Source organism: Diceros bicornis, chromosome 16 (assembly GCF_020826845.1).
Source record: "Diceros bicornis minor isolate mBicDic1 chromosome 16, mDicBic1.mat.cur, whole genome shotgun sequence".
Taxonomy (NCBI): Eukaryota; Metazoa; Chordata; class Mammalia; order Perissodactyla; family Rhinocerotidae; genus Diceros; species Diceros bicornis.
In genome coordinates this window covers 49,296,378-49,829,846 of record NC_080755.1, presented here as the reverse complement: position 1 = coordinate 49,829,846, position 533,469 = coordinate 49,296,378, and the positions used below count along the sequence as shown (strand labels likewise).

The window sequence follows — 533,469 nt, the reverse complement described above, 5'->3', positions numbered from 1 at the left end:
TCCACCACTACAGCGTCATACAGAATCGTTTCACTGCCTTAAAATCCTGTGCTCCACCAATTCATCCCTCCTTCTCCCATGCTCCAACTCCTGGTAGCCACTGATTGTTTTAGTCTCCATAGTTTTGCTTTTTCCAGAGTGTCACATAGTTGGAATCCTACAGTATGTAGTCTTTTCAGATAGTTGCTTGTTTTTTTAAGATGATTTCAACAACCCTCTGACCATATCTGGGAGAATTGTTAGGCCTCCTCTGAGCAGCACAATCAATGCTTCTCAAATTGAAAGTGCACACCAATCTCCAGGGATTTTGTGAAAATACAAATTCTGATTCCGTAGGCCTGGAGTGGGGCCTGAGATTCTGCATTTTTAGCACGTTCCCACGGACCTCCATGCTGGCCAGGCACCACACTTAGAGGGTGTGTCTACACCACAGGTAGGAGGGTCCTGAAATACTGAGGGGAGTGACCATACCCTCCTAGAGTTCAAATAGCGGTCCACTGGAGGAAGCACCCAGCTGCTTCTGGATTCTGATATGTGAAGCAGCAGTGTGGCGACAGGAAAGAAACCCCCCACCCCGTGACTCACCCGCCACAGGCCAGGCTGACAGTAGGTGACGATCTGTGGGCAGCCTCTCTCAGGGGCAGTGGAGCCTCCACAGAAGACTCCTGGCTGCTTCTGCTTTAAAATGCTCTTCTCCAGGCCGGCCTGGTGGCATAGTGGTTAAGTTCACACGCTCTGCTTCAGTGGCCTGGGGTTCACGGGTTGGGATCCCAGGCGCAGACCTACACACTGCTCATCTAAGCCATGCTGTGGCAGTGTCCCACTTACAAAGTGGAGGAAGATGGGCACAGGTGTTAGCTCAGGGACAATCTTCCTCAGCAAAAGGAGGAGGATTGGCAGTGGATGTTAGCTCAGAGCCAGTCTTCCTCACATACACAAAAAAAATACTCTTCTCCTCGGGCATGGGTTTTTGATGAGAAAATAGATGTGATTTTTGTTTTGAAAAGGGATTTGAAGGAGAAAACACTTCAGCTACTCACATCTCATCTTTTCAGAAAATCTGCTGTCTCCAGTCTTTCTTCTGGAGTGATTCCCCTGGCTACAGATTATAAAATGCTCATTTTTCTACAAGGCTCCCTGTAGTCTGCTTTCCCCACAGCGATCCTACAAAATTATTTAGCAGTGGCGTTCTAGAAAGTTCCACAATAGCAAAAGATGCAGGGCACATTTTGATTGGAATTAGTACATATATGTATATACATATATTATCAGTGGGGGGGGACCAGAGCCCTTTCAACAGACAAGGGTACTTTCTTTGGTAATAATTTATAATTATAAAAATAATAATATCAACACAAGTGTTAAAAAATAAGTCACAGAAAGGTACAAAATGCAAAGTCAAAGTCATCCCGTAACCTTCTTCCCCTCTAGCTGGCTTTGAATTTTGACTTGGAGAGACAGTTGAAGGGAAAGGATGTTCTATGCCCAGATTTTGCATTTTGCAGTCAGCCCGTGGTGTGCCTCTTTTAGATGGAGCTGCTCCTTCCTCCCTTCACAGATGCTTCGCTTTTTTTTTCAAAGCGCTCTTATTGTTTATTGTAATTTGATTCTTCTGTTTAAAAACATTTGGAGGACCAGGGACAGAAGGGGTGCCCGCAGTGGGATTTGTGCCAGCCAGGGCTCCCAGGGATGGCTTTTGTGAGGACATGTGGCCATCTGTCTAGCCACCCAAACCCTGACCTTCTGTTCTGAGATGAATTGCTGTTTCTCTTGCACAGTCAAATAACAGGGTGAGTGTGCAGGGGCTCTCTTAGACCAAAGGTGGTGTTCTGGCATCTCTGAAATGCCCACATTCATTGCCATTGTTTTAGCTCAGTTTGCAACACGTCCCGTTTCTATCGATTTACCGTTTGCCTCCGTAAGTGTGCAGTGTTAGATCTATAAATAGATCAACCCAGACACCGAGCTGGGACAGCCTGGTGGGTCCAGCTGGGGATTTTGTACCTGATGCCTGCAGGGTGGTCATATACATTGTCAATGTCTCCGTTTCCTCAAGGGCTCAACAGTGGAGCTCTGTGACAGGCAGATGAGAAAAATAAATGAATGTCTCATTAAAATGGACTTACGTTTTCAACAGTGGGTTTATCACTAATGAGAATGGCAGAAAGATGATGACTTCTTGCCAGTGGGCATCATATTCTACAGAGGTCTAGTTTTGGATGCACGGCTGGCTGGCTTGTGTTAATATTTCATGGTTTCTTATAGTACCAGCGCCTTTCCAGCCACGCTTCTGATAAGCCTCATAATAGCAGGGGTTTTCAATAGATCTGTATTAAAAAGCATGCCAAAAGAAGCAACAATTATTTTCTAATTATAAAGTGCTCTTTTCTGAATATACATACCGTTCTGTGTGTGTGTTGGGCACGTGTTCAACTGGATGCTGATGGGAGGGGCTGGCCGCACGCGGTTCTGGATTGTTTCCTTTGTGTATAATCTGCTCCACTGGACCATGTGTCTGAAACGGAACAGACTGGCATTTCTCCTCCATTTAGATCTGCAGATGCCACTTGGGCTTAAATAGTTTTAAAAAAATCAAAGAAACACAAAAACATCTTTTGCCTTCCAGCACAGGATATATTTTCCAACTCTTTGCTGTAGCAGCTCTGAAATCCTTTGAGAGCCTACTGGGCTGAAATTGTTGTTCTGAAATTATTTTGTAAAGGTTGAAAGGCAAAATGGATGCCAATTTCATCTGTGTGGTCATGTGAGCACAGACTTCAACCTTACGATGCTATGAACAAATATTTACAAGTACTAACTGTACCACTAGATCAAGAATTTAATTCTGTTTTTCATGAGAGGCCCAAATGGGTCCAGACGGAAATGATCACAGAGGCTTTTTTCAAAAATCACATGTTCTTGATCAGATATGATTAAGAAAAGCTGATCGGGCCGGCCCCGTGGCTTGGTGGTTAAGTGCGCGCGCTCCGATGCTGGTGGCCCGGGTTCGGATCCCGGGCGCGCACCGAGGCACCGCTTCTCCATCCATCCTGAGGCAGAGTCCCACATACAGCAACTAGAAGGATGTGCAGCTATGACATACAACTATCTACTGGGGCTTTGGGGGGAAAAAATAAACAAATAAAATTAAAAAAAAAAACCGTATACATTTAAAAAAAAAAAAAAAGAAAGAAAAGCTGATCAGTCAGCTTCCATTTTAGGGCCGGGAAGTATCAGGGCCGGGACGTATCAGAAGCAATTCTAACAGGATATCTTACCTCAAGCTCCCTCTCCATCCCATCACCTCCTCTTTCTCTATCCACATCTACATGGAATGATAAGTACTGGCTACTTTCCTTGGTGTCTATATTAGTTTCCTAGGGCTGTCGTAACAAAGTACCACAAACTGGGTGGCTTAAACAACAGAAATGTATTGTCTCACGGTTGTGGAGGCTGGAGTCCTAGATCAAGTTGTCGGCACACCGTGCTCCCTATAGGCTCTAGGGAAGGATCTGTTCTCCTTGCTTCTGGTAGCTCCTTGACCTGTAGCAGCATGACTCCGGTCATCGTATGGCATTCTCCTGGTGTGCATGTCTGTGTCCAGATTTCCCCTTTGTATGAAGACACCAGTCATATTGGATTAGGGACCACCCTAATGACCTCATTTTACTTGGTTAAGACTATCTCAAAATATGGTTGCATTATGAGGTCCTGGGGTTGGGACTTCAACACAGGACTTTTGGGGGAGACAGTTCAACCCACACAGGGTCCTGGTCGTTCACACCCACATCCACTTCCAGGAGGTTTGTTCAGGCTTGAAGTCCAGGCCAGAGACATAAAGACAGTGCATGCGCTGGCCCTTCGGTACCTCCTTCTGGCCTCCCGGTGGGAACCTGGCCCACAGAATGTTCCCGGGTTCTCTTGGAGCCCATCCACACTCCCAGCCCTTCCCAAAGATCATTGTTTGGGTGCCTCAGCTCTCTCTCCTATAGGTTTAGAGAAATCTCTCCATTCTCAAAAGCTGAAAAGGTAGACATTGTCATCTGTAGCCAGAGCTGTCGCTGAATCCCAGGGCCCAGGGTATGATTGTGCTGCCTTCTCCCTGCCCTCGCCCTCCCTGGCCCTTGCAGCTCTCATCCCTGTTCCTCTCAGATCCCCCTGCACTCATACCAGCTTCTGCTACACTATGGGATTGATTTTGTTGAGTGTTTATCTCCCCCATTAGAATATAAGCTCTGTGAGGACAGAGATTTTCATCTCTTTTGTTTACTGATGTGTCCCTAACACCTAGAAGTGCCTGCTTAATAGTAGATGCTTAATAAATATTTGTTAAATCAATCATCATGTTCCCCCTATTCCAACGCCCAACTGTGGTCCGTTGTTTCATAGTAGATGCTCTTCTCAGACCATAACTAGGATTGTAACTGTTTTCTTGTTTCTCTGTGTATCAGGTGTACTTCCATACTCGTCATTCTTTTTGTTCATTTCAGCAAATTTCAGGATGAGGATTAGAGAAAACCCATTTCTTTCTCCCCCATTTTAAAATGGAAGCCCTGTGCTAAGTCACCTGGCCTACACTCCTCTGACTTGAGCACGCTGAAGTCGCCCTCCCCTCCCACCCTTCTAGCCAATCTTCCAGCTCTGGCTAATTCTTTCTATGAGCAGCACTAGGTACAGTTCTTATCTCTACTCTGATCCTCTCATCTCTTCCCAGAGCCTCTTCTAGCCTTCACTCTCCTGGACCCTTTTCTGGTAGCTCCATAAGAAACTGGCAAAACCCCAGCCTTGCTCCCTTCTCCCTCTTCACCCATTGATTCCAGAATTACTAGGGAGCCCAGGGCAGAAAAGGGTGGATTAGTCTGGGCAGGGCCACCTCCTTGCATAATTCCAGGGGCTGCTATTCACAGAGGAGAAATGGGAATGTTGTCCCATTGAGTTGCACAGCGGGCTAGCTGTGAACTTTAGAATTGTCACACCCAAGTATATCTATACACCAAGGACTCCCAAATGAGTATCTCTCTGAATGAGTATCCAACAACCTATTCACCATGTCCATCAGAATTTCCAGTTGAGTCTCACCTAGTCCGTTGAACACTGAAAATTTGACTTTCTCGTAGACCTGCTGCTCCCAGCCTTCCTCATCTCAGATGATGGCAGCTCCATCCTTCCAGGTAGTCAAGCCCAAACCTGGCAGTTCTTGTCTCTTCTCTTTCTCTCTTCCCCACTTCTGGTCCATCATCAAATCCTGAATCACCTCTACCCCTGTCTCTTTGGACCAAGGCACCATCATCACCCATCTGGCCTCTTAACTTGACTCCTTAATTCCATCCTTGCCCCCACTTCAGGCTGTCTGCAGCAGAGCAGCCAGAGCCATCCTGTTAAAACCAAAGTCATAAGATTCTGCTTGTCTTCTTAGAACCCCCATCACTCCAACAGATTCCCATCACCTGCAGAGTCAAGGCCAAATTCATTACAAAGGCAACGAGACCCTACCCTATCTCCCAAATACCTCTTGCCTCATCTCACTACTTGTTCACACAGGTCCAACAACACTGGTCTTGTTATTCTTTGAATACTTCTGCCTCAGGGCCTTTGCACTTTCTGTTCCCTCTGTCTAGAGTGTTCCTCTCCAGATATCCACCACCCTCTTCAGGTCTCTGCTCAAAAGTCACTTTCTCAGTGAGTCCTCCCCTGACCGCCTGAGTTAAAATTGCATGCCTTCTCCCTGATTCTCCTTATCCCTCTTCTGGGCTTTATTTCTATAACCTTTATCACCATGTAACATAATGTACATTTTACTCATTTTAAAATTCTCTCTCTCCCCTGCACCAGAATATATGGTCCCTGAGAACAGGATTTTTTTTTTTCTGGTTTATTCACAGCTGCATCACAATGCCTAGAAGATACCTGGCACATAGATGACCGTGAGATAAACACCTGTTCATTGAATGAGCATCTGTGACCCATCCACGCCAGTGCTCTCCTCTGATGGGGAGGTAGGGTGTCCTCACTTCTGTCAACTTGATATGACTACAATCTCTAGCTTCTCTTGATAGCTTGGTGTGAGATCATTAGACCTGAGACCCTTCTAAAGCAGGAAGGCAGTGTGGTGAGCAGTGAGGCCTCCAGTCTCTGGACCAAACAGACTGGGCCTCCAGCCTCCCTTCTGACACTCACCAGCCGTGTGAGCCTGGAGAGTGACTTAATCTCTCTGAACCCCAACTTCCTCATCTGATAAATGACTATAATGATACCTACCTTGCAAGGATGTGAAATTAATTTATGCATAAAAAACAACTGACCTAGAGTGGCATTCAATAAATAGGAATCATGGTTATAACTACTAAGCTTTTATATATTTTTTAGCTTGGAGAAGCTATGTCTTTATAAATACCTGTATCTCATTCATCATAGAGGGAGGCATTTCAGAAATCATTTTACTATTCACTAGGGGAAAATTGTACAATAAAACATCACCTAAAAATGACCAACAACTATAAATGAACCGTATCTTTCCCTATTGTGTATATCGAGAAGAAATCATGTTATACGATGGATTTATGTGATGCATTTTCTTCAGGGTTCAGTTTTCAAACACTGCACTGTGTTATGGGTTTCGTACTATATAGCCCTTTATTAACCCCAGGCCCCAGTCTTTCAAGGGGGCTCAGCAACCCAAGTTTTAATAATTTTGCTGCGTGTCTCTTAAACACTCGCACTTTCAAGCATCAAGGACCCCTGGTTGTGTGAAGATGGTCCTGGAATTGCTAACAAGCCCATCCGCATTATCTTAACGCTGATTTTAGATTAAGCACAGCTTTGATCAATAGCCCTTCCAGCTTTCGGTTCCTCTTTCATCTTCTTTCTGAAAGAAGTGAATTTTGAACAAGGCATAAAAGGAGGTGATGGATGAGCAGAGAGAAGAAAGGAAGGTAGCCCGCATGGGGAGACTCTCAAGAGCCAAGGTTCAGAAGCCAGCAAGGGAAGACCATCCTTGGGGGACAACAAGCAAATTTGCTTGGAAACACAGGAGGTAGTCCATTGAATGAGGAAAATGAAGGAGCAGGCTGGGGACATGATTGAGGCAGGGTCTTTGCTGATTGGTCAGGGACCCCGGCTCCATAAGGTGCTGGAATCGCCAGCCCTCGTGGTGTAGTGGTTAAGATTTGACACTCATTGCCACGGCCCAGTTTTGTTTCCAGATCAGGGAACCACAGCACTGGTCTGTCAGTTGTCAGACTGTGGTGGCTGCTTGTTGCTGTGATGCTGAAAGCTATGCCACTGGGATTTCAAATCCCAGGGTCACCGTGGTGGACGGGTTTCAGCAGACCTGCCCACAGAGCTTCTGAATCCTAAGGATTCAGACTTAGGATTCCTAGTCTGAATCGTAAGACAGACTCAGAAGAAGGCCCTGACCACCTTCTTCTGACAAAAATCAGCCATGAAACCCCTATGAATAGCAGTGGAGCGTTGTCTGATACAGCGCTGGAAGTGAGAGGATGGTGCAAAAAGACCTGGCAGGGTTCAGCTCTGCTGGATACAGGGTCGCTAGGGGTCGGAATGGACGTGACAGCGCTAACGACAACAAGGCGCTGGGGGCTTAGCCACAGACACAGCCTGAGCAGCTGGAAGCTGGGGGGTGTAGTGCTTCTTGCCCAGGAAGGAGGCAGGATGGAGGAGCAGAGAACAGGGCACCTCACCCCGTGAAGCATCTCTGTTTTTCCGACAAGCAGGGGAGGGATGGGAAACCAGAAAGACATCACCTCTAGAAGGGCTCAGAGGCAAGTCATGGGAAGCCTGGAGTGACTGAGAGACGGAGGGGAAAAGCAAGAACAAGGCAGAAACCAAACTAGGCTGATCCATTCCAGCATCCAGAAACTTCCTTCTGGAGGCAGATTTCCCCAGGCTGTGGGCAGCCCTGCACACAGGTTGCCTCTCCCAGAAGGAGAGCAGGAACGGCAGCAACTGGCTGAGGTGGGAAAATCCCGGCCGCCTCTGTCAGACGGATGAATTTCAACAGTAGGAGCCACTGTTTGCAGGTCGCCCAGCTAGTTCTCAGAATCAACAGACCACAGAAAAGTTCACCCCCGATAACTGATTCACTAGGTCCTGCTGCAGCTCCCCGGAGGTCGTCCTGTTTTGTCATCAATTACGTCTGTATTTAGACATCTTGCTAACAGTGCCTCATGATATGGTCTTCACGATCGATACAGTCTTTACTATTGTATCCACGTCTGCATTACAGGAAACCAATTAATCAAACAAACCCCCCACTGCACCAGACTGAGGGTTTAAATTAGCCGTGGTCTTGTGCCCATGAATCATCCTCCCCCTCTCTCCCTCCCAGTGACAGACTTGAGATAAGGAAGAACAAATGCACCCCCCCCCAAGAATGTAAGGAGATAAGGCTGATTGCCCTCTGTTTCCTGTCCTCTGCCCTCACCACTTCACCTTCTAGAGTTCCAGTTCCCTGGACATTCGCTTTATGTGACAGCAGGGGTCCCAAAAACCCCAATCAAGCAAAATTCTTTTCCATGGAGTCCTATTTTAACTATCCTGGGAGAAGTAAAAGGCTCTCGCCTTAGGGAAAAATCCTCCTAGTTGGTTTGAATTTTGAGGTTCCAGCTGCCCTCATGTCTGGGGGTACCGGGCGTTATCTTTGATTCTTAGGCCAGTGTTTCCTAAAGAATAACAATGTTTGAAAGGCAAATAAAGCATTTTTTTTCTGAAGTACTAGAATAATCTCCTCAGTTTTCACCTTTCATAAGATATTTTTCCAAAAACTTCTTCTCTTGGCTCTCTCCTTCTTATCTTTGGATCTCTACTGAAAAGTCACATTCTCAGGGAACCCTCCCTAACCCACTAACCCAGTTGTTCTCAATCTTGGCTGGGCACTGGAATATCAGGGAGCTTCAGAAAATACTGATGCTAGGTCCCACCCCAGAGCTTCTGATCGAATTGGTCTGGGGTGTAGCCTGGGCAGTGGGACTTTAGACTGACCTTTAATTAATTTGGGTGGTAGGATTTGATGCAACCCCACAGGTGGGGATTGGTCCACACAGCACCCTTGCTTATATTCAAGTTTCCAAGGCGTTTTCTCCAAACCACCAAGCTATCCTGAGACCCTAGCTGGGTGTCCTACAATTTAGCTTGATTCTGATGCTATCTATCTGGAGATAGCATCAGATCTCATGGGTTAAGTGCTCAGTCCTTAACAACTGTCCCCCTGCTCCCCCTGAACTTCAGATCCCAATGACAAGTCCAGATTGTCACCTGTGCTTCTGACTGGTTACAGATTGGAGGCTCCTACAACCCACTCCTTGGTTCAATTAATTTGCTAGAGTGGCTCACAGAACTCAGAGAAACATTTTACTTACTAGATTACCAGTTTATTATAAAGGGATAAAATTCAGGAATCGCCAGATGGAAGTGATGTATAGGGCAAGATGTGGGGAGCTTCCACATTCCCTCCCCACAACTCCACGTGTTCACCAACCCAGAAGCTCTCCGCACCCTGTCCTTTTGGGTTTTTATGGAGGCTTCATTACATAGCCATGATCGATTAAATCATTGGCCATTGGTGACTGAACTCCATCCCCAGCCCTTCTCCCCTCCCCAAAGGTTGGGCTGAAAGTTACAATCCTCTAATCGTATGGTTGGGTCCCCTGGCAACCAGTCCCTATCCTTAGGTTACCTAGGGACTTTCCAAAAGTCACAGCAGTAACATAACAAAAGAGACCTTTATCTCATCACTTAGGAAATTCTAAGAGTTTTAGGAGCTCTGTGCTACCAGACCAAATCTGAAGTCCAAATATATATTTCTATATCTGAAAACCAAAAATATATTTCTTATTATAAATCAATATCACAAAGTTGCACAGAGCTATGGACAAACCTTAACAGGAGTACTGTCCCCATCTCCACAACCTTTCCTTGACATATGGTGGCATAAGTGACCAGTCCAGCATACACGAGGACACCTCTTTTTGAGTGCTTATCCTCAGCCAAGTCATCAAGAAGGCCCTCCAGGTCCAGAATTCTGGAAAAGGATGGCAGTTACTTAGATACAGAACTTTCCAGGGAAGAAGGCTACACTCAAGCTTATTATTCAGAAATTTCTAGTTCTACCAAATTATAAGTGGTACCAAGAAATTCCAGCCTCTCTTTCTACAAGTAAGGAAGCATGTTCCTTGTAGGTCCAGTCTGCTCATGAGTACAATAAGCCACTGCCCATGTGATTTGAAGTCAGGGGACCAAATGCTCCCCTCTCACAAAACATCTCCTTCATCCTTTTGTCACACACTCAGAAAGTCAACCTTTTGGGTGAAAATGTTGCATCTCAAGAAACAGTGCTGCGAGGTTACCTGGGAGGACATCCCCTTCATCTCTACCTGTAGGTCACTAGAAGGCTGGTCATGGAATGGAATATGCCATCCGCCATTGCTACAGAGCTGTTAATTCTTCTAAATGTGGATTACACTGCTGAAGCTTGACAACAATTCAAGAGGAGAGTCGTTCAGGCATCTGAATCCCGCTTTTCTCAAGGAGGAAACAATGTGGAGGAAACGTTCACTGAGTTACCAGGGGTCATTCATAACTCAGTGGCCGAGCCAACACCTGAAAGCAGATCATCCGACTCTTCTTGGGTGTCTCAACCATCACTCCATCTTCCGGGAAGGTGTTTTTGGTGATCCCAAAGATAAGCCCTAGCAACCTCCAGGAAGAATGTCGAAGCAAGGGAGGGGCGTACAAAAGAGATTCCCCAGACCATCTTGGTTGACCTCCCCATTTGGCTGGGGTCCCGCTGTCACTGCCTTGGAGCTGGCCTTGATGTCTCAGGCCTCAGTGCCTCGGGCACGTGTATTCTCTTTGCACTGGAGGTGAGAGACAGAGACCCCGCTGGGTGGGTCACTCCATTACTCAACATTGAATTTTCCACGAGATGTTTCACCAAATAACTTTGTCTGTTCTATTTTTATCCTTTTATCTTTACTGCATAACAGTTCAGGAGAATTGCCACAGTTTGTATAAATATATATAGTAAAACCATCTATAGATACACACACAATGAACAGTCCTAAATGCATAGCTTGTGAGTGGGCAATTCAAAGGTCATTCTGCTTCTCCCAAAGTCGTGAGTCGTCTCTTCTCTGGTTTTGCATAGAGCTGGGTGCTGGCCCAGACACCAGACACTCCTCACACCTGGCCCGTGTTGGGGTCAGGTGTGAGGGGGCTTCCACCATATCCGGGGCCCAGCCTCTGCCTTTCATACCCGGACTGCAGCTCGGGGGGCCCACCCCGTCTCTGAGGTGGGGCTTATTGTCACAGGCCACTGAAAGGGCGGGGGTATGTCCACATGCGGTACTTGGGAAGGGGCTCAGCCAGTCTCTGGCATGGATGGACGTCTGGATATCCTCCCGTGGACACTCCTGAGCAGGCAGCTGTCATGGAACTGTCACTCCACAGTCACCAGGAAACAGCTCAAGTTACTCCTAAAATTGTAACAACATCAACTTTGTGGGCTTAGCCTCCAGGTGGCGCCCTCCACAGCATCCCTCCTCCCCCAGGCCCCGTACCCTCCAGGCAACGTGCTCCAATGTCCTACCCCTTCCCCCGCGCTCCCTGCTGCTCCCGGCCCTCCTCTTCCCTCCTCCCTGGGTGGGAAGAGAAAACCATGCCCTGCTTCACATTTGATTCTGAAAAGCCTGTTTGGGGAAAAAGTATTAAAAATGGTACTCTGTTTTGTGCTCTTTTTTTCCATTCTTACTACAACAATCCATGTCTCCTGGAGGCTCCATCATGTCTCTGCCTCCTCACTACCAGAACAGTCCCTGTGAGGAAGAGAGAAGAAAGAAAAGCACTCTATATCCGTTCTCTCTACCCAATATCCATTTCCCTCTTCTCCTTTAGAAACAGAACCCGCATTTTGTTCACAGGGGTAGAGTGCTTAGTTAAAATCCTGCATTTCCCAGACTCTTGCAGCTGAGGGTAGTCCTATGTCACAGTTCTGACCAGTGTGATCCAAGCAGCAGTCTCGGGGTGCGGCTTCCAGGAGAGTTCTTTAAAGAAGATTGAGCTAGAGGACAGCTACCCTTTTTGCCCCTGATCCTTTAAGTTTTTCCTTCCTGGAACGTGGACTTGACAGTTGAAGCTCTAGTAATCGTATTGTGACCATGAGGACAGGATAGAGTGGACATCCAGAAGGATCCAAATTGCTGAAGTCATTGTGGAGCTGCTGCCCCCACCCTAGGCTCTTTATCTTCCAATTTTTTATTAAAGGAGAGAAAAATAAAGCTTCATTTTGTCTAAATCACTTGTTACTTGATACATGCTTTTATGTAAGTTGTTCTTGTTTTAAAATAAAGTTCTCAAAGTCATTCAAAATAGAGCATCTTGCTAATACCTTCTTTCACTGCAGTGGTGCTCAATTTTGGCTGCACATTAGAGTCATCTAGTGTGTTTTAAAAATGTCAGAGCCCGGGTCCCCCTCAGAGATTCTTATGTAACTGGTCTGGGGCACAGCCTGGGCAATGGGATTTTTCAAGCTCTCAGGGGGATTCCATTGTGCAGCCAAGGTGGAGAACGCTCTGCTGGTCTCTTTCCAAGGCAGGAGTAATTGGTTGATTGATTCCCTCAGTTGCTCGCTCATTAAACACTAATGAGCACCACGGTGGACCAGGCCTGTAGCCCAGCAGTTCACCTGGAGGGCTTGTGAAAACAGGGGTTACCAGCCCCACCTGGAGCTCCCACTCTCATGAGTCTGGGCGGGGCCGGAGAGCTTGCATTTCCAACTAACTCCCGGGTGATGCTGACGCTGCAGCTTGGGCCCCACAGCTGTAGCCCAGGTGTGCATTCTTTGTCTCCAGCCTCTTCCTTTTGTGCCCTCTTCCTGCTCTGCCAGCCCCTGGGCCCCGAGAGCTCTTTGGTTTGCTCTGCTGTTGACCCTCAGTTAAAAGCAGAGCAAAAGCTGTTTTCCTTTTAAAGGACTTCTGGGCAGTAGCACCCTAGAAGCTTATGCCAGGACTCTTCCCTCCTCTTTTGTCACTTGTCTTCCAAGTTTCCACTTAGAGGTCACCTCCTCCAGGAAGTCTTCCTCTGAGCCCCCAAGCCTACGCCCTCAGGCCCCTGGTACTTCTGTCTCCTCCTACTTGGGTGCAATTGCCCAGTTAAATCTCTATCCTCCTAAAGACAGAAATATGTTTTCTCTCCCTATGCCTGAGATGTAGCACATGGCAGGTACTCAGTAAGTATTTTCCTACACGAAGGAAGGAGGGAGGCTTCAGGCAGGTGGAGCCTCTGCTCAAGGAGAGGATGAGCTGGGGCTTATCACAGCTGAAGCCAGTGCAGGCAGAGGCCCCTCGTGTCCCCTGTGACCTGAAGACCCACCCCCACCCCCCCAGGCTCATGCCTGCCCGGTTTACCCCTATCTCGAGACCCCTCCCTCCACAAGCTGAGGTCAAGTCCTCCTCATGTTCCCCAGCTTTACGCCTAACTCCGCCCTTGCCTCTCTCTTCCTCACCCTCCAAACACGCTTTGCTTTCTGGAACATTTGGTGTTGTTTGACTCAGCGAGATTTGTCTCGCCAACTCCCGTGAACCTCCTGTCATTTCTACTCTTGTTCTGCAGTCCCCAGTCAGGAAGCAGCTGCTCAGAGCGGTGGTTCTCAACTGGGGGTGATTCTTGCCCCCCAGAGGATATTTGTCAGCGTCTGCAGACATTTTTGGTTGTCACAACTGGGAGGATGCTACTGGCATCTCGTGGGCAGAGGCGCAGGATGCTGCTAACCATCCTATACTGCTCAGGACAGTTATCAATAACCAAGAATTCTCCGGCCCAAAACAACAGCAGTGCTGAGGCTGAGAGACCCTGGGGGTGCCCTGCCCTTCTCAGGTCTCGCTGAGAGTGTCGGGACACCCTGCCCTCTGCCCCACGGTGCTGGGTTAGATTGTGTTAGTCTGTAACGCACAACAGCCCGTGGGCTGGGCCTAAGCTTTCTCCAGGGCCAAAAACGCTGAGAATTCTTAAGATGCTGGTGATAATAATAATAAATGGTCAATCTAAGGGCAGGCCTGAGGTGCACCAGGCGGGTGCTCTCTGGGCACGGTGTCCCCTGAGCAGAGCTGGCACCTCCCTCCTGGCCTGAGAAAGGGAGGGACGGCAGCTGTCTTTGCAGAAGAGCTTCTTGGAATGACTCTCCTCTTGGAAAGGAAAATCCTCTCACAGCGGAGGGAAAGGGGACCAAGCGGCTCCCGGCAATCTCCCCTTAGAAAGGATGTGCCCTCCGCTCCCTTGAGGTAAGAGGGCCCCTCAGGAGCCCTGGTCTCTGCCCCCGCAGCCCGGCGGCCTCGGCTCAGTTATTCTGGGAGATGAGCAGAGAACCCTCAGCAGGAAATGAATCCCGCAGCACAGACACTTGACAGAATACGTGAATCAGGCCTCAGGGTCACAAAGTGCATTGTAAGCCATCCTGCTGGAACCTGGCAGGTGGCTCTTCCCAGAAGAGTTTCTCTGATCCATGATGTGACATGACGTGCGGGAGGCCCAGCCCAGCCCTGTTCACTGCCTGGAAGAAAACAGCCACCAGGAGCAGCCACTGGGGGGCCCGACGGCCGCACGGGACCTTGCTGTTTGTTTACAAGGTTTCAGATGTGGCAGAAGGGAGGAACCTTCCAGAGAGGCAGAGGGAGGATCCCAATGACACCAGCTGAGTATGGAGAACACAAGCATCAATCACAAGATATTAGAGCATAAGACACCGCATAGGAGGGCCTGTAACTTGGACTAGAGAGCTTGTTTTTGCTTAAAATCAGAGCTCCTCAGCCTTCTGAGGGGTGAGGACCCTCTTGAGGACTGGATGACAGCTCCGGACCCTCTCCCTAGAAAAGTGCATCAAATGTCACTGTCAGTGTCGGGTGTTGAAGAATCACCCTGATCCCACCCCTGGACTCGGGATTAAAGCGTCCGTCCTCAGGACAAGAGAAGCAGCAGCACTGCAGGTTGGCATCTGGCATGAGATTTCCACAGAGCAGATGTTCAGATGATTAAACACAAAGTGTTTGGCAGGAAAAGAGGCCAGTGGGCGACAGAGACAGGCAACCACATAATTGTTAACAAGATGGATATTGGCTAAAATGAAATATCGATTAGCAGTAATATGGTCCAATGAGTGGAGACATGGCCCTGGAGACATGCATAAAATTCCTGACTTGACCAACCATTTATTTATCCAACAAATATTCATCACAAACCCATCATGTGATCGGCACTGTTCTGTGAGCTGGGGATACAGCCAGGTCCCTGTCCTGAAGTGTCTGACCTTCTACTGTGGATACAGAGAATAAACGAAAGGGTAAGTGATGTCAGGAGGTGAAGATGAGGGGGAAGGCTTCACTGAAAAGACAACTTTGAATGGAAACAAGAATGAGGTGAAGGAGCAAGGTATGCATGCATCTGAGAGAAAGGGTCTAGTTAGAGGGAACAACAAGTACAAAGGTCCTGAGGCAAGAGTGCACTTGGCATGTTTGAGAATTAGTAAGAGGGTGGGTATGGCATGAGTGAGCAAGGGGGAGAGCTGGAGATGAGGTCTGTCTGAAAGGTTGCATGGGATCCTCAGGTTTTATTCCCAGTGGGACGGGGAGCCATTGAAGGCTCTTGAGCAGGAGAGTGACATGATCTAATTTAGGTTTTAAAAATGAATCAGCTTCCAATGGAGAAAATAAATAGGCAGGGTCAACACTCTCATGACAGTAACAATCAGTTACATTCCCTGACTTATCAGATAAATTATTTGCTCTTCCTTGGTCATGATCAAGAGTCAGCAAACTTTTTCTATAAATGGCCAGAGAGTAAATATTTTAGGCTTTGTGGGCCATATGGCCTCTGTCCTAACTACTCAACTCTGCCATTGGCACGTGAAAGCAGCATAGACAATATGAAAATGGATGAGCCTGGCTGTGCACCCGGTGACCAACCATCCCAATTTGCCTGGGACTGAGGGGTTTTCTAGGATCTAAGACTTTCAGTGCTAAACTGGGATAGTCTGGACAAATGGGGATAGTTGGTAAATTCCAATAAAACTTTATCTATGAACACTGAAATCTGAATAGCATATAAATTTGACGTCATGAAATAGTATTCTTCTCTTGGCTTTTTTTTTGTGTGTGTGTGAGGAAGATCAGCCCTGAGCTAACATCCATGCTAATCCTCCTCTTTTTGCTGAGGAAGACTGGCTCTGAGCTAACATCTATTGCCATCCTCTTCCTTTTTTTTCCCAAAGCCCCAGTAGATAGTTGTATGTCATAGCTGCACATCCTTCTAGTTGCTGAATGTGGGACGCTGCCTCAGCATGGCCGGAGAAGCGGTGCGTCGGTGTGTCGGTGCACGCCCGGGATCCGAACCCGGGCTGCCAGTAGCGGAGCGCGCGCACTTAACCACTAAGCCACGGGGCCGGCCCTGTTGGCTTTTTTCAATGATTTAAAAATATAAAAACTATGCTTGGTTTATACAAAAACAGGTGACAGTCTAGATTTGGCCCACAGGCTATAGGTTGTCAACCCCTGGTCTTAATGACCCATCAGCAAAATGCATGACCACTAAACAGCAGTGGCCATGATGCCTGCCCTCCTCATATGTTCCTCCTTCATCCTACTGCCAGGGACGCCAGTCCCAGCCGCCTCTCTGGCCTCATCTCCTGCTTGCTCGTCATGCTCCTGATACTCCAATCGGCTTCAAGTTCTTTGGCTGTTCAGACGCCATCCCCCTTGAAGACTTTACACATGCCAACCCTTTTCCTGAGAATTCTTTCCCCACCTCTTCATCTGGAGAATGGATAGCTCCTGCTCAGAGTAAAGTTTACATATTATTTCTTGTGTTAGACTTTCTCATACATACCCCTGCATTTTTTCCTGTCCCAAAGGTTAACCAGCAGCCTATGTCATGGCCTTGGGTGAAAGCTTTGCCCCAGTGGGAACACACACCTTAACTGAGACAATCAGGTGTCTGGCATAGGGATCCAACTGGAGGCACAGGGAGGGAGGAAGTCACTTGGTAGCACATGAAACTGAAAAGACACCAAATGCAGGCAGGCAAGCAGAGGCCATTAAGTAGCAGAGGTCATGAGACCCCAGAATTAGCAGAAGATATGAGTAAGCAGTAGTTATGGGTGAGCAGAAACTGTAGGTAAGGATGGAGGCAGAAAAATGGATCAAATGAATCACCATCATGGTAGAGACTTGATTTATTTCTACAGCATTGGGGGTGACCAGATACCCCCATCTCTGGAGCACTCTTGAAGCCTGACCATCTGCTACTTTCCACAAGCCCCTGCCTTATGGCTAGTTGGGAGCTCCCCTGTGATTCCTGCCCCCTTACTGCCATGTGGCCCCTTCCAAAAAAAACTCCCTAGCTCAGTGCCTTGTACACAGTAGGTGCTTAAGAAATATTGCTGTAAGAATGAATTACTTGAGATAACCTAAGAAAAAATAGCTCCTTGCAATCAAAATTTCCTAACACAGCACCTACATTTTGGGGTGGTGATTTGTAGCCAGTTCCTTTGGGACACATATAGTGGCCTTTCTGTGTTTTATCCAGCCCAGCGTATCACTCACTCTAGTTGCTGAGCAAAGGATCTGATCCGAGATGGGCTGAGCTCACGCAGAGACATAGAAGAGACCAGAAGCATCTTGGGCACAGGTTGTCAGTGCTGAGCGAGAGGGACTGTAATTACAGTAGCTGGCACATCCAAACAGTGGGAGAGAATCTCCGACTTCTTTGTATCCAGCTACAGTTGGAAGCCAAGCAGAAAAGCAGGCCAGGATGTGCGGCACAGAAGACAGGCAGCCTCAAGAAATGGGAAGGACTTTAATTAGCTCTTGACTGGGCTAAATGTGCCAGAAAAGTGAAAAGGAAGGGACTCGTTCTCTGGGTAGAACAAGATTAGCTCTTGTCTGATGTATTTAATGGGTCAACAGACACTCAATAGAACAATCTCTTCTACTCCTCTCCTTCTCTCCCGTAGGCCTTTGAAAACTTACTTTATCAAAATTAAAGCCAGATGCGGCTCTCAGGGGAAGCTCTTAATGCAATCAATTTGGGAGACTCAGGTAGCAAACTTGAAATCCTTAGGAGCCACTGATGTTATGATGTGCTGGGACATATCCTGCCGCGAGAGGGCAGTATCCCAAGTAGAGAGTGACCTCAGGCTTTAAGGACTGGCAATAGGAGGATGGTCACTTCAGCCCACCTTGGAGATCACAGCACTGGCTTTTCCCTGGTTTTAAAAAAAAAAGTCCCAGCCGAATGAAACTTGAAAGGCATTTTACCCAGCTCCTTTGAGAAAATAAAATGCTTCACATACATGTGCACTACAAACACACATACACATGTACACACACACACAAGCACACACACACGGCTGCCCCAGTCACTTGCCAAATAGAACAACATGCTTCTCTTATTTAAAGAGAAGGTTTAAAGGCTCTCTTCTGTGGGTGTTTGGCTGCATTTTTGAGAGGGAAAATCCTCACCAAACAAATTCTAGGTTCATAGTTCAATTGCTGTCTGGAGGGAATTGCTGGGGAATGCTTTGGAAACTTGAACATAACTCAACCTCTGTCAGGGTGAAAACCTACACTTCTCTTGCCAAGGTCACGAATTTCTCTTTGATTGGGTGGCTGCCTGAAGCAGCGGAGTGCTCCTGCACTGGACTGCTTGTCTCTTCTTCTGATTCATGTCTTTCTCACAGACCACAGATGGGATGTCCTTCCTTTAGGCCCCCATGGTACCCTGTACCTACTTCAAAGAATCTGCAGCTCAGGACTGCTGTTACTCATTTGCCCGTCTGTGTCCTCTCTAACTGTCATCACTATATTCTAGAGAGAGCATCTTATTTTTGAATTCTCATTGAGCAGCGTAATGTCTGACACATAGTAGGAACACTATGAACGAATGAGTGAATGAATGAGTGAATGTCTTACTCATCTTTTCGTCCTATACACAGTGTTTAAATATTCTAAATACACAATAAATTGTGTCACATAAATCTTTTTTCAGAACACATATGGTGGTGACCCTGCTTTCTAAAGCAGGCTATCTTATGACCAGGCCCTTTGGAATCTTCAGTAGCCATCTACATGTTTGTGAACTTATGTGTGTCTTGGAATGCTTCCCTTTCCTTCAGAAAGCTTGGAAGTAAACTCGGATATCATCTCTCTACCTCCCCATAGGCCCTGGGGGCTCCTGCCATGGGTTTGCACCCAACAGCTTCCCGAGCCTGTCCCAAGGGAGGGGAAACTGCGGGGCAGTGAGGTATTCAACTGCTGGCCTTGGAGTGGAGTTCTGATGATAGAGGAAGAGGCAGCACCGGAGGAAACGGCCTCACGACCTGGTGTTGTGAGCATTAACCCCGCCTGTATTGCGAAGGACAATCGGCTCATGTCTTACTCAGCTCCCTGGAGAAATAAAAGTTCTTCGTGTATATAACTGAAAAATGTTCTAGTCCGTCCCCTATACCTTACAAGGCCCCTCAACAGATCCCGTGCTGCTCATTACGCCAGCAAATGGCAAAGGAAAAGCTGTAAGATCTTCATGTTACAGCGCTGCCACCCAATACAACATGCTCTTTATCTATCCTGTTGGCAATTGAACCATCAAAATAAACAAGAGTGATTATTTTCCCAATAGTAACAAAAAAATTACAACATCGAAGACTCAGTGTTTCTTCATCTGAAAGGAAACGAAAGGCATAATTAAAGTCTTTGGGCACCCCGTCTATGGCTCTGTGATGGCTTCTGGCTCCTCGAGGCCTAAATGTCTCTGTTTAGGTGACTGTCCACCTCCTAGATTGAGAGCAGCTCTGGGAAGGGACTTGGGCTCCTTCTTCTCTGTGTCCCCAGAACCCAGTACAATACCAGTAATCACACAACCCACGTCTGTCCAGTGAATGGCAGACAATGCATTAAAGAGGGAGCGTGAACCTGGACCCATCCACCAAATTCTGGACTACCCAACTGGGGAGTATCCCTCTAAAATGCAAAGACGACAGTGCTCAGATGAATAAAAGGGAAGGGGACTTTACGTGGCATCTAGTCACTCATTCGGCAGGTACTGCCTGACTCCTCTTGTGCCTTCTCTAGGAAGGCGACAGCCACAGGACACCACAGGGATGAAGTGGCGAAGCATGGAAACCCAGCTTCAAGGTCCAGCTCACCCATAGACTAATTGAATGACCTTGAGCATGTTCCTTAACCTTTTTGGGCTTCAATTTTCTTTTTCTTTTTTTATTTATTTATTTTTCTTTGTTTTTGTGAGGAAAATCAGCCCGACCTAACATCCATGCTAATCCTCCTCTTTTTGCTGAGGAAGACTGGCTCTGAGCTAACATCTATTGCCAATCCTCCTCCTTTTTTTTCCCCCAAAGCCCCAGTAGATAGTTGTATGTCATAGTTGCACATCCTTCTAGTTGCTGTATGTGGGACGCGGCCTCAGCATGGCCGGAGAAGCGGTGCGTCGGTGTGCGCCCGGGATCCGAACCCGGGCCGCCAGTAGCGGAGCACGCGCACTTAACTTCTAAGCCACGGGGCTGGCCCCCAGGGCTTCAATTTTCTCCTCAGTACAAAGAGTAAACTAGTTTCCAGTTCTAACATTATCTTCTGATTCAAGGACGTATAGCAAGTGGAAAACATAGATTTAAGAAGAGTTCATAAAAATGTGTAGACGAGCCATCTACATATGGTAACTGCTATGCTATTTCACAAAACCTCCTCTGGGGCTGGCTGGGACATTGGACAGGCCCGAAGTGGTGACTGTCATGTTCAAGGTACACATTGTACTAACACAAAGGATTCACAGGGCCTCACTGGCATGATTCACAAAGCAAAGTAGGGCCTGTCTCCGGAGGAAGAAAACATCTTAATGTGGCCTCCTGGGTTCTCTGCTACCTCCCCAGCTCCAGTGTGATTTTAACTGCACTTCAAAGTGGACCCTTTCATCTTGCAAACTACATTTGGAGTCAGTAAGTGTCCCCAGGGATGCTTTATGGCAGAAGACCACCGTAATCATCCTGGTGGGGTGGAGTGGGGGGATGAAAGCCAGGCTGGGGAAGGATGCTGTAATCAGAGATTTGGAACAGAAGGACTGGATTAGATATGGCTTTAAGATGGAGGAGTGGGAGGTTTGCCTTCCATGTGTGTTCCTTGGAGATCTACAGAAAAAACAGGTCCCTGATCTTGGACACAGAACTAACTCAGGCAGGAATCGTAAGCCATTACGGGAGCCAACCTAGTAGAAAAGATGTGGAATGCCCTTCCCTTTGCTCCCTGTTTAGTTCCACCTGGGGAAAATCCCAGGGTGGTGGGAGAGAGGAAGTGTTGTGCCTGAGGCCGTCTTCACGTTGTCCCCGAGCCTGGGAACAGTTGGGAGCCTGAAGGCTCTGGGTCAGTGAGGGCCGCATCAGTTGGTGGGTCACTAAGTTGGCTGGTCCATGTCTGGACAGTTTGGCCACCCGCTTCCTGACCCCAAAACTGCCACTCAGATGTTCCTTCCCTTCCCTTTCACTTCACGATCATGGTGTGTCACAGTATTTGACTTTCTTGGCATTATGAACACTCACAAGGAAAGATTGTCGTATGACTCATCTCTCTCTTATCCTACAGACTTTCCCCTCAGAATCTCTTGGCAAACAGGGGGGAGCCAAGGATATTGATCAAATACTAGTATGATTAATCCAACTTCTACATAGCCTCAGCCGTGAAGCATGAGGTTTTGTGGAAATAGCAGGCCGAGGAAGGCTACACGTAATGGAGAGCACTTTAGATTTAGGACACCCATGTTGAGTTGTGGTTGCGTGACCAGATGATTCTAGAACCAGTCTCTGTCTCAGTTTGCCATCTGTGGAAGGAGCCCCCAAACCTGTCATCTTTGCCTTTGTTATATGGATCAAAGAAAATAATGTGCACAGGAGTGATTTACATAACACTAGAGCCCTCTATCAATGCTTGTTCAATTAGTGCTTTCTCCAGAAAAACACAAAAAAGGAATGTCAGTGTATTAATTATTTCAGAGGGGTCTGGTTCTCCTCTTGACAGTTAATGATGCCAGGAGGAAAGAAATGAGAGGTGGAGGGAGATGCAGGGCAGGCAGGAATGGACTTCCTCTTCTTTGGATGGCAGCTTCTCAGGACCTCGGAGCCTTTGCAGTGTATCGTAGATGTGTGGACTGCACTCACCTGGTGCTTTCCAGCAAGGGACTTGGAATTATTTTGCAAATTTTTGCCCATTTGTTTCCCTAATAAACATAACTGGAGCAATCCAAACGGCCCCAAACAGACGGTGAGCCAGTGCACGCCCATTTCTGGAAATGATGTCAGATACATCTAATTTAAAAGTATCCCCAGTGCCTAGGGCAGTGCCAGACACATGGTAGCCACTGAATACATATTTATTTGATAAATGAATGGCTGAATGATTGAATGAACTTGTTTCTTTTTTTTTTTTGGTGAGGAAGATCAGCCCTGAGCTAACATCCATGCTAATCCTCCTCTTTTTGCTGAGGGACCGGCTCTGAGCTAACATCTATTGCCAATCCTCGTCCTTTTTTCCCCCAAAGCCCCAGTAGATAATTGTATGTCATAGTTGCACATCCTTTTAGTTGCTATGTGTGGGACGCAGCCTCAGCACGGCCGGAGAAGCGGTGCGTCAGTGCGCGCCCAGGATCCGAACCCGGGCCGCCGGTAGCGGAGTGCGTGCACCTAACCGCTAAGCCACGGGGCTGGCCCTGAACGAACTTGTTTCTGATGGTTGCTCCAACCCTTTCAATTTGATTAAACATATACCAGTTCATTTAGCCAAGTCAAGGAGAGAAGCTTTAGCCCTGCGCAAACATAACCTACTCCTTACTTTAAACACCTCTCAGAGAAAGCATGTGTTTCAAATCAGACCACCCAGCTGGTCCAATTGTCCCAGAAGTTGCATGGGTTTAAAATGTTCAGGTTTGCCATGGCAACTCACACACAGTTCATGTATAATTTCCTGATGGTAATTCATTGAAACATAAGGAGTAAGAACCTAGCATACAAATTCAGTAGTCAGCCTGGTAATTGATTAAAATCAGTAGAAATCAAACATGTTCTAGAATTTCTGAAAGGTCAGTTAAGCCATGTTTAAATTTATTAGAAAATTGTTTTTTATGATGCAAAGTGGAAGACCTACATACCTTAATTTTGCACCCATAAGCCTCTGGTTTTCACAACCTAGATTTGATCCAGTTTTAGTTTTCTGCATCTAACACTTTCCTAACTATTCATTTCAACTCAATAAGCACGAGTTGAACAATTACCATGTGCCTAGCCCTGTGCTGGGTGCTCTGGGGGACACTGCAATCTTTTTATTGACTCAGGAAAACAAGAAAATTCATCATCAGCTAAAGTATTCAACAACAGCATGTGAGAGGCAAAGTTCAGGTGACATATTGCTTAGGAGCACAAAAGGACCAGAATTTATTCAGTAATTACACATGATTGGAGCACTGCTATAAGATGAACCTTCTTGCCCAAACCAAACAGATGCCAAGACATTTACTGAGCGGAAGATTGCCTAACAGTAGCTATTTAGTGTGATAATGGCGTTTGATAGTTTGGACACAAACACCATTGTCACACTCCACAGCTCTGCTAAGGAAAATCTGTAGCCGTGAAGGCATTAACTTCACCTCCACATTCCACCCTGTGGAATGATCATCATCAGGGAATCTCGCCAGCTCCATATAGTGACCTGAACAGAGAAAAGAGGGATCAAGGGCGGGGAGCATCTTGAACAAAGGAAAGATAAAGATATCAGGCTTCTGTGTTCTAGAACAGTCGAGCTAATAAAGGGATCCATTGCCACCCTACAAAGCCCTCCCGCCAACAGAAACGAAGACTTCCTATGGAAATGGATGGGAAATCTGTTTGCATCAATTTTCTAAAAGGGCTAAGAGAGAAAGAATACCTAGAGGGAATCGATTTAGGAAACAAATACTTAGAGGAAGACCACATTGTATGTCATAATAATATGACTGGATTAATGGTCCTCCCCAATGTTCACCTCACCATATATCCCAATCCATCATCAGTAGATGCGGTAAATTCTGTAGTCTAGGAAAATTAAAATTCTTCTGCGTGGGGATGTAGCATTTAGATGTGCTGTAATCCTCCCAGTAACATCTATTGGATACAAGGGCATCTGATGGTGCTCAGATTTTAAATCTTATTCTCCACAGTCGTTTTCCATCATGGTAGTGGGTGGGAGAGGAGAGGAGGTAAAGAAAAGAGGAAAATGGCGAGAGGAAGAACGATTCCATTTTTCATTAATAATACTCATTTTCCAGCAAAAGGAAGCCTGCTGTGAATAAATCCCTTCTGGCTTACTGGGTTTCCTGGTGAAAATGGTTTCTAACTGATATATGAATTCCTGTCCACAATAGAGAATGAGAGGAAATAAAGCATTTTACCTAATCCTTTATTTCCCCCCAAATGCTCAAAAAGGAGAGGGTTGGGGGCCAGTTTATTTTTTCCCCAGGGAACTGAGTTGTTAACATTTGACCATAGCCTTGTTTTGGCCCCAAAATTGGCTCATTCTTAACCAAAAATGCACCCTGCTGCATTTTTCAGTAAAAACCTCCCTTATTCATATGCAGACAGTGAAATCGCCCTCTTCCACTGAGACTGTGCTGTTGTCAGCATACCACGAGGGTCACTCAGCCTCTACGGGACTGGGCTGTCGAACCCTGCCTCTTTTTTCTTTCCTTTTGACTGTGTTAATTTGCTTATCTTCCTACTAAGTGACTGACTTCTTAGGTTCCTGTCTGTGACCCTGGCTTGCCTTTAAGGGTGCAGTCATCTGCAAGGCAGCAGGGAGCTGCCCCTTGGGCTACTGTTAGACCTGCTCTCTTCAGGTGGAGCTCTTCACCTGGCACTTTTGCCACGACTCACCCTGAATACAAACTCTGGAGTTCCACTGGCCCCAGTTGCTACCACAAACCTTCAGCACATTGGCTGCAGCCATTGTGCACATACTTGTGTGATTAACTATCTCTGGTTCCTCCCTTCCCTGCCGCTCCTCCTAATAAGTTAGCTAGCGCATCTGCTTTGTCTTTGCCTGAGGGACCTAGAGCAGAAACCCTGAAACCTGGTCACTCAAGGGATGTTGCTGCCCATGACAAGAGGCTCCACAAATCTCTCAGCTCAGTTGGGAAGAATCAATAGGAGAACAATTCACTAGTTAAAAAGGTCCTGGGAAGACATGCTGGGAGAGCTCCCTATTGGGCAAGGGCTTGGGCCCATTCCACTTCTCAGCATCTCCCAGCAGCGTCTGAGCACCCCTCCACTTCTCCAGGTGGGCTCTGTGTGCTCCAGGCTTTCAATAATCTGCAAAAGACAGAAAAGGGAAGGAAGAGTAAGAGGGAAGAAGAAAAGAGAGGAGGAAGTCAATGAGTTACAGGTCAGTCTTACCAGACTCCTCCCCTCACAAACCTCTATTTCACTGGCCCAGAAATTTATAGCAAGGAAAAAGTCCTTGAATTTGTAGAAAAGATTTACCTACAAGGTTGTTCACAGTGACGTTGTTTATGTAGAAAAAATTACAAACAGCCTAAATGTCCAATTATAGGAGAAGGGTAAAATATTTATGATACGCCTTAGTCGTTTAAGTTGATGTTATAGAAAAATGGTTGTTGACTTGGAAAGAGATTCGAGATGTGTTATTAAATGAAGAAGTAGTTTACAAAACAGTATACACAGTCTGAGCCCGTTTCTGTGAACAATGCATGTACACCTGGGGCAACAACATCAAATGTTAACCGTGGTTATCTGTGAGTGGTAGAAGTATGGTTTCATTTTTTTCTCCTTTCCCTTCTCTGCATTTATTATTTTCTACAATTAATGTAGTATTTTTGTAATGAGAAAAATAATTAGAATTTAAACAATTTTTAAGCAGTTTTTTTTTGGTGTGTGTATTCCCTAATAAAAATTCACTCTTCTGAAATTGGGAGGTTGGAACTTACCCTATTTCTGCACTGCTTGTCAACAAGCTTGAAAAGCTAGTGCCATGCTGAGAGATGGGCCTCAGGCTAATTTCCTAGCAAATCATGAGTGATATACTTTATTACACAGCACAATAATTTTATGGTATTATTGCATCAATCAATAAACACATATTTATTGAATGCCTCATGTTCTCAGCCTCTTGAACAATTTTTAAACATAGCTATAACAGCCATCATCTTTTATTACTTCTTTGATTGTTTCTGCAGAAGCCGTTAAACTCTGTCAACCTGTAAAGCAGTTTCAACAAGCAAGCGGAATGTTTTCATTTTTTTCAAATGCCATCCAATAATATGTCTCTAATAAAAAAATTAACAGCAGTTAATGCCAGGATTGTCTTGGATATGTCTTTTTAATTCACACATTTCTCATTCTGCAGGTTTAAACAATCTTTTGTTCTAGTATTTTCAAATTTAACAACTGAACTTAAATAGTACTGGTTAATAAAAAACAGAAAGTTTATAAGCTTGATGGGAAATAATTACACCTGTTATTTCCTGTGAAAAAATTAATGCTTAAGGCAAAGATGTTGGATATTAATCAGGGTGATGTGTTTAAATGGCAGCATAGTTTTCTACAGCTTAGATAAGGCCTTGAGGGATCCTGGTAGCTTCTCTCCTCTGATCTCATCCACATAAATCTCCCACCATCTCTCTTTGTGCCTTACTTCCTGAGATTTCCTGAGAGAGGGCAAGTGCCGGGCATTCCTAAATGGCTGTCTATTAAAACTAAATTTCTGAGCAGTGTCCCAGTCTCCCTTCCTTCACCTCCGCAACCTGGATTGAATCTCTAGACACTTCTAGTTGCTGTGGTCAATTCAGAATGCAGTTTTCGCATTGAGCCCCTGCGTATGAAGAACAGTCTAGACTGGGTTTGCTCCTCTTTCATGTCATGAGTTTCTTTTCATAAATGGGGGTGGGGGGAAGGGAGGGGGAGTTCATTAAAGAGGAGGCCTTTACAAAGCCCTAACCGTCTAGCAAATTCTTCAACCTGTAAGTATTCTGTGTGTGTCACAGCTCCTTGCAAGAAGTCTTAGATTTGTAAATACAGAGAATAACACAAAACTCCCTATTCTTTCTCAGGTCAGATCAGGCCACAAGCAGCTCATCTTTGCTTTAATATTTTGTTTTCCAGGGGCTGAGAACATTCTAGGGCCAACCCCAGAGGCCTGAGAAAAGAGTGCTTTCAGGACTGTGAAGTTACCTTGCTGCAAACCTAACCTATCAGCAGCAGGAAAAAAAAAAAAAAAAGATTTCTTAAAAAGCAAAAGATAAATAGAGATGATTTTTCTTAATTTCAAATCCACATTTACTGTCATTTCAAATAGATGTGTTAAATGCATCAGTTTGATTCTTTTAGGCTATTATAGTCTAGATGAAGACAAAGGATGTCAGTATCTTATGCCTGAGTCTTGTCATTTTGAAAGCACATGGAAATTTTAAAATAGAATGTGCTTGTCCATAGGGAGCAAAGAAGCATTTTTTTTTCATTGAAATCCATCTAGAAGAGGAAATCTGGAAAGCTCCTTATGCATCCATCTATTATCCATGTTTATCACCAAGCAGGGGTGAAGAGGGGGTCATTGGGCAAATTCTCAGCCAAGTTGGGGTCTCAACAGACTCTTTTTAAGGAGAATTGCTGAGGCTTGGGGATTCCTAGGAACTAGTTTCATTTCTGTGCCGGTGTTCAGCTATTGCCGGTCCTGCCGAGGGAACAATACGAGTTGGACAGAGGAGCAACTCTGACGCTGGTGTTTTAGAAGCAGAAGAACAAGATGCAGTGAGCCTTGTGGGTGTGCGTGCCCTGAAGCATGGGGAAAGGGAGGGACTCCTGGTCAAATAAACCTCCTAATTCCAGTTATTCTACTGGTGGAATCTTATTTGTAGGCCTTGGTGTTATTGTTAAAACAGACCATCATAAAACAGGAAATGGCTTCAGGTACTGCCTCTCCAAGGGCAGAAATAAAATTCCACGCCACCTCTGGGCCCTGACCTTTCCCTAGCCTCATCCTTTCCCTGCATGGGGGTGAGAAGAACCTCCAGGAAAGTCTCTGGTTTTCTCAGATTTTCTGAAGAAACAGAATAATCACAGCAGACAAATTCAAATACGCTGTGTTTAAGACTTCACATGGCTCAGGTGCTGGGGGTCTTCTTAAATACCCAGGTGGCAACTCACCCCCATTTCTCAAAGTCAGTGGCCACCCAAAAGAACAGCCTAGTTCACACGGTGGAGTTGGAAGGCACCCGGGGAGACACTTACCTTCCAGGCAGCTTGCGTCTTCTCAGCCCAGGGCCCCTTCTCTGGCCCTTAGGGTGGGCCTTCCTCTCTCCCTAGTTCTGCCGGCTGTGCGGGTGGCCTTGGGCAGGAGCCCTGGGCATCTGTGGTTTTTAGGCCTTTCCTCTCTCCCTTTATGGGATCCAGGGTTTTAAAGTAAACAGTTCTTTCTCTTTCTGATAAGTCACATTAAATTATCGATTCAGAGGGAGGGAGGGAGGGCATGACCTTAGGCCACTAAGTCATCGTCACCTTTGGTCAAGCACACTAAGCAAGCCTGGAAAGCCCAGCGTCCCGCCTCTGCTGTGTGGGGGTGCAGCAGTGGGCAGAAATGGAGGCCCAGGGGGTCGAGCAGGCAGCTGCACCCGCTGAACACATTATTCCCCTCGGAAACCCAGGTTTAAACTTGTTTAACTCTCTCCTTACAGAAAGACTGTATAGTGTATTACATCGTTATCGCCTCAGATTTCTAGACCCAGAAAACTCGCCTGGTCATACGAACCTATTAACTTAAGTATATCCTTGGCTCATCCTACTCAGAGTCCTTGACCAATATTTGGAAGCCAATCTCATTCACCTCTTGAACTGATCTGTACTGAACTACTGATGTAATTACAGTCTATTTATTTGTTCATGCCAACAATTATTTATTAAGTTCCTCCTTGTCTGCTAAGCTCTGAAAATGCAACGATGAGCAAGACAAAAGGAGTTTACAATCTGGTAGGAAAGACAGATACACACAAGGCAGTAACATAAACAACCATTGGAGGCTGCCCCTGGTCCTAAATGTAGTCTGTTAGCTGCTGTTATTTGTAATGTCTCTGAGCATTTCAATTCCTTCTCAGGCCACTTGGTCACTTTGCTTTCTTAAGCTTTGAAAGGAAGCTGTTTGTTATCCTCTCCAGTAATAAATGCAATCTGAAGTGAGGTCTGGTTATCGGGGTCAAAGGTCACGGTGATCTGAGGAGATAGGCAGCCTTAACCAGCTGCTCTTGTCACTCTGCCCTACACTTACTTTACTTATCATATTTCTTTTCAGGTGAAAGTGGAAAGCAAAATACACTGTGGCCTTTTCTTTTTCTTTCCTAAGAACTGATCTCAAGAAATAAGCCCAAAGAGTTACCTGCTGCTATTTGGTTCTGCTACTGCTCCCCAAGTGCCTGTGGGGGACCCCTCCCCTGGTTGCCTCAGACCACCAGAGGTCACCCTGCAAACTCGCCCCTAGACAAGACCAGGTCTTCCCAGGAGGGCTGAGGGATTGGCCGTGGCCTTCCAAAAGGCGACACGTTCCTATGGTAAAAGCCCAATGTTCATCCTGAAATGGAAAAACATTCCTGCGGGCCCTGCGGAAATCGCCAAGGCTCAGCGCGCTCCAGGTTTGTTCAGTGGATACGGGGTCAACGGGGTTTTTTTAAAGGTCGTGTTACTGGCACTGCCTGTGGTAGCCTACTTCGTACTTTTTAAGTTGCTTCTCCTGGTTAATAGCAATCATATTTCTTTCTAAAATTACGGTTGGCTTTTCTCCTCTAAAGTGAAACAGGATCCCAAGGGTTCCCCACCTAGATATTCTTTCAAACGGCGGGACAGTCCCTCCCACTCCCAGGCCTCACCGCAGGAACATCCGGGGCACTTCCATCAGCTTCTCTTGGTCTGGGAAAGTGGATGCATTTTTGTCGAGATAGTTTTCCCTTCGTTTGGAAAACCGTGATGAAGACAAATGTTCCATTTTCAGACGATTTCCTTTAAATTCTCAGCCATGGTACTTGCAAGGATTCTGAATTTCAGAGAAAGGATAAATCTTGTCCTATTTATAATCCTTAACACACTTCTTCCAGCAAATCACACAACCCCTACCTTAGCTGCCTTTAAAATTGACCTTTTTAAAAAAAAAATAAATAAATAATAAAAGGGGGTGCATTCTTTTAAGATAAGATAGATTTGAATCCTGTAAGGTTGAAGTTCAGCTTGGAATGTCTGAATCCCTAATGTTTGTACTCAAATACAAGCTGCAAAACTGGGCTTCACAGACACTGAAAAACAAAATCAGGTAACTTTCCACTGGTTGCCCCTGGAAGCAGGCCCCGCCCCCTGTGGGTGACTGACTGGTTTTCTCATCTTCCTGCCATGAGCTGCAGGCTTCTGGAAATGGAAAAAAAGTGATCAGTTCCAATGAAGAATGCCACACTTTTGCCAGGAGGGAGATGGAAGTTTGGGAACTGGGAATACTGGGTCTCGTTCGCAATTCTTTGCCATTCGGATTTTTGCCTTCGGACAAGACACTTTCTATTTCTGAGACTTTCATTTCTTCTCTGTGTAGCAGAGCTGAGAATACTTGCTTGTCATGTGCTCTGAAACCTTGGGAGAAACAGGAGATGAATTTGTTTTTATTAGTGAATAGAGAAAAACAAAGATGGATATAGAGAAATTACAAAGATCATGACTTGTATTGACTAATTGGTTATTTATTGGACTAGTAAAGAAAAAGAGACCAAGGAGTTGAGTTTATCATGTGAGGGAAAGGGCCAAGTACAGAGGGACAGGAAGGATGCTGAATCACCACGGCCTCAGATTTGCTATGGAAAGAATCAAAATCACTTTCAAACCAATGTCACAAGCCAGGACCCAAGTGAAAACAGAATGTTGACAGCGAGTCCAGGTTTCATCACTGTAGTCACACACAGGTCACCTTCTCCCACTAAAGGCCCGGCTCTTATTGGTGGAAACAGGCTCAGTACACTGGTAGGCACGGGGCGGGGTGGGGTGGGGGGCAGGGGCCTGGCTGTGGGGGGTCTGGGGGTCATCTCATGAATGAGTGCTACCCACTGCTCAGAGGCGGTTGAACACAAGTTGTCACATTATGATACTGCTCCCCTAAAGACTTCAGCACATGTCCCCGAAGAATAAGAGAATTCTATTTAACCTGAGTACCTTTATCAGAGCTCAATTAATAGGAATTCCCTGACAGCATCTAATATTTAGCTTATTTTCAAATTTCCCAATTATCTCTAAAATCTCTTTTAGAGCTGTTTTTCTTTTCTTTTTTAAGCTCTGATCCAGTCAAGATTAATGCCTTGCATTTGGTTCTTCTCTCCTCATTTTTTACCTTTTAATTTCTTTAAATGATAAAATTAGTCTAGATGCTCTCCAGCATTCTGTCAAAATGTTATGTTTCCATCACAGTTTTTCCAGAGGTTGGCCACTCCTCCGGGACTTGTAATGAGAGAAGGTCTAGAATGCAGGCCCTTTAAACCTTCTGCCTGGCACATTCTCTCCTCGGCCTCCCCCTTCTGAAGAAGAGCAAATACTCTCTGAGAGAATCTGCCTTAAACATCAAACAAGAATCTCCCATGAAACCTCATTCATTCATTCAGTACATACTTATTGAAGGCCACAACCTCCCGGCACCATTCTAGATCCTGCGTATACAGCAGCAAAAACCAACCAACCAACCCACAACACCAGAGTGAAATGCCTTCCCTCATGAGGCTGACATCCAGAAGAGGCAAGCAATAAATAAAATAAATAAAGGCAGGCAGAGAAGGGGGTGGTAAGTTTTGGGGAAGGACTCAAGTGAAAATAGTGTGATAGGCAGGGCCCTCAGAGGTGAGGTTTGAGCAGAGAGCAAAAGCAGGTTAAAAAGTGAACCATGAGGACACCAGGGGAGGAGCATTTCCAGGCAGAGGGACCTGCCTGCTCAGGTGTCTCTCAAAACAGGAAGAAGGCCACTGTGGCCAGCGTGTTGGGGAGAGGGGAGAGTTACCAGACCAGGCTGTGTGATCTTCTGCACTCATTCGTATTTTTCCAGTATGTGCTTGGCTGTACAGTAGTCCCTGCTTATCCGCGGGTTCACTTTCTGCCATTTCAATTACTCATGATCAAACGCCGTCGGGAAAAAAAGTACAAGAAGATATTTTGAGGGAGACCGCATATACATAACTTTTATTACAGTATATTGTTATAATTGTTCTATTTTATTCTTATTGTTGTTAATCTCTTACTCTGCCTAATTTACAAATTAAACTTTATCATAGGTATGTATGTATAGGAAAAAACAAAGTATATATAGGGTTCGGTACTATCTGGGTTTCAGGCATCCACTGGAGGTCTTGGAACGTATCCTCCGTGGATAAGGGGGGCTACTGTACCCTATCCACAGTAGGTGGAAAATAAATATTTAATTTTAATTGCAATTATTTTCAGTAAAGAGGACATGAATTGGAATTGAAATAATTATTCAATAATCAGTTCTACCTCAAGTTCATTTCATAATTAATTGAATCTAAGAATTCTTCAAATATGACAAATTCAGATTTTCAAGATGTTAAAATCTGGGAAAAAACTGTGTATTTTAAAATCAATGAAATACAGTAATTCAAATACCATTTACTCTCTGTCCCCCTTTATGTTTGACAGTGGTCTTCCATAGTGTAGTTGTTAACAGCATTGACCCTGGAGCTAGACTGCCTGAATTCAGACCCCAGCCCTTCCACTTACCAGCTTTGTGACCTTGAGCAAGGTACTTAACCTCTCTGTACCTCAGTTTTCTCATTTATAAATTTGTATAGTAGTAGTAGTGTAGTAGACCTGCTTTATAAAGCCATTGTGAGGATTAAATGAATTAATATACATAAAGTACTTAGAACAGTATCTGGCACAGGGTAAACACTATTAAGTGTTATTATTATTCAATCCTTATAACCTTTGATTATTCTTGTTTCAATTTTAAAATAAAGAAACAGTTCAAAAACACAGCTAGGACATGTCAAGGTTGGGACTTGAAACTCACTTTTCTGGGGCATTCTACTGCTCTCTGCAGCTCTCCCTGCCTAAGGACATTGGGTTCCAACACGCATGACTTTGCTTTTCCAGGAGTAGTTCAGAACTCTGGGCACTGTTGACAAACTCTTTAGAGTCACACTGATTCTGACCTGGTCCATGATCTTTGTCCAGATAGTTTATCGTTGTGTTTTACAAACCAATAACCTGTCACCTTGAACATTTGTAGTCCAAGCGAGCACAAGATTGTGGAAGGAGAGAGCAGGCCTCTGCTAGAGCTCACATAGGGTCCCTGAGAACAGACCTCTGCAGCAGCAAAGCTCCAGGCCTCCTTTCCTGAGAAGGAGAAGGGAGAGTTGCCTTGTGAATAGGGAGCCTTTTTTACAAGGAGACCCAATACCCAGGCCAAATGTTGTGTCATAGACCACAGATCCTAACGAGGGGCCAGTCCCAGCTCTTCCTCTCACCCTTGGCGACTTTCAAGGAATTCTGATGGCACTCTCTTCTCCCATCATCAGAGACTTCATCTGGAAATGCCACATGAAGAGAGGACTTAGTTGATGCATTCATTCATTTGTTCATGCTCTTTCCTGGGGAGCTGTCTACCTGGACTTGGGCTAGCATCACAGAATTATCCCTCCCCCTCCCCCTCCTCCCCAGGAGAATCATGACCCTCCTATGGATAAATCCCAAGGTCATCTAGATTTCTAAGGGTTAAAGGAACAGAACGACAACTGTGATACTGTGATTTATAAAAAATATATATTAGGTCTTCATCACTGTTTCTGGCACAGAGCTCCTAAAACCCTAAAACCTAAAAAATTTCTAAAGTGATGAGAGCTGTAAAGTTGTCTTTTGTTACATTAATGAGGTGACTTTTGGAAAGTCCCTAAGTAACCAAAGGATGGGGCTGGTTGCAGGGGACCCAACCATATGATTAGAGGGTTGTAACTTTCAGCCCCTCCCCAACCTTTGGGGAGGGGAGAGGGGCTGGGAATGGATATCAATCACCAATGGCCAATTATTGAATTAATCATGCCTATGTAATGAAACCTCCATAAAAACACAGAAGGACTGGATTTGGAGAGCTTCTGGGTTGGTGATCACGTGGTGATTTGGCGAGAGTGGCACCGTTGGAGAGGTGCCCTTTCCCCATACCTTGCCCTGTGCATCTCTTCTATCTGGCTGTTCTTGAGTTATATCCTTTAATAATAAACTGGTGATCTAGTAGGTAAAATATTTCTCAGAGTTCTGTGAGCCACACTAGCAAATTAATTGAACCCAAGGAAAGGGTCGTTGGAACCTTCAATCTATAGCCCGTCAGTCAGAAGCACGGGTGACGACATGGACTTTCGACTGGTATCTAAAGTTGGGGAGGGCAGTCTTGTGGGACTGAGTCCTTGACCTGTGGGATCTGATGCTATTTCTAGGTAGATAGTGTTAGAATTGAATTCAATTGTAGGACACCCAGCTGGTGTCCAAGAATTGCTTGGTGGTGTGGAAAACCCCCACATGCATTGTAATTGGTGGCCAGGATCTTAACTACATACTCTGGACAATCTCAAATGCACCTCAGGTTGGAGTCTCTGCTATAATTTTCTTGAAGGCTAAGGCCAGCTACGTGAAATAGTTCACAAAGCAACATATATTCTTGCATGGTATCCTTGAAATCAAAAGCTGGCAGGAATTCTGAGCCATTTGGTCACTGTAATAATGTTCCCTCTGTCTCCCTCTAGGTCCAGTGTTAGGCTGAGCAGTTTGGGTGCAAATCCTGGGTGTGTGTTCCTCTTATGCCCTGGGACTTGTGTGCTCATCCCTGAGTGTTTCTCATAGACCCCACTTTGATGGAGAGTTCTGTAAGGAAACACTCTCCGTCATCTTGTTGTGCAGGTCACTGTCTTGCCCTTCCCCTCCCCTTGCTCCCGCCCCCATGGCCCTTCCACCATTGCCTGTACAGGGAGGCCTTCACAAGCCTTGACCTCCTGGGTCTCCCCTGAGGTCTGTCCACCAGCACCTCCCAACAAAACTCTCTCTACTCTCATTGTTTCCTCTTCAACCACCCCTTCCTGGCACACTTATGTGTTGACAGAATCAACTCAAGAATTACTCTGAATTAAAACTGTTCAGTATGAAGAACTTTTTAAAAATCAAGTTAATTTATTTGCTTTCTGTCCTGGCTGCAGCTGCTTCCTGTTTCACTTTTGTTTCAGAGTCGGACAGAGAATGGAATCGGCACGTAGCTTGTCTTCTGTTGCAGAGCCACAGACTGCGGAATCCACTGAGCCAGATGCCAAACTAGTTCTTTGATCAGCGGTCTTAATGTCACATCTGGACTCCTGAGGGAGTGTCATGCTGTCCCCTTCATTCCTCTTCTACTGTTGCCCCACCCTGCTTTCCCCTGTCACCTCCTGAAGTCTACATGTCAGGCCAGGGGATTAGCGTGGTTGAGACTTCAATCCCGTCTAGGCGGGTTTATGCTGAGCGCCCATCCTGGGCTTGGCAGTGGGTTGTTGAGCACAAGAGATGGACTGTGGCTGACCGCTCACACCAGCCACGGGCAAGGCCTCAAGGAGCTCGTGATTGAATTGAAGAGACAGAGCTTTAGAACTGCTCACTGACTACCTCTGAGATAATATGCACTCTATCCCCTCAGTGAATGGTAGGTCACTGAGGCACACTGACTTAGGGGTCAGGCAGGGGTCTCAGACTGAGCCCCAGCCAGCCATGGGAGGGGGGCTTCATTAAGACCAGTACTGGGCTTAGGCCCAGCCCTGTGATTCACGAGCACAGGTCCAAGTAGTCCTCAGTGGTCAGGCTGAGGTGAATGGTTAATTCAGCTAGCCATGGGGAACCAGCGGACCCAAAGTGGCACTTAGGAGACATTATCTGCTAATTGTGGGCACAGGGGATTGTGGGAGGCATTGAAGGTTGTGGGAGGCACACAGGGCCACTTGATGCCCCCCCCCCCCAGCACAGGGAATTGTGGGAGGCACAGGGGATTGTGGGAGACACAGGGCATTATAGTGGCACACAGGACCACTCAAGTGCCCCCATTGTGAGCACAGGGAATCCTGGGAGGCACAGGGGATTGTGAGAGACACTGAAGATTGTGGGAGGCACACGGGGTCATTCGGTGCCCCCCTCCAGCACAGGGAATTGTGAGAGGCACAGGGGATTGTGGGAGACGCAGGGGATTGTGGTGGCGCATAGGGCCACTCGAGTGTCCCCACTGTAAACACAGGGGATCCTGGGAGACACGGGGGATTGTGGGAGTTACACAGGGCTGAGCATCCACTGAGGAATGTGTAGGTACCTTTGGTATCTACTTGGTATGTAGGTGGGAAGGGGAGAGAGGAGGCATGTCCAAGGAGCAGGAGTAAGACAAAGGCAGTGGGATTGGAAAGGAGAGGACAGAGAGCACTCAGGGGTCTTTGTTCAGAGAAGTGTTCTATGAGCAGTGGTTCAGAGCAGGGAATTTGTAGCCAGAGAACCAGCAGTTTCAATCCTGTTTCTGCCCTTTCCCTGCTGGGTGAACTTGAACCTAAATTTCCTAATCTGTAAAGTTCAGATAATAATACCTACCTTCCCAGACTCTGGTGAGGATTAAATGAGATGATGTATATAAAATACTTAGCACAGTAGCTGGCACATAGTAAGAACTCAATAAACATTATTATTGCTGTTATTAGGCAGGTATTACAGAGGAAGAATTGAGAGGAGACACACTCAGTTGGCTGTTGGTGGGGGGCATAAAATGGTTTATCATCCTGGGAGACTACAGGCCTATTAATGGCTCCTGCCCTCTCTGCAGCTGGGACTGTAGGCTCTAGTTGCTGCAAATCTCCTTCCTTGCTTTGCTGGGGAAGAAGGACCTTTGGGTCAGAGGTTTGGAGCCAGCCCAGAGGGCAAGTCTGGGCATTGGCCTGAGCCCCAAGGATTCCCCTCTGCCTGAGTCTCCCAAGTGACCAGGGCAAGTTCCAGACAACAGATAAAGTGCTAATCAACTGGTGGCGCTGCACCTGTCTATTTGTACCCTCTCACCCACAGCCATTCCTTTTCCTGTCGCACAGATAGCTGCTTTGGCCCTCGAGAGGGACAGCTGAGAAGTGCCAGGCACCTTGTGGAGCCTTCTCAATCTCTCCCTGCCTTTTACTTTAGAAGCCTGGATCACAGCCTGGACTGGATCAGAAGTCAACAAGATGGACATGGCAGCCACAGTCCCCAGAGGCTGGGTTGGGCTCTTCTCCATGGCTCTGCTCCAGTCTTCCCTCTCCATGGTTAACTGGCCCAGAAACAAATTAGTTGTCTTCAGTTGCTTTACTTGGCCTGTGATAGGCAATTCTCTTGCACGTTTCTCAGTAGCAAAATATAACACCCCCTCATCCCTTGTGAGTGTCTTCTTTTCTTAAATTCTGTAAAGCACTTGGTTGTTTGTTGCCTTGCAAGAAAATATATAACTGTGGTAGTTTCTCCAAGACAAAAAGAAAATTTTTTTACTAAAATCAAATATAGTCCCTTCTACTTTTATGTTTTCATGCTTCTGCATAGAAAATAACTTCATTTCAATGCTGAATCATAATGTAATCTTGGAAGACATTTTAAATGGCGAACTCAAAATATGTTGCACCAACAATGCAGATAGCTCAATTGAGGAGACACCATGACCAGCAAGGACTGAGTGCTCACATGCAGAGAGATAACAGTTACATCATGTCTGCCACCTGGCCAACAACAATGACGATGGCATTCACCCCAAAGGCATCCTAATTTCAGAAATTATAAAACATGAGGGAGAAAGTTGTGCTTTAATAGACAAAATGCAATTGTTTTGCAAAAATATGATAATTTAGCAACCTACATTTTTCGTTCAGTATTCTATCCTCAACATACTTCCATGTCAAGGAATATCTGTATCTTATCTGTATCTTAAAAATAACTTTGAGGGGCTGGCCTGGTGGCATAGTGGTTAGGTTCGTGTGCTCTGCTTCAGTGGCCCGGGGTTCACGGGTTTGGATCCTGGGCACGGACCTACACACCACTGGTTAAGCCATACTGTGGCGGCATCCCACATACAAAGTAGAGGAGGATTGGCACAGAGGTTAGCTCAGGGCCAGTCTTCCTCAAGCAAAAAGAGGAAGATTGGCAACAGATGTTAGCTCAGGGCCAATCTTCCTTACCAAAAAAAATAAATAAATAAATAACTTTGGATTCCATTTTATTTCATTGTGTTCCATTGACTGAATTTATTATTCACCAAAACCCTATTTTGAAGTAAGTTGGGTGTTTCCTTTTTTTCAGAACTATTAACAATGATGCAAAGACCATCTTTATAGATAAATAATTGCACACATCTTTTGTAATTTTTAAAAGACTTTGATACATATTGCATTATTAACTTTTTAGTTCGATACCAAGAAAAGTGGGCAAAAGTATTGCTTGCCTATGAAATCTTAAGTGTTACAAGGTGACCTTCCTCGTTTCTATATTGGGAAGTCACTGCTACAACTCAGCTAATACCTCCTCAGACCAAGAATATCACGAATTTTGTTATATCTATAGACAAACTGTCTCTCTTCAATTAGAATTGCCAGATTTAGCAAATAAAAACACAGGACATTCAGTTAAATTTTAATTTCAAATAGACAAATAATTTTTTACTATAAGTGTGTCCCATGCAGTATTTGGGGCATACTTATACTAAAAATTATTCATTGTTTATCTGAAATGCAAATTTAACTAGGTACACTGTATTTTATACGGCAACCTTATCAGAATGTATCCCAGGAGTCTGCAGGGGCCAGTGCTGCTAATATGCTGACCCGCCTCGGCTCTTTTTGGAGGTTGAAGGTCAGCTTCCTTTGTTACTTCATTCCTTGAGCACATGATTATTTTCATAAAAGTGTCGCATTTAACCTTAGCTCTTCCATTACGTCAAAGGCAATGGCAAACAAGTAGGACAGGGAGGCCTGCGGAAGGGCCAGGAGACTCAGAGTCCTAAGACAGAGATTTGCAACCCAGCTTAGCCCTTCCTAGAGATGTTACCTGCATTTCCTGGAGCCTCCATTTTCCTACATAAAAAAATTGGGAACAATATACTCTGTCCCAATACTCTCCCCAGTATTGCTGTGTAAAACAGCAGTGGGCTGATTTGTGCGAAAGGTTTTATGAACTACAAAACTCCAAACATTATAAGCTAAAAATCACTGAGAAAAGTCCGTGACGCCAGAGCTTTAGACATATTGAATTTTCCCAGGTTTGCACTGCTCTCATCTCCTCTAATAGTCACTGTTGCAGCTCACCCCCATTCATCCCCTTCCCCTCACGCATATACAGCTACTCCGCAGCCCATGAGAAAAATCCCAGCTCCTCTTAGGAATGGTTCAGCCGAAGGCACTGCACGTAGGAGGCCAAAGACGGCTGGGAAAGTCATTTTCTCCAAAAGCCTTAGGGAAAGCATTCAAGTAGATTCTTGTGTTTTAAGAATAGGATTTTAATTAGACCTGAGTTTATGGGATGTCTTCTTCAATCCAGGTTGTGTAAAGGGCATTGGAAAGTAATCAACAACCCAGACAAGAGTTTGGAACCAGGAAAAAAATCAATTGTATTAACCTCAAATATATTGGCTATTCTGGCTGAATTTGTGTGTAAGGCAAAATCCCAGCCAGGACGGTCAAAAGGAAGATACACTGCCAGCGTTTTGTTAAAGCTGAGTTTCAAGGGAGCTGAGGAGTGAGAGACACTAGGATGAATCTTTATGACAGCCTGTGGCCATTGTCGGGCTCCTTAAGAGTGATAAAAATGTATGTAATTTGGGGCCAAGGAATGCATTCTTAAGCAGCACACAAAGCCTAAAATCAAGAATTTCTAACATTAGATGATTAAAATAATAAAATCAGAAGACAAAAATAAAATAGAAATATTAGCAGTACAGAACACAGTCACATTTCTTCAGTTTACAGAGCATTCATATAAATCAAGATTGAATAATTCAAGACGAAAATCAGGAAAGGAAAGGATCTGAACATGGAGTTTACAGAAAATAAACACGTGAAAACATGGTTCACTTCACTCACAGTTATAGAAATGTAGATGAGCTATCAATTATCAGTGAACAGATACATAAAAATTAGAAAGCTGGTCAATATCTAGTATTGGTCATGCTATGGGCAATCTGCCACTCTCAAACACTGTTTCTGGAAGTGTTAATGGTTTACTTTTTTAAAGGAGAATTTGACAATATCTACTAAAATTGGAAGTACATCTGTCTTGGTCCAGTAATTCTATTACTGGGAATTTACTGTATAGATATATTTACAAAAGTACACTAAGATATATATATAAGAATATTCATTGCAGCATTGTTTGTAAGAGCAAAAAACTGAAACAAACTAAACATCTGTATGGTAGACTGGTTAAGTACATAATACAGCTGTACGATGTAATAATGTAATAATACAGTCATACAGTGTAATATTGTGCAGACATTTAAACAGAGAACGAAATAAAAAACCAGGAGTTGGGGTAAGAGTGATGATTAATTCTATGCCTCCCAAGTCCAAAATATATCAGAAAACATTTAGTATAAATAAAAGAGATACGAATAAATGCTTATAGCCATTTGTGTGTGTTATTTATTTGGTGGTAATAGAATTCTTTTTCTTTTCTTCCTTGGAGGATACAAAGAACATAACTGACGGTGGTTCCTTGGGGAGTGGGCTAGTGGTTGGGAGGTGGGGGTGGGGGGCTTTTGCATTTGGAGTTTTACCTTGTTGTTCTTTAATTGCTTGGAGATGTGATCAGAAGCAGAGCCCCAAGGCCTCTGAACCTGGCAACAGATGCAGGAAGACATTGTCTCTTGTCCACAAAGCAGAGGACAGGTGCAGTGAGACATCAAAGGACTGGGATTTCTGTACAGACAAAGGCCAGCTGGCGGGACGTTAGAGGTCACGGTGAAGCTGCAAGCACCACCAGAAGTGATCTCCAATTGGAAGCGGAGGGCTCTGACACTCGGCAGTCGGGGGCCAGTCAGGGCGGGAGTTAAGGGAGATTTAACTTGATCCTGGAAGAGAGTCAGACAGCTCAGAGTGCTTGCAATGTAGGTGTCCGGAGTGTTAGGCGGATATAATGAGGGGGCCTGACCTAGTAGTGGAGTCATGAAAAGTTTCCTCCAGGGAGTCATGTTTGGCCTGAGCTCTAAAGGAGACATAAGAGTTGTCTGGGCAGAAGGATGGGGCTGGAAAGGTACCAGGTAGAGGGAAGAGCACATGTGAAGATCTGAGACAGGGAATGGAAGGCGAGCCCATATGGTTGGAGCAGATACAGAGTGAGAGAAGGCGCACGATGAGAGTATGAGGTAGGCAGGGTGCTATCCTACTGGACTTGGGGGCAAAGGTTGGGGTTTCGTCTTTATCCCAAGAGCAACGGGAAGCTATTGAAAGGTGTTAATTGTATCTAGGCAGGATCACTTAGTAAGCAGTGGGAAGAGGGGAATAGAGAAGGATAAGAGAGGAAGTTAAGAGGCTTTGGTGAAGTCCATGTGAGGGATGATAGCGGTGGGGACAATGGAGCTGGTGCTAAAGTTGAACAGAACTTTCTGGGTGCCTCTTGTGACCTCTGCTTCAAAAGGACCACACCAGCTTGCACAACTTCCATTCTGAGCTGCCTTGCAATGCGGTGGTGAAAAGAAATGAAAAAGATCCACAGATCTGAACACCGGTCGCGGGAGCTCCAGACTCTTAAGACAGCATGCTGCAGCCCACACTCCCATCCATGTGCTTGGCCTCCCTCCACTCCCAGGAACTGGGGTACACAAAGACGTTGATGCTTTCCATGCATCAGCATTAGACTTTAATATTGACCAGCCACTAGAATAAGAACTATTATGTTCTGGGGGAATTAATTTACTTTCCTGAGACTGTCTACATTGTTATCCCCCCTTTTCAGCATCATTCTTACTTTTCATTAGTCCTTGGGGTCAGGACCATCTCTTAGCAAAAATGTGAATTAGGAGAACCTGAGGCCCTGGGCCTTTGTAAGGTTCTCTCCTGCCTTAAGTACCTCGTCCTCTACAGGCTACAGACATGGGGAAGGGATGTCTCAGAGAGGCTGCAAAGGTCTGAAAATCCACATGTGCGCCAAGCCTTTGAATGTATGTGGGTACTGTTGTGATTGATGAAATATCAATTTATTTCAATGTTCTACTGAATTCCGTATAACTTTTGGTCATTATACGTTTTCTTAATCAATAGATCTTAAAAGTATAACCTGCTTTGATGTGGGGGTTTCTGTGGATTTTTTTAAAGGGGTCATTATACTTAAGAACTACTAGTCTGGGGGAAAGTATCTGGCATACTGGCTGATGTGTGTCTCATTAAATAAATAGTGATTACATGCCTTCTGTGTGCACAGCACCATTCCCAGCCCTGGAGACACTCATGAATGCAATAGGCATAGTCTCTATCCTCAAGAAATGTATAGTGGGAGATAGATACCAGTAAACAGGCAGGTAGAAGTGCTTATCTTAGGTAGAAGACAGGCAGTTCAGTGGGAGACAAGCTGTGTTTTAGGACTTAGGAATATAATGCTACTCCTTCCTCAGGGATACACATTTCGAAAGAGGAGTCTCTAGAGGGTCAACATTAACACAAAGGACTGAATTTCTACTGGTGGGATTTCAGGAACTACTTTGGCAGACTGCAGAAACCATTTAAATAGCTTTATTGGAAAACAAATGATAACCTTTGCTAAAATAATAAAATACTATTCAAAGTATACATGTTAATAACTAGTATCATCAATATATTAATCACTTAATGTCTGATATTGATTTATAGGCTTTGCCTGTGTGGAGGACTCTGTTTTCATATATTTAATAATATGTATCTGATAATTGCATCCATAATACTACTAGAATGTCAAAATAATGCTTATTGGGTCTGGAAGTATGCTACTGTTTGCTGGCTATTAACCAGTTGTTGGAATTCGAGCTGACATGCACAGTGGGAAAGGCCAACAATAATATTACCCATAATAGAAATAGAAGCCAAAATATTAAACAAATGAAAAAGAATTTGGGATCCAGCTGGCTGGTAAGAGATGGTGCGTGGAGATGAGCCCTCTCCTGGAGCTGGTGGAGGAATACTTGGTGTGGGCAGAGCAGGCAGGTTGGCTGTCCAGAGGCACAAGGAGTTATTGGTCAAAGCGGCTGGAAGGGAAGGGAGGAGAGGAGAAATGGAGTAAAGACCAATATAATTGGCACCAAAGAATCATTTCCTTTCCCTCTTAGACTACCAATATCCTTTAAAAAAAATTGAGATCAACCTGAAGAGCATTCTTCCTAATTAACCTGACTTAAAGTATAATTTGTTGTTAATGATTATCATGTTGGAAGGTACTCACAAAACTCCCACTGGGGACCCTGCGAGGGCACATGGTCCCAAGGGATCCTCATCTGGGTGCTGTCAAGTTTGGTTTAATTGGGAAATGAGAAAAGCTTCCAAGCCTTCCATAAACCCTCTGTGCCCATATTCATCCTTTAGGTTGGTGTCATAGCAAACTTAAGATGAAGGAGAATGTTTCAACTATTCATTACAAAGCAAAAAGGTCAATTTCCATGAAATTCGTACAACCTTCCAATGAGGGTTCCCAAATCAGTGGAGATTGGCTCTGGATACCGGTGACTTTGCTTTGTGACAATTTCCCCCACCTTCTTGGCCACAGTTTTCTCATTGATAAAACGAAGAGACTGGTTGACATAACCCCCTTGAAGCTCGGATATTGGGGTTTTCTGATTCAGTTACTCTGTGGCAAGTATATTCAGTTTCCCGTCCTCTGCTTCATAGCTTCCATTTGTCCTCTTCTCCTCCTGTACTGTCAGTCACTCGGGGTGGCTGTACAGTTCCAGCCAGGTTGGGCAGGGAGGATTTATCACAGAGAAGATCAAGATGCACCAAGATCCCTTCGTTGCTGATAGATAGATCACTCATTCCCTGCTGGGAAGATGGGCCGTATCTCTGCCTGTTGCTCAGGAGAGAGGCCAACAGCATAATACAGGAGAGGTGGAGGAGGGCAGTTTTAGCCCCTGACACTTCATACTGGTATCCAAGCCCCAAAGAAGTGTAGTGAACTTGAGGTAGAAAATTGCCTGATGCTGAACAAGGGTAGCAGCCAGCCTTGTCCTCAGAAAGCTAAAAAGGAGCCTGTCTTCTGCTGGCCAGAAGACCAGAAGACAGTGGTCAAAGGCTGTTACTGGAGGCTCCAATTCATCAAACCACCTTTGCAGGGGATAGTGAGGGGAAGGCGTAGGCAAAGATGGAGCCTTCCTCTCTCAGACTTCACAATCTTGTTGGAGAAAGCAGATCTCTGCCAGTACAGCGAGAGCTGTATCCCTTGTGCAGCCTGGGCAGCCCTCAGTACCTTTAAACTTCTCCCCAGGCACCACCAGCCCCCACAGGACACCACGCAGGGCCTAACCATCCCATGCTGGTGACCTTCTTGCCTCTTGCCTGTTGTAAAAATTTACCAGCTTTACATAGGGTTGGCAAGAGCACGAGGAGCGGGAAGCACTCTCACTGCTGTTGCGAGTGTAGATCAGCACAAATTGCAAAGCAGTTTGATAACACCTATCAAAATTACAAACGCCTCTGCCTTTTGACATGCAGTTCCACTTTTAGGAATTTATGCTACAGATGTGTGCAAAACTGCAGTATTGCTTCTACAGCAAAAGATTAAAAACATACCCAATAATCCATCAGAAAGGCAGTGGTCAAATAACGTAAGGTATAGTCATAGAGGGAAATGCTCTGGGGCCATTAAAATAATGTGAAAAGTGTGTATGTGTGTTTAACACACCGAGGAAAGAATATTAAAGATCTACTGCTCCCTAAAAAGTCTTAGAACACTCTCAATGTTCTGTGAGGTGAAAAAGCAGGCTACTCATCAGCACGTACAGCCTGCTTCCACTTCAGTAAAAACGAGGGGGAAAGTAACTATGTCTTTATTTGTCTGGAAGGACATCTGGGCGAATACTCATGGTGGTTGCCATGAGAAGGAAAATGGATGCCTTGGGGTTTGGGACTGGTAGAGACCCCTCAGCTAAGGCTTCGTCCTCAGAGGCCCCTGATAAAGTTCCAATATCTCGGCTGAGAGTATGCCCAATAATCCATCAGCACTTCAAGGCAGACTAATTGGTCATAGTCCCAGCGGTAAGACAGAATGGAAAACCATCAGACAGCAAATGTGGCAAAATTTCTTACACTTACTTTTTGGAATTAGTATTATATTAACATGGTTCAAAATTGAAATTATGAAAGGGAATACACAACAGTTGTTGAAAAGATAGATTCAGATGCCGTGGGTGGGGGAGTGCTTACTATGTATGCACGTGGCATCCAGTGGCACCAATAAATGGCAGCTTTTGATAGTACTCTTATTAATCCCTTTGGGGCATGAGACTAATGGAACGTGTGTGGAAGAAAGAATCACACTCAGAAGTAGAAAAAAAATTGAGTCTGATCCCCCTGTGCCACTGACTGGCTGTGTGACATGACTAAGGCAGCTTTCTGACCCCACAAAGTGGGGCTAGTAACTGCTCCTCCCTCAGTGGCTGTGATGTTTAAATGAGGTGGCGTATGACCAAGTAATTTGGACGTGAGTGTGAGGACTAAATCTGTGCCCAAAGTTCTAGATTCAATCGTTTCTCCACCTCTCCATTTTTCCATTGGTTCTTTTCCTCTGTGTTTAAGGATATTAAATCACTAGTACCTTTTATTGTAAGCTGCCTCTCATACTCTTCAGAAGCTGGTCATGCATGACTAGCAAATTTATTTTTATAAAAGTAGCATGTGGTTCTCCGTTTGCTGGCACCAACGCCCCCTTCTCGCTGGCGTGCACCCGTGTACTGCCGTGTCCATCTCCTCACGATTTCGTCCATTACTTACTTTTGCCAAGTGGACATAAAGGCACATGTAATTGCCCTTCTCTCTCCCTTCCCAGTCTAGGGGTGTTCGTTACCTCTAGTTGGGTGCCTGCTCTGAACCCATAGAGACCTCCAGTGAAAAGTGGGACCCCAGGCCCTACCCTCAAAGCAACCATTGATATTAGTTTCTTGTATAGACTCTGAACATAGACACACATTTGTATATTATAACCACTTTTTAAATACAAATTGGGGCCATAATATTTAGTGTTCCGATCTTTGCTTTTTATTTCATGATATGTCTGTGAGATCATTTTCTATCAGTACACAGAGAGCCTCATCTCTTTTCTGGGCTGAGTATAGGATGCTGTGTGGGATTTTTCCCATTGTTCTGGAATTTCAGCCAAGGCCAAAGTTGTAAATAAAAGATGCCAGGTGTCCGGGCATCTGAAGGAGAGCTCCGACCAACCTGCCGGCACGTCCGCAGAGAAACCACCACCCCACCCGCCCTACCCTGGTGTGTGTGGGGTGAGCACTGGGCTGGGAGGAGGCAAGAGGTCAGCTTATGGGGTGCGCAGTGCTTCTGGTGAGAAGTTACTTCCTTTCCTTTCCAAATACTTCCTGCCCACTGCCCACCCCAGGCCAAGCAGGTGGGTGGGGAGAGGGATCCCAGAGTCACTTGTGAAGCCACATGGGAAAAGGAGACCAGCTTGTTTTCCAGCCTGATGCTTGCTGAGCCACAGAACTGAGGGCCCACGTGAGGACATGCCACGGAAGTACGTGGTGAGAGAGTGTTCGAGATGGCTTGACTGCCCCCCGGCAGCTGTGTGAACACAGAGGCTGGGTACCCCTGGGTGCCTGCACCAGCAGGTCTAAGGGACCTATGGGAATGTAGGGTGCTATGCCTGGGAAGAAAAGGAGGACAGACCATACATCCCAGTTCCCCAGGCCTCACTGGGTACCAGGAGGACTCCCCTGAGCTGTCTCTGAACTTCATGGTGAGGCACAGGAAACATGAAAGAGGGGCAGGGCCGAAGGGTGCCTAGAGAGGGGCCCGCACCCTCCAGTCTGGACCACCAGGAGACAAGGCACCCTTCTGTGGCAGGTCCCCAGTGACAGAGGACTTGGGGTGAAGCTGACACCACTCCCATGAAGGCCACACCCACTGCCTACTCAGAGACCACCAGGATCCCCACAGACCCTTCCTCATTGGAGTAGAGACCAGGACGTACCAGCAAACGACCACCCACCAGCAAACAAGAGGACTGTGCCGCCTGGCTTCTCCCTGCCCCTGATATCAGAAGAGGGGAAGGAAAAGAGACCTCAGAACTAGGCCACAGCACTCCTCCCAGCCACTGGGGTGGGGGTGGGGGTTGAATCATTAAAGAGGTTGGAGTTTCACAGAGAACTGTACATATTTCCATAATGGAAATTTGCAAAATCTGTCCAGATTGGCATTAAGGGACAGTAAAGGGAGATTGTACATGGGCCAGTTGAAAGCAGTGATTTGGGAGGAAAAAAGAAATTTTGTGTTTACACACCATGGGTTGAGACTTCTCAACTCCTTCCGGCTGCCGCACATCCATTGTAAGAGTGGACTATCATTGGTTTAAACAGTTCCCTAATTTGTTCAGCTTTTTGTGGGTTCAAACATTGCTGCCTTGCACCACCCTACAGCTATCTCGTGTCACGTGTCTGGTTTGAGTCGATCTGTGGGTAAATTCTTCATAGCGCGTCTCCAGAATTTTCAGTCTGAACACAGCCTCTGACTCTTGAAGACTGGTGTCCTGTCTTAGAACTCAAACTCTTTTGGCACCAGAAGCTGCGTGCCCCAAAGCCAGACTGCTCCCCCTTGCCGGTGATCTGAACTTGGCTGTCTCAGCGTGGACGTCAGGGGACGCTCCCTTCGCGGTGCCCAGGATGGCTGGGGAAGCTAAGTCCTTCAGACAGGGCATTTATTCCAATGGCCTCACTCTGTTCCTGTTAGGGACTTCCTCCTCCTCTGCGTCTTTGGGGGCAGAAATCCTCCTGTTGGTTCCCTTTGAGGTCAGTGCTGGCTCCTCTGCCCTATGTTCCTTGGCAGCTCTTATCACAGAAGGTGATGGCCAGCCATGGCCCAGCCTTTGCTTGTGAAATGGACCAGCGTAAGACACACTATAGGGTTGATTTACAGACCGAGGGGCTCTGATCTGTCCTGGGTGACACCATCCGAGAAGCCACAGCAAAACCTGACTCACCTTAAGCACCTAGAAGAAAATCTGATGCCTATTTAAGAGAAGCAAAGAAAAGCTTTCCAGAGCTTGGAACACAGTGGCTCGGCCCATGGCTCAGACAGCAGGGCGCCTGGCCATCCTGCACTCAGTCCCCTCCCTGGGGCAGGCTAAGGGCAGCCTCCACCACCGGGCACCCTTCTCTCTACTGTCAGATACTTGAATCTTATTGCTGCTGCTAATAAACGAACAAAGGACTCGATTCTGAGGCCCACCGAGCCCATCTGAGCATCCCCCACACTTGAGTTCATTTCGAAGCCACAAATACCCAGCAGCAGAGGCAGATAATTCCCCGTAACCTTTAGAAAACCCAATTTCCAGCCATGTGCGACAAAATGACTATTTAATAGACGCAAATGTCATGCTTGAATATTTTTAGTCCTCCTTGTTGGTGCATGAGTCATTCAGAATGACAGATGGCATTCAGAGGGGAGAGCAAAGATCTTACCAGAACCCCCTTCCTTCGCTAATTTATTTCGTACCTTTGACTGTCATGAATCTTTTCAGCGATTTTGCAGAAAGCTGCCCCGTGCTTGCTGACAGCACATCACACATTTCCCGGATCAATTAAGCAGAACTGCGGCTGGGCCTATTGTGAGCTCTTGACTTGAGTCCCTTCAAGGGAAAAGCAGTTCCCACGAACTGGCCCTGCCATATCTGCTCTGTGCACATTTTAAATTCCAGGTGCTTTTTCAGCCCATTTGTTTCTTTTCCTTTACAGCTGCTTATGGCAGGAAGTCATTCTTTTTATTTTAGTGGCCTCAGGCCCCGGAGGTTTTGCTGGAAGCCTCCTTTTTGTGCAGGTGACAGGTGAGGGAGTGTGACAGTTGTGACAGTGCTCAGACACCTCCACTGCAGCCAGGAGAAAGGCTCCAAGAAGCCAAATCAGGTAGAATTGGGGTCCATGACTTCCTAAAAGCTGTGGTCTCAAGTCCTGCTTCTCGACTTTGGCTACATAATTCGATTCACTTGGGGAGATTTAAAAAATACCAACGTTGGGACCGCAGCCTCAGAGATTCTGTTTTGATTGGCCAGGTGACACCACACCCAACACCATTTCTGAAGGGAAGAGGGAGGAATCAGGGAGAAACCATGAGGGTTCTATGGCAGCCCCTCGAAGGAAGGGACAGGTCTTGTCATCAGTTCATCCCCAGGGTCTAGCCCATCACCTGGGTCATAGAAAATACTCCAGAAAGAATAAATAACAGACTGAATGGATGACTGAGAATACGAACTTGGAATAAATGATGAGAAGCCAAATAGTGTGTGGTGGGAAAAATCCAATCAACTGGGCTTTGGTGACTGGGCTCTGATTCATCCCCTCCATTTGCTAACTGGTACCCTGGGCAAGAAACCTCCCCTCTCTGAGCCTTAGTTTCCTCATCTGTAAAGCAAAGGATTTGGAGCAAATGTTCCCTCTCTATTTTTAAAATTCTCTGAGTAGATGGTTGCTATGCCTATCCCTGGCATTTGGCCATTTTTCTCACTATACGTGTGATTCCAGTCCTCTCTGAATTGGCCTAAGCTGGAAAGCAGTTGTCCATGAGCAAGAGCTCTGGGGCCATCAAAACGAGGTTGCTTGGTGACGGTTGGCGCATCAATGACAGACACCCAGTGTAAGGGGAGAAGGTAGAATGTTCTAGAACATTTTATGATGCCTGTGGTAATTCCATGGTGGGTGGATGGGGGTGGGGAGAGGGATACACACAAGCATGGAGCATTTTCTTTTGATGTGAGCTGTAGGTGTGCTGACACAAACATGGAAACCAAAGCGGGCTTCAGAGACTTAGAAATCAAAGTCGACTTTCCCCCTAAGTTTCGTTCGGCATTGTGCAACTCTCTCCAAACACTGCTGAACGGCTGTTTACGTGGAGATGAAGAAAATCTCTCTGTTGACTTTATTTCCAAACCCTGCCTTTTGGAATTGACACAAGAAGAGGGCAAACTGCTCACCAGGCTTGACCATCCGGTCAGCCGACTCCAACACCCTGTCCCTGCTTTCTGGCTCTATCTCCTCAAACAGAGGCTATTGAAACAGAAATCAACAACACAGATAAAAAGTAGAGTGACACGGGCTTTGAACCCCAAGGCTAAATGCTTATTGCAAACTGGTCAACTTCTCTCTGCGGTTTCCAGCCCCCGGGGTGAAAGACCAAACTCCCCTCCTTCCCTGAGACCTGCTCTGCGCATGGTGGGTGCCCGTCGGTGGCAGCGCAGGGCATCATCTGCACCTTCAGGGCCGCTTCCCCAGCACTGCAGGTTGCCAAAGCCTGGGTTTCCTGTGGCGGCAGGTGGAGGGAGACTCTAGCTTGGGTCGGATGCCTGAATCAATGCCAAGGCAGCATTCCAGTTAAAAGCACAAACTCTGAAACCAGACCACTTGGTCTAGCTCTTACAAGCCCTGTGACCTTGGATGAATTTCTTTTATCCCCTCTGTACCTTGGTTTCCCCATCTGAAAAATGGCAATAATAATGCACCTGCCTAGTAAGGTTGTTAGGAGGATCAAATTCATAATTCTAAAGCAGCTTAGAACACTGCCTGGCACATGAGGTGTTTCAAGTAAATCAGTGGTTCTCACACTTGGGTATGAATAAGAGTGTCCTGGAGAGCTTATTTAAATGGAATTTGCAGGGCTTGATTCCCCGGGAGGCTTTGGGCTCAGATTCTTCATTTTTAATTATGTGCCCCAGGTGAATCTGACCCAGGTAGTCAGCACCGCCTGGTCCCTGCTGCCTGGTCCCTGCTGGTCCTGCATCTCCAACCCACGGCAGGACCCTGCTTCCCTCGGGACTGGCCCTAGTCGGCCCGTGGGCTGCTTGAGTCTTTGCGGATGGCTCGTTTGGTGTGTGCTGGAAGGTTCTCCCTCTTCTTGACCAGTTGATCTTTTGAGTTTCAGCTCAAGCAATAACTCCTCCAGGAAAATTTCTTTACCTGACTTTTTGACAGACCTGGACCTCTAGGTAGGGGCACAAGGCCTTATCTGCCATTCCAAAATTCATTTTTTATAAATGTGAAGCAATGTCATTTGGGGCAAAAAACCTTATCTGGTGACAAAAACCTGACCTGAACCGACATGCTATGTATAGTCTTTATTCCACTTAGCGTGGGTATTCATGCTTTGCTGTAGAAATATTAACGGGTTTGCTGACAGCGTGCTGCCCCAGACCCTACTGGCAGTGTTACAGAACGTATGGGATATATAACACAGTACTTTTCTAAAACGCAAAAAAAATTCTGCATTCCCATATACACCTGGTCCCAAGAGTTTTGGATTGTGGATCTGTAGCACATTTTGCTCTGATTATTGGCTTTCTCCTCTGCCTCACCACTAGATGAAAATCCTAAGGGCAAAGACTCTGATTTTCATTTTGTGTCCTCAGCATCTAGCACAATTCTTGATGCAAATAATGATCAATTAGTGTTTCTTGAATGAATGAATTCTTTCTTGTAGAGGAAACTGTACCTGTCTTTCTTACTCTCTGTGACATTCCCTGATGTTCCATGACATTTGTGATAGGGTTTTAAAAATTAATTTCTAGGCTAGGCAGGTAATGAGTGAATGGGCCAGAAGTGACACAATAGGGAGTGGAGGGGAGTGTGGCAAACTGGAAGTTTTATACCTTCTCTAAAGTGAGCAGCCTCTATCCAGCTCCCACTGATTGATGCCAGGTTTTCTAATTTTTCAAGAGAAATTGGAAAACTTGATTTCTACGTGATATTTTCCTATTAAAATAATCCTGAGACAGCCAAATAAAGTTCACGGGCAGTCAAGTTATGGCCCACCAATCACCATTTTGCAACTTTTGTTTCCATACTTCCTGGGTGCTGTCCCCTCATGTGAACTTAGGGAAGCCAATTTGTGAGTTCCTGAAACTTTCCGATCCTTCTGAGCTGTGATGATCCCATGTGGAGGCTGTAATTCTCATTTGCAGCTTCTCACCCCCACACCCAGAGGCAGAGCAGGCTCACCTCCCCTGGGACCACCTCCTTTTCCAAACACAAAGAAAGGCCTCTTACCCATGCGCTTGGTCAGAACCTAAAGGAGACGCTGAGCAGCCTCCAGAAATCCTTTGCCAGGCGCCTCTGCGTAGACAGCCTAGTGTGGCAGATGCAGGAAGGCCTCCAGGGAAACTGCCATCTCTTGGGAACTAAAGTGTGGCTGACACTACGAGGCTTGAAAATTGTGTCTGAAAGGATGAGCGGCAGAGTGAAAAAGGCAAGGTGTTCATTTGCTATTGTTTAGGCAGCAAGGAGAGTGGGCAGGCACCAAAACACGCAGGCCCAGGCGGCGTGACTCTTAGCAGATCATTTTCTGCAGTTCCAGTGTCTTTTGCTGAGTGTCTCCTTGTTTCCTCTCTTGTTCTCTCGCCAGAGACCCCAAATGACTTTCTTACAGACAATCAACTGGGTCCTTCGTCAGGGTCAAGAGGTGGAAGTTGCTTGTCAGCTTGGCCAGTGTTTGATTATTATTCAGTAGTGGACAGGATCCTCAAAACTGAAATCCACAGACAACCTCCAAGCTCACTGTCACCAGCAGCTTCCCCCCTTCCCCAGGCACCTATCCAGCTCCCTTTAATGTAGCTTTATTGAGCATCCAAGGTACACGGTACGGAGAGCATTGATGTGACCCTGTGCTTCCAGGTTGCTTGTGGTGATGTATGGAAGGAGACAATTACACAAATAACCACAAGAGGCAGAAAGGGGCAAAGTGCTGTAGGTTCAGAGGAGGGATGGAACTTCGTTTGGTGGGAGGAATCAGGAAGGGCTTCATGGATGCGGTGACATCTGAGATGGACTCTGAATTGTGGGTAGATTTGGATGTGTGGGAAGGTCACTCCTAGGGGAGAGAACAGCATGAGCAAAGGAACAAGGTAGGAAGGCAAGGGATGTATGTGGGGGGCATGGCCTGGTTGAGGGAGTGTAGGGGCGTGGAGGGACAGTGAGTTAGGACCCTGATAGTGAATGGCCTGGAATTCCTGGCCAAGAGTTTAGATTTTCATCGGTTGACACTGGCAGCCTTTGAAGGATTTCTGCAGGGGAATGTGGTGATTAGGGTTGGCTGTACTCGGAGCTGTGTGCACACTGGATTGGGAATGGGAGGGGGAAAAGTGGGATGGGCAGTTAGGAGGTTATTGTCATAACTTGGGCCAAAGTTACTGAGGCAAGTAAGATGGAGAGCTGGTGGGACTGGAGAAGAGCGTACAGATGCCTGAGCTGGGAAGGAGGCTCCTGCTGTCCCCAATCCCTCCCCCTTCTCCCTGAGCCCACTCTAGTCAGGCATTTGCCCCCACAATTCCACCAAAACCTCTCCTATGGAGGTCACCAGTGACGTCCTCATTGCTAATTCCAGTGCTCACTGCTCAGTCTCCACCTTGCTGACCTACCAGCAGTATTTGACATACTTGATGTCACCGCCTTCATAACTAGCTCTCCTCGCCCAGCCTCTGGGACACCACTGGCTCCTGGTTTTCCTCCCACCTCTCTGGTTACTCCTCCTTTCCTGATCTTCTCACCTTCCAGCCCTTGGGCCCCTTCTTTTCAGTCCCATAGCCGTAAATTCCACTGACACGCTGATGGCACTTAAGTTGGTGTCTCCAGCCGGGACCTCTCCCTGAACTTCTCTGTTCAGCTTTCTCCTTGACCTCTCCACTGTCCAACAGATGACTCCGTGTCAGCGTGTTCCAAAAGGGCCTTAGCCCTATCTCCCAACCCTGCTTATGGCCTTTGTATTTGCTGCTCCTCTGTCCCCAAAAGCTCTTCCCCAAGTAGCCACATGGCTCACTCTAACCTTCTTGAGATCTTTACCCTGACCCACCCCATCTAGCCTTGCACCCTCCCACACCACCTTATCCTTCTTCTGCATCCCTTTCTTTCATTGCCTTCATCAACATTTAACATAACATACATTTTACTTATTTATATGTTTATTGTTTGTTTGCCTCCACTAGAATATATATTTCATGATGGAAAGGATCTTTGTGTATTCTGTTTCATTTTTAATTGCTGTATCCTACCCCCTACAAGTGTGTGGTACAGAGTAGCCACTCAGTGCATGTTTCTTGAATGAATGAGTGAATGAATGAGTGAATAGCAAACTGAACTTTGTCCTCTTTGGATTTGGGGAGAAAAGCCATGTGAAAGGTCAAAGATGAAGTTCCAGTGTGGGTGCCTGGAAGACACTGGGGTACAACTCCCAGAAATTTAGAAATGAGCAGGAGAAATTTGAAAGCAGTTTGAGTTTAGACTGGGACATTTTGAGTGTGAGTGACTTGAGGAACATTCTGTGACGATGTCCAGCAGGATTTTGGATAGGAGGGTAGGGGCTCTGGGAGAGGTCGGGGGTGGAGGTAGATTGGGTAATTGCCCACATGGAGTTGAGGACTTTAAGTCACAAGAGGAGAAAGAAAGAGAGAGGGAGGGAGGGATGAAAAGAGAGAGAAAGAGGAAAGGAGGGGAAGAGAGAGAGAGAAAAAACCAGGAACAAATTATTGGGAACATCTACATTTAGGGGAGGAGAAAAATTAGTGGGAGAAGTTCGAGAGGGAGAGAATAACCAGGAATTGAACTGTCATGGGAACCAAAGACAGAGTTTCAAGAAAGAAGAAACGGTCAATAATATTGCACACTGCACAATGAGGGGGAGGATGAAGACTGGGAAACGGTTGTTTGCTGTGATCACCTGGAGAACTGCTAGCCTACTGCCCAAATACCCCAGATGGCCTCGAGCACTAGGCAGAAGTGCAACGGGAAGTCAGGGACATTTTTGAACAGCAGAGCAATACGATCAGAGCTTTGCTGGAGGCAGGCTAACAAGAATGTAGGATGGTTGGGAAGGGGAGAGAAATAAAGTGGACATTCCCTTTAGGAGGCTGTTGCAGTCATCCAGACCAAGGGAGTTCTGGAAGCTAACTTAAGTGGCTTCAATGTCCAACACGTAGCAAGAAAATGACCAGCTCAAGGTCACCGGGGTCCTTGGGGTTCCTGGAGCCCCAAGGTGGGTATGACCATTGGTCTTACCATGGTCATACCAGCAATGGGTATTTCCCAATGCTCTGGCTCTCCGGCCCCCACAGCTAATATTTGTCTCCTATTGATCCAGTCTCTAGCCTGTTACTTTTTAACTAGAGTCCAGGGTTCAAAGGCCGGATTTGTGTTTAAACACTCATTACATTGGGGAGGACATGTTCCTCTGATAACCTCAACTGATGAGCGAGCACGGATCTTCTAAGTAAATATGGACTGCAGGGGAGGCAAGAGGGGGTGAGGACAGAGAGGGCGTTGGGGGTGGAGAGGGTGAGCCAGGGAGTGAGAAGACCCCCTGGCAGAGGAGCTCTTAGAACTTGTAAGAGAGCTAAATAACTAGAATTCAAAAGACATATCCCAAACCCAAACTTTTCTGCCACAAATAATATTAAATATAAGTTAATACCTAAAATCCTTTATCAAACAGAAAGTCTTAAAAAAATATATCAATGTCCTGGAGCTCCATCTAATAGTTCCTGGAGGTAGAGAATCTGGCCCTCAGTCTCTGGTCCTTTATGGCCCTTCAACTTGATTGGACAAAGGCACATTCATGGTGTCCTGGAAGGTATCTGGAAAATACGAGGCACTTGCGTGTGTGGGTGGAGAGAATTCTGTCCTGCGGCAGCCAGAGAGGCTGTGTGGCTTCCTGTGTGGCTGAGGCTGGGGCCGCCCCTGACAACAGGCTGTCTTTTCAAGAGGGAGTCCCTTACACACAATGGATTGTGTGGTCTGAAGCAGATGCCCCGCCCTCAAAAACCCTCCCCCACTCAGTTTGCTGATAGCTAAATGCCATAATTTCCACCTTTATTCCCTTTGGCTTAAGCCAAGCTTTACCTTTGGAGTTTGTTAAAATAAAAATACTCCTGGAAGATGATCATGTGTTTAGTCTCATCAGTCATTTACATCTTAGGGTAAACGAGCATATTGGCTCTTCCCTCTGGGAGGAGGTCTGGTGGAGGGGATGGTGGATGGGCAGGAGAGTGGCAGGCTGAATGGTGGCTTTGAGCCAGACAACCTGGGTTCAGATCACCACTACGCAAGTCTCTTAACCCCCAGTCCATTTCCTCGTGTGTAAATTGGGGCTAATAATAGCTACCTTGTTAGGCTGATGTGGAGATTTACGATAAGTAATAGTAGTATTATCCTCAGAGAGAAGACTGAAGACTCCAGAAGCTTGGCAAACGGCAACAAGACCACTATCCCAAGGGGAAATTCACTCTGCAAAGGGATGCTGAAGGCCAGAGATAAACTATGGCCGAGTTTGGCTGCTTGTTCCCAAACTCCTTCCTTTTTCCTCTGGGCGTCATTAGATATTTCCCAGCCTCCTTTGAAGGTAGGTATGGCCATCGACTGATGTGTGGCCAGGGGAAGGTGGACAGATGGGATGGGGATGTTTACCCCCTCCAGACCTGGCCCTCCTGCAGGGTCTTCCACAGGCTCTCTTCCCGCCTCTGCCTGCGGGCTGTGGAGGAGTCTGTCCCAAGGGCTGGTGGAGCCCGTGCAGGAGGGGGCCTGCGTTCCTGAATGACTTCTGGAGCAGAGCACGCCTCTAACCTACACGGGACTGAGAAATAAACCTTTACAATATTAGCCACTGCCTAGGGGTTGCTTGTGACAGCATTAACCTGCCCTGACTAATACACTCTTGCCTCCTTCCTTCCTCAGGATGAATTCACAAAGAAGAGGCATGAGGCAGGAAGAGATGGCTGGGGGCCAGGGAACTGGAGAACATTCCAGATGATCCTCTCCTCAGGCTTGAGGCAACTGGTGACCAACTGGAGCAAAACGGTGCCTGGATTTCAACCTAGAAGTTCAAGGCCATCATTGTATGTAAACAACAGGCTTAAACATCCTACAAGGCGATTGTGTCTATTTGGGACTCGGAGATGTTCATGTCACATGTGAAATGAGGATACTCTGGATATTAAATTGATGTCTTTTTCATTCATGATGTCCTGTGGCTTCCTGCCCACTGACTTAATGGGTTTTAATGCTTCAGGGTAGGGTAGCTACCAGCTAGAATTTACAGTCATTGTTATAAATTGTATGGTTCCATTTATATGAAATTCCAGAACAAAACTAATCTATGGTGGAAAAAATTCAGGACAGTTGCTGGGGGGCACAGGGGTGCGGACTGACCAGGAGACATGAAAGAACTTTCTGGGGCAATAGGAATTTGGGTTACACAGGTGCCTGCATTCGTCAAACCTCAGTGTATGTATGTACACTTAAGATTTGTGTATTTCTTTCTATGTGAATTTTACCTCAGAAGAAAAAAATCTAAATAAATAATAAAATCTAGTTAATGATAAGCATGCTGAAGTATTGGGGGGGGAAGTATATGATGCCTGCAATTTACTTTGTGATGCTTCAAGAATTAATTTAAGATGGATTAAAGGATGGATAGAAGGATGGATGTGTGATAAGGCCAGTGGTGGGTCTGAGGTGTTCACTGTTTAATTCTTTCAACACTTCTGAATGTTTGGAAATTTTCATAATCAAATGTTGGAGGAAAAATATTGTGCTTTAAGACTTGAAGCTGGCAGTCCTCAGCCCTGAGGAAAATGGCACTGAATGCCAGGCTTCGCCGAGAGGCAAGAGATTTTTGTCTGTTCTAAAAGCTTCTCTTTACTTATCCAGAGCTAATGCTAGACGATTCATATTATAGACTTTTGTCCAAAGCCGTGGTGTCCCTAGGGGAGTTGCCAGTAGAGAGAAACAGGAAGAGGACGTGTTGGGCCAGGGCAGGGGGAGGAGACAGGGTACAAGGTTAGGGCCACATGTGTGCCCATCTGAATCGGCTGGGTGGATTCTCCAGCCCACGACCCATGGACACGCAGGCTGGTCCCTGCTCCGGAACCAGCTCCTACATCTCCATGTCCCACAGTTTCCTGTTCAGAGGACTGAGCACTGAAGATTGCAGGCTGTCCCGGGGTGGGGGAGCCCCCGTTCCCATGAGCAGCTTCTTCCTGCCAGCGTTTTTGGGCCCTTACTGTGGCTCCAGGCCTTCTCTTGAATTTTGAGGGAGACAAGGGGAAACCCAGAGGGAGCCGTGGGCTCAGGCCCCTACAGAGAAGAGACAAAACGTCCCGCAGATGTTTGCCAAGATTTATTCCCGGCTGGGATGGTGTGTTACAAGCGGTTGACTTAAGCTCTTTAAATTGTCCTGGTGTCGAGTCTCTGCCCTATCTTCCAGAGGCAGAGAGCTCGCCTGCTGCCTACCCTGAGGCTGAGGGCCGGGGCTGCTCCCTTCCTGTGCTGGTTCAGGGAACGAGACCAGCCTGAGGTGCTTGCAGGAGTCCCTTGGAAATTCAGTTTTTTCCCTCAAGTGGGAAGCTGAAGGACCCTGACCCTGTTCCTGGGCCTGGCTCTGCCAGGGGTAGCATGGAGGCTGAGGGAGGCTGTCTGTCCCCAGTTGGGCCATTAGTGCCCGTCCTGCCCTCATTTCTCGCCTGGGCTCAGTGACCAGCATCCCCTCTGCTGCAGACAAGCCACTGACCAGAGGGGATAGTCCCACAGGGGCAGAGTGAGAAGCTGATCGCCCCTCCCTGTAGGCCTCAGGTTCCCAGGAATGAGAGGCCCCCACAGTGGTCTCCATTCCGGGTCTCCGCAGGGGAGGGGAGGGTTGCCCTGGTAGTCCCTGAGGGTAACAAGTGAGGACAAATCCTGGTCCTCCTGCCCAAGAGCACTGGGCACATACGGAGTGATCAGGGCAAGAACCGGGGACTCACAGGGCCGAGGCTCTTCCAGGTCAAACATTCCGCTATTGTGTGATAAAAGCTGGATGAGCCCAGGTGTGTAGCAGCACGGAATCTTCTATCTCTAGCTTGTCTCGTCCTTTAATCTGGACAAGGCCAGGTAGGACTGAAAACTGTTAACTTCCTAATTCTGGGAACTGTACGTAAAACTCCCATGGCAGGGTATTGCTGAGAAATTGCCCAAATGTAGAACTTCCCTTTAATCCCAGCAGGATGTGTCTCTCCCACATCACTCCCAGTCACCCTCAGTGCTGAGTGCTCATTTTGGTGGTGTGTGTGCTGCAGTCCCCGAGCCCCGAGCCCAGCTGACTTGTCTGCAAGTTAACTTCTCTCAGGGAGAAGAAAAAGGGCTCTCCTCAAACATCAGGGTGTGGTAAGGCGAGCAGAAACCCTCTGGGAGAAAAGCTGTGCCCTCCCCTCCTGCCATCCCGGCCCCAAGTCCCTCTTTGCTGCTCTGTACCCTGTTCCAACAGGAAGCAATGCATCAAAGCTGCAGAAAGCAAACGATGGGTGCCCATCGAAGCATTAGGAGGGCACACCTGAAATGGCACGTTTGCCGGACAGCTGGCTGAGAATGGGATTAAGTTAGAACAGCCAGCTCAAACTTCAAGATAAAGTCCAGTAGGTGCACACAGAGGAGCCACATCCGCTCTGGGGCTCTGCGAGCGAGTGGGCCTGGACTAGGGTGAGACACAGGGCAGTCTCTGACCTTCTCCCTGAAGCACTGGGTGCTGAGGGACCTTGTCTCCAGAAGGCCCCAGCTGAGGTGAGATGCCATTCTGCCCGGAGACGGAGGGGAGACGCTCTCCACCACTATCAACAGTTTATCCTCTGTCACCTGTGACTTGCAGAACAGGTGGGAAGTGGCCAGGACCAACTTGGGAATTGTAGGGGAATGGGAAGGAGGCACATTGGCAGCATGGGACACTGGGTGGGAGAGGGGGTGGGACATTGTAAAGGGGCTGGGCAGGAAGGGACAGGCTATTGGGCTAATTTACCCTTTTCCCAGTCTAGCCTGAGTCAGCCCTACAAAGGGAATCTCCATTCTCACCCTCCTCAGTCCCCACCAGTGGGGTTCCCAAAGTCATGACAGGGTCCCAATCTACTTATGAAGGAGTCTGTATTGGGTCTTAAGTAAACTCACCATCAATTTGTTTTCCTGTCCAATTCAAGTCCTATAAATACTGGCTTAGAGATTCCACAGCCTGAGTTCTCTGGAAACTCACTGTTTTGAGGAATGTTCTCTCCTAGGTGATCCAAAGGGATCAGAAAGTGGCTTTGGCACTCCTACTTCCAGGGACGCCTTTGAATGCGGTTCCTCAGAGCCAACCAGGGGAATCACAATTCCTGGACATCCAAGCTCACACCAACACTTTACTAGGGGCTTTAAAATTTCAGAAGTGCCTAGATCACTTCTGGACTTCAGAGCAGATTAAGAGCTTATTAACATAGCCACCACGTAACTGGTGTATGGTAATTTGTTTCTCTATTTTATTTATTCCACCATTGGCTCAGAACGCTGTTGACACCTTTATACAAGATACCATCTACCGCTAACTGAAAAACACAAGTCACAAGAAACGAAGGACTAAATGATGTCCTGCTTGGATGTCACCTCCTGGCAGTCCCTGAGGGGACAGGTTAAGGCTATCAAGAGGCAGCTTAGTACTAAAAAAAAATTGAAGCATCTGTGAGTTTTAAAGGGCAATTGACAGGAGATCTGGATTTTGATAGCATTTTCCTTCTGAGAACCACCTTGGGCTTCATGACTGAGTCTCATTAACTCACACAAATTGAGGTTTGGTGGGAAAAAAACTAGAGGTGAAATATGCTTTTTTCAGGCATGGACTCTTATGGCTCATACAAGTGTTACATAAAGTCATTAATGCTCAACTCTAATAAAAAGACAGATGGATAAGAACAGGTGTGCATCCCATTAAGCTTAGGCCACGTGTTTTGGGCAGACTGATGTTTTTAAATGTGTGAAGATTAAGGAAATGAACATACTATAAACCTGCAGGCATTTAAACCCCTGAACCAATTATGATCCATTAACGAAGCTTTAAATCAGACAACCCATAATACTTGATGTAGAAAACGTTCCAGCTTCTATAATTCTTTATTAAATATTTGACAAGTTGCATCACTTCTTTACAATGACTTCATTTTGTCACATGACTCTGCTGTCAGGAAAACAATCTACCATTTCTTTTTAGATCTCTCAAGAAAAAGGAAAAGCAAAAAGGATTTGTTCTTAAACAAAACTTTTCCTGTGTGTATCAAATTCAACCATATTTTAAAGCTATTCTGATTGTGAAAATGAGCATTATCCATAAGTCGTTTTTAAAAAATTTCAAAGTTTGGTTTTTAATCACTGTATCAAATAGTATTTGGCTTTATATTAGGAGGTGGGTTTATAATAAAAAGTTAAGAAACATTGAGAATTCATTTGGAATGCTTGAAACTCGTTTCACCTTAAAAGTCACTGTTTTTTTTTCATGTTTCGTTTGATAATAGATCCTGAATTAAGAAATGACAGCAAATTAACATCATCTTCCTGGGGTTCTCTCAGGCTCCAAGGGTCAGAATTCTCAGGATACAGCTTGGAGAAAACTGTAGAAGGCATGAAGCTCTCACTCCCTTTCAAAACCAGATTATGCAAGAAAGGTGTAAAAATGCTATACAAATATATACATATATATTTGGACAGCATAGGTACGTATATATGTATATATATTACATCCATAGTAATAAAGGAAGAACAAGGTCACGCAAAATTAACATGAAGGAAACTGTGACAATCTAGGTGAAATTAGAGTAAGAGGGGCAAACTGGCTTATAGAGGAACACGATGTCTGTAGACATAGGGTCATGGTCATGAGAACGGCTTTTGATGCACTGGTACGTGGTGGAGAATGCAGTACACAGAGGTCTGTAGCCAATGTTGTTAGATTCCTGTTACTCCTTACAAACATAAAACCAACCAACAAAAAGACATGCATTTTACACATGCGTTGCTTTGCGCGTAACATCTTTAACGAAGGACAGATGTTTAATGAGAGGTTTTCTTGGAAAACTTCATACAAACAGAAAGCTATCCTTTTCTATAAAACATTACAAGAGTTCAGCTACAGCACTGTCTCTGACACACCGAAAACACTCCGGGGAGGGGGGTGTGTGCGTATGCAAGTGTATATACACTGTTCGTTAAGGCTTAGATAAATCAAAAAAAGTGGTCCAAAGTATATCACATTTTCTTCCCAGTTTTAAAATCTAAAGTACAAAGTGGAGTTTATAAGGATGTTTTAAAACACATCTCAAACCTGAAATTGGCAGTTTTGACATGACTTATCAGGATGTACCCCAAAGCCTGAATGAGACAGAGGTAGTGCATGATCTCCTGGGGGTCATGAAGGGAGCAAGCCAGGCAGTTACCCTGCACAGCAGCACCCCCTACTGGCAAGGCAGAAAATGATACCAGACAGCCTGTCCCCTCCGCTCCGTCAGTACAGAGTTAGAGCGAGGAGGAAAGAGGCAAAGAAAGCAGACAGCACAGTGGGGAGGGGCTCGAGAACGGACTAACCCAGGCTCTCTTTCAAGGTTTTAAAATTTCAGAGGTGAGATACAAAACTTAGGAAAATACTAGAGTCAAGTGTTAAACATTCAGCAACTGTTAGAACAATGAGTAACTTGCTGCATATGAACTTGGCTTTCAAGAGAGCCAATCTGGATCTGACAAGATCAAACAGCAATAGTACATGTTGTCTATTTAACAATGTGAGATGTAGAAACGGGGTTCAAATATTTTGCAAACCGTTTCTATTCTGCACTGCATCCTTCTGTGGGAGCACTCATCTGTGTCAGGTTGCTTTATAATTGTCATCTGACCTTAGGGAACATCTGATGTCAGCTACTAAAGGGCCTTGGGAACAAAATCAAAGAGGCATCTTACATTCTTGTGATTTGGTAGAGGACTGGCTACAGAAAAGTAAATAATGGAAAACGTTTCAAAGGAAAAAAGATTCGAGCATCGAAGCTGAATACAACTTTAAAACAGACAAACGCCTCCCTGTTTCCTGCTCCAGGGACAGCAGGTAGATTCGCAGCGCAACACCTGAAGCTAATCCCCCTGGGCGGACTCGCCAAATTCATCCTCAGGCCAACAAGGGGCAGGGATAGAAACACCCGGGACCTACAGGCGTGTGTGATAACTGATGTTAAAAGGCCTTCAACATGCAATATGTCAACTCTGGAACTTCTTAGTCTCATGGCCAACTGGCCCACAGTATCTACACTTTCTTCAGGGAACTAAAGAAACTGGATTCAGGTAAGTCCTAAGAAAACAGAGGCTACAGAGACCCTGGACTTCAGAGTGGCATCGCTGCCAAGGACAACTAGAATAGGCGACACCGCCCTCCTCCTCCAGACCTGCTGACTGGAGTGGGCGGAGGCCGAAGGAATGGCCCAGCAGTCTGCTCTCATGCAGAGCATTTTCTTTACTGCCATCCGTAATTACGTCATGAAGACGACGGAGAGTGGTCATTAGGACTTAGAGAAAACAAGATATATGACTATTCTAGACAAAGAGTGAAATACCAAGCATTGTTGAGAAGTAGGGAATCTTATTTGGATTAAAACAAAACCCCCAAACCCAGCACTATTTAGCTGTCACTGAAATCAGATATTAAGGGGTAGATGAAATAAACTGTCATTCACAATTACTGCCTTTCAAGCATTCATAGGGGTATATTTCGATAATTCTTATCTGTTCCTGGCTTAGAAATTATCTTGGAACGGTTTTTCTTTCATATTTTCAATACTTTGCCTAATTTGCATTTAGTGAATACTCTGATCTTCTGAATATACAGTTCACAAAATGTCAGAAGAATCCCAGCTCTTTGACTAGATTTCTCCCTGCCACGAGCCCTATAAAGAAAGCCCACTCTGGATGAGGAGGGGCCACAAGAAGGGGGTTTTTGCCATTGAGTCAATATTTGTCATATTGACTGAAGGGAAAAAAATCCCACCAATAGATAAAAATAACGAACAATATTGTTTTTTCTAATTATTCAACACCAAAGTTTTCTGATCACTATTGGATATTTTTAAATATGAAAAGTGAGCTAATCCTCAGCTCCGCAGAAATTCACCTTCTTTTTGACACCTCTGACCGCTGCACTACTTTAGGCAACTCATTTATAACCACACACATTGGTGGCTTCTCACAAGCCACCCAGAGCTGGGTCAACAAGAACTTCTTACACCAAAAAGTCCTTCTGACCTAACAGAGGCCCTGAAACCACAATTTTTTGTCTTATCTACAACTGGCAAGAGATCAGATCTCGAGCAGCCCTCACTGCCACAGCGGGCTGTAGGACAACAGGTTACAAAGGACAGCGGGGTGAACTCCCATGCTCCCTCAGGCGCTCTCTCAAAACACGACAGAACTCTGCAATGGAGACTCACAAGTGGCAAAGAATCAAACTGCACAGACACCCTCAATCCCCCGCCACTACCAGCTTAACAGCTTGACCACAGTGGGTCACCTCGTCTTCTCTCCCACTGTAACCCAGCGCACAACAGACACAACCCAGGCAGCACACAGTATTGAAGCATGCAACACGTCATAGGTAACAAAACCCGGTTAAGTGTATATTAAATTAATCTTTGTAGTTGAGTAGAAATCACAGAACAATTGGTGAGGACAGGTCTGTAGGCTCAGCTTTACATCCAGATTTTATACACCAGCAGCCAGATTCACAATTGATAGATATTGCACCGGAAAGATGTGTGCAGGAAGAAGAAATAATCATCACATTTAATGTCTATGATAAAAAACAAAACATAAACAAAACCAGATATGACCTCCATGTAGTACATAAAGTGCCTTCAGAATTGGTGCAGTTAGAACAAAAACTGGTTATTTAGCTACCATTAGCAAACGCATACGAATAGGAGACTAAACAGGTCTGGTTTCCACAGTTTCAAATCAAGCAGTGCCAAGTTTCATTCAAATGTCTCTACTACGCACAGCAAAGAGGAAAATATAATAAAAGAATGACTGTACAGTATCGGGAAGGGTTAAGTAATTTCTCCCATGAGAAATGATAATCCAACCCTGTCTCAAATGTGTTCTAGCACATGTAATTACTTCTAAGGAATAATGGTGTGATTCCTTCAAGTCAACACAAAATTTGTCATGCTATGTTACAATTCTCTCAGCCTGCAGCTATTATGCTAAATTTGTACAAAAAATGTAATATCCAGTTTGTTTTCATTCTCTCTGAGTATGGAAAAAATGATCATTATGCCTAATTTTAAATACTCTCAAAGTACTCGCCTACAGAAGGTTTTTGGACAAAACTCGGTCTTCCAATTCCAATAAAGCAGAGGGTAGGGTGTCAAAGGACTTCAAAAATAAAAACGTCACTGACATTAAACTTGGTATGAAATTCAAATACAAAAAAAAATATGCTCGCTTTTCCAAGTACAATGAGACATCTTTAATCGTAACGAAATAAAATCTGAAAATCGGTCTAAATCATTTTAAAAAGTAAACATGAGTTGTAATACTATACCTGTAGAGTGATTAATTCCATTCATTGTCATTATAAAGTATGTAAAATATTTATTAAGGGCTTTGCCTACAGAGGCACAACATAAATAGAATAAGTCCTCCTGAAATGTAATACACATCAACCAGCTGATAATTTGCGGTGGAAAATGCAGGAACGCGACCCGGGACGGGGTTCCACGTCTGAACCTGGGCAAGTCCCGGGGGAAGGCTCTGTTCCAGGAGCCGCCCTGTGCAACTGCTCTTCTGCCACCGTCTCTGCAAAGTCTGTTAGGCAAACGCAAAAGTGCAAGCGGGACTTGCTCGACGGACCACCACCCGAGGCCGGGGGCGCTTAGTCCACCCCCTCGAATCCTTGAGCATTTTCCACGGCCATGAGAAGCTTCTCTCGTAAATCTTCAAAGGTTTCGTACGGAGGTAAGTCAAGGCGATTAAAGCTGCAAAAGTAACACAAAGCGTGGGTAAAGAGCCACCAGCGTTACCCTTTAGTTACAACAGCGTTTCCTAGATCTGGCTAAGAGGGCATCTGGTGTCTGAGCAAGAGGATGTGAAAACCTGAACCACCTATTCTGATTATCAAACAATAAATTCCCGCGATGAACCTGTCCGTACCAAATAGGCTATACAACCTATGGAGGAGAGAAGAATTTCCTAATAGTCCATGAAACCTCTCTACTGCAGCCAGAGGCAGGTCCTGGAAAAATGCTGCTGGCGAGGGAGACAGGAAAGGCAAGTCACTGACACACACTCCAAGATTTCAAAGCCTGGAAACAGAGCTTATGCACGAGGAGTTAGAGATGAGTTGAGGCTGTGTCCGTGTCTAACGCTCTCCCTTACTCTACATCAGGGCCCGGCTGGAGCTTTCCCAGGTAATAACCCATTTCGTTTTCACCACAGGCCCGCGAGGTGGTAATGTTTTCTCCCTCCAGCAGATGTGGGTCCTGGAGCACAGAGAGGGACAACGTCCCCGAGCTCTCACCCCGGCAGCAGGGCACGCTCACAACTAGACCCCAGGATGCCTGTGGCTCCAGAACCCCAAGGCCAAGCTCCCTCCTCTAAGCAAAGTCAGGCAAGTAATCGACATTTGGAGGGAAAAGCTGCATTTGTGCAAAGCCCCTAAACACCTGGAGACTTCAGCTGCGGTGTCATCACCCTGGTGACAGTGAGGCCTTCAGACCGACGACGGCCCCTGGAGCAATGCAGCCCACTTGTCTCTGAGACCAAGTTCCAATTCTGGCTCCGCCACTTGCCAGCTGTGTGACCTCGGGCAAGTCACCTCACTCTCTGAATCTGTCTGCTCTTCTGTGAAACGGGGAAACTGCTCACAGGGTGCGGGAGGGTCTAATGGGCACATGTGTAGTGTGTGCCTGGACTCAGCAAGTGCCCAAAGACGGTGACTATGTTACCATCACTCGCTGTTCACTGAGCGCCCACAGGGGGAGCAGGGAAGTGAGCCCCTGTCACAGAATCAATGCCTGGGGGGTGGACTGCTGAGTGTACCTGACATGAAAGTGGCCGTCCACACCTGCCACAGCCAAGGATGATTTAATAAGAGCCGACATTCACGGGGCCAGTCAGCACCGTGAAGTACTTTTCCTGGATTACCTCAGTGAATCCCAGCAATCACCTGTACGGTAGGTAATGCTGCACCCCTACTTTACAGAGGAGGCGGTCGAGGCACATAGAAGTTAGGTAACTTGCCCGAGGTCACACAGTAGGGGTAGAGCCAGGATTCAGCCCTAGGCTAGCTCCAAAGCTCGGCTCTAACCACTGCTTGCACCGCCTTGGCATTTAAAACTGCTCCCCACCACTGGCCTTGACCTACGACTCCAAGTACGAGCAGAACAACTTCGTATGTTTTAAAAGCTAACGATTATCAGCAGCGGTTAGACACAGACACACGTCCATGGTGGGCCCTTTAACAACCCCCACAATATTTAATAAGACACACTGAGCTCTCAGGTTTTTTTACAGTCACTAAACATTAAAAGACACAGCAGAGAATAACACTGTGCTTCTCAAACTGGAGTTCTCAGAAACCCAGGAATCCGAAAAGAGTAAGAAGTTTAAAAGAAGTTTTCAGTTTTTTGTTTTCATTTTGATAATGACCTCAATTATTATTTTACCAGTTGTAAAGACGGAACGCCACTTCTGCAGACTGTGCTTAAAATAGTCTTTCAGAGAAGGCGGCTTTATTTCACAGTCCAGGGCCTGCAAATCCCATGGGGTCTGGAGATGCATGCTCGAGGATCTGGGACCATTTTTTCCCTTAATATGACCCACCTCTTAGAATTGTCGTGCGGATCATATGAATTAATACACATAAATTGCGTAGGGCGATGCCCGGAACACACCAAGTGCTTAATAAGTGTTAGTTACCTTTACTCCTGAGGGCAGGGGTCGGGGGTCAGGGGTCAGCCTCTGGCTGCCACTAACTAGCTGTGTGACCTCACTATCCTCAGGGGGCTTCAGAGTCCTCATGTGGAAGATGTCTGGGCCAAAGGAGATTTTTAGAGTCTACCTGAAGGAGCAGGTGGGTCCGTGATTTTTAGCAAAGCGTAATTTTCAATATCTAAGCAGTGGCCTTTGAGAGAACAATGAAATCAAGGCCTTTAAATATCAGACACTCAATAATTACGTCTGAGAGGTTTATGAAAAATACTCTTCAGAAAGAACCGGATCTACCAGCTCTCGCTCTCCTGGTAAATCAGGTTTTTATTTTGAAGCTTGTCTATTTTATATTTTCATAAAACACGGAAGAAATTGAACACACATATGGCTAAATCTGATTGTGGAACTGTTGCTGAGAAGCAGCCAGCAAAGCTACCATTTCCGACATTACAGTACAATTGCGGCCGGTTCGGAGGAAAGCCACGAAGCAGAGAAAACACAGCAAGCCCCAGCCCCTTCGGCCAGTGCTGCCGGCAGCTGGTCTGGGAGAACATCACTAGGAAAACCCTTTGGTTGCTTTATTTCTACGACACACGGAGAAGAAAACAGGCTTTGGTAAGGGCCAGCTGCGTGGCTTTGCTCCAGTGGCTAGGCCTTTGTCCTTCCTGGGGAAAAGCAGTGATTTTAAACCCAAGCTGTCTGCCAGAACCTCCCGGGGGCTCCAAAAATCCCACGGCCCAGGCCACACACCAGACCAACCAAGTCCAACTCTCTGGGGGCAGGACCCTGGTGTCGGTATTTTTAAAAAAAATTTTCTAGGTGGTTCCAACGTGCAGTCAAGGTTGAAAACCACTGAATTCAGAGGCCTTATCTGGGCAGCTTCATATTTTATTTGTGGCTGAAGCATGTGAACTCCAATAATAGAAGAAAAGTTCAACAGTAAGATTTCTGTCCAAAGGGTCCCAGAGGGACATGGCTGAACACTCAGTTATCTGGTTCTCTTTGAAGAGTCTGAAAAGAAAGTGGCCAGTATCAACAGAGGCGGCAGATCCAGTGTAGTGGTTAGGGGGCAGATTCTAAACCCAGCAGAACCGAGTTCAAATCTTGTGATTCGGGAATCTGTGAACTCAGTGATCATGGGCAAGCTTCCTAACAGGCCATGGGGAGGATAAGGGCTGACCCACACAAGACGGTCGACCCAATTACTTAGCTCTTACTGCTATTTGTCATCATCAGCCTATGAGTCAGCAGTCCTGGGGCTCGGCTCCATGCTTTCAAATGAAGGCTATCATAACCCAGGAAACTACATTTGACTTTGATAGTGTTTAGAATAAAAGCTCCAAGTTACCAAAACATTCTCCCCCAGAACAAAGGCAGAGAACCACGGACAGTGACCGCTCTGGACAGTCGCCAATTTTAGCTGGCGTCAGCTTGCTTTCCAGGGTCTGAGTGGCAAGGACCGTATTCATTCCATTCAGAGTCATACGAATGGAACAAATGGGAAAAATCATTCTTTCCAGCGAGGCAAAGGCATCGAACAGAAGCAAAAAATCTCTCACAGCCCATTTCTCACAAATTCACTTTATGAGCATGCCCTCCTAGCTGGCGCTCTGAGGTTAGGGAGGCGTTTCCTGCAGTGAATGCTCAGTTGCACTGGGCAGTGCAGGATGGCCAAAGGGAGCTTTGGAAGCCCTCGCTGCGCGTGAGGAAGGATGGCCGTGTGGCTTACCATCTTCTAGAGGTATCATTTCCCTCTTGCTTCCTAAGAGCAAGAAAGAAAACCCTGTGGGGGAAACCAACCCGAGGGACGTGGGAGCTTGGATTAGCAGGAGCTCACTGAGAGCTGCTAAGTTCATCGTCATGCTGGGTCCTACGAAACTCTTCAGAGAAGCTGGAGCCCCTCCTTGTCGCCCTGCATCCTGGAAGCCTTCCGAGGGCTGCCACACTCCACACCTGCCTCCCTGGGCAGTGGTCCTCATCAGACCTCTTACACTCCTCCAGTCCCAATCATATTGATACTAATTTCCAGAGACTTATGGGTTATTGATGGCCATGGAAGACCTTTTAAAAACAATGTTTCTACAGGGAATTTTATCCCAAGTTCTAAAAAAATTAATTTAAGGTTGGAGTAAAAACCCAGTCTGTTTAGAGTTTGGGAGCTGTCATATCCACGTATGGTGAATATACGGTGAAGTCTCTGCTTCCTAGAATGTTAGGGAAGGATGGGGTTTGCTGGAGGAATTCCCCACAGCATGCAGGGTTTAACCCTTTATGTGCCAAGCACACTGGGTCCATTCAAATCTTGGTTAAGGTTTCCTCAGCATTACTATACAAGTTATAATGTTTTCATCGGCATCATTGACATTTCGTACTCCAGGCTATCTATGGGCAGTCATGTAGCATTCTACAGCCTCTAGCCCAGCATCATATGCAGCTAAGTACGTAAAATACTGTTTGCTGACGACAGTGTGTGTCTGTCACTCACCATGTGTGAGCTCTGGGCAGCTTCTCAGGACTCCCCCATTGCTCTATTGTAAACAGCTGAGGACCATTGGAACCTAGACAAAAAAAAAGAAAAATTACTGCTCAGAGTGCTCAGGGCAGGAGAACAAAGCTAAGGTGTGACTGAAGAAAAGGGAAGGAGGTGGGCAGGGCAGGCCCTGGGCTGAGCTCTGAGACACTTTCTGGCTGCAACATAATATTTAATATTTCACATTGGGGGAAACAAGAGGCCTGCACAACCTCACAACACAGACTCCACATCACCTTCTAAATGGAATCACACCAAGTTTAACACATAACAATGTATGAAGGTGCGGACAGCTACACCCTTTCAGCTGAACCCTGGAAGTTGAAACTTAAAACTACCTTTGGGGGAAAAAAGATGAAACGTGACCTTTAATATCCAGAGCAGAGCGATTTTTTTACTCTATAGTAGGCACTGCAAAATTCTGCCTCCTGGAGGTAAGCAGTCCTTTAAATGTTCAGTTTATAACCACATGGGTGATTCTGCAAAATCTAGTTTTTAGATATACCAAAAAACAAAATAAAACAGAAAAAAGGGAAGACCAGCCTTATGGCTCCCTGTACAACCCCCCACCCCAAAGGTGACTCCACACACAGCCCGGGTAGCCACACGTCGCCTTTCTCTACATGAGGGACTGGGACTCTACTGGGCTCTGCACAGTGTACTTGTCCAGAGGCCTGGCAAGCAGAGTCTTCTCAGGCCACACCTGATGCCTGGCTAGAAACTCCCAGGAGGAGAATTGAATCTAATGGCATCCTGCTCACCATAAAGTTCGGCAAATCCATTCATCGGTACTCGGGACGTCCCTGTGACAAACTGCAGTAACCGGATACGCTTCTCAGCGTCCATCAGCAGCACTGCCTATGAACAGAGGCAGAGGGTCAGTATATCCCCACGTGACATGCAGCACGTGCTGCTGGAACACAGACTGGAGAAATTAATCTAACACAGACAAGAGAAATTAATCTTATTTATATTGCAATGTAAGACCTAGACAGTTGACTCTGAAAACTGAGTCTTTTTCTTTGTTTTATGGCTACCCCAATATTAGCCTCTCTAATCTTAGAGAGCGAGAAATCACAATATCTCTTTCTTCTGCCAATAGGTCAAAACAAATGATATAAAAAGCAAATCTTTGTTGGCACCAAGCTCACATTTCTGTGTGCGAGGCTTGCCAGGCCCCCGAGCCCACTATAAATAAACAGTGTTGGAGAAGTGTCAGGGCCACGGGGACCGGGTTACGAGGTGGGAGTTCAGATTGTAGCCAAGTTCGCCAAAGATAACATTTTATAAAAAGAAAGCAAAACAGAAGCAAGGATAGGCCTCCAAAATAATCTGTGTACCTTACACATCTGAATTCTTACAAAAACTGAGTTGGTTTTACTGGTAATGTTACTTGAACTGCTATAAGAAAAAATTATCCAAAATCAAAGCTGGGCGACACTTGGACTAGGATTTGAAGATTCTGCTTTTTTCTTTTTCTCTCTCTATACTTCTGCTGGCACTTGGAATATTATTAATAACGGACATTTACAAATTAAAACAAGTTACAGGATTTCTTATTTCTGTAAGTAAATAATCAGCTTTTTTTCCTGTGATTGTTCTTTTATAGTCAGTTTACTGTCTCTGCCTTGGACCTACTCGATCTTATTTCACTTTTCTCTCCTGAGCTAAACAGAAAATAAACATTGGCTCTAAGACAGTAAATCAAATTTCATTTGCATCTATTGTTGACTGACAGATATAAAGATGAAAATGTTCATTGGAATTAACAAAAAAATTTGGAAAATGATTTTTTAACCAAAAATGGCATCTTGGAAAAGTCAGCCCCAAACCATGATTTCGCCCTAACAAGCCTCCCATTCTTACTAACAGTTTGGAGGACTACTTCCAACTCTTGATTCCAATTACCTCCTTTTCAGAATCATCCCACTCAATGGATTCCTCAACAAAAGACACTTGAATCAGGTGGTCAAGGAACGGCAGTGTGCTTGGATAAGGGTCAACCTTAGTCAAGGACAGCTGTCCACTTGAGTTACACAAAGACAGCAGCAAGGGCTGCTTCTAGCTCAGTCTGCCTCTTCTCTCTCCCAGCAGCCCAAGTACTAACAGAGCCCCAATTTCCAGCAGCCGGCCTAAAGCAAGACACGGGAAGGGCAGCACAGAGCCCTCAGGCCCAACACAGGTGTAGGAGCAGGGACTGGGCTGGAATCCTGGCCTTACCTTCCAGAACCACTGGATCACAGGGTGGTTTGGGCAGTAGCCGTTCTTGTAAATAGAATGCTGTCTCCAGTCGTTCACGTCCACATCGCCAAGGCCGCACATCAGCAACTAGGAAGGAGATTGACCAGATGTAAACGGGGCACGATGGCCTTTTCTCAAAGCCAGCACTTTGTCATGTGCAAACAAATGAAAGGGAGTGTGTGTTCCAAATTTTACCTGCCACTGCAGATCAATCACAGAGACAGCATAGGTAATGACGGGAATCTAATTCTAATGCTTGTACAGGCCACAACATTCCATACTGGAAATTAAAACTCCAAATCAATTATCTTCCCGACCTCTCTAATCTGAGCACAGTGCTCATAGACTTTCTTACATTCCATTTACGTATGCTAATTACCCTGGCTGATTCCCCTTCCGAGAAGTCATCTGTTTCAATATTTGAAAATATCTCCCCCCACAAAAGAATGAGTGCTTTATGACAGCAAGAACTCATCTTCCCCAGATCGATCAACCCAGGCGAGGGCAAATCACCCCACCTGTCCTCAGGTCTGTGGATGCAGACGTGCACTGATGCAGTAACTGGTTCTTTGACTTACCAGCTAGTCTTAGGTCTACTTTTCTTATTATCTAACCCTCCAACATGAAAGGTTTCCTGTGGACAAGTGATATTCTGGCAGAGGTACCAGAGTAAAATGGAAGGAGAACTAAACCAGAAGCCTGAAAACCGGACTCCTAGGCCTAACTCTGCCAAAACCTCATTCGGCAAGCCTGTGAGGTCATTAACTTCTCCCTTCTTTAGTTTCCCACCTGTCAAATGAAAGACTTATAATATATGATCTCTGTGACATCATCTATCTTGAAGTTTCCATTTTAAGATAAAAGAACAGAAAGCCAGTCTATGAGAAACGCTTCAGTGGATGTGGCTTGGACAAATGGACAACTGAGTCCCATCAACAGCTTCTCAGCAGACACAGCATTCCTCTTTCTGGTTCTCTCAACACAACAAAGGGTGAGAGATTCAAATTGCTAGTTCTCATCTATGTCAACACAAAGAAGCAGAAACAATCTAATATCAAACTACCTCCTGCGACTACCTTTTTGCCTTCTGATGTTTTTCCTTATTTAACACGGACCACGTCAAGTTCACTCAGACATCCATGTTCTACAGCCCCCAGTAGATGCTTACACTCATCTCCTGGCCAAGTCCCCGCCGGCTGCCACGGTGGGTGTGGGGAGCAGGTGTAAGACATTCCGCAAGCCCGGCCCATGAGCAGGGTGCTGCACCTCACTGGCGGCGGCAGCCTTGGCTCTACTGGAAGCAGGAATTTTCCTCCCCTGGTGTGCAGACCATGAACTCCCCTCAGCCCAGCGGGCCTCTACTTGTCTGCAGTGTCCCAGAACGGCCCCTCCTGGGCAAGGAATCTAAGGTGCCCACTTCGCCATTCCTTACTCCTAGACTAACAAACAAGCCCCTTAAGAGATACATAGTAGAATTCACCTAAGCTTACTCCCTAGGACAGTATGGATCAGAGAATATTAAAACATCATTTGTGAAGTAATGAGAGATTTCTTGAAAAAATCTATTTTACACAAAATGTTTGCAATACAAACCTCCAGCTCATTTTCATCAAAAATTTTAATCAAATCAATAGGAAGCAGTTCTGTGAATCCCTGAAAGAAAAAAAAAAAAAAATCACCCTCAAAACCTTTTTCCTTGAAAGAGACACATTTTACAGTAGAAACAAACTTTTTTTGGTTAGTCAGGAAAAATACATTCTTTACTGATGATTTATATTATCAGTGACAGTATCCCGTAATTGTAGTTCCAATAAAAACAGCATAGTCAATATAAAAATTTTGAAAAATAGTAGCATCTAGAATGTGCAGGTACCTGAGTAATGTTTGAAACCCTATGAAAATATGGGTTACTGTGGGCAGGCGGATTCCAAAAGCCATTTATGACACACACACTGCTGTGCGTCACTGTGTCCTAAAATGTACCGGCGCAGATGTGCAAGGGGATGCATTTAAAAATAAGGTACAGAAGGCACACAGGTGAAATACAGAAGGAGGCAGTGTGATCCAGCATAGAAGAGACCAGGAGTCCAGAAAACCTGCTCTAGTTCCCAGGTTATCACGAACTAGTGGAGTGATCTAGGACGCGACTCTGCCGCTGGGCCTGGCATGGGGCTGGGTTTCTGCAAGTCTGCTCATCTGGGGCAGGGCCCAGATCTGCTTCCTGGGTTTCTTAAGTGAATAAAGTACGAAACCTGCTGTTCTCAAGTGTGTCCTAACTTACATTTTCTGCCGAGTCCCTGAATTTTTTGGAGTGCTCTGCTCGGGCTGGGGCTCTATGCACCACGTGGAGGTGATGAGCTAGGGTAAGCTTAAGAGAGCACTGCCCAATGGGAACTCCGCATCGGTTCAGTGGAAATTTATAATGTGCACTTGGGGCTGGTTCCTATATTCTCTTTCAAGTAACTAAACCCATTATCAAAATTTAGAAAGGAATTTCAGTTTGGGTCAAAGTGAACCATTTATTAAAATGATGAATCCCCCCGCCCTCCATTAAGGGCCTCTCATAAGGGGCCTGGGATCATCACTGACATTCAATACTTGGACCTGAGAAGTGCCCGTTCCGTTCTTTAATAGGGTTAAAGTCGGCACAAGGTGGCGTGGTATAGGATAAAAACCCAGCTTATGAAAATGTGTTTTACCTGTACCTGTATGGGAGAGAAGTCTGTGAGGAACTATTAAGAGCCATGAAGGAAGGGCAGGGGGTGAGAACAATGCCAGAAAGGGAAGGCATTGTTACCAGGGAGGGATGGCATGACTGGAAACTGCCTTTTATACTGTCCAGCCCGAGTGCTCACATTTCTTACAACCTGTCACCGCAGCAAAAGGTGGCGAGATGTACCTCCAGCCTTCCCTTGGGTACCGCCTGAAAGCGTGAGACAGTGGGACTAGCCTCTGTGGGGAAACCTGCCCCTCCAGATCAAGTCTGTAAAAAATTCTCTTTAAAAAAATTTATGGAAAATTAAAAAATAAGAGAAGCAAAGCAAGAGAACACCGGACAAAAGAAAACAAAGAACAGAAGGATGGCAGTGCAGTGGCTGACACTTCTGCCCTGGAGACTGCTCAGCCGTGTGAGCTCTGCGGTCCTGACCTTCCCGCCGTGCCCTACTCCCACGCCGTCTCTCGTGTGTGATCACGTCCCCCACCCCACCCCGAGGAGGAAGGCCACCCTCTTAGCTGGTGACTAATGGCGCAGGCAGAGAGCCCCAGTGAGCAGAGCTTACCTCCAAGAAGGCGTTCATTTGCTTCTGCACCCTGTTCACAAACCTCCACTGGATGACTAAACTGCGGGAGAAGATGGGACAGAATTTAACCACCTTCATCATCACTAGCGCTCATTTCTTCACAACTGCGATTGCTTCCCATCAGGCAGGGGAAGAGAGAGAAAGCCCCACACCGGCAAAGGAAAAGGGACAGGCTGGTGCTGTGGGGCACTGTTTATTCATTCGTTCTTTTGAGAGTAAATGGAATATACGTGAAAAACCTAAAATCTCACTCAGAATTTCAAAAGAATAGTTTACTTCTTTTTTTCCCCCCACATCAAGCCTTAATTTATCAAAGTTGCTTTATAAATGTGACTACATGGAGAAAAGGGAAAAGATCACACAGTGTAAATACATGCCTGTGTGCATAACATGGGTAGACACACATAAACCCACATGTATACACCCACATATATGTACAAATATGTACATATATTTTTAAAGGGAGTACCCAGGATAACATTGTCATATTTCATTCTAGTATCCAATGTACCGATTTTCAAAGACATATAATTTACCAGCAAAATGATTTACTCTAATACTTTAATACCAAAATTTGAAGCATTAATGGTAAGACCTCTTTAAGTAACAGAAATCCACTGAAACTATTTCCCCTGTGCCAATGTTTAGTGTGCAGCAAAATTTACTGCCAGGCGAATCCACTTTGGATTCCATCTGAGGCATTTTGTTGTGAAACAGCATGAGGACCTTGTCATAAAGGGCTCTCACCCATGAGGTGGCAACCATGGCAACGGCCCTCGAGGACCAGTCCTGCTGTATAGCCACGGCACAGCCATTGCTCAGCCGTATCAGACTTCACTGCGCTGTGCTGCAATCATCAGCCCCACAGCCTTCTTCTGGCACCCGGGGAATACATGTGTCAGGGAGCAGCTGAAGATTTCAATCACCCTTTTTTCAGGGAAGCTAGCTGAAACTCTGCCCAACGCCACTCCCCACCAAATCTGAAACTTAAAAGAATTAACTGCAAAGAATGATGTACAACACGTATCACAGCGTCCAAACCCTCAGACTTCTGACCCTAGGCACCCTGGGGTGCACTGTTTTTAAAAATCTATTCAAAGTCTGTACTTTCCGAATGAAGACAATGATGTCTGTCAGGGTGCTGTCTTGCTTGCTGAGACTGTCGGAGATCAGAACAAGTGTGCCAATTAACGTGAACAGGTAAGAACTGTAGTATCTTACTCTTGTTTTTTATTAAGTGTAGCAAGCTTTTAACTTGTGAGAGGAGAAGTCTGCTATGTAATAGTCCATGCCTTGTCAGGATCTTTAAGTAGCGACTCCAACACTCTCTATTTCTTCCTAATTAGAAAGGACAGTAGGTTTTTCTTTGCAGATTACAGTAAAAGATGTCAAGAACCTCAGCGAATTCTCTGAACTCAAGCTCTCTGACCAGTTATGTTGAGAACAGAGAAGGGAACTCAGCTCATTGAAATGGAGCACTAAATGCCAACACAGAGCTCAGGCCACTGCTGTAACCTAGCAGATGAGCAGAAACTAGGACCCAGGAACCAAATACGGCTGCACTGACCTCATCCCTGTGCCAGGGCTGGCGAGGGCAACCTGGCAATCCTTGGAAGAGCCCAGAAATGTGTGTTTGAAGCATATATATGTATACACACACACATATATACGTACATACACCAAAGAGGAAAACGTAATGTGTCCAATGGAGAAAGACCTTCTGCCTACTATAAATGCCCTAGAATTACTTAAACAGTTGGACCTTTGGAAAAAGGACTAAATATTTTGTTCCACCAACTGAGGCTGAGATTGGGTTAAGAAAAATTACAAATATCAGAAATAATTCATTATGTTTTGCATACGCATATGCTGAATTTTCCTATCCACTTAAACTATTTTCTTACATTTTAATTATGGAAAAGAAGTCAGGAGAGAGACGAAATATTTTATATTTGGTTGTTCCCAATTTTACCCTACTGGTCGTTGACACTGTGCTCCCTCATTGTAATTCTCAATTGCAGACTAGATACCCACATACCCCAAAAGAGTATTTGCCATATTACTCAATAAAGTACACCTTTTTCTCCTAACTCTGCTCCTTTATATGGCAGCTCACTGAAGTCATGATACAAGTCAAACTTGGCATCCCATAATTCAGCTTCCTATTAGCCCAAACCAGAAAGGAACTCATATTGTTGCAAATACGTTCATAACATACATGAGGTATTTTGGCAAGTGACTTCAACCAAATATGCTGTTCAATTCAATAAAAGAAAAGGTTGTAAATATGTGTATACATACTCGATATATTCCCTTTTGTTTTCATTTGTTACCATTATTTCTGACCCGTTGGGCTTCAGATCCACTTGATATGTCTGTAATTACAAATATAAGCCAATAATCACCATCATGAAGTTATTTTGCATATGATTACTGAGCAATAATGTCTTACTATAAAAGGAAGATAAGCAAAATTTATTCAGGATTATTTCCCAGCAAATGGGCTCTGTGTACAAGAGAATGCCTAATGAGGCTTTTAAATTGCTAAGATGTTACACATTTAAAGATGTTATCATTAAAGGCAAATTATTTTATGGTTATTTATGAGTTTTAATTATCCTTCATACATTAGCAACAATGGAGAAAAGCAACATTTTTTCATCTGCTATTCATCTAGTAAGAAATTAATTATGTTTAACAGAAAAGGCAGGGTACCTCCATCAAGACTACAGAGATCCAAATTCTAATGCATTTTGTTTCTGAAAATTAGATTTTATAGTCATAAAAAAAAGACAGGTGGAATTTCTTTCAAAGAGACAAAGCACAGGGACTTAAAAAAAAAAGAAAGTGTAAGAAGCGAGGCTGAAGGGACGGGTTTACCTACCATCCTGAGAACCCCAGGCTTTTGTGTGCCAGACACCTTCTCCCCGCTCATCCTCCCACAGCTCCCTCCCGAGAGCCACCCAGCATTGCAAAGAACAAAGCAGCTGAGATCAATGCCTGGCCTCCTCCGATGCTCTGCACCAGCCGTGGCTTAATATCAGAGTGTATAAAGCAATGACTAGCCGAAGGGAAGGGACGGAGAGGTTGATCGTTTTATAAATAAAATGCTCATTCTCATAGAAATTTAGGGAAAAAAAAAAAGGAAAAAATACCACTCACAACTCTCCTACTTGAGGATAATCACACATCAATATTTTGGTAGGATTCCTTTCTGTCTTTTTTTCTATGCATACTTGGCTATATTTGAGAGTAAGCCAAGCCTGAGGGAGAGGGTGTTCCAGAATAAGTTTCTGGGTTACATCCATCATGAGGGATCCGGATTCGAATCTGTAATGAAATCTCCTGCTTTGGCAGAGGTCCACGTCAGTGACCGCTCACCACCCCTGCTACGTACCCAGGGACAGACTGAGCCTCTCTGAGCTGAACGCTTCGATTTTGCTGATCTCCAAATGTTCTTTTTGGTCACACACTTATTGTTCCTATTCATGCGGAGACAGTGTTTTCAAACACAACACGCTGACCACCTCTCTCATCCCTCTGCATTTCCTTCTTTATTTGGGAAGGGATCCAGTTCTTCTACCACATGACTGAACTCGTTTCTACAGTGTCAAGTCAACTCTTTCCTGGCCCCAATAGGGATTTTAATTGTTTCTGTATCTTCAGTTTTCTTCAAATCCTCCCTTGTGTCCGCCTTCCCCCTTTCCACTGCTATCTTCCCAGCCCTTTCAGTTTTCCCTGAGGTCATCTGCTCCTGTCCCACACAGGCCACGGAGATTCTTGAGGACGTTGAGCAGTTTCGCTTAGGGTGGGGGCGGGGGTGTTTCTTATAGTAAAATGTTTTCAGTTCATGGCTAGTTATTTGGAGGTTTGTGGACAGTATTCATTTATACTTTTGTAGGTTTTTTTTTTTCCCCTTTTCTCCCCAAAGCCCCAGTAGATAGTTGTATGTCATAGCTGCACATCCTTCTAGTTGCTGTATGTGGGATGCGGCCTCAGCATGGCCGGAGAAGCGGTGCGTCGGTGCGCGCCCGGGATCCGAACCCAGGCCGCCAGCAGCGGAGCGCACACACTTAACCGCTAAGCCACGGGGCCGGCCCCTACTTTTCCAGTGTTTAATAAGCCCATGATGGTTTCTCTTTGTTTTTCCCATTTATTCTTCCTCAAAGACTGTTTTGCTGTTCCCTTCAGTAATGGAATTTTTCTACCAGATCCACACCAAACTACAGGTTAATAAACCCAAGCCCAGTTCTTGGTACTGAGACGCCCTCAGTCCAGCGCAGCTGCACTAGGGGACCTGCAACTTCCAGGGAGCTACCCAATGAGACAGTCAACCACAGACGAGGTGGGGTGGGGAGGGCAAGGAGAAAACACCGCTGCTGCCTCCAGAAGCAGCACCTAGTGATGAAAAAGAGCAAAATCAGCCAGCGTGGCTGAGTGCGGAGGAACGGATCTTACCCACACCCCTGGTGGCAGTCTAATGGGTTCAATCTCTTTGGAAGATAATTTGGCAACAGCCATCACAATTTCAATGTGCATGTTCCTTTTCATAATAGTTTCTCTTTTAGAATTTATACCAAGGGAAAATAATTGGTCAAGTGTAGAAAATATATGTTCCAGGATTATAATCATTGTATTGTTTGTATAGTGAAGTACTGAAATGGCCGAGATGCCAACCAACAGGGCATAGTTAAGAAATGTATGGCCTACGAAATGGAATTCAGTGTACCCGTTACAACGGTATACGTCAATACTTACTGACATGGAAAGGTATCTAGGATATATTAAGTTAAAACTGTACGCATTGTACAATTCCATTTCTGTAAAAAAAAACAAAAAACCGTATCTGCCTGTGTTTACAGAGAATTATTCAGGAAGATATAAATCAAAATTTTAACGGTGATTTTTCTTCTCTAGGTGGTAGGAACTATGGGTGATTTTTATTGTACTGGTTTCATTTTTATTACAAAGATTAATATTTTATAATCAGATAAACTAATAAAATTGTTTCTGAAAGTAAAAAAAAAGAAAGGGACCATACTATCCATGCCAAGTAAGGGGGTCAAGCAGTCAGTCTGTGGGCAGCTGGCCCGTTTTACGCTTGATTGTGACCGTGGGTTTCTCCGGGAGGAAGCGACCGAGGGCTCAAAGACAGGCAGGGAAGGATGGTTTTCAGGTCTGTACCCCAAGCCACTAGGTTAGGGGTAAATCCTCCGAGCCTGGCACTGGGGGCCTCAGTTCAAGCTTTCGGTGGTGTTGAACCTCCACCCTGCTGGGGCCTCGCAGATAACACTTCAGTGGGCAGTGATGGCTGCTGTTCAAATCCCGCTTTTTAAACTCGCCGCCAGGGGCTAGACTGCAGACAGCTTCCTGTGGTCCAGGAGCTGTGTCAGCCTCGTCACAGGGAAATCACTGAACCATCCCTGGTAGGTAGGTGCCATCGCCTCTGTTTTCTCCCTGAGAGGGAGGTTCAGCAGGAAGCGGAGAGAGCTGGGTTTCAAGGTCAAGTTCGTCCGACTGTAAGGCCCACTCGCTTATAACGGGATCAGCTCGACTCCTCATGCACATAGTTCTCTGGCTGACCTCCACCTCTGCCCATACACATCTAACCACAGCCTTGTTGTGTGTTTTTCCCCACACTACACACTTCCTAATTGCAGACATCACTGCCCCAGGAGGGGGAGGACTAACGTGCTCACACCTGCTGCAGGCGCCGCTGAGGTCCCGGGGCCGTCAGCCCAGCCGGGTTGTCCACTGGGGAGCGCAAGTCAAACAGAGGGTGCATCCTAACCCTCCACTCCCACTCGGGACGGGAAGTGATGTGACGGGGCTGTGCTCCCACACTAACCACACCACAGAGGAGGAAGGGGAGGCCCAGGGAGGTGGACCGCTTCCATAGAGGATACACAGGAAACTGTAGGTGGGGCCAGGGCTAGAACCCACATGCTGCTCCCTGGGAGCAAATCCGTCCCCACCTCCTCTCTGGGCGGCTTCCTGCCACCCTCACCCTTTCTCCATGACACTTAACACACACTCCCGTCCTCACATTGGCTTCCCAGGCCAGGGTCATTGCTGTCTTGTGTCTGAACTCCTTAAAGACCCAAAACAAACACTAACACAGTGCCTGGCACACAGGAGGTGCTCAGTAAGTGCTTGTGGAAGAAACTTTCTATTTCTTTAAGTCTACTGGCCTCTTTCTTCTTCATAAAGACCATACAGAGCAGAGGAACCTCTGAGGGGACGTGCTGTCACAGAACTAGAACCCTCTTTCTTAGCAAGTTACAACTTTGGATTCACACACACACCCTGATTTTTCAAAGACGCCTATGGCAAACGTCTGAGGAGTCTGCTGAGAAACTGTTTGGATCATATCCAGTATCCGCGACTGGGGCAGACAAAGGCTGGCTGCTTCTTACCCCATTCTTGGGCGCTGAGCACTGCTGGACAGACACCTGCCCGCGGACAGGACAGGCGCTCCACAGACCTGTGGGGTGAGCCTCTTCATCCTCCCCAGCCTCTAGCTATGGTACTAAGAGTACTGAGGTATCCGAGTCAACCCACCTCTCTACCTTCACGCTTCCTGCAGTTACCACCTGCTGATTTCCTTGACTTGGTCTTTGAAGAGCGAGGACCTCCACCCTTCCGGAAGCCACCTCCACAACAGGCTCTTGGTCTGGTTCTTTCCAGCTTCCACTAGGACCTCGCTCTGCCTTTCACCTCTCTCTCCCCCTATTTCCACTCTCTGCCTTTCACTCATTCCCTTTCCCCAACCCCGTGTTTCTCAGCCTTTTTTTCATTAACACCCACTGAAGAGCCTTTTTTATTCCTCCCTCAATTGCCACTTTCCTCCCATGAAATCTTAACAAATGGATCCATGGTACACCTGTGGTACATACTGCGGCCCTCTGAAGGGTTCAAAGCCATGGCAATGGCTGAGACTTTTTTGTCCCCCAAGAACCAATTTTTGCCCCTTGGGTGCTATGATCCTGGTTGAGAACGTAGCCTTAACTGAACTCAAGCCTGGTCCTGAAGAATCTTCCTGCACAGCTGCTGCCTGTCCTCTTCCCCTCTCTACTGCACAGCTCCTTAAAAGCCCACACTTCTAGCACCTCTCAAACTCACCAAGTCAGAGGCTGCTTTGCTGAACTTGCAATAAAGAATCTCTACTTATTATAGCTCTGAGAGGGCGCCTCCTCCTGGTGGGGTGTGCAGTTTATTCTTTCTGCTTGGCATATTACGCTTGTTCAAATGTTGAAATTTGTTTAGCTGAAGCATTCATAGTAGGCCCCAGAAACCAGCAGCTCCAGATTCTCACCAACCAGAAAGAAAACAAACCACAAAATAACGCAACAGCTGCAGTCTCACTACACGAAGAGACAGCTACCCCCAACTTCAGGGTCTGATATTTCTCACTGTGGAATGAAAAAAAAAACCCAGCTCAAAGCACCGAGTAAGGCTGACTGCATGTACACTTCACTTCTGTGGTAACTTCTCTCCACTGAAGACATGACTATTGTCTTTAAGGGAGGCGTGGGCTTCCTCTCGGGTTAGAATAAACCGCGACGCACAGTCGCGGTTTTGCAGAGGCTGAAAGAGGGGAGAGGCCTGCCTAGGCAGCTGGTTGATGCCCACCTTTTTGGTTCAACAACTCTGAGAGCCTACTCTGTACTGAGCACTGTGCCCAGTGGTGAGTGCACAATAGTGAGCCAGGGAGACCCAGCACTGCCATCACCAAGACTGAGCCTGGTGGGAGCGACAGATGCTCAACACACAATCATACACATAAATGCAAAGTCATCCACAGTACATGCCGCAGAGAGACATGGGAGATCCTCTGAAGTACCATGGTCTGTGGTCGGGGATAGCTTCCTTGAGGAAGGGGCATCTGAACTGAGGGTGGAACGGTGTTTCCAACAGAAGGAACAACATGAGCAAAGGTCCTGAGGCAGGAAGGAGCTTGGTGTGTTCAAGAAGTCTAGTGGCACCAGATCCAGAAAGCAGTATGCGCAGCTCTGTGATGCAAAACGCATCTGGAGATGGAGCAGGTGGGGCCAGGCCATGCAGGACCCTCAAGGGGCAAATTAAGGATTTGGGTCTTTATCGAGGGCAGCGGGAAGTCTCTGAATGTTTCTGGCAGGGGAATGACATGATTGTTTTTACGTTCCGAACAGACCACTGTGCCATTATATGAGGCCAAGGCAGATACAGAGAGACATGTTAAAGAGTCTACGAGAGAAGATGGTAGCTTAGACTTGGGTGTTCGTGGTGAAACAGACAGATTTGAGAAACATTTCTGAGTTAAAATGAACACGGCTCGGCAATGGATTGGATATGGGAGATGAGATCATCAATATGTGGCTGCTTAATTCACTCCAAATCTCTTCCCAGAATGCAAAATAGATACATTAGCTCCCCGTTAATGAGGTTAGCTCTCTAAAAAGGCAGGCAGTGATTTAACAAAGGCACCTAATCATTATCTTACTCATCTCGTGGGTCTGTTCTGATTATTCCATTACTCTACCTGATACAATCCAAAAGTCAGACGAATCCCCAGCATTAAATGAGGAGGTTTGAGAATTGTTTTAAATGAATAATTGACACGAACTATAATGATAATCAGAATCTTTATTAGAAGTCTACTTAAAAATCCAAACATTTTGTGTTAGGATTTCATTTATTAGGTGGCAATAGTTACATTTAATTGCAACTAAGGAAGATTTCCCAGATCATCTGCCTCTAACTTTGGCACTGCTAATGTCTTCTGAGCTGTGTTATTTAAGTTAGTCATATGGTTTTCTATAAGTGGATACAGAAAGAGACCTTTTTTTTGGCATTTGACACACAGGATTGATTTTCCATCTTCCTTGGTTCTTTATTTCTACTCCTTCGTGTGTTAAAAATGAGAGGAAGACATAGTTCCGGGACGACCGTCCATGTGTTACCCTTTGAAAGCTGGCAGTTAAGACCCTTAAGTAGATCCAGCTTAAAAAAATAAGTCATTGCAATTCAAATTATTTTGTTTTCTCATACTTGGAGTTTCTATTACTTTTAACATTATTAACATTTTAAAAAACTAGGTTAGCACTATTCATTCATTTGCTCAGTAAGCATTTAGTAAGCGTCAGCTACATGCTGAGCACTGGAAATGCCAAGGGGACCTCAAGGGGCTTGGAGGAGACAGTCAGTCGGTCAAGGATTAGAGGACAGTATGAGAAGAGGCTGTGGGAGAGAGAATGAGAATGTGTAGACATGGAGAGGGCACTCACAGCCAGTAACACGGCACGGAGGCGTGTAAAGATAAGGCCAGTCAGTGGTGGGCAGGTTGGGTCATAAGCCATGCTAAAAAGGTTTTAACTGACACTGAAAGTTATAAGAAGGCCAATGAAGAATTTTTGTTTAAGCAGAAGAATTACATGTTCAGGTTTGCTTTTCAGAACTATTACATACGGAGCATACATGTGGGGCATCAGAGAATGGACCGGAGGGAGGGGCAAAATAGGAACTAGAGAGACCCTTAGAATGCCACAGGCAAGAAATCAGCAGAGCCTGAACGAGGGAAGGGTACAGATGAGGAAATAATGAGATTGAGTCAAGAGGATATGGTGACCAGCTGAATACGTGAGTCTGGACATGAGGAGAAAGAGGGAAGATTCAAAGATGACTCCCAAAGTTCAGGCTGGAAGGAATGGTGGTGCCACTGAATAGACCAGAGCAGATGTGAGGGTTGAGGAGGAGGAAATGGCTTTACTTCAGGGACCTATGGGCCCTTCAGGAGAAGCGGTTGAGGAGACGGTCAAACCAGGGGCAATCTGGAGGGTGGAAGAAAGGCGTGGACTGGAGACAAGAGGCTGGTGGTGAGCAGCACGAAGACGGCTGTAGTTGGAGCCACAGGTGTGGACGAGGCCATCCAGGTAGTGCGGGCGGGACGAGAAAAGAAGCAGGCAGAGGATGGCTGGCTGAGGAACAGCTGCATCGTGGGGCCAGAAGCAGCAGTCCTTCAAGGAGACAGAAAATAAAGTGGCAAGAGCCGTGGAAGAAGGAAGGAAGAGCGCAGGACATCGTGACTCGCAGGCGTTTCAGGGGGGAGTGAGCAGTCAGGATCCAACACAGCAGAGGAAGGAAGCAGACAAGGACTGGAAAACATCGGGTGCACTTAGTCTTGGGGAGGCCGGGTACCGCCCTGGGGGGAGGGGCTGCAGAAAAGATGTCCCTCCCCTAGCTCATGACAAGACTCCTACACAGGAGAACAGTGCCCCAATGAGGGATTTTTAGGCATGAAGCACAATAGGGAGCAAAAAGAAAAATGGGGGAGGGGCAAAATGAGATTTTTAATGGACTCACTGATCATTTACATTAAGTCATGAGGCCTCTCTCATCCCCGGTGCCTGAAGCTCTATGAACCTTACACCCAACCAACCAGGAAGGAAAACAGAGATTCCCCAAGTCCCACCCACTCCCAGGACTCACACTGGTGACTGTTTCCTGGCTCGAGCATATGTAACAAGTAATTTTGATATCTATGTGATCACTTTCTTGTTCAACACTGTTTGTTCCCAGTTGTCATTAATTCCTTTACATCTAGTGCCATCAGCTTGTTCAGATAATACTTTGAGACCACCTAAGAAGCACTGTTATCACCGGGAGACAAATCAACCAAAGGTTTCAGGTTTAAGACAAACACATCCTATGGAACTTTAGAATGATGAAGAAAATTCCAAGCAGGCAAATTTATCTTTGAAATTGACCTTTATGATTAATCCAGTCTTGATGACAGTGTGGATGCAAAGCAAAAAGAAATATTAGAATGTTAGAAAAACCCAAGACCAATTTCATCACAACAGAACAATTAAACAGAGAGAAAAACCCAAGGGCCCCCAAACATCACCTACTCCTGGTCCTGTATTTACACTGCCAAGTAAAAACACTATTATTTTTTGTTTTGTGTGAGGAAGATCAGCTCTGAGCTAACATCCATGCCAATCCTCCTCTTTTTGCTGAAGAAGACTGGCCCTGGGCTAACATCCATGACCATCTTCCTCTACTTTATATGGGACGCTGCCACAGCATGGCTTGACAAGTGGTGCCTCGGTGCACGTCCGGGATCCGAATCCGGGCTGTCAGCAGCGGAGCACGCGCACTTAATCGCTACGCCACGGGGCCAGCCCCAACACGCTATTTTTTGAAGTATCTAAATTCTAAAACCAAGATACAAACATTCATGTTCAGATTTGCTTTAGATTAAAAGTGAGTCCTACTTTACACCCCGGGCGCCTTAGAATTTCTGTAACTTTGCAGAAGAGAGAAGGGGTTCTAACTGAGACTCAGCTTCCTGGCATGACAATAATGTGCTGATACACTGAGATGATAATTCACATCTAAAGAGCCTGGTGGTGGTTAATTGTCCAGCAAAGTTGTGTTAACAGCCTGTGAAGAAACAACTCTTTGGAAGTCAAACAGAAGCTCCCGAGGTTACCCACACATACCTGTCCAAAGTTTTCTTCATCAATACAGAACATGAGGTCCAGTTCAGTAGGATCATTTTCTAAGATCCATTTCAAAGAGTTGTAATATTCACTATCCTGCAGAAATGACAGAGAAGTTAAAATTAAGCAATCTTTCCCAAAATACAAACTCGTCTGACTTCTTTATTTTTTTTATTTTTATTTATTTATTTTTTGTGAGGAAGATCAGCCCTGAGCTAACATCCATGCTAATCCTCCTCTTTTTGCTGAGGAAGACTGGCTCTGAGCTAACATCTATTGCCAATCTTCCTCCTTTTTTTTTACCCCCAAAGCCTCAGCAGATAGTTGTATGTCATAGTTGCACATCCTTCTAGTTGCTGTATGTGGGATGTGGCCTCAGCACGGCTGGAGGAGCGGTGCGTCGGTGTGCGCCCGGGATCCGAACCCAGGCTGCCAGCAGCAGAGCTCATGCACTTAACCGCTAAGCCACGGGGCCGGCCCATCGTCTGATTTCTTTAAATAATTAAGTCCTTCTAATGTAATTCCATTCAGAATGCTCTAGAATTACACTAGTCACTAATAGACTGCTTCCTGCTCTATCCCAAACCTACTCTCCCCCTTTAATTTAAAATACAACCAAAACAACGTTTTGGTAGTAACAGAGGTTTGTAGTTGAATCCTGTCCTCTGCAAAGTGCAGAGGAAGCAATCCGCTCTGGATGGTGGCCATGAAATTATAAAACCGAACATGTAGAGATTAATATACTTCCCATCTTTTGAGAGTAAAAATACCAGATAAATAGGGGATAGAAAACGTTCTCACTAAATACCAAGGGTTTTAAGTTACACCCTTGCCTGTGCTTCCAGGGCTCTCTGCACATCACTGTAGGCAAACAGGAAGGCTGCTCTGGTGTCGGAACTCAGAACACAAGCCACAGGGCCTGGGCTCCTCTCTCTCAGGGCAGGCCCAGGGGCGCTAACGCTGGGGACCTGACAGGCTCGGAGAAGGCAAAGCAGAATGTGTGCACCAACTGTCCAGATGAGGTATAAAATTAACTTAGACTTGAAGAGAAATTTTCATGTTCCTAGCTTCCTCATTATATAGTAATACAAGCATAAAGCATAAGATAAAGGGGAAAGCTGAAAAGATATTTGAGACTGGTACTGTGGATATGCAGAGCAATCCAACCATGGAAAAACCAGCTGAGTGGATCTGAGTGCACTGCTAGTGCCCTCCTCTGCTTTCGCACAAAGATGATGAGCAGAACCAGCGAGCAATGCTGGTAAGTAACGAGAATATGGCTCATCTACCAAACTACACGAGACACAGTCACCATCACAGCAAGGCCAAGAGTACGCAGATGCTTTTTGACCCAAGCGACAGAACGTGAAAACAGAGCTGCAAATACCCCAAATGGACAATGATGCTTCCCGATGGCCCTGGGTGTGAGCGTGCTGGCACTTGGGCAAATACCTACACCCTCGGAGGTGGATGGTGGGGGTGCAGGTCAATTAAAAGAAAAACAGAAGCAAAAAGTATATTATGAAAAGAGTGTCAATTTTTGTTTTTATAAAAAATCCTTTCAACTCTGAAATGGTCAGCTTGGACAAAATGAATAAGTTAAATGAAACATGAAAACCCAGACCATTTTTCAGAGAACTTCTCACAGCATCCCTTTTCTAACTCGTTTCATCCTCTCCTATATTGTAGTAGTTGCTTACTCTCCTGTGTCTATGACGACTGCCAATACTCTTCCCTTTATCTACTGTTTTGGCCTGTGCCCCTGCCATTTCTTGAGGTCAGAAAACAGAGGGACAGCAGATGAATTTCTAAACATTCAGCATTAGCTGTTTTATGTGGAAAACAAGAGCTGCAATAAGGTCTCCAGATGAGCTTTGGATTTAATTTGGTCAAACGAGTCCTGGGTACGCAGAGGTAACTGAGATCTGGGTGTATCCATCCCAAGTACCATGATTCTAGGAAATGTGAACAATGATTTTCTTATTAGAAAGACTAGAGAGATCAATTAACTTCTTGAACAATTAAACGTTCCCTGTTGTTCATATTGAATTATAACACCCACAAAAATCTCTGTGATTATAACATGGTCTCAGTGACCTTTCTGTAAGATGCCCATGGGAGTGATCTGTGTTTACTCACCACGGATTCCATGTCATTCAGAGTTATCTGTTTTCCCAACATCATTTTGTAAAATGGTCTAATGAAGAAACCTAAAATATGGTGAAAACTGGGTTAGTTTAAAATCTTTGATTATTGCTGTGCATCAGAAATGAAATAAAAGATTAACCTGCCTTCAATCTGTGTGAGGGACCAGAAAAGAACAATTAAAGACCTTCTATAGTAATCTCTATCAAGTGGCCGAGGGTCGGTTTGGGGGAGGGGGTTAATGCAAATTTCACCTGCATTTCAGTATCACTGCTTAGGTAGCGATGGGGAGAAAAAACAGGAAAGGGACAAGATGGAACTGAGGGAGAGCACTGAGAAGGCTGTGCAGTCTTCCAGGGCAGGGGTGATGAAGGCCTGAGTGAGGCAGTGGCTGTGAGGATGACTCCACCACCACACAGGTGTCCCGCAGGCGAGGCCAAAGGCAAGTCTGCATCACATGCCTCCTCACATGAGGCACTGGGATCCCAGGCTCAGCCCTTCTCCTCCTCCTCCACCCTCACCCCCTCCAGGATCTAATCAGACCAATCCTCTGCACCATATTCCCACTCCCACTGGCTCAGTGTGGCCCTAAGGCCGCAGGCTCAAATGCCTTCCATGTCTAGGGAGGGAAAAAGGATGACACCAATAAAAGTGGGCCGATGTGCAGTGTGTACGCTGTGCTTCCAGGAGCATCCACATTTTTAAGAAATTGAAGACGCTACTGACCACACATATCTGTGGGTAATTCCTGATGTACATCAATACCATCTTTTGCAGCAGTCTCCTAGACTCCCCCATTTGTTCCTGCTTCTCTCCATTACTCCCTCCATGGAGCCTTGACAAGGCCAGTCCTTGCTTTTCTGAAATGATCCCAGCTTCTAAATGCTCAAATCCTACCCCACCCTCCAGGTGTGGCTAAGCCTGGTAAAGCCGCCCCGACCCTCCAGCCAAACCAGTTTCTCCTCTAACCACTTCACGTGCTCCCTTCTGCTTGGACTCTATCACTGTGATTCTTCTGTTTTTTTCCCCACTAGAATACAAGTTTATTGAGATCAGGATCCTCTCTTATACTTCTCTGTGTTTCCCCACAGCAACTACGAATGGCTTCTCACTTGGCAGAAGGTAAATAAACTGACCTTCTAAGAGGGTTGAAGTAAATTTAAACAGCCTGAAATAATCTATGGCATGATTCCAATGTTGCAAATTAAAATATATTCACACTCTATACATATATAGAAAGAGCGAGTGCAGTTTCCTTCTAATCAGAAAAAAGTGTTTACTTCCTCTACCAAATATAAAATATTGAAATCACAGGATCAAAATCAGCTAGCAATTACCAGTAAAAATACATTAAAGGAAAAAGTACAGAGGGTACATCAATTATTTATTGGAATAGCTAAGGTTCCATAAACACAATTAACATAATTCCCCTGGAAATCTCTCTCTACAGTAACTTCAGTGTCAACCTCAAATCTTACTGTCTTCCATCCTCAACCATTTCACCCCCCAATTCTTCAAAAATATTTCTGATTCTCTTTCCTCACTGATGATTTCTGCAGTGTTCTCCTAAGGGCACTACTTTTGAAATGACCAAATCCATAAGAAGTCTCTATTATAAGTCTATAGATACAGCCAGGAAGGGGGTTTGACTTCTAACTTCCAAGGTACCTTGAAATTATTCCGTGACTTCTATGTTCTAAATAATAATGAGATTATTCTGTACCATCTGTTTCAGCAGTGATCCCAGGGTCAAGGGCTTAGGTGAGTTACAACACTGATTTGAAATTATTTACAGTCGCTTGACATTCAAAAAAATATTAATTTGGGGACAAATGGAACAATGGCAGGACACTGGACGGATTAGACCATTTTAATTAACTTTTCAATTAGCTTTTCCATCTGTCACCAAATCTAGCTCTCGCTAAAGAAAGGTTATTCTGGAAAACACAGAAAAATGCACAAACACAGAATGCTCTGTGCTTACACATTTTTTTTTTTTTAATTCTAAACTGTGTGTAGATCCTATGTCTTCAGTACTCAAATTAAGATGACACCAGGGAAAAGCACCTCCATTATGGGCAAAACATAAACATAATTTACTGAATTATAAAGAACCAATGAAGCTTCTGCTTAAAATCTTGATGTGAAAGATAAGACACCTAATAAGGAACCACAAACAGCACTGTCCTATTTTTAGTATTTCAAGACTTTTTAATAACTTACCATCTAAAAGCTTCCCATGAAATACTGCCAGACCAGCAACTCTTCCGATAAAAGTGAAATAGGATAAATGATCTTCATTACAGAGGCCTGAATTGGGATTGATCTGAAGTGTGTAGTTGTCCCTTTTGGGGAGGAAGAAAGAAAAAGCCCAATCATACTTTTAAATGAGAAATGCAAGAATCTAAATTTGTCACCAGTCATTAAACTTTTACAGCACACTTGCGAACATTCTGTACCTGACAGGAAAAGGCGTAGGTTACAGAATGTGGCCTGCTGTTTAGTGACCAGACCTTTGTGATCAAGACTGAGGTCTAAGAGAGCTGGTGCATAGGCCCTTTATAAGTCAAACCGTAACAAACTCTTGATATCTGACTACTTTTGATCTACAAAAATGTTAATTTCATATGGTTCAGCGAAATATCTGAGGAAGATGAGAAATCCCATGTAACAGAGGGACTACGCATGGATTCCCAACGACGTGAGTACTTTAGGCTGTCTCTGTGAGGAAGAGGGTTAATGCATTTGAGAGGCTTTCGGTTTGGGGATTAAAATTTTTCCTGTGGGCCCAACCCTTGGTCTGACCACTGCTCTGCCTGAAAGGCCCCAAGAGCACTGGTAGCAGGATATGGCTCTCTCAACACACAAACCTCAAAATGTTTACATGTACCTAATCATCCTTCTTTGGTCTCAAAATCTTGAGGATCAGTGGTTTTCAAATCGGGTCCCATGGAGATTCCTCGAGGGGAATTGAGAGGTAAGGACCTCGTCTCCCTACCCTGCCCTCCGCTTTAACGGTCTTATCAATTTCACATAGCAGGCTTTCTCATGGGACTCGGTAACGAGGACGACAAACAAAATAGGAAATTCTTGGCTAGAGCAATTGAGAAGGATACTGAAGCTGCCTTCCAAATGACCCCCCGAGGAGACTGGCACCAGGTGGAAGATGTGTGAGAATCCATGTCCCCTTAGAGCACAGCTGCCTTTCAGCAAGGTCAACAACGATTCTACTGGGAGCTGAGGTCCAGCCTAAGCCTTTGGAGACTCCACAGCCTGGAAGAGGAATGGCTGACCTCGTAAGTAGCCAATGTTTGATTCCCAAGAAAGCAATAGAATCTGCCTCAGTTTCCACCCTTGGCAATAATGAAATCCTAATGCAAGGGGGCATCTGGCTCTTCCCTTAACAGGACCAGGACATGGTCCTTTGGATCCTGAAGAATGGGTCCTCCAAGTTCTCATAATTTCCCTTTAAGTAGTATAACTTTAGAAACTATTCTTGTTCATAAGATGATGACGACTTTCTGAATTCTAACATTGACAAATTCTCCTGACTTAATGTTACAAATGAAAATTGCCTCTTGTTCCTTACCATAAGTACCAACACATTTTCAATTTCAATTACATGAACCCAACAGACAAGAGAAGAATCATTTTTAGGTGTTGACAGAGTGCATTCTTTCACCACATAGAGTCAGAGCCTGTTCTAGACTTATGGGTGGGAGGTAGGGACTAAAATCAGCAGTGTTAATTCATCTCAAATGAGTGAGTCGCTTACTCTTTCACTAACTTTAAATTCATTAAGAATAAAACCGTTTCAGTGGGGGAACACGTTCTGAATGCACTCCACATACTTACGTGGCAGAGTACTCGAACAGACCGTAGTAGGGGTTGAACATCTCTTTGGACAGTAGGAAGAACCATTCTCTGGCCACACCCCCATAGTCCAGACCTTTCTCTGATTCAAATTCAATCCACAGTCTAGCTTTTAGGACATCTGGTCTTTTCACTGACATGATTCTCCGATAGGACTCTTCGAAAATGTTATTTCTGTGAAGTTTCATTTCAAACCTATTCGGAATATCAGCCTACACAGAAGAAAAAAAAGAAGCACATAAGCATACAGTAAATATACACCTTAATCCCTAAAAGAAAAAACAACAAAGAGTAGAAATGACGGTAGTCTTCAAATAAACAAGCAGTGACAAATGGTCTCAACTGAGATTCTCTCCTTCAGGGATTTCTCTTCACGCAGACAGAAAGCCTCGCTATGTCAGGATGACACAAAGAGCATCCACCAGCAGCTGTCAGACTGAGCCAGCGACATATGCTGCAGAAGAAACTCTTCGAGGAGAAGAGATCATTTCCCCCGCTTTTATAAACAACTGTGGGGCATTTACCAACCTCTGGCAACTGAAATATGGTCAATTCTATTGTTTCTGTCCAAGAAAAGGACTTCAGAGTTCCTGTAATCAAAACCCATCAATAACTCCCACCTGGCCGGGCTGGGAGCATTCTCAACTCTGGGAGGGACTCCAGCTGGTAGATGTGACCCATGATGCCTACAAGCTACTTGTGTTGCCATGGGGAGTGGGACCCTGACAGTGATGCCAAGTTGTGGGAAAGCACCCCCAAGGCCACAGTTTATACACATGAAAATAAAAAATGTTGAGTAACTGCTTCCCGGAAAAATTAGGTCAGCAGCAGACTTGCTATGAAAATGGATTTGCAGAGTCAGTTTCCAGGCAGAGGACACCACAGTGAAAGCGCCTCCGAGCGAGACAGGGTGATATCCACAAAGTCATCACCTGTTACTGGGGGAAATACAGTGATTCACAAGGACACACTATGGAATTTTATGTGTTCAAATTTGAGTCATTTTAAAAGTGTTTATCCAAGAGCTACCTGAATCAGGCTGTTGGGAGAGAGAAGGGAATCCCTAAGTGGGAGCTCCCCGAGGCAGAGACTATGTCTCACACATCTTTGCATTCCCAGGACCCTGTCCATAGCAGATGCTCAGAAAATGAGGCATGGATTGAGGGAATGGAGCGGCGAGAGATGGTGATGGAGCACAGCCCAACCGGGATGATCCGAGTTGTGGCCGATAATCTCTCTTCCTCAATGAGAAGGAGCCAAGAAATGGTGACTGGTGCAACAACAGGGAACACACAAAGTGAGGAGAAAACAGGCAAAACCTACACCGGAGAGGTGAAATCAGAAAGTAAAACAGAAGACATAATGTTGAAGAATGTGGGAAGATGTGTCAGTAGGAAATATAACACCATAATTTTAAAACACTGCCTGTAAAAAGCCTTTTGGGTTTCTCAGTTTGGTAAAAATTGTTCAGATAGGGTTTCCCAGTGAGAATTTTAATCCAAAAATTACACTTGGTCTTAATACACCAAATATTATAATTAAATATTATAAATATATTTACATTATAAATATTAATATTTATAATTAAACTGTACTTTTCAACTTAAAGGAAAGGATTTGAACATTTTTCTAATAAGTATTTAGGTTTTACCAAATATGATAACCACAAGCAATTGATAGGCTTCTCCAGATTTTTTTTTACTAGGTCCTGAATTATTTTATATCCCATAAAAATCGTCTCTATCTTTTTATGTATTACATATGAAATTACCCTTTGGGTGATTTCATATGTAATACTAAGTTATCTTCACTTACCATTTCTGTTAAAAAGAAAATTCAGGTTGAAGATCCAGCTGGATCAGTGCAGTGGAAAAAGGAAGGTAACATCTTAGTAGACACACAAAAGGAACAAACCAGCTGTTCTCACGGAAGTTAACTGGTAACTTACAAACGACTAAAACTGCATTTTTGGAAGATGAGTTACTCACAGGTTTCTTTAATTTCTTCCTAAAGTAGTCATATTTCTGCTTAAATTCTCTGGAGTAAGGAACAGCCTGAAAGATAAATTTATAAATATAGATAATGTAACCAACACACTTGAAATTTTATGTATACTGAGCCAAGATTCAGAGAATTTCATGAATCATAAACTTTAAAATTCTGACTCTCCATATGATTAGTGAAATTTACATAATGTCTACATAGCACATGGGAAAGTTCTAGAAATGATTAAGGCTAATCAGCACTGAATAGGGCTTTTGTCCCTGCAAACAACTCTATTGATATTCAAGCAATCATTCAGGGATATCCTCCATAAACTAAATACACTTTCCAAGTGACTTTTGTCTGAATATGAGTCAGGGTGTAATCTTTTTTTGCTGTAGGTTAGGTAAGAGTTATTGGCTATGATACTTTAACACACAACCCAAAATGACCTACACTATCATTTTGAAAAGACTAATCATGCTTTAAAAGTCTTTGGGAGGAAATATAATGAGCAGAAAGCCAAGTGAATTGATACTCTTGCAAGGAACATAAAATCAGGTAGACGGCATTCTGGAAGAGTCCTCCATTTACGAGTCAGAAGGTTTGCCCCTTACTATTTAGTGGTCTTGGGCAAGGATTTCTTTAAATCTGGAATGCCTTATCTAGGAAGTAGAGTGACGGTACCACAGGAGTGGGCTCAGTAACCAAGCTATCATTATTCAAAAGTTCTGGAATCTCTTCAGGCAAAGTGGTAACATTTTAACGTAGTCATTTAAATATTCTTTACTTGCTGTGCTGTAAAGCAGCTTACAATATCCAAGTGCCACAGCCCTGACTTCAGGAATTGAAAAGGCTTACAATTTTTTTTATGAAGCAGAAAGGACTGGCTTTTGCATATACATGGACATAACTGTGACAGCTTCACACTCAGAACAACTCATTGCCTTTTATCAAATAGCATGAATTTGGGCAAGAATATTCTGCTGATATCATTTTGGGCTAAGTTAATAAAATATACTGAACCTTAGTAAAGTGTCTCCAGACTCCAAACCTTACACCTTTACCATGCTTATTCCTGACCAGGAAGAGGAGAAATGAAGAACAAAAGCCTCCCTCCTTCATACTGTTTTAAGACACAATCACCTGAATAATAACTAAGCCAAAGCAAAAACAAAGAACCACTCCTAGAGAAAACAATGATCATCTCAGCGTTCTGCTCAGTAATTCAACAGCAATAAAGACATCATGTCACTATCTCTTAAGAACACTCTAAAGAAAATTTATACTATCTTACGGTCTGTTCTTAGTTTTTAAGCCAGTCTTGATTTGATTTTCCACTCAACATTAGATTTGACCTCATGTCTTTTTATTTTGGGCAGCGTTTAGTCTGATGAAATCATGTATGAATTCTGATTTTAGAAAAATGTAGAAATTTTGTCAATATCTGGACAATCACTAAAATAGGGAAAAGGATACAAAGTTGTATAAAGACATGATCATGCTTTTTTGCTCTACCAACACTGTATCCCATAATAAAGATTTTTCTATCTGGTCTATTCACTGATTCTTTGGTGGTTCATTCACTGATTCATTCAACAGGTATTTCTTGAGCACCTACTCTGTGCCAGGCATTTTAGGTGCTAGAGAAATAATGGTACATCAACCAAAGATTTCTTTCCCTGTTCCCTCTGGAGCTTAGAAGCTATTGTGAGCAACACGCGATAACAAAGAAATGAATAAATTGTGGTAACGCTATGAGGGAAAAATGACAGAGAGTTCCGACGAGGCTATTTTATATGAGTAGTTAGGGAAGGCAGCTCTGAGAAAGGGAATCTGAGCAGAAATCAGAGTGACAGGAGGGAACACACCATGACAAGAACAGTGGGTGCCAAGTCTCAAGAAGGTAAGGGTTTGGCTGATGTTCTCAGCTATGATTAACTGTGATAGAGGGAAAGTCAGCTGAAAAAAATTCCTTCCTTTCACTATCTCACACCAGCTGTAAAAGACCTGACTTCTAGGGTAGACCCTATTGCCAGCTGGCTCTGTGACATAACCTCACTACGGAATTTCATCACAGTTAAGCAGAAAGATTTGACTACGTGAACTTTAAGGATCTTCCATTTTCAAAAACCTGTGATTCCCAGCAATTATTTTTTGTTTTTCCTTCCCTCCAAAAACGTTGAAAAAAGCCTTAAACATTCACCCTTGTGAATGCAAGTTCAATAGTCTTAAATAACAAATTTCCCAAAAAATATATTTCAAAATGTTTCCCCCAGCCTGCGATATCTCTTCCCTCGTCTGACCTGTAACCTGGCAGGTGCTGACTATGTGTGGCTGGAAACCAGATGCTGGGACATTTCTGGTCCTTCTTCTCCTGGGGAAGGATGGATGACAGCTGAAAAATCACTGTCCTCCTCCAATACTTATCGTTTTCTCTCTAGAGGTAGTTTTTACGATGGAATAAGAAGAGTAGGTTTTTACAGTTCTCAACAATGGACAAAGACATCCATACGGCGCGGCCTCTGAAGAAAATTGCGTGTGTGGTCTATTTCCCGTATTCGACAGGCCGAATTACTTATCCCTTTTGAAAATCTGGCATCTTACTTTCTCACATACAATTTAACTTGTAAAATACGCCTATAAAATGAACATGCCTGCTTTAAAGCTCTTTTGCTCGTTATTAGATATGCTTTCCTTTTTGAACAACATGACAACCTGCCTCACTGTGTCAGCTGGCTCTAAGTGTCTTCACGTCATTCCTGTCCCGCTGAGACTGGAGCTCCTTGGGGAGAAGGGCTCGCCCCTGACATGGAGCATCGGTGAGGCCGGCACACGTGGGGCTCCAGGCCTGATTCTGACGTTTGCTGGAACTTCTGGCAACACCATTAGCTTTCTGAGCTTCTGACAAATTGGGAATAACAACATCTTCCCTACCTTCCTGAGGGCATTGCCATGAGTTTCAAAGCAGCTGATGATAAAGTTCTTGGAAAAGTACAAGGCCTTACACAGCATGAGAGAGAATTCATGGGAGCAGCAAGCACGGACAGCACTTCATCAGTGCTTTTAATGGTGATGTCTGTTACACAGAGCACACACTGACGGACAGGAATGCTGTGCTGAGCTGCCACAGAAAGGGGCCCCTCTCCCTAAGGCGGAGATATTTTTAAAACTTGGGAAAAAGAGAGAGGAACTCTAGGTACCAGAGAAGCAGAAAGATTCAAAACTAGAGAAGTGGGCACCGGACTTAGACACAGGTGCCTGGGCTTGGGTTTTAATCCTCACACAGGGACACGGAACTTGGCCTACAGTCAGTAAGATCTAGGTAGTGAGAACAGAGTTCCCTGCTTAAAACCTACATCTGAAAAGGAGACAAGGAAACTCTACCCACCGGTCCAGGAAAGTTGTAAAGAAGCTTACCTTTTGTCCAGGACCATAAATGGGAGAAAAACATAAAGAAACAGACCTGTAATAAATAGTCCAAGCCTACAGGAAAGTGTGTATGAGGTCGGTAGTTATACTAACTGGGGGTGCATGAACCAAGGTAAGAAGGTAACAGTAAATACAGGTCAGGACTTACAAAAACCCCATAGGAAAAGAAAACAAAGACGAGCACAAACACACTAATTATAAACTGAACTAAGCAATAAACTACGTTGAGGAGAATCTACAGATATAACAAGTAGGAGATTTAATGCCCCTAGGACCAGAGATGATAGAATAATCTGACAGAGGCTGTGAAATAAGTATTTTAAGAATGATCAAAGAGCTACAAATACAAATAAAGACATGAAAGAAAAGAAAAGGACAGAATAACAATAACCAAAAAGATGAAGCAAATTAAAAAAGACCAAATGGAACTTTGAGCAATTAAATATAGTCAGTGAAACAACAGACACAATGCACTGATCAAGAGGAGACTATGAAAAGCTTAAGAAAGAATTAACTGGAAGAGCTGAGCCCACAGTAAGGCAACAAGAAAGAGCTAGAAAATAGGAAAGCTAAGAGAGAAGACAGAATGTGAAGGTGAATCAAGTCCCCAGGAGGAGTTACTGATACAGAAAATCAGAAGGAACAGGAAAGATGCAATATGTGAAGAAATAACTGCTAAGGAATTTTCCAGAAAGGAGTAAAGACAGGGTCCTCATATTGAAGGATCACGAGTTGAAAGCAGAATAAATATAAAGAAATCCACACTTAGATTCGTGATACTAAAACTGCAGAACATCAGAGACACAGAAAAACTCAAAATCACCAGAGAAAACAAGAGGTTTACCCACCAAAAAATGACAATTAAATTGATGACAAACTTCTCCACATCAGTTATGGAGGTCAGAAGACACAAAAGAATATCTCCAAAGTAATGAAGGACAATAATTGTTAACCAAGAATTCTATAATCAGCTAAACTATCATTTCACAGAAAGGTCAAATGACTAAGAGAGTTTACACCACTCTCAGACTCTCACTGAAATTGCTCCTTGAGCAGAGGTTCTCCAACTTGAATGGATATCAGAATCCCTGAGACGGGGTGTTAAAACAGAGCGCTGGGTCCACCCCCAGAGTTGCTGGTTTTCAGTAGGTCTGGGTTGGGACCCTCAAATCTGCATTTCTAACAAGTTTCTGGATGATTCTGACGTTGCTATCTGTAGGCAATGTTTTGAGAACCACGAACTAGAGGTTATACTTAAGAAGAAACCTGGAAAAAAGTAGATGCCAGGACCAATGGTGGACAAAGACATTTGTTTACACATAAGTAAATTAAATGAGCATTGACTGTTGGAAAAAAAAGATAAACTATTAATGACTATTTGGAAAGTTTCAAGACAAGGCAGTTTTAAAATTCCACTGAACAATGGAAAGTGGGAGTGGGAAGAGCCCCCTTCAAGTTACCTAGAATACTATATTATCCAGGAGGACAGCAGAGAGGGATTGATTTTGACATTAAGTATGTTGATTAAAAACTTTAATGTGAGCACTAAAACAAAAATAGAAAATATAACTTCAAAGAAAGTATAGAAAAAGAAAGAAAATAAAGAGTACTCTAGCAATCTAATAGAAGGCAAGAACACAGGAAAAAAACCCAGCTAGTTAAGAGGTAGAAAAGATATATGAGGCAAACACCAATGAAGAGAAAGTGAAGGTAACGACTGACAAAGCCACCAGCACCATGGGAGATCCTGACACAACTCTCTTGGTCAGATATAACAGTCAGGAAAAAAGTAGTGATAGAAACAGATAATTTGAACACCATAGGCTTTATCTAACAGACATATAAAGAACTCTACACCCAACAAAGACAGAAGAAACATTCTTTTCAAACACAAAAAGAACACTTGCAAAAAATGACCAAGCCTCCAAGGAAGTTTCAAATAACTGATAATCAATATTCCATAGACAATATTCTCTGACCACAATGCAATAAAATTAGAAATCAGTAGGAAATGGATAGGCAAAAACCCTTCACACTCAGAAACTAAAAAGCACATTCTAAATAAGTCATAAGTCAAGGAGAGAAGGAAATTGTTATGGCAATTATCAAACATTTAGAACTTTATTGTCACTCTATGTCATAGAGTGACAATAAAGGCCAGATGCCTACACTAAGTTGATAATTACCTAAATACATACGCTCTTATTGAAAGAGATATCACTACTAACAAGGCTCTTTTATTAATAGAAAAAAATGGTGATCTTTCTTTGGGGCAAATCTACCTGGATTTATGATGCTAAATTATTTTCCATAGTAATTAATAAAAACTAACAGTGTTTGAGTGAAGGCAGAAGATCAATAAGTGATAGAAATATCTGAAATGGCTTCAGAATGATCATGTCTCAAGTCCTCTGTCATTTGAAAACAGTATTATTTCTTGAATTTATCTTGTTTCTTATGATATAGAAGGAAAAATACTATTCTAACAACTTATTGTGACTGAATATATCCAAAGGAAGCCATGGTAGTGAGGCACTGTTTGTTCAGCTACATAAAAAGTAGCTGACTGTCTGTTTTAGCCCAGGTATTACTGGGCACTTGGGATTAAACAGCACCAAAGCAGCTGAACAAATCCAACAAATAACTAAAGGGATGTCAGGTCTCAAGGTTTGCATTGTATTATCTTTTAATACGTGGACTTATCTTTGTAATTCAACGTTAACTGAACTGCATCAGATTAAAGCCATGAAATTAGTATTTTAAATATACCTACTGGCCTCTTAGTTCAGCACTCGATATAACAAACTTTACTTCCTTTTGCTCCTCCAGTTTTCGAAAGAGTCCTAAATTTGCAGTCTTCTGCTGATCCCAGTACATTTCCTGTACTCTCAGATTATCTCCTTGCACTCATATAACCATTGCAAAAGACGCTGATGAGTGCGGCCCCATGCTATAGACTCCTCACAGGGGTTTGATCCCAAGTGTCCCTTATTGCGGAAGGACAGCGGGATCCTCACTATTCCCATGAACACAGTGTGCGGCTGTACTTTAAGAGGACACTATACCTAAGGCAGAACTGATTCTTTTTCCACCTGACATATATGAGGAGACCAGGAGAAAGTTAGTGGGTCAGCAGAAATAAAGATTCTTAACTCTGCTAGCTCCAGAAGTTAGCTATAACCTCACCCAAACTTTTACAGATTTTTAGAGCCGGAAGAGATTCAGAATATAGTTTAAATTTGTTAGCATGCATGTATTACCCTTGGCCTAAAGAAATGACAAAACTCTACAAATATAAGGCTTAGTTTGTGTCATATAAAAAGCAAGAGAGGATATTTTGATAGCTATACTTTTAATCTACCCTTTTATAAAGGAGAAAAGAAAACATTTAGTTTTGCTACCATTAGCAAACCATTTTCTTTTCATTTATAATGAAAGGCAAATGCAGCTGTCCGTCACCCGGAAGTTCTGGTAAGGAGATGGGAGTAATGTTAAGCCACTCAACTACACCAGGCCCTCAGTACCAAGGTAAGCAGTAATATATGAGAAATCTGTGTTTAGATGCAACCAAAATATTACACTGAAGAGTCAGAACTTGAGAATACTGACCGGACCAGTAATAGCTGGGTTCTGCAGTCTTGGATCTTCCCACTGAGTAATTTTGCTATCTGAAAATTAATGTTTAAAAAGAAAAAAATCAGAACATTAGTTCAAATCTGTTCTATGTCAAAAATGTTTTATAATTATTTCTGGATTCTTCAAAAGCTGTCCAGTCCCCACCCCGGCCCCAAAGATAATAACTTAGTACTTCAGGGTTAGAAGAGAACTACTGTCTACATGGCAAACCCCCCACATACTGTTTAGTTTTAAAAACACTCAATCAAAAATGCACCACTAAAGAAAAACCATCTATTCACACTGTTTTAGGCAAGCAATCTGCCAAAATTTCAATTATAAACCCCCGTTCTTTCAAGGATTTATAACTTGATCTTGATTTTCATTTAATTGAAAAAAAGGCATAAAAAGCTCAGTCCCCCAAAAGTTACACACACACGATTTTTCTCATTTCAAATATTTTTTTCTTTGCTTATAGCGTTGAAAACTGCTTTCAGGAATCCTACATTGAAAAAAATGAATAATCCATTACATGTGTCATTCATATGCATCCAAAAATCAAAGCAGCTAAGGCAGTCCAGAAAATGAGAATTAGATTCAGCAGCAGAACATTCCAGAGAAAGGTTCCCCTCTTGGCCAAGTTGGCGACAAGTGGTTTTCTTTCTTCCAAATGAGTCAATGTCAATAAGACTGGTTCATGCCACCTGTAACCACTACTCCAATGGTGCAGGTGATCCCACATAACAGCTGCACTGAATCACTTGGGAACTGTGACTGTGCGTAATTAAAAAGACCTTATGGATTACAGTGTGTGTGTGTGTGGGGGGGTGGGGGTGGGGGGGGTAGGGATGGACTCATGAAAGATAAGGGGAGGGCAGACCGGGGGAAGATGGGTTGTCTCTGGAGTTTTAGGAAATCTGAGTTGGTTAAAAAAAAAAAAAAAAGAAAATCACGTGTGTAAGAATATTGATTCTGTTTATTTCCTGTATATGCTATAAGTGGACTGATAAGAATAACTAATAAATTTGGTTTTAGTGACCATACCAGGAATTTTTCAAAGTCTATACCAGATTTTAATCATTTTAGTGAAAGTAGAGGTAAAGTCTTAAACAGAATACAGCTGAGTGAAAACTGCCTTGGACTATAATTGTATCAAGAAGAAAATAAATTAACTACTACCTACACATGAGGACTCCCAAAGCTTCAATCCATATCCAACTTCAAGCTCCATCCTTGATATTTGCACCTGACTTTCCATAGGTACCTCAAACCCAACTCTACCAAAACTGAACCCATAATCTTCCAATACCAAAAACTGTTCATCTATCCTATTTCCGATGAACAGTATCACAACCCAGTCACTGTTCAAAAGGATCTTTTTTTTTTTTTTGTGAGGAAGATCAGCCCTGAGCTAATATCCATGCTAATCCTCCTCTTTTTTGCTGAGGAAGACCGGCTCTGAGCTAACATCTATTGCCAATCCTCCTCCTTTTTTTTTTTCCCCAAAGCCCCAGTAGATAGTTGTATATCATAGTTGCACATCCTTCTAGTTGCTGTATGTGGGACGCGGCCTCAGCATGAATGGAGAAGCGGTGCGTTGGTGTGCGCCCGGGATCCAAACCCCGGGCCACCAGTAGCGGAGTGCGCGCACTTAGCCACTAAGCCACCGGGCCGGCCCCAAAAGGATCTTTCTAAAAAACAAATTTGACCACTGTCACTCCCCTCTGGAAAATCCCTCAGGAGCTCCCTCCTGCCTGCAGCAGCGACCTGCCACTACATGTGGCAAACCCTTTCGGCTGGACCTATGGGTCACGCTGGCCTCCTCGGGACACTGGCCATTTGCAACCCCACCACGTCTCTCTGAATGTGGCACAATCTGCACAGCTTCTACACCTGCACAGGTCTTTTCCCTCCCGGAATCACTCTTCACTGGGCATGGCTGGCCAAAGCTTACTCATCATTTGGGATCCATCTGAAAAGTAACCCATTCCATAAGGCCCTCTCGCAGCATGCTCCAACCCCTGGCGCTCAACCACTTAGCAAGGTGGCAGTTTCTTCCTCTGCTCCTTCTACAGAACAACTGGTTCATTCCTCTAATACAACACTTAAATAACTCCTAGTATTCCCTACCAGAAGCTAAGTCCCTCGAGGACAGGGACTGTGTGTTATTCATCTCTGCAGTCCCTCTCCACCACTTACTACAGTTCCCAGGAGCCTAATATGTAATTTTTTAAATGACTGAATGAAGCTCATGGTGAAAACAAAGTCCCTTTGAAACAGCCTAAGCTTTCAGAACCACACAAGTTTCTGTGTGGTTACAATAGAGATCAACTTTGCGGCTAAGTATTGTCAATACACGAATGTATGGTGGCCAGTTAATCCATTTTTTCCTGGAGCTTTTGAATTTAAACTTGCTTTTCATCTTCAAAACGTTATATTTCAAATAAAGGCACAAGAATGAAGACAAAGAATGAGAAATTCAGTCAATTTAGCTGCTATTAACAGATTTGGTAAAACTGTTGGCAGGAAAGACTAAAACAGGATTTTACAGCATCACTGGAATTTTATTTTCTCTTCTAGCTTTGTACATAAGATACCTGCAGCCAATTACTCAGCTGCTGGGTATACCTTCAAGAAGAATCACATGATTCCTAAGAGAAGTAGAGGTTCAGTTCAAGACCTTCCCTTAACCTTTTACACAAGGCTTGAGACTTAGGAGCTGTCGATAAATGTCAACCAAATGAATCAAGCAGTCCAAGGAGGAGATCAGTATCGAGCAGTCATCTCTTCTGAAATTAAATCTTTAAGATGGCTGAATATTTTTAATCTTGAAAATGTCTAACTTCTCAAGAATTTATGAAGCAGAAAATAACCTAATTATTTAAAAGACAAGTGCACTGCAGTCTTTGTCACTCAGTGTGCAGTCACATGTCCCAGCAATGGTAGAAGACAGGATGACTCTGAATAACTCAAAAGATGACTGCTTTCACAGTAAAATGGCATACATAGGGATGACCTGGTTTCTGTCCTTCAGACAGCAAAATGAGATGTTGAATTTTGCTAGAAAATCAGATGTGAAAGAACTCTTTAGAAAGAGAGGCTCATTGGGAAGATAAGGAAATTCTTAAATGTTATCTACGAGATAATTAAACCCATTTTGGAGTGCACCTGTCAGCCTGGTAAAGCCTCTTATAGGTGTTCTGTGCTTTGCACAGACTGGATTTTGGTGAAAAGGCATATGAATTGAACTCGGCTTCACTGATATGTATGCCTTTATCGCTTTCCATTGAGTAAATCTTGACAAAATAGGGACAAACGGCAGAAATGCTGCACTGACAGCTAATGAGGATCTCCTAAACAGATCTTTTCCTTACACTGTATCTGGTTAAGAGAACCTTTCAGGATGACTGCACAAAGGCAAATATCAATCTCCACATAAATGATCACAAATACCCCATGTTAGAGCTCATATCAACCAGGTTCTGCACATGGCTACACTGTATCATTTGATTCCCAGGAGCGAAGAGGAGCCTCCCATGTGCTGTCCTGGCAAGAGGAACCGGGACCGACTGAGAGGAGCGTTTGGAGGGACCAGTGGACTGACAAGGACTAAGGAACTGCCCAGGTATTTAGCAAGTAACTATCCTCTCCTGCCTCCCAGCAAACAGGAGCTGGGCGAGCCCGTGGCGGGGGGCACTGCTGCTGCTTCTCAAGGCCGTCTGTCCGCCTTCTGACCAAGGACATCGACCTCCTAACACCGTCACCACTGACCCGCCATGAATCAACTTCAAGTCACCATGTATCTACTGTGTATTTTACTACGTCTATGCACACCACTGGAGAAACAGTCTACGATTTTTATTATTTCTATGTATAGTAGGATGGCCCTTTGCAATAGTGTTTTTCTTCTTTTCGGGTCATTGCAGTACATTAAGAACTTCGTCAAGTTCTTTTCAGGTTGACCTGAACATCAGATCACCAGCCAGAACATGGCTACCGTGTCGTGTGAACTGTTCTCTGTGTGTAGCAGACCAAGGTTGTTTTACTGGTTAACATCTGGTTTTAATGAAATGATTATTATTTGTACCTATCTTTGAAAACTGAAATTGTAAAGCAGAAAAAACTGAAAAAGAAACGCTTTTGTTTTTAGTGGGAAAAAGGAGTGTGACCTCTCTTCTATTTTAACAAATTATGATAAGAGTAGAATTATAAATAAATAGTATATTAGAGAAAAAAGCGGGGGTATACACATTTTGAAGCATTTATGGCAGCAATTTTATGCTCCCTGTAAAATTCTGAAAAGTAGGTAAACCAGTATTTTTACTGGTCAAAGACAAAAACTATGCCTGTGTACCTTGCAATATCTAATTTAAACCAAAGAGTAGACCACCCCCCCAATACACCCAGAACTTCTACCTTTGGTTTAATTCTGAACTGCTGGGCTTCCTGCTTAATCCACTTTTTAATAACCCCTCAAGCTCCCATGCCCAAAAGTGAAGGTCTGTCCACAGTTCACTCAGTTGCTTAGTAACACCTGGAAGATGCACTAAATCTACGAGATAGTGACAAGCCCTATCCATATGATGATTCCTCGTGGCCAGACTTCCCAGCACTTGGCTCCTCCGCATACTTTTCATTAGTTAAAAAAATGTGAGGCTGGGGAAACCTGGTGCAGACTTACTGCTCATGAACCAAATGAAAGCAAAGATCAAAATACCACTAAACCACGCGCATGATTGGAACTTGAACTCTATTTGAAGATTTCTTTTTAATACACGTTTTTAGAAGTTTCAAGGGACACACAAATATGATCCCATGGAGAACATGTCACCTCAAAAAAGAAAAAAAAAAAACTGGCTAAAAGCAAACCTTTATTAGTTTAACTTTTAGTTGAAATGAGAAACCACACATTTATTCATAGGTGCTGCAGCAAATAGACTACAATTTCAAGAAAAGAGCTACATATATATTAGTGTGTCGGGTGCAAGGAGACATGCTATGAATAGAAAATAAGTCAGAGCGGGCATCTTGCCATGACACCTTTCAAGGCAACGTTTACCAAACTGACATGCTGCTTCACGCACTGCTCACACATCGATTTTGGACTCAGTCGTCACTTCTAATCTTATTTTCTATTACCAGAGTGTATTTATTAAAAGCGCAAAAGTCAAGGGGTCATCAACCAAAAAATTTTTTTGGAATTAAAAAAATAAGTTAATAGGTCACAAGATGGAACTGGGTGAAAGCTCGATGGGCTACTTTAAAGCAGACTTGGGGGTGAATGCACAGTACCGTACGAGGGCACTGATTCTCTGGTATCACTCTCTCCACATAACACCTGGCTGCCTAGACAAAGAGTAAAACGACAAAGCTTTCACTATAATATTTGAATTCCCCTCCCCCTCCCTTTACCTGCAGTACCTGTGTGCCCATAACAGTGCCTACTTACTATGATCAATGTAGAAGGTTCGGCCATCCAAGTGAATTCTTTCTTCCCAACCAGGCTAGTATTAGCGGGTAAGAGAGAGAATACGAACATTAGTCAGCAGTTCCAAAATCAAAGGCAAAATTAAACTCTAGGACACCTTCTTACTCTTCCCTGCTAGGCTACATTTTTACATTAAGAAGAAACTACAAACTCTTGACAACATCTAGCAACACACTTGATCACGGTTCAACAGTCTCAGATGCCTTCACTGTATGATGAACAGGGAACGGGCTGCTATTCTAAAAGCTTCAAAGGGAAACTTCAGCGTCTGTGGAACAGTTGAGTTTGGGGTTGACTAGCTCATTTAAAGAAATATTTACTGAGTACTAAAGGTGGGGGGAAGGTTAATATGAAAATGTTAGAGACAGGTGCTTTATTCCTGTGATCAGGTGGCTGAACAATCTAATACCAATATTCTCTGTTACGACCTCTCACTATCAGAGTCAGGAACTAAACAGATTCGGAGAATTTTTCTAAGATAAGGCTGATATGCCCTTGTTATCTGTACTGTGCCTACCTACTATCTGAAATTCAGGAATCTAATAGATCCAGAAAACACGCACTCTTGCACTTTCTAAACTCAATTTCCAGATACTCTCCGGGCTCTTTCCATCTAAACCTAGGAACCAAAAAGATTTGGAGAGTGAGGGATATCACCTGATGAATAAAGATTGAACCCTAACCTTTCCAGCTTCAAATTTAGCCATAATATATCATACACCAGGCAACAGAAAGGTTCTTACACTTGGAAAACAACCAAAACCTCCCAGCACCCCCACCATTCTAAAATCGTCTTAGAGTCTCCTCACTTTCCTGCTTCTGTAAGGCTTTTTAATTGGGGGTGGGTGGAGGAGGATGCATGGTGAAAGTTTCATTCAAAATCCAATTTGGAGTAAATAGGTCAACTCCCACTTGGGCCCCAACAGAGAACAAACTGATGAAAAATTAGATTTATAAATGGTCATCAATGAGGGAGAAAAACTTAAAATATTTGCAGGCTAAATGACTTATAGAAACCTTCTGTGATTACTTATGCCTTTTTCTCCCACTGTTTTTAATATTTTTGTTCCAATGACTAAATGAGCTATATGGATAGAACTTAGTGGTTGCTAAGTTACAAAATAAATCCATGTTGCTTAAATTGTCACCTGTAGAGAATGCCTCTTACATCCTAGTTAACTGCCTTCCACTGGCAGCTAGCAATTCAGAAATCTCTCTCACAACTGGGTGTTGTATGAACTGTATGTACTACTAGAATTCAGCCATACACTCAATTCCATTAAGAAATTACAGACCAATGGGACCCAAAAAGCCTGGAGAAACAGAAGGCCCACAGGGCCTCTCCACCAGCATGTGGCAGATGAACGAATAAACATTTGCAGATTGTCTACATGTCTCCAGTGTACTCACAGGAAGAGGGCCAAGGTCATTGGGGTTTAAAGATGCCTTTGATCGCATGTGTACAGGAAATTTCAGGCGTGGATCTTCCTGCAAGAAAAATGTAAAAGGCAAAAGATGTTAAGAGTGACTCTCTGTGTGCAGTTACTGGCTCCTTCCCTTCTGGAGCTGTATGTTAGAAGAGAATAAGAATATTTAAGCAAAAGATTAACCATTTCCCAGAGACCTTGAGCAAGCAAAGAGGAAGAGGGACCCAGCAATGACGTTACTATGGAAACCAGAATGGAAGGCACCAGTGAAGACCAGGCTCTACTCCCCAGAGAGGGAGTGGGGAAAGTAGTTTGTAAATCTCCCTATGGATCCTGAGTTCTGGGAGAGGGCAGCGAGCCCCTCCATCAGCACTCGAGCTTCCTGCTGCTCCTGTCCACCCCTCCTTGACCTAGAGCAGAGAATCTACATCTGGTCTGACTGTCAAGTCATGTCCTGCCCGAGTTAGTCGGCTTCATCATATAAGGTCATATCCCTACTACAGAATTTTTTTTACTGAGATTCTTGATCAAGTTCTGCAGATTAGATTCTCATTTATGTCTTAACACTTAAAAGTCTGTAAAATATTTTCCTTAAGGGATATGGTTCATAAGATACCACAGAGAACCAACAAAAGAGAAATATGTACTCTGACATCCTCGGTCATGCTTTATAATTTACAAAGAACAGTCAGACATACGATCTTGCAAGTGTCCTGTTAGGAGGCTGGGCACATGATCTCTGCTGCTTCAGATGAGGAAGCTGAGTTTCAGAGAGAATGAGAACTCGTCCAAAGGTGCTGACCCAGAGTCTGGGAGCTGCCTTTCTCTTCTACAGACCCAATTAAAATGCAATGTAACTTAGAGAATTCATATTTTAAACTCTAAAGATTAGAAAACAAATGATAAAACTCAGAATAACACGCTGTCAACCAAATAAGCCTAGGATTAAAAAAAAAAAACCCTAAAAAAAAAACGCCTTGAAAATTAACCTCAAAAAAACCCTTTATTTCAATTATATTAAAGCCTTTGTTGCTCTAAAATTACTAAACGGTTTTCTGCCTCAGCATTTTCCCAAGTCAACAAGAAAATGAAATAATTGGTATAAACCTTGGAAAATAAAACTCACTTTCTGAGTTTTGGGGTATGGGGTTTCCCTTGGGGGTGATGAAAATGTTCTAAAATTGATTATGGTGATGGTTGCACATCTTGTTCAATGGTATAAAAATTATTCAATTGTATACTTTAAATGAGTGAACTGTACGATGTGAATTATATTTCAATAAAGCTGTTAAAAAAATTTCCCAAATCAACCGTATAAACTGTTAGTATCACTGGATTATAACAGTGACAGATTTTTGGAACTGGCAAGAATCAAAAAAAAAAACAAAAAAAACAAAAAAAACAAAAAAAAACCCCACAAACTCAACCTTTGCTTTCTGTTAACTGTAGTAAACTTTTAATTGAAGAAATCACGTTAGCAGTTTATGATGGATATTGACCCTGAACCTCACTAACAGACTTTCTAAAGGGTAATTAGAGGCATAAAATTGGTCTAATATTCTGTATTATACCGGAACACAGACAGTGTACACAGATACACTAAGTAGATTTCAGGTGTGGAAGGTCCAAGAAGCTGATAATCTGGTAAACATTTGTGACAGGTTAATCGTGGACAGAGGTAACATTTAGAGCACTAAACTCCACAAAAGCTACCCACTCAGTGCCTACTCTGAACTGGACCAGGTAATGCCACCGCCACAGGGGACCCTTGGGCCCCATAGCCACTGGCCATGCTAGGTTTAGAGAGCCTGAGACTCCTATGACATGGAAGAGGGCAGGGGCTTCTGGACGTTCCAGGCAAGGGTGGCCCTGCCTTGGAATCACACACACAGGCTACTGTGAAAAGACAATCAGCTCTTTTGGTAAAAAGCTGGTGATTTAAAAAAAAGAAAAAAAAAGAAGCAGCTACAATTAAAGAAAAGTGCCAAGGGGGTGGGGGACATGAAGTATAAAATAAACTCAGTTTCACAGGTCTGCTAAATGGCCTTGCATGGAAACCCAGAATTCATAAAATGTGAAGTTTAGAGGCCCTCAGGGGTCATATTACTTTATTATACAAATAAAAATCAAAATAATGGCAGCAGCTGCCACCCGTCAAGCTCCGAGGGCTAAGTCTAGTGGGTACTACCGAACCCACCCTCCCACTGGATCCCCTGAACAACGGAGAGGCAGGCCCCCCACGCTGATGGAGCAGAGGGCAGCCATGGCCCAACATGAGTTATGACAACTTCAGGGCTGACAGGAACTTGGAATACCATGAGGTCTCAAATGATATGAATATAAATGAATAAAATATGCAAACACACTCGGTCGTTTCTACCTTTCCTCAGCATAGTAACAGCACTCTTTTTCACTATTTCACAATTATTTCAATATTTCATAATTCTTTCCCTCAATACAGTTGACAGAGTTTTTAAACAGAAGGCCAAGATCAACATCTTAAGGGAAAAAAAAAAGTTTTCTAGCAGAATCATTTAAAACTATAGAAAATATGGGAATGCTGGCTGGTTCAAAAACAACTGTGCTTTTTCCATCCTGGAAGAGATCAACAACTGTGCCTGGGCTGCACTGAGTTTTATTAGTCTGGACCTGGGTCGAAAACAAACCTGAAACTTAATTAAGGTATGATCTTTCTTGCTACAAAAATAAGCCCATGCTTTGTCTGGTAAAAGACATAAATATACTCTTACATACATGCTTCGAGCAGCTTCCTTAGCAGAAGGAACGGGCAAGCTGAAGGCCTCTTGTAGTCTCTCCTCAGTCTCCTGGTGGCCTCCAGCAGGTACCCATGGCCCGCCCGCCCCAGGTGGGAATAAAGTGACGCTCACTGGATGTGGTCACACTTTATTCCAGCCTCCATTATTCACGTGTGCAAAAGCCTGTGTTTTATAAATAGACTTCAAAGGGAATTTTCCTCTATCAATGTATACAAGGGAAATGCTGGCCTGAACCTTTTCATACTCCTGGTTAGTAGAGGAATCAAGAGCACACAGGTTGACGGGTGAAGGAGGACTATTTCCACTATGCTCAACCTGTCCTACCAGTTTTTCTTCCTTTTTGTATCATAATCCTCAAATCTAAGAATAGCTACGCTGTTCTTTCCCTCTGCTAGAAAACAAACAAAGCAAACCCCAAACCAACTCAAAACAGATTTTAAGGTGAAAATTATCTTTATAGCTCCCTCCACCCCTCCATCTTTTGTCAAAATAAACAGGCAATTTGGAGCGTGCCTTCCACAGGAGCATTTTGCAGAGGCCTTTGTTTGGCAGGGATAGTGCAGCTGTCAGCACATCTGAGTTTAGGGAAGCAGGGTAGTAACTTGTGGAATTTCCAGTTGTTACCTTAAGGATTTTCAACAGCAGCAGCAGCAACAAGATGTTGTTTTAAAAAACTAAAATTTTAAATTAGTAAATTAGTCAGTAACAAGTATCTGGGTAGAAAGGGACAACTGGAAATTCAAACTCGGTTTCATTCAATAACGATGTAGGCAATAAATAAAGCTGGTGCTATTTGAATTAAAATTTGCCCAGCTGCAATTACACTGAAGTTGTGGCGTGAAAGGCTGCGAAAAGGTTAGAGGATTTGATTACTAAGCTAGCTCAAATTACTAAAATCATAGCTTATGTTGGCAAGCCACAGTGGCTCCATACACTAATCCATCTCCTTTTACAATATTTACCCCCTATTTCTGGAGCTCCCATTTCTGGCTGAGGACTTGAAATCACAACAGTGCTGTAGTAAGTAGAAATGGGTACATTAGCTGGGCAGCCACAGGTTCTACGTCAATGTGGAAAAAAGACCTAAAAACCAATCTCTGTTACTGTATTTTCCAAAAAGCTGCCTCTCTCTCACTCTCAACTTGCCCACAAACCTGTAATATTATCTTCAGACTGAAAGGTGAGTCAAACAAAGCTACATGTTATGACATACCTTAGAAGTTGTTATGAGTTTACCAAATGAGTGTCACTAGATCTAAATGATAAATTTTCTTGGCAGGCTATTCCTTTACTTCAACATAGGAAGAACTTTTAGAATGTCCTTCACTAAGGGGTGTTTGGAAATGTGGGGGGCATTTCTGGTTATCACTGTGATGGGGGCAGGGGGAGGAATGGTGGCTATTAGCATTCAGTGGCAGGAGCCAACGACGTTAAATGTCCTAGAATAAAAGGCACAGTCCTACTGAGAATGTCCTTGTGGAAGCATGCTGCACCATGATCCACAGGTTTTTAGGGAGAGAGCCCTCTAGGCCACCTAGTCCAATCCTCAAGAGACTAAATTAAAATCACACCACGGGCAAAGTGTAAATGACAGTCCTGGTTACTCTGGTTCAGGCCTCTTCCTTAACACACTACTGCTCTTCTCCCAACTGGACACACTCAGTGTCTTCACTAGAAATGGGAATTTAAAGCATGTGTTCACTGCTGGTCCAAAACCAAAGAGCCAGGGCCAATGACAATCACCAAAACCCAATGAGCTTTCACAGAATATCAGTGCTAAGCAAGTAGCACAGATGCTGGAAGGACTGAGTTAACCTCTGTACCCAGACAATCAGATGGGGGATACAAGGGACAGAAGAAAAACAGAACTTCTGTAGCCCTCAGAAATGGTCAGAAACCAGAGAACCAATTTCAGTTTAATCACAGGTCTAGAGATCATAGAGTAGAAAAATACCGACTTTTAAAAGAACTATACGCTCCATTAAAAAACCCACCGCTGATCCTGCTACAGAAATGAAGAACTGACAGAAGAGTATAAAGGTAAGCATGTGCACCTTTGATTAACCTCATCTTGCCCAAGTTAATACAACACACAGGTTCGTCCTTACGCACGATTCCGGGGCACATGGAGGCGCAGTGTGACAAGAAAGACCAATTTCGACAAAATGTTCACCAAAAAGAGCGATCAAATTCACAACCAAAGTCCTTCAGTCTATCTCCCAACCCACAATTAAAGGTACGAAATGTAGCACGGAAGTGTGTAAGATACTAATCTGACGCGAACACTAAAAACTAAAAGGACAAATCAAATAAAAATGGGTAACATCAATAAAAATGCAAAAAGAAACTGACAAAAATTATTCTAAAAAAAGATTCAAGTTCCTAATAAAATGACAGCACCATGAGATGTGAAGCAGTAACATGAAAATCCTAGCAATATGGGCACTACCTCTTTTTCCAAATATGGTAAATTGTCAAAACTAGAGCTTTCCAGGAGTGCTATGAAGAAAATGCATCCACCCTGGTGCCAATACCAGATGGCCATACGCCTGTGCTTGTTAAGTCACCCAGTCCCACCAGCCTGTACGTGCAGAGTCGAGATGCGGGCTGAGGAGACCTCTGGGGACACGCGTCAGTGTCAGTGCAATTTCTCTACAAGTACAATGAATACTGAGGAGGGAAACAAGGAATTAACGCCAGACCTCACGATGAAAATGGAGCCAAAGAAAAGCAGCAACCTTACCCATGTCGTAGTCTTTGTATTATGGTCAATGAAGAAGGGCCGGCCGTTTGGCGCTATCCTCATTTCCCAGCCGGGTGGCAGGAAGCTCTGAGTGACTTTGTGTTGTGGTTTGGGGGAGTTGTAAGGTGAAGGCTGTGGGGACTGTGGATTGGAAAGGGTATCTTTCACAGCCCGACGGATGGGTGAGTCCTTGGCACCCTAAGGAATAATAATGAGCATTAGAACTCTTACCATGTGCTATTCCAGATGTGTCAAAATGTACCTGGGTATCAGGGAATGCTCTTCTTTGGAGAGGGACAAGGGGGAAGTGCCTAAAAAAACCTGTTTCTGTCATTCTTTTACTTTTAAAACAATCTAACTTTGAGTTTTTCTACTGGTTAAACATACAACATTAAGTACTTTTAACCACCATCCTTTGACAGCTACTTGGTACACACCAAAAATATTCTTCTATGTTGAGAATCCCGGATGGAGATTTTACAGAGGGTGGAGAAAAACGTGTCCCTGCCCTTAAGGAGCTCACAGTCTAATGAAGAATGGATCGGCAATTTTTAGAGCACAAAAAGAAAAATCTTTATCAACAGACAACCACCTGGAATTGCATAGCTGTTACCCACGACATTTATATCACAGTGTGGAAGAGATATTATCCATTCCCACTTATCAGCATCTTAAACCCAGGGCAAGGAGAAACCCAAAGCTATCTCTAAGACACAGTCAAGTTTAGAACTTCAAACGTTTACTCTCTGGCTTCTCTAACTCGCTGACATTTGTGATGCTAAGGGATGGTGCTAAAACCACACACACAGGAGAGAGCACAAGCAGATGCCCAGCAATGATTTAGAGATGCAGATATGCATCAGAAACACATATGCTCGCACAATGAAAGACCCTACAGGCAAAAGGAGAAAAAATGATCAAAGCAACAGCTATGTTTTAAAACTCAATATAAGCATTGGTATTTGAAGGAGTTATTATGCAAGTCTAATGAGGCAGCAGGCAATAAGGAGCAAAACACAAGAATGGAGAAAGTTCTGAAAAGAGATGCCCATGTCCAGCACAAGTCACCATGGCCTCAGCCAAATGAGAATGAGAATCAGGTGAGAGAGTCTAGGGGTGTGAACTGGGCGGAACAGAGAAGCACGTAGTAAGTCTGCACAAGAACACCCTTCACCACGAACACACGACTGATCAGAGAGAGCAAGGTGGCTGCAAGACTGAAGTCCAAGTGAAGAGAGAAGAGAGAATGAGAAGTCACAGGACAGACGTGACCCCAGTTAGATGAGGTAGCCGCCTTCTCACCTCCAGAGGGGCAGATAAAGTTACAGTTGGCGAACTGAGGCTACGAGGCCGGCGGATCTGAGGCTCGATTAGATGGTTGTTACTGTTTGTGGCGGATCCAGATGCACCATCTTCTGCAAGCTATTTTGGAGGCAAAAACAAGTTAGCTTCATATGAGGATCTCCTTGTGTTTATGATTAGGAGTGCGGACCCAAACAACAACACAGCCAACGATAATAAGAGGGCTGGCCTGTTTAAAGCATGGAGGAAATGATTAAACATAATAATGGGGGAAAGGATGGGGAAACACATTCAAAGGAAATAAAAATGCATCACTAGCCCGGCATAAAAACCAGCCTCAGAAAAAAGGGGGGCTTGGCAGAGAAGCTACACATTGTAATAGGCTCTTACTTTGAAAATATCTTTCATGTCACATTTTGAAAATGTATCTAGGGATAGACTGATTTGGGGATCAAACTATTCCTTAGGCGAATATGCCTAAGTAATGCATTTTCTTTGTGACAAAAATTTTCTTAAACGGGGGTTCTTCAGAACAATATGTAAATATCAGGAACACGAAGCTCATGTACATTTCGGCTTCTACTGCTTGTGATTTTAAGTTGTATGGCGATCTGCATACCTGCATGATAGGTCGAGTCCAAGTTGTGGTTCGATTGTTATGATTGACATAGTATGTGCGTCCCTTAGCGTCTTTTCTTTCTTCCCAGCCTGAGGGTAGGCCCGGCGTGGTATGTACATAGGCCACTGATGGCTGTTTGTGTAAGAAATCATTATTATTTAATATCATGCATTTGTTTGCTGATCAGTTTAATAAAGTAATGTATACCCAGATAATTATTTGTTCTAGACAAAGTAAGTTAATTCTATTTGTACCGAAAACATTAGCGTCTGGAAAATAGCAACAGATTTCCAAAAGCTTCAAATTTACTATGAAATAAACCCTGCACAGCTATGGGGTCTGAAATCTTAAAGAACTCAGTTCTAAGCCCCGAAGTCTTAAACATAAAGGGTCGTTGCTAACGTGATCATAAGGAAAGAGAAAAATATGACAATCTGTTTTAGTTGTTAAGTTTTACTGTCAAACCATGTGGAAGTTAAAGTTATTTCAAATTTTCAAATGTTACCATCTATAAGAGAAATGCTATGAATATTTTCTTCTCAATATAGCTGCCACAGGGATGCTCTCCTAGCTTATTCCTAAATTCTTTATCAGCTTAGGGGTCTGTACACTGTAGCTTTCAGGGGAAAAAATATAGTCTCTTCTCTAGGAAGCCTGCATTCACACCAGTAGCAAATAATCAAGAGGATCAACCAGGACATCTCAACTGCCCCAGCTCAGGAAGTCACCTGGCCATCTGAGGTCAGAATTCCAAAGGAGCATGATAACCAAGGCTGTATTTACCCAATCCTCCCACATGGACTGTGTCTCTTTAAAGGATGAATGAAGCACAGACAGTTTCTGGGTTTAGAGACACGTCCAGTATAGAGTGACTATATTTGGACAGTCCAAATTAGATCACAAAAGGATTCCTGACACACTTTTGCTTGTAAGCAGCAGTCTGAGAAATGCAGTCTGGGCGGAGAAATATTGGAATAGCAAGGATGTTTCAATGACTCATGCAGGCAACGAGACAGGAGATGGACGTTTGAGGTCAGTGCTATCCCGGGAAGTTCTGGATGTACGGATGCTGCATGTAAGACTTCTAACTGGGAAAAGGGTGCTACTCTATGAGAGGGGGCTCAGAAACGAGAAGCCAGCCACGGCTACCAAGGCTCCTGGGAGGGTGTAAAAGAAACAAGAGGCCAAATCAGGACTAGTTTCTTACGTGAGGTTACAAAAGGAAGCCGCCTCTTTTTGGGTACTATCTTCCCTCATTAGGATCTTCTGAACCTCCAGATATTTGACCAGGTGTAGTTTTCTTGTTATTGGGCTGAGATGTAAAGCTCTCAGCCCAACTTCTCCCTGTGCTCACCCCATCTCTCATGTTCACTACCAAAACGTGCCTTGGCAACGAGGGTCACAGTCAGAGGGTCCCCAGTTCACTGCAGAACCCTGAAGTGGAAGACATGATCAAGGACACTGTCATGTAAAATTTGGGGACTTAAGTTGACAAGGCTCAATGTTCTACTTCATGAGCTCAACAGCACACTCCAGAGAAAAAGGGAGGCCACGGAGCAGCTACCTCAATGGTTATTTCTAGAACATGTTTACCAGGCAAGATTATTTGTAAAAAAAAAAAAAAAAAAAAATTTTCTGCTAAAACTGCAGCAACTATTCCCTTGATATTTTTCCAGATAAAGTCCCAAAGGCCCCATAATGGTAATTGCAAGACTCTGACCATATTGTGTCCTGGATTTAGGTGTGGGGATACAACAAGAGAGGAAGAAACACCAACACGCAGACTTGATTCTTCAGTAAGTATCAAAGACAGATGACTTTGTCTACAGCTGGAAGCTCTTTCCTCCCTCTTCTCTAGCTGTGGCACCAACACAAAGGAGCTATTTCCAGGCTACTTCTTATCTGGGCACTACAAAAATTGACTCTGCTGAACTAAGTTAGAACCCAAGTTGTAACCTAAGTTAGCGGTCAATTTGTACTTTTGGCAAAGTACCTGCTATCAAGCTTTGACCTACTGTTGTTTATATGATGACCAAAAATGCTTTGGCTAAATGGAATTTGTTGCTTTTCCCCCTCCCTGTTGAGTTTTTGGGAGAGGCAATTAGATATGCCCTCAGAAAACTCTGTTCTGCAAACCTTAAGGATAGTTTTATAGTTACAGCATGCCTGGAATGGATATTTATGAGGACATTGATAAACTAAAATAACTTGAAAGTGTCATGGATAATCTCAGAATTGAATGTGCAATCTGTACGACTTCCAGCAACCAGGTTACTTTCATAGATCCACAGTTAATAGGACTGATCAGTTTATGGAAAACTAGGATTGTGGCAGGGAACACTGAATTTGATTAAAATGTTCATTCTACCTTCTATTAAGAATCGAGTTGGCAACCTATAATCTAGTTCCATTTATGCGAGATGGCGTTATTAAAACGTTTCTTTATAGATTTCTTTCCAAATGACGGTGGAGAACAACCTGTGCTGATGATTCCATTTGTGATTCAAAACACTGCCTCCCACCACACAGCCAGGGAGGAGGCAGGACTCGGCTTCTACAGACAGACCATGGAAGTGGCCCAGCCCTGGAGCCAAAAGGAGACCTACTGTGTGTGTGCTCATGCACACATGCATTCCACACTACCCCAAACAAGTTAATTAATCAAAAGACAAGCTAAAAACTGCTAGTCAGCTTAATTTAACATTTCACAGCTTTTCACAATGGCAAATAGCCATTTAACTACAGCTTCATAGTGGCTCCATTTATTCATTAAAATGAACAACTCAATTATGTTTAAACTGTAAAAGTTTTAATATGCTTTTAAAGATGATAAACAGTGTGGCACTATCACAGATTCTCCAAGATTCGCTCCAGCCCTGCCACACTGTTACCTCAGCATATTTTTAGGGAATATACAGCAAAGACCAAAGGACTGTGCTGTCCCTCTCATTCTGTCTGACAGAGAGGGCTCTTGGTTATAGTCCGCTGGAAAGGGACACCAGCGTGTATTTATTTGTTGTAAGTCAAAGGGCTGTGGTTCTGCAGGTGAGAATCAAGGCTTTTTCATTATACTTTAGAAATAGAAGTGCTACCACGGAAAGAGAGATATACGAGGATGGGGGGAAGGGGCTGAATGTTCATCAATGTGGGAAAATTATACAAATTGTGGTACATTCACATCATTGAATATTACATAATTATTAACATGTCCCAGAGGAATGACCATGAGTGAAACAGATCAAGATACTTAGTAATAAGTATATGAGATCCCATTTTCCTATGAGTGTGTGTATGTGCGCACACGTGTGTTCATTAAAGCACAGAGGAAGCAGTGAGACCATGCGTCCCAGGGTAGCTCCAGGACGAGACGGTGCACTTCAGCGTGGGGTGGACACGGTGAGGGGTAGGAGAGGGTGTGTAAGGGGAAAATACATGGTAGGAGATGGAACTGGAAAAGAGAGAGTAAGGGCACTCGTGACCAGGGGTGGTAAGCACGGAAAAGAAACACATGTGATACTTTCAAACTGACCCAAATGTCTAATGCAGCCATAGAATAAGTTGGCTTATTATAGCCGAAAGATTACCAGGTACATAGAAAGCATGAGAGTGGGTACAACATTTAGGAACTACTTCTACTCAATCTTAAAAAATAAAAAACAGGGGCCGGCCTGGGGGTATAGTGGTTAAGTTCTCAAGCTCCACTTCAGTGGCCTGGGGTTCTCAGGTTCAGATCCCAGGAGTGGACCTACGCACTGCGTATCAAGCCATGCTGTGACAGGCGTCCCACATACAAAAAAAGTAGAAGGAAAAAGCAAAAAAGGAGGAGGATTGGCAATAGATGTTAGCTCAGAGCCAGTCTTCCTCAGCAAAAAGAGGAGGATTAGCGTGGATGTTAGCTCAGGGCTGATCTTCCTCACAAAAAAAAAAAAAAAAAGTAGAGGAAGATGGGCATGGATGTTAGCCCAAGGCCAATCTTCCTCAGCAAAAAGAGGAGGATTGGCAACAGATGTTAGCTCAGAGCTAATCTTCCTCATTAAAAAAATAAAAATAAATAACAAAATCAAACTCCTATTTTTAATTCATCAGTGGGGGAGGGGAGAGTACCAGCAAGAAGAAAAGGGCAGTGGCGAGGGCCACCGGGGTCTCACTCAGATGGGTCACTTTGTCCTGCCAGGTCACTCTTCCCACGGAGCCCAGTACTACCCTAATTCCGTCAGCCATCAGACACTCCAATACTAACAGCAGGTCCCAAGGCCAAAAAATGCAAAAATGGATGATAGAGGATGCTCATAGCACTGAATTCTACTATGATCTTGTCTACCTCGCAGCCCTACTCCCATAGAAATTTCTAGTGCACAGTACAAAACATGCTAGTTCACTTGGAATGTTTTGAATTCTACTGGAGGGTGAGCCCAGCCCACCCAACACATGATTTTCATGGAAATCGCTGCAGCTCAATACCTTAAACTAGGCTGATTTTTGCTAATTGCCAATTTGATGTTCCTGTGTACAATGCTGAGCACTAAATTCTAACAATATAACTAAACTGTTCCTTTAAATTATCAACATCCTGCAGAAAACCAGCAATCGGATATGTATTTAAAGGTATTCTCAAGTAATAAGCAGTTATAACACACATAAAGCTGCAACAATAAGGAATATTCTTCAAATAGCTATAGCAGCTCAAAGCAGAATCTATAAGCAGGCCTGGTTTAGAGATCAAGTAAAAAACAGGCAATTAAGATACATAGTGAAATCCAAGTTACACACAAACACGAATACTAGAAATTATGTAAAATAATGAATAATAAGAATAACAGATACTTGGCTTAGAGAAATATCATTTTTTTCTAGACCTTTTAAACTTCTTAAATGTGCTCCCTCCTTTTCCCCCCTGAAGTATACGAACACTTGTTCATTCCTGGGAGTAGAGCCCTTGGTAGCAGAGAAAAGTCACTGGTTCATGCTCATGACACAGAAAATCTCACCCAGTGTTTAAAATGTGGCACAGGAAATGCACAAGAGAGGATGGCCCTGCGCACAACTGAGAATTCACAGGCATAATCGCATGCAATTCCTGTGGCTTCTCTGCTTCTCTTCCAACCAAATTAATTTACCCAAGCATTCTAACAAATAGGAAAAGCTTATCAGAAGTACAAACACTAAAAGGCAAAAATATATTCTAAATGGTCAAATTAAATGTGCTTAACCAAAGTTTGACAGGATTCCTAACAAAACTATATGAGACTAAAAATTGCTCAGTTTTACCCAGTACCTTTGAACAATGAGAAAGTGAGAGGTTTAAAATAAGAAACATATGCAATATTAAAACCAACCCACAGTTTTGCCATTAATGTCTGATCAAGAGTATCATTACCGTTGGCTCCTCACCACCCGAGACAGTTGATGAACGGGCTCTCCTAGTTGGGGCACTGGGCTGTTAAATGATAATTTACATCAGTGAAATGCACTTGGGGAGACCACCCACTGCTTACTGAATCAGGAATCACTGCTGTTGCAGCCAGTAAGGCAGGTGACATGAATCAGAATCCTTGAAATTCACCCTGTGCAAATAAAGCCGAGCAATCACTGATGACCAGAAGAAGAGGAACGTGATTACCCTCCCACCCAGAGAGGGCTCAAGCCTGCAGCCTTGATTTGGGTAAACAATGAGTTGACAACCTCAATAATGTGAGATGTCTTATTCAAAAAAATATTGAAAACCACTATGGTTTTGCCCCCACTGTTAAATAACCTGCAGATTCTTAAATCTGCCAAACTAAAAAAATCAACTAAGAGGCCACTGGTGATCAGTGAGTTGACCGCTTCACAGAGTACAAGAGGGAGGAAACCTCAGTTTCCAGGAAAGCGAGCTCTTTGGCAAATAAAATTGACATTGATTTTGAAAAGGAGAGAAAGTGCCACTAATCCATCAAGCAAAATCACAGAATCATTAGGTTGAGGAGGATCCCACCAGTCCACCACAGCTGATTGTTCTGCTTTTTGGGGAGGCCTGTACTGAAACCATCCCAGAAAGGACGCTCTTGTCAAGCTTCTTATCAACCAGCCCGTTTGAAGTAAGCCACAACTGAATCTATTATTTTCATGCCTCAGTTGACTAGTGTACTTCATTAATTCATTTTGTAAACACAGAGTAAAACCTAGGCAAAAAATATCCTTTTAAGGTGAGCAAAAATGCACATGATAGGTAAGACACTGTGATTTCAAAAACTGTAGGTGCACTTGTTTTTCCTTCAATTTCATAAACAATAAAGTATTAGTGCAAAACATGATCAAAGATTTGTAGTAATAAAACACTTGGTTAAGGCCAAACATCAAATTGAACGTGCTAAAAACCACATAATATTTTCTTCTCTAAAAGAAGAAACAAATTTATGTAAAGTTTCTTATTTTTAATGTGTACACCAAACCTCTCCCGAGGCATCTCTGGTCTGCCTTCCAATTTGAATGTTCATTTTTATATATGTCCTATATTATTAAACACCCCTCACACTTCCATATCTGCTGCTAGTTATGAAAACTGTGAGAGAGGGGGAACAAATTATAGCCAATTCTTGAGTCAGGAGAGCTGCCTTTAAGAGAAGGTACAGAGACTTCGTGGGTTAAGAGTTCAGACCATTAGTAATGGCAAGGAATACGCCCTGACAACCCAGAAGAGTTCTTCCTGTTTAAAGGGATTCAGTAAGTTCTTCAGATACAGGTCACCAGAGCACAGCTTTAGTGACTAAATGAAGTTTAACAACAAAAAAAGGAATTATTAATGTATGCTTTTAGTTAAGTACTTGAACTCAAGCAAGCACATCAGAATTGGTATTAATTTGGGTGGAAAATCAAAGCAACTAAGTTTTTAGCATCTCAGAGACTTTGGTGGCAATAACACTTTATATTGGAAATCCACTTTCCTTGGGCAGTTTGTTAGGAAATTTTAATGTCTCCTTGATATGGTAAATGGATTTGAACAGGAAAAATTCTTCCTCAGTAGCCAAGATGATTTTAAACAAAAGCCAAAAGAGCCAACTGATGACCGGAAATGAGCGTGGGTTACCGGTGGTAGATGAGCCTGCTCTGCAACCGCATCCGTGACACTGCATGACCTCAACCTCGAGGAGGGCTCTCTTTGCTGAAGGAGAGGAAAGGATATGAAGCATCAAGAAAACATATTCTTAGAAACAAGTTTTACTGGCTTAAAAAATATATCACTCAAGCCTATTCCCCACTCTTTAATATTAGAAGGTAATTAAATGAAACATCATCTTTTCAGAGTAAAGAGAGAGTAATCCTTTAAGGAGTCAAGGAATCTTCCATTTTCATTCTCAAGTGTTTTAAGCAGACTGGGATTCTGATTGGCCCTTAGAAACAGCAGCAAAAATAAGAGGAGGAGGCCAAAACAGGAAGGGGGACTGAACAGGCCACTGACACTCTAGTGCTGCTTTAAAAATGGAAATAAGAAGTTACAAGTTTCGTAGTCTGCCTTGAGACGCAACCTCTGGGTAAATCCTAGTGTGATGTGAAGAGAGGAAGAAATACTGATAAATTGTTATTCAACATTATTGAATATTATTACCACTGACAAAGAATCAGTTGGATTCTATGTCCATGTGCTACTTCTGAAGGGTCAGGTATTTATAATTTTAGCTTCTGAGTGGAGCTGAAGTCGCACAGAACAGGAATGAGGCAAAATAATGAGGTTAATCTAAAAAAATCTAGTATAGAATGTATGTTCCTCTCACTTGTTTGTATTAATCCATATGGTTTCAAAAAAAAAAAAAAGCCTAACAGATCCACTCAGAGAACAGGAGCAGGTCACACACAAACAAGCCAGGGTCTAATCAGCCCCCATGGGACAAGTCTGTAGCATTTACTCATTCTTAATATTTTGCAATGATAACTAAAATGGAATAAGGTCAAAGAAAGACTCTGTGGCGGAGATGGGGGGCTACTCACGTCTTTCCACAATGGTTGGCATGAAGGAGTAATTCTTTCTTTTTTTTTTTTTTAATTTAATTTTTTTTTGTGAGGAAGATCAGCTCTGAGCTAACATCCATGCCAATCCTCCTCTTCTTGCTGAGGAAGACTGGCCCTGGGCTAATATCCATGCCCATCTTCCTCTCCTTTATATGGGACGCAGCCACAGCACAGCTTGACAAGCAGTGCCTCAGTACGCGCCCAGGGCCTGAACCCAGGCCACCAGCAGGGGAGCGTGCGCAGTTAACCGCTACGCCACCGGGCCGGCCCCTGAAGGATTCACTCTTGAGTAAAAGTTCATGCTACTGTTAGTGACCCTGACAAGCAAGACTGGAGAAGAGTCCCATATTCTTCTCTTTCTTAGGCACTCGTACTTAATAGTTGAACCAGACTCAACACAATATTAAAATAATACTGACACTTGCACTTAAATCTTAAAGATAGTGTATGTACCTTGAATAATTAAATGAAGGAGCTCCCTATACAAATAACTAGGGATGCTAACTTAATATTAATGCTGAAGAAAATTATGATTTTTTCACTTCATAGACTGAAAGTGTACAATTGCTATGGTTCTTGCAGTATTTACTTCCTTTTATAAGTTTTAAATATATGGCTTCATTGCTTATGTTTTTTCCATAGTAACAGTTTACCAATTCAAATATCCCATATATGCTTTTTTTATGCTCCTTTAGTACTAAATTTTCATCTCAATGGTATTTCTCTTTGTGAAAAACATTCATAGAATTTTAACATAAAACCACATTAACTGAGTATTGTATGAGTAATCACAACTCATACAATATGGGTCAATGCTGTCTTTTTAAGTAAAAACACCATAACTGAAGGAGTAACAATTTTATGAGTACTTACTTGCTTTTACATTTTATGCAGTCCTCCTATCCATTTTCATTTGATAGAGTTTTAATAATGACTACTTTTCTAGGATGCCATTTCCAGTAGAGTACCATCATTTACTATAATACATCAAGTTCAATTTCTTGAGAAACATTGAGACTGCATTTATTCTTAAATTTATGCACAAAAAGGAATTTTCTATGGGCTTTTTCTGCACAGTTTTGTACTGTCGAACACGGAGGTCTTCATGGCTGATTCTGTTGCTTCTCATTGGGGCTTATCCCCATCTGAAGCTTCTAGAATGAGTTTCCCTGATGGCTGAGAACCCAAATTCAAACGTTAACCCTGACGTCAGTGTCACCATTTCATAACCCTTCTCAAGGATTCGTACTCTGGGACTTAGAAGATGTCTTCTATCTTGCATTCTAACCTTGTCTTGGATAGGTCACTGAAACATCATGCCTTCATCTGTGAAATGAGAATGATAAAACATGCAGACTACAATTTAAGAGGATTGATTAGCAGGCCCAACGTCTCCTAGGTCCCGGTATGAAATATCACCTTTCTGATGATGGTACTATTTAAGAGCCTTTGGCTGGGGAAAGAAATTCTACAAGGTTAAAGTTGATAATTACAGAAGTCAGGGACTCTTATTCTCCCAAGTTCTTTACAAATCAAGAAAGATTCTCACCTGCTTGGGCTAATTCTGGTAAGGTCCTGCTTCTCCTAGGGAAGGAGGAACTTTGGAAAATGTCAGAGTTATCTGGCAGCTGGAAAACTCTTGGTCATTATTTGCATACAAGATTCACTTAAAGCAGCAAAATATGATAAGATATTTGCTCAACTTCTCATTCAAACAAGACTATTACTTACAATCAAAGAACCGAACTGCTCCCCATTGGAGTCTGGAGTGATCTGAAGCCTTCTGCTCAGTTCCTCAGACAGCTCCTGTGGGCTGGTCCGAGACACGGGGGAGGATGGCGGTGGGGGCAGTGCCAGACTGAGGGAGTCTCCAGTGATATTCACTTCTTCTGAAATGGTCTCCCAGGGCTATCAAGGAATGAGACGCTGGGGTAAATGCTAGGAATGAGGGATCCTCTCTTCCTGTGCCCAACAACAATAACCATTATGGTAACTATAACTAACCTTTACTGAGCACTTAGGAGCCACACAGTCTTCTCAATAACCATGAAGAAGATATGACTACTGCCCTAATTAAGAGAGGAGGAAACTGAGGCACAGAGAGGAACCTGCCCAAGGTAACAGAGCTAGGAAGTGGCAGGGCCAGCACTTGAACCAAGGAAGCCTGGTTCCAGAGGCTGTGCTCTTACTACTTTATAATACAACCTCTCTGAGCAGTGACTTACTTCCAGCACTTTTAACTACATGCATAGGTTAAAAAATATTCTCAGGAATTCATTCATGATTTTCACGGATTTTCTTTAACTGCTGAGGACTCATAATGAAAACAGCCGAGATGCTACAAGCTGTAATTAAACACTGGTATAAAGTAACTTTTAGTGAATTTAATATGGAATCCTTAATTTCGCTTTTCCAATTTCGATCACTGGAACATTTTGTGAATGATCTTCCTAACACAATGTCTAAAAATAATGGATTTCTAGTAAGTAAACAGATTTGTTAAGGCAGCATGGGAGCTATGGTAATTGCTAATCTGCTGTTCAATGCATCGTTTTTTCCCCCGTAATTTACCATTAACATTTGTATTGTCTTGGTAACAAATCTCTTTCATGATGTCAAAACTACTCAGTAAAAACTTGTATTTGGTACCCAAATAAGTTATGAGGCTCATTCAATTGCTCAAATATGATAACCATGTTGCCATTTAATAAGATATGGTTAGACTCTGGGGAAAAATAAATTATAAAGTGAAAGTATTTAAAAATTTCCATACTAAAAATGTCATTCTCTTTTGTAATGATGTGGATACATGCATTCATTAAACATGCCATTTATAAACACTTTCTAAATTAATTAATATCATGATGGTCATCAATTAGCTATGAGACCATGATCTTTACTTTTTAGACAGCCTTTACCAAGAAAAGACATTACGACATAGAGTCAACCTGGAGAACATGGAAAGGATGAGCTGCGGAGAGTGTGGAGGCAGTGCGGGAACATCCTACCTCAGGGCCGTCTCCGCCCTCGGTGGGCTCTGGCTCCAGGTCCTCACTGATGTGTCTACGCGAGCGGAAGCGCCGGTGCGCTGCCTCCTGGTTGATCTGCCTGATGTTACTGTCGGACTCGGAGGACACATCCCTGAGAGAGAGGGGATGCGAAACAGGAGGACCCATATTGATCACGGGCGCTTCAACAACAGCCCAACGCTCACCAAGAGCCTTACACCTACTCAAACGTCAGTGCTCGCACATTAAACACTGACAATTAGCTGGCCGTTAAATATGAGAATTCTTCCACCATATCTTGGCTCAAGTATAGTTCTAGGTTCATTTCAATCAAATAAATAGTTTTTAAATGCATCAGTCACAATATTTTGAACATCTTTCAGGCATATACTGCAACATGTACTTTACTATTTGGGAAAGAAGTAGTCCAAGTCCTCCATCCATTTGCTCCAGTGACAATTCAGGCCTCTTGAAGGAGAGGTGATGTGTAAGCTCACAGTCCCAGCCAGTCAGTGGGGACCCATCTAGGAGTCTAGCAACGACAAGGCAGCAGCTTTTGGGCATTAACAACCGACCAAAGAGCATGTGGGATATCAGAATGTGTCACCCCAAAAATGTGTCTCTTTGGCTTGATTTTTTTTTTGGGGGGGGTGAGGAAGATTAGCTCTGAGCTAACATCTGTTGCCAAGTCTCCTCTTTTTGCTGAGGAAGATTGGCCCTCTGCTAACATCCGTGCCCATCTTCCTCTACTTTATATGTGGGACACCTGTCACAGCATGGCTTGATGAGCAGTGTGTAGGTCCGCACCGGGGATCTGAACCTGTGAACCCTGGGCCGCTGAAGTGGACCACACGAATTTAACCACTATGCCACTGGGCTGGCCCTGGCTTCATTATTATTAAGAACAAAGACTCAGAAAGAAACTTTGACTTTCCCCCTTAACTGCTTAAAAGAATTTCAGATAGAAGGCCTGTCCCAGGAAGGAGCTATCACCATAGAAAACTCTAAATGTGGTAGACAGGAAGGTACCTAGCAAGGCCCATTTTATCAAAGTTCTCTCTTGGGTCCCCTTGTTTATAGGAGGCCCAGCAAACATTTGTTCACCAGACATTTGCTTCTCCATCTCCATGTGAACTTCCTTCCTCCCCTCTGAAGTCCCAAACCACTACCCCCAACGTCCTCCTTTGTCATTAGCTGAAGATGGTATTTAAGGTAGCGGTTTGGCCATTTTGGTGAGTTACTCAGTTTTCCTGGGTTTCTCCCATGTATACACATTATTCAACTTTGTTTGCTGTTCTCTTGTTATTCTGTCTCACGTCAATTTACTTCTTAGACCAGCCAGAAGAACCTAGAGGATAGAGGAACAGTTCTTCCTCCCCTACAAGCACAAACAGTACAAACTCAAAGCCGGGACCTGGAGGGATGTGCTTGTGACCCAACATGAATTTTTTCACCTGTCGTGGATCTCATTTTGACAGAATCTCAGAATCATGACACTGTATTTCTCCCCATTAAACTACTTAAAAAAATTCATACAAATATCAGGTGTGATATTTGTGTGTGTGACAAATAACCTTCCAAATCAACTGGGATTTGAAGAAGACTGCAACTTCATACTCTCTTTTTTTGTCATATAACTCTCTTAATTCAGGATCTGAAAGCACTGATTCAATCTTGAAAACTTTTGCAGTAAATTACAGGCAATCATCCTTTGGGAGAAATACTACTCAGAGGCTTTCAGAGTAGAAGTGTAAATGTCAAAATGTTTTTCAGAGAAAACTCTTACGGACTCTTTCAATAAGACATCATATTCTGTTAACAAAAATGATGCAAGTTAATATTTCAAAATATTTGAAAACATTACTTCAGACTAATTGAAATACAGTATTAAACAAGGGCCCTGATTATAGATTATTCCCAAAACATAGGTTTTGAAACCTTCTAATACAGTCTCAAACTAACTTATACCATATCCCAATTAACAGCCTGTTAGGCCCCTGTAATAGCAAATAGTTTGCAATTAGCAGCACTGTTTGCAAATAAATAGGTGACTCTTTAATGCCAGTTTCCGAGACAGTTGAAGTGTTTCCACCAAAAATCTTTACGTTATTAACTTTTCTGGTAAAGGGGGTAGTATGAAGGTTAGTTTCCACTTAATCCACATTAAAATGATAATTCCTTATTATTAAAATCTGTATTAATGACGTTTTATTGTAACTATATACCCAATATACAAACTTTTGAACTCTACCAGAAATACATATTCTGCATATTTTATAGTTATAGTAAACTATAACTAGGCTAAAAATAGTACCTTAAATAGAGGTACCTTCAGAAAAACTGACATATTATGGCCAAAGAGAAAATCATTAAAATCAAGGAACAAACAAGTATACTAATAAAATTTCTGAAACCACCAAAACAGAACAAAAAAATGGCACTCTGTTGGATATGTTAGAAAATGTAATATTGTCTTTGCGATTGTATGTTGCTGCAGTCATTTTTATATGACACTCAATTCTTTATGACACTCAAAGCACACATTGATTATAAAAAAGTAATTATAAGTTATTACAGAACAAAAAAAACTTACACGGAAAATGATCAGAATACTTTTATGAAATATGTAAAATATTTCAGTAGTGTCTAAGAAGGCAAAGGAAGCTTTCATCTATCTTCTTTCCCTTTTTATTAAAGATGAAAGCAATTTCACCTTATAATGACTGGCCTTACTTAAAAATATTTTATATCTAAGAGCTTCATCAAAATTTTAAATCTTCACTTGAAACATCAGTCGTCATTGTTTCAGTCAACACCGAGTGACTGTTTGCAGGTTGACTATGTGCCAGGCCCTACACATACTTGAATGGTTACAGGCGCTTCAGAGAGGTTGAGAACTGGTTTTAATATTACTGTGTCTGTATCTTGTATCTCTCAGAAGTATATAAAATTCCATCATTCTGGAAGGACTGATTTAAAAAAAAGAGGCATTAAAAATCAATTTTGCCAATCTCCCTTATCCAACATGCTCAAATAATTAGTAAACGGTGTGAACTAGAAACAACTAAATGGCATAAAGAAGAAAGATATCTCTGATTTTGAAGTTCCAACCATGGGCTTTTATGGTCTTTAGTGATAAAATGAAAATGTGCACACAAGGGAGGCCTTTTGCATTTAATTAAGCAATTGAATGGGAGTGCTGTTGAAAATGACTGGAAGTTTAAATGGTCACTGATGGACCATTTGGAAGATTAACATTTGAAAATATTTGAGCTGACAAATTAAAACAGAAAAATGATTTTATTGTGGGCAAGGAAAAATTTGAGAAATGGCTATTTCAATTTTCTTCAGTCAATTTCACACACAATATATATATTTCATTTGACTTTCATGGGAAATATACAAATGAATAAAGAGAAGCAAAACCATAAATTCATCAAGTTCAGCGCCAATTAAGCTCAGTGTGTCAGATCATTTATATTCACAGACATTAGTGACTGTAATGATGACCTGAGCTATCCAGGTATGATTAAATTATTGCTAAGATAGGAGATGTACCAAGTGTTAGAAAGAGGTAATAAAAAGGGGAAAAATAAGTGAGTTTAACAAGTTCGTCTTCATTTACAGTCTTAATACAATTCCCTCACCATGTTTTTAAAATTGTGGTTTTTACAGTGGAAACTATACAGTTTACATTAAAATAGGATAAGGACAAACCTAAAATTAGGGTATTTTAAAAGCTACCTTCAGACTTGAGAGGGCTGGGGTGTCTTCTATGGTGACTTCCACAAGTTCTAAAGCTCTGCGTCCAGGCCTAGGTCTGGCCTAGACAGTCCACTAAACCACGTGCCTATAATCACTTTTAGAAGTGATTCATTTGTAATCATTCATTCAGTTAAAAGGTATTTTGCTGAGCTCCTACCCTGTGCCATGTGCTAGGGGTAGATCTATGAATAACAAAACACAGTTCCTGGGCCGGCCCAGTGGTGTAGTGGTTAAGTTGGCATGCTCTGCTTTGGTGGCCCGGGGTTCACAGGTTCGGATCCTGGGCACGGACCTACACAATGCTCATCAAGCCATGCTGTGGTGGTGTCCCACAGACAAAAATGGAGGAAGACAGGCACGGATGTTAGCTCAGGGACAATCTTCATCACCAAAAATAAAAAAAAGAAAACACAGTTCCTGCTCAAACAGGCAATTAGAATAGTATGTGCTCTGCGCCATGATAAGGGAAGATAAGACTTTCAGGGAGACCTGGACAGAAGAGGTGGGGTTCCCCAGAGGAAGGTCTACTAGGCTGAAATCTGAAGGCAGCCAAGGGAAGGGGCACATTCTAGTTTTGCTTGGGGGCGGGGGAGGGGACTAGTCAAGGAAGGAGATAAAGTAATCAGAAAGCAGCTGTGCACAATCAGGTCACCGATCACACTGTATATTTATGACTGGGGGGCAAGGCCAGCGAGAGAGACAAGGTGGAGAATGAGCTCGTATGAACAGCCTAGGGGCAATGCGATGTCAATGAAGATTCTTCAGGGGGTTGAAGTTTGGGGCACAAGTCTATAGTAAGTTGGGTAAGAAATGAGAGTCACCAGGAGAGTCATAATTCTTTGCTTAGCACATGGTAATCACTTCACTACCTGATTTCCTCAGATACAGCCTTTAATCAAGACATTTCGTAATCAAGACATTTCTTAATATCAATTTTCCTCCAAAGAGTGTTGCAGTATTCTGTGAAAACTGAATTATGAAAAAAATTATTTTTGAATTAAAACAATTCTTTAAAATAGTTCTAGAAGGCTTGAGGGCTTCTGCCCAGCCAAATAAACTTCAGGAGAAAGAACCCCTAATTCTCAAACAGTTCAGATAGGATGAAGAGGTTATTGGGGAAATGAGCTCTTTTTCCTTATTTAACTTTTCTCTTGCTTTCTAGAAGTCACACCTGTTGGAAAGGAGGCACTCCTTCGGTTCCAACCAGAGCTCTGCTGACATCTTTCCTGGCTCAGCCTCTCCTTGCCTTAGCCACCTCACTCATGGGACCAGTCACGCCACTGATTTCTCCCTAAACTGCATGTGAACTTGAATTAAAAACTGCATTTTTCCCATGTTGCTTCTGGACCACTGATGAGCCAGCAATGCACAAGTTATATCTTTTGCTTTTGGTTACTTCTTTGGGACACTGCCACCAAAGGTGGTATGTTTAAAAAAACGTATGAAGTGTTTTCTCAGGAATTCCCTCATTAGTTTCACAACTCTGTGAGGTAGAGAAAGTAGCAATTATCTCCATTTATCCTCCAAATATAGATTTCAATCCGCACGAAAATTATTAACAAAGGTGAACATTTTTCCATATACGTATTGGCCATTAGTATTTCTTTCTTTGTGGGCTGCTAGTGGTCACGTTTCTACAGAGGGCACGTGACACTCCGGTCCCCACAGAGTGCCATGTTATCAGGTACTCCTTTCTTATGATGTTTAGCAAAGGTAGATAATAGTGCTTTGTTGGGGGTATTGCTACCAAGAGTCTACTGATCACTACATGTAACCAAGTTCAAGGTGGGTCCATATTTTTTTCTTTTTTTACTACAAATAACTAGAGTAGTTAAATGGCTTACAACAGTTTTAATAGCTATGGTCATTAATCAAAGGGAAACAGTAAAAATTAATTAATTAAAAGAATCAACTAAGCCATTTCCATGGGAAAAAAATTACAACAACATCATCAGCATGTTCAGGTATTTATGCTGTCCTGGGAACAATGAGCTGTCCATGCTGGGCAGTCCAAAGCGGACCAAGGACAGCAGATATTCACGAGAACCCACTTGGGGGCTTAGGAAGAACTGGCTATTCAATATTGCAGATTCTGCAAGCTTTCTCTAAATCAAACAAAACCTAGACCTAGACCACTTTCCCCACTCACAGTCATATGCAGAATATCTTTGCAATTTCTAAAGATAAAAAGGGTTATTGATAACACCATCCACCACATTGCTAATAACACTCATTTAAAAACCATCATTAGCAAATTTCTTTCAGGGTCTGGATTAAAGAGAAAATTATCTCATCTAATATATTTGCTTTTATTACATATTGAAAATTACATAATCCATTGATAATTACCTCGTCTTGGCTGCTAGGGAGCTCATGATTTCTAGAATAATTTTTCCTTTTCCTATTTTTTTTGTGAGGAAGATTAGCCTTGAGCTAACATCCATGCCCGTCTTCCTCCCTTTTATGTGTGGGACGCCTGCCACAGCATGGCTTGATAAGTGGTGTGTAGGTCCACGCCCAGGATCCGAACCCGTGAACCCTGGGCTGCCGAATGGGAGTGCGTGAACTTAACCACTACACCACTGGGCTGGACCCTCCTTTTCCTTCTTTTAATACTTTGTTTTTGCCTTTTATTGTATATTAATAGTTTTAGGTCTTGCTGTATACTATGACTTAAAATACTGTGATTTAAAAACAAGCTGCTTTGAATCATTTTTTATAGTGGTTGAGGTTTAATAAGTGTTTATTTGCTATCACCAAACCAAAAATTGCCGAGTGAACAAAACAGTCATCAATTCACTGCAGCCCTGAGGCCGGTGTGGAATTAGAATAAACAGTAATTACTGAGTTTGCAACCCTCTTGTGTGTTTCTAATTATATCAAGGGGTGATATATAAATTTCCCAAAAAAGGAAAAAGACGTTCTTGAGAGAATTTCCAAATCAAGTATTTAAAGAGAATAAAAAATCCAGAAACTTAGAGAAAAGAGAAAATTGCACAGCCAATTTGTTTGCTGTTTTCCTTTCCAGGTTAGTTACGAGAGGAAGATGAAGAAAAGGGGAAGTATTATAATCACCATACATAAGATAAATCTATAAAAAATAACCTCTGCTTTCTATTTCACGAATATATAAAGAAGACATACAAAATAAGTTCATATTTACAATAGTAGAATGTGATACAAATGCAAGAGCTCCCTTATAATACACGCACTCTGATGGGCTCCCACGCTCTTTAACTAAAGGAGGAAGAATCCTGTTGTACTACACAACCATATGCTTTTATTGATATAAGATGTATTTCCCAACCTTGCCCAAGAGCTGCCATGTTCAGACCTAACTGCGGAGTATAAGGATGTGTTCCAACCATCACACAGTACTCACATCAAGCTTGGTCGGTGCCACTGAGTGGTCCGGTTGTTGTGGTTGACATAATAAGTTCGGCCTAAATTGTCCACTTTTTCTTCCCACCCGGGGGGCAGAGGAGGGGGAGGAAGCTCCTCCTGGTGCTGAGAAGCCGAGTCATTCGAGTCGACAACTTCCCAACCATGCTGTGGAACGAAATCAAACGGGAGAGATGAGGCTGGCTCTTGACATGTGAGGAAAAGACAAGCACAGTGTGGTCCGTGTCCTTCTTCCTTGCTCCTTTGCACTCTGGCTCTTGCAGTGGCCTCGTGTACCACATTTGAAGAATTCCCAAAAAAGAGCAAAAAACCAATTCTAGAAGAGTCTCAAAAATATTTTGAGCAATGGCCAATTAATTGTGCTGCCTTCTAAGACGACTACATTGTAGGGGGCAACACAGATTTGGATATGTACAGTGTGTTATATGTTACTTAAGTCACATTATACTCTTTTCATATTTCATGTTCATTATTTTGAACTGAAGGCCTCCAGGGCTGTACAAAACCAAGCCCATGACATGGGTCATGTTACAGCTGCTGTCTTTTCCACACCTCCATAAGGTAAGGGGAGCTGGGAAGATGGGCTGTATTGGACATGTGTTCTAACAGAAATCCCGGCATGGGTGACCAGGAGGCCCAGGGCTTTATAGCTCCCCAGGGACAATGGTACCAAGGCTGGCTTTGGAGGGAAAGCTCACATTTTGCATCTGGTACAATCATGGGAGCCAAAAAAGTCTGGAAGCTGCTTTCTACTTAAGCACTCCCCACTTGCTGCCGCCACATAAACAGGCTTCATGGTACCAGAGTTAGAGTTACATTTTTCCAACACATATTTTAGGCATTAAGTATTCCTTCCTAACATCCCCTAGTAAAGTCACTGGAAAATTCAGTAATTCACTGGTTACTGCAGTTGGAAGACCAGAAGAGTGTAAAAAATTCCTGGGATTTGAGATAAAAATCTGGCGATGTGCTTATAAAATCTTAATATTCATAACTGCCTACCACCCACTTGACTCCTCCTCATATATAGAGAGAGATGAAAGCTCACAAATGAAATACTGCCTGGAAATAGGACCTCTTGGTCTGAGGGGGGTTTGGTTAACTTGCCTGTAACACATTATTCACATATCACGTATATGCAACAGCTGCAAACAGATGTGCAAATAAGCCATAAAGAGGCTTTGTTTAATGGACATTTTCAGAACAATAGGAGAATTTGTCTAACAAAACAGCACTGTCTGAAGTGTGTGCTGAGAAGGTACAACAGGACCCACACTATAGGTATGTGACTAGAAAGTTAAACGGCAGCCATGCCAGGAGGGAAGAAAAGAAGATTCCTCTGGACAGCTAATTTCAAAACGGCATTTCTAGAGGAGAGCTTCCTCATACATGCTATCACCTATGGCAAATGGGCAAGAAACTTCAAAAAGATTTTCTAAATCATTTTATCCACTTTCAAGCAATTTCAAGTGCTAAAAGGGATTTACAAAGAGCTGCAAGTCCAAACAAATAAGAGAATTAAATATGTGAGGAGAATTTCACACAGGGGTGGTGCTATCAATAAAATATGGGAATAGCATTTTATAAAGAGAATTCTCTTCAATTGTCGGTGTTGTAACATAAAATGAAAAGTCCATCTTTTTTACTAAAACAAACATGGGTAAATTATCAAAGACAGATTCATGGACACACGTAACTTTTTTCATATTTAAGCTTTATAAACTTTTATTTTCTTAAATTATAAAGTCTTAAAGTAAAATATTAATATGATCTCAGGCAAGGGAAACAGACCAAGGCCTGAGGCTCTGCAGCTTACCTCCATATCATCCCTCTGCTCGCTGTTTTCTTCATCTTGACCTCCATTTTTTGGCATATAGGCCATTTTCAATCGCAAAAATCCCTTAACTCGAGATTTATGACTGCATAATGTAAGAAAATTGGTTATAAAGGATATGACTTGGTTATATCTTGCATTATTTATGATGACTTTTTTTTTCATTTTTTTTATTGTGAAATTTTTGTTGTACATTATTGTTTATCAGTCACCATATAAGTTATGATGACTTTTTAAAAAGATGAAACAGGACAAAAGTGGAAATCTTTCTCAGAGAAAACCAACAGCCAAAGCCTAAAGGACACCTGTCCCCCAAAGCCTTACCTTCTCGGTCTGAGGAGAAAATCCTTAAATGTATAGGGTCGCTCCATGGTTGGATCTTCTGTCTACAGGAAGAAGAATTAATTAAGTTTCAATACTCTGGATACTTTCATATTATAGATACACCAGACTGGATTACAGAGAATACATTTTCATGTTTAAGAATGTGGGAACGGTGAAAACGGAGTTGGTTCCACAACCAGTACTTGACAATTAAACATTTTATAGGTAACACAACTTTACCTACTCAAGATCCACTAGATGTCACTATCAACGTCCGTTTTCAGGAACCAACCCCAGCCTCAGACAATGACAAAATTATAGTCGTCATTGCCAAGTGTAATTTCCAACTGCAGGGTGCAGGCCTCAATCTCACACTGCTGATTAACGCTGGAAAACCAGCGGTCACTGGTGCCGCCTTCTCCTATGATTCAAGAAACCTAAAAGTGGAGCTAACAGGAAAAGATTCACGATGGAATCTGTGAAGGCAATTTTACTTTATTTTTAACATTAAAATATCATGTTGGCCTAAGATAAATGAAAGATCATCTCCTTCAGAGACTGTCCTACGTAGCACCATCAAGCTGCCTTTTGCTGGTGTTTATTTCATGAAGCTAAGGATGTAATTGTGATAGATTTTAAAAGAAATCAGTATTCATTTTATTGTGCAAAATCAGTTGGTCAGAGCAAGCAGGAAATTGGAAAAATAAATGTTACTATTTCATTAATTTTTAAATACTATATTTGGTAAAACCTCAAATAACTAGACTCAATTAAACACAATTTAAAATATTTACTTTTGTAGCAAGAGAGACAAAGCACAGTACCATGATTTATTATATCAGATGGGTATGGGTGCATGCATTTATATTTGAAGTTATCTGTTTATGTCATTCCTTGATTTAAACTCCCAAAAGGCTTCCTACTCTGCTTATAATAAACTGAAAATTCTTTCCCATGGCTTACAAAGTCAAACACGATCTGGCTCTTAATTACCTTTAACCTCACTGTGAACCAGTCTCTCCATCCACCCCTTACTCTAACTGTCCTGTCCTCATCTGTCCTGTGCGCACATCACATCTAACCCTGCCCTAGCTGGTCCTTCTCCAGATGGCCATGGCTGCCTCCACATTGCCATCCAGGTCTGAGATCCCAGGATGGCTCCTCAGAGATTGCATCTTATATTTTTTATTTTTTCCCCCAAAGCCCCAGTAGACAGTTGTACGTCATAGCTGCACATCCTTCTAGTTGCTGTATGTGGGACACGGCCTCAGCATGGCCGGAGAAGCGGTGCGTCGGTGCGCGCCTGGGATCAGAACCCGGGCCGCCAGCAGCGGAGCGCGCACACTTAACCGCTAAGCCACGGGGCTGGCCCAAGAGATCGCATCTTAAGCACCACCATTAACCTCCCCTTATCACCCTCTATCACAGCATCCTGTTATATCTTCCCCCTTTCCACTGTCTGAAATTATCTTGTTCATTTATTTATTTACTAGTGTATGATCCATCACTTCTTCAACGTAAGCTCATGAGATCAGAGACTTGGATTTGCTCACCATTGTATCCTTGGTGCCAAGAACATTGTCTGACACAAAGTAGGCACTTGTACAAGTAGCTGATCAATTCATCTGATCTACAGAAAACTACCAAGGCCATGAAAACTCACCATCACTGAAGAAAGTCAATTACAGGCATACTTCATTTTATTGTACTTCACAAGTACTGAGTTTTTTACAAGATCCTCCACCAGCTAAAAGATTACAACTTGCTGACAGCTCAGATGATGGTTAGCATTTTTTTAGCAATGAAGTATTTTTAAATTAAGGTATGTACGTCATTTCTTCAGACATAATGCTACTGCATACTTAATAGACTACAGTAGAGTGCAAACATAACTTTTATATGCACCGGGAAACCAAAAAAGTCATGTGACTTGCTTCACTGCGATATTCACTTTATCTCTGCAATATCTCAGAGGTATGCCTGCATATTCTCTAGACTGTTCTCACTAAGGCAGTAAAGTAAACTCAGACATTTTGGAAATATTTTCTAAAAAAAAAAAAGTTTCCAAATATACATCACTTATAACGGAAAACTTATTAATCAAGAATACTATTGCGGTATTTCTTCCTTTTTTCATTTATTTAACCAACACAAAATTTTAGAACAATACTCATGTGAAATACATGTGGATGCAACATGGTACCTTTCCTTAGGGTTACAACCATGTAGGAGGGGCCATCATATCAACAAATAACTAGAATCTAAAGCAGAACAAATTCACCGACATGTGGAGGATACGTTCTGTGAGACTTGGGGTGGAGGGAACAGACTGATTTTGACTTCAGGAAGAAAACAGTTTTCAGATGTGTGGTCAGATCCGAGAAGAATGGGAAAGATTTGATAGGTGGAGAATTGGGAGGAAGGGTAGTTCAAGCTAAGGAAATCAACAGCTTGAGCAAAGCTACAGGATCATTAGCAGGCATGAGGAATTCGGGAGCAGCAGAGAGCACACGAGAGCGTGAACAGAGAAAAGTGGAGCTGAGAGCGACTCTGAAAACGAAACTGTCCATATGCTACACAGTTTAAATGACAGACACCACACAGATCAAGAGGCAGAGCTCCAAGGTCTGTCCTGACTTTGTTACTTACAGAGCCCGGTGGCCAAGGGCAAGTTCCTGACCTCTCTGTGCCTCATGTCCTCATCTACAAAGCGGAGCAGTAACAGCATGTTACGCACAGGATTTGAGGACTGAACCAATCACTTCAGCTGGTATACACAAAGTCCTCACAAGGGTGCTGGGGACACTTAACAATGACCATCATCACCATCAGCCAACTCTACATTTTCACGTCACTTGTGAGTATTGCCAACTCAGTACTACGTAGGACATTACAAAATGAAAATTCACCTCCATGAAAATTCTCTAGCCCGAACAAGATGGTGATCTTGTAGATAACTATAGGATTCTCTTGGCGTTATCCAGGTTCCAGTTTGATCATATTCTCTGAAGAAAAGTCCAGTGGAAATTGCCAGGACGGCACTGCCCGTGTTCCTGGTAGAAAGCCATCTCAAACAGATTGATGCCAACAGTATTACTGGCCAAAATGGATGCTGCTGTCTCCTGACCCAGGGCATGAGCATTCAAAAGAAAATCTTTTGGATACACAGCGCTTCCATCTTAAAAAGTTTAATTGCTTTCAGTAGAACTGCAGTCACTGTGACATACAGTGAGCTAAACAGTTTTGTAGGCAAATGGAAGGGAATGGCCCTACCAGGACACTAGACTCAAAAGCTGCATGCAACCCTCAAAAGCACCCAAGCCTTAGGCTAAGCCCATCTGCCCCAGGCCCTTGACTACATCACACATCAGTGATGGAGACCCAGGGTCTGGTCCAGCCCTGGCACCAATCAGCTGAACACTGGGCAAGTCACCTCTCTCTCTGGGCCCAGGTGTCCTCACCTGTAAAATACAGGGAGTGGATAAATGGGCTCTGAAGTCCCTCTAAGCTCTATGATACTGAATTCTGTACCTGTGAGAGGGAACGATTACCCTGCTATCAGTCGTAAATATAAAAGGTGTGCGCATCATCTGAGTTACCTTCAAGTACAGTTAAGGCACCAAACAATACCACCAGCCTGGAAATGCCTCCCTCTAGGAAAACAGATTCTAAAGTTACCCATGGTTGCCTTGAGTAGCACTTGACTAACACAGGAGAAATTCATGTTTTTAAAATAGCTCTCTCTACCCCAGTGCATTCCCATGGATGCAGAGATTTTTGTAGCTGGGCAGGGGTGGGTGAGCTGGGGGCTCAAAGGGCAGGGGAGATGCACCTGACAAAGGAAGAGGCGTAATAGGCAAACACCTGCCAGAAATATCATCCTGTTGTTAATACAAGTCTTATAGTTATTTTAGTCCCTAATTAATTAGCCAAGACAAGTCACAAAGTATTGCATGAACTTTCAGGCAATGATGCACTGAATTTAACAAACAGATGTAAAAAGGAGTTTTTTAAAAAAACCAACAATTATAGTACAGGTACAGCTAAGTTTACTCTTAGTGCCCTGACACAAAAGAAGAAAAAAGGAGCTGTTTCAACTATAGTGCAGATGTCAGGATGGCAGGCCACCTTCCTAAATGACAGTCTCATCTCTTCCACATGCCTCCAGTGTGTCACGCTGCCCACATCTCCCAGGTAACATGCATGTCACCATGGCTGGCGGGGCCTCTGCTCAGGGAACGCCACGGAACAGCTAAGATGTGATTCACAGAGCTGGATGGAAACTTGGTATCGTCTACGTGAATGCCCTCATTTTATAGGTGAGAAAACACAGGCCCAGAGGGGATTACTAACTTATTAAGGTTACCAAGGCGACTCGCTCATCTCCCAGATCGGAGCCAACAAATCCCGAGAGATCTTTTAAAGCCTGACCTTTGGAGACTTCCGTAAATATGAATTCATGTTTTCTTAATTCTTGGACCTGCATAAAGGGTCAGGCTACTAACCTCATTTACTCTCCCCTATTCCCTCTTTTTTACTCACGCCCACCCTCAAAAATAAATAAAATGGAAAAGAAATATTCAGCTGAGTGGCAAATTTGGAACAGAAGCAAAGGCAACAGAGGTCCCTACCATTCCAGACTCCTTGGGTCTTATTTTCTATCCTTTTTTTTTCCCACAAATAAAACTAGGAGAATTGAGTCTGAGGGCCAAGAATGAAAGCAAATCACATTCTAAGCTTATTTTCTTTCATCTGGAAGCATTTGATAAATATAAAGCACTGAGGAATCCACGAATTCCCCCCAAGGGGGAAAAAGAAGTGTGTTTTCTGTCTCATTATCACTCTTTCCTGTTTAGGGGACAGTGATGGAGCTGACACTGGCCTCCTCCGGCCACTGTGGTCGATGATCGAGGCAGTGACTCTAACACGCAGAGTGCGCCCCGGCTTCACACCACCCTCCCCGCCTGCCTCTCTGTTCCCAGCGGCCTCCTTCGCTTGTCTCCCGGGCAGAGCTCCCACCTGGACTCGCATGCAAGGCCCAGCAGGGCACGTAATTAATCCAGGGACCCAATATTGGGCAGTGGGCCGAGGAGGACCGTGTGCGCCAGGTCTGAGATGCCAAAGAGACTGTAACTTTGCAGTGTGCGTCCATGGAAGGGTCCACTCCTAAACCAGCCCACTGAGAGGTAGGGTCACTCAGACCTTCTAGTCCTCCTGGTAGGCTTCTTGGGGTCAGGGAATTTATAGCTGCAAATAAGGGCAGCTTAGGAGAGCCATTCCTAAGAATTTAAAAGCAAGGTTTTACATTGCGAACACCAATATCCACTGGCAACTGCACCAACAGGCCTCTAGAATTTCAGCAAGGGAAGAAGGTTCTTCAGCAAACATCAATTACTAGGTCCAAAATATTTCTTTTTCAAAAACACACAGGCAAACAACACAAAATAGGCTATTTAAATTATTAAAAATAATTTCCTAACAATCATGACAGATTACACTAAGTTTAGTTCTGCTGTCTTGAATCTTCTCCATCGAGCTCCAGATATAGAAAAGAACTTCACACAAATGTTGGCAACTTCTTAGACTAGCATCAAGGCAGAGATGATTTTTTTTTTTTAAAGAAATAAAGGTTCATGGTACCTTGGGGCAACAAGATAAAGCCTTATTCCTTGCTTAAAATGTCTTATAATTTAAGTGCACATATATGTCAACACAGAGGCACAGCAATTAGGAATTTTGCTAACAGAGATTTAAAAAAATACTAATAAAAAATAACTTCTATCTTAATTTCTGTGATTCCAAATTTCTGAGCCTTTTCTTATTACTTACCTATTCTTGGTATATTAGACATGCAGAACTAGAGAGAAACAGTCTCAAGTAGGGGAAAAAAGCTGAATGAAGAATCAGGGAGTAAAACTGCTGGGTTTGGGAATCCCTCCACCCACAGTCCCCTCTAATGGCCAAGAATTATCTGAGGAAAAGGGAACCCAGAATCATACATTTTTTTTATCCAAGCCAGGAAACTCGGGTCTGATCCTCACATGCACCATCCAATATGGTACCATTTGCCACATGTTGCTTTTTAAATTTAAATTTTAATTAATTAAAATAAAATAAAATTATCAGTTCAGTTCCTCAGTCACATTAGCCACATTTCAAATGCTCAACTACCACATGTGGCCACTGTAACGGGTGGCACTGCTAAGCTACATGAGGGAGGAACTTGCTTCACTGATTTTTCCTCAGGTATTAGAATCATTCCTATCAGCAAATATCTACTGAAGGAATAAATTCTCTATCAGTGAATGGGGCTGTATAAAATTAATTAATAATCAAATAGCCAGTCAGATTCCTTAAACCTTGAAAAGCCTGGGGTAGGTTGGCAATGGCAACTTTATTACCACATTACTGCTTTCCATTATGTTCTCTCATTACAAATAAAACAATCTTCCTAATTTATCTAAAATTTGATTTTGACAAATATTGAATCCATAGGCCATATATAAGTTGTTTTGACAACGGTCATGTAGTTATCAAGAAAAGAGCGTCTATTATTTACTCCACAAAATATATTCAAATGCTAACATCCATTTTACACACCCACACTTGTGTTATCACACAAAATATGACAATGTGCGATTTTCCCTTGAGTGTCCTAAACATATGATCAAATAGACAGTCATGCACCACATAACGACGTTTAGGTCAATGATGGACCACATACATGATGGTGGTCCCATAAGATTAGTACCATATGGCCTAGGTGTGTAGTAGGCTATACATAGGTTTGTGTAAGCACACTCTGTGATGTTTACACAATGATGAAATCACCAAATGATGCATTTCTCAGAATGTATCTCCATTGTTAAGTGATGTGTGACTGTACACATGAAAGCACCTCAAATGCTGGGCCCAAAGGCCATGTCCATTCAGAACATGCGCTAGGTGGGCTGCACCACCACTCAGAGGATAAAGGATGTACCTTCCCCATTCTCCTTTTGCTTCCTTTGTGGTCCATCTCTCAGGCTGTAGTTGGCTCCACAAAGCTAGTCAATTTTAAGTATGGAGATAGTGGCACTCCAATGTAAACTAACCTTCGGGCAGATGCAAAATTGGGAAGCTCCATTACTCAACTGGCTCAGCTCATGTAAAAGTACTCAGTCCTCTCTAGGCATTCATGTTCTACTCTCTTTAATTGGCTCATTTCTATTCTAGCCCTGAGCCCTGGCACCACTTTCTTCTTTAAAAGCTCACTCTTACCTCCATCCAAATCCAAAGCTGAACTATTTCCTCTACTGACTTGGTCTCTAAGAGGAACATTCTTCTGTTTTCTGGGAGTCCCACCCAATCTTTCAAAATCAAACTGCACTCAATCACTCAAACAAGGGATGGCTGGACCAAGGTGTTTAAAGATTTCACTTACACGTCTTAGAGAATATTAGTTTATAATTTGCCTTGACTGAAACGTGGTTTTCATGTTAGGGAGAAGGTTGGTTGGGGTCACCCACTGAAGACTTGGCCAACCAACCAACATTGTCTAAAAGCGTGAGGACACTACAGCTTCAACCTGAAGAGCATAAACAGAAGACCTACTGATGCAGAAATATGTGAGGAGTTTTTCCTCGCGAATGTTGAGATACCCACATCCTCTCAATGTGCCTTTAAGAGAATAATCAGGTTTCTGATGGCTTATGGAACCAGTCTCATGCACACGCATGCACCCTCTGCAAGCACCTACAGCTTCAGGTTTTTATACAGAAACAAACCAAAATACTTTAATGATATCATTTTTGCTTCCAATCTTTTGGAAGAGAATGCACTTGAAAGCTTTCTTCCCTAAGCGCTCCCCTCAGTAAATAAGACTAAATCGTTTGCTATCACATTCCTTCACAACATATCTTCAAAGTTTCCTGGGTAAGACGCAGTCTTTCTTGGTATTGAACATATGGTAACAGCCACAATTTCAATGCAGTGGTAGGCTTACTAGGTGGTTTAAGTCATTTTAGTTTACAGACAATTTATGATATTTGCTCACACAAAGTCTTAATAAAATATATAACAAAATGACTTTGGAAGGCAGAAACATTTGACTTATCCTCTCTTAAGTGCTACTTAAGCCACTCTGTGCTGCCCAGGGGAAGAAGGGCCAGGAGGAGGGATGGAAGAATCTGGAAAACCCAAGCTGGAATACGAGATGATCTACTTTGCACCTAGGCCTCCAGGTCCTGTCCCCACATTCTATGTATATTGCTTTCTGGAGCATGCAGGTGACACTTCTAACCTCAGGTACTAGTCAGCAGCCTCGGTTGTTCTGCTACTCATCTGAGCACAGAGAAAGTAGCAACACCAAACATGCTAGCTCAGTACAATTTTGGAAGCCAGCGTGGGTGTTTCCAGCTGACAAGTTCACTCAGAACCAACAGCATCTTCTGTCTCTGTGCTGAGAAAGCCATACACTCAACTCTGGGAAAGACCAGCTTGGATAGAGGTAGCCCAAGAGAAAAAGCATGTGCAACTCTAGACAAAGGAAATAAATGTTTGTCTACACCCAAAGGATGAATCTGAAAGCAAAGACATTCCATTGACAAGAAGGAGAGGTTAGACAGAAGAAAGGTAGCTGTTTTGTATGATGTGACAAAGGAAGACTAGTGACAAAAGACTAGCGGAAGAGCAGAAGAGAAAGGAGCTGGCGATGCTGACTGGCATACCTGTATGATTCAGGTACACCTGATTTTTACAATTAAGTTATCTCCTTCCTATCCCCTTGAAAGGACGACTTTCTAGAAAGGAACAGGGCCAGAGTATACTTTCTTTATTTTAGCCTTCTCCATTGTATTGAGAAAATATCACTCTGAAAATACACATAAATGCAAACAATCAGAAACCATTGCTCACAGCATGCAAATAAAGCAAGTAACTGTCCTTACCGGGAGATGACTAAGCGGCACGTCCACCTGGCCCAGGAAGTCGTCTCGTGTCTGTTGAGAAGAGAGCAGAGAGTTAATATGTTTCCATCTACTAACTGAGTGTCAGCATTCTTAAAAATGTTTCTTTACAAATAGAGACAAAGGCTGGGGCCTGACACAGAGGTGAGGTGAGGACAGGTCAAAGGCAGAAGGCACAGACAGCTGTCACCTCGGAGATGGGTGAGCCCAAGGTCTCATACACCTGGATCCTTAGCTGCCTGAGACTCTGTTGGGCGTCTCTACCCAACAGAATGAAAACAGATCCTATCTTGGACCTGGGAGGCCTGTGATCGGTAAGGGGAGGGACACGTGGGACCACAGAGGGTTTGGGGGCACAGCTAGCCCAGTGTAAAGAGAAGACAGGAAAGAGGTGCTGGGAACATTTCAACCAATATTGATCAAGTGCTATAAACTCAAGAGCTCCCTGAGAACTGAGAGTCTAGGGAAAGAGCATCGAGTCTAGTTATTAATAAATCTTATAAATTACTTATCACAAAAAAATGGCCTCGAACTTTCAGCCTAGTAAGTACACTGCTTCAGAATCCAAGTTCATGGGTTAGTTACTGGTTAATTTTTGGACACACGTGCTTCTTCCTCTCTCCATCTACCACACAGCATATATCTTTCTGACTTAAAGAGACCCATCCTGAAATTCTGTTAGCTAACAACTATGGTGGTCATCACTTTGCAATATATAGGTGTATCAAATCAACACATTATACACCTTTAACTTACACAATGTTATATGTCCATTATATCTCAATAAAGCTGGGGGAGAAAAAGGGATTTGGGGGAAATTGGCCCTGAGACAGAAAAATAAACAAACAAACAAATAAATAAAGAGACGCAGTTGAAATTCATTTGGAGAAGCTCACAAGTTCCCTTTCAGACTCTGGGAGTCGCCTGGGTAGTCATAATGGGTTCAGGGGCCACTGGCCTAGACCACAGGGCGTCTGATAGGTCATGTCTACACTATGTCCTGCTGTTACAGTGTCGGTGTCACAGCCTCTGCCATTTAGATGACCTGAGGTGCAAATAGGAAGACGACGACTTCTGTTGCCCTCATATAAAAACACGCATATTCTACCATATTCAAAATGTCTAAAAGCTGGAAAGTTCTTTAGATGTAATCAGACCCGACCCACAGCTGGCTTGAGGAAAAGCCCCAAAGAGAATCCAGACAGCCTAACTCCGAATCCTGGGCTCTTATTTCCACTCATTGCCAGTTTATCATGAACTTTTCCAATTTACAGAAACTACTATTCAAAGGTACTTGAAAAACTTCTCTTCTTACATTTAAAAAACATGAACAAGATTTATTGAAATGATTTGCTCCACGCTTAGGATTTCCTTTTAGGCAATTTAGAAAATCTGATTAACTAGAAAGCTCTGTCTCCTCTAAATGATGCATGAAAGATAATGACAAATCAAAGTTATCACTGGGTCAGGTGTGCATGAAGCAAGAGACCAGCCCCAGTCCTTATGATGAGATTCTCCTTTCTTCTGTTTTCTCAGTTCTATCTGCTACAACCCACCATGGAGGTCCCTCATCTAGCACAAGGCTGGACGGTGCCAATAAAGGCTGCGCATCTTAACAAAAGCAGCAGTCAGCAGAAAGCCCGGAAAAGGCAGACATCTTTGCTGTCCAAGGGTTTAGGGAGCATTCCAGTTCTCAATTTGGCTGATTTAGATAAAGCTAGTAAAAATGTTAGTTAACTCGACAATCAAAAAAAACAGAAGTATGTTGACTATTAACCATAAACTGTGTGTCTACCTAACGTGAACAGTCTGGTATTGCCACTTGTCTCCTTTCCCCTCCTGCTACCGATGCCAGTGCTGGGAAGAAAAAGGACACAGGGTGCAACCATGAGAAGGAGAGGACAATCTTACTCGAAGTTCTGTTTATAACCAGGTATCTTTGAAAGGTTACTCATCAATCATTAACCTAAGTGCATTGTAACAAAAATTCACAAAACATCTCCATGCCCATCTTGTTTTGCTAGGGAGATGTTAGATTTCTAAACTGATCAAATGGGTTCAGCTTTGCCCAAAGACACCAAAAGACACGCACCTGCCTCTTAGGGCCACAGTAGCGAAGAAGGGACTGTGCCAAGGCTGCATCTAATCCTCACAGCAACCGTAGGAGGCAGGCACTGTTACCACACCCATTTTACAGACGGGGAGCCTAGGCACCAGGGACGTATGGGACCTGCCCAGAGTTCCTATCGTGGGCAGGTGGGTTCCAGAGTCTAGTTCTTAACTAATACTCTGTCCCTCATCTCAACAACGGCAGGAAAGCACAGCTGTGTGTTCAGCTCTGGGCTTCTCATTGGGATGCTGGCTCGAAACGGTGTGGATGAGAAGGGATTCTGATAATACAGTTTTATGCAACTTGGGGGGGGGTGGTTCTGATAAAATGCCGGTTTGATATGTTATCTTTCACACTACCTCCTGTTCTGACTCTGTTCCTTCCCTCAAATGAAACAGTTTACTGAATTCCCTGAGGCACTCACTGGGAAGCTAGGCAGCTTTACTTCTACCTTGTCAAGTTTTCTCATTACATTTAAAAAACAATTTCTAAAACAGCTGAAATGAAGCAACCTCACCATTAAAGTAAACACAAGGCTCTTATTTTCTGATCTACGTCAAGGGTGATAGAATAAAATTATTTTTTTCAATAAAATAGGGGTCAAGTTAGAACAGCGCACGGTCAAAAGGAACTGGCTTACATGAATGTTTCATCAGTCAACAGAACACGTGGGTGAGATCTAGGTTTCAAAACAATCCGCTGTTGCCTAAACTATAGAAATTTCAGGCACTGTAAAATATTTAGGTTAATGACACTACACCAATTTTAAAACATGTCTTCAATACCACAGAAGAGATCCAATAGAGGATCAGAGAGTCTACCAGTGGCCTTTATGCCAAGACGAGAAGCAGGAATGTCTCAAGGGCACCCAGGTTTGATGGTGACAAAGTGAGGGAGGGTGTGCTGGTATGGTAAGATCCTCACCTGCGGGCCCCGGAAAAACAACATTTAAGGCCATCACAACATCCTTAGGTTGTGACTGCCACAGGATAACATCTTATACCAACACTATAAAAATACATTAATCAAATCCATTTTTAATAATTTCCATTACAAAATTATTTCCATCAAGCATCATGTTAACTATAAGAGCCTAGAAAAACCAAATTAATTCTGAGTCACACAGTGAATACTGGCATTTCTTGTGCTTATTTTTAAGTTGTAAATGCTGTCAATTTCAATCTCAATTACCTGTTGCACTATTCTAAAGGCTGAAAATGTGCAGGTTAGTAACACAATTATAAACGTTCCCTTCTGACAAGCCCTCAAATATTTTTCCAACATAATGACAATGTCAAACAAAGCCCCTGAAATGTCTTATAATGTGAAACACAAATCTATATTCCATTATTGGAAAAGAGAAAGAAATATACCAAACACTGTCTTCTCTCAGAGCTTACTCTCTCAACAGTGATTAACTACATCCAGGATCGCCAGGATTGCCCCTCTCTCCTTTAAAATAATGATTCCCTTTTAAATAAGGAAGGGGACAAGTGTGCGCCATGGTTGTGGAGAGATATGTGCCACCATGTGTGAATGCCACTGGAACCCAAAGCCTGCATGGACTATAACAACAGCTCCAGTGAAATCCTAGTACGGCCCCTGGGCATTTCCCAAAGCTCCCTGTGTACACACTGGGCCAGAGCTGCCAAGCACTGAAGAGGACACCAGGCTTCGCTGTCCTCACAAAATAAATGAGACTCAATTTCTCACATCCATTCAGGAAACCACACAAACTTTTGATCTTTAGGTTAGACCTGTACTCCAAGGATGGGACCTGAACCTTACTACACACAGATAACCACAGAGGCCGTGGTAAGAACAAGGCTGGGACATTGTGCATTTTACTTCGAAGCTGAAAGGGAGAGCAGACTGTGTGGGGAGAAAAGCAAGCAAGGGTTGCTCACAGGTAAGGCTAGGGTCACAAAGGCTCGTTAGGAAAGGAATATCTTAGAAGGTAAAATGACCCACACGTAACAATGGAGGCTACATAGTAAGGTGGTGTTTTTCAAACTGTGAGTTGCAATCCCACTAGTAGTCCTCAAGAAGTATTTTTACAAAACTAAATACAATAAAATAGAAAATATTAGTGCCTCACATGAAATATAAGTACTGTTTCAAGAAACTTGTTTCAGTTACATACATACATGAACGTGTGCACTAAGCTGTGATCTAAAATTAATTTCTGTTTGTGTGCCACCATCAAAAGTTTAAAAGCCACGCAACTACAGCAAACAAAAACCATCCAGTACTACCAAGTGCCTGGGATTTCATCTTAGAAATCATTAAGTAGTGACTTCCAAGAAAATTATACTAGAATTTCTCAAGACAAATGGCAGAGAAATATAGAGGAACTAGAACATAAGCTCAGAAAAAAGAATTTAAGGTAAAAATACAGTATGATTAGATCTTTGTATATTACAAATTGAAGTAAACACAACTCTAACACTAAGCCAGAAAAATAACCTTCTATTTCCCATTAAACCATTAAACACAACTTCCTCATGTGCAGCTTCCTTCCAGAGCACGCGGCCCATGCTCAGGCACCAGTACTGACCAGACAGGAGACGTGTTCTATTTTTAGAATGACTTCGGAAGCATGCACTCTGAATTATCTAAATAACGAATGGCTTGGAAACTTTTACAGAAGCTTTTAGACAAAATGTGACAAATACAGTAACTCTTCAACCAGCTTATTGTCAGAAGAGTAACCTGAATGTCAAGATGCATTTAATTTTAGGCACTGTCTCATTCTTCACTAATGCATGAAGCCGGTTTTGTCGCACACAAAAGGAAGGAAGAATATTCTTGTTTCTCCTCCCACTTTGATATACTCGGCCTCTGTCATGCCGACAGAACGGCTGTGGCTCAAGAAGAAACAGAGTGAGTCTGGCCTCCACCCACACTGTGCATTGCATAATCCAATGTTTCACCACCTGGAGTCTCTGGCTTAAGGTGAACTGTTTCAAAACACATTGTTATCAAAGTTACCCTAACCAAATAGTCAACTGGCATTCTACTAAAAATAAAGAAAAAGGTGTAATGATGAAACCCTCTCTGAATGCACATGCTCTTACTAAAATTCACTTGATATGCACCAGAACACAGCAAACAAAACTCAGATACTTTTTCATAAAAACATGTACAGCTTTCACACCGCCAACCCCTCTGCCATTTAAGTGTTTAAAGGTTAGGGACGAGACCTCTCATTCACTAAGACAGAGTAAGGTGTGTCCTGGAGACACTGGCTCTTATTTATAACAACAAACAAGACCTCCATGTCAACAAGATGTCAGAGCAAACTCACAGGACTTTTATAGGCTCCCGTAAATCATGCTGGGAAGGCAGGCAGAATGTAACCATGCCGGCGAATGTGCCATCATGAAGACCATCTATTTTAAGGGACATTTTACTTGAAATTCAGAAGACAACACAGAGGGGTAGACAGAGCAAAGAACCACCGTGCTGGCCAAGACTGAACCACCACAGCTCTGCAACAGCAGCCTCACTTTCATCCAGGAGCATAACCAGACCAGCGCTGACTGGGCTGCGAGAACTATTTCACGGGCTCAAAGGGAGTCCGGCTGCTGCAGGTACCCGGGTATGTCAGGGGATGAGATGGGCCTGACGGCCCCTCCTCCTTCTGGTGAGTGGACGCGAACCAGGAACACTCAGTCCTCTCGCTGCTCCAAACAGAAGCATATTCCAGGCCAGGGCTCAACTGAGGGCCACAGGAATTGCAGCTTTTTGCAACAGGAGCACTTGATAATCTGAACTCAACATCCAATCAACTCCAGGGGAGCTGATTCTTTCCAGGGGAAAGAACTTTGGGAACCAGACACACACGATGTGAGCAGCACTGTTGAGCTTACTGGCTCCTTCAGGCAAGGGTGACCCACAGCTCTGTGCTCTGCTGTGCTAGGCCCTAAAGGCGCAGAGATCGGGTGCCCTTATCCCCTAGGGAGAGAAGCTAACCAGCCTGGTGCAACAGAAACATAATGCGAGCCACGTACAGAATCTGAAAATTTCTAAGTCACATTCAAAAAGTAAAAATTAACAGGTGAAACTAATTCTAATAATGTATTTTAGTCGACCCTATATATCCAAAATATTATCATTTCAACATGTAATCAATATAAAGATTATTATTAAAATATTTTACATTCTTCTTTTCACACTAAATCTTTGAAATCTGGCAGGTATTTCTTGCTTATAGCACACGTCAGTTTGGACCAGCCACATTTCAGGTGCTTAACAGCCACCCGTGGCTAGTATCTGCAGCTCTGAAAAGAAAGTAGCCACACAACACAACAGCCACCACGTATCAGAGGCATGCACAGAATCCTGCAGGAAGACCACAGAGGAAGTGGCTAATTCTGCTGAGGGTCAAGGGCAGGGATGACTTTATGAAGGACATAATCTTCAAGCAGGGTCATGGAGCAGGAGTTTGCCAAGAGGATGGATGGGGGAGGGAAGGGAATGGTTTGCAAGCAGAGCATGAACCTAAAGCCGTGAGGTCCTGAGAAGGCCTGGTGGGGAGCGGGTGGAAGGTCCACGCGGCAGGGTGTGGGGAAGAAGGGGCGGTAGGAAGAGAAGATGAGGCGGGGTCTGAAGGGCCTTGTGTGGCTTGCTCATGTGCGAGAACGGCGTCCTAGAGGAAGAGAAGAAAAAGGAGCATGAGGACATTAAGGAGAGAACAAGTGGCAAGGACTGCATTTTAGAAAGGTCCCCTGACAGCTGGAGGGAGAATTTATTGGAGGAGAAAGAGTACTCAGGAGAGTGTTAAGTTGTTCAGATGCGGCTACGTGAGGGTCTGGACCACTCGGGAAGATGGAAGACGCAGTGTTCATTCCGAAGTGTTCTGCTCCTGGACTCTCCTTGTCAGCAGGGAGTTTGTTCCCCATGTGATGAGGGAATAAGTAAGATTATGCATGTGAAGTCCTTAACACAGTGTCCATCAGGAATACTCAGGAGCCAACGTTACCGTTAATAAAGCAGCAACAAGGAGAGCATCGCTGCTGACTTGATAGTGACATAAAGCAAAGGCAGAAGATGGTGGAAGAAAAGGCCACAGAAGAGAAAGGTGCGGCCAGGGCACTGCTGTCCTATCCAGGGCAGTGGGGATGTCTGCAGGACACAGACTATCATTAGCCCCACCATGTGTCACTCTGTGATGTTCATCTCCTTTATTTTCCAATTTGTAAAAAGAAGTCTTCCCCTTCAGTCCAGACGTGCTTGGTGACAGAGAGCTGGGACAACTGATGATAATCTACAATTGTGTGTCTTTTTAGACAAAGGAAAAGGCTCCAGCTTGTCACCCCTACAGGGTTTGGGGCATGGCCTGGCATCACAATTATCTGTTACATTTGCTTCATAGCTGTCCAGCTGCACAAAAGCTCCCACACAAACGACACTGACAGTTTCTTAGAAGGCTAGTTTAATCTTGTAAAAAATGCAAATATAGGAAACCCTTAGGCATGACTGTCATTCCTTGTGAAAGGAATGCTAAACTAATTTGCAGAATAAACTAAAAATTTTTAATGAATATATCTGCTAAAAATAAGGTAAACACTCACAATTCTACTTGTTACAAAGGAAACTGACCTGAATTAACTTCAAAGTTAATTTAAAAGGAAAATGTGTCACTGGGTTCATTTAATGACACAATATTGTTTAATTTTGTGCTTTTTTAAAAAAATATTTATTTATTTAGTGTGTGTGAGGAAGATCAGCCCTGAGCTAACATCCATGCCAGTCCTCCTCTTTTTGCTGAGGAAGATTGGCCCTGAGCTAACATCTGTGCCCATCCTCCTCCACTTTACATGCCACCACTGCATGGCCCGACAAGCGGTGCGTCGGTGCATGCCCAGGATCCGAACCCAGGCCACCAGCAGCGGAGCGCGCACACTGAACTGCTACGTCACGGGGCCAGCCCTTGTGCTTCTGATTTTATCATACAACTGTTTTAATTTCTCAATATTTCAGGATAATTTGCTCAGGTTAAGTGTTTCATTTCTTCTCTGGAGAAGTTTTAAAATCAAATTTTCTGCAAGCAATTTTAATAAATTTATAAATGAAAAAAGTAAAGATACTTCTAGAGGCTGTACTTTCTCGCTTAATTTAGCAACCAAAGAATAGACCTTAATAACCTGAAATAATCCACAACAGACACCTTTAGTAATCAATGCAGTGTCAAGGAATGATTTGGATAAGAGGGAAAGGTGAATTTAAGTACAGGATGGGTTCAATGTCATTTTTATAGTTTAATTTCATTTACACGCTTACTGCTTATGAGCTCTTCCTCATATATCTCAGAGCATTTGAAACTAGCAGTCCACCTCCTTGCATGGCTGGCCAATGCCTGGGATGTGTGGAATACCATATTCAAGCAAGCAACAACAGACTACATGTAACACAAATGCAGTGTGGGCTCATCCTTGGCATTTTAGTGAGTGTCAACTCTGAACCAGGTTCTACAGGTTCATACAAGGACACTAACACAGCCTCGATATGAAGTTTGGCATCCCAGGTAGATCCAGGTATGATTTGTTTCTTTTCTGCATTGGCCATACTTTGGCTGAAATGATATCTCTGGCCAGTGGACGCCATCAAAGTTTGCTGGGAACAGCTCCAGCTGTACTCTGGTGAGAACTTCAAGACTGCAAAGAATAATAAGCAAACGCATAGCTCACCTATCATGTGTCAGAAACCGTTATTAGCAGGTTAAGAAACTTGCCCAAGGTCACTGAGCTAGTAAGTAGGAGCCAGAATGTGAACCCTGGCAGTCTGGCTCCAGAGTCCATGCTCTCACCACCATGATAAAGAGCCTGTAACTCCATATACCAGGGTATTAAGGAAAACCATGAACAGGTTCCCCTCTCACCCTCAGAAAACTCGAGTTTGCTATGCTGCAGACACAAACACCACATGCCCTCAGGGGTTGCAATGCCAGATACAGTTTTCGCCATCTGTGAACTCCTAAGGAACAGAAACTTGGCGTTATTTGTCACGAGCATATTCTTACATGTGTCCTTCTTTCCTTATCTATATTCTAAAACAAAAATGAAATAAGTAAAGTATAACTTTGAAAGAAACGAAATGGAGCTGAATAATTTTTCTTTTTTTACTAACCACTCCCTCCCAATATCTTTTAAAGTAGAGCTCTTCAAACTGGAGCATGCATACCCCTGGGGATATATAAAGACTTTCCAGGGGCCTCGGGCATGGGCAGTTTTAAAGAAATCATTTTCTAGATCCTTCCATATATCCTCTTCCCTAAACCCCACCTGCCTGAGAACACTGTCTGTCTTCTGCTGCCTCTCTTTTCCTAAATCACAACCCCCTTCTCCCACTTTCCAAAGAAAGGTGTTCTGCTCATCCTTCCTGAAGCTTACCATGGTGCCTTTTGCTGGGTATAAAAACCCCTGGAGCACAAAACCAAGGGGAAGTTTAAAAATGCATAGCTCCTGAGGAGCAAACAGAGCTGAGAGAACAGGGAGGAGATACCATCCTACCTCACCTGGGCCACAGGCTCATGGAATGACAATGTCTTACATATCTACCAGTCATCCACCTAATTTTCTTATTTGATTTCAAAAATGAAGTCAGATTTTTTGACAGGAAATAACCCTGATATGGCTGACTGTTTTTAACAATAAGAATTGATTTCGTTAATTCAATTTTATGGCAGATATTTTCCATAAAATGAGCCATATCTGCAATCACAAAATGAAAAAATCCAAAGCACTAGATACACTATGAAATATTTTTAAAGCACACACGCAATACTCAATATACTAGAAATTGCATCTTTTTCAACTCTGGATTAAACTTATTAAGTTACTGATAAATTATAGATGTCAAAAATGTGTGAGAAACAATTCCTCAAAATGCTTTACAAGGTTTACTAAGCAAAAATGTTTGGAGAGTATAGTTTAAAGCATACACTCTACCATAACACCAGGCCATTAACTAGGCTGTTATTAAAAAGTTTCCCTCAAAACTCATTAAGTATTTAAAGCTTTCTCCTCCAGGGTACAGGATTTTTAAATGGCAGCAATGAAAATGAAAAATTCCTCCTTTCTACATACAATGTTGGTGAGAAAATAGTCTGGAGAGGAAAACTTCAAAGCTTTGTGAAAAATTAAGCAAATGGTTACATGTACCTTAAGAATAAATCACTTAAAATAAGGAATTTGAAGGATGAGGAGAAATATACATTAATTTATGATTCTAGCAGGTGCAAATTTAAGACCAGAGTGGGGGCCTTCTTCCACTCCCTACAATCTGCTGAGGACGTACTGGGAAATAAGCCAACCCCTCCTCCTTCCAGTCTCTTTATGACAGAATAACACCAGCAGGTATCTGAGTAAGGTCCTTGGGAGCAGAATGAGCAGGACTGAAGTGTAGAGTTAATCAGGGCTCTCAGGCCTGGCTGGACATTGGAATCTCCTGGGAAGTTCTAAGAAGACCGGTACCCAGACCTCGCCTGAGACAATTACATTGCTGGTAGAAGGGCTCCGACACAGGCATGCCATAAAAGCTCACCAGCTTATTCTTATCTGTGGCCAGCGTTGACAACCACTGAGTAAACCTCTTGGTTTTCCTTGTTCACAAAAGAGAAACTGTAATTACCTGCTAATCTGGTAGAACTACACTGATTAGCAAACATATTAACTTGCAATCTCTGGTAGTATAAAACAGTTTGTTTCCTGCCTCCCCTTCCCCGTCTCCCCTCATTTGTGCCTCTACTGTCCTCCCAAATGAGAAATAGCTGGGCCCATTTACACATGTTGGTAAAAATAACTGCCTGGGCCGGGAATGTGGATGAGACGGGGCAGGGGGATGCATTTTTGGCTGCCCCTGTTTGGAACCCTAGCCCTCTGGCCTGATAGGGCTGGGATATTAATAGGAATAAGCCTCACAGGTGCATAGACAAAGCACAGGGATTTCACCGGTCATGGCCAAGGGCTATCTGCCTGCCTCTAATACTGGGCCTAAAAAGACAAATCCCATTTCAAAACAGAACCAGAGAATGTCATCCTCAAGAGGGACCTCAAAAGTCATTTAGTGCAACAAACACCTGAGACTCATCTCTCTCCACCCCTCTCAAGTGGTTGCTCACCCTGCCTAGTTCTGAACATCAACAGTGATGAGGAGCTCACTACCTACTGCAGAAAGGGTGTGGGTTTTGGACGCATATGAGCCTGGTTTAAAATCCCATGTCTATCTATAAGTAGCTGAATAACCAAAGGCGAGTTTCTTAATCACCACCAAAGGTCCATCTTCTCATCCGTAAAATGGGAATAAAAACAACTTTATCTTGCATAGTCAATGGATACTAAATGGGACAATTAGATTCAATAAATGTTATTCCTACCCCAGGGCTTCTTAATCTCAGCCCTGTTGGCATTTTGGACCAGATAATTCTTTGCTGTGGAGGGCTGTCTATTCTATGCTTTGTAGGGTTTTTAGAAGCATCTCAGCCTTTACCCACAAAACCCAGTAGCACCTCCTGTCCCCCAGATGTCACAACCAAAACTGTCTCAGGATATTGTCAAATGTTTGGGGCGGGGGGTGGCAGAGAACTGCCCCCAGTTGAGAACCACTGTCCAACTCCGCTTCCCTCCCTATGCGCCGTAAGGTGTTCATGCCATCTTTGGGCAATTCTGTAAGAACATTCTGGTGATCTGGTGTTCATTTTTCTTTAACTCCCACCTCCTTGAAGCACCAAGGAAGATGGAAGAGTAACTTAAGTTTCTACAGCTAGAAAGTGGGAAAGCTGGGATTTGAATCAAAGTCCTTCTGAATCCAACACCTTTGTTTCTATAATACTGTGTTATCTCTTAGAGGCTCATCTCTCTACATTGTGATGGGATGGCTTAATCACTTATGTGAAGAAAGTTATCACGTCTTTATCCTTCAGCTGGTTTCCTTTCCACCCCCGAGTATTTTACACAAGAGAGGTCTGCAAGCAAAGGGACATGTACCATATGATTTCCTAATTAATGGGTAAAACAGAGTGTGACACAGTTCACTACGTGGCTGCCAGGAAAACCCCTGAGAAGCTGAGACTGAAGGCTGGGCTCCTAGCCTGACTGAACTGTGTTTAAATCAACTGCAGTTATCAGGAACTGAAGCTCTGGGTCAAAATGTTTCCAGAACAAGCAACTGTGTTGCACAGGCCTATAACTGGGAGCATACAGTGTGGCTGGCGTCAAAGCCAGGACGCCCTAGGACATGGGAGAAAGAATGTGAGCATAATTTAAATAAAAGTCAGAGAGGAAAAAAATGCCCCACATACTCCCTTCCATGTCTTATCAAAAGTCTTGAACAATCAAACCACCAAAGACAGAACTAGCATTCTAGGTGCCAAACTTTGTCTTTACTTATGCCTCAAAACACAAGGTAAACCTGGGAGAGGAAAGCTGTGGCTTTTTCTAAGAATCACTGGGGACCCCACTCAAGCGCCCGTACGCTGTACAAGAAGTGGACGCCTATCACACCATTTGTAAAACCCACCAGCGCCAGAACTAGGATGAGGCTATCAAGGCCCCAAGAGCAGGGCTGCCCGATGCTGACAGTAAGCACTTACTTCAACTCTGCACTCTAGATGCCTCTCTTGCCCCACCTGAGTCCCTGCCCTGAAACCCACATTTGCACTGTATGCCCTGCATTGATGACAAAAAAGAGGGAAGTACTATCAAAAAAGAGAGAAGTATACAGTATAGATGCACGTGTTCCAAATCACAGGTGTGGATCCGAAGTGCACCAGGGAAAAGAACCCTCACAGGTTCTTTTAGACCCTTGGGTGCTAATCTTGGTTCAGGAACTAACCAGTTGGATTACTTTGGGCACTAAGCCGTCACTGGACCAGGTTCCTCATCTGGAAAATGGGGCTACGACCACCTGTCCTTCCTATTTCAAAAGCTGTTACACACCCCAAATGTCAGCGTATGTGGAAGGCTTGTGCAAGTTGCTCCTGAATGTTGTTAAGCTACTACTACTAGTGAATATTTTAAATTCAGTGTTGAGAAGTGGAAGGAATAGTGGGGTCCCTGCCAATACTGGCCAATTAGAAAGCAAACAGCTATTTTCAAACTTGGTGGTTCAATCAGCCTGGTCTCCAATCAAAAAACTTCTCTCATGTTGCCAAGAGTTCAGCACAAGAAACCCTGTTCTTTCCTGTGAGGGCAAAACACACAGAAGAGCTTTAAAAATGAAATGGACTGTTATCAAGTTAATTATCCCTTAAAAACTGAACACAGGAAAATGAAATGTAACCAAGATGGTTACATTTGAAAATGAAATGACCAAGATGGAAGACTGAGACTAAAAGGCTTGGTATAAGCTTACAACTGGCCTCTTTTCCTTGTTTTTTCAAAAACGCGATCTGTTGGGAGGCTGTTCATCAACTTATAAATTACAAAGACGAGTCCATTTCTGTATATGTTGGTTGTTCAGAACACTAACCCTATAATCCTGAAGAAAATTTTATCACAAATAGTAATCCCGAGGCTAGTCTACAAAAGCCAATGAAATCCATGAAGCAACCGAGGCACGACGCAGCACTGACCGGGGCTTCAGGTACACTCTACTGCCACACTGAGCTCCCTAGCTCACTCCTCCACCAGCTGGGGCATCAAGGGGACACGACGAGTCCCCAGTGACGTCACGGCGCCATTGCCCCTCCAACTCCACACTGGTAGGCACCTCTGTAGGTTACCTGCGGGGAACAGCAGGACACAGGCAATGACAGACAGCAGAGGTGAGGCACATCTGGAGCTAGGTTTGGGGCCAGGGCAGACTTTTTGGTCACTCTGAATGTTAACAAAATTCTGCATTCGACTCCATGATATTTTCACGGCTTGTTTTAATAAGAGAGTTACAATTTTCCCATAAAAATCTTTAAGTAAAACTAAAGTTTCAGGAATACCTATCATGTTTTTATCTTGTGATTTGCAAACACCAGCTTGAAAAAGCACAGACGGCCCCAACAACAGCAGGGAACTTGGCAGATCCGTTCAGGGCTCTCTCTCCGACCCTGAGCAAGCTCCCCAACCTCTAGAGCATCTCAAAGGGGGAGTAACAGCATATAATCCAATGTATTGGGGCCGGCCCGGTGGCGCAAGAGGTTAAGTGCGCGCGCTGCGGCAGCCCGGGGTTCGCAGGTTCGGATCCCCGGAGCACACCGACGCACCGCTTGTTAAGCCATGCTGTGGCAACGTCCCATATCAAGTAGAGGAAGATGGCCACGGTTGTTAGCTCAGGGCCCATCTTCCTCAAGAAAAAAGGGGAGGATTGGCATCAAATGTTAGCTCAGGGTTAGTCCTCCACACACACACACACAAATCCAATGTATTATTATTGGATTCATGAAAACAGTATGTACAAAACTAGCACAAGACAATAAAGGAGATGGCTGAGAAGTAAATTAACTTATTCTACAGTGTACTTCCCCAGACAGAAAGCCACAGAGCCACAAACTGGAGACAGTCCTTGCAAGCTGGTCTATGTGTTCACAGCCATGAACTGTAGAGAGGTCTATACAAAAGGCCATGTGAAAACACAATTACATTCCCACGTAATTCCTAACCTCGTTGATGGAAGCACCAGATTTCACTAGAATTAAACTTCAAATGACCACATTCATGGGCTAAATATTAATTACTGGAATACAGGGGTACGTAGGGAGTGGGTGTCAGCCTACAGTAATGGCCCAGGAGTTCAAATACTCTCAAACAGATATATTTAAACAAGTGAGTCGTAGTTTTTTTTTTTTGGTGTGTGAGGAAGATTAGCCCTGAGCTAACATCCGTTGCCAATCCTCCTCTTTTTGCTGAGGAAGATTGGCCCTGGGCTAACATACGTGCCCATCTTCCTCTACTTTATATGGGACGCCGCCACAGCATGGCCTGAGAAGGAATGCATCGGTCCGCGCCCGGGATCTGAACCTGTGAACCCCGGGCCACCGAAGCAGAGCACGCGCACTTAACCGCTACGCCATCAGGCCGGCCCCTTAAGTGAGTTTTAAGTTGTCATTCTTTTATCTATCTTCTCATATAAGCTTTTCCTCCACAGTTCAAAGAAAAAAATACTGAAGGAGTCAACTGGGGCCTCAACTCACCATGGAACCCGAGGAGAGTCACTTACAATTTCTATGCCTTATTACCTCCATTATAAATATGCAGGTTAAGACTGAGTAATCCTAAGGTTCTTTGTATGTATACAATTCTCAGAACTTATGAGATAAACTTTCCTCTAACATCTGTTTCTCTCGCCCTCAGTGCCAATTTTGAAAAAATATTAACTTAAAACATTTCTATAATGATCTGTAAATCAAGCAACATGCACAGACTTTCAATTTAGAAACTGAAAGAAAAACCTAGCAAAGCAGACCGAGTTGCACATAGTGCAAACCTTGCCCACCAGACTGCACACTTATTCACTGTGGAGCCCCTAGCAACTAACAGAGCCCAGCATACAGTGGCACTCACGAGTATTTACTACACTGCTCAGAGTGGGGAGTGGTACAACTTCCATGTCCAAAAAACCTATAAGCATGACCTCTACAGACAGAATTTCTTTCTTCTTCCTGGATGACTCTGAGGACCACACATCTGTGAAAGGCAGCACCAAGAGAGAGTGTGCCTCTGTCATACGACTTCAGTTCTATTCCCAGCCCTACACCTTATCAGATGGTGACTTGATGCAGTTACTTAATCTCTCCGAGCCTCAGTTTCCTCATCTTCAAAGTGGGGATAATAATAACAACACTGAGAGGTGGTTTTGAGGATGAGCAACAACTTTTTTACGGAAAGAGAAGAGCATTCGCTGCATTAGGAGCATTAGATGGGTGGGAGCATTAAAGCCGAATACATTTCTTCAGGGTACAAAGTGCAGTAAAGACTTCTATTTAAGCTGGGGTCAGTAACCCTCCTAAACGTGTGCACGACACAGTTCACTTTAAGCCATAAATCAACAACAACAATTCGTATACACGGGACACTCGCCCTGTGTCCAGCACATTCTAAGCGCTTCACATAACTTATCTCCCTTAATTCTCTTAACAACCATCTTACAGACAAACAAACTAAAGCGCAGAAAGGATAAGTAATGTGCCCCAGGTCAGAGCGGTGGTTAGCAGCACAGCCAACATCTGAACTCTTATCCACAATAACACGTACAGTTTTTAAACAGTCACATAGGCTTGGCTGCCTATATTCAAAGTAAAAGCGCCAATTCTTACGTCCTTCTCATTTTTTGCTAGATAAAAATCTTACCCAGACTTGAGCACATCCTTGCCAGTTCCTTCAGGAACTAGTCGGTGGGACATGTGACAGATCACAAATGGACCATTTAATTCCATTTTCAGAATAAATTACAAATTTGTGCCGTACTTTGGATGCCATCTTGAGAAAAACTGACAAGAGTTTACTGTGAGACTCTTAAGATCTTATAAATACCAGAGAGTCTTTCCTAAACTCTCCACTACCCTAATCCCAATTCACCTCTAAAAGGGGCCAGTGGGGGAGGAGACCACTTATCTATTTAATTATGAAATATAACCTAATTATATCTGTCTCCAGCCCTATCTGTAAAAGCTGTCCATGTGTGGTTAAATGGAGTCTACCCACCCCTAAAAAATAATTTAGCGCATTTCAAAGCCACAGTGAGGGCCGGCCCCGTGGCTTGGCGGTTAAGTGCACGCGCTCTGCTGCTGGCGGCCCGGGTTCGGATCCCGGGCGCGCACCGATGCACCGCTTCTCCGGCCATGCTGAGGCCATGTCCCACATGCAGCAACTAGAGGGATGTGCAGCTATGACATGCAACTGTCTACCGGGGCTTTGGGGGGAAAAAATAAATTAAAAAAAAAAAAAAAAGCCACAGTGATGGAGACTAGCTTCAGAGTCTAACTTTCAAAAAGAAACCAAAAATACACACAATTTATACAAAGGTACTGAAAAATGTTTTGATTCATTAGTATACATACTGTATTTTCCCTTTAGATGCCAATCTGTCAAAAAAAACCAAAACCAAAAACAAAAACATCTGGATGTCTAGCAGCCAAGAAATCCATCACAGTTATTCATTCCAGTCGAGCTCAGTCTCTGCCCCACTCCCTGCAAAGGGGACTGAAGACAGAAGACATTCGGACATAGGCATCCTCCCCAAGCGCTTATCATGCAGGACGCACACGGCATGAGAAGAATCAGGGGCTCTGTGTGGGAGGAAGCTTCTTTTTATTCTTGAAATTCAAGTAAGAATTTTAAAGTCATAAACTCGAGACAATTATTGTTCAAACCAGACAAAACTGTGCTCAACCACATGCTTTCTTCAACCTTATCATATACAGAGCATCTGTATGTGTGCATGTGTGTGCCCACATATTATAGTTTAGCAGCAAAAATATATGCAAACATTCAAGTGATTTGACCAAAGATAACACTTAGAAGGCAACTGTCATCATTAAATGTAATGGCTATATAACCCTATGTCATGGTACAAATCATTATTAGCTACAGTCCGCAACTTAACCATTTATTTATTTAATTTTGCTTTTTACTGGAAGAAACATGCCATGCTGCAATTCAAGAAGTCCAGGAACAAAAATACAGGGAGACATTGTCATATAAAATGTAATTTAGAGGATTGGTCTATATCCAAGGTGAAATGGTATCCCAAGAAATGCTGAATTTGTCACCACGTGCTTGTCGGAAGGGACCAGACAGGACAGTGTTTGATTACTTAGGACAGTGTGCTAAAGACGGCCAGTAAACTCACCCAGCCCACAGGCTTTTTTTTTTTCAAAGGAAAAAAGGGGAGAGAGAAGAAAAAGACTTTAAATACTTTACAATGCATCATCTCATTTAATCATCCCAATAACCCTGAGGTAGGTACCATTATTAGCCCTATTTTGAAGATGAGGAAAATATGGTTTAGAAAGTTTAAGTAACCTGCTCAGGTCATACAGTGAGCAGGACTGGGATCCAGGTCGTGGCAGATCCAGTCTTCAAACTCAGGCGGTCTCATCTTTACTGAATCTGCAGTGACCAGTAAAGATAAACAGGGTCCCAGAGATAAGCTGAACCTCAGGCAGCCCTGGACTCTTAGCAATATCATGCATCACAACGCAGAGAAATTCAGGTTCCTTTAACACATATACAGAAAAAATAAATTTTTTTCTTTTAAAGGGACATTTCCACAGTTTTCACTAAGATATGTGACATTCATGTAGACAGACTGAGCTAGAATTCAAATTACCAAAATGGGGCCCAGCCCGGTGGCACAAGTGGTTGGGTGCACGCGCTCTGCTACGGCGGCCTGGGGTTCCCCAGTTTGGATCCCGGGCGTGCACCAACGCACCACCTGTCAGGCCATACTGTGGCAGGTGTCCCATATAAAGTGGAGGAAGATGGGCATGGATGTTAGCCCAGGGCCAGTCTTCCTCAGCAAAAAGAGGAGGATTGGCAGATGTTAGCTCAGGGCCGATCTTACACACACACACACACACACACACACACACAAAATTACCCAAAATGATATCCACAATACCGTAACAGGCAGATTGACTCTACTGTAAATTTAAATTTCTTTGATTCTATTCGTACTTGTTAGCACAGAGACATTATCTCTGAATCGCTTCCCTTCAAGAATCTGAATTGCTATTTTATTGGAAAAACAGAAGAGATAACACATCACCAAAGCGTAACAGGCGAGAATAACGCACAGAGGAAGGCGCACCTGCAGGAGGCAGCTCTCAGGAAAAGAGACAGTGGAAAACAGGGGACTCGGACACAGTCAAGTGGTGGGCTGGATGCGATCATCTCCTAAGTCTCTCTTTGGTCAAATGTTCCAGCACACGGGGCCTTACATGCTGACTGCCGAGACTCAGGGGCTCGGATTATCACTGCAGTACCACTTTCTGGCTCTCAGGATCTAAGACGACCTTTTTCTTATGACTCATTTTACATGGACATGTCTTGTCTTCCATCAAAATCACAAGCTACTATGGGGTGGGCAGTTTTATGTATCTTAGTATCTCCCGTAGCGCTTAGCAACAGCGCAAACTCATAGTATGTTCTCAGTAATCACTCAACCTCACTTCCGAGTAGAATGACTCCCTGTAGGATAGACTCGGAATTCTTTGGCCCTCTCTGTAAGCCGTCCTAATTGTTGATAATGGGGTGTAGTAGGCTGAATAATGGCCCATGAAGATATCAGGTCCTCATTCCTGGAACCTGTAAACGTTACCTTGTATGAAAAAAAATCTTTGCAGATGTGATTAAATTAAGGATTCTGAGATGGGGAGATTATCCTGGATTACCCAGCTAGGCTCTCAATGGAATCACAAATGTACTTATAAGAGAACTGCAGAGGGAGATCTGACACCAACAGAATAGAAGGCCATGTGACCATGGGGGCGGAGACTGGAGTGATGCAGCCACAAGTTAAGGAATGCTGGCAGCCACGAGAAGCTGGAGGAGCCAAGGAACAATCGATTCTCTCCTAGAGAATCCACAGGTAGTACAGCCCTGCTGACACTCCGATTTTAGTCCAGTAATACTGATTTTGACCTTCTGGCCAACAGAATTGTGAAGAAAATAAATCTCTGTTTTTTTAAAGCCAAGTTTGTAGTAATTTGTTACAGCGGCCATAGGAAACTCATAGATGGGCAAAGACCAATCCAAAAACATGTTTTAGGAAGACAAAAGAGGTGGGGGTCTGGGAGACGCCTCACTCTTGGATGAGCCAGGATGCTCTTGCCGTGAATCCAGCAGAGACTGAATCGTCTGGAGAATCCTGTTCTAACCCAAAGAACCTCCTGACTAATAGTGTTGTGAGGTTCCATATAAACCTTTACCCTGGGCACCACTAAAAATAAAAATGCTATTTACGGGCCAAACTCAAACTCCATGAGAGAGATCAGGAGACTGTCTGAAGGCCTGCCCCAACATTATCTTACAATGTTGACTCATGACTGAGGTCGAGAAGCACACACAATACATTTCCCCTATCCTGCACAATGCTTTTGGTCTGTGCTCACATACCAGGAGGAGCTTTCGTCCCGGAAAAACAAAGAAGACATAAGCAAAAGTGAAATACCATTCCATTCCAAACTCCTTCAAAAGTACAACTATTCCCCCACTCTCCCAATAAAACCTAAAGGATTCTGAAGAGAATCTACTATCTGCCAGTAATTTCCTCCCTCAACATCCAAAATCCTCCCGCCTTTTTATCTGCCTGCCCTGAGAGCCCAGGGACAGCTACAGCTGGTTGAATAGCTACTTACACAGAAGTCTGTTACAATCGTCTTTCTTCACAACATAATCATGAAGCCAAATGCTGTGATATCCCTCATGATTCCGAGCTCATTAAATTGTGGTTTCTGAGCCAATTAACAGAGACTTTAAGAATTCTTAATTCTTTAAATTCTTAAGAATTTAAATTTTATTTGAACTATGGTCTCTTTTAAAACAAAGCGTCATTGGCCATCCAAATACTTGAAGGTTTGCTTGTGGCTACTGTGTTATTGCTGCTGTTGTTTGAACTCACTGTTGTTTTAATATCATGTAATAATGGTAACCATTAGTTAAAAACAGAAGACAAATACAAAATGTTTTATTATACAAAATGCATAGGTAAAAATGCTTTCACCTACAAATCTCAAAAATTGAAAGGAAAAATGAACTTGGTCTGGCAGTTTAATCTAATGTATAACAATGAGAATATCTAAGGAAAACAAATATTTGTGGCACAGAAACAACATGTCTGCAGCTGCTAGTTTTTGATAGGGCAGCCATATCTGTTCATTTCAGAACTGCCATATTTTTATTTAGCCACTTCCTAAGAAATCTGTGTGAACAGCTGCTTGGTTAAAACATAAGACACCAAATTTGGAGCCATTCAGTGAAAGTGCTTCCCCTCAACCCCAGATGCAACTTACTCTAAAAATAGCGGATACCAAAATTAATCCAAGTCAAACCAAATTCAATAGTCTTCAGAAGACATCCCACCATGGATTATGAAAGACTTCTCATTTATCTTGGTTATCTAAATTAAGTGAGGAAACAGTACCAGAAGATGGCAGGAAGGGGAATTCTTCAGTTTGTTTTGGGAAAAAGAAGCAAGCACAAAGTGTGGTGTCTATTTCCATAATATTGTTTCATTATTAGACTTTCCATGTGCTAGTGTGAAAGGTCGGTATAAAGGTTATAAAGGTTGGTATAAAATGGGCATTCACGTCACCGAAGACAAATGGTATATGAAAAATTTCCTAATACCAAAATTCTCTTACTCAGAGTAAACACGAAATCTTATAAACAAATCATGAGAACCCATTATTACACACCAGAGAACATATGAATAGGTTATAAGACTAGGTTATGTTAATTAAAACTTTAAATAAATAACAGCATAAGTAAAAAGCATCTTATTATTACATGATCATAGCACATGGCTGATGTATTCGTAAGAAGCAAGAGCTTTACTGCACACGATCTGGATTATTAAAATTACTGTGCCTTTTAATGACACCAAAGCACAGGATAATTACCCCATATGCAACAATTGACATCATCTTGCTATTCCAAAGGGGGATTTATTAATATTTTAAAAAAATAATTTGTTCTTTAAATTAAAAACCAGCTAGACTGGTGTATTAACTACACTGGCACTGACTTTGCCAAGAACAGAATAAGCCATTTCTCATCTTAGCTTCATAAAATAATTTTATTAAGAAACATGATCCAACACTTAATGAAGAATCCAAGGCTGCAACTATCCCCCAACTGAAAACCAAATGCAAGCATGGCAGGTCCCAGATAATCAACCCCCAACTGTGCTCTGGTCAAGGACAATTTTTCTTGTCTTGTTTGACAGGTTTCTCTGAACCACTAGTCTCAAATTCCTGGATGTCGCCCAGTTAGACATGATACAATCCAGCAAAATAATTCAAGAGAGAACTGCTACTTGAGGTACATCCCACCCCAAAGACAGGTTAGTATATTCTGGGCTCCCAATAAGGCGAATTTTAAAAAAGAAAGTAAAAAGTTACATGGGTGTGGATTCATGTGCCCTTAAGTTAAAATATTATCTATGGATCCATAAATATTCTATGGTCAAAAGATCTCACTTTCCAAACCAAATTTTATTTTACAGGCATTCATTTACTAAGTACATGGTAGGTAATCTAAGCATCCAAAGAATATTAATACTGGGGAGCTTACATTCCACATATTTATTTGTACTAAAGTGTAATGTAAAATAAATTCATTCATTCAATACTCAGAGCATTTAATCACATATACTGCATTATACTAGACAATAAGAGCATGAGAAAATGCATAGGACAATCCTTGACCCCATAGGAGCTTAGAGAAAAGGATGTAAAAGGAGACATATATAGAAATATCTACAAATACAAGACAGTGTAATATGAGTCATGAGCAAGGCAAAAATAAAGTACTATGGGAAAGTAGGGGGGGAGAGAGCATGACTTGGGTGGGGATGGCCATACAGGGGGCTGAGGGAGGCCCTGGAATGGGAAGAGAGACCAGGAGGGGGGGCGAGAAGGCAGCAGAAAGGAGGCGGCCTCTCCCAGGCAGAGCCAGGGGAGAGCTCTGCAGAACAATGAAAACCCAAGAGAGCCGAAGGAAAAATGCCACCCTTGGACAAGGTAACCTGAACACGGAAGGCCCAGAGCGCCTTGAGGCATGTGGATTCCAACTGGAGGGGGCTGGGAGGCACAGAGGCAGCGGGGAGGTTGAGGAAAATCACTCAAGGCCAGCTCATCTGAGAAGTCCTCGCAGCCACTTGGAACTGAGAGGGAATATACCGTTTAATACTCATGCGTTTGCAGTTGAAGTCCACTGGTCCTTCTTGTGAGCACTGGACGGTACCCAACCACTATGAGTCCAAGTTCTCACTCTCCTTTAGAGATGTGTACTGAGCACCTCTCGTGAACCCCCAGAGCTGTGTCCTTTCATGTTACCTTTCCCACTTGAGGGTTACAGGTAACTGATGGCCACACACCTTATTCAATCTAGCTTCTTAAATTAGTTATATTCCAGGTAACAGAAGACAACTTGGGCTGCTTCTTTCTAAATAAGCAGAGGTGGGTTGTTGTGCTTCAAAGGAGAGGAGGGAAGGGCAAAATTAAATACATTTTATCTTGGCCACTATTGCCTGCTGGGAAATGTTCACTGTATCCATAGAAAAAAATTCCTGAAAATTCCTATTTCACTTGCCAACAATTATTAGTGGTGAATTTTTTGTGCTGACTTAGTTTCATTCAACTATGCTTCAGTTTTAAAAACTGATATATCAGATTAACTTATTGGAAAATATCAAACAAAAATTAGCGCTGTCTTTCCTAGGCAAAGATTGTACCACAGGGAAAAATCCATTCATTCTGTGCCAGTAAGTTGGTACAGTGGGAAAATTAGCCAGACTCAGTTATTCTCAAGGTTCAGAAAATAGCCAAGTGACATGGAATTAGACAAATTAAGTTATTCCATTTAAAACTGAACCTATGGTGCTGGATTTATTACATCATAACCTCAACTAACTGATTTTAATATAAAAATATTACTCACCGATTGTACAAACTGCTCACCATTTTCCCGTTCTCTCTCTTTCCTAGGAGAAGATTATACTTTCCAGCCCCCTGGTAGTCAGGCAGGGCCATATTACTAGTTTTGGCCAATGTACTCTGAGAAGAGGTGACGTGTGTCACCTCAGAGCTGAGACTGTAGGAAGCTCCTGTGCCCTTCTGTCTGTCCCGGGTCTCTGTGTGACCATGTGCATCAGAATGCCTGCTGACCTGTGATGCCATGTACCACGAGTGAGAAAGAAAACTTTGGTGTGTTAAGCCCCTAAGATTTGGAGGTATCCTAATATATCACTCTTTTTCAATGACCATCACCAGTGAGTTTCTCAGTGGACAGCCACTGGGAAAACAAGGTGCTACTTCGTGGGCCAAGTATAAGCCTCTATGGGACAGAAAGTTACACATCATAGTTTCTTTTTACCAAAGTGAAATTGTTACAATTTTGGTCCACATTTCAGCAGCACTAATCCTGTGCTTCAAAGTCACATTAATACATTTTCTCACTCTAAAGTGTAAAAGACATTGCAGGGATTCTTTTCTCACACATCATTTCTAATAATGCTGCTTCATACAAACACTAGTTTCATATGCAACAAGATAAGGGATTACCGATCTATTTTTAGACGCTCCACCAGCTCTGAGCCAGGCCAATGTTGTTTATATACATTTGGAGCAACCTGCAAGCTTTCGCACTAGTAACTGCTTCACACTTGCCAAGAGTGAGATTTCACCAGTAATATCAGCGCGTCATGCAGATGACAGGAAGTATAATCTACTTTATCCTGCATTTATGAAGTCCAGTTGAACAATGGGTCTATTTTAGATTGTCCAGGCAAACAATGAATGTGGATCTATTTTTATGACAAATACTTTTCAATAACAAGATTAGCAAAAGAAATCTGGTCGCTGTACTTACCTACTGAACTTCCTGATTACTAAACTACATAAGAAATGGTTGGTCCATTAGTCATTTCTTTGCTTCTCCATTCATTCATTCATCAAATATTTATTTAGTGCCTGCTTTGTGCCAAGCACGTAACAGACTCCAAGCATCCAGAGTCTAATGCTGATCCATGGGTTTACAATAATATGAATTTATGATAAAATATGTTTGATCACCCGCTGGTTGGCAGTTATGGATCTTTTAATAAATAGATGGCTATTAAATGTCATCTTTAATTGTTATACGGAAACTTGATGGATAAGGAATGAAGTTCCTAAAAGTCAATTCAATTAATTTTACTAAGGAAGTAATGAATAGATGGCATACAACCTCCAGTTCATGAGAGCAATTAAGTTAATTTAAGGTAGAATTTGAAAACTGTAAAGAGCTGTGTAGACAGTCAGACTTAGCATATACAGATTTCAAGGTATTTTATAACTCTGGTAGCCCTAAAATATGTAAAATTCACAGAAGATATTCTGCTGCCTGGGACACTCAAGCTACTCGATAAATTCTCGGTGGTGACGAGGTGCACAGGCTTCCTCTCCCCAGTACCAAAGGCTTCTCTAGCTTCAGCTGCTATCACCATCAGCAGTTACTGTAGCTGGAGGAACAGGCCTCTGAGTGTGTGGTGCTGACCCATCTTGCACCTCAAGAGGCATGCTTTTTGCAGGCTCTGTGCAAAACACACTTGTGTTCCTAACATTATTTTAAAAGCATCTTAAAAAGCAGATTCTAGTAATCAAAATATTAAGAATTCAATAAATGGCATGCTTTGGCTCACTGGTTCTCAACCTTTCTTCCTATCCAGACATGACATTCTCAGTGGCCATCCACCCCAAGGATGCAACCAAGGAGCGCCCAGGATTATCAGCAATTTCCTAAGACAGAAAAGTCGTTCCTCTCTCCCGCTGCCCCTTAGCCTCTCTCACTCAGTCGTGCCTTTGGAGACCCAACTGAGAGTGAAGTCATCAGAGCAAAAGCCTAGAACCTGAGCTCATTTATATACAAAGTAATCATTTGTAAACATCAGCAACTTGTTATCAAATTTACTTGGGAAAGCAGGCTTGTCACTGAGGCAATGTAGGTCATTCATTCATTTCCTTTTACAATGAATCTAGATAAATGAACATGCAGTTAACAGTGGCACTGCAGTAGAATGTTTAAATTCTCCGAACAAAACCACAAACACTCCACATTATAATTACACTTAGACTCAGGAGACGGTACCTAACTGTGGGCCCTGTCTTCTGTCCTCATGCTTCCACATATACCTCCGCATGTGTGCAGTTAGGAATCAAGCTGACTCCACGCAGAGAACATGACATAACTGCAACATCTTGTTTATCTGACACTCCTGTTTTTCAACTGGAGGAGGTCCAAACCATTATCTGAACCTTTCAGTTTTTTGGTAATAAGTCAGTAATATTTATCTATCTCTATGCTGCAGAGAAAGTTATACAAAGAATGTTCAAGGCTTAAAACACATTTTCGCTAGGACCTCAATATAAAAAAATGTCTTCAGTGGTGCTGTTGGGACCTATTTGGTCAGCATCTATCATGGAGTTTTGGAAATAAAGTTAATATTTAATCAAAATCTCTCTCTTTCATTTTGCAAATAGCTAACCAAAGGTCTTAGTAGACAACACGCTAAACTATAAAATATAGTTAAATCGCTCACTTTTTTTTCCCATAGAACAAAATTCTGTCATAAAGCTATTACTAAATCATGTTAAAGCCCACCACACAGCCTTACATAAACTGTCTGATACTTATCTCCATCATTTAGTGCTTTTACAATTTTATTTCACAACATGGAAATTTAAAGTAGGTTTTTCTTAAACTAGGAGACTACTTACAATTATTCACGTTTCTATTTGATGCATAAACAAAAAATCCTACAATTAAAAATAAGAAAGAAAACAGAATCCAGTCTTTCAGCAGATGTTTTCTTTCTCTTCATGATTTGGCAGATAGATTTGCGTTCTCTTTTATTTGTTTATGATACCTTAAGGTATATCACTGTATTTTTCACAATGAACCTTGAAAGAAGAAGTAACATGAGCTTCTATGCAGCCTACTATTAAATTTTTCTCAACATCAGTAGAAGAACAGCGAGATTTCAGTGAGAACTACTGGGTGGGCAAATTAGGCATGAATTGGCAAAGTTCTACTGTAATTTGATTTTTAAAGCTTATCTCCTTATAATATTCAAGATCGTGCTGTTGTAAAGGAATCTATAGTATGAACTAGGCATATGACTACTATTACTGCCTTTTTCTTTTCTTTTCTTTTTAATGGTTCTAAGAGAATTCTCCCCACTGTCTGTGTTGGAAAGAGCAAATAAGCTCTGCCCTTAGCTTACTCATTGTTCTCCCAAGCAAAATGCAGGCATGCGCTCAAACACAACTTAGAAGAGGGTATTCACCAGAATAAAAATCCCAACACAATGACTCAATCGTCTATCAAGTTTGATGTTTTCTCTTTGATAACATGTATGACACATAAGGAAGCAAATGGAAAAATGCACTACGCAAAACTCTTTTAGACCTCATTTTGCAAAAATATTTATCAAAGATTTACAGATATCCTGAGAACATGAGAAGCAGTGTAAACAGGGGTTTTGATTCTGCTATATAAAGTCAGAACTTAATTAACTTGTTCAGAAACGTCTTGTAGTATAGAAGAGAACTCATGATCAAGAGGACAAACGTCACCTTGCAGGCTGAGGGTCTCTAGGATGCCTACCACAATTTCACTCCATGGACTCCAAGGGCAGGAAGCACATACTAGAAGAGATATAATATACTCTACTTTCTTCCTTCTTGTGGATTTATTTCACATAAATTTATTCCTGCTCCATATTTTAAACATAATTACTGACCGAAGCTTTGTCCTCTATTTGTCTGTAAGTCAAGCATGCACTTGTCTGAATTCTTTGGCAGTGGGCAAACAGAAATAAATGAGACTGGAATTTCATGCTGGGGTAAGAGCTGCCTTTTTGATCATATAGACCTTTATGAAGCTCCTTAGCATTTGTACAGGATAAAGTTAAATGAGGACAAAGTTAAACTTGAACAATGTCAAGCGATAAGTGTCCAGTAAAAAAGTTAAAGAAGTGTTTTAAAATAGCTCTTCTAGTTCTTCAATTCAGTATTATCAGCACACTAGACTCCTTTTGTGTAAACATTAGCCTGCAGTTGCTCATTCTGTGGCAATAAAAAGGTTACATAATTACGGTCAAAGAACAATAAAATTTTCCCATATATTCTTGGCCTCCTGGGAAAATCTCCTCTGTTCCATATATGACGCTCAAATCAAGAAAATTCCCGAAGGCAGGTAATGCACACGAGGAGCAGCTCATGTCTTCATCACTGCAGCCCCAACACCTAACCTAGCCCTTAACGGTGTTTAATATTTGATTAGCTTATCCAAACTGACCAGTCTCAATTAGCCCTACTTTGTGCTCTGGATCAGCAATCAATTCAACATTCCAAGCTGCTGGGATTATCATTAACCTTACGAAACCCCCAGTGTGCTGGGCTTCACTCTTCCATGTGCTGAAACAGCTTGTTTTCTACATCAACAGGATAAAGAGTACAGACTACATAAGGATAACATTATTTTCACAGAATGCCTTTATCTTTAAGATACCATCCACTGACACAAGTCTGTGACTAAATTAAATGCAAACAAGTGACCAAAATTAAAAAAGAACAGTATTTCAAAAATACTTGATATAAAAATCATTTTTCAGAGAAGGACAGCACATTTTTGCAGATGTCAAATTAACGTCTCAAATATGGCACCTTTACTGGAGTGTTGACCACTCACTGAATCTTTGAGGGCTAGAGTGGTGTCCCTTTACATTCTACAGAACATAGTAGTTCTATAGGCACACAATCAGTAATGTTTGTAGAGTTCATTTGATATACTTAAATTAGCAAAAATAATTCAGAGTTGGCTATTTAATGGTTTATAGGGTAAAGTATTAAATTTAATTAAATTTTATATACCTTAAAGCTCAGTTATCTAGCACAGTGAGGGAGTAAGAACTGAAGTTGGTGAAAAATCCAGCTAACTAGAAATTCAAGAAGCTCCAAATAACCATCTTCTTATGACTTCCCTTGGACTTCTTCATAAGACCAAAATTAATGAGATGAAACTACAGGTGGGGACTGACTACACCAATAGGCTCACCATACAAGGATATCACATCTTGAAGATACTTCTGCACATGAACAAAAATTACAGAGGAACTCTGTTACGATCAGATTGTAAGGAAATGTTCACAGGCTTATTGGAAAGGGAAAACAACAATAAATCAGTATAAACTCAGAAAACCAAAACTTATAGCGGTCAGGATAACTGTATAAAGCTTCAGTAACACTGTACATGAATTGAGTTGTTATATTTTTTCCCTCATTTATTTTAAGTAACCAAGAGGGTTGAGACTAGATTTAACAGCAATATTTACTCTCTTTATTAAGGCAAAACATTTATAGGATATGTCTGAACATAATGAACTGAACATACAACACAGGAGTATACACATATGCAGCCTTAATTTTGACATAATTCCAAAAACAAAGCCTATTATCTAATGTTTGGTGTGCTAGTCTTATCTTTCCCAACAGCACTTCCACTTCTTGAGTGCAGGGGCCATTTCTTCAATTTAAATTCCCAATCACAGCTATCAGCAGAGCCAGACACACAGAAGGATGTTTAGAAATACTTAATACAATCTAGCAGTAAATTGCGAATGACCTCTCCTACATGAAAAATGCAGTGAGTCACTCAAAGCTAGAATCCATTGTCTCTCAGTCTTTCCAATGGCTCAAGCTTCATATTTTGCTTTCCTTACTATATTGCTGTCCAGACCAATTCAGAGAATTTCTAAACAAAATAAAAGTGAAGTGAGAATTTATACAGAACGAAAAACTTAAGGAACAAATCACAGTTCTCTGAACAATCACCTAGAGTAGAAATAAGAATGCCAACGAAGACATGTTCATTATTACTGCAGTCAAACTCTTCGCCTGTGAGTATGCACAGTGCTACTTGGGTTATAGCAGCTTAGTCACAGTGAGATGGCTCTATGGTTGTTTACATGAGGAGAGCAAACAAAGAAAAAATAGAAAACCAAGTCAATGATAAACCCAAGAGAAAAAATATTCCACAACCCTTGGTACATAATAATCCTCTAGAGATGTATGAGGAAGAAGCACAGCCTCAGAGGAAACTGATATGGTCATGTCAGGGGTAATAGTCCAAGTTCCCCTAAACAAGGAGGAAAATTCTGTAGGACCAGTAATGGACGCATGTGCCCTATGGCAACCATTACACTGTGCAAAAAGAAATCCGTGAAGACTCTACATATAATTGGAAACTACAAAATTCTGAGGAAATGCTGCCACAGGGTGAGAATAGCAAGTTCTTCATGTCTCAAAGCAAAGAGATTTCAGAATCCCTGAATTAAATTTTCTTTTTCACTTTCCCTGACCCTGAGTGACTATGTCACAATTCCCTGATTAAGTCAGTGGCAGAATGAGCAAGGGCCCATCAGTCCTTTCACGGAGTTTCTGTGTTGAAAACCACCTAATTGCAGACCAATCTGCAGATCAATTCTCATTTCAGCTATCAAGAGAAGCTATACAAGATGATCTCAAATTACAAAGAATCAGCTCACTGATTCTTTCAGCTACCATTTTGCCACTTCAGATCTCAAACTGAATCTTTAAGTCAGTTTCCGCAACATTACAACCAAGAGATGCTTTGCAATTAAGTTTGAAAAGCAGGATAATTTTGTTTGTCTACAATGCACTCTTCCAGTGAGTTCAATTTCTGTTATGACCACTCTTCTAGCAAAAGAGGAACCAACTTGTGGCATCTATTTCACCCCTGGATAAGAAAAGTTTTCAAAAAGTATTCTTGCTCTATATTCACTTCTTTGGTGGGTACATAGAAAGTCTAAAATATTTAGTCAATTATAACAAATAAAGTATTTCAACAACAGTTTGGGCAGCACATAATTTCAGGAGAGCTTACATATCCATGATAAACACCCGAATTTACTAACTTGAAAACAGTTAAAGAATTTACTAACAGAACATCATTTACTAACTTTAAAAAGCAGTTACTATGATGGTTATGCAAACATAATCAGATATGACTTGCCTTCTTAAAAAGACCCAGTATGGGCCGGCCCCGTGGCTTAGAGGTTAAGTGCGTGCGCTCTGCTACTGGCGGCCTGGGTTTGGATCCCGGGCGCGCACTGGCACACCACTTCTCCAGCCATGCCGAGGCCGCGTCCCACATACAGCAACTAGAAGGATGTGCAACTATGACGTACAACTATCTACTGGGGCTTTGGGGGAAAAAAAAAAGGAGGAGGATTGGCAATAGATGTTAGCTCAGGGCTGATCTTCACAAAAAAAAAAAAAGACCCAGTAAAATAAAGAAATAAATATAAATCTTTACAAAAAAGGAAGGCACCATTAGAACACATCTAGACTTGAATAAGAATTCTACCACTCTGAAATTTTAAATTTCACAGCACACCCAATCTGCGGAATAAAGGGCACCAAGAAGGCCTTCGAGTCATGTGGATTTTGTGTGTTCCAAATACACCTGTGGATATGATTTCACTGATGAGTTGTCTTCTCAGTGACTCTCAGAATGGGTCCACTTACTGGAGACATAAACCACTTTACCACCAGTCTCAGCACCAGAAGCATGTTGCAAGCAGACACACAAAGTCACAAGCAGGAGGAAAGGGGAGAATATTATTTGGGGAAAAAGGATAGCTTGGTAATTATGCAGATCTTGACCCTGAAATCTATTAGCATATGTGCCAGAGATAGTGTGTGTATGTGATATACGTATAGATGAGAGAGGAGGCACAAGAATGCCCCATTACAACACAAACATGGAAAAGCACGGTAGGTCACCCGTGCCTAGAAGTAACTGCCTGGTGCCCAGTCATGCAGCCGTACCAATCATCAGGTTACATGTAACCTGTAGGTTCAACGACAGGATGCCTGATTGTGTCCGCAGCATCATTCTCTATGGCAATAGTGAAAAAGTAGGTTTACGATTAAACAAAATATCTAGACATATGGTTTAGCAAAATAGTTTAATTTGTAAGCAATTATATAAAAGTTTTTCAAAGCAATAAAATTAAGTATTTGACAAACCATCTTTATTGAGAATAACAAGATGATGCAAAATCAGTCTGCTCAAAAGAGCAGATGTTGCCACAACAATGGAGATAATCATTAATGGAAGCTACCAGCACTTCTACCTATATACAATTCTCCCTTCCCCCATCACTGACAGCCAACTCTTGTCCCCAAAGCTTTTTATCCCATGAAAACTTTTTCTATCTTGATAACCACTTGCAACAGTATAACAAAGATAGATCATTCATATTACTAACACAGTCCCTATATTCCTCTTCTTGCTAATACTGAGTGTTCCCTAACACAGTTACTCTTTGCTTCCAGGACTGTCATATGAGAAACATTTGCTAAAAGCTACTGGGGGGGGGGGAGGGGGATGGTGGCGGAATCAAGGAGATTACTCAAACAGAATTTCTCTGCAAGCAGCATTAGACATCATCTTGGCCAGGATTCACTGAACTTTCCAAGGTGGCCCTTGTTTTGATTTCCCCAGTAGGTCTGCTTGCCAGGCCCAGGAAAAACAATAGAAAGTATATTAAGTGAATTAGTTTGCTAAGGTTTCCATGACACAGTACCACAAACTCGGAGGCTTAAACAAAAGTTTACTGTGTCACAGTTATAGAGGCTAGAAGTCTGAGATCAAGATGTCAGCAGGGTTGGTTCCTTCTGAGGGCCCTGAGAAAGAATCTGCTCCAGGCCTCTCCCCTAGCTTCCGGAGGTTTGCTGCCAATCTTTGGCATTCCTTGGCTTCTGCTGCATCACCTTGATCTCCGCCTTCACCTTCACATGACATTCTCCATGTGTGTGTCTGTGTTGAAATTTCCTTTTTATAAAGACATCAGTATTAATAAATTAGGGCCCACCTTAATACCTACATCTTAATTTGACTGTATCTGCAATAGGGTCTGCAAAGACCCTATTTTCAAATAAGGTCACATTCTGAGGTTCTGGGGGTGAGGACTTCAATTTGGGGGAACACAATTCAACCCATAACAAATAATCACGGTGCGGTGGCCAGGTAAGCTACTTTCTGAAAAGAGATTTCTCATGAATCAAGTGTATGGTGTGTAGCACCAGCAGCTGGCTGGAAGGCTGACTGCCTGACCTCTGTAAGAGGAAGGATTTTTTTATCGCCCCAGAGCCTCATGATCATTAAGGTGGATAAAGGGGTAGTATTGTGGTCATAAAGGCTGTTCCCAAATATCTCATTTCTCCTCCTTCTGGGCAAGGGCAGACATGCATCTCTCCAATCTGAAGCTAGGCATGGCCATATGACTTGCTTTGGCCAATCAAAGGTGAGTGGCAGTGATGTGTGCCGATTTTAGGCAGGAGCCTTTACAGCAGTTTGCAATTTACCATGCTCCTTTTCCCTATGGCAGTGAGAGTGGAAGCACACATTGGGATTAGCTGTCATCACCCTGGGGACTCTCAGTGACCACAATGAGCACCGCTCCCCTGCTAACAAATGCTAGACATATATCATGGGCAAGAAATTAAATCTTTGTGGTTTAATTCACTGAGATTTTGTTTCTGCAGCACAACCTAGCCTGATACAGATGGGAAGTCCCTACTTTGAATTCCTGTTCTCTATATTCTCTTGGGTTTCTCTTTTCAAGTCCATTTTACGAGCTCATATAAAGTAACAGGCCTGACTGCAGAATGCTACAACAGTCTGAGTCACTTTGCTCTACCAACTAAGAGCATTCAAACTCAACTGAGGCATCAAAACCTGCAAGAGAGCAAAACAGATCAAGCCCCAGTTGGGTCAGCTCGCTGAGATAAGCCACACAACGCAAAATTCATTTGTTCATTCATTCAACCATTCAGTGAGTGTATTTTTTTAATTTAAATCAACTGGACTGATCCTAACTATACTGACTTAACTTTTATTTAATTTCAATCACTGCAAATAATATTTTGCAACAATTTTTTTTGCAAATAATTACTACATTCATTTAAATTTCTTGGAGTATAAATTTCAGTTGCATTTTAAAATCAGATAGATGAGTAACTGGGATGCATAATAAGATCATGAGAAGTAATAGAATCCTTTTTAGAAAGAGCTCCTGCTCCTCCTCTGCAGTGGCTGAACTGGATTTACAAGCTACGTTAGTATTTTAACCAGATTAGAAAACATTCCTCCTCGCCAGAAATGCGATGAACAGATGGAAAAATAAGCAAGCAGAAACTATGTACTACTCACTTGGATATTCTGTTGGAATTGTAAAATAGATTTCTACCAACTTTAGCTTTTAATTAAAAATTATGTTTCTTAAATTTCTTAATTTTAAAATTGCTCCAATAGGTCAGTTGGAGAGTACTAAGGAGAAAATAAAAGGCTTTTCTTCAAAACAATTTTCCAAAGGTTAGGGGAAATTTTATTGACTTGTTTATGAAACATTGCTTGTAGGCATGGAGAGCTAGGAGGAGGAACAGTTATCTAATGACTAAAAGAGATTTTATAATATAAAGAAGGGAACCACAAGGTAGAAGCTGAGGGAAAAACATGATGAAAAGTGTGCCACAGCGTGGGCAGAGAGTCACAGAACAAGAAATAAAAGCCACTTCAACAGGTTTTAACATTCTGCACTGCACAGCAATGCTAGCTAATGTGTTTCACTGGAAGTCTCACCATTTCCATTTTAATCTTCCAGATTAAAAAAAAAAAGACAATTGAAATTACAGCAGAGTTTGGGAAGTACCACATAAGTGGAAAGTAGTTAATTATGAAATAAATTTTTTTTTTTGTGTGTGAGGAGATCAGCCCTGTGCTAACATCCGCCAATCCTCCTCTTTTTTTTTTTTTTTTTTTTTTTTTTTTGTGAGGAGATCAGCCCTGTGCTAACATCCGCCAATCCTCCTCTTTTTTTGCTGAGGAAGACGGCCCTGGGCTAACATCTGTGCCCATCTTCCTCCACTTTATATGGGACGCCGCCACAGCATGGCTTGCCAAGCAGTGCGTCGGTGCGCGCCCGGGATCCGAACCAGCGAACCCCGGGCCGCCGCAGCGGAGCGCGCGCACTTAACCGCTTGCGCCACCGGGCCGGCCCCCAATCCTCCTCTTTTTTTGCTGAGGAAGACGGCCCTGGGCTAATATCTGTGCCCATCTTCCTCCACTTTATATGGGACGCCGCCACAGCATGGCTTGCCAAGCAGTGCGTCGGTGCGCGCCCGGGATCCGAACCAGCGAACCCCGGGCCACCGCAGCGGAGCGCGCGCACTTAACCGCCTGCGCCACCGGGCCGGCCCCATAAATCATTTTTTTAATTAATCTTTTACCAGATTCCACTGTTCATCTTTTAAATGCCTCTCAGGTAGAAGAGTATGAACAGTGATTATCTCTGGGTGATGTGACTATGAGCAATTCTAGTTTTCTTACTTTTGAATTTTTCTACAATGAATGTATATATTAACTGTGGTTGGATACAGAAAAAAAAATGACGTGCTTAAAAAAAATTTTTAAGCTTCTATTTCTCAGATTTAGCCCTCATTTCTAATTCCCTCTGTCCCTCCTGTCTCCGATTCTACTGTTGTAACTTCCTAGTGGAAACACACCAGCAGCATTCTGGAAAGGCTCCATGAATCAGCCTGTCCAAATGATAAGTATACAACTTACCAACCCCCACAGACCTATGCTTACTTATGCCTCCTAAATCCTTGCCATATCTGGTTCCCCTATCCAACTGGCCTCTGGAGCGCCCACCACCTTTTTTTTTTGTTTATTCAAATCAAACTACTAACCCTGGAGCCCCACTCAAACCTTCCCGTTTTCTCTACATGGCACCCTCCCCACGGCCCCTGCCAAGAAAGCTTTCCCAACCAGGCCAACCCCACTGGTCCTCTCTTTACTACACGAGAACAGGTGGACAGTCACATTGTAAACCTAGAGGCACAATGTAAAGGCCAGCTGGAGGCTTTTCTAACTCAAAAAATGATGCCCACAGCACCCCCCAGTACACTGCAGATTCTCAATTGGAACAGGAGTACTGTTCACAGAGCACGCTTCACGGACGGAGGGTGCGGAATCCTGCCAAGAACACTTAGCCTAGCTTAGAGCAGAGACCAAGAAATTCAGAGAGGCTTTCTCTCCACTCAAATCTGTGTATTTCACAACTAACAGTGTATAATGCAGTCTGTTCTAAACAGACTCTAAATAGAGGCCTAACATATTTACTATCTGGCCTTTCACATAGAAAGTTTGCCGACTCCTGATTCAGAGCATAAAACAAATTCCTGTCAAATCAAGCAGAGTCAACCATGTCACATATCATGGGCAACAATGAAAAATCCCAGCCCTCAAATGGCATAGATGTTCCCCCAGGCCCTTGCGCCAACAAAAAACCCTACTGACACCCTAATGCCTTACAACCGCATCTACACACCAGCTTCCACTTCTCCAATCACACTTCCTCTCTGCTCCACCGTGCACCTGATTTCCACCACAGGCCTATTCCCCAGAGATCTTCTTATCTCCAAGCCTTCTTGCTAGAAAGGCCCTCTCTGCACTTCAATCCCATGCAGTCTTCAAGACTCCATTCACGCCTCTCTTCGTTTGCAGCCGTCCAGCTTCCTCGGTTGTGAGAATCCACAGCTTTCATTCATTTCTGCCTTCCCCTTGGTTTGCACTTACATGACCATAATTAGTACACTGTCTCACATGCATCTTTTCTTTACCTGCCTCTCTCCCTAGACTGTAAGCTCTCTGAGGGCAGGGGCCCTCTCCCTTGGACTCCCTCATCTTAACTAATAACTAACAGACATTTTTAAAGTAAAAGAAGTCACATATATAATTACTGTGTGAACAGTTTTCTATTCTGAAAATCTCCATCTTCAAATTGTAAAAATTTCAACCTAGTTTGAGAGAAGACAGGTATGCAAACATTCACCAGTAGGATGGGTGCAGAGTGAGGGAACAAAAGAAGACAGCGGGGAGGGAGGGCATGCCAAACACAGGGGCCATGGGGAATAAAGGTGCAGAGAAGCGCACTCTATCAGGGAATGTCTGTGGGGTGGGAGTGGAGCCAAGAGACCCATAAGGTGAGACATGCAAGCAGATTTATCGTAGTGGCTAGAGAGCCAGCACCCGGTTTTAGCAGAATAAACACAGATACGATTTGTAGTTCAAAGAATCACACTTTTGGGCTACAATGTGGAAGATGGATTAGAGGAGTCAGTTTGCAGAACCTTAGAAGCAGCCTTGGGAGCAAAGTTTGTAAACCAGAGGTTTTAATTACCCTATTTACACCCAGTAAAGAGCAAGCCCCCAAAATCCAAGTGTAACCAATGACCCAGCCACCAATTAACATTTAGCAACTACCTACTGGAGAGAGGCTGTCATAATTACAAGTCAAGGTCAACCACATGAACAAGATCGCTGGTCAACCACCTTTCTTTTCATGGCTACCAGGCTCCCCTGACTAACCTGACAGGCCCCTACCCCGTCCCAGAATATACCACCCCACCCCCAGGAACTGAGCTCCTCACATTCAAGCTACAGCCTGCCTTTCTCTGTTGCCTCAGGGATCATTCTAGAATTACCATCCTCTACTTTATTTGTTGCTTACATTTTCACCCAAGTTTTTTTTTTCTTTCCTCTTCTTATTGCTTCCTCTACTCCCCCTGGAAGGACCCACATGATAGACTGTTCAAATCAAAGACCCCAGGATAAATTGGGCCCAGAGAAGCCAAGGCTAACAGGCTTCCCCTTCCACAGCCAAGTCCCTTTTCTTCTTCCCATCAAGGTTCTTACTGAGCCCTGCCATAAATTCCCCCTTCTGACCTGGCTGCACGTCTGGCAAGTGAAAAGCCACGGGTGGCACAGCCAGGCTGGAGCCTGACACTAAGAAATAAATACTCTTCAGGGAAAAAACAAAGTCTCTCCACACAGAAATGTTTGATCAACAGCAGGACATGGTCGATTCAACCAAAACGCCTTAGCACAATTGTATTCAAGTTCGTAACCATGGACACCCCACCCAGTCCAACAATTATATACCCAGGGCCCAGCAACATGCACAGCTCAAATCTGAGACTCTGTTCATTACATCGTGTGCCCTTCCTTAATCGCTTAAGCCTAAAATCTTTCTCAAGTCATCTTGGGGGAAAAAAAGAAATATTAACTTTTCTAGTAAGCATTTTATTATTAATAATAATATAATCAACCACATTTGTAAAACACGTCAACATTTATATGGCTCTTAAAGTTATCTCCTTTATTCCTTACGGAAAGTCTAATGCAAGTGCTGTCAATTTACAAATAAGAAGTAGATTCAGAAAAGTTAAAGGACTGGCCCCCTGGCTTAGCGGTTAAGTGCGCGCGCTCCGCTGCTGGCGGCCCGGGTTCGGATCCTGGGCACGCACTGACGCACCGCTTCTCCGGCCATGCTGAGGCCGCGTCCACATGCAGCAACTAGAAGGATGTGCACCTATGACATACAACTATCTACTGGGGCTTTGGGGGGAAAATAAATAAATAAATAAAATCTTTAAAAAAAAAAAAAAACAAAAAGAAAAGTTACAAGACCAGAGGTCACAGAACCTGTTAGTGGCAGAAAAAGGACCTTAAACTGAGTGTTTATTTATTTAATACACTCCGGCAGGCTATTTTTAAAACTGCAAACAAAACCTAAACACAAAGTCAGTATTAATATTTTCTTGCTGTTGACTTAAAAAAGAATCTTGAACAAAACATTAGGATTAGAAAGTGTCAAAAGAGGCAGAAGACTTGAACCAGATGTTCCTGGTGGCACTAGTCCATCAGCACCAAGGAGACGACAGACAGGCTGAGACTTGTCACTGTTGACATCAGCTGCACACAGGTGATTCTAACGTGCAGCCAGGGCCGTGAGTCCCTGCTTTTTGAAGTTTTCCTGCCCTCATCCATTCCACCCTTCTCCAAATAGAATACCTCCGACCCACAAGTCTGGGACAGGGAACAGGTGAGGGGTGTGGCCCCAAGGTTGTTGAGGCTGCAGGGACAGAAAGGCTGGTCGTTGTCAGCAGCCACCGCAATGTGTAATGATTAAGGCCCTGGCAAGGGGAGGGACTGACACAGCTGCCAGACTATAGTTTCCCTCGGAATGAAGACAGAGCATCAAACTGCCTGAGGACTTCACACGCCTTTGTGCTCAGGGCATATAATTTTAGCTGTGTATCTTTTCACATTACTCAAGAAATACGAAATTCTTTGCTTGTCAAATTTTTTTTTGATCTGAGATGTGTGTGTGTGTGCGCGTGCCCATAGGTGGTTAATCACATGACATGGAGAAAATCCCCCGAAGTTCGTAGGTTTGATTTGTAACTGACACTGTTGTGATTTTAAACACAACAGATTTGCTTTAGAGCAAACTCTTCACCCCATGTGTAACATGAATCAAATTACTAAGGAAACTAAATTGATCCCACTTATTGAGCGCCTACTAAGTAAAAAACACTTTACCCGACTGCTATGGCTACAAAGGCCTATGGGACACTCAATGAAATTTTACTGGACACGAATTCACTAGCATTTGAGAGGGAAGAAAATTAAGACTATTATCCTACATTAAACCACTCTTTATTATTTGGAAGAAGTCCTTCGCTACTTATGTATTAAACCAGATTTTAAAAAGACCTGGATCTTCGTGCAGGCCTGGGCTAAGAATGCTTCTCTTTCTGTAACTTCTAAGAAGATGATGAATTTCCTTAAACCATGTATCTTTTCCCCTTCAAGTTGAATAATTTCATTCCTGATAGCAAAACACCCACTCTTTCTCCTCATTTGGGCCACCGCAGTTGCTTCTCAGCTGTCTGAGCCAAGTGTCTCCCTGAGCTATTTGGTCTCTCCATCCTGTGTGCAACTACCCTCCTCCAGCTTCCGAGAAAACAGCTGTCCAAGCAGTCCACCACCCCACACTCCACCAGGCCTACCTACAGGAGGCGGCTCTGCCGAACAAGCAAAGCTTAAATTCCCCAGGACTGAATAATAAGGACACTGTCCCTTTTGGTTATCTGTCACTAACAAACCACTCTGAAACTTGGGGACTTAAAACAACAGCAGTCATTTATTATCTCTCTTGAGTCTGTAAATTGACTGGGCAGCCTGGGGTCTCTTAAGTGCTGCGGTCAGATGGTGACTGGGGCTACAACACCCCAGGCTTCATTCACCTGTCTGCACTTTGGTGAGTTCCAGAAAGCTGGAACTTCTCTCTATGTGGCTCACTTGAACTTCTTTACATGGCAGCTGGATGCCAAAGGCACACATTTCCAAAAGGCAGAAAGCAGAAGCTGCCAGCCCTTTTCAAGACTAAGTGTAGAACTAGCCCAGCATCATTGCCACTCATTCCCAGGGCCAGCCCAGACTCAAGGGGACGGGAAACACCCTCTACCTCCTGATAGGGGAGGGGTAAAGACATCTGCAGCCATCTTCACTCTGCCACACTGCCTTCCCATGTTTCCTCTGCAAAGGATAAATTCTACCTTTGGTCTTAGGGCTGGACCTAACATCTGAACTGAAGGTCACGCAGCTACCTTTTGGTCTGAAGTGAAGCACCTTGCACATGAGAGCTCACTGAATGGATAAGGCCATTTGCCCAACTTGTTATCTGTCACAAAGCCCTATCTACAACACCCAACTGTCAACTACCACATCGTGTCTGCACAACTCATTGTGTCCAGAAAATGAACAAAAACCAAAAAAAAAACCCAGCTTAAACTTCTCTGCCAAATGTTTCAAAAGTGAGGACGGAGTCTAAAGACACGTATGGACATCTTGCTGCCCGTGAGCACGTTCCTGACTGCACCGTCTTGATCATAATCTCAGCAGAGGCAAAGCACAGGGCACAGAACTTTGAAAAGGAAACAAACAGTGGCTTCCTATCATTTGTGAGAGAACAACCAGAGGAAGGGACCTTTTATAAATATCAAAGGTGACAGCAGACACTAATTTTTGTTTTTCCTCCAGGAATTCAGATGATTTATACTTTTTTGAATAGCTACTTTATTTTCCCAGGCTCCAGAGAAGCTGAGATAATTCAAGTTTTTATCTACCGAGGTGCCTCCACTGTTATTTACAATCAGACAGGAGGACATACTCTATGACGAGAAAGATCTAGGGGCCCCTGCACACCTTTCTGGTCTTCTTGGACCACTACCCCCTTCACTCACTACGCTCTAGCCTCATGGTGATCCCTTTTAGGTCCTCCAGTACACCCAACTCTTCTCCCAACACAGGGCCTCTGTGCACGCGGTTCCTTCTGCCCGGACTGCACTTCTACCCACACAGCTCATGCCGCTCCTCCTCACGCATCAGGCCTCGGCTTACAGTCAGCTCCTGAGAGGGGTTTGCCTTGACCACCCTTCTTCAAGCAGGCCTCCCTCGTATTTTCTGTCTCAACTTCCCATTTACTTCTTTTAGCATACTCATGAAAATATGTAGCTATTTATCAGTATCTTTTTACTATTCACAATAACTCCAATAGCTAGAACATAAGCCTCCTAATAGCAGTGGCCACGCGTCTCTCATTCAGTACTTCATCCCTAGAAGAGTACCTGAAAAATGTGAAAGGAATTCAGAAGGGTCACTTATCCTGACTTTCATGTTGATAAAGATAACAGCAGACAAACCACACAACCTCTCTGCACTTAGTTTATTCTTTCTTGTTAAAGGGGGGAGGCTGAATTAAACAGTATTAATTTCCTGCTAGCTTTATCATTGAACTGTAGCTTATTTCACAGCTATTACCTACTGACTTGGGTTTAGGAATAAATATGTATTTATATTTACTACTTAATCAGTAGAGATTTGTTTTCTAGTCTCTAATTTCTGACTAACAGATTTAATATTATAAAAGCTTAACACAAAATAAGTCTGGAAAGAAAAACTATCGATGACCTTTTATAACACTTTAAGTATCTTAAAAGTATATAAGGAAAGTCAAATATGTGGGGGAAAAAATAAGAAGTAATGAAGTTTTAATATTTTTCATAAATTTGGAATTTATCTTCTACACCAGGGATGATGTGCAATCCATAACAAACTGCAGTCCTAGGTCTAAAGTTGTAATTTGCTGACAATCTCATTTCAAGCACATCCAAAATTAGCAACTAATTCTTTACACATACTTTATTAATAGAGTCCTGAAATTCAGATTAGAGAGAAGCACCTAAGTGTGAAGTGGGGAAAATATACAAAAAGAAAAATAAAGATTCATTTTAACATGATTCTTATCAAACAATCAATGATAATCAATGAGGGAAACTACTCACTCAATTCCTACATTTTTATCCTACTCAATAGCACAATACAATGAACACATGCAATTACACAACTGTTGATAAAATTATTGGTTTACAATCAACTGCACGTCTTGGTTTATCATTTGGTTTTCATAATTTATAGAGATCTAAAGGGTAACTTTTAAATGATGACAAATCTGTTTGGGTTTAATGACAATAAGAAAGAACTTTTTCAGAAATACATTCAGGGAAAAGGTAGCCATTATCAAAAAGTGTTGTTGGTTTGGCCTTTAAAAAAAGAGGAGAATGAACCACCAAAGGCTTTAAAATCCTTTTTACTTAAAGTCATAAAAGTTGCTGACATCTGGTAGTTTAGTGAATCATAAAATCTTTTTTAAGGATACTTCTTATTGATTTATTTTTCATGGTTCTTCCATACAGTAGAAAATTCATTAGCCCTAAAAGGACAAGGCCAAAACCCAGACAGCAATAAAAAATTAAGATGAACTGAAAATGTTTGCTGATGTAAATTCAGCTGATAGGTTCACTGTGTATCCCATCCCTAAATATCTGTGAAGAATTTACATCTTCTCCTTCAGAGGGAACAATAATAATAAAAACAGCTAACATTAAGCACTAGTATGTGCCAGGAACTATGCTAAACAGTTGGCATGTATTATCTCACTGAATTCTTAAATCTTACAATCATCTATCTGATTTCAGACATGCTCCAAGACGACAAAGAAGAGCATAAAACAGGCAAAGGGCTGTGGGGAGAACACAAAAGGCAGATCACATGCACTTGATCAAAAACAACTCAAATCCTCACTCTCAGCCTACGTACTCTCACTTTTATAAACAATCCTAACAAGCTTAGCTGAACACCTTCTAAGTCCTCAGCAGATGAGAAGAGGGAGGAGGGCTACTATGCTGAGAGCCACAAGGAGTGGTCACTGATTAGCAAGAAAAATGAGAGATCAACAATAAGCAGCAAATCTCTCTCAAAGATGACAGGTGTCCTGAGAACCTGAATGATGAAGAAAAGTGTATTATATGCCTTACCAGGCCCTGACGGCATCACTAATATTTATTTTCGCAAAAAAAATGACTAGATTATATAATAATCCCTGGCAATGAGGGTAACAGTGAGTAAAAAAAAAAAATTGAGCTATGCTTAGAATGTTCTACTTAAGAAGGCACGAAAGAGAGCAATAGAATGGTGAACTTTCACCGGGCAGCTCATCTGCAAAAGACTCCAGATGGCCAAGATGCAGGCATAGTCAATACTCCCCTGCTGGGTGGAGCAGGAGGAACAGCGGCTTGGGCATCGGGCCACCTACTATCCCAACTCTGCTACCACCTTCTCGGGTGCCCTTGGACAAGCCACCACGCTTTCCTGTTTAAAAAATGAGCCGTGGGCGCAGGTGACCTTTACAGTCCTTTGCATTTTTGATATTCCGCTGTAAATACTATCAGGAAGAAGACAACTATGATCACTTCTCTGAAATTCATGAAAATTTGACTACTGGTCAACACCTTCAAGAAGCCAGTTTCCAAAAGCCACAAAAATGCACTCAGCTAATATTTATAGAAGGAAGACGCTTTAGCTACCTGGAGAAAAGTGGTATCTGCACATAAGCTATAACAGGATAGACTGGTCTTGCCAGTCTAGAATTAGAATCCCACTTTCACTTACTTCTTGCAGTTGGAAACTGAGGATAAAATTATTCCTTTCATTTCTAAGCTATTTTGGGAGATAACCTTTTTTCTATATACATTGCAAATATACATTTGGTACACTGTGTCTGTTGCTTTTAATGCATAGGTACTGTACTGCTTCCTTTGAATGGAAATTTATTTTGTGGACTACTGAGCAACAAAAGGACACCCCTACCTCGAGCAAGAGCCGCCACATAAACAAACAAAATGTGTATTTGGCGGTGATGAAGGAAAAACATGTGAGAGTAAATGCACTAAATCAGTATTTACACCAAGGGTTATTAACCAAACCAAGATTTAGGTTATTACTAGCATTAACTTCTTAAACTAGTTGCTCTCAACCCCAACTGCACATCAGAATTACCTGGGTATCTACTGGGTACCATGCCCCAGCCCCCAAATCAATAAATCCATTCCTGGCCATGGGTCCCTTTAGTGAGCTGGATAAGCAAAATCAGTAAAATTCTTTTTATCCAGGCTGCATTATCCTTGGTAGATTCTATTCCATTAAGTCAACCTATTAATACACAGAAATAGGAATCAATTAAAATAAAATAAAGAAGCTGATGACCAGCGGCTTGTGGTGGGCAGAAGGTTATTACTTAGTCCCTTCTGCTGTAATGACCCATTTAAACACCATTCTGAATGCAGCGTGGGAATGAGAAAGAGCCATTCAATAGGCTTGGAAATACTTGCATGAACCTAGGATGATTTTCTGGGAGCTGTAAAGCAAACAACTTGTTCAACTTTAGACCTCTGTTCTGTAGATAAATAACGTTTACTCCTATCCCCACCCCCAACGCATCCTCCTCTCCCCTCTCGCCTCCTTTGCCTTCTCTTCTTCCCCCCACTTCAGGCAAATATTCCTGCATCTGTTTTGCTTGGCAACACACACCAGCATTCCAATGGATGCCACCTGGCCACTGAGAGATGATTGCAACATATTAGGCAAAATAAGAAACCTGCTCAAAAGGAAAAGCAATCTGCAGTGAGGTTTCTTTGAGCAAAGATCACTGGAGCTGCAGGGCTCAACTCTGTAAGGGAGGAGACCCTGAGGCACTTATTGCATACAGGCCCGTGACCCTTTCATGGTTGTGAGATTAAGAGAATGTTCCCAAGAGCACTCGCCCTCTCTAATGGAACTTTCTGCTCTCAGAGGACTCCCTCAGCTCCTCCAAACCCAGAACCTCTGCATGGGCCTTAGTCGATCAGTTCAAAGAAACGACGATAAATTGGCTGTGGCCACTTTATGATGCCTACAGGACTTTGGTACAAAGCATGATGACTGATTTTTCCTTTTGTGTCAACCCACGCTATAAGGGAAGTTTTCAGTAGCTGAGATAAAGAAGCATCTATTTCCTTAGCCGCGACTTAAAAATTCTCATCTCATGTCTTCTCCATGAACTGATATGTGTGCGTCTGCTTCAAGTCCTCAGCTAACAAGCAAACAAGTGATGAACCAGAGGGCAAAAACAATGACCTCAGAAATTGGGGAAAACAGATGCAAAAATCCCTGCTCCCTGACAACACTTTTGAAGGGCCTGCCTCTTTCTGGGGGTGAGGCTTGCAGGATAAATGAGCTATTTTAAAAGCTGTGTATCTGCTGTGTAGCCCACACATTATTCATCAATGGACAATACGCCTTATAATAAATGCACTCTGCAAATCAGAAGCAGACTCCCTGGTGCAAAACTGCAAAAATAAATCCACCCACGTCCTGGCATAGCACAGGCAGCAGAAAGCATCCTGAAATAACATTTGCTTAAGGAGAATAAAAGCTTCCCATTTTCTCGGCACTGCAACATGAAAATGACAGACTAACCACCGAGGTTTGACAGTCTAAGTATTAAGGTTAGACTCCTGAAAATATCGATGACTGTCCCTAGTATCTGGAAGAATAAATGTGTGGAGGGGGACAGCAGCCCAGGCTCTGCCACCCTCTAAGGTGACATGCACTACCACAATGGCCTCCCTGCTCCTGCCCTGCAGTCTCAGTACAGGAGCCAGTGTGGTCCGTGTAGACATAAATGGGATCACATCACTTCTCTGCTCAAGCCCCTCCTGTGGCCTTCCATCCCCATGGCCTCACACTGGCCCTCCGTGATCTGCCCATCCCCATGCCTTTCTGTCTTCAAAATCCACACATCGCATCCCTGTGTGCCCGTTTCAGTCATGCTCACCTCCATGCTGTTCCTTCTACTCTCCAGGCACACTTGGACCTCAAGACCTTTGCCCTGGCTCTTCCGTCTGCTGGAATGATCTGCTCCCAGCTATCTGCATGGCTTGCTCATCGTCATCATCTCAGGGAGGCCTTCGTTGGCTTCTCCATGTAAATCCTAAACTGGCAAAGCTCTGTGCCCACCTTCCCTGCTATTCTCCATGGTACTCGTAATCATCTCACATAAGCATTTTTTACTTATTTATTTTGTTCATCTTCCCCACTACCAGAATGTAGGCTGCATGAGGGCAGAGGTTTTTTGGTTTTGTTCACTGCCGGATACCCACAACTGAGAATGGTGTCTGGCATGAAGTCAGTACTCAATAACTTCATTTAATAGATGTTTATCATCTCATCTACTAGCAACATCACAAACGATTTTTATCAGTCTCCAGGCAGCCCAACTGGGAGTTCCACTCATTCATTCAAGCAGCAAAAAAGTTCCATCTATGAAAAATAGGGAGGTTTTTTAGAAAAGTGTAAACAAATATTATGATTTCATGAGCCAGAAACATAACCATCTCCTTCACCCCAAGATCAGCTCTCTCTGAAATACTCTGACAAAACAAAGGCACTGAAAGAGAGATCATCACCACCTAGAACCCTGCAGGTTCTCTGTTCTATTATGAGGATACAGACGTTAGAGGCAGACATTTACTTACTTCACTGCCTGAGCTCTTCAAATTAGGGCTGTTCATCAATGCAAAGGTAATAGCAAGTGTGTAACGTAAAACATCTCTCTGCCTAGAGACAGTACACCACCTGACCGTCAGTCTCCCTAGAGACCAAAGGCTCAGTCCCTTGGGCGTTGTCTCAGCTGTATTTTAGTAAGTGACTCTAGCATTACCTCTTAAGGTAAGAGGTCTTCATTTGAAGTGTAATGGAATTTTAGGCTATTTGATTTTAAAATATGAAATACAATTTTCTATAAATTGCAAATTAAGTTCCAAGTTAAGCGGCAATCTAAACTCAGGGGATTGTTAGGACAATCATAATTGGAACATTTTAAAGTTTAATTATGCTAACTTCAGGAAGCCTATTCTTGTGACACTAGAGTTTTCATAAGCAAAAAACAATGATATAAAAAACTCAATTTACCTATTTCACATATGTATTGGCTGAAAAGAAAATTTCAAATTTTAAAATTCTGGGTGACAAATATACTGAAGGAAAGATTAAGGGATCATTCATTTTCCAAAAGATCTAACATCTTAGACCTGGATATAACTGCACAATCACCAAATTATTTTAATGGTAGCCAGTAATCTTCAACGCACTTCATTCTATCCATCTGCTCTTTGTAATGGTATGAAAAGCAAATCTACTTAAAAAGCAGAAAATAAAAATCTCATTATAAAGCTTCTGCTTAGATTTGTAACTTCATCTGGATCAACTCTAATATTCCAAAACACAAGAATTTTAGTACCTATAGTTTATTGTGTCATTTTTAAATACTTAAATGTATGAAAATCATTCTGAAGTCACATCCATGAATACTACCATCAGCAATTTGAGTATATTATTTTCAAGCACAAATTCTCCCAATTTTACGTATTAGAGTTATTTGCCATTTTTATAATGTAAAAGGTACAAAGTGATGCAACTCGGGGTTGGATTTTATGTTTTTATTGTTAATTCCTCTATGATTCACCTACACGTACCTATTTTCCAGTGCAGAGGTGGGAGAATCAGGAGAGTGGGGAATACCTCAGTATTTTTCTCGAATTTACTAGAACTTTGACAACATATATCTGAATATATTTAGCAAAAATATATGAGTAGAATCACAGACACTGAAAAGATATATTGTATGAGAAAATCATATTAATCACTACAAAAAACATGTTTTCCTGAGTTAATTTTTTTTGTGGTTCATAAATTAATACTTTCATATGACTGAATCTGTCCATCTTTTCTTTGTGATTTCCTTTTCTGCTTCCAAGGTTAGGAATGTATCATCCTTCACAGACCTGATACATTATATGAAGGTATTTAAGTAATCTAGATTTACATAAATCTTGAACTTATTTTTAGTGCTTGGTTTTGGTTTTAGATTCAATCAATGTTATAAATTTTGTTTAATGACTGTACCCACATGTAAGTGAATGTGGTTAATCTGAATGGTGGAAATGTGGGTTATTTTCCTGATTTGCTTTTGTCAAGTCAAAATGCATATCATATTTAAGTGTATGTACTGTATATAATTAATATAACAGTTCGTATATCATACTATAGAGGAAGGATTAGCATTTTCTTGTATTAACATATCATTTCTAACAGAAAGAAAAGCAGAGAAATGCTTAAAATATTTATTTCTTTAGCTCTTCTTCACTACAGATTCTTCACTGCATATAGAAACAGTTAAAAGAGAGTCAAATTCTATAAATCAAGCTTGCTCATCTGTGTTCAAGTTACAGCTCTACAATATACTACAACAAAGATGACAGGCATCTGTTTAATTCCTGCGATCACCACTCACTGGCATGAACTGTCTTTGTATCTCTTTGTCCTCGGCCTGGCCCAGGCAGGTGCTCACAGAAGAGCTCTGTGGAAGGCAGGCAAGGAAGGAAGGAATTCATTCAATTCAACATTTGATGGGAAAGAGAAGAGTTACTGATGCTGATAACCACATCCAAAAATTCTTCAATGACATTTCATGTTAAAAAACAATTTGTCCAAACTTGCTAATTGTGATCAAGGAAATTCTTGGGCAAATATAGCAAGTACTGGCCGTCACTTCTACTTTCAGTCTTCTGAACAAGGCCCCTCTGACTGACCCACTGAGACAAATCCTGGTCATCTTTCTAGATCTGGTTCCAATCTCCCGCTCCATGACATCATTCCTGTCCATCACGACCCACAGTATCCTGTCCCATGTGTAAGCACTCTGTGACCCCTTGCCTGTGCTGGGTATCAGCACTTGCATAGCGCCTCCTATGGTGAATCAATGCTTCCCCTGGGTATGCCTCATCTCAGCCGTCCTGTTTGCTGAACAGAAAGCTCTAGAAACCAGGCTTCCCAATCTTTTACACTTCCAACATCGAGAAGTACAGTGCACATGCACATACAAGAAGTACACATGCAGTATTATTCAAAAGTAATTATTTCACACTTGTGAGATGAAAAGCATATTCTTGCAACTGTATAAATAATACTCTCAGTATCTTTAAACTGAAAGGAATTGGCCTACATAATTCCTAAGGAACCTCACAGCTCCCTAAGTTAACGATGACTCCTACATACATTAGCTGAAGAAGAATGCCATACTGCAGAATACAGGAACATCTCTTGCCAATACAATTTCAAATGAAGGTGTAGGCATGCCCTTAGGCACACTGTGTTTATATAAAACTATATTCATTGCCTTGCCGTGTGCTACCGCATTGGGGTACCTTAACAATGCATCCTAATATGGAGAATACTGTATCAGGATTAAAAAAAAAAGCATGGTTTCTACTACCATAAGAGGTTAAATCAACTTAAATATTAAAATTGCATTAAAATGTTTAAAGTTTTATTACAATTTAGTATCTTTTCTTGCAAATGGAAATGCACAATCAGTACATACCTATCGAACTGATACTAAGTCTAAGGCATCTTCACTCATGAGAAAGATTACAGAGAAGACCCCCGGCGCCATGCTGTTATCGTGCAGTATTCAACTGAGGCTACCTCCTTAGGAAACTCAGAGAGAGTTGTTAGTTTGGCAATAGGACACCTAGCCTGAAAAACACCCTGCTTTGAAGAAGTGCTAGGTTTTTTGGTTGAAGCTTAATATACACATTTCAACATTTCTGCTCCACCTCAGCTTTTCTATTCAACTCAAAAAATCTGGACGAAACCATCATTTTTCCTCCTTCGAGTTAAATGTCAATCACATATTTTAAAAGAATATGAAAAAAAAAATCTCAAGAAGTATGACTCATTATGAAGCTTTAAAAGGTCTTTCAACGAAATGGATGAGTTACGACATATGTGGGTCATTAAATATATTTTAAGAGTCTATCTGCTCTGGATTGATCTAGAGAAAGAAAGAGAAACTGTAAATCTATCAAACTATTCAACTCATCAAATACTTAATATACCTAGTAACATCCCTACCCCCTCTCAGCCCCCCAGAAAGAGGTAAGCAACATAATGAAAGATCACAGATTGAAAGTGGATTCCTCAGAATTATTATACGGGGGGTGTAAAAGCCACTTAACTAACTCATCTTGATCTATTAAAATTAAGTCACAGAAGAAGGCTGTGTAAATTCCAGGGACCTGTGAAAGGCGGATTTGCCAGAGGAAACGTTAGTCTCTCCTCGCCCCCCCCCCCCGCAGGAATTTCCTCACTTTCTGCTTAGGAGTATATGGCACAATACTTAACACTAAGATAAACTCGGAGTTGTTTCAAAGAACAGGTAGTTAGGGCAGACACTTAAAAGAACTGATACAAAGTATCTGAACACTAAGTGTAGCAACAACAGTCAAACTAGAGAAAAGACAGCCCCTTCCAACTCAATTTATGATACTTTCATTTCATTTTATTTCACAACCTCTCTCTTCACATTAAGAACTTTATTCAAAAGTATCAGAACAGACCATGGTTCTAAAATGATCAGGGTATAAAAAACAGACTTCTCGAAATTCAATCTACTCCATCCTCCATCCCGAAAGCTAAACTTCCTGTTAAAATGTGGTGATGCCTAGAGACCACCGAAGTGTCAATCCAGGACACAGCATGAAACAGGCCAGGACATCAACGATTTACTTTCAGGCTCACTCATGTCAGGCCACCTGTTTCACTTACTGAACTCTCATATTCCTCTGTATCCTGGTTTGCCCAACGAAGCTGTAGTGGAATAATAAACACGAGTTCAAAAAGGAAAATCCATCGAGAACACTATGCATCCATGATGCACAGTGAGTCAAGATGATTTCTAAAAATCTTTCAATAATCTCCACTTGCCCAGAAAATCACGGACATCCTGCAATACATATTTTAGCTAATATTTTCAACACTCTATCCGTTTAGGCCTTTTTAATCTTTAAACTGGCGCTGAGTATACACAGCGGGTGAACTGTCTTGGCATTCTCTCTGGTGCAGGTCATGGAATACTATGCTGCCTGGTATGAATCAAGGAAACTGGATGATTGCAGACAGGATACTAAACCTCTTGATAATCACCAGCCAGTTCTGGATCGGGTTTCCCAAGCTTCTTTTGGCATTTAGAGTGGAAACTTAGATATCCTGGTATTCATGCAATAATCAACAGTTTCAACATCACCCTTGAAATTCTTGCTTTTTCCTCATCATCACAGATGTTTTGGTAGTATCACTAAGAGTTTAAAAAGGTCAATGTATTTAGGGCAATGATCTATTTCAGCAGTAATAATATGTAGTTAATAACTTTTATTAAAAAATCTGTTTGATCATTTGAAGTTGCACAGATTACCATTTAGATTAGCCTCAATTAGTTTTAAACCATGAACACTACAGCGACACCCAACATTTATTAAATCTTAAGATAATTCTTCCATGGAGTAGATTTCTTCTGGTGCTGTGAACTGTTACGCAGAGATAACAATTTTCTTACGTGTATTATAAAATTATAGATTTATTTCAACGCCTAGAAACTCTGCCTCCAGGCTTAGCCAGGAGAAGTAGTGCAGCATTTATGAACATCCTCTAAAAGGCAGTATCTAATAAGACCTATTCCCAAATACTGCCCTCATTTGTAAATCACACAATACGGAAATTTGGTGCAGATAACCTTAGATTGCTGCTCAAAAGTCTCAGCCTATAAGAAGGAAAAGTAAACTTAACCACTGGAAACATTATGGAAAATGACATGGTAAAAATATAACATGTCTGAAATGCCAGCTGAAATAAAGGTTTCAAAGTTTCAAAATTCAATGCAGGGGCCAGCCCGGGAGAGCAAGCGGTTAAGTGCACGCGTTCTGCTGCGGCGGCCCGGGGTTTGCCAGTTCGGATCCCGGGTGTGCACTGACGTACCACTTGGCAAGCCATGCTGTGGCAGCGTCCCATGTAAAGTGGAGGATGATGGGCACGGATGTTAGCCCAGGGCCAGTCTTCCTCAGCAAAAAAAGAGGAGGATTGGCAGATGTTAGCACAGGGCTGATCTTCCCCACAAAAAATATATAAATAAACAAAATTCAATGCAGCAAATACAATTAAAGGTCCTTTTCTACAACACATGGCTCACGAATGAATCCAAGTCCTTCCAAAGACTGCATTATCACAGGGTGGTGTCAGGGCTCTGTGATGCTGATTATCCAACGGACAAAGACTCAGGAAAGGAGAGGACAGCAAAAAGTACACCAAAACTAGTTATTAAAGTAAACATTCCCGGGTGTGCCTTAATTCACGTTGCCCTGTGACTAACGCCATGCTGATCAAAAACTGACTGTTCACAGTTAACCTAATTACCTTCCTTGGGGAAAGATCTATGTATTATGGATACTTGGTTAAGAAGGAAAAACCCCAACATGAACACCAATCAGGTACTTCCACATACACTGCCTCATTCAAACCTCACCATAAACCTGTGAGGATCCTCATTTTTTACTGATGAGGGAGTATGCTCAGAGAGGGGGTCTAACTTCTCCAGGACATGTCAGTAAACTGCTGAGCCTGGCTCTGTGGGCCTCCAAATCTTCCTCCTCTCCATTAGGCCAGTGCTGCAAGGCACCAAATGGAGTTACCATCTCCAAAATTTTCAGCAAAAATGCCACATCGCAGGAAGTATTAAATTGCTTTTTGGCTACAAAGGCTTTTTAATTGTGCAAAGATATACATATTTTTCAAAGTCCCATTATACATACACTAAATGATATGATAGTATACTAGTTATCACACCTAGACAGTATCACAGACCTTCACCTGAAACAGTAAAACAGCACCATTCCACATGATAGTTGGGAAGGCTGAGCGAGACAATACTTCTGCAATAGGATAGTTACAGAGACTAAGTGAAATCAATGAAGGCACTCTCCAAATGGTGTAGTGCTATAGAAACATGAGCCACCACGGCAAGTCCTATGTGCCTGCGTAAAAAATACACATTGGTGTCAACCCTGTGGACTGCCTACACTTTTCAAAATATCCCTAAAAACAGTTGAAATTTTGTCATATAATATTGCAATATTCTTGTATATGACCACATTAAGAGAGATGACTACTATATGCAAGGGAAAAAAACGTTATAGAATCCAATCAGAAACCAAGTCAATGAAAGGAATACCAGTTTTTCTCTTATGCATTACAACGTTGTTGTATTTTTTAAAAAAGGAGTGGTTTATAGATCTGATAGTCATAGAATTATTTTTTAGGGTAAGAGAGAGACATCAACTAATACTAATGTTAAAAGTTTTCTGTATAGTAAAATCACCTTCTCTAAAAGGGATTCAAACTAAAATCCTCCCCCCCCCATAAAAATAGTTTGGGTATTCCTCTGTTGTCTAGGAGGATAAAATTTTTAATCACAAAAGATCACTACACTACACTACTTCTGTGAAGTTTATGTCCATTGAGAGGGCACAGGGAAAAGTTCAGAGAAACTGGGGTGGAAGTGAAGAAGGAGCAGTCCCCTCCCTAGCAGTGCATGTAATGGGTGTCAGGCTACCTGTTTTTGCCCCCACAGGCACTCCTCTCTCTGTTTACGTTACAAGCTCTCTGTCAGCAAGAAACTGAGACAGTTCCTGAAACTTTCCAAGTACCCAGTGTAATGTTATATATACACAGCAGACCTTAAACACTCACTGACATTAATGGGATTGGAAACTGGCTCCCGAAGCTTGTAAAATGCAGAGCCTAGCAGTTACTGTGCATGAAACTACGTTAAAGGGGGCACAAAAGTTGACCAACAGTGATCCAACGTCCTCGGAACAACTCTAATGCAGTTAAGAAGCTCATAACCAAACCAAATAACTCAAAAACTAAGAAAATAACTAAGGTATTCATTAAAGGACTATTAACAATGCCACAAATTGACTAAGTTCTAAGACCGCTGAAATATTATAACTGATGACTCTAAGAACCAATTCTATTTCATTGAGGGTGTCAGACCTAGTGAAATACCCACAAGGGTTCCCACGTATTTTTTTTCAGGAATCTAGCTGGTTAACAGTTTTTGGAGTGATGACGTATTTTAGATTTATTCACAACACGATGTTTGGGAGGCACAGACAGAGAAAAGCACTCAACAAGTTAACCTTGCAATAAGGCCTAAGGCATAGCTTTTGAAACACAAGCACAGTTGTAAAAGGAATCCTGAGTGGCTTTCCCAAATAGGAAAGATTTTTCGACATCATTCAAAAACCAGACGGTAATAGATTTTTAGTTAATTTTTTATGTAAACCAATAATGAAATGTCTTTCTGGCCAAAGCAGTAGATATTTGAAACGTCACAAAAGCTTGGTGGCAGTCAGACTGTAGACGCCCAAGCGAATGTTTCCCCTCAAGATAAATAAGGCCGTGGCAGCTGCTGCCTACACTTAACACCCCTGCCCGTTTGAAACACGTACAAAGTGTTGAATGGAGCAGACAGTTTTGTTATGTGACAAGTTTTGTTTTTGTTTCTTAAAGAAACAAGTTTTCACTTAGAAAAAAAAAAGCTCCAGCTTCTTATCAACGATTTACGAATTTATGTGTAAAAAAGTACACGTATGAAAATGAAAACTCCTGTGCAGTAGATAATTTATTCTCAAAAAAAGCTCTTTATTCTAGAACTTAAATATCCAAATTTGAAGAAATTTATTTTCCACTATAATAGTCCTTGCAAGTTAGGATATCCCTTGTACGTAAAGCACACACAATTTTTAGTATATGCTCTTTGTTTTCTAATTTCATTAGAAGCTTCAAGCCAAATAAGACTTTAATTATATAAACCCATTTGTCCTCGACATCTAACTGCAAAATGACTTGAGTTTTGGGGAATATAATTGAATAGTTATCAAAACTTTAGGAAATGCCTTTTGTTTGTTAATCTTCATGTGGCAGGTGGTCCAAGTTCAGCTGGAATTGTGCTGCCCAACAACTGTCGTGGTGGCACTTTTGTGGGGTGAAGATTAGAAGCTACCATAACACCAAAATTCTATTGAAATTTGTACCACTGTATAAAAATAGTATTGGTTCAGACCAAGACAATGCACTCAAACATCTCCTAATAAAAGGGTTAGAGATAATCAAAGAAAAGGGTTTACAGAAGGGAAAAGAAGAAGAAACAGTTACATAACACCAACAAAAATATAACGTTGGCATTTACCATCTGATTACACCTTCAAAACAGTAAAAACCAATGACGGAGCAGTGATCAAGTTTACTTGAATGTCAAAAATATTTCTCAACACAAAGCAATAAAAGATGATACAACTCTACACTAACACTCAGCCATCCACCTTGAAAAGTCATAATTCACAACTGAAACCCAAAAAGTCCCCTAGACATTTCATAATCATATCCTCAAACCAGTAATCACAGGAAATGCAGGAAAAAATTCATTCGAAATATGAGGAGCTTGTTCTTTAAAAAAGAACCCAATGGCTTAGTGGTTACTAGTAAAAGAAAGCTAACTGATAAAACTGTTCTTCCCACTATAAACTATGAAAGCTGCAGAGTCATCAATTGCCTGGTGGAGTTAGCAGCTGTCTTTCTGTACTCCATTTCACTGAAAGGGAGAGAATAGGAACACAGGAGCAATAAAGGCCAAAATCTGTTCTAGGGCATCTGTTTCCACAGCTGGAGACAGGGCACTTACCATTCTATATACAGCATCCCGGCTTAGACACTCAAGTGGGCAGTGTTAAGTTGCATGGCCATGCAATCTGACCATTAACAAGTCCCCAATCAGTTTCGCCTAGCCTTGGCCCATAAGCCAATCTGCTTCAAAAACACATTTCTCACTCTTCCACAAATGTGACTACTCTTGCTCAATATTACTCAATGGGACAAAAAAACCAAAAACAATAAATTATATAACAAGGGCCAACCCTCTACAGCAAAAAGACCATTAGGAAGAATTGGTCAAACTCTACCCACACATAATTACTAAGAGACTAGACTCAAGATTTTGCAGTATTCTTTCACCCTTATCAGAACTGATTATTTTTAAAAGAAAATGTTGTCACAGACTATATTTGCAAGCAGCTTTTAAATGCATTTCCAACATCAACACGTTGGGGCATTGGTAGATTCATTTAAAGTAATAAATTTTTAAAATTCTTTTATTCAGAAGGTGGGGGGGATGAGGGGGGGATGTCTGGATTTTCAAAACACAATTACTTGACTTCAAGGATCTAAAGAAAAGAAATTTTCTGAAGTGCTCACTGCTTTCATGGATCTCTCCCAAACACTGGACCACAAATCACGGTCCTAGAGCTCGGCCAAACATTAAGTTACACTGGCCCGACGCAGGGAAACTCCCAGAATGGAAGAGGATGAAGTTTATTTTAATTACGCTGCAGAATCAACTTTCTGGGCTTGAATCAGTCCTGGCGACCGGCCGTCACATGTAACGCACGCTGACTTACCGGGGCCCCGGCCACCGTGGAACCAGGGCTGGTGGCGTTACTATCTTCGGGGTTCTGGAGAGCTTCTTCTGGCCCCCGAGTGACAAGAATTCTGAAATGCTGTTGCCCCGCGTTTTGATCTTGCCTGATCTTAAATGTGCACCCCTGACCCTGTGGCGTCCGTTCCACGGAATTCGCCCTGTGGATTTCGGGGGCCACCCTGCGGCCCCGAGGTGGCGTCTCCGGGTGCCCCGGGTGGCCTCGCTCCTCCGTGGGGCTCCCGCGCTCCGCCCGGGGCTGCGTCGGGTAGGAGGTGCTCCTCTCCAGCCGGATGCGGGGATACCTCACCAACCTGTCCCCCTTCGTGCCGGTAAAACCGAAGTTGAAGTCGCCGCCCAGCCCCGGCGCACCTGGCTGCGGCTGCTGCAACTGGAAGACAAAGCACCGCTTCCCGGAACTTCCAGAAGCATCTGGAACGTGCTGCAGGGACCAGCGCCTGGGCTCCGGCGCCGAGGGGCCGCTCTGGCCGTCGGCCCCGAAGGGCGTCAGCCTCACCTGGCGCACGTCGGCGCTGGAGGCGCGGTGCTGGATCCGCAGCCCGCCACCCTCGGGCCCCCGGGCGGCTGGCGGCTCGGCCTCCTCGCGGCCGTCGGAAGCCACGGTGCACCGCGCTCGGCGGCCGCACGTGCCATTGACCTGGGGGCCCGGAGCCCTGGCTGCCCTCGAAGGGGAGTTCTCGGGGGTCTTGGGCTCCGGGGGCTCCGGGCAGCCGCCCCGAGACGTGGACCCCGCGTCGCCGTCCAGGCCCTCGGGCGGCCCGCACCCGTCGGGGGCCCCGTCGGCCGCCTTGCGCTGCAGCGAGATCTGCACCGACGAGCTCCGGGTGGGGCGCGCGTCGACGGGGCTCAGGAGCTGCGGGATGAACATGGACGTGCTGCGCTTGAGCGCTCCCACGCCTTCCTGCAGGCCCCCGCCGCCGTCCTCCGCCCCGTTCTGGGCGAAGGGGTGAGGGCCGCTCCTCCGCGGTAGGGTGTGGAATGCCATGAAAAAGTCGTCTTCTCTCTCCTGGTCTAGGATCTCTGATTCGGGGGCTGTGTTGCTGCGACCAGAGCCAAAATGAAACCGAAGCCGATGGGCCATGGTGCCCAGGGGGGCAGGGAGGGAGAGGGCGAGCGGCAACAACAAGCCCGGCGCTGCCAGAAGTCAAAAACCAAAGACACAAACTCCAAGAAAAAGTGTCCCATCTGCCAAACCGTTAGCACTGCGGCACCAAGAGCGACAGATAGCAGAAATAACCCAAGTGGCAAGCGGCATTCCAGGCATGATTGGATAAGAGCAAAAAGCTCTCATCCGCACTGTGACAGAGGGTAGGATGGCCAGAACCACATGACCGCGGTCTCCCCCTCCAATGCCAGCTTGTGGACTTAGTGGAGTTTTCCCCCCTCTCGCTCTCCTTTTTTTTTTTTAAACAGCGAGAGCCTGAAACAGCACCTTCCCAGCTGCTGCTTTTCCATCAGACAGGAGTGGCCCCAGCAGGGAGCTCTCACAGCTGACTAAGGCAGCAAACACACTCCGAGCCATGCTGCCATAAATCTACACCGCATCACATTCACAGGACAGCGCTTTCCGAACAAAGCAGGGCACCGGGCTCTCTAACCAATGCGAGAGGCCCGGCGTGGAACACACGAGCACACTGTGTTTCCCCGCCTCCCCCACCGAAGCGAATAATGACAAGTAAAAACGCCCAGGCTGCAGGAAAACCCTTTCACAGGCATCGGATGTTACGTTTCTCTGTTATTTATGATATCACCACACTACCACGCTGGAATGCAAACTAATAAAATGTACTATAAATACGATTACACGCCCCACAGAATTAGTGTCCCTTTAATGCTAAATAATTAGACCATGATCTTCAAGTAACAAAATAGCTAAGTGGAGGGGGCACAACTTACAGCACGGCCAGTTAGCTGTCCGCCTTCTGCTACTACAACATTTTTCATTTAAAAGATGCGTGTATGAGGCGATCTCACACATAATAAGATTGACAGACATGGAAGTACCAGAGACAAGGAGTCCAGCTGGAGAAAACGTTCTCTTCCATATGCCAGATAGGAGAAAAAAAATCACCACCACCACCCCCCCCCCATAAAAAGGAAGGAAAACTGAAGAAGGGTGTGCATGTGGTTTTCCTAGTAAGTTAACTTAAATACCATGCAGAAAAAAAGCTGCCCAGAGCTGACTGTTTTCCAGGAAGAAGTCAGCAATATTAACACAGCTGCGATACAAACATGGAATCTTGCTAATTTTGTGATGGGCCCCTTTTTGGCCCTTTTTACCTAGGAAATAAAAGTAGAAGTCCACGTTCAAAAAACTGTCATCGGATTTGTACTTAACTTGGATATATTCTGTGTGTTTTCAACTTACTATTTTCCATGATCCAGAAACATTAGTTATTTCACAAAGAGGTTTATTTAGGAAGGAGTGAAAAATAGGAGGGGAAAATACCAAGCTGCAAACAGTGTCAAAAGGTTTATTTTAAAATCTGCAAAGCATGACACTGTCAACAGCTCTGGAGTCAAGGGTGTGGAGGATTAACCCTGTGTTTGCAGACATCCAAACCTGTTTCTAAAGGCATGTGTTTTAAATGCCAAAAATGATCTCTATGAGAGAAATGGAAGCTAGTTTGTTTAGTGCTAAAACTGCCAAGGACCACTACAGTCACGTATTGTCTTAGCTGGATTAATAGCCAACAAAGAGAAAAACACCACCACCAGCATGCACTGCCTAGTCACAACACTGCAGATGGCCTGGGGCAAAGCTAGATATTTCTATCATAACACAGTTTTTCAGTTAAAGTCTGTATTCACACAGGATTTCTTAGAGCTCTGTATTCAAAGCCCTTTTTGGTTCAGAAGTATAGTTTAGGGCCCACAGCAAGGTCATCTCAACAACAGTCATTGTTTTAGATAATGGAAATGGGAAACAATTTTTTTTAACAGTGAATTTCTCTTAATAGAAGAAAATTAAGTAATGAATTAAAACACATCTGACAAGAGGCAGTTTTTCCTCAAACTGGTGTCTTTCTTCACCTTGAAGAAGTCTTAGTATACTCAGTAAGTGAGAGGATAAGGATAAGTCAGTGGATGCCTGTCTCTCCAGGGACTTAATGTTACTCCACTGAACACTGCCTAATTCACAGTCTTCATTGCATGGGAGATGGAGGGCTAAGCTGCATCCTAAGCAGAATCTCTCATTCAATTTAACAAGAAAATAACTTCAGACACACAGCAAAAATGATATTAATTTAATTATTCAGTAGTACTAACTATCACCTAAGGTATAAAATGTTGAGTTCGATGCAAAGCTACCAAGAACCCACATATTTTAATAAGAAAGATATCAGGATGGTAGGCCAGAATCAGTTGGCTTTCTAATTTGGAGAATAATACCAAGCACAGGAGATTAAATACACTCCCAAGTTCTATAATAAGGGTGAAAGGCCTGGCTATTCACCACCACTGGCCTGAGACTTAGGAGACCAGCAGCTTCCACCCTGGCGCTTCCACTGACTGACGTGTTTAAGTTATGTAAAGGCTCTAAGACTTCAGTTCTCTCATTTGCAAAGACAAGAAGTTAAATTAGTTGTATTATAAGGTTCTTCCAGATCAAATATTCTATTAAACTCAAGCTATTCAAAAACTCGGAGTTTTAGTTGCATTCTGCAGAAAGGAGGTTTCATAAGAACATTCCATTTAACCAAACAATAGGGGAAAGCAAATTTGAGTACAAATGACTACACTGAGTTATAATACTACTTCTGAGAGTACCTTGAAAGCTTACACATAACATCATAATATTCCTTGTCATAGTTGGAACACTGGGCTCGTGGGTACTTGATGTATACATTCTAGTTAGTTATATCTGGCAAAATGCTTTAAGCCAGATTTGCTTGTGAAATTCCATTTCTAAAATGAAATCTAAGTTATATTAGTTATGTATAGAGATATATATCTAAATCTCTACCTATCTATCAATCTATATAGAAAATGTTAGTTTGTATCAGTTTTATGCCTCAGGCATATCTTTGGTTCTTTAAAGGTACTTCTACAAATTTCCCTTGAACAAGTACCACTTTTAAAATGCAGCTTAATTTTACCTGCTAAATATAGATTCACTTTTTGCTATATACTGTTAATTATATTTTTGGTTTCTCGAAGAGAATCACCGTAGATTCACTATTGAATGTGTCACAATTAATCTAGTCTGGCTTATACTTAAAAACCCTGAAAGGTTTGTTTTCCTGCGTGATGGCCTCTTTACAGATTTGCCTACCATTCTGTATTCCCAACAGAAGAGCATAAGTATGTGATTTGATATATTAACAGTGTTTCACGAATATTAACTATGATAAAAACATACATATATACAAATAAATTTTGTCCTAGCCATACAAAAGTATTTGTTAGAATTGTGAACATTAAACTAGTAATGGGACAAAAATAAGTCTTTTGGGAGAGCATATATACTGTCAGAAGTACAACATAAATACAGAGTTTTAAAGATGCTGCTCTAAAAATTCAGTTTTTAAAAAATGAAGCAAAAATCAAAAATTAGGACCCACTTACCAATCTGTTTTCATCAAATACTTCAAACAGGAGTCTGTGATTAGATGGGTTTACCTATAAGGGACATAAATAGTATTTCAAAAATGGGCAGAAATAATTCAAAGGATGAAATAAGAGACAGAAAGAATAGAATGGTTTATAACACACCCAAATCAATTGTATAAGATGAACAATTAACCTACTTTTCTGGAAATCCTATATCTACTAAATCAAGTTTTCTATTATTGATTTCCATATTACTCTATACTTAACATTTAGGCATATCAGAAGAAGAAGATGCTTTTAGCTGCTTTTCTAACCTAAGAAAGTACAATTCTAAATAGTTTTAAAGAGTTTCTAAATCTCCTCTACAAAAGGCATCCTCATACCTGTAGACCAAGTCTACCTCCCCACAAAGGTCTATGCCTGAGGAACTCTCTTAGGCCTATAATAAGAGCAATGATAAAAATGGTGGAGAAAATAGTAAAAGTAGCTATTTACTACTGTGTGCTTACTTTTTAGGCAATATCTCATTATTAAAAGTCAAAACACAGGACCTCATTTAATCGTCACAGCAACCCTATGATTTTTACCTGTCACCCCAATTTTACAAATGAGGAGCTGAGACCAGGAGGGTAAAGTAACTTGCTCAAGAGCGCACAGCTAGTATGCAGGGCAGACAGGACCCCAACCAGGTCTGGCCTGCTTGTCTCCATCAGCCCACACTTTGAACCATAAAAGAGACAAATAAAAGATGTCCCCACTTCCAGCAACCGTGGGGTCAATGTCAGAGCTACTGAGCTTTCAATGTCTTTTTGTTTCTTTCTGTCTCTTTACCCAAACCTCACCAAAATAGCAGGAATCATCATTCGGATTCTAGTATCATTTAGTAAGTACCAAACATTTGTGAGACATGCTGGTAGGTGTTCTCATATATCATCGCATGTAAATCCTGGCAACAGCCACAGCCCTGTCAAGGGAACACTTCTCTCTTCTGCATGAGAGACAAGGAACCCACACAAAGTGTGAGATCTCAGGTGGCTTTTCCAGGGTCACAGAGGCTGTAAGTGGTAGGGCCAGAGATGTGACCCAGGTCTACTGTTACTAAGAGTTGGCTGCTTCATGATGGACAGTGGAATGACATAACGTTTAATGATACAGCACAAAGTACCACTTGTGCTTCTGGCCCCTTCACCTGCCCTCAGCCTAGTGATGGAGCAAGCAGATGCACGGAAGGTTTAGTGTCTGTCTGTAAGCTCTGTGAAGGGTTGTCCTGCTGACCAACGCACAGGCCATAGCAGGAGCCCACACATAGTAGGTACTCAATAAAGACTGGTGGTATACAGAAAAACTTCTTTTAAAAAAGCCAAGAAAAATAGAGTTTTATAAATGTTGATAGCTAAGTTGAAAAAAATTTTGGAGGTACTAAAATTTATATAAATGTGGCCAAAGTGTTAAAGTGAAAGGTGTCTAAGTAATCTAGAGTTTTACAAATGGAAAGCTGTATCTAAGAGTTAACTCAGCGCCAATAACATCTATCTGCCCCCATTAGCTTATCAGTCATTCACAAAGTAATTTAAAATACATCTAGTAGAGGCTATACACAGGATCTCACCAAGTGTTAAAATATCAATGCCATATTTCAGTTCTGAACACGACAGAAAGCAGATGTCGTATCCAGTGATTTCAGTTTGGAGCACATAAAATACCACTGTGATTGAAAGGAAGAAATCAGTACCAATTACAATGGGTCTCGTGGTAATACTGTTCTTTGGAAATCTACACTAATCAGAAGAGCACACCCGGAGCATTTCTGGAGGTAAAGTAGTTTTCAGTATCACAGCTATACAGTTATAATATATTCATTTGAAGAGGAAAAAATCCTTTCTTTCCATTAAGTAGCTGACCAGTGTAATATTTCCAAAATTTCAGTACAAAAAAACCCAGCATCAACTACAAAAACTCACTAAATAGTAATCTCTGTTAACTCACAGAATTCAGTCATTTCTACATATAGCTCTTCTAGATATTAAATATAAAAGGTTTAGGAAATTTTACCTAATTCAGTGATACTTAAACTCCAGAAGTAATTTAATGCTATAAACATACACTCACACTAGATAGCTGAATTACAAAAATTTTCCTTCCTAACAGGAACACGATTGGCAATTTTTAGGCTTCCTTTTAATCATGTTGCCTCTATTGTTTTATTCTATCTCTATAAGTCATAACCCAAGTCTCATAGATATAATCATTGTTTTAACTACATTTTACCTTATTTTTTAAAGAAAACTTTGAGTAGAAAAGCTAAAATATGGTATTTGGATAACTTTCTTTTTACTTCCCTAAAACATCCCCAAATAAGTCCAGATTTTGTTTTCACTAGTCATAGTCTTTGAAAATTTGGGACACATTAGGAGGCTACCCAACCATTTCTCATATTGAAAAGAATTTCACAATAAAAATTTGACAGCTTACGCTCAACAAGAATCTATCGTGATAATATATCAATCCAGTTATCAACAACAATTATTACCAAAAAATGAAAAACTTACTCTAAAATAAAATTCTTCATTCCATTTTGGGTTCAGCGTCTGGAAGAGAAATAATATCATTTGCAATCTTTAATGTTAGTGGTACAAGCAGTCCACATATTTGCTTAAACATTTTTCTTGATAAAAAAAATTGCTAAGAGATTTTCAAAATGGCAATAAAGGAAGCATTTAGTCAATTACTTGAGACAATTCTATAAGCCAAATTAGATGGAGAGGGGGTGTATTTATGAAACAGATGATTCACAGAGAAGAAACCATAAATTGCATGCTATCAACTAGAAGAAAAAACGTCAGTGATCTACAAAGAACCATCATCATGAAAACATAAAGATATCCTTCAAGAAATTAACTTTGATATGATTATTCTATCAAGAAGGAAATGAACTTTGTTCACTTCCCCCAACCTGCCACCAATCTGCTTTGGAGAGCAATGAAGCAGGAGGCAGAATGGTGAAAGTGATCACTATTTATATAAAATAGTGAAATCTGAGGAACATTTTATAAAGAACAATATTGATGATCAGATTTTATAACAATAAAAAAAAGAAACCCCTGCTAATTGTAAACCAGAATTGAATTCTTTTTTTCCAAAATAACCAGGTTTAAAAATACTCATCTACTTATCCTTCAATCCTTCTCTCTATCCATCCATCCATTCATCCATCTCTCTATCAATCTATTAAAATATATATCTCACAAGGACATGGAAGGGATACTTTTGTTCTCAGTATGGACTGCCGAACATCCTTTGAAACTAAGATGAAACAGATACTATGAAAAGATACATGTGTACATATGTGTGTGCATTTGTACGTGCATAATACACAAATAAACACATCTCTTAAAAATTATATGTCAAAATTTGAGACTGAAAAATCATAGCCTCACCAATGTCTACAGATATATTTTTAGTCAGAATGATATTTGCCTTTATCCATCTATTTCCTTTAATATACCAGTGCAGGAAGAAGCCAAAAAGAAAATTAACAAAATGCACCATAAAAATAAAAAACATAGAATTCATACAACACTGAACTGGCATTTTAGAAAGAATCAGCACTTTCCCACCCACGACTCAACAGTGAATCCAATCCTAAATAACGGAGGTTCATACTTTTAGCTGTGAATGGAGCCAGGGATGGTAAGCAGAGGGGGAGAGAAGGAGGGAGGAAGGGAGAGAGGTGCCAGGCAGCCAGGGAGAGGTGGGGCAGGCCCAGGCCTGCCATGGGCTGCAGCCGTCCTGGAGACCAGCTTTGCAGAAATGTGAAGGGAAGAGGTGAATGACAGGCGAGGGAAGAAAACGGCAACACAACAATGTGAGACCACAAAATGCATGAAGGACCAGGCACCTGGCCAAGAGGAGAGGAGGATGAAAGCAGTCCTTAAAACCCGAGAGCGGCACAGAAATACGAACCAGGACGCCGGCTGATGAGCGAGGCAGAGCAGCCCCAGCTGCGGAGCTACACCCTCCAGCGTGGAGAGCAGGAGGGAGGGGGAAGACCTGCCCTTGGAAGAGAAAACATTTCAACACCCCAAATCGCCGGCTTTGCTGGCTTTGGGGCTCCGCTCCCTCCGCGTTCAGCAGGCAACCAGGTCCCCGGCTTGCCTCCCTGCCAGGCGGGCCTCCCACTCGACTGATAACTGAACCAGTGACAGTGCCTACACTGGGAACAATGGCCTCTGTCCTTCACAGGAATCCTCCCTACTCGTCAACACACTGGCTCCTGTTTGCAAAACAGATTTTTACTGCCAGTCTGAATGCCAGGTGGAGGACACCCTACAACTGTTGTTGCTTACACAAAGTGACCTGCTCAGAGAGCCCAGGCGTCTGCACAATAGCAGGAGAGTGACCGTTTTTCAAAAGCCATCATGCTCTCTAGGAAATGCTTATCACACAAAGCATGAGACTACCTACCCACAAAGGTGGTGAGGGAAGAATAACAGTAATCCATAAATAATACTGAAGCACAGATAACAACAGTACTTTCGATAGAAAACATGCATCTTCAATAAATGCCCCAAATATGGAGTAAATATTTATATATATTTTATGTATGTATATAAAAACATGGAGATAGATGAATTAAGATATAATAATCATGGAAACAAATCTTTAATGAATTTATACATGTAAAATTTAGAAAAGTAAAAGACATATACACAAACATATATTTTTTATTAACATATTTTATTTGTTTTCATGTGGCTAAGCAACTATTTTGCTTCCTTTGGTAGTACTTGTTTCATGTTAGACCATTCCTTTTGCACCTACCAATTCCACAAGCCACTCCATTTCCTTAAATGCATTTTAAATTTCTTTATAAAAAATAACCAGTCAACAAGAAAAAATCCTTGTTTTGCTATATTCTTTGCAGGGAAAAAAATATTAATTGTAATAATACTTATTTTAAGAATATTGTTTTTATAACCATTCAACTAAAAGCCAGAACCAAAACCTTGGGTAAACACTGAGGAGTTTGGTCTATGTTGAATTTATAGCTTTAATACTGGGAGATGCTTAAAATAAAAATATTGCCATCTTAAACTTAAAATATAAACTTTTACAGAGCCAAAATACATAATTCAGTTGGATTAAATTAGGACATAAATCAAGTTTAATTAGGATGGACACCTACCTTTTTTATTGTTTTTGTCTGTACCAAGGCAAGTTCTCTATTCTCATCCGCTACGTACAGTGAAAGTTTCACATACGGATCACTGTAAGAAAATATGTCAGATTTAATAGATTATACTTTTCGTTTAAAAAATAAAACAAAGTAGCCAAACCTAAATGAAAATGCAAATATCAGTTAACATTCTAGCTCATGTAAATCACAAACTAAGCAGTAACATTTTCAACATGCCTACTAAACTAAATAAGTATACTGAGGGTAAGTTTCTATCAACCAGAACCAATGATGTTTATTTAAAAACAAAAATATCATGAAACCTGTACCCTAAAGATAATCTTCCCTACAATTAATTCAAAAGAATTAATTTGCCATAGTTTTTTTCTAAATACAATCAGACTCTGAAAAGATTATAAGAAAAATCATTAAAAGGCATACAAAATTTGTCGAAGCTAGCAAAATCTAGCTGGAAGATTTAGTTCGCATCTTATTTATAATCAGACTTTCACTATGTGGATAAAAATTATTTTTCTTTTAGTGGAGGTAAAACAGACATTGTTCATCTAAACCAAAGACCATCATCTTACTAAAACAAAAACAAGAACTCAAAAACAAAAAAATGAAAGCCCAGGAAGTCAAGAGAGATTTGCCCAAAGTTACAGATTTCAGTCAAGTCTAGATTAAATTTCAGGTTTCCCAACTACAAGTCCTAGAGTTCCTATTATTTCTTTTGGAAATTAAAAACTTTTAGCATGAAGTGTACTGAAAGGATTACTTAATGTGAACTGTCTACTAAGACTTTGGTAAGTCCACTCACATGTTCTAGTATTCCTAACCTTGGGATAGCTCAAATCTAGTCAAACTATCACTTTATAAGAATTTGGGATCCAGGTTCTTCCATTTCACACTTGAGATCCTGAAAATCACAGAAAGGACTCTCATATATTCAATCCCCAAATTTTCACTCATCTAATTATCTATAGGTGATGATTTATTTCTATCCAATTTGAGAATTATCCTTGAGTGGCTCTACCATGACTATTAATCCTTGTTTTAAAACTTCCAGGCTATTTCCAAAGATTATAAAGAGTATCATATAATGCTTAAGATTATATTGATTTTTATTTAATACCTCAATAAATATGCCATGAAATCCTTTAAGGAAAGAGAAAGTGTGATAAATTTAAAAGTTTGGTAGTAAGAACACTATACTCAATAAGCAAAAAACAGAATCAAAAGTCAGCGAAAAATATTGTTGGTGTGTACATACAGTATTTATTACTCACAAAGTGCATCTTAGTGGGAGCTACAATATCTCCTTAAAAAAAACAGCAACAGAATTTGCTCAGTTATACTTTACTATGAGTACGTATTTTTAATTTTAACATTCAGGTTTAGAAGAAGGTATTAGTCAATCCTTTGCCTCTTATCCATAAACTATAGATGTTATTTGATTAAAGAACATCTAACCAGATACACCCACTTCTTATCTGGACTACCTTAGCCTCAGAATAAAGTTATCAAGAGCCAAAACCTAATCTAGGTCTAAAGACCACAAGAGCACCTTCCTAATCAGAGCCCAGGTCTAGGTGACCATCAGGAGCCAATTTCTGGGTCAGTGGTTCTCACACTTGAGTATATCAGAATTGCCTGGAGGTGGGTGGGGGTAGTTAAAACACAGATCGCCAGGCCCAGACCCCCAAATACCCCCAAAGATCTCGCCAGTCTCGTATAGGACCCTAGGATCTGCATTTCTAACAAATTCCCAGTGATGCTTATGCTCTCAATCGGGGAACCACACTCTTAGAACCACTGTTTTAGACGCTATTTGAAAAGAGTATTTTTTAGCTATAGAAACTAATTTCTATTTCTAGCCACCAAGCTATTGCTAAAAAAAAACTCAAGGCCTGATATCTCTGTTATCTCAAGACCAGGCTCCCAGTATGCCAGGGAGGTGCACACACACACACACACACACACAAACACAATCCCACATTACAGAGAATACCATAAACTCTGATGACTGCCATCTTGTTTTCATGTCCCTCGGCTATTACGACTGCTGCCAAATTATAACTGCAATAAAGAGCTAAGCATTCACTTTAACAGAACATCCACATTCTTCTACTAATCATTTATTCACCGCGGTTTGTACTCCCTGAATAGTTCACAGTAAGTGACACAAGCAGTTGGGGGTTGAGCGTGGGGTCTCAGTCTGGGATAGTGTCTCCCAGCTGTAACAAGGAAGGCATGTCTGGGCATGTCTTGAGTGCTCATCCAGGTAGACGCAGGTACTAGCGTGTCTGCATGAAAGATCGACCAAGATATTTCCTGGAAGAGAATTCAGTGTGAAGGGAGAGCCAAAGGGCAAGGTGCGGGAGCTTGTGAAAGGACAGGAGGGTGCAAGATCACGGTGGTGGAGGCAGGCAGCACAGCTGCCCAGATGGTACAGTAGTACCAGTTACATCAACAAATATTTACTGAGCACCGACCACATTCCAAGGACTCTGCTAGGAGCAGACATGAGTGCTAGTGAGCTGGGGAAAGGGGGGGGCAACAAAAAAAGGATTAAATCAACCAAGGTCATAAATGGACATTTATAAATGGCCCAACTTAGCCCAGCATTTCAGCAGGGTGAACGCTGGAGCCTAAAGCTGAGATACGGGACAGGGCATCGAGCATCAGAAAATGAGCAGGAAGATGCCAGAGCAGCCTGAACAGTAATCGATACTACCTCAACTATTAGAACAAGTGGCCACCAGTGCCACCATTACTGTCACCACTACCATACGCCCAGCACCCAGCCACCATTAAGCATCCAGACCACGTCTAGAATACACAAGATACTTACATGCAGTGTCTCATTTGATCCTCACCGCAAGTTTACGAAGGTGGCACATTTTTCAGATGAGAAAATGAGACAGAGAAATCAAGCAGCATGCCCGAGGCTAAACAGTAAGTAGGGGAGATGGGAAGGGATACAGGCATGTTTGCTCCAGAATCTGACTCGCTGAATGCATGCGATATATAGCCTTGCTGCAATACGCTACCGCAGACCACCCACAGAGCTGGCTAGAAGAAATGTCTAGGAGTTCCTAAAATTCTGCCAAGTTGGAAATCATTTTCTACCATGACTGCTATTATGATCTAATTTTTATCTTTGCCGTTGTAGAGTCTGCAGGAGGAACAAGACACTGGGCTAAGTGTCTACCTTTGGGAAAGATCTTATCTTCTTCTCAACATTCCAAATAACTAGCTGTGTGACCTTGGACAAGTCACTTTAGCACACTGAACCTCAATTTTCGTATCTCCAAAATAAAGAGGTTGGACTAAGTCAGTGGTTTTCAAAGTGCAGACTTTACAGAGCCTTAGTTCTGTGTAACTATCACAGGATAACTATAGGCTACCATGCCCACCTTCATCTGTTTTATATATCGATCGTCCACGTTAGAATTTTTTTGGACAGGGTTCTATAATTTAAAAAAAAGTTTTAAAGCCGCTGGACTGGATGATCCCTTTTAATTAGAATATTCTGAATTTCAGAACAATTCAAACTCACTTCTCATCATTTGTAATAACAACAGCCCCGCTCATCCTACGTAAACACGGACTGACTTCCTCAAGACACAGGAGGAAGAGGGTAATAAGGATTAATAATAAGAGGGTAACAAGGATAACTAAGGATAAGACCCTAATCTCTCCCAAGAGGTTTTCTCCATCAGGGCGCAGAGAGTGAAGCTCAGCTTTGAGTATGAGAAACCACTCTCAAGCATCACTGGGCTGATATTTTCCTATACCTGTCACCAGCTTCCAATCAACTTACCTAAAACATATCACCTAAGCAACAACCAAAACAAAAGGTCACGTGCACCTAGGGCAGGGCTGAGGGACAGCAAACCCCGCCCCCCCAGATTCTTTTCAAATGCTTGTGTGTTGTTTTAACCCCTGGTGGCCTGCATTTCTGAACATGATGCTCTGCAGGAGTGGTGAAAGGAAGAATTCAGATCTCAGAGACTTTGCCACACTGACTCCACATGAGCTCTCCAATAAAGACAGCAGTTCTGGAAGAACCTTCTGGCCTCTGAAGCTCTCTCTCTCAGGTCCTCTCAACACATTCCATATCTTTGCTACAAAAGGTCAGCTGAGTCCTGAGGTCAATGGTTAGTTATGTTTAAGACTTACCTCCCCCTTCCTAGCCCACTAGAAAGTTTAGGAAAGACACACAAGCAGCTCGTCAGCAGTTTCTACTAAAGGGAGTATACAGGGTATACAGCTCTAGGGTAGAGATTTCTGGTTTTCATGTTGCCCTTATACACTGTTGGAAGATTTTGTTGTTGTTGTTAACCCCTAATACATAATATTTTTATAATAATACAAAACAGAGCAGGCAAGGCATGGAGGGAAGCAGGCAAGAAGAAAACCATCCCTCCTCCTCTGCTGGTGCTTCTCCTTTTGACATCCTTGACCATTTCCACTGGAGTCTCAAATCTCAGCCTCACCAACTCTGAATGCCTTTCAGTCACTTAGCTACTCAACTTCAGACTGTTCATGAATGAATTGGGAATGACGATTCCTAACTCAGGGTTACTGTAAGGATAAGAGAAAATTATGTATTAATATCAGTACCCAGTTCAGCACCAAGCATGCAGTACAAGTGCCCTGTAAATGACAGCTGTTGTAATTGTGATTCTGTTCTTTCCTCTTTTGGGAGACTTTTGAGTTCTCTGTTGCTCCTTCTCACCCCCTACTTCTGCTGTGACTGCTGATCTGATTTGACACTGATCACCTCATGGTACAAACTGGGTGCCAGCCAACCACAGCACACTAAGTATTCCACGCTTCCGCATTATTCACGCTGTGTGGAAGCCCCACACGGATCTGGGTGGAGATGATCAAACTGGTAATCTTATTTATAGCAAAGCTCACCAGAATTCACTCTTGGCAACCAGTTACTGTCCTAGTGGCTGGTGTTCAGTACAACTCAGGGCTAGCATTAACGTTACTCGCTGAGAAGCTCAATCCTTTGTGGATTAGAAGAGAAATTCTATTTTGCAAACCTTTTGTTTTCTCATATAGTGAAGCTGTTTAGGTACTACATTCTTCCTTTTCAGGCTTTAAAAGGAGACAACAAACTGATATTAGGATTCAAACATCCTACTTAGTGAGTGCCTACTATATTCCAGGCCAGGAGACCAGCATCGGAAATAAAAGACACTGCTGGGGGCTGGCCCTGTGGCTTAGCGGTTAAGTGCCCTCGCTCTGCTACTGGCAGCCCAGGTTTGAATCCCGGGCGCGCACCGACGCACCGCTTGCCCGGCCATGCTGAGGTGGCGTCCCACATACAGCGACTAGAAGGATGTGCAACTATGACATACAACTATCTACTGGGGCTTTGGGGAGAAAAAGGGGGGAAAAAAGAAAAAAAGGAGGAGGATTAGCAATAGATATTAGCTCAGGGCCAGTCTTCCTCAGCAAAAAGAGGAGGATTGGCATGGATGTTAGCTCAGGGCTGATCTTCCTCACAAAGAAGAAAAAAAAAAAGACACTGTCCCTGGCCCATTTGAATGGGGCACAGAGAAGTAAAGTGATGACTGTGACAGCACGTGCCAAGTACCCTGGACTAACCACACTCCACAGCCACAGTTCCTGACCTCGTGCATGCCAGAGTCACCTGTAATCAGGTGCCTGGCCCCACCCCAGGCCTGCTGGATCAGAATCTCCAGGGTTGGGACCTGGGAATCTGCATTTATCAAATGTCCCAGGTGCTTTCTATGTACCAGTCCATCTGGGCACCGCTGTCACAGAGGAATCTGTGAAGCCAAGAGGGAGGACCAAGAGCAAGGTGAGAGTTCTCCAGACAGAGGGAAGAGCATAAGCAAAGGTCCAGTGACAGGCTGGAGCCAGGGTGTCTGACACAGCTGCAGCCTGGGGGGTTTGGGGAGAAAAGGCAGCTGGAGAACGAGTCTGGCTCAAACCACAGGAAGCCTTGTATGCAACTACAGAGCTGGCCATGGCTGCTGGGGCTCAATCTTGCCTCCCCCATTTGTAGCTGCATGACTTTGGAAAACTCACACAGCCTCTTTGTGTCTCAATTTGACCATCTATGTAATGGGGATAATAGCAGTACTTCCTTTTATAAGGATGCTGTTAGGAAGAATAAAATTACAATAGTGCCTGACATATACTAAGCACTCAATAAATGTTAGCTGCCACTGCTGCCACCACCATCAGCAGCATCCAGATTGTCGAAATAGGGAATATTCACGATTGGACTCATTGCAAGGATATTAACCAGCGGGCAAGGAGACAAGCTGGAAGACTTCTGCACCAAAGAGTGAGAAAGGTCTAAACACACAGGTGGCTAGGGTCAAAAAGAAAGGATGGGAATACACCCGAAGGTGTCCTCAAAAGAACTGGATGGCTAAGTGAATGTCGTGAGTAGGTTAGGAGGGGGGAGTCCACACCAATCTCCAACTCCCAGGCCTGGATGACCCTGTGCAGTTTCAAGCTATGAAATGGGCTTCAATCAATCTCTTACTGGACCAGCAACATCACCCACAGAAGGGCAGGATGCACCCGCTGACAGGGCAGCCCTTACCATTCTGAGAGAAAACCATGAATTCCAAGGCACTGCTATGGTCACGCTTTTATAACCAAGGTCCTTTTACAGGGCTCTCTTGACGTTCTAGGCCATCACACAAGAGGCCCTGAAATCTTCTGCGCCATGTCCACAATGACGCATTTGTAAGTCTGCAAGGGCATATCAAATGCTAATGGTCTGTCATCAGAGAATCCTAATGATTTAACGTTATTTAAACTAGAAGTTTGAAAGTTAGAATTGGCCTCCAAATCTACACATCTAGGTTGGGCAAACCACAAAATGCATCCTGAAGGATCTTAGGTTCCTCCATATTTTTTACTGTACATATAATGTCCAGAAGAAAAACTACCTGGGAGATTCGAGCTGTTCACTCACAAACAAGACATCTTATCTGCATACAAAAGATTAATTTTGAGGGGGAAAAATAGAAGAGTGACATCACCCTATCTTGGATACATGAGACAAACCAGAAACTTCACAATAAATCAATGGCTACAAGACAGATCCTATTAACTGGAATGAAATCTTAAAGAGTCTAATAGATGCTAAGATGCTCAACAAAAAATCCACAAGTACCTGCTCTCTCATGAGAAGTCACCAAGAAACCTTGGTGAAAAATCCATCCTGACTTTGCAAAACTGCTAAGAGAAGAGCTTTGTAATTGATGTCTCGTTCATTCTCAACATGGAGCCCCCCAGTGCTGAAAATTCTGTTTCCCCAGGCCTGCACTGACCTCAACTAGGTTTAAAGAATTCAGAGATGGGTCTCATTCCACCTTAATCATCATTAAGCAAAAACAGCGCAGACGAGGTCATTTCTCAGGGAGAGGTGAAAATAAGACCTGCTGGGTTTGCCCATTGCTCAACCTCCTGGGACACACTAAGAAGGACAGTTAGTCCTGATGTGTCATTAATGGGGTGATGCTTGACCCTCTCCATCTGACTCACTGCAAGTGTTCTATGACAAACAGGAACGTGTAAAGGCTAATCCTTTTGCACTGATTATTTACTCATTTTTATCAGAATAAACAGTCTTTGCTGAGATCCATGTATTTTAAAGGAGGCAGGGGAGTGATAAGGAGAGGAAAAAGGAGGTAGAGTTGCCTCTACCGGGCAAAGCGTTCAAGGTGGACGAGTTCAGACTGCAGCCAGGTTGGAACAACACTGCCTTGTCCACTAGCTATCAAGCGTCCATCCAAGATACTTGGATATCAGAACAATGAGAAAGGTCTTCATTTTTCAACCACTTTTCCCTCCTAAGGGAGCACCACAACCACAACCTGAAGGAAGCAATAATTTTTTTCCTGTACAATGAAGTTGCTCAATATTCTACTGGAACAGCCTGTAAAAGGATCGTGCCTTTGTTCTCTATTAGCCAAGAGCAGACAGCTAATGTAGTATATTACTCAGTACCACAGATCAAATTTATTTTGACTACCTGATGTATTTGACACACTAAGACTTGGCTAACCCTGAGAAAGTTTCATTGGAAAACCTGTTTTGTTCAAGGTTTCCTCATTCCTTTCCACTTTTACTATTATAGTCAGTGTTACATAAATTATCGATATCTGTAACAAATAACACTTAAAAAACAAGAAGGAAAAATGTTACCTAGAAAGAGTGAGAGAAGAAATAAAACACATGAATATGAATATGAAGTTTTTATCTAACTGAAGTTTTTATCTAACAAATTGTCACAGACACAAAAAAGTTAAAACTTTCTAAAGAGAAGCAGACATTTTAGTAATCTACTACTGGAAAGAAATTATTACAAGTTTTCTGGAAAGCAATATGGCAGGAGGTATCAAAAACATTCAGAGTTGATGCCTTTGAATCAACAAATCTATTTCTAAGGATTAATCCCAAAGAAATAATCAGAGATGCAGGCAAATATTTATCTGCAAAAGATACTCATTACAGCACCATATATAATAAGAAAAAATTAGACGCAACTTCCAGTCCAACAGAGAAGTGATTAAATAAAGTATGGTATAATCATGTGCTAGAATATTATAAACCATTAAAACGACATTTTCAAAGAATATTCTAAAATGGGAGAAAATAATCATGGTATAACATTAAGGAATAAGCAAGATCTAAAAATGTGACTAATTCTACATATAAGAAAGTAATTGAGCACAACAGCATAAGTTAATAGTTCTCTCCAGATAAGCTTATGAATTACGTTCATTTTCTTTGTGGTTTTTATTTTTCTAAATTTCCTACTGTGAATAAGCACTGCTTTTATAAGTACAAAAAAGTTATGAAAATAACAGTAATAGCTACACATATACTTCAACTTTAACATACTCTTCAATGAGGCACCGAACCCTGTAATTTCATGGCTAGCCTACACCTCAACAACAAACCCAAAAGGGCTTCAAATATTTTTTCTAACCAGAAAATTGCCTTAAATGGATGACTACTGAAGATTTTTGAAAGAATACGCACATACATTCCAGCCCTCGAGATCTACTGAAAGGCATGAAGTATACTTTGAAATATATCACTTGTTACCAATACTGGCAATGAGTTACACACTCTTAAATATGCACAATCTTTCAACAAATACAAGAAAGCCATAAGTCAGTTTACAGACAAATGCATTCTTATGTTGGTCCTAAGCAGGTAAAAGAGGCTTAAAACTTTACAGTTTAGTCATATTATGTAAACACTTTGGGATACTTCGGTTCCAATTTTGTTGTTTGGAGTAACTAGTGGTTTACTTCTATCCTAAAGCCTTCCCAGTCACTCAAGTCTTGACATCTCTGGTCTGGAATGACTCTCCTTATCCCCTGCCATCTACAACTGGTCATTCGGGGGTCCCAACCTTGGGTCATAGTGGCAGGGGGCATCTGCATGTTCATCTATACACAGTTCTGATTATATCTATTTAGATACACAGCAGTCCAAGAAAATATTTAAGCTAAAAGAGTTTGTTAAAAAAAAGTTTGTACAAAACCAATGTTTTCTTATCTTCTGAGAGTATAAATATCAGTCAGCAGCAGTCACTGCAAGGGAAAGTTTCACCTATAAACTACTGAAACGTTCATGCAGCCGACATAGCAAGTGATAGTTGTGACTTGCCTCTATCTCTGGTGTATTCTATGATGTGTTTTCTCCATATGGGTGCTACTACCAGAGGACAAGAAAACAGTTCTTTCTTTTATGCTGTTAATGCTTTAATCGAGCCAAGAGAGACAGCAAGCCATAAGGGAAAGGGAAAACAAAAACTGCTCCCTTTCCAGAAACTGTTTAGCAATTAATTCCTCAAATAGCCACTGAGTGTCCACCATGTGCAAAGGACTGTGGTGGGCACCAAGCAGGGAGGTCCAAGGAGTGGGGGGCAGGTGGACAGAGGTAAACAAACATAGATGCTGCCCTCAGAGAGGCTGTCTGCTCCTCTAGAGAACCCAAAGTCAGACACAAGTGAGTGCACAGAATGCAGATACCGCCTTTTATGGAAGTTGGCTATATATATTAAGAACTCAAAAAAGCTCATAAATTTTTAGGATTATTCTAAGATGATCAGAAATGCAGGGAAAACCTTACAAACAGAAGTAATAACTTTCAGTATCATTTATTAAGCACTTTCTGGGTGCACAGCATTGAGCTTGGTGCCTTATGTATACACCATCTCTAACTACAGTAACCCTGGCAGGGAGGAATTTAGTATCCCCATCCTGTGAATGAGGAAACGATGATGTCCTAATACACATGTGCACACATGAAATGCTATGTAGCCATTAAAATGGTATTAATCAAGAACTTGACGTAGTTCCCTGTGCTTTGTTTAAAAAGCAAAAAAAAAAAAAAAAAGTAAACGTATATTATCACAGCTACAGAAGCAAATAAAACTATTGCATTATAAATATACCAAACTATAAAATAGTGTTTACTGCTGCATTCATGAGATCATGAGCGATTTTTTTCTTCCCTTCATTTCTCTATATATTCCAAATAATAGAGATCTGTCATTTAGCTGTTTAGCTAAGATACTGAGACTGAAAGGTGACACAGCTAGTCCTTATGGCCAGCCCCCAGGTTGGGCTCCCACCGGGAATGGTCCCAAACAAATGGCAGCAACTGGAAAATTCAAGTTAAAAATATCGTACGTGTGCCAATCCAGCAGGAAGGGCGAAAAGGCATTTACAACTTCAATACCAATCCCCAATTTAATCACCTTCCCTTTAAGTAACAGGGTAAAGATGTCTCAAAGAGCCTTTAAAGAAAGGTATATAAACACACTAAGTGGAGCGTGTCTTAGTATCTACGTCAAATATTCTGTTGGTGAAATATGCTTCATCATGGTTGTAAGAATACGTGTCTCTTTACGGGTCCCCAGCCAATGAAGTCATGTTTAATTACTGTGTCAACACACAACATCTCCTTTATTATCCCTTTAGGGGGTTCTAAAAATCCACTCTGCCCAAGGTCTCAAGTGTGTCCCCCCCCCCCACATCTTCAGCAGGGAGCAATTCAAATCTGGGCACTTGTGAGAGAAATTATCCATTTTTCAAACTGATTAGAAGAGACCTTGCACAAAAGTCTATCTTCTAAAAAGATAATTCAGGAATGCATGAGTACATGCACATACTCACAAACCACATACACACACAGGGAGTAGTCAACAACCTGAGAGTGTTTAGAAAGTTTAGAGGGGGTTTACTGCCTAATGTAAGTGAATGCCCAAAAATGGATCCATCTAGAAATAAAAAGATGTGGATTCTCAGATTAGAAATGGTACAATAAAGTTAAAACTAGTTTGATCATTCCCTAAGTAGCATAGTGGTATTGTCTCTTAATATGCAATAAACATTACGGAAATCTTCTGCCAAACGAGACTGTTATATTAAATGTAATTTCAAATCGCCATATGATAGTTCAGGAGTACTTTTAATCATTTTCTTCAACCTTTACTTGAGTAGTCATGTTTGTTACCTGCCCAGGACTAGCCCAGCATGAAGCAGTAGGCAATAACCCAAATCCACAGGATCCCTCATTTAAGGACTCTGGATAACTATAACAATAGGAGTATGAACATACTAACACCGAAAATATGTAGAGCTCAAGTTCATGTTATATCAACTTTAAATACTCCTTAAAAGCTCTGGCTGAACAAAAATCTATACAATGAATCATTTCCCCATTACCTCCCATCACAATCCCAGACATGGCTCCATAAACATTATCAATGGGTAATACACCAATATAGACTCAGTATAAAATATGTATAACTTTCAAATTTACCACACAATTCTATTTCATTATCAGCCTTCATTGACCTTAACTATTTATGCAGATATCCTACTTACTTAACTGAAATAATTAACATAACCCAAAAGCCATAAGATAAATTTTCAAAGACCAATCTATCTCTAACATACTTGTATATTCACTTACCAAACGCCCCACAGAATTAATTTCTGCCTACAGAAGTGTTATCAGCTGGTAAATGTTTATATAAATTGTTTTGCACAAAGGGTAATGAACTTCTAGAACTTCAAAGTAGTGAAACAGACAGGAATTCCAAGAGGTAGGTCAGGTAGAAATCGGGGTGTGGGGGGAATGTGTTATAATAACAGACACATAAATGGCTATCAAGAAAGAACGCACTATATACGGCTTTCCCATTTAACCATGAGAGAGGAGAACCATATCCTCTCCCAATATTTTCCTTCAGGCCCCTGCTGACAAGAAAATTCTGGGCTGGTTGATAATGGGTTTGAGTCTTACAAGTCCTATGGATCCTGAATGCTTGTGGGGTCTAAATGCTAAATCATCCCCCAAAGAAGTTCTTTGAAAACCATACAGTCCAACTCTACTATTTTAGCAATATTTTATACTCTAGCAGAAATAGAAAGGAAATTTGCTCTATTAACTATCCAGGCCAGAGAAGGCAATCTATGCCAGGCACAGGCAAAGTCACCACATAAGAAATCCTGCATCACAGAGAATAATCCTATAAAAAATTATGAAGTTGGTGAGATTTACCACGGAAACATGCTAATATTCCCCATCAGTGTCCCCCCTCCTGTCTCAAGATGGCCCCTCCTCAAACAGTCTACTCCTCACCTTTTTCCAGGTACCTAATGGAGGGCTTCACTTGGCAGCACTTACACTCTGATGGCGTTTGCCCACAGTAATGATTAACTAAAACAATTTACTTACCTATGCCCTCTCTGTTGTATGTGTCCTAAGAGGACTCTGTTGTACGTGCAGACACATTGATTCTAGCACACAACATCACCATGATGGCTAGGGTGACTCTGGAAGACCTGGAGATTAGGAATTCCTAGAGCAGAGGTTCTCAACCTGTGGTGGGCATCAGAATCATCTGGAGCCCTGATTAAAACAAGACTGCCAGGCTCCAACCACAGTTTCCAATTCAGATCTAAGGTAGAACCTGATAATCTACATTTCTGACAAGTTGCTTGTCTGGGCACCCCACTTTGGGGACCACTAATACTCCACCCTTTCCTCCACTTCTCCAGGATCCAGCACAATGAGCTCATTCAATTCAGCATTTCCGTCTCCACTATCCAATCACTCCTGAGAGGGTAGAAGAGAGTATAGCTTCATCTCTACTGGATGCTAAAGACTTTGCCTCTCCTGGTGGGCTCACCCTGGCCACTTGACACTGCCCATGTTTACTGGGGTCATGGGAAGGGCCACCTAGAAGGCGTGCCTGTAATTATAACTTACCAGTCAGCACCAGTTTTTGTTTATTTCACTGGGGGTCGGGGAGAAGGAAGAGAGCAGAGTAAAGGCAAGTCGGTTCTTGCCTATTTAAAAGAACACTTTTGTCTAATGTGAGAAGAGTTACAAGAACCCTGTAATAATACAAGCCTGTCAGGAATTCAGTTCTAAGGGAAATAAAGCAAGGGGGAATATTCTGAGATATGATCGCCTCAGTCAGCCTGTTCGTTGGGACTTCAGTCTGGTGGGGGAACTGATATCTGCTCATCTACTGCCCTCGTGGTTAGCAAAGGAGTCAATCCTATTCAAACTTCATAAAACAAAAATTCAAAGATATGTTCTTAATTGCTTAATTATATTTCATTTTTTATAAATTAGCTCCCTGTACCCCCAATTTATAAGGTCAGCAGCCTAAAAAAGATCGCACTGAAATCACCAAGCACGGGAACAGATTTCCAAAGTCATCTCTGACACTGAAGTCGATTCTTTGGCTAACCCCACCCGTGCCCTTATGATCCAAAAGAAACACTGCTGGTCAAGCAGAGGAACTCTGAACTTGATGCCAAAGGGGAACTGACACTGAGCTGTGCCTAACTAGAAAAGAGGGCAAAATTCTAAGGTAGAGAAGTACTCAGGGAATTCAGCCTTAAGTAAAGAAACAGGGGAAAAAAAGACACTTTTAATTAACTCTGGAAGAGTCATCAGTTCCCAGAGCACAGCTTGCCTTTTACTTCTGCTGTCACTGCACACTCCAGGATGCTAGGACTTAAAGACCGCACAAGGGGTCTTAAGTACCCCTCCGCATCACAGAGATGAACACAGAGACTCGTGTGTTTGGCGCTCAGGAACAAAGATCTAGCAGAAGGAGACGCCACGCAGGTTAGTAAACAACAACAACTATGCTGAGAGCGGGCTTCGAGGGGCCAGTTTCTGCGGGCGGACAGGGGAAGCGGTGGCGAGAAGAGGGAATCCGAGGACAGTTATGTATATAAGCCAACACTTCCTATGCACATCAATATCAACCTCTCTACACCAGAGTGTTCATCACGAGCCAAGCACTGTCCTAAACTCTTTCTGTACAATCCTTCCTTTAACGTATGTAGGAACATTCTAGACTTCTCAGGGGTGGGCGTGACAGTGGTGCCAGAGGTACCTCAGGAGCTAACCCCAAGACCAGTCCAGTGTTCACTGGAAGAATCTGTCTTTCTTCTCACAGGGAAGAGTCTCTGAGGGGAAAGGATTCCTCCTTCACATGGGGTTAACATAAGATGTGGAAGCTTCTAAAGTCTCCACAGGCAGCCCCATGAGTGACAGCCATTCAGTGAAGCAGCTGCCAGGGCACCAGGAAAGCCATGAGACAGAGGTCTCGAACTTGGCACCAGCCTCAACACAGAAAGCACGGAGCAGCTCATTTTGAGTGATTCTCTGTGTTATGGGCTAAATAACCATGTCCCTCTAAAAAGATATTTTGGGGTCCTGACCCTAGAGCCTCAGAACGTAACCTTATCAGGAAATAGGGTCTTTACCGCGGTAATCAAGTTAAAATGAGGGTGAGCCCTCATTTCATGAAGGTAAGCCTTCATTAGGGTGAGCCCTAATCCATAATGGCTGGTGCCCTTAAAAGAGGGGAAACGTGGACACAGAGACAGACTCACAGTAATGAAGAACCAGGGTTGCTTTATTACCACAGCCCTAGGACACTAATACCCTGCTAAAGCCAGCCTTTATTGGAAACCCTTGGGGCCAACCAAATGTGTTACAGAACTCGGACTTTTTTCTCATTTTAGGTGATTCTGACTATTCCAATTATTATGTAACATTCCTAGTAGGGGCTTGGGGCAGGACCCATAATCAAATGTTAATAATATCTGTAGCAATACGTATGAATATTTACATTAAGTTCTAAGTAAAACCAGAAATACTCTCAAGTCCCTTCAGGTCAGGTTTTGCTATCAAATGAGTTTCCTACAAACCTACAAATATGTTTTCAGTTCCCAGGGCTCTTCAGATTTTCAAACTGCAAATAAGGGCTTATGGACCTGAGCTGCAAACCAACACTTAAAATACATTTACTCCGAATGCCACCCCGCCAGCCACATTCAGACTACTTTCAAAAACACAAAGAACTGCCTGTGAAATCCTAGAATTCCTCAGGGAAACCAAAGCATCCCCTCAACCCTTAGGTAAATAATTTGCAAAATAATTTAAAAGTTTTATCTTCAAGTCTACTAAATATGCGCACAAACCACCAGACACTTGGCCTCTCCATTATGTTGAGTTCTGCCCTCTGCATTATGTTATGTTGTATCACCACAAGGCTCTTTAAAATAGAATTTAAAAAGAGAGGCAAAAACAATTATGCTTCACATGCTTATCACAGGAAGAAAAACTATGATCAATAGAAAGAGGCCTAGATTATGGTAATACCTCACCCCAATGCAAGCGAGAAGATGAGTGTCGTAGAGCACACATCTTTTTCCCAGTTAGGCAGATAAATATATGGTGGTACTCACATTTGGACTTCTTGCACTCATATATTGTCAAGAAGAAAGGGATTTTATAGAAGAAATAAAGCCTTTATCAGCATTAAAAATCTTGGTTGACCTGCTCCTCACTAGTGCGAGCCCTAGAGCCCCATACCACATTTCCAAAGCTGAATACACGCTGGAGATATAATACATGTGTTCAGATATTTTAAAATCCTCCCTTAAGTTCCTGTGTTAGAGGAGACTTCTAAAGAGAGTCTAGAGTAGGTTCTATAATTATTAGCAGGCGTTGTTCCTATTCACACCACCCCCACCTTGAAACGGTGTGTTTGAGCACGAAGGTTTATGCTACTAGATGACTTTGTCTTATGGGTGTCCCCGCGACCCTGAGAAAGAAAGGGTTAAAAAAACCATGGGACAAGAGAAAACAGGAGAGATTAAGAGAATTTACATGGAATCAAACGCATCTTTCCCATAATAACTGTGGAGGTCAGACCTCTATTATACTTAAACAGAACACAGGATCCTTGTTTACTTTTGCCCTATGCTGAAGAATTTCTACCAGGCAATAAGCACAGAATCCAATTAAGCCACTTGTCAATAACATCCTAATGTGTCTGATTCTCCTAATATGCCCATATGCTATCTTCAAAGTTTTCAGCCCACTTACCCCTGGTGCATACTCACTCACTTATGGGTGATTCTTTATGTTTTCCACTCTCACTCCTATGGAAATCCCAGACTCTTCTAGGTTCCAGGCAGCCAGCACGTCCTCTTCCTCCCCTTCCCAGAACAAACCACCTATAATAACCAGCCTCTCCATGCTCTGCATTCCAACAGTCATACTGTTTACACCACTCCTTTGCCACTGACTCATGTGCCTTTCTGTATTATTTGTCCTTTTCAAGTGTGCAAATCTTAATTCTCTTAAACCAGCTGTGAGTCACGTAAGGCCCCACTCTCTACGTTAGGCTAGTCTGCATTTTCCACAGAACCTTGCACAGAATAAGGCCTCAATAAATATTTTTTGGTTGCTTGACTTCCTACCCATCATTACGATAGGGTAAATTCTGCCCAGGGTCACAAATTTGGAGACACTGTCTTGCTCGAGTTGCCAAAATGTGGAATTCTCAGTTTATCTTATACCTGATAATGATCAACTGGATAGAGAATATATTTTCCAAATAAATCTCTTTTTCTTAAACTTGCTTCACTTTTCCACAATGTGGGAGCCACAGGGTCATTTCCTAGAGTGTCCTGAGTCATAAGCTCAAATATACCCAAAGAAACAACAAAACAGGGAAAAAAAAACTTTCACAGTGAACCTCATTTCAGCAATAATATGACCGGATACCAAAAACTAACATCCCGAGCCACTTTTGATTAACGAGAAGCAAAAACTTTTAACAACTGACTTAGGGAACCCACACTCTTATATGAGAAGCTTAAATATTCAAATCTAAAGAACGCAGATGTTTGAGGACTTAACTTAGGGAGAAAATAACAATAATAATTCCAGGAACATAAACTGGAAACGGAATATCTATTAAAAAATGGATCACTAGCTAATCATGAATCATTATAAATTTTTATTCCAATCGTGTAAGATCTCAATGTCAGTTTTCACGCTTTTGTAGTCTGCCGCTGATTTTTTCTCCAACCCCGAAAAGGTTTCCTTTCAAAATAAAGATGTGTAAGCCTCAATACAGATGTGAATTTTCACATACCAAGCAAACTCTTAAACAGCCTTTAATCAAGGCACATGACTGAGAAAACATTCATTGTAGTTAACCTCAAATTTTTGTGCCACTGACATGGGTTGAGATACTATTCAACAGTGATCACAATTATATCAAATATATGCCAGTTGTGGGTGCAGCAGGTGTCACCACAAAGTGAAGCATGCGCTCTCTCTCTTTACTAGGTCATTAGCGGGGAACGTGTGTTAGATTACCCCAAGCAAGGTGAACGTGCATATGCACTTCCCCATTCTGCAGGAATAACATTCAGTAACCATACTGAAAAAGCAGTTTGAGATCTCAGCAATTAACGTTCAGGCAGCAGCGTGGCTCCTCATAAGTGAACACAAACCCGACCCAGACACACACAACCTGAATGCAAGAACGGTGTGTGGGGGGACAGCTATGTATTCTAGCCAAACGCCACTTATTAACTGCTAACGAGATTTACACTCTATATATCCTGTAGTCTATAATTTTAAGGAAATTTTCAAACGTAAATAGGTCCTATAGAGAACACAAAAGAAGAAAACCCTCCCTTGCTCTCATGATTGGTGAAGATGTTCTCCAGCAGGGCTTCCGGCACTTTTCTGTGCACTGTAATCACCTGGGGATTCTGTTAAAATGCAGATTCTGATTGGGCAGGTGCGAAGTGAGCCCAGAGAATCTGCATTTCTAACAGGCTCCCAGGTCACACTGCTAGTGGTGTAGCCAGGCTCTAAAGGAGAAGCCAATACAGCTCATTCAGGAGAGAACTGCTGGTGTGGAAGAGTGCGTGGACTCTCACATAAAGAGCTCAGATGTGGATGCCTGTCTAGACCTGAGAAATACAAAGTTATATGCTGATGCGCCCTCAAGGCTTCATCTTTGGCCTCTTTTTACTCTGCAGCACTCCCTGAGTGGGCTCACACTCTCCTCTCCCCAGACACACCCTCCTCCCCCATGACTATTAACTGCTAAGTGATAGCCAAGTCTGGACTCCAGCCAGGACCCCAGGCTTGAGCAGCAGGCCACAAATGTAGGACCCCTCTGGGCATCCCATCCTCAGGGATTAAGCACCTCATGGATGAAATTCACTGCAAGCCCTGATCTCTATTCTACATCTTGTTAATGCAGCCAAATATTAACCCAATGGCCCCAGCCAAACACATGGGAATCACCCACTCTCAACTGGTTCTTTGTAACCTCAAAGACAAAGCCCAAACTACTGTGGCAGACATGGTCTGTTCGACTCTGGCCTCTGCCTGCCCCTTCAATGCCATCTTCCACGTCCCTTACGCATTTAGCTGAGGGGGACAACTTTAGTTCTCTGAGCACACCATGCTTTTTCCTCTCCTGGAAATGCCCTGACCCCACCTTGCCTGCACATGACCCTCATTCAACCTTAAAGACCAGCTTAACTGTCTTTGAGATGACTTCCTAACCCCAAACCCCACTACTGTTGGCAGAAGCCTATCAGTATAGCAGTCATTTACCTATGTGTCCATTACTGCTACTGGTCTGGAAGCTCCTTGTGAACAGGGTCATGTCTTGGTCACTTGTGTATATGACATTCCAGTCACACAGTAGGTCTGCAACAAGTAATTGCTTTACAGGATATGGTGATGGCCCAAGGGCAGGTTAGATATATGGGCATGGAGGAGAGGTGGGTGGGGTAAATCTCCTGCTCTGTGGTAGACAGATACTGGAAAATATCGCTGTCTATATCACAGAACATGCAGAATTCACATGCTGGGCGATGGCCATTTCTATTATGTTAAACTATAATACTGCTAAAATAGGAATAAATTGGATGGAAATAAAACAGCCTTACTTTTCTCGTGTCATAACCAAAACAAAGAAATCCAATAGTAATGGAGCAGAAGCTGCAAGTGAAGGATAATCTGCTCTTAGGGGGTTTGAACGAGATGCGATTAATAAGGGATTAAGGCTAAGTAAAACCACAGTGGAACGCATAACTGCAGCAAGCTGAAAACCAGAGAGGCAATTAGGTAAGAAAAACCCACAACGGGTAAAACATTTGCTACGTCGATAAATAGCTTGTACGGAGCTTCACAGAGCTATTCCCCCATGGACAGACCCCTCCGTATAACCGAAGCCAGGGAGCTCAAATCCCAACCTCAGAAACAGCATATGAGAAAGTCTGGCAATTAGACTTTATCTCAAAGTGGTGAGAGCCACCCCGCCAATTCCATTCTACTAATGCATAAAGGTGGGCGACGTGACCTCAGACGACTCATTTCAATGTACTGACACCTCAGAAGAAACCACAGCCTCCAACTGACCCAAGTCAGGATCACACCACCACACGGAGGCTCCCTTCACAGGCTCTCTGAAGGCCTCTCCCATTCCTTCATTCAACAAGTATTCGCTGAGCACCTATGTAGGGCCTGGGCCTCGCTTGCTCAGCAAGAGCCCACAAACCCACTGCAACCACGTGTCCTTCTGGCTCTCTTTTTGGGCAGGACGCCCAGCTGCTGGGATGTGTAACAATCCGTGGCCTGGCCAGCCCGGATCTTACCTTATCTCACTCAAAGAACATCATGTCTTAAAGGGACACAGAGCCCCTCCACATGAGCTACTGTTCCTGGGAATGTTGGTCGTACCAGGGACAGCCCCTTGGCAAGCTTGGGAAGCATATAGCCTTTGTGTCCCCCGCCTATATAAGCAACCCCCTCCCCGCCCATGGTTGGCGGGCGCACGTTGCTGTCCAGCCGGCTGCCACTGGACCTCCTTCTTAAGTAACTCCCAATAAACTTCCATGTCTTGTTCGCCGTCTCCGGGTCTTCTCTTCGGTCTCTCCGCAACCTATCCCGCGCTGTTCACCCACCTGGGCGTGCGGGCAGACGGCCTACCTCAGGCCTTGGCCTAGCACCTGAGATATACCAGGGAAGAAAACTTTGTAAACTCCCAAGCTTTGTGGGGTTTACACTCTAGCAAAGGGAGCTAGGTGGTAAACACCACAGAATAAATTAGCAAAGAACAGCGTTAGAAGATGACAAATACCAAAGAGAGAAGAAACACAACAGGCAAAGAGGACTGCCATTGGGAGGTGGAGGGAGGTGCTGGTGGCAGTTTTAATAGGATGATCATGAGACCTGCCTGAAACAGTGATTTTGAACAACTTGGTGAAATGAGAGATTGTTAATTGTAGGGAAAACCCCACACACACAAACATAACAATTGCACATTTGAGAAAGACAGGATTTCTTTCTTCTTTAATGGGGTCCTTGGTTTTCTTGATTTAGGGTAACAGCAATGTAATTGAGGGCTGCACTCTGGAGTAAGACACACTCAGGTTTGTTTTCTAGCTCCGCCACCTGCAACTGGGAATAACCAGGTGTCATGCTCTCCATCAGCCAATCTCATCTGACAGCGGCGAGGCCTCTGTACCCTTTACTTTAGCACTTGGGAACTGCCGTTGTCCCTAGCAGTGACACAGACCACAATACGTCCCCAGGGCCTCCCCTGCCCCCAAGCACAGCACAGGAACTCACAGCCCTGGTGACCTAAGAAACTCAGGACTCATTACTTTATTCTCAGTGATGCTGGCTTAAGAAGTTGAGGAGGTTTGGAATGTCTCATGAACGTACTGCTCTGCATGTGTTCACATTCACTTCTTCCTCTCAATATTTATTCCATAGATTCAAACTAGTAACAAATAGATTCAAACTAGTAACAACTTAGGAGGTTTAGTTCCAGTGGTTGCTCTAATAAATCTTGACTTGGAAAAAAAGAAAAATAAAAGCTCAATATTGGAGGTCATATAACCTAAAACAACTCCATTTGGCAAATGACAAAACTCGTGTCACGTCAATGGTACAGCCGTAAGTTCAACCCTTTGCCTCTATACCTAGACTGCCATATCGCTTATAGGGCAGAATTCATTCATTCTGAGGCTACTCCACAGACATGGACGTCCCCAGTTTCCAATACTAACGAGATGAGATGATACTTGAGGCATGTCTGATGAGTGAAAATGTTTTTCCAGGAAATATCTTTTCATTTTGCTCAAGGACCAATGACCATTTACCATTCTAGGCAAAATAATGTATAGCTTTCCACAGGAATGGTGTTTTACAGGATTTTTTAAGGCAAGTTTTCTAACCACTATCCTAGCGTCAGCCACAACTTCCATACTAACCAAAAACAGCCAAAAATGTTAGGAGCTACTAGGCAGAAGGAAAAAAGCTTACCTATCCACGCAATTGTTATTCCTTTCTCCAGATGTCATTCCTGATAGCCCCTCAAACCACCTCCAATTACAATACCCTTGGTTATTATCAGTTTCCCCCATGAAGCCCCCTGCTGGTGGGAGGCAGGTGGCCGCAGATGGCTGTGCAGCCCTCTGGCCTGGACACTGATGGGCACTTGGTCTCTCTTGTTTATGTTGGCCTCCCCAGCTCCTAGATCCTGAGTGGCCCCTGAATGTTCAGTGCATATCTGTTGAATACATGAGTAAAGTTTCACCTCAAGGTTGGGAGGCCATTTAGACTAACTGGTGCACTCTCAATCTGGGAGCTCGAGAATTACTTTTTGTTTTGTTCTCTGCCCACACTTCTCCCTTCCCCTAATAAAAGAAGCAGAGCCAGACACAGATGCGCACAAACACAACAAAAGGGCAATTTAATTATGATGCGGGTAACACCTAGGATTAGGCAATGGCAACGGGCAGGAGGCTGGGGAGGCCTCCCCAGGGCAGATAAAGAGACCTGCCCAGGGAGGGGTAGAGGGGATGGCACCGCCCACAACTGCACTGCTGACTCGCACTGTCGAGCTGGTGGGTCTTATCCCTAAACTGGCTGTTGCTAAACTAAGATGCTGGCTTTGTCATCAAAGCTTTCCACCCTGTGTCACGCTCAAAACTGCATTTTAACAGCAATCCCTGCACAGCAGGATGACGCAGCTCCACGCAGGTGGCAGGGCCCTCCTTCAGTCTTCTCGCTCTCTCCCTCTGACATAATCACATAATCTGTCAGCTTACATAATCTGTCTACCCATTAAATTCTTTCTTTTCGCCAGAAACAAAGTTCCACGGGCACACGCACAAGGAAAACCACTTCACCTTCGGTGTGTGGCCTCCCATTAATGAACAAAGAACGGAAAAGAAAATTAATTTTTTTAACCAGCTAACAAAATTCAGGGACATATTTTCCCAGTCTGACTAATCTTACGAATCAATTAAGTCTTAATTGTCTGATTGCCATCCTTGCTCAGCACAATGCTTAAGGGTTGTTAAAGTATATATTTAAAAATAAAATCAATCCAGTGAAGATAAGAATAAGGGAAAAAAAATCAACCCTAAAAGAATTTCAGCTCAACAAAAACACGAAGGGTAAGCGAAAAAGAGGTATCCCTTCAGTGTCCAGCACAAAGATACTTAATGTTTGGTAACAGACGAAAAGAATAATGAGAAGAAAAATTATTTTAAAATAATGAACAAGGCATTACAAGTGTCATAAATAGCATTGTCAATGAGTTAAAATATAGAGTCACACAAACATAATACCAGACAGGACAGTGCTCAAAGAGAAAAAAGTTTTTCAGATAAATCACTCACTGATTAATCTTGGATACAATTATGCCCCCGAAAACCTCAATAAAACAGGGCAAGGAAGAAAAAGTGGAATATATTAAAATGTCTTCAGGCTTCCTGCCACACCATTTCCTTTAAGGAAGCTAGAGACTTCCTTGAGTCTCAAGCTTGTCTACTTAGCATGGCAGATCTTGGCCAAAATAATCTCCTCAACCTTGTTAATGGAGCTGAAGGTCTGAATTGCAGCACTGGCAAATGCTCCAGAAAACCACAGCCCCAGGACTCCACGCGGCCTCTGCTCAAGAATCCATGACCAAATGCCCTTCGTAGTGTGACGGGGTTTCCAGTCACCGACCTGAGTCAGAGGCGGTTTATGATTGCATGTGAGGCTCTCGCCTACAGCAGGCCCAAAAATGAGTAATAGTGAAGCGAGCAGGATGGCCAACATGATTTCAAGCGGTGCTTTTTTATGTATTTCCATTAAACTCCATTTACCGCACTTGAATCTATCATCTCTGTGTTTCTACTTAGTCAGAAGGGACACTGATAACCGCCTCTGGGAGGTGGTGATATGTTACACGTCTCAGGGGCCGTTCCAAAAATTTCCACTGAGCCTTCCATTTTCTAGAAGAAAATCAATCCTTTGTTTTCAGGGATGATGTCAATCAGGAGCTGGAATTTTAACCTTTCTTCTAGTAACTACTTCTAAGATGAATAAATAGCTCACACATGTCTCAGCTGAGCGAGTACAGCTCATGATTACCTAAAAGATCTCGTGATTATTTTGGCCGATACAGTTTTGGCAACAACAGCAGGGCAGGAGGGATTCTCTAGAAGATCTAGCCCTCAGGCCCTTAGAGGAGTCAGAAACAAAACGCCCTTTGATGTCAGGAGGGCAGCTGGGGGTCTCACCCAGGCCTGACCCACAAGTCCTGCCTGGTGGGCACAATCGTCCTGGGGAGCTGCCTACCTGTGCTCCTGCCTACCTGGGTACTAAGAAAACAAGGCCAAGCTAGGAGGGAGCACAAATATTTACCATAGGTGAAGGTGTGCCAAGTGACCCTCGGTGGAACTCAGAGCCACTGAGAACCTAGTTGAGATAGATTCTGAAAACACCTGAGAACACGTGCTCCGGCCATCGCCCTGAAGGTGAATGACCTCCGAGGCCTCTGGGTTCCCAGGTGAGAGATTAGCAGGCTCACCACAAGCCTACATATAGAATGGGAAGTCCTCTTCATTGCTAGCACATGAAATCATCCTTAACTCAAAATGCGCAAGGAAGAAAATCACAAGGAGGGACAGATTTCTGCCAAAGTGAAAGAAATGATATGTAAATGACTCCACCTGAAAACTGAGTGGGACAAGCCCTAAGAAGTACAGACTGACGGAATAAACAATGCCAGGAATGACATATAAAAATTCAAAACTGGGGCCGGCCCATGGCATAGTCATTAAGTTTTGTGCACTCCGCTTTGGCGGCCCCAAGTTGTGGGTTCGGATCCCGGGCGTGGACTTACATCACTGGTCAGCCATGCTGTGGCAGCAACCCACATACAAAATAGAGGAGGGCTGGCACAGATGTTAGCTCAGGGCTAATCTTCCTCAAGCAAAAAAAGAGGAAGACTGGCAACAGATGTTAGCTCAGGGCGAATCTTCCTCAGCACCAAAAAACAGAAAAAATTTCAAAACAACCCTCCCACCCCAACACAACTATCATAATCACAAAAGCCTCTGTTTTATCAACTACCTCTAAGATGTTGTCAGTAAGTATACAGGGCTCTCCACCATCAACATACCCACCAAACAAACCACTTTAGAATAACATTTTTATCCTCAAGTGGCAAATTCCTATCATTCCATTCCTGCCTTCATTTTATATCTTTTCATTATATTCCATAATGAACAAGAGAATGTCCTAAACGTGTTGTTTTAAATCAACATTTAGTTGCGATACTCGACTCCAAAAAATACTTTTAATTAAAAAAAACCTGTAACATCTGTAAGTGAGAATCACTCCCATTTCTTTTCTTCTAATTTAATAGAAAGCATTTCTTTTTTTCTCTTTTCTTGATTTCACCATCATCTTACTCATATTCCCACAGGAATGAAACTTCACCTTGTCCTCCTCACAGATGTTTAAAACAAAATCACGTGATACCACATAAGTTCTTTGAATTCCTTCTTTTATAGTTTAGTTGCTTGTTTTCTTTGATTGGCACAAGCTAACTCAAACACATGTAAACAAGATATTTCTCAATGTGAAATAAAGTATTTTATTAAAAAATAACTCAGATTTGACTATAGGCTTTGATATTTCACATCGCTGATACATTTTTATTGTGTTAGAATTCCATAGATCTTAACCAACATTTAACATTAGGAACACTTTTTTGAAAGTAACCTGGTTCATTCACATTCAGTGTGGCCTGCAGTCAAATTTATTTTAGCAACATACGGACATACACTAACTAGTCAACTAACAGTTTATGAATCACTATCAAATGACATAGTAAAGAAACAAAACTCATGTGTTAATCATAATGTATATTCATATGTATGAGTAGTACGGGTGTGAAAATGACAGCAAAATCGAAAGGAGAAATTCAGTTGAGTATGTTCTTTAGTTTTTGTTTTCTCAAACCAATAGTAGTAATAGTAGTAGTAGTAATAATAAATGCACTTAGAATAAGTCATGTAAGGCAAATACTAAGGGAAAGAAAAATTTTTTATCACTACCAACCAAAGATTCAGACATAAACCATAAATCATTCTCCCAGCAAACATTTCATGACCTAAGATGTTAATTCATTTGAAGCCTAGTATAGCTGGTGTCTCCCTCTTCTCCAGGGAGATTTCTAAGTTGGAAACAGCAAAAAGATGAGTCCCAAAACAAAGCAGGAAGAAAAACACAATTGTTTCCTGCCAAACCAGCGATTTCTAAATCAGAGAACAAGATTCATAAACTTAAGTTGTCTACATTTTCCATTATTTTCAAAGAGAAAACAGAAGTATCCATTGCGCTTTCATTTTTGGAATAAAAAGTGTACATTTTTCTAAATAGTTGAGAGAAACAGAAGAAAGCAAGAGAAGAGAATGAGAATTCAGATCACAATTCTTTTCAAAGTTTCACTCTTTGCCTACCACTCCGTCTATACGTAAGGAGAGCGAAACTGATCAACAACAGCTAACCCTGAACACGAAAAAGAATTTATGATGGAAAAATTTGGTCTGCGCTAGAATCACGCCATTGATATAAAAACAGTACTACACCAAAATCAAACTCCGTGCCAATGGTAGATGTTATGCATTCATATAATAAACATACAGTGGCGTCTTTGTTCTTACCTATAATTGTCCTCGAGGCTCATGAAAAACAAGCCATCTCTCCCGCCAGAGAGCGTCTGCTTGGGCTAGCGTTGCAGTAACAGCTGGAAATCTACCTCCACGACCCTTAGGCTCGGGGCCTCCCCTGCAGTGAAGCGTTGCTCGCACACACCTCTGCTAATGCTCGGGGACCACCAGCAAGTTTTAACCCAACTGAGGAGGAATGCACTGAGCTTCCTACTTATACCGATGATTCATTCACTTCAATGACAGCAGAAAGAAATGCTCGTTGGCGGAAACGGAGTTGAGTCAAGCTCCACCCCTACGGTAAGGATTAAGTAACTCCACCCAGCTCTGCCATTAGCTTAAATAGCCACACCGAGCCATCACATTAAGTTACCTGTAGCACGGCTTCTCCAAATGACACTTCTCAATGTGTAGAAAGATGAACCGAGGGCTTACCAAACAGGATGGGCAGTAACTGGCGTGCGCACGGTTTTGTGAGTAACTGTAATGTGGGCTGGGCTATCTGCTTATTAAAGTGAGTTTTCTGGGCAAAGAGGCAGTGGAGGTCTGTCCTTCACCCTTCACAAGGAGCTCAGCTTCTCTCAGCTTCCTGAGTGCGAGGCCCCACCCCAGGCAGGCTGAAGAACACAACCTGCTGGCCCTCAAAGTGCTTGAAGTCTCAAAGCTAAACAACGGAAGAACAAAGATAACTATGATACAAACTATACACCAAACAGAACCCACAGGGAGGATCTGGTGTCTCATGACAGTACCACCCTGTAAATCCACCCTCCCTGCTGGGCAAGCCCATTTTCAGGTGACCCCGCTGGGGCCCTTAGGTACAGATCCAGGGCACTGAGGCACAGCCCATCTTGGTACCCTTCAGCACTGTCTGGTCTGAGGGTACAGCTTACAACCCGAATACTCTTTACCCAACTCCTGAGGCCAAGTAAAACGTGTGCTTGTTCTCTGGCTTGTGACTGGCACTAAGCTACGCCTCTTTGCTCTTGCTCCAAGCAGGTCAAACCCCCCTCTACAACCCCAGCAGGTGTGGCTGAAACAGGAAGTGTCTCCACTTGTAGCAAAAAGCTAACTTGCTACATTAACTCAAATTTGGTGTTCCTGGCTTGTCAGCTGAGAAACTCTAAACTAGACTTGCAAGTTCCCACAGGTGCTCAAAGGCTGTGATTCCCAGAGGCGCTGGGATGACAAAACAGATCACCAGAGGCACCAGCGACCTCTGGTAGCTGGAGAAAGTCAGCTCTGGGTCACTACTGGAAACCCCCGTTCCCAAATACACCCTCACAGACAGACAAGCTGAGAGTTCCAACCATTTTCAGTAGAATTTTCGAAATAACAAGAGAAATACCTCAAGTTTTTAGTATTCAGCAGGTGAGAACACACCAGTGGTAAACAGTCTAAATTTAGGAGCAGGAACTCCATCTTCTTTGACTATATCTAAAATTATAAAATTAAACTGTTTCACATTTACATACTGGCTGGAAGGTTAAAAAAATAAAAACCACAATATACCATAAGAAAATATACCTAAACAAGCTGAATAACTTATTTAACAATTTGCCTGTTCCCTTTAAGATAAAAGGTACCTATACTTCCCAACAAATGTTAACCAGCTATTATGGGCTGAATCTTGTCCCCCCAAATTCTTATGTTGAAGTCCTAACCCCTAGTACCTCAGAATGTGACCGTGTTTAAAGACAGGGACTTTCAAGAGGCAAGTGAGCTAAAAGGAGGTATTAGGGTGGGTGCTAAGCCAACATGACCGGTGCCCTAATAAGAGAAAATCTGGACACAGACAGGTACAGCAGGAAGATAATGTGAAGAGACAGGGAGAAGATGGCTATCTGCAAACCAAGGAGAGAGACCTCAGAAGAAACCAATCCTGCTGACACCTTGTTCTCAGACTCTCAGTCTCCACAACTGTGAGAAAATAAATTTCTAAGTCATCCAGTCTATGGTACTTTGTTATGGTAGTCCTAGCAAACTAATACCCAGTTGAATAATCATTTCATTCCAAGTAGTAATACGAAAAATGAAGACAGAATTCAGATTTCTGATTAATAGCCATTCTCCTCCAGCCAAACACTTCATTTTAGTACATTTAACGCCTTCTCTGTCTACCGAGGCTCTGCCTTGAAAAATACATAGCAAGACCTTATTCTGGAAGAAGGGAAAAAAAAAAAAATCTACAAATGACCTTTCCAACTTTTGACTGTAAATGGAGTTCTGCCACCTCCATTTACAGTCAAATTTACCGACCAAGTGGTCTACATTCCACATCTTTGTCCCCAACCTATGGAACTCAGCTTCTGCCCAACCTCCATGAAAATGCAAGCCAACCTACTCAACAACAATCTCAGCACTGAATTAAGAAATGTTAACAAAGAAGGAAACGTTAGAAGTCTTAGTTCAAGTCCCTCCATCTACAGGAGGAAATCAGGTCTCAACCAGAGCAGCACAACGACCTAGGAATAAATGCTAAAGTAGATTCAAACCAAACATTCAGTCCTAATCCAGTGTTACTACCCCTGCTCCCACTCACTGTTTACTGAGGATAGCCTGAAATGATCAAGTCTCTCCAATATCCCAAAAAGAAAAACCACTGCTCCACGGAGCAGTTGTAGTGAATAGAGACAAGGATGCAGACATTGGATAATGGATGGAGTCCAGCCAAGGTCTGAGAGTTAAGTCTGAAACAGGCTTTCTTAACCTGGACTCTACTGATGTTTGAGGCCAGGTAATTCTTCATCGTGGGGGCACTGTTCTGTGCATTGCAGGATGTTGAGCAGCATCCTTGGCCTCTACCCACTAGACAGGAGCTCTCCCCAGGTGTGACAACCAAAAATATCTCCAGACATTGCTAAGTGTCCCCTGGGAGGCAAAGTTCCCCCCAGTTGAAAACCAGTGGTTTAAAAGGACAGGACTTTGTACAAAGGAGTCAGTGGTCTTGGAGAAAGTAGCGGGTAGGGGGGTGGGGTGTGCTTCTGAGGCGGTAAGGAAGAAGAAAGAACAAATGCTGTTGTAGACAGACGAAGAACAAGGTAGACGGAAGGGCAGTTTATAGTTATTTCCCCAACTGAGGGTTGCTTTTTTGTGTTTTAGTGTTTTGTTTTTTCCAAAGAAGTGGAAGACAAGGTCATAGGCTGAGAGTGAGGGGATTAGAGATTGAGTCAAGAATATCAAAGTCTGGAACAACCAAAGGGCAAAGGGGAACAGAGCTGGGCTGAGTCAACAATGTGGAGCAACCCTGAAGTCTGATGGAAGATAGTACCATCACAGTACAAAAACAACTTAGAGTGGCCCCAGCATGCACAAGACTGCAGGTTCCCTCCGCAAGTCAGCGGACCCAGGAAGAAGGTATGGAGGCTGGTTGGATGAATCTAAATGGAGTTCCTAAGGGAGTATGGACACAAATGTGCTGTAGTTTCCAAGGTCATTGTGGTCTGCAGGGGTGCAGAGTATCCTACAGTTAACCGAGACTGAAAACAAGGAAACCAGCTAGGAATCTGTTGCAGTAGAATAAATAAAGATGAAGAGAGCGTAAAGAAGGGTACGGTATCGCTGAGAAGGAAATAAAGAGCCTACAGACAATCTACAGGGCTAAATACACTCAGCCCCTTTGACTTAATAATTCCAATCTAAAGAATCTTTCCTGAGGAAATAATCAGAACAACAAATTCATTACAAAAACAAAACTAAAAAACTGTAAGCAACCTTAATGGCCAACCACAGAGAAAACTAATTACAGATAACTATATGCTCATGTCCTCAAGAATATTTTAAAACATGGGAAAACGTTCACAATATAATGTTAAGAAATGTAAGCTATAAAACTATATATAACATAGCCCAATTTAAAAAATTTACATATTTACATGTATACATTTTTACAGCTCGTGAGTCTTAATCTCCATTGAGGCTGTAGCAGATACTATGAGATTTCCAAGATTAAAAAAAAACACCATAAGGAAATGGGATTGGAGTCTTGGAGAAGAAGGCACAACAGGAGTGATCAGAGAAGAAAACAGGGGAGTCTGGAGCCAAGAGAGTGAAGGGTCAAGGGATGCATAAAGTTTGAAGAGGAGTGTGCGGAGCCAATATAGGCCTCTGGATTTGATAAACAGGAAGTTGCTGGTGTCTTAAGACAGATACTGCAGTTTTACAATGTGGGCAGAATGCAGTTAGCAAAGGGAGAGGAAGGGACAGTAGTCTTTCTTGGAATGTCCCACAATCCTTACTGACAAGGAGAGGCCACGGAAGGCACACCTATGAATGACCAAGGGCGGGTCTACCAGAAGTCTGCTAATAGGAAACATTCCTTCCATTCTCACTGATGTTACTTGGGGTTCTTTTCCTAAATTTAAATTTCAAAGTAATGTTAAAAACTCATGGCGATTCTTTAATTCTCTATTACTTACAGCTAAAAGTACACCTTTTTATGGCTCCTGGCACTTCTGACATATTACCAAAAAAAAATTGCTCAATATTGTTTACTACACTTAGAAGATTGGGACAGTTTATAAGGTGGGTTTTTATAAAATACCACATAGGTCACAGTGGATTAGTATGTTCCAATGGAAAGCAGAGAAAGTGTATAAAAAGTAATTAAAATTTAAGTTAACATAACCAAAAGGAATAAGAAAAGTATGAAGGCTGACCATTCAAAACAAGATCTTATTAAGAACACAAAATTTGAACTTCAGAGTAGTATTCCAAAGACTTTCAGTGTTTGTATTTTGTTTGCTTTCGGTTTTAATCTTAGGAGGATTTGTCAATTACTGAGATCATCTTGAGATTTTCTTCCTTAAAAGCCATCGTGCATTTACCCATACTCTGCAGCTTTCAAAAATCATGTTTCTAAAAATAACATTACAAGTTATCGTAAAATGTCAACCATAAAATATTGGTTAAAAAGCATCATTCTAAACAATGTTATAGCATTATTCCAAACACATGAACTATCTGCATGTACAGAGAATATAAATATAGCCAAAGGATTAGAAGGAAATAAAACAAAATGCTAACCAAATTACCTCTCTGGCTATTCAGATTACAGGTGGATCACTGCTCTATATTTTATCTTTTCCAACGTCTAATTCTTTTATAATCAGAAAAAAAACATTATCTAAAAATTGCTAAGAATGTACTATCACTTATTTAAAAAGAATGAGTAACCAAATGAAGAATCCAAACGCTGGGAGGAAAAAAACCCAAGTCTCTCTGTTATGTTCAACACCAGCTACAGTAGAAGAGAAACTAGGACACTTGGAGGGGGAGGAATAAATTGAACAAAACAAGGATGACATGACACAGACAAAAATCTTTACATAACACAGGCAAGGTTTGGTGATTATAACACAAAGTCTTGAATTTCCTCATAAGGTCTTAAATCAAATCCTCCTAACTTGGATTAGCCTTTTCTTCCAATGACTTTACAAAAAAGGACAATGAGTGGTCTACATGCTTCACAGGTTAATAACAATCAAGTCACTTATGATTTCATGAAAACATCTGAAAAGAAAATTGTCTCATCACGAAGGGGCAAAGGTCTCTTGAATCTTTAAATATCAGTCAGTAAACATAATATCGTGCACCTACTCTGCTCAAGGCACTAGCCAAGACCCAATGATTTGTATCCTCAAGCATTTATAACCTACCTAACAGCTTAAAGACAGTTCCCTAATTTATGAAATGGTTGTGTTCCTAATGTTCATTATTTAGGGCAGTTACTCAGGATCCTGAACACATTTTCCCACGGAAGAAATACCTTAACCTTCATGATCCTGTCCAGTCCTTTTGGCTGTACAGACCATCTAAATGCAAATGGCTCCCAAAGGCATACCCAACCTGGCCTCTCCCTTGAGCTCCATTCTCATTTACCATTATCTCCTTCACATCTCCACTTAGAGCTCTACAAGTCCTAACATGAGCTTTTGATTCTGCCTCCACATCTGTTCCCCAGCTAACACTTCCACCATACAGCCAGCTGTTCAACCTGAATTTCCTCGATTTTGTTCTTCTCTTTCTCTCTCACACATCCAGTCCATCAGGAGGACCTAAGAACTCAATTGCTAAACAAAAATCTCCAATCATCCCCATCTCTTCGTTCTAGATGTTACCATCTAGGTGTTTGAACCATCCTCTCTCACATAGGCTACTGCAACAGCCTCCAGGCCACACTTACCTGCAACAACAGTCACACCAAGCCACTCTCCCATCTGGCAGCTCTCTCTGCTGGCTCCCACAACCTTGAACATAAAATGCAAATTCTTCATGGCAGCCCTCACAGCCCTCATGAGGCTTGGCTCCCACCTGTTCCTTTCCCCTCACCCCACCACTCTCCCCTTCACACTCTCTCCCCACCCCACCCCCAGCCCCACTGGCCTTGCTCTTCCTCAAACCTCTGCAACTCACTTCCACATGAGAGCCTTGCATCACACTGGCTGTGCCTCTTTCAGAAGGCTCCTTCCTCCAGATCTTCCAGCTGGCTCTCATCTTTTCATAAAGGTACAGTAAGCATCTTTATGCTGATGGGAACATCAACTGGTCCCACACTTTAGGAAAGCAAATTGAAATATATACCAAAAGTATTTAAATCCTAATATTCCTTGACTTTGTAATCCCATTTCCAGGGACATATCATAAGAACATAATCCAGTTAAAACTAATTTTTCTGCACTATTTTTTTGCAATATTCACTGCAGCTTTTCTCTCTTACATGAAACACTGGAAATTTAAACAGAACAGAAATGATAAAATAAAAGAGTATACATTGAGAAAATGAAATGCTGAATATCACATATTGGAAAAAATAGGCTATGAAAGTCTACTTACATTATGGTGCTAATTATGTAAAAAAAACCACATTCTCTACCAAAAAACAACTAAAAGGAAAATGCCAAAATATTGATGTTTTTTCTGTTGCTGGTAGTTTTTTCCTTCTAATGTTTCCTAATTTTTTTTTACAGATTTAGAAAAATGTGTATGTATAACTTTCACAATTGAAGAGGGAAACCCTTATTTTTAATAAAAGATATAATACTATAAATAGTTGTTAGCTTTCCAAGACACCACAGAAAAGACATATTTTAAAGTACAAGGTTAAAATTAAAAGCTTCTATACAAGATACACAATAAGTCAAGTGAGAAAAACATTAGTAACATATTACAGATGGGGAGTTAAATCCCTTATTCTATAAACAACTCTTACAAATCAATGAAAAATTAACAACCTAAAGGGAAAATGGACAAAGGATGCAAATTAGCACTTCATAAAAGCAGAAATACAAATTTATGAAGAGATACTCCACCTCACTGATTAAAGACATAAAATGAGATATTTTTATCTTCCATAATGGCAAAAATTAAAAGATTGATAAAATAAAGTAATGCTGAGCAAAAGAAAAACTGGTACTCTCATGAGCTGTTGGAGTCAGTGGAAACTAGGATAATACGGGGAGGGTAAGTCCCCAGTATCCATGAACATTGTATATGTTCATGTCCTTTCATCCAAAAATTCAACTGTAGGAATTTATCTACAGAAACACATATGCATAGACAAATCAATAAATACCACAGAGCTTTTGAAACATGGTGTTGGAAGACATCCTAAATATATTAACCGGGGGAAAAAAACCATGTTGCAATCTAGCATGTCTGCCATGATACCATTTTTTGAGAACAGCAGCAGCTACCTTTTATGGAATTCTTACTACATGACAGGCACTGTTCTAAGCCCTTTAAGATCATCACTTATTTTAATCTTCACAATAACCCTATGAGATAGGTACTGGTACTATCCTTGCTCTACAGATGAGAAAACCAAAGCTTAGAGAGAGAAGTAGAAGTTTGTATCCAGATGGCCCTTGAGTGCACATGTCTACCTTCCCATCTTCCATCCAGACTAAATATCACATCTATAAACATCCTGGGAAAGTAGCAAGACTACCATCAGTTGAACAGAAATGGGATGGGTCAGTGGACAGAAAAACAAAACCAGGGCCCCCGCGTGTGCAGGGGAAAGTGTGTGCAGGTGGAAGTATTCTCCAGGTGCCAGAAATTCAGGAGTCAAGTGCTACAACAAGAGGTGCTGGAGAGACCCGGGGGCAACAATCAGGGTGATTAATCAGAAAACTTCATTCCTCTAGCTTTCCCCATTGATATCTTCTTCAGGCAGGTGAAAGCAGGGTGTGGTCCTAAGACTGGAAGTGCAGGTAGCTAGAGATGGCGAAGAGACCATGCAGCAGCCACACCCAAAAGGCCACCTGCTGGCCTATCCCAAGCCCTACACATGGCCTCAGCCTGACCAATGACAGGTACCAGTGACAGGCTCCTTTGATGGGCAAATAAGAGTCACAAATATAAAGACCAGCAGACAACCAAGAATCACCAAACATGAAAAAAACAGGGCTGTGAAAGAGGGGCACAAGCTTGCAGCGGGAGCACGCTGAGTCTGAAACAGAAGCAGAATTTTAAATATGCATAATTAATATCCTCAACAAATCGGAGAGGGTATCAGGGCATCAAAACAAGCACAGGCTGGTATGAGAAAAAGAAAAGAGAGAGATCTAAGAGAAGGAACCAGGATCTTGAACTTCAAACCACAGCGCTGTGCAGCTTCCTCCACAGGAAATATATGGACTGTGGTTAACACTTCCCACGGCTAAGTTTTCACAGTTGAGGGGAAGAGAGAGGAGGCGGCTTAGAAATCTCTTCTCTCCTCGCCCCTCCCATCACCCACATCAACCTCCAGTCCACCCCTTTTGACTTAGAGAAGGAGCGCTTTCATCTTTTTCTCCACGCTCACACCTCTACACACATGGGCAAACATAGGGAGATCGTGTCTCTCTGCTTCACAACTTGATACTATACACCTTTCTGCACCTTGCTTCTCACGTTATCAGTTTCTCACAGAAACCCATCCAAAGCCAACTCTAAAATAGCTCTAATTCCTTCTGTTCAATGGCTGCAGAATATGACATGGTACAAATATTCCATAAATTAGCCATTTTTCAACTGACGGGCATTTGTATTTTCAGTATTTTGCCACTATAATGATACAATAAACATTCTTATACATATGACTTTGTATATAAACACTTTTATTTCTAGAAGACAGATATCCAGAAGAAAGGCTGCTCAGTATTTGAAAGGTATATTGGTTTTTAATTTTAATACACATTGCCAGCCGGCTTTCCAAATAAAGCACGGGAATGCACATTTCCATCAGTATTATGAGTATACCACTTCCACTACATCCTTGCTAGCAAGAAATGTTACCCTTCTCTATTTTTACCAGTCTGGTGGGTTTAAAGTAACGTCTTGTTGTTTTAATCTGCATTTCCCTAGCAAATGTGAATTATTTTTCATAGGTTTGCCGGCTGTCTGCATTTACTCTCTGTGAATTGCATATTTATATTCTTTGTGCATTGTCCCAAGTCGTGTTTTTCTTGCCAATTCAGAAGAGTTATTAATATTGTAGACAGTAACCCCTGTCTGTCATACATGTTATAAATACCCATCCCCAGTGTGTTAGCTCACAGGTATAGAATCTTACTTAAGAAGTTCTCCCTCACCCCAAGATTATACAAGTAGTTTCTTATATTTTCTTGTAAATTTGAATTGCTTGTCTACATTTAAGTTTTTGAAGATTCTGGGACTTATTTCTGATTACAGTGTAAGAGAGGTCCATCACCCTTCCTCCCCCCTTAAAGAGATTGTTATGCCAGTACCATCCAATAATGTCTTCTTTTCTCAACAGTATTGAACTATCTATCTTATTATACATTAATTTCTCTTACTTAATGAGACACAGCCCCAAATTCTCTATTCAGTTCCACTGAACTATTTATGTAATCTTGTATCAATACTGATTTGATCATAAAGCCTTTCTTAGCATATTGTGATCACTTGTAAGCCAATTTTGCCCTCATTGGCTTCCTTTTCCATATTTGTCTGTGCTCTTCTCAGATATTATCCATTTATTCTTCTATATAAACTTCAGGATTATTTAATTCAGTTCAAAAAAAAAGAAAAAAATCCTACCGTTTTGGAAATTCTAAATGGAATTGCAATCAATGTATGTATTAATTTTGGAATAACTGACATATTTATGTGTTATATATTTTTATCTCATATTCTTCACAAAAAGGATACAGGCACTAATACTTGTTCAATTTCTTCCTAGGCTATTGGCTGCTATTAAGAAAAGGAATGCCGAACTTCCATTTCTAGGTGCTTATTTTCAAAAGAGAGAAAAGATAATAATTTCTAAAGTTATTTTCTAACTACCTTAACAAATTTTTCCTATTGATTTTGGATTTTTTTTTTTTTTTTAGTATAGGCTCTTGGGTTTTCTAGACATGCACATTTCATTGTCTTACTACATTCCCTATAACCTCTAAGACAATGTTAATAAAAGCAGACATCCTTCTATAAGTCCTAATTATAATGAAAATAGTTTTAGAGTTTTGCCTTTTAAGAAATCCTGGGCACGGACGTACACACCACTCATCAAGCCATGCTGTGGCGGCATCCCACATGAAAAATGGAGGAAGATTGGCTCAGGGACAATCTTCCTCAAGCAAAAAGAGGAAGATTGGCAACAGATGTCAGCTCAGGGCCAATCTTCCTCACCAAAAAATAAAATAAAATAAAAAAATAACTATCTGTTGTTTTTTTTTTTAATATATAGCCTTTTTAATGTTAAGTTATTTATTTTTATTCCTATTTTGCTTTTTTACATTGTCATATATTAGGAATGGCTGCTTAACGTTATCAAATGGCTTTTCAGCCTCTATGGACCTGGTCATAAACTTTTCTCCTTTTATATGTTGGGGTACAATAATGGATAGTGGGGGCCGGCCCCATGGCTTAGCAGTTAAGTGCTCGCGCTCCGCTGCTGGCGGCCCGGGTTCAGATCCTGAGCGTGCACCGACGCAACGCTTCTCCGGACATGCTGAGGCCGCGTCCCACATACAGCAACTAGAAGGATGTGCAGCTATGACATACAACTATCTACTGGGGCTTTGGGGGGAAAAATAAATAAATAAATAAAATTATAAAAAAATAAAAATAAAAAATAATGGATAGTGGGAGTCAAAGTTCCTAATACTGCATCACCCTACTATTACTGGAATAAACTAGTGATTATAGTACATTAACCTCTGATGGACTCAAGAGTCTATTAATAAATTATTTTGATCTGCATTTATTTTCATAAATAATACTGGTCTATAATTTTCTTCTTTAGAATTTATCAGGTATTAAAATTAAAATTATGCTGGTTTTATAAAATGAACTAAGAATCTTTCCATATTTTATGATGTCCTAGAATAGTACAAATAACACCCAAATTTCCTGTATTTAAAAGATTAGATAAAACTCATCTGGAAACCCAAGGAGTCCTGGTGCCTTTTTTAACAGTAACTTTTTATTACATTTCCTATCTCTTCTATAGTAATTGGTCTCTTCAAGTTTTCCATGCTTCTTGAATCAATTCAGTAACTTACATTTTACTAAGAAATCATCCTTGTATCCAAATGTGTTGCCATAGGGCTACATGTAGCATTTTCCTATAAAGTCTATTAATCCCTCCTATGTCTCTTTTCTCATTCCTATTACATTCCTATTACCTATTTTTCCCTTTTCCTCAGTTAGGATGATGGAAGTTTATTTTGTTGGTCCTTTCAAATAACTAGCTACTGGATTTATTTATCCCTTAAATTTTGTTTTATTAATTTTAACTTTTATCTTTGTTCTCTCTTAATTTATCTTTTTTATTTTTTGTTTATTTAGTTGTTCTTTTTCTAATTTCCTATGATGCATACTCAATTCCTTTATTTTTCATCTTTTCTAATAATGAAGGTAGCTTTCCCTTCCTAGGTGATATGTTTTATAATATTTAGAATTTTTGTAACGAACAAGAAAGAAAAATACCTAAGATGAAAATTTTAAGAGCCATAATGCAAGTAAGCAATGGAACTAATCCAGTAGTTGGCATTCTAAGAGCAGGGGATTAAAAAACCAGCAGGAGAAGGAGGAAGAATCATCACCATTTCCTTAGTACACGCCAAGTTGAAACAAAATTCTATCAGCTCCCTTACTGTGTTGTTAGGTTTCTACCCTGCGTTTCACATTCTGGGAAAAGTAACTGGATTCACATATAGGTTAAAAAATAAATTACCACCAGAATAAATGCTGCATCAGTATACATTTAGCCTAATATTAAAATTTCCATCTGGACTCAGAACAGTGTTCCACATCTAAGGCACCACAGACCCTGAATCAACAAAGATTTGCTCTTAATGTCATGACAGTGAACTCACTATTGCAAGAACATGGCCTAATACATTTGAGATTCACCTTCAGGACGGGTTGATACATAACTCTCAGGCCGTCAGAACAACTAATCCTTCAGAACCCACTCTGTTTCCAGGTTCAGCAAGGTATCATTGAAGAAGTGACCTCATCTATGTGATTGCTTCAGACAGCAACTCAAAAATTGTTGCCGAAGGGACGGAAAGAGGGTCTTCTTATCCCACGGTGAGTGGCTCTGACCTCATCAGGAAAGCGTCTGAGGCCAGCAGCAAAGCTGCTCCTATTTCCTTACCCCTCACTACAGGGAACTTGAGAAGACTTAAAAGGTCCCAACCTGGCCTGGGGAACTTGAAGATGACACTCAAATAAAATCATATTCATTTATGCTCTACTAATTCAGAATTATTTTTATGATCTGGAAAGAGTTTGGACTCACGTTTCCATTTTTAGACCCTACGACAACAGGCAGAGAAGGAGGCTCAACCTACTTATGGGAACAAATTTTAGAAGCTCTGACTCATGGGTAAACAACCAACATGCTAATAATTTATCTGCCGGTTAAAGCAAATACTTCTATTTGAGGTGCTACCCTAAGTCCTTGCAAGAACTGAAACCAAAAAGAAAATTTTAACATGTTCTCTATTTATTTTTTTTCACTTGGCTCCTGAATGTTTGCCCCAGTGAATCCCAGTACATAAAATGTCACTCATTTTTCATTTTGTGAGGAAGATCAGCCCTGAGCTAACATCCGATGCCAATCTTCCTTTTTTTTTTGCTTAGGAAGATTGGGCCTGGGCTAACATCCGTGCCCATCTTCCTCTACTTTATATGGGACGCCACCACAGCATGGCTTGACAAGTGGTGAGTCGGTCCACGCCCAGGATTTGAACCTGCGAACCCAGGGCTGCCAAAGCGGAGCACGTGAACTTAACCACTGCGCCACCGGGCCAGCCCCCATAAAATGTTACTCTTAAACCACCATTATAACAGGAACTCTTGGGTGGTAGGAACCATTTAATGTTCCCAGGGGTCTCTGAAACCTGTGAGGAAATAATACATCCCTTCCCTCTAGGCTACATGCACCCCTTTGTGGGAAAGGACCACAATTCCACGTGAACATTCTGCTTAAGCAATCTGCAGACCCTGCTCAACAGCCAGATGTCAGTCACTAGTGCATGGTAAGTGTGCAGAGGCCAGGTGAAGGGCGTGACTGCGCCCCAAGAACATTATGGGCAGCAGGCATGGATAGTGCTGCTACTAAGTCACAGAGATTTTTGCAAGGTGGAACAGGGCTCAGGGGCCGTAAGCTCTCATGTCTCTTAGAACCTACTGGCTGGTTCTGCACAGGACTGGCAACCCAAGCACCTTAATGTATTCCTATTGCACCAGAAACAGTCCTGGAGACAAGGCTCCCCTACCTGGCATATGTGCACATAACTCTAACTGCCTAGCCCCATTCTTCAGCGAGGGGAAACACTACTCCAGAACCACGAGTCATAGTTCATAGTTAAGGCCCCGTACTGGCTATCAACCAGCATCGTTTCCAATACCTCAGAAAAATCTTTAATATGGGGTATTTGGTCGGCAAATTAAGTGAAATAATTTGGTTGTTCAAAATTAAGTGAAATAATCTCTGTTTTTCAAGGTTCAATGGCAATCAGCTACTTGTTATGATTAAGAAATAATCTGGTTGGGCCAGTTGGAATTTCTAGATATTCTCATATTATCCTCTGAAGGACTTAAATTTTACTTTCTGGTGGAAATATTTCTAACCGTTTCTATTTTAACAAACGACATCCTGCTAATGCTTAAAGAGAAGGAGTAGATGGCAGACTCAAGTGTGCTTCACAGTGCAAAGCACAAGAGGGAGGGAGGCAGGCGCAGAAGCTTTTTCTTGAGCCGGGAGGGGTGTGGACCGTATCTGAAGGTCATCCCACATTCCCAGCACGATGCAGTACCATGGCCCGGGACGACCTAAGGTGCTCAGGTGGGACAGTGATGGTTTCCTGCAGGCTGGCGAGTGCTGCTGTACCTGTAAGGAGGTCAGGAGAGGCGGACCGCCAGGCCTCCACCCAGACAGACACACTCGAACGCTTCCAGTCTAACCAGCAATTCTGCTGTCTCTTCAGTTACGTGTCCCCTTGCCTCTTCCCTCACCTGTTCTTTCCACTTTTTTATATTGTTTCTCCCACAAATCTTAAGCCATAATGCCAGATCTCTACAGCTAAGTGACCACGTCAGGCAAAGACGGATTTCTCCACTCCTTAGTGTGTGTCCTCCAAGGGCTTACGTCTGAGGACAGGAGGTAGTGTCCCAGTGCGAACACGGCTCCAAGAACATAGTAAACAGGTTTTGTCTGACTGGAAAACTTGGTGTAATCTCTAAATTGACTTTGCCACACTCAACTAAGCCACACCTAGGCTGGAAGTTTCAACGGATCCTGCACTCTGCGCAGGGGAGCATCTTTGATTCCTCAGAGAATTGCCTTATTGCAATTAGAAGGAATGAAAGAAATTCAACAAGCCTTCCTACAGAAGTTGGTATCTGAACCGAGTCTCGCCAGCTAAGCAGGGCTCTCGCTCATACGCACACGTACACACAGAGAAAGGGGACCTGGAGCACAGCATAGAGAACGGCACAGAAGGAAAAAAACATCGGAACATACACAGGGAACTCAGGCAGTTCAGCTCGGCTAAAACGAAGCAGGTGGAAAAGGAAGCAAGAGGAGACTTGGGTTGAACCAGAACTATGCTCTATCAACCAGGAAAAGACGATGCAACTTTGCTTCACAATAATTTTCTTTCTTTTCTTAATTACCCGTGGATTCCACCATTTCTCCATGACTCTTCAGTAAGTGACTAATGGAAAGCCCTGCAATTTCAAGATTTTCCTTCCTACATGTTTTCTATTCTTATTCTACACCAAATAACTTAATCATATCATTTCCCTCTCCCAAGTGACGAACTCCGCAGTCCCTTTCAGCTCCTTCTCTCTCTCACACACACCCCCTCCCCCTAGTCAAAATAAACCCAGCTACTTATGATTATAAAACAAACTTTTAAATATTTTTACCAAAAACATTTCTTCTAAATATAACTTCCATAATTTTGAGAAAGGCCAAATATTTTTGCCAGGTGATATTTATCTTTCTTTAATCTCTGTTATTCCTTTGGCCATTTGTGAACACAGATTACCAGAGGTGTTAGTTCAGTGCTCCAGTGCTCACCCTCCTGCTGAACACGATAGCTTAAGTACCAGCCAGAAGCTGGTGACCAAAAAAACTACATTAGTTCATTAGCAATTAATTAAGAGGACTAATGATCTGAAGAGAAGGAGGGGCCGGCCCCGTGGCTTAGCGGTTAAGTGCACGCGCTCCGCTACTGGCAGCCCAGGTTCGGATCCCGGGCGCCCACTGACGTAACACTTCTCCGGCCATGCTGTGGCCGCGTCCCACATACAGCAACTAGAAGGATGTGCAACTGTGACATACAACTATCTACTGGGGCTTTGGGGAAAAAAAAGGAGGCGGATTGGCAATAGATGTTAGCTCAGAGCCAGTCTTCCTCAGCAAAAAGAGGAGGATTAGCACGGATGTTAGCTCACAGCTGAACTTCCTCACCAAAAAAAATAAAGAGAAGGAAACACAAATAGGTCATAATACATGAGAATAGCTATAATTGATTCTATATCACATACTATACTTGATAGGTCATCTTAGAATATCTTGTGATTATTCATAAAATAAAATTTATTCAATTAGTTTACCTCTCAACCCAAATATCTCGTACCGAGGTGCTCTTGGCCTCTTGGGTATTTGCATATGATACATGTTCTACTTGATATCATGTTGAGTTCCTCTCTTTCCTGCTTTTTATTTTAATCTATTTTTTCTTTTCTTTCTTCATTGTACTCTGCTAGATTTCAGAGTTGGAGAGTTTCATTTCATCTCACAAACCATTTGATCTCTTTTCTAGTGCTTTCTTAGCACCTGCTTCCTTCTTTTTTAAACTTTTACATAGGTGACTTTCAGAAAGATGTACAGTACTCATGAAACCTTTTATTTAATGGATGCTTAATGCTACCAATATTATGGAAATTCTTAACCTAATTTTAAAAGATTAATAAAGCTCAGAAACATATGCAGTACCCATACATCACGACCTGTCACCAGTCAACATAATGTCAAATATCTGTAAAGTTACAAGAGTAACTTTCATCTATCTATATGCCAACTCACTCACTTGGATGGAGTGAGCCCAGGAAACCCTGCCCAGTGGAAATTTTAATGTTTCTATTAGACTGTAAGGATCTTGAGGTCAAGGGACTTAATTCTCTTTGTATTCCAGACAACCACCTGTCACATATACACCAAAAGCAAAATAAATGCTTATTGTGAAGAAATGAATCATCCTTAACTATTTCTTAAATCTATCAGTGCCTAAAAACCAAAGTGCAGATGGATACCATGACAAATCTGGTGATAAGGTCAGCTAGGAATTCAAAATTCCTATTCAAAAAAGGAATTCAAAAAAGGTTGAATTTTTTTTTTTTTTTAAAGTCATTCTTTGAAACTGGTTATTTTCTGTGGCTAGAAGCAAAAGCTTTTTCACAGCAGCTGATATGAACTGGATTCACTTAAACCAGGCTAAGATTTACTGGTACAAATTTTAAAATACTGAAAAAATTTCTTTAATTATGCTCTTATAAATTGCAGTACATAGTTGTTATTTTTCAAATGCTATAAGTGTTTAGGGTCTGATTCACTAGTTATCTTCTCAGACAGTCTGGCAAGACTTAATTTATCTGAGAGATCAACTACCAAATGGAGAATTTCATTTAATTACATAAAAAGTAAAAAGAATTTGAAAAATGATTTTATCAGCCATAGTTATTTTAACATTCACTAATTTGGTGCAGCTGACACAGTTTAGAAAAAAGATCATCTGTTTCTTAGTATAAAAAGCTGCCTTTAAAAAAAAAAACCTCATACTTATACATTTACCAACAGTACATATTATACTAAAATCTTTCCTCCAGTGTACTAAACCTCAGCACTGAATCTAGATAAATTATTACTTCCATTTGCCAAAAATTGACCTTCCAAAACTGAAATGTCAGAGATTAGAAATACTGAATCCAACAGTAAAGGATTTTATTTTTATTATGACAATGATTTCACCACTTGGAGTCATGTTAGCTGTCAAATCAGTTTGTGGATAATTTAAGGAGTAATTTCCAATTAAGTTTTTATTTAAGTACGCACTGAGGCCTAATATTACCAGGTAAATACACACACACACACACACAAACACACAGCAGCAGCAGTAAAGCAAAGAAATGGAAATACTAATGATGATGATGATGATGGAACTCTTATATAATGGTATACACACTAGCAAGCATTTTAAGATCCTTAACATCAATGATGAGAAAATGCACAATAAACTAAATAAACAAACAAATTAGCATGAACAGAGTCATGAAATAAAAGCAAGAGCACTTGCCCAACATGAGGAGCAAGATACAACATATAAATCCAGAAGGATGGAGGCTGTGTATGAAGAAGGAACGGAGCACTAACCAGGAAAGATCCTGCCCCTGAAGAGACCAATGCTGAAGCCCTTAAGGGGGAGGTAGGTGTGGCGCAGGGACAGGTAGACTGGAGGGGTACATCAGGAGAAGGAGGCAATCCACTTGTGGAAAAGGACCTGCACGATCCCTGTTGATAAACCACAGCTGCGTCCTCTCCTGAAGGAGGCCATCAGATCAGCAATCTCAATCATGGCTGTGCATGAGTCACCTGGGAATCCAATTAAAAGCAGATGAATTCATTACATCTGGGGCAGGGCCTGAGATTCTGCATCTCTAACAAGCTCCCAGGTGATGCTGCGGGTCCATGGACCACACTTTGAGTAACACTGCCCCAGAGGACAGCCTGGCCAACAGGGGGCAGAGGGACGGAGAATTTAACAAAGACCACTGCCTGCTGGTCGGGGCACAGGAGAGCTGGGCTCACACTCTCTCCTCACTTCCTGGGTCTCCAGTCCTTCATCTTTAAAATGAGAAAGATGAGCTTATCTCTAAGGTCTCTTTTTAGCTTTAAAAACTTAGGGCAGGAAGAGAGGTTTATAGCCCGAAGAACTACACCTTTTAAATCAGGTATTACAGAGGAGGACAAATCAGGTATTAAAGAAGAGGAGAGAGCTTGAGGGAATGAAAGGTCACTGAGGAGCTATACTTGTACAACTTGTACAAGAGAAAAGGAATTTACTTGCCTCTTTCGTCTTATCCCCTCACCTCTACTGGAATATCTGGACAAAAACACAAAATAACTGCACACAAAGCTATTTATTGCAAAACAATGAACAAATCTGGGCATAACAAAAATGTCCATCAGTAGGGGACTGACAGAATAAACTCTAGTACATCCACACGAGGGCATAACACGCAGCCATAAAAAGACACAAGGAAGTTCTCTATATACCATATTGATATTGAGTGAGCTCCAGGATATAGTGCTAAAAAAAATGATAAATCAGAGTTCAGTTCAGTATATATAATGTGCTACTTTATGAGTAAGAAGAAATGCATATATTTGCTTCTATTTCCAGAAAGGACAATGGAGGGACAGCCCCAAATGTAATAATAATGGTTACTTGTAGGGGGACAGGGATGAAAGGTTGACTTAATACACCTAAGATTATAGTTACAACTTGGTCAATGTTTTACCCAATTAAAAAAGAAAACAATTTAGAAAAAGCAAACTGGAACAAATAAAACCAACAATACATCAAGTTAGTGGGGTGAGTCATATACAGAAACATTATTTTACTTGACTTGGAAACGTGTTTTTATCATACATTCCTAATGGAATATATGCTAAGGTAAAAAGAATTGCAAAGAAATATTAAACTGCATTTAGTAGCAATAAAAATGGCAAAATGTTAATAACTGTTGAAGATGGGTGACAGGATTTCATTATGCTATTTGCTATCATGCAATTTTCTCTATTTTTGTATATGCTGGGATCATTTTTTAAAAATCAACTTTCCATGTAACTTCTTTATCTAACATTAACACACATGCACACCAAGCAAGAACGCAAGAAAGAACACAGGTTGGCACCAAAGCCAAACTTAGTCCATCAAGGTGAATGTCAACATTCCTAATATAAAATCTACAATCAACACAGGCAAAAATAAAGGGGTGGGGGGATGGCCTGACCCCTACAACTACGTAACATATTCAGCATCTGTACGGATCTTGCTATATTCAAGCACATTTAATATTATCTCATTCTGTTTTCACAACAAAATTTCAGGATGACTATTATGCTCATTTATAGCCAAGGTAATTGACTCAAAGTGATCCAAACTCAAGTTCTTCTATCTCCTAGTCCAGTACTCTTCATACTGCTCCCTGGTACCCACACCAACAGAGGAGGGGGGTGGGGGCCCCAGGCCTGAGGGCACTGCCAGTGATTTCAAGTAGAACTTTAAAAATTCATGCTCATTTTTCATTTCCCCCATAATAGAGCCATGTTTGTTTTAACACACACAAAAAAACACTTTTAGTGATATCAAATATAATAGACCCACATGTGTATTTTGTGGCTTTATGAACCCAGGAACCACAATTCCTTATTCCAGTTTCAGAGGCATTGAATTACACCAGGCTGCACTGAGACAGTGACATCTGTCACCCAGATGCCTCTGGAGGCCCAGCAAAAAAAAGGGACACGTCCCATTGTTCAACTAGCACATTGCTGTTCAACTGGCACATTGCTGTTAGCATTCCCAGCCGATAGTATTTCAATTGGCACCTACAAATACACTTTCTGTTGATGTAACTTTTTAACCTGAAAATTCTGTCTCGTCTTTTAAATATACCACCTAGAAATGAGTCAGTGTGATGGTACGCAATTACAATCACATAATATGGTTTGAAATTGCTGAAACTGATCTGGGCCCATTTTGTCACAGGGCATTTCATGGCTATCCTGAGTAGAAAGCTGAGAGGCGAACAAGGAATTCAACTTTGCAGCAGCCCATTTCAAAGGAAAACAATAAAATTTACTATTATATCCTTTAACAAAATGGCAGTAATTTTGGCTTTTTTAATAAACTTTTTATTTTAGAACAATTGTATACTTACAGAATTATTGCAAAGAGAGTTCCCCTATACCCCATATCCAGTTTCCCCCATTATTAACATTCTACATTAGTAGGATACATTTGTCACAATTAATGAGTCACAGTTGATATATCACCATTAACTGAATGGCATACTTTATTCAGATCTCCTGCTTTTCCCTAATGTCCTTTTCCTGCTTCAGGATGCAATTTTGGTTTTCTTGCAATTTAAAGTTCACCATGGGAAGGCTTTAAGCAAACATAACAAATAAAAGCATAAAGGACTAAACCGATGCTTCACAAGGCGTCCTACACCCAAGACAAATGCAAATACATATTGGATGAAACACCACCAAGAGTCAGCTCTTCAACAGACCAAGATATACACCCTGATCTATAGCTAAAGTAACTACCATCTTAGAGAACTTACATTTGTCAAATATGTAATGAGTTTCCACGTGTGGAAAGTGAGTTGTGGTATGAAGAACACCAATCCGAAAGTCAGTTTTAGATACGAAGACTGGTTCGGTCATGCTAAACTTGTGTGTCATTTAAATCAGGTCAATAAATAGCTTTGGGGTCCGAAACCTACAAAACACCTCTGTGAGTACTACAGGGACCCAACGGTGTGTAAGCCATTGTCCCATCCCCAGAGTTAGTTTCATCTAATTAAAGAGTCCAGAAGTAAATGCATAAAGAGTTAACCTTGAAGATTTGAAAGAGCAAGGCAGGATGACAACAAAAGGTGGCAGAATTGAACACACGATTAACTGAAGTGACTTCACTGAGCAGGCAAAAATTACCCTAAGAACCGCAACAAGGGCAAAACCACATCAGAATGATTAGAAAAGGAAAGTTAACCTTTCCAGGCTAGAGTTGTCCTCTGGGGGGGCGGGGGCAAAAGTCATCCCTGGTTGACACCACTGCCTTAAAGCAATTCATGACATGTATAAATAAATATCATATGGTTTCAATATCAATGTAAGATTTCAACATGAATGAAATGACAAAAAATCTTTTATTAGACCATATAAACCAGTATTTGCCTCAAAACATGATCATCTTTGGTGGATGACCAAAGAGGCAAGAGGTTTTCCCCTCAGCTATTATGAGTTAGTACTTTTGAATAAAAATAAATAAATATAATGTATAGATTTGATAATTCCTTAGAAACAAGGACTTTGGGTTAGAAATCATTCTTAACCCCTTCCATCTCAAGATTCTAAAGTAAACATTCTACAACCAGTAGCCAAACCAACCAAGCATAAGGCAGAAGTTGGTCTGGGAAAGAGGCCAAAATGGACAACTCATGACCACTGGGGGCCACCCAACCCACCCACATTCTGTCTCAGAGGACCACAGGCACACCGCCCAAGGATCATGTTGCCACCAGCATTAAAACAGAGCCCATTCCCTAGAAGAAAATGAAAACCAGGGAAAGAGGAAAGAGCTAAGGAAGTATGTGCCTTATAAATGCTTTAGGCTCATGTCCCAAGGTTTCTTATATGCCACTCTGCTTAATTTGGGGGTGGGGTGGAGAAGAATACTTCAGTAATCCACAGTTAAACAGGATGAGTAAATTCTCAAGGGAAACCTGAGAGACTGCGGGTTGGTGCCAAGGGATTTTTAAAAGTTGTTTCTTAAAATAATGAGACATTTCTCACTTTTGTGGCTAGAAAAGCCATTTCTTATCTTTTTAAGGTGTCAGTGTGAAGACATAGAAGTCACAACTATAACATTATTTGGGTCAGAAGAAAACGGCTAACTCCTCCCACCCTGCAAGCTGCAAGGCCACCCAAACGCCTCTTCCCTTCATGGAGCGATGCCAACGGGTGTCCTAGCAGAAGGAAGGTGAGGAGAGCAGATGGTTGCCAAGCCGGCTTAAAGAGACCCAGGGAGTTAGCACCTGTGGTGGGGAGATGCTGATCACCCAACATCACCACCACTGGGACAGAACTCAAGTCAGCAGCCCTCCCTCCTTGAAGCAGGCTCTGTGGAAAGATTCACTAGGTCATCTCTGGAATTCAGGAGCCTTCCACCACACGGGAGCCTTCCACCACGAGGGGCGCTCTGCAGCTGCTCCCTTCTGCTCACTATCTTTGGTTCCACCTCATCTGGCTCACACCCAACTCCCCCAGAGGGAAAGAGGGCACAAAGAGAGAACTGGCTGTGCCCAGTTCCTACAGGTGGGCAGATGGCTGGCAGAGAACAGATCACACGGGAGGACCACAGAGTTCAACCTGGGTGGTACTAACCCAGCTAAACGTTAATCACGGCAGAGAATCATTTACATTAAAGATCATTAACCAGGCACCTTGGCAAGGGATGCAAGTTCCTGAACTAAAAACATGCATTTAGATAAAGTAGCAGCCTCTTGTTGCTAAACACACAGTTTGGGTCATTTCAGGAGAAGGGCACCAAAATGGGACGGAAGGAGCGGAACCAAACAGGGGTGTCTGGGGGCATTTCTTTCTTTTCTTCACAGCTGTTTTCCACCCATAGCTGCAGTTAATTCTCTAGGTTTACTTTCTGATCTTCCTTATCCCCTACGAGGTGTAACTGTCACCTCACATGCAAGGGAGTTTACAGGTAAGGGATTGTAAACAGGTAAGGTCTGCAGAGTTTGTGTCTCCATTTCTCAGCGGAAATGTCGCCTTTTAAGGCGATAGTTCAGACTCTACAATTTCAAGTCACACACGAGAAGGATGGCATTTCCCTTTTCATTAAGCTGCTTTGCTGTTTCTCCCACATCCAGAGACCCAATACCACTGACCAAAACAAGGAGTCGTCCTCCAGCAAACAGGGTCAGAAGTTCAATTCCACACATTATGAACAGCCACGGTTTTGGAGACTTCTGACAAGCGTTCTTCCTGACATGCTTCATTCAAGTTGCCGCACATGCTCAGGCTTCCTCCCTTCACAACTCATAACAATCAGTACGAGCTCCTCTAGCATCCTTTGTCTAAGGCAGCCCGAGAGTTCCTCCTTGTTTATAGACTCACCCAAAAAGAGCAAGCACTGCCCTGGTTTTCCATTCCAGTATTACGTAATTCAATTTTCCTCCAATTATATGTTGCCATAAAGCATTATTTGTGACCGAAGCAAAAGAGAAGTAGAACCACACTAATTCCAGGTAGTGAGATTAACTTCAAAGGGAAAGACAATACGAGATTAATTTCTTTATGTATTTTTAATGACGTTTAATGCAAGTACTCTCTAACTTAGAGTCAAGAAAATATAAGTGCCAGTTTTATTGTCTCTTCAAGGGAATCCAAGCTTACGGTGTTTGGAGGCTGAGGGATGTGGGAAAAAGACAATGAATAACGATCTAATTATCAGGCACCTCATTTACAATTTTAAAAAGTTCGTATCTGAATATCCATATAAGAGCAAAACCATTCAATCTGTGTGAACGCAAGTGTAAACTAAAGTTAGGAATCATGTGACTCGTCCTCAAGCACTCAAGTAGAGGATGTAAAACAAATAAGGGTGTTTGTATCCCAGGAGGTAAAGCTACAGCAATAAAAAGGTGCACCTGTCCCACTGCGACCTAGCTGATTGCATTCGCTATGCTTTCAATTGAGCTTAACACACAAGTCTAAAAAGAAAAAATTTTAGAGGAGATCTGTCCTCACTTCACCTAGGGTTTTAGAGCAAATTTCAGAACTCTGCATGACAGATCCCTTCACTGTGTCTATTTTTGACACGTCAAGAACACAGTGATGACAAATGCAGTAATTTATTCATAAGAGGGGGGAAGGCACCAGAGCAATATCTATGTAATAATTTTTCAGTGCACTAAAAAATAATAGGTTTCAAACAAGATGACAGAGGTTAAGCACACAAATTAAAAATTTCCACTGTATACATTTTGATTTTTGAAGCATGCAAAAAATGTTTAATGGAGAAGGAAGGAAAGAAGGGGAAGGAAGGAGGAAAGAAAGGAAGGAAGGAGAGGGAAAGAGAGAGAAAGAGAAAAAGAAAGCAATTCCCCCAATCCTGGCACATTTAGATTAAAGCTAATGGATCCATTTATAAGAGAACATTCTCTTGATGTTAACCAAGGAAAACGGAATCTTTCACAGCACTTACCAAATTCCAGGCAGTAAGACCTCGTGTTAAAGGGGAGAGAGACAGAGACAGGCTGGTCTGGATGCAGATGGTTGTCTGTTTCCCTAAGGACAGCAGCAGGGAGGAAAAATCCTGGTCTCTGCCAGTTCCCCTGTTGACAGGTGATCAACAGCCTGGAGCGGGAGGCGCCTGCTCCGAGGGAGGCGCCAAGGGGAGGGCTCTGCCACAGCTCCCACCCAGGCAGGGCCCCGGTGAGAGCCACCCACCCCAGACACCCTCGAGCTGTACGGGTGGGTGCCGTGCTGAAGCCTGTCCGGGCTGGAAGCTGCTGCTGCTGCCCGCCTCGTGCAAATCGGGAGCAAATTCACATGTAGGAAGACGGAAGCGGCTCATCAGAAGCAGCAGAGCCAATGACGACAGGGGAACTTTGTGGATTCAAAGGACAAAAAACAATTCAGACCACAACCCTACAACACTGCCCCTGCATCAAAACAACATCAGGAAAGTTAACAGCCAACTTACCGTAAGAAGTGCGCATACCTAGCCTGGCCCAGGTGACCTTGGAAATGAATGTTTTAATTAACATTTTTTCCTAAATGTTCATGCCAATGTTGAAAGGAAGGGCATTCAAGGAAATGAAGAAACCCCTCTGAATACTGTTGTTTAGATAATTGCTCAGTTGTCCTCAGAGATATGCAGTGAGCATATATTTTTATCTCACAAAACTAGCTTTGGATTCCATCTCCACCAATCTACTAAGCTAGGGGACAGTGGGCAAGTTTCTTGACCTGTGCACCTCTGGCTTCCTCATCTACAGAAAGGGAGCCCTGAAACCTCCTTTGTGGACTGTTGTGAGGAATCTATGAGATCATGGGTAGAGAGACCAGCAGTCCCGCCGTCAGCGGGACTCAGTGCCTTCTACAATCACTTACCCTCCAGCAGCTTGTGGCTCTAACAGCACCGTCCAAAATCAACTACAGCCACTCCTTTCACCTTCCCTCAATTTAAAAACCGGTGCATCCAACAGGAAAAAATGTTTCCCCTACTCTCTATTTTAACCAATGTCTCCAACAGGCTAGAGAGGCCAATTTAATAATCATTTGGCATACAACCAAGACAGATCACATGGCCCCTTAGCCCAAACCCTGCCAGGGACACCAAGTTACAGCACAAGTTAGAGGAGGTTTCTGCCCCCAATTGCCCTTACTTCCCATTTCAAGGCCAAGATCATGCCCACTTTTAAGAGCCGAGAGTGTTGAGGAAAAGAATAGGCTCTTAATTGAGCCAGAAGGTCTTTTTCTTTAATGCTTCCTTTTAAAAGGCAATTATTTCTTAAAATGAAATTCACAGGCTACTTATAATACCACTCTTAATAAGAACGACAATGGCTATGCTTATAGAGACTTTAACGGGAGGGGGCGACCCAGAGTCCCACTGGGCCAAGAAGCCACCATCACCATCTGGTGGTGGCTCTTGCACATTGCAGTCATGAACCCCACCCGGTTCTCAATCCGTTCTCCCAGAGGCAGCCCCTCGGAATTCCTGTGTCATTACATTAACTTTCTGACAGCTAGTTCGGCTGCTCAACGACAACCTTGTTCTTCTCCACCAAATCTTCTTCCCAACCTTCCTTCTTTCCCACAGACGTCTGATCAGGCCAATACCTACAAGAGGGAGGATAAAAGTTCTGTTCTTCGCTATTACCTTGTTCCCCCATTCAACATCTGGTGATTTGGTTACAAAGAATGAAATTCCCAAGACAGATGGAGAAAAGAGAAGCAAAGAGCCAGTAACTTCCCAAAATGTAACAGCTAAGAGCCAATTCTAATGGAAAATATGAGGCAGGCATCTCTACCAAGTGAAGAGACCAGTCGAAGACCCAGGACATATCAAAGACAGCCTTAGAGCTCACGTGGCCAGTGAGCAAGACATGGGTGGGTTCAAGGAAGTTGTTCTGTGCAGCTGGAATAGAGAATGAGCTGGAAAACAGATCACAAACAAAGAACTACCAATCAGGTGACATTTAAAGAAATTCTCCTAGCCACTTCAAGCCTCCAAACCTTCCTCAATCCCTGGTAAATATATCTAGGTACAGGAGGCTCTCTCTCAAAAGCAGATAATCTTAGGGAAAATTTGCCAGAGGAGGTAACAGCCATAGAGAAAGAAGAAATTGAAAAATTCAACTTTAAATGATGCCATTGGGATAATCTCTAAATGATACTAGTGATTTCGGAGAAAGACAATACATACGGGTTTCATAAGCAGCTGTAAAACGGCCTGGGTGATCAGCTGTACCACAGCTGGCAAATCTCTCTCCACGTAGCGATAGCATGTGCTTGGAGTATAATACAAGAGGCCTCTTTTAGTTACAAAGGAAGACAGGAATTTTCAGGACTTTATACTACGTAAAATGTCCTGGCTTTTTTTATCCATATTACCGCAATATATTATTTGCAACAACTATAAAATTAAGTATCTGATACTTAGGTGAAGGAAGAAAATAAACACCCAGGAATCCCCTTCTCTGAGATAACACTATTAATACATCAGCGTATTAATACCCTTTCAGATCTTCTTCTATGTTTTTGTATATGTGTGTTTCTCACAAAAAGATGGGATCAAATTACACAAACCAATCTGTAACTTACATCTTAAAACCTTCCATATCATTATGTACAACATCATTTTAACGGCTTCATACTATTCCAATTTAGAGATATGCCACAATTAAACTATTAGGCTGTTTTAACTCTCATTATGATAAACAATGTTTCATACTTATAGCTAATTCTTTGGATATATAAGGATATAATACATTCTTCACTATTCCTTAGGATGAGTTCCTTTGAAGGATGTCAGCTAGATCATCAGGTATGCACATTTTCCTCTCTGTATATTTGATAACATTAAACAACATACCTCATGAAGAAAATCTAGAAAATATAAAAAGCAAAAATAACTAATAATCCAACCATCCTGATATGGTGTTAATATTTTGTTGTGCACCTTTTCCAATCTTTTCTATGTAGGTACATCCTTTTTTTCCCTCCAATTTTTTTTTTTTTAATTTTACCTAAAGGAACACTTAGTTTGGTTTTATTGGAGTTCTGATTTCTTTTAGAGAATTCCATATAAAATATTAAATTTACCTACTTCAAATTTACAAACATGAATTGTAAAATTTTTATCCAATAAGAAATACAAAATAAAAGATACTTGAGTTCCCTTGTGTGGCCCCATATGGAGAGAGGAAGAGAGAAAGCAAGGATGGGAGGAAGGTGGGAAATGCAAGAAAAGGCAAAGAAGAGAGAAGATATAAACTGCTCCTTCCACCGCCTTTAGGTTGTGAGCTTAATTCACTCTGAATTATCACTGTCTTGCTGTTAGTTACAGCCTATGGGTTCAGGTGAAGAAAAAAGCCAAAAGCCCTGGCCAAAGAGGCGATTACTCCAGGCTGACAGAGATGTGGTCCACGCCCCACCTCAGCACCTTAATCCTGTTTTACACAGTTCATTACTGAACATGATAGCTGCTGACTCCTCAAGCCAGTAACCATCAGATGCACTTGTCCTCAACCTGCACAGCCAAACAGAGAGCCCAGGGCTCAAACCAGTCTAGTTGAACAGGTTAAATGTGCCCAGGGCAGACTAAGAGTTCTAAGACGTACCAATCCATACTCATTTTAACTCGAGGTTCATTGTTTTGAAGTAACTTTCTTCATTATTTGTATTATTTCAACTACTTTGGCAGAAAAGTCATTATCTGTTGCTTTGGTTTGGTCAGAACGAGGGGAGGGAGACACCCCAGAGCATTCCGGGGCTTTGGGGTTCAAGTGGAGAACTAGCCTGAGCGTGCTGAACTTTAAAGACAAAAGATCCCACTGCCTTTCAAACAGCAGGCTTAGCAGATAGAGACAACAGCCACAAAAATCTAATGTGGGCTTTATGAAGGCTAAAAACAGGCACCTGAGGCAGAATGGTTTCTTTTGAGAACAATTTTAAAGATTCCCAGGAGGTGTCAGGTGTTGAGTAAATATCAGAGGAGGATAAAGGCTTTCTGAGCTGCTGGAGGATTCAAAAGCCCTGGGAGGGCTTCCTTTGCTTTGCCTGGTGCCCTGGACAGGTGAAAGAACGTCTTTTGTTCACAGCCCCGCCGCGTGAAGAAGGGGGCTGGGAGAGAAGGTCAGAGCTTGGTTTCTGATGCTGGAGAGCAGTGCTGAGAAATTACTCCCTGCTTCTTTCTTGCCACACAGACAGACTGGAAGAATATTAGGCTGTGCAACCATTTTCATTAGAACCCGCCTGCGGGACTAATAAATGCGGGTTACTTGTGAAGAGTCAGTCTTCTCTACAGTACAGGCCTAAATACGCATTTACTTAACTTCCATTATTCAAAAGAAGGTGTTAAAGCTTACCAGCCTCCAAGTGTGACCTGCCCAGAAGTGTGATGTCGTTTGCAAGGTCAAGAGCAGAGACTATGGGAGCTGAGCAACACAGCGCTGGAGAGGGCGCTGGGGCTAGATTCAGTGAGGCCCGTGGGTCACTGGACCGCAGACCCAGCCACAGTCAGGAGGCCCAAGCCCTCATCCTGCCTCTACCTGGAACTCTACCTGGCTCTACCTGTAACCTCAGGCCAACTGAATCTCTGAAGTAAGTCCTGGCATCAATATAGTTTTGAAACTCCCCATGTGATTCTAATGTACAGCCAGGCTCAAGAAACACTGATTCTCGGGTCTCTTTTAGCCCTCAACTTCTATACGTACATTTTGACATATCTGTGTTTCCCCAGTAGGTTAGGTAAAGACTTGTCTGATGAAAGGAGAAAATAACGTGTGTCCCCTGGGTTAGCCCGCACATCAGATGCACGTCCTGGCCTCAGCTGGACCGCTGTAGGACACTGAGACCTGGGACCACACACCCTCTCTGAATCAGCCTCTCTGCCCCACATTCTTTCCATTTTGAACACTATCTAAGCTCACCTCCCAACTCCCTTCTTTTATCCCTCAAAATACATCTTAAGTCCCTACCATGAAGCTCTCTCTGGATTAAATGGAAGCCAAGTAACAAAAATGCACAGAGAGATAAAATAGGCCTCACCTACATACCCAATGCTTTAAAAGAAGCAACACGGCCGCCCTGAGGTAGCAGTGTATTCATATTCTCTCTACCACGAACTCAGACCAAAGATAAATGAAACACACGTCGGGGATGGTGGTGAGGGTTTTCTATTTTTAATGTGATTTCCATATTTGCTTTCAGAATATAAGTTCTGTCTGCTGCTTTTTTCATGAGAAAAGGAAATGGAGCATTTCATCATCTTTGAATATCACTAACGTACATTTCTGTCTCAAGTGTCCCGTAAGTTGATTTTCATAATTAATCTTAAAATGTCCTTAAGAAAACACAAAAATCTCAGTAACGTGTGAAGAAAAACAAAAATAGTCCTACTTTTCCTACATTCATCTAATACAGAAAACATGAGGTTTATATGTAATGAAGCTTACTGAACTGAAATCCTAATCACGTAGTTTTTTAAATTTAAATTCTCTCTTTATTCCTCTCCTGATTTACAAGAACCCTAAGAAAAGACTTCTTCCTTCCTCCTCATTCTTTCTCAGTCCCCACCCTGACTCCAGAATATCTATCTGATTTCCCGTCCAGAAGCTGCACTTCTGAGCTCCTTGTCCTCCACACCCTCCATCCACCCCCCAATCTGGTTGAGCAACTTTTCGAGGAATGAGTGCAGAATGCCCAGGCCCAGAAGACAAGAACAAACATCAAATAGTCACCAAGTTCCTTCAGGTTCCCCAGGCACATCTAGAGCCGCCTCATGTGAAGCCTACAACTGCTGACCAAGGAAGACGATGAGCCACAGAGACAGGGAAGCAGGTTCCTTCTAGAACCCTCAAGGCACGAGGCAATGCCTCGTCCTTCCTGCTCAAGGGTCCTGTCCACTGCCTACTGCTTACGTTCTTTCAGGGCACCTGGCACTTATTTCAGAGATTACTCTCTTGCATAAAGACAGGCCCGACAGCGTGCATGGGAATTCTCAGCCTGGAAGCCCTTTACCGCTGGTGCCCAGTGGCAGCTCCCGGCTGCAGCTGCTCATCCAATCACCTGGGGGAGCTGCAGACAGATGCTCAGGCCTCACTCCAGACCAGCGGGAGGTGGAGCCAGGGCACCCCAGGTGCTTTGCAGGCAGCAAGGATGAACGCAGAGTCTGCGAAAACTAACTTGGGTCTGCCACTTCCCTGCTGTGACTTTAGGCAAGTTGCTTATCCTTTCTGATCCTCAGTTTTTCTCATCTGGAAAATGCAAATAATAATTTCTAGCTCATAAGATGGATGTGATGATTATGATTTCATTATAATGTATACAACTACAATGTCTCAAAACACAGTAGGTCTAGACTCTGCTGCTTCATCAGTAAGTGACAATAACAAGGGACAGAGATCTACTGGGAACATGAAGAGGAATGAAGACAGGAGGGGGTGTGAGTCATCAGGCTGGATTTTTTGTTGTTGTTAATATAAAGGAGTGATTTACTCCACTCCAGATCAATTTATAGGACATTCCATTCCCCTGCTTGCTGGTCAGGGGTTACCCAATACAAGACAAGCCCTAAACTTTGTGGGAGCCTCCCTCTCTCTGCTATGAATGTAAGCCCAGGGCTGGCATCAAGAGAGAAAACCGGGCTGAGAACAAAACCAGCAGACAGAGCAGCAGAGGGGAAAGGGAAGGTGGGAGAGCAGAACTGATGCTGATGTCCCAGCACAGGACTCAGCTGGCTTTTAAAGGACACTCCTATTATTTCTAATCTTTTGTGGTCATATCAACGAGCGAATGCATATTTTGTACACCCTTCACTTCACACAGGTGCATCTTTTGGATAAACTGACAGTATTGGGAGTGCTGGTTCTAAGTGTATAGACATTTGTCATTCTGATAAATATCTCCAAGTCACCAGAGGTTGTACCCACTTACACGCCCTCCAACAACAGGTTAAGGGGCAGCCGTTTCCTCACACTCTCGTCAACTATGGGCTTTAAGTTTTTAATTTTTGACAATATGATAGTTGAAATGGAATATCATTCAAGTTTGAATTGCTATTTCTTTTATTATAAGTGAGGCTCACTACCTTAGTGTGTTTAATTGTCACTGGTATTTCCCTTTTCTCTGAACTGTCCGCTTGTAAGCCTGATGATCATTTTTCAATTAAGTTACCGGCCTTTTTATTGATTTGTAGATCATTATAAATTAACAAAATTAGCTCTTTCTCTGCAATAGAAATTGGTAATATTTTCACCAGTTTGTCTTTTTTTAACCTTTATGGTGTATTTTTTGCCACGCATACTTTTTTTAGACGTAATCATCAGTCTGGTCATTTATAGCTTCTCTAATTTTTTGTTGCTGTTGAGATAAAACCACTTTAAATCCCCTTTTAAAAAAATACTTAAGGTTTGTGGACATTGTTAGTTTTAAAGTGTTTCTTGTGGAAAAGGTACCATTCCTTTTGAAATCTGTTTCCAACAACATTTGCCAACTGCGAGCTCCTAGCAGAAATTCACAGGGAAGAGCCTTAGCTGGGCCGTGGATTTGTGTGGTCTCACCCCTGGGGTCCTATCACAATTACAGTCTCCCATCATTCCTGCGGCATTAGCACAAGTTTGTGCTCCTCTCTGAGCGCACACTTACCCTGCCCTCGGATACAGGGACACGTGCCCTGAGAACAGGGACCAGCAGTAAGAGCAGACCCTCTTGGTGCTAATTAAGCTGTAAGCAAACCTGGCACAACCCTCTCTTCCCAGCAGGGTGTGGCTGCTGTTGCAGAAGGCGGCGAGCAGGGCTCAGAAAAAGAACATCTTCTTGTACCCAAAAAAACAAGACTCCATGAACAAATGTTTCTGGAAGACACCAGGCTAATCCTTCAGAGAATTTTTAAAACTTGACCCAGCTCCTCTAGAAAACTTCTGCGAGCTCCATCCCACATGCCCAACGAGGCCTCTGGGATTATCCTGGCAGCATCTCCAGCAAGGCCTCGGGTTCACATTCAGAACCACCCGAGAAGGCTGTAGGCGGAAAACCAAGAGCAAGAGAGCCCTGCGAGGAGGAGAGACCAGCACACGACCTCAGAGCCTTCCTCCCAGAAGATGCGACTCCACAAAGTATGGCAGTCCCTAAGAGAATGGTGACACCAGAGCCAGACACAGCTAGCCTCCTTCTAAAAATCCCTCCTACTGACATATTCAATCCTAAAGGCCGCAAAACACAAGCCTACTTCCTTTAGGGAGCTGTTTCTTCTTTTATAACTAATTTTTTTTGTCTATAACTGAAGAAGATGGAAGTTAAATTTTTTTTTGTTAATGATTCAAAATTAATCGTGTTCTACTTGAAATTTTTCGGATAAAAAAATGTTTTTGAAACTTACAGTGAGCCAAGTAAAACTTAGGTAAAACAAATTTAATGAAGCAATGTTAAATGATACCCACAAGTGCAAGAAACAGTCAGCTGTAGATAACAGGCCCACGGGTGCAGTATAGAGCTTTAAAGTGAATACTCAATCAACTAAATAAGATACTACAGTAAGAGCTCTCTCCAAGGAGGGGCACTGCAAGGTGACGAGCTGTGGGTCAGGAGGCAGGTGACAGTGTTCATCCTACCTAGAGAGCATGATGAAGGATGACCCAGCTTGTGAACTCCCAGCTAAGAAATGCTCTGAGTCCCAACATAAGCACAATTCTCTGGGCAAATGTCCAGCCAAAGGATGGCCAGCACGGTACAGGCAACCTCCATCTGGAGCATTATTTATAACTAGTAGCAACCCAAGACACAAGGAGTAAAGTTCCTCCAGCCAGGTCTCCCCAGGGCAGGGGGACCAGGGGGTAGGGTTGGGGGCATCTTTCAAGCTGGCTTCCTCTGCAGTTGGCCAAGACTTAGAAGATGAAGGGAGTGCAGAATTTAAGCTCTGAGCAGGAAGGACCCTGCCCGAGTTCCCTCCCTGCCTAGTGCCTTCTGCAGTACAGAGAACATTTCAAGGGCTCAAAAAATATCTGAAAAATCAAGGTCCAAATCACAAGTGTCCAGCTGCAGAACAGTAAGGGCCATGGTGGTGTAGTGGTTAAGTTCATATGCCAGCAGCCCTGGGTTCACAGGTTCAGATCCTGGGCACAGACCTACACACCGGCCGTCAAGCCATGCCGTGTCGGCGTCCCACAAACAAAATGGAGGAAGATTAGCACAGATGTTAGCGCAGTGACAATCTTCTTCAAGCAAATAGAAGAAGACTGACAACAGATGTTAGCTCAGGGCCAATCTTCCTCACCAAAAAAAAAATATATATATATATATATACAAGGCTGGCCTGGTGGCATAGCAGTTAAGTTTGCACACTCTGCTTCAGCGGCCCAGGGTTCACCAGTTCGGATCCTGGGCGTGGACCTATGCACCACTCATCAAGCCATGCTGAGGCAGTGTCCCACATAGAGCAACTAGAAGGATGTACAACTATGACATACAACTATCTACTGGGGCTTTGGGGTGATAAAAGGAGGAAGACTGGCAATATATGTTAGCTCAGGGCCAGTCTTCCTCAAAAAAAAAAAAAAAGCATGGTTTAAAAAAATAATAATAGGGGCCAGTGCCCTTCCCACCAAATGAACTATGATGTCATTTTCAAGTCCTGCCTGCCCTGGACCTAGAGGGATGGTGATCTGCTCTTCAACTCGGTGGCTTTTGAGCATTCTCACACTCTACTTGGCCCCAGAAAAGGTGAAGACAGAGACACATGACGACCCGGAAACATTTCCACAGCGTACTGTGGAGTTAAAAACAAGTTAATAAGATTGTGCAGTGTGATTCTTGTGTCCCCCAACACACACACACACACACACACACACACACACACACACACACACACAGAAAAGATGTGGGGGGCTATGCTCAAAGCATCTACCTCAATAGGTCTGGGGTGGAGAGCCGAGAGGGGCTTTTATTTCCTGCCTCATACACGTCCACCAAGATTTCCACAATAAACATGCATCATTTTCTGTATCACTTAAATACATAAATTTAAAAGTAAACCAACACACTCCCCACATCTGCCTTTCTCATTATCATACTGGAAAACTAGGATGTGCTGCCCATTAGCACTGCTGGTTTCTTTTTTAGGGGAAAGAAGGAACAGAATTGATTCCTCTCTCTTCAATAAACTGTTTTCTTCAATATGTATGTTCTTATTATTTCAACCTAATTTTAGGCCCTGCGTACAAGATTTACAACCTCATCAAGCATAGCAACATTTATTTTGCCATCCTCACTGTTATTAGGGACACTCTCCATTTAGTACACTCTGCAAATAAAGCCTCAGATTCACCACAAATGCCCAAGAGGATAAAATGAAGCAAGAGGAAGGCTTGAGGGAAAGCTGAGGGAGGCCGTGAACCATGGTGATGAGAACGTCTCCTGTAACAACCAGTTAACACCCTCTAGACTGAGGAACCTCTCTCGCTGTAGCCTGTGGGGCCCCATCACATTTCTCACACTCTCCACCCATAAGGCAGTGAGGTGGTCAAGAAGTACCATTCCACTTCAACAGCATTTTCTCCTCAGCTGAGATGGTTTTGAGATTTTTTGTTTATTCATCTGTTTGCTTTAGAGGCTGGCTTTTTTCAGGGGCAGATGTCTAGAGAAAATAAACAATAAGACTTTAGATTCATATGGCGTTTTAGCACAATCAGGTGCTGTCCCATGAAAACGCCATCTCATGAGAACAGTCCTAACAGCCCTGCGAATAAATCCTAACGTCTTCGACTGAAACAAAAATAAACTTTTAATATCTCAAATCAACAAACACTTTTCTCCCTCATTTTTCTCCCTAGTGCCTCCCCAATTTTTCTATCCCACTGAAAGCATTCACAGCTCTCCTCTTGTTTTTATTTTGTGTCACGATTTGCAGACATTAAGAAATGGCAAAGACAGGGAAGAATATTATTGCAAAACGAGTAGATAAATGACCCACGCCATCTTCCTCTGTGGGTGTTTGAGCCACCACCTTACTCTGTTTAAGTCTTTTGCTGTCACATACCCACTAAGGCAGACTGCCTGCAAAGACTCATGACTCCTGCCCCTGCCCCCAATAGAATTTTATCTAAAAAAAATCCCAAGTATACCTGAGAGAAAATTAGCCAATCTTGCATTAAAAAAAAAAATTAAAAATTGCTGCTGCTATTGTTCCTTGAGGGTCACCATAATCGATTTGAAAAGTAATGCTGTCTACATGCATCCTTACAAATTTAGGTACAGGGAAGAGATGACAAGAGGAAAAATATTTAAAAATCTCTCTAGTCTTTTCTGAGCCTGTTTTTCACGTCATGGACTGCTTCACTAACTTCTCTGTAGTACAAAGACTCCTACAACCTCAGAATCAAACGCAAAGGGTATTTTTTTTTTAATTCCAAAGCCAAATATAAATATTTTTGAGATGATCCATACCTGTTCCCCATAATTAGCATGGACATAGGCAATTATTTATAATAATGTTTATTTTTCTATATTAAGAATGTCAGTCTGGAAATTCCTTTCTTAAGAAAGAAAACTAAAAGAGTGTTGAAGTTCTGATCCATAAAAATGTGAAACTAAAAATGCTTTATAATTCATTTTGTCTATGGGACCACACTGGAATACAGTACCCTCATTTGAAGAATTTCATTTCTTCACAGTATCAGTTAATCATTCCTTTGTAGTTCATGGCATTTTATTTTGATGATTCTACAAGTTTAGAAAATTATTTGGCAGAGAAAGGAAAATGAGGGAAATAAAGTTGAACGCTATATATTGTCGACTTTAAAACGAACTATGTAAAAAGTAGGAAATGCTTAAAGTAAAATCATTTTTTCCTCTGTATAACTGTCACTGTTTAAGAATGATTTAAATACCTGCCAAAACAAACACGATTTGAATTAATTTAAAAAAGAACTCCAAAGGATTATTAGATTTGACTACCATTTTTATAGTCCAGAATGAAAACGCACCTGACGATCTGGCCACCAGAGGGAGCTATAACTCCCCAGTACAGCTCGGCAGACACAGACACAGGAAGAGCCATTCGTGAAGCCTCCATGGTCAGGAATGATTCAAAAGTCCTCTCCTCCAGTGAACTTGACATGAACAGAGGGGTTAACAACGAGGCATTTCTTCAAGTTAAAGGCATTTGTGGTGCCTTCAGAGTAGGAAGGAGCTAGAAATAATGTGGTATGTGCTCATACAGAATTTTTATATTATTAAAATTTATAACCTGCATATTCTAAGAATGAGAGTCTTAAAGATACATACAGAACAATAAAATCAAAAATTACAACCAAGAGGGTAAGGAAAATATGGGCACGTATAAATTACTTGGAAAGTACACAAGCAGGAAAAATAAGTTCATTCTAGTGGCAGAGAGGGCACTAGGGGCTTTGAAGACGAGGCAGTGGTCTGCCCAGCATGCATCAAAGGAGTGGGCGTGGTGATGGTGGTCATAAATTCAGTGGCCCTGAGCCCATGCTGGACCACAGCTGGGATGTGGAGGAGAAGGTCTGGCGGAGGAATGTCCCAACACCACGTGTTTAGTTCAACCAGACAGCTGGGGTGAGCAGACCAAGCCGAGGGCCCTCGCACCAGTGAAAGGTGGGGACAGAGACACGAAAGCTGTCTAGGGGTCATGGGGTGGGAGGGTTAAAGGATGAAAACAAGTCAGTTGTACAAAAGGGGAGAAGATGGTCATTCTGGGCGCCAGCAAAGGCACAGAGGAGGAAGAGTGTGGCCTCTGAGGGCAACCACAGGACTGAGCATGGCTGCTTGGGGAAGTCAAGGCCAAGGCGTGCACTGGAGGGCTGCACCAAGGGCACTCATGTCAAGGTTAAGGAGCCAGGACCTTAATCCATGGCAATGAGTGATAGCTGAAGGGTTTGCCAGGAGCCAAATACCGCCTATGTTTGAGAGAGAGAATTCAGCATATGTGTGGAGGGACAGGGAAAAGATGGTATATGCAAACACCACTTGGGAAGTCCTCCACACAAACACTGGGACCAGGTGTGTGTGGGGGGTGGAGGGGAACATGAGAGAACCAAGGACAACTCCCAGGTCCCTAGCTTGGGTGCCTAGATAAGACAGTGGAGCCACCAGCTGAGACAGATCATTCCAGAGAAAGAACAGTTTCAAATATTTTGACATTCTAGGCCAAGATACTATGTAAGCACAAACAGAAGATCCTGCGTTATCTGGTCTCACCAGTCATTCAAATCTCATTTCTAGGACATGATGGTTTGACTATATCTCTAATAACAGAAAATGAAAATCACACTACAGGGAGCCAGTAACCCATTCTGGAGGAAATAAATTTGCAAATTTCTCTTTTACTGTCCAGACTGTCTAGATAACATTTAAAATCACTTCAACAAGATTAAAGGCACTGTTCATAACGAACTCCCAGGAGTTTACAAGTCAGAAGAGAAAGAGAGAGAATATACAACCAATAGCATGATTTTCTCACTTGCAAAAAAAATAAGAAAAAGAAACTGTGATAAAGTTACAAGATTCACCCATTTTGATTACTCAACCAGCTGCCCCCAAACTTGAAACATAGGATTTCTTTCAAATGCTTCTCTACTTTCCTACCATGAATGCCTAATTTTGAGCATCTAAAAATAAGTGACTTGAAACTATAATCAATTCTTCAAAAGGGGAAGCACAATAATGTACCTATAATAACAAAAGATAGAAATGCAAACAACCCCTGAAGCATATTTACTCCCCATTCCTCTCTGTATGCTGGAAGGAATGTTAGCACACACTCATTAAGAGGCAAGGCATATTTTATATCACTTGTGTTGATACTATACAGTAGGAATGCCAGTTCTTTTAATAATTTACTGAGGAGTTACAGATTGCAGATTCCTTATTAAACATTACTTGCACTAAGGTCATAAGTCTAAGAAATATTCAGTTGGGAAAACAGGCAATATTTTAATTGCACCACACTAATTTAAATTATGTGTCTGCATCTGTTTGTATGACTATAAATTCAACTTTATTATTCATGTATTTATATACAAAGCAGTGAGAATCATTTTCTCTAAGACAAAAACATTTTACAGTTAGATTCATTTGTAGACTTTAAAAGTCGCAGTGCATATCAAAGAAGTTTCATCAGCTGTATTTTAAGCATGCTGCCCTTGAAGAGAAAAGAAAAAAGTTAAAAGCTATTGCATTATCTAGGAACCTGACTCCCCCACGCCCAAAAAGTCAATGCTGGCTGAATTCCTATCTGTCATTGACCAACCAGCAGCTTAACGAAATAGGTTAATCTGGAAATCAGGACCAAATAATTACTAGCACGCCCAGTTCTAAATACGTATGTTGTAGAGAATCAATACCTTACACTCTCAGGGGTTGGCAAACTACGGCCCACAGGCCACTGGCACGCAGCCACACCCACTTGCTATATGTCGTCCTGGCAGCTTTTGCACTATCTCAGAGACCACACATCTTGCAAAACCTCCACTATTTACTCCCTGGCCCTTAACAGGACAAGTTGGCTGGCCCCGGATTCAGATATATCACTACCTATGGCACTTAGGCAAGGCTGTATTTACCTGCCAGCTCACTTAAACTTATAAGACATCTTAAAAATCTTACCTTCCAGATTCCTCCCCCAACCATAAAGATTCAACAGAAATAATTTTATGAAATCTATGACCATGTTTCTTAAAAGATGAAATATTACAACATATGAGATTTGTATCTGAGAAATGTAACATTTCGGGGATCCAGAGATATGTTACCAAAATGGATTCTGGATTGTGCATTTTTAAAAGCTTGAGTTTTAGGTGTAACAGAATATTTTCACCTTCAATGATGGCATTTTTGGCAACGCAGATGCATTGCGGGCCTGGAGAGCACCATTCTCAAAGGCCTCCCCGAGGTCCAGCCACTGAGGATGGCTTGGCAAGCCAGGCCTCGCTGCCTAAAACATGGGAAACCATGAACAGACTGAGAACCGTCCCCCTACTCCTCTGGTGATAAACTACTACAGCAGCAGCCCTCAGCCATCCCAATGGCGGACCTCTCCTTACACAGTACCCACTGGCTGTGTTCCTGAAAGCTTGGTTGTTAGCGCCATTCTTGTAAAATAAATATTTTCTTCATTGTCTTACACATTCAGAAACGCTTTCGTTTCTGACTCATCTCAAGTTGGCAACATTCCCTTCCTTATATTTCAGCTTCTTATACTCTTTCTTACCTTCCCAGAAAGGAAAACAGTGAGACAAATGTAGACTGCTTTAGGATAAAGCCCGAGTCAAGACACTGAGGTAGGGGTGGGGGAGACATGTGAAGACCAGCAGCTGAGGAATGAAGGAGAGGAAGGAATAAGGAGGGGCAGGCAGCTGGGGTGGGGGTGGGGGGAGCAGAGGAACCAGCTCAGGGCCCAGGAAACAACAATGTCAGGCAGACAATCCAAACTTCACCAATCCCCAGAGGGCTCCTCAGATTTCTGCCCCTGACTGGTGCCCTTTGTCATTACATTAGTTGATGAAAATCCTGCCCACAGCTCTTCAGTTGCTATTTTTCAATTTTCTCAGGCTCCACTCTGACCAGATGAACAAAATTTATCAAGCATCTACTACGTGTGGGGCACCCTCATCTTTCTAAAATACATCAAATTCTCTGCCCTACAGACTAAGTGACTAGAGCATCATTCTAGACTGATGAAAATGAGGGCAAGAAGTCCTACAAATTTCCCTCCACTCTGTCAGACCATTTGGCAAAGCAAAGACTGCTCAGGTGATACCAACATATTCATCATCAGGAGTCAAGGCAAAGGAGGAGATTCTGGAGGAGGGATTCGCATTAACATCACATCAAGGAATAGTAGATAAATGTGGTCTATTTCACCCCTTTATTTATCGAAATTGGAAAGACACAAAGACCAGTTTATATGGGTATATTTTAAAACTGATCAGATATACTTGTATCTCAGTTAGTGTATACTGAACACAGCATAGCATTTTCAGTGATTCCGGATCATTCTAAATATCTATTATTGTGGCACGGGCTGCCTATAGCACAGCAAGCCTTGGGGCCTAATGCAGAATGGAGACATGACGGCCCATTCAACCTGGTGGCCTGAATGGTGTGCAACCAATGACTGACATATTTGAAACGAATGTTGCATATATTCATACATTCAAAGACCAGGAAATAAAAACAAATATATAAAGAGTTGTGTGGTTGTTAAGGAATTAGAAGAGGTTTTTGGGAGGAGAGAGTTAATATCCTTTAATGTCATTTCAGGGATTGGGGGTGGGGAGAGGAGTACAATAGAATAAATAATCTGAGAGTTAGGTTCTCTGGGGCTCTCATGAGGAACTGTATGAGCTGTTTCGTGCAGGGATTTTAAGACAAACACTTTTTGGTCCAGAGGCCATTAGTGTTGATGCTGCGATCCTCGGCAATGCCCTAGATAGCAAGGCTGCTCAAACAGGTCTCCAGAGAGAGAGACAGATCTGCACAGAGTTGCAGATCACAAACACTGTCTCGGTGGAGTGTAAGGAGCTCTGCACCCCCCTAAGAGGGCGAGTGTGCTAGGGGATGGGATGGGGAGAGTTGGCTCTACTTGCTCAAGACCACTCAGGGAAGGGGTCAAAACCAAATGCAAGGGGCCTCAGGGCCATGTCAGTGGGGGAGGCCAGCCCCACATAATACAACAGGATGTGTGGGGTCCACGGTGGCCACAAAGGCACGGCCCCACCTAAAGGGTGCATCCACCACACATCTCCAGCCAGGAGGTCACACATGGCTGCAGGCCCAGTGTGTCTAGATGGTCAAGATTTTCCAGAAACCTGGAAATCTAGATTTTTAATATGAACTCTCTTAAATGTTGGCTCAAATTTTTATTTCTTTCAGTGCTCCAAAGGCCAAAGAACACCTGTGGGTTCAGTCTAGTCCACAGGGGCCAAGTGTGTGCAAACTCTGGCATAATGACGTTCCAGAAATGCTTACAGTTTAGTGAGGGGACTCTCAAGGCACGTACAGCCTTGAGGTTTCTCCACTAGTAAAAAGCGACTTATCTTGTGCAACGTTTTCAAAAAAGGGCAAAAAGAATTACACGATTTCTAATTCTTTGGGTGAAAAAGTGAATTAATATTTATAATTTACATGTTTATAGTGTACAGCCAAAATATCCCTTCACCCATTTCTTGCTGGTCACCTGAGGAAAATGGAATTTGACAGTGGAGGGGCCCCACTTTAACCCAAGGATCGACTTTAGCACCAGCGGTTATGGGACAACCAGACGTTGTGTCCCTCCTGAGCAAAAAGCATCCCCAAACCTGTCCCAAATGTTTAACCTGAATTTAATCGAGCCTTTAGATCCAACTTCTAATATACAGGAAACCCAGGAGAAAGAACACATTAAATGACACCACAGGAAACAGTCAAATGTGGTGAGAGAGACAATCTACCACCGACTCAAGGTCATTCAGAAAGGAGAGAGGGGAGGAAGTGTTCTAGATTAAGAGGGTCTTAAGAGACCTCACAACTAAATGCAATACACGATTCCCAACTGAATTCTGGTTTAAACGGCCCAATTGTAAAAGGCATTTTAGGGACAGTTGGGGGAATTCAGATAATGGACCAGGTAATAGAGTCCATTAGGCAATTATTGTTAATTTTGTGAAAATTGTATTGTGGTTATAAAAGAATACGTTGTTTTTTTAAGAGATGCAGGCTGAAGCATTTAAGTGCTAAATATCACAATGTCTGTAATTCACTTTTGAATCCTTCAGTAAAAAAAAAAACCAACGAAGCAAATGCAGCAAAACGTTAGAACACCTTAAATCTAGATAATGCAGACCGAGGTGAGCTGGTGCCAGAGAGCCATCATTACATGGCATTAATCCCCATCAGTCTCAATCACAAGTAGACGGAAAGATTTTTTGCCACATCCCTCCAATGCCCTCGAGTCCGTGTGTGTTTTAAATTTCGAATCACCAGCTGCCAAAAGAAAAACGGATAGCAACCCAAACAGGTATAACTTGATGCTCAGAGCTCAACACACAAAGAAGCAACTGTGAAATGAGTGTCCTGAACCCCTGTGCCTGAGAGCACAAGATTCCAGAGTTGGTCTGTCTTAGCCAGTGTGGCTCAATTTTCAGAAGCAGATTTATAGTCTCAAATGCATTCTAAATAACCTCAAATGAAGACTCTGATCATCATGAAGGAGGAAAGAGGGGGAGGCTAGATGTAAGGGTTGTATTAAAATGACCCTCGTCAGCTCCTGCTTAAGCCTGTGACAGAAGGTTAAATGTCTTGAGATATAAGCTTAACTGAAAAAGAATACAGTTTGTGGGGCCAGCCTCGTGGCATAATGGTTAAGTTCGGCACACTCCACTTCAGCGGCCTGGGTTCACAGGTTTGGATCCCAGGCACAGACCTACACCACTTGTCAGCCATGCTGTGGTGGCAACTCACATACAAAATAGAGGAAGATTGGCACAGATGTTAGCTCAGGGCTAATCTTCCTCAAGCAAAAAAAAGAGGAAGATTGGCAACAGATGTTAGCTCAGGGTGAATCTTCCTCAGGAAAAAAACAAAAAGGAATACAGTTTGAAACTTGAAAAGATATCCTAAGTTAAAAAACAAATAACTTCACAGTCTCACCTAGCAAAGCACATCTATTCTAATCTAATACCTGATGACACTCACTCACAACTCAAAGAACTTGATCAGCCGCCATCAACTACAATGGCCAGTTCTTTAAATCTGCTTTTAAAAACTGCCTAGTCACCTAATCTCAGGTTTTAGAGGGAGCCTAACAATCATCTAGCCCGACGGCTCATCCACTGGCTGAACTTTTCTCATTTAAGTAGAGTATTAACCTAGCACTGGAATGAGCACCAAAGTCACTCTGCGCACTCTGCTACTGGCAGCCTGGGTTTGGATCCCGGGCACACACTGACGCATCGCTTCTGTGGCCATGCTGAGGTGGCGTCCCACATACAGCAACTAGAAGGGTGTGCAACTATGACATACAACTATCTACTGGGGCTTTGAGGGAAAAAAAGGAGGATTGGCAATAGATGTTAGCTCAGGGCTGGTCTTCCTCAGCAAAAAGAGGAGGATTGGCATGGATGTTAGCTCAGGGCTGATCTTCCTCACACACACACACACACACACACACACACACACACACACACACACAAAGGAGACTAAAGTAACAAGAGACTTAAAAAAAAAAAAATCTGAACTCAACTGGTGCCACCACTCACTACAGAGTTGTTTCTTCTTGGGCTGATGACAATGTCTCTGAACCTCAATTTCCTCACCTATAAAATGCAGATAATTATTCTCTCTTCATAAAGTTTTAAGCAGAATCTGTTGGCATTATATCAAGGTCCATGCACTGTACCAGCCATTCTGTAAACAGTCTGTAAGTAACTTACACAAGGAGCCTCGTTCGATTCACAGCTCTACAACTGACTAGCAGTAGAGACTGTACAATTTATCTAATCTTTCTTGCCTCCTTTTCCTTACCTGCAAAATGGAGAGAGCAACAGTACCTGCTGCACAGGGGCAGAATCAAATGAGCCCCTATGTACACAGCTTGTACCGTGCCTGGCACACAGCACACATTCAATAAACACGAGCGATTTGTGATTCACTCCCCTCCTTCCCTATACCCCTCTTTATGAAAGCAAGACAAGACTCACCTACCACAGACTCCACATGTCACTGTGCCCAACACCGGGACTCATCCCTGCCACATGAGAAAGTGTCTAGAAGGCTCCCTAGTAAGCCCAGAGTTGTCCCGCTGAGCCCTGCCTGTCACTGCTGGTGATGCTCCTGACTGCCTGCTCTCCCCCTGTGTGGAATGCCGGCCAAGCCAACCCACAGCACCTGTGCTCAGCTCCATGCTGACCCTAACACGAAAGGGTTGGTGCAGGGTCTTGACCTTCCATCACAGCCCATTCGGAGCCTCATGCACCTCCAAGTAGAAGTTTCTGGATCCACCACTACAAGAGAGCATGTTCCCTCTGTGGGGTGGAAGTAGTCCTTTCGCACAGACATCAGCATCAAATGCAGACCTTCCCTGCCTGCCATTCTACTGGCTCCCCGAGATTCTTTTCTAACACCAGCCTTCGTGCCTGCTTCTCTTACCCTCTTCTCTTCCACGCTCACATTTTACCCAAGTCGTAGCCAGGCCTCTTGCACTGGTCTACATAGACCCTGTGCAAGAATTACAAAAAGTCCCTCTCCTGGATGGCAGGGTAGGGATGAGGGAGACGCCTGATGAGCTAATGGCACCTCCATGAGAATTAGAAAAAAGTGTCCCTTCCTCCAGGCTGGTAACCCTGTGCCATAGCATACCATAATTAGATTCCACTCACTGAATTCAAGTCAATTTACTGGGCAACTGCCATGTGCCGAGATCTCTGGGCTTACAAACAGGTATAAGACAGAGCCGCAGACTCGGAGCTTTCCAACTCTGCTAAGACCGGGGCTGTCGGGAGGAGGAGATTTGTGGAACCACGACAGCCCAGGGGACAAGAGTTGTTTTGTCCTCTTGGGCAGGGTTGACGGGAGAAGGGGTGGGGAGCTCAGCGGAGGTGTTGCCACCAGAACTGGGCCTGGAGGATGAGTGAGCAAGGCCAGAAAGGATTCGAGCAGATTCCACGCAGGGGGCAACATATGCAAAGACAAGAAGTAGCACGTTTCACGGCACATCTAGAAAATGGAGAGTGTTCAGTGAAGGGGTAGGAAAAGGAGGGAAGGAGGGAGTGGTGAGGTAGATCAAGACTCAATTCACTCACTCTTTCAGTAAGTATTTCTTGAGAATCTACTACGTGCTAGGTACTGTATAAGGCACGAAGAATAAAAAATAAATAAAATATAATTCTAGCCATCAGAAGCTAAAAATCTAGCTTGGGAGAAAGAAATCATTGCAATTACTAAACAAGTCACAATGACAGAGCTGTACACAGTACCTCCAGGTATCAGCGCATATCAGAGAGGAAGTGATCCACTGGGGGACCAGGAGGTGGCCCTGCGTGACGAGGAGATGGCAACAGAGCTAGCTGAGTACTGAAGAAGGAGGAGCAGGAGTTGCCCAGATTTGGGTGAGGGCAGGGGCAGGGGTGCATTCTCCAGGGAGGGGACTGCAGGAGCAAAGACAGAGGCAAGTAAGAGTGTGCTGTGTGCAGGGACGACGAGGAGCCATCTGCTGCAGGGGAAAGGCAGGCAGTGGCCAGGGTTGGGGCTGCAGGGGAAGCAAACCCATTGCAAAGGACTTGAATCCTATACCTTAACAGGACACTGGGGCTTCATCCCACAGGCAGATGCAGATCCAACGCTTGCAAGCAGGGGAGTTATCTGCATTCGGTCTGTGCCTTAGCAAAAACACTCTGCAGCAGGGAGACATTGATGCATCCCTTCAGAAGGCTAATGCAACAAGCTGTCCACAAACACTGAAGTGTGGGCCATGCAAATGAGGAAGTGACAGATGCAAGAGAAACTCCCCAGGTAGAGACGTCTTGATCTCCGACATCACACTTTACCTCAAAAAGACAACTGACCCATTCCCAAAACAGAAGTGGGTACCCTACACATGCAGTATTTTCAAAATGGTTTTACTTCCCTTTTGATGTTCTACTGGCATTTTACACAAGGTCTACTTTTTAAAACAGATTTTGTTCTGCTCAGCTTTAAAAAAATAAAACTTTAAAAAAAATCAACTAGCTGTTTTTCATAGTATGGATCATCAAGCTTGGATGTCTTCGACCTAGTGACCATAGTCTCATTTACATCCTATGTCCTGACATCACATTTGATTTAACATTTGTTCCTGACAAAAGTGTCCCTGTTTAGATGACAGATTATATGACTGCCCTTCTTCGACCTGAAGGTTTGGTCCAAAAGAAAATCTCTTTCTCTACCACTGCCATTTTCCACACAGACCAACTGCTCAAATGTTCAAGGAGAGCAACAGCTCAATTATCAAATCTTCCTTCAACAAAGGCTCTCTTAATCGAGTTAGACTCTGCTGGAAGGAAGCTGGAAAATGATCTTGTACTCTCAGTGCAGGACTGGGACAGAGAACAGAAAAGAAGAAGGGCATTTCAGGTACAGGCCTTTCAAGGGCGAATCGGCCACCCCGGGTGAGAGAGAGGCCCAGAGACCAGGGCCCCACCAACTTGTCCTCTGAGCAGGAGCCTCAGGCAGCCTCTGAGAGGCACGGAGCCCACCTGGGAGAGATGGAGTGCTCTGCTCCCCCCACCATCATCACCCTGACCAACACTCCCTTACCTGCCATTACCCCCCCAACCCTTCCCCTACGTCAGGCTAAGTGACCCAGGAAAGCTCCCTTGAAAACAAAAGAAAGGGAGCCCCAGAGACCATTAATCCTGTATTTTAACACTGTATTCCAAGTCTATATGATTTCTACCAGTTTGAAGTTCCTGACGACACCGCTCATGAAAACCGTCCCTCCTTCTGCATCCACCATCCTTTCTACAACAGGGGTTCCCGTGCCTACCCAGCTCTCTTTCTGTGAAGGGACAATGAGGGGCGGAGTGAAGCGGCGCTTGCTGGCCTGCAGTTCAGAAGAACACAGAGGAAAGGGTCTCACTCCAGCCGAGAGCAGAGAACACACACCACAAACCCTCCCACTCATGACTGTCACCTCAAAACACGCGAGAGCCGCCAGGCCTGAGAGTCACCTTCGAGTTCTTCCCCAGCGCCAGCGCACCAGTTCCCAGGAAACTGTTACCCTTGTTTTATACTAACATACTGTGACGGGTGGTTTTAAAGGATTTGCCCAAGATAACGTGGAGGAGAATGCAGATCACTGGGCAAGACGATAAGGCGATACACGGTGCCACTCGAGTGAAATGCCAACAGCATGAACTTGCATCGTCACCAAATCCTATTTTAGCTCACTCATTGGTAATGGGTCCTTAAAGAACTATGGCACCTCAGAGAAAGCTGACACCTGAGAGGAGGAGAGGGAACGAGGAAGGCAAGTGGGGAGGAGGGTGTGTGCTGTATTTATCAAACTAAGTAAATGAAGGACAGAACTAGGATTCAGAGTTTCCAGCTCATCTTCGGGCACTTGGTCCATTAAGCAACCACGCTATTTATCTTTCTAATGACTATCTTAAGGTATTATCTATAATTCCTTTTTACCCTGTCCCTAAGAAATGACCCTGCCTCTTTTCATATAAAAAAAATTCAAGGATCAGATTTGCTTGGCTCTTCTAAGATTTGAAGCCTAATCCCAATTTTAACTTCAGATCTTCTTACCAGGTTGAGAAATACAATCTGAATCTTCATTTTTTAATGAAGGGTTTGGGATAAAACAAAACAAAAACAAAAACAATCAAAATAAAAATCACTAAAATTTTCCAAATCCAGCTTCTTCCTTCAAAACTATAAAATTCATTGAAAAGAGTAAGCAAGAGCAATAGGCATTTTTGACATAAGAGCACAATCTGCTAGTTAGCGTGCAACCATTTAAATTAAAACACCAATTTGCCCAGTCTTGTTCTGGGTGCTCTGTATGGTAAGCAGTAGGAGAAAGATACTAAAAAGTAAGATGTCTCTGTCTCCAATAAATTTCTAATCTGGCCCAAGACAAGTGAAATATGAGAGCATGAGTGCAGATACTTGGTGAACCACTCAGCGTGACCTCACAGTCAGACAAGAAAGATCTTGCAGGTGGGACTTGTTGCCCCTCCCCCATCACCAGCAGCTCAGGCTGATGTCAGTGCCCCTGTGCCTGAGGCTTCTTGTGACACCACTCAGAAAGCTGACCCTCAATTAGTCACTTAGGGCATAAGTACGTATGGGGAATTTTAAGAGATTTCACTGCTATTTAACTTGCATCAATTTTATTTTTCATTTTTTGGGTAATTTCTCTAGGTGCCATTTTAGTAACCTGCCCATCTCTTTAATAGGCAAAACTAAAAATGTGCATGATGATAAGGCAGATAGTAAAGAGGTCTGCCTACCAAAGGCATTAAAGGGCTTCTGCTGGGTGTGCAGGAAGATGAGGTTCACCAGACAGAATGAGGCCTCGTTACTAAGGGTGCCAGCATCAGGCTGAGGCCCTGAAACCAGAGGGTCACTACAGGCAGGAGTACGGGGGACTGAGAGGACAAAACCAGTGTTCTAATGAGATGACTGCAGGAGCAGGTAACCCTCCCCAGCAGGCACCACGGCCCTCATGGTTAAACCCCACCGTGTACCCAGTGTGAAGAGAACCCTGGGCAGGGGATGGGAGGCCTGTTCTAGTCACTGTTCTGGCACTACTGCATGTGTGACCTGGGCAAGTATAACCTTTCTGGATTTAAGCTTTGTCAACCCTAAAAACAGGAAAGTTAGACCAGAACATCACTAATACCTCCTCTATGTCTATCAAGTTCAAAGGTCTTTGTTCTCCAAAATCTGGTTCAAATCCTAGCTCCAAGAGGCTCTACCCTTATGCTGCTACTAGTCCAATAAATTAATGCAACACACTGCAGACAGCCAATAGGAACAAAAGGAATGATTTAAAGATACATGAACTTCACGTACAATATTCAAAATAAAAAAGACAAAACACCCAGAAAGATCCGGCTGCTTGTGCTTGTGTCTTTTATGAAGACACAGAAATCACCAAATTCACCCAAATCACCAAATCTCTTAATTCAGATGACACATGCCAAAGAATATCTAGTTCTGTTAGGAACAAAAACACTTCTATGTTTCCCTCAGTTAGGGCTTTTAAAAAAAGGAATATATTAAAATGAGGACATACTCCCAAACTGTATTTTTCTACTGAGAAAAACAGAAATATCAGAATGAAACCAGCCCATACGAAGGACAAGACTGCTAACTACCATTGTGATCAAGGTCTAGTCCCCTGCACAAAATGTGGTCCCTGGAGCAGCCACATCAGCATCCCCTGAGCAATTAGAAACTCTGCAGGTGGGGCCCGGCAATCTTGGCTTTAAGAAGCCCTCCAGGTGATTCTGATGCATGTTTGAATTTGCAAAGTACTTGCCAAACTCTTGAGAACCTACAAAAAACAAAGCAAACATACCTGGCTCCAAAGATGTCCTTTTTGGCGAGATCAATTCCAGAAACAACCTTCACTCTGAGAATACGTGACTCTCCCTGTCGAAGGGAAAAAAAAAAAAGGTTTAAAAAACAGACCTTCAATGGATCACTCTCACCCAACATGCAAAATCAATGATTTCTCTTCAGTCTGGTATTGGGATACAGAACAAACCGACTCAAGAATTGGTGATTCTTCCTTAAACACTGAAGCTCAAAAAACACATTCCAGCTCTAAAATCCTACGACCCTAGAAATTTAGAGCATCCAGGTTAATTAAGGACAAGTTTAATCCAAACTAGGTCATGCAGATCAATTTTTTCTGCCATTGAAAGGAAATACTTCCCAACTGTACCAAGAAGACAACCGCATATATGAAACTGCCTAGATAAATACCCAAGTGCAACAAGGTACCACAAATTTAACAAAGAATTCCTCCTTTGGAATTTACATATTTGTGTGCATGGCATGAGACAGAAAGGAATTTAATGTGGTAAAATACTTCCTCAAAATTACAGCTTCAAAATATTGGTGCTGGCAAGCAAAAATAATTCCTCAGTTCCAGTAAAAAGAAATAAAAAGCATTATCCCAAATGGAAATCATACCAAACCATCTCAGAAATCAAACAATCACTCATTCATTCGTTCATCTGCTTATTCATTCATTCCAGTATTTTCTAAGTAGCTCCTTTGCACTGCGCATTGAGGGAAGCCTTGAAATAGAGACATGAATATGCTCATGGTCTACTGAGAGGACTCTGTGATGGCACCATGCCAAAGGGCATGGGTCAGAGGAGTAGTTAAGGGCTAAGACATTCAGAATAGATGAGATGGCTTAGGGGGAGCTGGCAGCCCAAAGTCTGGGATAACTTTCAGATTTCCAATTTGGGTCACTGTTAACATACATTGAAACAGAGGATGAAGTTGAATTCAAGGTGCCTATGAAACAATCAAGTGCAAAAAATAGATGACTATACAGACAAACGGGAGAAACATCTAGTCTAGGTTAAAGGCTTGGGAGTGGTCCGTGTAGAGTTGATAGTTGGCAGTTACAGCTAAAGGTCAGTGGAAAGTTATCCAAGAAAAGTGAGAAGAAAAAGCAACCAAGGATGGAGCCCTTGGGAACACAAGCACTGAGGGACAAGAGAGAATATGAAACTCGTCTACCCAATATGTTTAGTCAAGACCCAGGTGATGGAAAGAAAAACTAAATGATGTGTAGATGATGTCATGTCAAAGGAGATTAAGGCAGGATGAAATAAAACACAGAGACCAGGATGCTGAACCACTGCCAATCAGCTGCACAGATCAAGCATGCAATTGGAACCCATACTTGAGATCATTTACTTTCCAGGATCCTTCCATCCATCCAACCATCCACCCCTATCACAAGGCTGCCCACGTGCAAACACAGCAGGGGACGCGAGTATATTTAAGAAGATGTTTCTCAACTTGTGTGAGCTTATGATTCCTTTCAAACAAGGCCCGCATTCAAGTTTGGCAGGATTTCATGTGTTTGGCAGCCTTCGTGAAAGGATTAAGAGACTCAAAGCAACACCAGACAAGTCAGGGATAACTAAAACACAACCTTACTACAGCGTAACAGTTACTCCAAATGTTTACCAAAGCCCCTGTGTTGAGGGCTCTTCCCTTGGTTCCTTTAAGTGCTGGGTTGGCTGCCCTCACCTTTCTCTTACTCACCTCACTGGCCAATCATCAAGGATTCTTAGCACAGATGTTATCTAGGCTAAGGCCCCTTTCTGTTTCTCACAGTAGGCTGTACTCTGCTGTCAATCATCTGATGTCCCCTATGGCCTACTCAGCTCAAAGAATGCCACAGTGAAAGTGTTTTTTACACATGGATCAAAATTTGCAACACACCTGTGTACAGTACATAGCACACCTGGGAAGAGTTTATGGCCTACTAGTGCCCATAGCATACAAATTAAGGATCATGGGTTAAAACAAAATCCTGTCTGCCAGGCTAAGGGATTAAGACTCTACCTGAGAGGGAATCAGGAAGCATTCAGAAGAAGAAACGGAGGACAGAGAACAGCTAGAGATGAGTATACTTTTCCTGTCTCCAGATCTCCGTCATCCCAACTCTCTGCCCCTCCCCCAAGTGACAAATACTTCCAACCAGCAATTCTCCCAACCCCACTGTGCAGAGCGGGCATGTCAGTTGAAACCCATAGACGGTGGATATTTTTAAAGGCAAGTGCTAAATCTCCTGGTCAGTCCTTGGTGCTGGCTAAAGGAGATGTCTGACGTGGCAGCAGGAAGGTGAAACGACCTTTGAGGAGAAGGATGGAGGGTCTGCTAAGCAGTAACTCCTTCCGATGACCAACTCAGAGCAGCAGTTCTGTTGACACCTCTAGTCTTACACTTGGGACTGATTTGGGACTGTGTTAAGGGATGGAAACCAAGGTACAGCCACAAGTCACAGAGCAGAAGACAAGAATTCTGGAAAGAACCATCTCTTTATCTCATAGCCCTTAGAATTTTCAGAAATGCTGGCTGAGTCCTGGACTTGCCACAAACTAGATAGGGGGCTCAATCGAACCTTGTCTAGATTCTAAGGAATAGGATAAGCCGAGCTAACACCCGGTCCTTAGATTTACATTAACATTGGGTCAATATTCTCAACTGGGTGGACCCACTTTCCAAAAGCATGCATTTTAAAATCAGGGAACATTTATATGAATAAATGAATAAAAATAAATTTAAGTGAAGGGATAATGAGAATTTTTATGAAAACTGATTTATTGATTTAATAAGCATGAGCACCTGTTCTAAGATCTTGGGATACAGCAATAAAGATAGACAAGAAGGCCGACCCCCACGCAGCCCACCTTCTAGTGTTACTGAGAGTGCACCATACAAGGCCTCTCGACTACATGGGAAAACAAAATCAGGAAACTCTGGAGGGCAAATGGTAATACATAACAAACACCTTAAAATTTTGTACACACACCCTTTCACTAAACAAATTCTCATTTAGGAATCAATCCTAAAAAAAAATAAGCACAGATATGTGTACAAAACAAACAAAACTAGCTAAAGAAATAGTCACCAAAACACTCTTCTAATGGGAACAAAACGTAAAAGTCTCTCAAAAGTCGATAGTAACTATTCATGGCAATTCCATGCAATGGGCTACAATACTGTCATTAAACATGTGTGAGAATCTGTAACAACCTTCATTCATTCGACAAGTATTTACTAAGTACCCACTGTGCATCACACACTTTATCTGGGGGTACAGATGTGAGCAAGACAGAGTTCCCACCTCAGGAACCCACAATCTAGACGGCAGAAAGACAGACTACGAATACATAATGCAAAAAAACAAGCACAATAATTTCAGATGGTGGTAAGTGCTTTGATGACAATATGACAGTTAAACAAAAGCAACTGAGTAGAGGGAGAGGGGAAAGTATTTATGACTGGTGGTGGGGCAAGGTCTCTTTGGAGAGGAGACATTTGAGCTGAAACCTGAAGGAGACAGAGGGTAGTGATGGGGGGTGGGGAGTTATACACAGGATGACAGCAGGTCCCAAGGCCTGGGGGGAGCAAGTCTGGTGTTGGTTACAGGAAGAGGTGAGAGGAGAGGGAGGGAGGGAAGGAGGGAGGGCAGCATGGTACCATGGGGTCAGACACCCGACAGGCCAGCCTCAGTACAGGGTGCACATTATTCCAAGCATCTTTGGAAAGTTTTAAGCAAAGAGTGACAAAATTTGACTTAAGTTTTTCAAAGACCACTTTGGTTGTTATAGGGGAATGGACTATAGGGGAACAATTAGAAAGATCTGGCAAGAGATGGTGGGTCTTCACACAGACTAAAGATGGAGAGGTGACCAGATTTAGCATACAAAAACATGTTCAAAATAAACTATTTGGTTAAAAAAAAAGTTTCCAAACTATTTATACAATTAAATTAGAGACAAGCAAGTTCAACAAGCTGTTGTTCCACTTTTCCACTTCGACCCAGAACTGTTAGACTTCATTTCTCAGCATTCCTTGCAGTTAGGTGCAGTCATGTGACTAAGTTCTGGCCAATGGGATATGGACAGAAACGATGTTGATATTTTCCAGACCAGGTCCATAAGACCCTCCCACTCACCATCCTCCTTTCTCCTTCCCATCCCCCTGCTCAACAGGAAATTCTGAAGGCCAAGCAGGGGAAAATCCCACAAAAAGAGCAGAATGGGGCATCCTCTACCCCACCCCACCTCTCCACCATCAGCTACAGACCTGCCCAGAGAAGGAGCTGCAAATAGACTTGCACTGTTTATTCCCACCGAAAACTGAAGCTTGCTTTAGCAGTTGGTCTACCCTCATACACGATATAATCTCATTTTTAAATAAATATCAATTATATATATGCATAGGAAAAGACCTAGAAAGGATGATGCTAATAGTGATTATCTCTGGAAAATGAATAATTTCTTTTTGCTTATCAGCATTTTTTCCTTTTGAATCATTAAATATTTTTGTCTGGAAACTAAATTTTTGTAGAAGCTTCAGAAAACACATAAAAACAGAAAAATCTAAAATCTCTGCCAATAGCACCATCCGGGTTTGCTGCATTTCTAAAATGAATAAACCTAACTTTTGTCATAAGAAAAACTAACCTAACAGTTATTTTTTAGCCAGTCACAAAGGTATAGAGCTGCATATCTGGAAGATGTGAACAGGTTTCTCATATAATATGCAAGTGACAGCTGGGAGGTGAAGGGACAGAGGGCTTTTATCGAGCACTTAGTATTTACAAGCAGCTGTTGCAGGAAATTTTACTTCTCTCTCAAGTTAAGGGGCAGGGGAGCAGGAAAGAGAACGTTACTCTAAAAAAATAGTTTTTACACATGGGCTGCAGACATACAGCAAAACTTCTTATCTTTGTTTCCTCCAAATAACAAGCTTGCATACAGATAAGCAGTCATCGTCCTTCTGTAAGGAAACACATGACCAGGTGTATGACATTTATCAGAGGCAATGGGCCCCAAACCAAGCAATTGTACCTTCTGAAGCATTTTATTACTTTCATAAAATCTATGCATGACATTTTGGTCCCTGGTTACGACACCAGTAAAATTAAATATTTAACTAAGGCGGCTTACGACAATGAAAATATTATTCAGAGATGGACTGTACAGCGCAGAGAAAGCACAGGCAGAGAAGAGACAAGAAGAGACCAAATAATAACGACAGGCATTCTCATGACTCAAGTGTCTCTCCCTGTTACTATTAATCTATTGTTTTGCATTGTTAGTGCGTAACAGGGACAATTCTATGCATTTGACATGTGTTTTTCTTTTCCACTTAATTTTCTAATTCTTCTTCAAGACATAGAACAAGATAAGGTGCCCACGCTATAAATGACGTGGCACAGAGGAAGTGCCAGCTTACAAATAGGTGGTATTCTGAAGGCTCATTGGTAAGACAGTTGTTTGGAACTCAGCAGCCCTGCTCATATAAATTGTGTATAAGTGGTTACTAGATTCCCACGTCTACCCACAAAGCCTATGAAATACATATTCTATCAAAGTTGTTCCTAAGTTCCAACTCAAAACTCAAGATACCAAAATTTACCTTTTCTCCTATGAATCTGTCTTGAGAAGGAAACTTTTTATCTTCTATCATTTACATTCTCCACAATGGCAGACGATCTCCCCTAAAAAAGGTGGTACCTGAATCGGGAAAATAGTGTTCTTTCTCCACAGGGAGCCACTATGACCCCAGGTATCACGTACACCAGCTGTCCACGTGGACAAGGAAGTCCTAAGTCAGGGACTGGCACATCTTGGTCATTCTCCCCCAAATTAGTTTATGTGTTTACCTTCCATATTCCACTGTATATAGAGATCTATATATAAAGTTCTAGCTATTACCCATAACACTTGTAGGCTCAAAGTAAACACTTCCTAGATTAAAGAGATGATCAGTATTTTTTGTACCACTGAAATATCTAAATGATATATCTAAGTTACATATACGTCAATTAAATTCAGTTGTTTTAAAAAATAAATAAGCTTGGGACCAGCCCAGTGGCGTAGTGGTTAAGTTCACACACTCTGCTTCGGCAGCTCGGGGTTTGCAGGTTTGGATCCCAGGCGCAGACCTACGTACCACTTATCAAGCCATGCTGTGGCAGGCGTCCCACATATAAAGTAGAAGAAGATGGGATGGATGTTAGCTCAGGGCTAATCTTCCTCAGCAAAAAGAGGAGGATTGGCAACGGATGTTAGCTCAGGGTTAATCTTCTTCACCAAAAAGGAAAAAAAAAGCTAACATATGGAAAGTCCACGCTATTCCTGCTACACAGTAGGTATCATTAATCTTCCCATTCGTACCTGCTCTTGTCCCAACTGTGAGACAAGATCCCGTTCATACATCTTTCAAAAATCTCCTACACCGTCCTATCCTCCCCCTACATTCTTGTCATCTCCAATTTGCTATATATCCTGTCCCCTTCACCTTCTTCCTTTTCCACTCCAATTCCCGCCCTCTAAACCTTTTCCCCTCTTCACTCTCTTGATGGGTTCCCTGACCTTACACTGCCGCCACCTCTCCTAACCTTTCTCTCCCTCTCTCAGTTCTCCACTTTGACCTTCCAACTATACATTCAACAAATACGTGCTGAGTGACTATTATGTTCAAAGCACTGTGCTGGCAGAAAGGAGCCCAAAACAAGACACATTCTTCTCTGCCCCTCAGGAGCTTGCAATCAGCTGTGGAGGTTAGATATATACACATACCTATAATATCCCTATAATACAGGGGTGGAATAGAGGCATAAGATGTGTGTGGTGAGAACAAAGATACAGGATGGAAGACGAGAGCACCCCAATACCAGGACTACAAGTGCAGCTCCAACTCAGATAGTACTGATGACAGCAAACAGCCCCAACCCACAGGACTACCCACGGTAGCCATTCACCATTGTCAGCCCAACGCATAGCACTCTAAGTCACAAGGAGAGTCTCAAGGATATTACAGTAGTTCCAGAAAAAACTGCAGAAACACAGGATTCTGTGCAACCTAAATTTCTCAACCTCTACTAGATTATGGCCATTGTTATGCCAAACGGAAAGTTAACAAATGGAAGAGGTCAAAGAATGCTCCCCCCAGAGCAGAATCATAATTTGAATGCTCAAGGCAACTAACTTTCAGAAATTATGTTGTGTAGTTTTAAAATATGTCCACAAATTCTTGATATTCCTCTCTTCAAGAGGTGGGGCTTAATTTCCCTTCCTTGCCTAGTAACTTCTTCCTAACAGAATATGGAGGTGGTAACAGTGTATAACTTTGACGATTAGGTCATAAAAGGCATTGTGCCTTCCTCCTCTCTCTCAGCTCACTCTCTCTGGGGGAAGCCAGCTGCTGCCATGTTGTGAGGACACTCAAGCAGCCCTACGAGAGGAGAGGTCCTCGGTGTGAGGAACTGAGGCCTCCTGCCAACAGCCATGTAAGTCAATCATCTTGGAAGGGGGTCCCCCAGGCCCAGTCAAGCCTTCCAAAGACTGCCGCCCTGGCTGACATCTTGACTGCAACCTCATGAGAGATCTTTGCCTGCTAAATGCCAGAAACTAAGCAAGGCGTGTGTCAGAATCAGCCAGCTAAGCCATTTTTGGTGTCTTGACCCAAACAGCACCTATTCATCCCCAGTGGTCTGCTCAGGGCCATGTAGTTGTTCAACCAAAAGTGCTTACACTCTGCTGAAAACAGTACAAGGAATAAGGACTCAATAAGACAGAATTCAAGCTCACAGGAATTTACTTTCTACGTATCAGGAGAACAACATACACATAAGTAATTACAAGATAAAATAGAAAGTTTCATAACAGCAATGGATGGTTCTGCAGAACTCAGAAGAGGAAGAAATTAACGTACCTGCAAGGAGTGGGGAGAGGCAAATAAGCCAGGAAGTTGGGGAAAGCCCAGATGAGCAGACATTTGAGCCAAGTCTTTAAGAATGAGGAAAAGGGAGGAACAACCTTTCAGTCCAAGGAAGAAGCGTGTGTGCTCCTCGAAATGCAGTCTGTGTGCTGTGAGACGGGGGAAGGGAAGAGTTGCCCCGGCCTCGCTTCATCCTCTATGCTGTGCAGGGCAAACACGTTTAGCAGGCAAGTGACAGGCTCACCAGATGACAGGAGCAGAGGGCCGACTGAAGGGAGGTGAGTCCAGAGATAGGAGGACAGGTCCACTAATTACATGGTCTGCTACACTGTCTGGCAGATGAGCACAGTGGCTCTGGGAATGGAGGACACGGGACTGGTTCCCTGGGGGGAACAGTATGGGTTGGTGACAGATTGGCTCCACAAGGCAAAGGAGAAGTCATCAACTCAAGTTTCCAGTTTTGGTGTTAGGGGCGGCTGATGCTATTAGATGACAGAAAATAAAGGCAGAAGAGTGGGAGTCTAAGGCTACAGGAAATTAAAGAACATGGGTTTCTTGACCTGCAGTTATCTTCCTAGTGCACAGGTAGAGATGTCCAAGAGGCAGTGAGAAGTCAGAAACCAGAGCTCAGTACAGAGGTCAGAAATGGACACCCAGTGTGGGAGCCCCGGCACCTTCTTCTGGGCCTTCCTTCAAACTGATCATTTATTCAGGCACTTAAGTAATAAATCACTGTAGTCTTTTTTCTCTTTTAGGTAAGTCTTATTTTCTCAGTAAAATTCTACGGTTGCACTGTCCGATATGGTAGCCCCTAGTTACAGGAGGCTATTTAAATTTAATTACAAGCAATTAAAATTAAAATTCAGTTACTTGGTAACACTAGCCACATTTCAAGTGCTCAATAGCCACATATGTATAGTGGCTACTGTACCGGACAACGCAGAGAGAGAACATTTCCATAATCACAGACAGTTCAATTGGATAATGCTGCTCTAAGGGCGCTAACTCAATGCAAGAATGCAGCAGGATTTGAATAACCTCTTGTGAAAGGAAGGAAGGAAGACAGGAAAGGAGGGAGGGAGGGAGGAAGGGACCCCTATTCTTAACCCAATTCTAACTTAGAACACTTCAGAAGAGTTCAACTGTGGAATTCAGCTATCTGGAAATGAGGCAGATGTTACTACAATCACATGTTCCAGGGTCAGGACTTCCTCTGAAATATTAAAGACCAGCATGCAAGTTAAGTGCCTATAAATTAATAGCTGTAAAGTCTAATGAAGCAAATACTACATAGCGTAGTACAGTCTTCCTGCATCTAGACATTTTAAAACTCATTACACAAATAGAGGAATAGCGGTGATGGTAGCCTAATAGAGTTTGTGACAAAGTTCTGGGAGTTTTAGCTGATGAGGCCAGTTCGGGCCAGTGTCATAACAAGGTTGCTAAATCTTGCACAGTATTCACAGAAAAAGTATTCAGGAAGCAAGAAAAGAGGTAAAGGCCCAACAGGGGCTCTTGGTCCCTTTAAGAGAATTACTGACATACTGGCAGATATTCAGAGAGGAAGGACTAGTAGGAAAAGGCAACCGAAATCAGATAACTGAGAACAGCTGAAGGAATGGGTGTGGCTGACCACCTAGAAAGCTACCTAGAGGGAGCCCTGGGGAATAGACAGACCAGGCCCAGAGCGTGAACTGAAGACAAGGGGAGGGACCATAACATCTGGGCGGACCAGCTGCAACCACATCTACCTGCTCCAGAAAGGCAAGGTTGCTGTAGGAGATAAATTCTAATAGAATCTCATTCAAGCACCCATATGATTCCTGTCAATTCTAACACCAATTCCACATGGCTTGCACTGAATCTCGCAGGTTTCTCTCCTACTCTCTCCTCCACCCCTACAACTAAATATTGTTTTGGCCCATGCCTTCTAAGTACTAGCATTACAATTCTTTCTTTCAGTGACAACATTAGACGTCTTTGTTTCTGACTTTTGAATAAAGCCATGGCATTCCAGGAGGCCACCCAAGTTCTTTGCAGATCTCCCTATTCCACATCATTTCACCCATAAAATACATCCCTGAAGGAGAGATGGGGGAGCAGGTGGGCTTAGGGGTTAGTGGGAGGTTGAGGAGGTAGCAGTGGGTGGTAGCTAGGGTCAGTGACATGCTAAGGGACATGCGAATCCCCTGAGCCTCACATCTAACATGACTCAAATGTACACCTCAGCAAGAACGCATGAGTGGATAGATTTTTAGAGTGGCTCTCATTTAGAAATGTTAAATCTCTGAATGCCAAAAATCTACAGTAATTTAGTGATTATGGGGAGAGGAGACAAGGGTGTCACTGAACAGTGTCCGTGAAATGAATGAGCTGCCAAGAGTTTCAGCTTAAAGGACAGTCACTCTCTTCCACTAATTAAAAATTCTCTTTTTACCAAAAGAATTGGTAAAATTCCATGCAAAAGGTCTTCAAAGAATCCATTTATCAATGGTTCTTTTGTTCCAAACCTCTAATCATAAGACAGGAAACATTTTCAAATTCCTCCAAGATCACCAAGACAAGAATTATCTTGTGTTTATAGTTCTAAAAAATGATAATAAACAATGGCACTTTGTTGAAAGCCAAAAATCACAGCTCAAGATCTAAAATTTTATATTTTTCATGGTAGTCATAACTCTGACCTCTCACAATAAAGTGAAGTCTGCGTTTCTGGGCGGAATGTGTAGTTTGACTAGAAGGAAGTGGAAGAGGTCCCAGCTTCAGGAGGGAAGGAGGGGCTGCCAAGGGCCGTCAAGAAGACATTCCCCGAGGGAAATTCTGTGGTCCCAGATCTGAATCTCATCAGTAGGATCAGAAGTGTGACTCATGTCAGGGTGCCAGGGCTCTCAGCATCTTGGAGAAGATATACATGAACAAAGCTGATAAGAAACTCACTCCAGTGTCAATTGTTAGATTTTACAATGAGAAAATGGCCTGTTGCATGGCTCTAAAGGCTCAGGACCAATAATTGGCACCTTTACTCTGCAGGCAAGTTGAAGAGATACAAATTATAACCAATTGGAAGGCTGCACGGTGAGCATGTACTCAGACTGAGGGCTCAGTTTGGTTATCCATACACACCCTGTGCTCATCTTCACAACAGGGTGACCTTGCCGCTTCCCAAGTGCTTGAGCTCTGGGGCTCTGGACAGGCCTTCAAAGAGCAGCATCAAACAGAAACCTCTCCAGGCTTCTATTTCCTGCTCTCCAGACCACCTGTCCCAATTCCCAGGCTCTGTCCTCACAGTGCAACACAACTACCAAGGTTCCCCTTCAAAGACTGCAATCAAATTCCAACCCTGCCTTCCGGAGATCACACCCAAGTCACCCCCACTGGAATTGTGGATGTTCTCAAACTCTTCAGCCACACACTTAGAGCTCGTTTCTTGGTTTGCTCCCACACATAACTTATTTGCTACTAGCTTAATCCTCAGAAGATGACTCTTACTAATTCCTGGATAGGTGTGAAGACCTTGTAAAATAATTATCCACTCTTAACTACACTAGAAGGCAGTAGAGGAAGACAACAAGGAGAACCAAGACCCCGAAGCAGAGAACTGGGAGGGTGCTGAGGATATCCAGGCTCTGCAAGTGGTTCTACTAAGTCCCAGCCCACAATGGCTGAGAGAAGCTGCTGGTCACCTCAGAGGAATTACAGACATCCGAGACGGGCAAAAGTCCCAACTTTGAAAGAAAAGAAGTTATGAATCACAATATAAATTATACAGACTGGGCTTATGGCAGTTTTTCCCTCTGCCAGAACCACCAATAAGCTATTTTTGCTCAGATCTCCCACTTCTTCTTTAGGTGTCAGCTTAAATGTCACATTTTCTGAAAATTTCCAGGGCTCCTAGACTAGGTAAGTCCTCCTACAATAAGCTCCCACAGTACCCTATATTTCTCCTCTCACTCTTTATTGTCATTGCTTTTTAAATTAGCTCTCATGCCCAAAGATGAAGGGCAGGGGCTACACAGCAGATCACAGGGAATGACAAGAAAGATGGTCCACGTGCAACCGCTCAAGGCCTGAGAGCCACAAGCAATCTCTTAGCTTGCTTAGCACCATTTTCCTAGACTCTAGCAAAGAGCTGGGCACCCAAATGGTGCGGAAGAATGAATGACTGAGTGAATAAATGATATCAATCCAAAACATAGTTCTAGATTGAATTACTAAATAGTTGGTGAGCATTTAGAAAAGGAAAACAATCTATAGTTAAGGTTTGCTAAGACTAAGACATGCAAACTTCCTTCCTGTTTTGATAAGGATAATAGTTCCAGGGCTATTATGCTGCATACTCTGCTGCATACGTAGTGGACACAGACTTGGTCTTGCCTTTGGCCAAACCACACTGTATTCTTCTAGACAAGATGATGACGTGAAGGTGAACTGATACTAAAGTTAGGAGGGACTTAGTTTACCCAGTTGCCAACTTCCATCCAAAGAATAATCATTAGAAAACTCCAGGGAGGTCTTGGGGGGTTATGTCATAGGGCTCTATCATTAGCTCCATCATGGGCAGCACTGTAAGCCAGGAAATTTTGGATGAGGATATTAATGGCAGGCGAATCCAATTTGTAGCTGATACACACAAGTGGATAAAATGTCAGATGACTGGATCAGAATCCAAAAAGATTTCACCAGAATGGGTGACAAGCCAAATCTCTTAGGATGGAGTTTTATAGTGCTATGTGCACTTAGCTGCCTGAGTCAATGCAGAAGGGGTAGGATGAAAGAAACAGGATGAAAGAGCATCAAAAGTGGGTAAGAAAGTCTTGGGGGTTGTATTTTATCTCAAGCTCAATATGACTCACCACTATGACGGTGTAAACCACTTGCGTTATTCAAAGTCCAGAGCAGGGAATGTCATCATGCTGTGCCTGGGGCCAGCATTATGTTCAAACCCAAGTGGCATGACTTAGGAGGGAGGTGCTTGTTGTTTTGCTTTGTTTTTTAAGTCAATAAGACAGAACCCATACAACAGAATACTAAGCGACCATAAGAAAGAATGAGGACGCTCTCTGTGTACAGGTTTGAAAATCCAATATGTACTGTCACATAAAAAGGCTAGGTGGAGAACATTTGGTACGGTACACCATCCTTTACATAAAAGGGAGAAGGAAGGAGATGTGTGTGTGTACACACACTAATATCTGTTTGCATGTGCATAAAATAAACTCTATAAAGACACAAGAAACTGGCACCAGTGGCTGACTCTGAAGACAGGAACTAGTTGGCTAGAGACAGGTATGAAAGAGAGACCGACACACACATTGAGACTTCTCACTGAACAGCCTTCTTCACACTTTTAATCTAAAACCACTTAAATATATTAACAACTCAAAAAAATTGTTTCTAAGTAGCCAGGATAGTTAATAAACAAACAAACGTCACATGAAGACTTAGGAATGTTTAACCCAGTTTAAAAAAAAAAAAAAGAAGACCAGATTCTTTCTGCAGGAAGTGGGGTGGGGTGGCAGAAGCCAAGTCATTTTATGTTATGAGGCTGCAGAGGGCAAACCTCAAGCCAGGGAGTGAAAAGCTGCAGGAAGGCAGATGCGCCTTATTGATGGGAAGGAACTTCCGATTGTTATTCCCAGTCAAACACGGAGCAGGTGGCCTCCTGAGGTGGCGAGATGGCCGGTTAACACCAGAGGGAGAGCAAAGGCCTGCCACCTGCCAGAACTATCACCAGGGGTGAGGAAAACGAGCCATATGGCCCTTGATGTCCCTTCCCAACTCCAAGATGTGGTTTTAGAAGACCTGCACATGAGGAGCCAATGGCTCAGTCTCAGACGATTTCTGCAGGAGCACACATTTTCAACATGTACATATGTAACTTCTCTAAGACAACACAGGAACAATAATGACAATCCCCACCTACCTCACAGTGAAACACAAAAGATTATTTATAAGTCAGAATGCTTCCTAACTTGCAACCAGTTTCAAAACATCATGAATGAAATAACCAATAGAAATGAAATAAGAGCATCTGTAAACAGTATTTTTTGGGGAGTCTGTTTGTTATTCTTATTCTACATCTTATTCCAAAAAGGATTTATGGTGGCTAACTGGCTCTAGACAGGATGTTTAAAACTTCTCTTATAAAGAATAGCAACATTTCTTCTACCATAGCCTAGTCATTAGACTCCTTCTGAAGATGACTCGAAGGGAAGGACTCTGGAAGAAAGTGCAAGAGGTCACTGGTCCAAGGGGTGGCTGAAGTTAGCTTGAATGTCACACAAAAGCTAAACTGAAACAGCAAAGAAAAGCAAAACCACCAGCTAGGATGAGAGTCAAGACAAACCTCGCCTAGGGAAAAGCCACAAACAGAACTGACCTGTCCCATTCGAAACTTCAAGAGGCCATGCCTCCCAGTGCCACAAACCTAGCAGAGCCGCAGATGTCAACTACAGGACAGCAGATCCTGAGGGTGACAAGAATAACAGGACTTGTCGTGGCCAGAGACCCACAAAGCAACCCCTTATTTTGAACCCCTCCCTAATTCCTCGCTCACATTCTAGCATCTCTGGCTGAAAGCCAGCAGCACACGGTGAGTGATGCTAATCTCTAATTTATCGACCAGGTATCAGTGCACCTGAGACCAAACCTTCATTGTCCCTGGTTTCACATTTAGAAGGAGACAAGTAAGCCAGACATATTGATCTCATGTTGGGGAGAATCACTGCTTCTATAGCTTTACTTCCTTAAAATGTGCAAGTGTGCGTTATCAGATTTAACATTTCAGCTGAGCTTCATTATCCAGCAATGCCATTTTATTACAAAGACATAACTCCTATCAACAACTCATTAACGAGACAGCGACTCCGAAAAATTCTATTTCCTAGCTTATCGGAATTTTGCCTTCTGTTTTGAATCATGACTTTTTTTAAAAGGTAAAATAGAAATTGCTAATTTTTTTGTTTCCTCACAGAAATACATAACACTAAAAGATTTCATCTAAGTATTAACTTTAATTTTTTTTTAATTTAAAACTATCGAAGTCAAGCTTTCTAGTTTTTTCTTCAAAGTACAAAATAATCTCAATTACTCTATGGCCGTGTACTGCTTCAAAAGAGATGTTAACTAAGTAATGCCAGAACTAAAATTACAAATGTTGTGCTACTTCCAACAGAACGCTTTCGGAGGAAAAAGAAAACAGGAATGTCACGGTATTTTTTTTAAGGCACCTGCAGAATGCTGGATTGTTAGTGTGCTAGTTCTCTGGAAGACCATCTGAAACACATTTTAAAATATTTATTCCTTTCACAGTAATATTTTATGAAGTTTGATTCCTTTTGAATTGCCATAATATGGATTTCACATAATATAGGAGGGGAGAAATTGCAAAACAAAGTAATCCCTTCAAAACTGCTTTCATTTTTCTACTTACATATGCATACACACTTTTCCCACATCACAACAGTGTCTGAAACATAGGAGGCCCTCATAAATATTTGATGAATAACTAGATATTGTGAATAATATTTAGGCTTACCTGGTCCTGCCCTGGCAGCAGCTTCTGAGCATTTGGGAAACTGTCTGCAGCTTCCAGGTTCCAGATGGTGGTTGGGACTCCGCAGGTGTTAAAAGCAGCTGTGATTAACACCTCATTGGGCCCCTTGTGAGTTCCACCCAGAGCAGCAGAAGGTTCCACGTGGTCCAGTAAACATACAGCAGTCTCGCTTTGCACGTACCTGAGTTCACAGAATCGTGCAAATCGAGGACTGCCCGTGTCAAGTTTGCCTTTTGGGGAACTTTTCTTGGATTTATGGCCTTTACTAAGGCTCACATCACATGTCCATTTTTTACTTTATTTTTAAGAGTTTCCTATCAAATACTTTATTCCTTTTTCTTTTATTAATCAACCACTATTGAATGCTATTTCTTTCTATAATTTGAAATTAATGTTTAATCTTAATGCCAAGCACTTTGTACTCGGTTTTGATTGTCATTGTTTAACGAAGTTTAACAACTTACTTCTTTGAATCTTCCAATGTGCACCCTAGGAGACACAAATGTCAACCTCTTCCCACTTTCAATTCAAATCTTTTCAACTAGAGGCCCTGGGACACATTTTGTACCTTTTACAAGCCTCTGCTGTTCATTAGATCCATCTACAAAGAGGCTGTTATTTATGAAGGTGACTTTTTTTTTAATTATTATCAAATGAGAGGCTGTAGAAAGTCAGGAACAATTCATCCACAGGACAATAAAGCTCATAACACAACCATTCCACCAGCAAGTCTGGGTGACTCAGCTTGGGACCTAAGGGGCATTAGAGCCAGACCCCTTCCACAACCTGGACCTGCTCATTTCGCCTCCCCTCCCCCCAAAACCCTTAGGACACAGAAAGAACGTCAGCCACCCTGCCAGTGGCTAGTCACAGTCATGGAATGTTTGCACCTATCCTGCAACTCTGCATCCCACACCGCATAGGTGCTGATTCCCTGCAAAGCTCTACACAGGAAGAAGTGCTAAGAAGCCACAGGACCAGCATGGAGCATCATCTTGGAGTACCAATTCTTCTGGATGTCTTAATGGGTAGAACAGTGATTCTCAAAGTGGTGAGTAGTCCCCCTCCCCCGCCCCCCCGCCCCCCCCCCCCCCCCCCCGACTACCAGCACCAGCATCATCTGGCAACTTAGTGGAAATGCAAATCCTCAGGCCCCACCCCAGACCTCCAGAATCAGAATCTCTGGGGCTGGGGACCGGCTATCCGTGTTACAAGCTCCCGGGTGATTCTGAAGCACAATCAAGTTTGAGAAACAATGTCATATCAAAAGAAACAAGGAAGTATCAGGGAGTAAAACAGGCAATTTGCACCAGGTTTTAAGATTTTGCATTCGCAACTGGGCTGCACTGGACTCATCTGCAGGGATAAGCTCAGTCCCCTCTTCCCAGGGAAAACCTGGATGGAAATGTGTGAGAAGAGCCAACGACAGCTCTAAACGCAGGGCCCTCCTAGATCTGCAGCTCCAAGGCAAACCCCTGTCCGCCCAGCATCCCAGCCCTGAAACTGAATCAGTCTCTCGCTCGCTCTTCAAATCCTCGGGGCTTCCCAACGACTCTTACCGAGAATTACTTCGGGAAAAAACATACCAAACATTACTGAAGGTTCCTCCAGGGTGGTGGGAGGAGGGGATGGTTTCCCTCTGAGTGTAATTTTCTAACACATGTGAGTTGCTGTTGTTTTATTTATCATTTTTTATTTTTCCAAAGAGCATGTATTATACTTTCGTAATAAGAAATTAAACTCTGTTCATGGGGAGGTAGAACCACTTGATGCCACAACAGATTCTTTATGTCATCCAATATTTACCCAATTTCACTGATTCTTTCTATCCTATGGTATAGATTATTTGATACTCAATTTCATCAAATATACATGAATAATACATTCGAATCACACACACACACACACACACACACACACGCACCCCACTGCAGTATTCTCATTCTCTTCCTGCGCTGACCCACCAGTTTAGGGCTCTCCCTCAAGCATCACTCCCAACTCCACTCTCTTACACAGCCTACTCTTTGTTCTCTAATCCCACAGATTATTGCAAAATCTAGTCAATTAAATGACTATTAACACTTGATCCTATGTAGCCAATACTACTTAAAATACCAGTAAGCTTTGTCCAGGCTGCCCTCCCCCCCCACTACACACACACACACACACACACACACACACACACACACACACACACACACACTGAATCACCAGGCTACAGCCTTATCTTTCACAACCATCCTGTAAATTACCATACTTTGGTGATTTCTGTATTTTCACACTGGTTCTGGACCCTCATATTTAGCAACCATTCTTGAGCACCTACTGCACACCAGAAATTCAAATTTTGAATTACTACCACTCATCCTTGACATCCTGAAGCAAACAGACCATGATGCAGGAAACATGAAAATATATGGAGAGAGAGAGTCGTGGAGCCTGGACCAACTCTGAGGAGAAAAAACAGGGGGAGAAGAGAAGGTGCACCAGGCAGACGGGAAACATGGAGAGGAGTCTCTTCCCCTCGTGCTTCTCCAGAGCAGAAGCAGCAGTTCCTTTCCCTCCAGCCCCACTCCAGGGGTCCATAGTATAGGCGTCATTTTATGAATCATCTCAGGAGCGCATGTGAGGAATGCACATTTGGCAAGGGAAGGACTCCAAAAAGTCAAGGTTGTTAGTCACCAGAAAATGACACTCAGGAAAGTTATGAAATCCCCTGTAGGGGTTTTTAAAAAGCAGATTAGATTCCAATCTCCCTGTCTGGTTGGGGTGCGGCCTGAACTCGCTAACGGGGTCAGAGTTTAAAGTCCTTTTGTAGCTGCAGGAGTCAGGGATTCACACTATCTTCCCTGGGACAGGGGAAGGGAGAGAGGCAGCTCACAGCAGACAGGGGATCACTCTGACCACCACTCCCACTGAACCAAGGCCCCCGAGGATGGAAATCAGCGTCCTGGCCTTAGTGCCTGCCAGCCTGGCCACCACGAAGGGCAGCCAGCTCACAAAGGGGCCAAGACCTGAAGAAACATCTTGTACCCTCTCAGAAAAAGAGCTGTCCATGCCCTCCTCCTCTACTCCTGCGTAAATATTCAAAGCAAGTTAGCTAAGATCTAAAACGCACTTTGTCAGCCTAAATAATTGGTGCTTTTAATTTTCTCCTTTTAAGCACTAGAACCAAATCAGTAGTTAAAATTTATCAAAAACACAAAGGTCGATGGCACAGGCCAGCAGGGTAAACAGCAGGTAAATGGATGCGTTGATTCCAGAACTAAAAGGCACCACCCCTTCACACAGACTGCTGTTATTCGGCTATTTACATTTAAATCTTTATCAAATTCTTTTAATAGGCAAATAAAGAAACACTATAAAACCGAAAAGAAAATCTACCTTACTTCCAAAAAATAACAATTCTACTCAATCTTCAATACTAGAAAGAGCCTTGCTCAGATAAACTGCATAGAAATAAATTACTATCCCCAGTAAAGCTGCATCTTTCACTGTACAATTTATAAACAGAGAAACATTCACAGATGCCCATTTCTTTTCCTTTTAAGAAAAATTCACAGCTTTCATAGTGTTCATACATTTTAAATCCATTCATTTTCTTAATTTTTTTTCCCAAAGCATATCTCCATTGAAGAAAACTAACCAGGCCCATTTAGACTTGTTTCTAAATAAAAGTTCACAACCCTGAGGTCTAAACAAAATCTTTCCAGAAAGAAGAAAAACTAGGTCAACTACGTTAAAGATGAATTCCTAGCTCAAGATTCTCGAGACAATATAAAACTACTGTGACTGTGGATGAATTAGCGGAGCTTTAAAAGGCCCCAGGAAAGTAATACCTACTCCCCCACCAAGAAGTCTTACCAGACAGTGTGAATTCCTTACATGCAAGCCGTCTCAGTTAGGAGAATACACTAAACAGTAAAAGTGAGCTAAAGCTGGAAAACTCAAGGGCATCCGCAGTTCTGAAGACTATGCAGAGGTCCTGGCAGCCACCAAGGGTTACTTTCCACTGCCAGGTGACAAAGTGAAAGAGGAACAACTTGAACTGGACTCTCAGGAAAGTGCTCCCCAGGTGCGCTCCTCTCTGGAAAAGCCGTCTCACCTCACATCACAGGCGCCAAAGGAACTTGCCACCTGGAGACACCGTTCAGATTCTCAGAGCCCTGCAGAGTTACCTCTTCAGGAAATGGAACGAGTTAGACTCACAAAACTCCATGTAAGGCAACATCAGCTGTCAGCGTCCCTCCACCTTCAGTAAATGTTTAAGGTCCACCCTGTCTTAAAGTGACCCTTCCAACAGCTCAACTTTTCCCTGTGAAAATGCTTCCTCTTCTGCCCCTTTTGGCTCATGCAATATAAGCTGGCTGTAGGTTTCTCAGAAAGAATTGGCATTGTTTCACTCGAGACAAATATATTATTAGGCTCCTTGTTTGTGGAGGCCATGACTAGTGTATCATTTAGTCAAGGGACGTTTAAATTCTTAGAGCAATCAAATAATGAAATCTTAAAATACCAAAAGTATGGATTCACCTTTCTTAGAAGAAAGATCTAATTATCCACTGCACATTGGTCTATTCCACAAAAAGCGCAAAATTAAGTCGGTGTTACGGGCTGAATTGTGGTGTCCTCCTCCTTTTCCCCACCCCGCCTCCAAACTCATATGTGTGAAGCCCTAACTCCCTGGACCTAACAGTGTGACTATATTTGGAGATAGGGCCTTTAAAGCGGTGATTAAGTTAAAATGAGGCCAGTAGGGTGGCCCTAATCCAATCTGACTGGTGTCCTTATGAGAGGAAATTTGGACATAAAGAGATACCAGGGGTACGCACACACGTGCAGACAGGCATCCGCAAGCCAAGGAGAGAGGCCTCAAAAAACAACCCTACTGGCAGCACCTTGATCTTGGACTTCTAGCCTCCGGAACTGCAAGGAATAAATTTCTGCTGTTTAAGCCACTCAGGCTATAGTATTTTGTTGCGGCAGCCCTAGCAGACTAATAGAGTTGGAAAGAGAAAATAGGAGTTAAATGACCAAGTAATCAAGCAAGACAACCATATAAGACATAACATCAGTTAAAACAGTCCTCAGATAGGTGACTCTAGGAGAGAAAAGGGTGACCTCCTTGGGTCCTGTGTCGTTCCCCAGGGGCACACAGCTAGACCAACAAACCACATTCTCAGCCTGGTCCCCCTCTGCAGTGCAGGGCCCAAGACAGCAGCCCCGCCCTGTGGACAGAGAGGTCACCGAAGCCATGGAGAGACCTGGCAGGTGAGGTGGGCCTGGCAGGATGGATAAGATTTGCTGGCAGAGAAGATGAGGCGTGGCAAAGAGAGGCCATGTGCATTAAGAGGACATTTTAAAACCCCAACTAAGAAAAGAAGGAACTGAAAAACAAAGCAAAACAAAACAAGAGGACAAAGGGCAAAAGGAATCAACTCAATAATCTGTAATGAGCAAATACACATATGAAATACTGGCCAATCTCCCTCATCACTGTATTCAAATTAAAACATAACTCTTAAATTAGGAAAAATAAAAAATTTTAACACTCAATGCTCTTTATGCAAAATTGAGTACATTCAGAGCTGCGGTATTAATAACCATCATGATAATCCACAGACAGGAACACTGAAGTTTAGGGAGAAAGATAAGTAACCTGTCCAAGATCAAGTGGCTGCCAGAGGCAGAGGCTAGAAAGAAACTCAGGTCTTTCTAGAACAGTGCTTTTCAGCTGGGGGAGTGGTAAAAGGGAAATTTGGCACGGTGTGGAGACATCTTTAATGTTCTCAACGGGAGGAGGTGCTACTGGTATCTACTGGGTAGAGGCCAGGAATGCAGTAAACACAGTGCACAACACACAAGTCAGCCCCAACAGCAAATTACCATCCAGCCCAACTGTCAACAGGGCTGCCCCACGGACACCCTGTTCTAGAACCAAAGCCAGTGCAACCACATTCTTGCAACCTTTTTCTAAGTTAGAAATAAGTTCCAAAAAAAATTACCAAAACACACATAGGTATACAGAGACAGACAGATACACACACAGGCAAAGCCATCAATCACCCTGCTAAACATCCTATTTCTGGAGAAACCTAGAGAAACCTCCCAGTACAAGCTCACATGGGCACCCAAGACCTCTGAGCCAGGCTCCACCTGGAGTCCTGAGATGGTTAATCCCAGCCTCCCCATGGGTCCTCCTGGGTCCCTGCCTCCAACCACTCCCACTTGGTTAATTCTCCCACCCACATCTGCTCTGCACACCCTCTCAGGACGGCTACACAATTTGCGAGAGCCAGTGCAAAATGAAAATGTGGGTCTTTGTTCAAAAATTAAGAATTTCAAGACAGAGAAATTTCAAGAGCATTAAACCAAGCACAGGGCAGTCACTCGCTCAGAAGTGTGGGGCTGCAATAACCCCGCACCACTCCTGGCCCTTCCTCAGCCTCTGCACCAAGCCCATCAGGACCCTCTTCACCTTCTTCCTTTTCCAAAATGCTCCCCACTTCTTTGTCACATCTGAAGCTTGGCTCTGCACAGAGGACAGGCCGGGGCAGGCCAGGTGTTCTCCTACACGTCACAGCCCAGGGCTGAATCCTACACTGGAACTTTCCACCACAGCCTCTATGCCCCTGCTCCTCCACTTGACATGAAGAGCCCTCCTTGGATATTATTCCACAGACCACGTGGTCAGTCACTCAACACCCCCGTACCCCACCCCCTGTTCAAAAGTGACATTGGAACCTGGGTCACCATCTTCCTCTATGGCCCCAATCCTGCATTATCCTAAATGACATCAGGGCCCATGCCCATGGGGCACCTTTGGTTCATAAATGGCCTCTTGAACCCTAAGCATCTCCGCCCAATTCTACCTCAGCCACCCACAGCCATGCTGGACTTCGCCACCACTCGGAACTGCTCCATCTCTGAAAACCCTGACCCCAGTGTCCCCTCCTCCATTTGCAGGTCTCACCAGCTCACCTTGCTGAGATCAACAGACCAACCATGTAGTAAGAGCTGGAGTTAATTCCAAGGTTAACCACCAAAAGTCCAGCACTGATTCAACCCTTCTCTCCATTCTCTCTTGTGGTCCTCACAATAACCCCGCGACATGGGCACCCCTCCTCCTCTCCCCATCTTCCAGGGAGAAAAATGATGCTGAGAGAGTCTGAGAAAACTGATCGTGGCCAATGAGCCAGTGAGTGGTCCAGGCCCCAGGCACTTAATCATAAAGAACTGTTTCCATCTGAATCTATGAAAAAACACTATCAATCTTACCAATAATCAAAGGAATGCAAATAAAAAACAAGAGTATATTTTTTCAAGCCAGCAGACTGACAAAGAACAAAATGAATAACAATACCCAGACTGGTGAAAATGTGGGGAGATAGACATTCTGTTAGAAGGAAGAGTGAAAACTGATACAATATTTCTAGAAGGCAATTTGGCAAAATATATGAACAGCCTTAAGTAGCAGAGAGTTTGATGCAAACAGTCCACAGACGAGTGGGCAAAGATGCATTTACAAGAATATCCGTCAGGGGAAAAAAACAAAAAACGTAATTCATTAGACATCATCTATTGGGACTGGTTAAATCAATTAGACTAATAATTATCATTACTATTATTATTATTATTAGCAGGTACTGTCGGCCAGGATAAAGTGCTAATACTTTGACATAATCTCATTTAATCCTCACAACTTGGTGGATTTTACAAATGAGGAAAATGTTGCTTAAGTCATTAAATAGACTGGCCAGTCACACACTTAATGAGAAGTTCAGCTGGAATCTGACTCCAGAATTTGGGCCATAGAGAAAGATCGTGTAGAGCTGTATCTATTGATACAGGAAGACGCCCTTGATATATTATTCACAGTAAAAATATAAGTTACATTAGAGCAGATTTTCATTCCAGATTTCATTCTTTAAAATGACACGAAATGCTGGCTCCAAATCTATCCTTCCCTTCTCTGCCTGTGACACTTGGCCTAGGACTCTACAAACAACATTCTGTGACTCTCTTTCTAGCTGCCTTCTCGTTAGGGCCCAGAAGAGGCCCTGCTGGAAGACGGGGGAGGAGAGGAAGAGACGTCCCCATTTTCCAGGCTCCCTCAGCCTCGCCTTAGCATCAGCAGGCAACTCCCCCTTCTTCCAGCACCAGGCCTTCAGCCTCCCCAGCCCACCTCGGAGGGTCCACCACAGCGGGAGAACGTCTCCTCTTCAGGGGCTCAGCACTCGCCCTGCTGGGCCTCCTCACGGCCCCTGGGTGTGGGTCCTCCCAGCTCTGCTTCCCTCGCTTCCCCCAGCCCTGGGGGTGGGGCCTGTTTCCTGCAGCTACTACCTCTGGGTTATCGCAGGGTTACCCTTTGTTCTTTCAGCCTCCACACCTTGTGAGCAGTTCCCAGGGTTAGGTCCCCTCTGTTGGACCCTGACCAATACCACTGCACATACAATGACTCCACACGCAATTACCCAGCTCCTACCTTGCACTGGGGACTCTTCTAGGTGCTAGGGACACAACACTGCCAAGAGAGGCTCAGCTCTGCTCTCAGAGCGCCTACCTTACCACCAGGTCTGCCCATGTGCATAGACTGGGGTCCAGACACACTAAAACCATTAATGCTCTTATCTCTGTCTAGTGAGATGGTGGGTAGTTTTTATTTCTTCTTTATCCTCTTCTACGGTTTCTGATTTTTTTTTTCAGTGAGTATTTACTTTTATGATCAGAATATTCAATAAATAATTTTAAAACAAAGTAAACAAATTACCCTCCTCTCTGAACTCCATATGCTTCAAAGATCAGTAAGAAAGCCTTAAAATCAAACTAGAAAATAAAAAAGATTCTGCTCTCAATATATAAGCATAGTCATGAAACGATACTTGGGGTAGAATGTTTTCTGTTCTGGCCAAAAAGAACAAAATCAAGAGATCCAAGACACCATTACAATAACAATGAAAAAATACTACTGAAGTATCTGCTTATTTCTAAGTGGGAAGTTATGACGTAATAACACCTCAAGTACTATTTTAAATAACTACTATCAGACCACAGGGAAAAGGCCTACTTTACATAATATTAACTAATTCCCTTCTTTCCTAGGTATGAGACAACATCAAGCCCCATGGTACTGATAGTGAACCTCTTAATCTCAAGTTCGTGTGCCTGATGCACAGTAAGCCCATCACTGAGCCATCGGTGTTTGGAGACGGAGAAAGGTTTATTCGAATTGGCCAAAACAAGAAGGCAGGAGGATGGGTTCTCTCAAATCCACCTTAAGAAGGGAAGAAAGCAGGGGGTTTTATAGAGCTAAGGGGCTTGGCAGGAGGAGTTTCAGAGAAACAAAGGGGTAATCTTGTTTCTTTCACTCCAGATAAGCCCTTGGGCAATCTGATTTCTGGGAGTCAATGGAAGCTGGGGGCTGGTTACCTGGTGATCCTTGAAGGCATTCTTTTTCTTCTGTAAAACAAGCTCATAAATCTGTGTGACCCTTGAGTCACCTCTCAGGTTAAACAAGATAACAGCAAATTGACAAAATTAACTTCTCTCTTCATGACAAGGTCAAAAGGTAATCTTATTGAATATTTACAGAAACCCTGAGGTACCAGCTTCAGTACTAGGACCAATATCTGCAGAATCCTAGAGCTGGCCCTCTGCCCAGCCCTCTTTTCTCCCTTCCTTGGACAGCTGTGGAAATCTTTCGGCTTGTCTGTTACACAGCCGACCACTGCGACTTCTATATAAGGACCATTAGCAGGATTGATTCCACCTCCTGCTGCCTTCGTCCACCACACCATCCACAGTCTCTCTGAGGACCTGAAGGCTGAACATGTGCTGGGCACAGTTCATCGGAGTTCCTAGAACATAAATATCCTGCTTCACTTCTCTCTCTCTCTCTCTCTTTCTCTTTCTGCTTAGCTTACTTCATGATCTTCCAACAGCACTGCATCATTACTGGCACTGGGTTTGTAATATACAAATATAACATGGAGATCTTTAAAGTCTTCTAGAGCCTGCTGTCATCACTGCAGATAAGGAGGAAACACGTAAGTTAACTAACCTGCTCTTTTTCCAAGAGTATTTATGAGAATTTCAAGAGATACTACCAATGACGTATCCCAAACCTTCTGAGAGATTAGGCAGTTGAGATCTATCCAATGAGATTGAGTCAAGTGTTATAACGTGAGGTCAAGAGTGGGGGGGACCTTTCAGTTCCATAACCTTGGGCACATTATTAACCCTCAGTTTCCCTATCAGTGAACAGGGATATAATCCTTTATCTTGAAGCGTTGCCAGGAGAGTTGAGATGACACTTATAAAGTAGCCAGGACAGTATCTGGCACACAAGAGGATATCAGTATATGTGATTCCCAAGGCAGAACTGGGAGCCAGGTCTCCTGACCTCTAACCAGGTACTCGCCCACTTCACATCCTGCCTTTTCTCCATCAGTGTGTGTGGGGGGGGTGTTCAGTTCTGATTCACTCTTGTCGTCTGGTCTCCCCCCTCCCAACCTCCATTTCTAAAGACTCTGCCAGCATCCAAATAGTGTGGCTTGATAATCAATAAACACCTGAGATGAAGAGTCTTCTTAAATAGAGTTAAAACAATTAGAAAAATAATGAAAGGTGAGGCTTGTAATTCTCAAGCTCCTGTCGCTGCACAGAAGTGAAATTAAATTCTCATTTCAAGAGTCTTCATTATCTGGGCCTCAACATTCCTTAAATATCTGGCATTAAAAGGGTAAGTGGAAAGATCTTTTCCCAAACACACAGACTTGGTTAAGCCAGTAATGAGAAATATATTAAATGCAGTTGTTTCTACAAAACAGAATATAAGGTAAGATTCCCAAAACTCCTTTTATATAGCTTGAGTTTTACACTCTGCCACTCAGAAATCATATGAGGTTTACAACATGTCTGGGACCATTGGGCAGGCTATAACATGTCAAAGGAACCCGCCAATATTGGATCCCTAAATACCCCAATAAGACGATGTAAGATATTCCTTTCGAAAACAACAAAATTACAGACGTTACATTAGAATCAGAATTTAAAAGTGGGTAGTTGAAATGCAACTGGAAATTTTGTAGGAGGAAAAGAAGACCGAACGGGCGCCTGCTAACATTACACTTATCTGAAATTTGCCACGACCATAACCTCAGACTTGCTTTCACAAAACAGGGCAGCACTGTTTTCACGGCGCCCGTGAGTTTCATCAGACAGCAGCTTGGCATGCAAGAGCCCAGCCAGGTTTACTGATCACAGGCATGGGTTCTTATTATTTCACCTTTTTAATTTGAAATTTGGAAATTGGGGACAGGCGAGGGAAATTTTTCCAATATTCATATTAGCTACACTCAATCTAAACAATATACATATACACACACATATATGTATTCATAACACTAGTCCATGACACAGATATTCATAATACTAGTCTAGAGGGAGAAACAGAACTACTTCATATGAATCACAATTACTTGTACACACCATCAGGAAACTAGAGTAAACCATCGCCAAATGAAGTGCTCTAGCACTTAAAGGTTAAAAAAAAAAAGTCTGTAGCTGGACTCTTTCAAAGAAAAGAGCAGTATTTTGCCTCATTTCCATCCCTGACGCATTAGAGGAATTTTATTTTATTTTATTCTGTAACTCAAGACTACTTATTTCAGGGGCCGGCCTGCTGGCATAGTGGTTAAGTTCATATGCTGCACTTCAGCGGCCCGGGGTTCGTAGGTTTGGATCCCAGGCACAGACCTACAAACTGTTCATCAAGCCAAGCTGTGGCAGCATCCCACATATAAAGTAGAGGAAGATGGGCACAGATGTTAGCTCAAGGCCAAACTTCCTCACCAAAAAAAAAAAAAGACAGAAGATTACTTATTTCATCCCCTCCCAACAAACCATACTTGCCTCTCTGTGATAATACTGCACAAGAGTTCATATTGTCTCTAATGTGAATAATTTATATTGTTTTTCTCCCACAGCCTCATGGTTGAGAGACAACAGAAGGTGCTTTTAAAACACACTGCCACATCCCCAATAAGGTAAGGACCCTGACCACCAGCAGGAAGGAGAGAAATCCCTGACCTGCCAGGGCCGCTCCTCGTGCTAATGAACACTAATCAAAGCATCACCATTCATTGAATGCCCCCATGTGAAAAGTCCAGCCAAGACCATCTTCCAGCCTATCAGGAACGTGTTACCATCCTCCTCCTACACAGGAGGAAACTGAGGACGAGAGGAGAGAAACAACAAGCCTAAGGATAGTTCATGATGGGGAGCTGGGCCTCAACCCTAGGTCTGTCTGTCCACAAAACCCATGCTCTACTCCATCAAGCTCTCATCAGAATCACGTATCGCCAATGTGATAGTCGTCTGCAGCAAGATGAAATCTTGAACACTTCCTCTAAAGCCTTTGATAATCTCAGAAAAATAAGCGATGACTCAGAGCAAAGGCAACGCAACCTGTTTTATTTCCGATGGAGACATGCGAGTGGCTGAGGGCTGCACAAAGGATTCATTCATCAGCAGCACTCTGCTGCAAAAAGGGGAATGGATGGATTACACGAGGGAGGCATTCCTCCTCTGAGAAAAACACTTAAAATACAGGACTAAAAATGGAAAGGAATCCTTTGCTCAGAAATGGACAAAAGGATCCACTGATTACTATACAAAGGAACCAATCTAATTGGAATCTTTACAGCACACAGCACCAATCTGCATTTCTGCAATATGACAAGGGAACATACTGTATATTTCCCCATGCCGGTGGCCCTTTGTGGGGCCAATAGTGGGCTTTTATAAGCCTTGGTAATTATGATTTTTTTTTTCTTTTTGTGAGGAAGATCGGCCCTGAGCTAACATCTGCCAATCCTCCTCTTTTTGCAGAGGAAGACTGGCCCTGGGCCAACATCCATGCCCATCCCCCTCCACTCTACATGGGACACCCCAAAGCATGGCTTGCCGAGCGGTGCATGGCTGCGTGCCCAGGATCCGAACCGGAGAACCCCGGGCCGCCGCAGCGGAGTGCGCACACCCAACCACTTGCGCCACCAGGCAGGCCCCGGTAATTATGATTTTAATCAAGTAAAAAGATTCACTGACCAAAACTTGAGCAGTTCCTTGATCTTTGCAACTGAATCTGTCACATATTCACCCTTCATACTTCATCTGCACAGGTGCTCCAGGACAGCACACTCGGTCCTTAACTAGATGGAAGCCCTCTGAGACCAGGTATAGCTACCTCATCACCCAGTCCACCTTCCAGATGCTCCTACTGCAGGCCACCAATATCTCATCTGGATGACCTGGACAGCTTTTTTTTTTTGGTGAGGAAGATCGGCCCTGAGCTAACTTTTATGCCAACCGTCCTCTATTTTGTATGTAGGACACTGCCACAGCATGGCTTGATGAGTGGTGTGTAGGTCCACGCCCAGGATCTGAACCATGAAACCTGGGCAGCCAAAGCAGAGAGCACGAACTTAACCACTATGCCACCGGGCTGGGCCCATGGACAGCTTCTAACTTGTGTCCCTGCCTCTGCTCTCGCCCTCTTCCAGTGCAATGAAGACTGAACCAGGGCAATGGAACCAAAATATAAATCTGACATCAACACCCTGTGGAAAACTCCAGCTCCAGGGGCCCTAACAATCTACAAAGCCCCAACCTCCACCTGTATAACTGGCCACCTCAGCCTCTCCATTCCTTCCACCCCACCCCACACTCTGCGCTTCAGCCACTCTCTATTCTTGGGGGGAGCGGGGAGGTCTACAATCGTTTCATAAGCTTCCCCGCTTCTGAAGGTTAGCAAGGAAGCAGATGTGTGAACACAGCTGTTCTGAAGCTGAGCTCCTTAGACACAGCTGTCTGTCTCAGCCAGATCCACGCAGCTCTACCAGAATGTAGTGACTTCACTCATTATCAAATAATGTATTCAAAAGACAGCCTTGACCCTTAATCTGTTCCTAACAACCGACTTTTCACGAATATAGACAGACAGAACACCTAACAGGTCTGAGACTTACCACAACTGGGGACCAGATTTAGGGGTTTTTCACTTTCTACTTTGTTTTTTCGTATTTGTTGATTTTTTAAAAACAAATATGCATTACTTTAAATGTATTTTTCCAGTTATAAAATTGATAGAATGGATTATCTTCTGAGTGTACCAGCCCCATTCTCTCCATGTCATCAAAACAAAGTTTCAGTTCATTAAGGATTACGTTGCCCAAAATAAATAACCAAGGGTATTGACAGACGTAATTGAGGGTCTCCTGTTCAGTGGGAGAGAGACTGCAAGAATCCAGTCATCTTTTCCTCTCAGCTCACTCCTAGAAAATGTGGAGCAGTCACATCAAGACCACAAAAAACAATCTCTGTCTTGCAAACACAAGAGTAACTTGAGTTGAATTTGCATTGTTAAAAGGGCCAAGCATATTAACTAAAAGTCAGTAAGTGTAAGCATTTCAGCTTTAAGGGCTACCTTAGCAATGTGAAGGCAGAGGACACAGAGGAAAGTGCAGACAATGAGCAAGCATTGGGCTTACAGTGATTCATGGCCTCCTGTGAAACGAGCCAGTGAAGACCTTCTTGGGACTCCAGGATCGTGCCGTGTGTCAACCACATGGCGCCCAATCTTGTCCCTCAGCCAAGAGGCGAGAAGCGAGGTGGTGAAGACACTTATTTCCCACATTATTTAGTAATATATCAAAGAAAATTAAAGAGCTTGTTTCTCAGGCCAGGTAAGCATTACAACATCAGGTATGCACCTGTGCAGGTGCCTAGCCCTCAGTTTGGAGCCCCTTTCCCCACACCACCCAGCACACACCCTACCACTCTGCACCGCCCTCAGAGCACCAATCCCCCGTCATCAACACAGTGATGGTAACGCTGGTGGTGGTGACACTTGGTCCTTTATTTCTGCTGTGATTTCTAACTCTGCCATTTGTTCTTTCTGAAGAGCTTCATGGAGGTATGTGAGAAAGAGAGAGAGAGAAAGAGAACAGAACAATGGTCACCCAGCCCAGTGTTTTTCAAAACGCAAATCACATAACCCGTGGTTATGAAATCAATTTAGTGGACTCTATTTAATGAAATAAAATTAAAATTATAACAGAGCCAACTAGCACCACTAAACTAGAAAATATCAGAAACCAAGAAAGAGAAAGAAGCCATCCAACAGAGACCCCGATATCAGAGTGAAGTCAAGGGAATCTTCAGGGCCGTGTCAGGAGAACCCAGGGTGGGCACTGGCAGAGGGCACTGGTCCAGATTAGACCAGGTCAGAGGGCTCTGGGAAAGACTTCTCACGAATAGAGACAGACAGAACACCTAACGGGTCTGAGACTTACACAGCCGGGGAAGAGCTGGGGATTATTTAAGCAAACAAAATACAAGTCAGGGAAAAGCAAAGTTGTGCAGGGACAGTCATCGCAGCATGCCACCTAGGTCACGGGTCAAGAGCATTTACAAAGTCATCACAAAGAAAACCGACCTAACCAATCATGATAGAATGGTATCAGATACAGAGGGACAGGGGTGGGTGGATGAAAGAGAGCGAATCCTTAACTTCCAAAACGGGAGCCCAGTTTGAAAATTCAAGCAGCAGCAACAAAATCATGTTTAAGAGATTTGGCGATAAAAGCTAAAAGCAGCAGTTAAAAGAGATGACAGTGGCTCCCTCTGAGAAGGGAGAAATGGATATACAGTTTAGGGCTCAAACTCTTTTCTTCCTTGGTATCTGTCAAATGCAAACCTCTCTTCCTGGCGTTTAAGGCCTCTCCCAGATAACCAACCAAGTTCCCACTGGTCCCCACCCTCACTTTCCTCCTCCACTCAGTCTCCTCATCGAGCCCTTGGCCATCACTCTCCTGCCCTCCAGCAACTTTCCATTCTTGCAAGGGCTTCCCTGGCCCAGGAGGCCCCAACCAGGCCCTGCTTAATAACAAACAGAACTCATTTCTCCGCTCTTGTAGATGGGTTGAGCCTGATGATAGGGAGTTTGGTTATCTAATTTCCTATAATAATGAGTGAAGACACATAAATAACATGGCCCATAAATCACACAGGATCTACTTCTATCAACAGGAGAACACCAGAGCACAGCCTGCATCCTTGAGAGAACATCACCCATCAAGGCAGAACTTTCATGGGAGTCAAGGTGCTCTCTGCTAAGTGAAAGCCACTAAATATTGCTCAATTGCACTTAAAATAATTATGTTTTTGCCATCGTGTTACCCTTGAATTCAATGTAAATATACAACAGCGGGTACCAAACATTTAAGAAAAAAGGATACAAGATAAATTCGTTTTTTTTTTTTTTTTAAATCTCATCCATTTCTTGATTTTATTTTTCTGTGAATTAAGAAAATCAGGCTATGATTCCATTTTAGTGGCAAAACCTGTCAGCCAGTGCCCACAGCATTGGCTGGGCAACTTGGGGGATAACATGTTTGGTTTGGGGTTGCACATTTTCAGGAAGTCAATGAAACATAAAAATGTGCCCAAAGGAAAGTACTAGAATGGTGCTGGGTCTGGAGTAGCCTCTCCTCTCATCCCCAACATCTCCATGCCTGATTTCCTTGTCTTCTCTGGGTTCTTCTGGAATGCCCTCGATCCTTTGCTTTCGATCTACCTTAAACCTGAAAGGTTTACTTAAACCTCTCTTATTCCATAAACCTTTCCCTCACTACTCCAAACCATAGTACAAGTCTCCATTTTGTGAATGTCCACTGTCATCATGGTGTAACGAAGTGTAATTATTCGTTCTCCTCCCATTTCCTGCGTATTAAACAAAATGTAAGTCACGTGAAGGTGGAGAACCCCACTTCAATCTCTTTGGGTTCTCCTCGCCCCAGCCCAAACCCAGCTTGAACTTGGCGGAGAGAGGGCACTTAGTAAATAAACAAGTGTTTGGGGCAGTCCCTGAGCACACAGACTATCTGTTATTAAAATCAGTTTACCAGTAGCTTGGTCAGCAAGAGATTATGTCGACTCGAGGCAGGACACGGAGTAAAGTTTTTACTCGAAACCTCTCTTTCTCTGCTCACGTAGAACAATCGTCCCTGAAGCACTTTCGTCGCCAACTAATTAAATGTCAAAACTGCTTCCCACAGAGAGCCGAAATTATTATTAACATCCACAATAAAAACACACGAAACACCCTCAGCATGAGAGCTGTTATCGTCATTATTTACTTGCTTTACCTCTAAGACACAGCAATTTTCAAACTGAGCTTACATTTATAAGTTCCCTTTGATTCCCCAGGGGAAGCAGTAATTGACTCCTGGGACTGCCAGTCCAACCACCTGTATTTAGCCACAGGGAGGAGGAAGTGGTTAGCTTCCAAGCCAACCACTCTAGGGGTACTCACATCAATGAGCAAAATAAAAATGGAGTGTCTTCTTCAGGAAACTTGGGCAACCACTGTCTGAATAACCTGGGATCTCCCTACATGAGACACGCTTCCGTTCTTCCCACACTCAGTCTGGCTTCTCTCTCATTAAGTGTGACCCAAAGACAAAGAAAACCACCCCACAAACAAGGGGTGAAGGAAATTCAAGCCTACGTACCGGGAATACCAATGAAGAAAACTTTGTAAATGTGTTAATTCCACAAGAAAAGCCAAGAACCAGTGGGGAATTTACTAGAAAGAGGCTGGCTGCAGCCAAGTATGCCAAAGGTTAGTTTTTGCAGAATGCCTAAGATAACAACTTGGAACTTCACAGTCTGCATGAACATTGCTTCTGGAAAAGAAGAAAGTGATTTTTCTCTCTCAGTTCAAGGTCGGATCACCTCCATCTCAATGCTAATTGACAATCAGATAGAAGAGTAAACCAAAAAAGAAGGCACCACAAACACAACTCAGCCCCGCCTCTAAGACGCACAGATGTTCACGTTTACAATAAACTGCAGTTTAAAAAGCACATTCCCTGAATAAGGGAGAATATCATTAAACTACAGCACAAGGCCAAGGTCACTACAGATCTCAAGATGTTGGGTATTATCTGCTGCATCATCATCCCCTTCCCTCCTCCTACTGGAAGGCTCAACACTCACTTCTCCTCTCATTCACTCGCTCATTCATTCAATCCTCACATATTGTTTGAGGACTTCCTCTGGACAGGAATGATAGAGGGAGTTAGTATTATACAATAAGAAGGCTGGTCACTGCCTTCAAGGAGACAGAAATACATAAGCAGGCAATTGTGATAAAATGTGAAACCCTTGACTGGAGGTTACAAAGGGCACAGTCCCCTCACAGCAACTTTAGTTTCAAAAGAACAGAAAAAGTAATTCTGAAATTTCACTCAGGAAATGGAATTGCTTTGATTGATCTGGGTGATGAATGACAGCAAAATTAAGAATATGATGCTTATTTCTCTATACCTCACATCATCATCCCCAAAATGGGGAAAAAATTAATACCTATCTCCTAGATTTGTATGAGGACTAAATGAGCTCATACTCTACTTGCAAAGTGCTTATAACACAGAATAGCATAGAGTGTGCACTTAATACACTAGCTTTTTAATCATTATCATGAAACACACATAAGGCAATCTAGTGTGCATGAAAGGGACATGCTAGGTTTGCTTCATTATGAGTATATGAAGAAAAAATCAACTTGCAATTTAGGAGTTTAATTCCTTATTTAAATATATGTACTTTTGTCCACATACATTCACACACACACACTCATTAATACTAAAAGCATGTGATCTAAAGTAAAAAGATCTGGGCTGGCCCCGTGGCTTAGCGGTTAAGTGCCCTCGCTCCGCTGCTGGTGGCCTGGGTTCGGATCCCGGGCACGCACCGACGCACCGCTTCTCCGGCCATGCTGAGGCCGCGTCCCACATACAGCAGCTAGAAGGATGTGCAGCTATGACATACAACTATCTACTGGGGCTTCAGGGGAAAAATAAAATAAATAAAAATTATAAAATAAATAAATAAATAAAAATAAAGTACAAGGATCTGAGTTCAAGTCCTGACCCAACCACTTAATCTGGCACATCAGCTGTGAACAGTTTCTTTATACTCTTCTGAGCTCTGATCTCATCTATAAAAGGGAAGTGACATCTACCTCTCAAGGGCAAGATTCACTGTGGGGCTAGAGAAAACCCTTTGTAAGCCCTGGAGCTGTGAAAACAGTTGGCATAGAAACTTGAGGAGCTCATTCTCCCAATTATGCCTTTCCTCAAAGCTTCAAAAGGTTAAATAAATAGTAACATGTAAGTATATAAAACTATAAGAATTCCATTAGGGTCAAAACCACATCTTCCAAACAAATAAGAAAAGGCATCCAGCTCTCAGCTGTTACTCATGTTCCTCCCATGTGTTCACTGGACACACGTTTACTGAGGACCACATACCAGGCATACAAGAGGAAGAAGCCTCATAACACCACACATAACTGAAAGCTGCAGAGAAAAGATTTCTCTCCATCTGGTTTCAGAACGCACGCTATGGTCTTTAAGGCCAGTATTAACCTCATAAATATGAGTTAACTCATATTTGCTAGCTGAGTTTCATGATTTCCTAACTGATTTGTCTGCTCTCTTGATACATGAAGGGTCTCAAACCTCTAGCTACTACATCTGTTAAAATCACTTTTCACAGACTACCTTTTAACTTTGACATTTTTCACAAACAAAAGTTGTTAGTTTTTATGAGTTCAAATCACAGATACTCTCATCACCTTCAAGAAACAAATCAAATCAAGACAAAAACAAAAAAAACAGAGAATAATACCAACTGCTCAGTGAAAAGTCCTCAACAGTCCGAAGGCCCTCGAAGCTCAGAAAGGCACCTGGGAGAGCACCTGCCACTTGCCAGGCACCATGTACTTATTAACTCTTTAGATTTCATGACAATTCAGTCACATCATTATGCCACCTTATAGATGAAGAAACTGGGAAATATGATAGATTAACTAACTTGCTAAGAGCATTCTGGAACAGAGTAACCTTACCACTGCCCTACCTGACAGCAGAGGGTTTGAAAGTAAAGACCCTAAAGTACCCTTTGTTATGCTGCAACCCAACAGGAAAACATTCACTGTATCATAGTACTATATGTTACAGTAAAGTCACGTCTACAAAATAATCATTTAAATACAACATCCCTTGGATCCATCCTATGTGGCTGCCCCACATTTAATTCATCTTAAGGAAGTTCCATAGGTCTTCCTCTCCTACTCCCCTTTCCAGTGGGTGGCAAAAACAAAACGAAACAAAAAAACAGAAACAAAAACCTTTTAAGTGGTAAGATAACACCAGCTGGGATAAAGCTAAAAGGCTTTCAAACACCCAGTAGGGGGAGAACAGAACTTAGAGACTTGGTGAGTCAGCCATCGCTCAGCGGTTCCCATCTCCTCAGGTTAACCTGGTGCTTTTAGAGTTATTTAGGCTTAATTCTTCTGCTTCAGAAATGAGGAGAGGGAGCCAGAAAAGGACCCAGAGCCAATGCAGGGTCCTGCTTGCAGAGAGAAGGAAAGGGACCTGTCTTAGAATAGAAAGTGGATGTTTTCTCCCACTTTTTCAGAATATATTTACACAAGAACATATCTCGAATGATATAATCAAATTTGCTAAGAAACTCGTTAAAAATTCTAAACAGTTCTTCCCACAACTGTCCAAGTACACGTTAACGCAAGAGTCCAAGAAGCATCTGTCCTTAACATGAAACAAAAGTTCAAAGAGCATGGCTGGGTGAAAAGCATCAGGCCACACGCTCCACTATCAGCAGTTCTGCTAACACTCAGCCAAGCAAATCACAGTGAAGCGACAGACGCACAAAAGCAGCCCTGGACTGCTGGAGTTACAAGATCCGCATGTGGGTTTGTCTGTGACAAATCCCTCAAGAGTTATATGAAGAACACATACACACAAAGTTTAAAGAAATCATTTGTTGATCCCCTCTCCTGCCAGCAGTAAGAGTTTTAAAACTATAACATTCAATTCCTCCAACTCAGACGGGCCAAAAAGAAAGTAGAAACTAAACTAGGTGCTCTATTTTACTGGAGAAGCTTCCAGAATGGAGGGGCTGAAGATGACCAAGCAAACCAATGAGCAACAGGAACCACATTTCCATCCTTTTATCTGATCCCAGGAAATGATGCACACAGCTATACTCTAATTTCAGAGCAGTACACATATTGAAGCCAAATGTAGATGACTTTCTACAGACTTGTTCTGAATCAACTGTTCTGTTTCCCTCTTACTGTTGGTTGATAACGGAGAACAGACAAGACCTAAGAAGGCTGAGCAGCTGCAGCCAAACTGGTCATGAACTCCTCGGTTAGACTTTTGAGTTATGAAGCACAAACAAGTGGCCAGACAACTTTCTCGGGACATTCTCTATCAGCAATCTGTGGTGAACTAACAACATGTAACCGCCTTCAATAAAACGATAAAGCACGAGGTTATTTTTTTTTTAAACTCCCATGTGTGTAATCTGGATTTTTTTTACTATTTTGAAAATAAATGCTAGAAAATCTAACCCCCTGCCAAACTCCCTCTTTTATTAAGAGAAATCTTATGCATGACAGGCGCTTCATAGCTTGGAACTAACCGCACTGTATTGGATGTACGCAGCAGAGTGGGTTACTGTAAGCAGGAAATCATTAACTGAATACAGTGAGACTGCTCTCAGTCATCCAGAGGCCCAACTCAGCCGGGAAAAACAAAAGCATCACAGCCCTCAACATCTGAGAGACTGCATTTTACGCTCCAGGCATTTCAATGTGCTGTTCAGCCACAGTGCATTAAGCAGCAAACGGTTTTAACTCCCAAATTCCAACATTATATAATGCCAGCAGCAAGTGCTATCTAGCCATATCTATCTGCAAAACCCTAGAAAGGCAAAGCCAAGCCAGGTCTCCTGCACCAGTCCTGGGTCAAGTGGTAACCTGGGAGAACAAAAATAAGGCTACTCAAGGGAAGAGGGAAATGAAATACGGTTTAGTCTGCATTTTGTTGTTTACATTACGGAATCTATCATTTTTGGATTCAAAACTTCAAGTTGCCCAGATTCTTGTCAGTATTATTTACTCACAGGCAGCTGGACATACAAATCCCATCCACCTCCATCAAAACTATTCCACAGATAGGGTTCTTTCACCTGTTAAGTTTCCTGAGATAAGAAGAATTTTATAACCAACCACCCAGGGATGTTGAAATGAATAAATGAACGATAATGGAAAAGGTATCCTATCTTGAACCTTCAGGCAGCCAAATAACTGCATTAAAACTAAAACAGCACTGCCGAGTAGAACTTTCTAGGATGATGGGAATGTTCTACATCCTATATGGTAGCTACTAGCCACATGTAGCTACCGAGCATTTCAAATGTGACAAATGCAACTGAGGACACGAATTTTAACTTTTATTTAGTTTTAATTAATCTTGACTAGCCGCATGTGGCTAGTGCTTCCTGATTGACAGGCGCAGCTCCTATCCCCAGGAAGTGACAGAGGATGCCAGGATACACGGTGTTATCAGAGAAAACCACAATGGCGTCAGTTGATAAGCAGAGGAAAAGGTCACATGAGCAGCAAAAAGTAGTCATCCAGGTCTCACCTACCCTGAAGAGAAGTGGAGAGAAAAGCACAGAGATGCAAACATCCTCTTGTCAGTCAACAAGGTCTAACAGGCCGGCACCACCCTCAGGGGCTGGGGTGGAGGTCAGCAAGAGGGCAGAGTGAGCGCCCTCAGAAGGCTGACATTCCTGGGAGTGGTGACAGAGACCCACAAGGCAATAAGCTAATTCCAGGTTGGGAAGCCTAAAGAGGGTGGAGTGACTGGGGAGAAAGCTGCAGTTTTCAGGGAAGGCCTCTCAGAGCACTGGGCCTTTTCAAGGCTAAAGGGAGGCAGCCTCCTGAAGATCTAGGGGAAGAGTGCTCTGAGCAACAGGAACAGCAGAAGCCAGGCTCCTGAGACTGGAACTCGATTGCTGTGCCAGGTGGATGCCGGAGGGGCGAGCCCTGCTCTGTGCAATGGGGTAGCCCCAAGCAGCTCCTGAGCACTTGGAATGGGGCCGGCCAGAATTAAGATGTGCTCTAAGTGTCAAATACCCACCAGCTGCACACACCCAGTCTAAAAGGAAAAGATGTAAAAGATTTCATTAATGTTTTTGTGAAGACTGATTACATGTTAAAATAATATTTTTGGTATAATGGGTTAACTAAAACATTAAAATGCATTTCACCTGTTGTTTACTTTTAAAGGGGACTAATAGAGAAGTTCAAGTGCACATGTGGCCAGTGTCTGTGGCTCACATTGTATTTTTTTGGCAGCACTAGGCCAGAGCACAGAGAGGGAGGAGGATCATGTAGGAGCTCTTACCGCCAGAGGCAGGGCCTGGGCTTTTGACTCAAGCGTGCTGGGCCACTGGGGAAGCGACACAGTCTCATTTCTACTATGGGGAGATCACTCTGGCTGCTCCCTGGAGCAGGACTGCAGGTGGGGGAAGGTGGGGAGGGAGACAGGGAGTCCAGGCTGGAGACCATGGCTCAGCTGTTCACCCTTCCTGCTGGGCGGGGGACAGGGTTCTCGCTAAGAGCCCAGGCTTAGAAACACATTGTTTGGATCTGAATCTCAGCTCCAACACTTAGGAAATTTGTGAACTTGGAAAAATTACTTAACCTCTCTGTGCCTGAGCTCTCTCATCTGTAAAACAGGATATTCATGGCCTTTCTCATGCAGTTTAATACACTCTTTTTGAAATGCTTACAGTAGTACCCAGCACAGAGTAAGGACTCAGTGAATGTTTTGTCATTATTATTATTGGATGAGGAATATGAAGAAAGAGGATAAACTAGGTTTGTAACTGAGAAGTTGGGTAAGAGATGGTGCCATTTAGTGACGATGGACAAGACTTGGGGGTGGGGAAGGGACAAATTTGAGAAGGAAGAGAAGTAGCTCCACATGGGCCATGTTGTTTTTGAGCTCTTATCTGTCGTCAAGTGGAAATGTCAGACACATGGCTGGCCCTCTAAGTGCGAGTTTAGAGGTAAGCAGTCCAGGCTGGTAATACAAATTGGAGACCCATCAGCTTAGAGGAGTGCTTAAAGCTTTGGGCTGATGAAACACCATGAGACAGAGTGTAGAAGGAAAAGAGAGGGTGCAGTAGACCCCTGGAGCCTGCAACATTTGGGGGCCTAGAAGCAAAGGAGGAACCAGAGGGAAACTTAGAAGGAACAATCCGTGAGGCAGAGGACGAACAGACCAATGGGCAACAAAGGCTTTCAAGGAGGAGAGAGTCATCTGTCTCAAGCATCCCAAGGTAGAAGATGAGGGCAGACCAGACGTGGGTCTGACCCGACGTGGGTCACTGGCAGGCTTGCCCAGGATGGTGCAGGTGGACACTGATGTCTGGCATCCCACCTGGGTAACATCCTCTGGCACTCTCAGAAGTGACAACTGGTCACTCTAGTCATCAGAGTAGAAACAGCCACAGTTACAAGCTTGAAAGTGGAAGGTAAGAAAGTAGACGGTAGAGAGAGTAGCATCTATTCTCTAAAGGTCACTCTCTGTGAGGTGAAGCACAAGAGGGGAGAATGCCCAGAGAAGGACACAGAATCTTTAAGAAAACTTTCAAAGAGAAATGTTACAAGGCCTGTTTTTATGACATTTGGAATGATCCAGAAGAAACAAATAATCCAGGAGAAAGGAAGAAATGAATAATCCAGGAGAAAAGAGTTAACTGCAGGAGAGACATCCTTGAGAAGGTGCGAGAAGACTCCTTGCAGGGGGAGTGGAGAGGCCTTGGACAAGAACAGGCCAGCGCTTCAGCTGTTGTAGGTGACAAGGCAGAGGTAAGAAGCTGGAGCCAGTGGTCCGAGGATGAGGCAGTCTGACTGAATGGCTTTTTCTCCATGAAACAAGAAGCAAAGTCATCAGCTAAGAAAAAGGGAGCAAAGTGTGGGAGAACTGATGACAGATCAGAAAGGGTGAAACAGTTTTCTCGCAACTTTGAGTGAAATTACTCAAAAAGTGTCATGGGATGCCTGACAGATGCGCATCTGAGACAGGTGGTCACAAACGTGATGCGAGTGCAGGCGGCGCAGTTTTGGAACAGTTGGAACAACGTGATTCACCAGGTGGAGTCTAACAGGACTGGATGGGGTCTCATCAGGGAGTCCAATGGAATAAGAGAGGATCAAGGCGGTTTGGTTGTTTACAGGAGGGAACCATGAGGCCTAGGCTGCAGGGAGAAGTCACAGCAGGGCAACAGGAGGGTGATGGGCGGTGAAAAGGTAGAAGGGTCCGCAGATACGCAGAACTCTGCATTTTGAAGTGCGAGTCTCAAGTAGAGAGGATGGGAATGGAAGAGCGTGGAGTGGGATGCTTTAATTCATGACTCTGGGGGTTACTCCGGACAACAAGACCTAAAGAGGGGTGCTCAAATGAGGTGGAGAAAGGCAGATGAAGCCACTGAGGTCAAGAACTAAGAGGCCACTTTGCTAGATGGGTGGCTCATCAATGTGCACATCAAGGGTTCCACAAACGGCGGCCGGAGACTGTGAGGCAGGGGAGGAAGTCATCAGTGAATGAGGACCCGTGACCAGAAGGCAATGACAGAGCAAGGCCAGTGACAGCGTGCTACAGTTGATGGCGTAAGTTTCAGCAGGAGCTAAGGTTTAAAAGAGGAGGCAAGACAGGTTAGTTGGAAATGGCAATACGGAAAAATAACTCCTTGAAGAGACTGTAACGGAAGCAGGGTCCTCCGTGGACAGCCAGCCAGGTTTTCGTTAATGCGAGGAGGTGATGGAACATTCAGGAGGTGGAGAATGTGGGGACTCTGTCAATGACAGAGGACCCAAAAGGGAACCGGAGAAAGAACAGAATAGCCAATGCAAATGGTCACTGTAATGGGTGGGCACCACTTTAAAACTGGTTTGGTGGTAAACAACAAATCAGTCAGGTATAGCCTAATCCAGCAGTGCCAAGCATGCCTCATTTGAAGTTACCACAAAGCTTGTCTCTGACACAGGGCAAGCTGGAGGTATAAGGGTGACAGCAACTCCAGAGCTCATTCAAGTATGTTTCAGACACTTGTCAGCAACTGGATACAACCAAGCCTGTCATCAGCTTGTTGGCACACAACCATCACTTTCACTCCAGCCCCAGGGCAAGGTGGCAGCTTTAAACCCAAGTCAGCCACCACTAGAGGGCAACACAGCCCAAAGACTTAAGCAACTCCCAGACACTACTTTTAATAAAACCAAGCTCTTAAGCAGGAGCAGACACTGGTAGAAATTTCTCTCAAATTCAAAATTCACTGTGTTCATTTTTGAAGATGGAATACTACAAAAATACAGAAAGGCCATGTGTATGGATATGTAGAGAAAAAGGTCTCAAAAGGCTTTACAGCAAACTGGTTAGCAGTGGCTCACCTCTAGCGAATGTAAGATGGGAGGCGGGTGGAGGCAACACACAAAAAAGGCCCACTTTCACTTTTTAGTCTATATGCTATGCTGTTTGAGGATTTTTCAGGAATGCACATTATTTGTATAACCCAAAATGCATTAAAATTATTTAGAGATAGAAAATTTATCACACTAAACGAAATTCAGGAAGGGATAAAGTAACAGAAAACACTATTCACTACAGATTGACTCTCGAACAGCAGCAGACAGGATTTAAAATCCATCTCATCTAATTCTATATTTTGTCCTGGAGGAAAATTAGGCCCCAAAGGATTAAGTAATTTGTTCAAATAGCCGGGGCAAAATTAAAATAACACCCAACGCTCATCCAGGATCCTAATACATGGGAATCCTTTCTTTGTTTTGTCCTCCATTAAAACATGAGCATTTAGTGTTCTGTCATCTATTCACTACTTCTCCAACATCATTCCCACCTCTCTTCTCTCCCCACCACTCCCCACCCCCCCCCCAGAAAAGGGAGGCGGCAACACAAAGATTGTGTACCTGATACACCATGTCTTCTTTAGGTTAAATTTAATTTTAATAAATATTGGTTGAAATTTCATCTCTAATACTAAAAGCCTAACTAGTCCTCATCTTCAAATTACCTGCAGCTTATTAAAACAGCACAAGTGAAATATGGCAATGACCACCCAAGTATAAAGGGATTCACCAGGGATAAAATAATACATCTGCTGGACTAAAGAAAATTTTCCTGAATTTGAAGGTAGGCAAGGATATTTTTTTAAGGGGCAAACATTTGCTGAGCACTCACTATGGGCTGAGCATTGTGCAGAGCAGTTTCTGCTGTTACATCCTCATTCCATCCTCACAAAATCCGATGTGGTAACTATAATGAGCATCCTCATAGAGGGAGGGAAAACACAGCCGGCCAGTGAGCAGCAGAGCCAGGAGTCTGCCTAATCCCCACCTTCTCTAATCACAGCCCTTGGAAAGCATATCAGACAGCATTCTCCTAACTTTTCCTGATATGCACTTCCCTCTCTGCCCTTGCTGTCTGGCTTTACAGGACTTTGACATTTTTATTTTGGTTGCCCAATTTGGCCGACATCAATGCAGGCAGGAAGATGGTTCATGGGCCCAGGTCCCAAAGACAGCAGGTGAGGGAGGGATCCAGAGACAGGCGAGGGTCAGATCTTGGCAAGAAGAATATTTCTTCCTCAAAGGCTCAGCAGGTAGAGGCAAGATCTTCAAAGATGGTTAAGGAAGATTGTTAGCTGACCTGTTCGATGACGCAAGAGCTGACGCTCTGCTGCTATAAGGTGCTATTAAGGGAGGATGGAGGAGCCAGAGAACAACAGACCTTGGTTCTCAACTCTGGCTGCTGCTTAGAATCACCTGTGCAGCTTTCGAACACACTCACCCATGCCCAGGCCTTCCTGCCCTAGACCAATAAAATCAGGATCTCTGGGCATGAGCCCCAGGGCACCAGTCAAGTTTCCAGCCTTCCCCAGGTGATTCTAATGTGTCACCAGAACTGAAAACCATTGGGCCAAACCAACAGAAGAGGACTGAAATCGGGCAGTCACAAAGGGTAGGGGGGCACGACTGCAAACTCTGGGAACTAATCCAGCCAAAGTTAGCAGCATGCACTTGCTATCAAGCCACACAACTTAGCTTGGTGACATTCACCAGTAATTTTCTGAAGCTAGGAGCAGAAAGAACAACACAGCAAGGTCATCCAATACAGCAGGTCAGTGGGTCAGGGGTAAAAGAGTATGGAGTGGATGCAAAGGCACTGTGGCAGCAGCTGATGAAGGCATGCTGGCTGAATACGGGGGTGAGGCCAGAATACAACCACCAGACAGGGAGAATCCAGGGAGGCCAATGGGCCAGGCTGGAGGCAGGCGGGGATGTCAGAATGGCCTGGATACCTTTTCAACATATGGATGGATATGATGCCCACACCTTCCCTCTACATCTCCTATTATTCTGGTACTTGGGAAGGCCTCCCAGGTGTTTCTGGCACCCCTGTCCCACTGGGACCATTGGGACAGAAGGAGAAGTATGAACAAGAGAAAGGTGAGGCTCAGATGTAAGGTCAGAGAGGGAAGACGGCAGAATTTAAGAACTCAGAGGAAAAGCATCTTCAATGGAGACAGTGGCTTGGATTAAAGAGAAATACTACTGGATTCACTTCAATGAGAAATGACGAGGCCATCACAGGGATATCAAAGGCCCTTAGGATGACACATGGGTAACGATGGAAACTGAGGGAGGGATACAGACGCGTGGCCCCGGGAGAGTGGTCGCAGGTGGAGTAGCCGGGTCAGGATCCTCAAGAGAAACTCTGCTCAGGCTTGGAGGCCAAAGGTGACCTGGAATTAGCACTGGAAAAACAGGAAACATGTCACCCTGAGTGAGGGAAAAGCAGCCTCCACTGGAGAGGAGGAGGGAGCAATGTCCTCGGGTAACCGTTACTTTAGGAAGGGGCAGGAGCTTCCTCAGCTGGAAAATGAGGAAATCAGACTCGCTTCCCTTCAGCCCTAATGGTCTATGCCTCAATAAGTATTTCAGGAAATTTTGCAAGATTTGGTGCAAAAGATTATGTGGCCAAATAACAACAACAAAACAAAACAAAACAAAAGAAGGAATACAAGCTCCTGGAGTGGTGAACAGGCCTGGAAACGGGCAGGGCAGTTCTTACAACTAGTTTTTTATTTTTATTTTTTTCTAATTAAAGGGAGGGAAGATTTAAAATTAATCTGTCATAACAAGAAAAAATGATTTTCTAACTATAAACTAATTATTGTTTTAGCATAATCACTGATGAAGCAGAATTTCTAGTCATACCAGTAAATGAGTTGAAAAAACTATGAGAAGCCACAAGTTTGCGTCACCAATTCAGTTATCTATTCACACATTGTTTTTCTTTTTGCTGGGGAAGATTCGCCCTGAGCTAACATCTGTGCCAATCTACCTCTATTCTGTATGTGGGTCGCTGCCACAGCATGGCCGCCGATGAGTGGTGTAGGTCTGTGCCCGGGAACCGAACCCGGGCCACTGAAGCGGAGTGTGACAAACCACCACTAGGCTGTGGGGCTGGCCCCTATTCATAAATTTTTTAGACGGCAAATACCGTGTCAACAGCCTCATGCTACATGCATCATGGACATCTGAAAAGCAATGATCAACATGCATGTAATGTGAAGTGAATCAAGCACAATACAAAAGAGTATGTCCATACTGATCACACAGATTGGTTCATGGGACATATTGTTTTCACTAACAGAGCAGATGTGGATTTATGAGTCATATCAAATTTTAGGTTTACTGGAACATTTTGTAATTCTTGTTGAGCTTTGGGAATATTTCATGAATGAGAAGGGAAGGCAAGTGAACTAGTTATTGATGATAGAGGACGCAAAGCTTTGCAGGGTTGTGCAGCTTCAAGTATCCAGCTCATTCTTTCTGCCAGTCATCATTCACAGTAACGAAGTTTGGAAAAAAGGTGAAGAGAGAAAAGAGAGGAAATGTTCTGTGTATGTCACAGGCAACAGTGTCGGAGTAACCAGGACCACATTCACATCATCTCAGACAATCCGACGGAAACACATTCAAAGGTAACTGTAAAGTAATGAGAACGACTTTGCATACTTACAGACCCAGTCTCATTAGCTTATAATTTTACCATTTCCACTATGATACGGATCCCCAATAAAGAGCGAAACATGGTTGACTACTTCCCCGTAAATAAAGATTAACGTACAGGAGCAACGCGGCTGACATCCAAACCCAAAAATGTACTTTAAATCACATTTGAACGGGATAGGGGCTGGCCCAGTGGCGCAAGTGGTTAAGTGTGTGCGCTTTGCTGTGGCGGCCTGGGGTTCACCAGTTCAGATCCCGGGTGCGCACCGATGCACTGCTTGTCAAGCCATGCTGTGGCGGCGTCCCATATAAAGTGGAGGAAGATGGGCATGGATGTTAGCCCAGGGCCAGTCTTCCTCAGCGAAAAGAGGAGGATTGGCAGATGTTAGCTCAGGGCCTATCTTCCTCACAAAATAAATAAATAAATAAATAAATAAAATTAAAAATTAAAAAAAATTTGAACATGATAAGGAATAAATTGATTGCATGTTATCTTTAACACAAATTATTCTAGATGGTCATAAGGACAGGCTGTTTCTCCTGTCCAGCTGGGCCTGGATATATTCCTATACCCTCATTAATACAGGTGCTGACTTAAATTAGCGTCTGGAACCATGACTTTAAATATATCCAGAAAAAAAGCACTCAGAGAAGGAAGAAGCAGTTCTGCAAATGCTTTGGATTAAGAATATCTGTGTTTTTTAATTCTTAGTTCATTCCTCAAAGATTTACTAACACTTGTTTTCTCCTAGGTATTGGGGGCTGGACAAAGCTTCTTTCCCCCTCCTGGAATTCCCTTCTAGATGCAGGGCACTCCAAACAAACAGGAGGGCATTCTCCTCCTGCTTCCCTCACTTCGCCCAAGGCAAGAAGAAGTGTCAGCCTTGGCTTGAGTTTGGACGAGGAATTGGCTGTGCCCAGTCCCTTCCTTGGGTTCCATCTTACCTGCCATGTAGAGATCTACCCAACGAGAGACCCTCTGCTTGGTGAGGCAGCCCGGGCCCGTGGTGGCACTGACCAGAGTGGGCATGAGGGGGGTTAAGTCTGCCTAATTCCACATTACCAAGTCCGCTGGACTGGCCATAGAAGCCACATTCTCCTGTGTCAAGCTTTAGCACTAGTAAAGACAATGCTTTGGTCTCCCCCTGCAAACTTTCTGTTATTTCCCTGATGGGTGTATTTACTGGACCCCCCTGAACCCTAGCACTCTGCTGCTATACAGGGCAGAAGAGTTCAGAGAACAAGGCGTGGCTCCAAACTTACAGTGCAAAGACTCATCTGGAGAGGATATTTTAAAATGCAAATTCCTGAGATCCAGGCTCATCCATTCTGATGAAGTAGGCCTGGGGAGGGCTCAGAAATCTCCGACAACCACAGCTCAACCAAAACCACACTCCAAAGAAGCTTGGGGGAAAGTTCATGGCTCTCTTTACCTCTGAGCTTAAAAAACACAATACGTCAATAATAAATCTGATTTTCCATTTCTGTAAATTGAAATGATGTTATGGTCGATTTGGTGACCCACAGAAAATGCTCACAGGACAGGAAGACCTCAAGCAAGAAGTGCAATTCTGAGTGTGCTGAAATAACCCGATGCATCAGTTCGTGGCTGCGTTCAGTCAGATGGCAGCCTAAGTCACCCACAGCCCAAGGAGGTACACTGTGGAGGGTGCTTCTTCCTCGCAGAGGACCCTCCCTGGGAGGGAACACAGCAGTTGGAGGAAAATCTGTGAGAAGTGGGTACCATCAAGTGACCTGAACATCATTAGGTCTAAACACATTTCTCCTCCAATAACCTCTAATCTCCAACCCAAATGTGAAGTTTACAAACATAGGGTGTTGTCTAGGGCCTGCCAAATAGACACACTGCACTGAGCTTTCTACCCTCTTAGCAGAGGAGAAAGAATCATATTCCAAGATCTATCATGTCAAGATGGCACAAAAGGTGAAGGTAAAACAAAACTTTCTAACTTTGCATTAATAATATTCACAGATGTGCTCCCACTTATCAACATCTGGCTCATGTCCCAACGATCCCAAGTGCATTGTCATACACCACGTCCAGGATGTACACTCTCTCCATTAAGGAGCTATTAAACAGAACCAACAATGAAAGTGGCAAGTCATTCTCTCAAAGGTCCTAAAATTCTAATTCCTCTTTCTCGATTAGGGCTGTGTCATGGCCGCCTCTCCCACCCAAGCACTGGAAATTAGAATGCAATTATTTCTCAAGAACTTCTACAATTATGACAAATCTTTAATCTTGGGAGGACTTCTGGGCTTCCCCTACAGTATTTTAATGAGAAATACATTCTCATTACACTCCCTGCATTAATAAGAAAAACATAAGGTAACTCTTTATGTTTCATAAACAAACTAGTCTTCTTGAAAAATCTAAACCTAAGCAGGTAATTAAGTCTATCTCCCCTAAGACTGCTTTAAAAACCTCTATCATTTTAACTACAGATGAATTCTGGTGGGGGCTTACACCCACTCCCAGGAGGTAATTCCACTCCGTGATTTTAAAGCACCTACCATGTGCCCAGAACAGAAAAAAAAAAAATCTAAGCTCAGTACCAATAGGAGTCAATGAGCCAATTTCCTAATGTCAGCCTAAGATTAAGTTTACCAGTGTGGTAGGAAGAATAAAGGCCCCCAAAGATGTCACATCCTAATCCCTGGAACCTGTGACTACCTTAAATGGAAAGGGGGAATTAAGGTTGGTAATCAACTGACCTTAAAATAGGGAGATTATCCTAGATTATTCAGAAGGGCACAACGTAATTACAAGGGCTTTTAAAAGTGGAAGAGGGAGGCAGAAGAGGAGATGTGACAATGAAGGAATGGTCAGAGAGATGCTCCACTGCCGCCTTTGAAAATGGAGGAAGGATGCAAAAAGCAAGGGATGTAGTTACCACTAGAAACTGGAAAGAGCAAGGGGCCTCAGCCCCAGAGCCTCCAGATTTAACGCAGCCCTGCCGACACCTTGATTTTAGCCCAGTGAGACCCGTGTCGGACTTCTAACCTACAGAACTATAGGGTAACAAATTTGTGTTGTTTTAAACCACTAAATCCGTGGTGATTTTCCACAACAGCCATAGGAAACCTATCTTTGATGCTACAAAATGTCTATGGCTCCTTTCTCCGAGTACCAGATGACTTCTAATCTATGTTAAGTGCGATACAAAAAGACATACTGGATTTTAAAAAGCAAGAGAGAAAAAGATAAAGGCTTAAAAAAAGGTCCCAACTGATTCTCATAGGAAAAAAAACCACCTTTACCCTATAAATACCGCCCAACAGCAAAAGCGACACTAGAAGCCATACTTCAGCTCCCCATGAAAATAACAAATTTGCCCAAGTGTTAGAAACTTGTGAAGACACATTTTCTAATTTGGTTGATGAATTTTAATTATAGAAGGGTCACTCAAATACTTGTTTAAGAGAAAGCAGGGCCCTAAAATCTCGAGGATGGTTTCTGCCTTGTCTTGGCCAGGTTTACAACCACAAACATGAAAGGAGACAACTCTCAGCAATGCAAGCAAGCAGATGGGACCTGCAGTTGGCATGAGAGCATACACAGCCTCATGGAGAACGAAGAATAACGCAAGGCTGCTCGAGCCCCAAATTACAGCCTCAGCTCAGATACCTCCCGCTGGGTTCCCGGGCGGGTAGATCCCTGAACTCCGTCTCAGTTTATAATTTGTCTCCCTGCACCCATTCTTGCCACCACCCCCACCTACCAACTGCAATCCATTTGACACACAGCCACCACAGTGATTTTTTTAATTGGATGATGCCTCTCGTCTGCTTAAAACTCTTCAATGATATTTCATTACATCTTGAATAACGTCCAAATTATAAGCATGTCCTCAACCCTTGTCCAACGAGGCCTCTTCTCTCTTCCCAGAGTCCCCATATAGACTCTGTTTCAGTTCCTCTAACCTGACAGGGCTTCCCTGCCTCAGAAAGCTCCTCCCACTGTCTCAACTGAAGTGTCACTTTCTCACAGAGGTCTTTCCTGACACATCCGCCACCAAAAAGAAAGTAAAACTCAACTTGGGAGTCCCCATCATTCTCCTGCAGTGAACTTGTTCCTTGCACAGCCCCTTTACAATTGTAACCCCATCTGCCTTGATTCCTTTAAGGAATCCCCCAACTAGACCCCACACTCCACGAAGGCAGGGACCCTGCTCAACACCAATCGCAGACTGGTCATGCAATAAGGCGTGTTGTTCCCATCTTTAAAATCACACCCATCCTTAGAAACCACACGGTTTTACAACACGAATATTCAAATATATACTGAAATACATTTGATTTTACCCATCACAAGCTGAAGCAGGACGAAGAAGCAAGACAAACAGGCACCGCCACCAAAGTTCCTCCATTAAGTGAAGCGATAGGATGTGCTTTTGTGCTAACACATCATTAATTCTCATTTTCAGTTTAAGCTTGAAAGTTTCTCAAATAAAAGCCATTGGACCCGCCAGTTGGTTAAGCTGTAGAACCTAACACTTAACAGAATATCACATTTTAAACTGAGAATGTGAGTCTGGTGATGGAAGGTAAGCATTTCCCTACAAAACATACCTGTTGACAACACTAATAAATCAATACAAAGTTAACAAAAGCATGAGTTGCAAGTGAAAGAAAGCATGTGCTGAGACAGAGAAGCAGAACATAAGTTTTGTGTTAGATGATGCAGAACAACATGAGACACCCACTAGGACGGCTGTAAGCAAAGACAGACAATAGCAAGTGTCGGTAGGACATGCAGAAACCAGGGCCCTTGTACACTGCTGGTGGGAATGTAAAAGGTGCACCTGCTTTGGAAAACAGTCGGGCAGTACTTCAAACAGCCAAACACAGAGTTTGCATATGACCCAGCAATTCCACTCCTAGGTATAAACCAAGAGAAATGAAAACATGTTCACAGAATAACTTGTACAAGACTGCACAAGAATATACATGGATGTTCTAGCAGCATTATTCATAGTGGTCAAAAAGTGGAAACAATCCAAACGTCCATCAACTGATGAATGGGCAGACACAACTCTAGAGAGGTCAGCATTCTTCCATCTTTAAAAACTATATGGTTTTATAATAAACAATATTCCATGGTATGGAATACAGTGTTAACAGTAAAAAGAAATGAAGTACTGATACAAGCTACAACATGGATGAGCCTTGAAAACACCATGCTAAGCGAAAAATGCCAGTCCCAAAGGACCACATATTGTATGATTCAATTTATATGAAAGGTTCACAATAGGCAAATCTGTAGGAACAGAAAGTAGATTACAGCTGCCTACGGCTGGGGAGGGAGCGTATGCGGGAGGACTGGGGAGTGGGGTTTCTCTTTGGAGTAATGAAAATGTTTAGAATTGTGAGGATGGTTGCACAAATCTGTGAATCTACTAAAAGCCACTGAACTGTACATTTTAAATGGGTGAGTTGTATGGTATGGGAATTATATCTCCACAAGGCTGTTTTAAAAAAAGAGCATGTGAATTTCTGACATTTGCTCCGTTAAAAAATACCTATGGGGGGGCTGGCCCCGTGGCTTAGCGGTTAAGTGCACGTGCTCTGCTACTGGTGGCCCGGGTTCGGATCCCGGGCGCGCACCGGCACACAGCTTGTCGGGCCACGCTGAGGCAGCGTCCCACATACAGCAACTAGCAGGATGTGCAACTATGACATACAACTATCTACTGGGGCTTTGGGGAGAAAAAGGGAATAAAAAAAAATAGGAGGAGGACTGGCATGGATGGTTGGCTCAGGGCTGATCTTCCTCACTAAAAAACAAAACAAAACAAAACCTATGGTAAACGGATAATGGTGGCAAAATCAAAGCTTTTGGTTGCAGCATATTTGTCTACCTGTGCGTGCACACACATATACTGACCAGAAAGTTAGTTCAAATGATTTATAGTTTAGAAAAAGAAAATTAGCAAGGTTCAGCCTCTTATGAAAACAACTTGAGTCAGGAGCGGCTAGGTGACGCTAGAAAAACACCGCTAACATCTCAAAACAAAGGTTTCCTTCTCAGTGCAGATGCATCACGGGTTGACTGTACTCTGGTCCGTGCTGACACTCACCTGACTCGGGGACCCAGGCCCACAGCACAGCGGAGCTGCCCTCTGGAACATACCCAGCCTCCACGGCTGAAAGCGCTCCGCTGAGTCCTGCCTTGGCTCAAAATTGACAGGAGTCTCATCTGTTCGCTTTCAAATTAATCCAAAGCAGTCACATGACCACGCCCAGGCTCAGTGGGGCAGGGAGATGTAACTCCACCATCTATCCTGAAGAAGAAAGGTCCAAACATTTGTGAACAATCTTAACAACTACCCCAGACACCAAATCTCAAGTTCTATTCCTCAGGGCCAAGCCTCTATGGAAAGAGGAACTTGCATTCACTGTCCTTTCACAGGCACAGGGTTCCAGACCCAGCAGGGGGCCAGCTACCTATAGGAAAAGAAGACGTACTGTCCCCAGGCATCTCCAACTCATCTGTTCCAAGATCACAGCATCTCCTCTAGTCTCCTCCCCACCCCCTCCAGCCTCTCTAAGAATGGCATCCTTATCCACCTGGACACCCAAGCTAGAAACCCAAAGTCATCCCCACTCCAGCCACATCCATCCTGATAGCAACCATCCCCACAGCTCTGGAATCTGTCCTCTCCTCCAAGCTCCTGCAGCTGCAGCCCAAGTCAGGACCGTGGTCTCACCTGGATCATCACACGCTCTTCCTAAAACTCTTTCTCAGTCTCCACTCTGCCTCCTCTCGAAATCCTCCTCCATGCTACTGGCCTTCCTCAACCGTAAATATCACCATGTCACTTCCCAACTTAAAATCTCTCAGTGGCTTCCCATTGCCTATGTGACCTGTCCCCCCTTTCATGTCTAGTGTTGTCTTCCTCCCTCCACTCTCCACCCTACGTATGTCATACTGATCCCTAAACAGCTATTTTCCAACCATGCATGCACCCTCTCTCACGTCTCTGGACTTCTGCACATGCTATTCCCATTGTCTGAAATAACTCTTCCATTCTTCTCCGGGCGATGAATTTCTCCCAAGAATTCAGCTTTTAACGCAAGTGCTTGCTCCCCTGTGAAACTACTCCTGCGGAAATCCTCTCCCCTGAAGCAGCCCTCTTCAGTACCCACATGGACACATGAGTATACCTGGTTGGCAGCACTTATCACACCCTCCTGGTCTTCTCCACCTGGCCTGGAAGCTTGCTGAGAGGGCAGGGGCCTTGCCTTTTTCTAATCCCCAGCACTCAACCACTGACTGGTTCTCAGACTTTGTTGTTGTTGTGGAATGAATGAAAGAATTAATCCAAAGTTCTTTGCTATTTCTTTTCCTCCATTAAAAAAAAAAAACAAAAAAAACTGGGGCTGGCCTGGTGGTGTAGTGTTAGTTCCGACGCTCAGCTTCTGCGGCCTAAGATTCTCAGGATCGGATCCCGGGCATGGACCTACGTACTGCTCATCAAGCCATGCTGTGGCAGCAACCCATATACAAAATAGAGAAAGAGTGGCACAGATGTTAGCTCAGGGACAATCTTCCTCAAGCAAAAAGAGGAAGATTGGCAACAGATGTTTGCTCAGGATCGATTTTCCTCACCAAAAAAAATCAGAAAACAAAAAACTTTAAAACGACCCTAATTTGCCTAACCATACCCTCCTTCAACTTTCTACCTCCTTGAAGATCACCATGATGAGTGCCCACCACGAGGAAGACACAGTGCTAGAACCTTCACATACACTGCCGCATGCATGCTCTCCACAAACCCAATGAGACACGTACTATAATTATCCACTCTTCACAGCTGAGAAAATTGAAGCTCTGCTAATTTGTCATGTGATAAATCTGAAAAAGCTAATAAGTGACAAAGCCAGGATTTAAACCCAGATAGTCTTACCTCTAAATTTACCCTCTACGACTCCACAATCTGCTGATTAAAATAATAACATTTGTTAATAATAAAATTAACGCATACTTAAGAAAATTTAATTTTAGAAGATTTACATGATCTGTTTCTCTACAACCATAGACAATTTTGGAGCCAGAGCGACTTCCAGGAATCTAACATGAGACTCAAATTCTCTCTCCCCTGATAAGAACTGTACTATGACCCAGGAACCTAGCACACTAGATGCTCCACAAATATTTGCTCAATGAATGACTCAAATGCCTACTGAAACAAAATACTGTTTCTCAGGCTAATGTTTATCACCCAGTCAGCTACTCAATACCTCTGTTAATTCACACAAGCAGCAACAAATAACGTGCTTGCCCTTCCCACAACAGGGCTGCTAATCCCAGATCGCCGGATTCTGGGGATGCGGGGATGCTCTTCTCACCACACACAAAGTCCTTTCCTCTTTGTCCATGACTGACTCCTTGGAAAACCATGTCTGAAATGAAAAATCAAAAATCACCTAGACTAAGCGTCTGCCTCCATCAGTTTCCCTGCTCTCTGATTCTGCCTTTACTTGATTCTTGATATCTAGCTCTTCAATCCTTCTGTTATGATTACTAACCATTTCCTGTTATGGGCTGAATTCTGCCTCCCGAAAATTCTTATGTTGAAGTGCTAATCCCCAGTACCTGAGAATGGGACTGTATTTCGACATAGGATCTCTAAAGAGGTGATTATGTTAAAATGAAGTCAATAGGGTGGCCCAAATCCAACATGACTGGTGTCCTTATAAGAGGAAATTCAGACACAAATGGGTACAGAGAAAGACCACATGAAGATACACGGCGAGACGGCCATCTACAAGCCAAGGAGGCAGGCCTAACAAGAAATCAACCCTGCTGACACCTTCATCTTGCACTTCTAGCCCACGGCACTGTGAGAAAATAAATGTCTGTTGTTTAAGCCACTTGGTCTGTGGCACTTTGTTATGGCGGCCTGAATAGACTAATACATTTCCTCATCATTTTCCTTCTGTGCCCATCAAGAAACAAAGAGCGAAGCATTTAGGAGACAGCTTCAGATCCTACCTCAGCCACTTTTGAGCACTGTGACTTTGGGCAAGTGGTTGAGTTTCTCAGTGCAAAACAGGCATGACACCACCTATTCTTTTTTTTGTGTGTGTGTGTGTGAGGAAGATCAGCCCTGAGCTAACATCCATGCTAATCCTCCTCTTTTTGCTGAGGAAGACCAGCTCTGAGCTAACATCTATTGCCAATCCTCCTCCTTTTTCTCCCCAAAGCCCCAGTAGATAGTTGTATGTCATAGTTGCACATCCTTCTAGTTGCTGTATGTGGGACGCAGCCTCAGCATGGCCGGAGAACCGGTGCGTCGGTGCGCGCCCGGGATCCGAACCCGGGCCGCCAGTAGCGGAGCGCACGCACTTAACCGCTAAGCCACGGGGCCAGCCCAGACACCACCTATTGTGCATGATTGCGTTGAGCATTAAATGTGACCGGGAATTTTAATGTTATTTCTATAATAATAATTTCATTAAAAAAAAACACCATCTGCCAGGCACTGCTCTCAGCACTTCACATATATTAAATTAGTTAATCCTCATAACAACCCTATGAGACGGGTCCTTCACTAGTCCATTTTACAGATGACTTGCCCAAAGTCACATCTGAGAAGTAGAACAGCCCTCTATTTTAGCCAGGCAGCCTGGCTCCTGGGCTTGTGACCACTGCACCAGACTCGTCCACCCAGAGCGCAGGGTCTGTATCTTGCTCTCCCTTAAATCCACAGCCCCTGGCACTCAGGAGACCAAACAATGGGGAGCCTGTAACCTCCCCAAGAGCACCAGCTGTTAGGTATTTTGTAATTTTCCCACAGGTGGTCAATTCAAAATCATCTTAAATACTTACAGATAAATTAGGCTTCTACTGGGATTAAAAACACCTGAAATTGAAGCGGCACAACTTAAGAGTGGGTACAAAGGAACTTCCACCACACCAGAATAAATTCCATCCACAATTCTGGACAGAAGCTCCCAATCTGAAAGTTGATCTGGATAGTATCCCAGGATCCTAGGCCACCCCTGCAGAGGGACATCCCTACACAGGAGCTGTGCCTACGTGAGGGCCACCTGACAGCTGATCAGGCCTCCAGGGCAGGCAGGCCTCTCTTCTCACTGGACTCATCAACAGCCAGCCTAAGAATTTTCTTTCTACAGGGCAAAATCACCCTCGCTTCGCTACTAGCTGATGCCTAGTCATTAGTTGCTGGGTATTTTAGAGTTTCTTTTTTCAAGACAGTTCCTAAAATCTAAACACTCAGGAAGGTTGGCCCCTGGAAAACACAGAAAGTGTGCTTTACAAGATAATTCAGTCAACGTCACAGACTAGGACCCCACCAGATGATTTTGTGGGTTGGCTTTCACATTTTTTCCTTCCAAAAAGCACCATTTGAAAACACACAAGCTGTAGAAGACACGTCTCAGAACTCTCACTGGCAGAGTGAATGGTTTCTACTGCAACAATGTGCTGTAATGGATATGTAAAATATCATATATACTTACGTATATGGTAAAATATATGTGTACTGGCATTCCTCGATTTTTACAATAGTACAAGACTATAAAAAGGACCACGGAAGCCGAAACTGTGCAGTGATCTTAGTAATCAATGGGAAAAGTTATAATTGTTCTGTGACCTTTAAAAATGTTTGTCAAAACATTAAAAAACTATTACTGCCAGTTATAAATGTATAGGGAAATGAAAAAAAACAGTAAAGCTAATATTTAGTACAATGCCATTTAGAACAGGAGAAACAGAATTAAAGTTTTATTTCTTTGTAAAAAAAATCAAGAATAGTTTAAAAGTGCTTGCTGCCTTCTGGAGTATAACTTACAATACAAAAAAAGCATCTTTTCTATGCCTTGGCGAATTGTCATGGTCTTTTTTTTTTTAATGGAGGTAAAATTCACAGAACATAAAATTAAACATTTTAAAGTGAATAATTCAGAGGCATTTAGTACACTCACAACGTTGTGTAACCACCACATCTATCTACTTCTGAAACATTTCATCCTCCCAAAAGGAAACTCTAAACCCATTAAGCAGTTACTCCACCTTCCCACACTCCTTCCCAGCCCCTGGCAACCACCAATCTGTATTCTATCTCTATGCATTTACCTATTCTAGATATTTCATGTAAATGGAGTCATAATACGTGACCTTTTAGGTCTGACTTCTTTTACTTAGCATAATGTTTTCCAGGTTCACGATGGTTGTAGCAGGGATCAGTACTGTATTCTTTCTAATGACCAAATAATATGCCATTGTATGGATATACCGCAATTTGTCTACCCAATCATCCACTGATGGACACTGGGTTATTTCCACCTTTGGGTTATTGTGAATAGTGCCACTATGGACCACAGTCCTTCCTAAGGAAGGACTATGCGGCGCCTCCTCTCCATTCCATTCAGTTGGTTCTGGACACATAGTCACTGAGCGCCTACTGCGTACACTGCATGACAAGCCAGCACAGCCCTACCCTCAAGCAGCAGCCCTACCCTCTTCAACCTTTCTCATGTGCTGTGATCTCAGACATCAAATCATGGGCCGGTTTTGAGCAAACAAAGGCTGAGCAGCTTGGACACAGCAACTGCCATAGGACCAAACTTCCAATATATATATATATTTTTTTGGTGAGGAAGATCGGCCCTGAGCCAACATCTGCCAACCCTCCTCTTTTTTTTTTTGCTGAGGAAGACTGGCCCTGAGCTAACATCCATGCCCATCTTCCTCCACTTTATATGGGACGCCTGCCACAGCATGGCCTGACAAGTGGTGCGTCAGTGCGTGCCCGAGATCCGAACTGGGGAACCCCAGGCTGCCACAGCGGAGCGCACCCACTTAACTGCTTGCACCACTGGGCCGGCCCCCCTAATATTCTATTTTTATAGGACATATTTTATTTTCTGTATTTTTACAAGGAAAACAAAATGATGTCAAAATTGGTCCTAAGAGAGGGCCTTGAGAGAGAATTTTCTAAAAGAAAAGTGCATAGTATTTACTGTACAGAATTTTTGTCATATATTTTCAGGGGCCAATTTTGTTCACTTTCTGGTTCAAATGTGTCTTCAATATTCAGGTAGGTGAGTTGATACAGTAGTTGGATTGTTTCTTTAAGTCATTCTTTCTGGGACCTATGGCTCTGTAGACATGGGGGCCCCAGACCCTCCCTTGGTGTCAATACCGCCTCTCACACAACGAGAACGTTATTAAGGCGGTGGCAGTGATGGGAGGGGAAGAGGAGGAGGAGAAAGAACTATACACTCAATCTTATTTCAAAATGAATTATTGAAAGCCTGAAAAAAATGTTTAGGAAAAGAAAACCAGAAAAAAAAAAAAGAAAAGAAAACCAGAGAAAAGGAAAAAATTAGGCTTGGAGTTAAGTTGATATACAAAAATCAACCAAGGAACACACCACCACATAGGCTCTGACTGGTTTAAAGCTTCGTGGCAGCTAGATCAACATTAGCGGCTTAATAAATGGGTTGTTAGCCATTTGCTTCTATACCAATTTAAAATAATAGCCCCATTCATTTCATCATGAATAATTCACCCACTTTCCAAGAAGCACCCAACATGACACAATTAAATGGAAAAAAAAAGTCTTTTACACTGGCCCCTCCCTTTCTCTTGGTTTATAGTTGACACTTGCTATAAAGTAATTGACAAGGGTAGAACTAAGCAAATGAAGTTTAAAAAGGCATCTGTCCTAGAATTAAAATGCCTGTAATAGGGATAGAATTTCCATTTGTGAATACAGTTCTCTCTTTCATGATATCATTCTACCATCTACTGATTTGGGGGTAGGCGAGAATCTAATTTGCAAATGGAGGCTCACAGGACCTCAGTGCGATGAGCAACACAGTCGCTTGTTACTCAAATGACACTTGACACTGGGTAAACCGAGAAACACTGATTTGAAACACAAGCCCTCATTACCCAAAACAAAGCAACAGCTCTTTCCATGGCCAGGCACTCCAGACACTAAATGCAAATTAAATCAACAGAACAAAAACCGTTTTCAGAAGGCGCAGATTGCAGAAGCCTTGTTCTACGTTCGTCCATTCACAGACCCTAAAGAGGACATCACCCCGGAAGAAACACAGCTGAGCCACGCTGAACAGGCCGAGCAGCCATGCTCCCTTTACAACCAAAAATGTTTGATTCCACTTATCCAAGTCTTTCTCCCTAATATTTTTCCTTCTCTGGCTGGCTCTATCACGTTGAAAATCGAAATTTCACCTAAAAGAATAAGATACGCATTCACTGCTGGCACTTTTTGAAGCTGCAGGTAAAGACGTAAAACCAATTGTTTCTTTTTGCACCCTAAAAGGAGCTTCATACTCTACACATCCATTTCCATTAACTCCTACATCAGCAACGTGGGTAGGAGGATGGTATTTTCCTCGGGTTTCACAAGAGAAGTCAGTCAAAAAAAAAAAGGTTTTGTTTTAGCCCTTTCCCATCATCATGGGGAGTCTGGTTTACAAGAGTCAAAATCTCTCTCCCCCAGAAGAGAGATTTGGAATATTTCATTCAAGCCGCAGCGGGCCTGGGCAGGGAGGTGTCCCTAGTGTGGGAAAGGGTCCCAACAAGTGTTTTAGTCCCACCCATAACACCTGAGTTGAGGCTAATGTGCTGGCGTGCAAAGAGCACAGTAACGGTCCTTCCGGATCTTTCACTAAAGTAACTCTATTACCTTGGGGAAGTCCCTTAGCCACCCATTCTCATTAGCAGATGCCAGGTAATTTTCACACTCAGTCATTACTCTGGCCTCCAGGAGAACTGGCTTCAGGAAGCTGCAGTCTAACATTATAATCCTCAGCTTTCCAAGAGGAATTTCAGAATCACCCAGGATGCTACAGGGCCTTAACGACTCTGCTAGTCCCAGGATATGCCCCTCTCCACCCTACCCCAGCCAGATGCCCCCCGCCCCAGCTGCAGGCTGGTAAACACTTCGGCATCTATTCCCACGAACCCACAGCAGCCGGCAGGACGTGCGGCCCTTCCTTCCTCCAACTAGCCTGAGAACGCTCCACCCCAGCAAGATACTCTCCTTGTGCTGGCTGCCAGAAGACTTGGAGTTACCAGACATCCATTTTTTATATCTTCCTTCCTGGTTCCGTTAATCATTCTCATTTTACTGGGCCTGCACTTTTATTATAAGCTGTCTCAGATTATTTTCTACAGCAGGCAGAATAACAAGCAACAGAAATGGAATATTACCCTTCTTTCTTGAGGATGGTTGTCCTTGAAGAGCTCTTCTACTTTGTGTGTGGACACTAATAACCACTCAAACCATTCCTAAATCTCAAAACTCTAAAAGGGCCACCTTACCCTCTTAGGTCTACTTCAAATGCCCAGTCAGATTCTCCAGCTCTGTCAATGTACCAAGTAATCAATTAAGCAGGTCTCCTGATTACAGAGTGGAGAGCACACTGGCTTTGTGCAACGTGGTGGCCTTGTTTAATGCACAAATGAAAATTTCCTTTCATGTGATGGTCCTGAGTGGTCATGTGGTGACCTGAAATATCACAATTCCACTCAAACAGAGAATAACACTAAAAGAAGAAAGCTGCTGTGGGGCCAGCCCAGTGGCATAGTGGCTAAGTTTGGCACTCTCTGCTTCAGTGGCCTGGGTTCACGGGTTCAGATCCCGGGCTCAGACCTACACTGCTCATCAAGACGCGCTGTGGCGGCAACCCACATACAAAATAGAGGCAGACTGGCACAGATGTTAGCTCAGAGCCAATCTTCCTCACCAAAAAGAAAAAAAGAAGAAGAAGAAAGCTGTGCTGGTACATAGCAGACACTCAATAAATGTTCATTATGTACATGAGAAACCAAGCATGCTTATTTTTCCATAAAAAAGTTTAATATTTATTACCAAGTAATAATAAATGCATTCAAAAACACTGCCATTGCCTACCATAAGCAAGGCACTGTGCTAGAAGCTACCAGGGAAATAAAGATGAATAAGACAACACAGGTGCTGGCCTTGAGGAAGCCTCCTTACAAGCTACTGGGGTATTATGAAGTCAAAATAACTGGAATCTGGACAAAAATAGGTCCCAGATATTCAAAGACAACCCTAATTTTAAATATCTGCAAATAAGTTCATTTGACTCCATCACATCATGTCTCCCAACCTGGGGGTGAAAAAAAGATCATCATCATAATATAAAGTAAAACTCATCAGGACAAGTAATCAAATGATAGTGATCCTGCGCTTGAAAACATTGCTTACACAGTGGTTTGGCATTTACTGACAAAACCCTGTGAGATGCGTAAGGTATCACTATCCCTCTTTTACATGTGGGGAAACTGAGGCTCAGGAATGTGAGTAACTTGGTAAGTTTTCCTGCCTGCCTAGTAAGTACAGCCTATTAACTGTGAATCATCATCTTCTGACTCTACTGCCCTCTGGGCCTCCCTATGGAATGCTTTACACTGAATGTTTGCATCCTCCCAAAATACACATTAAATCCTAATTCCCAATGTATTTGGAGGTGGGGCCTTTGGGAGGTGATTAGATCGTGAGGGTGGAACCCTCATGAACAGGATTAGCACCTTTATAAAAGAGACCCTGAGAGCTCCCTTGCCCCTCGCACCACATGAGGACACAGAGAGAAGACAGTGGTCTATGAACCAAGAAGTAGGTCCTCACCAGACACCGAATCTGGTGGTGCCTTGATCTTGGACATCCCAGCTTCCACAACTGTGATAAATAAATTTCTGTTGTTTATAAGCCACCCAGTCTATGGTATTTTTGTTACAGCAGCCTGAACGGACTAAGACAGGGAATCTAGAATAAAGGATATTAATTTCCTTTGAGGGTGCTCCGGAAATGATTCAGGGAAATGTGTGGGTTTGGGCCTAAAAGATATGACAAAATGATGACGACGACAATGATATAGCAGCAGCTAACACACAGCTCAGTCTCTCTATAAGACAGGTACTGCTACTATTCCTATTTCACAGGTGAGGAAACTGAGGCACGGAGCAGTCACACAGCTGGAAAGTGGCAGAGCCAAGACTCGAACCCAAACAACCTGGAGAGCCCCTGCTCCTAACCACTCAAGACAATGCCTCTGCATTTGCATTCTCGGAGGCTGAGCGTGTTTAGGAAATGACAGGAAACAGAACATGAAGAGGGGAACAGACGTGGGGGCGCGTCTCCCAAAGGGCCCCAGAGTCTGAGCCTCATCAGGCAACGTGGGGCCTGAAGCGAGTTACCAGAGTGACGTCCGCCATCCCAGGAGGAACGTGTGCATGGCTGTCACGTGTTCGTGGCCACTGCTTCAGTCCTCCTGCATCTGCAGGATGGAATGACACCGGCCAACCCCCATGACTATCTCTTGCTGCTCGCCCATCCCGTGAGCCATGAGCTATGAGCCACGAGCCAGACCAAAATCACTCAGCCCCTCGAGACAGTTCTCTTTTCAGTTCTCGTCCAGACCTTCTCCACTTGGCCCTGACCTGACACATGAACTCTCCTCCTTCCTTATGGCTCTGCACCCTACCATCTGGCAGATTCCTCCCCATTATTCTCTCACCATTTTCTGGATAAAATTAAGGAGAAAAAAGCCATTCTGTTATTGTTGTCTTTCAACGCCTCTCACTGCTTCCCGTAAACCTCCTCCAGCACGCAACTACCCCAGAGCAACTACCCCAGATACGTACCTGAAACCACTCATCTCTTTCTGTTACATCTACATATCTGATTTCAATGTGTGTCCATTCAGAAATTAAGGTCCTCGGGCTCTACTAACAAGCTTTAGATAACACGGCACATACTCCAGATCAAGAACTGGAGGATGCGCGCCCTTGAGCTAGAACAGCTGAGGACTGGTGGGGCTGCAACCCTTTGTTTCTGATGTCCTTCACCAGCGAAAAGCACAGCGCTTGGCTTTATCAGTTCAACTAACAATGTGTTTTTAGGTTCTCTGTTTACTCATCGTGGGAAAGGAATGCTTCTCCCATTTGGAATGGCCCCTGTGTAAAAGAGCCTGCTTGCAAGGCTCAGCCTGGGCAAGGATTCAGAAGCTCTCTCCATGTTCTAAACAGCACTCAGCCCAGGGCCGGCACTAAAATATTATTCCTGGCAGTAAGTTACGATGGTCTCATTTCCTTCCCATGGGAATAAAAGGCCACAATGCTGGAGGGCTATGTCATAAGTCTTGGGAACTAAACAGTCATCGTGCATTCACTTTCGTTTTTTGTTTTTTGGGGTTTTTTTTTTTTTGGTAATTTAAAGAAGAATTCTAAATGGTTTGCCTCTTGAGATGCCATGGTTTGATTTGAAATTCTATGAAGCCCTAACCCTACCGCTCTGAAGATTAGCACCTTAAATGGCTAATGTGAAATCTACAGAGGAGAAAAATCCCAAATTTCTAACTGCCACCTGCTACTCTTCCCCATGTCCATTTGCCAGGTTGATAATGATTTTGCAAGTCTAAAAAGAATTCACTTCCCGACACACCACATTCCATGATTTATGGGCCTTCAGGACAGATCCATTGTAAAAGAAAAACCCATTACAGCAAGTGGAAGCATGGAGCTGGTTTCTGAACTCACTGATGCTCCTTATTTTAAACAAAACTCACCCACAATGTGAAATCTAGATTCACACTAAAGCCAGGGGGAAGAGTTTTAGATAACGACAACCACAATATGACTTTTATCATCAAACCACCCTGAAAAGGCGATTCTGTTTTTTCAAAAATAATTCTCCCATGTTTTCAGAAACATAGCTATTGGCTCTAAAGTATCCCTGTGGCTGAAAACAACACAAACAAAAAGTAAGAGCCACACAATGACGTTAGGTTCCACCATGAAGTTCCCACCGGGAAGAAGCAAGCTCATCAGTAAAAGCAGCCCCAAAATGTAAACACTGGGCATGCCCAAAACCTAAGGCCTAAAACTCTAAAAATCATATAAGTCACACCTTTCTGGGAGAATTTAAAGTGTACTGGCACACCTTGTTTTATGCTCAAATAAAAATATTCCAAAATGCTCAAGATAAGAAACAGAAGAAACAATGGAAATGATGACAGGGAACTTGCAGAGATTTTCAAACCCTGAGGATTTCAAGCCCTATGGTCTCAACATCCAGGAACCAAACAGGTGAGGACTCTGTGTGATTCTGAGAGATGGGCTCTGGAAGGCCTCCTACCACAGATTGTCTCCTAGGCCGGCCCCTTCTGCCTTCAGACCAGCCTGAGCCCTAGGAGGCCACCTGCAATCTAGTCCCACCCATCTGTCCAAGCCTCATCTCTCACTCACTCACACACACTCACTCACACACTCGCTCTCTCTCTGTCAGGGGCAAACCCAATTATCCACCATTCTCTGCAGGGACCTGGCACTTTCTGGCCTTCACACCTGTGCCCGTGCTGCACCCTGTGCCTGGGATTAGCTCTCCCACCCACAACCTGCTCCCCATCTTTTCACCTTTCAAATACCTATGGACCCTGCAAGGCTCGCTCACAATACAGCCCTGGCTTCAGGGACAGATCCTCCCTCCCTCCTGGGCAGCACGGCCCCAGATGGCCTTGGGCTCCATGAGAACACAGGTGTGCAAGGCAGTAAGTGAAGCAATGAGACTAAATTAGAGTGAGCAGGTGTGAGAGGTTAAGAGTGAGTGAGTGGGTGCAGACAAGGGGGCGAGCGGGCGTTTTCTCCCCTGATGGTGCCCTCCTTCAGGACTGGCCATTATCCATGCCTTTATACGTTTCTGAGCAAGCACTTAGCAGCCAGGCCCTCACTAAGAATCTGCTGAATAAATGTGGCCCTCTTTACCTGGCTCCACAGCCCCTGGGGGCCAAGCACAGCTTGTAGCTCAATAAAAGTGGACAACTGGTCCCTTGGGAATGGAGAACGCAGATCAGTGACATCACGTTGGGTGAAAGGAAAGAATATGAGGAATAAGATAATAACCTCATAACATCGTAACTTGTAAAACATCTATAAAAATGTTAAAGTCTATGTAAATACACAATCAATGGGCATCTGAAATCTTAGTGACACACCTAGATCCTTCAATGACACCTAAATAAACAAACACCAAAAAACCTTTGTTTCTAAACTCACATGCCAAGAATTGGGAAATTCTTTCAATTTTTTCTTTTAGGTGTTCCTTCTAGGTATTCATGGAAGAGGGAGACGCAATAAAGCTGCATAAGCCTACGTGTTTCTTATATGCGCCAAAGACATCTTCAAAGGCAAAGGGTCTGCCTTAAAACCCACACCCCCTACTGCCTGGTTTCCAAGGCCCTCCCAGATCCCACCATCCTATCCAGTCTTCTCTTCCGCCACGTGATCCCTTATGCTGGCACTCGACTCACAAAAATGAAAGTCAACTCTGTAGGGAGTCCATGGAGAAGGGGATAGCAAGATGGGCCTTGAACTGGGATCAAGGATGAGTATTAGTCCATCGGGCAAGCAAAGGAAGAATGGGGGTATGCCAGGTAGAGGACATGGCCAAAGCACATCAGAGACTTAAGAGTACCAGCTGACATGGGAGTGGTATCCAGTAGGGCCACGGTGGCCAGAGGTAGGGGCACAAGACACTGCAGGCGAGAAGGGCTTTGCAAGCTGCCCCAGGGAACCGGGCCTTTATTCTGCAGGAAGTGGAGAGTGACGCAGGCCATATCTGTGCCATATCTGCCTCTACCTGTGGCAGTGTAGCACAATGAGGAGAGAAGGGAGTCAGGCTTCAGGAAACCTTGTCCTGCCTCAAACACAGTCCTGCCTCAACTGTTCTGGAAGCACCCTGGGTTGGGACTTCAAGTCCTCTAAGATCAGGCAGGGCAGGCAGCAAGTTTTAAAGAATGGCTCCCATTTATAATATACAGTATGAGTCTCACAATTTTAACCCACTTTAGATCTTATATATCGCTCTTTTACAAAATTCAGACAATTTCCTCAGTGTGTCAAAGTGTTTACCATGTCTGGAGAGTGGACGGCAGAATTCTCCCCCAGCGTAAGTTTTGCGATGTCTGACCTCTGTGCCGCATCGTCTGATGACATGAAAGCACACGCCACAGGAGGGCAGGGCCACCAAGTGTATCACTTTTTATATCAGAAAGTTTCTTTAAGCGAACTACTCACCATGAAAAATGAATATACACACACCATTGACTTGAGCGTATCCAGCTTCATTTTGGGTGGGGTGGTTAAGTTTTTCCCCCCAGCCTGGAGATAACTCTCTTTTGCTATTCCTGCTTTTCAAGAAAAACCTGCTAAGCCACAAAAATACCAGTTAGTGTAAGGGACAAGGATAATTACGAAATGTTATTACTAACCAACTATAATAGATTAGAAAGCTGAGTAACACGATGTCTTACGTATTTCTTACCAAACATCTTGCTGTTATTCAAGATCATCATGAAATAAACACTTCTCTAAAAACTCCTATGTGAAAGCACCATGCTAGAAACCATGAAATTAAAAAGTCACTATTTTCAGCAAAATCCATGTTCCCAAGAGCTCACAACCTAAAAAGGAATCTACCACCATCTCCACTTCACTGAAATGTCCTTTTGCCTAAGCGACACTCATAATACAAACCCCTGGCCATCTACCTTAAAACAGAATCTGTCCACATATTGCTGAGACACCATTCAAAAGAGGGAATATATGGATCTCTTTGCTTTGGTACCAGGGAGAGGACTTTTTTAATCTGTGAATTCTTAAATTCTACATCAACGAAATTTTGGAGATTTGCACTTCATCTTCCTAATGTGATATTGCTTTTACGCTTTTCAATTAACTGCAAGCTCTTCTAGATCAAGAATGTTCTCTTCTAGTTGTCGCCTCCTCCCCATAACATCTGGCGCAGGGCTGTGCCGGGTGGCTGGCAGTCAGGACATGAACGGCAATTCCTACTCGCCTCCACCTGTTCTAAGCAGTTTAGCAGCATTCCTCACAAAACTTTTGTACCTCCTCCCTCTTCCCCATATCAGAGTCACATCAGAATCCTCCCACAGCTCTTCACCGGCTCCCTTCAGCACAATGATTTCTGCTATGCCCATGTGGTGGCCCACCAGACCCACCTCTACCTCCCAATTCCAAATTAGAGATGCTCAGCAATCTTGCCTGCGTTCTACAGACAATCCCCCCCATCCCACCTCCAAATTCCCCAAACGCAGATCTGAATCATCTGTGTGATGTGATCCTAACATCCATCTTACATAGAAAACCTTCAGACAGTGTGTCCACATTCTTATCTCCTCTGTTGCCAACACTCTCTAGCTAGTCTCCAGATTACGACATCTCAGCCTTAAAGGAGGATGCTTCTGCCTTGGGCCATCCCACCTTTTACCCACATCTTTAACTTGGTTCTCAGAGGGCTTGTTCGCCACACGTGAAGCTGACACAAAGCTATGAAGAACATCTACGATGAGGAATGGCAGAATCATGAGTTCCAGAGATGACATTTAACAGATGAATGTGACATCTCATACTTGGAGCCAAAAATAATGATGTAGGGGCAGTGGGGGAGCAACACAGCTCCCAGGGCACGAGGGGGCCTGAATCTTCTATGAACGCATAGTGGTACGTGGTTGCCTAAGGAGTTTCTACCATCTTAGGTAACATTAATAACAATATGACGTGCTTACTTACATTAAGACAAAATTTCATGCCATAGTATGTTAGCAGAACACAGCACAGCAGTTAAGGAAGCAGATCCTGGGGGCCTCTGGTTAGATGGAAACCCTGGCTCCTGTTTTTTTTTTCGAAGTGGAAGATTGGCCCTGAGCTAACATCTGTTGCCAATCTTCCTCTTTTTTTGCTTGAGGAAGATTAGCCCTGAGCTAACATCTGTGCCAGTCTTCTTCTACTTTGTACATGGGACACAGCCACAGCATGGCTTGATGCTCGGTGTGTAGGTCCGTGCCCGGGATCCAAACCTGAGAACCCCAGACCACCAAAGAGGAGCACATGAACTTAATCACTATGCCACCAGGCCAGCCCCTGGCTCCTCCTCTTACTAGCTGCACGAGCATGGGCAAGTTACCTAACCTCTTTGAGAACTGAAACGCCTCATTTATAAAATGGGGATAAAGCTAATACTTATACTCCCGGCTGGAGTGAAGATTAAATGAGTAAATTTGTGCCAAGCCCTAAGCAACAGTGCCTGGTACAGAGTAAAGACTCAACAAATGGCACAGGTGTTAGTGATTTGCCGTTCTACACTGGGCATCAACCACATACCAGATCCCAACAGGCAACCGACACATACTAACTCATTTCACTTCATCTTCATTTTATGGAGGTCCAAAAAGGTTCAGTAATTTGCCCAACAGCAAAGAAGTGCAAATGAACTCAAAATCTACAGGACTGTAAAGTCTGAGCTCTGTCCACCCTGCTGCACTGGAAGGCTCTGGAACCTTCCCTCACTGCGCCAAATTCTGGCCACCACACTTGAAGAAAGACACAGACAAATTGGTAGCTAGTCAGTGAAGAAGAGTGAGGATGGTCAAGGGCCCTGTTCTGATGGGGAAAACTGTATGGGGGAGCAGGAAGGTCTTGGAAAGGCTATCAGGTGGACACAGGCTCAACCTGGTTCTTTTGTCTCATATGAAGGAATAAGGGTTATAGTGTAGAATTTACAAGTTGACAGATTTCCCCTTCTATTAGTCTGCTAGGGCTGACATAACAAAATACCACAGACTGGGTGGCTTAAACAACAGTAACTTATATCTCATGGTTCTAGAGGCTGGGAAGTCCAAGATCAAGGTGTTGGCAGGTTTGGTTTCTCCTGAGGCCTCTCTCTGGGGCTTGTAGATGGTGACCTTCTCTGTGTGTCCTCACAGGGCCTTTCCTCTGTGTGTCTTCCTGGTGTCTTTCCTCTCCTTATAAGGACACCAGTCAGACTGGATTAGGGCCCACCTAATCCAGGTCTCATCCAGGTCACCTAAAATGGTCTCATTTTAACTTAATCATCCCTAACTCCAAATACAGTCACATTCCGAAGAACTGAGGATTAGGGCTTCAACATATGAATTTTGGGGGAAACACAATCCAGCCCACAACATCCCTTAAAATAAAGAGCTCTTGAGCCAGCCCTGATGGCCTAGCAGTTAAAGTTAAGCGCGCTCCGCTTCAGTAGCCCAGGGTTGGTTCCCCGGCACAGAACCACACCACCTGTCTGTCGGCAGCCATGCTGTGGCGGCGGTTCACATAGAAGAACCAGAACTTACAACTATACACAACTATGTACTGGGGCTTTAGAGGGGAAAAAGGAAGAAAAAAGGAGGAAGATTGGCAGCAGACGTTAGCATAAGGTGCATCTTCCCCCACAAAAAATAAGAATAAAGATCTCTGGGGGCCAGCCCAGTGGTGTAGTGGTTAAGTTCATGCATTCCACTTCAGCGGCCTGGGGTTCACTGGTTCAGATCCTGGGCGCAGACCTACTCACTGCTCAGCCATGCTGAGGCAGCACCCCATATAGAAGAACTAGAAGGACCTACAACTAGGATATACAACCATGTACTGGGGCTTTGGGAAGAAAAAAGAAAAAGAGGAAGATTGGCAACAGATGCTAGCTCAGGGCCAATCTTCCTCAAAAAAAAAATAAATAAAAATAAAGATCTCTTATATATGTTACTGTGCCAAGATGGAATAAGGTGCTTCAGGAGGTAGCGAGTTCCCAGTCTGCAGGAATACACAAGCATCAGCAAGACAATCACTTAATGGAGAGGCTACCTGCTTGGATGTTGTACTGCAAGGTCTTCAGTCTCTCATCCAAGCTGTGGGTCTAGGAATTAGCACACCTTCAGGTGGTTGTTTTTTGAACAACATACTTCTACACCAAAAAATTCTCCAGAAAGAACAAGCAACAAAGTCAGAAATCACAAATCACATAAGATAAATCTCGGGTGTTATCTGGAAAATATCACCATGATGGGAAAGGGTAATTCACCAGAGAAAACAGAAGGAACCAACAAAAGTTCACAGGAGTTCATGCACCACAGAAAGGAGGAGGTTCCCCCAGCCGTGCTCAATACATCTCATGATCCAGCGACAAGGACTTTCAGGTTCCCAACTCTCATGATAATTTACACCCAAAGTAACACGTTCTACTGGGACACTCAACTATTCACATGCAGATTCAACCAACCTGCCTTGAAAGCTACGGACAATGACCACTAAGTATAAACAGCCTCAAAGGAGGAGGAAAAATCTAAAGAGATGCTAAGAGCATGGTCAGAGTCACAGGCCAAGAATGAAGCACAAACACCCACTGGTTAGAGACTTCTCCAAAAGGCTAATAACTCTTAGTGGGAGCTCTTGTTCTCAATGGATGCAGTGTCTCCCATTCACCTTTTCCCTGAGACACATTCCAAACCATTTGAATCTGGGGCCTCCTAAGATTCAAATGTCAAGATTGTAAACATCATACCATCTTATTCAACAGCCATCAGCCACTTCCAAAAACTTTCTCCAAAATCAATAATTCATATTAGTCACATTTTCTCCAGCAATTTTTTTCCATGAACTCTAGATTTATACAACAAAACCTGAATGGATAAGAAGGCAATATATATACGAATTAGGCTTTCTCTGAGGCCAAATCTTTCACATAATGAGCAAATTTTCTTATTTCTAGACTGCAAGCTGTACGACAGTGGGGCCTCATCTGTTTGCACACTTCTGTACCCACGGCACCTGGAACAGAGTCCAGCAAACAAGTGGAGTTCAATATATATTTGTTGAATTCGAGAATATCTGGCTTTTATCCCCCAAAATAAATTGGAACATCTCATAGCAAAATATCAAGTAACAGAGAACAGAAATATGCCAGTGGTAGATCAACATAATTACCATACTTGAACAGATTTCACTTGCAACTTTCTCATAGGCAGGGCAACAATGGAAACCAAGCTTTTGCTTACACTGATTTCTGAAGAAAAACATTTCTCTAAGAAATTATAAAATGTAATAAACAATGCCCCCAGCTGCATTTACACAAAAATGCAATAATGAAGTTCACATGGTTCATTCATGAGGCATCCATTAATAAAAGCTGAGGGCATATAAGTAACACTAAACTTCAAACTGGTGAGGCCTATTCTAGCAGGGACTTTGCAAACGAAGATCAAATAGTAACAAATAGCAATCAATTAACATAAGAGAAATTAGATGGCCTGTCTTGATGGCAAGCTCTTCTCACTGCCATGCCACAATCAGTCAAGATCTATCACTGAATTTCATGGAAACTGTGTTAGCCAGCCTCCATGATGGCCCCCATCATGGCGCTCCCTGATAGGGAGGTGAATTCTCACCTCCTTATGGTCACCTCCCCACAATAATAGCACTGATCTATAACCAATAGGATACTGTGGAAATGACAGAGTGCGACTTCTGAAATTAGGCCATAAAACGCACTGCGGCTTTCACCTGGCTCTCTTGAAGTGCACGTTCCGGAGGAAAGCTATCTGTCACGCCATGAAGACATTCAAACAATCCCATGGAGAGGTCTACATGGCAAGAAACTGAGGCTTCCTGCCCACAAGCACTAACTTGCCAGGCATGTGATGGAGACAACTTGGAAGCAGGTACTCCAGCCCCATTCAAGTCTTCAGACGACTCTAGCAACAGTCGATGTACTGACTACAACCTCGAGAGAGCTGTCATCACCAGCTGAGCCACTCTAGGATCCCCTGACCTGCAGAAACTGTGTGAAATAATCAGGTTCATTGTTTTAAGCCACTGAGTTTTGGACTAATGTGTACTGCAGTAATAAATAACTAATACAGATTTTGGTGACTGGAATTAGTGTGCTGCTGTAATAAAAACCCAAAATGTGTGAGTGGCTTTGGAACCTGGCAGTGTGGAAAAGCTGGAAGGACTTAAGGAATGTTAGCAAAAGCTTGAAGAGTCCCGAGAAAGCTCAGCAGAACCCTGATGATCTTTCAGGAGGCTGTGAGTGATAGTGTCAAGTGAGAGAAACGTTATTAGCTGGAGTAAAGAGAACCCTTGTTATTTAGTGACAGAAAGTTTAGCAACCCTGTTGCCTGCTGTAATCCAATGAAACAGGTGATCCAGCTAAGCGGATGTCAAGACAGAGTATCAAAGGTGCCACCTATAATGTCTTTGTTAACAACTCAGAAAAACTTCACGGCAGGGCCTCAGAGAACCATTCAAGCAAACACCAAAGCTTCTCAGAAGTGTGTTGTCCCTCAGCAGTCTCAGCAGAAGCCCCAAGTAGACAACAGCTTACCTCTGGGAAATCTGTGGGTGTGGCTTTTGTCTAATAAAGTGAACTTCAATTAGATTCATAGGACATCCACACATTTTTAGAGAATTTTATTGGCAGAAACATCATCAGAGTGGACTGAAAGGCACAGAAACAGTACAGAATATAATCTTTTGGCAAGAAGATGACTGAGAAATCTACTCAGCTGGAAACAGAGGCTAACTTTCATAGAAAAGGAAGGATGACTGTGACAAATGTTTATTGTTTTGAGATGCTAAATTGACATTACTTAGCATTAGAGAACTAATATATTAATAATATACTTTTTTCCCAAAACATAGAGTGAAGGTTATTCCTCTAATTCCCTTGGATTCAAAAATGCCTTTTTGATGTGAAATAAGTAATAAGCCAATGTGTAGAAAGGCTGGTTATACTGAAAATAAATCAGGCATGTGACCGTCTGTCTTTTGTGATACGGCAGGGAAAAAAAGGCTACAAACCAAGGACTCAAGAGTTTTTCCCTAACATTTTTAGAAAGTGAAATCATTTTCTGAGTAATACATTCATATAGTTCAAAAAAATATATGATACACTAAAAACATCCCTCTTTCACCCTGACCCCCATCCTGCCAGTACTGTCTCCTCCCCGATTACACACACAAAACACCATAGGGAACCACTATTGCTGGGTTTCTTGGGAATCCTTCCACAGTTTCTTTTTTCAGATACAGGCAAATATGAAAATATTATTTTATATTCTCCCTTCTGATACAACAGGTGTTATATTTTACACACTGTTCTGCATCTCGGGGAGCTTTAAATTAGCTGGAGAGCTGTCCATTCAACGCTATATTCTCTGACAAACATCTGGATGATGAATGTTACACAGCACTCAATAAAGTCAGAGTCAATGTTTTAAGGGATTAAAAGTCAAAATAAAATATATATGAAATTCAACAGCTCAGAGTTCAATATCCACAAGCAAAATTTACCCAAACCAAGGAGTACATTCCCATGCTCTGATGGTTACAAACAAGGTAAAATCCAAGATAATTAGTCAGCAGGAATCCTAAACATCCCTTGCCAAGGAAGCAACTGTAAAATCTGCTAAATTATACAACAGAAACTAATGCAAATGATTAACAAATACACTTGTCTCCATCCAACCACTAGGGTCAAGTTTCTGAAATCTCTTTGGAGAAATCTGTGGTTAATTAGTGTAAAATAAAAGATTCCCTTTTCCACTGGGGAAAACAACCAGACTGGTTGCAAAGATTCAGCTTGGAAGAAAGCTATGAAAGTTGTTATACTTTTTTACTTTAACTAAAACAAAGACAACACACTAAATAGAGTAGCGATGGCATTTTACCTACCTATCAACAATGGGACCTATGTTTTCATTTACCTAATTTCCCTATTGCACGTTAATGCATTTACAAAAGTCAAGGTTCAAAACTCTGAAGTCATCTCAGACTCCTCAGTCTGGACCTTGCCTTTGCAAGGCCTCCAATCCCTGTACTTTTGCTGTGTTTGCCGCATCATCTTGCACATTCATCTCTCTCCTTCCAGCCTCTTCTCTCTGCAGCCCATTGGCAGAGCAGCACAAAATAATTAATTATGTAACAATTGTTATATAACAAGCATTAGCTATTATCTTAACTATTATGAACCACTGCAGCACTTCCTGTATATATCACTATTGGACCCTTCTTTGTGATTAGTCTTTTTATGTTCATTCATTCAGTCATTAAACATTTATTGAGCATCTACTATATTAAGGCACCATGCTAGATCTACATATTCAGTTAAAACAGACGCCTTCCCTCCCCTTATAAATTTTAATGTATTGTGTGCTACTTACTTTCTACTTAGAATTTAAGTTCTTCCTAAAAATGTATATGCTCTTTGACTCATTAAGAGAAACTGACAGTAAAGGACATTTAAAAGGAAAGATGATGATGAATAAAAATGCTTCCCATAGCCTATCTGTAATGTGGGAAATATCAGAAACAACCAGAGTCCAAGAATATGTAACAGACAAGTAAATAAGAGAACATCCATATAATATTTTACAATCATTTATGTTTACTAAAGTTTTTACAAAAAAAAATGTTTATTTCATAAATTAAAAAGTCAGTGCAAAAAATACATCAAAAGTACCAAGTCAATGTGTATAAGAATATTCATTAGAAAACAACTAGACACATCAAAAATTTTTAACATCAGTTGGCTCTGGCTGGGTTATTTATGATTTTGTTTTTCTTTTCCCTCACATTTCTAGCTATGAGTATATATTCCTTAAAAATATCAGAATGTTTAAGAATTAGAATTTCTCTTTGAATCTGAAAGCTTACGAGCAAAGGAGCCAAGGGGAGGAGAGGTGATGGGAGGGCGGGCAGTGGACACATGGGGTCACTGTGGTACAGCAGAGCTGGGTACTTCTGTTTTGTGTACTTTTCCGTGTATTATATTTCACAGCAATAAGTCCAAAAATGTTTAAGGTATGCTCTTGAAGGCAGGAATCATCACAACTTAAATCATTACATTTCCCATATCCTTTGCACATACTACTACTAAATAATTATATACACTTAATAGACACTTACTGTATATGCCTAATAAATGCATTATTGACCAATTCTTAAACTTGAAAAATTATCGCACTTAACTCTTCTGTGACACATAACTATTATTGTTTCTGCTGTGGTGTTAAGGGCTTTTATACATGGGCAAAAATTCCAAGTTCCAAACTCCCCCTCCACGAAAACACCACCTGGTATTTTACAAAGTGTCTCTCGCCTCTTCAACTGAAAGATAGATTTGCACTAGCAACTCCTGGAAAAGTCATATTTCCCCCAAAGGACATGTCACCAAGTAACAGAGCAAATATGACCAAAAAGTAAGAAAAGCAGAATATACAGGAATAAGAAAGAACAATGGAACCTATGACACCAAGATAAGGAAGGAAATCAATGAATTACGAATACAGTACATTTCCCATGCTAAAGCTAAAACCATTTTTCAAAGTCTAGATAAACAAATAGCTGAGATTTCGAGTTGCACATTTTGTCCTGGGTTGCAATCATTTTCTGTACCATTCCTTTCTAAAATGAAAGAGATGCATTATTTCACTCTAAAATATAAATAGCCTGTCAAATACAAGGAGAGAGTATTAGATTAGGTAGTTACCACAGACTAGAAAGAAGGTGTCATTGGGGAAACAGGTGATTTGAATTCCATGCAAAACACATTTGCTAGGGAGAAACCGCCTAGAAAAGGCAGGAAGTTCAGCACAGTCAGCCAACTCTTGTTTCTCTAGTAATTAAGCTAAGTACTCTGAGGCAGGTACTCGGATTCACCCTGCACCACCCAGGTTCAGAAGTAAGAGTCAGAAAAGGAAAATGAACAGAGCCTGTAGCTCACATCAGGGCAGGGGAAGACAGGATGGTTTATTTACATGTTTTATTTTGTTTTGACTCAGTTCATTACAGCATCCAGACTTCCACATGCGTTCAAATGTCCTTTTGTACAAATAACAATAAATCCCCTGCTTAAAAATACCGGTTGTGTTCCAAAATTGCATCTGTAAGCTAGTTATTTGAAACTTGGAATGCATTTCCCCAAATACGAATGAGTTTCCAAAGCTAGCCCACAAACATCCATTTAACTCACAATGTAGCTGAAATACCACAAGCTTGTTATTCACTGAAGCAGAGAACAAAGTCATGGTAATATTAATTATCATACCAGTAGCTCTCAAGACCCAGACAACTTCATATTCCTGGAGTTCTAATGCTCAGGAGTTGGTTCACACCAACCCTACCTCTCCCTACCCCCAGGAAGAAGCTTTTTCTTAAAAGCTTGAGAGAGGGCTCTATGGGACTGTTGTTCTCTCATCCTGGCAGAGTTGGGCGGGGTCAAGGAAAAGAACAGTCGCCTCTGGTCTCCACCAACAGGGCAAGCCAGCCACTAGCAGAACTTTGGTGTCACACCTCACGCAAGTTAGCTAGCCTGGGGCAGCGGCCAAGCTCCAATGCTCACTATTAGTAAATGACTGTTTTCTTTGTCTTTCTTGCTTGCTTATTTATACTTAATGGCTAAAAAAACCAAAACAAACTGCTGTCTCTATAGCAGCCAAGTGTGGCCACTCCTGTCAACATTCGGGGCTACTTTCCAAATCAGCAGCAGGTACAGGAATGAAGAACATCTCCCTGGTCTCCCTGACCTGGGTCTGCTCTCTGGAGCGACAGACGTTTTCCCCATAATAGTTTTCCCTCCACAAATTATCCATGAGGTGGCTCAAACTAATGAATATATAGCTTCTCACCTTTCTAGATCAAAAATGTCTCTAGGAGAATAGGGATAGCTAACAGAAATAATCCCACTTTACTCTCCATATCAAACCCACAAGCTTCAGTTTATCCAACATGGCAAGAACCAGAAACCTCAAAGGTTATATGTCAGACCCAAAGCTTTTACCAGAACTCTGAAACCTGAGTGAAATACTGCTCATCTGAAACAACCGTGCTCATGCTGGAGCCAGGGGTCTAGGGGAGCTCCCCATCTCAGGGAATCCTCCTCCGTGAGCATTGGAGCCCATCCACGTCCCAGAGACCACCTCACTGCCCCTTCTCCCTCCCCACTGATACATTCTCTCAGTATTTACATACTCACACCTCAGGCCGTTTAAAACAGAAAAAAACAGTAACTTCCACAACGCCACCCACAGCAAAACGACTCCTCAAATTCTACACATGGTACCCCACCAACCTCACCCGGGAAGCTCACAAGGGCCCCCACTCCACAGCTCCACGGGGCCCCACGCAGCCTTCTCAAGGACCTCAGGCAGGGGAGGTGGCCACGTAGTTAAGATCCCAGGGGCAGACTGCCTGCGTCCTCCCATCAAGGTCTGCCACTTCCCAGCTGTGACTATGGGCAAATCACAAACTTCTCTGAGCCTCGGTTTCCTAATCTACATAATGGGGATAGTAACGGCACCTATCTTATAGGGTGACATGAAAATTAAAAATGATTACTTTTGAAGTCCCAAGGACAGGGCCTGGAACACAGTAAGTGCTCCACGTTTGTTAAATAAACGAGAGTGTATGCACACTGCCATCTATTACCATGCTTATCATTACTGCCATTATGGTTCCAGAAGCCTTTCCTCCAGAAAGCTCAACACCAGAAGAACACTCAAGATGAATGGATCTTTAGGATCATCCAAGTACCTCCATTTTAGACAGGAAGAAATGAAGGAAATTAAAATGAGAGACAGTAAGTAAGATGCCTAAGGATACACTATAATTAAACCCCAGAACTGAGTCAAGACTCCTGAGGAGATTACTTCATCAGCACTACCTGTGGCATAACCAGCAGGTTATTCGTCCCGAGTGATGCATGAACACCTTATACAATACCTTGCAGGTACAGGAGTCTTGGCACAGTGCCACACCCAGCCCCAACTGCTTCCTCCACCCCAAAGTAACAAGGACACCTCTAGCTTTCGAACCCATTCATAGTCTCATTTAATCTTCCAACAGCCATGTAAGTTTTTGTTTTTCCTCAACAGTAGATGTGAAGTGGTGAAATGAACAGACCCATCCAGAGACTAAGCCCAGTTTCACCCAATCCAGTCGTCTTACTAGTCCCGCCATATTGTCTCAAGTCCCTGAAACCAATCGAGCAAGGAATGGTCTGACTCGATCTCTCTTTCTCACCTTCATCTTCCTCCTCTTTTGCACCGGCTCAGTGCGAGCCCTGTCTCCCACCTGCTCCTGCCGTTCTCACCTCAAGGAAAGATCTCTCCCCTTTTCTTTTAGCCCTCTTTCTGTTCTATTTTACCTTTTGTTTTCTTAAAGACAAACGCAGGTGAGTAGTCAGAGCAACACTAGAAATGCATCTTCATCAAGAGCCAGGAAAGCTGTTCACTGTGGAGTCAAATGGGACTGTGAACAGAACGGCCCCATCAACCTCGAAAGCCCCGGCACAACTACTGAGATGTCCCGCACCCCGGTCTTCCTTCACCCACCTCATCACACCCCTGTCTACCTGCAGGACAGGACTGCAACACTGCTACCTGAAAAATAGTTTTGCTTTCATTAATGATTGCAATCCCAAAGCAGTTTTCTATTGTTCTCTGTTACTTAATATTTTTAAACACATTAAATTAAAAGCCACAAGAGGCACTACTTCCAGGCAAAGTCATTCCAAGTTGAAAATAACTGACTTTTAACAAGCTTTTGGAAATCAGCTTATTTTAAATTAGGAACTTCCTGGAGCATAAATCTTAATTTGGTGGAGACCAGGTAGGTGTTGATGAGATGATCACGAACAGTCCCACCCAACTCTTAAAAATCTATTTCACGTTTTCATTTCTTTTTAGCCAAAAAAAAGTTTCTCCACCTCAGCACTATTAACATTTCAGTCCAGATAACTCCTCGTTGTGGAGGGCTGTCGTGTGAATTATAGCATGTTTAGCAGCATCCCTGGCCTCTCCCAAAAGATGCTCGTAGCAACCCCATCTCAGGTAGACAATCAAAACGTCTACAAACATTGCCCAGTGTCTCCAGGGGTGCAGAACTGCTCCCAGTTGAGAACCATTATCTTAAGCAAGTGTCCAGGCAAGCCAAAAATGGAGCAGGCCAAGGGCAATAATCCAGCATCGAGTTCTAGGTAAGGATTACCCACGAAGTAACCAAGAAGCACTCCCTACAGGAGAAGACCCCAAGCCTGGTTCACCATCAGAAGCACCTGGCGGCTTTTCAAAGTACAGATTCCTGGGCCTGCCCCACCTCTAAATCAGAAGCTCTATGATGACGGCTGGGAATTTAATCTTCAAAAAAATTCCTGGAAACGATCCATAAGCAAATATTGAATTGTACTTAATGACATGCACACTCAGTGTGTACGGCTGAAGTGTACTGATGTTTATCACATACTCTGAAATACATCCAAAAAGATGGATGCCTAGACGGGATAAATAGCTGATAAAGTACAGTAAAATCTTAATTGTAGAATCTAGGTGGCGATATATGGGTGTTCACTGAACATTCAACTTTTTCACAGGCTTGAAATTTTTCATAATAACATGTTGGTGGGGGGGAGGAACGGAGCACTTCTGAGGATCAGCAGGATTTGAAAACCAGTGAAATAAAGTGGCTTCAACCCTTCTCTTGGTCAAAAGACAGGGCTTTCTCTCACCTCTCACTTTACCCATTATGTAATTAGCCAAAGGTAACTAAAGAAGCTTAAGAAAATGGATCCAAACCTCAAACAGGATTTTAAAAAAGTCTCCTGTCCCCTTTCCCTCTGTGGCCCTGCAATCTCTTGCTTTATATCTTAATATTCCACTAAAATAGAACAAAATTTACCACCTTGTCTAATTTTATTTTTTCTTGTTAATAGTCCCAAGGCAGAGTTCCCCATAGGCTACTAAAGTGTTTTTATCCTTTACTGTGCCTAATTTTAGAAAGGAGGGTGTCGTATTATATATTAAGAATAAAAGTTAAGGGTTTGCTCTTCATATGACACTAGCTACCAAGTCTGCCTCCCACATTGCAGTCTATACAACTCTAATTACCAGCACCATGCCAGTCTGGCTTTGTCCCAAAATACACCACCTTCAGCTCACATATTTGTGGGCTTCTCAACTTATCAAAAAATCCTGACCACAATGAACAGGTAATGTGTCCACTGAACCACAGTTCAAGCAATCAAGGGAAACACTCTTTAGTAATCTAGTGCACTGTGTTTATCAAATGGCATAATCGTTTCCCTTGATGTCAGCAACGGTTATTTTCCATAATGCTTTGTGCCAATTTAATGACTACTTTATGCCGCCAGACCAGAGGAAAATCAGTAACAAAATACATGATCCCCAGCTAGGTCAGAAAAAAAAGTTCTTAAAACTACCTCCTGGAGTCTCAAACTTTTCACTTCCCTTTTGCTCTCTAGTACAAGAAATCCCTGCTACTATGATGTTCTCTGGTCCTAAAACTGTTTCACAAATTGAATCTGTGCAAAGCATACTCTGTCCTAAGAGAATGATGGGTAAGGTAAGTCCATAATAGAAAGCGTTTGAGAGACAAAGAAGGTCATTACAATGATAAAAGGATCAATCCAACAAGACGATGTAATATTTGTAAATATTTATGCACCCAACATAGGAGCACCTAAATATTAAAAGCAAATATTAACAGACCTAAAGAGAGAAATAGACAGCAATACAGCAATAGTGGGGTCTTTAATAGCCCACTTACATCAATGGATAGACCATTCAGACAGACAATCAATAAGGAAACATTGGCCTTAAGTCACATGTTAGACCAGACAGACTTAAAAGACATATACAGAACATTCCATCCAAAAGCAACAGAACACACTCTTCTCAAGGGCACACAGAAAGCCCAAGAAATACAGTCGGCTCTCCGTATTCTCAGGTTCCACATCCGCGGATTCAACCAATCACCAATTATAAGGCCTAGATGGCTGCGTCTATACTGAACATGTACAGACTTTTTTCTTGTCATTATTCCCTAAACAATACAGTACAACTATTTATATAGCATTTACATTGTATTGGTTATTATAAGTAATCTAGTGATAATTTAAAACATATGGGAGGATGTGCATAGGTTATATGCAAATAATACACTCTTTTATATAAGGGACTTGAGCATCTGCGGATTTTGGTATCCGAGGGAAGGTCTTGGAACCAACCCCCTGCGGATACCGAGGGGCAACTGATATGCAGGTTTATTATTATGTTCTAACAACTGTTTGTCCATTCAACTCTTTACCTATGGAGAAGTCTCCCTCTCTCTCTCCCTCCCCCTTTCATATTTTCCAGCATCCTCTTACTGTGAGCCAATCATTTGTTACATATTGAAACGTTTACAGCCAGCGCTGGCTGGATGTCTCTGTATCTTCTCTTCTGTGTCCCTGTCATTTGGGCTAAGTCTCCTGGTCTTAAGATGCAGCACCACTTCTTCCCTCAAGTTAACTAGCAGAGGACAAGAATTTGTTTTATTCTTTAAAACAAATTATCCTTGCTTACTCTATAATCATTTGCTCAACACTGTTGTCTCACACAATCCACCAGGTAGATGCTTTCTAATAATCTCAAATTGCCCAAGATCATGTCTATGGCTGTCTTTCTCATTGTGCTACTTAATTTTTTTTTCTTAGCATGATTTTGGCAAGATAAGAGCAAAATGACAAGGTACAAGTAGTGAGAACAGGGAAAAACACTCAATGCGTCCAACACTAATGAAAGCTTAGGCTCATGTACTAGTAGGCGGTGGTGTACTGGTAGCCCATATTGCCCTCTTAACTGAGGAATGCAGAAGCACCGCCATGCTGCTCCCCCAATCCAGCGACAGGGAAGCAGACCCTTCCAGGACACTAGGGTGGATAGGGAAAACGAGAGGCAGATTTAAGAATTCTACACAAGGAACAAAATGCCCGAAGTCTGCACAAGCCAGATATTGAAGCCAATGCACTGTTCTCCTAACACGTTAATTGCATCTGGATGTTCCCTTATCCATATATTATTTTTAAATAACAGCTTTATCGAGATTTAACTCATATATCATAAAGTTTGCCCTTTTAAAGTATATAATTCATTGATTTTTAACAAATTCACAAAGATGCACATCTATCACCATTAAATAATCTAAAAAATTTTCATCACCCCAAAAGAAACTCTATACCCATCACAGCCACACCCTATTCCTCCCTCCCACCAGCCTCTGGCAAATAGAGTTACCTTCTGTCTCTAAGGATGTGCCTATTCTGGACATTTCAAATAAATATATGGTCTTTTGTGCCTTCTTTCACCTACTATAACGTTCTCAACGTTCGCCCACGTTGTACCATTTATCTGAGCTTTATTCTTTAATGGCTGAATAATATTCCATTTATGAATAGATCACATTTTGTTTATCCATTTGTGTCTTAGCACTCCTGTTGAAAAACAATAAACCATAAATATAAGGGTTTATTTCTGGACTCTCAATTCTATCAATGTGGCTATACTGTAGCTATGTAGTAAGTTTTTAAAATCGAGAATTTTGAGTTCTCCAAATGTGTTCTTCTTTTTCAAAATTGTTTTGGCTATTCTGAGTCCCTTGTATTTCCATGTGAACCTTAGGATCAGCCTGTCAATTTCTACAAAAAAGCCAGATGGGGTTTTGTAGGTATTGCACTGAATCTGTAGATCAATTTGGAGAGTACTGCCACTTTAACAATATAAATCTTCAAGTCCATGAACATGGGATGTCTTTCCATTTATTTAGGTCTTCTTTCTTTCAACAATGTTTTGTAATTTGTGTATAAGTCTTACATTTCTTTTTTTAACTTTATTCCTAAGGTTTTTTTGTTTTTTTAAGAATATCAGGGCCGGCCCCGTGGCTTAGCGGTTAAGTGCGTGCGCTTCACTGCTGGCGGCCTGGGTTCGGATCCTGGGCTCGCACTGACGCACCGCTTCTCCGGCCATGCTGAGGCCGCGTCCCACATACAGCAACTAGAAGGATGTGCAGCTATGACATACAACTATCTACTGGGGCTTTGGAGGGAAAAAATAAATAAATAAAATCTTAAAAAAAAAAAAAGAATATTATAGGGCCGGCCCCGTGGCTTAGCGGTTAAGTGCGCGTGCTCCGCTGCTGGCGGCCCGGGGTTCGGATCCCAGGCGCGCACCGACGCACCGCTTCTCCGGCCATGCTGAGGCCGTGTCCCACATACAGCAACTAGAAGGATGTGCAGCTATGACATACAACTATCTACTGGGGCTTTGTGGAAAAATAAATAAATAAATAAAGAATATCATAAAAGGAACCATTTTCTTAATTTCACTCCTGGATTTTTCATTGTTCTTGAATCCTGCAACCTTGCTGAACTTGTTTATTATTATTAGTTCAAGGTGTTTTTTGTGGAAGCCTTAGGATGTTCTACATATAAGACCTAGTCATCTGTGACTAGAGATAGTTTTACTTCTTCCTTTCCAAGCTCAATGTCTTATTTTTTCCTTCACTAATTGTCCTGGCTAAGAATCTCTAATACAACATTGAATAGAAGTGACAAGAATGGCCATCCTTGTCTTGCTCATGATCTTAAGGGAAAATATGCAGTTTTATCACACCATTAAAGTGTGATCTTAGCTGTAGGTTTTTCAGAGTAGCCTTACCAAATTATGAAAGTTTCCTTCTACTCCTAGTTTGTTGATTACTTTTTATCATGAAAAGATGCTGAATTCTGCCAAATGCTCCTTCTGCATCTATTCAGATGACTGTGTTGTTTTTGTCTTTTATTAACATTGTGTATTACATTGATTAATTTTTCTATGGTAAATCAAGTTTTCATTCCTGGAATAAATTCCACTTGGTCATGGTATACAATCCTTTTTATATGTTGCCAGGTTCAGTTTGTTAGTATTACATTGAGGGTTTGTGCATCTATAGTCATAAGGGATATTGGTCTGTAGTTTTCTTGTGATGTCTTCATCTGGTTTTGGTATCAGGTTAATAGTGGCTTCATAGAATGAATTGGGAATTATTGCCTCCTCTTCTATTTTTTCAAAGAGTTTGTGATAATTCATATTTAATAATTCATATTAAATCTTCCTTAAAAATTTGGTAGAATTCACTCAGTGAATTTACCCAATAAGCCATGTGGACCTGGGATTTTCTTTTTGGGAAGTTTTTTTGATTACTAATTCAATCTCTTGTTATTGGTCTATTCAGATTTTCAAATTCTTCTTGAATCAATTATGGTAATTTGCATCTTTATAAAAATTTTTCAATTTTACCTAGGTTATCCAATTGTTGACATACAACTGTTCACAGCATACTTTCTCTCTGTCCCTTTATCCCTCTCCTCTTCTTCTGGGACTCCCATTATGAGTATGCTGTATGCTTGATGAAGTTGTAGGTCTTTAAGGTTCTGTTCATATTTTTATTCTTTGCTGTTTGTTCCTCAGACTGGATAATCTCAATTGACCTATCTTCAAATTCACTGATTCTTTCTTCTGCCAGTTCAAATCTGATGCTGAGTCCCTGTAGTAAATCTTTCTTTTCAGTTACTGTAATTTTCAACTCCAGAATTTCTATTTGGTTCTTTCTTTTTAAGCTCTACTTCTTTTTTCACATTCTCTATCTGATGATACATCATTCCATACTTTGATTCTTTAAACATGGTTTCCTATAGTTCTTTGAATGTATCTATCACAGCTGATTTAAGTTTTGTGTCCAAATCCTGGGATTCCTCAAAGACAGTTTCTATTATTAATTGCTTTTTTCCTGTTTCTTTGGTTGTCTTGTAATTTTCTGTTGAAAACTGGACATTTTAAATAACAATATGTCAATTCTGAAAATCAGATTCCAGATTTGTTGTTGTAAACCCCAGGCATTGTTGTTGTAGCTGTTTATTTAGTGATCTTCCTGGGCTAACTCTGTAAAGTCTGTGTTATTTTTGTCATATATGGCCACTGAAATGTCTGCTTAGTTGACTTAGTGGTTTGCTAATGACTGGACAGAGATTTCCTTAAATGCCTTGACCTAATCTTCCATCTTCCAGCCTTTACCAAGGGCTTCCATGTATGTGTTGGGGCATGCCTTCAATGCTGTGCCAGACAGTGCATAACTCTTCCTTAGTCTTTACTTCTGCTTGCACAGAACCTCAAGGTCAACCAAAGGTAAGAACTTAGGGCCTTCTCAGGTCTTTCTTAGGCATGTGCAGAGCCTTATAGAGTCCCAGGAATACGTTGGAGCTTTTCAAAGCCCCTGATGGACACTTCATTCCCAAATTTTTCTTCTAGTATTTTTTTGTCAACTACTTTTGGCCCCAACCAGCAACACCATCTCAGGCAGCTGGGATTAAACCATTGCAACTGATTGTTCTCAACAACTGCTCAGTGAGTAGGGCCCTTTACACAAAGTGAGCTCTAAGTCAAGTCAAATAAAGATGAGCCCTAAGAATGGAGCTTGTAAGCAAGCTGCCAGACAGGTCAAATAATGACATTTCTTTGGGAGTGGGCCTTTGGGGAACTCCAATTCTGTTCTGCCCCATCCAGTGGCTACAAGACTGCTGGTTTTCACAGCTACCATAGTTGCAAGGCCACAGCGGAGCTGGGGCAAGGAGGGATGGGATTAGCACAAGTTAAAACACCACAAGGTTCACCATTCCTACTGAGACCACATTGTTTCTCTTGAACAAATATTCCTCAGATTGTTCCAAGTCTTTAGCTGATTTCCAGAGTTCTGAAAAAGTTGATATTAATATGTTTTACCAGTGTTCTCAAGGCTTCTATGAAGCAGATTTTCAGAGGTCCTTACTCAGCTACTATGGAATTCTACGAGTCCTTATCTGTAACCTGTGTGTGAAATTTTAGTGAGGTATTTACCACATTTTAAACTCAGTATTTGTGTCACTCAGCATTACAACATTAACACTTTCTATTTGTGTTCTGAAAGACTGCTGTTTCTTTAACAGCATGCATAAGAACGATCTGGAAAATTCACAATCGCTGCCCTCTATCCAGCCAAACTTTCTTTCAAGGGAATCCCTAGGACTGCTTCCTAAAACTGAGCTAACAAAAAAGAAATGTGATTCAAATATGGAGTACTTTTAGTAACAAGTTTCGCACATTACTAAATTTATACTGACTTCAACATCTGAAAGCTGGTTCCTGGTGAGATGGCCCCAATTTCAACTCTAACATTGCTGGTGCTCAGCTACTTGAAAAGTTGTGGAAATAAAGCCTTCACAACTGTGCTCATCATGGTGCCAACACTTGCTGAGGAAGGGCATACAGAGATAGTCATATTTTCTGATAAACCACTCTAGAGAAGAGTATATAACAAGGAGCCACAGGGGAACACATCCTTTTCAAAAGGAGAATTAAAGATCCAGTGCTCTCAGAGGCCCCGCTCTGTCCCCTACTAACAAAGTGTATTCCCATCACTTGAGGGCCAAGCCTGGTCCATGGCTGGCCACTTCAGTGACATCTCTCAAGATTCTCCCTTTCTTCAATGAGTAATGGGAAAAGACAAGAGGAGAACAGTAGCTGGGGAGCTTTGTCTTCTGTCAGTCTCCTGCAGAGCAATTCTGAGGCAATGGACAATACCCAGCACAAGACAATAACTGAGAGAATTTGCTCACTTTTATCTGAGTGGTCCAGAATCATATTCACTCTTTCCTCATCTAGGTCCCTCATTTTGCAAGTAACAATCATTTTTCTACCTGCTGAGACTAAAAACAAACTGGAGTGAGAACAGTGACAGAGACGCTCCTGCTCTTTGTGTTTCAGAATTCTGGAGCCCTATTGCCAAACAGTGCAGTTTCATTCTGCCTTCAGAAGTTCCACCCCCAAGCTCAATCTCCCACCTTGACCCAGACCACCTGCATTCCCCGGCTGCCACCACCAGCTGTCATCCAGGATCCTTGCATTCCCAGGCTGGCTAAGAAGTGCCAACTTCCCAGGTCCCCTCACCTCACCTCGGATCTGCATAACACTGTAAGACATTTCTTTCTCCAGCTTCCACTACCCAATAGCTCCACTGGAACACTAATTATATATCAGAAAGGACAATGTATGCAGGCCACCACAAAAGCACTCAGACTGTTGCAAAGTTCCCACAGGGCTACTCCTTTTACTTCTTAACTTACACTTTCATTTATTAGCTAAGAGACCTTATTCCATGGGAACTATTAGTGTGTCAGGTAAGCTAGGTGTGCCCTCACAGGCCCCCTACTCAGGTGTACTAGGTGTACCAGGTAAGGCAGGTGTGCCCTCAGAGTCCCTTAGTCAGGTTATTAGGTGCACCAGGTAAGCCAGGTGTGCTAGGTGTACCAGGTAAACCAGGTGTGCCCTCACAGACCCCTAGCCAGGTCTATTAGGTGTACCAAGTGAGTCAGATGTACCCTCGCAGACCCCCTAGGCAAGCATGCTAGGTACACCAGGTAAGCTAGGTGTGCCCTTGCAGTGGTTCACCCCATCCTACCCCTAGCCATTGCTTTAACCAGAAAATGTCAAAGTGGATCATTCCCTGATAACCCCCCAAATGAGAACAGCAAAAGGGTATCAGAGAGCTAGCTGTGGTATTAAGACACTGTAACTTCCTTTTATTGTCACTCTTCAGAGTCTGAGGTCACCACGGTATCAGGTACATATATACATCCTCAAAATTGGGTTCAAACACTTGAAAGTATGATATGTGAATTTGGACTTTTATCCAGACTTGTTTTAAACTAGGACTACACACTGCTTGATCAAAACCATAAACCAGCAATGTAATTCTCCACTTCAATTTGCTTCTGTGAGCTATGTCTTGTTATGCCAACTTGTTCTACTGCTGTTCTTTCTTGGCAGAAACCAAAACGCATTTAGACTTAAATTCACTTTAAGAGAGTGGGCCTTAAATGCTTAAATTGATAAGCATATTAAAAAACATTTAAAGATGACAAATTCTGAATTACACTGTGGGTGTGTATGGGGGGATCTAAGTCTATAAACCTCACAAAAATAAACCCAATCCCCAAACAAGCAGCAGCTTTCAATGAGAAAAATCTCTCTCAGCCCATTATTTCCTTGTGCCTAGAAATCAACGCCAAAAGTAACACCCATGGGCCAGCCCAGTGGCGTGGTGGTTAAATTCATGCGCTCTGCTTCGGCAGGCCAGGGTTCGCAGGTTCAAATCCTGGTGCGGACCTAAGCACCGCTCATCAAGCCATGTGTGGCGGCGTCCCACATACAAAATAGAGGAAGAGGGGCACAGATGTTAGCTCAGGGCTAATCTCCCTCAGCAAAAAGCGAAAGACTGGCAACAGATGTTAGCTCAAGTTCCAACAACATTTTTCACAGAAATAGAACAAAGAATCCTAAAATTTTTATGGAAGAATAAAAGTCCCCAAATAGCTAAAGGAATATTGAGAAAAAAGAACAAAGCTGGAGGTATCACACTCCCTGATTTCAAAACATATTACAAAGCTATAGTAACCAAAACAGCATGGTACTGGCACAAAAACAGACACTAAGATCAATGGAATAGAATCGAAAGCCCAGAAATAAACCCACACATCTATGGACAGCTAATCTTCGACAAAGGAGCCAAGAACATACAATGGAGAAAGGAAAGTCTCTTCAACAAATGGTGTTGGGAAAACTGGACAGCCACATGCAAAAAAATGAAAGTAGACCATTACCTTACACCATACACAAAAATTAACTCCAAATGGATTAAAGACTTGAATGTAAGACCTGAAACTATGAAACTTCTAGAAGAAAACACAGGCAGTACACTCTTCGACTTCGGTCTTAGCAACATATTTTCAAGCACCATATCTGACCGGGCAAGAGAAACAATAGAAAAAATAAACAAATAGGACTACATCAAACTAAAAAGCTTCTGCACAGCAAAGGAAATCATCAACAAAACGAAAAGACAACCTAACAATTGGGAGAAGATATTTGCAAACCATACATCTGATAAGGCGTTAATCTCCAAAATATATAAAGAACTCATGCATCTCAACAACAAAAAAACTAACAACCCAATTAAAAAATAGGCAAAAGACCAGAACAGACATTTCTCCAAAGAAGATATACAGATGGCCAACAGGCACATGAAAAGATGTTCAACATCATCAACTATTAGAGAAATGCAAATCAAAACCACAATGAGATATCACCTCACACCCGTTAGAGTGGCTATAATTAACAAGACAGGAAACAACAAGTGTTGGAAAGAAAGGACGTCTCATACACTGCTGATGGGAATGCAAACTCATGCAGCCACTATGGAAAACAGTATGGCGATTCCTCAGACAATTAGGGATAGAACTACCATACGATCCAGCTATTCCACTGCTGGGTATCTATCCAAAGAACATGAAAACACAAATGCGTAAAGATACATCATCCCTGTGTTCATTGCAGCATTACTCACAATAGCCAAGACTTGGAAGCAACCTAAGTGCCCATCAAGGGACAAACGGATAAAGAAGATGTGGTATATATACACAATGGAATACTACTCAGCCATAAGAAACGATGAAATTCAGCCATTTGTGACAACATGGATGGACATTGAGGGTATTACACTAGGTGAAATAAGTCAGAGAGAGGTCAAATACCATACAATCTCACTCATTAAGTAGTAGCTAAAAACAACAACAAACAAACACATAGAGACAGAGATTGGATGGGTGGTTACCAGAGGGGAAGAAGGGAGGGTGAAGGGCGAAAGGGATAATTAGGCACATGTGTGTGGTGATGGGTTGTAATTAGTATTTGGGTGGTGAACGTGAGAACATGATGTAATCTATGCAGAAATAGAAGTATAATGATGTACACCTGAAATTTATACAATGTTATAAACCAATGTTACTGCAATAAAAGAAAGAAAGAAAGAAAATTCAGAGCCCAGGGTCTTACCACCCCCAGAAAAAAAAAGATGTTAGCTCAGACCCAATTTTCCTCACCAAAAAAAAAAAAAAAAGGAAAACCCAGAACCATCCAACTTCTATGAAAATGGCGGCTCCAAAAAAATATCATGAGATGTAACAGGAAAAAGACAAGCAACCATGAGGAAAATAGAAAATGTGTGCATATTTCTACTGTATAGAAACCCACCAGTAATTTCTGCTCTTTTACTTTGTTAGAGTAAGATTTACTAAGTTTCTTTCCTGATTCTAACTCTACAAGATATGAATATCAAAGAATGTGGCTGATTCTTTTCGAATATAACACTAACAACTTTGGCGTGCTATTAGAGCCACCATGGGACTCTAAACACTTATTTCCACAGTAAGTCATCATTCAACACCTTCTTAGACCTTCTCTACTGGAGGAGTTGCCACTGAAGCCCATATCCCATTACATCCAACCCCACGAGTGGTGGGCAAGTGTGCTTTCCCAGGGGATAAATTTAACTCCTAGAAACAGCTTCAAAGCCAACCATACTGTCTAAGATGGGTATTCAATCCAGTCAAGACCACTTTAAGGAGGTGTTATTGGGAGGTAATGAGTCTAATACGGCTAGGAACCCAGCGGAGAAGGCAATTTTGAGAGTAAGGATTACCAAGAAATTCACCAACCCGTGGTTACCCTATAAGGGTACAAGCAAGACCTCCCAAGAAACCACCCTGAATGGCAATGCTCATTTGGATGGGCAACATCCAGCATGTCTGTTAAAAAAAATAAATAAATGGTTTCTTATTTTACTGTCATCTCTGGCTAAGGAAAGCAAAGGGAGAAAAAAATTTTTTAAGGCAAGACTACCAAAGCTAGACAAGAAACTAGAGCAACTGAAAGTGTGTAGCTGAGGACACCAGCTCAGCATGGAGCAGAGCACAGAGATCTGAGCTGTGCCTTGCCAGGGACTCCAGAGCCAATAAAAATCGATTTTTGTTTGCCTTGACAAAAATAACAACAAAAGCATTCACTACTTGGAAAATCAGCAAGGTCATCTGACGGTGACAATGGCGAAAGGGTTGCTAAGGAATGGAAAGATGAGAGACTAAATGAACTGCCTTATTTTAGCAGGGAAATTTCCAGTACCAAACTGTCTTTAAAGACAAGATCTGTGCAAGATCAAATAGCAACAAAGGCACAAGATGTATTAGATCTAATTGACATTCTCAACGTAGATACATTACTGGGGCCAGGTGAGAGTCAGCAGTATCCTGAGGAATCACAGCTGTGTAATAATGGCAGCGCCAACAGACAAAATGCATCAGCTGTCCAAAGAGGCTCCACCACCCATCATAGGAATTCCTTCCCTGTTGGATGAGAGCAAGGACCACATCTGGCTCAGGAAGCCTCAGACAATGATGATCTTATTAATACAAGCACATTCTAGATCATCTACATGGCCACCTCATGTAAGGAAGGACTCCCCATGATTTCTGGGGCTAAAATTGGCCTTTGTATACATGATCAACATGGCAACAGTAATTCTGTGTCTCCAGCTATGACTTTAAGTCAATGATGTCTTCGTGCTCCAGCACAGAGCATAGCAGAAGTCTGAATAACAGACGTGAAGGGAAACAGAGTAGGTGACCACACCTGGCACATGGTTGATCAGAAAAGGAAAACTTGTCCCAGCAGCCAGTACTGCCTGAGCACAGATGATAGATGCTGTTTTAACAAAACAGCATCACCCGTCACATTAAAATCAGTTAATCTGAATGAACTAGGTTGGGAATCAAATTTGTCATGAATCTGTAGGTTGGTTTTAGTCATAGTTATAGTGATACATGCACTATAAACATGTTATTCCTCCTTTTATGTTTGGATATATTTTAAGAAACATAATGAAAATAATTTAAGGCAACACGTGAAGTCCTCACTGATGTTCTCTCTCTAAAGTGGGTCTACTTTGTTTAAGCTTAAAAAAACACTATACTGTATTATTTTGCCTGGTATCTTTCCATTGCAGAAAAGGAAACACATGATTAATTGTTCTTTCGAAGGTAAACCATATTAGAATAAGGTATTCTTCATTGGGAAATCCTGGAGCAGGGAAAAAGAAGATCCTCATCAGTTAAACACTGAGTAATACTGACATTAACACAGTGAATAAAACATTTGTTATTTTTATTGATTATTTGTTTATTTTATTGATTATTCTTCAATATTGGGCTAAGTTGAGAAGTGTTCCTTTAATTGATATCACCTCGTCAATTTCTTTGTCAAAACTTCCTATTACTACTTTCCTGTTATACATGTGAATCTAAATAAGTAATTTGAAAGAAGAAACCACACTTGAGTTCAACGTTGTATGTAGGATAATCCAGGTAGCAACCACGTACATTTAGATGGCAGCAGCAAACTGAGTAGTTTTAAGCTCTCCTTTTCCCCATTTTTTTTTTCTGATTTTCTATCTGTGCCATAATGAACACATGAACTCTCCCATCACAAAGCTTGAGGCCCTGCTGTCTGCCTACAAAACTCCATGATGAGAACCCCCTCAGAGCCCTCCTAAGCTTCTACTTTCTAGCAGAAATGGCATCAGATTGGAAGATGCAGCCAAGAGGTTTCCCCCAAAGCATCAGTGCCTGCATGCAGGAGTCCCAGCACCCTTCAGGATAACAGCCACAACGGATGAAGCACAGAAGCTGCACACTCCCCGAATGGTCCCAGCAGCCCAAGCACCAGGACGCTAGATGGCCAGGCAAAAATAAGGCTTGGGGGCAACACCAAGACTGTTTTACACAGACAAATCAGGCCCACAAAAGCACCTATGTCAATCTCAGGGGAGCAGCCTCACTCAGATCACCATCCAAAGACTATCTTAAAATGCATAATCTTGAAAATAACGACACTATGACTTTATGAGGAGTTCAACGGTGAGAACTCTGTCCCTAAAGCTCTAACATCGTGAGCCACCAAGGAAGACTGCTACATCCATCCAAAATCTGCCCAGGAGCTGGGGAACAACCATTCAAAGCGGACAGTAGCTGACACAATTATAAATCTCACGGTTTATCTTGAGCTATCAAAACCCCTCTTGTCATTCTAGACCACACTAAAACAAAGTGATTCTCAACAGGGCTCCTTACCTCTGGCAAATCAAGATATTTTTAATAGTTCAACTATCTCTAAATCCAGAGCAGTCCCACATGATCCTCCAAAGTCCCCTTTTCATCTTGCCCCTTCCCAAAGGGATACTGAGCAATTAAATTACTATAAGTCTACAACAGTTCATATGCACAGGGAATAAACAGGGTTTTACATTATAATTTTTGCATTTTTATTTTACCTTAGTTGAACAGTAGTACTTTCAAAGGAAAAGATGTACGTGTTCCCATATTTATATTTGCAGGGGAAAGCCAACATCTAAATGATGATAATTTCTGTCAACTCCCCACTGCAAGACCTTCAGGATTGGAAAATTCGACCCTATGCAGAGCTGAGTATAAATAACCACCTTCCTTCCTGCCTCCTCCAGTCTGGAGCCAGCACTACAGAAAAAGAACCGCACAGTCCAACGTGCCTCCTGCTTTGCAGCACTGTGGGGAACGAGGCAGCAGGGAGAGCCGACGGGAGCACCTCTCCTCTCTGACATATAGAAGACCTGGGCTCAGGTTCCAACTGTAGCACTTACTCTCTCTAAGTAACCCATGCTCTCTAAACCTTGGTTTCCTCATATGAAAAATACTATTTATAATCTCACACAATTCGTTCATGGATTAAATTAGATAACCATGTAAAACTGATACATATGAGAGCAGGGTTTCTCAGCCTTGGCACGATCGGCATTTGGGGCCAGGTATTTCTTTATTGTGGGCGCTGTCCTGCACCTTGCAGGATGTTTAGCAGCACCCCTGGCCTCTACCCACTAGATGCCAGGAGCACCTCCCAAGTTGTGACAACTGAAAATGTCTCCAGGCACTGGCAAATGTTCCCAGGGGGTTGGGGTATCCCCCAGTTTAGAACCGTTGTAGTAGGTATTTAATAATTGTAGGTTTCTCCCTTCCTCCCACTCACATAGTCCTTTGAAACGGGAAACTTGGTGGATTATTCTAGACTCCTCCCTTTTTCCACCTAATCAATCAGCAACCAAATACACCACCTTCTGCCTCCTAAATATCTCCTGCATTTATCCCCATTGCTCAGTTCCAGTGTCATTACCACCAACTCTGCCCAGCCAGCTGCGGCACCTCCTACTGCCATCCATTTCAAATCCAGTCTCCCCTGGCTGCGTGCTGAGCCTTAGAAAAGCACAGATCCAAACAGGTCTCTCTAAGTGCCTCTAAGGATAAAGTCCCCGTTCCTTGACAAGGTCCACTAGGCTGTTCACATACAGCCACTTCCTCCCTTGACTTTCAGTGTGGCCACCCAGGCCTCAGCTGTGCCCCCCTCCCCTGTCCCTGAGACACCACCACGTGGTGGTTCCACCCACCAGCTCTGCAACCAGACTGCCGTGGTTCAAGCCACTTACTACCTTTATGGCCCCTGAGCAAGATATTTAACATCTTTGTGCCTCAGTGTCCCCCCACCCAAAATGGAGATAAAAGCACTCACCTCAAAGAGCTGTTGTGAAGGTCATGTGAGTCAGTTTTTGTAAGACATTTAGGTCAGCACCTAGCATTCAAATTTAGCTGTTAGCGTATTTTTATATAAAACTCAGCTCAGAGGTCACTGTTGGAAGCTGGACATCCTGTCTTTTCCACTTATCTTCACACCCCAGACTCAACAGCACCGTCCCGATAGTTATTTCTACGACTTCCCTAATCACAACGAGTGAATGTTGTTTATGTGCCTGTCTCAAATAGATCAGACACTTCCTCAAAGCAAGAGCTGCACGCTCTTGGCCATCTCAGTCCCCAGCCCAGTATTAGGCCCCGTGAGTGTTCCCTCAATCAAACCAAAGTCTCAGACTAGACAACCTCATTAGATCAGCTGCCCCCCACCCAAAAAACCATTTTTAAGATCTTTTTGAACTCTAGTTTGCTCATGCAATATAGATTATCCTTTTTTCTAGTCTATACCACTACTTAGAATTTTACTCTTAACTATCCTCCTTCCCTCAAATTCTAAACAAAAAGACCTCCTGCCTCTCCAAGCCCCCCAAAAGGCAAATATGTTCAAGAGAAGAAGGGCACAGACTCACCTATGATCATTTTACACTGGGTTTTATTTTCTACAAATTGTTAAAAGGGTAAAGAAATTGTTGAAACTGTCACTGTCCGCACCAGAGCATCTGCCTGAAACCATCATTTTGCAGCCTCCAGAATTAAGGCTACCTGGCAAAGAAGGGCAATGTCCTTGTTGCCCCGGTGTTAAAATCAGCACCACAAGATGGTAAGCTGAGAGGCTGCTCCTCCCCAGAGCAACAGGGATGTTATGAAATTTGGGACTTACCAACCCACCCCATCCTACCCATAAAACTGCCCATTAGTGGGCATTCCTGCAATTATTAATCACCTTTTTGTGTATTAAGACCAGCCTCATTCTAACAAGACTGAAGTTGCTTAAAAGAATATATAAAATATAAGACCATAAAAGGGTTTCAAAGAGTCAGGGTAAAGGGAGAAATAAGGTCAGATGACACCAGAAAGTGAACTATGGTGATCAACTACTAATTAGAAGAGTACTTGTCAAGTTTGACATTCAGTTTAAAAGGGAAAAAAATTCTCTCAAATCTCCTCTGTGCTGACTTAAATTTTTTGGTTATTTCATTTATAGAAGCATAAAACTAGGTCTATACCCCATGCCGCTGCCGCTCACTGCCACCAAGCTGGTTCCTTGGGGTTCATTCAGTGTAGCTCTGCTATAGTTGTGTTTTGATGTCGACTCAATTGTCCCACATCTTTTTAACTGCAGAGGGAAACTTACATTCATATCGACATGTACACGATTATTCAGCCTCCACGGGGCAGGAGGACACTGCTGACGTATTAAGTCCATTTTTGTCTCATCTCCTTACCTTGAGACAACTGAAGGATCGCTTATACCAACATAATAGAAGATTATTTCAAATGCAGGCTCAGAGCTGGTCACACAGCACCCACACCAACCTCTCTGAGCAAGCAGATCCACTTTCTGCATCAATTTCTGCCTCTCTGCCACATACAAACACACTCCATGTCTCCCAACTTGAGCAAAGGAAACATCCTCCAGGACTGACGTCCTGGCTTAGCAGCAGCCGTGTTTCTCTGCTCCCCTTCACAGCAAAGTCCTCTGAAGAGTCGGCCTCTATGTCCTCACATTTCTTTCCTCTCCCCCACAGGGCATCCACTCCCACCACTCCTAACACGACTTATGCTCAGATCACCAAGGCATCCGCCTTGTCAAACCCACACACATTTACTGTCCTCCTATTACCTGTCCTCCACAGCACCAGACGCGACAGACCAGTCCCACTCTCTTGTCAGCTTTCCTGAGACCACGCTCGGTTAGAGGACAGCCTACCTCGCCAGCCACGCCACCTCACCCAGACCTCCAAAGGTTGGTGGGCCCAGGTCCCGCCTATCTCTAGTCCTCGTCATTGCCCCTAGTCCCAAGGCCTCCCATGGTCACCATATGCCGAGGAGCCCAACGTCCCATCCCTACCCCGACAGCTCCACTGGGTTCCAGATCTTATATCCACTGCCTGCTGTCATCATCTAGATGCTTAGCAAATATATTACTATTAACCTAATCAAAATAGACCTTTGATTTCTCCATTTCCCCCCAATCTTGCTCCTCCTCCCTCTCAGTAACTGATACTCCACTTAAATGCTCACGACAAAATCCTAGGTGACATCCCCGTATCTGTTCTGTCAAGTCCCAAGCAATTCCTGCAAAACGTATGCCAAACCCATCCATTTCACCACCCTCCACTGTGCCCTTCCTCCAACCCCAGCCTACCACCACCTCCTAACCAACTAGGACTAGGGCTTCTTGACTGGTCTTCCTGCCTTCATTCTTGTCCTTCCCCCAATAATCCCTTCTCTACCAAGTCGCTTCAAGTCACAAATCAGATCCTGTTACTCCTCTGCTTAAAACCTTCCAACGGCTTCCCACTGAGCTGAGAAAACCCCAGCCCTCCACAGTGGCTGTCAAGGCCCTCCCGATCTGTCCTAGTCCCCTTCTCCGACCTCACTGCCCACAGTCCCCCCACGCTCCAGCCACTCTAGTTTTCTTTCTGTTCCTCGAGCTTGTTCCTATCTCAGGGACTTCGCCTTTGCTATTCCCCCTGTCTGGAATATTCTATCCCCAAACCTCCAGTAACTGGCAATACCTCATTCAGGTCTCATGAACTGCTGTATCCTCTATTATACTGTAGGTTCCTGGAGAGCATCTGCACCTTGACAGTGCCTGGAGAGCACTCTGCCCCCCTCAAGGACACGAAATTTGCAAAAACACATCATAGCCTCTCCCTGATGCAGGGACGGCAAATCCTCAAAACACACACCACCTAGCCTCACTATTGCAACCACTCATTTGACATTTATACTGGGCCTGATTCATGCTTAGAGGAGTTTTCTTTGGAGGAGAGAGGTGCTGCACTGCCCAGCATCTGAAACCACTTCCTATGTATGGGGATTCCTCACAGTGTGAGTTTTGGTGGGAGGCTGGGCCCACCTCCCACCACAGAAACCCAAAGTTTAAAAAGGAGGAAACAAACCCCTCGCACCCCTCCCCCAGCAGCAAGAGCTGCGGGCACATGATTGTAGTTGGCCAATCAGAGGCTCCCGCCCCAGCTTTCTCACCAGGGACTCAAAGAGGAAGTGTGCAGAAAATTAGCATAGCAGGCGTGAGACTGCTACCCTTGGAAAGGCCTGCTTGCAAGGTTGGCCCTTGGCTGGCTTCACACTGTTGAATGGTAAACAGTTCCCAAATAATAAGTGTGCCTCACTGTGCCTGGACTGTCAGTGCAAACCATGTGGGGTAGTTATGCCGACACCTGCTTTCCTTCTCGGAGTCTGGAATTTGAGTATGTGCTAGGCAGAGGGTGCTTACATGACCAGTCCCCAACAAAAACCCTGGGAACTGAGTCTCTAATGAGCTTCCCTGGTAAACAACATTTCACACATGTCGTCACAATTGTTGCTAGAGGAATTAAGTGTATCCTGTGTAACACCACTGGAAGAGGACTCTTCGAAGCTCGTGCCTGGTTTCCTCCAGACTTCACTCCATGCATCTTTGCCCTTTGCTGTTTTTGCTTTGCTATCCTTTTACTGGAATGAACCATAACTGTGAGTATAACAACTTCTGGGTCTTGTGCATCCTTCTATTGAATCATTGAGCCCGGGAGTGGTTGTGAGGACCCCCAACACAGGTAGGAAGAGGAGAGCTGATGCAGCTACAGCAAGAGGGAGGCCACCACACAGCATCCAGAAGTGATGTGGAACGACAGGCATTCAGTGTCTGGGAACCCCGGGGCCCTCACTGGATGATTCCTGTGGGTTCTCTGGCTGCGACTGGAGGTGCCCAGACTCCCCTGACCCCTGACCACTGTCCAGGCCTGGCTCTCCAGCTCTACAGACTCTTCTGTGCCATCCAAAATGCCTTCAATACATCCCTTTCTGCTTAAATTCATCAAAATCAGTCACTGTTGCTTGCAATCACGAGCTCTAACTATCAGAGATTTTGTACAAAAAGAAGTGCTATAAATAAAATTGGAATGTCTGAGTCAGGGGGTGGATAGAGGGTCCTGTGAGTCCCACAATCCCAGTTAGAGGAAGCTGGTCACTCTGAATAGGCCAGAAAAAGGTAGAGTGGGTTACAGTGCCCCTGTTGGACCCAAACTGTGTGCCTCTTCCTTCAACGCTATTTTAAAATCACCTCAAGGCAGAAGCAATGGGGATGAGCAGGGCATACAGACCTGTCACTAAGACACAGAAATTCCCAGAACCAGAGACTTCATCTAGATAAGACCACTGGCTGTCAATAACAGCCCATGAAATTGACTGGAAGCAAACAAACCCGGAACCTAGTTTTCATAGGAGCTGTATTACCAAATACAGTCATGTATCCCTTAACAGGGATACATTCTGAGAAATGCGTCATTAGGTGATTTTGTCTTTGTGCGAACATCATAGAGTGCACTTACACAAACCTAGATGGTATAGCTCACTACACCTCTAGGCTATATGGCACTTATCTTACAGTACCACCGCTGTACATGTGGTCCATCGTTGACTGAAACGTCATTACACGGCCCATGATTGTACTCAGCTCAGCTGACACCAGCTTGGGGCTGTTCAACCCCCAAACAACCCCAAAGTCCCAAACTCACACCCAAGCAGGACCCAAGAGGAGGCACTTCGCCACCGCCCGTCCCATCCAGGTATAGCTGTAGAGGACAAAGACCAAGGGAGATTCTCACACTGGACATAATCCAGCAGAACCAGAAGCTGCCAGACTGGCTGACCAAGGCAAGGACTCCTTGCCATTCCATCCTGCCAGCTACCACTGCGAGTTTTCTTATTTTCCCCCTCTCCAAAGGGGAGATTTACTGTAGTATCCTCTTCCCTCTTCACCATTATAGGTTGGATGTTTTGGGGACATAACCTATTTAGCCACACATCACCAGACCATAAAAAAAAAAACTTGGGGCCGGCCCCATGACCAAGTGGTTAGAGTTGCACGCACTCCACTTCGGCGGCCCCGCTGCACGGGTTCGGATCCAGGGTGCAGACCTACTCCACGCGTCAGCCATGCTGTGGAGGCAATCCCACGTACAAAGTAGAGGAAGATCGGCATAGATGTTAGCTCAGGACTAATCTTCCTTAAGCATAAAAAGAAGAGGAAGGCTGGCAATGGATGTTAGCTCAGGGCTAATCTTCCTAACCAAAAAAAAACACCACTCCTTTCAGGTGTAAGAGAAGGGACAGTTATCACGCAGAGATCCTTGCAATACTTAGATGAATATTCAGGTTGCCTCCCTGGGGAAAGGGAGCACGTGCTTTCACGAAGCTATGGGCATTTCTGAAGGTGTATATATCTGAAAGTGGATGAATTATCTAACAGTGGACTGTAGGGTCATCGTGGACTTCACTCAGCTTATCAGGTAGACTCTTAAGGCAATAAAGGTAATTCCATCCCCTCCTTGCCATTGACTGGTTGAGGGATGAGCAGATCTAAGGATCTGTGGGCCAATGAGACACAACGAGAGATTTCCTTAATCTTAAGAGAAAGCCACAGGAAGCCATTTTTTTTCCTCTGCAAGGAGAAAAAGGAACATAGCTCTGACTGCCACTGGTAACCACCCTTGAACCAATAAGTGTCCTCTGAAAAGGGCCAGACTGTAGATAGTGGAGCAGAGAAAAGAAAGAACTTTATTCCTCGATGACATCATTGAGCTGGCACCTGTCCTCACTGTCCAGGTGGGTACTTCTTAATAGATACATTCTGAACAAGACAGATAAGGTTACAGTCTCCACGACAACTATCAACAATCTACTGTAATACATGGACCACCATAACACACAAATTGAGATTGGCCAACTCAAGTGCCACAATTCTAAGATACCATCACCAGTAAGCTGTAACTTTTGGGGGATGGGGGAAGTGGGGGAGTGGGCTCTGAGTGCAGGGAACCCACCAGCACATTAAACATACATATCAATTGTAATATGCATCCTTATTTCAGAAATATTAAAAGGAAGGAGGGGGGTGGACACAAAGACAAGTCTCAGACTCGACGTGACATGATATTTCCCAACCCCGCCCATACGTTCAGGAAGGGACCACCATGAAACGTACTGTGGGAAACACGGAGACTGGATGGACATTACAAGTCAGCTCAAAGGAAAAACAAAGAGGTTCCCGCCACTTAGATGTTTGTACCAATGACTGTAGCAATCATTTGGACATCTAAAACTATTCAAGGCTGCAATCAGCTAACAACAAGACCTCTAACTCAAAACCCAAGAAAACCAAAACAAAGAGAAACAGAGTGGAGTTTGATCACAGGCCATAATTTTCATAGTACACACAAATTTCAGAGCACTACTAAAGATTTAAATTACTTTTATGAAACTGTAGTGCAGAGAAGGATGAAAATACAAAATTTAAGTGTCCATCGTGAAGAAAATGAAACATCTATTTTTGCAAGCTCCAAGTGAAAAAGGAATCTAATTTACCAGTCACTTTTTCTGAAAGATATTCAGCCCTTGACCTATTCCTCCACTTCCCACCTTGGTGGGGAGCTCCTAAAAGGCAAGAGTGGCAAGGCAATGACCTTGACATCCTTAGATACAAAGCACGAAGCGGGCCCTTGATAAACATGCGCTCAACCAGACAGACACTATCAATATTTGTACTGAACAAGGCTCTAATTTGTACTCGAAGCTTGAAGTATATGCATTTGAGAAGTTTCTTTCTACCTCACTTTTTTGTGTGTGTGTGTGAGGAAGATCAGCCCTGAGCTAACATCCGTGCTAATCCTCCTCTTTTTGCTGAAGAAGGCTGGCTCTGTCTACCTCACTTTTAAACTTACTTTTATGTTAAGGAAAAAAAAGTTTTCATTGAGGAAATATGGAAAATATAAGTAAGCAAAAAAGACAATAAAAATTACCTGTAATTACTGTGCTCAAAGATAACTACCATTAACATCCTGGGATCTATTCCTAGTCATTTCTTCTACGCATAAACACTTTTAACCACAATTGAGATTCTACTGTTTTATAGAAACAGTGTACCCACTGTTTTGTAACCTACTTTTTCCACTTAATATTACTGACATCTCCATGTTATTAAATATTCTTCAACATCTCCCCACCCCACCCACCACCCCGCTGGTTGCACAATACTCTTCTCTACCTCACTTCTGGAAGCAAAGGAGGAAAAGCTCTTACTCCCAGCTTAAACTGTTCTCTTTCACTAGTAACATTCACTGAAAATTAAGATATCTATTCCAAAAGCAGGCAGCGTGGCACACACCAATTTCTCAACCGTCAGCATATACATACTCTAGAACTCAAAATCAACACAGAGTTCAGCTCCCTCGAGATACAGCTTAATTCAAGAGCCACATTCATTTATCCTCTGGGGTTAACAGTGGGAAGGTAACACAGCCAATTCAAAGTTTAAAAACTGACTGACTGTAATTACAGTTGCAGCCAATTATCACACACAACACATGAAGCACAAAAGGAACAAGAGGGAAGGATGAAAGGAAGCAAAATGATTCTCAGTTTTGCTTTTTCTTTAAACCTCACACTCCTTCCCCTTTCCAAACCAAACTGCCAAAGATGAAGTTAGCACTCTGCTGACATCCAAAGATAAATCACTTATTAACAGAGAGAACAAATGGAGACTGAGAAAAGAAAGCACGGGATTTTCAACAGACTCAGATTCTAAAGGTAGGGGGAGATTCCTAAGTATGAGGAGCTTTTAATTCAGTGGAATATACACACACATTTTTTTCATTAATAGTTAATATTGAGTGCTTACTAAGCAAAGTAATTCAATAGCTTAGGCTTGCTTTCATTTTCTGAAAAAACAGACCAAAATGACTTCCAGCAGTAAAAAACAAAACTTACACATGTAAACAAAACTAGTCCACTCAATACAAACATCTTCAGTTAAACAACAGGAAAAATTAATAGAGACAATCTTCATCTTCTACATTACCTCTGACCCAAGCCTGTCTTCACCAGAGTCCTCATATTGGTGATGTCTAACAGTTGCCAAAATGTACATGTGAAACTTAAAATCATACAGATCACTGAAAAAAATCTTTTTTTTTTTTTAAACTGTAAGTTTGCATTTTAAAACAGTAATGCATAACAGATGTTCAACTGGGACAATTCAGAGCCACCTCCCGCCAGCTATGGACGTATTGGTCATCTTTCCCAACTGCAGGTCTCTCTATTATGACAACCTCAACGCTTTACCCACAACAGAAGTCCAGCTTTACGAAGTGCTTTGAAAGACACCTTGCAAAACATGATCCAGACCTGCATCCGAGGAGACCAAGAAGAACCAGGCCTTAAATGAGGCTGGAAATGGGAAATAAAATGTGAAAACTGTTTTAACAAAGGCAAGACCAAAAATCACAGGCATAACTCAGGCCCTTGTCCGCGAACCACGGGTCCCCTCTCGCGTCTGCTCTCCCTCTCGTGGAGGTACCCAGTCACACGGTCTGCGCCTGGTAGACGGGAGGTGGACACGCACCTGAGCCACTCCAGCGACCTGTCAAAACTGAACTTCAGTGTGCCTGGGAAGCCGTCGGGCTGCTGGAGCTGTGACAAGTCACAGGTGATGGGACACCACCCTAACCAGCACTGGGACAGTTCCCTCAGCTTGTTCTTCCTCTTCATGAGACCACCATCCCTACAAGCCCTCCCAAGTTCCACCTTCACCAGGTAGATTTCACCACACAGCATTTTACAGGAAAAGAAAACTCACTTTTGAATGGCCCTTTTTTCTTGGTGAATAGGAGGTACAAAAGGAATACAAAATCTCTCAGTGGATGCTTGCCTGCCAAGAAGTCACTAAACACTGAATTTGATGACAGCGAGGGAATCTGATAGCCTCACCATTACACTTGGTGAGTTCTGCATCAATACAGGACACTAGAGTCAGGGACAAAAAGTCAATTTAAGTGTCAAATTTAAGCTAGTTAAACCAGACACACTTATGTAATATGGGTTTTCTCACCTAAAAGTTTTATATAATAGCATTCAGGTCACTCAGGTTCAGAACAAAACATTACAACTATAACAAGATCCTATATATTCATGAAGTAAGTGTCCCAGATCTTCACACTGCTGCTTCTCTCTCTGCTAGAACTTGAGCCATCGTCTTGCCTCAGGAATCAAGAAGATCTCCGGCAATAAAATACCTGGCAATAGTGATAATTATTAGTTCCTTCTCAAAGTCAATGACAGGAATTACGGAATGGTCCATACAGCAGAACTAGAATTATTTTAGAAGTCCCTATGCACCCAAGAAGAAAGGATGTGACAGTGGTCCTCAAAGGACCTTTTCTGTGTGTTTCTATGTTGTGCGGGCTTTTTTACCCAAATCCAAATGCCTGTCCCTCTTCCAAATTTTAATATGCCCTGGATAAGAGAAACCTTGGAAATATGATGATTCCTTATACTGCTCACATTGACAAAAACCACTTTAGGTGTTTTTATTAAACAAATGATTTTTTTTTTTAGTTTGTAGGGAAATATTGTTTTCTAAATATAGTTTCTTTATCCTTACCTCTAAATTATGCTCTTATTTCCATATTCCACCAATAAGCAACTCCCAACCAACAGTAACATCATTAAACAGTACAAACATTGCCACCTATAGTCAGAAAGTGAAATACATTTGTTTATACTGTGACCTGGAATATAAACAACATAAAAACACAAAGTAACATTTTGTCACACTTCTCATACCCTTCATTAATTCTACTCCCTTAATACTTATTTTCATCATTAGATTATTCGTATATTATTTTGATCCTCTTTAATACGAGCTGTCAAAAGATCAATATGTAGTTTGCTTTATTACCAATTAACAAATATATCAGTAAGACAAAAACACTTATTTAAAGACCTACAATATCCAAAAGCTTGAAAACTCGTAAGCTGGGATCTTGTTTTATTGCTGCTAGTCATCCAGGACCTGAAATTCAAGAGCAGCAATAAAATCTGTTTAAACAGATCTTTTACCTCAAAATAAAATTTTAATATGATCTCAATCTATCAAAGAGAAACTAGTTCTCTTCTTTCACGAGTCACATACCACCATGTTTTTATCCTATTTAAATAACTGTACAGTGCAGACAGGTGATTAAATTATCAATGAGCATCAAGTTGTCTCCCCTCACAGTAAGTGCAGAAGCAATTGAGCAGGAACTCAAAAGTACTGTTGCAATGATGTGTGGCATCACTCTGAAAGTCAGAGATTTCTTCCTTGAGATTATACATATTTCTCCAGAACATATATCAAGCATCTTGACGTTCCCAGAATCCCAAAACAACTTTCCAAGGAAGTTTCCTGGTGACGTGGGCACTCATGGCATTGCAGAGATGCCCCAGTACTACTCAGTCACCTCCCTCTAAATTGTGTTCTGCATGGTAAAGAAACGGCAATTCTCTGAGGATTCCCATTTTGCCACTCTCCCCATCCCTTTGAACATTATTTTTTGCTCCTTTAAGTTAAGGAAACTACTTTTCAGTGACAAGATACGCAATTCAAGTAAACATTCTGACTTAATAAAACTGAACAGAATATGAATTAAAACGTCAATTTCTACAAATTCCACTGAGTCCTTAAAGAAAATAAAAATCTAATGAGAGTAGAATTTAAAACCATATATTATATTGTTAATTATATTTGCCCATTTTGAAAATTGTTTTTAAATGTCACAAAAAAACCTAGGCCCTTTTAGGGTTTGTTTCTCAAATGTTAGCAATCACAATGCATATTATAATTGGGGTGGCCCATATCCTGGGTCCACAATACACCAACCAGCAGTGCTAGGCCTGACCCAGACATCTGGAGTTGGAATGAATGGGCAAGTCTTATCTTCCTCTAGAAAACTGCCTTTCAGCGTTCACCTTTAGATCCAAACTGTATCTAAACTGTAATTTCCAGAAGCAATCTTGTGACCATTTTGCACAGCTGCAAAGATGGCACACAGGGTTTCTCAACCGATCCCTTGAAAACATACACGGACCACTTTTTAAAAATTAACAACTATTTTTAATTACTTACAGATGGCTATTCAGGGGGCATATCATCTAGGCTCCCTGTTTTCTTCTCTGCCAAGATCCACTTAAGACATTTTCCTTATTCTGGCCCTCTTCTCAGAAACAGAAAAGCAGAAATCTGACCAGTACTTCATTCAAACATGTTGAATGACTAGGGTATTGAAACTGATGGCCCAGGGTTATCCCAGGTTTCTAATTAGAGTAATTCATGAATTCTAAAGCATCCTTGTTTTCACATTGTAACATCTCTAAAATAAGGATGCTTCATAAAATCGACAGTATATCATAGCTTTACAGCAATTTTTTCTTTCTTAGTGGCACACAAAATAATGGCACATCTTAAAACTGACAGCATCTTAAAGAAAATATGATATCTATGCCAAAGGTTAACCTTAAATGTTTATTATGAAGTGGGTAATTATATGCAAATGAGAAAAGAGACCCCCTAAGACAACAGCGAGCAATGGAGACGGTGGCAAATAACACAGCTGCCACATCTCGAGGGCACGACTCAGACACACTAATGGTTGCCAGGTGAGAATGTAGCCCCATTACCATTTTCCATGAAAATTCCCAAGCTGTAAAACACTAAGGAGACCATACTAAACAGGGCTTCTGGTCAATTCTGACCTAGAAGCCATCAGTTTATAACCCCTAACATTTATCTCTATCTTAAGTTATCCTGAACCATCTAGCTATGAAGACCTTTCAAGATACTTGGAAGAGAGGGAGCATGTTAAAAACTAGGGCTGTGGAATCGACAGAACCGGGTTCAAATCCTGGCTCCATAACTTATTGTGTGTCCTTATGCAGGCCACTTACCCTCGCTGAGCCTCCATTCCTCATCTATAAATCATAGCATACCGCATAGGGTCCTTATGAGGATTAAATGAGATAGCAAGTACATAAAGCCTAAATACAGTGCTACGTGCAGAGAAAGCATATGAAACATTAGCTAACCATCGTTGTTTGTATAAAATAAGGAGGGAGGGTGTCAAAGTACCATCCCACGTCACCCTGGCCTTCATTTCTATGCCATTTGCCTTATTTTAACCACCAAAAAAAATTTTAAATGCCACATCTAATAAGAAAGCTGTCATTCAAACTTTGGTATTTCACCCAGTAGAAAATCTTTTCAACAAAGCATACCTTTCTAAGATGTTGTAATAAAAGATATCAGAAGGTTAACAGTAACATTCACAAGTAAACCGTGCCAAAATGTGCTACAGACTGCCAAAAAATAAATAAATAAAAACCAAAAGCTAAACAAAAAACCGCCAAGGAACCAAGCCAGATGCAGAAACTAGTCCAAACTGTTTTGATTCCAGACCAAATCTGATCCCGGGCCCTGATTCATAAGTTTTGTTAATGTGTTAATCCCTCCAACACCAAAAGCCCTTCTTCTGATGGCGATTTCAAATTTGGTTATCTAAACTAACTTGCTTTAAATCCGGGTGAATATGAACTATAACTCACCAGAGGAACTTCAGCCAGAAAGACACAACAAAAAGTACACAGCACATGCATTCACACAGGCCAAGTCCCCATTTAATCCCTTTCATTCTACTAACCGGATAGACCTAGAACAACGCCCTCTGTCTGGGCATCCCGCTATATTCTAGTTTAATGCAATGCTTCATCACCAGCACTACTTAGAGCTAAAGAGTCTTTCTGAAATGGGATACAACTAAATGCACTCCAAACACACAATGCTTTTCATCAACCTCCGATGAAAACACAAACTTACTTTTAAGAAATTTGCTAGCTATGGATGCCTATTTTGCTTAGACATTTATAAGGTGACTCTTCTATATGGTGATCAAAATACCTTTACGTGTGACGTTCCACAGAGCGTGAACTGAAGTGCACCTATATTTAACGCGCCTTGGAAAAACAAGCCCGCCGTTTGTCTCATCAGGCATTCTACTTTAAAAGCCTGTTAAAATCTTCTGTTTGTTTTCTTACAGAGACTAATTCAGGGAGACAAACCAAGCTGTGCAAATTCAACAATTTGTTGTTAATATTCTACGAAGGTATTCCCTGATTTTCCGAAGGGCACCCTGACAGCATGAAACCTCCCATAAAAAGCAAAGACCATAAAAATGTGCAATCATCAAAAAAGCCCTGCCTTATTTTTTTCACTGGTAGGAGAAGCTGAAAAAAAGGAAGCGAGATGTGACTTGTCTTTTGTAATATAATGGGTGTGCAACTAATGAGTGCCAGCAACATAGCAATCACTCAATCAATAAAATGTCTTCATCATCTCTTGCTAGTCCCTATTCAGCCCCAAATACCCCTCCAGCAATATGTAGGGGTGAACCCAGTCATATACAAACACAAACACACACACACACACACAGATTCTGTTCATATTCCATCCTTCACTTTTACACTAGACACCAGGTAAGATCAGTATTAACTCATCCAAAGTGGCAAGCTGCATTCTAGATAGATTCTTACACTAGTCATAAATGTAAACAAAGAACAAACAACAGACACACAGGGGATTCATTTACCCAGTTACATTTCCCAAAACACTGTAAAATATATTTCTTTCAGAAAGCTTTTAAAAATAATCATGTAATAAAAAAAAAGACCTAAGATAAAATGCAGCTGACTTCATGGCGCACAATACCTCAAGTCCTTTGTTTAGCTATGTCTGCATCTCAGCACCTTTCTAAAAGCTCACCCCTGCCCTCTACTAATTAAATGGAGAAGTAGAGAATGAAAGAGCTCCTCAAAGAGAAGCCAGGGAGAGAAGAACCCCCTGGGTAAATGAAACAATGTTACTTTTCACACATCCCCAGGTAACTGCACATAAAAGGGAAATTATTTTACACAAGCATGGCAAAATAATCGAAAATGCAAATCACACATTATTTGCATTGTGATCATTCTTTGATAAAATAAATACCACGGCAAGCTTTACCTAGAACCGTTAAGAAAAAGAGTCAATCCACCAAACACCCTCCCCACCCTAAGACACCTACTCCATTACACACTTACATAGCACACATACACATACATACACACCATACCGGAGCAGGCAAGCGGGTGACAGAGGAGCCATAACGTGGGCACGTCTCAGATAATAGCCTCTCCATTAACCCCACCCCCATCCCCACAGAAAGAGGGGGCCCGAGAAAAGAAAGAAGGAGGAAGAAGAAAGTGAAATCCAGAAATCCTTAAATTTCCAGGCACCAACTTTTCATGAAATGCACAACCAGGATAGGAAATACCTCCCTGCTGAGTAATGCTTCATAGGTTGTAAATTCACCTCTCGAAAGGGGAGCCAGACCTGAGCGCGCACCCCGCCAGATGGCAAACCCCTCCTACCTGCTCCATCCAGCCTGCCTGTCACTCCGCGCCCGCGACAGGCCCCCTACTCCCCTCTTCAGCAGAGCAACACACCAATAAGAGCCGAGCGTGGCTGGTCGAGAGAGGGCTAAGCAGTGAAATAGCAGGATCGTTTCAAAAGGGGGGAGTGGGAAACCGCGAGGAGAGTGAGGATGAAAACAAAGCCCTTTCCAGGCAAACCGACAGCCCTGGGGGCGTGGCTTACTTAATTTGCTTTATTAACAAAAAGGATCAATTGAGCTTTCGTCTCTCCACCCACCCCGGAGGTGCTGGGCTTTGAATCCTTGCGAGGAAAAAACTGGCAGGGCTGCAAGCTTCCTCCAACTTGCCAGTAGCACCTGCCACCATCCTAGACCTCCTCCCCCCACCAGAAAGACCCCGAAATCCACATTCCTGGCTTTAGACTGCAAGACAGAGGGGCAGACACACAGCTCCACGCGTTTCACCCACTCCCACGTGGCAAGCGCACACACCCAGCAGAGCACTTGCTGACACAATCATTAGAAAGTTCCAGGGGGAGACAATGCAGGTTCCTCCGCGGCCCCGGGCTCCCCCGCGCTGCGCGGGTCTCCAGCCGAGACCCAAACGTGGCACACATCATGGACTCCCGGGCTGCAGGGGCGAGAGGCGGAAAGTTGCCCAAGAGCCCCGGGAGACGCGGCTTGGAGAGGAGGGGGACACGCGGGAAGAGGGGCGCACGCGCCCTCCTCCCACCCAAAGGCGGGGAGCGGCCGAGTGAACCCCCCTGCTGGAAAGGCATCGCGCCGCTTTATTTACAAACAATGAGCTTGGCTGCGGGGGGAGGCGGCCGCAGGCGCCCGGCGGAAGGGCCGGAGCACCTCCTCCCCCGGGACTCCGCTCCCGGGCGGTCCCGCGTTTGGTGTTTCCCTACAGGCGCCGGGACGCGCGACCCAGGGGTCCTCACCCCCTGCCGGCGTGGGGCAGAAACTCCCCGGGGAGTCCGGGATAGGAAAGGGGAGCCGCTCACCTCGTCTTCCGAAAGTCCGTAGACCTGCTCCCCGAGCCCGGTCGCCATGGATCCGGCACCCCGCGCGGGATCGGAGGCGCTCGCGGGCGGCTGGGCTGCGGCGCGGGCGGCCGGGTCTTCACTCCTCCTCCAGGTCCGGCCGGCCCTGCGCGCGTCCCGCCGGGGGAGCCGCCGAGCGCCGGCAGGTGAGGGAGCCCGAGCGCGCGCGCCCCGGCCGCTGCCTGCGCCGCTTGCTCCTGGAAGGCTGCGGGGCCGGGCCGGCGGGCGGTCCCGAGAGCGCGCTGTGCAGCGGGCGGCAGCCCCGGCGCCTTTCCTGCGCGCGGCGGCGGCGCAGAGTCCGCCGGGCTTTCCCTCCTCGCGGCCCGCGCCTCCCTCCCTTCCTCCCCGCTCGCCCGCCGCTCTCCGCCCCTCTCCGAGCCTGCTCTCCGATCTCTGGAACCCGGCTCGCCACCCGCTCGCTCGCTCCCTCCAGGCCCCCGCTCTCTCCGCCCCCTCCTCCGCCTCCTCCCACCCGGCGCCCAGAGGGGACCCTCCCCGCCTCGCCGGGGCGGGCACACGCGCCCCCCAAGCCAATCACAGTCCGGGCTGGGGGGCGGGCCGCGGGCTGCGGGCCGCCGGAGCTCTGTCCCCACGCCCACCCCACCCCCCACCCCCGGCCTCCGGAGCGGCTCTTCAAGGCTCCCCCCGCCTCGGGGCGGGCCCGCCGCGGAGCGCCCGTGCGGACTTGGCTTTGGGAGCTGACCCACCTTCCTCTCCCGCTTTCGCTCTGCGTTGAGGAGGGGGCGCACTGGGCATTTGGGGGCGCTGAAGGCATTTTCCACACGCACAAAAAGAAACAGCACTCAGTCCATTCCTCTTCCCCACAGTCTTTTTACCAAGAGCCCTGAGCTCGCGGCAAGTGTTAAAGGGGGAAAGATGGATGTTTCTAGACCCCTTTAAATTCTTGGCACCCTCAGCCAAACCCGACTTAGCCGTTGTCAGCTTACCGGAGCTGATCCGCCTGGCCCGGCCGCCAGCCAGGGAGAGGCTGCCCCGGTGTGGCCGCGAGTCGCCACTGCCTCTGTCAACCTTACAGGCAACAAAACCAACACAGCGCCCGCCCTGAGTACACACCCACCCACTCGAAAACAGACAGCATGGTTCTTTAAATAAAAGGCAGCTCATTTGTGAGCCGCAACGTGAAATATCAGACTCAAGTTTAAGGTGATCCTCTGCATATGCAAACCATTAAGACGTCTTATTAGCCGCCGAAGGATTCTTCCCACATCCCAGCTACTGTTTCTCTAGCAAGTAGTTCATTTAATCTTTCAGATTTATAGGGATGATGGAAACTAAATAAGTGAAAGAAATTCGTCACTCGACTTTTTCAGGAAGACTTTCGTTAAATTGAGATGTTAAGTACAGTTGTGAGTTCAAAAAGAAAACAGAAGCAGAACATGCAATTTGCCTTTGAAAAGAAAACATCCAAGTGCCTACTTGCATATTGACAGGGTGCGTTTAGGATTTTCATTCAGGTAAATTAAGAAAGAACTCACATGATCCAAAAGAATCCTCCTGCCCAACCCAGCTACTTGACTAAATTATCCGCTGTTTGCCCAGCTAGACTGTTTGCAAAAGAAAAGGGGCACACCCATCCTAAACTCTCCTTTACTCCCCTACAACATTACTGTGGCTTAAAAAGTGTGCCATACGCCTAATGAGTTTCAAGACTCGGCCCCATGGAGTCAACACCCGACTCAGAAGCCTTCCTCTCTACAAATTGTGAGCCATTAAATCGACAGTACTTAGATGCCACAAAAGCCCAACTGAGAAAAAAAATCGTCTTTATGGAGATTTAAAAAGACAGGTCTCTGTTTATCCTTCCCAAGCGAAAAGTTTTTCCACCTTTTCAGACCTAGATTCTTTGTCTTTTGAGAAACAAAAGGTTTGCGCACGCGCACACAAACACGCGCGCAGGCATACACAATTCTAATACACTTTTCTTTACCCTCACTAGCCAGGCCTTTGTCAAACTTTGTACAGTTTATGGTATGGGGAAAAATGTAATAGATCTTTAAATTTTTCTAATAGAAAATTATTTCTAATTACGAAGGTCACCCCTTCTACTCCCTGGAAGTGCACAGTTCCAGGCTTTATCTTGGTTGAGGCCATATCATGTGGGAACTGCGAAGGTGTGTCCTACTTCCTCTCTCTGTCCTCTCTCCGTCGTTCCTGCTCCCACACCTCCCCCCTGCAACAGCGGGCACCTGCCTGCACTCTGGGCTTTCCCTGAGGGATGATTATTAGGAACTATAGTATGAAACCTGCCATGTGTCATTTATTGTAGGGGTTTATAAAATCGTGATCCGTAACATCTGTCAATGTCCCCTGTAAAAAGACTCAAACAAGACGTTTATTTCAGACCTATGAGGAAAAGCTTTCTTTCTTCCAAGGAACTGGTAAGATTTTGCATTGTGGATGACAAGAATTATGTCAACTGATTGTGTTTTTCTATTCGCTTTGGCCACCAGGAAACTCAGGACCAATTTTATGGCCTTAAGCCATAAAAGAACTCATAAAAAACAAAATCAATCTCCTGTGTAATTATGTACTGGCTTTCCCCCAGTGCAATGGTTTTCTACCCTGGATGTACATTGTTATCATCTGGGGGACTTTAAAATGACCCCGTGCCCAGGCGCCAGCATAGAGACTATATTTCATTGGGTCAGGGTGGGAGCACAGGCATCAGTAATTTCAGTAGCCTCCTAGGTGATGTTAATGTGCATGTAGAGTTGAGAATAGTGGCCTTGGCCAATGGTTCCCAAATTTTGCTGCACATCGAAACACCTGGGGATCTTTAAAACTACTGCTCTGTACATCCTACCCCCATATACTCTGATTTAATTGGTGGGAGGTGCCACGTGGGCATCAGGAGAACTAATCTTTTTGTATTAAAATAGCTAAGCTTTTTAAGAAACACCTTTTGAAGACTTATGTGCTGTTCATTCTATACTCTAAAATCTAATAAATTATCTGAGATATAGATACGTGAGTCCTATTTTTTCCAATCTGACAAAATGTTACTGGATACATACCCAGGTCCTTTACCAACCACACAAGAGAGGCCAAATAAAACTAGAACACCAGGCTTATGGCAAGGAAAGTTTTTATTTTGGGTGATGTCAGCCAGAAGACAAGAGCTCTCAAACTTGTCCCGTCTCCCCGAATGATGGGAGGCAAGGGGTTTTAAAGGTTGTGAGGGAGAGCATGTGCTGGGGTTTTAGGAAAGGGAGGGGGAGCATGAGGACGTGCTGGCTGGCACCTTCTCATCAGCTTGCATTTGACCTTGAAGACTGAATTTCTTTCCCTTGACTGTCTGGACTTTTCTGGTTAGTTTTCATCTTCAGCCTGTGTTTGGCCTTGTGAGACTAAATCTTGATGTCTGGACCTTGATTTCCTGGGAAAGACAGCTCACTCATATACTAAGGAGGGACAGAAAGACCTAGTTAGTTTTAAACAACAGTTGATTATGCTGAATATGCACAGCTGCAGTTAGCAAAGCTTATCTCCAAGTTTTTGCCCTCTTCTTCTAGCCCAGGGAAGATTTTTTAACCTCTTCTTGCTCGGTTTCAATCCCCATTGTCTTATGATCATTCCTCAATCTTGGGGAATGGGGGCGAAGACCGCTCTAGCTACTTCCTGCTGTAAAAGGTTGAAGATCAGGATCAGAGGAATGAAACTGTTTTACCTTTACTTGAAAATATTTTGGGCTGGCCCCATGGCTGAGCGGTTAAGTGTGCGTGCTCCGCTACTGGTGGCCCGGGTTCGGATCCCGGGCACGCACCCACGCACCGCTTCTCTGGCCATGCTGAGGCCGTGTCCCACATACAGCAACTAGAAGGATGTGCAGCTATGACATACAACAGCTATGACATACAGCTATCTACTTAGGCTTTGGGGGAAAAAAATAAATGAAATAAAAATAAACAAAAAAAATTAGAAAAAAAGAAAATATTTTGTGGTACCAGGTGGGGAGAGTGAGATATGCTTTGCATGACTAATATTTTAGTACTCTGATCAATGGCTTTGGAAGAATACTTAAGTTTACATTTTATAATTGCATAGATGACCACACAATCGCTATATGGCCACACATAGCAAAACAGACAGCCCAAATTTTAGTGTCCCCTCCATAATGGACCTCAATCCTTGGGGAATCTAGGAAAAGAAGCCTGTAAACCAATCAAGATTAGTGTTTAGAACCCCAGGTGAAATCTGATGTAGCCAAGTAGCCTGCTGCTGTTTATAGTCCAACAAATAAGGTAAGAACATTGGAGTCATTTATTACTTATCTTTAGAAGGCCGTTTTCTGAACAGCAACTTGCAGTGTGTTAGGGATTCACTTGACCATTCAGAGAAGTCAGTGTCAAGAGTATGAAGTCACCCAAGGTTTGGGTGATTCCAGTTGTGATGTTTATCTATGGCATGGTTCATATTCCCCATGGTGTTATTTGTATGGTCCCATCCAGCAGGGATGAAGTCCAAGATTTCAGTAGGCCCCAGTTCTTATGACAAGGATGGTACAGAGAAACATCTGACAGTGCCTAGTTCCTTGGTTCAAGTTCCCTCCAGATCTTTCGGATCAGCTCTAGAACATAGAAAGTGTCTCCCAAAGTTAGGCCTACGTTGTGTAAGCAAGTAACCAGATATTTAATAAGAAGCATTTCTAGAGAAACAAAAATAAAATCAAGGTTAATGATTGGAGAAAATTACAAACCAAGTTTTGAGCTCAGGGGACGGCCAATCAAGATCTCCAGATATCAGGGTTGAAGCATCCCCTGCAGTTTAAAATATCTCCAATGATGTCATCAGTCATTCAGGTAAACCTTTTAAGTGGCTTACATAGCAACAGGCATGAAGATTGTTCAAACATGGGCTATCATGGTGCCCTCAGTTAGGTTTATAACAAGTCATCCAGCTTCAGTTTGCAGGGCTTCAGGAAAAAGGATGGTTTTAGTTCTCAATGATTCCAAATGAAAAGGACAGAAAAAAAAACATTGACAACGTTAATTTGGAGATCCACACCAGATATTTGAATTCAGGATCCAGTCCAGTTTACAGATAGAAAACAAAAACCTGAAAGACAATTAACAGAACCGGAATTCAACATCCATAAATATGTATTAGAATTTCTGTTGAAACATAATTTTTCTCTCTAAAATCACCCCCATTTTTACCAAAGATAGCCGAATTAAGACTCATTAGTTAGCAAAATAAGTCTAGTTTTAATAAACTTGGCCCAATTATTTACATAAGTACAGCAAGAATAGCAATTGATCATATAGGCTCTTTTAAATCTGCTTTGCTGAAACTTTCTATAAGGAATCTCAGATGGAACTTTAAAGGCCTCTCGAGGCCAGGAAAGCCAAGCCAACGACTTGTCATCAGACTCCGCCTGCAATACTTACAGATTTGGGTGAATTCCTCTCTTCTTTTGAGGTTCCCCAAAATATTGAGGTTTCAGGCACCTGCCAGATAAGTGACCTTCCTTACTTATTCGTAAGGTTGCTGTTTGGAAATAAGGTACCAGGCCAATATTTCCAAGTGGCTTTATTCCATAAAGTCCGATCTTCATTCCTCAAAAGCTGTCTGGTCATATCCGAGCCTGCATATGTTTTTTAAATGTGATGTTCCAGTCAAAGCTTTGATAATATAATCATTGTTTCCACTTGTGTCCTGTTATAAGGAGAACAGATTTTATTGAACTTATGCAAATAACTATATTGCCATGAAGTAAGAACATTCACTTACTAAGAGTTTTTAAATCCTGGCGGGATCAGGTAGAGAGAAAAAGATAAATGCTTTAATTCTGCTTACAAAGGTATAAATCAGTTCCTTAAGAGAAAAGAGAAAACGTTTTCCTTAAACCTGAAAAAACAAAACTTTAAAAAAATCGGTAATATTTCAAACAAAAAGTCATAAAAATTATAATCGTTTTTATCAGTTTACTTAGTTTCATGTAACCAACTCTTGATCTTCTGTTAGCAGTTTCATGAGGCCGTCAGTTTTTCCTTTACAGTTCTGTAATTTTTTATCCAGCTCAGTTTCATAATCTGAAAGTTTATCAGAAACCTGTATTTTAGAGCAAGTGTCAGAGTCCTTTTCATGAATATCTCTAAAGATGAAACTATCTGCAAAAACATCAGAGTAAAGCAATAACCTTCTGCAAATGACAAAACATTCAAAAATGGCAATTGATAAAGACACTTGGCTATTTCTGTAACATACAACACTTTGAGATAATAACCAGAATTATGACTGACAACCAGGACAGATCAGAACTTTTCAGATGTTATATATTTTAAAAAAAACACTTATTAATAAAATTTATCCATACAATATAACCCAGGAAGGCTTAGTATTATTTATTTGACAATATTTCCCATGTAATTTAACATACCAAATAAGTCTAATTACTTTAATATCTTTCTCTTTATGAAAAGAGAGAACAAATTCTTTGTCTCAAGGCTGATTAAAAATTCTCAAAGTTTTCTTTTTAAGTTAAAAAAGACTTTAATTTTGGCAGAAGTTTATCAAAAATATCAAAAAATTTTATTTATATTTATTTATTTATTTATTTTGGGAGGAAGATCAGCCCTGAGCTAACATCCACACTAATCCTCCTCTTTTTGCTGAGGAAGACCGGCTCTGAGCTAACATCTATTGTCAATCCTCCTCCTTTTTTTTCCCCAAAGCCCCAGGAGATAGTTGTATGTCATAGTTGCACATCCTTCTAGTTGCTGTATGTGGGACGTGGCCTCAGCATGGCTGGAGAAGCGGTGCCTCGGTGCGCGCCCGGGATCCAAACCCGGGCAGCCAGTAGCGGAGCGCGCGCACTTGACCGCTAAGTCACGGGCCTGCCCTCAAAAGATTTTAAGACACTTGGTCAAATAGGAAACAATGCCTAGTTATCCATTTAATCAAGGTGACAACAGAAACAAAGGCAAACAGAGAGTTAAAACAGTCGAAAAACAAAAACAAAAACCTTAATAGAGAGACCTCAGTCCTTCTTTTTAACTTCTATATGACGAGCACACCAAAGTTTAAAAAAATTGCCTTTGTAAAAGAGAAAGCCAAATCCTAATTTTCCACGAGCTTACTTCAGCCAACTTAACCAGGTACAAAACTCCTCAGGGTTTTACTTCCACAAAACTTCTGTCACTTACTTTTTACATTTAGAATTTGTCTCATGTCCTCTTCCTTTTTTTCTTTCCTAGTACTTTAGGACAAATTTATTTTTCTTAACAAAACAAACATAAATATCTCTATTCTTTATACCTTCTTTATGGACAACATACCTTTTGCTTTTTTTGTATATAGACTTTCCAGAAATACGTACTTTCTCATAGAAAATTTTGCAACATGTACAGAACATTTTTATCAATAAATCCAAGCATCTTTCAGTTTTTGAGATAAGAAACCAAAGGCAGACAAATCTATGCTTAGTAACCAATTTTTAATGTTTTATCTTATATGGAAATGACCCAGAGACTCAATAAATTTTTATCAACTTAATTTAGCAAAACTCTAAAGTTTGAAGTTACGAAAAAGATTTTGAAGCTGTTTTTCAAGCGTATATACCACAAAACATAATTATTGTTAAAAAGTTTTTCCAAAAACTTTCATCCTTTTCACATCTATTTTGTTTATTTGTTCCCAATAATTATGTTTAGATTGCCTACAAAAACCTTATGAGACATCAGAAACAGTTATTATTCTGTTATTACTTTTGCTGACTAATTTTGCAACAGAGATCACGTTTGCATCATACCCAACGTTGATAACTCTGAAAACATTTATTTCAATTAAACCAACAAACTTAAACAAGCTTTTCCTTTACCAAAGATCATTTTATATCATGTTAACTTGAAAGACATCTGGGCTAGCTCTATTACATTTAGAAATAACTTGTAAAAATGTTTACTCCAAGCCAATTAAATAGAGCTCCTTTAGAAATAGTACCATCTGGAGGCAGACAAATACACATAGAGACAGAAAAACACAAACAGGGATCTTCAAAATTTTAGCCAGGTCTCAGGTACAAAACTCAGAAGAACAGTTCCATCCAAACAGTTGTTCTGGCAGGTAGATCTGCTCAGATAGCCAAAAATATTTACTAAATATTCTTTTCTTTTTGCTGTAAGAACCTTTCACACCTATTTTTGAAATAACTTTGTCTTTTAGAAGTTTCTGTATATTAATTTATTAATTAAAGATTGCATCCCATCGTGAGAGGTTTTGAATCCTCTCTTTTAAGGGTGACCCTCAAGGTGAACGCGTCTGAAACAGAGGTTCCCCAGAATGACCATTGTAATTCCAAATTATCTCAAAAGTTTATTTATTTTCACTTAATTTTAGATCAGGAATTTCGGGGGAGGTGAAGTAGGGAAGCTCAGCGAGAGAGGAGAGTGGAGTAGCAGGTTTAGCTTCAGCTGCTGGCCTGTTTAATTATTTTCTTTAAAGAGGCAGGACAGGATTCCTGATTTCATGTAGAAGCCTCAAAAAAAACTAAAGCAGGCTTCCCATTGGTTGTTTAACTTTTTAGCTGGCTTTTTCCAGTTGCACAAGCAAATACACCAGTTATGGTAAACTGAAATTGCCCCATTTTGGCCATTTTCTCTCTGAAGTCTATGGAATATTGTGGCCATGTGGTGTTACAAAAAAAACTTATCTTCTTCTTGGACATGGGCTCATAGCTGAATATAGCCCATTTAGCCAAGAGGTGGCCCAGAGGGCTTTTCTTGGGGTCAGATGGAGTTCCCCCCCTTTCAGAATTACAAACGCACAGAACAGACAGCCAGACGGGACCCCCACACAGAATGGACAGGTGCACCCAACAGATTCCGGGTAAAAGTGATACAACTATTCCCACTCCAGTAGGGCACCTTATTAATTAGATGGCCCTGCCTCTCAAAGAGACAGGACCCCAAATGGAGGGGAAGGGAGTTCTCGGTGTACATCCGAGGCAACTTACCCTACTCCAGATTGAGTCCGACTCACCAGAAGCAAAAACAAACAAACAGACAAACAAACAAACAGTTCTAGAGCCTGTATCCTTGCCATAAGAAAATGTGCCTAGGGTCAGCGGTGCCGGGTGAGATGGAAAGTACTGGGGGCAGTCCCTGGGGCAAGTCACCGAGGCAGCTGCTGGACTGCTTCCCAGGACATCCCAGCCGGCCTGGGGCCGCAGAGCCTGGGGCAAAGGGCCTCCTGGCTGGCTCGCCAAATTGTTACTGGATACGTACCCAGGTCCCTTACCCGCCACACAAGAGGGGCCAAATAAAACTAGAACACCAGGCTTATGGCAAGGAAAGAGTTTTTATTTCCAGTGACGTCAGCCAGAAAACAAGAGCTCTCAAACTTGTCCCGTCTCCCCGAAAGATGGGAGGCAAGGGGTTTTAAATGTTGTGAGGGAGAGCGTGTGCTGGGGTTTTAGGAAAGGGAGGGGGAGCATGAGGACGTGCTGGCTGGCACCTTCCCACCAGCTTGCATTTGACCTTGAAGACTGAATTTCTTTCCCTTGACTGTCTGGACTTTTCTGGTTAGTTTTCATCTTCAGCCTGCGCTTGGCCTTGTGAGGCTAAATCTTGATGTCTGGACCTTGATTTCCTGGGAAAGACAGCTCACTCATATACTAAGGAGGGGCAGAGAGACTTGGTTAGTTTTAAACAACAGTTGATTATGCTGAATATGCACAGCTGCAGTTAGCAAAGCTTTTCTCAAAGATTTTGCTCTCTTCTTCTAGCCCAGGGAAGATTTTTTAACGTCTTCTTGCTCGGTTTCAAAAATACCTACCTTTTATCTGGCTTTATGAGCTATTTACCCTTTTTATTCATTAATATTTCTAACATGTCTGGATTTGTTCCCACATCTTTACTGCATATTTTTTTACTTTTTAATGAATCTTTTTTATTGAGTTGTGCTGTTTGTTGTTGTTCTTTGTTTTCTCAGTATATTTGTTTCCCTCCTGGTTGGGATGTTGATAATCACTGAATTTCTATTCTTTTACTGTTTACCTTTGACATATTATGTGCATGCCTGACTTAAATCAAAAGTTAATATCTTAATCCCCTGTCTGAGCAATACAAGAAGCTTAAAAAACTGTTTTTGATCATCAGCTCCTTCCATGATATTACTATCTAGTTTCTTCTGTCCTTTTTTAACCAAATTAGATATTATTTTTATATTATACAATTTTTTTAAGCTTTATCAATATGTTTTACATTTCATTTCTAAGGATTCCTTGTTGCTTCTTAAGACATTCGTTTGGTATCATTTTCTGTCTTCCTGAGGAACATCCTTTTAAATTCCTTTAGTAACAGTCCATTGGTGATAAACTCTTAGTTTCTGTTTAATCTGAAAATGTCTACCCTCATCCATGAAAGATGGTGAAAATTGTATATTAGCAGCAGACTCAAAGCCGTGGAGGAATGTAGAAAGATGTGTTCTTAATGTGACTAGTGGTGTTGATTTTGTGGGAGATCAAGATTTGGCCACCCTGAAATATATCTCTTTACTTTGACTGTTTTCTCTGAGGGACATTTGACCTCCCCCACTAACTGCCTAAAGAATTTGACATGTTGGCTCCTTCTTGGAACAGATCTTGTATCATAATGGCTGTAAAGATAATGTAGGATAGAGGTTACAATAGGAAAGGCACCAAGCCTCTTTTATCAAAAACTCTGTCTCTCCCTGACCACATTACCTATAGATGACCCCGAAAAGAATTGTCCTCCTGCCCTCTGAAGTCCCAGGCCACTACCCACCCCCAACACGCTCCTCGCCTTTAGCTGCAATACTTAAGCAAGCAGCTTAGACAGAGGGACGAGTTGCTCATTTCTGAGTTTCTCCCATGTATACATGTTATTAAACTTGGTATTATTTTCTCCTGCTAACCTGTCTTGCTAATTATTTGGCCAGCCATCAGAACCTTAAGGGAAAGGGCAGAGGGAGATTCTCCCTCTTCCCCCTACAATTTTTACCCACCCCTACCACTCTGAAGTCTTAGGTTTGTAAATCAATTTATTTGGGGTTGCTGGGGCACAGGGCAACCCTTAAGAAAAACTACTCAATAGTCCTAGCCAGGGTGAAATGGTTGTTGCATTCTCAGCACCTTAAAGATGATATTCCTCTGATTTCTGGCTTCCATTGTTGGTGATGGATGGGCAGCTCTTAGTCTAATGACTGTTCCCTTGTAGGTCATTGGCCTTATCTTTAGTTGCTTTTTGTTCTTGGTGTTCTCAACTTTCTATATGTGGCATTTTTCTTATTTTTCCTGCTTAATATACTTTGTACATTCTCTACGTCTGGATTTAAATATTTTTTCATTTCGGGAAGATACTCAGCTATCATCTCTTCACATATTGCCCTTTCTCCATTCTCTATATCTGTCCTTCTGGGCCTCCAGTTAATCATATGTAGACCTTCTCATTCTATTAGCAATATCTTCTAACCTCTTTGACATAGTCCATCTCCTTGTCTGTCTGTGCTGCACTCTGAGTGATTTCCTCAGGTCTCTCTTCCACTTTGTTAAATAACTGTTTAGTTGAGTCTGTTCTTCTGTTTAACCCATCCATTGAGTTCTTTATTTGACAATTATATTTTTCATATCTAAAAATTCTATTTAATTTTTTTCAAATCAGCCTTGTCATTCTTGATAGCTTATTTTGTGTTTCCAAATTTTATTTCATTAAACGTTTCATAACTCATTATTTTATATTTTGCTAATTCTAATATCTAAAAGTTTGGAATGTGTCTTACGTTGTTTCTGCCAACTTTCAGTCATAGTGACTTCATTCCATGTGTGTTTGTTGTAAATTCGTTTGATTGCAGTTTTATTTGGTTAACCTTAGTCTATGGGAATCCAAAGTGGATTTGCATTTACTTCTGCTAAGAACCAGGGGACTTGACCATCCTGGGACCACTGTAGCCCCATTTGAAAGTCTCAGTTTCATATAGAAGTCTCAAATTCAGCGCTAGCCCCCAAATTAGTCTCCCCTCAATTGCAGTGATGATGTAGCATTTACTTGCTGTTTACTGCATCACTTTTTGGTTTCAGCTAACTTTTTCAGGGTGAAGGGGTATGGTACACTTTATTACTATTTAGCAAATACTCACTTGCTCACCTCCAGGAGGAATAAACGTTCCTGCCCCAGTGATATTGCACTTGACCGTGTAACTTCCTTCTGTCCAGTGGAATATGGGCAGAAGTAGCAGTGTGGCCAGTTCCAAACAGAGATGATAAGAGGCTTTGCAAGTTTTTGCCACCTCTTTTGTGCTCCTGCCCTCCACCATGGGAACATTACATCCTAGGTGAGGGTGACTCCTTAAGCCTGGGTCTCAAAATGACACACAAGAAACGGACCTGAACCTGACCTGCAGCCTGGAGCAGGGTCACCGAACTTATAGCTGCCAACATGCAATGTAAATGCAGATAAATATGTATTGTTGTAGCAACTGAGGTTTTGAGATTTTTGCCACACATCATTATTGCAGCCAAAGCTGACTAATGTATAGAACCTCCAGGGATTAATTTCCATTACTTATTGCAGGCCTAGCGATACATTGAGAAGTCAAGATAGTTTTTAACAGGGAGACCCTTCTGAGTAGCTAGACCACCTCACTGCTAGCTGAGGAAGATCTGTGGGCCTTATTTACAAATGAAACACTTGAAATTTAGTGCACTTGTTTTTCTGCCTAAAAGAGGCAGAGCCAATTTTGTTCTTTTAAATGACGCCTTTACGTTCTCATTCATCTCCATTAACTCATTTAGTAAACTTTAAAATCAAACACCACATTCCTATTTCCTAGAAATTGAGTCATGTATTAATTAGTTTCCTATGACTACTGTAACAAATTACCACGCACTCAGTGACTTAAAACAGGAATTTATTCTCTTACAGTTCTGGAGGCCGGAAGTCTGAAATCAGTATCACTGGGCTGACCAAGGTGTTGGCTAGTTGGCCTGGCCATGCTCCCACTCCCTTTGGAGGCTCTAGGGGAGAATCCATTTCCCTGCCTTTTCCAGAATACAGAGCTGTGTTCCTTGCATTCCTCTGCTCAAGACTCCTCCTTCCGTCTTCAAATCTGTCCCTCTCTTTGTTGAGGTCATTATATCACCTTTCTTCTGTCTGTAGTTGGCCTCCCTCTTATATGCACACTTGTGATTACATTTAGGGCCCACCCAGATAATCCAGGATAATCTACTCAACTCAGAATCATTCACAGTTTCCAGAAATTAGGACCTAGATATCTTTGGAGGCCGTTATTTAGCCAACCACAAGAAGTGTGGTGGTAAATTTCAGTCTCTACTTTTCTGGATGCCACAAATGGTCAATTATTTGACTCCAATTTTTGGATAGAAAGGGGAATGATTTTTCTCTCCTCACATTGCATTTTCATTTGCCGGAAGCAAAATAAATTATGTCCCTCAACTCTATGGTAGAAGTCCTAAAACAGCTGCTTTAATCAACAATTTTGACAAGTTGATTGATCATTTATTTTTTTTAGATAGCGATTTCTTAAGTGACCTGAAAAATCTCTACTTAATTTAAAAGGTGAAATGTGTCTTTTCATTTTAGAACTCCTTTACTCCACTAATAAAATTTTAAAGTATGCTTCTAAAATGACTTCCTCATTTATTATTTGTATTAAAAACAGGAAGATTTAGGCAAAGTTATTAAACAACTCCAAAAGCAGTTCCAAAGATGTTGCTAACAATGTTAAAATACTTGTGCTCTGGAGGGAGGATGAAGTGGAGGAGAGAGCATTGGAATTATTTAGTTCTCAAAAGATTTATTTAGTTCCCAAAAGATTATGATGGGGAGCAGAATATGCCACCCTAAAATGTACCACTTTGGCACGTGGATTATTTTGAGCTGAAGGCAATCAAGACCCAGCAGACTCAAGAAAAACTTTTACCTCTCCTTTAACTGCCTAAAAGAATTTAGATAGGGGGCCTTGCCCAGAAAGAGAGCTATTACCAGAGATGACTTTTTATGTGAAAGACTTACCTGCATGGCAGGGCAAACATCTGATTACCAAACATCTGCTCTTCTTATTTTCCTGTGAATTGCCCTCCTTCTCTTTGAAGGCCCAGGTCGCTATCCCATTCCTAAGCTCAGAATGGCATATAATCAATTGGCTGACTGCCTTTGGGTCTTATATTTTTTATGGGGCTCCTGTACATAGGAAATTAAATTTGTTTTTCTCCTGTTAATCTGTCTTATGTCAATTTAATTCTTAGATCAGCCAAAAAACCTAGAAAGGTAGAAGCAAAATTTTTCCACCCCTACAATTGGAAAAGAGAAAGGTGATTTCACATACTGGAAATTCTCTTTAATTACCCGTGGCTTCACACTTTATGAGTTAGCACTTGAGATAAACCAAACCAACTTGCACAGCTAACATCAGGGAACAGACATTGTATATTTTTCTCTGCAATTTTTTCCATCTCCCACCTCCAAATGCAGTCTCCATTTTGCTCACTGCTACTCTTCCCCACCTTCATGCCTACTTCTTTCCAGTATTATGAATCTCACTGGTTATGTCATAAATTTGATCCCAAACACAGATGACTTTTCCACCTACTCTAGATTCTGTTCACCAGCATCTCTAGAACATATTCCCAGAGAGCCTTATTGAGTTGATACTATGGATACTGGTGAGCAAATGCTTTGCCTTTCCAAGAAGGGCAAGACTTGAGAGAACAGGATTAAAATACTGAAGAAAAAAAGCCAAAGGTTTGACAACATATTCTGTTGGCAAGATTGTGGAAAAATGAAACTTTCACACATTGCTGGTGAGAGTGCAAAACAATCCCTATGGAGAAGAATTTGTCCATGTCTAGCAAAAGTTACACTGGTACAGTAATCCAGTAATTCTACTTCTAAGACTAACAGCATTGGCAAATATGAAGTGACAGGCATTTGAAATATTGAAATATTGGAAATAACCCTAGATGTGCATCAATAGAGAAGTGGTTGAATTATTATTGATGCATCCACACAATGAAGTACTATGAAGTTGTAGGAATAAACGAGGACACTCTCCATGCACTGATATGGAGTAATCTCAAGGATATATTGTTTAATTAAAAGAAAAAAAAAGCAAAGTGCAGAACCACGTTTATCCTGGGCTACCATTTGTATGCAAATAGGAAAACATGCCTGATTGCAAAAGTACGGATAATATCATCAGGGCTCTGGTGCTTGGCTCTGCTCTTCTGTGCTTAGCTTCATTCTGCAGTCTGGTTCTTTCCATATATTAAATGAGAAGACTGCTTGCAGCCCAAGCTATTCTATCAAACCAAGGAAGGCTCAGCCTGGGTCACAGTCCCACCCCTGGGCAAGGAGGAGGAGAAGACAGAGTCAACCACAGAGTGGTTGACAGCCCCACCATGACCATATGGCAAGAGGACAGGGAAGGTCCCCAAATGTAATGGGGCCACTGAACACACGAGGAAAAAAGATACCCACTACAGGCTCAAACCTCTAAGAATGAGACAATGGGAAGAGATGATCTCAAAATTTGTCCAGATTTCAAAATTTTGTGAAATGTACGAGACAGTAGACATTGTGAACGTTCTTCTCTTGGAGTATCAGATGGAAGCAGCTGTAAGCATTTCTTAAAACATCATATCCAAGAACTCACAGCAATTTATTGAATTAATTCTGAGGTTGCATTCTAGTTTGCTTTTGGTGTTATGATTCACGCCCAGAGATCTCTTCCTTTGCTTCCAGGCTGTATGGAGGCCTCTGGAATTCTCTGGGGCCAGCCATAATGGAGATCTGCAAGGAAAGGGTGGGTGTTGCTTTTTGGAAGGAGGCTAATGACCTCAGAAGCACTTTAGGACAAGCAGAGAGCCTCCAGCGAGCCTTATACACACAGGCTGCCTGCCCAATCTTAGCATTTACAAAGACTGGCAAAGCATCCAAGTGAAAGCAAAATTTCTGGGCATCCAAAGGCTATGATGGCTAAGAAATTCAGATTATCTGGAGTCTCCCCACCTGTTTCAGCAGGAAGTCTTCTAAGACCATTCTTACTGACTACTCTTGTGGAATTTTACAAAGCAGTTTCTCCTCCTCTCTTTTCCTCTCTCCTAAAACCAAATATCTTTGGACGGTGGCTAGAGAAATCTTCTGCTTCCTGTGGTTGAAACTGAGCCTGGGCAAATGGCCTTCTTACCTTTGACAGATAATTCCAGTAAGCCCTGTTAGCTAATGGCCACTCAATCTGCATGGTCCCCAGAATCTCCTCAGTGAAGCCTCAACTCCAATTAATATAAAATAAACAAAGCCCCTATGCTCTTGTAATAACAGAAATTTCTCATAATCATGTAAACTCTAGTCCTTTAAAAAAATCAGAAATCTTCTGTTATTTTATAATATTGATTACTCTATGTTTAAACTATAGCACATTAAAAATACATTTTTTTACATTTTTAAGTTTGTCATGTTTAAGTTTAATACTTTAAAGCACTTCTTTGAGGCTCGTGTTTTCACACCCCTTTTCCTTCTTGTTGCTGCCATCCACAGATGCCCCCTCCCTCCACACACCTACACTGAGTGAAGACTTTGGTACCTGATTCCCCATTATTCTATCCACCTCGACTCCTGGGCTATAGTCCACCTGGGATATAATGAATGTACGCAAAGATGTCCCATCCAGCCTCCTGGCTTCTCTGGTCCTTGACCTCCCATTTCGAAGGCCTTCTCCTCATCTTCTGTATACCCTAGACCTTGTCAACACTCCAAACTGCTCCACCTCAAATTTCAGTGATTTAAACACCACCTCTCTGATCACAGACTCCTCACACCCCAGTTTAGAGTCTCACAGGATCTTTGATATCATCAAGACCATTATCCCCTCCATTGTCTTCTAATCCTGAGACCTCTTGGTCTTAACTTCATCACTTTGTCTGGCTTAAATTCCAGTCTCTTATTTCAGTCCCTCCCTTGCAGTTACTCCCAAACTACGTTTCCCCCTGTCTTCTGCTTCTTTATCCAAGCCCGAATGTGGATAGCTGAGAATCATTGAAGAAAATAAAGCAGCTCAGGAGCTTCTGCCCACTGTGAATTCACAGTCCCCAACCTCAGCTGTGTTCCTCATTCCTGACGTCCCTTCTGATCCCTCCTTCTCAGTGGATGACTGTGCTTCCTGGCTCTAGGAGAAAACAGAAACCATCAAACAGGCCCCCCACTACCACACTTAGAAACAACTCCCCATCCACAACCGTGTCCTACTCCTACCTTCCTTGTCCATTCTATTATGGATCACTCATCCCAAGCAGGACTGGACCCCATTCCCTCCTTTATTTTGCCCACTAGATCTTTTCCATCAGCATTTAAATTCTCTTCCAATCTAAAAAGAAAGAAATAAAGGCAAAGCCTTCTCTGGACTTCACATCCCCTTCCAATTACCGCCTTATCTCTATCATTCCCTTCACAATCAAATGTCTACACTTGCTGTCTACACTTCCTCACAACCATTCATTTCTTTACTCCTCCAGTCTGGTTCTCACTCTCAACAAGCCGCTGAAATTTCTTTCATTAACTTCAACAAAGACATACATGCCACTTAAGTCAGTGGCTACTTTTTAGTCTTTATTTGCTCTCTTACTGGTATCTACCATAGAGGTTTCTTTCTTTCTCTGGAAACTTTCTGTTGTGTTTCCTGGGCTCATCGAAACTACACTCACCTGATTTTCCTTCCGCCTTTCCAGCTTCTCCTATTCAGTTTCCATCATGGCTCTTTCTTCTCTATCCAGTGAGCTCCCAAGGGACTCATTGCTGGGCACTTTTCTTTTCTTATCTTTTATTATGTCACCTGTGATCTTGTTTTCTCCTCTGCTTTTAATTACTATCTCTTGACCAAAGGCTCTGAAAGATACATCTCTGTCCCAGGCCTCCCTTCTGAACTCCAAACCTGAGTGTATGTATATATCCAACTGACTACATAACCACTCCTGGGTGTCTCAAATTCAAGATGTTCTAAATTGAACGTATCATCTCTCTTCCACCTACCCACCCATCCCCAAAATAAACTCCAGACAGAACAAGTAGTATGACCAGAGACCTAGAAGTCTGAGTGAGAAAGCTGGATCTAGGAACTATAATGAATCTATGAGGGTAGGCATATTGGGAAATGGTAAAAGAAAGTGAAGTAAAAGATTTTAAGCAACATCTGCAATTTTTGCCCACCCTTCATCCATTATTCCTTCTTTGAGAGCGACTCCCTCTTTATAGCAAACTTTTACACAATGTAGTTATTGCATTTGGGGGAATGTGGTTGGATGTGTATGATACTAAGCACATCCTGAAGTCTACTGAGTGTTTGGAATTTATAAATACAGTTCAGCCTTCAGAAATACTGTCTAATTTATTCACGTTTCTGCCCACTGTGAATTCACAGTCGCCGATCTCAACTGTGTTCTCATATTCCCGACATCCCTTCTATTCTCTCACTCTCAGGGATAACTGTGCTTCCTGGCTCCAGGAGAAAACAGAAGCCATCAAACAGGCCCCCCACTACCACACCTAGAAACATCTCCCCATCCACAGCCATGTCCTATCCTACCTCCCTTGTCCATTCTCCTATTATGGATCAGTCAGTCCAAGGAGGCCTCTTTATTTAGAGGGAAGCAGCCCTTCCTCATTCTCCATCTATTTGATTTGGATGAGATTGACTCCATCCAGGGAAGGATCGAGATAAAGCAGTATTGGAAGGATGTGAAGTCCAAAGAAGGCTTTTTCTTTCTTTCTTTTTTTTTTAGGTTGGAAGAGAAGCTTGATATTGATGTGTTTCCACATAAGACTAATCTTTGAAAAGGGTGAGTCTCCAGCCTGAAGAAATGAGAGATCAGGTTAAAATGAAGAAAACCTATAAAATCATGAACACTCATGAGAGACAGGCTCAGTCTGTTCATTAAATTCCAGAACACCCAAGTTAAAGAACACCCTCTGAAGCTTAAAAGAGGTTGTTTTAGACTTTACACCACAGACAGTAAACTCATGAAGCTGAGCCCTGGAAGTGATGCAGCCTCAGAATGAAAATGAATTCCAGAAAATGTTTAGTTCAGTCAATGGACAACAGATTTAGAGACAGCTTGTATCATTTATCATCAGAGCAAACACTTACTGAGTGCCACAACCTGTTGGGGACCCCGCTAGGGCCCTTGAACCTGTTGAAGTTTATTCCATAGACGCAATTACAGTGTCCAATGACACAGCCCCCTCAAGCCACTACCAGAATACTGGCTCGGTTGTCAGCAATCTGACCTAGTGACATGAGCTATTTGTTCTCGTCTTTCAGCTCCAGCTTTCTAAAGGACGTTATACGAATGATTTATCACGTTACTTATGAGTGCTGCAAGTTTAGACAAACCGTCCTTGTCTTTCTCTTAAAGAATAAACATGATCCTTTCCTTATTTTGCTCCAGGCCCTTTAAACTGGCTGTGTGCCTGCGGGTATGTGCATCTTGTCTTCCCACACAGCTAAGCATAAAGATATGGATGGCAGCCTGATATATTTCCTAGATTCACGGTCTCAAGAGCTAATTTTGCAGTTTCCACGCTTACCCCCCCAGACATCATCCAGTTCTAGAGTGGTTGTGAAAATCTCAAAACAAAATTCATTTCTTGTTTTCTCCAGTTTTGCAAAAAGATACATGCCAAATAGAGCTGAGGAGCTGGGAGGAACATCATATCAGAATGAAAAGAAGAACGTATAGGAATCATGAATCCAGGCATGAATTAAGATAGCGGCTTCAGTCTCTCTCTTCTTATTCTTTCGGAGTATACAACATTCCTGCTCCAAGTTAAATTTTATAATCGCTCTTGCATTCACTGTGTTTAAACAAATTCATGGAATGTAGTGCATAGTTCCTATTTTGAGGCAACTAAGGGGAATGTTTTTTTTTTTTTTGTGAATATAAAATCATGCACTGGTCAGGTCCCCTAGCCAGAATGAAATGAATGATTGTATCAGCTAATTAAATCATTTGATTAAAAAGCAAACAACCGCTTGAACTGTCTGGAAAATATCATCAATTCCCCATGTTTGGGGTAAGTAGTCTCCGAGAGATACCTTGACATTTCTAGTAAATGGAACTTCATTTTTATTAGCCAATCAAAATAAAATAAAATAAGACTTCTGCATGGGAAATGGTAATGGATTTATTGCATTTGGTTTAGAAGGACAGAGAAGTCTAAGCTAGTTAGGATAAGAAGCCATGGTTATAGAGCACAGCCAAGCCTCAAAGAGTTCTTTTATTTTCTTCTTACCCTGGGAAATGGACTTTGGGTAGCTTTATAATATAGCCTGTTACAAACCTTACTTCCATCAAAAAGACTTTGCTGGGGGCCGGCCCGGTGGCGCAAGCGGTTAAGTGCGCGCGCTCCGCTGCGGCGGCCCGGGGTTCGCTGGTTCGGATCCCGGGCACGCACCGACGCACTGCTTGGTGAGCCATGCTGTGGCGGCGTCCCATATAAAGTGGAGGAAGATAGGCACAGACGTTAGCCCAGGGCCGTCTTCCTCAGCAAAAAAAAAAAAAAGAGGAGGATTGGTGGATGTTAGCTCAGGGCTGATCTCCTCACAAAAAAAAAAAAAAAAAAAAAAAAGACTTTGCTGGACCTCAGTTAATCTGCTTGTTTATGACCTGTTCAGACGTAGGCAATTGGAGGACATAGGAAACTGAAATATTTCCATGACAACAGTTTTTTATTAAGGGAAGAAAATGCTAGAATTCTTTTTTATGATCACGCTGTTCTGAAATAAATAATTGGTCCAAAAAGGTTATTCAAGAGTTTTTTACCAAAATAATGTTCCAATGATTAGTTCAAATTGAAGACTAATATCCAAGACTCTTGGCTTCTAATTAAATATATCATTTAATCACTCTATCTTCCATTCTCCAGTAGGAAATAGAGATCATAATAATAATGTCATGTAGGGAAAGTTTTAAGATTAATTAGCTCATGATGGTAAAGTGTGTTTTGAGGTAGTAAAATGAAAAATATTATAAAATTTATAATGCCATTATCATAGTTTTGTAAAAAATAAAAATAAAATCTAATGTACTTTGCCCCCATTGTGCCTTCAATTTATGGGCTGTAGCTCTTATTCCTAAAATTTTTTGTTTTAATAGCTATAAGGGCATTTTGAAGAGATTTTATTACTGTCTTCCGATTCCTAGTTTAAGAAACACACACATGCACACACACATGCACCTGTCAGCCACAAAGACACAACACACAAGTTTCCTGAAGCCTTCCGGGGAGAGGACTGGCATCCTTGCTCTGATTCCATTTCCTGCTTCCACCCCCATTTTTCACTGATTTAGAACATGGGACCACATTTACAACTATGAATTCTTCAACACAGTTCCAAAATTTGACTTTCTGGTTAATTAAATATTCGGATAAGCAAAAAGACATCATATAACATACTTGGATTATTAATTTTCTGAAAATGAGAATTCAATAGAAATATTACAATTCGTAAACTGTACTAAATACAGCATTACCCTTTATATTGACAATTCAGAAGGTACTCTCAGGGGTCATAATTAATATTAATTATTTTCATGTTCCATTATGGACTTCCAGATAAGATACATAGTAAAAGGAAGTTCACTTTGTCTTTTTTGTAAATCTCTTATTTATCTCAGTACCAAATACAAAAATCTATATGGGGAATTTAATGAGTGTTTTTTGTATAAAATAACAGTAGCAATGGGTGAAGGTAGTCAAAAGATACAAACTTCCAGTTATAAAGTAAATAAATCATGAGAATGTAATGTACAGCATGGCAACTATAGTTAACAATACTGTATTGCGTATTTAAAAGCTACTAACAGAGTAGTTCTCACCACAAAGAACTTCAAAGTTCTCATCACAAGAAAAAAAAATTGTAACTATGTGAGGCGGTGGATGTTAACCAGACTTAGCGTGGTGATCATTTCACAATACATACAAATATCAAATCATTATGTTGTATACCTAAAACTAATACAATATTATATGTCAATTATATCTCAATAAAAAAATAATAGTAGCAACAACCACCCTATATTGTAGGTAGTATTTTACAGATAAGGAAACTGACACCAAGAGAAACTGAGGAGCTAGCTCAGGTCACACAGCCAGGATTAGAATCTAGGCAAGCCTGACTCGGTACAACTTCTATACACCATGCAAGTTTCTCTCTCCATGTCTATACAGTAGAGTGACTGCATTCAATAACATACACCTTCCCCAACAATTCACTGAGCTATATCCCAGCACCAAGGCAGTACCTGCCCTGAGAAGTTCATGCTGGAGGATGAGTAACGCAATGTGTACTGTTCCATGAATAGGATCTCAACGTTGAGAGGTCTCCAGCTCTCCAAGACTGGGTTTGTCTACTCAGCATATGACTCTCACTTTCCTTTAGATTCCCTGATAGGCTGGTTCTTCTCTAATTGATGGTGCTATTGTCATCCAGACTGATCACTCCCCCAAATGCCCCCACCTAAGGTCCTGCACTTGATGCCAACAACAACAGAATGTTCCAGCTTCCTTTACATTCCCAAACCCCATGCAGCACTTCACAGTCTCCATCTCTACACCACCCCACTCTTGCCACAGCCCAAGTACCAGAGACCCTTGGTTTATCACAGTCACAAATGCCAGACCCAGCATCACTCCCACTATCCTCAAACTCAGCTCTCCTCAGAGATGAACCAGCAGGACAAGATGTTAGAGCAGTGCCTAAGAGTGTGGATGAGAGAGAACATTACCCACAGACAGGGCAGGGAGAAAATGAATCTAGTGTGGAAAGTTGGGGAGAAGCACAACAATGGAAAACAGGAAGTTGACAGTGCCGAAGAAGACCCTAAGATATTGTCCATCATGATTTTTTGTGACTGGGGCAGAGACAGGTCTTGGTGTGGAAGAGTAAACCATTCCCGCACAAAGACAAGGCCATTCATGAACTTGCTTTTCCTACACTTTTAAAGAGTAATATAATGTAGGCTGACGGAGAACTGGGGGGAGGAGAATCTGGACCTCAACTTAGCAAACAACATTTTTGTTCTGCAAATAGCAACTATATTTTTGAAATTTAAAAAAAATCATTACATGCTTGAAAAATAAAAAGTGTACTTTGGGAAGCATGAGACAAACCACGTAAAACCTTGACTCACTCATACAATGCAGGAGGTGTGGTTCCCATACTCATGGGGTCATGCAACCTCCAAATGGGGGAGCAGGTGCCATGCAGAGTGACAGGAGGCCAGGTGTGGGGGCTGTGTGACCTTGGTCACTTTGTTTCTCTTCATTTATCAAATGTTTGTTTAGGGCGTGGAACCAGGGAGTGCAGGAAACATAAAGATGGGTGAAATAAGCTCTGGCTCTTCTCTGATCCCCAGTTTCCTCATTTCAGATGACATCCTTCCCTATTCTAAAAATTTATGATTCAAGGCTCATGTATTTAAGACCAAGGAAAAGCTTAGAGGGCATGTTCTCCTCAAACGTATTTATTGCATTCTGGTACTTGAATAGTGGTTAATCTAAACCTCAAATAAAGCTTTAAATAGCTTGGACCTTGGTTTTCCCATCTGTAAATTGGGATAACATCTTTCCTCCCATCCACTGGGAGAATGCTTGTCAAGTGTAACTGCTATTAGGATTGACTCCACATTAACAGGGGGCTAGGACAGCAGTTCTCAGCCTTGGCAGCATGTTACAATGAGGAGACTTTAAAAATGCCATCATCAGGGCCTTGCCTCCAGAATACTGATTGAATTTGATCAGAGGGGGAGCCTGAGCATCAGAACATTCAAAAATCCCTTAGGAGATTCTAATGTGCAGTTAGGGTGAGAAGCACGGCTGGCAGTTAATTTTAAGGACAGTTAGTTCTCATTTGGTTTGAATATGATGATACCTCCATTTAAATCCGCATTTTAGAAACGTTATGCAAATAACCACAAGCTGCTTCTTCCCTTCGACTGTGATTGGCAGCACGCTGGCAGTTATGACTGCTGCCACAAGCCGGCTGACACAGTGCAGTGGGGCATTATTCCAGCAGGAAGAAAACATGTTTTCATTAGATTTTTTGGCTTTGTTGCAGCTTATTTCAACTCAAATCACCACCACACTCCAGCCTCAATACAGGAGGTGTTAACCATTTTATAACATTAGTTCTCCTTTTTCCTTTAGAGCATGAGATAAGAAAAGCTGGCCTGAAATACACCTGAGGGCCAAACTCACTTCCGTAACATCCCTGAACAAGATGATGTGATGTATAAACCTCAGTGGGAGGTGGTGATGTATACAGATGGCAACATTTGAAATGATGGTGAATAAGGTCCACACAAATGAAAATCAGCGAAAACCTAGATCTGTAAGTTTATAAGACTTGTCTGAAGGCTGATACGCAAAACCACCACAGTATTTCCAGCTTGACTTAGACTGACGTGTGTTTTATTCCCACGGGCCCCAGAGGCACGTATTCCGAACCTAAGAAGTTGATTCCCCTCCTCCTGTCTCAGGACACTCCACTACTTTGGTGACTTTTACAAGTTTATAATCTGTTTCACTAAATGTAAATCTAATGGTGAAACCTCATGGGCTATGAGGAGCCCCAAGCTTTTTCTGTAAATGTGTGTACATTTTCTTTAGTTAAGTGCTGATGTAACCCCCTGGAGAATGAAGAGAACACCAGCCCAGGCACAGTGAGAAGCCCTATTCCACGTTTCATCTAAGCACCACGTCACACACAGTTTCAGAAACAAGAAAAGCTAGAACATCAGCGTACTCTTTCTTTCCAGATGATTCCTGGCCCCTATTTTTTTAGCCTGTGCTTTCTTAAAGTGGACTGATTTCGTGAGTAAGCAAAAAAAGATAGTGGAAATCGCTGCAGCTTGCGTTCATTGAGTATTCGGCCCACGTGCTGGGCTCCATACTAAGTGCTTTATATCACCTACAAGGTGGGTGCTATTGTTATTCCCAATTCATGGGAAAGGAAACTGAGATATGAAAGGTTAATATCTTCACACCTGGCCCAATTCCAGAGCTTATGTGCTGAACCAGAGTTAGGAATTATCCATTAAGCCCTCTCCACCTAGAGAGTCCACATTCTGTTTGCACTCTCTTAAAAATGTAGAAATAACACATCCATTCGTTCAACAAATGTTTAGTGAGTGCCTAATACATGTCATGTCATATACCAGTAACTAGGGATATAGAGTTAAGACAGACATGGCCACTCCTTCCTAGAGATTAGTCTAACTGCGGAGACAGATGTTGCATAATAGCTCTAGAAATTGTTATTTAAGTTCAACTGTGACAAAAAGCCCAGAAGGGAAGTCGAGTGAGAAGTAAGAAGAGCTGACAGTGTTGGCAGGGCTTATTGGTGGCTGGGAAAGCAGGAGTCAACACACACTGAGGGCCTACTAGGAGCCAGGCATTGTTCTAAGCACTAGACCCTTGTTATTTTATGCATGTTTCACAACCGTTCTTTGAGCTAGGTACTATTATGGCCTCCATTCTAGAGAGGAGCAAACTGAGCACAGATAGGTTAAGTAATCTGCCCCAGGTCACACTGAGATCAGACTTCCATTGCTAGGACTAAGGCTAACTAGAAGTTCTGACTGGCCCTCCTGCATTTCTGCAACTAAAAATAGCCTGGATAAAATATACATTTTAAAAATTCTTGAAAAAAAAATAAATAAAAATAAAAATAAAAATTCTTGAAAGCATTTCACAGCAGACATGATAATAGAGAAGTATTAGGCTAAAATCTAGGTAAAAGCAGAAGCCCAGATAAGTAAGCAGAACACTGAGGGTGCTTTTTCATTGAGGTTATTTTCTGGACTTGAGCTTCAGTTGTCACGGCCTCTTGGATAAAGACCCACAAAAGACAAGGCCCAGGAGGCCAGTGGGAGCTCTCCCACACATAAAGTTGGGATCCTAAAGAACTATACCCTTAATGTCTAATGATGAACCAGAAATAACATAACCTTCCCACCATCACCCGCAAGGAAAGTCTTCTTGGATCTGAGCATGTCAAGAGGAATTAAACCCCTGGCCCAGAGAAGGTGTAATAGAAAACAAGTCTCCCTGTGGGTTTGTGGTCCAACTCACCAATTGGATAGTCCAGAAAACCTCAAGCTATGACTTTATCTTAAAGCTGTCCCACACCGTTAATATCTTCAGGAACCTGGCAGAAGCAAATGTAAATCTCAGAGAACCACACCTTTATCCTAGGTTTCAAGCAATTCTCTCAAGTAATTTCTTAAGGAAAATGCATAGCTCACAGTAATAAATGAATGAATGAATGAATGAATGAACATTTGAGTAAACTATGTCCAATCAATGAGAACCAATAGAAAAAACAGAGGGCAGAACAGACCTATAAAATTTCAGATTTTGTAATTATCCAAAAGAAATTATTTCTAAAAATACTAAACTTACTAGATCAAAAACAGACAAGCTTGAATATATCCTCAAGGAATAGGAAACAAACAAAAAAAAATCACATAACAGATTTGTTGTTTTTTTAAACTGTGGTATAATTGACATATAATGTGGTGTAAGTTTAAGGTGTACAACATATTGATTTGATACATTTATATTACAATATGATTGCCATTGTAGTGTTAGCTAACACTATTGCATCACATAAATATAATTTCTTCTAGTGGTGGAAACAATGAACATAGACAATTTTAAAATTGGAACTTATAGGGCCGGCACGGTGGCATAGTGGTTAAGTTCGTGCGCTCCACTTCAGAGGCCTGGGGTTTGCAGGTTCGGATCCCAGGAGCGGATCGATACACTGCTTGTCAAGCCATGCTGTGGCAGTGTCCTTTATAAAGTAGAGGAAGATGGGCATGGATGTTACCCCAGGGCCAATCTTCCTCAGCAAAAAAGAGGAGGATTGGCAACGGTTGTTAGCTCAGGGCTAATCTTCCTCATTAAAAAACAAAAAAATTAGAACTTACATAAATAAAAAATTCATTGATAGAAATTAAAAACTCAATGCACATATTAACCATTATATTAGGCATGGCTGAAGAAAGAATTAATGAACTGGAAGATAGGTCTTGAGAAATTATGCAGAATGTAGCACAGAGAGAGAAGGAAACTATAAATGGGAAATTAAAAGGTACAGAAGACAGTTAAAAGGTCTCACATTTGTCTAACCAGAGTTTCAGAAGGAGAGGAGAGCAGGATTGGGGTTACAATATGAAACATGAATTTTATCTCGAGAGCAATAATAAACATTTGAAAGATGTTAAGTAGAGCACTGAATAGGGTTTTTATGAAAGATGATGTTTATTCACTGCTCAAAGGTGTCTGGCTGAGGGGGCAAAGGGGCTGAAATGTAGCCTGTGTTCTATTTACCCTGGTGCCATCACGTGCCTGATGAGGGGTGACATCTGCCCGGAGAAAGGAGAGCATTTTTCTAATTCCCACAGAGACACTATATGGCTAGTCACAGCCCTTGCTCTGGCATAACGAGTTTCAAGTTTTTCTCTTTGGATGTAGTGTAGAAAATGGCTTTTCCCAAAGAAAAACGGTATCAGATCAGTTTTTCCGTCATTTCGGCAAAGGTCAGATTTCCAGACTTTTCTTCTCCATGTGCAGCCAAAAGGTCACACTACTAAGAAACAATTAACACACATCCATGTGTATTTGTTTCATATGAGATTAATTAAAGCTTATTTTAGTCCTTGATCTGGACTCTGCCTCATGCAGAGTTCTGCTATTGTCTTCCTCCATAGCTGTTTTCTTTCTCTTCTCATCCATCGTGAATACATTTTGGGGTAGAAATGGGAATTTCATCCGCTTTTTCATCTTGATGTAGTATGCAATGCAATATGGCATCACTTTGCATTCTGAAGCATGTAAGCTATTTTCTTTAACTACCATATCCAAAAGATAGTCACTGTTCATGACCCTGTACGTTATCCGAAGTCCCTGATCAAAAGAGCAATTTGATAATTTCATCAGCTGACACATTATATTACATGTATTTTAGTGAATGAGAGATGGTCGTTAATGGCTCAACTTGAAATATTCTGAAAGAGGGACTATTACAGTTGAGATAGTTTACAACCCTCAGAATGGGAATTAATGGTGAAAAATAAAGACATTAATGTGATGTTAATTACACTGAAGGAGAGTAAACCAGGAAGTTGGAATTCATTCTGGTGTCTGTCTATTAGGAGGGAGAAGCTGAGATCTGGGTAAGGAGTGAGTCCCTCTGTAGTTGAAGTTAGCACGAACAGTGTAGAATCTGTTAATCTTGGGGAAGGGGTTTGAGAAATGTCTTCTGAGCTAGGCCAACTAGAGGAAACCAAAGTTACCCCAAACATTCAAATCATCTGGGTCACTGTCCTGTAAAAGATCCAGGAAGCCAGTCCCTACTCCTAAGATCAGAAAGACAGCAAGCGTTTGTATGTCATAGAACCAGCATCGGGAAACGAAAGCATCTTATTTGCAGCAAATAAGGACAAATTTACAGCATCTTGTGGAAACTGCAGGGAAGGGAGATGTTTCTACCCAAGAAGGGATGTTAATTGAATTAATTACACAGCACCCATTAGTACTAATTAAAGATGTGAAATGCGTCATTGGTATTTTCTTTTTAGAATACTCTTGGCTGCTCATTTTCTTTCCGTGAACACAGAAAATATTAATAGAGGCTTCCATAGAATCACTTTAAACTTTGGAATCCAACTTTCCGTTTACCATATAGCTGAAAGTGCTTAGCCTCCTAATTTCCCTTTTATGGGGAAATCTTGAGTCTTACTCTTTTAGTTGAGGTCTTATTGTATTCATATTTTTAAAGAAGAGCTTGTTAAATCCACACTAAGAGGTTTGTAAGCAGAATTATCCTGCTCTCATCTGCCACCCCACTTCCTCAGAAACAACAAAAGGACGAGCTGAACCTATGACTGTTGGGTTCTGTGCCAAGGGAAACAATGATGAATAGGACATAGACTCTTTCTTTAAAACGATGTAGTACCAAAATGGAAATAGACATACAAATAAATAATATAATTCAATATAGTAAGTGTTCAAATGGATGATTGTATATTCGTGAAGCACAGTGGAAAGAGTAACTTATTCATTTTCAAGTGTTTATTTGCACACGGAGGTTTAGAGTAGCTTTATTTATATTTACCAAAACTGGGAAGCAACCAAGGATGTCCTTCAGTAGGTGAATGGATAAATAAACTGTGGTACATCCAGACAGTGGAATATTATTCAGTGCTAAAAAGAAATGAGCTATGAAGCCATGAAAGACATGGAGGAAACTTAAATGCATACTACTAAGTGAAAGAAGCCAATATGAGAAGTCTACACACCGTATTATTCCAATTATATGACATTCTGGAAAAGGCAAAACAATGGAGACAGTAAAATGGAGGGAAGGAAGGGATGAAAAGGCAGAGCACAGAGGATTTTTAGGGCAGTGAAAATACTCTCTATAATACTATACTGATGGATACGTGTCATTTTATACATTTGTCCAAACCCATAGAATGTACAATGTCAAGAGTGAACCTAACGTAAACTGTGGACTTCGGGTGACAATGATGTGTCAATGTAGGTTCATAGACTGTAACAAATGTACTATTCTGGTGGGGGATGTTGATAATGGGGGAGGCTATACATGTGTGCGGGGGGTACACACGGGAAATCTCTGTGCCTTCCTCTCAATTTTGTTGTGAACCTAAAATTGCTTTTGAAAACATGAAGTCTTTAAAAATAAAAAATAATTAATTTTTTAAAAGTATTTATTAAGTACCTACTGTGTACAAAACACTATATTGAGGGAGATGAAGGAATAAGAGAAATTCTTGTACCCTTTCTTTGTGAGGAGGTGGGGACAAGCTTGAGATGACATTTTTTTGAGGCTCTTCGGAAGGGTTAACAACAGTAACTATCATTACTTAAAAATCTCCCAACATGGACCCTGTTCCCTTGGGCCACAGATCCCACAGATCTCCCTGTAGAGGAGAGAAACTGCGGAAACAATTGTCTCTGCCAACGCTGTCAGCCAGAGAACTCTTACTCCAGGAGCTAGGATGTGTTGGGTCAGGCAATTATTTTTCCCTGATGTTCTACAGCACCGCAAGGACACATGGCTGAATAAGGTTTACTTTTATCAGAGGTCACCAGCAGGGCTCTCAGCAAATGTTTAACCAACAGCTTTGCCTTTTACCAGCAGCATAGTTACTATAACTTCTTCTTGCTGTCACATTTGCTGATCAGAGGTCAATAGTAGCTTTGAAAATAGTTGATTTATGAAGTCAAATATTCTTTGGCCCCTGCCAAACGTAGATTTCATTCCTCACCCAGAATGACTGGTATGATGTAGTTAATAACTGGAGAGAGGAATTGCTCTAAGCTCTATTGTATAATAGTCTTGTAACAACAATGCACATGTTGCTGACATCTGATTTCATTCACTGCCCAGATTAATTGCCTTCCAAAGAATATGTTGACTGTGCCACCACCTTAGTCAGTATTTACTTTAGGATCAATAACTTGCAAGTTAAAGCTTTCAAGGTGGAGCTGAAAGCCTACAGATTAAAGAAGCTTCAGACAGGGAGGAACTAAAGCAGTGTAATGAGGAAACAGAAAAATCACATGTTGACTTTTAATGGCAACAATTTTGCTTTGGAAACCTGCATCAGGATTTCCCGGTGAAGCCACTCCTGGCCTGACTCTCAGGATTTTTTCAGAAGGAAAATGAGACTTCGGCTGCTGGATTCAATGAATTGTGCAATGCATACAGTGTCTTCCCTGAGATGGGAAGTAAATGGGAGTAAAACACGTGATTCACATTTTTATTAATAGCATTCATTGAGCATACCAAATGTGTGATATGCGTGTCACTCAACTCTCATCACTCAAACTGTCCTACGCATTTTGGACTCAAAAAAGCTTTCTGCCAGAAGCTCATTACAACCACCTGTTCAACCAAAGCCTCAGTTATATGAGGAAGCTGATGTTCAGAAAGGTTAGGTTAAATTTTCAAGGGCCACTCAAGAAACAGTAGAACTCTGAGCTGCCAGGCCTCCCATCTACTCCGCTGTGTAACCCTTACTGCTGCCCATTGCTCTGTTCGTGAATGGAGAAATACTGTAGATCAATGCTTCTCAGACTTTACCTGCATGCAAGTTCCCTGGGGATTGTGTGAAAATGAAGAGTTGATTCATCAGGTCTGGGGTGGACCCGAGATTTGCATTTCTAACAGGTTCCTGGTGGTGCCAATGCTGTTGGTCCAAGACCATATTGAGTAATAAGGCTGTAGATGACTATGTGATCTACATGGCTCTCTCTAGCTCATTATTGTCGTCATCACTGGTGCCTTTTTCTATCTCATGGTGTACGAATTTTAAACTGGTTGTGATATCGTATCAAGTATTGAAGCTGCTGCAGACTCTTGCTTTCTGAGATAATGCTTAAGAGATTCATTTATAGATCATCCTCTTAGGGAGATTTTTAAAGTATCTTCAGGCCATTTCTCCTTTAACGTCATTCCTGCCCACTGTCGAGACATGTCAACATGTACCAGGACTGAGAACCAAAATATGGCAGCTAAAGTCACAACACCGTCCTGGGGCAAACACACAAAGGTTAGAAAAAAATGTGACAAAGTCTTTTAAATATGTTCTGGGTCAGCACTGAGATGAACTTTTCAGAGATGCAGCAGAGTGGAAGTGGTTGTGAACTCGGACTCGGTACTCCTGGATCCCAGTGTCCCTCTGCCTCTCCCCTGTAGCCTTGTGAGCCTGGATCTCAACCTTGAGGCCTCAAGTTCCAGATCTGTAGAGGAAGTGGTTGGAAGAGATGATCTGGAAGATCTCTTAAATTCTAAAGTTTTATGGTTGGTGATGATTAGCATTTTTTTTCCTAGATTGCCTACCAGAAATGTTATGGAAATTTTTACCAATGAAACAGGAAGCCATTTTTCCATTTGGATAATGAGGAAGATTTTAATGAAAAGGACTGGCCAATATAAACCAAGTATTGACTTTCTCAGCTTGCTCGTTGTTACAGCGGAAAGAGTTGTGGATTGGGAGACAATAGATAGGCTATGTGATATTAGGCAAGTTACTTCATCTCTCTGAGTCTCAGTTTCGTCATCTGAAGAATAATGGGATTGATGCTCTAAGTCTATTTTAGTGCTAATGATCCATATAATAAATGGAAACAGTTACAAAATTCCTGAACCTAGTTTTCCTTTCTCGTTAGTCCTCCATCTTTTACTATGATGAAGGGAGTGTGCCTCCGACCGCACCCTCTATCTTTATGAATGGAACAAATATAAACTCCTGAAGAACAAAGACTTATCTTTTTTTTCTTAGAAATTTTTTTTTTTTTTTTTTTGTGAGGGAGATCAGCCCTGAGCTAGCATCCATGCCAATCCTCCTCTTTTTTCTGAGGAAGACTGGCCCTGAGCTAACATCTATTGCCAATCCTCCTCCATTTTTTTCCCCAAAGCTCCAGTAGATAGTTGTATGTTGTAGTTGCACATCCTTCTAGTTGCTGTATGCGGGAAGCTGCTTCAGCATGGCCTGACAAGCAGTGCGTCGGTGCGCGCCCGGGATCCAAACCTGGGCCACCAGCAGCAGAGCGCCCGCAATCAACCGCTAAGCCACAGGGCCGGCCCCTGAAAGACATCTTTTATTCTGCCCTTCCCTCCATCATCCTTTGAATAGTTGGTGCAGTGAATGGACGAACAAATGAGTGATTGTTACCACAGGACAACAGGAAATAATCAGACACACTGAAGTCAGTGCTGCCAACTGGAGATTCTCCAGAAGCCGTAAGGTGGGTCTACAGTGGACCTCACAGAAGCTGTTGGCCAGAGGGGCAGTGAAAGGCGTTTTCAGCCCCTGAACTCTTAAAGTGCCCAGATTACCCTGCGTGCAAGATAAGTCAGGAAAGGGTGCTATTAGCAAAGCTACAATGACGCTCAGGACCCCAAGAGGGAAGAAAAATTAGCAAGTTTGGGATCCTCTTTAGTTTTATTTCAATTCCTAATGCTACATTTTAATTTGAATTGGGAATTGGGTTTAATCTGAAATGTTTCCACTGGGAACAGAACCCGTGAAATTAGAACACATATGTAGCTGCCCAGCTTGGTTTCAAGAGAAAAATCCAATCTTGTAGGGAGGTTATGTACGTTTAGGAATTGTGGGAAGATATAATTAATAGAATCATAGATGTTAGAGCAGGAAAGCTCCTCATCAATTAGTCTTACCCTTTGTCGGCTGCTCTTCTCAAAGGCAAACTTGGAATGTGGAGAAAAGAATAGAAAATTCACTACTTGAGTGTAGGGAGCTGCTGCTGGCCCCTTCATGCACACGTTTTGATTTAGGGGCCTCAGATGGGGCCAGGGATCTGTGTTTTTACTAAGCTGCCTAGGTGATTCTCAGACACTGTCAAGTTGGAGAATCTAGCTTTGAGCAATTACCAGACATTCACACATATGTGTGAATAGATTTCAATTTCTTTCCCTATTGCTGATTGTACTCACGTAAGAAGAAGGAGGAAGAGATCCTGTGATTAAATGCAAGAGGGCTATTTGTAATGGCTCTGGGGAGAAGTAAATTTGGAAAAAGTAGCACAACTGGGAAAGTAGAAGGCATTGCGAAAAACATTTTTATCAAAGTTTTGCTCAGGGTTAGCTTTGGTTTAAAAAAATTTTCTTAAATAACTCAGAATCAAAACATCCCTTTAAAGATGTTTCTATACAATGAGGAAATGGAACTGCTCTCTAAGCCACCTCACCAGTTCAACTCCTCAAACTAGAAATTACTTCCATCAGGGGTGGGGTGGGAGGAGGGAGGCCCTTGAAGACATTTTCCAAGACCAAACCTTTCACGCAGCTATCTGTGCATCTGTGAGCACAGCCAAATGCTGTGCTTGGCACGTTTCTCTTTCCTTTCTTCTCCTACTGCTTGTGGAGATAGAGTCCTAAAAGGAGGAAGTTTCATTGGACATCCAGCCGCCTTCTCAAAATCACACTGTGTTTCTTGATGTAAAGGGCTGTTGTGATAACAGGGTTGATAGCTTAGACTTTTCCAAGAATTGAGGGTAATTTGCACACAGGGGCCTTGGGAGAATTGAGGAATTCATATATTTAGTAGGAATGAGCTTAGTCCCTCTCTTGGGACTAATATTACTCAAGGAATATAGAAGACACAAAATACAATGTCTCTGTTCTCTAAAAGTTTATAGTCCTGTCAGGGAGATAGAACAGACACACATAAAGCAGAAAACAGTACCAGACTCCACATAGCAGATAATAAAGGGAATATCATTCATTTAAAAAGCTCCTATATAGCACTAACCATTTCCCATTTCAAAATTCAGCTAGGTTGAAAATTCTCCTTTTTGAAGATTTTCTCCCTGATTATGTTCATACGTTTTTTCCAGTGGCTCTTAACATGTGCTGGCACTCCCTCGTGCCATATATTAGTAAGCAAATCAAAGACTGGAAGAGAGGAAATAAGTGTATTTTGCATGCAGGAGGCATGTAAATTGTGGCCAGAGGGCAAACAGTGGCAGACTGTATTTTCTAAAGATTGTCACGCCAATAGATATCCATTCCCACATGCTTTTCTCATAACATAACAGATACTCCTTCCACTGAGATGTGGAGTCTATGTTCCTTCCCCCTGAATCTGGGCAGAATTCGGGTTGGCCTCCAGCTGACAACCAACCAGAAGCCAGTCCTTTCAGTCTAATAGCACAAGGAAATGAATTCTACCAAATACCTGCCTGAGCTTACAAGCATATTTTCCCCCAGTTGAGTCTTCAGATGAGAGTGCAGCCCAGCCAACACCTTAATAGCAGCCTTGTTAGGCCCTGAGCAGAGGACTCAGTTAAGCCATGCCCAGACCCACAGGAACTGTGAGATAAATGTGTGCTGTTTAAGTCACTAAGTTTGAGGTAATTTGCTGTACAACAATAGGAGACCAATACAATTGGCTACACTGAAGTCAATTGTGCTGGAAGGACCACATGGAAAGGCCACATAGAGAGATAAAAAGACAGCCCAGGGAGCCCCCGCTGTTTCAGCCTCTAGCCATTTGAGTCTTCCCAGCATCAACCACCAGACATGTAAATGGGCCTTCAGACGTTTCCGGTTCCCAGGCTTTGAGCCCCCTCAGATGATGCCAAGTAGGGCAGAGACACACTCTCCCCATTGAACCATGTCCAAATTGTAGACTCATGAGTAAAACTAAAACTGCTGTTGTTTAAAGTCATTAAATTTTGGGGTAATTTGTTATGCAGCCATAGTAACCAGGCAAGCATACGTAATTTCCCAGATGGGCTCCCCACTTACTTTGACCTACCTTTCTTGGTGTGTTTTCTTGACTTTCTATAACTTTTGATGATGACTTCTAGCCTCTTGGTATTCATCAGATCTTACTTTCTGACTTCTGGACCTTGGTTACCAGACTGGCAGGTTTCCTTGTGTGTCCCATACCTTGTATGCTATTCCCAGTTTGATCCAACAGAACCATTCTTAGAGCATAGGTAAGATTCAGACAGCCCACAACACTCAGCCTTACCTCTTCTATATATTTATCATAATGTGTTTACCTGTTTCCATATCTATTAGCCACATCAGAGCATGAGCTCCTCCAGGTCAGCACCTTTGTAATTCTGGATCTCACTCAGGATATACATGTTCAATTGCTGAGTGAATGAATGAATGGATCTGAGTTATTTTGCTGTGTGGAAATTAAAGATCTGTATGATACGATCTTTGCCCTTAAAGGACTTACAGTCCAGTACTAAAATACATGGCCCAGATTATAATTACTATGAAAGGAAAGAGAATAGTATTGGCTTGGAAGGCCTCACAGAAGAGGAGAAACTTTAACTTGACATTAAAAAAGGATTTGTTGGATTTGGGTGGGAGGAGAGGAAACAAAGGCATTTCAAATTAAGAGAATGGCATGACAAAATTATGTAGGGGTGGGGAGGAGGAGAAGACTGGCATGTTAAAGACCTTAGAGAGATGCTCCTGACAGAAGCTCTTTCCTGGGGAGAAGTAGTAGTAATGCCCGTTGCTTCTACTGTCTTTTCATGGCTACTGGATCTCTCAAGCACTTATTTATCTGCTTTGCTCCAATTCTATAATCTGGATATAGTTCACATTGAGTACCCAGATTTTTCATTAGTGGAAACAATAAACTATCGTGTGGATTATTTATTAATCTACATTGTTAGGTTGCCATAAATTCACTCCATGTCAATCCATACCAGGTGAGACTCCAATGAAACTCCATTTCATCACTAAGTAAATTAATTTGACGTATGAAGTAAGGGCTACAAATGGTAAAGCCAGAACGCTCAGATTTCTTAAGCATTGAGACTTGAATACAATGACTAAAGGCTGCCCACACCTCTTGGGATTTAAAATTCATGTAATCCTAGGTATTATAGTGTTAACAATCCTGAACTCACCAGAGCTGGTTGAGGTATAGAGAGAATAGCACGTGTGTGTAAACTTGGAACATCTGAGTCGCGTAGTTGTTATGGCAACACGTACTAAAAAACTTATGTCAGAGGTTTGTCATGACATAAAAAGGGAAACAAGGCCATCATCATGGAATCTAGATATGTTTAGCCCAGCGACGAAGCAAAACTCCTAATATAGGAAGAGTGCTCAAGCCTCGTGGAATGGGGGCAGGAAACCATTCACCTGGAGAGGGATCTGGGAACTGAGTAGAAGGACCTGAGTCAGGTTACCTGAGACAGGGAGATGTGTACTTACATTGGGACAGCAACGAAGCAGTCAGGGTAACCTGAGTTACCCTCATGCTGTTTGGAACCCTAGGTTTGGAACCCTAGGTGCGGACTTAGGTACTGCTCATCATGCCATGCTGTGGCGACATCCCATATAAAGCAGAGGAAGATGGGCACGGATGTTAGCCCAGGGCCGATCTTCCTCAGCCAAAAAGAGGAGGATTGGCAACAGATGTTAGCTAAGGGCTAATCTTCCTCACACACACACAAAAAAAGTTTTTGCCTAGAAGTGACACACATCACTCCCAGTGACTAAAGCAAGTCATGTGGCCGCCTAACTTCAAGAAGTGCAAATCCTACCATATGCCTGGGGAAAGAACTTGCAAAACTGGGTGAAGAGAGTCTGTGACTAGCACAGCCACACACCCCAGCAGGCTCTCATCCTCGGCACTTCTGACATTTGCCCTGGATACCTCTCTGTTGCGGGCTGTCCTGTGCCTTGTAGGATGTTTGGCAGCATCCTCTGTCTCTACCCACTGGATGCCAGTAGCACCCCTTCCAGAGTTGTGGTCACCAAAAAGTCTCCAGATATTTCCAAATGTCCCCTGGTTGGGGGTGGGGGTGGGTGCAAATTAGCCCCTTGAGAACCACTAGCTTAAAGCAGCGCACATCGCAGTCTAGAACTTTATGAACTCTGGAGTTTGACTGCCGAGCTTTGAATCTCAGCTCTTTCTCTTACTAATTGTGTGATCTTGGGCAAGTTACTGAACCTTTTTGCGCCAGTTTCCTTATATGTAAAATGAGAATACTGGCAGTCCCTCTCTCATAATGCTGTTACAGGGATTACAAATACAATATTTGTAAAGTAAATAGAACGGTAGCTGGCATACAGTGAAATATACAAAAACATACCTCAGACAAAAATCATCTTCTCTTTCAGAGTGGCCTGCAATCTGCAATAATATCTCTTGGTTCAAGTTTGTTTATGTTTTACGTCACATTGCATATGTCATGTAAACAAATGAGTCATCAGTATTTTATAGTAATTACACACAATGGGTCCTTAGTACCATATGGGTTACCCTGGCCAAAACAACCCGGTGCAATTCCGTAGGGTTAGAAATGAAAAGGAATCAGGGTGACTAATGAGAGTGACAGAGCAGACCTATATTTAATATACCCTGCTTCTGCCCTTTCTTTCACTGGGTGTTTGTGGAAAATATTTTTAGTGAGCAAGAATTCAAAGTCTATTCTTTTTCGTTTGAATGTGTGGTCAGAGCAGAATGCTAATAAGTTTTCGGTCAGACAGGTTTGATCCTTAGAAGCCCAGTTCCCAGAAATGCTGCTGCCCAAGAAATGCAAGAGTGCCACCAGCAGGGAGTGGGCAAGAGTCAGGACTGACTCAAAGGCTAGGAGACCCCTGGCAGCCAGCCCGAGTCTCTCGCTTTTCAACTCTCATTTTGCTGCAACGCAATTCAGCAAAACTCTATTCATAGTCTATTTCTTTGGTGGCCCTGGTTAAAGCCAAGCACAATGCTGACTCATAGTAGCTGCTCAGTACATGTTTGTGTAATTGAAGGCATTGTGCTTTAGAACCAGCTAGCTCTGAGAGAAGGAGGAGGAGGAAAGGAAACTGGTTTTCCATATGACATCTAAAAGGATGGGGAACACATGCATCTACTTTTGCTGCCTCTTTAAACCTCACTAAAATGACGGTGAAGGGATTTTTTAAAAGACACAGGCACAATGAACCCACAAGAATGGGGAGCACGGGAGAGTAGACAACAGCAACCAAATTTTGCAAGTTGGAGAAATGGCTGGTAAAGGGGCTTCGCAGAGCCAAAAAAAAACTGAATTCTAAGCTGGCAGTGGGGAAAATAGAAACCCAGTCTGATTTATAATATAGAATTAATGCCTCAAGGATTCCAAAATAGGCAGCTGCAGGCACCTTAGAAATTGGAGAATGAAAAGAGGTTGCTAAGGTAAGGAGGCTTGTTTGCAGGTCTGTTGACAAAGCAGTCAGATCCATAGATCTTCCCCACTATTCCTTCACTTTGGCGGAAGACTCAGGGTTTTTCTCTGAAGATGGTCTCTGGATTAAGGAATGAGTATTGAACTGAAAATGGTGGGAGGATTAAGTAAACCCAAGTATGCTGAATCCCCCTGCTCTCCTCCTCTGGGACACCAGGAAGATAGTGGCCAGGCCAACACCCTCCTGGGTGGAGACTGGAAGTCTGCTGCAAAGATAAGAGTCTGTTGTGAAGCATCTCACGAGATGAGAAGGAAACACCTAAAGACATAGATGATATTTAATTGGTTTCCCAATTAAATGGTTCAGCCAGATCATTCCACAATGAGGCTAATGGTTGGTAACCCCAAGCACCTTCCAGAGCTTTCTAAGAACAGTTCCCAGCTCTTACATATGAGTCATAAACCAAGGATTACTGCCTGCCAAGTAAAGCCTCAAAGAAGACAGAGACCAGGGCTTGGCCCAGAGTGGTGGTTAAGTTTGGTGTGCACCTCTTCGGTGGGCCAGGTTCACAGGTTTGGATCCCAGGCGCAGACCTACACCACTCATCAGCCATGCTGTGGCGGGGACCCACGTACAAAATAGAGGAAGATTGGTGCAGAGGTTAGCTCAGGCACAATCTTCCTCAAGCAAAAAGAGGAAGATTGGCAACAGATGTTAGCCCAGGGCGAATCTTCCTCAAGACAAAATTAAATTAAAAAATTAAAAAAAAAAAGAAGACAGAGACCAAAGCAAATAAACAGAAAAATGTAACTTGGAGGAGACAGAAACTGTGTAGGTAGAAGAAAACTTGTTTAAAAAAAATCTATCGATATTCTTATAGAGTTAAGGAAGACATTGTAATCATGAAACAAGAACAGGATGTTATCAAAAAAAATTCAAAGAACAAAAATATTTGTCAGAAATTAAAAATATGAGGACATAAATTTAAAACTCAATTAAGGGATAGAAAACATAGCTGGAAACATTTCTCAGAAAGCAGAGCAAAAAGAAAGAGACAGAAGGGGAGAAAACTGTAATAAAATTAGAGAATTACTACAGGATGTCCACCATCTAAATAATAGAAATTTCTAGGAAAAGAGAACAGAAAAAACAAAGAGAAGATGTTGTCGGGGGAAGAGGGAGAATCTCCCTCTGCCCTTTCCCTTAAGGTTCTTCTGGCTGGCCAAATAATCAACAAGACAGGTTAGCAGGAGAAAATAATACCAAGTTTAATAACATGTATACATGGGAGAAAGCAGGGACACTGCGTTTCTCAACACAATAGCAGAAATTCTCATCTTAAATACCATCTTCTTCTAAAGACAAAGGAGGATGTTGGGGGTGGGGGGGTGTCAGTTACAGGAGATTACCACTAAAGCACTGTAAACAAGGGTAAGGTTATTATGCAGATTTAAGACCTCACCTTCCACATTGATAAGTTTCTGTATGGTTATATTGCAAATATGATGTTCCAGTCACAACCTTGGTAATATAACCAGTGTTTCCAATTGTGTCCTGTTATAAGGAGAACAGATTCTTATTGAACTTATGCAAATAACTATATTGCCATGAAAACAACAATATTCACTCACTAAGAGTTTCCAAATCCTGGAGGGATCAGATAGAGAGAAAAAGATAAATATTTTAATTTTATTTACAAAAATATCATTTATTAAATTGCTGTAAGTCATAGCTATCTCGGGAGAAAAGAGAAAAAGTTTTCTTTAAATCTGAAAAAACAAAACATTAAAAATTCAGCAATACTTCAAATGAAAAATCATAAAAATTATAAGCATCTTTATCAGTTTATTTAGTCCTGTGTAATCTATTCTTGATCCCACTCTTTTTGTTAGTGGCTTTATGAAGTCATCAGTTTCTCCATCGGATTTCTGTAATATTTTACCAAGTTCAGTTTTATGATCAGAAAGTTTGTCAGAAACCTGTATTCTAGAGTAAGTGTTAAAGTCTTTTTCATGAACTTCTCTGAAGATGAAACATATTTTGCAAAAGCATTAGTGTAAAGAAATAAGTCTGTAAACAACAAGACCTCAAAATGGCAATTGACAAGGAAATTTGGTTAATTTTGTGACATATAACACTTTAAAATAATAATAACCAGAATTATGACTGATAACCAGGACAGATCAGAATTTTAGTAATGTTATACAATTTTAAAACGCCTATATCAATAACATTAACCCACAAAATACCACCTAAGCAGGCTTATCATCACTGTTCTGACAATGCTTTCCATGTAATTGAACATATTGAATAAGCCTAATAAGTTTAGTATCTTTCTCCTTATAGGAAGAGAGCAAATTTCTTTGAGAAGTTCCAGGGCCCTTTGAAAATTCTCAAAGAAATAAAAGTTAAAAAAAAAGACTTTAAGATATGAATTTTGGGGGAGCTTGTCAAAAATATAAACAGTCAAAGCAAACATAGCATTAACGGTCCAAAAAGCCTTAATAGAGAGACCTCAGTCTTTTGAACATAGGAAATTATTTTAACAGTTTTTTTTTTTTTTTTTTAGGTAGACTTACTCAAAGGTAAAGAAAAATCTTTTGTAACCTTTATCAAGTTTAAGCAAATTATCCTTTTAAGAGACAGAAGACCAAATTTTAATTTTGCACCAGCTTATTTTTGCTATTAAAACTCATTTACTTAATTAAATTCATTTCAATCTTAGCCAATTTGACCATGCATAAAACTCCTTTTCCAGAATTTTTCTTCCACAAACCTTCTATAACTTTTTTTTTACATTTAGAATTTGTCCCATGTCTTTCTTTTCCCTTCTAGTACTTGAGGACAAATTTATCTTTCTTAACCAAACAAAATATTTCTATTCTTTGTACCTTTATATATCTTACTTTCCTTGTACACAGACATATTTTTTTTAATTTTTAATCACATATACTAATTAGAAATTTTAACCTTTAGAAACCTTAATTTGTGAGTAAAAACTAAGTAAACCATTATAAACTTTCTTTTACATTAGTATCTTGTGGCTTGGAAAATTTATAAACACTTCATAACTTCTAGAAACATGTTACTTTATAGTATAATCTTTTAATAAAACACGTTTACTAATAGACCCAAAATATCTTTTAGTTTTCCTGTAATGAAAAGCCAAAAGTAGACAAATGTACATTTAGCAATCAATGTCTAATATCTTATCTTATTTGGAAATGATGATACTCAGTGAATTTTTTTATCATAAATTTTAACAAAACTCTAAAGTTTTAAGTCACCAAAAAGAGTTTGGAAGCAGTAACTACCATAACACATAATTATTGTTTAAAGTTTATCCAACATTCATCTTTTTTACAACTATTTACTTGTTCCCAATAATTATTTAGATTGCCTACAAGACTTCATAAGACTTTGGATAAAATTAGCCATCATTTAAATTACTATTTTTGTTAACCAGTTCTGTAATAGAAATAACATCAGTTTTTTCCTACAAAATTTCATGCAATTTTCATCACTTCTTATACCTTTAAACATAGTTATCATTAAGATTTTTATCAATAGGTCTTGGTCTTCTAACTTTGGACAAGAGAAGCATTCCCAGTCAGACATTTTAAAACATACTCAGGCAAAGTTGATGTAACCTCTTTGTATAAAATTAGCTCAAACATTCCAACCTTTATAATCTTATCAACACTTACACTTTTACATGTTCTCAATTTAATTCTAACCTGAGTCAAGGTCTTAAGACTAGTCAAATTTTTTCCTTCCTTTTTCTGGCCTTAATTCTTAGGTACCAATTAAGCAATTATGTGAGAGCTCTCAAAACATTTTTTTCCCCCAATTTAGAAGTTTTTCCAATTCAAAGGATCCGTCGTCTGGCCATTGACGAGTAGGATCTTCATTTGTATATTTATTCCAATAGTGACTCGAACCAATAAGCCTTTTTAAGGAAAGACCCGGAGGTAACTTTCCACGCTTAGAATAAATCTTTACCATGGACGCAAGAGGCGTCCCTGGTGAGGGCGCAGATGATGTAGCCCCCATGATCCACAGAATTCACTCCCAAAGATATTCAGAGACAGTAAAGACCTTCGTTGCACAGGCGGTAAGGATGTCTCCGGTCTCCCACAATAGTGTGGGACGCCTCCGTCACAGACCCGCTAATCTGTGACACCGGGCGGGCGATACTGGAATGGGATTTTTTCAGCACTAATAAGCAACGAAGGTTAAGACGACAAAAGCCCTTATGGACTGGGCCTTTTATGACAAACTCCCCTGAGAACTTGGCACAGCCGGACAAAGAGACAGTTCGGAACCCCAGTCTACTCGACTGGCCACCAAGGTGCACCGCGGTAAATGCACCTTCCGTATGGTGGAGACCAAGGAGAAGATTCTCACTGGTCACAAAGCCAAGTTCTCAGGACACAGAAGAAGACAGAGACTACTCTGGGAGGAAAAGGGATCAAGATCAAAACCAAGAGTACTCTACCAAATTTAAACCAAGAGTCACTAAAAGCCCAAGAAACTAGTTTCCCAAATATTTTCTCCTGCCAATCTAAATTTAGAAAGAGAAAAAAATTCTCACCATTTCCTTCCGCCGGGCTCCGCAGATAGAGATTCCGGGAGGCTGACGTGGTAAGAAGTCTTACCTTTTGCCGGCTTTCGTCAGGCGTTCCCGTATCTCATCATCGGCAGTAGTCCAGGGAGAAGGCAGGTCTTCCAACCAGAGAAGGCAACTTACCAGCCAGTGCTTCTCCTGGCTGGCTCGCCAAAACTGTCGGGGGAAGAGGGAGAATCTCCCTCTGCCCTTTCCCTTAAGGTTCTTCTGGCTGGCCAAATAATCAACAAGGCAGGTTAGCAGGAGAAAATAATACCAAGTTTAATAACATGTATACATGGGAGAAAGCAGGGACACTGCGTTTCTCAACACAATAGCAGAAATTCTCATCTTAAATACCATCTTCTTCTAAAGACAAAGGAGGATGTTGGGGGTGGGGGGTGTCAGTTACAGGAGATTACCACTAAAGCACTGTAAACAAGGGTAAGGTTATTATGCAGATTTAAGACCTCACCTTCCACATTGATGAGTTTCTAGAAATGAGGTCATCCCCCCTCTTCCCAAGACAGAGAGGGAGATACCTTTACAAATGGAGATTTCCCTTATAAATGTAAATGTCTGTCTGGCAACTCCTCGCAGGGCCATCCAGAGAATGTGGCCAGAGAGACAGAATTTCCGATAAGATGGGCTTGTTGGTGCCTTTCCTATTGTAACATCTATTTTACATTATATTACAGCCATCAGATGGAAGATCTGTTCCAGGAAGGAGCCACCATGTCAAATTTTTTAGGCAGTTAGTGGGGGAGGTCAAATGTCCTTCAGAGAAAACAATCAAGGTAAAGAGATATATTTCAGGGTGGCCAAATTTTGATCTCCCACAATGTCATCAATGAAATAGGTCAAGAAAATTTCTCAGAACTGAAGGACATGGATTTCCAGATTGAAAGGGCCCATCAAGTACCCGGGACAATGCTTGAAAATAGACCCACAACCAAGCACTGCATTAGGAAGTGCAAAAACACTCAGGACAAAGATGAAAACTTAAAACTTTCAGAGGGCAAAAGCAGATCACAATAAAAAGTTCAGGAATTGGAATGTTCTCAGATTTCTCAAATGCAATACTGGAAGCTAGGAAGATCTGGAGCAATGTCTTCACAATTTTAAGGTAAAATTGTTTTTGAAATTAGATTTATCTTCTCAGTCAAACCATCAATTAAGTGTGAGGATAGAATAAAGATATTTTTGGAATGTAAAGTCTCAAAAGTTACCTCCCAAGAACACTTTCTCTGAAAGCTGTTAGTGCTATGTTATATAATATACTAGCCACTTGCCGTATGTGGCTATTTAAATTTACATTCATCACAACTAAATAAAATTTAAAATTTCATTTTTTAGTCATACCACTTACATTTCAAATGCTCCATAGCCATGTGTAGCTAGTGACTACTGATTGGACTGTGTAGATTTAGAACTTTCCCACCACTGCAGAATTTCTATTGGACAGTGCTATGTTAGAGGATGTGCTCCACCACGATGACGGAGTAAACCAAGACAGAGAAAGATGTGAGACCGTAGGAATGCAAACATCCAGCACAGAAGAGAGGTAAAGGGAATTTCTAAAATATCTCTTGTTGAATGAACGCCTTGAGAGGAGATTTACACAATTGGAAAGTGTTTGGAGTGGATTAGTGATAAGAACATAGAAAAGAAAGCAAGAAAACAAACAAAAATAAGAAATTATTAACTCTAGGGAAAAGAAAAGTGTGTTCAGAAAAGGAAAAACAATCACAGTTACTACCTGGCAAGCAGTAAATAACATTTACATTGGAAGATAATATGTAATATATAGTATATATGGGCCATATTTGCCTTTTGCCTTCTTTTAAATCTGAAAATATCTGAATTCTGAAACATGTCTCACCCTAAGAGTTTCAGATAAGGGAATATGGACCCATGTTATGTTTAATTTTAATAAAAATAAAATCTAAAAATAAAGAGTAAAACAACATGGCAAAGACTCAGTATTATAAAGGTGTCCCTTTCCCCATAGTTAGTCAATAAATTTCCCCAAATTAATTTTAAAATCCCAACAGAGATTATATCCTCCTCTGGATGTTAACAAGCCAACTCAAAAATACATTTGAAAGAGCAAGGAGTTAAAAAAAAAATGACAAGACAAATCTAGAAGAACAAGGTGGAGGGATTTGCCCTATCAGATAATTAAGACTTATTAAAAGCCTCAGCAATAAATAGAGTGATGGCAGGGATAAGCAAATAGAACAATGGAACAGAAGCAAAACACAGAAACTGACTCGCTCTGGACACTTCATAAATGACAGAGGTGGAGCATCAAAGCAATGGGAAATATCTTTTTCATTAACAAGTGGTGCTGAGACAATTGGTTATCCGTATGGAAGAAAATAAAATCAGGTCCCCACCCCTACATCATACACAAAAATCAATCCCAAAGGGATTAAGATCTAAACGAAAAAAGCAACAATTGTTTCAAAATTAGAAGAATATCTTTATGACATCACAGCAGAGGAACCTTTCTTAATATAGACTTGGAAGCAACCTAAGTGCCCATCAAGGGACGAATGGATAAAAAAGCTGTGGTATATATACACAATGGAATACTACTCAGCCATAAGAAACAATGAAATCCAGCCATTTGTGACAACATGGATGGACATTTCGGGTACTATGCAAAGTGAAATAAGTCAGAGGGAGAAGGTCAAATACCGTATGATTTCCTTCATTAAGTAGTAGATAATAACAACAATAAACAAACACATAGAGACAGAGATTGGATTGGTGGTTACCAGAGGGGAAGGGGGGAGCGGGGAGGGCGAAAAGGATAATTCGGCACATGTGTGTGGTGATGGGTTGTAATTAGTATTTGGGTGGTGAACATGATGTAATCTATGCAGAAATAGAAGTATAATGATGTACACCTGATATTTATACAATGTTATAAACCAATGTTACTGCAATAAATAAAAAATTAAAAAAAAATATGTCTTAAAAAATACAAACCTAAAGGAAAATGTTGATAAAATTCAACTACGTGAAAAGATAAAACTCCTGTGCAAGAAAAGACACCATGAAGTTAAGAGACAAGACTTAAAATGGGACACAATATTTGAAATGAATATGATAATGGAGGATTAATATCCAGATTATATAAAGAACTCCTATAAATCAATAAGAAAAAGATAAACAACCCAAAAGAAAAAAAATGATAAAGGGACCTATTCTGGTCCCTTTATCACAGACAAAGAAATATGAGTGGTTAATAAACACAAGCAAAGACGTTTGATCTCACTAATAACTCAGGTAATGATAGTTAAAACCACAAGAAACTGTTATTCCATTCCTAACAGACTGGCAAAAATTACAATGACTGCCAATATCAAGTGTTGGTAAATTAGTGGAACAAGGGCGATTCTCACATATACTGGTGGTGGGACTGTGAACTCTGTACAATGACCCTGGTACAATGGCTGTGGAGGAGAATTAATAACGTCTCTAACATTGAAGGGGTACGTTTCCTACAACCCAGGATGTCCACTTCTAGAAGTCTATGTCAGGGCAGCTAACACACATGAGCATAAAGAGAAATGTACAACAGTTCTCTGCAGCATTGTTGGTGGTAGCATAAAAACTGGAAACAACCTAGATTTCCCTCAATAGGGAAATGGGTAAATAACCTGTGTACAATGCAATACTATATCACCGTTAAAGATAATGAATTAGAGCCTCGTGAATCAATATGAATAAATCTCAAATTTTAAACAATAAAAGCAAGTTTTAGAAGAATACATACAGTATACCATTGAAACAAAGTTAAAAATATGCAAAACTATGTATTCAATGAATTCTTTATAGATAATTATATACCTGAAAATACATGTGTGAGAATAATAAATTTATTATTTTTATTTATAATAAAAAATCAAATTCAGAATAGCTGTTACTTCTGGGGGAATATGACTTACAGAGAGGAACCGGAGGCACTTCTATCTTATACAGTCATGCTTCACTTAACGACAGGGATACGTTCTGAGAAATGCATTGTTAGGCAATTTCGTCTCTGTGTGAACATCATAGAGTGTACTTATAAAACCTGGATGGTATAGCCTACTCCACACTTAGGGTATATGGTACTAATCTTATGGGACCACCACCATATATGCAGTCTGTCGTTGACTGAAACACCGCTATGTGACAAATAACTGTATATATATTTGTGTGTATATCATCTATATCTATCTATATCTATATCTATATCTAATCTATATCTATATCTATATCTATATCTATATCTATATCTATATCTATATCTATATCTATATTTTTTTTGGTGAGGAAGATTTTGCCCTGAGCTAACATTCATAGGCAATCTTCTTCTTTTTTTGCTTGAGGAAGATTAGCCCTGAGCTAACATCTGTGCCAGTCTTCCCCTATTTTGTATGTGGACTGCCTCCACAGCATGGCTGATGAGTGGAGTAGCTGCATGCCTGAGATCCAAACCCGTGAACCCGGGCTGCTGAAGCAGAGAGTGCAGAACTTTAACCACTTGGCCATAGGGCCGGTCCTTATATATATATTTTTAATAGACTTTATTTTTTAGAGCAGTTTTAGGTTCACAGCAAAACTGAGAGGAAGGTATAGAGAGTACCCATACACCTTCTGCCTTTACATATGCACAGTCTCCCGCATTATCAACATCCCCCACCACAGTGCTACATTTGTTATAATCGACGGACCTACATTGACACATCATAATCACCCAAAGTGCCTAGTTTACCTTAGGGTTCACTCTTAGTGTTGCACATTCTATGGGATTCGACAAATGTGTAATGGCAAGTATCTACCATCAAAATATCATACAGAGTACTTTCACTACTCTAAAAATCTCCTGTTATATTTTGTTTGTTAAAAAGAAGTCCAAAGTATATATGGTAAAATGTTAAGGTCTGACAGCTGTGTTAAGGGTGAACATATGCTTAATAATCAATTCTCTAAAGTCTTCCAAAAATCTTCAAATAATTCAAAATAGAAAAGATCATAGTTGTCTCTTACGTGAGACCTTTTGAAAAACAGATGGGGATTATATACACGTATTTGTTTCAAAATTCTCTAACTATCACCAAAGAAAAGCAGATGGGACCCTTCTTCTCCCCTCTGCATCTCTCAGTTTTCCCTCGACATTCGTTTCAACCTGATTTCATCAACATTTAAAAATGCATATACGGGGGCCGGCCCCGTGGCTTAGCGGTTAAATGCGCGTGCTCCGCTACTGGCGGCCCAGGTTCAGATCCCAGGCGCACACCGACGCACCGCTTCTCCGGCCATGCTGAGGCCGCGTCCCACATACAGTAACTAGAAGGATGTGCAGCTATGACATACAACTATCTACTGGGGCTTTGGGTAAAAAAAGGAGGAGGATTGGCAATAGGTGTTAGCTCAGAGCCGGTCTTCCTCAGCAAAAAGAGGAGGATTAGCACGGATATTAGCTCAGGGCTGATCTTCCTCACACACACACACAAAAATGCATATAGGATCATTCCACATGGCTTGCTGTAGGTCCTGAGCTCCCCTAGAAAGGGGGGCCTGGGACAGGTATGCAGATGGATAGATGGATCCCTGAGAACTGGTATTTGCTGGAAAATCAACTCAATATGAAGCCCTTCTGACGCTGAGTCAGCAAGTACTACATTCTTAGTGTTCCAATATGGCTGCTGAGACACGTGACTGATTCTTTAGGGACAAGCAAACCTCCTCTCATTATTTTTTCTCATTGCTTTTTAATCACAGGGGGTCCTCAGAAGAGTGACATTTAGTGGGCCCCAGGGACCTAAAGGAGTTCCTTAAACCACTTAATTCTCAAGGTGTAGGGGGTTATGTACTATAGGTATAGAATTTATTAACTAGTCTTATCCCCACCCCTCCCAACATATACCGCAAAATGCACCTGATTCTTTTCTGCATATTGGAGAAAGCCTCAGCAGTAGCAACTCTGGTGTGACCAGGTCATTAGGGGCACAGCTACACAGGGCACAGTACCCAACAGGGTTTAATGAAACACCTGAGCCATTCATACCTAAGCCTTTCTGCTTTAAACATGAGCTCTTTGGCTGCCACATTCCAAAGCTCCTCTTTAAGGTTGTCCTTGGGGCCGGCCCGGTGGCACAAGCGGTTAAGAGCGCGCTCTGCTGCAGTGGCCCGGAGTTCGCTGGTTTGGATCCCAAGAGTGCACCGATGCACCACTTGGCAAGCCATGCTGTGGCGGTGTCCCATATAAAGTAGAGGAAGAGAGGCATGGATGTTAGCCCAGGGCCCATCTTCCTCAGCAAAAAAAAAAAAAAAAATGTTGTACTGAAGCTCACAGCCTGTGGCAGCTTCACAATGACCTTGTGGGAAGGGCTTAGGGGAAGCACTCTGATTGGCAGTGCGAGTGTCAGGAGCAGAAGTGGATTTGTGTTGTGTGGTAGGCTAATGACCCCCCAAAGGTGTCCATGTCCTAATCTCCAAGAATTTGTGAATACCTTATCTTATATGGCAAAAAGGACTTTGCAGATGTGATTGAAGTAAGGATCTTGAGCTGGGGAGATTTTTCTGGATTACTTGGGTGGGCCCTAAATGTAATCACAAGCGCCCTTGTCTGAGACAGGCAGAGGGAGATCTGACTACAGGATGGAAGGGTTAGAGTAACACAGCAAGAAAAAGACTTGACCGATGTTAGATGAAGTAAACAAGCAGGCCAGTAGACCGATGTGTTTAAGGCTTCTGTAACCTACAGAAGCAAACAAAAGCTAAGCCTGGAACGCCTCAAGGTTAAGGACAAACAATCACAAGCAGCCAACCAGGCTTTCCCAAGTAAGGCAGCCACTTAAGCTATAGCCAATCAGATAATTTCCTTTCTTTGCTCCCACACCTTCTCCATATGTCTTTCTTCTGGCTCCTGTCGGTGGAGTGCTCCTAACCACTTCTAGTTTGGTGCTGCCTGCTTCAAATTGATTTTTCCTCAAATAAACTCAAAATTTTTAATATGCATCTGTTTATCTTTTAACACTAAACATTGCTGGCTTTAAAGATGGAGGAATAATGCTGTGGCGGTGTCCCACGTACAAAATAGAGGAAGATGGGCACGGATGTTAGCTCAGGCCAATCTTCCTCAAGCAAAAAGAGGAAGACAGGCAACAGGTATAAGCTCAGGACCCATCTTCCTCACCAAAATAAGTAAATAAACAAATAAAGATGGAGGAAGGGTCCATGAGCCAAGGAATGCAGGAACCCTCTAGAAGCTGGAAAAGGCAGTGACTGGTTCTCCCTTAGAACCTCCAAAAGGAATGCAGCCCTTGCCAACACCTTGATTTAGGTCCAGTGAAACTGATTTCAGAACTTCTGACCTCCAGACCTCTAAGGGATCAAATTTGTGTTGCTTTAAGACACTAAATTTGTGGTAATTTCTTCTAGTGATGTTATGGACTGAACTTGTCCTCCCCAAATTCATATGAAGTCCCAACCTCTAGTACCTGGGAATGTGATTGTGTTCGGAGATGGGACCTTTAAAGAGGTAACGAAGGTAAAATGAGGTGACTGGGCCCTAATCCAATAAGACTGGTGTCCTTATATGAAGAGGAGATTAGGACCCAGACACCGAGGAGAGACCACATGAGGACACAGCGAGAAGTGGCCATGTGCAAGCCAAAGAGACAGCCCTCAGAAGAAACCAAACCTTCCAACACCGTGATCTTGGACTTCCAGCCTCCAGACTGTGAGAAATAAATTTCTGCTTTTAAGCTATCCAGTCTGTGCTATTTTGTTATGGCTGCCCTAGCAAACAGGTTGCTCCAAGAAAACTGGCTACATCACTAGATTGTAGGCTGAATATATATAGCATTTTACATGAAATAGAACATCAGTCAACTGTCCATATAAAGGCTCGGGAGATAGAGCGGCTGACGAAGGTTATGGAGGTGCTAAGCCCCCTCCCCCGAGCCACCCTTTGGCCTGCCAATGACAGTCTTTGCCATTTTGTCCTTTTGAATTTCCTCTCTTAGCTCTGAATCATCTGTCGCATTGTTCCCAGCTCAGCTTGCGCTTTACCATGCACGATGCTGCACTATTATTCACCAGTTCTTTCTAGACCCAGATGGGAGAGGTGCTGTGGCAAAGACTCAAGGGAACCCTTGCGTGGTTGTCCACCTCGCAGGCACTCTGCTTGGTTATGAATGCAGCTCCTTCCTTGGCTTTCTTTTTGCTTGCTTGGTTTCCCACCGGGTATTTGTTTTCTCTGGTTCTGCCTGCCTCGCCCCCAAACAAGTGAGAGCTTTTCTCTTCAAAGCCCTTGAATCCTGAAGAAACAAGATATTGTGAACTACTTTTCAAGACACTCTCTTTTTTCTTTAACCTCCTGCAGGACAAATTCCATTTCAGGCAACTCTCTTGCCCCTTCACGTGGCTGCTTTCAAGCCACTCAGCTACCCCACAGGCAAAATTTTGCTCCATAGCTTCTGATTTTATTCCTGATGTCTGTTGCCCCAAAACTCTTCTATGCTCTTGCTTTTCCCTGTAGGGGAGGCAAAACTTTACCTCTTCCCTCTTAGGGTCTTCGACTGGGCCTGAGAATGAAATAGACATAAGACGGAGTAACCACAGAAAAGCAAACAGATTCTCACATGCACATGGGAGCCCCCACAGGAAAATAAAGACCCAAAACAGAGGCCCAAATGTTTATATACTAGGCTGAACAAACAGTAGCAGTTGTAGAAAAGTAACTAAAATATATGGGGAGACTAAAGGAAGATACGAGTTATTTTAACAAGGTCTGTTTGTACAAATTTCTTTTGGCCTTGGCTTCTGTCTCTGGCGATAGGAATGTTTCTTTCCTCCTGAGGGCATCTTTCACCTGGGAGTTTTATCTCTTGGCTTCAGGAAGAAAGGGGGAGGTCAGAGCGCCCTTCTTGCATCTCCTATTTTTCAAGTTTCTTTAGCAATACAATAATCCTTATGCCAAAGTGGCATATTTTGGGATGGCGTATTTTGCCACCCTTCACCATCACATTCTCAATTTTCTATTGAACCTAACATCTTTTCTTCCTCTCTCCATCCGTCCTTTCTCTCTTATGCCTTCTTCTTCTTCTTTTTTTTTTTTTTTGGTGAGGAAGATCAGCCCTGAGCTAACGTCTGATGCCAATCCTCCTCTTTTTGCTGAGGAAGATTGGCCCTGGCCTAACATCCGTGCCCATCTTCCTCTACTTTATATGGGATGCCGCCACAGCATGGCTTCACAAGTGGTGCCTCGGTGCACGCCTGGGATCCAAACCTGCAAACCCCAAGCCACTGCAGCGGAGCGTGCGCACTGGTCCGTTGTGCCACCACGCCAGCCCCTCTCTTATGTCTTTCCTTCTTCTCTCCCTTCTGTAAACATTGGTCTTTGGCTCTGTGCAAGATGCGTGTTTCTGATCAGTCACTATTAAACCCACTCATTAACCAGAGTGGTACAACAAAACACTGGCCCTTTCATTTTCCTTATGAAGTATTGGGCAAGGGCTACCCTCCCAGTGGGTCCCTGAGCCCTTTATCCTTCTTTCTCACTGCTTTGCTGACTCTTCATCCATCTACTCATCTATTGCTAGGGTGTTTTACTGGAAGTTCAGCTATTTTATTTCTTAATTGATTTTCCCAGCAGAGACTAGAAAAGTCCTGTAAATTTTGGTGTAAGTAAAGGCAAGGAGGTTAGGGAAGAGAAAGAAGTAGGGTCTATACCATCTGGGGTATATTTGTCTACAGGCAACAGAAGACTCTATTAACCATGGACTGAACAACTAAGGCATCTTCTAATCTCATCTAACCAGAAGTCTGGAGGAATGCAGACCAGAGCTGGACTGGCAGCTCAGTGAGGCGTCAAGGAGCTAGGCTCTTCCTCACTTTCCCTCTCCACTGTCTTCCATGTGTAGTTTTTCATCTTTGTGCTTGAGGTCTCATGATTACAAAATGGCTGCTAAAGCTTCCGATATTGCAACAGAATTCCAAAACAGGAAGTGGAGGAGGGGCAAGAAGTAACAGTAAAAGAACTTTTCCTCAAATGCCTCTCAGTAAAGGAAAAAGTTTTGCAAGAGATCCTGTCACACATCTCCTTATAGCTCGTTGACCAGACCTAGGTCGCGTGACTGCCTCCAGCGGCAAGGTGGCTTGGTCAGTGGGGATCTCACCTTTCAGCTTCTCTGGAGGAAGTCGCTGGAGGGAGAAAGAGGTTGGAATGGCTGTGTGTTGCCCAGCTGACTGTATGTATTATAACTCTTCACACTGAAAAAGCTCTTAAATCACAACAATTCTTAATGTTACCTCTACTCAAAGTCCTTAAGTGATCAAAAGGTAGAAGAAAGGGTGAAATTGGAAGAAGGATGTCTCTGGAGTTGCCCAATTCCTCTCCTTACCCGTCTCGCTCAAGTCCTGCCTCAATGTGCGCAGAGCTACGTGGCTGTGAGTGAGGTGCTCAGCAGCGGTAGGGCAGTGCGTATGCTGCAAGAATCCTGGAAGGCTGGAAGGGGAATCAATGACCTCCAGTGCTTGGGCTCTTTTTTATCAGGCAGAACCCTAGTGGCAGGAATCTATGATGAGGACACTGCTGGCGTTCTGTGAGCCTGCCATTCCTGAAATATAGACTCAGTCTCCATTCCAAGCAGAAGTGGTCTCAAGGGTTCTCATAATCAATTCAGCATTAGATAGACTAGAGCCAGTGACAATTCACCAGAAAAGAGAGATCACATTCACCGTGAGGATTTTGGCCCCAAACAGTGGTCAGAAGAAAGGCTCTAGGGGCAAAGGCTTGTCTTGAAAATACCCAACTGACTTTGAAAATGATCATAAACCTTGAGGAAGTGTTAATAGGTACACCAGGATGGCGCAAAGATCATCCTGCGGTCAGACGGAATAACGGCCCGAGTTAATCCTCAGACTTTTCAGGTTTCAGGTGTGCAGGGTGAAAAACCAATAAAAATGTTTTGTCATTTATGTCTGAAGATGACACTGGTGACTCACATCGGTAGGATGTCTTCTATTTATTTTTCCCGTAGGAGCAGGAGATTTGCGTGGGCTGTTCACTCTCTCCCTGTCCCCTCCCTACAAGAAGAGAATGTTCTCTGAGAGGATTGAACAGGGTTAGGAGCATGCTGTGTCTTTGCACAGAGCAGGCCAGCAGCCTGCCTCCTTTGTAATCCGCTCAGGCCCCTGTTTCCCTCGGTCACGTCAAACATTAGCTGAGGCTCCTGAGCCTAAAGACCGTTGCTGTGCTTCAGCCTGGTGCTCTGTCCCTAGCCACTTCTCCAAAATGATCCCTCTCTGATCTGTCTTCAAGCCCCACTACCCATGCCCTTCCCAGCCCTGGATGAGCTTCTCCAGCCCATCTTGGTAAAATCAACCCATTTGGCCTCTCTGAAGTGTCACCTCCTATGTAGAGCCTCCTGGGACCCCATACAGTGGAGCCAGCTGTGTGCCATGGCATCTTGTATGTGTGACTTGTATGAGCCTGAACTTTAGAACTTAAACAGATGCTGTAATTATTTGTTGACATGCATGTCTGTCTGAGACCACGACCTGAGGTCAGAGACTGAATCTCAATCATGATGCATACGGTGCTTGCCCCAAAGAAGGCACGCATTAGAGATTTGGTGGATGAAGAAATAAACATCGCTATCTCAGAGAAATTAACCCATGCTGAAGCTTGATGACAGTGTGGTTTGATCTCAAATTTTAAAAGCAAGCTGAAATAAGAGTATTCTGGTATAAATAAATGATCCTTTTATCACAAAACAACAATTTTAAAATTGTCTTGGACAATGTTAGAGGACTTATACTACCCAATTTCAAACATTATTTTTAACAATTCTTATTTATTTGTTTGTTTGTTTGTTTGTTTATTTTTTGTGAGGAAGATCAGCCCTGAGCTAACATCTATTGCCAGTCCTCCACCTTTTTTTTTTTTTCCCCTTTTTTCTCCAGTAGACAGTGGTATGTCATAGTTGCACATCCTGCTAGTTGCTGTATGTGGGACGCTGCCTCAGCATGGCCGGACAAGCGATGCGCCAGTGCAGGCCGGGTATCTGAACCCGGGCCACCAGCAGTGGAGCGTGCACACTTAACCGCTAAGCCACGGGGCTGGCCCCTCAAACATTATTATAACTAAGTTACAGTTCATTAAGACTGTGTAGTATTTATGTAAAGATAGACAAATAAATCAATGGAACAGAACAGAGTCCAGAAATAAACCCTTAGATTTACAGCATTTATGGTAAATTGATTTTTAACAGAGGTAGCAAAAAATTTCAATGAGATTTTTTTCAGCAAATGGCACTAGGACAATTGTATATCCATATGCAAAAAAAAAAAAAAAGTAAATTTAGAACATTTACCTCCACCATACACAGAGGATCATAGACCAAATGTGAAAGCTAAAAGTACAAATATTCTAGAAGAAAACATAGGAGAGAATTTTTGTGGCCTGGGTTTCAGCAAAGGGTTCTTAGATACAGCACTAAAATTGTGAGCCATAAAAGAAAAAAATTGATAAATCAAAATTTGTTAAATTAAAAAATTTTGTGCTTCAAAAGATACCAGGAAGAAAATGAAAAGACAAGCCACAGAATGGGAGAAAATATCTGATAAAAGACTTATATCCAGAATATATAAAGAACACTTACAACTCAATAAAAAGAAGACAAACAATCCAATTCAAAAATGGGCAAGATACTTGAATAAATATTTCACCAAAGAAGACATATACGTGGCTAACAAGCACACGAAAAGATGCTCGACATAATTATTAGGGACGTGGAAGTGAAAGCCACTTTGAGATGTGTACTCCGCCGTGGGAGCCTGGAATTCGCAGGTTCAGATCCTGGGCATGGACTGACGCATTGCTTGTCAAGCCATGCTGTGGCAGCGTCCCATATAAGGTAGAAGAAGTTGGGCATGGATGTTAACCCAGGACCAATCTTCCTCAGCAAAAAGAGGAGGATTGGCAACTGATGTTAGCTCAAGGCTAATCTTCCTCATGCACGAAAACAAGAGATGTGTACTGCCTCACAGCCACTAGGATGGCTAGAATAAAAAGAGACAACACCAAGTACATAGAGAAAGTGGAACCTCATGCATTGCTGGTGAGAATATAAAATGGTTCAGCCACTTTAGAAAACAATTTTGACAACTTGTTAAAAAGTTAAACATAAACATACCTGGCAAATCTGTCCAAGAAATCCTCCCAAGAGAAATGAAAACATATGTCCACACAAAGACTTGTACATGAATGTGCATAGCAACATTATTCATAATAGCTCCAAACTGGACACAATCCAAAGGTCCATAAACTGGGTGAATGGATAAACACGATGTGGTATATCCATACAATGGAATACTATTCACCAAGGAAAAGGAATAAATTACAGATACATGCTACAACATGGATGAATCTCAAAAACATTAAAGTAAGTAAAATAAGCCAGACACAAAAGACCAAATAATGGGTGATTACTGACAATGGACATAAATTGATAATTTTTGAAGCTGGTGGTGAATATATGTGGTGAACTATTCTCTATAATTCCATGTATCTTTGAAATTTTCCTTTATAAAAATTTTTAAAAGCTCCCAGTCACTTTTTTGGTGACGATGCTTAAAAAATTCCTAAATCCACAATACTGGATAGTAGTTGTTAATGGAGCATTGCCTTCAAAGTCCTAAACCTAGAACCTAGAATTAAGTACCCAGCCAGACTATCAATCAGATGTGAGACTGAAATAATGATGTTTTCAGATATTCAAGAACCAGGAAAATTTACCTGATATGTATCCCTTTGGGGTAAAAAAAATTTGTAAGTGGCATAAAAGAGAATCGATTTTATATTGATGCTTAAAATATTACCCTTCTAGTGGCACAGGTTTAGGGACATAGAATCACTGTTCCTTCTCTATAGATGGAATCCACTACTTTTTGGAAGTAGTATAGAATATTTATATTATTTAATTAAATTATTATTTATATTTATATTATATAATATTGTAAATGCTGCTTATTGGCTTTTGATTTTCAAATTTCACCTGTAGACACATCGTGGAATATTTATACTTACCGAAAGGGATGGTAATATTATAAATCTTTATATCATGAAAAGAATGCTATGGCTGGCAGGAGTTGGGAGGTGGTGGGAGGGAGATTAGGAGATGGTGGGAGGATCTACTGAACGGGGAGAAAGACAGTCGAAAGACCAAAATACAGAGGTTTAATTCTGTTATTTAGAGTTAAGTTGCGAGAGACTGAGTATACAAATGGACAGTGGCCAGATCATATATAAAAACAGAAATTTGATCCACAATCTGCAGCAACCTGCCCAGAAAACCAACCCCTTATCTACAGTAAACAACCCAGGAAGCCAGCCTGCTGTAAGTCAGACTCTCAGGAAGGCACACTGCTGTCTCTAGTGACAATCCAGGATGCTAAACAATAATTTCTGTAACAATCAGCCCAAAATGGCCCAGGCTTGATGAGTAACTGACAGCTTTCCTAATTTTTGTCCCCGCTTCCGACCTAAGACCAAGGAAGCCAAATGCATCCCTAACCCACCACATATGTTGCTCCACATCTAGTCGGCTGGCTTACAGCTTCCCAGGCCAACAGCCCCCAATCAGGGCACATCTGAAGCCTTCCCTTTTCTCCACTGTAAAGGTTTTCCACTCCTCTGCCTGCCTTTGAGGCTCTGCCAAAACACAAGTGACAGTGGCTGACTCCCTTGCGGTAGCAAGCTCAGAATAATAGCCTGTGCTTTTCTCATTTGGTTGGTCTTTGTTTATTTCCACAGTTGACTCATAGAAGGACCAAAAGATAAAAATATAATAAACAAAAATTTGGTGAAGGAGGGGAAAAGGGAAAAAAACCAAATTCCTCATTTTCCTGGTGAGAAGTCAAGAGATACTATTTAAAGAGGTAAGTCAAGAAATAGGGGCATAGCATATTATTTAGAGTTTGGGGGTACTGCCTCACGATTTACAAGAGCAAACGGTCAAAAGTAGCCCTCCTGAGAAGTGGGGCTGGTGGGCGGGGAATGGGCGAAAGGAAAGAGGATGTTTTCACTCAAGAGGCTTCTACAACATTTTAACTTTTGTTTTCATATTAATTCATTACTTTTATAATTAAATACATTTCTGGATCGTTGCCTTTTATTCCTCTGGAAAAGAATCCTACTTTTAAAATGTAGATGCACCTAAGGAAGTGCAGTCCTTGGCACTGACCTTGGCAAGGAAGACCCAGGCAATGGGAAAGACATGAAGGGGAGAGTTAGCCCTAGGTGCTGACTGGGAGGGGCCTGGGAGAAGGTAGGATGTTGACAGATGGGCGTGGTGTTGGGCAACGATGGTAGACATGGCGGCCATGGTGCTGGTAGAGGGATATCAAGGCGTCCAAGCTTTCCTGCTCCATGCTTTTCCTGCGGACATTTGTTATCTAGTCCAGTAACAAGCACTCAGGGTCAGAGCCACAGCAGTGACTGCGATTGAAGAAGGGATGAATCTGCAGAGACAAGGTTAAAAAAAGCCAGATTCGATACCAGGCGGCAGAGCAGGAATTGATCTGAAACTCTCAAATAAATGTTTTCTGTGGAAAACGTTAATCCACTTTCGCTTACGGTCTAAAATAAAACCGTCTGTTCTACTTTATATTTTTTTAAATTGTAATTATTTAAGTGTCTTTGATTATTTTCCTTTTATATCATTTGTGGGAGGTGGGGTGGATGATGAATGCTTGAGCAACGTCTGAAATGTTCCTTGCAGCTCTAAGTTAATAATTGAATTGATGTCAAGAGCTGTCTGAGAAGACGAGGTCGCCAAAGGCTGCTGTATTATTTAAGAAGCCATACAGCTTGCTCCTGTCCATTAACACTAACGAAAGGACCGAGTGTGGGTACACTGTTATTTTTAAACACCCGCTAAGTGGATGCTTGCTGCAGCCCCTCTGGGGTGGTGCTGAAAACACGATGTCAATATTCACACTAAGAGAAGGCCCCTGCATGCCAATGCAGCAAACTGTTGGCACCACATCAAAACTAAGACTTTATTTTTAGCATTGGGTATAGAGCTGTGGCCTATACGATTCTTAAACTGAGATTCATACAAATATGCATTCATCCCTGGCGCCGTTGCCCATCAGGATGCACCAAGACCATGCTATGAACAACTTGTTGCCCCTTGCTAAACTTTTGGCTCTATTGATGTTCTGGTGTCCATTTCCCTGTCCCACTGCACAGGAGCCTGGCAGGATTTCATGAGGCTTGGCCCCTTGGCTCTGGGTGTGCCTGCTACGGCCATTCTTAACTCCTACCAAGTTTACTGAAAACACGGCCACTTTATAAGTTGCATGGTAGAAAGAGAACAGGTTTGGTTACCAACTCACTGGGATCTTCAGCAAATCCCTGAGCCTCCCTCTGCCTCACTGGTAAACTTCTACCAGGGCTTTTTACCCTGTTCTCACTCCTCTGCCCACAGGAGCTCTCCTGGTGCACTTTCTGGTTGACTGTACATCACAGATGCCACAGAAGGGTAGAATCCTGGAGGTGGAGAGAAAGATAATAAAAATTGTGCAAATAAAAGTTAAGGCTGAGCGCTACATGGAAGCTTAGATTCCTGCCTTTTTGGTGTGATTTTGGGGATTCAGTGGACATTTGCTGACTTTGCTGCTCAGCAGTAATCCTTCTTTTTGATTACACTGTCTTTCTGTGTTACTATTTCCCTCTCTCTTCCAAACAACTAGAATCTGTGGCAAACTTAGAATTTCTAATAGATCTAAATCAAACACAATACAAAGCCTGCTTTCTTTGAAAAGGCACGTGAGAAAGTCATGGTTAACAGGTTAAGTGGCAGGGGGACTGATATTGATTTTTACAGGTTGTTGGCAACCTTTAAGAGAGCAGTTTCATTAAGTTTATTCTTTTTTTCCCCATGACAAACATGTGTGGACTATACACTATATAGATCTTTCTGACTCAGGGAATTGCTTACAATTTATTAAATTTGTTAATTTAAATTGTTACAATTTAGGAACCAAGATCCACTCCAGCAAAATGAAAGCCCTGCCCCTCCCCTTTTGCAAACATAGCTCAGTCTTGAATCAGAGTCTTGCATGAATGCATTTGATTGGCAGGACCTAAATTCATCATGGAAACCTAGCTTCGAATGTCATTTTCTGTTTTCTGGCCTCTGAAAGCAGAAAAGACACGCTGAAAGACACACTGGTTGAGAGGGTTGAATGAGCCTTCACCAAGGCAGCCCAGAGTCTCTGCCATGTCCTCTCTGGGCTGGAAACTCAGAGATGAATATGGAATGAACCTGCCACTGAGGAGCTCCCAGTGCCGCTCGGGTGATTGTCCTATAAATATGTAATTAGGTTTCCGTGTGAGACATGCTGTCCACATGCCAGATGCCATGGGAACGCACAGGAGGGAATGACTCACTGCCATGGGGAGTCACAGAAAGCTCTACAAACCAGGAGGTAACATCAGTGATCTGAGTCATGAACGTGAGGTGAAGGTATAGAAGGAGGATCACAAAACATGTGAGCCACGCAGGGACTTGGGCAACCTCTGCTGTGGGATGAGGGAGGCAGCTGGGAGACCCAGCAGGGCATGTGCCTGGCTGGAGACTGACCGAGCCCAGGGTCCAAGAATAGGAAGACGTTGTAACCAACACAGCACATCCTGTCCCGTGTTACCCAGTTGCAGAGTAGATGAGCGGAAGCTGTGTGGTGGTTAAGAGCCAAGGGCTCAAAGCCTAGCTCTGCCACTTACTATTTGAGGTCCAGTTAGTTAAATTCTCTAAGCTCCAGTTTTCCCATTTGGAAAATGTTGATATTATTGATACATATGTACCTCATAAGGTAACTGCGAGGATTATAAGTGAAAGTAATGCAAAACATTTGGTCCAGGGCCTTGTGCTTTGTGTTGGTCCATGTTAGCTACAGTGTGGCCCTTATTATCATCATAAGGGTCAGCATTCAAATCCATTGAGGATGGAGGGACAATGGGAGCCATCTAGACAAAGATACTGGTTGGAGTCACATCAATGGCATGTGAGGTAGAGAGTCAGTCTATTCATGGGAGGCTACAGGTATGAGACGCAAGACTCAGCCCCCCAGAAGAGGCAACTGACAGGACCAGGGTGTCCAAGACCCCAGAACCCACAGCCTTTCCATCCTCAGTTATAGGGATAAAGCTGGTTCCTCTGCAAGGGCAAAAATTGAAACAAAGTTCATAGAAAATACATGTGCAAGATGGCAAAGTCACTGATGCTGCACTCAGATGCTCACATGAAATGCAAGGTCTTCTCAAGAGCCCTGCTCATTGGGTAACAAAAAAATGAATGAACTTTCAGTCTAATCTGGTAATCTAAGTATGATGCACTAATGTTAACAGCTTCTTTAAATAAAAACAGTAAGCCTTTCAGAAATACTCCCTCTCCTCCCCTTCTTTCTCCTCCCCTCTCCTCCTCTCCCCTCGAAGAGGGCACCTCTGTGTTTGGATTATAAGCTGTTGAGGCACTGGGGAAAGGAGGGTAGATCTGCGTGGACTCTTCCAACTCCCCTGGTCTCTGCAGTGATGTTCCTTGTTCACCTGGTTGCTGCTTGCCCTGCTGGCCATCATGGCGCTGGTAACCGACCATCTGCTCTCTCAGTTTGGTCTAGGTTGGTTGCCTGACCCTTACACTCCAGCCCAGCCTAACTTCTGCTTTTACTTTCACCATGGATCCGGCTGCTGGGTTTCTCCATCCGGCCTCGGCCGGGGGGTTCACCTCACCCTTTGCCATTGCAAGGCCTATGGCAGGCCCTCTGACTCTCACTCAGCTGTCTCCTGAGCCCCCTCAGCCTCACATACAGGTGGGACCTTCTAGGTTCCCCACATGGAGCTGTATCCTCCCTCCCTCCGCTTCACCCCGTAGTGCTGCTGTGTTCACTGTGATGGAGCTGCCCCCAAATGGGTGCAAGCAGGCAGCCTAGAGCCATGAGAGGAAGCAGGGCAGATGCCCTGCTGCCTTCCAGCTTTTTAACACATTTCTAGATATTTCTAAAGCTGCCTCCAACCTACTCCTTGAGGAGGCAGGGAGAAAAAATGAGGACCTTAGCATCTGCCTTCCCCTCTACTTTCTCTGTCCCCCCCTTCTCCCCACATTCCTTGGGGGTGGTAGGGGCGGCTTTCTCCTCTCCCCTTTATATCCCGATAGGACCTCTCTGACCTAAAACTCTGCGGTGCCAGGGGCCAGGCTCTTGATGTCCTCTTGGAGGAGAGGAAAAAAAATGTGAATCATGTTTCTCCACAAAGTGTGGCTTGTAAGATTCTATCTTTGGCCAAAAATCCTATTTTAGATGCCAGAAGCTGAATACTAGCTCTCTTTCTCTTTGCTCCCCTGTTCTGACACCCCCTTCACTGGTTAAACTTCCCCCTCCCTCTCTCCCCAGATTCATGTATAGACAGGCCAATAGAAGGTCAAGAACACCAAAATGCAAATAGGAAAGCACCATGATGTTTATTAAAAACGTTAATATTACAAGCTCAGAACGCTTGCTGAGATGGGATTTGATAAGGAGATGGGCTTGGAGTGTGTGTGGAGGACAACCCCCGACACTGCTGGGAAGGAGGGAGAATCAAAGACTGAGCGTTTCAGGGAGCACTGAAGGCATCTTTAGCTTTCATCACAGTTTGATCCAGGGCAGGCCCCGGCAGATATTTTAGGACCCCTCCTGCCTGCTACGAAGGGGCGAATAGGCAAATTGCAACATCCGTGGTGTAGCTGCCCACACTTGCCCAGCTGACCTGCTTACTCCCTCTAACCCGAACTTTCCCTTCAGCTATATTGTTGTCTGTATTTTTGCTGTCCCTCCTCAGTTTCCAGACCATTCTCCTTCTTCTCCTTCTCTTCCTCCTCCCACTCCCCTATCCCTCCTCCTCTGTGAGCTCTTTTTCTTTTTTTTTTTTTGCTAAGGAAGATTCACCCTGAGCTAACATCTGTGCCAATCTTCCTCAATCTTGTATGTGGGTCACTATCACAGTATGACCAACGACGTAGGTCTGCGCCCAGGAACTGAACCCAGGCCACCGAAGTGGAGCACACCAAACTTAACCACTAGGCCACAGGGCCGGCCCTAAGCTCTTTTTTAAAAAAAGACTTTTAAACATTTCGCTATAGACAATTTAAACAAGTATCAAGTATAGTATAATGAATGGCCATGTACTCATCTCCAGCTTAAATATTGATCAACTCTTGGCCGATCTTGTTTCATCTATATCCCATCTTCCCCCTGCCCTCCAGATTACTTTGAAGGAAATCCCAGACATCAATATCATTTCTGGAAGCTTTTTAATATCCCCCATGGCAATTTGCCATCTCACCTAAAATATATGAGCTCCACACTCAATCCCTAGACTAGATTCATAAACAGTTGTATGTCGCTCAGACTTTGTAACTCTAATTTCATTCACATGTCATGTCTCTCTAGGAATTCTGCATAAATCTTTAGTAATTAGAATAGTAGTCACATAATTTATCTGCTTTAACCAATAAAAAAAATCAGTGTACCAATGACTTTAAAAGAAGTAGTAATGTAAAAAGAAGTGAAGTAACCACTTCAAGGTGGTTAAAAGTTGCTTCTCTTTAGCAGTTGAAATTCCTGCCCTCTTCCTCTCCCCTACTTCCCCTGTGCTATTTACCTATTTAGCTTGTTTAGCAAAACCTGTCTGTATAGGTAGAAAACAAATTTCTACCCAGCTCTGGCTTAAGTGAATGAGGTTACATATATTTTTGGTAAGGTTTTCTTAAAGTGGAGAGAAAGTCCATATAACTCAAACCAGTTTTTCAGCTCTAATTAATTGGGAAGACTAGGCCTCCAAGAAAAATCAGAGAATGACTGTTTTAGTTCATGGATGAGCTTGAACTTGCTCTTGCACAGGACCAAATTTTAGTTAGACAAAATTATACTCTCTGTTCTTTCTAAATGCTTTCTCCAACAGAGATTGTAATATGAGAGTCAGGAGTAAAAACTCTCATTTACATAGCAGTAGAGGTGGCTAAACCTCCACCCCTCACTCAGAAGTTTGTTTAGCATAAGAATGCTAGAGGCTTGCTTTTAAAGACTCCAGTGTTCCAGGATGATGAGCATATTAGCTTTGCAGTGACAGAGTTTAGAACATGCTACCCTAAAACATGGCACCTTGGCATACTAAATAGTTTGAGCTGAAGGAATTTGAGAAACGGCAGGTGCAGGAAGGACTCTCTGACCTTCCCCTGAAGCATGTCTTAAGACCATCATGTCTGGGGCTAGCCTGGTGGTGTAGTGGTTAAGTTTGTGCGCTCTGCTTCAGCAGCCCGGGGTTCACAGGTTTGGATCCTGGGTGCGGACCTATGCACCACCTGTCAAGCCATGCTGTGGCAGGCCTCCTACATATAAAGTAGAGGAAGATGGGCACAGATGTTAGCCCAGGGCCAATCTTCCTCAGCAAAAAAAAAAAAAAAGAGGAAGATTGGCAACAGATGTTAGTTCAGGGCTAATCTTCCTCACACACACACACAAAAAAGATCGTCATGTCAGAGGCGCCCTCCCTATGCCCAGAGGAAAGGAGCATCTTACCTCCACAAGGAGGGACTCCAAGTGAACAGGCCTTGCTATGTTTCCCCAGTTCACTACATTTAGCTCTGACCCATTTGTCCTATTGAATTTTTCCACAACTTTCCACTCTTCATCAAACTTAGTATAAAAACACCCAGGTTTAACCATTTCTCTGGGTCTTCATTTCCTTATGAAGGCTCCAGTGTCATGTAAAACTTTCATTAAATAAATTTGTATGCTTTTCTCTTGTTAATCTGTCTTTTGTTTCAGAGCCCCAGCTGAGAACCTAGAAGGGTAGAAGGAAAAGACTTTTCTTTCTCCCCTACAGCATTTATCTCTACATTCTGTATCTAACCCTTGCTAGCATAATAACAAACTGTCCCTGGATCTTCGCTGTCGGCAAAGGGGTAGACAGGTGAGCTGGCCTCAGTGTTTAGTGCTGAAATATACATAGTCCCAAACAGGCTTGTGGGTTTAAGTATCGGGTGTTGCCAATATTTTGGCAGATAGTCAACAGTTTTCCAATATATATTTGCAGGCAAATTTTTTATTGCTAATATTGCTCAGAATGAAATGTGAGGTGCTCATTCAGAAATAGCATTATATGACATGATGACTTTTTATATTAATATGAACCATGTTGGAGAAGTACATTTTCTCTCATTTTATAAAGAATTCTCATTTATTTTTTCACCTGAGACTTTTTTTTTTAACTACTATATAAAGGCCAATTTTCAAATCTTAACTCCAGTTTGCATTTTGTATTTTTTAGTGGTTTTAGGACCAACTACGAATTTGATTCCTGAATTTTTTCCTCAGAACTAGGAGTTTTTGTAAATATTTAAGGTGATTGCTATTTAAGATGATTGCTAGGAAAGAAAAGGAAGATGGTCTGGTGACGCCCAGATCCCTCATCTAATGGGTAAGGAAGCTGGGGCTTCCAGAAGTTCACACTTCTGGGAGGAGAGGGGAGGGCCAGCTTTACAATCCGTACATTCTGACTGCCATCAACTCTCCTAGGCCTCAACATTATTTTTTTTAAAAACACGATTTCTAGGTGATTTCAGCATGATTTTATAGCTCTGTTGCCCTTTAGCTAACAAATTGGGATTACACACTAAAATAGAGCTTGTCTATGATTCCCTTCCCTTTATGGAAATAAAATGCGAGAGTCAGGAATCACTGGAATAATGGCAACTCTGGGGGGATAGAGCCACTCTCTAACCTCTCTGTGTTCCCTGAGCACTGTGCCCTTCGGAGAGAGAAAGGATCTCTCCTCTATTTAATTCTGGTCCTTTGTGAAGGGGGAAGATAACGGCGGTCATCCTCTTCTATGGTGAAGATGCATGAGTATTTGATAAACAGTGATGGATCGCTGGATGATGATTGTAAACAGGAGTGCATGTCTGGGGTTCCGTGAACACTTTACCTTATGACCTTGTGATCATAGACTCTGGTAAAGTCAGGGCCAGAAGGAACCAGACAGGGCATCTGGTAGAATTTTCTTATTTCATAGATAAGAAAAATAAGGCCCAGACAACGATGAGAAATGCATTGTGTGGTCCTATAATGCACGGGTGAGTGGAGACGAGCTTGTAGAACGAGTTGTGGAGACCCACAAAGCAAGAGCACGCAATACAAGACACGTTTCTTAGGTTCTGATCACCTTATAGGACTGTTTCTCAACTTAACTGGTGTCTGCCTCCCACGATACCCGCGTGGTCTTAGTTGATGGGGATAGCTTAAGTGACACTGAATCCCATGGTGAGAAAGAAAGGTATTCTCTTTTGGGTGCTCTTTCCAAATCCCTCTGATTAGCTAAGGAGAAATTTCTGTAACACTTGCTAATCTCCCTTTTTCCCTTAAGCTCAAAGCCCAAAGGCAACACTAGCTAGTTAGCGTTTAATAAATAATGGTGTTGTTTTTCAAAAAAAGTGTATTTATTTTTATGTTAACTTCAATTTGTGGCAAACAATACTGGCTTTCTATTTACGGAAAACTTCCTTTTAAAATAAATTAATTTAGATTTAAAAAATTGAGTTTATTTGCTGAAAGCGTTTAGTAAAACTAGTACATGTGGAATGAAGAAGAGGCAAAATTGGAGAGGTGGCAGGTGACACGATTGAGGAAAAACGGCACTAAGTAGATAAAATGGATCTGAAGAGCAAAAGGGGAATTTAATACTGATGAAGTCACAGATATCTGTGCGAGAACTGGCTCATCTCTTTAAGGAGCTTAAAATATATTTGAGAAAACAAGGCATATACAAAGGAAAATAAAATAAAATAAATACATCCCAAGTCCAAATGGTGAGCAGTCAGGGAAGGCCACATCTTGCCTCGTTTTCTACCATGGAAGGAAAATAGTTGCTTTAAGCACTTGGAAGCAAGAGACTCCCTTTGGGCTGGGCATAGAGAAGATGTCAGAAAGGAGGCAGGACTTTACCCAAGCCTAGAAAAGTACAACTTAAAAAATTAAACACAACAGGGAGAGTATTCCCAGCAGAGCTGTGGTTTCCAGCAGATTTTTTAGGATTCTACATAGGAGCCTGTAATCCAAATTTTATTTTTCACAGTGGATTTTTTTAAAACTATTTTTTAGAACTGTAAAAGCACATGCTCACATATGCTACAATGTGATAGATACAAACTTAAATACAATGGAGACTACCCACATGTTAACTGTGCAAAAAGGCTAACCTGTTTTGTGCTGACCTCTGGCTCTTTATTAATAGCTTATACATGTAAATAATGCACCAAGGATGAAAATGAAATAAAGTTTATCCCTAATATGCAAAACAAAATAAATTTGGTTGTCTTGAAACTTTGAGTAAATGAGCGTCAGGAATGAGCGCTGAGATTTTTGAGTTTCTTTTTATTTACATCACTGAACATTTCATAATGTTATAAGATATATGTGGAAAGTATTTTCTATGAATAGCGAAAATTGTAAGTGGTAGAGAAAGCTGTTCATTAACACCTTCAAAATTAAACAATCACCAATTAAGGATTATGAGCTATTTTTAGATACTCTACGTGCTTTGACTTGGAAATTTCCTATAACTCAACTTTCAAGCTTCTGAAGCACTTTACTTAAGTGTATTCTGAGATTGCAAGACAAGCTGTTAAATTATTATCATTTGCAAAAACTTAATGGAATTGAAATTTTCTTCGTACCAAACAACAACAAAGACCCCAGAAATAAATAGTATGCTGATTCAGTCAGAATTCATTGTTTTAAGAAACAAAACCAATACTGGCTATCTTATGTAAAAAGAAAAAAGGAGTATTTCTTGGAAGAATACTGGGGGCTAAGAAAACCAATAGGTAGATGATGAAACTTATCTTGAGAAATGGTCAATAACCAAGGGGATTCAGGAGAGTGAGACAACAGGAATGTGAGCAGAAATTCCACTGCACACCATTGCCACTGAGATCACCTCCACCTGTCTACCATCCTGTGATACTTGCTCAAGATTTAAATTCCAAGGGGAAAGCATCAGTTGGCTGAGGCTAAGTCATATGGCTCTGTTGGAGTAAGGAGGAGCATATGGCCCCTTTCGTTTCCATAGTGATAAAGTCACCACCTCCCACCAACTATAAGCAACAGAGACACCCCATGGAAAATGAGGTGCTAATAGGGAGAAGAGAAGGTTGGACTGCCCCGAATGACAATTATCCACTACAGATGGTAAGTCTGATAAAAGACCAGAAACTGTTAACCGTAACTACCAAATTCAAAGTTGTGTGTTCATCCAGCTCACCTAATACCTAGATCTTGGTCTCTGATACCATGAACCAGGCTCCATGAAAAAAAGATTGACTCTCGGGCTGGAGCAGGGTAGATACAAGATGGGCTAGGAGTAGGGCTGCCCCTAGGGATGCGGGACACCAGACAAATAATTTCTGCAGACTCTCTATTTTTATAAAAATTTTGATTAGAAAATGTGTTACAAAGGTTGTGAGACCATGTAAGGTGTGGAATTTATCAATAAGTACTCAGACCGACTGATGGAGAAGAGGTTGTTACGTATGTATTGATTGTTCAAAGCATACATGATGATCCTTCGTAGTGCCCAGGCACCGTCTCTCCCTGTTCTTTAATGTCAAAAGCACCATCCTTGGCTAAAGTCACATGTCTCACCATGAGATAAAAGGGAGCAACACTGCTATTACTTACAATACCATGGCTCTTCAGAACTTGTTATTATTGAAACAATATAGATTTTCTTGCTTCTGTAATTCTCTAACACCATTTACTCATGATACTGCATCAGCCATTGAGCGGTCCATGAATGCTGAATTCCAGTGACTCAATCAAAGGTTGTTACTGTGCTTTGTTGATGATCTTCACAACGCCTAAAGTATACAGGAAAATATAAACTATTATTAGTTTTCTAGACATGTTAAATTTCCCACTCTGAATTTTAAAACCTAAATGTAGAATAACATGTCTTCCAACCATGTCATCTCTTGAATGCCTCAGGCCTTAATCATTGCATTCCTGGAATTTGCTCTTTCGATGTTGACCACTCCCTTGCCTTGCATACACCACTGAAAGCATGGAGGATACATGAGGGGCTCATGGGTGGAGGGAGAAGAGCAGTACCATTTATGCAAGAAATGTCTCTCCTCCCTCGAGCTCAGCTTAAGACTCTCCTGGAGGGCAAGAAACGACACAGAATGGAAAGGCTTATTGGCATTGCAGAGTGTTTAGTGAAGAATTAACCTTACCCAAAGAGAGGTCTGGCCTTTACCCTCGGCTACTGGGAGGTGATCTCCCAGCCCCTGGAATGTCCTGCCTGATGGGAGTATCTTTGTTTGCCTGGGAGCCTTGGCTGCAAGACAGTCTAACAATGTGATTGCTGATGGGGTCTTTGAGCCATGCCATATCAGTTCTGACCTCTAGAGGAACTAGAGACTAAAGGTATTAGCACAACTTCTAGGAAGGGCTGGAGATTGAAGGTCAGTCACGCGGGCCATCTATGATTGTGCCCCATTAAAAACTCTGGACACCAAAGGCTCAAGTGAGCTTCCCTGGTTGATAATCTCCATATATGTTGTCACACATCGTGGCTGGGAGGAGATCATGCTGTCCATGACTCCACAGGGGGAGAAGGACCAGAGTCTGCATTTGGACTCCTCCTGGGCCCTCTCCTACATGCCCCTTCCTTTCACTGACTTTGATTTGGATCCTTTCCCTGTAATAAACTGTAACCATGCAGGTAACAGTTTTCAGTGATTTCTGTGGGTCCTTCCATTGAATTATCAAAACTGAGAGTGGTTTTTGTGAATCCCCTCAAACTTGCAATTGGTGTCAGAAGTGAGGGCAGTCTTTGGGGGATTGTTCCCTCAGACCTTGCAGTTTGGTTAACCCTGGTTACAGAGCAAGGGTCTCAAAAACCCTCAGAAAGTAGAGGCAGGGCCCACGTGCTGTGGATCAGAACATGGATGGGTGGGAGCTGACGCTCAGATCCATGCTCGAGGCTCCAGTCCAGGGGCCTACAGTGGACAGTAGGCAGCCCAGACTTCTGAACTCATCCTGTGTCCAAATGAGTGCGAATCACCCCAAATCAGCATTGTCAGCACCATGTTGGTGGCCCAACCTTGAATGATCCATGAAGGAAATAAGGGGAGGGCAGACCGAGGTTGGAAAAGTGCATCAAAGGGAAGAAATGAGACAGGGTGCCCCACCCAGGTGACACTGCTGGCCCTGGCAGGTCCTAGGAGCCAGAGGAGGACTTAGAAAAGTTCGAGGATGGTAGTCTTAAAGCACATGGCCCCCTGAGGCACTGGCCCAGAGCTTGCTGGGGTCTAAGGGCAGTATTGGCCTGGAACATTTCCTTAGGCCAGAAAACAAGGAAGTGCTCCAAACAATGATAGGCATATCACAGGGACACAGGAGCCAGTTTGAAGGGACTCCCTCTAGCCAAATCTGGCACAATCTAAGCACCAAAATGGTCAAGCAAAATAACGATTTATAAACCACTGAAAAAATAGGAATTCATGAATCCATGTAGCTGATAGATAGATAGATAGATAGGTAGATAGATAGATAGGTAGGTAGATAGAAAGATGATAGATAGGAGAGAAAGGAGGGTGCTCTTTTGTTTACCAGGGCTACAGACCAACTGATAAATGTGGAGGCAGTACTGGAGTTGAACCTGTCTTCCAAAAATCACCATTTTGCAAACATCTAGGCAAAGAATGGAACAGACAAGAATCATGCTAAATCTAGGGGTACATTTTGTATGAGCTAAATCTAGGGGTACATTTTGATGAGCAGCAGAGTATTTGTATGGTCTTAAAGTGTCTCCCCAGAGAAGATGTCTCAGTTATAAGGGAGGATAAAGAAGTTATTATATGCTGGAAACATCAGGCAACACCTGGACTGAGGGATAAACTCAACATCCCGAATGAGGAACAGATGGGCATCACATACCTCCAGATGTGATGCTCTGAGAAGCACACAACATCATCTGTGCAGTGTTCTGGTCAAGGGTACAAAACCTCAATCTAATTCCAAAGAAACGTCAGACAAACCCCAAATGAGGAATGTCCTATAAAAAAAAAAAGACAGAGGGGGAACTGTATAAAAATATTAATGGTATAAAAGACAAAGAAAGTGAAAATTCTCCAGACTAAAGGAGGCTGAAGACATAAAAACTAAATGAAATAACAGACTCTACATTGGATCCCGTAGCAGAGGAAAGAAATGTCACAGAGGATGTTATTAAGTTAACTTAGAAAATTGGAGCAAGGATGGTAGAGTATTGAATCAGTGTAAATTTATCAAGTTGATAACTGTACTATGGTTATTTCATAGAATATCCCTGTCCTCAGGAATGTCCTCAGTACTTCCCACACTGAAGTACTTAGGGATAAAAGATCATGACATATGTAACTTGTCCAGAAAAACATTATTTGTGTGTGTGATTAGAGAGAGGGGGAGGGAGCAAATGATAAAGCAAATAGGGTACAATGTTTACAATATGTAATTCTGAATAAAGGATACACCAGTATTCTCTGTGGTACTTTTATTTTTGCAAGTTTGAAATTATTTCCACATAAAAAATTAAAATGTTTTGTATTTATCAAACCACCCTTAATCACCTCATTGATCACTTTTGTTATAAATAAAAATTACTAACTCATAATTAAATTAATATCCGTCTTATGCAGTTTGTGCAAGATTTCATTAATCTACCTTAAAACATAAAAGGTTTGATATCCAGTGGTGTGAAGGCATAATCCTGGGGAGAATCCATTGCGATTCTGTTGGAGATGGCTGTAGTTGCTGGAGTAAAAGAGCGTTCACGCACATCGAGGACTTACACACATACAAATACGTGGATAGACTCCCACATGCTAAATGTATTATGGAGAGAAACACAGAGAGCAGCAGAAACTGGGTAGCATTCTTAGAGTCAAAGATTCAGAAACATCTATGAGAGATTATTTGGTCAATTCTCTTGCCCTAAATACAAATATCTTAAACTATCCCAAATAAAGGTCCCTATAAAATAAGGTCCCTAAATCAACAATCCAAAGAGGCTTATGCACCCCTATGTTCATTGCAGCATTATTCACCATAGCCAAGAAGTGGAAGCAACCTAAGTGTCCCTTGACTGACGAATGGATTAAGAAAATGTGGTATATATATACAATGGAATACTACTCAGCCATAAAAAAAGACAAAATCCTCCCATTTGCAACAACGTGGATGGGCCTGGAGCGTATTATGTTAAGTGAAATAAGCCAGAAAGAGAAAGACAAACACTGTATGATCTCACTCATATGTGGAATATAAACCAACACATGGACAGAGAAAACTGGACTGTGGTTATCAGGGGCAGTGGGTATGGGGGGAGCGGGGTGGGGGGTGGGCACAAGGGGTGAAGGGAGTCATATATATGGTGATGGACAAACAAAAATGTACAACCCAAAATTTCACAATGTTAGAAACCATTAAAACATCAATTAAAAAAAAAAATAAGATCCCTAAAACAACGCATTTCAGCATTTAACAATCCCAATTATCAAAGTTCACGTATTTGCCATATCCTTTTGTGCTTTAGTCAAATCCTTATCTTCTTGCTCTGTCCTCAGGGGGTAGGCAGAAAGAACATTTTCACTTTAAAAATCAAAATAACCTCCTAAGAGGAAAGGCACTTTATAAATCCCAAACATACATATGTTCTCCGAGTTTGGTTTCCTCATATCAAAAATGGGCAAACAGCATTGACTTGCCTTCCAGGAGTGTCATGTAGATTAACTAATGAGCACGAGGTACTAGAAAATGTAAATTCAGGCTACAGTGAAGAGAAAACACTTCTGGTGCAAGACAAGGTTTGGAGTGTGGGGCTATGGAGCTGTGGTTCCCAACCTTGACCGCTCGCTCACTGGCTCCCCTGAGGATATTTCAATCTCCCGGATGCCCAGTCTGCACCCCAGACCAACTACGTCAGATGCAGGCACCAGTGTTTTTTATGGCTTCCCAGGTGATTCCAGTATGCAGCCAGGGTTGAGAACCCGTGCCTCAGAGGGGTGTTTCCTGGTACCGGTCTCTACTCTCTACGGCTTCCATCTCTCTACTGCCTCACCACAAAAGGACTGCTGGCAAGAGGTTGTGCTGGAAGGTTCTGGAGAGTTCTCCCACTCACCAAGTGAAGAGGGATAATCTCAAGGCCCCCACATCTGTCTTAATTGTTTGTTGAGTCCAAACGAGTAGTGCATCCTCGCACAACTCCAGGGGGCGCTGTTCACACCATATTTTATGTGACGGGCTCCCTGGGAAATGAAACTCTCAGTGAATGGTGCCCTCTGGAGTTGAGCAAACGGTTAGCCATGGTTCAAGATTAGATGGCCTAGATTAGATGAATAATTAATTTCACGTTCAGCTTCACTCTGAGAAGAAACTCGCTAGTGTTCCACCACCCGCAGTGTAGCCTGAGCTTGGCCCAACTCTTTCCTCACGAGGGCTTTCCTAGAGATGCCTGTGTCACTCCCTGCCTCATGAGTCTCAGCTGACGTGTACTGGGTGGGGTCCACAGGGAAGGTGGTGAGAGCATAGCTGTCTACACGGTGTGTGCTTAGAAGTGTTGGAAAAATACCCTGACGCCCCCCAATATCTCACTCACTAATTTTGGGCTCCATCTTCCCACCATTGGTTTTTTCTTTGGTTAAGCGTTTTGCAGATAGCTGTAAAAATAAAAACGTGATCTGGGCAGGAATCTAAATTAAGGAATTAATCATTTTGGTGCAATTAACCTTTGCAATGAGTGGGACTCGGGGGGATATGGGTATACAAGAAGTGTGTTTTGATAAGGGGCATAGAGAAGGGGAGAAAAATTTATTCCCTATCATTTTGCATGAGAAGAACTAGGGGAGTCCTGTGGGCATGGTGGGAGTATGTGTGTGCGGAGTTATGAAAGAGAAGAGGGGACTAAGAAAGAGGAATATAAAAAAAGGTCATTTACTTTACCATTCTGTCCAGAGCCCTCCTGACTAGTTTCTCATTTATTCAATAAATAATTTTTAAGCCTCTGTTTGGCAGCGTTTTAAGTACAGAAGATAAAAGTGAAGGAGACACATCCCTTTCCTTCAGTAGTTTGCTGTTTAGTATCAGACACTAGGATGATTTAAGCTGCAAGTACTAGAAAACCAACTCAAAATGTCTCCAAAAATAAGGGAATTTGTTATATCTCTCTCTTTCTCTCTCTCTCTCTCTCACACACACACCACAAAATTTGGTGTGGCCGTTCTAGGGTGGGTTAATTCAGCAGCTCAACAATGTCATTAAGGACCAGGTTTCTTACATCTTTCTCCTGTGTCATCTTCAGTGTCTTCATTTCAAGCTCACTCTACTCACATTCATAAGATGGCTGCCATAGCTCCAGGCGTCACTGGCAGACCCCAAAATATCCAAGACTGTTACTTCCATGAAAATCTTTTCCTTTTAGAGTGAGGAAGCTTTCCCAGAACCACACAGCAGACGTTGCCTCATGGCTTGTTAGCTGTGATTGCCTTAAGCCATGATTTACCTGAGACATGGAGGAGGAAATGGATATCAGAACTAGATCAAGGCTCTGATAAGTATGAAATGGTAGATTTTTGTGACTTTAATTTGCATTTCCCTGTTGACTAATGAGGGTAAGCACCATTTCATATGCTTATTGACTATTCATATTTTCCCCTTCTAGAATGATCTGCTTATTCTTTTGCCGTCTTTTCAGTTAAGTTTATCCTTTTCTTATTGATTTGTAAAAGTTCTTTAAATGCACTGGATACTAATCTTATGTCATTTAGTGTATTACAGTGGCTTCATCCAGAGTGCCTTGTCTTTTCTATGCATTATGGCATCCTTGATTAGAAGAAATTTAAAATTTTAATTTAGTCAAATTTGTCAATAATTTTCATTATGATTTGTATTTTCATATTGTGTAAGGATATTTTCCTATATACTCATCTATAATTTTGTTTTCCAAATTTAGGGTTTTAATATACCTAGAATTGATTTCTATATGTGATAGGGATCCATTTTTACTTTTTCCTATGGATAGCTGATTCTCCCAGGGCTGTTTGTTGAATCAGCCATCCATTCTCCAAAGATCTGTAAATTCCACCTCTGCTGCAAACCATTTCATATGCGAGTGGATTCGTGTCTCTGTTCTCTTTCATTAGTTCTATATTTCTAACCCTTTTCTCTTCCTTCTCTCTGAATTTTAAGATCAGCTTGTCAGAGCCAGTGAAAATCCTGTGGAGACCATTATTGGGACTCAATTTAATTTATAAATTACTCCTGGTAGGATTTCCATCTTTATGAACATCTATCTCCTCATATACGAGCAAGGTGTATCTTCATTTCTCAGGCTCTTTTGCATCAGTTAATTACGGGTATATTTTTTTTTTTGCTGAGGAAGATTCACCCTGAGCTAACATCTGTGCCAATCTTCCTATATTTTGTGTGTGGGTTGCTGCCACAGCATGGCCACTGACAAATTGTGTAGATCCATGCTGGGGAAACAAACCTGGGCAGCTGAAGTGGAGCACACTGAACTTAACCACTAGGCCATGGAGCTGGCCCCTAATTATGAGTATAGTTTTTTCCATTATGGTTTTGTTCATCTTTGTTTGAGATTTATTCCTAGGTATCTTACAATTTTTGTTGCTATTGTCAGCAGTATCTTTTTTTTCCTAAATATACTTTCCAATTGATTATCATTAATATCTGTGAATACTATTGACTTTGACAAGAGATTTTCGCATGTGAGGATATATGGGGTAGCTATTCTTATTCAAAACGGGTTCAGCTTGAACTAAAGAAGCCTGACTTATGGCCTATCAAACATTCATTGTACATGTGCCTTAACCATTAAAGAGTGCATTAAATGCTATCTCAAAGTAAAAAAAATGCACTCTTTTAAGAATGCATACTTGCCCTCTTTCCTATTACCCCAGTATTGGTAAACTCCTCCCCCCCCCCAGTGGTAACATCCCCGTATTAGTATTCCTGAATATAAGTTCCCTCTCCCAGACGTCAGGGTCGCACTGACCTGCTAATTTGCCACTGAATACCTCTTTGAAACTCGGATGAATATGTATCCTGGGCATGTTTAACGTATGTTCTTTGCTCTAAAATGGTATAAGACTGTACTGAAAACCACACTTTGAAACTTTCTTTCTTTGTGGAACTTGCCTTCCCAGGTTACAATCCTCACCCTGGCTCAAGTAAAACTCACCTTCTCTCGCTTATCTGTAGAATGGTTATTGGTTATTTTGCATCAACAACTTTTTAAATTTAATTTTAGTTTTTATGGTAATAGTACATGAACATAACTTAAAGAATCTAATAGTTTCACAAGGCTTATAACAAAAACACTCCTCTTCTCTATCCCCCATTCCAGTTCTCAGCAGGGATGATTTTGCCCCCCAGGAACATTGGTAATGTCTGGAGACATTTTTGATTATCATGATTAGAAGGGGGGGATGCTACTAGCATAGAATAGGTAGAGGCCAAGGATGGGGCAGTCCCCACAACAAGGAATTATCCAGTGCAAAATATGGGTAATGCCAAGATTGAGAAAACCTGTCCTATTCCATTCAATCACTCTTCTAGTTGTTTCTTTGGGTATTTAACCTCCATCTTTCTAAATAACTTTCTAAACTACAACATTTTCCTTTTCTTACTTTTTTTTTTGTTTTGTTTTGTTTTAAAAGTAGCTATCACTGATTTATTCTCAAATCTCTGCCAGAGATGAAATCTCTCAATATATTGAAACAAATCAAGTAAACTCTCACTTGCATTTGTTCTTGGGGATATCCCTTCATCTTCTTGCCTGCTCTCTAGGACTGCTATGTAGATACAACAGGCCACTACCCTTCGCTATAGTCCCGGGAATTTGCTTCACTTCCCTGTGTTGGATTCCACTTTGCTAGATCCCATGTCTTGAGCTTTTGTGATTTCTTCCTTTATTTTGCTAGAGCAGAAGCTTGAGTGTTTTCACAAGGGACAAATTTCTTGACTCCTGGACTATCTGGAAATTTTCTCATTCTATACTCATTATCATTTAAGATTGACAATTTGGTTGTATATAAAATTCTGGACTAGAGATAATTTTCCTTTAGAGTTTTGAAGGCTTTGCTCCATTGTCTTCTGGCTTCCAGTGTTACAGATGAGAAATCTAATGAATTCCTGATTCCCAATTCTTGGTATATTAATGTGTTTCATCTTTGGAAGATTTTTGGGGTCTTTATCACATAGATGTTACAATTTCATGGTCCTAGATCTTGATGTGGGTCTTTTTCATTTATTGGTCTAAGCACATGAAGGCCCCATTCAATCTGAAAATTCACGTCCTCCCATTCTGGAAAATTTTTCTTCTTTCATTTCTTTAATTTTCTCTGCTATTTTCTTTCTGGAACTCCTACTTTTCAAATTAAAGGTTCTTATCTCTTTTTGATATCATGAACCCTTTCTCACAATAATGTTTTTAAATGCACGAAATAAAATGCACAGGATTATAAAGGAAAACACTTAACTGAAATACAATTAACAAAACATCGAGAATGAATCTGTCATATAGTTATGTGTGCTTAAATAACAAGATCTAGCAACAAGTTTAATAACTACCATCAGGTTTTAAAGTAGTAATGGGTGCAAACTAATTTCAAGATATCTGTAACAAATGCTGTATGATTTGAAAATATCCATGATTTCTATTGATGACAAAGTTGTGGCATGACTATGTTTCTTACATTAATAACAGAAGGAAATGCTATATGAGGAAATGCGGACAAAGACAAAATCTTGATAATGTGCATTCAAGAAAAAAAAAACACTTTAAGAATCAGAGGGCGAGGAATAATTTTCTGCCTTACTGTATGGATTTGGAGTATAAATGGGTTTGGAGTATAAATCCGGTATGAATGCAAAAGGAAGATTTATAGAAGCTAGTTTGGGATGATTCAATGAGGGGGAGCAGCCTGGCTGACGTCTTGAAGAACCAGTTTAAAGGGACAAAATTGAACAAAGGAAAATTATTTGTATGAAGCCTTTTATAAAATACAGATAGGAAAAACAATGCGGTTTTTAGCCTTGTTTTACATCACCTGTTCCTTTGAGAAGCTGTAGAAAGATCTTTACCCCGGAAAAGCCTAAATGCAGAGGCACACCAGATTTTGTATAATTTCAAATGGTCCATGGAATCCTTGAAACCAATCTATAAATTCTTAGCCCTAAAAATTCTTAGGGCTCCACGAGCTTCAGGTGAGGAACCCCTGCCTGGGAGTTGATGAGAACCGAAAGGATGGAGTTTATTTGGGCAGGATCATAAACACTTTTCAAGAGCAAAATTAAGCCAAACAAACATGAAGGACACAAGAGGAGATTGCTAAGAGCAGACACTGGAGCTGAGAGGAAAATAGCAGCTCTCCCTGGATGTCATGGAGATGCTTGAGGGGTAGCGCCGGAATTGGAGGCTGTTTATATTTAAGTTGCAAAGCTTTTGCTTTTTTTTGGTTAAGAAAGTCTCCATGCCTGGAAAATGGTTACCAGTTCCAGAATACAGGATGACCTGGGGCTGGGGAAAGAAACAATGAGAGGTTAAATTCAAGTATTCTTGTACCAAAATTCCAACACTCCCATTTACCCTGGCTTTAGTGAAGAGAAGAAAGCCTATTTAAAATAAATAGATAATTCCATTTGACAGTAGATCCCAATTGATTAGGATCTCAGTTAAGTAATGGAATAATTGCTATTGCCTGGAGAACTTTTGCTGGACTATCATAGAAAGATGACACAAAATTAAAGCATGATATGAGAAGAAAAGAATTCTGAATAATGTGACCTTCAGGTTTCAGATGTTTTGACATGCTTATTATTTTAAAAAGTCATTTTTCATGACTATTGATAAAATATTCAAGCCCCTTTCATGGAAATAATTACTGAGTTGAGCTTTTATGTGCACAGAGTTCTGTAGCTGGGGAAGCCAGCAAACTTTTAGAGTCTAAGAAAAACCCTTATCTTTCTTGCACCTCAGCTTTTGCATTTGTAAAAGAGGGGCACGTACAGAATCTCAGGTCTATAGAAGACATTGAAAAAGTCACCTAACCAGTCCTTAGGCAAGTTCCCCAGGGAAGCGACTCTGACATCCTTTGATGATCCACTCAATCCCAATCAATCCTTTGAGATTCTGGAACTGCAGATGTCTGCTATTAATATGGACTTGGGGCCTTCAAAAGATGTGCCAGTGCCAATAAGCCCTGTCCGTGGGCATCACTGATGGACCACTGCCTCACCTGGTTGCTTGTCTTTTCTTTGTGACTGTAGACTGAGGTTCGAGATTGGCCCTTGCACTTAGCTCCTTTGGATACTAGCACCACTCCTTGTGTTATCTGGTGTCTTAATTGGCCTTGACTCTGAATCTCTTCTTTCCCACCAGTATCCCTTTAGCTATTAGCATTTCAGTGCCCACCAGCCTGACTTCCAGTCGCCAGCAGCTGCCTGTTTGCCTGAGGACTTTCTGTAGCTGTCAGAGCCTACTCTGCTCAAACTCGCAGCAGGCCAGAGTGCCACGGAATTAATAACCCCAAGAGCACTAATAGGAGCAGTTGATAAATACTCCAGCATCCTTACCTTTTGGGTAGGACCACTCTGAAGTGCATGCTCCATACGATTTTCCGGAGTCCTCCAGTGCTATTAAGCTCCATTTGTCTATACGTTGGTAACTTGCTTGATAAAGTACACCCTAATGGCTGTCTTCTCTTCCCCATCTCACTTCCCCACTTCCCTACTGTATTTCCTTGGATCATCTCCCAAACTATTTCACTCAAACTCTTGTCTCAGAATTCGTTTCTGGGGAACCAAGACTAAGATGGGAGTTGCAAACTTACCATGTCCAGGACAATTCTTAACTCTCCTTTGCCCCTCTATCTTCCAGTCACACATACATGACCCAAACTATTTCTTTTTCAGTCTTGCCCCATCAAATGCTCCAACCATCTCCCCAGTTGAGCAGGCTACAAACCTAGGAGTCATCTTTAGGTCTCTTTTCCTTACATCCTATATCCAACCCATCAGCAAGCCCCATTGGCCCTACTCCCAAGAGAAATCCCAAATTCGACCACTTCTCATCAGTTTCACTGCCATAACCCTAGTCCAAGTTACTATTGTCTCACCCCGCCTGCTACAACTGCTCCTTACTGTTTCCCTGCTTCCACTCTTAGCCCTACAGCCACCTACACCCGGCAGCCAGAGTGATCTTTAAAAGTGTAAATCAGTCCTGTTACTCTCCTGCGTAAAACCCTCAAATGGCTCCCATTGCTACCAGAATAAAGACAAAGCTCATGGCCCATAAGCTTCTGTCCCTGTCCTCTCCCTGGCTCCTCCAACATTCTCTTCAATGTATTTATAGTCCTCCTTCCCATTGCTTGCACACATCAAGGGAAATCTTGACTTGGGCTTTTGTATTAGCTGTGTCCTCTACCTGGAATGCCCTTCTTCTGCGTGTTTGTCTTCATTATTGTGGACGCTGAAACACATCATTGCGATCCTTCTTCAGAAATGAAGGACTTCTTCCCCGGCTGCTGAAAGTGTTGCCTGCAGACAGCCCTCAGCTGTTAGCCCACTTTGGGGGTTGCCTCAGCCAAAGAGAGCTGCCTCTTCCAAGGTCATGTTTCCTTTTTGGAGCAGCCCACATCTAATAACTGATTACTGCAGAGGCATCAATGCCTGCCCCCCTGGCCCCAACTTGGGGCAACTCTGAAAGGCCCTCTCAGCAACAGAGTCCCCTGAGTGGTTGACTCTGGCTCGCTGAGGCCTTCACTGGGACTGCATTTGCCCAGCTTCTCTCTCTGCCCGATGCTGCTTCCTTCCTCTCCATTCCGTGGGAGTTGATCCCAAGTGTACTCCCTAATCAACACCGTGCATGCTAACGTTCATCTCAGAGTCTGTTTCTCGAGAAACTCAACCAGCAACATTCATCATCGAAGTGTCAGCCCCGTATCACCTCTTCACAGGCCTGACTGTCCAATCTAAGGTTGTATCCCACTACTGAATGGACGAGCGAAGACAAACACTCGTGGAGCCATTACAGAATAATATGCCACTGCAGTAAACATCGACAGGGGGTGCAAAGCAATCAGTGCAGTAAGAGATCACAGAAAGGAGACATCAGGGAGTCTGGATGGCTTACGGAAGCCTCACAGAAGCGCTTGGACTTACTGTGGTCCTGGAGAATCCTGAGTTGACATAGCAAGATTCTGGACTCCTCCCTCCTCTCTCTGGCTGGAAATTGGACGAGCATGATTTCAATTCTGCCCTTCAATAGGGGTGATTGATGAGCACCCAGATGGCACTGGTCCCTGACTGATCCATTCATCAGTGACCATGTAAAGTGTATCTTGATGGTGACATGACAGCTTTCACTTGCCTGTTAGGGGAACTGATAAAAAGGAATGTATGAAAGACTGTTTTGCATGTTGGAATCAGAGTGCCAGGATCACGTGAGCAAAGCAGGTGTCTGCATGGGTGAAAAAAACAGCTGCTTCTGCCTTCCCCCAGCAAATGCTGTACAAATGCTAATTCCAAATTCAATTCCTCTTCTCATGCAGCACACTTCCTGGCCACTTCTCTGTAGCATTAATTGGTGCATACTGAGAGATGCAAGCTCATTTCAGTGCCAGCCTGAGCAAAACAATTAAAGGAAGGGCACACCAACTGTGAGAGAATATCATTTCATGCAATCCTAGTCTGCAGATAACTAGTAGGTGATTTTTTTTTTAAATCAAACACTGATTTGTATAATAATCAATCAATGAAAAATATTTGTTGGCTATCTATGTGTCCAAAATAGGTAGGTTATAGTATTGCTCTCCTCCATTACACTGACAATTGAAGAGACATTGAGTAAATACTGACGATTGACAGATTACCTGATTAGCCTAGTAAGATTCACGCTTCATGTGAATTTACTAAGCACTGTCTCCAATTTTAGAGGGTTCATTTTCATAACCTGGCACAAAATATGCTGAAAATGCACAGGAATCCACTCTACCTTTTAAAATGTGGCTCTTGTGCCCCACCCAACCCTACGGCCCTGACAGCATGTGCCTGGGGAACCATGTGACACCTTGAATATCACCTTTAGATAACGTGAGAACTGAGCTCAGTCAGGCCTTATGTTGAAAATGTAAATGCACCGTCGCCCCAAGAAGGGCTGACTGGGCATCTGAGAGCGTTCCCATATGCATTCAGTGGGTCTAGGCTGCAGAATACACTGTGTTGGCTAAACCTGGAAATTTGCTTTAAAAGGAGAAGCCTCTGTGCCAGCTGCTGTAGCAGCTGCAGCAGAAGAGCGGCCTCCTCGCCGTCCTGCAGCAGCCCACGTGGCACTCGACTCAGAAGTGCTTCCAGATCGTTGCTGACAGCACTGACCACCTGGACCACGGGCCGAGGAACGCATTATCTCCCCTGTGTGCTGAAGCAAATGAATTACTAATAACGTGGCTCGATTTCCGATCTCAAAGTGCTTTCTCCAGCACTCCGAGCCCTGCCACAGTGTAAAAATATTGCCAAGCACTAGGAACTTTATTTTTCCAAATAACATTTCCCTTCCACAAATTAAAACAACTTAGCATTTGTTCTGACAGAGACTGTCCAGTCTGCTGTTAAGGTATGTAAGCATGGTTCTGCTTAAAGAGAGGGCATGACGACCCTGAGGTCTCTCTCCTTAAACTTGTCAGCCCCCTCACCCAGAACTTAGCCTGGAAGAGACAGTGTCCAGGGGACACTAATTTGAATTTCTTTGATTACTAGTGAGACTGAGCTTCTTTCCACATATTAATTGCCATGTGTATCCTTCTTCATGTAAAGCCCTAAGACTTTACAAAGAAACAGAACGTAATTCTGTTCAACAAGATATCTACATTTTCTAAAGTATGGATAAAAGGCAAAAAATGAGCTAAAATTGTTGACCGAGTTGGACTGTTATAACATATGCGTTTGGTGCCTTGTTAGAGAAGTCGTATTCTAAAGGTTGCATGGATACAGATGAATTCTAATTTGAACAGAAGATAAATTTGCAGAAAGCACTTCCTTCAGGCAAACTGACATGGAATTTGAAAACCCAGATTTAGGGATTTATTTGGGGAGTGATTATTTGCTTCAATGGTCTCACCATAGGGTTCCCTTATATGGTCAGCTCCTCTATGTGTATTTAAAATAGAATCCCCTCTCATAACACACAGCGTTATGAATGTATCTGTTATATCTGATACATAAAGAAAGGTAGATTTTCTAAAATATGTGTTGTTCTTACAGGCGAAGCTGTGGCATTTTTAAAGATGTCTGTTGAGATGGGAAATGGTACGGGATGTATTTTCTGCACTTTTCTCTCCCTTTCAAACAACAAAGGAAATAGATAAAGGGTTAATGTTCTGCCCTCTGGTAGGCACAAGATTATTGCTGGGATTGAGTTGGGCATGATCCAGCCTGCTTCCCAGCACAGCTGCCACCCCCACCCTCGAATTCTCCGGGAAGACAACCAGTAAACACACGGCTTCCTTGACAGTCCCGGTTAATGCTGATAGGATCCTCTCCTCATCGTAGCTCTTCCACCGGAGCTGCCCCTGAGGTTCAAGGTCACCCCTGAAATGTCATAAGAGGCATAACGTAGAAACAATCTGAACCTGAATTCCTGTTGCGTAAACTATCTCCCAGGCCCTCCCTGTTATCCTCAGATGATCCCTCAGGTGCTCCCCAGCTACCTGAGCTCCTCAAAATGCTACCCCACAGACCTCTCTGCTGGTCTCTGCCTTTTCCTGGGATAGTAACCACTTCATCTCAGAACCCAGAGGTATGATAATAACCAGAACTTTTCAGATCACAAAATAAGAAATTCTCTCCTTTAAAAAGTAACATATAGGGCCGGCCCCGTGGCTTAGCAGTTAAGTGCGCGCGCTCTGCTGCTGGCGGCCCCGGTTCGGATCCCGGGCGCGCACCGCTTGTCCACCCATGCTGAGGCCGCGTCCCACATACACCAGCTATAAGGATGTGCAGCTATGACGTACAACTATCTACTGGGGCCTTGGGGGAAAAAAAAATTAAAAAAAAAAAGTAACATATAACATAGACTTCTCCCCTGATCTTCTAAGAGTTTGTTAAAAATGTCCTTTTTTGGGGGACAAGTACTTCTGTTGCTTGAATAATGTTTATTAATCCCTTTCTTTAATAATCTCTTTTGTATCCTATTTTTGTTGGACTTTAAAAACATTTAAACAAAAACGATTAAAAAATTTTAAAAACAATTTAAAAATTTTTGAAGAAAATTTAAAAAATAATTTAAAAAAATTGATTCTTTGATATCCCTGATGAGAAGGATGGGTTCAAATTAATTTTTCTACTTAATATCTAGCCACATAGATACCATTATTTTAAGAATAATGGTTCAATTTTCTGTTCATTTGTTTTGTTTGATTTCTTACATATTAAATTTTGTATGTATATTAGAACCTATTCTATTTCTGTTTGGTTCTGTTGGTCTGTGCTTATGTTTTAGAGCAAATCCCCAAAATACCATTTTGACTATTTCAGTATTATAATAAAATCAATTTTCAGGTAAAGCTACTTGTCTCTCACTCTTCTTTTTATCAATATTCTCTTTATTGTCCCAAATGAATTTCAGGTTTATCACATTAAGGTCTGTAAAGTATGCAATTAGAATTTTAATTGGAATAATGTTAAAACTCTGACTTACCATTGGAGAGAACTATTACCTTCACCATATTTCCTCTCCTTTAAGGAACATGGTATTTTGCTCCAATTACATTTGAGGAGTCCCAAATCATTTTATACTTTGGCTTGCTTTTATGAACACTATACCATTTTAATTATACATATATTTTTTACACATAGTACTAAAATTTGGAGATGGCTCTCATAACCAGACATTTTATTGAACATTTAAATAGTCTTTACTAATGTTTGTGTTTACTTTCTTGGGTTTATTAGGAATACTTTGTTGCCAGTTGAAAATAATCTTTTTATTTCTTTTTCTAGGATTTTAAACTCTCCTAGGCCCTTCTGACCAGGTCCCATGGCTTTAACAACCAGCCATATAGAGAGGAAAAGATGAAAGTTTATGTTAAGAACCAATTATCTAAGAGATAATGGGAGCCTGAAAGGAAAAGTAACCCAGAAGCCAAAGGGAGAAAGAATTTCAAGGTGAGAGGATGCAACCCAGGAGTTCCACTTCTCAGAATCTCCCTTAAAGAAATCGTAAAAAATGTGGACAAAGTTTGATGTGTGAGACTGTCCAGAGCATTACTTACCATAGTCAAAATTTGAAAACAACCTAAACGAACTGCAATTAGGAAATTGTTAAATAAATTATGGCACTCCATGTAATGGAATAGTACATGAGCATTAAAAAATAATGCAAGGAGTATTTGATCACTTAAGAAAATGGTCATGAGTTGTTTATTTAAAAAGCAAGGTGTGAACTATATGTAATGTGATCCCAATAATGTAAACTACAAATATAAATACGTATGCACAGAAGAAAGAACAGAAGGATACATTATCTGTGGTTATCCCAGATTGTGGCATTATTGTATATTTTCTACAATAATCATGTGTTTCTGTGTGATTAAAAAGAACCCAGCTGTGGACTGAATGCTTGTGTCCCCACCAAATTCATTTGCTGAAGCTTACCCTCAATGTGATGGTATTTGGAGGTGGGGCCTTTGGCAGGTAATTAGGTCATGAGGCTGGACCCCTCATTAATAGGATGAGTGCCCTTATAAGAAGAGACACAAGAGAGATGATGTCTTTCTCTCCGCCACGTATCTACAGCAGGAAGGCAGCTGTCTACCAGCCACCAAGCAGACCCTCACCAGCCACTGATCTGTCAGCGCCTTGATCTTGGACTTTCCAGCCTCCAGAACTGTGAGAAAAAAATATCGTTTAAACCACCCAGTCTATAGTATACTTGTTACAGCAGCCTGAATGGACTAATAGTCCATTGGTATTTATTATTAATACAAAAAGTAGACGAAGTATGAGGAGAAGGAGGAAGAGATCGAGTTAAGCAGCAAAGAGAAAATAGACCACGAGATTTGGCCATTAAAGTTAAGTCACCAGACTTTGGGCTAAGTGTTATGGGTATGGAGGTGAAAGCTCTGTGTCTCTGGCTGAGTACCTGAACTCTGAGGCAGTGAATCCCACAAGGTAACTGAGAGCCCGTTGGACCTGCTATAGGTAATTTTCTTTTTAGGGATGGGGTGGGTGTGGTCGATTAACGATGCCTGCAAATTCTTTGCTACTCCTCCCACTGAAAGGTGGAATTTAATTCATCCCCCCTTAAATCTGGGTTGGCCTTAGTGACTTCCTTCACCAATAGAAGGCAGTAGAAGTGATGTTCTGGAACTTCCAAGTCTAGATCATAAGAAGCCTTAATTTCTGCCTGGCCTCTTAGAATATTCTCTGCAGGAGCCCTGAGCAGCTGAGTGAGAAGTTCAACTATCCTGAGACCCTGTGTCCGAGAGGTCTCACGTTAGTGCTCCAGTGAACAGTGCCAGCTGAGCCCAGCCTTCCAGCCATCCATGCCAAGGCAACAGACATGCCAGAGGAGCCATCTTGGATCCCCCAGACCAGCCCACCCAGTAATTACTAAATGACCTCTACAGATAACACACGGAATGGAAGAATCACCCAGCCACACCCTACCCGAATTCTTGACCCACATAATTGGGAAATAAAAAAAAATAGTTGCTGTTTTAAGCCAGTGCCTTTTGAGTTAGCTTTTTATGCAGCAATAGATAACTGGAACAGTGGGGTGTGTCTGTTTTTCCACAAGTTGTTCTTTATTTGGGTACAAAAGTAGCTGGGCTTCCTTTCTTGGTGAGTTTCCTTTTGGCATCTATAGGAATCACAGGGGGCCTCTAGGAGGTACACAGCCTCCCTGGCTGGGGAATTCCGGTAAGAGTAATTCTAATTTTCACAGGCCTCAGCCTCTTAAATCACCCCTTAAAAAATTCTCCCAGGACAACTTCCATGCCTTTCTTCTGCAGCGACTATCTGCTAACTACTTTAACTTTAATTGAGCTTAGATATAAATCACAGGCATTTGAACCACAGCAAGAAGGTGCTCTGAAGAGACAGGGGCCATATGAAAATGCCAGAGAGATTTCCCAGCACTAATGTCCTGTTGGCTCCTGTCAGGTGGGTCACGATTCATCAGTCAGTGGGATGGTTGGGGTTCCAGAACGAGCACTTGCATTGTTTCCACTGTAGATGCTCTCTGTATGTTTGGGCTGATCTTTTTTTGTGTGTGAGGAAGATTAGCCCTGAGCTAACCTCCGTTGTCAATCTTCCTCTTTTTGCTGAGGAAGATTGGCCCTGGGCTAACATCTGTGCCCATCTTCCTCTATTTTATATGTGGGATGCCTGCCACAGCATAGCTTGATAAGTGGTGCATAGGTCTGCACCTGGGGTCCGAACCTGCGAACCCTGGGCCGCCGAAGCCGAGCGCGTGAACTTAACCACTTACGCCACCAGGCCAGCCCCCTGGGCTGTTCTTAACACCCCCTAAAGGAATTCTCCTCTAAAAGGTGTGAGGAGCTGTCCTGGACACTGAGTTGTTAGAGATGGGCTGGTCCCTGGTGGGCATCTAATCCCACTCCCTCATTTTACAAAAGAGGAAACTGAGGTCTCAAATGTATGGGATGTTCTAAACCATACAGATTGTAGCTGGCAGAGAAGTGGCAAAAAGCCCAGTCTCTGGAATCCAACTCCAGGCCCACCTTTGCATGTGTGTGTGCACACCCTCGCATATCCTGGCATGGTGTCCGTAGATAACGAGAAACAGGAGACAAGGAGGAAAAAGTCCTGATTTCTAGCATATAATCAGCAGGGGTTTGCTAACTTCCCCCACCAAGAATAAATGCTGGATGTTTCTACCTCGTGAGTGCTAATCAATAGGCAGTAACTTATCTGACACGGGTTCAGTTGGGTCTAGAGTTATCCCAACTCCCCTAAGTGGAACTGAGCCCAAGGGGAAGGGGGAGACTTCAGAGCAAGTAAGAAAGAAGGCCTTGGCTCCCCCCACTGCCGCCCCGACTCTGCAGAACCAGGGCAGGTGGCGTGTCTGCCCCTGCAGCTTGCTGGCCCTGGCCCTAATAGCACCTATTATTTTAAGGCTTTTGGAACTGCTATGGGGACATTGTGTTTGCTGGGAACAGGTCCTCTGAAAAATCTAGCTCTGGGTACGTGCCTTTTGTCAACCATATGTTGTTTTCTCTTTTCAGCTTCAGAATATGAATGTGCAGCTCTTTGTGTGAATAACAAAGAATTACAAAAGGAAGGATTCAATAGGTAATATTTACACCCAGGCTAATTTTCTTAATGAAACTGCTGCAAGAATTCCTTTGTTGAAATTCTATTCTCCGGGCTGTTTATCTTTACAGAGCTTGTCATGCATTTGAATTTTTGCTCACCTTAATTCCATTACTAAGACCAGGTAAAATTAGCAACACTTTATCCTCCTTCTGGTCGTTCAAATTCTCCATGAAATTTTAGATTGAGGGGCAAGAGGTGTTGGGTTTTATCTGCAGCTGCTTGTCTCGAAGGGGCGTGCGTTTTTATTCAGGATGCTCAATATGCCCCAAGCTGAGCTCTAAGATGGTGCATACACACTGTTTTTAAAAGTTAATGATTCTGAGCTAATATAGTTATCTCAAACAAAACTAAAATGCTATGGCGGCTGGCCCCACGGCCGTGTGGTTAAGTTCGGCGCACTCCACTTCAGAAGCCTGGGTTCGGTTCCCGGGCGCAGACATACCCCACTCGTCAGTGGCCATGCTGTGGTGACAACCCACACACAAAATAGAGGAAGATTGGCACAGATGTTAGCTTGGGGCGGATCTTCCCCAAGTCAAAAAAAAAAAAAAAAAACAAGGAAGATTGGCGACACGTGTTAGCTCAGGGCGAAACTTTCTCAGCAAAAATACATAAATAAATAAATAAATAAATGAGTAAATAAAACGCTATGATCCAGAAACTGGATGAATCTGCTCTGCTCCCTATTCCCTGCCCTGCTTGCTGTTTATATGGTGAAATGATGGGTTTGTTCTCTTTGTTCAGACCTCAAGTTTGTTTGTGGCACAGGCATTTTGTTCCGTGTTCCAGACAGCATCTGTCTGCTACAAAATCTCAGCCAGTTCCTGAGTTACCTGGGCAAAGGAGACTGCGTCAAGTGCCCCCAGAGGCCCATAAGTTAATTTTGAAAACACCAACACATTCAGCTCTCCGGGGCTTCGCATGGGGATGCGCGATCCTGGAAATAAATCCGTGTAACAAGAATAAAATAAAGAGCTTGCAGTTATCTAGGCCATGATCTTAGCTAAATTTAATGCAAAAAAAGAGACTATTGAAATAGACTCAGTGATTATTCCTGCCTTCCTCATTTCTTAAGAGTTTCTCAATTGTGGTCCACAGACAAGCTACGTTTTACTAAGCTCTGTGAGACTTCACTATTGGAATAAGTTGACAAAACTATATTGGCTTGGAGAAAGCAATGTTCTTATTAATTATCATTTTGCACCAGCACATATATGCACATGCGGGCTAAGTAGAAACCGTTTGATCCCACAAACACTCAAAACAGATTCATCATAAGCTGTTTAGAACTCAGCATTGTCAAAATAAGTTAAAGCATCAAACATAAGAATTCTCTAGGCTGGAGAATATACAGTTGGCAGCTTCTTCCAGGGAAAAAATGTGATACGTGACATTTGTGTGACTATTTAAAAATTTAATCAGGGGTTTCAGTGCCCAACATTTGGGAGCAAGGACTGAGTCTTGGAAGAGCTCTCTACATTGCAAGGAAGCCAGCTAGAGACTGGAGGGACACTGGGGTCCAGTCCAACTCAGAGAAGGATGCTGTGCAGAGAGACACGCACATGGCCCTCTGCCAAACATGATAGCATTGACCTTGGAGTGCTGTCACTGACAGTAGAGTCTAAAGGCAGGGGCCTGCAATATTGGGCATGACCCGGGCATGACCTGAATGGAAGAGAGGGAATCTAGACAGAAACTCAACCTATTGGGGGGGTTGTCAACATAGGGTGGAGGTGGGTGAGAGCAGTGGTGTGCCGGTAGAGGTTTAACAACTAGCTCTCTGGAAAAATATATGTCCATGTGTTTTATAAATTTTACTGATATAAAGGATGTGTAGCACAGTTTACAAATAATACTAACATATACAATACTCTTTACTATAAATCCCATATAGCTATTTGATTCTCACAGAAAGTTTTGTTGTTTTTGCCAAATTCTTGTATCCATAGTCAACCTCTGGTTTCTAAGTCAACCATCATTTCATAAGCGGAGTTGCATCCCAATCCACTATTTTACCAGTGAATTTATTGCCACTAAATCCGATATGTGATCAACGGTTACACTACTTCTCACCCTCGTACAGATTATATTCATTAAACTGAAACCTCTTTACCTTCACCACAAGATCACTCTGTCATTTTGGTATCTTAGGGATCAGATTCTGAAAAATAATTTTATGCTACATTAGTAAAAGTCACAATACCACTTGAGGGTTAATATAAAATCTGTCGATGATTTCTTTATATAATTTTAGAAATAAAATAAATTTAAAGCTAAAACACTCACCTTATTTTTCAGTTTGTTACCTCTACGTCAATGTGACTTGATTTCTTCAAAATCCACTGTCAGTCTAATAATTCTATTACCCACAACAGTGTCGGAAAATCAGACTCTGAATAAATGCTTGATTACTGTCTAATTCAGCAAAGAAGTTGCTCACATCATTGGTGCGTGACTATCTTTTCCAACTTCGTGAGGCCACTCATATTCCTTGGCTTGTGGTCCCCCCTCTTCCATCTTCAAATCCAGCAATGTTGCATCTCTTTGGCCATTCCTCAATAGTCATATCTCTCTGTGACTGACCTCAACAAGAAAAGGTTCTCTTAAGGATTCAGATGATTAAGTTGGGCCCAGCTGGATAATCAAGGAAAATCTCCCCATTTCAAGGTCCTTATCCTTAATCATATCTGCAAAGTCCTTTTTCCATGTAAGGTAAACATATTCACAGGCTCTGGAGATTAGGGTGTGGACACATTTGGGGGACCGTTATTCTGCCTACCACAGTGGGTAAACTTGATGCCTTTTTTTTTTTTTTGTAGCTTTCAACCTTAGTCATGATTCCAGGACCACAGGAAAAGTCCCACTCAGCGTCTCATCATATGTTCCTTTTCCAGTCCAAGGGATTTTCAGTAAATGGTATTTATTTCATGGGGTTGTCATGAGGAATGCATAGCATAATGCAATCCAAAGGGCTTAACATATTGCCTGGCACACAGTAAGGGTTCGATAAATGGTGTCATCATTGTCAGTAGTAATTCTTACCTAGAAAGATCGCCATGGCCAGCTTCACGGGTGTGCAGCCTGTGCCGTCGCACAGGCCTACCTCAGAGGAGCCCTGCTCTCGGTTTAATGCTCTGCTGTCACCACCTTGAAATTCTCAGTACTTTTTCAACCAGGAACCTCACATTTTCATTTTGCACTGGGCTCCATAAATTATGAAGCTGGTCCTGAAGATTACTCATCATTAGAAATCCACTCATAGGCAATTTTCTGAATTCACAGCTCCGGCTGAGCCTCTTGTAAAGCTCTTTTCTTGTAAAGCATGGTCTTAGTTTGATTTCCCCAAAAGAAAGATCCTGAAATAAGGATTCGGGTGCCAGTAGTTTATTTGGCACCTGATCTCGGAAAGCACAATGAGGGAGTAGGGCAGTGAGAGAGGGTAAGAGGAAGGCGAATAAGGGCACATGATTGAAAGGGTCACTGGTATGGGAAACCAGGGCCTAGGCCTGCTGAGGAGCCTCTGAGACACAGGTAATGAATACTTCAGAATTGTCCCTTCAAGGAAGGGGTGAGGAACCAGGGGTGTTTATCCACCCATCCTCATCCCTCCTTGGTTAAGTGTTGCTCCTGGGGAATGAATCCCCCAGTTCTTCTGGTCTTCTCCAGACATGGGTCAGAAGCCCTCTGGCAAAAAGACCCAGGGGCTTGAGATAGGAAGCCAGTGATGTGTGTGGAAAGCGAATTCCAACTTGTGTTTGGTCCTGGGTTTATTCTCTCACTTCAGAACACACTGATTGTTGAAACACCATGGTTTGATAGAAGTGACCCTGAATTAAGAGGTAAGATAATTGGGTGTTAGTTCTGATTCTGTTGTGTGGGCAAGCCAGGTCCCCCATTTCCCTGGGCCTCTGGCGCCATCTGTGTAAAGTTAGAATTTCATGGTAAGAAATTCCCTCTCTTCTCAATGTTCTATTCTAATTCATCTCTGTAACCAAGAATTTTGAGCTTAGGGGAGGAAAAATGCCAATCCACCAAACAAGTAACTCATTAAAATAGAAGAGTCTCATTAATTTTTTTCTGGAGAACTGAATTCTTAAAAATAGGGAGGCATATTGAATAAGAGAGCAGGAGCAGCTGTTCTGTTTTTCTCTGAGGATAGAATGAAAGGGACTGGACTTAAATTGTGCCAAAAGGGATTTATTTAAATTAGGCATTAAAGAAGTTGTGAGACAATGCCACGTGTTACCCAAGGAGATTTTGGAAGCTGCTCTCTGGAGAAATGTTTAACTAAAAGGATGTGTTTTATTTGTTCTTTAAAGTGTGCATATATGTTTCCATCCAGCCTTTTGTACATACACTATACCTCATCATAAAATGAGAAAGTATAGCTAGGTCTTTCTAGGAGAAAATGGCAAACAGGAGGCGCTCATTCACAACTGGCACCCCCCCACACGTCGCCGTGCAGACATTACTAATTAATCATTACTCTCTTCCTGTCCAAGCCCAGGCAAGACCCCATAATTTATCTCGACACCGTGATCCAGGCAGCCACTATTAATCAATGACTGCTGGCTAGTGAGTAGAAACCTATCTGCCCTCTCAGATCTTCCGTGATTCTGGGGTCTCTTCCCACGACGATGGTTATGACTATCTCACTTGTACTCTTGGGTGACTCAAAACAATTTGTACAAAATCTTATGAAAATATGATGTTCCTGAGCCTCCTTAAATATGCCAGTCACAGTGTTCCTGCCTGGGAATTTCAGCACTTAAGAATTATCTCTTCTTATTAAAATGCTGATTCCAGGACCCTACTCCCAGAAATTCTGATTATTATGGGAAGAGGTCCAGATTCTGTGCTTTACCAAATGACTCTGATACAGCTAATCAGATGATTACTCTCTGGGAGGCATTGCTACTGAAGGAGGGAGGCAAGTCATGGGCTCACAGTCCAGGTTCAGGGGCCTGTGTGGGAAATAAATTTTCCATATTTGCGTGCTCAGTTCTGGGTTGTTCCTGTTCACTTCCATCTGGTGTTCTTCCAGGCCGGGTCGGGCTCTGCCTCATCTTCCTTGCACAGAAACAAGCCCTCCTTTGTTGGTTCCCAGGGCTGTCTCATTTGTTAGGATGCAGGCTAAATTGAAACTCCAGAAAGCCTTCTGTCACGTTGCTTATTACCTGCTCAGCAGGTCAAGAAACTGTGCTCTTTACTTTCCGGTGGCTTTTCTCTTAACTGTCTCTGATGTTTCACACTCGTATCATGGATCCGTCCCTGGACTTTTCTTGTGTATGGTTTTCCTTTTCTCAACTCACACCTGATTTTCTTATAGCTGGGCACCAATCAGTTTCACAAATTTTCGAGCTCATGAGCTGCCTATTTCAGCCTCCTACAAATTCGTATTTACTCACCACCTTAACAAAGAGGGCTGATAATAGGGACAATATTCAGAATGTTTGACAAATGGTCAGAATCAAAATATAGTCTAAATATAACAACTGTCAAGACTCATCAGTCAGAGGGGGCTCCAGCTTTCATCAGCCAGTGCTGACCATGCAAGTCACACCTGGTGTGGTAGGCTAAATAATGGCCCCCCAAAGATGTCCATGTTGTAATCCCCAGAACCTGTGAATGTTACCTTATAGTAAAAAGGGTTTCACAGATGTGATTAAGTTAAGGCTCTTGAGAGAGATTATCTTGGATTGTCTGAGTGAGTTCTAAATGTAATCACAAGTGTCCTTATTAAGAGGGAGGCAGAGGGAGATTTGACCACAGAAGAGAGAACGGTAATATGACCATGGAAGCAAGACGCTATGCTGCTGACTTTGAAGATGGAGGAAGGGAACATGAGCCAAGGACGTAGGCAGCAGCTAGAAGCAGAGAAGGCAAGGAAACAGATTCTCCCCTAGAGCATCCGGAAGAACCAGTCCTACTGACATTTTTACTTTAGTAAAACTGATTTTGAACTTCTGACCTCCAGAACTATAAGGGAATAAATTTGTGTTGTTTTAAGCCACTGAATTTGTGATAATTTGTTAAAGCAGCAATAGGAAATTATAATACACCTGGGGATATCAGACTGAAGATGACCAAGAGAGGGCCCAAGTTTCAAGAAGAATTAGCCATCACGTATTCCGGCAGAGCTGGACTGTGTACTCCAGAGCATCATGGAGCTAGGGAGAGACTGCGATTGAGAGCCTCAGACCTGCTGGGAAAAGAAGGGGGAGGGCATGTGAAGAGTAGGATGTATCCAGAAAAGTACTTGGTGGCCAGAGTCAAAGCAAAACTGTAATCAGGTTCTTTGCACACTCCATATGTAACTGGAATACCCTTCTATGCTGTTTAGGGTACAACTAATGTACTCAAGTTAACTGTCAAATGCAAACGCTTGCTTACCTCCTTTGTTGGTAATAGGGAGTCCAAAACATTCCAGTCTATTCCTCTCTAAGTCTCCCATCCCATTCCCATAGTGCATCCAGAAATCCTCTAGAGTTTGTTAGTGTCTTGAACTGGTATCATGGAAAATTGGTTTTGTGCTCTCTGAGATGACCCTCTCTGTGGGTGCTTGGTGGACTCTTCAGGATTCCCATTGCTGAGAACCCCTCTGCTGCTGTTGTCTTGACTCTTGACTCTGCTTGCTGTGCTTGATAGGAGACACTGGCGTAAGGATAGAGATAGAAATCAATGGAATAGAATTGAGAGTCCAGAAATAAACCCTTACATTTGTAGTTAATTGATTTTTGACAAGGTTACAAAGACAAGTCAATGGAGAAAGAATATTCTTTTCAACACATGGTGCTAGGACAACAGGATATCCATAGGCAAAAGAATGAATTTTGGCCCCTATTTCACAGTCTATACAAAAATTAACTCAAAATGGGTCATAGACCTAAATGTAAAAGATAAAACTGTAAAATTCTTAGAAGAAAACACAGTAGTAAATCTTTGTGACCTTGGATTAGGCAATGTTTCTTAGATATGACACCTAAAGCACAAGCAACCAAAGAAAAAAATTGATAACTTGGTCTTCATCGAAATAAAAAACTTGTGTGCTTCAAGGACACTATCAAGAAAGTAAAAAGACAACCTGCAAAATGGGAGTAAATATTTGCACATCATGTATCTGATAAGGGACTTGTATTGAGATTATATGAAGAAACTTTACAACTCAACAATAAAAAAAGTAATAGCCCACCTTAAAAATGAGCAAAGGATTTAAACAGACGTTTCTCCAAAGAAGGTATACAAATGGCCAATAAGCACATGAAAAGATGCTTGGCATCATTAGTCATTAAGGAAATGCAAATCAGACCTACTATTCACACTTCCTAGGTTGGCTAAAATTAAAAAGGCAGAAAATAAAAAGTGTTGGCAAAGATATGGAGAAATCAAAACTCTTATACAATGTTAGTAGGAAAGTAAAATGGTGCAGACACTATGGAAAACAGTTTGGCAGTTCCTCAAAAAGTTAAATACAGGGGCCGGCCTGGTGGCATAGTGGTTGGGTTCTCACAATCCACTTCGGCAGCCCGGGGTTCACAGGTTCAGATCCCAGACGCGGACCTACGCACCACTTATCAAGCCGTGTTGTGGCAGCGTCCCACATACAAAATAGAGGAAGATGGGCATGGATGTTAGCCCAGGGCCAATCTTCCTCAGCAGAAAGAGGAGGATCGGCAACAGAAGTTAGCTTAGGGCTAATCTTCCTCTCACACACACACACACACACAAACACACACAAGTTAAATACAGAGTTATACGATTCTGCAATTGCACTCCCAGGTACATGCCCAAGAGACTAGAAAAGGTATATCCACACAAAAACTTGCACATGAACATTCATAGTAGCATTATTTATAATAGCTGAAATGTGACAATAACCTAAATATCCATCAATGGATGAATGGATAAACAAATTGTGATGAATCCATACAATGGAATATCATGTGGCCATAAAAGGAATGAAGTACTGATCCATGTTACAATGTGAATGAACCTTGAGAACATCACGCTAACTGAAAGAAGCCAGACACAAAAGGCCACATAATATATGATTCCATTTGTATGAAATTTCCAGAGCCAGCCCTGATGGCCTAGTGGTTAAAGTTCGGTGTGCTCTGCTTCGGTGGCCCAGGTTCAGTTCCCGGGCATGCAACCACACCACTTGTCTGTCAGTAGTCAGGCCGTGGCATTGACTCACACAGAAGAACTAGAAGGACCTACAACTAGAATATACAACTATGTACTGTGGCTTTGGGTGCGGGGAATAAAAAAAGATATGTCTGGAATAGGTAAATCCAAAGAGATGGAAAGTAGATTAGTCGTTGTCAAAGGCTGTGTGAAGGGGAGATGGGGAGTAGTTGCTGATGGGTATGGGTTTTGGTGGTGGTGGTGGGGATGAATAAAATCTTCTATAATTAGATTTGATGGTTGTACAACTCGGATATACTAAAGACCACTAAGTTGTATACCTTAAAAGAATGAATTTTATGGTATATGAAGTACATCTCCATGTAGCTGTTATTTAAAAAAAGAAAAAGAAATTGAATGGTTCATAGAATGATTGGAGGGACTGAAGAACGATGCTCAGGGTGAAATAGGCAGGAACAGTGCCATAGAACCTGCTGCAGAATTGGTCTACTGAGGCCACGCTGTCTGGGCCACTGTGTCCTAGAGGATGCACGTAGCAGTGCCTTGAACACACTGCCACCTTCAGCCCAGGAAGTCAGACTTGCTGCCACTCCGGAATGTTCCCGATTCAAAGTCTTGGGTAGAGTGTCTGATTGGAAGGTTCTAGGCCATATAGTTATGCCAAGCAACAAGGCAGGCTGAAAAAGTGAATATTGGTACCTTCTATGATGGAAGTTAGACCACCAGACTCATAAGTGAGGAACCCCAAACAGGAGAGGATGGGTCAGCTGCTAACCCACCAGAAAAGAATGGCAAACGACCTCTACAGCATCACATTTATTTTGTGGCTCTTCCTGAAATTCTGCAGACTAGACCAAAACAATCTTAATCATAGTTCCTCTACTTTCTCTTGATTATTATTTCCCTGCCCCTCAGCTGTCCCCTGATAATTGTCTATACTGAATCTCCATTTGCTGCCAAGCTGTATTTCAGTTGGCATAACCAAGATATTAGCTCTTAGGATTTCATACTGTTCCAGAGCATTTAATTTTAATAGGAAACTGTTGAGAACTAAAAAGCTTTTATGATAGAGAAATCTGAATAGTGCAGTAGAAAAAGAACAGGCTTTGCAATAGTGTGGTCTTGAATATGAATTTCAACTCTGATCTCAAGCAGGATTCTTACGTTCTGAGTCTCAGTTTCTGCCTCTGAAAATAGGGATAATGTTGACCTTCTAGGGTCAGCCTGAGTACTAAAAGGGGTCATATTTGCAAGGCCCACAGCACTCTGGCCAGCACCCAGTAGATGCTCAGTAAATGGAAGGTGTCATGGGAGCCCATCGATGATACTATGGTACTTTGAGGAGAGAAGAGCTGCATGCTTCAGTGTGCTTGGTCACTGCCTGAAGCAGGTACCTTGGCAGTGGTTAGGCCCAGGCACCCCTAACAGAGCTTGGAGGCCTGGAGAGAGGAAAGGACGCCAATGTGATGCTGAGGCCATTTCTGAAGATGGTTATACTGAGTGTGAAGGTTCTGGCACAATCTGCCATTTTAGACTCAGAATCAGACCAGGGCTTTTATTCTTGCCTCTTCAGCTGACGGGAAGAGCCATCCAGTTTTCAAGACCCCCACAGTTTCCAATTCAGTTAACTTTATTAGAAAATAAGAAAATGTGAGATTCTGTGAAGGAATTTAAAGCATGTGCATTTCACAATGGCTCAGAGGGAGGCGTCAATGGATTCTATTCCAAGAAATAGAGGACTATGACTATTATAAAACATATAGCTATAAAAATCGTCTTTAGGAGAATGAAAACCTACTACTAAATGCTTCTCAATTATGCATTCGTTTGTTCAAATGCATATATTGAGATCATACTAGAGGATGGGTTGAAACTGCTTTCCCCCCTGCTTCAGGTTTCCATGTGGAAGATGATGGGGTTCAGGACATGCTACCCCAAAATATGGCACCTGGGCATATTGAATATTTGAAGCTGAAGCAATATGAGAAATGGCATGTGCAGGAAGGACTTTCTGACCTTCTTCTGAAGCAGCTCACAAGGCCCTCATGTGAGAAGTGCCCTCCCCATACCCAGAGGAAAGGAGCATCCTTAGCTCCAAGACAGAGAGACACCTAGAAGAATCCAAACAGGCTTTGCTAAGTTTCCCCAGTTCACTACACTTGCTTCATACCCTTCGTCCTGTCATATTCCTCCGTGACTGTTCACTCTTCATCAAACCAGCATAAACACACTCAGGTTTAACCATTTCTTCAGGTCTCCATTTCCTTACGAAGGTTCTCATGTAAAACTTATATTAAATAACTTTGTATGCGTTTCTCCTGTTAGTCTGTTTTTGTCAGTTAAATTTTAAGATTCAGCCTAAGATGGTCAAGGAAAACTTCTTCCTTTTCTACTGAGACAACTATCAATGTAACTCTTCTGACTTCTGATATCTTTCTGCCACTCACTTTTCCCCAGGACACACACACACACACACACACACACACACACACACACACACACACACACATAATTGAGACAGAGAGACTTGGGCTGGGGATGAGAGCTTTTCCCCTTCTGTACTAGAGGGGCTTACCTCCTCAGCTGTGGGAGTGAACTTGGTCTGAGAAGAAGACGAATTGTCATGGAAGACTGAGAAGGGAAGAGACAGAAGATGGCCTAATGGCCGCCACCCCAGGCCTGCTTTTTGGCCAGGCACACGCTTTGTGCTAGGACCGAAGTCTGTTCTTTCCCGAATGACCAAAGAATTTCTCTCAGTATCAGAGACACTTCCTGTCTCCCTGCCACATTTCTGCTCTGAGAGCGGGGTGCTCCCCGTGCCTCTCCCCACCACCACACCGGCTTTCCAAGTCTGTCTGGCCTGTGGACCATTCTTCTGGCCTGTCCTTTGGCCCCAGGATCTCAGAACCCACCTTCCCACTGGGTCACAGCCTCTGTTTCCTGCTAATGCCCTTGAGTCTGGCAGCTGCGGCCCCTTCCCTGGTTACCGCCTCCCGCAGAGCTCCACCCTGGCAACGCTGGTCCTGGCGTCTCGCTGCATCTACCCAGCCATCTCGTCTCTAAAGCCCTGGCAGGCAAAACTAGAACAAAGGGACTAAATGGAAGGGTTAAGAGCCCTGGAAGACGAAAGGAGCCTTTGTTGTCATCTGCCTTCTCCGGCTCTGGCCTCTTTGAAGAGCTGTCCCCATACACTGTAATGTTAACAATCACCCACTGATCCACAGCACATGGCCTTCCCTTCCCTGCCATCTGTGCCACAACATAACTGCCTGGCTGTGCGTACTGCAGACTGTAAATAAACCAGTAGTCTCAACTTCTAAGGGAAAACCAAAGCACAGGAATTATGTTAATTCCCTTCCTAACCCATTTACATGCATACATTAGTATGAATCATTTACTGCTTCAGCTGTTTCATTGTTCGAATCATCTTCAGTGATAAAACCATCAGGTGTAAATAACAGTACAACTCCCCTGCTAGCTCGCACCCCTCCACAACTGCCAGTGCAGTCTTGCTCAACTACAAGAGAAAATCTGGTGTAGCGACTGGGAATTTAAAGTCCCTCCACGGTTCAATTGCCTTAAGATGAATATCAACTGTGACGTTCCAAAGAAAACGTCAGAAACCATGGGCTATGGTAGCTGGGTGGAGCTGGGGATTATTGTAGAAGGACTTGAATCCCAAGAAGTCAGGTTCCTGTGCTCGCTAAGATGGATGCATGTCACATTCTAATGAGCATTGGGTCTTACATAATTGTTGAGCAGATGGGCTGTAGCCATGATTTCGTGCAAATGTAAATTATCTTCTAAGTGAAATGTGCTTGAGAAAGATACATCAGCCTCAAATTTCCAAATACAGAGGGGAAAAAACAGCTCACCAAAGTCCCGTTATTTACTCAGCTGGTTTTGAATGCAAGTCTCCTAGCCAGTGTTTTGAAAAAGCTATCCCACAGTCTCAGGATCAGGGAGCGGTAAAGCGCCCTGCATGGGCTCCTCTTTCCCAGGCCTCAACGGCAAGCCATCTGCAGAAAGGGAGGGACTCTGCTATTCCTTGAGCATAGTCCAGGGATGTTCATATTCTCATTCTTTCTTTTTCTTTAACATATTTTAAATTGAGGTATAATTAACATACGATGAAATGCACAGCCCTCGGATGTTCAGACGGATGAATTTTGACAATTGTGTACGCACGTGTAACCAACACCCAAAAGATATAGAACATTTGCATCACGCCAGAAAGTTTCCGTCCCTGTCCTCATCCAGGCAACCACTGGTTTGCTTTCTGTCACTGTAGAATTAGTTTTGTTCTAGAAGTTCATATATGTAGAATCACACAGTAGTAACTTTTTTGTGCTTAGCTTCTTTCATTCAACATAATGTTTTTGAATAAGTCATTCAGGTTGTTGCATGGATTTGTAGTTTGCTCTTTTTTTAAATTGCCAAGTCATATGCCATTGTATGGATATACTACAATTTGTTTATCCATTTATCTGTTGATGGACATTTGAATTGTTTCCATTGTTGGCTGTAATTCAGTGGCGGAAAGGAAAGTCTTTTTAATAATATTGCTGGAACAACTGGATATATGTGTGGAAAACATTGAACCTCAATCCCTCTCTCACTCCATACACAAAAGCTAATTCAAAATGGATCATATACCTAAATGTAACACCCACAGGTGTAAAGCTTCTAGAATGAAGCATAATAACTTCATGAACTCAGAATGGGCAAAATGTCCTTGAAGAGAATACAAAAAGCACTAACCATTAAAAAAATAAGAATAACTTGGCTTCATCAAAATTTAAAATTTGAGCTCAGGAAAAGATAACATTAAAAAAATTAATAAACAAACCACAGACTGGGAAAAAATACTCACAACACATATATCTGACAAAGGATATGGATCCAGAATATATAAAGAATGCTTACAAATCAGCAATAAAAAGACAAACAATTCAATTCAATTCAATAAAAAGACAAACAATGGCAAAAGACTTGGACAGACATTTCACAAAAGAAGCATACATGGCAACTAAATGCAAAAACTGCGCTCAAAATCTTTAGTCATCCAATTTTTAAAAATTTTTGTGTGGGGCCAGCCTGGTGGCATAGTGATTAAGTTTGCGTGCTCTACTTCAGCTGCCCGGGGTTTGCAGGTTCAGATCCTGGGTGCAGACCTACGAACCGCTCATCAAGCCATGCTGTGGCAGGGTCCCACATAAAAAATAGAGGAAGATTGGCATGGATGTTAGCTCAGGGACAATCTTCCTCAAGGAAAAAGAGGAAGATTGGCAACTGATGTTAGCTCAGGGACAATCTTCCTCACCAAAAAAAAAAGAAAAATTCTTGTGTGAAATGGATCTAGTCAGTCATTCAAAGCTTTTCTCATTCCCCCTATTATGCCGGAAGGACTAGACATAAAATGCTAAATGAAAGTGGATTTTGTATTCAAAGATGTAGTCCTCTAGCCCCCTCAGACTACATGCTTTCTGCTTAGTAATTACAAAACATTTTCTAGAATTGCTGAAGTGAACGTGCCTGCAGCTGTCAGGGCCCTTCTTCGTGTGGTTCAGTGCTGCCGAAGGGAAAAACTCAGAGCTCAAGCCGTGCCTGGGAAAAGAAGTGTGTGGCATGTGGGCTGCAGAAACAGCAAGTCAGCCCAGGAGGAAGGGGAAGTGGTGACAAGGGCATAGGGGCTTCCTCGACACCAGGTAAGTTCTGCCCTATGTGAAGTTTAGGTTTGGTGCAGCTTTTAAAAGCAGAATAAAATAAAAATCTCCTTGGGGCTAACTCTTCATTGCTAACCACTTAAAAGTGGAAACATTGTAGCCTCAACGCTTCTTTCATGTGACTGGGCTTCAGCTTTCCTGAAGAATAACAATGTATATAATTTATCAATGCACCTGCTTATGGAGCTCCTATATATGTCAGGCACTGTTACAAGCATGGTAAAGTCTAACAGGGTGGTACTCATCATCAGGAACCTTAAAAGATTCCAAACAGGCTGTGTTTCATCTAATTGGTCAGCTATTCATACTAGGAAGCTAAGGAGGATCCCTCACTGCACAAGGAGACTGAAAGTGACAAACGTGCCCCTGGCCCAGGGCATTCGAAACATTAGAAATCGGCTGATGCTAGGTATGTGTTTTGTGTTGCTCTCTGAGTCTGGGAAACTGCTGGGATAAAGAAGAGGCATTTTATTTAGATCTCAGTTGGAATCAGATTGAGATTAAATTCAGGAGAAAATAGAGTCTGCCTTCTAACTACATTTCAAGGATCATGGCACAAGTGGTAGAGGAAGAGACATGTGCTAAGAAGGAGGGAGGCTTTTGAGGACGGTGATAACGATATAGAATTTAACAGGGACACAGTGACATCTAATTAAACCTCATCATTCGGGTGTAAGGGCTCCCACATAAATAAATTTATCCGGTAACTGATACTTGTCTATTTAAAAGCAAATTTTTAAAAATATATTTTGTTTAACCCAATATACCCAAAATATCATTCCAAATGTAATCAGTCTGCAATTTACTAACGAGCTGTTTTACATTCCTTTGTGTGCCAATTTTTGAAATCTGGCGTGTATTTTATATATACGGCACATCTCGATGTGGACCGAATTTCAAGGGCTCAATCACTACACGTGGCTCACGGCCGGCTCCCATCCGGGACAGCGTGGATGTAGAACCTCATTGCTCATGCTTGGCCTAGCACTGCTTTTGTGCATGTGTATTTCTTCTCAAGATTGCAGCTCCTTAAAGGCAAGGTGGACATCTATTCAACATTGTAACTTCCATGGTGCCCCGCCTAAAAGAGCTGCTTATCAAATACTGGCAAATTAAAGTGAATTGAATAAGAACTTGTTGATTAATCGATTGTCTAATTTAGTCCTATGAATTTTTACTCAAAATTTTACTATTTTTGAAACTGTCTTTTCGTGACTTAAAAACATATTTTTCTCCACTTGGTTATCTTGGGTATATGCTGTGTGGCTTTTTCTACATTTTATTTATTTGCTTTAGAGGAAGCAGCCCCCCTCGATGTGCTGGCTTCTAGGGACGGACTCAGAGGGGGGGACAGTGGAACTAATAACCGGGGACAGATGCCACCTGTGTTTCCCACACCTGCTGGATGGAGTCTCCTGGAGTGCTTGTTAGAGACACAGATTTTCAGTCAAAGGAAAAATTTTGTAATGTTTCATCGTTTTACTTGGAAAACTTTCAAAGATGAAATAGTACTTTGTCTGCATAGTATTTTACCATTTACAAAACATATTTGAGTTTGCCGTCTTTTGATCCTGAAAACGACCTTAAGCGGTCTGAAGGGTAAATGTTAGGTACTCCTTTTGTCAGGTAGGGAAACCGAGACTGGGTGGCTCTGGGTGCATTGCCTGATGTCACATAGCTAATAAGTGATGGACACATTTTTGAGTACAGGTATTCTGATTCCAAGTGTCTCCCAAATGATTAAGTTCAACAGTTTATAATTAGAGATTGTTTCCACCCACTACTCAAACTATATCGGCTCCAATCCTGTCTTGCTAATTGTTAGAAATTAGCATCCTTTAGTGTGTCGCCCAGAGAGTTCTGTGAGCATCCTGGTGCTGCTTCCCACTTGCCCAGGTGCAGGTCCCCCTAAGCCTCCACTCTCCCTTTCTTGGGATGTCACCCCACTCCTCCGGTTCTTTCTAACCACCATGGCGAGCTCACTGCTCTGTTGCGCATCTCTGCCCTCTGCTGGTGGCCCCGGACCATAGCACCTCTATGGCCACATCTGCTGCTTCATTCCACCAGGGGACCCGCCTTCCAGATTCTCCTCAAAGCATTTCAGGGACCAGGTGGTCACTTTCAACCAAACTCGACTGAAGTGTTGCTCAGAGGATAGGAAAAAAATACAACCCAAAGAACAACTGATAACTTCAAGTAGACGTGGCTACATGCTGAGCTTCTAGCCCAGATCCATCCTGAGAGTTCCCAGCCATGCTTGGTTCTCAACCTACTTCCAAATGTAAGTGCCAGCTCCTGCATTGCTGTACACGGGGTCCAGAGAGACTGCCATGAAACTGCAGAGAAAAAAGGGACTTGCCTCCTTCCCTCTGTCTAGGGTTCACCTTTCAGTTGCTCATTTCCTGACCCAGAGTCTGGCTGGTGGGATTGACAGTGGGAATGGCCAGGGAAGTCCCTCCTCCTCCACAAGAGCTTGCGTTATGGCCTTGAGTGGGACGAGTGAAATTACCCTGGAAAGTGGTAGCCCCACATCCCTGTGTGCTGGGGTATTCAGATTTAAATGACCTGCATCCAAGATATGTCCACTTCCTCTGCACAGTCTTTCCTTTCGTGCCAGGTCAAGTTCAAGTCTGCAGAGCCCTCCTGTTCCCACGGAAACTCAGATCTAGACCTCCTGCTTGTTCAAGAACATGCACAATTCTCAAGAACAGGCCATATCTTACAGGCATAGAGCAATCTAACTCCCTGCTGAGAAAAATAAAATCTCCTCTAAGAAAATAACAAATCTCTGCTAAAAAAAGACACTTTTTTGCAAAACCAAGAAAAAGCTTAACATCTCAGTCTGAGAAATATGTATTGGACCACTTCTCCCCTCCAGGTTTTCTCCCCAAAGTGGTCTACGCCACTAGCTCTCCGTCTGCTCTACCCTCAGCAAGGGGCTTTCTTTGATAAAGGGCCAGAAAGGGCCAGTCTGCCCCACCGAGAAATTTAATATCCACCTTTTAGGAAGTAGAAACTGCTTCTAACTTTAAAGTGATGATTTTACCAGCTACCAAACCTGTGAGGTTTCCAAAATTCATGGTTCTAGTCAGGGCAGCCTGTTTCACCGGGTGACACCAGCCCAGTGCTCTGTCCCCTGAGTCGGTGTAGACAGAACAGAACTTCACCTTTGCGGGATGACTCAGCCATCATTATGAATATCCATTACTGCGCTGTTCTAACAATGATGCCTTCAGGAAAACCGGGCTGGGCGGGTCAGTTCGCCCCAGATTCAATGGCCCAGACAACTCTCCTTGGAGTTCTGTCTCCTGCTGCGTGGGGTTTATATTTCTTACTTTGGTTTCAGGCTGTCACATTTTTCCTTCTTGCTGCTGTTGGTGAATCGGCTTCTAGAGCACCATCTTCCCTTCTCATCCTTGTCGTGGGCTGAGAAGCCTGACATCTAAGCTTAGTAGAATTGTTTCCAAGTCCAGAGTGTATATATTCTGAGTGAGGATCTCGAGGGCTTCCATAAGTAAAAACCATGTTTAGTTTCTCAATTTTTTTCTCCTTTTCTCAGTCCTATTGCTGATGTTCATTCATCTATCTATTTCTTCAACACATATTTATTAAGTTGTTTGTGTGTTAGGCTCCAGGGCAGTGGTTCTCAACCTTGGCTGCACGTTGGAGAGCTTTTAAAACTCCCACAGCCAGGCTGCCAACTCTGGAAGATTCTGATGTAACTGGTCCTGGTAAAGCTTGGGCATCAGGATTTTTACAAGCTTCCCAGGAGTTCTCACAAGCAGCCAGGCTTAAGAAACCCTGCTCCAAAGGCTAGGTGACCTCTCCAGAGGTCTTGAGTGTCAATGTGGTTTGTGAACCCATCATTTTCCTCTCCCCATGGCACCTGACAGTCATTTCCACCTCCAGGAGGAGTCTTCAAAGCTTTATTTTACCTAAACTTTTGCTACTTGGAATACTTGTGTCTTTAAATGTGCTCTTGTGGACAATTCTCTTTTGAATAATGTAGAGAACATGCGATTAGAAAGATTAAATCCTTGGACTAGAGCCTGATATTGTTACAGACAATAAACTTTCATTGGTCATTGATTTGTGATCAAATCTTGGTATTTGAAAAATCTGAGCTTCTTCCTAGAACATGATTTAGTCTTGAGCTATGGAGGGCACAGTCTGCTCCAAACTCTGCTTCCTTCTTCATCTTCCAGACTTGACACTTGGGATTATTCTTCAGCGCGGAGGTGTGATATAGAAGCCCAAAGACAAAAGTTGTAGTTCTAATGTTACCATGCTCACTGTGTGACTTTGGGTAAGTCACTTCACTGCTCTGGGCTCTAGATGCCTCGTTTTTAAATTTTCAGTAACACATGCCATAAACTTAATTTTACAATCGAAGTGTTGCTGTGATCATAAGTTGAGAAGGATTGTCAAAGCATGCTTTTTTATAAAAAAACAAAAACACATTCAACAGCATTATCACAAGGGAATGTATCCCTTGTGAGTTTGTGTTGGCTGTTTGCTGCTGCTTCTCTTTCCCACAAGTTTAGCTTTAGTTTAAGTCTTTAAAACAAGATACATATATTATTTAAACATTTCTGACTCTCTTATAAGGCACAAATAGTATAATACTTAAATTTGGGGTAGAATTACTTTTGTATTAAGTCTATTTTGGATTAGGATTGGGAATGTGTGAAAAGACACAACCTTTTAGGGAAGCAAAGTCCAGCCTTCTGAATGGAAGATAAAGGTTTCCAGAAGCAACTGAGAGCCTAGACAGCCCTCCCATGACACCTGCTACACATAAGGGGAAAATATCCAGCAGTGGGCACTGTGCTTCCCAGGGTTAAATTGCTGGAACAGAGTTTTGTAATGCAGCTCAGGTTGGTGATGACACAGACAGCCCATTAGAAACACGTTGTCCCAAATTTCTACCCGCAGGAAAGACATAGCTCTTACAGGCCTGGGGGTGGGCCAGTGGCAGAGATGAGCCCTCACAGTGCCGGAGGACCAGTGCACTTTAGATGTCCAGGGCTGACAAAGGGAAGTCAGAAAGAGAAAAGAAGAGTGAACTGCCACTTTGTGTCAGGATCATTCCGTGTTCCTTTCTCCGCTCCTCCATCCTCAGGCTCAGCGTCCCCTCCCCCTCCACACAGCAGAGTGGGCAGGAGAGGGCACAGCTGTGACTTCTGCACCAGATGGAGCCTGAAGATTTCCAAGACACAAATGTGGGCTGGGGTGGGGGGAGAGGGAGGCTCAGGAGAGGGTTCCTGGGCCTGGAAGGAGAGGAGAGGTTAAAGGATCCACACTGCGTGGGGAGAGGCGAGATGGAAGCTGTGGGAGGAAGGAAGTGTCCCCGTGAGGGGGCGCTGTGGCAGCCAGTGGAGGGCGCTGCTCTGAGCTCCCTTCACGGGAACCTGCATCTTCTCGCCCACCTCGGCCCTCACACGGAGCTCCCTCCCTCCCAGCAACCACTTTCTCCAGGCCGCTCCCAGCCAATGCCCTCCCCATGGGAGTGCCCGGCGATCCGGGCCTGACCCGGGACTCCTCCTATGCAGTGGGGCTCCCCGTCTGCCTGGCTGCAACTCCTCCTACAGTCCTTCCTTCCCTCTCTCCTTTCACAGCTGGCAGATCAGAGTCCTGCTCTGAAGGCTCTGCTCCGTACTCCTGTTTCCTTTCCCCTTTGTCTTTCATGGACGTGTCCCCAATAAACCTCTTGCATGTCTCATTCCATCTTGGCATCTGCTTCTTGAAGGACCCAAGCTGACCCAGACCCCCTGGGATATCCGAGGGAATGTCTATAGAAGGCAGTCCCGGTGTACCGGCAAGGAGTCTTTTCCCATCTGCCCACTCACAATCGCCCCTTTCCCATGGTACAAAATAAAGAGGGACCTCTCACCCTGCCAGAATCTTCTATGACCATTGCCCCAGGGGTATTAAACATGTCCCAGGTGCCAAACAAAAGGAAAATTTGAAATATCAGCATTCACCTCCTTTTATCAAGATACTACTGTAGAGAAGGGAAAAGGTTTCCTCCACCCTCTTAGGGTCCCCGGCTGGGTCTGAAAACTAAACGGACAATGACAGATTAACTGGAGAAAAGCATACAAACTTATTTAATATAAGTTTTACGTGACATGGGAGCCTGTATAAGGAAATGGAGACCTGAAGAAATGATTAAAGCTGAGTCTGTTTATGCTGGTTTGATGAAGAGTGGGCGGTCATGGAAAGATATGACAGAACTGAGTGTAAGTGTAGGGAACTGAGGGAAACTTAGCAAGACCTGTCTGTTCAGATTTTTCTAGGTGTCCCTCCATCTTGGAGATAAGGATGCTCCTTTCCTCCAGGTATGGGGAGGGCACCTGTCACATGATGGTCTTAACACCTACTTCAGGGGAGACAAAGGAGGTCAGAGACTCCTTCCTGCACCTGTGGTTTCTCAAATTCCTTCAGCTTAAAATATTCAATATGCCAAGGTGCCATATTTGGGGGTAGTGTGTCCTGAACCCCATCATTACAAACTTGTGATTGGTTCAGTGTTAAGTATATTGCTATTAAGAGTGAAACCACAGCATAAGAAATGGGATGTTTTGACCCATGTCATCATGTTCTTGTTTCAAATTCATTGAAGACTGGGGCAGCAGAAGTGGTGACAATTTTCATTTAACTATTTCCTGGGGTGGCCATGAGAAGGCACCTCGCAGACCTCCAACTACAGGGAGCTCGGTTGATTAAGGGCCCCAGTTACTGCACTCTGATGCACGTTGCCATGCTTCGCCCAGGCCATGCTCAGCCAGCGACCGAGTGTGGCCAGGACATACACACTGCTCATCAAGCCATGTTATGAGGTCATCCTGTATACAAAATAGAGGAAGACTGGCACAGATGTTAGCTCAGGGACAATCTTCCTCAAGCAAAAAAAAAAAAAAAAAGGAACATCAACTCAACCCCATTAGACAAATGGTGGGAGACATAAGTAGGCAATTAACACAAGAAAAAATAATTAACATGCAGTTTTAAAAGATTCTCTATTTTATAAGTCTTCAAAAACACAAAAATTAAAACAATAAAAACAAAAATTTATAAAATCCAATTCTTGGAAGTCTACAGAAAAATCGAAACTCCACTTAATCTAGTAGCAAAGTCAATTTATACAAACCTCTAGGGAGACAATTGGGCAACACGACACAAGTCAAAATAATATTTATTTTTTTAAACCCAAGACTCCCAATTCCACGGTAAGACAGACCTCGTCCTGGGAGACTCGCGACTCCTCTGACAGCCAGCTTTGGCTCCAGAAACTCTGATGGCCTTGCTGAACTTTCTTTAGACTGCACGGCCACTCAGGACACTTCTACCCTTCCCCCTTCATGTGGCCTCAGACTTGCACTGTGGTCTGAGAGGTCTCCCTGACTTCCCCAGCGCCCCCCCTGCCTCCCCTTTCCCTCATCCTTCTTTCCTCTAATAAAGTCTTTGCATGTTTAAGCCCATCTTGCCATCTGCATCTTGGGGAACCCAGACTGACACATCTGGCTTCTTCCATCATAACCCAGCCCTACCCTGGTTGTCAAAGACTGCGCTCCTCCCCAGATGGAGCCCTGTGACAGCAGCAGAACCTTCTTTCACCCGGGCTCCACATTCACGGCAGGCTCTGTGCCTTAGCTCTCCATCTCTCCTACATTTAGGAGTCAGAAAGGCACGGATGCCGTCACGGAGGACACATGTTAACAGGATGAGTTGAGTTAAAAGTGAAGTTGGACATTTTTCTGATAGAAAGTATGTCCAATCTGACTGATTGACTTGATGATGGAGACTAGCCTTGCCATTTAGAGTACATGGCAGACACTTTCTATGTACTGAATAAGTTATATCCACAACTCCCAGATATTGAAAAAAACTCCACGTTTAAGTATGTAATTTAAAAATTATATTTTTTAATTACATCGATAAGCAAGTATTGAAATTAACGATATTTCAGTTTTTCCAACATCTTCTGAGTAAATCAGGAATGAAAATACACTTCCAAAGTAAGAGTAACTGATGTAATTAAGAGTCACTTGGTAAATCTTGGTAAAACTTTTTGGTGTACTTCCTACAGAATGAGAAAAATGAGCAACTCCAATGATTGGATAACAAATCCTTTTGCAAATCAAATGGTTTCCAATTCTCTGCCTTGAGCAAAATTGAAGGAGTACTTAATTGAGCTGTCAACTGACAGATGAAAAATATGATTTTTGGCATTTGCCTTAGAAGGAGCTCAAGGAAATGAGTGCTACTGCTGTAAGAGAAATCCTCTATTTCTACCTGCTGATTTATGTAAACCAATGCTTGCCAGCAATTGAATCTACAAAATGAAGGACAAGAATATAATTGTTGCTAAACCTGTCTCATTCATCCCCATAAACATGAGCTCTTTGGAAAAAACAAAACAAAACAAAAAAACAGACACACCTCATCTAGCTCACTGAGATACATATTTCAAATACAATGTTACTTTTCCTGCATGATTCTAGTCTCTGCCTCCATCTTCATATTGCCTCCTCCTTTGTGTGTGTCAAATCTCCCTCTGCTTCCCTTTATAAGGATAAATGTGATGGCCTTTAGGGCACAGGTAATCCAGGATAATATCCGCATCTCAAGATCCTTAACATAATCACACCTGCAAAGACCCTTTTTCCAAATAATGTAATATTTGCAGGTTTCAGGGATTACAATCTGGTATCTTTGGGAACCATTCTTCGGTCTTCTAAACCTGGTGAAGAAGCGTTAACCTCGTTGTAATAAGCTTCCATCAGTAACTGAAATTCATCCACTGTGTGGCCTCTGGTCATAGCATTCCCTTGTGGGCTTGGCCTCCGGGTTCCTAAATGTGTAGTGCCTTCTCTGACTACCAACAACACTCAACTTGGTGGCCCCTCAAACTCTACGTGTCTGCCTGAGATAGGAATCTGGAGGAAAATGTTTCAGACACTTGTAATCAGAGGGAGATATGGATGGAAGTAGCACAATGGGTTCCAGAAGTTGGTCTGGGAAGGAATCATGTGGGTCCACAAGAGAAGAAAGGGAGAGTCATTCATCAAATAGTGCTCTATGCCAGGTATGTCCTCTTACAATGGCAAGGGGTTCCTTGAAGCCGAGGTGTCCTCAGAGGAGTTCTCTATAGAAGAACAATTTTCTAGGCCACAGGACCACTCTTCAAGGGGACCTGTTGGGCAGGACAATCTGTAGTTATATTTCCTAAACCCACCCCCCTGAATGGTGGTGAGAAAAGAGGGGAGAAGGGAACAAGGAGAAGCAAAGGAGAATAGTGAGCTCAGGCTCTATTTTTGGATGCTGTTGGAGAAGAAAGCCAAATAATGAGAGAGACGGAATACAAAATCTTGATGGAGAAGCTCCATCTACCTGGTGCTTCTAATTGATGAATGGATTGAGGTGCAATTACTTAATGTGAAGGTGCAATTATTCCATGTCTTTCAGGAGAGCCACAAAAAAGGGTTGCTATTTTTGGAAACTTCTCTGTGAGTACCCTGCACGTGGTAAGCCCCCATTAAATGTTTGTTAATGCCTTGGTGTTTCCACTTGGGAAAGAAGGGCTTCAGCCATACAGAGCATTTTTACCTTTGAGTAGATGGTAGATTCTTTTTATTCTGTCCTGACATTCGCTGCTCTAAGAACTCTGTATCTGTAAGTCAGGCAGCTTCACATTACGTTTGAATTAGCACTGGACTCTTTTGAACCAACATGGATGGTGGATAAAGGGCTTTCTTTTGGGTTTTAAGAGCATCGTCTCTATCCATTTGTGGTGTTATTTCATTCTGAGTTAATCAAATAATTCAAATAAATGACTCCATGCTTTTCTCCCTTACTAATCTTTTTACTTATTTATTTTATCAACTCTTCTAAGCCATTTTGCATACTCTTATTGTCCACTCCTTCACACACACACACACACACACACACACACACACACGGACACAGACACACACACGGAGTGTCCTGTCCCACATAATTTGGTACCAGCTGCAATATGACTAACAGGCAATTACAATTTCCCCTTAAGGGTCAATGGAATACTGAATATTAAGAGTCCTCCGATTGGGTGCAAGTGTTTGGGTAATGATTTTAATCACGTTGGAGCCGAAGGAACTGTGACCTTCTACAATCCTTCCAGAACAGAACCAAGACAGGGGCTTTCCTGAATGTCACAGGGAGGGCAGAGCTGAATTCTAGGCCTGGCTCTGGCACTAATTTTTCTGTGACTTCTCTTTCCATGGGACTCACCCCAGCTGTTCTTTCTGCCTGGAGCTTTGGGCCTCACCTTTCTACCAGACTATTCCCACCTGAACATCAGGTCCCAGCCTTCATGTCATTCCTTCAGGGATGTCTCTTGCCCCTGAGTCTAGTGTAGAGTTCCCTCCTCCATTCCCCCGGGACCTTATCACCCATCATTCCATGCATCTATTCATTTATCTGAGTGCCTCATATACGCCAGGCAACGTGCTAGATGCTGGGCATGCAGCGTGAAAAGGATGCCTGCCCTCATGGAGCTTACGGTACCCAGTGGGGAGGGGATGGGGGACAGACACACAACAACCCACACATGATGAAGATCGAGTTCAAACATGATAAGTGCACCACAAGAAAAGAGTGAGGGGGCCGGCCCCGTGGCTTGGCGGTTAGGTGTGCGCACTCTGCTGCTGGCGGCCCGGGTTCGGATCCCGGGCACGCACCGACGCACCGCTTCTCTGGCCATGCTGAGGCCGCGTCCCACGTGCAGCAACTGGAAGGATGTGCACCTATGACATACAACTATCTACTGGGGCTTGGGGGGAAAAAAATAAAATTATTAAAAAAAAAAAGAAACTTTATTAAAAAAAAAAAAGAGTGAGGGATGATGGGAAATTCACCAAAGGACGTCAAAGTGCTGACCTCAGACCTCAGGTCCCAGCTGAAGAGGTGAGAGCCCTGTGACTGTTCTTATCCAGGTGCCTGCCCCACGGCTGTTGCTCCGGCCCTTTTATTAAACACTATGCATGAGATCTCCTGAGTGCCAGCATGTGACGTGATTCTTTCTCCCAACCCTGGGACTTGCCAATCCTAGACGCTGTCTAGCCTGTGGTGGGCACAGGCTTTGTGTTAGGATCGGGCATTTCTGGGAGTTTAGAGATTTCTTGACAGGGATCAGCAGAAGACACTGTGAGGTTAATTCCTGAGAGCAGGCTGTGATGGATGATCAAGGAATCAACTAGGAAGCAGGAGCAGGAAGCTAAGTAAAGCCAAGGTCTGTGTGTGAATATAAATCATGGAGGGTTCCTAGTTCCTCTTTGAATGAATGCTGAAAAGATGGGAGCCTACAGCCATGCCTATGCTATGCACCTCTGTCCCTCGGATCACAGCTAATAAAACTATAGCTAATGGAGACAAAGAAAACTTCTAATTTGGCCTATTCAGTCTGCTGGCCAGTTGATTGGGCCGGAAGAAGCGCCCATCCCAAGGTGGAGAAATCAGAATGTTTCTCCAAGGTTTTCCAAATTGAAGCTAAGGAAAGGATCCAACAGTCAGGTCCCAGCGGTTTGGAGGAAACCAGTCTGCACTGGGAGAAGGTGGGAGAGAAGGAAGTTGTTGTGAAGAAAAAGGAGCACAGATACAAGTTGAGAGAGGTTGAGAGAGATTGAGGGATTATTCCTGGTGTTATTCAAATCCCTGGTTCTAGGTGTTTCCGAGGCCCAGAAGGACCCCTTCTGCTTACTATGACTTGGTTGTTCAATTCCTTAAAAAACATCCTTCCTTTCTCTAAACTGGATTCAGTTGGGTTTTTGTTCCTTAAATATGCCAGAGTCTAGACAAACATTGATTACCTGTGACAGGGCCAGAGAGAGGGCCAGGATGCACACACCTCCAGGCAATTACACCGAAGACTCAGGGACACAGTTCAGCAGACTCTCTCCCACTTCAGTAATTACTATTTCAGAGAAATTATTTAAAAATATTATTTTGAACAAACTAATATCTCACAGATATCCAATGTTGACCTTAATTCTTTGTATTATAATGTTAATTTAACATAATTTAGCAAGTATTTCTTAGGCACCTATTAAGTATCTAGAACATAATCCTGTTCTAGGAATCTGAGAGAAGGCAATAGCCCCAAATGACAAAAATCTCTATTCGCCATTCTAGTTGGGGATAAATAAACTTGAATCTGTACAAACACAAATTTACATGAAATATCCTCTATCTCCTTCTGCTTTTAGCTCTTATATAAACTGTATGCAAATTATAAAACCAAAATGCATTTACGAACTTTTCTAAAGCTATAAAATTGATCAAATTCAAATTAATAACACAATTTCATGCATCAAATGATATTGTGCTAAAATAAAATTGCTTTCATTGGATGTAGAAAGATATAGCTTGGAGTCTGGTTGTATATTTAAGCTTTTTCTGTGTTTTAAGCTCAATAATACTGATGATTAAGTGTATTATAAGGAATTGTATAAATATGTTCAAGACTTTGCTAGCTTAGGATATAAGACCCCATACTTACACCAAGTCTTCCCGCAAGCAGAATTCAAATGCCTTTAGTCATGGGTCACCTGATTACTCTGTAAAACTATCTTGTTCATCCGAAGATAAGTCTACCCAGCTTGAATTATTAAACTCAGCACTGAATGGGTGGCCACTCTATATATTGCTGGTACTAAGAACAGAAAAATTTTCTCTTTGCCTGGTTACTACCATTAGTTATTCCTTGAACTGTTGGGACAGTTGGTATGCATAAAGCAGCAGAAGCATCTTCACCTGTGATTATGATGGTTATTAGTAGTTAACAAGTACCAGGAGCTGTTCTAAATGATTTACGGGGATCAACTCAACCAAGCCTCCAATAACCCTTCAAAACAGGCAATTTTGCCAGTCTCACCTTACAGATGAGGGGAAACGGAGACACAGAAAGGTTAGGTAGCTTGCCCGAGGTCAGACACAGAGTAAGTGACAGAGCTGGGATTTGAGATCAGGCAAAGAGGCTCCAGAGGCTACCATCTAAATCCCTCCATGATTTCCACGGCCATTGGAGGCAGTGCCAACTACCACAACATAGGTCTTTCTGATCTGGCACAAGGATTATACTGGGTGCCCTGTCATGACTCCATTCCCCCACCAATTTTCTCTCTTGGAACTACTGAGAAACGTTCATTTACCCATCAAAGCTTTATGTCATTTGGCCTCCATCGGGCTAGAATAGATTAAAAATGCAATTGCACATTCTGGCACTAAAATTACCTGGGTCAGGGGTTGACAAACTGTGACCCGTGGGCCAAATCCAGCCTGCTGCCTGATTTTGTTCCTACAGTTTGATTATGAGCACAGCCACACCATTCATTTACATCATCTATATATTGTCTATGGCTGCTTTTACACTGCAGGGCTGAGTTATGTATTTGCAATTGAAACCACATGGGCCAAAAAGCCTAAAATATTTAGTCTGGCCCTTTATGCAAAAAGTTTGATGGCTCTTAATCTAGATGAAATAAATTGTGTTCATATTATTTTTTATAGACTATCATCAAAATGAGAACATATAATTTCTCATAGAGAACTCAGGGGACTTGGATGCCAGTTTGAGAAACATTTTAGAGTTATTTATGGGAAATGTAGGCTTTGAGTATTTTAGTGATTTTGGAAGGCAGAGCAAAGCAAAGCATCCCTTTTTCTTTAGAGGAATTTGCAAACTGAATGCACTTACCGGCTCTGAGGGTCCTGAGTAGCTCTTCAGTCATAGCAGGCGTGTTTTTACATTTGGGCCTGGACTTGTAATACCACCTCCCCAACAAAAGCAGGACTGTATTTCCTACCCTTCCTGTGGGTGAATGGGCCGTGTGACTCATTCTGGTCAATGAGCTGTGAGCAGAAGTGACATGTGCTTTTCTGAGCCACCAGTGTGAGACCCTCCTGAGCTCTCTTTCTTTCTAGCACAACAACTAGTGACATTCAAGATGGTGGCTGCTCCATCAGTTAGGGTTCCTGAGTTACCATCATTAGCAAAGCCTTCTTGCCAGTCCCCAATGGATACAAGAAATAAACCTTTGTATTAGTTTGCTAGGGCTTTTGTAACAAAGTACCACAGACTGGATGGTTTAAACAACAGCAATTTATTTTCTCACATTTCAGGAGGTTAGAAGTCTGAGACCAAAGTATAGCAGTGTTGGTTGCTTCTGAGGCTGTGAGGGAAGAATCTGTTCCAAGCCTCTCTCCTTGGCTTGTAGATGACCATCTTCTCTCTATATTTTCATCTCGTCTTCTTTCTGTGTGTCTCTGTCTAAATTTTCTGTTCTTTTAAGAACACCAGTCACATTGGATTAGAGCCACTACATCCTAGTCACTTCACTTTAATTTAATTACCTCCTAAAGACCCTGTCTCCAAATACGATCACATTCTGAGGTACTGGGAGTTCGGACTCCAGCACATGAATTTTGTGGGGGACACAATTCAACCCATAACAATCTTTATTGTTTTAAGCTACTGAGATTTGGGGTTGTCTGTTACCACAGCAAAACCCAGACTATCCTGACTGATACAAAGGAACAATCACATGTAGACATCTTTGAGGTGTCTGTGTGTATTTATGGCTCTATTAAAAACCACACTGAGGACTTTATTAAAAAAAAGGAAAAGTTACATGTGTCACAGCCATGAATAAATGAGCCCACAGCAGTATTCTTAGAGCTGGAACATCATTATTTTTTTTCCATTTTTGGAAGCTGAGGGCCAGAGAAGATAAATGTCTCTTTCTAGCAGACAGGAAAGTCCCAGCCCCAGGATGACTCCCAGTCACGTGCACATTCCAGCCATGACCGCCTTCCTCCCTCACCAGGATTCAAGATGGCCACGCCGGTCACCCAGGTAGCAAGCATTTCTTCCCCTCAGGCCAGACTTGTCAATGACTCCCCAGAGCATGTCAGGCCTCCTTGACGGTCATGAACTCAGGATGCCTCTTGCACACAGAGATGTTATCATCTGACTTGTGACAGATTAATTCCTTAATCACCTGTTCAAGTTTTTCCACTTAAAAGTAAGCCTCACATCCTATTTCCTCATGGTTATGAGACTGGCAGAGAGCTAAGAGGTGGTTCACTTCTTTTCCGAGGGAGGTCCTTCAGACTCAGAGAGGAGTTCCCCAGGGAGGAAGAATACCCTCTCTATTAGTTTCCTGTGGCTGTGTAACAAGTTATCACAAACTTGGTGACTGAAAACAAAAGAAATGTATTGTCTCACAGTTCTGGAGGCCAGAAGTCTGAAATCAGGGTGTCGTCAGAGCCACACGTCCTCTGAAAGTTCTAGGGGAGAATCCTTCCTTGCCTCTTCCAGCTTCTGGCATTCCTTGGCTTCCTTAACTGTGTCACTCCAATCTCTGCCTCTGTCTTCAAGTGGCCTTCTCCTCTCGTGTCTCAAATCTCCCTCTGCCTGTCTCTTATAAGGACACTTGTCATTGGATTTAGGGCCCATCTGGATAATCCAGATCATCTCAGGATCCTTAGTTTATTTACATCTGCAATGACCCTTTTTTCCAAATAAGGTCACACCCACAACTTCCAGGGATTAGGATGTGGCTATATCCTTTGGGGGGGCCACTTTTCAACGCTGTACAGTCTCACTGTGTAGTGCCATGGAGACTTCCTCCCAAGACAAGTGTGGAATGTAAGAGAAGTTTGCTACCTGTTCGCCTTGCTCTTCACTGTTTCGTCTCCTCTTCACCTCCTTCTGCTTCTGCCTTCTCTCCCAGCCCAGGAGACTCAGGCTCACTGACTAACTCAGTCTAAAGTTTTAGGGGATTAGTATGTGGTTCCTTCACAGATATGTGCAGTGTGAATTTGAATAATAGAGAAGACAATGCTAACACCAGTGGAAAAATTTTCTCCTTGTAAAATTTTGGACATTGGTGAGGGATATATTTCTGGATAAGAAGAGGGACGAGGAGTGGCTGAATTCCTTCCAATGGGTGCACACTCTGCATACCAGGCTCTATCAGATTCTATTGTTGTGTTAATTTCTGGAACAGACTCAGAGCACACTGGTCAAACGTGTGCCTAGCTTGAGGCTGGGAGGCTATATAGATATTTGTGTGTGGGTGTGTGTGTGTGTATAGATAGAATTAGTACTCAACCTCAACAAGCTAGATTGCTGAAATCAGGAAAATTAAACATACTATGGATAATACTAATAATACTAATAAAACAGTGTTGTTTATTTAGTGCTTATAACTGGCTAGTCACTGCACTAGTTTCTTGTAAATTTCCCCATTTGATTTCCAAAACCTCTATACATGTTCAGGACAGGGAAAACTTGTTGAAAAGTGGTTCTTCTGAAAAAAAAAATCTAAAGGTTTCAGTTCACCACAATCTCAGTCAATGAGTAACATCATCACTATGCGTGGCTACAAAAAGGGGCACAAATTTAGGTTGCTTTCCAACACTGGAGTGCCCAGATCAAGCTAAATAGATCCAATTTAGCAAGAAGCTCCCTCTTGCACCCCATTAACTGAGCTCAGCGTCTCAAGGGACACAAGATAAAGGAAATACCTTCCAATGTTACAATCTCTTATTTGTGGACAGAATATCTCCATTGAAACCTGGCTGGCTTCTTCCTCCTTGGAGAAGGCTGGAACATTCTGGGAGATAAGCTTGAATCTCCATCTTTAGCTGTCTCTCCCTCCTTACACCATGAGCCTGGAGCAGCCACCTCTCGGCTCCTGGCCTTGACCTTGACTTCCTCCTGGGGCACCCCCAAAGGACTCCTCCCACGAGAATGGGCCAGCCCCCAAAGTTAGGATCCTCTCATTCTGACTCCAGGAGCCAGCTGCACCCCTTTTCGCTTGAGTCCCTCCTTACTGTGGGTCTCTCCAGGACGAGGACCAATGAAGATGAGGCCAAAGGAAGGAGAAGAGAAACCTGTAGGCAAGCACTTAAGGAGAGGCAGCCAGAAAGGGGCAGGAGCCAGCCACCAGGCCAGGTAAGAACAGCTGGAGGAAATGGAGATTTTTAACTTAGGGAAGACTTCGGGGGTCCCAAGAGCTGAACCCAAATAGTGATCATTATAACTGCCATCTATTGGATACTTGGTTCCAGATTCTATCCTCCATGCTTTGTGTACCTGATACTTATTTGCTTTAACCTTCACAAGAACCTTCTGAAAATTCAATGCTCCTCTTTAAAGATAAATAAATCAAAACAATGAGAGCTTACGCAACTTATTTGAGGTCCAATAGCTAAGTTAATGTCAAGGCCAGCGTTCCATCCGGAAAGGTCTAACTCCACTTTATCACCATCAAGAGGGAGAAAGCAAAGAGATTTATTATGCTTCACACCAGAAGACAAATGTAGGAACAATGGGCCAACATTCCAGGGAGGCAGAATGTTGGCTCAGTCCAGGGAAGAATTCTGTAACAGTTACAGCTGCCTGGTGACGAGTGGGCGGCCTTGTGGCTCCCTAGGGCTCCCATCACTGAGCGTCCGAGCAGAAGCTGACAACCATCTGCCGTGGATATATTAGGAATTCCGGCCTGGAATGAAGGTTGGGCCAGGGGAACTTGATGAAAGGATATATATGTACTTCGTTCAATGAAGCACGAGGCAGATTTTAGGCAGTTCTATAAAAGCTTGGCGTTCTGTGATTTCCAAAGCCTGATAAACTCCTTTGCAATATTAAATCCCTAACAGTCAATGTCTCCTGAATCTTATCATTAAAACCAGAGAAAAGCAGTATTTGACCATGTTCCTTTCCTGGTCTGCTTCTCATTATTACATCCTCTTTCTCATTTAGGATACATTTTATACTCACTGCATTTTCTTTTTTTATACACTCTGAAGAACAACAGTGTAAGTACACTCTCATTAGAGCATTCCTGAGACATGAGTAAGCCTGAATTCTCCATTCCTTTAATGAATTACTCCACGGGTGCCAAATATCAATTCATACACTTCGTTCTACAACAAGTTTTTGGTTTCTCAGGCTGTGTGTTCTGAGAATCTGGTATAAGAACTTCCTGGCAGCCTCTGCTTCATGAAGGTTCTCCATTTTCAATAGTGTTTAACGTCTTCATTCTGAAGGCCTAAGAACGCTGAACAGAAAAGGGCAATCTGAATTTGATAGTAATAATATGACAACCAACAAGAGTTTCCTAGAACTTACTATGCAACAAGTCCCTGAGTACTTTAAATATAATAACTCATGTAAACTTCATATCCACCCCAAGAGGTAGATACTATTCTAATTGTCCCCATTTTAAAGATGAAGAAACAAGAGGCATGAGGAAGTTTAGTAATTTGCAAGGATCAGGGCTAGGATTCAAATCTGGACAATTGAGTTTTATTATCCCCACCCTCGACCCACACTCTCCTGCCTCCATTTGTGTGTCTGTTGATGGCCAAGGGACCCTGGGTGAGTTGTCCACTTCCCTGGGCTGTGGCTTCCTTGTCTGTGAAATGAAGGACTGTCCAGATACTCCAGCACCTCCAGCGCTGGGGTTCTAGGAGGCAGCATTTCCAGGCAGCGCACTGTGTCCACACAAGCCAGCCAAGAACCCCCAATTCACCCAATAGGAGAGGCTCCTTAGCCTGTTTTCAGAGCTCTCCTCATGTGAAAATGACCTCATTTGCTCAGAAATCCCTTCCATGGTGTCGCTGTCTCTTTCTCTGAGCCAGCTACAACCCATTTCCCTGTTACTCCTATGTGCACCTGGAGAGCCAGCACTCAGCATGTATTTAAACACTCTCCGCATCCTAAAAGTTATTTACTAGCATTCCTTAACTTCTTTTTGACAAAGCACAGGCATATCTCGTTTTATTGCACATCGCTTTATTGCACTTTGCAGATATTACATTTTATAGAAGACCTTCCACCAGCAAAAGGATTATGACTTGCTGAAGGCTCAGATGATGGTTAGCAATTTTAGCAACAAAGTATTTTTTAATGAAGGTATGTACATTGTTTTTTTAGACATAACACTATTGCACACTTAATAGACTACCGCATAGTGTAAACATAACTTTTATACCCATTAGGAAACCAAAAAATTTGTGTGGCTTGCTTTATTGTCATGGTCTGGAACCAGACCCTCAATATGTCTGAGGTGTGCCTGCACACTGTTAATCATATACTTCAGATTCACGTATTCATTCACCCAATACACATTTATTGAGCGCCTACGATGTGCCAGGCACTATGGTAAACTCTGTATTTATTTGTTTATACATTTTGGTGAAATCTGACTTTGGGACTATATTAAGGTTGGGCTAGCTGCTATAACAGATAAACCTCCATATTTTAGTGGCTTAACAGATAAAAGTTTATTTCTTGTCCAGACAAAGTGTAAAACCAGTTCTGTCTCACGTTCTTTGCCTCTTGTGGCTGCACCCTCCCCTGAGGTGTGGGAGTCATTTACACTCAGCTGCCTTATGGGAAATGAGCCAGAGTAGAGAAGGCACACCTTTCTCCTAGTCGTATTTTCCCAGAAGTGACACACATCCCCTCTACTCAGTTGGTGAAGGCCTAGATGCGAGGTCTGGGATAGGTGGACAGAGACAGGGTGCTGAGAAATGTCACCTCAGCTTGGCAGTCTCTTCCCAAAGAGTAGCTCCTCTCTTGGGTGGCAGCTAGCATGGCCAGTTTGTGGCAAGTATACCAGGATGCACCCGTCAGGGATGCTGGACTCTCCAGGGGAGTTTCTCCAGGCAGGTAGGCCCTATATCAGTGATGCTAACACTGCTCAGCATATCTTTAGCAACACTTTTTTGGAAATTACTTTTAAAGCAATCCGGGAAGAAAAGATCTTTCTTTGTAAATCCCTCAATGGTGGCAATATGCATTCTTTGTGTGCTGATTTAATTCTTGCAAATTAGTCATGAGTCATTCAGACTTGAGTCTGGAGCATAAAGCAGAGACTCAGTAATGCTGTTTTGAATCCAAGTCAAAATGTATCAATAAAGTGAAGAGATTGGTTCTCCTGTGTGCCTGCTGAATTGGCCCTGAAAGCAGTTCCCTGAGAGGAGCTGAGCTCCCAGAGTATTTTGTGCAAGGGTAGGACCGCTTGATAAGGTGGCAGGAGCAAGAAAGCTGTTCTTGGTGTCAGAGGATCTGAATATTAAATGTGTAACCCAGGACAAGACTTGGGACCCTCTCTGAGCCTCAGTTTCTTCATCTGTAAATCGAAGAAGGAGAGAGTGGATTAGATCACCCCTCACCTTCCTGAGAGCTCTGACATTAGGGATTCTAAGGATAAAGCTTTCAAATACAACTTCCCATCTGTATTGGTCAGTGCTAGAAGGTTGTTTTAAATACAGCCTCATTATTGCTAAAACTCGGCCTTGTATTTATATGTTTTGTGTTCCAGAAGCAGAGAAGCCCGAGCTGGAAGACCATCCATCAGGGTGCTTTTGGGTACACGTGACACTGGACAAGCCTCGGAGCCTTTCCTTCTTCAAACGTGAACTGGAAATATAATAGCCCCCTTCCGATGGGAACGGTGTGAACTCGCAAATAAGAGAATGCGGTATCTTAGCACAATGCCTGGTACCAGACAGCACCAGTCGTGCTGGCTGTTGGGACTGGGTTATTATTATTATTTTTTTATAATTTTATTTATTTATTTTTTTCCCCCCAAAGCCCCAGTAGATAGTTGTATGTCATAGCTGCACATCCTTCTAGTTGCTGTATGTGGGACGCGGCCTCAGCGTGGCCGGAGAAGCGGTGCATCGGTGCGTGCTTGGGATCCGAACCCGGGCCACCAGCAGCGGAGCGCGCGCACTTAACCGCTAAGCCACAGGGCCGGCCCAGGACTGGGTTATTTTGACTCCTACTGTCACCCATTCCACTCCCAGATCGGCTCTGTAACATCCCTGCCAGGGATCTGGTGGATGGGACCCCTCGGGCTGTCCCTTGAAAGAGGACTCACCACTTCCCTCTTTGGATAGTGCTGCTTTAAATTTATTATATAAAAAGTAATAATAAGAGCTAATAACTTCTAGTCCCTGTTCCCAGCGCCTCTCCTCAGGGCCTGCCATGAAAAGAAGCCGCTTCCATGAGATAGCCCTCACATGCTGAACACCAGGTACGTGTCCCCGCTGTCTCTCCAGAGACTTCATGTTTGTCTTTTCTCAATTGTTCCTCTTGTAAAAATGAATTCTTGTGCTTTCGCAGTTCTGACTCCTTCTTGAATAGGAGCTAGCTTGTCTTTATTTCCCTTAACCAGGCACATGAAATGACACCGTAGGTGTGAACGGGCCTGAGCCCAGCAGAATAAGAATGTCTCAGAGTCTCAACCGGGGCTGCACGTTGGAATCACACGGGAAGCTTTTAAAAATCCTGATGCCCAGGCTGCACCCTAGACCATTTGTATCAGCTTCCCAGAGAACTTGACGTCAACGTTGTTTAAAGCTTTTAGGTGATTCCAATGTGCAGCCAAGACTGAGAAGCACTGTTCTAGATGCTTGTTCCTGTTAATGTGGTCTAAAATTACAATCGATTTTTTGCTAGGCTTTGCAGTCCCTACGGCCTCTATCGCAACTAATCAGTTCTGCCTTTGTAGCCTGAAAGCAACCGTAGATAACATGTAAGCAATTGACGTGGCTGTGTTCCAATAAAACTGTATTTACAAAAATAGGCAGCAGGCCAGATTGGTCCATGGGCTGTAGTTTGCCAACCCTTGGTATAAGTAATCAATTTTTTTTGGTTTCCAACTATGTCATGTAGCACATCAGCTATGCTCTCCACCTTCCCTCGATTAACAAGCCAGATAAACACCCTTACTTTGCTTCCAAGTCCAAATCAGAGCCTGTCAAAACCATAACAAGAGACACCTCACACCTGTTAGGATGGCTGTCATCAAAAAACAGAAAACAACAAGTATTGTTGAGGATATGGAGGAAATGGAACCCTTGTGCACTGCTGGTGGGAATGGGAAATGGTGCACCTGCTGCAGAAAACAGTATGGCAGTTCCTCAACAAGTTAAACATAGAATTATCGTATGATCCAGCAATTTCCCTCCTAGATATACACCCAAAGGAACTGAAACTGAGATATTTGAATAACTGAACTGAGATACTTGTGCACTCCTGTTCATAGTGACATTATGCACAATAGCTAAAACACGGAAACACCCCAAGTATCCACCAATGGATGAACAGATAAACAAAATGTGATGTATACCTACAATGGAAAATTATTCAGCCTTCAAAAGGAATGAAATTCTGACACATGCTACGTGGATGAACTTTGAGGACATTATGCTAAGTGAAATAAACCAGATACATTTATTGTTCGATTACATTTATATAGGGTACCTAGAGTAGGCACATTCCAAAAGATGGGAAGTAGAATAGAGATTACCAGGGCCTGGGGGGAGGTGGTCATGGGGTGTCATTTAGTGGATACAGAGTTTCAGTTTGGAAGGATGAAAAAGTTCTGGAGATGGATGGTGGTGGTGGTTGCACAACAATGTGAATGTACTTAATGCACTAAACTGTGAACTTAAAAATGGTTAAAATGGTAAATTTTATGTTATTTATATTTTACACAATTAAAAAACACACAGACACAACAGCCTGAAGGCCAGCCTCTAAATGCCTCCCTCCAGCTATCATCAATGCCTGAGTCAGTACGCTCCAAACATAACCATTCAGTCTGTAGTGTAAAGTAGGTGACAGAAAATTGTGAATAAAAATAAATAAGTGAAACTGATGTCAATCTCCCATCTACGTTATCATTTTCCTCTCATGGACAAGATCATAGTAGATCTCATAAATGCCTTAGTGTGTTCAGTAATCTATTATTACATCTATTAATCTACCAGTTTAGTTACTTAAGGAAGGAATTGAGGTTGGCCCTTCATTCTAAAAAAGCCGAGTTGGTCAGAACCCGCTCCGGAGCAGCCTGCAGGCGGCGGGGCGCTGAGAAGCTCCCCCTGGGGTTGGCGACAGCCTCCCAACCAGAACAGACCCCTGGAAGAGCCTGCCAGGCCCCTCATGACAAGTACACAAAGGGAATAAGGCACGCCTCTTCTGTGTTTTTGCTTATCTCTGTGCATGTAATGCAAAACATCCACCTGAGAGCCGACCACTGCAGTAGCGGATTCGGAGAGTGAAGGGAGCCGTCTCTGTGGTGTGTAGCTCCCTCTGGTGTGTGACGAGGGAACAGGTCAGAAAAACAGATTTTTGTAAACTTTCTATAGTGTGTGGCATTTTTGTCACACAAATTTGTCATGCAATTTCCAACAGCTATCCCTTGTACCTATAACAGTCTGGTGAAAACTTTCACTTGTTAGTATAAAAACATCTAGGACTACTTAGATTAACCGTCTACAAAAAAAGAAAGGAGAGAAAAATTGATGATTTTTCGTTTTTAGTTCTCAGTTTCCCCAGAAAGTGTTCTATGGAGGTAAAAATCCTCTTATGACATAGGCATAGTTAAGGAGAAAAAGTAATTCTTATTTGTTCCATAAACCATCCTCCTTTGAGTATTATCCCACAGAGTTCCGTAATATTTCTTATGCTACCACAAAGCTAAGGGGGCCTTCCTTTCAATCGGAACGTGGAGACCTACAGCAACAGGTCTGCTTTCAAGACAAAGTTTTCCCAACCCAGACCCTTGCTCTCTAAGGTTTGGTTTGAATATTTTTCTCTTAAAAAGAAGTGGCATACTCTTAATATTTTTAAGGTCACAAACTCTTGAGAAATAATGAAAGCTGTGGACCCAACCCCCTTCTATGCCCCTCAAATGCACACACACACACAAATACACATAGCAAAAGTGCACACATAACTCCAGGAGATTTAGTCTCCCTAAAGCCCGTCCGTGGACTCTGGATTCCAGGTTAAGAATCCGAAAGGGGCCTGTATTCCCTTCAGGGTGAGTGTGGAGGCCGTTAGGAATGGAGCTCACACCTTTCCTTAGGTGTACGTAGCCAAAGTGAGGTAGAGCTGTAATAAGTACTTGCATGTTAGAGCAGCTTACTGTTTTCAGAGTGGCTCACGTGCGTTATCTCAGGATCCCTCACAGGTGAGATCAGTAGGGACAGAACCACGCAATGCAGGGCGACAGCCACGAAGGGAAATGCAGACAGAAAACAGGGACTTTGTCATTCTCATAACCAAATCTTTGTAAAATACTTGCCCCTCTTCTCCATACCCATGAAGCCACCTGCTGGTGACCACCAGGAAGGGAAACAAGGGTGAGAACTGTCTTGTAACGCCTTGGGGAGGTGACATCCATGGAGCCTGTGCTCATTCAGTGGAGTGGCTGAACTGTACTTACCCAGGTGTTTGTGGGGAAGTCTAAGAGGCTAACAACTAAATACCGGGCCTGTCACTAAACTAATGGGTATGTTTTCAGCTGGTGGGATATCCACCCTACCAAAAGTGACATCATCTTCCCCACCACCTCCAAGGATGCCAAAGTCAACTCCAGGGCATCTGGGACCTTCCCAGCGTAGTCCCTATTACAGCCCTTGCTGTCCTGCAATGATCAGTTATGCATCTTTATCTCTCACTGGTTCTCCTGCAGGGTAGGGACCGTGTTATTTATTTCTTAGATGCCACACGGAGCACAGTGCCTGACACATAATCTCAGTTTCGAGTACCATCACCTTCCGTGTTAGTCTAGGTCTTACAAGAAGCAGATACTAAGATGGGATTAAATGTGCAAAGATTTTTAACAGGGGAAGTACCCATGTAAGAAAAAATAAGGAGGGGCCGGCCCAGTGGCATAGGGGTTAAGTTCGCACGCTCTGCTTTGGCGTCTGGGGGTTCACCGGTTCAGATCCGGGTGCAGACCTACACGCTGCTCATCAAGCTGTGCTGTGGCAGCGTCCCATATACAAAATGGAGGAAGATGGGCACAGATGTTAGCTCAGGGCTAATCATCCTCAGCAAAAGAGGAAGATTGGCAGCGGATGTTAGCTCAGGGCCAATCTTCCACACACACACACACACACAAATAAAAGAAAAAATAAGGAGGTAGTTGGGTAAAGCTGAGAGAGCTGTTGAACATGATATAAGTCTAATGACAAATGAAGGAGAACAAGTTGGGTGCAAGTTTCTTAGACTGTCATGCAGTCTAAGGAAGATTCATCAAAGCCATGGTGGGGGGTCCTTGAGTGAAAGGCAGCCATCTAAGGAGTGTGTGCCTCTGAGTGGACCAGCCTTAGAATCCTTGCCGCACTCATTTGTGAGCAGGGAGCAGCCCATGGTAAGTGTGGTCTTGATGCAAACACAGGGCCCTTGGCCAGTTACTCTCCCCATAGTTGGGGGTCTGAAAGTACATTCTCTTGGCCATCGCACCTTCCATCCTGCCAGGTCATTTCCGTTCTGCAGGCTCCTTGAGATCTTCAGTCTGCTAACCCCACTTTTCTGCTATCCATCATTCCTTTGTGTCCTCATTTCCCTTCTCACGCAATTTAGATCTCAGGGCCCATCCCTAGAATGTCTCTCTTGCAAACACCCTTAACTCTGCTGACCCTCTCTCACTCTGAGATGCTCATCTGGTCTAGTAGACACTAGTAGATGTCTATTCCCCACATCCTCCTTCCTAACAGAACCTTCATTTCATGCTTAGTGTTCACTGTACTATCATAAACCAGTGGTTCTCAAATGTTTCTGTGCATCAGATTCACCTGAAGGGCTTGTTAAAACACAGATTGCTGGGCCCCACACTCAGAATTTCTGATTTAGTAGATCTCGATGGAGGCCCAGGAATTTACTTTTTAAAGAAGTTCTCAGGAGATGCTAATGCTGCTGGTCCAAAAATCCCACTTTGAGAACCACCGGTCTAAATCCATCCTAGTAATCCCATGGCCCCCCTGAAGGAGGCCTGACGGAAGCCAGCCAACCCATGGCATTCCCACAGCAGTTGTTGCGATCTGAAGGAAAAGCCCCATACCCCCTGTCTAGTGAAAGCTTTTCTTTCTCTCTTGCTCTGCATGAATGAAGAAGCAAGTAGACGTAATTGCCACTAACAGTCATGTCACAAGCAAGACACAACGCATAAGAAGAAACTGATATGTGGACAGCAGAGTAGAGAAAAAAGAACCTGGATCCTGAATGAAATCATTGAGACACGGCATCAGCCAACCCTGGTGCTTGACCCACTCCTGAACTTCCCTTTAAGTTAAATAATTCATTTTCGTATTGTTTAAGCTGGTTTGAGAGAGGTTTTCTGTTACTTGCAATCAAAAACATCCTAGATGACAAACCAAGGAAAAACCAAACCCTGCTCCAACCCAACTGTTCCTTGACCGTGCACCGACACTAAACAGCTGAATACTTTTAAAAAAAAATTGCACAAACCAAGTTGACTTGATTTACGTCAAAATTATGACCACAGCTCTCATGTGGCACCTGGGAATGCCTGTCAATTCTCCTACAGTTCCCTAAAACATTCCCTTCCTTACTTTCTGTGATGGTTATTTTATACTTTCTCCTCTCTCCTCAGATCACCCTCACTCCCCCAACCCCTCAGTCCACGGCATTGCCCAATACTTCATAGAAAGGTGGAGGCAGTTAGAAAAGAATTGCTTCATTTCTACCACCAAGTCTATCGCCTTACCTGTGTCTGTACTGCATACTCCACCTCCCCTCCTAGAGATGAAGAAGGGTCCCTGCTCTTACCTGAGGCCAAGCCCTCCACTTGTGCTTTAGATTTCAATACCTCTCTGCTCCCAAGATTCTGCTCTTCTTCATACCTTCACACCTTCTCTCATACCATATTGATTTGCCCCTCAACCAGATCATTCCCATTGGCAAATAAATACGATGGGATAACATATGTCTCTCAAAAAATGTTCTCCCTCGACTCCAAGTCCCACCCCAGCTACTCCCTCTCCTGTCTGCTCCCTTTCCCACCTCCTATTAGCTCTTGAACCTGCCCCAATTGGGCTTTCTCAATGTCTGCCATTCTAGTGAAAGGGCACTTGTCAAGGTCGTCATCATGATGCACGGTGACCTATGTCAAAGGAAATAGTCAGTTCTCCATCTTCACCTAACTAGATCTTCCAGCAGCAGGTGACTTCTCCTTCATTCTCAAAACACTTCCAGGCTCTGTGAGTCTCCTCCCACTGCACTGGCCTCTCCTCCTTTTACAGGTTCCTCCTCAGCTCCCCAACCTCTAAGTGTTGACCTTCTTAAGGACTTCCGTCTTCATCCCTCTCCTTCCTTATATCTATACTCCCTCTCTAAACGGTCTCTTCTAGTCCCAGGGCTTTATATATATAAATACATTAATTAAATTGATTGTCATCCAACTCATAGCCCCCTCTCCCAGAAGCACCAGACTCACATCCAATGGTCTACCTGATATCACCACTTGGATGCCTAACAGACGTCTCAAACTTGGAGGCCTACAGAAAGGAATTAAAAGACCCCAAACCACACTAAACAAGCCAGCAATCATTACAAATAATGTAACAATGACTTACATTATCTATAAAAAATAGCTGTCACACTAGTTACTGGGACAAGCTCTACCCACTGAGTGGTTGTGTTTCCTTACCTGAGTGCACTCTCTTATATTCCCATTAGGTACAATTCTTTTATGTTGCAGGAAGCAGACAATCTCTCTTTGGCATTGGTTTGGCGACATGTTGTGTGTCTCACCTCTCACAGACAGCGGGGGGTATCTGCTTTTCACGCCGTTCAATGTCCCGCTCAGCTCTATGGTCCAGCTGGCAGCCGTTACCATACTGATAAAATATACATAATAAAATTTACCATTTTAACCATTTTTAAGTGTACATTTCAGTAGAATTAAGAACATTCACATTTATATTAGTCTGCTCAAGCTGCCATAACAAAATACCATAGACTGGGCAGCTTAAACAGCAGAAATTTATTTTTCTCACAGCTCTGGAGGCTGGAAGTCCTAGATCAAGGTCTGGCAGGTTCGGTTTCTGATAAGAACTCTTTTCCTAGCTTATGGATGGCTGCCTTCTTGCTGTGTCGTCCATCACAGGGTCTCTTTCCTGTGTGTGTGCGGGGAGGGGGTAGGTGAGGGAGTAGGGGAGAGAGGCATCTAATGATGCTGGTACAGGATCCTGGACCCAGGGCTCTTTCCTGTTCCTCCCCCAGGGTTAGGATGTTTTTTCTTCTATTCTTTCCCCAGAAACAATAGGTCTTCTTCTGGGTCAGGTAGGTGAGGGTTTGTTGCCCCATCCCCAGCGTCTTAGAACTTTGCTCTGTAAGCAAGAAGAGTGCAGGCAGGGAGGTGGGGTTTCATACCATATGACAGCAGTGGCAAGCTGCTCCCACAGGCCTACCCCACTGAGGGTGCCTCTTTCTGGTCTCCCATGCTGTCCCCAATGTTCTTGTGAGACCCAGTGGAAGCCCATGGAAAAGAGCTATAAATAAGTGCCAACTTCCATTGTGTCTGGGTTTCTCAGGGGTTCTATATTGTCATGCTAGGCCATACTCAGCCTTTAGCAATTTGTTAAAATTTTAGCTGATTTCTTCTTACCTGCCTGTATGACGGCCAACGCCTCTCCTGTCCGTGTTCTGCCACAGGTGAAACAGGCCTTTCCCTCCTTGGAATTCTAGCCACTAGACTGCCCAGTAACATCTGTTGTGGGAGGTGCTCAAGAAAAGTTATGATGCTGTGGTCTAGCCAGCTTTCTCTTAGTGATGGGGTGGGGACAACGCTGTTTCCAGCTTTCCACGTCCTTGGTTGGAGAAGACTCATCACACAGGTATTTTGAGGTTCAAATGAAGAAATGTAAGTGAAGTCATTTGATAGACTCTGTGGTCTCCGTAAAAATTAAAGTTATTACATTTACACAAAGGCAGTTGGCAAAATCTGTAGGAATGCACCATGATTTGTAATAGCAAGCAAGCAAACAAAAAAAAAACGAATGGAAACAAAATTTCTGTTGACAGCAGAGTAGATAAATAGTGATGTAGCAACACAATGGAATGCTACAAAACAATGACACGCTACCACACTCAACCACACTGATGAATCTAAGACACATGTCAAGTTAAAGAAGCCAGAGCACGTCCAGTAGATTCCATTTATAGAAAGTTCAAAAACATGCAAAAAACTAAAAAATCTATTTTAGGGTCTATCATATATGAAAAAGCTATAATGAAAAGCAAGACAATCATTAGCAGAAATTCAGAATAGCGGTTACTATTTTTTAAAGTAATAAGTTGGTAAAAAGCCAGTACAATTTAGGATTCCTATTTCCCCATGACGTGTCCTCATTGCTTTATGGCACTTTAGGGAAGGTCAGATATTATAACCGATGATGTATTGGTCTGATTCAACATTAATTTTCTAGCTCCAGAGGTGGAGCCTGAATTAGATCCTTTTCTCCGTGGATGTGTGGACTTGACTCAGTGACACTGACTCACAGAATATATGAGTTTCATCACCTCCTCTTGTCATCTTGGGATCCAGAGGGTCCTTCGGTAAAGGAGGGCATTAACTGTTCAAGTTTCTTTGAGTCTAGGCAGGGTTTGGTACATGCTGAGTGCAGAAGAGTGTGGGTGTGATCTAATATGACAGCCTAGGGGTCCTCAAAGAAAGCTGGGTGCCATCTTGTCTCACTAGAGGAAGACTAGTCCCTTGGTCAGGGGGTGTCAGTTGTTGGAAGAGCAGAGACCATCTGGGGACCCCCCAAAAAAGTCACATTTCAAAGTAGCATGTGTTTTGACAGGGTCTAATCCCCTGTCCTCTAAGAGGCACCAGGGACCCCTTATCAAGATGGGTGGGAAGTGCTTTGAAATCATTTAGTAAAGCACTTAGCTGGCATTTACCTAGTACTTACTACAGGCCAGGCAGTGTTCTAGGCTTATTATGAATATTAGCCCATTTAACCTTCATGACAACTCTAAGAGGTGGGTAATATTATCATCCTCATTTTACAGAGGAGGAAACTTGCCCGAGGTGGCGCAGAGAGTAGTGGGAGCTGGACCTTGGGCTCAGCAGTCTGGCTCCAGAGTCCAGGCTCTTCAGCCACCACCCTGGGCTGCCTCAGTGTCTCTAGAAGCTCTCAGAATGCCTTGTGGCTGATCTATGGCTCAGGAGTTCCAAGGTCACCTGTTTGAATGGGCAGGGGGAGGGGCCTTGCCCAACCTCCTCTGCCAGTGTGTAGATGTGAGTTTGTTTGTTTTCGTAGAATTTAACTACTGGCCTGGAGCCAGCAGCCAAATTTGCATAGCCCAGAGACCAACTCCATGCGAGTGCCACTGGTGGCCCTCACAGCTAGGAGGATTGTCTCTCCTCTTGGTACAGACTCCACAAAGCCCCAGCACCCAAATCACAAGAAAGTACAAGAGACAGGGTTAAAATTTGCACTAAAGTGATAAGTTAGATGAATGATCTAGTGAGTCTGGTAGAAGACCAAATGTCAACAAGAAACTGTTCTCAGCCTTGACCATCTGTGGACAAGTCTTTCCTGTGAAATGAAAAGCTGGACCGGGAATTTCCAAACCCAGCTATGCCTCTGAATCCCCTAGAGAGCTGGAAAAAACTCTTCTCCTGACCCCCAAAATTTGATTCAGTACGGAAAGTTAGGCAAAATTCTGAAGCAATTCATTCTCCCATATGATTCAAGATAATCAAGTTTTTAGCATACATAAGGCTTATACGAAAGAGAGAGTTCTGCATTACTGTGAGATTTGCAGTAATTACAGAATTAAAAAGACTTCCTACTAAAACGTCAGCAATTCCAATGTCTATAGAAGTTTATGTGACAGTGTTGGTTAGGGACAAATAGAAGGTTAGATCCTCATCTCTTATAAAAATATATAGTTTTAAATTTTGAATGGGAAGGAAAAGGAGTTCTTTTTTTAGCTCCATAGTCATAGCTCATGTGTTGAAAACTCTGCCAGGCACTGCATCCTTTTATCTGAACTGCATAATAACACTCTGTGTTATGTTCCATCTTCCCCATTTTACAGGTGAACTGTGACATCATAAAGGTCTGCTAGACACTGAATAAGTACATTTCCATAGAAGCTTTCCATAGATTTCCATATATTCATTTATGCATCTTTATGGGCATATTCCATGTATTCATTTATTCAGCAGTCATAAGGAGACATTTGTTTTCCTTAATACTGAGGACATAAAAATCTATCAAGTAGTCTCATGGACAAGATATCTTCCTGCTTGATCACTAGCCCATTTCAAAACATTCCCAGGTTTTTCAAAATTAGGAAGCATGGAGGAGAATGTAATGGATCCAAACACTTCACAAATGCACCTGGATAAAGCATTGACTCTCTAATAATGAAAATCTTAATTCTGCATTTTAAGAGCATCTATCTTTATTCTACAATCAATGCGAATTTTCTTTGACAGGTTTTTAAGAAGATTAATAGGAATACTAAAAAGAAATCTTGGAAAAGGGGCCTGAATATAAGCAAAATTCAGTTTTAAAATGAGAGAGGGAATTATAATAGATACCCATATTTCGGAAAACTTTTTTCTCAAATGGCATTGATGATACTGGGCTCCAGTGATAGTCAATGGGTAACAGAAATGTACACTACGTGGTCTCTCCCCTTGTACACTGCACATCCGGCAAAAACTCCGGGCTTATTGTTGTCTATTAAGCCACTATCGTTTTAATTTGTTTAAATATTTATTTATTATTAAAACGACTTTTGGAACAATAGTTAAGCAACTTAAATTATTTTCATCCACACTTTTATTGCCCAACACAAACATGTTCCTTTATAATCTTGAATGGTAATACATAATTTACATATCTGTCATTAGTGTATGCTCAATTTTGTGATATTTTAAATTTAACATATTTTTGAAAGTATTTTTCTAAGGTGTGGCAGAATATGCAAGTGTTTTGTTTCAGATAGCTGCACAATATTACTAGACACTATCATTAAAATAAACAAACAAAAACACTGACCCATGGAGTTTAACTCTGGAAGGTTCCTTAGAGAGCATTTGGACCAAACGTCTTATTGCACACTCAAGGAAGCTGAAGACCAGAACTTGCTCGCTCCTCTCCTGGGGCTCCTTCTCTATATGCTGCTTCTGAAGCTCTCTGTGAGAACCCTCTTAGTCCGACTTCCCTGACAGGGGACGGAAGCCAGAAGAGGGAAGTGGGGAGTGCGTAATGGGTAAAAGGCAATGGTGAACAATGGGATGGTGAGCAAAGGCAATGGGATCGTCCATGCTGACCTCTGCAGCATGGTGGTACATTATAGATTGGGGTGGGAGGTGGAGAAAAGAGGCAACACACACAAACGTACATGCATGCACACTTGCTGCAAAATCCCAGTTTATTTAGACAAGAAAACAAGGGTTTAGACTAGGTGAGATGTCTCCACAGGGGCAGGATCTGTAGCAGAGACAGCACATCTTTGTGGTTTTCCTGGGCTCCTTTCACGGCCACTAGCAGTTGTTAGATGAAAGGAAAGTTGGGAACTTCATTCTCTCACACCCCCAACTATATCTGATAGACCCATAATGTCATGGAATTATAGTTGGGAGCAATGTTGGAATCATGGCTGGAGGGGCGTGTAGCTGTGAGTTTCCTAAGAGCCAGTGTGCAGGATCTAAGTAGGCAGGTCTGGGGTGGAGCCTCAGAATCTAAACTCTAACTTTTAAGAGCCCTTTAAATGGGTCTGATGGGCAGGCTTGTTTGGGAAATACTGATGTGGATCCTCTTTCCACCTAGAGTAGGAGTCATTTCTTATGCAGTCAGGAGCCCATGGAGATGGGGGGAGGGCTTAAATATTTCCAATGACAGGCAGCTTGAGAACATCTGAAAACAATTCCCCCCACCGAAAAAATATTTCTCTTTCCTTCTAGTTTAGCCATGGCCATTGGTTGCTTGGAAGCAA

General features: G+C 42.6%; 1 protein-coding gene and 1 long non-coding RNA gene across 5 annotated transcripts; both read right to left on the bottom strand.

Annotated features, from left to right (window-relative positions):
* Window positions 1–65,580: 65,580 nt before the first annotated feature.
* Window positions 65,581–398,233, bottom strand: NEDD4L (NEDD4 like E3 ubiquitin protein ligase). 4 transcript variants are annotated; one of them, XM_058557208.1, is made up of 31 exons: window positions 397,860–398,233; window positions 288,632–288,705; window positions 212,590–212,671; window positions 209,954–209,992; window positions 207,420–207,473; window positions 146,264–146,314; window positions 137,337–137,398; window positions 136,995–137,097; window positions 135,159–135,325; window positions 128,012–128,144; window positions 126,735–126,911; window positions 124,084–124,158; window positions 122,395–122,454; window positions 117,018–117,149; window positions 116,399–116,518; window positions 115,097–115,294; window positions 109,560–109,637; window positions 108,111–108,165; window positions 102,656–102,714; window positions 95,620–95,685; window positions 93,614–93,843; window positions 91,982–92,103; window positions 89,753–89,823; window positions 87,614–87,709; window positions 78,432–78,505; window positions 76,110–76,170; window positions 74,422–74,481; window positions 72,808–72,915; window positions 71,349–71,445; window positions 70,543–70,615; window positions 65,581–66,103 (listed from the first exon to the last, which is right to left on the bottom strand). In XM_058557208.1, the coding sequence occupies exons 1-31, from the start codon at window positions 397,905–397,907 to the stop codon at window positions 66,001–66,003; spliced, it is 2,928 nt and encodes a 975-aa protein (XP_058413191.1). In that variant the 5' UTR covers window positions 397,908–398,233; the 3' UTR covers window positions 65,581–66,000. The 4 variants fall into 4 exon arrangements, with proteins under 4 accessions (XP_058413191.1, XP_058413192.1, XP_058413194.1 ...); XM_058557209.1 differs by lacking the exon at window positions 122,395–122,454 and having other exon boundaries at window positions 397,860–398,232; XM_058557211.1 differs by lacking the exons at window positions 288,632–288,705; window positions 397,860–398,233 and adding an exon at window positions 245,179–245,217.
* Window positions 398,234–402,663: 4,430 nt separating this feature from the next.
* LOC131415170 (uncharacterized) lies at window positions 402,664–407,026 on the bottom strand. The gene is made up of 3 exons (XR_009222348.1): window positions 406,873–407,026; window positions 403,307–403,574; window positions 402,664–402,974 (listed from the first exon to the last, which is right to left on the bottom strand). It is a non-coding gene; the product is annotated as an uncharacterized LOC131415170 (long non-coding RNA).
* Window positions 407,027–533,469: the final 126,443 nt, after the last annotated feature.

Bases quoted from the DNA above. Each gene is read 5' to 3' on its own strand.
- NEDD4L (XM_058557208.1), bottom strand. From the start codon at position 397,907: ATGGCGACCGGGCTCGGGGAGCAGGTCTACGGACTTTCGGAAGACGAG. The intron at 92,104-93,613 runs GTAAGTATGTGG...CCTCCCCAAAAG, and splicing joins CTGTTCGAGTACTCTGCCAC to GGACAACTACACACTTCAGA. The intron at 76,171-78,431 runs GTATGTATACAC...CTTCTCCCGCAG, and splicing joins AACAAAAGGGAATATATCGA to TTTAGTCATCCAGTGGAGGT.